The 411,780-nt window shown below is 39.0% G+C and overlaps 3 protein-coding genes across 30 annotated transcripts; 2 read left to right on the plus strand and 1 right to left on the minus strand.

Moving 5' to 3' along the window:
* The first annotated feature begins 35,757 nt into the window (after nt 1-35,757).
* Nucleotides 35,758-262,825, plus strand: baz2ba (bromodomain adjacent to zinc finger domain, 2Ba). Of its 17 annotated transcripts, XM_052011471.1 has the most exons (42): nt 35,758-36,222; nt 60,509-60,628; nt 61,115-61,227; nt 103,574-103,842; nt 115,831-115,911; nt 119,793-119,933; nt 124,880-125,071; nt 135,227-135,394; nt 143,076-143,257; nt 144,004-144,249; nt 147,280-147,675; nt 148,538-149,162; nt 152,446-152,727; nt 160,807-160,867; nt 165,412-165,520; nt 167,006-167,107; nt 177,940-178,150; nt 178,233-178,325; nt 178,429-178,490; nt 180,176-180,241; nt 188,955-189,020; nt 189,424-189,468; nt 189,704-189,730; nt 191,586-191,651; nt 192,428-192,568; nt 195,749-196,003; nt 197,695-197,909; nt 197,986-198,060; nt 198,403-198,643; nt 200,296-200,358; nt 203,510-203,654; nt 214,175-214,851; nt 223,537-223,602; nt 232,981-233,242; nt 236,645-236,800; nt 236,983-237,146; nt 245,459-245,763; nt 246,151-246,286; nt 249,242-249,388; nt 258,612-258,883; nt 261,128-261,271; nt 261,364-262,825. In XM_052011471.1, exons 6-42 carry the CDS (start codon nt 119,795-119,797, stop codon nt 261,515-261,517), a joined length of 6,756 nt encoding a protein of 2,251 aa, XP_051867431.1. In that variant the 5' UTR covers nt 35,758-36,222; nt 60,509-60,628; nt 61,115-61,227; nt 103,574-103,842; nt 115,831-115,911; nt 119,793-119,794; the 3' UTR covers nt 261,518-262,825. The 17 variants fall into 17 exon arrangements, 16 of the variants coding, with proteins under 16 accessions (XP_051867431.1, XP_051867469.1, XP_051867411.1 ...); XM_052011509.1 differs by lacking the exon at nt 103,574-103,842; XM_052011451.1 differs by lacking the exon at nt 61,115-61,227.
* A 1,125-nt stretch (nt 262,826-263,950) lies between these two features.
* wdsub1 (WD repeat, sterile alpha motif and U-box domain containing 1) lies at nt 263,951-294,931 on the plus strand. Of its 10 annotated transcripts, none has more exons than XM_052025519.1 (13): nt 264,554-264,665; nt 267,297-267,430; nt 268,204-268,330; nt 272,437-272,881; nt 277,023-277,210; nt 278,935-279,024; nt 285,016-285,109; nt 290,821-290,854; nt 291,319-291,359; nt 293,196-293,299; nt 293,483-293,662; nt 294,050-294,190; nt 294,585-294,931. In XM_052025519.1, exons 4-13 carry the CDS (start codon nt 272,484-272,486, stop codon nt 294,755-294,757), a joined length of 1,443 nt encoding a protein of 480 aa, XP_051881479.1. In that variant the 5' UTR covers nt 264,554-264,665; nt 267,297-267,430; nt 268,204-268,330; nt 272,437-272,483; the 3' UTR covers nt 294,758-294,931. The 10 variants fall into 10 exon arrangements, with proteins under 10 accessions (XP_051882182.1, XP_051881479.1, XP_051881661.1 ...); XM_052025701.1 differs by having other exon boundaries at nt 267,297-267,425; XM_052025787.1 differs by lacking the exon at nt 267,297-267,430 and adding an exon at nt 264,910-265,058 and having other exon boundaries at nt 264,648-264,665.
* Nucleotides 294,932-295,069: 138 nt separating this feature from the next.
* tanc1a (tetratricopeptide repeat, ankyrin repeat and coiled-coil containing 1a) lies at nt 295,070-410,312 on the minus strand. Of its 3 annotated transcripts, XM_052025217.1 has the most exons (27): nt 410,188-410,312; nt 388,933-389,019; nt 384,695-384,778; nt 379,126-379,305; nt 372,387-372,500; nt 369,258-369,388; nt 368,330-368,501; nt 362,772-363,032; nt 359,245-359,367; nt 357,686-357,967; nt 355,721-355,872; nt 351,725-351,956; nt 350,776-350,942; nt 343,233-343,840; nt 341,281-341,389; nt 339,023-339,145; nt 333,513-333,749; nt 327,837-328,022; nt 326,225-326,303; nt 325,252-325,385; nt 323,316-323,439; nt 323,059-323,234; nt 314,657-314,789; nt 308,146-308,237; nt 302,521-302,667; nt 297,606-297,706; nt 295,070-297,401 (listed from the first exon to the last, which is right to left on the minus strand). In XM_052025217.1, the coding sequence occupies exons 2-27, from the start codon at nt 388,991-388,993 to the stop codon at nt 296,126-296,128; spliced, it is 5,484 nt and encodes a 1,827-aa protein (XP_051881177.1). In that variant the 5' UTR covers nt 388,994-389,019; nt 410,188-410,312; the 3' UTR covers nt 295,070-296,125. The 3 variants fall into 3 exon arrangements, with proteins under 3 accessions (XP_051881177.1, XP_051881260.1, XP_051881342.1); XM_052025300.1 differs by lacking the exon at nt 410,188-410,312 and having other exon boundaries at nt 384,695-384,776; nt 388,933-389,013; XM_052025382.1 differs by lacking the exon at nt 295,070-297,401 and having other exon boundaries at nt 297,602-297,706.
* Between the last annotated feature and the right edge of the window lie 1,468 nt (nt 410,313-411,780).

Here is a 411,780-nt window from a genome sequence, read left to right on the forward strand (position 1 = left end):
AAAACACGTTTAGCATGCTGGCCTTCATCAGTCACGGCATTGATTATAGGACTTGGGATGTGATGTTGCAATTGTACAAGTTATTGGTGAGGCTCCATATGGAATATTGTGTACAATTTTGGTCACCCTGTTAGAGGAAAGACATGGTTGAACTTGAAAGAGTGCAGAAAAGATTTAAGAGGATGTTTCTAGGAGGCCTGAGTTGTAAGGAAAAGTTGGCCAGACTAGATCTTTATTCCTTGGAATGTAGCAGAATGAAGGGTGCCCTTTTTGAAATATTTAAAATTATGAGAGGCATAGATAAGGTGGATGGTGAAGGTCTTTTCCCCAGGGTTGGGGAGTCCAAAATGAGGGGGCATAGATTTGGAGTGAGGGGGGAAAGATTTAAAAGGGACCTGAGGGACAACTTTTTCAGAGGGTGGTGAGTATATGGAATGAGTTGCCAGAGGGTGGTTGAGGCAGGTACAATAGAATCATTTAAGAAGCACTTGGATAGGTACATGGAGGGGAGGAGCCTAGAAGGATATGGCCAAATGCAGGAAATTGGGACTAGCTAGGTAGACAGTGTGGTCAGCATGGACTCATTGGGCCAAAGGGCCTATATCTGTGCTGTATTACTCTATAACAAGGTCAATCTCGTGCTGTAACTAGATGCATTATGGCCTTGTGTGCTCAATTTGTTCAATAATTACATATAATGATTTTGCTTCTATTTCAACCTCCACTAGACCTGTTTGTTTTTCTTTATTATTCCATCTGTGTCTTGTACCATTATGGTTGTCATTTACTCTCACTTTATCAAAATCTTTTGTTCTTTTCTCCTATCTTTCTGCATCTTTAACTTTCTTTTTTCTAATTCTGATGAAAAATCATTGACCTTAACCATTGAGTCTTTCTCTGATCTATTTTCACCATTGTCTTATTTCAGGTTTCCAGCATTTTATTTTGCTTTGCTCTGTCAGCTTTTAGTAATATCTGTACCTTGAGATCCCTTTGCTCTGGTACATTTAGAATATTCAAATGAAATATAGTCTCCATGTATTTCCTCCCAAAATGCGCTACTTTGTACTTGTATTGATGTTAATCTCGTATGCATTTTGCAAGTCAATTAACATAGTGTAATATTTGGTCACATTATTTCATTAATCCGCATGGTGTTTTTGGTGTTGCATGCAAATTTCAACATCCAGTTCCCATATCTGAAGCCTTCAGGCTAACCGAATAGTAGTGGATCCAGCACCAGTACTAATGGAACATTTCCTGTCTTTTTTTTAACCCACTCGATTAACTACCGTTAACCCATGCTCTGTCTTCTGTATTGTATTCAGTTTGTTAAACATCATGAACATGGAGTTGGCTATTTAGTCCATTTCAGGTCTTACTGTTACAGGTTGAGGACCCTATGGCCAGGGAACAATCTATAAATTACTCTCTCCTTTTTAAGAGTAAAGTTATGAAACAAAGATGCTGAAGTTTGCAACCCCTTTCAAAACAAGACTGTAATTGATTCCAGGTCATTTGTTAACTTTAAAATCTGATATTGATTGATTTTCATTGGCCAATATATTGGAAAGGATTATGGAGCAAAGAAGTATGTAGTTAGGTCATGACCCAGTCACACTTTCACTGAAAGGCAGAAATGACAGAGCTTAAATATCTATAGATAATGACCATAGATGTTAACATGTTCAGATCTTTATGAATCCATGATGCATTCCCTGACCAACTGGAAATTGAAGGCATTCAATCACTCTTAATTACAAATTCGAGTAACTCCACACCAATCAATGCTGGTCCATAATCCCTTGTTTTTCCCGTATCTTTCAGTAGTGGAGTAATGCATAATTTTGATCCCATGGAATTATTTTCAGAACATGAGCTTTGCAGTTGACCAAATACAACCTTTCAAATGTAGTGCGACCTTGAAATATTTTAGGACAAAGACCATATTGTGTCTCAGTAGCCCATTACAGCCTTTATTAAACTATTTTGCATTTATTGAGTCTTAATTATATTAATTGTCTTGGGATTTTAACTGGTCTTCCTTTTCTCTAATGTCACTAATCAGAGTAGAGCAGTTTCCTCAAGACACTGTCAGGTAATCATTCCCTGAGCACACCATCACACAGTATGGACTAAGACTTTGATATTAGCCTGAATTGCATGCATCTAGAACAATTATGGTCTGCTCTAGCCTTTTAGATCTTCTGAATTGCTGAGAATCCTGTCTGAATTTGCATTTTTTACTAATGCAAAAAAATTATTCTGCATGTTTGCATTATTACTTTGTAGTTATCAGGGTAGCCACATTGCTTCTGGTACTCTAAGCTTTTTGCAGCTCTGACTACGCACTTGTTCCTTTTTAATTCTACATATCCTCCAGGATCTGTGGTAGGTTTTGCCTTTTCTGCTTTTTAATTCTTTGTTGTCCAGTCTCTTTATATGTCCGTGGCTGTTTTCTTGGGTAGTAAACATGTACTTGTAATAATTTATTAGCAGACATGGCAAACATATTATGCTTGCTTGCAACAGTCCAAGAGGGGGTTAAATATTTACACAACCCCAACAACTTTAGAATTTAGGAGTAAATGCTCTTCGGCAAATTTAGATATCTCAGTAAAAGTTGAATACAAGTAATGTGGGAAAAGAAGAGCAAACCATAGGTACCCTGAGAGGCAAATTCAATTTTGTCCTGATCCAAAGCTATGTGAAGCAAAATTTGTCCTTTCTGATCTGGGAATTCGGATAGACCACAGATGGATGCCTTTATTCACTGAGCACTGGGAAATTCACCAAAGATAATTATTCTGAGGGAGTTGATGAGAATGTGGGGAGAATTTAAAAAAAAATAAGTGGGATTAACAGCATTGGCACTGTAGATGGTTGGTGTACACTCAATGGGCTAAAGGGCCCGTTTCCATGCTGTATAATTCTGACACTTTTGAATTAGAGAACCTTGCTTAATGTAGTGCTTTCATTGTTTTGAGGTTGTCAATATCTTTCACCTGTAAGTAGGGAATTGATATAGTTAGATATATTTTGTTGTAGTATTAAGCTACTGACTGATTTTATGGAAGGGAACTATTTCTGATTCAACGAATAGGATGAAAGTCCTTTGTTTGTGACCAGAAACATGTCCCTTTTTAATCTCTGTATATCTCATCCAGTCTCAAATTCCAAATGATTATTTTTACTAAGGAATCTTTAGATTTTGGAATCTAGTGTTTTCAATGTTGTGCCACCCCTCTCCACCAGTTATCAACAAGTTGAAGTCATCGAATTATCCCACAAAGTGTTGTATGTTTTCCTGTGTTTGTCATTTTCTTGCCCTTGTCCTTTCCTCAAACCATCTTCCTATCCTTCTGCCACCATTCCAGACTTTGATTTCCCTTGGATAAGCCCATTTAAGCACCCATTGCAGCCTCTTTATTAACAACAACCCAAAATGCTCGTGTGTCTTTCTTGCTAACTTTCTTGGCTGGACTGGAAGGCAAGCTATAAACAGTGCTTGCTTGCCTCCCTCCAAACTACTTGCCACGATCTCTTCAGGCTGTGTCAGTGGTTTCTCAGTAACTCTGTGCATTTCCCTCCAGAAACCTTGCCATTTGTGACATTGTTATCCTAGCTTTGTACAAAATATAGCTCACAACTGTCAACATGTAGCATTTTATCCCTCATTCTTCTGTACCTTCTGAAATCTTTTGTACAATTGACAATTCCTCTCCACTATCTTTCAGCCAGAGAATTGGCCTTTATCCTGAATCCCATAGTTATATCTGGTATTACAAGGATCTACAGTTAGTTCCCTTTTTTTGAATTTACATATTGGCCCTTGGCAACATCATTCAAAAATGTAGAATCATAAAAAAAAAAACTATGGCACGGGGGGAGGTCATTGGCCCATTTGTGTCAATGGCAGTTGGAAAAGCTACCCAAACTTATTCCTTACTTATTCCAAACTTATCCCACTTATTCCGAACTTGTTCCTTCACTTGGTCCATAATCCTTCAGGTCATAGCTCTTCAAATACATATCTGGGCAGGCACGGTAGTGTAGCAGTTAGTGTAATGCTATTACAGTACCAGTGAACTGGGTTCAATTCCGGCCACTGTCTGTAAGGAGTTTGGACATTCTCCCCGTGTCTGCGTGGGTTTCCTCCGGATGCTCCAGTTTCTTCCCACATTCCAAAGACGTATGGGTTAGGAAGTTGTGGGCATGCTATGTTGGTGCAGGAAGCGTGGCGACACTTGCAGGCTGCCCCCAGAACACTCTACGCAAAAGATGCATTTCACTGTGTGTTTCGATGTACATGTGGCTAATAAAGAAATCTTATCCAAGTTCTGTTAAACTTGATGATTTCTGCCCCTACAACTCTTTCAGTTCCAGGCTCCTACCACAACCCTAGCTTATCTAATTTATCCTTATAACTACAATTTCTTGTCCTGGCATAACTATGTGAAGGGAAGATTGGGAAAATAGCTGCCTGAATGTGGGTGCAGATGTATGTAAACTTCTGAGTGAATACTTTACATCTGTCTTCATGGAGGAGTTTGGTGATAAAGGCACTGACATTGGACAAGAATGTTAATGAGAGAGAGTGGATGTACTTAGGAATCAAGAATCTTTAAACCAGATGAATCACAAGCCTGGTTGAAATTATTTCTAGGCTCTTACAAATAACTTGGGAAGAAGTAGCACATGTTCCGGCTAAAATTTTACTATACCTTTTGGCAACAGGCACAGTGCCAGAAAGCTGGGAGGTTGCTGATGTGGTAGCATGATTGAAAAAGGGACAAAGCAATTGGCTGGGTAACAACAGGCCAGGCAGTCTGATATCAGTAGTGGGCAGATTACTGAAAAAAATTTTGAAGCAATGTAAAAAGGCACAGGTTAGTCAGGGACAATTAGCATGAATCTGCAATGGGACTAACTAACTTAACTGAATACTTTTTGAGGAGGTAGCAAGAGGGTTTATGAGGGGAAAATCATTTGATTTGTGTACATGACTTTTAGCAAGATGTTTGAAGTTTTACATGGCAGATCAATCAAGAAATTAAATGCCAATGGGATACTGGGGTTCATTGAATGGTAAATTGGATTAAAACTTTGCGAGGTAGCAGAAAATGAAGATTAATGCTTGGAAATCTTAGTGACTAGAGAACAACAGAGTGTGAGGTTTTATGTATAAATGATTTGGACCTAAGTATTGGGACTGCAATTTAGAAGTTTGCTGACAATACCAAAATTGGTAGTGCGGTTGATAGTGAGAAAGTTTCTTCTAAGCTACAGAATGATATTAATTGACTGGTTAGAAGGACATAAAAATGGCAAATGGAATTCAATACAGAAGTATGAAGTCATGTGTTTTAAGAGGTACACAAGGTCAGGGAATACACAGCACATGGTAGGACCTGAAGCAATGCAGAAGAATTGAGATTTTGGAGTACGTGACCAAAAATTGCTGAAGGTAGTGGTACAGATAGATGAAGCTGTTAAGAAGGCAGATGGAAGTTTGGCCTTTAATGGCAGAGACAACATATGCAAGAGCAGGAATGTCAGGCTAGACCTGCATAAAACATTTTTAATGTTACAACTGTATCATCGTCTTGGGCAGTTCCTCCAGTTCTGTTGGTTCTGGGATGACTGATGAAGTGAATGGAGGACTTTCAGAGCTGACCACAAATAAGACAGGAAATGTCTAAAGGGTGGGTGGTTTATGAGGTGGTATACTCCTCCTCTTTATACTGGACTTCTATCTACTTCCAATGCATGCATTTGAGCTTCTCAGTGCCATTCTGAACGTTCCTTTTCATCTTCAAGCAACTGTGGACTAGGAATTCACAGGAGTCAGTGCTGCACTTTTTAAGGAGGTTTTAAGAACATCCTTGGACCTTCTCGCCCATCCAACAGGTAATCTCTTCCTGTGACATATCTTGAAAGTGTCTGCTTCAAAAGTCTGGTATCAGATAGATAAGTGATATGGTCTTCCCAACGGTGTGGGCTGACTACAATTAGGACCTGGATGTTGCCCTCGAAGGGGCATTGACATTGGTTTGCTTATCCTTCCAGCAGACTGGGAAGAACCTAAGAAAAACGAGCAGGAGTATGCCATCTGACCCCTTCAGCCTGTTCTGCCATTCATTAATATCCTAGCTGATCTATCGCAGCACCATTTTCCACCATCCATTGATTTCCCCCTTATTCTATAGGTCACATCCTCAAAGAACTCCATCAGGATATCAAACATAATTTACCTTTCATGAATCGATATTAGCTCTGCTCAGTCCTAGGTGTTCTCTTGTGGCATTCTTTGTTACGGTTCCAGGTTGGTAAGTTTGTATTTTCTCTCTCCCTCCTTTCTCAAATGGTGGCGTCATATTTGTTACTCTCCAATCTACAGGAACAATTCTAGAATCTGTAGATCTTTGGAATATTATAACTAAAGCATCCACCATCTCTAAAGCCATCTCTTTCTAAATCCTGGGATGTCAATCATCAGGTCCTTGGTCAGCTTGCTAGCTGATAAATCCCAACTTTTATTGTATTATTTAATGATTTACTGTATACTTAATTTCTACAGTTCTTCATTCTCACTGGATAACTCTTTTAATATATTTGACTTCTCTAATATATCTGACAGGTATTGTGTCCTTGAACGCATCTGCAGAGTAATTGTTTACTTCCTCAGCTATGTCCTTCTTCCCCTTTCTAAATTTTTACCTGTCTATCGAGAAGGGGGGCCCACATATGCCCTTGTTAGTCTTTTCCTTTGTATATATCTATAAAAGCTCTTACAGCCCATTATATATTTTTCACCGTTCAACACTCTCCATCTATCTTGCCTTTATTATCAATTTCTTAGTCTTACTTTGCTGATTAGAAATTAGAATTAGAAACTGCTCCCAATCCTAATGCCTATTGATATTTCTAGAAAATTAATAAGCCTCTCCCTTAGATTCAAAACAAATAATTTTTTTCTTTTGGCTTATTGTGCCTTAAATCAATATCCATTTGCAACTTGCATATGATTTCTTTAAATGCTTATCATTGCCTGTCCAATTTCTCCCATTCAACCACAGTTGACACTCTTCCCAAACGTTCATGCTTTTCTTGGTTTTAATTTTTTTTTAAATTTATTTTCTGTTTAAATTTTATTTACAGCGTGGTAACAGGCCCTTCCGGCCCAAGTCCGCGCTGCCCATTTTAAACCCAAATTAACCTACCCGTACGTCTTTGGAATGTGGGAGGAAACCGGAGCACCCGGAGGAAATACACGCAGACACAGGAGAGCGTACAAACTCCTTACAGACAGTGATGGGAATCGAACCCCGATCGCTGGCGCTGTAATAGCGTCGCGCTAACCGCTACGCTACTGTGCTCTTGCCTTTCTTTATCAATTTCTTGGGCCTCTTTTGCTGAGCTCTAAAACACTCCCAATCCTTGTACCCACTACTGTTTCTGTAACTTTATAAGCCTTTCCTTTGCATTGAACACAGTCTTTAATTTTCTTGCCAGACCTGGATGAATCCTATTGGTTTTTGTGCCTAAACCTATTTTTTTTGCAACTTAGCCATTAGCTGTTTGAAGGGACATGATTACAAGGTAAGTGGTTGGTCATTTAAAGCTTAGCTGCATAGGAATCTCTTCTGCAGAGGGTGGTTCATGTCAGGAATTCTCTACCCTGGAAGGTTGAGCTTCTTCCCCACTGCCATCAGGTTCTTGAACCGACCTGAAAAACCCTAATTCTACCTTGGACTATATTTCCATCAACTCGCATTAATGTTGTTATGTTATTTTTGTTTATTTTGTCCAGTAAATTATGCATAAATTAAGCTAATTGAAGTTTATGCAATTTATATTTGTAATGTACTGGGCTGCTGCTGCAAAAAGCTATTTTTTTTATGGCATTTATACACAGGGTATGTATGCCAATGACAATAAACTTGAACTTGATCCCTACAGAACACCACTAGTCACAAACTTCCAGTGAGGACAGTGCCCCTGCACCACAACCCTGTGTCTTCTATGGCCAAGCCAATTTTGAATCTAATCTACCAAGTCTCCATGGATTCTGCGTGCCTTAATTTTCTGGATCAGCCAACCATGAGGAGCCTTGTCAAAAGCTTTACTAAAGTCCATGCAGACAACATCCACTGCCCTGCCCTCATCAATCATCTTTGTCACCTCTTCAAAAAAACTCAATCAAGTTTGTAAGACATGATCTCCCTCGTGCAAAGCCATGTTAACTATCCCTAATAAGTCTGTTTTTCCCAGATACAAGTCGATCCTATCCCTAAGAATCTTCTCCAATAATTTCCCTACCACTGGGCCTATAATTTCCTGGTTTGTCTCTGCTACCCTTCTCAAACAGAAGAACAACCCTGACTTTTCTCCAGTCCTCTAGGACCCCACCTGTGGCTAAAGAGGATACAATGACCTCTGCCAAGGCCCTATCAATCTCCTCTCTTGCCTCTCTCAATAACCTGGGGTGGATCCCATCAGGTCCTGGGGACTTATCCATCTTAATGCTCTTAAAGAGATGAAATACCTTCTCCTTCTTGACATCAACCTGCTCTAGAATATCAGCACACCCCTCCTAGATCTCGCTATCCTCCATGCTGTTCTCCTTGGTAAATGGCAATGTGAAGTACTCATTTAGCCCTTGCCCACTTCCTCTGGCTCCAGGCATAAATATCCTACTTGTCCCTTGAGTGTCCTACCCTCTCCCTAGTTACCCTCTTGTTTTTAATGTATGAATGAAAGGTGAATGGGACTTGGTATAGGTTGGAAAGAAAGTAGCAGAGTTTTAGATTACTTAAGTTTAACAAAAATAGAGTAATTTTAACAATAATAGAATAGAATATCCATGGTATATTGGAATAGTTGAAGTAACAAAGGCATGAATGAAGCATTCAGCAGCAGACTGGCAAGACTGGAGTTGTGTGCTGTGAAAGACTGCTCCTACGGGATAACGAGGATTTCATAGATAAGAGCTATAGGGAGGCAGTCAGTCCTAAGCTGCAGGAGGCAGGTAGCTGGTTGACTGTCAGGAGAATAGGTAGGTAGTGCAGAGTACCCCTGTGGCCGTTCCACTCAATAACAGGTATACTGCTTTGGATACTGTTGGGGGGCACAACCTACCAAGGGAAAACTGCAGTGACCAGATCTCTGGCACTGAGTTGGTTGTGGGGAGAAGAGGAGAGTGGTAGTGATAGGGGATTCCATAGCAAGGGAGGCAGATGGGAGGTTCTGTGGACATGAAAGAGACTCCTGGATGGTATATTGACTCCTGGGTGCCAGGGTCAGGGACATCTCAGATTGGGTCCACAGCATTCTGAAGGGGGAGGGTGAACAGAGGTCGTGGCACATACAATATTTGGTACCAATGACATAGGTAGGAAAAGAGATGAGGTCTTGAAGAGGGAATATAGCAAGCTAGGTAGGAAACTGAAAAGCAGGACCTCAAGGGTAGTAATCTCTGGATTGCTGCCTGTGCCACGTGCTAGTGAGGGTAAGAATAGGTTAATTTGGCAGATGAATGCATGGTTGAGGAATTGGTGCAGAGGGCAGGGTTTCAGATTTGTTGCTCATTGGGATCTCTTCTGAGGAGGGTATGACCTGTACAAAAGGGACAGGTTACACCCTTGTGGGCAGGTTTGCTAGAGCTGTTGGGGAGGGTTTAAACTAGTTTGGCAGGGGAATGGGAACCCAAGTGATAGGTCAGAGGTTGGTGCATTTAGTGTACAAGTAGATGCAGAGTGTAGAAAGACTGTGAGGAAGGATAGACATTTGAAAGGGCAACATTGCAGTCAGTTGGATGGGCTGGAGTGTGGCTACTTTAATGCAAAAAGTATCAGGAACAAGGGTGATGAACTTAAAGCATGGGTCAGTATATGGAACTATGACGTGGTGGCCATTACAGAGACTTGGCTGTCACAAGGGCAGGAATGGCTGCTGGATATTCCAGGGTTTAGATGTATCAAAAGGGACAGGGATGGAGGTAAAAGAGGTGGGGGAGCGGCTTTGCTGATCAGGGACAGTATCACAGCTGTAGAAAGGGAGGGTGTCCTGGAGGGATCATCAACTGAGTCAGTGTGGGTGGAAGTCAGAAACAGGGAGGGAGCAATCACTCTATTGGGAGTATTCTACAGACCCCCACCCCCAATAGCAGCAGAGACACGGAGGAGCAGATCGGGAGGCAGATTTTGGAGAGGTGCAAAAACAACAGGGTTGTTATCATGGGTGATTTCAACTTCCCTAATATTGATTGGCACCTCCTTAGTGTAAAGGGGATAGATGGGGCAGAGTTTATCAGGTGTGTCCAGGAAGGATTCCTGACACAATATGTGGACAGGCCCACTAGAGGAGAGGACATTCTGGACCTTGTACTAGGCAATGAGCCCGATCAGGTTTCAGATCTCTCGGTGGGGGAGCATTTTGGAGGTGGTGACCATAACTCCTTGATCTTTACCATGGCCTTGGAGAGGGATAGGAGCAGGCTATATGGGAAAGTATTTAATTGTGGAAGGGGGAATTATGATGCTATTAGGCAGGAACTTGGGAGCATAAGTTGGGAACAGATGTTCTTGGGGAAGTGCACAGCGGAAATGTGGAGTTTGTTTAGGGAGTACTTGCATCGGGTTCTGGATAGGTTTGTCCCATTGAGGCAGGGTGAGGATGGTAGAGTGAAGGAACTGTGGTTGACAAGAGATGTAGAAGAAAGAAGCTTACCTGAGGTTTAGAAAACATGGATCAGACAAGGCTCTGGAGAGTTACAAGGTAGCCAGGAGGTAGCTTAAGAATGGGCAGGAGAGCTAGAAGGGGGTATGAGAAGGCCTTGGCAAGTAGGATTAAGGAAAACCCCAAGGTGTTCTACACATATGTGAAGAATAGGAGGATGACTAGAGTGAAGGTAGGACCAATCAGGGATGAAAGAGGAAACGTGCCTGGAGACAGAAGAGGAGGAGAGATCCTTAATGAATACTTTGCTTTAGCATTCACCAATGAGAGAGACCTTGACGTTTGTGAGGATGGTGTACGACAGGCTGATATGCTAGGGGATGTCGACATGAGGAAAGAGGATGTGCTGGAACTTTTGAAAATCATCAGTATAGATAAGTCGCCAGGGCCTGATGGGATATATCCAAGGTTATACGGGAAGTGAGGGAAGAGAATGCTGTGCCTTTGGCCATGATCTTTGCATCCTCACTGGCCACAGGAGTAGTGCCAGATGATTGTAAGGTGGCAAATGTTGTTCCTTTGTTTAAGAAAGGGAGTAGGGATAACCCTGGGAATTATAGTCTTACTTCAGTGGTGGGCAAATTACTGCAGAAGATTCTCAGAGACAGGATTTATGGGCATTTGGAGAAGCATAGGCTGATTAGGGACAGTCAGCATGGCTTTGTGAAGGGCAGGTCGTGCCTCACGAGCCTGATTGAATTCTTTGAGGATGTGACAAAGCACATCGATGAAGGTAGAGCAGTGGATGTGGTGTACATGGATTTTAGTAAGGCATTTCATAAGGTTCCTCATGGAAGGCTCATTAAGAAAGTCAGGAGGCATAGGATTCAGGGAAGCTTGGCTGTGTGAATTCGGAATTGGCTTGCCCATAGAAGACAGAGGGTGGTGGTAGATGGAGCGTATTCTGCCTGGAGGTCGGTGACCAGTGGTGTTCTGTAGAGATCTGTTCTGGGACACCTGCTCTTTGTGATTTTTATAAATGACTTGGATGAGGATGTGGAAGGGTGGGTTAGTAAGTTTGCTGATACAAAGGTTGGTGGTGTTGTGGATCATGTAGAAGGTCACTGTAGATTACAAAAGGACATGCATAGGATGCAGAGCTGGGCTGAGAAGTGGCAGATGGAGTTCAACCCGGATAAGTGTTAAGTGATACACTTTGGAAGATCGAATTTGAAGGCAGAATACAAGGTTAATGGCAGGAGTCTTAGCAGTGTGGAGGAACAGAGGAATCTTGGGGTCCACGTCCTTAGATCCCTCAAGGTTGCCGCGCAGTTTGATAGGGTTGTTAAGAAAGCGTATGGTGTGTTGGCTTTCATTAGTTGGGGTATTGAGTTCAAGAGCCACCAGTTAATGTTGCATCTCTATAGAACTCCGGTTAGACTACACTTGGAGTATTGTGTTCAGTTCTGGTTGCCTGATTATAGGAAGGATGTGGAAGCTTTGGAGAAGGTGGAGAGGAGATTTACCAGGATGCTGCATGGATTGGAGAGCATGTCTTATGAAGATAGGTTGAGTGAGCTAGGGCTTTTCTCTTTGGAGGAGGAGGATGAGAGGTGACTTGATAGAGATCTACAAGATGATAAGAGGAATAGATCGAATGGACAGTTGGAGACCTTTTCCCGGGGCAAAAATGGCTAACACAAGGGGGCATAATTTTAAGGTGATTGGAGGAAGATATAAGGGGGATGCCAGATGTAAGTTTTTTTTACACAGAGAGTGGTGGACGTGTGGAACGCACTGCAGGCAGAGGTTGTGGGGGCAGATATATTCGGGACATTTAAGAGACTCTTAGATAGCCATGTGAATGATAGAGAAGTGGAGGGCTATGTTGGAGGGAAGGGTTAGATAGATAATAGAGCAGGATGAAATGTTGGCACAACATCGTGGGCCAAAGGGCCTGTACTGTGCTGTGATGTTCTATATTCTACCTTGGAAATGATATGGATATGAGACGCAAAACTCAAAATTCAGTGTCAATAAGTTCAGCTGTTGCACAACCTCTTAGTATTTCTTTACTTAGAAGTCCATTTTATTTTCCCTTTAGTTTCTGAAGTGTCTAAGGATTATCTACACAAGGGTCCTATAAGAAAAGTTTATCATCTTTTTTTTACTTGGTACGATATTTGGTTTTGAAACAGATTGGTGACAGGAATTTGTTTCAAATATTATCTGCAGCATTGTAATTAATTGTAATTAAGCTAATTATTGGTTTTAGAACTATGTTTTTGTATATTGTAAAGAAAAATGCCAGATTAACTATCTAAAGATACACTTTATATAAAGGGGGAGATTTAACATTGTCACAAGAAATGCATTCCAACTCAAGGGACAGCTTCATATTCAATAATTTAGATCATAGTCTCAAATCCATTTTTAAATTGCAGGTGGTGATTTTTACATCATTTGACCCCATTTATTTTTACTCGTACCAGTAACATTTTTTTAATCATCATCCCTTTAATCAAAGTCTTTCCTAGTTGTTTCCTCATTTCCTCCCCCTAACCCCCAACCTAAGATTCTCTGTCTTTATGGTTGCTTCCTGATCTGTGTTTAGCATTTTTGTTCTGATTTCATTTTGGATTTCCATGTCTGTGTTGTTTTACTTTTGTTGTAGATCAGAGGGGGAGAAACCCATAATTGGTTGTGAGCTCTAGACATGTATTACAGTGGCGGCTGTGCATTGTACTCTTCTTCCAAAATCTGATTCCAATAAACTTCAAGGACTAATTTCTACACAGATTTGTTTATAATTTAATGAAAAAGCAGGACTGAATGCAGTCCTCCAAGTGAAGTAGGTGAATGCTGTTGTAAATCACGTAAAACATAATTAGGTTTGTAGTAAAATTCAGATACAGAACAATATACAAAATAAAGGAAGTTGACCCTGAATTGTGGTAGAGGAAGGAATAAGCTCATAAAGATGAAAGGGGATTAAGATTTGGATTCTTGTGTATAATTACAAAGTATAATACTCCTAACAATTACCAAAATAGAGTACATTGATTCCTAAAGTTTACAAAATGGGGAATGGAAACAGAGATAATGTTGAAACCATGCAAATCATTGGTTAGAAGAGTGTCCCATTTTGAGCATCCTATTTTAAGAAGGAAATCAAGGCAATGGAAAAGATATAGAAAAAAATATTAAAATAAGATCTAATTTTAAGAAAAGTCTTCTTTTAAAACTGGAACAAAGACAGAAGGGAAATCAGATAAAAGTTCCAAATGTGACGACTTAAACGAGTAAATTATTTCATCTAGCACATGCAATTAGTAGTTATAAATTTATGAAAGTAAAATGGGAAGAAAAGAATGGAGCAGAACATTGTTTGGACATAGAATGTGCTGCAAGAAACAAAGGTAGAAACAGGATCCCATTGTAGTCTTTAAAGTGAAATAGAGAAAATTTTTGTGGATTAATTTTTACAGCACAAAGTGGACTAGCCCAGGTGAAAGGCCTGAATGGTCTTTGAGACTTTTATGATACTAACAATGAATGCCAGAAATGGGAAGAATCTGCAGCCCTAATATAAAATCTGAATTTTGTGAGGTAAGTATTTTGTTTCAACATGTATCGCTGAGCGGTGTTATATAGTCTGAGTCAGGAGCTGATATTTTGGCAAATGCTGAATTATTTATCTGATAGGACAGAATTTGTTTTCTCATATATCAACATACAGCCCTTCATCTCACCAATTCAATTTTAGGATATGAGCACTAGTGCAGGAGCATTCTTTTCAAAACTAGCAGCAATGCCAAATCCAAACAGGCAAATCAAAACAAGTGATGCAAAACCATAGATGAGTGCAAAGAAAAAAACAATTACCTGGTCTCTGCAACATGGAACGTTGCAATAGAGAAAGGGAGATCAACATTTGGAAATTCATAACTGGAAGCAGATAGCCAGCTGACCAGGACATTACCTCAGAAAAAAATTAAGTGTAATCTTGCCTCTTTACAACTTGGGTATGAAAATATAAGATGATTGTCAAAATAATTTACTCGATTTAAGTTTACGAGTGTTTATAAGAGCAATAACTCTTAAGCCATCTTTGACAGCAGCTCTCAAAATCATATCACTTAGAATATCAAGGAAGTAGGCTCATGGTTATATCATCACATGCAGGTCAAATTCAATCCATGAAACTCAATTTGAATTACTTCATTGTTGCTGGGCAAAATCCTGGAACTTCTTGTTTTACATTTACAGATCTCTTTTACAATATGGATTAAAGTAACTCCTCTGTCACCCCAAGGAAAATAGGAAAGGAAATAAGAACTGGGCTGGTGGTCTCAATACTACCCTGACAAGAATAGCAGTAATGGGTTTGCATGACCTCATGCAAAGGAATCCTGGTTGTAAACCTTTGGTTTCACTGAAGTATGCAAAAGATTAAAGTGAGAAGGCCAGTGAGGAACACATGCAATAATCCATTCACTTGGGAATGATTGCTGTACGATAAGATGATGAATAATGCTCAAAGCTTTTTTTAAATTCATATGAGGAATATTTATATCAAGCATATCTAGGTCAGGTACAGAGTATACAGCCTCAACTTTGACTTAGCAATGTGTCTCAGCTCATTTCCATTAAGACTCTGTAAGATTTTTAATTAGCATCATTTTATACAGTGAGCCTGCATCTGTTATTAATTGTGCTGAGATTGTCAACATCTTTTCATGTACAATATTTTGTAATGAGCAAATACAAGAGACTCCTAACATATTAGGTGGGATTGTATTCAAATGCATGTCCAAGATTTTAAAGAAAAGTATGTCACCTAAACCTCCTCAAAAGATTTACAGCTTTCAGAAAACATTAATCGAGATGGTGTTTTGAGAAATCCACATGGCTGTCATGTGACAGTAACGACAATGACCCCCGTTGACCGGAGGACAGCATTGCTCCTCTGATCGGAAGTGATACTACTGTCAATCAAGGTGTGGCTCCATCCATCTCTCAGATGTGAGAGTACCTTTTGCCTCTGAACTTGCCTGACCACTCTGAACTTGCCTGACCAGTACCCTTTGTCTCTGAACCTGCCTGACCATTGGCTGTGGCAGGAACCTTTGTCTTTGACTCCCACACCATTGGCTCATTTAAATCACAACAGTGAGGCTCCACCCAGCCTCCTAGCACTATAAAAAGGGCTGCATCCCCCTAGCCCTTCCTTTTTGATGACCCGAGGAGTAGTGAAACAACGCTGCAGAGATCATTGGTAAGAGTGCATCACCACATGGTCAGGGAGTGTTTCACTCAGACTCAGGGAGCATTAAGGGCCAATGCTAGTGTGGGTCAGGCATTGAAGTGTTATATCCTGAAGTTGTACATTGTCATTGTGTGGTTGTTTGTATCTGTGTGTGTGTGTGTGTGTGTGTGTGTATTTTACCCCAGTTGCAATTCCCCTCTTGTGTTCGTGGTATCCTGTGCATGAGTGAGCATGTGTCTGTTCCCATCCATTCTGTCCCGCATTTGCCTTTGTGATTAAACTAGTTTTGGTCTACAAAGCTCGTGTCCAGAGAACGATTTCACACAACAGATGGCAAATCTGAGATTGAAATAAAGATTTCTGAGAGAGATTTTTATAGATTAACTATAAATTATTGAGTTAACAGCAAAGGAAACAAACAATCAACAGCAGGCATTCAGCAAACAAGCTTAAAGGAACTCAGATACCTTTGTTTACAAACTATAATATTTTGGAAATAACATATGCCTGTTTCTTTTGGTAGAACTTGACAATTGTCACTTTTCTTTGTGTTAGCGTATTCCGTTATAGATTCTTTGTTTTTCTCACCATCTTGCCTTTCAAGTGGATGGTACAGTATCTCGGAATGTAAACCACTGCAGGCAGTACTTAGGTTGGGACTTGTATAAAAATGTCATCCTCAATGGTTCCCAATATCTCCTCAATTGATTTTTCCTCCCATTATCCCTAATTCACAGAACCTTTTCACTTCCTTTTACCTCACTCCCACCATTACCCTCTTCTTGAACTAACAATCTCTGTGTCATTCTTTTTATTTTGAACCACTTCCATTCACCTCAGCTTTTGGTCCTACCCCTATAACTCCTCCATTGTTATGGGAACCCACTTGTATTCTTTGTACAAAATCAAAATATCTGATAAAGTGTCTTGAACCTAAAGTTTAACTTCTTTATTCTTTCCACAGATTATGCCTGACCTGCTGACTGTTTCCAGTACTTTGTGTCATTATTTTGGATTTCCAGCATCATAAGTTTTTTTTTAAATTTGGATTTAGTTGCACTTGTTTCTTTGTGGAATATGTGAAAAATTGGGGTTTTTTTGGACATGTTTGAGCCTCCTTCTTTGCTTCTTTCTTGATACATTGATCACTTTATTGATGTAACTTCCTGTGCATGCCCAGAATTGGAAAATTTCATCAGATTTACTGTCAATTTCCACCCCTGCTTCACCTTCACAGATCCAACTCCAACACCTCCATTCGCACACCCCACTATCTCTTCAGTCCTAATATCTTAGGACAGGCAAGCTGCTGATATTCATTTTAAGCCCATTGATTTGCACTTGATAACATCTTCCCTCCTTTCTTCCACTGAGGACTCAATTCCATTCTGCAGTTCCTCTTTCTCTGTTGCATGTTTTGCGAAGATGTTACCTTCCTTATCAGTGCTTCTGAAGTCTTTATTTTTCTCAGTCAGTTGAAGGGGTGCAAAATTTCTTCTATTCCATTTTCTACATTTCTGCTCTCACCCTTTCCCTCGCTTACAGAACCATGATAGGTTTCACTTTATCCTCACCCTTCAACCTGCCAGTCTCAACAATGGATCACTTCCACCATTTGTGGCAAATTGTGCATGACATAGTCACTAAATACATCTCCCCTTTCAGCGATCTGAGTGGGCCATTTTCTCCATGACAGCATTAAAGAGAAAATACATCCTTTTACTTTCTTTTGCTCCCAATTGTGTGTATGTGTTTCTCTCATGTTTGAGTAATAATTTGTACTTATCTATTAAAATTACCAATTCACCAAAGAAATTGGCTGACTTTTTTCAATAAATGAGTAACATTTAAATAAGATACTAAATGAATCCAAAGCTACGTGGATAGGATGGAAAAATGCATATAAGGTTGATGGTCAATGCAGGCAGAATGTAAGCAAACTTGAATCTGCCTGAGCTGGAGAGCAGGAGAAACTACAGAAGGGGAGCAGTAAGATTGTATGACCTGGTCCTGTTTCTTGCGCAATGTTTTAATGTGAATTGTTCTTCTTGCCTCTCAGCTTAATACATTGTCTGAAGGTTACAGTACTCAAAATATAAAGCAAGTTTGTAATCAGAATATTTTCTGCTGAGTAAAAGTGCAAGAAGTAAAAATTGACCAGCATCATTGAATGGTATGAACATATCTTGGGAGATTAGGCACTGCACATGATCAAACAATGCAATCTAAATTCATATACAGGGGCACAGTTCTCAGTAAAAAAAAATGTAAATTCCAAGCTCAAAGGAGGCCTTCAAAATATTACCTAAAACATTAAGTTGCCGAAGAGTCACTCCAATAGATAAATTTAATGATATTAATGCGAAACGTGTAATGTTCTGTATTTTACTTAAGCTTTCATTTTGGAGGTATAAATTTCAGTATCTGAAAAAGAAATTTTTCTTTATCAGATACTGACTAAAGTCAGATACAGACTAAAGTCCAGCCTTTTGCTCAGCTAAATGCCAATCCTGGGACATCTGCTTTCTACTAGTGGACTTCTCACAGAACACTGCACTTAGGCTGGGAAATCTGCCTGCTGAGCCTATATCAGTTTAACCCCATGTTAGTAAAGCAGGCCCATTGAAATCATTAGGAAGAAATGACTGTCCACAAAGGAAAGCAGAAGTTAATGTCATTTTTATTTGATTTATTTCAATATATTGCATTAATTATTTAATTGGTTTTTAGTGTTTTTGATTTTTAAGTTTTTTAGTAATATTTTTATTTGAATGCTCATGAATGCCAAAGATATTCACAAACATCTAACTTGAATGACATCTTTGACAGCTGGTGGTGCTTCATTAGCTGTCAAAGCCATTCTGAGACTGGAACATGACGTTTATGCTCAGAAGAATTGCACTACACTGGATCCCTCCAATCTGCCAGGCTCTGGCCTCCCAGTGGAAGACTATGCCTGGGGATTTGTTCCAAAAAATGCTCCATGGGCAAACAATTGGCAAGTTAAGGTTGGTGAGGCAGCATCATAATTTACAGCAGTGTTGCTTGCTCGGAAATTTTGTCAGATTGCTGCTTTAAAATGGAGTGAAGGGAAGAATAAAATCAAACAATTCTGATTCACCATTCAGTACTCACTCTAAGAATTCCTTGTGACTTTTCCTCATAGGTTGCTCACAGCTATGACCTCAAGATTATTTTTTTAAATTCATATGGATACTAGGAGAATCAAGGATTGAGAACCAAATTGTATGACATACTATGTTCCATCTTTTGTTGAAATACTTATAATTTGTAATCTACAAGATACTATTGACACATTTGATGAATTTCATTGAACTGCATGCCCCATATAATTAAATATACAATATTTAATAGAAATTTGGAAATTACCTATGTAAACATTGATGCCTAATTCAACTCTGATCAGAGGTGGCACTGTCATGCAGTTTTTTTTTCTCCTAGTTATGCCCAGCTAACGCTGCAGAGAAACACAGAAGCTTCAACCAAGTGGATCTCTTTGTTTCATTTTACAAAATTTGATATTACATTAAAGTATTACATAAAGACAAAACATATTACTTTAAAATAGTGAGTTTTGAAAGAGCAGGTTTACATTTAGAGATTGTAGATATTCTGGTTATGATCACTTTACAAAAGTTCTATACATTCTGGAGTTGTTCCTGTGGATGGGAGGGTAGCAGATGTACTCCTACTTTTTAAGAAAGGAGGGAAAGAGAAAACAAGGAATTATTGATCTATGAGCCTAACAGCAGTGGTAGGAAAAATGCTGGAATCAATAATTAAGGCTGTGGTAACAGAGGCCTTGAACAATAGCATAGAGCAGAACCAACATAAACTTATGGGAGGAAAGTCGTGTTTGACTAATCCACTGGAGAGCTTTAAGGATGTGACAAGTATAATGGAGAACTAGTGGATGTGCTGTATTGGACCTCCAGAAGGCATTCAATAGGATTCCACACAGGAGGATGATTAACAAGTTTAGAACACATGGAATTGGATATTATGTATTGACATGGATTGAGAACTGTTTATTGGATAGAATGCAAAGACTGGGAATAACCAGCTTGTTCTCAGGTAGGCAGACTGTGGCTAATGAGGTACTGCAAAGGCTAATGCTTGTGTCCCAGCCTTTCACCATCTATATCAATGATTTGGCTTAGGGGACCAAATTCATATTGTTAAGGTTGTTTATGATACTCAACTAGATCAGATTGTGAGTACAGAGGGGGATGTAAAAAGGCTTCAAGGGGATATAGATAAACTGAGTAAGTGGGCAAGGACGTAGTAGATGGAATATAATGTGGAATAATGTGAATCTGACACGTACTGCAGTGCACATGAAGGAAAGTGGAGTATTTGTTAAATGATGGGAGATTGGGTAATGTTGATGTTCCAAGGGACCAAGGTATGTTCGTATACAAGTCACTGTAGGTCAACAGGTACAGCAAGTGACTATGAAGGCAAATGGTATGTTTGCCTTTAAAACAAGAGGATTTGAATACAGTAGTAAGGAAGTCCTATTGTAATTATATAGGGCCCTGATGAGACCACACCTGGAGTAGATTTGGCCTCCTCACCTGAAAAAGGATGTATTTGCCAAAGAGGGAGTGCAGCAAAGATTTATTGGTTCCAAAGGTGGCAGGTTTACCACATGAGGAGAGATTGAGCAGACTGTGACTGTATTCTTCAGAGTTTAGAAGAATGAGGAGAACTCACTGAAACATAAAAAAATTCTTAAAGGGCTTGATAGGTTAGATGGAGGGAAGGGAAGATCAGCCTTCATCTTATTGAATGCCAGAGCTGGTTACAAGGGCTGGATGGCCTACTCCTGCTCTTATTTCTTGAATTCTTATGAACTTATGAACGTTGTTTGCACTTTGCCTGAATTATTCCCCTGATCTTCAGTCGTGCTTCACAGGAACATATAAAATAGGGGCAGGAGCAGGTCAAAGGACTCCTCAAGTCTTCTTTATCATTCAATAAAATAATGGCTAATTTGATCCAAAAAAGACTCACGATCTCATTCTTGCATATACAGTAGTGGTCCAATGGCTAAGACACTGGACTAATAATCCAGAGGCCTGGACACACAAGTGCAAATGCAACAAAGGCAACAGTTACATTTAAATTGTGATTGATTTAAAAAAAAGCTGTTCACTACAGCTTTGTCATCAAAAAATCACTTGGTTCAGTTCATCAGTCTCTGGTTCGTGAATGACCTAAATGTGATTTCTTACCCACAGGTTGATTATCTCCGAAGTGGCAAGCCTCTCTGTTGTATCACAGCCAATATGTGAAGATAGAAAAGGAATTAAAACTCATTGAGCTATCCCAATCGACCATGGCAAAATCAAGCAGCCCACTTACCCCTTGATATGTCCTCAGAAATACCTAGGAACTAATCAAGTAACTGACTTTAAGTTCCTGTTTCTTAAAGTCTTGTCATTTGCAGGGAAATGACAAAGGTGTGAAAACCCTTCTAGTGCTGACGATAAGGATTCAACTATCCAAATGTAGACTGGGATGGTGATAATAAGGGGGAAAAAGTAGGAGGAATTTTTGGAAGAGTGTTCAAGAGAATTTTCTTGATCAGAATGACTCCAGCCCACTAAGGAAGGAGGCCTTGCTGGATTTGGATCTGGGGAATGAGCAAGTATCAGTGGGGGGGGGGATGTTTAGGGAGCATTGATTATGGTATCATAAGGTTTAGAATAGCGATGGAAAAGGATGAGGACCACCCTGAAAATGAAAATAGTAGAGTGAAGCAGAACCATTTTGAATGGAATGGCTAAATCGGAGAGACAGGGTCTGATTCAGAACAGTCAGCACAGCTTTGTACATGGGAACGACGTAGGAGGGAAGGGGGATGAGGTCCTGAAAAGGTTTAGGGAGCTAGGCAGAAGGCTGAAGAACAGGACCTCAAGGGTAGCAATCTCAGGATTGTTGCCAGTGCCACTTGATAGTGAAGGTAAGAATAGGAAGAGATGGCAGTTGAATGCGTGGCTGAGGAGTTGGTGCAGGGGGCAAAGATTTAGATTTTTGGATCATTGGAATCTCTTCTGGGGAAGGTGGGACCTGTACAGAGTGAAGGGGTTACACCTGAACTCGAGGGAGACGAATATCCTTGCAGGCAGGTTTGCTAGTGTGGTTCGGGAGGGTTTAAACTAGTTTGCGAGGGGGATGGGAACCGGAGGGATAGTTCAGAGGAAGAAGTGCATGGAGTAAAGTCAGATCTAACATGCAGAGAGGCTTTGAGGAAGGAGAAGCAGAGTATAGGGTATAAAAGTAGAAAGGTGGATGGGCTAAAGTGCATTTACTTAAATGCAAGAAGTATCAGGAATAGGGGTGATGAACTGAGAGCTTGGATAAATACATGGGACTATGATATCGTGGCTCTTGCAGAGACTTGGCTGTCACCAGGGCAGGAATGGATACTGAATATTCCTGGATTTCAGTGTTTTAAAAAGGATGGTGGGGGGGGGGGGGGAGGTGGAGAAGAGGAGGAGGGGTGGCTTTGCTGGTCAGGGATACTATTAGAGCTGCAGAAAGGGTGGATAATGTAGAGGGATCCTCTCTAGAGTCAGTATGGGTGGAAGTTAGGAACAAGAAAGGAGCAGATACTCTACTGGGAGTATTCTATAGGCCCCCTGGTAGCAGCAGGGATACTGAGGAGCAGATTGGGAGGCAGATTTTGGAAAGGTGCAAGAATAACAGAGTTGTTATCATGGGAAACTTCAACTTCCCAGATATTGATTGGCACCTGCTTAGTGCCAAAGGTTTGGAGGGGGCAGAGTTTGTAAAGTGTGTTCAGGACGGATTCCTGTCACAGTATGTTGACAGGCCAACTAGAGGGAGTGCCATATTAGATCTAGTATTGGGTAATGAACCTGGTCAGGTGACAGATCTCTCGGTGGGTGAGCATTTGGGGGACAGTGACCACCACACCCTAACCTTTAGCATTGTCATGGACAAGGACAGGAGCAAAGAGGACAGGAAGATATTTAATTGGGGAAGGGCAAATTATGAGGCTATAAGGCTAGAACTTGAGTGTGAATTGGGATGACATTTTTGAAGGGAAATATACTATGGAGATGTGGTCGTTGTTCAGGGATCTCTTGCAGGAGGTTAGAGATAAATTTGTCCCGGTGAGACAGAGAAGGAATTGCAGGGTGAAGGAACCATGGGTGACAAGAGAGGCGGAACAACTACTTAGGAAGAAGAAGGCAGCATACATAAGGTTTAGGAAGCAAGGATCAGATAGGTCTCTTGAGGAGTATAGGGTAGCAAGGAATATTCTCCAGGCTGCTCCGTGAGGCGAGGGAGGGGATTGCTGAACCATTGGCTAGGATCTTTGAGTCCTTGTTGTCCATGGGAATGGTACTGGAGGATTAGATGGTGGCAAATGTTGGCCCCTTATTCAAAAAAGGAAGTAGGGATAGTCCAGGGAATTATAGACCAATGAGCCTTATGTCTGTGGTGGGCAAGCTTTTGGAAAAGATTCTTAGAGACAGGATCTATGGGCATTTAGAGAATCATGGTCTGATCAGGACAGCCAGCATGGCTTTGTGAAGGGCAGATCATGCCTCACAAGCCTGATAGGGTTCTTTGAGGAAGTGACCAGGAAGATTGATGGGGGTAGTGCAACAGATGTGGTCTACGTGGATTTTAGTAAGGCATTTGACAAGGTTCCACATGGTAGGCTTCTTGAGAAGGTCAGAGGCCATGGAAATCCAGGGAGGCTTGGCCGTGTGAAGTCAGAATTGGCTTGCCTGTAGAAAGAAGAGGGTTGTGGTGGAGGGTGTGCATTCGGATTGGAGGGCTGTGACTAGCGGTGTCCCACAAGGATCGGTTCTGGAGCCGCTACTTTTCGTGATCTTTATTAATGACCTGGATGAAGGGGTAGAAGGGTGGGTTTGCAAGTTTGCAGACGACACAAAGGTTGTTGGTGTTGTGGATAGTGTGGAGACTGTCGAAGATTGCAGAGGGACATTGATAGGATGCAGAGCTTGGCTGAGAAGTGGCAGATGGAGTTCAATCTGGAGAAGTGTGAGGTGGTACACTTTGGAAGGACAAACTCCAAGGTGGAGTACTAAGTTAATGGCGGGATTCTGGGTAGTGTGGAGAAGCAGAGGGATCTGGGGGTTCATATCCACAGATCCCTGAAAGTTGCCTCACAGGTGGATAGGGTAGTTAAGAAAGCTTATGGGATATTAACATTCATAAGTCATAGGATCAAGTTTAAGAGCTGTGAGTTAATGATGCAGCTCTACAAAACTCTGGTTAGACCACACTTAGAGTCCGGTGTCCAGTTCTGGTCGCCTCATTATAGGAATGATGTGGAAGCATTGGAAAGGGTGCAGAGGAGATTTTACAGGATGCTGCCTGGTTTAGAGAGTATGCATTATGAGAAGACACTAAGGGAGCTAGGGCCTTACTTTTGGAGAAAGGGAGGATGAGAGGAGACATGATAGAGGTATACAAAGTATTAAGAGGAATAGATAGCCAGCGCCTCTTTCCCAGGGCACCAATGCTCAATAGAAGAGGGCATTGCTTTAAAGTAATGGGTGGGAAGTTCAAGGGAGATATCAGAGGGAGGTTTTTTACCCAGAGAGTGGTTGGTGCATGGAATGTGCTGCCTGGGGCGGTGGTGGAGGCAGGTACATTGGTCAAATTCAAGAGATTGCTAAATAAGCATATGGAGGAATTTAAAATAGAGGGATATGTGGGGGTAAGGGGTTAGATAGTTTTTAGGCGAGGTTTAAATGTCGGCACAACATTGTGGGCTGAAGGGCCTGTATTGTGCTGTACTTTCTATGATTCTATGAAGTCATGTCTGACAAATCTCTTGGAGTTCTTCAAGGAGGTAATCAAAAGGGTAGATGAGGGTAGGGCAGTGGATGTTGTCTATGGACTTTAGCGAGGCCTTTGACATGGTCCCTCTTGGCAGGTTAGTCTGGAAGATTAGATTGCATGGGATCCAGCAGAAGATAACATATTGGATTCATAATTGGCTCAGTGGTAGGAAGCAGAGGGTAATGATCGAGGGTTACTTCTCAGACTGGAGACCTGTGTCTAGTGGTGTGCCATAGTGGTTGGTGCTGGGAACTTTGTTGATAGTAATTTGTATAAACGAGTCGGATGTGAATGACAAGGCATGGTTAGTAAGTTTGTGGATGATACTAAAATAGGTGGTGTTGTAGATAGTGTAGAATGTTATGAAGCATTACAGGGGGATCTTAATCAGCTAGATATGTGGGCTGAAGATTGGCAAATGGCTTTCAATCCAGATATATGTGAGGTATTGCATTTTGGGAGATCAAACCAGGGTAGAAGTTACAGTGAATATTAGGGCCCTGGGCAGTATCATGGAACAGAGGGACCTAGGAGTGCAAGTGCACAGTTTGCAGAAAGAGGTGTCATAGGTAGAAAGGGTGGTGAAGAAGGTGTTTGGCACGCTGGCCTTTGCCAATCAGGGCACTGAGTATAGGAGTTGGGAAGTTATGATGCAGTTATATAAAACATTGGTGGGGCAGCACTTGGAGTATTGTGTACAATTTTGGTCACCCTATTGTAGGAAAGATGTTACTAAACTAGAAAGAGTGCAGAAAAGATTTATCAGGATGTTGCCTGGATTTGGGGACCTGATTTACAAGGAGAGGTTGCGTAGACTAGGACTTTATTCCCTGGAACGTAGGAGATTGAGGGGTGACCTGATAGAGGTATATAAGATCATGAGGGGCATAGACAGGGTGAAGACACACAGTCTTTCTCCCAGGGAGGGGGTGCAAAAATCAAGAGAGCATAGGTCTAAGGTCAGAGGCGATAGATTTAATAGGGACATCAGGGACAACTTCTTCACACAAAGGGTGGTGAGTATTTGGAATGAGCTGCCAGAAATAGTGGTTGAGGCGGGCACATTAGCAACATTTAAAAGCCATCAAGATAAGTACATGGATAGGAAAGGAATTAAGAGGGCTATGGGCCAAATGCAGGCAGATAAGACTAGCTCGCTGGGCAACACAGTTGGCATGGATGAGTTGGGCCTAAGGGCCTCTTTCCATGCTGTATGACTCTAAATTGGAATTGAAAACTGACATGCAAAACTGTTATTGAACAAAGGGAGGTCTTTAGAAGAAGATGATTGAGGTATACAGTAGTCCAGATATAATCCAATGATGAAGAAGGATTGGGCATTTAAAAGCAGAATTCCTTGGATAACCAAAGAGATAGAGAGTAAAAGGTACATAATAGGTCAGGGTGATGAATAAGAATCAGGCTGTTTATACAAAGTTCAGAGGAGCGGAAAAAATGAAAGCAAGATAGGAGATAGAACAGTACAGCATAGGAACAGGCCCTTCAGTCCACAATGTTGTGCCAAACTAACTAAATTAGTAATCCAATGCCTAACTAAACTAACCCCTTCTGCCTACACAATGTCCATGTCCTTCCATTTCTTGCACATTCATGTGCCTATCTAAGAGCCTCTTGAGCGGCCCTATCATATTTTCCTCCACCACCACCCCAGGCAGCGCATTCTAAGCACCCACCACTCTCTGTGTAAAAAAACTTGCCCTGCAAATCTCCTTTCAACTTACCCCCTCTCACCTTAAATGCATGCTCTCTGGTATTAAACATTTCAACCCTGGGAAAAAGATACCGGATGTCTACTTTGCTTATGCCTCTCATAATCTTATAAACCTCTATCAGATCTCCCCTCAGCCTCCGGCGCTCCAGAGAAAACAACCTCATTTTGTCCAACCTCTCCTTCTCGCACATCCTCTAATCCAGGCAGCATCCTGGTAAACCTCTTCTGCACCTTCTCCACAGTCTCTACATTCTTCCTACAATGGGGTGACCAGAATTGAATGTAATGCTCCAGATGTGGCCTAACTAGAGTTTTATAAAGCTGCAGCGTAACTTCCTGACTCCTGAACTCAATGCCTCGACTAATAAAGGCAAGCATGCCATATGCCTTCTTTACCACCCTATCAACCTGCGTAGCCACTTTCAGGGAGCTATGAACTTGGACCCCAAGATCCCTCTGCTCATCAACACCACTAAGTGTCTTGCTATTAACAGTGTACTGTCTCTTTGCATTTGATCTGCCAAGGTGCAACACTTCACATTTGGCCAGGTTCAATTCCATATGCCATTTCTCTGTCCATATCTGCAACTGATCTATATCCTGCTGTATCCTTTGCCAGTTTTCTATGCTATCCACAACGCCACCAATCTTCATATCATCTGCGAACTTACTAACCCACCCTTCTACATTTTCATCCAAGTCATTTATGTACGTCACAAACAGCAGAGGTCCCAGTACAGATCCCTGCAGAACACCGCTTGTCATTGACCTCCAGCCAGAATAAGTCCCATCGACCACTACTCTCTGCCTTTTATGGGCAAAAAGAGTGAATGAGAAAAGACTTGGTGGAAAACATAAAAGGGAATTCAACATTTTCTGTAAGCATGTCAGAGGTATAGGTGATCAGAGTCCAAACAGAATATCTACTCTTGAAGGCAGAGGGCAATGCTGCAAATGAAGATTTAATTCTGATGCCGGATGAGCTAAAAATTGATGAAGAGCCTGTATTAGGAATACTAGTTCTATCTGAAGTGGATAAATAATCCAGTCATGATGGGATGCATCCTGGGTTACTGAGGGAAGTAAGAATGGAAATTGCAGAGGCCTTGGCCATATGAAGGGTCTCTACCCAAAACATTGACTGTCCATTTCCCTCCACAGATGCTGCCTGACCTGCTGCTTCAGCATTTTGTTTGTTGCATAATATTTTATACATCTGTGGATACACAGGTGGTCCTTGAGGTCGAGAGAATTATAAATGTTACATCCTTGTTCAAAAAAGGGTGTAGGTATAACTCAGCAACTACAGGCCATTCACTTTATGCTGTATGTGTGTGTGGGCGGGTGGGGAGGGGGTGGTTACTTTTAAAAATAATACAGACATAGAATTAGCAGTCACTTAGATGTGTAGACTGATTAGAGAAAGCCAAGATAGATTTATTAAAACCAAATTACATTTAACTAACCTGAAGCTTTATTGAGCAGCTAACAGAGAGGGTGGACAAGGGAAGTGCAGTTCAACAGGTAGTTACAAACTTTCAGAAAATATTTGATAAAGTACTGCTTAGTACAAAAATGTCTGCGGCAGCATTAGTAGAAATTTGGCTAAGTAATAGGATACAGAATAGTAATGAACAGTTAATTTTTGGACTGTTGGCAGATGTATAGTGGAGTTTTTCAGGGTTGGTACCAAGAGCACTGCTTTTCTGTTAATGATTTAGATGTAAAGCTTAAGGTTTCAAAACCTATAGATGTCTTGAAACTTGGAAGTGTATAGACTTCAGAGGTGTACAGACAAGGTGATAGAAAGGGCAGACCTGTGGCAGGTGAAGTCAAGTCAAGTCAAGTCAAGTTAAGTTGAATTTATTGTCACGTGCACAAATACAGTGAGGTACAGTAACAATAAAAAAATTGCTTGCAGCAGCATCACAAGCACATAGATTATAGAGTCATACAGTATGGAAACAGGCACTTCAATTCACCAAGTTTATGCCAACTATCAAGCAGCCATTTACAATAATCTTACACAAAGGGTCCAGGTAAAGAGAATTTGTTTTGTTGACAGTGATGCAGCCAGTAGAGCTGCTGCTTCACAGCTCCAGTGACCAGGTTGAATCCTAACAGGTGCTATCTTTGTGGAGTTTGCATGTTCCCCTGTGACCACATCAAGTTAAGTTGAGTTTATTGTCATGTACACAAGTACAGTGAGGTACAGGTACAATGAAAAACTTTCTTGCAGTAGCATCACAAGCACGTATGTTCAGGCAACACACAGAATATAAATAATATATAAATTATACAAGACAGTGAAGAGAAACAAAAAGTGTGCCAAACAAGACATTAGTGCAAAACAAACCGTGGATTTCCTCCGGGTGGTCTGGTTTCTTCCCGCACTCCAACGATATGAGGATAGGTTAAATGGCTGCTGTAAACTACCCCTAATGTGTAGGTGAATGGTAGAACCTGGGTGAGTAGATGGGAATGTGGGAAGAATAAAATGGAATTAGTATAAGTGTGTGTTTGATTTTTGGCAAGGGCTCGATGGGCCAAATGGACAATTTCTGTGTTGTGTGACTCAAAGTGTCAAATACCAAAGGACATAGATGGAAGGTGATTGGCAAAAAATAAATGGAAGTCACACAAGGATTTTTCCAAAGTGGTTAGTGTTTGGCAAGATCTATAATAGTCAGATTTAATAGTTCATTCAAAGGGAGCTGGCTTAGTAGGTAAAAAGAAACAGTTTGCAGGGCTGTGGGGAGAGAGTGGAAGAGTAGGAGTAGCTGGATTGCTTTTGTTCTGAGCCAGCATGGACTTGTCAAAGGCCTTTATTTGTGCTGCAACTTTCTTGTGATTCCTTGATCAAATTTGTTTGTGAAACCCTGATTGATTCTGTTGTCACCACCCTCTGTATTAAAAAGTTTGTCCTCACGTCCTCCCTGGTTTCATACACTTTGCAAGTAGCAATTACTAAACTAGCTATTTAATACCTTCACACAATGCAGGGAATGGCAAACAATGTGACAGTCCCACTGTTCCACTGCATCATTGTTTTTCATCATTTCACTATTGGCTGGCAAGACCCCAAGCTCTGGATCACCCTCTCTAAATATCTCCACCTCTCAGAATTGGAATCACGTTTATTATTACTGTCTTATATGACATGAAATTGTTGTTTTGTGGCAACAGTACAGTGCAAAGAAATAAAAACAATAAATTGCAAAATAAATAAATAGTGCAAAAAAAGGAACAATTCCTCCTTCTTTCCTCCTTTTAAATCATTGTTGAAATCCCATTTTCTGACCAAGCTCTTGCTCATCTGTCCCAATTTTCCTTAAGGTATCAATCCATTGAAGCCAATGGGAAATCAGAATGACTTCAGGAGGCCAAGCTGTCAACAACCACGACCATCTCAGCCTCAGAATATATTGGCAGAAAGTATTTGGGAAGCTGGTGATGCCATCCAGTTTTTGTTTTTTTCCCCCTCACACAAAATTCAAGATGGGAGCATACAGGTTGTGCTGTTCCTATGTGCCTGCTATCCTTAACTTTGTAGGCAGCAGAGGTTGGAGGCTGCTGATGAAATTTGATAAGTTGCAGCATTTTATTTTGTGGGTGGTATATATTGTAGCTACAATATAGTGCCTGGAGCAATGTTTAGATTGGTGGACTAATAAGCATGCTACTTTGTCCAGGATAGTATTAGGTAGTTCAGTCCTGTTGGAACTACATTCACCCAGGCAAAAGGAGAGAATTCAATCAAGGATCTGACATGTCTTGCTGGAAAGGTTTTGGGGAGGGGGGGAGGTGGGGTCTGGAGGTGAGCCATTCTTCCCTGGAGACCTGGCATCTGAACAGCTCTTACAGCTATCATATTCATCTGGCTGGTCAGGTCCCAAGATGCTGATGGTGATAAATTCTCTGATGGTAATGCTATTTAATATCAAGCAAAGTTAGTTAGACTCTCTCCTGTTGGAAACAATGATTGTCTGTTCCTTCTCTGCCACAAATATTTCTTGCCACTTATCAACCGAAAAACTGAATGTTGCCCATCCTATTGGACGGAGGCAGGAACTATTTCATTATCTTGGAAGTTGCAAAAGGGAACTGAACATCTTGACTTCTGACCTTGCAATGAAGTGATTGAAGCTGGTTGAGCCTAGGACTGTCCAGAGGCTGAAATAGTTGTGGTTTTTGGAACTCCATCAATGTGTTTGGTCTGACTTCAGCAAGTTTACATATTCTCTCTCATTTCTAGGATCCCCTTAATGAAATCCTATCTTGATGTAAAGGGCTGTCAAGTTTATCTAATCTTTGGAATTCAGCTCTTTCATCCATGTGGGAACAAAGGCTGCAATGAGATTTTAGATCCAATTGTGAATGATCCTGATGATCCCAAACTGAGCAGGTTGCTGGGATGTGCCTCTTGGGAACTCTATTGACAACAACATTCATCACTTTGCTGATGAGTGAATGTAGAATGATGTGGCAGTTAATGGCCAGATTCAATCTGTCTGGCATTCTTTTATGGATAACATTTACCAGTTTTCTAAGTTGTTGGATAGATGCTAATGTTGCTCTTGTATTGAAACATCTTGGCTGGATGAGTGACTAGTTCCGGAGCACAAATTTTCACTACTATGTTGTGATGTTTGGATCTATTGTCATACTTGTGTCTTATACATTCAAGCATTTCTTCATGTAGAGTGAATTGAATTGGTTGAAAACCATTTTCTGTGATGGACACAGAAGATTTCCATATCTAGGTCAAAAGGTTTGAGATTTCTTCTCTTTATTTGTTAAAAAAAAGCTATAATTTCCCTTTAAGTAGTTAAAATTCTGCTTTTGCACCTTGCCTATTCTATTTTAGTGAGGAGAATGCCGTCTGTTGTACTAGTTCCTATGCATCAGATGTAGTGCTCTTGGCAAGAGACTACTTGTGTTGTCCATTGAGTGTTTGGTCACTGCCAAACCTGTGCAGCTCTTTGTAACAAATGCAAATAAAATATAACAGGAGCAGAAGCTTCTCCCATCTGAGCAGAGTCAAGTGGTTGGTTGGTCCTCAGGTCCAGGCTCTGCTGCTGTAATTGCAAAAAATGGTAACAACTCAAATAAGTAGTTTACAATGTCAATGGGAGGTCATGAAATGCAACCTGAACAAAATTAAAACAGAGACCCTATATAAATCACTGATTATTATGTTGGGTTAAGAAATGATATGGACAATAGTTCTTGGTAAGTTAGAATCTCTTGAACCCTATGCATTTTTTCAGAGTTGTTTATTTTTTTACCTGTAGCAAGAATTGGAAATGTTACATTATGCACTGTCCATTGATCAACAAATGAATATGCATTTTGATTAACTACTAAATGATAGCCTAAGTTTCTGCCGAAATTACATTACTTCCTAATAATTTAAAATCCCACGATAATTGAAATATTTATTTTTCTGTAAAAATGTACAAATACAAGAATTAAGAGCAGGAGGAGGTTCAAGCCTGCTCTGTCAGTTATCAAGATCATGGCTGATCTTCTACCTCAGTACCATTTTCTTGCAATATCCCCAGACCCCTAGGTTTCCTTAATACTGAAAAATCTAATAATCTCTGTTTTGGATTAACACAATGATTGAGTCTCTGCGGCCCTCCAGGAAAGATAATTTCAAAGATTCACGATCATCTGAACAAAGAAATTTCTTCTCATCTTAGTCCTGAGAGTGTGACTCCTGGTTCTGGGCTCCTTAGTGAGCGGAAACAACTTCCCTGCATTAATGTTGTTGATCCTTTTGTAAGTTTCAATTAGATCAGCTCTCATTCTATTTGTTATCTCTTTATTCTTGTTATATGCATTCCTATTTATTTCTTCCCCCAATTCCTTTCTGCTGGTTCATGGTACATCCCTAATGTGACCAATCTTTTCCTATCCTTCCTGTCTATTTATACAGAACATTTCTTTTTTAATTATGTCCTGCAATGGTTTCTGACGAACACAGCAACCTTACTGTTTTTTTCCTTTTGTATCATTGCCAGCAATATTTAGTTGCCAATCTGTCTGCAGCTATATTTCTGTTATCCCATTGCATCTAATTCTTCACTTTAAATACATTCCATTTTCCCTCCACTTTTCATTATCCCTATTTTTTAAAAATCATATATTGAATCACTTTGTATATCTATTTCTGGTTCTTAAGTATTTATACTTCATTTCTTTTTGTCACTTATTGTCCTTTTTTCTTAGTTTTAGGTTACTATTATATCCATGGGAATTCACACCATTCCCCCTCCCACCCACCAAACTGCTGTTCATTGTTAAAGTCATTTCTATAGTTCTATGTATTCATTGCAATAGAGATTTTTTCTAAAGAAATTAAAATCCTGAACTTCGAAGCAGGAAGCATGAAATTGTATGCAACAAATAGATATCATTAGCAAAATAAGAAAAAAACAAATCTGATTATTGAACATTTACTGAAAATGTGGACTCAACATGGAGCAATAATACAGGAAATACTTAGCAGGCCTGGCAGCATCTGTGGAAAGAAAACAGAGTTAATGTTTTAGGTCGATGAACTTTCTTCTGAATGGTAAAAGTAGTGAAACAAATGTTTTAAGCTGTTACAAGGTGAAATAAGTGACCAAGTCTGTACAATTTATTGATAAAAATGCAGAACAATTTTAGACACCTTGTCATCAAAACAAGATTGAAAGTCATTTGAAAAACAATTAAGCAAGGATTATTTAGGATTTTATTTTAAGTCATGAAGAATTGAACATTACTTTCTTGGAGAAATAGTTAAGAGTAAAGCATGATGTCTATATTTGAAAATGAGAGTTTGTATAATCTAAAATATAAGCAGGTCATTTTACTCTCACTGATCCTAGAACTAAAGGATACAAAAACAAAATTAGATCTGGAAGAGATTCTGTGGAAAAGTTAAATTTGTGTTAATTACAACACTTAAGTGTGGATAAATATGTTTAGTTTGAGGATTAAATTTACAGTAATGATAACAGTGAAATTCTGCTCCATTGTGCTGTTGGTACAGGCACACACTGAGTGCAGTGTGAAAGACTATTTAGAGTCAATGCATCTAATTTGTGTTTGGTTCAAGTTTCCCAATGGTGATGCCTTGAGGGCACTGGGGACTTGCCTTGCCTCATGCTGTAGCCCTGTTTCAGAATTAATTTAGAAAAGGTATTTGGGTATCTGAAAATAGTGGTATGTTAGTGGTGGGAGAGTTCAAAAATTGGAGCAAAACTGCTTTTGCAATTGCATGGAAACTGGAAACAGTTGTAAAGCTAACTAGACTGACCTTCTGGTATGACTGGTCCTCACTTCTGCTGCTTTGGATTCTTGGCAAAAAAAACTATTATCTCCTTGAGATTTAATTTTTATGGTTTGGTTCCTATTTTGTTTTTGTATGACTGCACCTTCGTAACACTTTGCTTCTGTAACATTTTTAAAATGTACATTACTTTGCTCATTTTCTCCCTCCTGTTTTTTTTCCCTGAAGATACTGATGAAAGCCTGCTGGAATATAGTTGTATAGCCAGCAGGCACTCTCATCCAAGCCAGGTGTAAACCTTGTTTATAACTGTCAATGGGATGTTATATCATGGAGAAATAATCCTGTCCTCACAAAACATCCACACCCATACACTTTGGGGGAAAAAAAAAGTTCCTTGGTTGATTTTCTCTCCCTAACTCAGCATTACCTGCTGGATAAACATGCCACACCATTATGAGAGCACAAGTAACACTTCCTTCTAGTCTTATTTTGTTTTTTTTATCCACTATTTATACTATTATATCTACATATCACTAATAACTAAAAAATGGATTGGAAATACCACTTTATAATAAAACAACTTACTTTGGCTGAATTGAACCACACATAAACTGAATGGATATTCTTTACTTATTTGTGAAGAATAATAAAAGAATGATCATTTGATTTGGAAAAAGATATCAGTGATCCACAAATTAACTTTTATTTATTTGAAACATATATATATAATAGAATTAGTTGCTTTTGCAAGGTATGAAAATCTACTACATTGCCAATAAATAGAATATATCACAGTTTTGATTAATCATGATGTAATCATAACCCACTTGTTACTTTTCAATAGTAGTTATATAGGAATCTTCATACGTAGCATCATTTACTGTAGTAAATAATTTACAAACACTTAAAACTTATATTTTCTGACCAAACACAATAGAAACGTTATATTGACTGTATCTTGTTTTCAGACGAGCATTGTGGGAGTAATGCATTTCTTATGATAATACTTTGTCCAAAGTTGCTATTGTAGCACAAAAACTAACATTAGAATTCAGGAGATCCCTGATTTAATGTTAAAATACACTTACAAGTTTTATTGCCTGTACTTTATACTTTTAACATCCAACAATACCTTCTACAAAATACTGAAGTTCTGTTAACACTCATAAAATATTACATTCCTTATTTATTTATGGTTGAATTCGAATTTGTTTTGTTCCTGCAAATGTAACTCAAGTTACGGTCACTGATTTAGCTTCCTATTTTTAATGAGGGAAAAACATTCTGTCTGCATACTTTCACTAACAAAATAGTTAATTTACAAGCAAAAGCCGGAAACGTCAAAATAAACACGAAAGTCTTACATAGCAACGAAATATTTTGGTTAATGAAAATAAAAGTTGTAAATAAAAATCATTAATCCAATAATTAAGTGAAAACATTTCCAAATTATGGGGTTTCGCAAGTATTCCATCTTTCTGATGGCAGTGAAGACGATTTGTATTCCATTCAAGTTAAATGTTTTGTTTTCTAGTTTTGATAAAATTACTACCCGTTATACCGAAGCGATCAAATTTGTATTCCCGGAATGTAGCAGTGAAAAATCAATAACTGCAAGCACAGCGCAGCTGTCTACTGCAGATCCTTTGGTCAGTTATGATCAAAATAATTAATACCGAATAACCAATTGAACACTTCGTTTATTTTACAGAACAATCCGTTCTTCCAGCATTTTTAAATGTTAGCCCATGTACCTCCAAATGAATACAAAGATTTCCACACAAGATGTTTTCTTTCAAAGACTCACGATTTGAATAGTTATATTCCACATCTTTCCCATGTGTGCGTGCATGGATTGCAATCATTGTACTTGCACTTATGTTACAAATGACCGCGGTAAAGCTGAGCTGACATTCGCATCGCCTGCAAAAAAAAGGATGAGAAGCTTTTATAATGAATTACTCGGCTGTGCATTTCTCACGTGTCCTCAATATAGTAAATAATCCTTAGAAAATCAAGAAGTATATTTAAAAAGAAATCTTGCCGTTGATTGAATCGATAAAAGGAGAACTATAATGTACTAATTTCGCTGCCGCTAGCTGATAGCTGTTGGTTTCATTTAGGAAAATGTTTCTTGTAGCAGTAAGTTTCATTGTTTGAGCCATGCCTGACGTCACCAGTTCGTGAACCACATGCATTGAAGCTGAAAAAGTCTCGGTCTCCCTCACAGCTTCTGGTGAATTAACGAATTCTCTCCTTTCTCCTCCCGCCTCAATTAAAAAAGTTTCGAAACGAAAACAAGAACGTTAACAAATAATTCCACCATCTGTCCTCTAACTCTCGACGTATCCGGAAGGGAAGTCGATGACATTCGCGAGCTAGGTGAGTTGCATTTTCTTTCTGTATATATATAAAAAATACATAAACACGAAGTGGGAAAGAAAAAAATAACTGAGATGTTAGTGAGGAGGAGGGGTGGGGGGAATGAGTGAAAGGAGGCTGGGGCCGCTGAAGCTCTCGGGTTGCTCGGTAACGTCCAGCCGGTGAGGCTGAGTCCTGTTCGCTCTTCACTTTGTGTCTCTAACCGTCTCTGTCTTACATGTCGCTTTAATTGGATCCTTTTGTAACTGCGAGTGTACCGGAGTAGGACTTTTCCTTTTAAACACCTCAACCGGCAGATTTTTGAAAATATCTATCATTACCTTTCTCACTGAATTTCCATTAATCGCCTTATCGTGTGTGGGGTTTTTTCTTTCCTTATTTATTTCTGGGAGCGGGCGCTTTGTGTCGCGCTCGCACCCTGTTTACCATCCACTTTCTCTCCTGTAGTTTTTTTTTAAAAAACAGATTGGGGGGGGGGGGGGACCAAACGGACGCGACTCGGTGCTCGATTGCGGCCGGCGGCCTGTCCCGGGCCTGGACGGGCAGGCAGGCAGGCAACCCGCCGGGCGCTGAGGCCGAAACCAGAACCCGGGCCGAGTGGCTAAAGCTGAGAGCTGGTGCGAGTGCGGGCAAGACGCTGGCAGAGCCCGTGTCCCGGAGTGGGTGGGTGGGGTGGGATGGGATGGGATGTGGGGGGTGCGTGCGTGTGGTTGTGGTGTGAAACAGGCCCCCCTCTCATACACTGCCCCCTCCTCCTCCTCCTCCTCCTCCTCCTCCCTTTGACAGTCCGGCCGCCAGGCGAGTTGGGCCGGGCTAAACGACACGGCCTCGGTGTCACCCGTCACAGCTGCGTCCCATCCTCGCCGTCAGCTTCGGGCACACAAACACCACCACGATTCCTTCAGATCAATTATTCGATAACTCTTTTATTAAAAGAAATCTGCTGGCTGGTTCCCCAAGGTTACGTGTCCATGTCCAGCCGCTCTGCTCCTCTTCCCCCTGCCGCTCCATCTCTGCCCCACTCCCTCCCTCTTGCTTTGTATCTTCGCTGCTTCCTTATTCAGGCCGGCTGCAGGCGAGTTGTTGAAATTTATCCCTTTGTGTATATTACAATATCCTCCATTTTTCTTTTCTTCAAAACAACAACCCTTCGCCATCTTGGGTAATGTTTTTTTTAAAAGCCTTTTGTTTGGAGGAAGACTTTTTTTAAAAAAAATTAAAGACACCCTAAAGTTAGGAATCGTTTCGGGGTCAGTGACGTCATATAAAGTTTTATTGAAATTTACCCCGTCTTATGTTTATAGTTGTTTGTTTCTTATCCTATTCTTGAAAAGGACTTTGTTTCCTTCATCATCTGATTGTTAGCAGCTTGAATTGCAGGAGCTTTTTAAAATGAAACCGTATAGAAACTTCAGATAAGCTTTATTAGGGCTGGACTTAATATTAAATCCAGTCGTAAAACTGGGCACTTTATGGACCGAGAACAACGATGGTTCTTTGTCGACCGAATATCTGTGGTTATTTTTGTGAAGGAAAACAATTTCAACGGTGGTACTTGAGTTAGCATAAATGTATGAATATGGTTACAAAATGAACATGGAATGGATATTGGAGCGTCAGCACTTCCCACTGAACGTATTGCAGACACCCTTGGAAATGTGAATATTTTAAACAGCAATACGTGCTGGCATTTTATTTTGTTTAGTTTAGCGTTCGATTAACAAAAGTATGGGAAAGCATTTTGCAAATTACCCATTGAGTACGAATCTCAAGTAAAAAGGAACAGTCGAATTGTAACCACGTCTATAAATACAGTACCCTTATGAAGAGATTCCCACGTTTCCTAGAACAATATTGATTCTTGCAATCCCATTTACATTTCTTCAGAGTAAGGTCTTTTTGGAAATGTATGTTCCTTGTATAAAACTACATAAAACATTAATTAGTATCATCCTTATTTTTAAAAAAAAACATCCACAGTGTCTTTCAGGTGATGTCTTCATCACTATCTTTTGATTTGTATTAATTTTGAAAGAGTAGTACGTATAACTTTTTATTACAATGCTTATTTTAACACAATTGGCAGTGAAAACAAAGCTGTTCCCTCGATTTGAATTTCTTTAAAATTATACTCTTATTACTGACTGTACCCTCATGTTAGATCAGTGCAAGTTTAAACAAAGTTGTATTGCTCAATATATACACCTATAAACAATAGATTTCAGTTTTTCATTGTACAAAGTTCTGTGGGTAAGTTGACAGAAAATAGAAAAAAATAAAGTTGGAATGCCAGCCAGAATCATCAGTGTTCTAACTTGAAAATGCTGTCAGAGCTTTTAAGTGGTTTTGTGGTTTATAAGCTACCATTTATTTTAAAAGTGTTTGTAGTGGGCAAATTTAAAGACGTGGAGGAATATCTTCTTTTATTGTGATTAAATGTAATTACTGTTCTGAGAAGAGAAGGCACTGTAATAGGATACTTTGAATATTAGTAATAAACCCACTCCGATCTTGGGGTTAATTTTTTTGGAAATGCAAAAGCCCAAACAGCAGATGGCTTTAAATTATACATGCAACAAAAGCCTGCAAGATTTGGCAGATTAAGCAGGGGAGATAAGCTGATCAAAGAAAAACAAAATATTGCTTGCATCATTATTGCATTTCTTTTGCAAAGTTGCTTGAAATGCTGCATTTTGTATTATTGTTGGATTTTTCCCCTCTTTTTTTACAAGTGATACTAATTTGTGTGTGTCATTTAGGATAGATGAGCAGACTTGCTTACTACTGTTTAAAATATTGCTATTGTGATCTAACATTTTTGTGTTGAAAACCACTAAGTAAAATAATCAAAATTTATAAGATTAGTTAATTGAAGCAGAACCTTTTTAAAGAGAAGTGTGGACACATTTATCTTTTTTTAAAAAAAATAAATAATAATGTGAACTTTGCAGCTGAAATGCAATGTGCTTCTGATTTAATTCCATAAGGGTTCCACACCTCTTCTCAAGAAAAATATCAAAGCTCATCTTCCTTTTCTACTGGTAACACCAGTTGGTGTCAATTATCATTTTGACACAAGGGCAAAAATGGATTCTGAAATAATATTGCATCTTAAACCAAATAAGCAAAGTACATCTGCAGGTGTTTGAAACATTTATTATTTGTCATTTTAAAGCTTAAAATACAACAACATTTTGTTGGTAACTCAGTATTGTGCTTGATCACTAATCATATTTTCTAAAATAAAGCAACATTAATATGCATTAAGACTGTCTATAATTAGTTTTATGTCACCCATCAGAAATATTTGTATGAATGTTGCTTGCAGTGTTAATGATATTATAGGTAAATAATCACTTTTTTGTTGCTTAAAAAAATGTTAATGAGTTTAAAAACAAAAAAAAACAAGGCTGTGCTTGTATTTCTTTGTTTAGCTGTTTTTGTTGTGTCAGATGAAATATGAAGGAGCAGATGTTTTGCCAAACATCCTGATGTGCTCATTTCCTTATGGGAGTGTATGACTTTTTCTTCTGATGCATTGAGTTGACAGCTGCTTGATTTCATGGAGCTGCTAAGAACCCATTAGTGGTGTCATTGAATTGAAACAGAACAGTCACTCCCAGCTTGAATTGTAATTCCAAATGTCTTCAATTGTTGTATATCTGCAACACAAGAGATTTTAATATCACAATTTGATGAGGTTTGTTCCCTACGTGCTTGTTTTGCATTATAGATGTAAGGAATAAACATGGGTTGCACTGTTTAATGATATTTTGTTTTATGGAAATTTTACAGGAGCACATGTCATTACTGTAAAATCTATGAAGCTAATAATTTAGGTGTTAATAATTCCATGGTAATTTATCTGAGCAACCTGTCACTAGTACTCATAAGTATTTTGTACCAGAAATAATTGCATTAGTTCCTTTTTAGAAGTTCCTACTTCTGTTAACAGGAACAAATCTCTGGGCCCAAATCATCACAATGAATAACAGTGGATACTATTTGTTCAGAATGTTGGGCGGGTGTGTGGGTTGTCAATTTAGGTGGTCACTTGTATATTTATATTGTTCCGAAATGATGCCAATCCGTTTTTAGAGACCTTGCTGAAGATATTGAAAGGCAGAGCCAATTGTGATCCTAAATGGACAATTTTATTGCTGGAATTATTAAGCAGACTTTCTCCAATTGTGGATTGGAAACTGTTGCCTTGTGACTTTGTTGTAAATGTTTTCTTGCTTGAAAAGTGCGAGGCTTTGGGTCTGTTTCCATGTACATAAGTAGTTGTCAAAATATATTCTCGATATTGCCTAAAATGTGTCATCGTGGGCCGAAGGGCCTGTTCCTGTGTTGTACTGTTCTGCTGTGCATCGTATCAGTTATCTTACTGAAGGATTGCATTAACAACTTTTTGTGATCTTGCATCCAGTAATTCTTGGTTTGAAAATTAGTGCTACCTTTTAGCAAAGCAATATTAAAGGTTATACGTGTATACAGGTTGTTTTCTGACCCCTCCCTTTGAATTGTATGATGACGTTATTAGACTCTGCTCACTGATTATAACTATACTATAGCTTTTCACCTTGATTTTAAGATCTACTTCAGGTTTCTCTCAATCGGTTTTGAACTTTAATCTGATCCAGTTTTTTTTCTTTAATGTGATTTTTTTTTCGACTCAGTTGACTTTGGTTTCCAATTTCTTGTTGCTTGCATTGCTTATTCTTGGATTTTGTCTTGGATCTTCAGCCCTTGTATTTGAGTGAACATATTTTGCCTTGCTGCTATTGCTCACTCCTGTGTCCTGCTATAAAGATTTGCTCATCTATTAAAATGTGGTAGAATAAAAAAGAATTATCCATTCTGTGTTTCTTTGTCATAATGTGCAGGTCATATTTCATAGGTATATTTAAAAGAAAGTACATTTATGATAACTTTGAAATTTGTTATCAAACTTTTAGGAATGGAAATCAATTGTTGAATTTTATCTATTTCAGACTGGGTATCTGTTATGGGGCTAGTAAGTTGATGTATAGAAGAGTGTGTGTTAAATTTTATAATTTCATTGAAGAAGTTGCCCTTGATTAAAAGAAATGAAATGATGACAAAATGAAATCTTGTTGAACTAAATAGAAATTAAAACTTCATAGTTCAGTGAAAGCTTGACAAATATGACAACAAACTTGACTTTGACAAGTGTAACTACAAAATCATAAAAGAAACTACAAGCTGGCAGTTCTTTCACTGATTTACCAAAATTTACACAAAATTTCCTATTTCATTGTAAGATTTAATTTTTATTTTTTATTTCAAACAAGGTTCTTGACTGCATTTTTTGATAGCTCAAAGTAATAGAAGTTGGATCATCTTTCCGTACTTTAGCTTCGAGGCTAAATTTTAAACCAAATTTTTTAGATTGTATTTTGTTGATTAACTCCTGGTAATTAAAGCAGTGACAAAGAGGAATTCCTTTCTGCCCCAAATGGTAAATTGAAAATTTGATGGAGCAGTGATGATTTTATTTATTGACCATTCCCTGCAGTGATCAGTAGTAGCTTGAATAATAGGCCCATGGCTTATTATGTTTTTCTTTGCACTTGCTACATTTCTTCAGTGGCATGTAACTGTCCTTGAATCTTCTGCAGAGAGATGCGAAATCAAACAGGTCAGCAGTTTTTGTTGGTACTTTCACTGATCAGAATTTTGAAACAAAGGATATGTCCAGAAAGCAGCTGCAGTAAAAAATAACCAGTATTTAATCACTGCCATTTTAACTGGCAAATGAAAAAGTGTACCTTCAGCACAATTTTTCTAATATCAGGCTTGATATTAATAAGTAGCACAAAATGTTGAGTTGTAATTTGAGGGTTTTAAAATGTAAAACTGGTTAATTATAATATAAAATGAAAAAATCCAAACGTGCAGGATCATTGCACTGATCATAAATAGTAGACCAAGCATACCACCCTTGGAGAGGCATTGGAGTAATTATTGAGGTGGTATTTTTATGAAGGAGATAATTGTGTTTTTACCCTATTTTTTTGTTCTTGGGCTTTCCACAAGCAGATACTCATTAATCACAAGAGCATTATTCCTGGTGAGGGCAGAGAGGTTCATCAAATTGGTAGTTGGTTTAGTGTTAAGAACTGTGCTCAAGCTCTTAAAGTATGGACATAAATAAATCTGGGGTCTTTGTATGCAAACCCTAGAGGTTAATACTGTATAATTCAATGTCCTTTCTCTGTTTTATATGATTGATGTTTTTTTTAAGGATTTGAAGCTTGATGCAAGTATTCCAGTAGGTCATGGATGACACCTTCTGATTGGTCAAATTTCTGTGTGGAGGGGGAGGGGAGGCCTTGAGTATGCTGCAGAGATTGCTGATTTTCCCTGAGATCATTGTCATATTGCCTGTGCAGTTATAAGAACATCAGAATGATTGACGTCTCCTACTGTGATAATGGAGGCCGGTGTTTCAAATGCCAGTAGTTTTGCCTGTTTGTACTGCAGATTAATGCTGTTTGCACTCTTAACATGGCTAACGTGTATTACATAAATGAACTACAGAATTTTTGCTGCAAAATAATACTGAGATTTGCCTGTTGGAGGAGAGGTTGCCTCAATAATTTACGGCAGTGATAGCAAGCATACTTCCATTTGCAGATTTCATAAAGGCTTGTACATGAAAACTGCATTGGATAGCAATAGTTTGTATTGATCATCTTCATTTAAGAATCTGGTCACTTCTGTCACATAGGCTTTCTTTTCTGCTGTGCTTGCAGTGTAGCTTCAATTTCGAATTAATAATGTAGATTAAATGCATAAAGTGGTGAGACAATTTGAGGCAGTATAGAGCAGTGATACAAATTCTGCAGTTCATAGTCCAAAGAAGGATACTAAAGCTATTATTATTTAAGAATTCCACCAGATTTTGTTTTCTTTGATTAGGACGGTAGTGAAGTATTTCTCTGAAATAAAATAGAAAATGTTGGAAATATTTATCAGGTCAGACAGCTTATCATTCTGGTAATGAACTCTGTTTCTCTTTCCACAGGTGTCATGTCTTTTTTTTTCTGTTTTTATTTCAGATTTCCAGCATCTGCAGTTCTTTGTGTGTTTAAAGTGGCCTTGCTTGTGCTTGATTTGCCTTTTTTTTTGTCTTTGCACTTTAAACTGATTTAATACATATACTATGTAAATAGTAATGATGAATGGCTTAGTTTTTCTATTAACAAGCATTGTCTGAAGCAGGAAACGTTACTTTATCAACAGTTTTTAATTTAGTTGCATTTTTCCCAGTCTTCTTGTGGCCATTGGAACATCTGGGTACTGCCCAGTGAGGATATATTTTTGTGAAGTATCCTAACTCATTTTGGTTTGGACAATGAATTTTGCTCCTTTACTCCTCACCTTCATAGACTGTGCAAAAGAAAACACTAAGTACTCCTATCATGACAATCATTGGTGAAAGCTGGGGAACACAGTTGAGGGCTAGCTGATTAAATTGTTACAACTGTTAGATATCATTGAAATCTTAAATCCATGACTTTTTTTTTGCTTGGATCAGGATGTGGAAGTTACCATATTCACTTACTGTTTTTAAAATATTTTGAACAGTTTTGCACTCGTAACAGAATGCAGTAGACTAGTGCATACATGATCATAACATCTTCATTCTGATTGTGCCTAACCTGCACTACACAATTTGAGAATTTATTTAGCACTTCCAATGTTGCAGAGTAATATGGTAATACTGTAGTAGTAGAGCAATTTAAGAGCAAAATTAAATTGATTAAATTAACGCACTGATGCTTAGTTTAATTTTAAATACCTATAGTATATATCTGCCCACATTTTGTAAAACTGGACCTGTGATGTTGAGTATTTTAATTCATTAATTTTCAAAGAATAAAGTTATCCTTAAGTATATTCAGTGGATTTCAGAAATGCTTATTCATTTTCAAAACATTTTTAAAATAAATGTCACTGAGAAGGATACTATTTAGTAGCCATTCTTATTTGCTTTTGAGATGGTGATAATGAGCTACAGTGGTTGCAGTCATGGTGAAAAAATGTGCATAGTTTTAAGGAGTTTTAGTGTTATGACCCAGCAATAATGAAAGAGTGGTGATATAATTCTAAGTCCTGCAAGCATTTAACTTGGAGTGGTTATTCAGCAATTATTGGAATTTCTGTGCCTCTGCTGCCATTGTTTTTTTTAGTGGGTAGTTGTAGCGAGTTCAGAGATTGGCAAAACCTTAGTTGTTGCAGCATGTTTTGTTTATATGTAGCTAAGATCCTTTTGTTGTGGAAGGAATAATTGTGCATGTTGATAGGGAATGCCAATCTAATTGTGTCAAGCTTCTCAACTGTTGGAGCTGAATATCTGGGTAGATAGAGAGACTTCTATCGCATTTGTGCCGTGTTCCTCAAATACAGCTGGTGGCAGATTTTCGGGGAGTTAAATGGGGAATCTTGCCCCCTACCCCCTCCAAAGAATACTAAAACTCTACTCTGTTATTCAGTTTGATTTCTGGTTGAAGACTCGTATGATATTGATGGGGGATTCTCCAATAGTAATGGATTTGTGTGATAAGTGGAGGTGATTAGACTCTCAATATTAAGAATATTAATTTTTTTTCTCCATGCTTTGGATTAAGCCATTAAAAGTGAGGGAAGAACATTTGCTAAATTCCAGAGTGTTGTTCTTTGAATCATTTGCTCGTTTCCTTCACTCATCACAGATCAATTCTTGTTTCTGTAGTATTTACTGACTGCAGTCTGTAAAGATAACTGGCATCATTTTTGCTTTGAATCAGTTTTGTTATGACTTTTTAAATGGTAGAATATCGTAATGAATATTCAAAGCATAGAACAGTACAGCACAGAAACAGTGTCTGCGCCAAATACGACGTTGAATTAAACTAAATCTCTTCTGCCTGTACATGATTCATATCCCTCCATTCCCTGCATATTTAACAGGCTGTTAACCTTGAATGCTACTGTCGTATCTGTTTCCACCCCTACCTCTGGCAGCCTGTTCCAGGCATCAACCACATTCTATGTTTATATAAAAAAAACTTGCCCCACACATCTCCTTTAAACGTCCCCCTCTCGCCTTAAAGTGCATGTCCTCAAGTACTTGACATTTCTACCCTATGAGAAAGAATTCTGACTGTACCCTAACTAGGCTTCCCATAATCTAATGAACTTCTATCAGGTTTCTCCTAAGCCTCTAACACTCCAGAGAAAACAACCCAAGTTTGTCCAACCTCTCCTTTATAGGTCCTAGCCTCTAATCCAGGCAGCATCCTGGTAAACCTCTTCTACATCCGCTCCAAAGCCTTCACATCCTTCCTGTAATGGGGGCAACTAGAATTGCACTGCATACTTGCTAACCCACCCATCTACATTTTCATCCGAGTAATTTATATACATCACAAACAACAGAGGCCCCATTACTGATCACTGTGAAATGCCACTGCTCACAGACCTCCATTGAGAATAACACCCACAATTGCACTCTGTTTTCTTGGGTAAGTGAATTCTGAATTTAAACTATCAATTTGCAACCCCATTGTGTTTTCAAAGACCAAAAGTTATTCCAAATATTTTTGTTTGTTCAGAAAATGTGCCAATAAATAAGCAAAGTTCACCCCATCTCTTTAGATTGGACCCCACTGTAATCCAGTAAATTAACCTTTGAAAGAAAGTTTGGCTCAGCGTGTTTACAGTTGGTCTTTGAAATTGCCCTTATTCAGAGTTAACGAGGGCACAGGTAACAGAAAAAACATGCACATGGTGAAGTAATCCATGTGATACAAGCAGACTCTATATTATCCTAATTTGCCTAACGTGAGAAGATTGCAGTGTTTTGGGCTCGATGGTCTTGTGCTTTCCTCTGAATCGGACCTCTTCGATTTCAGGCTCACTTTGGTATGTGAACACACAGTCCAGGCTGCCATTTCAGTACAGTTCATAGAAAGTTGTGCTGGGTGCTTTTTGACAAACATTAGACCAAGGCCTGGTTTTCGCTCTTTAGTGTCATTTGGATCTTTTATGCATATTTCCCACAAGGAAAACCGTAAAAATCACTGTACATTAAATGAGCATTATTATTGGAATGCTAAGAATTTTGACATACGGCACACCTGGCCAATACCTGGTCTTAACCAATACCTGATCTTAACCAAAACTACAAAAATAGCTTACCTGTTATTTTTAGCACTTGCTCGTTCTGCAACTATGCTGCATGCATATTGCTTAAAGTGTTTCCTTACATTGCAATAATGGCATACTTTAAAAGTAATTGTCTCTGACGTTCTTTGAGATGTTCTTTGGGATGTGAAAGGTGCAATATAAATGAAAATTTGTTCTTCTAAGACAAGCTCTTCAAAAATCCAGTTATTATTGGTGAAATTTTGGAGCTGTTGCATTAGTCTGTGGGTAAGGATGCATTATTTTGTTACAGGCCTCTGGTACACACATGCTGGCCAGTGGAAGGATGACACAGAAACAGCTAGTTATAATTACAGCCTGTGTTTTGGATCAGTCACTGGTGTTTCTATTTTTTGATTGCAAAGGAATTCTTGGTTAACGTCCAAGACGATATGCAGTTTTCTCTCCACCACCTTCAGTACGTGTGGTAGCAGTTCTGATGAGTGACTATTCTTTGTAATTTACTCTTAGTGCCATTTAAAAGGATCATTTGTAGGTTTTGGCTATGATCAATATAGATTTGGATGTCAGATTTCTTGGTTCCACATTTTGTGAATTGATCAGTTTTGTCAGGATAGTTTGGTTATGAACTTCAATTTAGGTACTCCTTTTGCTTTTGTATAGATTGTTCAGGTAAGGAGTTGGGTGGCACTTGTTATTGGGCTGAGAAGAGCATGTGAGAATAATGCTTTTGGTACATATAACCTGTTGCAATTGTAAGTGTAGATCAAATTCTACCATCATTTACTACTTTCACTTCTGTGATCCCTCAGTGATTTGATCTGGAATAATATAGGTAATGTTTTCTTCCATGATAATAAGACAGACATGCTTTAGGTCCCATATTCGCTGGGGAAACTTTATCTTAAAAAAAACTCTCTCCCTATCCCTCAGATGATTGATGATTATCTAGAAATATATTCAGAATGTGGAGTGTGTACTCCATATTCTGAATGTATTTTTAGAAAACTTGGAGATGTATTGATGCTTTCAGCTAGACACTCACCCTCCTCCCATTTTCTGAAGCTAGACGCAACTCCACAAATCCAAGTAAGTAGCTTTGCAAATTTTGCCTGAGTTTCCATTTTTAGATTGCTATTTGAATATTTAAAACTTCATCATGATGAGTGGAATCTTAGCCGAGTACAATTCTACGTATACTTGAGATCCAAGTGCACTTTTCTGTGATTTTGAACAGTATTTGAGAGAATCATGGTTATATTTTTTTTCTCTCCTCTGCAGCTCAGAAACACAGAAGTTCTAATACTCCAACCAATATTCCAGATAGAATTGAGTTTGGGATCATTTGTATCTTTCAGTGCTCCCTGATACTATTGGGAGATGTAATTTTTGACCAGGTGACGACTGTAATGTTTTAAATTCGAGCAAACATAATTGTTGAATCTTACAGTACTATAATTGAAATGTAATACTGTGGTGTGTACTTCTGTCTTGTTAAAGTAGATTAGCTGCCATATTCATGTGCAGGGATATTGTTTCATGGAATTTTACAACAAATTTTTATTTTCACATAAAACCATCTAATCCTACTCTCCTGCTCGCTTACCACACTCTCTAATATTCCTCTTTTCAAATATCTCATTTCCTTTTAACAGTTTCTGGACTTTGCTTCTATGGCAGTTTGTGGCAAAAAGTTGCACATTTTGTGTATTTTTTTTCTTGCCTCTTATTTGGTTTCTGTTCTACTTAGCTTGAATTGCTGTCCAATCAAAATAATCTGACACTACTTTATCATATAATTCTTCATAATTGTGCCTACCTCATTAAGCTTTTCAGTTAGTGAATTTTTAAATACTTTTTCAGCTGGAGCACTCCTGACCAATAAACATTTTCCATCCTTGGGGTCTTTAGTTAGGATCTGTAAATTTGATGACTCAAAACAAATCAGAGTGTGTTAATGTGAGCAGGTGACAAGTGTAAGTTACAAGAGTGATGTTAGTCAGATTTTTATTTCCCACTTCATCTGTAATTTTTGTTTCGGAAGACTTTGCATGTGATAAATATTTGAAATAATTCCTTGTGTCGTCTATATACATGAAATAGATGGGATCAATAGAAATGTACTGTGGCAATTTCTCTGATAAACTGGATAAAATTAGAAATTGGTCTGGATTTGGCCCATGGATTTTGGGCAGGTGTCCTTCAATTGAATACCCTACTCTTTGACATGCTCAACTTGAATTCAAGTTTTCCCATACCAGGCCTTCTTTTGTCTCTGTATAGTGGTAGCACCAATCTTCTGAAACTGGAATAATTGTTGTCACCTTATGGAGATTAGTCTTTGGTCTTGATTTTAGCCTTTAATTATCAGTGTAACACTTTTTTAATCAAGTCTAGAAAATTGAGGCTCAAGCCTCACCTAAGAGCATGATCACATAGATAAGGCTGACATTTAAGCATAGCATTGAGGTAATCCTGGTCTGGAGTTGAACTGTCTTTCGAGATGTTATGCTGAGGCCTGTGTACCTTCTTGGCTGAAAGTCTTTGCCTTCCTGGTACTTTTCAAAAAAAAACAAGGGAGTTTTCTGACAAATATTTATCCCTCAATCTGTTTTAGTGATGCTGATTATGTGATTATTCCATTACTGTTCAACCTTGCTAAGCTGAAATTGGCTGCTATATTTAACTATGTTTACAGTAGTAACATTAAAAAAAAATGCTTTGAAACTAGCTGAAAAATTGTAGGAGTAGATGTTTTTCACTACATCTATCCCACCCTCTGTTGACTGGTCCTGAACCTCTTGAACTACTGCCTCCCCAGTAATTATCATTCCTGCAACTCCTTATTCAAGTAGTAGCAGCAAAGCTGTCCTGGTGGGTATCATAAGCAAAATGTTATTTTACTAAGATTTTAGTGTACTATCCTCCTTTTCATGTTTTTAACGTTCTGATCCTTGTTCACAATTAGTCCTTCATGTCTTTGATAGTGTTTTCATATTCTTATCATAATGAATGCATAAGCTTATCTTCTACAAAGGAGGTGATGTGGTCAAATGCTTAAAAGCTCCAACAGTGCAGCTTGTTTGATGACAGCAACCCCCTCATCTAATAGTTTTGATATTTATGTTGATGGACATCTTTCTTTCTCCTTTTGATTCTGTGATTGTTACATTTTGTGCAGTTGAGCTGCAGCTTTTTTTTCATTCAGTTTCCTTTGGAAACATTAAACTTGGGGTATTAATTGATTCCACTAATATAAGTATAATCTTTGTATATCTGCTTGCATTAGGCCAGTGCTATGGGATGAAACATTGATCTAATAGATGACTCTGAGCTGAGTTTCAGTGCAGCTATACAAAGACTGTAATTATAACTTGCACGTGTTGCTTCTTTAAATGTTTAAGATAAATTAAACAGTACTAGCAGGAAGGCAGAATATAGAGCTAGGTATTTTAGGCAGAATTGTGGAAGATTTTCTTGTGATAGCAATTCTGTTAATGCTGGTATTTTGGGACCAGGTTGATGGAAGTAATGGAACAGGTTAGATGGTGATCACACCAGCAGTCATTGATACCTTCATGGCATGGATGAGAAAGACACCCTTGCAGTACCTCACTTGGACAAAAATATTATCTAATAGGTGCCAGTGCATGGACTGGGAAGGTTGCCATGAAATTTTACCCTTGTCTTTGCAATGAAATAGAGTGTTGGTTATGACCGGACCATACTCTGAGAATTACGTAAAGAGAAAGATCCTAATGAAGTTAACTTTCCCTCCTTCCTCCTTGCTGATCATCCCTTGTCAGAGGGTTGTGTCTTTTCCCACCATGGCATTGAAGTTGTGCAGGATATTTCTTTTGTCTTCCTACGGGATGCAGATAAGGGAATTTTATTTCAAAGTCAGTGTAGAAGTCCTCCCTTGCCTTTTCCACACTTTCCAGTGTTGGGTATGTGTATGGATGACGCAGCACATTGCTTCCCTGTTGGAGTGAACCAATAGATGTGTAAGTTGTCTATTAATTCCACAGAGGGTATTGTTGAGAAGCCACACTAACTCATTGTTCTTGATAGCAAAGCTCGCTCCATTCCTCTCCTGGTTTTTCTGGTTTGCCCCTCAAGTTGCCTGTATGTGGTATCTTTTAATGTGGGGTAGTTGAGGGATTAATCCAATGGGCAAAGGAGACAGACTCAGTCTGCTGCATTAAAATTAACATTGAGACATCCACCTGCAAGTGCCCTTGCCTACTGCCCCTTATCCCCCTTGTTCTTGACCTCCACCCTCTTAACTCCTTGTCCCCAAACCTCTTCACTTTAAGTATCTACATGCCTTGTGTAAGCCTTGATCATAACCAATAGAGCCAATCTCAATGATGACTGCTGTCGAGCATGGCTGTGTCATTGCCACAATACTTGTTTCCAATCTTTCTTGCTTCATTCTGGTGCTCATCTCCAACAAGTTTCCTACTTCCATTATACTGCATTTGGTGCTCATGTTTTGATCTCCTCCACATTGGAGGAACTAAGCACGGATTGGGTAACCACTTTGCGGAGCGCGGAGTGTGACCCTTTAGCTTCTTGTTGCTTGACACTTTAACCCTCCATCCCACTTTTACTCTGACCTATCTGTCTGTGGCCTCTTGCACTGTTATAACAAGGCCCACCATATATAACCCTAATTGCTTCAACTCTTAGATAATGAAACTATATGGGAATGCAGGGCAGAGGAGTAATTTGAATGATGGAAGCTGGTTGAGATGAGTTTGACAATTTCTTATTGCCAGTGGATAATCGAGGAAAGCAATTCTACATAAGCAGTACAAAGTTAGTGAAGGAGCTGATAAGCACTTCTGTAGATTAACATGAAGTCAGCATGTTTCGGAAATTGTTTCTTGGGTAATGGAAAATGCTTGGAGCTAAATAAATGTTTAATTCTGTAAGGGACAAAGGGTGGAAACCAGATGCTATTTTTAAGTCTGAGTAGTTTGTTGAATCCTGTACTTTGGACATTTGAATGAAGTACTGTCTCAGGTTAAATATCCTGCCCTTAGGTGGTATAACACTTTTAGTGGCAAAGTAAAGGCTAAAGTACACTCATTTGTAGCCCAGGAGTGTACTGTTGCATAAATTCTGTTGGATGAGATTAAATTTATATCGTTTTAAAACTTGTGCTTGTGAGTCACAGGAAATGCAACCTCAGGCAGACTTGAATAGCAGTGCAGTTGTACATAGTTGAAAGAAACTGCCACTTTCATTTGGGAATATTTTCAATACCAGTCACTTGGAAATTGTAGATTGCATTCCATGTAAGTAAACAAAAATAAAGGGGTTGAACCTTGGATTGGGAATAAAAGCACAGAATCTTCACAGCATAGGAAAATACAATGCAGCCCATTGCGTACATGCCGCTTCCATGTCCTGGTTGTTTCTTCATGGCCAATGATATTCCTTTTGCACAGTTCCCATTAGCAACCCATGATTCTTGCAGGAGTAGGCAGTGAGTTCTTGATCATAAACCACTCTTTGCGTGAGAAGAAAAGTATTCCTGTTGATTCTTGGGGAGTTGGAAATAGTAATGTCATTGAATGTCAAGGGGTAGATGGTTAGGTTCTCCTTTTTGGAGATGGTTATTGCCTGGAATTTTTGTGCTGTGAATGTTATTTGTTGATTTGTAAATAAATTGGCTTGTTTTCAAATTATCGGCTCTGGTATCAATGTTGTTTAGGTTTTGCTGTACACAGGCATGGACTGCTTCATTTGCTAAGGAGTTGTGAGTGGAATTGAATGTTGTGTAATCATCAGTGAGCGCCCACTTTCAAGTTTTTGGCAGAAGGGAGATCTTTTGAAGCAGCTAAAAATGGTTAGAAAGTTATGTTTTGATTTCAAAGAGGGTTCACATCAAATTAATGGTGCTCCAGGACGCACCTTAATCTTGACTACAACAGTCATAGATCCATTGTGTATTACAAAATGCCACCTGTTTTATTTGTGCAGATGATTCAACTTGCTAACACCTATTACTACTACTTAACACTAGCAAAATTTCCACATTTAAGGGATAGCCTTTATTTATACAGTACTACGTGCAAGGTTCTCAATTTTTGGTTTTGAATTGTATGTTTATTTAATGTACCTACGTACTTGCATGATATTTGGCAAATTTAGGATTGGTAATCGATCCCATTCAACTGTTATCTGGACACACAAACCATTCGATGATTTGTGAACAACAATAGTGGTGAATTGGAATATTTCATTAAGAGCTAGTAGAGCTTTTTGTATTTTTTTAACATTTTCAAGCCATTACCTGGTTGGAGAGGCAGGCTGATGTTATAATTATTGCAAAATTAGAATTATTTCTGTACTAGATTTGGCCTAGTTTGCAAACTGCATCCTCTTGTCTCTGTGGAGTTAGTCCAGTCTCCTGTAGGGCATGTTAAAACAACCCTTTTGTTTTCAGGTTTGAATTTGGGATTTCCCCTGGTTTCTAAATAGACTTCTATTCCTTCTTGTTGATGAGTGACAGAGCAGAGGTGAGGAATGACAGCTGAGATTCATTGGCTGGCTGACTAACAGACTAGGTTGAGCAAAATGAGAAATGGTCTGCTGGAACATTGGTGTATTTGCTGGAGATATGTAATCCTCTGATAGGAAGATTGGGGATCTTAGCCAGAAATTTTTTTTTGAGGAAACAAAACATTATGGTGGAGATATGGGGTGGGACCATTGTAGAGTGAGGTACATGTGCATCTGAGTGGGGTAGAATTTTAAGGACTGGGGGGTAGTCATTATTGGTTTCTATGGGGGTGTGGCAGAGGTACAGTCAAAAAGATGTTGGTGCAGAATGGTAGTCCGGGCTCCAAAGGATGCTTGCAACAAGGTCTAAGGACTGAATCTAAAGAACACCTACTTTGAAGGTAGTTATAATTGAATTCTGCCATCTTCAGGTTACTTTTAAGTCTCACTGAACAAGACCTTGTATTTCTTCTGCATGGGTCACCTTGTCCTGTTTGTGTGGTTGCATTTGGGGGTTCCCAGGAATGGGTGTCTCCGTGCATAACCGTGCTATGTCCACAGAGGACTCTAAAACAATCTGGCTACTTTTGTGATGGATGCATTTAATACCTGATTGCATCTCTGCTGTTGGCTTTCTGGTGAAATCCTTTACTGCTGGGCACATGAACCAACTTGCTTATTACAACACAAGAAGGCCATTTGGCCCATTAGGTCTATGCCAGCTCCCAGCAGGCCAATCCCATGCCCCCTCCCCTCTAGCCATGCAACCCATTCCTCTCATATGCCTGTCAACAGCCTTTTGGTTCTTTTGCCACTTATCTATTGAAAGGGATAATATACAGTAGCCAAATCTACCAGCATGCGTTTTGGGATGTGGGAGAAAACTAGAGGACCCAGCAGCAACCCAGTTGGTCACGGAGAATGTGCAAATTCTGCACAGACAGCACCTGAGTTCATATCGAACTTGGTGTACTAGAGCTACGAAGTAACGGCATTGCTACACTAATGCACCCCACTGACGTTGTGCTTTCTGATAACATTTCTGGGCCCAGAAATTCATATCTTCATATACAATGCAAAGAGTATTTTTAATTTGTGTAATGGTTTGTAGTTTGTGGGATTTTAGTTGTTTTAGTTATCGTGTAGCCACAGTCTACAATGAAGAAGGCAAACCTGTTAGTGACCAATATTCATTAAACTCATTATAAATCTATACTATGGCTTCCCCTCTACCATAGGTAATGGAGAATTTAATTGTGTCTTGTCAGTTAATCTCACTCCCTCTCTCACCTAGATGATGGGAGTAATTCTAATTGTGTTCTTTCTTGTGAAAATTGTGTATGGATTTTTGTTTCATTTGTTTTTCTTGTGAATGTTCCTTATGTGATGCTATGTGCCTGTGGTGCTGCTGCAGGTAAGTTTTTCATTGCACCTGTGCATACATGGACTTGTGCATATGGCAATAAACTCAACTTTCAGTAAGATGGAGACAGAGCCAGGATGGAGTACCCCTTGTCCTCTCCTTTCACCACACCAGCAGTTGCATTCAACTAACCATCTTCATGATTTCATAATTTCTGTCACCTTCTAAAAGATTCCATCACCAGATACCTTTGCCTCCCCTCCTTAGTGGGCTTTCTGAAGGGAAAGTTCTCTTTGTGATTTCCTGGTGCACCCTTCCATCTCCACCAACTGCTTCTGCTGCTCGTGTGTCACCTTCTCGTGCAACAGTAGGAGGTGCAAGGCCAGTCCATTTACCTCTTCCCCTCCCACCTTTCAGGAAACCAAACAGTTATTCCACATGGAGCATCAAATCACTTGCATGTCTTCCAATTCAGTGTATTACATTTCATAGTCATTATGAGGCCTTTTCTGCACTGGAGAATTCAAATGCAGACTGAACGACTGCTTTACAAAACTGCTCCATTCAATATGTAAGGGTGGCTCTGATTTTTCCATTGCCTGTCACTTCTACATTTCACTCCTTTTTATTTTCACCATCCTGCTATATTCCAATGAAGCCCAACATAAAGTCAAGGAATAACAAACACATCTTCAGTCAAGGCATGTTGAGGTCTGAGGGACCTGATATTGAATTTGACCATTTCAGATGACCAGCTTTTCCTGTTTGTATCAGAACTGGCTAATCCTAATGCAATGTCATCCATTTGTGGTATTAGTTCATCTTTGCTCTCTTTTCAGATACTACCTGATCTGTTGAATATTTCCAGTGTTCTCGTTTATTTCATATTTTCAGCATCTGCTGTGTTCTGCCTCTCGGTTTCAGCATGTTCTTTTTTTCTCTATCCTCATTCATCAGACAGTATTTACACTCCAGCGAGCTCTTTGCCTTGGATGGAAGTATAGCAATTGTACTACATGGACAATTTTGATGTTCACTCTATGACAGATCTTTTTCTCTTCAATCCTCCCTCCCTCCCTCTGCAACTTGAAACTTACTTGTTTTGTTACTTTTACATTTTGATCAAGGATCATTCACCTGAACTATTAATTCTTTCTAGCCTCAGATGCTGCATGACTATTAAGAATCCACAGCATTTTTGTTTTTATCTTGGCCAAATTTATTGATGCTAATGTTTTGATTTTTTTTTCCATTACTATAGCTAGAATTTTTTGATATGCACGAAGCAAGCATTTATTTAGAAGGTAAATCCCAGGAACAAGTTGGGAATAAATAGACTGAGCTGGTGTTTCTACTCAATGAACCTATTCCCAATCCATTTACCTCACTTTGGCTTTTTTGCATATCTCTCTGTTCCTTCCTCTCTCATTTTATTTGTCCATTTTCCTTTTGAAAGCATTCAAACTATTAGCATCTGGTTCCACATTTTAACTGATTCATTAAAGAATTTTTCTTATTTCCCTGTTTGATTTATAAATAACTATTTTCTGTTAATGGCTACTAGTTTTGTATTTTCACATAACTAAAAGCATTCTCTGATGTCTACCCTTATTAAACCATTCATAATTTAAAAGATCTTTATTAGGTCACCTATCTTTTCTGAACATTTTTTTTAAAGAAGAGCATCATCTGGTTCAATCTTTCCTTTGATCCATAGTTTCTCTGTTCTAATACTACCTTTATAAATCTCTTCTATACCTTCTCCCAATGCTTCTGTTAGTATGGAGATTAGAACAGTGCATAGTACGCCGAGCTATAGATTTAACTTCAGTACTTGACACTGTATTCCAGGAAATAAAATCACAATGCTTTGTTCATGTTTTTGCTCTGTAGATCAGTTTTGCTGCTGTACAACAATCTGTACCCCAGAATTCCTTTACCCTTTTACCATACTCGGATCAATTTTATTGAAATAGTGGATGATGTTTCTTTTGGATTACCAAGGATAGAGTCTGGCCATCTATCTGCCTCTGCTAACCGTATGATTGCCTTTGTTACCTTAATGGCCAAATGATCCATTTTGCTTAAATGGAAGGATCCAATACCCCCTACTACTTTTCAATGGTTCCCTCAAACTATTATCATGTTTAAACTTGGAAAAAATTAGGAGTGGTACTGTTGATCCTACGCTTAAATTTGAGGAAGTTTGGAGTCCATTTATTCAATATTTTCGCATGCTATAGATCCCCTTGTAATAACCTTTCTACTTAAAGGAATGGAGTTGACGACATAATATTGCTCTGTTTCTACTGAGAAATTTTAGTCTAGTTTTTTTTTCTTTGTTTTTTTCTGCATTTTTTTTTCCTTAGTTTGGTTTGATATACTGTTCATAAATTTTCTTATTGTTTTGGGGATTTTTTTTTCTTTTGTATTTTATAATAAATCTTTTTCTTTCCTTTCTTTTATATTAATTCACTCAGAGATCGTTGGATCTACAGATTTTTTTTACATACTTTGTTGTTTTTTATGATTATCCACGCCACGATTGTTCTCCTGATCTCTTTGTATTACATGTACAAACATTGATGTTATATATTAATCTGTATTAATTTGAAAACTAATAAAAAGGTTGAAAAAGAAAGATGATGTTTCTGCATTACTTAACAATTATTAACAAGCTCCTCATAATTATTCATGTTACGTACTTTAACTGCCCACTTTGAAAGTTTCTGATCCTGTTATACGATGCTGTCACCTTCTTTAATGTTAATTATATCTTGTTATTTGTAAAGTTTGACAATGAGTTACTCGATTCCATATCCAGAACATTAACGTATAACAGTGATCCTGGCAGCATTGTTAGCCTATTTGAAGAAGAAGCATTTCTTCCTCTTGACTTTCTATTTTCTAGTTAATTTGGTTTCTATCTATTTTCTTCCAATGAATTACTCAGGACTCTTATATCAATACAATTAATTCTCAGTGCATCACTTATGTATGTCCTTTTTTTTTGTGGTAAATCTAAATAATATTCTGGTCATTGTTTTCCCAGATATTCTGCCCTCAAGTCACTTAGTTCAGAACCAGACCAAGTAAAGCATCCTTCATCATTGTTTAGACAATGCTAGTTAAATGAACAGTTCTGGATGCATCTTAAGTGTCTGTCCCTATTTTGACCAGAACTTTCTTATTCATGGTAGTTGAACTCCCTGTCCACGTGCATGTATTCTGGAATGCTAGCAAATTGGAATATAATTGTAAATATGAGTGGGAGATGAGCCTCATGCAAATTAAGATTTTCTTTCTTAGTTATACTGCTATGCGAAGATATTGTAGATAAAGCTTTTAGTTAATCCCACAGAAAGCATTTCAAGCTCATTTGTTGGTAAACAGCTGTCCCTTCTGTTTGTGGGCTACGTATCTTCTACTGGCACTTTGCTGCTGTGGTCACATTTGAAGTTATACTTAGAACATAGAATAGGTACAGCATAAGAACAGGCCCTTTGACCCATGATGTCTGTACCAACAATTATGCCAACCTAAACTAATCCCATCTACCTGAACGTGGTCCGTACCCCTCCGTTCCCTGCCTGTTCATGTTCCTGTCTAAATATCTCTTAAATGTTGCTATTGTATCTGCATTGATCACTTTCCCTGGCAGCACATTTCAGGCACTAACCACTCTATCTACCCTATCTATACCCCTCATAATTTTATTACTTCTATCAGTTCATCCCTCAGCCTCTAACACTCCAAAGAAAATGATCCAAGTTTGTCCAATGTCTCCTTACTGCTAATACACTCTAATCCAGGCAACATCCTGGTTAACCTCTTCTGCACCCCCTCCAAAGCCTCCACATCCTTTCTGCAATGCCGCAACCAGAACTGCACGAGGTACTCCAAATGCGGCCTAACCAAAGTTTTATTCATCTGCAACATGACTGTCTAGCTTTTATACTCATCCCCCTCCCCCCCCCCCCCCCCCCCCCCCCCCCCCGCCAACCAATGAAGGCAAGTATGCTGTACACCACCTTTACCGCATATCTACGTGTATTGCCACTTTCAGGGAGCTGTGAACTTTCACCCCAACATCCCTCTGAACATCAATGCTCCTAAGGGTCCTGCCATTTACTGTATACTTGCCCTCCCAGAATGCAACACCTCACACTGAAATAGATTAAACTCCATCTGTCATTTCTCTGCCTATATTTCCAATTGGTCTATATCCTGCTGAATCCTTTGACAACCTCCTTCACTATCCACTCTGCCAACCTTTGTCATCTGCAAGCATACTAATCAGCCCAAAAATCACAAATTGCTGGAGTCCCAGCATTGTTCCCTGTGGAATACCACTTGTCATGGACTTCCAATCAGAATAACAACCCCCTACCACTACCCTCTGTCTTCTATGGTCAAACCAATTTTGAGTATGGTTATCAAGTCTTCATGGATCCCATGCACCTTAATCTTCTGGGTTAGCCTATCATGAGGGACCTTATTGACAGCTTTGCTAAAGTCCATTATCCACTGCCCTACCCTCATCAATCATCTTCATCACCTCCTCAAAAAAGGATTACAATCAAGTATGTAAGATGTGACCTCCCAGATTTATGCTGACTATCCTTAATAAAATCTGTTTTTCCAGATGGGACTAGATTCTATCCCTAAGAATCTTCTGCAATGATTTCCTAACCACTGATGCAAGGCTCATCGGCCTGTACTTTCCTAGTGTGTCTCTATTGCCTTTCTTAAACAGAGATACAATGTTGGCTATTCTCCAGTCCTCTGGGACCTCACCTGTGGCTCAAGAGGATACAAAGATTTCTATCAAGGTCCCAGCATTCTCCTCTTCAAGTAACCTGGGTTAGTTCCCATCAGGCCCAGGCAACTCATCCACCTTAATGCTCTTCAAGAGACCAAACAGTGCCTCCTTTTTGATGTCAACTACAAAAAATCAACATGTCCTCCCTGATCTAGCTATCCTTCACATCCTTCTCCTTGGTGAATACCAATGCAAAGTACTTGTTTAGTACCTTGCCCACTTCCTCTGGCTCCAGGCATAAATTCTCTCCTTTGTCCTCGAGTGGTACTATCCTCTCTTTAATTGCCCTCTTGTTTTTAATGTATGTGTAAAATGCCTTTGGATTTGCTTTAATCCTACTTGATTCCCTGTTTAAGTTCTCTTCCTTTATCATCTTCAAAATTCGGTCCATACGGGAATCTAACCTGTGACCTTGGTGTGAAAAGTTTGTAGCTTCTATTGAAAACTTAAATTATTCAAAGTTTGTATTTATATAGCACAACTACTGGTTATAAATTGGCAGTGACTTTACTCTGTCCAGGTGTGCAAGTTTTGAATAATTGCTTAGAAATCGTACTTTCATATTGAGAAAAAACATTCCCACATTATAATGTTATTAGAGCAGAACTTGAAATACAAGTTCAAGATTTTAATTTAAAATAACATCAGCAAGGATCTAAACCCCACGTTCAATACTTGAAAAGCTTAAAGTACTGCCCACTTAGAAATTTTTGTTCTTAGTTGTGTATCCAGAGAACTTCATCAAATTCCTAGAGGCACAGTGGTGCAGCTGTTGAGCTGCTACCTCCTCGCAGGTTCAGCCAGCAACCTTGGTTCTTTTCTGACCTCTGCTGTCTGTGTGAAGTTTGTACATTCTCCCTATGACCACGTGAGTTTCCTCTAGGTGCTCCAGTTTCATCCCATGTCCCAAAGATCTTCTAGTAGGTTACGCCTAGTGTGTGGGTAAGTGGTAGAATCTGGGTGGGGAGGAGTTGGTGGCAATACGTAGAAAATAACGAGATCTCTGCAAATGGTGTTTGATGGTTGGTGCAAACTCAGTAGGCCAAAGGATCTGTTTCTGTCCTGTTTATGATTATATGACTTTAATTCTAAAACTTGATTTGCACAGCTGTCTTTTTCATGTATGACTTTGTGTTATGAGGCAGTTCAGTTGAAAGTTCTTGTAACTTATTTTTTTTAAGCAAGGTTAATGTTTGAAACATTCCTCAGTAAATGTAGGTGCACTAATGTTAGTAAATAACCTTTTTGCTTGGTGATACACCTCACTTGAGGACAAGATGTTTCAGGTAACTTAACTACTGACTATAAAATAAGGAAATACTGGGGTATTTAACTGAGAAATCAGATAATATTGGTTGTTAATTTGTAGCTTAAAATAATCAGTTCTCAATCATTTTGTTTTTTTTCCTTAGGTGAAAATACCACCTCTAAGGTGACCATCCTACAGTCCAAATGAGAGCAGACATTTTGGTTCTGATTGGTGTGATGAGCATTAAACTACACTAAGAAGAGAGAGAGCATCTTGAATAGTGGTGAGTTTCTGAATTGCAAATAACTAATCGGTATTTTGCCTTTTTAATATTTCATGTCTGGGAACAGTTAAAGCAAATATTTGAAGTTTTACCTGTTCAAGCAGAATTTGGGGTGTTCAAATGTTTTTATGCTTTTGTCTCAAAAGCTAAACTTTCACACTCAACTAAAATGTTTCTCAATATTCATCATAAGTTTTGTGAGCTTTCTACATCTGACATTTAATGACAAAAATGGCTCTGATTTTTATTTTGAACACTATGGAGTGCTGTAAATTGGTTATATAATTTATGCACTCTTTTTCCTTTTTATAGTTTCATTATTCATGCTTTTTTTCATGACCCAGGGTTGTTTTCATTCTCTTTCCCAATTATCTTCTTTTGTAATATAAACAAATTCCTCACCGAGTCTTTGGTTACAACCTCAAAGTTTAAGACCCAAAATCACTTTTGTATAATCCTGTACGATGTATCAATATCCTTTTATAGGTTAGGAGCTCATATTTGCACATGAGTACAGTGGCCTAGTTATGGACTAGCAGGCAAATGTTGATAGTGCTTATCTCATCGTGGTAAGCTGAAAAAAGAATTCAATATATCAGGTATGTAAAGGCTGGCATCTGAAAATGATGCTGATCTTTTTGAAAACCCAACTCGTTCACTAATATCATTCAGGCTGGGAAACTTGCTCCTTTCCTAACCATATTTCAATTCCTTACTGTATTTGAAATGCTCTCAGGCCAACTAGCATGGGCAATATGTATTATTCTAGTGTTCCTACCAGCCCTAGAACTAAAATCAAACACGTTCTGAATCCCAGTTATACTCACGTACCCGAGCAATTTTACAGCTGGTTGTTTTAATATGGTTAAGTGCTCAAGATCCCTATTTATATCTGATTTCATATCAATAAAAACATTAGAGAAAATTATTAATAGCCTTAATTCTTTTTCACATTGGCTAATAGATAACCAAATTTTAGGTAAAAACCAAACTTTCATTGTATACATGTTTTATTCTTGATGTTATAAAAGCCTAGATTTTGTTGGGAAATGTATTTCCCTCTGTTTGTGCCACCAAATTCTGGCTTCCCGCTCGGGTGTCTGAATGCAGAAGTTCTGAACTCACTGGCCTCTTTGCTAGCCTTTTCCTGGCGGTGCTCTGACATTGTACTCCTCGTGTAGTTCAACACTGAATCATGTAGTTGTGATAATTATCCAGCATTAAGGGTGGGGAATCCACCCACATAATCTGTGCAAGGTTGAAACCAGGCACAGGATCAACAACAGCATTCATTTTTATGTAAAGGAACTGCTCCAAAGGGTAAAGGTAAGTTTTGGGTATTTTGTATTTTTATTTGATTTAATTCAGTTTAGTTAAATATGTTTCATTGTTTTTAAATGCACTGAAATTCTTGGGGTTTTTTAATTGTTTTCATCATTTAATCTTAATATTTTTGAATGGTGTTTGAATATTTCAGAAATATTTCTGGTTTTTGACATGTTTGATAGCTGGTTAAACTAATGGGTACGACTTGACTTGATGTTGCTTTCAGCTGTTACATGAGTGTAGCATTACCCAAGCGTAGTGGTTAGCGCGACGCTATTACAGCGCCAGCGATCGGGGTTCGATTCCCGTCGCTGTCTGTAAGGAGTTTGCACGGTCTCCCGTGTCTGCGTGGGTTTCCTCCGGGTGCTCCGGTTTCCTCCCACATTGCAAAGACGTACGGGTAGGTTAATTTGGTTTAAAATGGGTGGCGCGGACTCGTTGGGCCGGAAGGGCCAGTTACCACGCTGTAAATAATACACCTGATGCCCTTTGTGAGCAAGGCCCTCCCATTGTGCAGGACCTTGGTGATAAAAATGGGGTGACTTCTGTCAGGAATTTGACAGTGAAGGATTGTAAGAGGTAAACTTCTACTTACCATGTAGGTCATCAGCAAGAACGCTTAGCCTTGCTGCTTGCAGGGAATTTTGGGCCATTTTGTTAAAATCATCAGCTTGCTTGTAGTATGAAGAGTAATTAATGGGAGTGTGTTAAACGAATGTAAATCTGTTGGTTGGATTGCAAGATAGAAGTAACATTTAAGCAAAGGAGTAACATTTCGAGGGTCCTAAACATAAAATGCAAATGTAGTTGATGTTTAGGTATTTGCACAGAGTTTTGCTTTGAAACCACTAGATGGGAGTGCTTCATCGTAGTGTGATTAGTAGTCAATAATGTTTTTCAAGGAAGTTTGTACCTCAGAATCTTCTTAAGTATAAAGTATATGCTGTTAAGTCTTTTACAGAGCACTGCAGACTTAATTAAAATAACATTTTTTTGTTTTGGTGCTTGGTTTCTGGGGGCAGTATGTTTCCTATTATTCAACCCAAAGATGGATTAAAGGCCAACTGGTAAGATATCATGTTACTGACCTGTCCTGAGCCATCATTGACTAAATATGAAGCCAGATTGCTTTATATAGGTATGAAAGAGCAAGCTTCCTTCCAGGACACTAGTGGAACTCAACTGATTGCACCACTGGTGCATACCTTTGTTCACTTAGCATTACTACAGAATTATGTATTTGTAAAGGCACCCTTCTGAACAGAGCAGTTTTAGTTTTGAAGTGTATATATGGTGTATCCACCTTTAGTGTTTATATTTTCACTATTTTTATGAAAAATACAAAGGCTTTCAAAGCATTTTTGTATCAATTGTGCAAATAGGTTTCCTGTCATCTTTTAGGATCTCTTTTCAGTGAGTAGCAGAAACCATGTTTGTGGTCTTAGCTGATGAGCAGTTATGTATACCTAAAGATGGTAAACTAACTTGTTAATGAAAATACCTTAAGCTACACACAACCTCTATGTAAACATAATATGATTACCTAAAACGTTAAACCTTGCTGCAGAAATTTAACTGCAATCAAATTAACAAAAGTTGGAGTATTAAATTTTGTATTGTGTACTTCCATGGGTACACCATATAATTTATCAAAATTATTTTAATCTTCACAGCAGACATCAGGATAAGAATTGTGTATTTGACACTCCCTGATTTTAAAAACTCAATATACAAAAATAAATGTAGGAGATGTGTTTAATTCTTTATTTCAGCTGTTGGAATATAATACTTTGACATTGTTTTGAAATGTATAGAAAATATCACTTTTAGAAATTGCAATTTAAAAATCTACATGGATTTCTTCAATTGCTCCAGCTCCTTTGTTAATTTGATTGCAGTTAGATTTCTATATTTTTATATTTCAGATAAAGTTTTAGGTATTCATATTATGTTTGAATGGAGGTTCAGGAAACTTGCCTTTTTATTTCTTCCAAAGAATGAGATATTGGTGTAAATTGGATAGGTAATGCTAAAACAAGTTATGGATAAGAGGAAGTTGAGGAAAGAGTGTGGAAGTTTCTGGGCTACAAGGTTGTATCTACCTTAATTTTGTTGATTGTGTTGGTTGTCAGTGGTTAGGGAGGTCAATTACAGCTTCAATATTTATAAATAGTTTAAATTATTTTACTGTTAAATTTATAAATTTAAATTCACTGGTACATTAAATATTGCAGATATCAATAGATTTGATTTAATTTGATATAAAGTACAAAGAGCTGAGTTTTCAGCTTAAAGCAACTAACATATAATAGTGAATTATTTTAAATTAAAACATTAGCAGAAAATATTTAGTGATTATAGATCACAGACCCCAGCCAATCTGTGCCTTTAGAATAGGATCGGGATTGTTGGAGAAAAATCAAAAGTGAAGAAGTTCTATCAAGACACAAGAGACTGCAGATGTTGGAATCTGTGGCTGAAGAAGTTCTATCCTTGGGAACATAGAACAAAATTTAATTTTGAATTGAGCCATTCCAGATGATTTGTGTGTAATGTAAATGCTATTAGCTAACTCTCTGCAGTTAAGTGAGACTGCTGAAAATTTGGCAACAATTTCAAGTCAATAAGAGTAACATGAGATACAAGAGACTGCAGATGCTGGAATCTGGAGCAACAAACAAGGTGATGGAGGAACTCAGCAGGTCATGCAGCATCTGTGGAGGGAAATGGATGTCGACTGTCCATTTCCCTCCACAGGTGCTGCCAGAGTAACATGAAGTATTGATGGATGAGATGCTGTTATTTTATTTCATTGTCTAATTGTGTTCTTGGTAACATTAAACATATCCTAAACTTATTTGAAATGCAAAAGTAGCTTAAAGTTGTATTTTATACAAAAAGCCAACATTTTAAAATTAGTTATGCTGCTTCAGTGAAACCTTCAGCAAAAACCTGAAACTGACACAGCACTTGCAGTTATTAGACATTGGCCTTTTAAAAGGATAAGTGATTTTCGTTTTTGTCAGGTTCCTCCAGGATTTACTCTAATCCTGAAGGTATTGATTTGCTTGAGGTGTGGTCAGTGGTTACTGTCAGATTTGTAGGCCATGATTCATGGTGTTAGAGGCAGTTGAACTTGATCCTATTCTTCTCACAGCTGCCTCCTCTGAGGTCTGACAACTCAGTACAGCACAGAGCTAGGCCTTGGAACTTCCTGGTGGATCTGGCTCAGCTGTTTGCAAGATAAACATGAGCAATTGAGGAAGCCAGTTTTAACAAGTTTAATGAGGTAACATTTTATAAGTAGCAAATAAAAAGACAAGGAAGCAGAGGAGGCCATTTTTTTGCCTCTGATAAGACAGCATTTGGGAAAAATTAAAGAGAACAGCGTTTGAAATGTTGTAATTGCAAAACATGTCAATCATCATTGGAAGGTGAAAAATTAATGTTTTTTGACAGAAATATTAACGTCTTTCAGGGTTTTTATTTTGTATGTTTAAAACCTCAGGGTTTTTTGTGGTTTTCTTAAGATTAAATTTTAAATTACAATATCATAAAGATCCTTGTTTAAAACCTGTTTATATGAGTTACCTGGGTAAAATAATGTAAATATTTCTATTATGCACTCGAGTCACAAAATTGTACAGCATGGAAACAGGTTATTTGGCCAAATGTCTACACCAACTGGTAGGCATCCTTCTGTACTAAAGCCATCTCCCAATGCTTGGTCCACAGCCTTCTATGCCTAAATGATTCAGATGCTAATCTGGGCACTTAAATGCTCTCAGTGACCTAGCTTCAACCACTCTCTCAGGTAGTGCATTCCAGGTACTTGCCACTCTTCGGGTGAAGAAAGTCTCCCTCGTACCCCCTCTAAATATCTTTCCCCTTACCCTAAATCTGTCTCTCTAGTTTTATCTATCTCTGATTATGGACTCTACACTATCTATACCATGATAATTTTGTATATTTCAATCATGTCCCTTCTTAACCTCCCCCACTCCAGGGAAAATGGACCTAGCTTCTCCAGTCACTCCTCATTGCTGCTCCATCCAGGCAACTTGGAGAATCTCCTCTGCACCCTCTCTAGTGCTGTTGTATTCTTCCTATAGTGTAATGACCAGAACTGCATGCAGTACCGCAGTTGAGGTCTGGCCAAGGTTGTATAAATTTGGAGCATTACCTCCCTACTTCTGTATTCAGTGCCCTGACTAATGAAAGCCAGTATCCCATGTGCCGCCTTAACCATGTTATCTACCTGTGTTGCTGCCTTCAAGGATCTATGGACTTCGAGGTCCATCTGTTCCTCAATACTCCCTTAGGTCCAACTATTCATGGAATATACTGTATGTCCTAACCTCATTAGTACTCCCAAAATAAATCACCTCACATTTGTCTAGATGAAACTCCACCTGCCTTTTTTTTGCCCATTTCGCCAACACATTGATCTCTCTCTGTAGCCTAAGACCACCTTCCACACTATCAACAACTCCACCAGTCTATATGTCATCCACAAACTTACTGATCATATCTCCCACATCCACAACTCCTATATTCTAAACAGCAAGCGTCCCAGCACCTATCCTTGGGGGACGCCATTAGTCACAGCCATCCAATCACAAAAACAACCCGCTACTATCTACCTCTGCTGTCTATTGCCAAGCCAATTTTGGATCCAACTTGCCCATGATCCCATGGGACCCTAACCTTTGGAACCAGTCTCTCACGTGGAACCTTTTCAAAGGCCTTACTAAAGTCCGTGTAGATTACATCTACTGTCCTGCCATAATTGATAGACTTCACTACCTCTTTGAAGAATAGGTCAGATGGGATCTGCCCTTGGAAAAAGCTATTCTGGTCCAGGAATGCTCCTTTCCTCGTTGGTTTATCTCCATGTCACGTCACAAAAACTCTTCAGGACTCGCCTCAAAAATTCTGCCCCCTCTGTGTCTTTAACACCAAGGCAATCTGGTTAATATTTGGGAAATTAAAAATCCTATTATGATAACCCTGATACCTGCCTACATATCTGTTCATCTATCTCCTGTTGACTGTTGGGAGGTCTGTAATACACCCCGAGCAAAGTGACAACACCCTTTATGTTTCTAATCTCTAACCATATGGCCTTGTTTGAGGAGACTTCCAGAGTATCCTCTCTCAATACAGAAGTATTGCATATTTTACAAACAGTGCCATACCTCCTCCCCTATTACTCCTCCCTCTGTCTTGCCTGAAAATTCTGTATACCCTATGATATTGAGTTGCTAGTCCTACACATCCTTCAGCCATTTCTCAATGCTGGCAACAATATTATAGAGCCCCGTGTTAATTAAAGCTTTCAGTTCATCTACTTTGCTGGTTGTACTCTTTGCATTAAAATAGGTGCAGTTCAGCTTTGCATTCCTTACTTGCTTGTTCTGCCTCTTGGACTTGCTAACTATTGCTCATCTAGGTGATTGTATCTCTCCATCTGAACAACTACTCTGAGCCCACTTCCCTTGACAACTCAGTTTAAACCTTTTCCAACAGCACTAGCAAACGTCCCAGCAAATACGTTGGTCGCACTCTGGTTAAGATGCAATCTGTCCTGCTTGTACAGGTTATAACTTCCCCAGAAATCGTCCCAGTGATTCAGGAACCTGAAGTTCATCCTCCTGCATCATCCCCTCAGCCACGAATCTATCTGACCTGTCTTTCTGTTTTGATACTTCCTGGCTTATGGCACCAGAAGCAATCTAGAGATTACCACCTTTGAGGTCCTGCATTTTAAATGGCTACCTTGCTTCCTGAACTCGTGTTGTAGGTCCTCATCCCTGTCCGTACCTACAGTATGTCATTGTACCACAATCACTGTTCACCCTCTGCTTTCAGAATGTCCAGCAGCTGCTCAGAGTCATCTTTGACCCTAGTGCCAGGGAGGCAATATACCAACCTGGAGTCTCTTTTCAGCCACAGAAACACCCATCTGCCCCTCTTACAATAGAATCCCTTGCCCCATCACTCTCCTAGTCCTGTTTTTCTGCTCCTCTTCTGTCCAGCAACACCCATTGTAGTGCCACTCACTGGGCTGTTGCTGCTGATCTCCCCGGGAGACCATCTCACCCAGTATCCAACATGTATATTTGTTAGAGAGGGGAATGGCCACAGGGACACCTATACTACCTGCCTTCCCTCTCTGGTGTCACCCATCTCCTCTCTTTCTGTACCTGCAGACTGATCTGCTCACTAAACATACTGTCTGCTACTTTCCATGGTGAGTGCATCTGCAGCTCCAGCTGCTCTAGCAGTCTGTCAGGAGCTGCAGCCGGACACACTTCCTGCAGGTGTAGTGATCAGGGACATTGGAAATGTACCTAATCTCCCACATCCTGCAAAAAGAGCATAACACTGCTCCATAACCTTAATGACTACTCCCATTAACTAAGACGGGAAGAGGGAGGATATAAAACCCTTGTCGCTGCTCACCTTGGTTGCTGAAGCCCGATACTTGGCGAAGTCTGCACTTTAACCTAATTAAAGCTTACTATTACCTGCGATTTGTTTCTTCCCCCCAAGACAAACATTTAAAAAGCTAACAATTTTTCCCATGATAAAGAATACGTGTATTTATGTACATTGCTTTGTCCATTTCATGCTATAATCATTAACAGTTTCATTTGAAATCATTTCACCCTATATGCTTTGCAAGCCTTTGGAAAACCTCAAATGCTGATACTTATTTAACCAGTGGATCTCTGATGGATTTGTTTGTTGTCTAGGAGGCAGTAATTGCTGTGGAAGTGGTGATAAAATAATGGGACAGCCTTCTGAACGTTTGGGGTGAAAGTGAAGCCCTGGTGGCAAACCTACTATGAAGTAGCATGGGTTTTTACTGATGTTGGGTGTCTGGGTAGGTGAGCAAGTCATTGCAGTATTCACTTTTCTTCAAAAATACTTTTATAGTCCATGGGTGGTAAGATGGAGAAGTATATAGCAAGGCAATACTGATTGTTTAGCATCATTAAAGAATGTTTACTAATGATAGACCTGGCTTTGTGGGAGAAAGAGCAGTAGGCGAACGAACCGACGAAGAGAGCTATTGTATTATCTAGCAAATAGTTGGTATGTGGTATTTATTTGAAGAAAAATATTTATTAATTTCAGATGATTTTGAAAAAGTTATTGTTGAAGTTTATACCTATTAGAAGCTGTGATGTAGATGATAAACTGTTGTTGAAGCCACTGTTTAAAAACATTTTGGGACTATGTGATTGGAAAAATTATCAATCAGAAATTACAAATTAAACACCAATTGAAAATTCTGGATTTAAAAGTAAATGGTGAGATCTAATTTTACAATGAATCAATTAAAAATCACTTGAATAAACCCTCAGATCACTGGATAAAAGAGGAAGAAAAAAGTCACTGTATAAAAGGAAATATGGATAAAAAATCAGCTTGATTCTATAAAGTTGTGTTATATAATTGGGTTTACATGCTTTTTATCAGCAGTCCTACAATGCATCCATGCCCAAGACATTGATTAACAATGTCTTGTGCATGCATGTATTTTAGAAGAGTGACTGACACCTCTGCTAAAACAGTTGATGTTGGCTTAAAGGGTTAGAGAAATCAAAAATCAAGAATTAAAAATTGTTTTTCCTGATAAGCTTAATCTCTACTTTTGAGAGTTCCTCATTTTGATAATATCATTGAACAGAGGTGCTGCAGATTAATTTGTTTGGAGATTCTGAACCGTTTGCTGCTCTTCAGAAACTATTAGATGATGTATCCACCTCCTCTTCAGAAACTGTTAGGTGATGGAGATGTCAAGTTCTCCGGTGGTTGGATGATAGCTCTCCAACAACTGCCATTGTTATCACTGGAACTCCTTGGGTGGTAAAGCTCTACTCGATGGACTCATTGTGTCAAAAATAAATTGCTATTGTAAAAGCAAAACTCACTCAAAATTTTTCAGACTCAAGCAATGCTGGGCCTGGTTTCATCAAAAGAGCTTACTTGATTTCCCAAAACATTGCAATTTTTTGGTTTTGTTGCATTTTCTTCAGACCCCCTCCTTCCAGCCCTTACACCTGGCTGCTTCTGGGCTCAACTGCTCAAGCTTCTGGCAATGCTCCAGCCCTCTCATTTGTCTGTGCATGTGCCAGTGTTCCTGGTCGTCCTCCTGGCTGCACACCTGGCCCCAGTCTTGGCTGTGCTCCTGCCCTCTTCCTGTTGCCAGTGGTGAAAAGGTGTTGTGGCAGCCATTTGTTTAGACTGGTTGACTAAGGTGGAAGCAGATCAAAATAGCTGCCATAGGGAGTTCCACTTCTCGGTAAAGGCAGACATCAATGAGAAGTTTACCACTGCCTTCAGTGTACCAGCAGAGCTTTTGGTCTTGTGGGGAAAACTAATTGAAGCTCAAGATCCAGCACAAAACTCATGGTAGCATAATCCCTGCAGCAGGTACCTCAAAAGTACTGGAGAGATACTACCAATGCTATTTCCACAAAGTCCTCCAGATATGGTGGGATAAGAAAATTCAATGGCAGTATCCTCACCCAGGCCAATGTTTTCAGCACCGACACTCCAAGTACACTCATTCAGCTCCAATGAGCAGCTGTGTTGCTCATGTGCTCCCATGAGCAACACCAGACACTCAAAATAGACATTCTATTCCAAGCTCTGTCATGGTAAGAGATTACCAGATGGGCAAAGGAAAAGATTTAGGGTCCTCTTAAAAAATCTCATTGGAAAATATTGCAACATTCCCACATAAATCCTGGGAATCCTGGTTCATGACTACCCAAAGAGCCATTTGTGTTGACTAGCCTGTGCATTCAGGGCCCAGTGTGAACAGCAGAATGAATGGACCATCCCACAGACAACCCACCAATCTTGTTGAGCACCTCCTACCCCATCTGTGATAGGTCTGCAGGTCCCACATTAACCTCATCACGCACCTCAGAATCGATAAACTGGAGTGGAAGTAAGTCACCCTCAGTTCTGAAGAATAGCCAAAGAAAATCATCATCTTCTATCACTTAATGCCTTGAAAGTCCTAGTTTTATTATGAAGACTGTACTTTCCTAGAATTTTTAATGCACTCAGTGGCATATTTAATCACATGACACATTAATATTGCATTGAAGTCAGTTTTCTTCATGTTTCCTAAGTGTGCCAAAGCAGAGAGTCATTGTGTGGAAACAGACCCTTTAGACCACAGAGTCTGCACCAACCATCAAGTACCCTGTTACAAATCCTATGAGAATTTCTTCTTTTTCTAAGTTTTCCCTGCATTCCTACAAACTTCCCCTAGATTCTACCACTCTCCTACACACTTTGGACAATTTACAGTGCATAATTAACCTGTAAACTTGCCTTTGGGATGTGGGAGGGAATTGGAGCACCTGGAGGAAACCCACAGTCTTGGGGAAAATGTGTAAACTCCAATAAACAGCAATGGAGGCCAGGATTGATCTTGGGTCATTCACACAGTAAGTGAGGCAGCAGCTCCACTAGCTGCACTGTTGTGCCACTGATAGGAAACAGATTTTTATCTTTTCTAATATCCAAACTACTTTTATAGGCTAAAATTCTAATTTGGCTTTCAGTGTACTGTATTTGTTTTGATTCAGTGGTTACTATTCAGTGGAATTGTACACAATGTAGTGGGAAGTTTTTAAATGGCTTATGATTGGTATTATATATTTAACCATCTGGAGGTTTTTTTGCTCCTATTTCTCTTTAAGTTGTTATCCTTGGTCAACTTCCATTTTCACTTGAATCACTCTTTCCTTGAATTGTCACACCCAGATCAATAGTTATACCCTCAGACTTGCTAGTTTATGCAGTCTTTCCACATCTTAAGTTTTGATCACTCATAAGACTGTTTCACCACTTCCTCATTTCCTTTAATACTCATGCATCCCAACTACTATCAATATTGCTAAATTACCCCTGTGCCACTCATCCATTAGATGAGAAATTTTCCATGCTCGTTCAATAATCCTAATATAGTTTATCTTTCAGTGGTCAACTTGAATGGTAAGGATATGTTAATGTGCCAGCTTTGTTTCCTAAATCATGTTACCTTAAATGTCTTTTGGTACAATTCCCACGTTCACTGTCAAGCAACATAAACTTGATTACAGCTGGCATATGATTGCATTTAGTCCTTCATTGTCAGATCTGGCATATCTCTACGAAGCTTTAATGTTTCCCATTCATTTTATAATTGCAAGGTGTATTTTGCAGCTGTTCTAATATTTAATATAAGATATCTTTATTAGTCACATGTACACAGTGAATTTCCTTATATTAGACTGCTAGCTCAAAATAGCTCTTTGCAGTTTTCTTTTTGTATCTTATAAATTTTCATCTATTTTAAATATAGACAACAGAATGTTCACCTTTAACATTGTGTGTTATTTTCTTTACCCTTCCACCCTTACCCTGAACAGCTTCTTTCCTTGTTTGTACCATCCCACCCCCAGCTCCTTTCTCTTCCCTATCCCTTCCCACCCAGTCCTTTCCCTCCCATGTGCCCTCTCCCTCTGCTTCCTTTCTTACCTACAATGCCTCCCTTTTTAAATTACTTGGTCTGCCATTGTACTATTACCTGATACACATTCTGGTGTTGTGGAACATTGAGTAAAGAGTTTGCTGCTGTTTCAAATATTCCATATTTTGGTATCCTATTATTTTCTATTTTAATTTTTTTGAAAGTCAGGGATAAATATGTCAAATATTAATCAATTAAGTACATATAGAGAACCAGCATTTATGATATCGCAAGTGGTCTTGGGATTTGAGATAGCAGTGGAAAGGAAAATAAAACTGCCCTATAATTGGAAGTTGATCAAAAATACTCAGAACAGGATGGGTGTATGACCATTATCTTTATACATTTTTAAGAAAAGAACATGAATCTCTGCTTGTTCTCAGACAGGAAGCTTGGAGCTGGTTAGCAGTTGGGGTGGGGTGAGAATGAGGAACTAGATGCCAGGCCCTGGTGCCCAGGACCGAAATGTCGAGTTCTGGACAAAATCTCTGGAGTGCTCAAATGTGTAAGATTTGAGTGCTTGATGGGGAAGCTGCTTCTCCTGCTGAAAAGTCTAGAATCTGGATCAAAATCTCTAAAAACAAGGAGTAGGCCATTTAGAACTAAATTGAGGAGTAACTCCTTCATTTCAAAGGCAGGTTCTCTAACCTGGAGAGCTGTGGAGCTCACTCATGGATTTCATTCAAACCTGAGTGATAGATTTTTGGATACAAGAGGAATCAAGGGGTAGGGCTGGAAAATGGTGCTTGAGGTAAAGGATTAGACATAATCTTGTTGAAGGTGGAACAGTGTGCAGTAGTTTAAATTTTCCCCATTTTCTCCTTTGTTATCACAGAGTTGCAGGCCATCCATTTGCCATTTCGTATAAAATGCTGTGTAGGAACGCTCAATTTATGACTGGAGGAATCATCAGTCTTTTTTTTTGAAATGTCCGTGGCTGCACTGTCTTTCAGCAGGCCAAATATTTCTGTAATATGCATCGGTGATCCCTTCATCACATTGCAAGCTGGCAGCGGTTCTTTTCACATAAACTCTGACAAAACTGGGACACTCCACTTGGTGTACAGCACAAAGACATCCTCAACAAAAACAGACTTCAACAAATCTTAGCACTGGCATTCCAATAATTCTTCATCCCAGTCCATAAATGCCAAATCAGGGCAATAGGACCACCCTGTCACCTTATCCAACTAGGAATATTCTAGATGTCATTTAATGAATTGCTCAAGTTTGGATGCAAAATACTGTTGTGAAAATGAAATAAAAACAAATTTCATGGTATTCAGTTGAGAAAACATCTTTAAATAAAGAACTAGTTAATGTATCAAGTAGAATTCTGATGAAATTTTCAGTCTGAAATGTTAACTCTTTCTCTCTTTCCATGAATACTGCTTGATCCAGAATTTTCTGTATTATATTGGTATATGATCTCTGTTGCATTCACCTGTGTTTATTGTGAAGCCTTTTTACGGTATGTATTCCATTTCAAACCTTAAATAAGAAGTAAAATAAATCTATTGTTATGCTTAGCAGCTTGAGATCCTTCCAAGCATCTCTGATTAATTTTGTGTATGCCACACTATGATTCGATATTATTTCAGCCCCAATGGAAATTGTGCACCAAGAAAAGCTTATTCAGCTAATTGAAATGCACTGTATTTTAGCAGTTCCAAACATTGGCAGCACACTTGGTAAGCATTTTTTTGTTGGTATTTTCTCAGTTCACAAATTTTTTTTGATAAGGGATACATGCAAATTCAGTTACATCATTACTTATAGTAGGTGTTCATTAAAATTCACCACAAATTTAATGCTAACAGATTTGCTAAATGGTTGTCATTGATGTATGATGCATATTGAAATTAGCAAAGTTAAAAGCTAATAATTTGTGACTTTTAAATTTGCACTCTGTAAAAGTAGCATATTAATCCTTCCTAAAATTATTTTCAAAACACAGAATCCTTAAGTTTTCTCTGGAACGTGATATCATAATACAATAAATGTTAAATGAGCTTACTTAAAAAAAACATGCATTGTGATGCTGAAATAACAATACTTTTTATATGTCGGAAGTTTTTCATTGTAAGATGACTGCTACCTACAAAATAAGGTTTTAAATTAAAATGTTAATTTAAACTAAAAACCTGAATTAATTGCTTAAATATATCTTGTATTTATATAGCACCTTCAAAGTAGCAAAATGAATCAAGGCGCTTCAGAGGAATTAAGACAAATTCTGATTGGCAAAATGGATTATTAGGGCAAATGGTCAAAAGTTAGTCCAAGATTTAGGCTTGAAGTTGCATTTATGAAGAGGAAGGAGAGGCAAAAGAGCTGAAGACACTGCCACTAATGGTGGAGCAATTAACTTTAAGGAGGAGCAAGAAATGGAGGAGGACTGGTATCCTTGGAATTGGAGAGCAGTAAGATCTTGGAGCAATTTTAAAACTGATGCATTAATTACATCTAATGTAGGTTAGTAAGCATGGGTAACAGATGAACTTGACAGTGCAAATGAGGACAAATGGGAGTTTGGATAAGCGAATTTATGGAGAGTGGAAAAAGGGAGACAGTCAGGAATTGATTGGCATAATCAAGTCCAAAGGTAACAAAAGTTTTCTCTGATCAATTTTTCTCATTTCTAAACATCTGAATTGTAAAAAAAAATCTTTATATTTTAACCATGATTGTTTATATTTCACAATATATCTTGACGAGTTGGGAGTTTAGTTACTTCCTACAAGGTGCTTGTTTCTGACCTGATAGCCATAACACCTATGTGGTTAGTCCATGAGAGGTTTTGGTCAATGGTGACCCCTCAGGATGTTGCTAGTATTGGACTTCAGAGCTGGTAATGCCATTGAATATCAAGGACAGATGGTAAGATTTGAAGATCCTCGTTGCCTGGCTCTTGTGTGGTGTGAACATACAAAATACAATTTCATTGGTAGATCTTGCTGATCTAAATGTATTTAATGGCCTGTACAATGCACATTTCTACTTCTGCTCTTATGATGGAAGGAAATAATTGTTTAAGCAGTTGAAGGTGGTTGTCCAAGAATGATGATGATCTTGTTATATAGTCACTTGGCATTGAGGATGACTTACTCCTGTTTTTGGAGGTTCTGAGGTGGCTAATGTAGGAACCACAGACAATCCTACAGATGGGGCATGAGGTGGTTGACAGGTAGTTTATAAGTTGGTGCACTCTTTCTGCCACTTACTGGGACTTCTGTATGTACCTGCTGTAAGTAGTTCAGATCTTAGCTTGGGGTGAAATGACTGACTTTGACCATTTCCCTTTGTGCAAGATGTGAATCCATTAAGGGCTTGAGTGTGATGCTGACATCTGGTGGAAATATGGAGTGTAGGTAGATCATGGCATTAATCAGCATGTCATGCTGATGTGGCACCTGCATTGCTAAACTTGCACAGTGCTCCAGGAGCTCCCTTTATTAACCTTGCACCAATAAACACGTGTTCATTAGCAAGAAGGATGCACCACTACTTGCAAGTTAGTTGTTGATTTATTTCTATTGGTTGTTGGTACAATTCTACAACTCTAGCAGAGCTTTTTCCAAGATTTTATGGTTTGCAGGAACGAAAGTGCCAGGTGCTGAAGGACTTTGTCCTGACCTCAAGTTTTTGGATGGAACAGATGTTCTTAGTTTACATTAAGGAGCATTTCTGTTGAAGTGCAGCATGACTGGGAGGATGCATAGCAGGCAAGCCATTCAGGACTAGCTGTGAGAAAAGGGCAGAAGGTTTTGCCAAGAAGTCTAATCTATCCAGTTCTTAAAGACCAATTCCACAACCTGAACCTCCCTCTGACCACACACTGTGCATCATGCAGGTCAATGTTCATTATCCTGACAGCAAGTAGGACTCTATGGTGTATGTTGTGCCATCCACATTTGAGGAATCATGACAAACCAAAGATTGGCTACCTGACAAGAATTACCTGCTGACGTGGATCATGCATATACACCCTCATTGCAGACAACAAATTTTATTTTTTGTGGCAATTGAGTATCGTTGGCGAGGTCTTATTGCCTAGTATTGGATGGAATGAATGCAAGTTAATTGTGCTTCTTGATTTTGGTGCTTGTACTCTGGCTATTTAATTTTGCCTCCATTGTGACTCTCCCTGCCTTCATGTTTACATTGTAGCAGATTATTGTTCAAGCTATTGGTTCTTACCTTCATAACTTTTTTTCACTTTTGGAACTAAAGATTTGTCTCTCCCTAAAACTAAAATGTGACTTTTCGTTTAGCTTGCTTTTTGACGTCTCATCCTACTTTGCAGCCATCAAAGATACAAGGTGCAGGAAGTTATCTGTGCTTATAGCTATAGTATTTATGTGATTAATTCAGTTAAATTTGTGCATTGATTTTACAGCTTGGTGACTCTAGTGATGGAATCTAAAGGGACATGGTTGGATTTCTGTTGGAAATGATCATTGGTATTGGTTTATTATTGTCACTTGTACAGAGGTACAGTGAAAAGCTTGTCTTACAAACCGATCATACAGGTCAATTCATTACACAGTGCAGTTACATTGAGTTAGTACAGAGTGCATTGATGTAGTACAGGTAAAAACAATAACAGTACAGAGTAAAGTGTCACAGCTACAGAGAAAGTGCAGTGCAATAAGGTTCCAGGTCTCAACAAGGTAGATCGTGAAGTCATTGTCCATCTCATTGTATAAGGGAACCGTTCAATAGTCTTATCACAGTGGGGTAGAAGCTGTCCTTAAGTCTGGTGGTACGTGCCCTCAGGCTCCTGTATCTTCTACCCGATGGAAGAGGAGAGAAGAGAGAATGTCCAGGGTGGGGTCTTTGATTATGCTGGCTGCTACACCAAGACAATGAGAGGCAAAGACAGAGTCCAAGGAGGGGAGGCTGGTGTCCGTGATGCGCTGGGCTGTGTCCACAACTCTGCAGCTTCTTGCGGTCTTGGGCAGAGCAGTTGCCATACCAAGCCGTGATACATCCTGATAGGATGCTTTCTATGGTGCATCTGTAAAAGTTGGTGAGAGTCAAAGGGGACAAACCAAATTTCTTTAGCCTCCTGAGGAAGTAGAGGCACTGGTGAGCTTTCTTGGCCGTGGCATCTACGTGATTTGACCAGGACAGGCTGTTGGTGATGTTCATTCCCAGGAACTGGAAGCTGTCAACCCTCTCGACCAAAGCACCATTGATGTAGGCAGGTGCATGTACACTGCCCCCTTTCCTGAAGTCAATGACCAGCTCTTTAGTTTTGTTGACATTGAGGGAAAGGTTGTTGTCATGACACCATTCCATTAAGCTCTCTATCTCTTTCCTGTACTCCGACTCATTGCTGTTTGAGATGCAGCCTACAACGGTGGTATCATCTGCAAACTTGTAGATGGAGTTAGAGCAGAATCTGGCCACACAGTCGTGAGTGTATAGGGAGTAGAGTAGAGGGCTGAGGATGCAGCCTTGTGGGGGCACCAGTGTTGAGGATAATTGTGCCGGAGGTATTGCTGCCTATCCTTACTGATTGTGGTCTGTTTGTTAGAAAGTCAAGGGTCCAGTTACAGAGGGAGGTGTTGAGTCCTAGGTCTCGGAGTCTGGTGACAAGCTTGCTTGGAATTATTGTATTGAAGGCAGAGCTGTAGTCAATAAACAATAGTCTAAAGTATGTGTCTTTACTGTCCAGATGCTCCAGAGCTGAGTGTAGGGCCAGGGAGATGGCATCAGCTGTAGACCTGTTTTGTCGATAGGCGAATTGCAGTGGGTCCAGGTTGTCTGGTAGGCTGGAGTTGATGCATGCCATGACCAACCTCTCAAAGCACTTCATGATGGTGGATGTCAGAGCCACTGGTCGGTAGTCATTGAGGCATGTTACCTTGCTTTTCTTTGGTACCGGGATGATAGTGTTCTCCTTAAAACAGGAGGGAACCTGAGCTTGAAGCAGGGAGAGGTTAAATATGTGCGCAAATACTTCTGCCAGCTGATCAGCACAAGATCTGAGCACGCAGCCCGGGGCACCATCTGGCCAGGTGCTCTCCTCGTGATCACTCTCCGGAAGACTGATTTTATGTCCTCCACTGTGATCACAGGTTCAGCTGCGTTGGTGGCTGCCAGGGTGGATGGTGACAATCCACTTCCCTTTTGTTCAAAACGCGCATAGAATGCGTTAAGTTCATCAGGAAGGGATGTGCTGTTGTTAGCTATGCAGCCCGACTTCGTCTTGTAGCCTGTTATGGCATGTAAGCCCTGCCATAACTGGCGGCTGGTCAGGGACTCTATTTTGAGTTGGTATCATCTCTTGGCATCCCTGATATCTTTTCGAAGGTCATACCTCAATTTCTTGTACAGATTGTCTGATACTTGAATGGTGCAGATGTTACTTTCCATTTACTTGCCTCGTTTTCTGAGAAATTGTAATTAGAATCAAATATTGTGCATTTGCCAGTGATTATCCCCACTTCTTATCATCCTCGGGCCTTTAATAAAGTGGGTGCAGATATTGTGCCTTCAGCAGTGCTCTGAGCAACTTCAGCAGTTATGTCCTGTGACTGAAATTGAATGACTTTGAGCGTTCACAACTATTCTCTTGAGCATGGTATGACTTGAACAAATAGAGAAACTTCTAATTGATTACTATTGATAGTTTTACTGGAACCCCTTGATATTGCTGACAGATGTCTAAAGTAGTCACTGAGCTCATCCCTGCAATTCAGTTTTGCACTTCTTCAAGCCATGCTGATGATTCTTTCCATCATTTTGCTGATGCTTGAGAGTAGCCTGGGGTGTAAATTGATGGTATCAGAACTGTATTGGCCAGTTTTCTGCTTTGTTAGGTAGATGCCAGTGGCGTCTACTTGTGGAGCACGAGACTTCAGTGCAAACCCAAGATATTGAAATAAATTTTAGAAAAACACATTTAACAATTTGCCTACTACTGCCAACATTGTGGCAAAGCTTCAACCTTCACAGATAAACTTGATTGGAATAGGCATGGTAGTGTAGCAGTTAGCGTAACGCTATTACAGCGCCAGCGACCCGGGTTCAATTCCGGCCACTGTCTGTAAGGAGTTTCTACGTTCTCCCCGTGTCTGCGTGGGTTTCCTTTGGGTGCTCTGGTTTCCTCCCACGTTCCAAAGATGTACAGGTTAGGAAGTTGTGGGCATGCTATGTTGGCGCCAGAAATGTGGCGACACTTGTGGGCTGCCCCCAGAACACTCTACGCAAAAGATGTATTTCACTGTGTATTTCTATGTACATGTGACTAATAAAGATATCGTATAGTTTAGTATTGCCTAAAAGTTATTGTCCATTGGAGTACCCTTAAATTTGCAATCACTACCGTAGAATCTATTCCATCTGGCAGAGATGTATTTGTTTTGTGTAGGTGTGAGGTTAAAATGTAATTTAAAATCTGTGCAGACTATAATCCAGGATGCCATATTTGAAAGAATAGAACAAAATTCATGAAATTTTGGGTTGGATCAATGGATTGGAAAAGATATTTCAATGCTTATATTTTGACGTTTGGGAAGATCTGATGAATATAGAATGACACCCGTCTGTAAGCACATCACAAGTCAGCACCGCAACAGAGATGTTTTAAGGAATCCCTAATTCTGGAGGGTGAAGCTTGAGAAATTTTGCTGAGCTAATAGAACATTAACTCAACAGATGTTTTCTTTAATTGACTCTGTCTTACATTTAGTGGAGTTGAGCAAGTGTGGTATAATAATTTGGCTTAACTGGTTCATAGCTATTGCGAGTATGGTCATTTTGGTTGGGTGTCTTTGTTTTAAGTTACCCTTATCCCAAAATTAAGTGACCGAGAAACAAAAAAGTCTTGAAAGTAGCAAACAGGTCTTGCAGCATTTGTGGGAAGAGTAACAAGGTTATTGAATTGAATTGTCCTGGATCCAGCCCATTCCTGAACTCGACACTCAACGTGCTTGCCTGCTTGCTCTGACCCATTTCAGGTAAGGAGAGCTGCTTCAGCTGGCCTTATACAAAAGTTCTGCAAGACAAAGTTGGCTCTGTAGGTGGAGCAGGCACCGGGTATTGGATACTGAGGCCCTGCCCCTGAAAACATCCCAACTGCCTTTCATAGCAAAGGATTTTAAATTATTTTTAAATGTCTCTGAAAATAGGAGAAATCTTAAAACTGCTCAAATAGATTTTAAAAATTTAAGGAAAAGATGGAACAATTTTTAAAAAAAGTCTAATTTCATTAAGGATGCCTTAAAATAGGTAATATAGTAATGAAAAACTGTAGAAAATAAGGGAACTATTTAGTTTTTTTTCCATAGGGTTAGTTATTCCTTTCGAATAAATAAGATCGCTATTTGCAGGTTAGGCAGCTCTCATGTAAAGTTGAGGGAATCAGTACCCTGCCACTGGAGACTGTGATCCAGACAGCTGAGTAGAATCTCCTCCAAGTTGTCTTAGACGTTTGACCATGCCTGCCTCTGGGATCCTAGATGAGATTAAATGTGTACTGCAGTTTTCTTTCCTCTTTTAGATTGCACCCCCGCCCCCCCACCCCTCCCACACCAGTTACACCATTGTTAAAGATGATATGCTTTTTTGCCAGTTCTCCAGGTGGGCTGGTAGCTACCACAGGTGAGGAAGGAAATGCAAGATGAGGTGGGTGCATATCACATATGGGAGATGGTGCACTCCTTCCTCTGTGTTTACTAAACTTCCACATGGAATCCATCCTTGATGCTCCTTCTCCATTTTGTTTAGTCATAGGACAGGATTCCCATGAATTGTTGAGGACATCACGTTTTTTTAAAGGAAATTTTGAGAATATCCATGATTCATAACCTCTGCTGTTCTGGTGAGCTTTTCCTTTTTATGGAGCTTGGAGTAGAATGCCTGTTTAAAGTGCCTGGTGCCAGGCATGTGGATGGTGTGATTAGAGTCTTGATGAGGAGGTAACATTGGTTGAGGAGAGGGCCCTGGGAAACATGGTTCACTTGCCATATCTCTGAAGCGACCTCGCAGTGAAAGCAGACATTGATGATGAAATATACTATTGCCTTTGGTGCGTGAGCATCGCCTTTGACTGTCTAAGGAAAAGAACATTTGAAGATCAAGACCTCAAACCTGGTACATAGTTCATGCTTCAGAGACGTAGACTACCTGTCTCAAATCATCTCAATGGAATAGAAAAATTCCATCAGCAACGTCTCCCCAAATCTACTGGGAAGATGAGAGAACCATCAGCAGCCTGCTCTCCCAAGCCAACATCTCCATATCAAGCACTGCAGACAAATCCAGGACAATGTTTCATGTTAATGTTCTTTTATTGTGTCTTTCTCCATTCCTCCTCCCCCCTCCCCCTCCCACCCCTTCACATAACTGTGAATTTGTTGTTACTGGATTGCCTATCTCTGTGAATTGAAATATAAATTTCACAAAGGACCATTATTTGTGGGTAGTACATGTAGAGAAGAGAAACTGGATGAGTCTGGTAAATGTTGCTGCATGTTTCTTGCATTCTTGTCATTAATAGATGACTTCCATAGTACAAAGTAAGAGAAGATATTTTATGAAAGTAGAAAATGTTAGAAAGCATGTGTGAGAGCATGTGTGCAGGGAAGAATAGAGTTAACATTTCTGGTCAATGAGCTCTAATCAAAACTACTCTGATGGAAGGCAATCAATCTGAAACATTAACACTTCTGTCCACAGATCTGTATAATTTGTTATTTTTAGCTGGTTTTATTTATTTTAGATCTTGGGCTTCTGTAGCTTTTTCTCTGATATTTTATTTGTTAACCAGAATGGGGAGAAATTTTGCAAATAATGCAACAGAGCTGTGGTGCTGCACTGTAGGACTGATTTTTTTTTATTGTTTCATTTGTTTCCTCTTGGTGTCATTCTTAATTAGACTGTTTCTGCAGCCTTGTGTAGAATAATATGCCATCTGTAAAGTATTGGTTGGGCAGTTTTTTGTGCATAGAAAATTCTTTTTAATATGAGTCAAATTTGGTGGTGGATTTGGATGCAAACTGCATGAAGTTTAAGTAAAGGTTATCTTGTAGTTTTCACAGTAAAAATAAACCAAAATATTGTGATCAGTTTATGGAATATAACATGCACATTTTTATCATAGGAACTCTGTGGACAGGTTTAAAATGTATAAATCCAAAGAATAAATTGAATGCATTGCACCAAGCAGAAAAGTTAGGTTTATTAAACCTTCAATCAGAGGTAATGTAATTGTTGCACTGTTTTGTTTAAATGCATTGAAAATGATGCAATGTCATTTGGATATAATCACAACAGGGAAATGTATTGTGGAGGAAAAGAATAAAACCATTTGAGCAGTTAAGGTGTAATTGAGAATGGAGCTGAATTTTGTGCTTTGCATTGGTACAGTACTAATTGTCTCATAATTACATACTGTAGAATAAGAGAAACATATGAATCATTATGAAAACACATTAAATGGCCAGGAAGGGGAGAGTGTAATATACATACAGTATGTAGGTGCAGAATGATAGTTGATTTCATTAGTGTTTCTCATTTATATGCACTGCCTGTTCTTCTGCAGTAAAATGAATATTCTAATACCGTGTATAAAACGGATGATGCATTTCAACATGTCACATAAATTTACATGTTATGAAAGTATGCCTTTTTTAAGTTTCTCTTTTTTTCTAAATACAGAGATTTAACTAATGTTTTAAGTGCGAAGTGTATTTTTTCTAAGAGTTAGATAAAATCGCTCTTCAGTGTTCTAATTTTTAAAAACTCATACAAAATATTTCATGCAAGAATAATGAATGTGTTTATGTAGGGGTGGAGGATTTGCATTAAAAGCTACTTGAATGTACAATAACATTTTAATTTTTGTACATTTATTTCCAATGAAGATGAAATTTCAGATCAACTGAGATCTTTGCAAGTGAAATGTTACTTAATGCCCTCATCTCTGTTGCCCCCTTCCCCCTTTCAGACATGTGAAGATTTTTCATCTCTTCACATGGAAAATGTGCTTCATTCATTAAATGGATATTTGAAAAATTTATCAAAACAAACACTTACTGATTTTAAGATTTTATCATGCTAAAAGGTTGAATGAAAATATATTTTAAGTTGTTTATACTGTTTCTCAAGCTGTCAATCATGCCTTTCAAAGACTCTGGAGTCCCACTGGCAGTTGTTAATATCTAGGGACTACATAAGACAATTTATTGTAATCTTTGGCAACTGTAACGGAAGCTTCTTTTTCCCTAAAGACATCCAGGAGTAAAAAGGTCACTTCATTATCTTAATGTAACTTAGATGCTTAGCCAGCTGGTGGTGTTTCTAAAAGCACAATACTGCAGACATTGTAAATCTGAAATAAAAACAGAAAATACCAGAATTACTCAGCAGAGCAGGCAGATAATTGCTATTTTCTTCCATGTAAAACATGTGATCCAGAATCAGAGTTGGAGAGTACAATGAAGATGGAATGTGAATGCTCGTTGTTCAGATATTAGAAACTTTCCCCTTCAATACATTTGCTGACAAGTGATTGCTGCCTTTTGTTTCGTAGCCTTGAATACATCTATTTTAGTCATTATCGCTTGCTGTTGATTTGTGGATTTATGACTTGGCTTCAGGCTTATTGCAGCCGTGATCTGAACATGAATTGGAGACTAAATTCCAAAGGAGGTGAGAGTGACATTTAAGACTTTTGAATGAGTGTGACATCAAGGAACCTTAATACAACTGAAATCAATGCACATCAAGAGAAAAACAATCCAAAGGTGAAAACCATACCTGTCACAAAGAAAGATGCTAATTGCAGGCTAATAATTCAAACCCTAAGAGATTGCTGTGGGAGTTCCTCAGGACAAGGTCTTAAGTCTGACTATCTTCAGATGCTTCATCAATGCCTCTCCATTGTAAGGTCAGAAATAAGAGTGTTTGCTCCTAAATGCATATTGTTTAACTCGCATCGCAACTTTTCAGCAAATGATGTAGTCCATGCCTGCCTGCAGTAGGACAGAGACAAATTTCAGACATGAACATAAACATCTGTGGCACAAAAGTGCCAGGCAATGACCATCTAATGAGAGAGTCTGCCCAACCAGCTTTGATGTTGAGGACCATTACCATTGCTGAGTCCATTCAGTAACATTGATAAGAAATTTGATTGGGGTAGCTGCATAATACTGTAGTTACAAGTGAAGATTAGAAACTAGGTGTCCTGCAGAGCGTGTTTCACTTCCTGATGCTCCCAAGTCTTTCCACCTAGGCAAAAGTCAGAAGTGTGACAGATTATTGTCTACTTTCCTGGTTGAGTGCAGTTCCAACATCACTAAAGAAGCTCCGCACCATGCAGGGCAAACTGGTATGCTTGATTTGCATCTGATCCACCATCTTAAACACTCAATCTCTTCATCATGGGTGCACAATGACAGGAGTGTGCACTATATATCAAATGTATTGCATTTACCCTCTTAGCCTATTCTTATGGCACCTCCCAAACCTGCAATCTCTGCTGCCAAGAGGACAAGGTTATTAGGCACATGGGATCTCTGAAACCTGTAGATTCTCTATCAAGTCGCACAGCACCCTGAGTTGGATATGTTATTCCACCATTGTCACAGGGTCTAATTTTTGGAACCTGTGATGATTTTTTTTTCCATCAACGGCTTTGTTGGAGTAGCATAACCAGAAGGAATGCAGTGGTTCAAAAAGGTAGCTCACTAGCAACTTCCCAAGGGCAATTAATGATTAACAATGAATGCTGGGTATACCAGCGACATACATACAAATAACATGTATAAACAAAAAACACTGAGAATATCAATATGGCTATGCAATTGATGTTATGTATGTCCATTTTTAAAATGGCATATGATGAAGTGCCACATAATGGACTTGTTAGCCAAATAAAACCCAAAGGATTGAAGAGATGGTATGGTTACCAAATTGGCAAAGGATTAGAATACAGTGATTTAACTTTTCCAGATCAGAGGAGAATATGGATCAGTAAGGCTCAGTATTACAACCTGTGAACCTTTTGATATGTATAAGCTTTGGACATGTATACACTGCATCATTTCAAAGTTTGCAGATGTAACAAAACAATGATGGTAGTAAAAGACTTCAGGAGGACCTAGACAGATTTGTAAAATGGATCGATGCACAGCATATGAAGTTATTTAGCAGGATGAATGAAGAGAGACTATGTTAAAGGGTTTGGTTTCATAATGGTTAATTTAGTGGAAAATTTAATGGGGAATTTAAATTTAATAAAATCCAGAATATTTTAAAAAGTGCTGGTTTCAGTAATAATGGCCATAAAACCACAGAATTCTCTTTAAAAATGCTTTGGACTCATTAATGTCTTTCAGGGAGGAAAATAGTTGTTCTTTTCCCATCTTACATGTGACTTCAGACCTTGAACTGGCCAAACAAGCCACCCCCTTATTATTTATCACTATCCTCCCTACAGCAATAAATGTTGCCCTGCCAGCATCCCAGCCTGGTGAATGAATAAAGCAAAACGTTGTGCAATTTCAAAGGGGATGCAGGGACGTGGTCTTGGGTGTATATTTGCTCAAATATTCGGTAGTAGAGCAAATTGAGAAGACTTATTCAATCATATAGGATCCTTGAATTGGTGAAAAGAGTTCAAATCCCAGGACATGATGCTATACCTCGTGGGGGATAAAAGGCTGGTTATCTCATAGCTGCAATATTGTGTTCAGTTCTAGATACTGTGCTTTAGCAATAATGTTGAATGATATAAGGGACTTCAGTTAGATGGCAAGGCTAGAATGGAGGTTAAGAGAAAAAGATAATGCAAATGTTCAAAACCATAAATCCTTCTTGTGGAAAAGTAAGGTAATATTGGGCTAGAAGTTGCACTATTAAATTTTAATGGTATTGGTTTATTATTGTCACTTGTACCGAGGTACAGTGAAAAACTTGTCTTGCATACCTGATCATTAAAATGTCATTGTTTGTCACCTTAATGCCATTTGTGGAAATTGTACCAATAGTGAAGATCTTCACAGAACAGTGTTGTTCAGTCTCCACTGACATTCCATTTCGGTGTGGTATTCTCTGTTAACGTGTTGCAAGCCCTCAAGTGCTGGTATTTAACCCAGCAGCGGTGACCTTTGCAGCCAGCTTGAAAATTTCTTTTTTTAAATTGGAAGTTGAAGATGACACTGTGGATACATTTTGTTTGTTCAACTCGAGTTGATGACATTTGGGGTTGTACACATGGGTGGGGTGGGGCGGGTGGGGCGGGTGGGGCGGGGGGGGGAGAAGAGTGCCAAGAAAATCCTGCTGAAAAATCAGGAGTTAAATTTCCTTAGGAGGGCTCAAATATTCATATATACAGATTGCTCTACTCTGGTTTAAGCCTATTTTCAAGTGCATAGCACTTTTTGAGTTGTGTAATGGAATTTCTAGGCCACTGTTTCCTATGGAGGAACAGACACATGGAATAGAACTATAGATTCACTATGGCAAGCAAGAAGTTCGTTCAGCCCACTGTCTGTTTCTATTCCTGATAGAACTTCTCTATTTTCTTGCTCTTTCTCCGTTGCTTTAATTTATTTTCACTTCTGTCTATCGTTTTCTCTTTTGAAAGCCCTTTTTGCTTCCATCACTTCTGTAAGACAGCTTCCAGATGACCATTATTTTTAAATGTTTGTCCTTGCAACCCTTTGCACTTTTTGTCCAATACCTTCAATTGGTACTCTCTATTCCTTGAACTACCTGTTAATGGGAACAGCTTCCCATGGTTTGCCTGATTATAAATCAGTCACGAGTTTGGTCACCTCTCTCAAATTGTCTCTTGGTCTTTGCTTCTACAGTCTAAGTTGGAATGCAGTCTCCCATCTTTGGGACTATTGTAGTATATCCTTTCCATACCCTATTTAGGTCCTTTGTATCCTTGGAAAAATTGGATGCAGTTCGCCATTTGTTGGCTTACTGAGTGTTCTATTCAGCTTCAAAATGTCTTCTCTGCCATTATACTCCATGCCCCTACTTAGGGTACAGATTTAGGTTAATTGAGAAAAGAGTCAGAGAATGCATTTTTTTTTACATGGTTGGCTGGAATGATCTGGGATCTAGTGCCTGAAAGGATGGTGGAGGCAAAGTCAGCATTAACATTCAAAAAGGTATTGAAAAAATACTTTGGTAAAATATGATCAAACTATGGAGAATGAGTGGAGGCGAGGTATTATTTGGATAGCTCTTTTTGTTGAAAATTGTTGAAATCCTATTTTGCCCATGTTACGTTTTAACTTGATATAGTTTAGTTACATCCTTAAAAAAAAGTAGTCCTTTTGCAGCAATGTATCAAAAAAATGTACTTATAAATCTTCAATGCAACGTATGTGAACAATTAAAATATGTTAGTTATTTCTTAAAGTTTAAATCCAGTTTGTATTACACTGCAGCCTTTATGATGTACATGATATATTGATTTAATATGACATTTAAATAATGGTTGTAACACAAAAACGTGAAATATATAAGTAGCATTGAGTTGACTGCAAAATGCTGAATTTAAACACTTGCTAATTTATTAAGTGTTTTGGGAAAGACATTCTGGATATGATTTCACCCTATATTGTATATTGCTTAGTAATTGGTGGCTTAAGTAATTAAATTAAGAGTTCTGAACTGGTGATCTGGAGACATTAGTTAAATCCTACCATGGCTGCAGGAGAATTGATTTTTGTATTGAATTATATAGACTTTTTAAATGTTGGGATCCCTAACTTTTAAAGTAGCATTTAATGGCCAAGAAATTGACAGATTATTTTGAAAACCCATTTAGTTCAATTAAATCTGTGTGACCAGACCCACTGTTCTCTGTGGAATATTAGGCTATTAAATTTTAAATAATGTAAGAATGCAACTAGGTAGGGCAGTGGTTTAACCATGGTGAAGGCAATTGATCTTGGAAACGTCATGGGACTGGAGTTTAAGTTGGGAGAGCTGTCCCACACATGCCAAGATAAAGCCTGATGTAGTAATATTCAGAGTCGTATGTATTAGCTAAAGTCTCACTCCTCTATCATGGTCCCTGGGTTTGTCTTGCCACAATAAAAGTGGAGGGCCTGGTTATGGAAGTCTTTAAAATCATCCCCAGACCCTGTCCAGTCACACAAAATTAGGTCAAGGATGTACGAGGGGAACTCCTGCTGATAATCATCTAGCATCCTTGCTTGGCTGATAATTTAGCACTCCAAGTTGAATGGAACTTGGAAGAAGCTCTGAGAGTAGTAAAAGTGTGAGTTTGGGAACTTCAATATGGCTTGGTGGCTCGACTGGCTTAGATGTAGGATGTTTCCTTCACTAAGGAATATAGAGCCAGGGGTTATAGTCTCGGAATAAGAGGTAAATTGTTTAGGATTGAGGTGAGACATTTTATCGCTCGAGTGTGATGAATCTTTGGCACTTGCTATGTTGGGGGCCTTTGGAAATTTGGTTATTGTGTTCCTTTAAAATGGACCGGTAGCCTTAGAATTCCCTGAACAATCAGAAATCCATTAGGAAAATAGCATTGAGGGAAATGATCAGCCACGAATAGCAAAGCAGGCTCGATTGGCCAGACGGTCAACTTCTGCTCATTGAACTGATTCTTCTAAAGGACATAGCTGCCAGACTGGCTTTGTTACTGACTGAACTAATACAAGGATGAAACACATTTTACCTCATCGTCAGCAATCCATTTATTGATGATGTATCTATCTCTGACAGAATTGGTATGTGCCTGATTAGAATTTACCACTTGCCTGAACCCCTTTCATCACCTAAAAATATACTACCATGTTACTGGTGCATTTTGGCTGCTGTGAGTACTAACTACAAAATGCAGGGCAGCAAGTTGCCAAGATTTCTTTGATAACATCTACCTGACCCCTACCACTTAAAACGATGAGGGGAAGAAGTGCATGGATAAAACCGGGCACTTTGTGGACAAAATGGAGCATGGACCTGCCAGTGGAACTGATTTAAATTGGTGGAACAAAATTTTAAACGTATGAAAAATTTTTAAATTCAGAAATATTACGTAAAAACATCTACATTTGTCCAAGTCTAGAGATTCTTGTTTTTCAAGGTGCATTCTTATTGCATTTGGTGGAAATTATTTTGCATTATGTTACATAGTAGATCACAAATGAATTCTTAAAGGAAGATTGTCCCTCACAGTTATGTTGCATGTTCAAAAACATACTGGGTTTCCTAAGCAGCATGGAGGAAGTCTTCATGTGAAAGTTGAAGACTGTTCCACAAGATGTGTAACTTTTCCTTTTACAATAACAATTTATTTGTTATACCTGAATTCTTATTAAAGTTCGATAACTCCAACCAAGGTAATGAAATCACATCAACCTCTACCTTATTGGTCTACTGTTCCGATTTTAACACCTTTTTGCTATTAATTTTTAAGCAGTTTGGCATTAACAATTGCATTTTAGATTTTTAAATTAGATTTTCCTATTTGCACACCTCTATACTTTAAACTTCTCATTTTACAACTGAATATTATAATTCATGACTTCATTTTTCTAACAGAAGAATGACAAAAGTTTTTTCTAAGTTTTCAATCTAAATGCAGAAGTGTAATAACTTAATGTTAAATATTAAAATTTTTAAAACTTGTGTACTTATGTATTTTTAATTTATGTTCACTTAAAGGGCACAGAATTGAAAGTTTATTGTTAATTCTGCATTGGTATTTAGTTTAGTAAAGTTATGTTACAGAGAATTTAGTGTTATATCAAATGACAATTATAATATTTGTGTGCTTTACCTGCTGGTCAATGTACTGACTGCACCACCTGCCTTTTAGTTGTTTCCAGGAAATCATAATGTGTGAACAGCAGGAAGTATTGCTTTGACCTCGTACACCGTTTCCCATTACAATAATTGCTAATCTCTGAATAAGACAGCCATGTTTTGCGTATGAGACAAGATGGTGTGGTGAAGATCAGCTGCCTAGAAATTTTTAAAATATACAAGGAATCTTTTGGCTTGTGCTTCATTTGGAAGTGCCTTTTTTTTCAACCAACACAGTTGTCTCTTGTGTGTTACTGACCTCAAAGGTCGGCTGTTGGCAATACAGTATGTATTTGTGCCTCCATTCATATAAACTGAAAAACAGAACTGTCTGTTACGAGAGCTGTCACTACTGTGCAGTTGAAGGATAATGGCTACTTCCTGATTAAACCACCGTTCATGCAGCTGATATGAAATAACTGCTTGTTCCTCAAGAGACTACAGTCTGCGGAAGTGTTCCTAACCTTTTTTCTTTTTTTTATAAAAAGGAAACATTTCTACATTTGTACTTTTTAAATTAAGGACAATACTGACAAGAAGAGAAACTAAATGCCAAAGCCAGTAATGAAGTGAAGAACATAGTGATTTTTAATATTTTTAGTAATCTTTGCTAAATTGGAAGTTTAAGAATTATAATGAAACTGGTGCTGCACCATACTACCTAGACATACTCAGAAAACATTTTCTGCAAGGCCTGCTGGTTGACAGGTACTGTATTTTACAAAAAATATATTTTTTAGAACTTATTTTTAGCAGCTTTTGTTAATTTCTATATATTTTTCAACTTCTCTTATTAATGAAAAGTGTTTTAGAAATAAGTTTCATAATTGACAGGAACTAACATTGGCAATTCTTGGAATAATAATATTTAGATCAGAATTTACTGATCTACTTTTCTCTAGTAGAGTCGTTTACATCTTCTATACCTACAAACCCACATCTTGGCCTCACTTCGAAAGGTAATCATGCGTATTCATAGAATGAATAAACCACTATTGTACAATTAAAATTTAGTTATAATATGCTGAAATTATTTATCTAGATATAATGCCAATCATAATCAATTACTTGATTATTTTGGCACAATTTCTAATAAATGAAAAGATTCTAAAAGTGTACAGTAGACCATGTAATGTCCTGTGTTTGGCATGGCAATCACAGTTGCTCATTATAAATGTAACTAAACAGCAATAAATCAAATAAAATTCTTTGTTTGTAATTCTATGGTATGATTGCATTTTGACTTGGATAATGATATTAAATCTGATTTGCACTCTGCAGTTGAATCACAATTTTATTGTTGATGAGAGTAACATTGCAGGATTGCTGATGGTATAATTGTGTTTAGCGAAATTAAATGTGTGGCACAGCAGGAATTTGGTCTTGCTTAGTGTCTTTGTATGTTGAGCCATTAGCAAAGAAAATGGTGTAATGTTAAGCTAATAAATTATTTTCTATTTCAAGAATTTTAATTTATACCAAATGATTTTTAAAAAAAAATAATCATTTGCAATGTTCTGCTATTTTACAAACACATCTTACTTCTGCTTAAAATAATTTAAAGGGCACAAATGAAAACTTGGTATTGTAAGTAAATGTGTAAATATTCTGTATCTATTGGGTAGATGTTATGATATGATTTTCATACAGTAGATTTCCAATTTGGAATTTATTCTTTAAAGCCTGGATAGAATATTTTTCAGTTGGGTTTTACTTTCTGCAATGCTTTGTTTTAATCTAACAAAGCGTAGGGAAGTGTACAGTGATGCACTTTGGTACAAGAAATAAAGGTGTAGACTATTTTCTAAAAGGGGAGCGAATTCAGAAATCGGAGGTGCAAAGGAACTTGGGAGTCCTAGTGCAGGATTTCCTAAAGGTTAACTTGCAGGTTGAGTAGGTAGTAAGGAAGGCAAATGCAATGTTAGCATTATTTTCAAGAGGAATAGAATATAAAAGTAAGGATGTAATGCTGAGGCTTTATAAGGCATTGGTCAGACCAGATTTGGAGTATTGTGAGCAGTTTTGGGCCCCGTATCTAAGGAAGGATGCGCTGGCCCTAGACAGGTCCAGAGGAGGCTTACAAGAATGATCCCAGTAATGAAAGGGTTAACGTATGAGGAGCATTTGATGATTCTGGGCCTGTACCCGCTGGAGTTTAGAAGGATAAGGGGGGAATCTCATTGAAACCTACCGAATATTGAAAGGCCTGGATGGAGTGGCCGTGGAGAGGATGTTTCCAGTAATGGGAGAGTCTAGGACCAGAGGGCACAGCCTCAGAATAGTAGGGTGCTCTTTTAGAACAGAGATGAGGAAGAATTTCTTTAGCCAGGATTGCGCAGACAGCTGTGGAGGCTAAGTCATTGGGTATATTTAAAGTGGAGGTTGATAGGTTCGTGATTAGCAAGGGTGTCAAAGGTTATGGGAAGCAGGAGAATGGGGTTGAGAGGGAAAAATAAATCAGCCATGATCGAATGGTGGAGCAGACTTGATGGGCTGAATGGCTTAATTCTGCTCCTATATCTTATGGTCTTAAAATGCTTAGACTTGAGCTCCAAGAAACTATGATTTTATACATATTTGCAGTTGATGGGAAGTTTGTTTACTTGTTTTAATTCAGTCATAGTATCAGAGGTGTGTAAATTCAAATAAGAATGAAAGTGGTTAGTGTGGAACAGTGTGGAAGATTGGAAGCATGAAACAGACAGTTACTTTTGAGTGTCAAAATATACACAACGTTAGAGGAGCAGTTTAGCGACCCTGACTTTTAGTTAAAGTTGGAATTTGACCCAAGTGTTCAAAATTTTCTTTAATGCCCATCTCTTCGCTTGTAAGAATATAAGAAATAGGTGCAGGAGTGGATTACATGGTCCTTTGGGCTTGATCCACCATTCAATAAGACCACAGCTGATCCTTGATTCTAAGTCTACTTTCCTGCTCAATCCCTTCATCTCTCCATTTCCCTGTTCAAACATCTATTGATCTCACCCTTGAATATTTTCATGGACTGAGCATCCACAGCCCTCTACCTGAAAACAAAACAAAATCCACAGCACCTGGAGTGGATAAAATATCTATAAGGAATCCCTTACCTGCTGACCACTTATCCTGAGTCTAACCCCTCTTAAGTTGTAGACACTCCAGCCAAAGGAAGCAACCTCAACATCTGTCCTGTTGAGTGTCCCATGATATTCCATAATTCAATGAGATCACTGTTCATTTGTCTACACTGCAGAGAATATAGAACTACTCTATTTAATGACTTTGGAGATCACCCTCTCATTCTGCAAATCAGTCTAGTGAAGCTTTGTTGCATCACCACTGCAAGTATAGAAACCAGTAATCCAAGCCAAACTCTATCCTAAGCCAGGCTAAGTCCTAATTTTTATAATTCAGTTCCATTGTAATTAACGTCAATGTACCTGGCTTTTTAATGGCATGGTCTACCTGCATGTTGACTGCAAAATCAAAATCCTGTGGCCACACGATATTGAAATAAGAGCAGAAGATGCAAGTAATATTTAGTGTGTATGGAGAGAGAGCAATAATGTTAGTATTTCAGGTCTCTGATATTTCATTAGGCCATGAAAAGTCACTGGCCTGAGTTAGAAGATTTACTCTGTGCTGTCTGACCTGCTGAGCAGTTCCAACAGTTTCTGCTTTTATTGATAACTTTGTCTTTTGTACAAGTATACTGAAATCTTTTGGTACAGCTTATCTAGTTTCTCAGCAATATTTTTTTGTACTATTCTTACTACCAAACTGAGAAACCTTGTACTTGTCTTCATTATACTTCATCTGTCACCTTGCTCTATCTCACATAGCAGCCTCTTTGGACTCTCACAATTTACCACTTACCGGTCTGTAATCAGCACTTGGTCCTTTCATCCAAGTCATTTATGTAGAATGGAAATAGAAAGATTGATCTTTGTACCCTACTGAAACCTATCCGTTCATTCCAACTTTTATCATTTATTCAGTTCTCTATTTAGGCTAACATATTATCCTAACTCTGACACCTTATAATGTATAAGCAAGTCTTTACTTGGCACCCGATCGTCTGTCTTTTCAAAATCCGGATGCACCACATTTACTGGTTTGCCCGCATCTATCCTACCAGAATGTTCTCAGAATTTATCACACACAATTACCCTCTGATAAAACTCTAATTGTACCATGATTTTCAAACTGCTTTGGTATCACTTCCAGTACTTCCTTGACAACCCGAGGATAGCACTTCTGCACTGAAATAAGTTTTAATAAAGTTGTATCTATTAGGATCACAGTTTGCCAAGAGATTGTAATGAACAATATGCTGTTCTAAAATAATAAAATAATGAGCTAGAAGTTTGTAAACCATATGGAAATATACTCCGAATGGTGTTGCATGGGGATTTCTGCCATGCTCTTGTAGGACTACAAGTGATTTTCTTTGTATGCATGATGTTCAAGGAGTCTTGCATGCAAGCTTCATAAAACTTGATCCTCAATGTGTTTGCACATAGTGACCGTACGTTTCAGAACATAAAAGCTCAATCCCCACCATATTGGGGGGGAGGGGGGATCTCCAAAATCAGAGGTTCTCAATGACAACAACTTCAGTTAAAGGGGTTTGAGTAATATGGCTGGCGTGGAGAAGACTGAGCATGACACATCTCCAGCAATGATCAGTCATCATGGCATCTGAGATGGATACCCAGGGAAAGCATTAAATCATTCAGGATGCCAGGCCCCCCAACCACCACCACCCCACTCATTCCCAAACAAATACAAGGAATCTCAACTGGAATATTAGGAGACACCTGATTGATCGGAGGGGATTTCATGATTGTCTTTAGTGGTGAATTCAACAATGGCTTGGTTAAGGACTGCTTTTTCAATTTGCAATCTTCTTCTTTCCTACGAGGCCAAGTTTTATATTTGAGATGCACTTTAGTGTTGCAGAAGCAATGGCAGCAAAACTGCACACTGATTGGCATGTCTACTTCTGTATCTGTGATGTAGACAGACCACATGCAACATTGATTTACGTGGTGCATATTGCATTGGCCTCTGTGCAGGTGCATCACACAGAAGACAGCTTTATATTAGGGTTGCATTCTGCAATTGAATTTCAACTTTAAGTCATTGACATAGCCTATTTGAAGAACAGTGCACTGTGCTGTGGAATTTATAAGCCAATGTGTTAGAATCAGGCAATTCTGCAGGCAACTATTCTAATTATGACCCAGTGCAATTTTTTTTTATCTGGGTCTGGCTAGAATTCAATAAGAACTTAAGACTTGATAGAGTAACATGCACTGAATTCCTTCCATGGATCTGCAATGAACTTTGCTGTACTTGTCTGAATCACAGTAGCTGTTTGAGTTTTCTTTAAAAACTTCAGCAATATACAATGTGTTCAATTATAAAGTAGATCTGAACACTTGTGCTTTTCAATTATGTGGATATAGGGAGAGAGGTAGGAAATATGGAACAATTTGAAACAAGAAAAAGTGTCTCCTTTTTCTTCACTTTGCATTTTTGTTTTTATAATACTAACAGGTTCTGTTTACTGTGTTTTGTGTATTTTAGCCTAATAGATTTGCAGAACATCAATTGTGCATTTGTATTGCAGAATTGTAGATTGGCCCAAATAAATATTTATTAGCTACAATATTGATTAAGTGAATAGCCTGTCATAAATATTGGAAAATTTAGTGATTTAGCCACTCTCACTTCTCCTTTGTATTTGCTATGACTGAAGTTAGTTGGCCTTGACAAAATCAGTGATGGATCTTTTCTACTGCTGCTTCCCATCATTCATCTCAGTAATGCATAAATTTGCAGTTATTTAGTGGAAGATTTTTGTCCTGCTTTATAATTGTGCAAAGTGAACACACGTCCTAATTCACTGACAGGCAGAAGTTGCAGTTTCTGCAAATTGAGGCTGGTTTCAGTAAAACATAATGTAGATGTTAGTCTTGTCAAGATTTACATCAGAAATGATGCATATTGAAAAGTGACATTAAGTATATGAAGACCACTTAAAACATGTTTTTAAGCATTTTGTTAATGTGGTTTATTGCATGTATGATTTTATTGATAATGTGCCAATATTTTTTCAGAAAAGATGTGATTAATGGATGGTGCATCATTGATTATTAATCATGTGCCTGAACCCTTGGAATATCTTGGGGGAACTGACTGTTTTACATGCTAAAGTCTGTGACCTCGTCTATACCAGGATATAATTGGGATAGGGCACAATCTACATCAACATCTGAAGTTGTAATCTATATTATAATAACATTAGAAATTGTTCGTTGGACAAAGGTATTCTAATGGATTGTGTAATATATTACAAAACCAAATGGCAACAACTGGTACTGATGACACAAAAACTACTGTCATTATTAAACTTTTCTTCATAACAAGAAATGAGTTGTACATTTATATATGACTATTGGTTAAAAAACATACTGCAATTTTATTGGATATTTAAATGCACCCAAAATATTTCACGATGATACTTAATTCAATGGAAGTGTCATATTGATAAGTAATTGCAGGAAAAGAAGTTTTGTGCAAGTGGTTTGTTGCTTTAACTGGCAAATGACCAGCTTTTGCAATGTGAAATTCCATTCATGATATTGTAAAATTATCGCAGGTCATCTGATTGGTTTGCAATAGACTGCTATCCATTGCTGGTGTGTCATAAAAAAAAATAGAATAAATAAAACAAGAACACTTTTGAAGTTAATTTCTTTTTGTGTGGGTTAATAAGCAGGCTGAAGTAAATTATAAGGTAGGTACACAAAGTTTGGATAATTGTGGCACACTGCAAAAGCTTTGTGGTTTGAAGAGTGTATCATTCTCAGTAGTTCCTATCTTGCAACATAGCCATTTATCTCTTTATCTCTTTAATATGAATGTTGTTGTTTTTCCAACTTGCTTTCTAAAGAACTGTGCAAAGAGTATACTTAAATGCAAGATGTTGCTAAAGGTAAACCAATGAAGTCAAATTTTTAAAAAAGAAATGCAGCTTTTTTGCCTAGCAAGCTAATATGAGGAACTGATTCATATATCATTTTCAGTAAGGTAGTAAAATCACTGAGCCCAATGACCAAACGTTACATTTAACCTAGTCATTTCAGTGAACTCGTCGGCAATTAATAGATTTAAAAAATGGCTGGCTCTGAATAGCGCCAGATAATTAAAAAAAACAAGTTGACAGTGCACATTATAAAGCATTGTAAAGTTAGTCTGTGTAAGGAAAATCCAGTAATTTCTATAGTGGACAAAAAAACATAATTGACGTCTTGCCGATAGCTCGGTTGTTGGTATACATAAAAATGAGACATTAGAAAATAGTTTCTGATAAGCATACAGTTTTCTTCAGAGTACAGGTCAACATTTGATGCAATGAACGTTAAATTCCTTTAATCTAGCTCATGATAAACACAATATGGCAATCTAAATTGTAAAAAGGATTAAATAATTATCAAAATTTGCCCATTGCATTTCTTGTCTTAGCATGTATTTTTCCAAATAAAATACTAATATTATTATTCACATGTTATCTTGGCTGAAATGTGTAATTTCATTTATTATTATTGCAACCATTTGAGGCAAGTGGTAGCATATTTATTCCCATTACATTTTAAGGGTTGATTGGAAAAAGTTGAAATAAAATTTTGCTTGTTTTTATTAAAACAGCTTTTATCATTTAAACTTTGAACACTTTTATTCCCCAATTGGTTAAGTAATTAACCAATCAGTTGAATATTACCACAACATTTTTTTGTCAATTTGTTTAGTTGTAGAATGTAAAGCAGAGATAATCATGCAAACAGCTTATTTTGTTCAGGATACCAGCTTCTAATTCACTGGAGCAGCCCAATTTAAGAGTCTTGAGCACAACTGAGAAATATGACTTTCACAGTTGTTGCACACTGCACATAGTGGTGATGCTGCATCACAAAATTGTTAAATGATGCAGAAGTACAGCTCAACTAAACACCTGCTAGACTTGTTTGTCATGTGGATGATTGGCAAACAAAAGCCAATGCTTCAGACAAAACCAAATCAGGCAAAAGTAAGATCTTAGGACCATTAGCTAACTTTAATTTTAATTGGTAGATGATCATTAGCAACTGAACAATGAAAATATTAATTGAATCCAACAAAAATCTACTTTTATTTAGTTTAAATTTAATCTTTGTAGAAAATTTTCATTTTTTGTATCTGTACTCAGCAGGAATTAGTTGTATTATCACAATTTATGCCTTGGGTATCTTTGGGTATGTCCAAACTTATGTTAGGATTAAAGAGTTTATATGCTGAAGTGCAACTTTTGAAATAATACAGATGTACTATGTATATTGTAACCTTGGCTCCAGAGAAGGTTTGTTGCTCCACTGCTTTCAGCTGTAATGCTGCTTTATTTGTTTATAATGTAGGTTCCTCTTGTGCAGCTGCCTTCTGCAAAGATTAGTATTTTCTGAACAAATTTATATGTTTTGATGCAGGAATATAGTATCGCATCTAGTGCAATTTGTTTAGAAATGTAATGTCTATCTATCCTGCCTGGTAATATTTCTCTGTAGCTGTATAATGCTGGTAGGTTGTTTGTAGAACTGGTGAAAAGAATGACCAGCATGTATTCGGCATGCAACAAAAAAAGGACAGTCTTTCCCCATGAGGTATTGTAAGGACTATGTTCTTTGACTTTATCTAAATTTCATAAATGCTACTTAGGTCAGGCAATATCTGTGAAAAAGAAACAGTTAACATTTCAGAACTACAACCCTTTATCAGAACTGGCAAAAGGAAAAAAATGAGTTTTAAGTTGCGGAGAGAGTAGGGGAGAGATGGATATGACAAAGCAAATATCTCTAGAGGCCAGGCCAGGATTGCTGAAGTGCTTCCACTGTTAATAGTGCCACCTGGTTGATGGATTAATGAGAGAAATCATTAGCAAGTTAAAACAAATGCAATGTATACATGCCAAAGAAGAGAAATGCAGATCAGAACAGTTCTTGAGACTGAAACCAAAAGGAGAATGCTGGAAATTCTAAGAAGATCTTTAATAGTTGACTAAGCAATGCCCAATGGCTTGGGTAGTGCTCAAATCTGCCAAAAACTTGTTTATGGTAGTTCTTGAAGGTTGAGGGACAATTTTAAAAACTAATCAATTAAAAAAAATGTTAAATATTGAAAACTGAAACATAAAACTTAAACACAATGCTTTAAAGCAAAGAATTGATTTGGATACATGTACATTTGCTCCTTCACTTTTTTCTCTCTCCAGTTGGATGAATGGGGTTGTGTTTCTGTACTAGACCGAACAAGATGCATATTCAGCAGGACAAATTTAAGTGCATATTTGTAGTGAAGTGCAATTGGGAAATTGTAGTAAGGATTGACCAGCATTTTGCGAATCCTGCATTTGCAAGGGAATTCCAAACTTAGTGTAACTTTGGCCGAATTTTTCAGTTTGATTATCTTTCATCTGAGCAGTGGAATTATGTGGCCTTTCTTTGTAATGTGCATTGAATCTTCACCATCCCCCCGCCCCCCACTTGAAATATATTGTTATACCCTTGCTGCTCTGAGTGGTCAACATGGAGTATTGGTTTAATAGCTAGGGAAGGTGGGAGATCACAATTAGTTATTGGGTTCCCTGTCAATGTTTATCCCAAATTCATGGGTTTGGATTCATTGATTAAGATAAGATATCTTTATTAGTCACATGTATATCGAAACACACAGTGAAATGCATCTTTTGAGTAGTCTTCTGGGGGCAGCCCGCAAATGTTGCCACACTTCCAGCGCCAACATAACATGCCCGCAGCTCCTAACCTGTACGCTTTTGGAATGTGGAAGGAAACCCATGCAGGCTCTGGGAGAACATACAAACTCCTTACAGACAGCAGCCGGAATTGAACCCAGGCCGCTGGTGCTGTAATAGGGTTACACTAACCGCTACACTACCGTTCCTAGCTTCTCTGACATCCAGTTGTAGAAAAATCTGCCCTTGCATCCTCAATCTCCTGCTAGAACAGAATATACCTGGAGGTGACAAAGGAAGAATTTTTGAGATAAACTTGTGGGTATGATTCTGTGAGTATGATTATTTCAGGTGTTTGTTGCATGATAAACTTGAGACTGCACTCAAAACAAACAGTGTCAATTTGGGAGGATGTGCTTCTGTTGTGTCCTGATTTGATGCCTAGATCAGAACTGAAATAAATTTTTTTTAATAGAAATGTCATTTGCAGCTATTTAGTAGATCTACGTGTTCTGCTAGGCCACTTCAGAGGGCATTCGCTAACTGTATTAGTGTGGAGTTTGGATTAGCCTGTGTAAAAGGAAAAAAAACAGTTGGATTCTCTCTGAAGCATTGAAGCATGTTGTGACATTTTGTATCTGTTGATACACTGATGATTTGGTGTCTTAGTGGACTGCCTTTTTCTGAGCTTTTATTGTATTAAGTTATTCTAAACAGAGCTGAAGGATGGTCCTGCTCTCTCTCTTTCTCCTATGTTAAGATGTACAACTTCAAACGGAGATCACTGGCGAACTATGTGGAGTGTGAATCTTTGCTTGCTTTCTCCATTTATAGCCTAGAGGTACAGTGGTTCATTTTTAGGCTGCATGTTAACTTGGCTGGGAACGGCTAAACATGCACTTGCTAGGAATCAAACCAGGGATCTTTTGGTTTGTTTCACCATTTGAAACTTGACTTGTACCCTTTCTGTTTGTGTATCCAATGGAGGAAAAAGTTTCTGTTAGGGGAAAAATTATGTCTGTAAATAGCCTTGGGTGTTAAATATTGCAATTTTTTTCATTATTAAGTATACTCAGTGGTCCTTATTGCTTTTGTGACATTGCTTAAACTTCTATGACTGTATTGCTTATACTCTTTCAAAAGGATTAGTTATTATACAAACAACAAAAAAGAATTGTGTTAATAAGGTTGAGATTGCACATCTGTTGCCAGGAGTTGCATGTCTGAGCCCTCGGGTTCCTACTATTAAAACACCGCTTTTAACTGAATGTTTTTGATCTCAGGAGAGTAAATGGATGCACAGAAGGCAAGAGATTTTGTGAAATTATCTTCACTGATAAGGAGTAGCCTTTTTCCTTTGTCTTGCTTTTCATATGGTTGTCTATTGCATTATGCATATTCTGTGTGACTGGGGTTGTAAATCCCTGCACAGCTGACACATACTAAGGGTTTTACAATGCACTCCAAGTAGCTTCTTCATTTGCTGTTCATTAAATTAACATATGTTATGTTGTTTATTTGGGTTAAATAAACAGGGACAGGTATTTGCTTTATTTGATTTGGCTATAGTTAGTACAGTTTTTGGATAATAAAATGTGCACTGCAGTTACGTATTCAAAACAAGCTGTCTTGCACACTAATATACTGATACCATGGTATAGCATTATATGATTAGGTTTATTCCTTTTTATTTAGCACATTCTGCACTGGTATAATAATAAAGCTCGATACAATTTTACTTTGCTACAGTTGTGTTGGTTCTAGTTTCAAAAAACATGTCTTACTATGATTAATAGGTAAATCATTTTTATTAATTGGAAAGGAGCAATGTAATTCATTAAAGGACATGCACATAGCTCTATAAATTATTCTATGTGCCCATATTTGTACCATTTACATGAGAATTTTAAAATAGCTGTACCAGTATAGTTTTGTGCTCAAATTTATATTACCAGGATAAAGTCAAAATTGTGAAATATTTGTCTTGATTTTAAATGACATTTTAATTAACTGTTCACCAAAGCAATATTGCACAAATTACGATCTTGTACCATCAAATTCTACAGGATTAGAAAGAATTTTTAAAATATCTTAAATGCTAGAAATCTGAAATGTCAATTAATTTTATATGAAGGGTTACATTTGATACATGAACTAGTATGTTCTTTCCACTGATAAGGGAAGTGTTTTTAACCTTGTCTGATCCTGCAAGAGGCATCGGTACGAAATGGTAAACCTTCATGGATTAGCTGGGGCGTAAACCTTATCTTAACCGTAAGGAAAATATCCTCTTGTCTCACCATCAAGACATCAAGTGCACCATTTTCATTCAAGGTTTCCGACTCCCCAGCATGACATGAAAATTACCTATTTTCCTCGATCAGTCTAAATCCATTGAATGCTCGGCTGTCACTTAACTATCTGTCAGATCATGTACTCCTTGCTACATCGTAAGGAACGTGGGCTTGATTACAGCCAGGATCAATGTAATAGTCCTTTTAGCCGATATGTTTTGAAATCAAGCTGTTTAAACAAAAATATGTAAAACTTGTGCAAACAATGGTCAGTTTAAGTTATAATTCCTGGTTTCTGTACATCTTGTATAGTCCCTACACTGTTTTGGAAAATATATATTTGTTGCTTAGTTGTCAGCTAGTTTTTGCTGGTTCAAAAAACTTGTTATTTTTATTTAAATTGATTGAAAGTAAATGTACCCTTTTGGGCAAGTTAAATTGTCTCATTTCCTTACCTGATCTCCAAATTTGGGGGAGTGGGGGGATCCATATGAATGAGGGGTTGGGTATGAGAATGGGTGGGGTGTTAAATTCCCAAAAAAATGATGGCAGATTTGAAATTTCTCACTTAACTTGATATGTGGTTTTGCTTTGGGAAACCATCAGAGGGTTGTGAATGAGGAATATGTTAAACATTCATTAAAAGCAACTTTAACAGTAGTTTTAGAATTTCTTTAGGAATGATAATCCAAAGAGCTGAATTGTAACCTGGAAGTATTGACTAAAGCACCTGTGTTCTTGAATTGCAACTGTGTGGTAGCCTGCTTTCAATCTGCTCTCTTACAGCTAAGATGCTGTGGGCCGTATGATTGCTGTATTTGGAAACTTGCCATTAAGTGAACTTGTGCAGTGCAGACTCACCCACTGAGAAACAGAAACACCTGAGAATGTGAAGTGTTTTGATCAAAGTTCCTGCTTCCATGTTTCCTGTTGTTAATATTCCACTTGCACTAACTGCATTTCCATGGTGAGGAGGAATTGATCTGTGCTTTGTTGTCGATCAGTTGGGTGCTGAACAGTTGCCTTTGGGTATCTGTCAAATGTTTCAAAGTGGTGTTCATTGCGCGCACATGGGCCTCAATGCACGTGATTGTTATGGTTGAGCGTCATGAAGGTGGCCGCTCTTGCCATTGATGAAGACATTATTGCAAAAGTTTATGATGTGGTGCTCAAGACAGACTCCTCCAATCTCTCTCCAGGTATGCACATTTTGGCTGGGATGACTGCTAGCACCTCGCACATTCTTTGCTGCTACTCCAAAGGCATCCAAATCGTTGATGAACATCGAGATAGAACATCTGTGTCTAGCTGAGCAGTGCTTGGACCATTCTGCACCCTCCACTATCAACTTTACACAACTGTTTCTGTCTCCACCTTCTGCTCTTGCTCATCTGTAATGTGAAAATCACCAGGTGAAAACTCAAGTATCTCTTACTGGATTCACTGAAGTAAGAGTATTGAAGGAAAGGTGAGGAAAAATGATCACATTCTTCGTGAGGGAGAGATAAAAATTCTTGCCTTGTCAAATGTACTGCAAGAAGTTTCGGGTTTTCCCACCACTGGCAGCCTTTCCTGCTTCCAACGTAATTGAGATGTTAAAATCCAGATCTACGTCAGATGATAGTCATTGGTGCCTGGCTGACCTTCTCAAATGGTCATTTTTTTTGATCCTTTATTAGAAAAGATGGTAAATGCAAATGGTAATGATGCTTAGAACCAAATAGAAATCATGAATTTTATCTTCTTCCTATCAAAAAAAAATCTTCTTCTGTGGTCATGCTGAGAAGTTGTAAAGTTGATGTTTTTGTGGGTATTGACAGTCTGAGTTTTTGTCCCCTTTAGGTATTCATTGGAGTTAATAAAAATTGTTTTGCCCATTTTTGTGCTGACTTTAATATTTTTATTAAGTACATTTGAGCTATCATTTTTTTAATCTAATGGCTGTCTTATACCAAAACCAAAAAATTAATAGGTAGTATGTTCCTGCAGAGGACAAATGTTTTTTTTAAACTTGGTATACCTATGACCTCTCAGACATTAAGAGGGAGCAAAGCCTTTTACAATGAAAATAGTTATCCTGAATGTGAAGTTCTGCCTTATCTATTCTGTCTTATCTATGTGCTATTGAGTTGTACAGCATAATTCATGGTGAAAAATTATGATCAGAAAATTATTCAGTTTTGGCTATTAATTAGAATTTTATTTACTTAAAACTACTACTACACTTCAATATTTGTACCTCAATATTCACAAAACATTTTGGAATATTTCCTATTTTTCCAGGGTATACAGTTTAAGATGGTTGCATGTGCATTTAGGAATGCTTTTGCGACTTAAAAGGTGAACAGGAGATGTACTCGACAGAATACAGTACTTTTATAGCAGAAGAGTCCTTCATGACAATATGAGCATAAGGTGTCTCTGGGAATTGTTGCTTACAATTTAGTCCCACAGGTATCAAGAAAACTTATTTTGCAAGTTAAATGACCTGCCTCCCCTGATTTACAGTTGAACATCCCTTATGTAGATTTGAAGAAGTTAAGTCACATGGGAACAAAATGACACAGAATATTTATAGCAAACACTTCTTTTTTCAAATCTATACATAGGCATGCATCAATTGATTGAAGAGAAGGATTATCTGATTTTTAATGATTGCATAATTTGGACACATCTACATTAATTATTTTGCTGTAGACATTTGAATTCTGTTTATAGTGCGGCAAGGATATAGTTTGTAGTAGTGAGAGAGAGTATTTGCATGAATGTAAGCAGGAGTTTGATCTAACAGTGATTGTTGCTCATTTTTTGTTATTTCTTATGGCAAGATTAGGTTACCACCATTAAATTAACTTTGGGATGAGATGAATTGAAAAAGAATACATGGGACTTAATAAAACAAATACAAATAATCTTGGCACTAAACTTCTTACCCACAGCCCTGAATTAATCCTAAATAATTTTATTAGAACAAAAGATAGTTTTAGGTATCTGGATTTTCTTTCAAAAATGTTAAATTTATTTAAACTGGGAAGTATGTGAAATGTTCAAAATGGAGGTGGCTTAAAATGTATTTGTTTGTAAATATGTACAAAAATTTGATATAACTCAGTAATGTGGGTGAAGCAAGTTAAAATCTTGACTTTCAAAATACAAATGCCAGTCAAGAGTCTTTAACAATTAGTTTTCTTTGGCATTTTCAGAAGCATTATGTTGGACATCTATTTAGTGACTAGCATCATCATATTACGCACAAACTCTTCCATGTACAACAGTACAAATTTACCTTGAATCCATCATAGAACATTTTATGCAAAAGAAATTGCCTTCGTTAACTAAAAGGAACATCAAAAAGCTTCCTTGAATGTTAATGAAATTCAAGTTATTATACTTGTAAGATGGAGGCAACCAAAGAGATTAACCCAGATTTTACTAATTTGCAGAACTCTTTGCCTGTGAGCACCAATCCCCTGAACTTGTGTGGACTAAATCTTGAATACCTGCGGTTCCAAATTGAGTGGGGCACTTAGCAGCAACAGATCCTCCAGCCATATGATGGGGTGATAGGGGTGGGCCAGAACAATTTCCTCCCTCAAAATCCCTTTGGGAACTGTTGATACCCATTCCCAAGAAGTTATCAAAACTTTTCAATGTTTCTGATTATTTAACATTCTTGTATATTCAAATATTAAAATAATTTTCATTTTAAAGTTTTTAATTTAAAAATAAAAATCCACCAAATTAGCGTCAATTTTGTATACTTCATTTAGGATTCCTTGTCCAGTAGGTAGAGAGAAGATGCACCAGGTTATTGCTTGGGATAGAGCTTTTCAGTTACAAGGAGAGACTGGATAGGGTGGATTTGTTCTTGGAGTGGAGGAAGCCGTGGGGGGTGGGGGAACTGTGAATGGGATATACAGCTATTACCTAATGTTAATATTAACATCATACCAAATTGCTTTACAACATTTAACAACACACATAATTAGAAAAATAAAGTTTACATTTTCCTTAAGATGCTACTGCTATGGTGAGAGCAGATTTGTCACCAGGAACTCCATGGGGAGTTCATGGGTGGTGATAGCAAGGAAGCGGCCAGTGGACATTGGCTAATGGGTATGGCCAATAATGTGCATCCTGATGGTACTTCCCAGCACTTAAGCTGTAAAATGCTAGCCGTTCCACATGGGGTTGCCAGTGTTTCCCAGTAAAATCTTGGCCAATAACATGTTTGAGAGCTTCTGTGATCTTGTGGCAGAAATCATTATAGCCACACTGTTTTATATATGCACTGTAATGTTTACTGCCTGGAATGAATATTGGCTATTTTGGCACACAGATGATACTTTTATAGTTGTGTGGTTAATAAATAAAGAAATAAACGGCAATCTGAGAATAGAAGATACACTGTGAACTGTCTTGACTTTGAAATAAGGGTCAAGGAGTTTTATGAAATATGTTTTCCAGCCTGCACCTTCCATTAGCAGAAAGACATTGTGTCGACAGCCTGATTATTGCAGATCCATGCTGATGACTTTGTTGCTGGGATTATCTCTTGTAGCATCAGCCATCTGTTACAATCTTGTCTGAAAAGAAATTGTGCAGGAATGCTTAGTGAGTTCATTTTTATACAGCTTAAAAATATAACTTGATTATTGCCACTAACATCTCAGCAACCCGATTTTTAATTAAAATGTCTTCCATTTTTCTAAAGTAGTTAAAATTATAGTTTTTTTTTCTTTATACCTAGTATTTTATGAATAATTAAGTTTAGTTATTAGCACCAGGAAAGAATCTTGAATTAGTCAGTAACCTAATGACAATGTGGAATATAATAAGTTTCAAGTGACATTTTGAGAGGAACTGCATGAAAGATTTCACTTTTTGAAAAGAAAACTTGTATAATTATAATTATACATTACCAACTTTTCAGATGTTGTGCTAATTGTATGAAAAGTCTGAATCCATTGAAAAAGTAATATTTTGTAAATTTGTCATTCAACTACGAAGACCTGACTGGGAATATAAACTAATGACAAATGATATCATCTCAGGCCCATATCTGCATGTACTTGTTATTAATGTTAATATTCATCACTTCAGTGAACATCAAATGCAGTAGACACTTTTTTGTTTTCACCTTCATAAAAAATGTTTGAGGTACTTAATTCATACAGTTCAAAAATTGTATTCATTCTCAGGATGCATGTGTTACTGGCTAGGTCATCATTTGTTGCCCTTGAACTGAGTGGCTTACAAAGTCATCTTATGGGGTTGTTTCGAGGCAATCATTTTATAGTAGGTTTGCATTGCATTTAGGCCAGACCATTCGAGATGGCTTGTGTTTCGCTATGGTTATCAAATAAAACATCCCTACAAGTTCTTTTGACTTAATGGATATGAGTACATTTATTTTATGTATGTATTTAAATATGATGTGTCTTTTCTTACCCCAGCACACACTGAGGGGAACAGATTGCAACTTTACTGAACAGCTCAGTAGTTTTGCTTTGTTTTTAATGTGAACATTTGGGAACTAATAGGTTCATGTACAATGTTTTTTTTTTAAAAAGAAAGGTGTTTTAAGATGTCAGATTGTCAACCTGTGAAATAGAAGTTATAATCATTGATTATAGGTGTAGACAAGGGCTAAATCAGCAGATTATATTATTTGGAATCTGGAAGTGGTAAAACTTGGTGCATTTATAGATAGTTTTTTTTTCCCTCCACTGGCTTAAGTTTTATTCCTATTTAAATAGTGCTCTTGTAACCATTAAAGCTCCATCTGTCAAATGCGGAGCTATGGTAACATGGCTACTGACTGCATATTCCTGTTGAAATTATGCTGTCAGCTGCTCTTGTTGCCTTGAATTAGCATCCTTTTTAAATACAGAAGGGCGACTGAAAAAGAAATTGTTAGGTATTCAGGTTTAAGGATTTTTGAACAAATTTGAATTTGGTATAATGTACCAATTACATTGTTATTTTACTGTTTTTCATGATTTCCATCCCCTCCCCCCACTTTACTCCGTTAATTAAACTGTCGAAAAAAACCCAAAGATGCTGGTTTACAAAAGCTCATGGCTTCAAATTTGGAGTTCCTGATTTGTTCTCCTAACTTAAGTATGAATGCTGTAAAATAAGTTCAGCTTATTCACAGTCATTTTATTCATTTTAGTCAAAGAATTTATTTCAATTATGAGATAAATGGAAACAATAAAGTTACTTCTGATTTATGTTTAAGCAGTAAAATTTCTTTTTGGATCAAAGTTCCAAGGAAAAGCCTCTAGTCTCATTTTGGGGATCTTGTTTTGGCATTGAGTAGATGCATAATGTAGCTCAATGCGGACTTGAGCTCGCTCTAAGTTTAAAAAATGTCTAGCTCTAACACTGAGCACTCTCTACTGCATCATTTCATCACTTTCATTTCCTACACAACACACATCAACTTTGCTTCCTCTGAGTAACTTTGCCAATTTAGTATCAATTATTGAGTTTTTCATTAAGATTATCTGTTAAGTTCAATTTGGACTCTTGTGGTAGGCAAATCTTTATGTCAAATTGAAAGATCTGAAATATAACCCTTTTCCAAAAAAAACCTATTTTGTACCTTAGTTTGAATATTGAATCATGACGTTGTATGTAAACATCATATATCATTACAAGATTTAGGAGGAAGGAACATCTGATTTTGCTTTAAGTTCTGAATTTTAAGTCATTTATTCATCTCCTGTATAAATCTCTAAATCTAGGTATAATTATTTGAAATTAGTGTCAGCATATTGCATCAGTCTATAATTTCTAGATGGGGAAGTAGGGAATAATACATTTGATGTTTCACAGCTTGTAACTTCATTAGTCATCTGAATGTTTAAAGGGTAGCTGCGCCTCTTGGTATGGTATCAATTTATACATATTAGAAAGCATTGCCTTTGATCTCTAGTTTAAGCTAGGGCAGCAGTTGTGGCAAAACTAACCTGAAAAATCCTGTACAAGTAATAATTGGTTATTTGAACATAGTTGCCAAATTCTGTTTGCTGGCTGTTGAATCCTTTAGCAAAGAGTATATACATGGTTTTAGGTGAGTATGGAATTAAAATTCTTTAGGATCAGACTTAAAAGTAAAGCTCCACAGGTGGACAATGAAAGGTCCCCAACAAGAGCCATTCTTTCACTGGATGATAGGAGAGAAATCTTTTGGAGACTTTGAATTGTGCAGGTTGTATTTAGCAAAAGAAATCCAAGATTCTATTCTCATTTTTGAATTTTTGACCACTTGTACATTTTCTGTTTTTTTTTTGCATGTTGCTTGTTATAATTGAGCAGGTGAGAAGGGTTCAGAATTTTGTAGTTACTTTAATATCTCTGCACTAAAGTTGGAGCAGGAATGGTGCTGGTTGGTAAGTTAATTTAATGTAATGTTTAAAATATTGCCTTTTGAAATGAGGAACATCCAATTTATTACTTTGATTTTTCTCAGATCTTCCACTATGTCAATGCTCCTGCAGTTTAAATGCTTGATTGCTGGTTAATTGGGTTTTAGTAGCTAGGGATTCAAATGACAGGACACAAACTGCCTGAGAGAAATATTTAAAATATTGTGGCTTTAGCTTCAATACAGTTTAAATAGGCAAATTGTCAATTTTGTTTAACCTTTGGAATGTTGTCAGGGACATTCCTGTTTGGTTATGGAGCCATTTGTTTGGGAATAACTTTGAATAATGCCATGTAACACTGTGGGGAAAAAAAATTGTTTACTTGGGTTGTGGTACTGGTTGATGGAGTGAATTAATAATTGGCTTTTTACCTCTAGGGTCTGAGTTTAAATATAGCACAGATTGATGGAAAATAATTTACCTTGTAAATGAATTCCAAATGTATGTGAAGAACCAATCTGGAGGGAAAAAAGTTTCTGCTGGACAGGAAGCACGTGACCAAACTGCCTGTAATATGTGGGTGTACATGATGGTTGCCAGAGGAATTGCACTAGCCATTAGTATTTTAAGGAGAGTACAATACCTTCCAGCATTGGTTGGTTGGGCAGCATGGAAAATAGAATTATTTAGTACAAAATTCTCACTTGGAGGACTACTCCGAATGCTGCTTGAATATTTAGTGAATTGTAATGAGAACTGTGTAAAATACTAGTTACGCCACTGTTGATTGGTTCTGATAATATCACAGGAAGGATGCAGATGTTGACTGAAATGAAGATGTTCAATCATGATGAAGGTCCAGTTGGGTTGGAGTGGCTTTTTCTGGAAGAGGTAGCTGCGGGGAGGTTTAACTGAGATGTAAACCTAGGATGAACAGGAAGAAACTGATGATAGGATATCTTGTCACATGTACATCGAAACACAGTGAAATGCATCTTTTTGCGTAGAGTGTTCTGGGGGCAGCCCGCAAGTGTTGTCATGCTTCCAGCACCCACATCACTTGCCCATGACTTCCTAACCCGTATGTCTTTGGAACGTGTGAGGAAACTGGAGCACCCAGAGGAAACCCACGCAGACACAGGGAGAACCTACAAACTCCTTACAGACAGTGTCCGGAATTGAACCTGGGTCACTGGCGCTGTAATGGCATTACGCTAACTGCTACGGGGCATAGATTGAAGATAGCTTTAGATAAACAGGTTAGAGGGGGTTCAAAAAATTGGTTTTATACCTACTCTGTGGTGGGATTCTTTAACTTGCTGCCTGAAGGCATGGTTGAGGCAAAAATATTCATCATATTTGAAAGTTTGAGGCAAAAAAAAAAATTGCTGGAGGAACTCAGCAGTCCAGGCAGCAACTATGGAGGGAAATGGACAGGCGATGTTTTGGGTTGAGACCCTTCATCTTCCCTCTACTGATGCTGCCTGACCTGCTGAGTTCCTCTTCTTTTGCTCCAGATTCCAGCATCTGCAGTCTCTTTTGTCTCCATATTTTTAATTTTCCTGGATTAGTACTTGATATGCCATACTTTGGGAGTAATGGGCTGAAAGCTGGAACTGTATTACTTTCATTAGCTCCTTTCACCTTGCATGGATGTATTAGTCCTAATGACCTGCTTCCATAATTCTACAATAATAAGAATCCATACTGGTAAGTCCTAACCTTATTGCGACTTTTTTATTAAAATAAATCTACATGTAAAAATAATATAAAAATCGTTTTATCTGGTTAGCATGCTTCTGTTGCAGTGGGAAAATCTCACTTTGAAATTGGAACATTTATGATTGTGTGCCTTTGTCAAAATATTTCTTGCTTTCAACTCCTGCCTCTCTGGGACACCACATTTGGCCCTAATTTCTGGTGTGAAAAGCCATTGGAAATTCAAAAATCAAAGTACTGAAGATGCAAAAAATTATTGAACAGGTCAGGCAGCACCATGAACAGAGAATCAGATGATGTTTGCTGAGCTTTCTTCAATGGGTTAGAGTACTGTGTTTTAATATACTTATTTTAATATAGAGAGAAAAAGGAATGCGGAGGAGGGAATCAAAGGAATAATCTGTGATAGTGGAAAGTATACATAATGAAATGATAAAAGTGGGTGATAGTGCAAAGTGAAAGAATTAGCAATGATTGAAGGTCCAAGAGTAACATTGAGTGAATGCTGCAAATCTGAAATAAATACAGGTAATCCCCACCTTGCAGCCATTTTGGTAACAGAAATTCACCCTTGCAGAATTCACAAATCACTACCCAAAAATTTGAGATATGGAGTAAAATTCATTCACACAGAATTTATCTAGGAGGAAAAAAAAGTAAATACAAATTTTCCTTTTCCAACTCTGGTTTCTTGATGCATGTGCAGATGACATGGCTTCACATTACAGAACATCATGATATGGATCATTTTCTAGGAATGAACCCCCACCCCCAGCAATGCAGGGGTTGCCTGAATACTGATTGTGAAATTTTAATAATGTTAAATCTTGAAGGCTGCAAGGCACCAATTCAAAACATAGGAAACTGGTTCAGGAGAAGGCCATTCGACCCTCTCGAGTCTGCTCTGCCATTCAACGAGATTATGGCTGATCTTTTATCGCAAACACCGTTTTCCTTATTCCCATATCCTCAATTCCTTCAATATCCAAAGCTCTATCATTGACTGAGCCTTCACAGATCTCTGGAGTAGAAAATTCCAAAGATTCATCACCCTTTGGGGGGGGGGGGAATTTCCTCGTTTCAGTCCTAAATGGCCTTACTTTGAGACTGTAGTCCCCTAGTTTTAGATTCCTGAGGAAGGGCAACATCATCCCTGTATCCACCCTGTCAAGCACTGTAAAACTGTATGCTTCCATGAGATCATCTCTCATTAACGAATAGGGGCTACCTTCTCAATCCCTCCTTAATAGGTAGATCTGCTCATTAATCTTCACTGTACTTAATAGCAAATAAGTATCTTTTTGAGTGAGAAGACCAAGACCATACACAATACCCCAAGTTTGGTTTCACCAAGGTCCTGTATATTTGTACTATGTTGTTTTTACTCTTGTGCTTAAATCGTCTTATCAATAAAAGCAGTGTACCATCTGCCTTCCTAACTGCCTGGTGCACTTGCATGTTTGCTTTCAGTAACTTGTGCACAAGGATCTGCAGGTCCCTTTGAACATGAACATTTCCCAATCTTTTATGATTTTAAGAAATTTTCAATACTTTTCGGTTTTGTGCATTGATGTGCATAACTGTGTTTTTCCACATTGATTGTACTCTGTCTACCATGTTGTTCCTTTTCAAGCTTCTTTGCTTCTTCGCTTCTTCTACACTACTCACATTCCCACTTAGTTTTGAATCATCAGCAAACTTGGAAATGTTAAGTTTGGTTGCCTAAGCCAGAACCTTAATTTCGATTGCTTAGGCCTCAACTATTCACATTGATCCCTGTGGTGCCCTGATAGTCACAGCCTGCCAATACGACAAGGACCTGTTTATTCCTCCTCTGTTTTCCATCTGTTAACCAACTTTCAATCTACACAGGTATGTTACCCCCAGTCCCATGTGTACTAACTGTTCAGAAGCTTCTCTGTAACGTCTTCTCAAAAGCCTTCTGAAGCTCCAATTACACCACATCTGCTGTTCCCCTTGATCTACTCTACTGGATATGTCAACAAATTCCGGTAGATTAGTCAAACGTGATTTCCCTTTCATAAATTCATTTTGACTCTGCACAATCGTAATTTTATTTTCCAGGTGTCAACCTAACTTGCCCCAAACCTTCACAATTTCCTTTGATTACATTAAACCCTGTTTCAGATTGAACTACAACATTTTCACACAATGTAGAATTATATAATATGGTTCTTGCTCTTTTCCAAGAGGCCCATTTTCAATAAAATTATTAATGAACCTCTTCTCATTGCACAGTACTGGATCTATAATAGCTAGTTCTCCAGTTGATTTCTCCAAATGATGATCTAGTAATCCTTGTTCATAATTTTACGTTGGTGCTAATTTGATGTGCACAGTATATAGATATTTTAAAGTTCCCCATGATTACTGTATTACTTGTGACATGCATCACTAATTTCCTTGTTTACCGCACTACCACTGTTTGGTGGAAGTTGTTTATAGGTTTCCAATGGTTTTTTTTGCCCCCAGCTGATGACTTGTTCCACCAAAACTGATTCTAGTTCTATACCATGAGCTAGGATCCTGAGCAAGGATCCTTTCTAACAACAGTATCTAGGTCATCCCTTATTAACAGCAATGCCACACCACTTCCTTTTTGTTTATTCGTTCTGAATATTTAGATCCCAGCTATGGTCACTGTGCAGCCATGTTACTGTCATGACATTTAGATCAGACCCATTTATGACTACTTGTGCCATTTAATTCAATTTATTGCAAATGCAACATCTATTTAGATATTGTCTATTTAATATTGGCCTTTTAACATGTTAACACTGCTTGCTGTCTGCCTTTGTTTCCGCTACCTATTTATCTTGTTTATTATGTTTCTAATTTCCTCTCTCTCATGACTGTTCTGAGGTGCTATACCTTGACCTTTGTTTAACCAGTATAAGAAGCCAAGTACAAAGACAAAGTTGAGTTTATTTAATCATCAGCCCAAGCATATATATGCACAGGTGCAATGAAAAACTTGCAGCAGCATCACAGGTACACAGCATTAGAGACACAACATTCACAAGGAAAACATAAATTGAACATAAATTATACAAACTTGCACAAGAAGAACACAATTAAAACAAAACAAAAAGTCCCCTGTAGTGCAAAGTGGCGATAGTGTTGCTATACTGAAGTAGTGATTAGGGTTCTGCAGGTTAGTTTAAGAACTAAATGGTTGAAGGGAAAGTAGTTGCTCTTGAACCTGGTGGTGTGGGACTTCAGGCTTCTGTACCTCCTGTGCGATGGCATGTGAGAAGATAGCATAGCCTGGATGGTGGGGATCTTTAATGATGGATGATGCCTTCTGCAAAGTGGTTGCCCAATGCAGGGAAGACCACATTGTCGAAAGAGAATCAAGTGCCATTATAAATAGCTATGTACTTCCAACAGATCTCACTTTTTGGCATCGCACTTTGTCTTAAAGTGGAAATTATGAATTAAAGATACAAACACCATTTGAATAAGCAGCAAACTAATTGGTTACATCTTTTTGAGATGAAAAGAATGAATCCAGAATAACCATCTAGAAAAGCCGACCACAAGGCAGAACATTATAAAGGTGAATTAATCTTTTCAGAAAGTAATATTATTTGCCAGTTGTTTAACTGGAATTGGAATTTCCAGTATTCCAAATAAAACTCTTCAAAATTATGTATTTCACAAAAGTATATTATTGTTCATTGCTTTTATGGGATTGACTGGATTTCTTTATAAAAAGGACGCAAGTTCTTGATGGACGTATTGGCCATATCCTGTGTCAAAGCAATTCTGTGAAATATGGCTCAAAAGTGTCATTTCTACTGAAGTAAAACCAAAATCTGTTGGAGAAACTCAGCAGGTCTAGCAACATCTGCGAAGAGGGAAACAATGCTCAATCTGAACCGTTAACTCATCTTACATAGATGGTGCTTGGCCTGCAGAGCATCTTAAGCGTTTTCTGTTTTTATTTCAGATTTTCAGTCTTGCAGTTTTTGTTTAAAGATTATCATTCTACTGATGATGTTTTCACTCTTGTTGTTTTGAAAGAAGTCAAAACTATTCACTCCAAAAGTAAGTTGAAGAGAGCATCTCTATAGGTTATGTAGAAGTTTGCAATAATTTGATAATCCACACACAATTCTGAGGTAATGTACAGTATTTTCCTCAGGAAGATCTGCAATATTTCAAGTCAGTTGTGAGAGGGTTTTTTGTTATGATGTCATTCAAGCATTGGTGTTCAACACTTAAAATTTGTTTTATTAGCTCATCAGCTAAAGCAAGTTCATGTGTCCTTGACACATGCACCAATGTTTCTGTTATGGAGGATGTAGAAGTATTGTCATTTTTTTCTCTCTCTGTAGACATGGCAATGAAGTTTAAGCCATTGGTGCTTTGAGTTCACTGGAAAATGGGACAGAATCATTGGGAAATCTAATCAGTGGGTAAGAATCTGTGATTCATAGGTGTGATTGTACATGTAAAATCTTTTAAAATCTGGGTATTGTAGATTTCCATTTATGATGGTAAATTGGGAACTGAATCAACCTTGAATTTAATTTTTCATTCTGTAAATGCTGTGTACTTTGACATTTAGATTCTTTGTTCTTATTATGTGTGCGTTAGTTCTTCTCTGGGTGGGGGGGGGGTGGGGGGGAGAAGGATGAGAGGGGGAAGAGAGTCAAATTTAAATTAACAGCAAAGATACTTAATTTATGATTACAGAGTCAGCCAACATCTCCTACTGGGGTCTTCTTCCAAAAAGTAGGCATTGTTGCAATCCAGAGAGCAGTTAATTGCATGTAAATGTCTTTAAAGGGGTAACAGCTTTAAAGCTATAAGTATTGTTCAGAGACCAGTATTACATTTAACATGTAGAAGTTTCTGTCTTTGCATGCAAACAGAAAAACCAATGATGCAAAATAATGCACATCAACCTCCCTTAATTTTTTTGTGGTATGCCAGATTCATGTTCACTGATGTTAGGTTTGTAGTACTAAGCAATTATGTGGGAGTATTTTTTTTGTTAAACAAGCAGCAACTTCCTGTGCTGGCAAATAAAAACAACAAAATTGCTGAGGGATTTGGATACAAACATGAGAATTTTAAAGCCAAGGATAAGAGAATTTTGGTGATCCTTGCTATTTAGTTATCAGTATGTTTTCATTATTTGTATTTTATTGAAGAAATGTGACATATTTGAAAACTGCTTTATTTTGTTTTGTAGGAATCAAGTACTAGTTTCCTTTAAATTGTGTAGTTGTTTTGTTTAAAGCAAACATTGCATTTTGCATATTGATTTCTGACAATTTACTGTGGGGGAGGGGGGGAAGATTCTGTTACATTTGTTCTTGGGCAAGTGATAATTATGCGCACAGCACAGTCAAGATTTCTATCAATCCATATTTGCAATTATTTTTTTATCCAATGGTGGTTACAAAAGTAATTATGGAGATAGGTAAATATTATCAATTTTTTTTTGTGACCCCTAGTTTTATATCCCTCAGAACCCAGTTAAGTTCTGATTCTGAATTCTGTTACAGTCAGGCTTGTCACCGAAATCACTGATTTGCCTTTTTCTTTAATAATCAAACCCATTTCTGCCTAAAGTATTAAGGATGGGTCCTGGATCATTCCAATATAAATTACAGCCATATCAATTAGTGCAAGAAGGAAAGTTACACATTTAAGTATATTATTACACAAGATTGTGAAAATTTGATAAATTATTCCTAATACAGGGGTGTCTTTCAACCTTTAAGTATATTTCTTTCGAATCACTATATTTTTGTTGTTTCATGTTGTTGCTTATTTAGTGCTGTTATAACTTCCTGTATGTTATCTTCATGGTAAAATGGCTGAATTATGGTTTAAAGTGTACTATGGTTCAGCATTTGAAGCCACTTGAAGGAATTTATTTTAAAATTGTGTGTGTATAAATTCATTCTGTTTTGCTATATCTGCTGAATCGTGGTTAAACTTCAAAATCCTGGAAAGTTTTCTGATAGTTTGAGTATTAACTCAGATGCAGCTAGAAATATATTTTGCACAGCTTGCATCCTCTTCAAAAAAAATAATCTAAGCCTAGAATTGCACATGTTCAACTGCATATCCAGAATTGTTCAGTGTATTTTTCTTCCCATTGTGCAACTAATGTAATATTTTGCTGTAAGAATATAATCACCCAACAACCCACTGTTGTTCGTATGCAGCAACTTCCTGTGGCCATATATGCACAGTTAAACATGGAAGTCAGGAAGTTGCCATCTGATACATTAAGCTACTCCAAATTCTGTGCACAAGCAACATCTTGTCACCCCAGTCACAGCTAAAGTGGATGGAATGGCAAGGAGCTCATGTCTACCTCATTGATGTACTGTAAATATCAAATAATTTGAGCTTCCCTGCCAGTCTGTACCTTTTTAACATTGTGGTAAATTACATTTATGATGAAATAGTCTCACGTTTTAAAAATTAACCTGAAGCGAGACCTGTTCATTCAGAATTTAGTTATTGTTGGAGTTATTTTCAAATTAAATTTTACTTCAACATACACAATGCTGGAGGAACTCAGCAGGTGAGGCAGCATTGATGGAAGGAAATAAACAATTGATGATCTGGGTTGAGACCCTTCATCAGGACTGGAAAGAAGGCAGAAGCCAGGATACAAAGGTAGGGGGAGGAGCACAAGCTGGCAGGTGATAGGTGAGTCTAGGTGAGAGGGGGAAGGTAGGTGGGTGGGGAGGTGGATGAAAGGGAATGATGTGAGAAGCTGGGAGGTGATATGTGGAAGAGGCAAAGGGCTGAAGGAGGATCCGATTGGAGAGGACATTAGACCGTGGAATAAAGGGAAGGAGGTGGGGAACTAGAGGGAGGTGATGGGTAGGGCATTAGGGTGGGGGAAGGGAAAAAGAAGGGGTGAAGGGGCCACAGGAATGAGGGAAAACAAAGGGGGGGGGAAGAAGGGAAGACAGTTACTGGAAGTTAGAGAAATCTATGTTGATGCCATCAGCTTGGAGACTACCGAGATGGAATAGGTGGTGGTGCTTCTCCAACCTGCGTCTGGCCTCAGTGGCAGTGGATAGACATGTCGGTATGGGAAGTGGAACTGAAGTGGCTGGCCACCGGGAGATCCTGCCTGTTGCGGCAGATGGAGCGAAGATACCTCCCTCTACTTTTTTATTCTGGCTTCTTCCCTTTTCCTTTACAGTACTGATGAAGGGTCTCAAACAGAAACATGGACTGCTTACTTCCCTCTATAGATGCTGCCTGACCTGCTATGTTCCTTCTGCATTTTAGGTGTTGCTCCAGATTCCAGCATCTGCAGAATCTTGTGTCTAAATAATTTTCTTTTGTTCTGATTTGCTTTATCCATCTTAATTGCATTTTTCTTACCCTCCCTTATGTTATGCTTTCTGTTCATATCTTACCATTGTATTCTATTGACATTCTGGTTAAAACTGTTTTCTGCTCATTGATTGAACAATCCGATTGGCAAAGGAGATGATATTGCTTGCCTCATCCATACAGTACTCTGATGCTCTGTGAGGAGCTTAGTTTATCAACTTGTGTAGAAAAACAACACCTTTTCAGACTGCAGCAATCCGTCTACTGCGCTAATGAGTCATCTGACCTTGTGTCCTCAAATTGTGGTGTGTGGCTTGGTTTCATTGTCTTTGGGAACCAAACACCTAAGCTCCTAAAATGACTGCAATTTTTTTTAAAGGGAAGCAATCTCTCCATGACCTCCTCAATAAAAATTCTAAGATTTCTGATCCAAAGTATGAAACTTGATATTCATCACAAGAAAAGCATTGGGGATGAGTGGTAGAAAATGTTGGGAATGGAGCTATTGCCTAACAAATTAACTGAAGTTAGGGAATATAATATGGAGCCAAAATCCATTTTCTGTTTGCTAGCAACTATTCTAGTTTAATTTAAATGTAGTTTTTCATAGTACAAGCAGTCCCCGTGACATAGGGTTTTTCTGTGTCAGAAATATCTGTTTTCTATAGCTACCCATGTTGCACTACTCAACATAAACATTATGTTTCACTGACACTAATACTACCCATACTTATGGAATATATACCGTATCCAGTTATTCATGAATACCATGAAACATTTCAGTATTATTAGCTTGATAAAATGGTTTAAGTGTATGGGAGACTTTGCATTAGGTCATATTTTTTTGCAAGTCTGGTCATTTGTAACCCAGAGAACTCCTGTATGGGTGGGTGGGGGGGGGGGGGGGGGATAAAGTTAGAATTCAGTAGTAATTGATGAGGAGGTCTTCGGGATCTCTAAATTTGCTTTTACTTTTCAGATATGGAGTCAGGGGAGCGGTTGACATCTACTTCCTCTGCCCCTTCTTCTACATCTTCTGCATCATCTACAGCAACAGCTGTTTCTAAGGGCAGCATTTCTGCAGGAGCTGGAGGGTTTGGCTCCACATTGTCGACCTGCGGTAAGGAATACCCTGCTTCTGGAATTCACAATTGCAATAAACTTGGTGTTGAAGCATTACTTAGAAGTTTCATTGTAATTCTAAGAACATCAAAGCTGCATGCACAAGCATTTATTTGCACCACCTGTATTTGCAGGTATAAATTTTTTCAAGATGGCCGTAATAATTATAGTAAATTAAGTGAGACAAACGTCCTGTACAGTCTTATCTTCTGCAGCACTACTTTGCTTTCACCTAGAATCTTGTCTGCTTCTGGAGTCATGCTGGCAGGATATGATTTCAGTTCTAATTTCTATTCATTAAATTTTGCTGTTGATTGCTTACATGGAATCATTTTCCTTTCTTTAAAAAAAGAAATATCTGCTGATCTTGGACCTGTTATGTCAGCAGTTTTCATATCAGAAGGTGGCTGATGGAGGGTGAGTGGTTGGGAATTCATGTCCCTGCAGGCAGACTGTCTAGGATCTTCTCCCTAGGCATGCCATTGCAGTTGGTTTGAAATGCTGAGGGTATTGTTAAGCATCTATTAGCAATTCATCGTTATCTGACCACCTGCTCAAATTGGAGGTGATCTGTTCCTCATTGGCCTTTTGTAGTGAAAAGTCCCAAAGTTTAAGAAACTGACTTTTTTTCTGGTTTACTACTTCCACTTTGCTGGCTACCATTCCTCTGTACTTCCATCTCCAGTGTTTGCTCCTGTTCCTGGCTTTCCAAACAATGAGTATTTGAGCACCAATTTCTCACTATTTCTCTTTGCCCAGTTCACTTTTCTCACCTGGCTTTTGTGTTCCCCAAGGCTCAATTCCTATTTGTCCACAATGGGGAATTTGCCATCTCTTATCCTGAGTTCCCAATTCCTAGTATCCTTTTCCTTTTTGTCCTGATCTCTTTCATCTTCCTACTGGTCTTGGAACCATATTAGGCCCTGCTTCCAATTTTACAGCCTTGCTGGATACTCAGATCTTTCCTAAATGTTAAATTGCAGAATTTCCATCTCTCCAGTTGCCTTCTGACTGTGCCCCACACACGTGCTCTTCTCTACAGCATTGGTTGGTTGAAATGATGGTACTGGCATACAATGAAAGGGAACTTCATAGACTTGTAGTGTTATACAGCACAGAAATAGGCCCTTTGGCAAAACTGGTCCATGCCAACCAAGGTGCCCCATCCAAGCTAGTCTCATTTGCCAGCATTTGCACCCATAACCTAAACCTTTCTAATCCATGTTCCTGTCTAACTGTTTTTAAAAGTTGTTATTGTATCTTCCTCAACCACTTTCTTTGTAGCTCATTCCACATTAATACCACTCTTTGTTTTTTTTTAAAAAATTGCCCTTCAAGTTCCTATTAAATCATTCCACTCTCACCATAAACCTATCCCCTCTAGTTCTTGATTCCCCAACCCTGGGTAGAAGACTGACTGTGTTCACCCTATCTATGCCCTTCATGATTTTATACACCTAAGATCACCTCTGTCTCCTGCACTCCAAGGAATGAAGTCCAAGCCTGTCCAGCCTCCGCCTATAACTCAGTCCCTCAAATCCCGGCTACATCCTTGTAAATCCTTTCTGCACTCTTTCCATTTTGGCAGGCAACCAAAACTGAACACAATACTTCAGGTATGTCCTCACCAGCATCCTGTACAACCACACCACGACCTCCCAACTTCTATACTCGATGCCTGGACTTATGAAGGCCAGCGTGTCAAAGGCTGCCTTCACCACCCTGTCTACCTGTGACTCCTTCAATGAACCATGTATTTGTACTCCAAGGTCCCTCTGTTCTACAACATTCCCCAGGGCCCTGCCATTCATTGTGAAAGTGCGACTGGATTTCACTTTCCAAAATGCAACACCTTGCACTTATCTGAATTACTTGTGCCATTGTTAATACAAATAACATTTGTAAGAACTAGAATTGTCTCCCAGGTTCTTGGAGGCAGTGCCCTTGAGTCCTGTGCCCTATAATCAGTTGTTCTGGTATAGTTTATGGCTTTTGTGGAATGGAGTTTTATTTTGCACTACATCTGTAACAGCATAGAAACACACTGGTCTCTGCAGTAGACGTCTTTTTTTCTGCTGTAAATTTTGAAGAATGAGATGTCCACAAAAGCTTCTTTTAAAAATCGATTATTGTTTTGTGCTTAGCTGTATGTCTGGTGTGCTTCAAGTGGTAAATGGAATTGCTGTACATGGGTTTGCAATTTGCAGATGTCTTGGTATTAATTTGAAGTTTGTAGTCATTATTATGCAAGTTACTTGGGGTTGTCTAAGTTTTCTTGCAGATACCTCATTGTGCAATGTCAACTGTACATGGATTAGCAAAGAAACTAGTCCTTTAACCCAAATGGTCTGTGCTAGTATTTTTAGTTTGCATATGCCTCCTTCCACCTACTTTATGTAACTTTTTTTTAATATCCTTTTACACATTTCTTATGTACTTGCTTAATTATTCTTAAAAGATGTGTGCCAACTAACAAATTTTGCATTGCAATTGTTCTCTTGGATCTACATTTTCTTTTCCTATTCCCATCCTCATGACCAGAACTACATCAATCATAATTTTTCTAATTTGTGACTGGATTCTTGTAGTTGAACCAAAAAAGTAATTGATCTGTCAATTTAAATTTAATGAAATTCCAGAAAGATAAATTTCATGTTGAAATCGTATTTGCATAATTTGATAAGTTTAAATTTCTTAATTCTTAATTACATAAATCTTAACTAAGTATTGTAGAAATACTTCAGAATACAAGAGGAATTGAGGTTGAATTACAAGCTTGAGGGAAACTAAGGCAACTTTGATTAACCATTCACCATTGCCTGTAGTATTCTATACTTGTAAAAGTATTAACTGTATGGAACTGTCTTACCCTCAGAAATTCTGACCTTAAAGTGCATTTTCCTAGCTTTTCTTTCATGGGTCTTTGAATGTGTATGGTCCAAATCCATGTCCACTTCTTTCATAACAACCTGCTGCTGCAATGAAAGCCTAACATCTGTGTTAGGTAAATTACTAGAGGGTATTCAGAGGACCAAGATCTACAAGTATTTGGAAAGACGGGTTGAGTTGGGATAGCCAGCACAGCTTTATGCATGAGAGATCATGTCTCACAAATTTGATTTGCTTTTTTAAAAAAAAGTAACCAAGAAGGTTGATGAGAGCAGGGTAGTAGCCGTCATCTATATGGACTTCAGTAAGGCCTTGATAAGGTTGTCTGGTGGGCTGCTATGGAAAGTTAGATCACATGGGATCCAGAGAGGATGGTGGAAGGCTGTTTTTGGACTGGAGGCCCGTGACTAGTGGTGTTTCTCAGGACTTGGTGCTAGGCCCTTTGCAATTTGTCACCTATAAATCAATAATTTGGATGAGAACGTACGAGGCATGGTTAGCAGGTTTGCAGGTGACACTAAAATAGGCAGTATCGTTGACAGTGAAGATAGTTATCATGATCTTGATCCGCTGGGTAAGTGGGTGGAGGAATGGCACATGTTTAATTCAGAGAAGTACGATTTGTTGCATTTTGGGAAGACAAATGAGGTAGGACTTCCACAGTGAATGGTAGGGTCCTAGCCAGCATTGTAGAACAGAGGGACCTAGGAATACAAATAAATGGTTCCTTGAAAATGGCATTGCAGGTTGACAGGGTGGTGAAGAAGGGGTTTGGCACACTGGCTTTCATCAGTCAGGGCACTGGGTATAAAGTTGGGATGTTATGTTGCAGTTGTACAAGACGTTGGTGAGGGTACATTTGGAATATTGTGTTCAGTTTTAGTCACCCTGCTATAGGAAAGATGCCATTAAGCTGGAAAGAGTGCAGAGGAGATTTAAGAGGATGTTGCTGGGACTTGAGGGACTTTATTCAGTGGAGAATGAGGGGTGATCTTGGAAGTATAAAATTACGAGGGGCATAGATGGGGTCAATGGGTACAGTCCGTTTCCCCAGGGTTGGGTTATCAAGAACCAGAGGGCACAGGTTTAAATTGAGAGGGGAAGAGATTTAATAGGAACCTGAGGGGCAACTTTTGTCCAGAAAGTGGTCAGTATATGGAATGAGCTGCCAGAGGAAGTGGTTGAGGCAGGTACATTAACAACATTTAAAAGATACTTGGACAGGTACATAGATAGGAAAGGTTTGGAGGGATATGGGTCAAACGCATGTAAATGGGACTCTTGGTTGCTTTGAACCAATTGGGCCAAATGCTTGTTTCTATGCTATATGACTAATTCCTCTGATCAGTTTTCTGCACCATTCTGACTGCAAAGCCATTCAGCAACAAAGTGTCCCCAGATAATGTCACCAATGAGATTCACTTTGATCACGATTCTCCCCTTTTACCTCCGACATAATTGATCACATAATTAAGCTACAATGGTAGTCTCTGCTTCTGTTGTTTCCCAGTCATCCCATAAGCTTCTTGAGCAGGATGGACACGTTTCTCCCAATGCCTCAAAATTAAATTTTTATGTAGAAGTTTGCATCCCCATGGTCTCATTCCTCCCTGAATCCCACAGTTTCCAAATGAGACATTTAATTTATCTTCTCTCATGCCAGACAGCATTTCTGTATTTATAGTTGTCTCAATTTCTTTAAGTTGAAATTAGACTATGGATGTAAATTTGTTACTTGGATATGTACTACTGAACCGGATGCTAGCATTCCCTGTGTTGTTTCCAGACATTCATCTGTGATTGTGTTAAACCTAAAATATCAAAAATGTGGGTGAGATGTTTACTGTAGTATAGTTCGTGAATTAATTCTGCAAACAGTCACAGATTTTCATCAGCAACGTATATAGAAAATGTATTTGAAATGTAATTCAATGCAATTTATAAAATGAGAGCAGCATTTAAATATTTCACACAGCTTCATAATACTTTAAATTTTTCACTCTTAAAATCATTTCTCTAAAATGTTAAAGCATGTTCCTTTTTGTTCAACTACAGGGCAAATGTTTAGAGCAGCAGCTGGAGATCAGCCTTTCAATTTGTCTGCAGTATCGAGTGCCTTCCCTATGGTTAACCACGCAGCATTTGGACTGCACACTACAAGCTCAGGGCGTTCAGAGTTTGGTGGCCTGGGAACAATTGGTGCATCTTCAGCCTTGGTGGGACACACACAACTTTCATCTTTTCCAGGTGATTTGAAGTTTATAGTATTAAAAAATATGTACATCAATGGCACTCCACAATTAAACAATCCAATACTTTGGATGAGGGAACCAAATGCAATATTTCTAAGTTTGTTGATGACATGAAACTGGATGGGGTTGAGAGGAAGATGCAAAGAGGCTTCAAGGTGATTTAGACAAGTTGATTGAGTGGGCAAATGCATGGCAGATGCAGTATAATATAAATATGTGAAGTTCCCCATTTTGGTGGGAAACAAAGGCAGAGTAATATTTAAATAGTGATCATTTGGGAAATGTTGAGGCACAAAGGGATCTGGTTATCCTTGTATACCAATCACTGAAAGTAAACATGGAGGCACAGCAAGCAGTTAAGGCAGCAAAGGGCACATTGGTCTTCATAATGTGAAGTTTTGAGTAAAAGGAGCAAAGATGTCTAATTATGATTATATGTGACCACACCTGGAGTATTGTGTTTAGTTTTGGTCTCCTAACCCAAGAGGAGATTCACTAGTCTGATTCCTGGAATGGTGAGATTGTTGTACAAGGAGAGATTGGATTGGGCTTGTATTCACTAGAGTTTTGAAGAATGAGAACAGATCTCTGAAGTCCACAATTCTGATAGGACTTGCAGGGAGTCCACAGAGGGACTTGGACAGGTTGGGATAATGGGCAAAGAAGTGGCAGATCAAATGCAGTGTAGGGAAGTGTATGGTTATGCACTTTGGTGGAAGGAATAAAGATGTAGACTATTTTCTAAACAGGGAGCAAATTCAGGAATCAGAGGTGCAAAGGGACTTGGGAGTCCTAGTGCAGGATTCCCTAAAGAACTTGCAGGTTGAGTCGGTAGTAAGGAAAGCAAATGCAATGTTAGCATTCATTTCGAGAAGACTAGAGTATTGTGAGCAGGTTTGGGCCCCATATCTAAGGAAGGATGTGCTGGCATTGGAGAGGGTCCAGGAGGTTCACAAAAATAATCCAAGGAATTAAAGGGTTAATGCTTGAGGAGCATTTGATGGCTTTGGGCCTGTACTTGCTGGAGTTTACAAGGATTGGGGTGGGGGGGGGGGGGGGGGGGGTTTTTAGAATCTCATTGAAACCTACCAAATATTGAAAGGCCTGGATAGAGTAGATATGGAGAGGATGTTTCCAGTAGTGGGAGAGTCTAGGACCGGAGGGCATAGCCTCAGAATAGAAGGACATTCCTTCAGAACAGAAATGGGGAGGAATTTCTTTAGTCAGAGGGTGGTGCATCTGTGGAATTCATTGCCACAGATGGCTGTGGAGGCCAAGGCATTCTGTATATTTAAAATGGAGATTGATAGGTTCTTGATTAGTAAGGGTGTCAAAGGTTACAGGTTGAAGGCAGGAGAATGGGGTTGACAGCATAAAATAAATCAGCCATGATCGAATGGCAGAGCAGAATTGATGGGCTGAATGGCCTAATTTTGCTCCTATGTCTTGTGGACTTATCCTTCCTGCATTCAGCCTGTTGCTTTCCCCAGATGCAGAGGAGTGGGGATCAGTTCCCTAACTCTGGGTACAGGTTATGACATTTAGGATTAATGAGGGGAAATTGCTTCACTCTGGGTGGTGAAATTGTGGAATTTTCTACCACAGAACAAGAAGGTAAAGTCACTGAATATATTAAAGATGCACAAATTTCTGAATGAAAAAGGCATCAGGGGATATGGAAAGAACTGGTGTATGATATTATGATAAAAGATCAGCCACGGTTGTATTAAGTGGCAGAGGAGGCTCAAAGAACCAAATGACCTACTTATGCTTGCATTTTTCTATGTTTCTGAAGGATCTTCCTCAGAAAATAGATTACTCAACCTTTGAGTGTTCCAATATGTTGGACAAGAAATACACGTCCATTTCAGCTGGATGTGCACCAGAATTAAGAAAATATTATCAGTAGTAGTAGTATTTTGTGATGCCTGCAGGATCACACATCTGCAATATTTGAAGGGAACAGTAATTCATTTAAACTGGGCTCTTGTGCTAACATTAGACACTGGTTACTGTGTGCTGAATTTGCATAAAAATGTGACGCTAAGTGCAGGAAAGTGCCCTTTTCATGATATATAAAGTAGTAATGCTGTACTGTCTAATTGTGCTGATTTATTGATTCGTGATGATGATTTGGTCACTTTGTGTGATGGACATTATGGAGGAAAACATTAACACATACAGATTACAACTGCAGGAATTATTGCTGTTGATCCTATATCCTTACTGAACAAGCTATAAAATTTGTTTTCTCTAAACCAATGTTTCAAAAGTTCCAGAACTTTGACTTGCTTTTTAAGTGTAATTTGTCACATCAACGTACAAGGTGGAAAGAATTCAATGGACCAGTCTTCCCCCCACCTCCCCATTCGTCTTGGTTATTGCTAAGCACCATGGCAATCCTAATTCCTCTTATCCACTAGTTTCTGGGGAATAGGCACAAAATGTCGTAGCAATTCATGGCAAAAAGAATTCTAAGAAATACTCCACTGATAGTCAGAATACAGTCCATGCCTACCTGATCTTCTGCCTAGTCCCATCTAGCTGCACCCAAACCATATTCCTCCAAACCACTCCCATCCACGTACGTATCCAAACTTCTCTTAAACATTGCAACTGAATCCGTATTCACCACTTCTGCTGACAGCTCATTCCACACTCGTCCCACCCTCTGACTGAAGTTCCCCCTCAGATTCCCCTTAAATATTTCACCTTTCACCCTAAACTTATTACCACCTAATTCTAGTCTCACCCAACCTGAAGGAAAAGAGCTTGCATGCATTCACCCTATCTATACCCCTCAATTTTGGATACCGCTACAAGATCACCCCTCATTCTCCTGCACTCCCGAGAATAAAGTCCTAACCTATTCAACCTTTCCCTATAACTCAGGTCCTCAAGTCCCAGCCACATCCTTGTAAATTTTCTCTGCACTCTTTCAAGGTTATTGATACCTTTCCTATGGGTAGATGACCAGAACTACACACAATACTCTAAATTTGGCCTCACCAACATCTTGTACAACTTCATCACAACATCCCAACTCCAGTACTCAGTGCTCTGATTTATGAAGGCCAATGTGCCAAAAGCTCTCTTTACAACCCTATCTACCTGTGATGCCACTTTCGAGGAACTATGCATCTGTATTCCCAGGCCCCTTTGTTCTACTGCACAACTCAGAGCCCTACCATTCACTGCAAGTCTTGCCCTGGTTTGTCCTCCCAAAGTGCAGCACCTCACACTTGTCTGAATTTAAATATCAGCTGCTATTTTTCAGCCTATTTTCCTAGCTGGTCACGCTGCAAGCTTTGATAGCCTTCAGAACTGTCGACCACACCCCGAATCTTGGTGTCATCTGCAAATTTGCTGATCTAGTTTACCACATCATCTAACAACAACAAACCCAGCACTGATCCCTATGGCACAGGCCTCCAGTCAGAGAGACAACCATTTACTACCACACTCTGGCTTCTCCCACTAAGTCAATGTTGAATATAGCTATAGAAACCCTTGGGATTCTCTTTCACCTTGTCTGCCAGAGCAACCTCATGTCCTCTTCTTGCCCTCCTGATTTCTCTCAAGTATTCTCTTGCATTTCTTATATTCCTCAAGTGCCTCATTTGATCCAACTGCCTATACCTGATATGCTCCACATATTTTTTCTTTACCAGGGCCGCAATATCTCTTGATAACCAAGGTTCCCTAAACCTGTTAGCCTTGCCTTTTATTCTAACAGGAACATACAGATTCCGTACTCTCAATATTTCATTTTTGAAAGCTTTCCACTTACTAAGCATCTCTTTGCCAGAAAACAGCCTATCCCAGTCCATGCCTGCTAGATCCCTTCTGATGCCATTAAAATTGGCCTTTCTGCAATATAATCCAAGCACCGGTCCTATCCTTCTCCATAATTATCTTGAAACTAATGGAATTATGATCACTTGGTCCAAAGTGTTCCCCTACAAATACTTCTGTTGCCTGCCCTGTCTCGTTCCCTGAGAAGAGGTCCAGTATCTCTCTCTCTCTAGTTGGGACCTCTACATATTGATTAAGTAAGCTTTCCTGAACACATTTGACATACTCTATCCCATCCAATCCCTTTACAGTATGGGGGTCCCAGTCAACATGTGGGAAGTTAAAATCACCTACTATCACAACCTTGTATTTCTTGCAACTGTCTGCTATCTGTCTAAAACACTGGAACCAGGAACATTGAGCTGCCAATCCTGTCCCTCCTGCAACTAAGTCTCACTAATGGTTACAACATCATAATTCTACATGCTGATCCATGCTCTAAGTTCATCTGCCTTTCCTACAATACTCCCTGCATTGAAATAGATGCATCTCAGAACATTAGTCCCACCATGTCATCAACCAGTCGATTTCTGTCTTTACTTGTAGGCTTAACATCTACTTTCCCCACAGCCACTCTACTTGCTGCCCTACCACTCTTGTTCCCAACCCCTGCAACTCTAGTTTAAAGCCCCTGAGCAGCACTAGCAAACCTTCCTGGAAGGATATTGGTCCCCCTCCAGTTCAGGGGCAAACCATACCATTTGTACAGGTCCCACCTGCCCTGGAAGAGAGCTCATGTTAAACTGCACTGTCTCCCTATTTCTTGTCTCTGCCCCCCCTCCTCCCACTATATCCAAAGCAGTATACTTGTTATTGAGGGGAACAGCCACAGGCGTACTCTGCACTGACTGCCTATCACCTTTCCCTTTTCTGATGGTCACCAGCTATCTGCAGCATGGAGCTGAGGAGTTCATCCGGCTCCAGTACCCTAACATGGTCTGTAAGTAGCTGGAGCCAGATGCACTTCTCACAGGTGTAGTCATCAGGGACACTGGAGTTCTCCCCGACTTCCCACATCCTGCAAGAGGAGCACACCACTGCCCCGACTGTCATTCCCACTGCTCTAACTGTGTAATAGGAAAGAAGGAACTTGCCGGAACCTCACCTTAGCCATCGCTCACTTCCTCCGCCTCGTCACGCGGAAGCCTCTTGAGCTAAAGCCTCAGCTCCCAACTCTAACAATGGCTACTCTGCTTGACCCTAACTTATTTTTATTGGATGCTGCCAATTAGCTAATTAACCAATTAATTTTCAACTAACAATTTGCAAATATGCCTCTTTTAGATTCCTGCTAGCTGAAACTGAACAGAAGGTCCTGAGACTCAACTCTTTTTAAAACTCCCACCTCTCGCTCCTAGTCCCGGCTCCTGCTAGCTGAAACTGAACAGAAAGTCCTGAGACTCACCTGTTTTTAAAACTCCGGCCTTGATACTTGAAAGTAATTCAAAACAAAATCAGGAAGCAATCGTCATATGGAAGATTATCCAGCATGTATTACCTGGTATCAGTCTCCTTCAGCAACTTGTTCCACTTTTTGAATGTTTGCAGCAAATCTCTGCCAATGCATTAGCCAGCTGTCCTGTCCCTGAGTCAGATTTAAGGTGTTTGGCCTACACTACAAATATCTAGGCTGACACTTCAGTGCAGTCATGAGGAAATGATACCTTGTCAGAGGTGCCTTCTGTCAGATGAGATATTAAATCAAGGAGACACAAGAGATTCTACAGATGCTGGAATCTGGAGCAAAACAAAGTGCTGGGGGAACTGCTGAGTTCCTCGAGCACTTGGTGTGTGTTGTATTAAATCAAAGGCCAATTTGCTCTCCCAGATGGACATAATAACATGGTTATACTTTGAAGAATTGTAGGTGTCCTGACCAACAGTTACTCTTTCATTAGCTTCATTCAAGCAGGTAGTCTGGTTAGTTTCACATTGCTGTCTTTGATGGCTCGGTGTACACAAATTAGTTGTAGTGTTTGCAACATTACAATTGTGATTGAACTTCAGAAAGTACTTCATTTACTTAAAATGCCTTGGAATTTTTAAGAGACAATTTCTTACTAATTGAGCTGGCAAGGTATTCTAACCTTTGACGAAAGAATAACTTGGGATCTAATCTCATTCTATTCTTCTCTCTACACCCACCATCCCCTGTTTTTCCTAATTCAGCTGATTTAAATGATCTGTAATGTGTAAGTGGTCTAGTTCCATCATTGTTTTAATGATCTCAATTAAATTTCTGTGCTTTGTTTTTCAAGACTAAATCCTTAATATTTTAGTGATTTGGATTTAATCCCTTTTGTATATTGAGAGTGCTCAAATCGCAAATGGATTCTCCTTATAGCCTGGGCAATTCTTTGAATGAATTTACCATTTTCTCTTATCACTGCTTTGTCTTTTTCTGCCTGTTTTTGTTACCAGGAAATGCTATTGCCCTTATGGCTTTTGCATTTTCAAAAGTATGTTTTTAAAATCTTTTGGTGTTTCTGTGTTTCAGCATTTTCCTATTGTATTCAACCTTTCCCAAGGAAGATTGGAAAATTGTGATTCAAGCCAGTTGTCTATAATCAATGCCACGAGAGTTCAATACATGTTCATTATAAATTATTGCCATTATTTTCAAAAGAATTCCTTCTCTGGTTTTATCTGATGCTTTTCTTTAAGTTGCAGACTGGAGCACAGATGATTCTACCCTGTGGTGCTGAAGAAGTCCTTTGTTGCCTGTGACAATCTTTAGAATGAAATAGTAAATCATGGTCAGAAAGTGGGAAATAACAGGCCAGTTAGCTTAAATTCTGTCATGGGGATATTGTTAGCAACAATTAGAGCAGGCCATTTAGAAATATTCAAGTTATTCAGGTAAAGGCAACATGGTTTTATGGAAGGAAAATCATGTTTGACAATTTATTGGAGTATTCTTTCTAAAAAAAAGTAACATGCTATGGGTAAAGGAGACCCAGTGGATGGATTGTACTTAATTTCCAGAAGACATTTGACAAGGTGTCTAAGGTTATTGTGGAAAACAAAAGCTCTTGGTGTAGGAGGTAATAGCATGGATAGAAGATCCATGACAATAAACAGAGAATCAACATAGATGGGCTTTTCTCTGGTTGGCAAGAAGTGTGGCAACACTTGTGAGCTGCCCCCAGAACATACTACGCAAAATATGCATTTCACTGTGTGTTTTGATGTACATGTGACTAACAAAATATATCTATCTATATCTGTAATGAGTGGTCTGCCACAGAAATCAGTGCTGAGGCTCAATTTTTTATAATTTTTATCAGTTAATTGGATAAAAGCACCAGAGGTTTTGTTGCTAAATTTTCTATTGACATAAAGATAGATTGGAAATCAAGTTGTGAATAGGACACAATGAGACTGCAAAGAGATTTGGATAGGTTGAATGAGTGGAAAAAGATCTGGCAAATGAAGTATAATGTGTGAAAATGTGAAACTGAAAAATTTGGCAGGAAAAAATAAAGAAAAAGCATATTATAGAAATGAGAGATTGTGTGGCCCTGAGATGCAGTGTGTCCCAGCACATGTTTTGCAAAAGGCTAATATGCAGGTACAGCAAGGATTTGGGGAAGCTAACAAAATTTTATTGTTTTTTGCTGGGGAATTGAATACAGCAATAGAGAGGTTATGCTTCATTCAAGGCATTCTTGAGACCATATCTGGACCACTTTGTATAATATTTGTCTCCCTATTTATGCAAGAATGTAAATCCTTTGGAGTTGGTTTCCAGAAGATTTACCAGGGTGATAGCAGGGATGGAGTGGAGAGGTGGAGATTTTTCCTCTGTGGGAGAATCTAGAACTAAAAATAAGGGGTCACTAATTTAAGATGGAGTTTAGGAAAATCTTTACTGAGGGTCATGAGTCATTGGAACACTGTTCCTCCAAAATAGAGTCTTTCAATATTTTTAAGATTGTTTCTTGATGAACATAGGGCTAAAAGGTTATTCAGGGTAATGCATTGTTGAGGTTACAGTCAGATCAGCCATGATCGTATTGAATGGAGAAGGCTCAAGGGGCAGAATGGCCTTCTCCTAATTTGTATATTTGCATATTCTAATTGGTTTTGTATAGATTGCTCAAAGACAGGCCTCTCATTTGACAATCACCATATGGACGTTAGTCACTAAATTTACAGTTTTTCATGAAAATGTATTCTTCGTTCTTATTTCAGCACATAATACATGGTTCTTTTGGTGATAGATCCAAAGTTATTATGTTAGTAAGATGCTATTGATTATTTTGTTGCTAATTTTGTATTTTCATTTCCTGCATATTTCTGTCAAAAGTGGCAAATGTTTGATAGATAGTAATGCCAAAGTAAAATACTGCGGATGCTTAAACTGGAATAAAAACAGAAAATGCTGGAAAAACTCAGCAGTCAGGCAGCATCTGTGGAAGGGGAAATATTTTGCGTCTGAGACCCTTCATCAGAACTAAGAGACAGAGAGATATAAGTTTTTTTGTGAGAGAGAAGGTGGGGGAGGGATGTATAGAACAAAGGGAATGTCTCTAATGGGTTGAGTCAAAACTGCTTAATGGAGGCAGTTACCAGCACATTAAGCTTCTTGATCCGTGCAATGCACTATTAATGGCAAGGCTGTGTGGCCATCTAGTAGGCCAAACTTTATGAATAAATACATTTCAGGTGAGCGGGCCCTTCATCAGACCTTAAGAAGAGAGAAAAACATTGGTCTAGGTAGCTGTGAAGGCGGGGGAGGGCACTGTGTGGAACAAAGGATATAGTTTATTCATGTGACAGATAAAATCAGATTAAGCTACTATGCTATGTAATTTGCTGCTAATGTGGTTCTGGCCTACTGGGCCCTGTGGACTGAACTGAACTCAGGCGCCCTACCAAGCAATCACCCATTCTGCTTTTGGTTTCTCCAATGTAGAGGAGGCCACATTGTGAACACTGAATGCAGTATACTAGATGGGAAGAATTGCTACTTCACCTGTCAAGTCTGTTTGGGTCCCTGGATAGTGGGAAGTGAAGAGGTAAAAGGACAGGTTTTGTACCTCCTAGAGTTGCATGAAAATGTGCCATACCATGGGGAGTGGGGGGGGGGGTGGAACTAAAGAGTAGACCAGGGAATTGTGGAGTGCAATCCCCAAAAAAAATGAGAGGAGGGGGAGGGACATATGGAGACATATGAGACTGCAGATGCTGGAATCTGGAGCAAAAAATGAGCTGCTGAAGGAACTCAATTGGTCAGGCCCTTCATCTGGACTGAGAGTAGTGGGAAGATGATCATTATAAAGGTAACAGAGTGGGGCAAGAGCTGGTGGATCCAGATGAGGTGGGATTGATTGGCAGGTGGACTTGGGAGGGGGAAGGGAAAGCTGGAGTTAGTGACAGAGGCAGGAACGTGATGAGTGGAGACAACAAAAGGTGGCAGATTATGGAATAAGATTATGGAATGAGATAAGAAAGGAAGGCGAAGATTGGAACCAAATAAAGGAGGAATGGTGGAACCATTTGGAGCTGGCAGAAATTGCAAAGAATGATCTATTGAATGCACAGACTGATGGAATGGAAAGTAAGGGCCAGGGGAACTCTGTTCTTACTCTGTCCAAGGGGTAAGAGTGGGAAACAGATGAGATGCGGTTAATGGCTCTATAAAGGTTTCCTTGGTGCTTCCAGTTTCACTGCCATTTTGTACAGTGTGATATAAATGTGTATAAAAGGTAGAGTATTTAATAACTTACTGCAGGTATAATATTCCTCATTTGTTGAACAAAGTTGCACCATTTACAACACTATTCATGTCAGTTGCATTCCATCTATCCGTTTGCTAAGTCAAAGGGGAGAAAACAAAAATAGCATCATAACGATCATCTCCATGCTACACTAAACATCAGGTGTAAGAAAGGGTATCCATGTATTGCAAATTATGGATTTCTTAAAGTAGGCATTACTTAAAATGTCTCCAATGGATTGTGTAATGTTCATTGTTTACCAACAAAAATCTCATCAGGGGATAAAAACAGAATAACTTAGCATATATTATGATTCTTGGATACAAGTGCCTCAAAATATGCCTCAGATGTCAAAAAGAATGTTCATTAGATAAAGCAATTACTTTGATTGCAAATGTGAGAATAAGGTTGGAGTTAGGGTTGAGAGTGCTAGAGGGTTCTGACCCTGACTTTTGCTTAAGAATGGCTGATTTGGATTGTTTAAACTCTAGTAATTATCAAAAAATAATTGTCTTGATTGCTGTATAAAAATGCAAACCCTTATATGAAGATGTTATCTTGGTTTTATGAAGGCACTGAATGGTGGCGAGCTACAGATTCTCCGGCTCGTGCAGGAACAACATTTTTCCCATCAGGCATGTTAAGAATTCCACCAGTGTTTGCTGCTTCAACTCCAAACCATGATTCTAATCCATTCCATTCGCGAAACACAAACAAATTTGGTCGAGGGACACAAAAAGGTGAGTGAGAGCAGACCACATTCTTCAAGTATATAGTTACGTACAAGTTAAATGCAGTCTCCATTCTTTGAAATGTGTTGCAATCTAGTGCCTGCTGAGCTATTGAATTTTTGATGATTGTGTTGAATTAATAATCCATGGCTAAATTGGAGATTTAAAAAAATCCTAATTAATTTGTAATTAGGTCAATAATAAGAATTAGTACCTTGTATATAGTACAAATTTATTGAGAGAGGGCTTTGAATTTTAATTTTTTTCTTTTTAAAGAAAGTAATCTTGAAATAACAACTAGATGTTCTGTGTGGAAAGCTCTAGAAACCAGTTCCTTTGGTGTTATTAATCCTTAGAATATTTTACCGCTTGTAATAGAAAAATAAGTCGGGGTCTCATGGTGCCCCAACAAAGCTGAAAATTAAATCAAGGATTTATTTCATTAAGTCTTTGGAAAAAATAATTTAAACGTTGTAACCAAACAAATTGTAGGATTTTTAAACTCTACTTTTGAGTCAAACCATGGTGAGATTAAGGTAGTATATGAAGTTGCCTTGTGTGTGCTGGTAGCTTGTGGGCTTTTCCAAATGTTATGGGATTTTTTTCCCTTACTCCAGCTCTGTCCCCACCAAATCCTTAAATTGAACACAATACTGACACAGGAATTGCTTTTGCAGAGAGCTCTGCATGTTGCACATGTCTGCATAGCACAAAATCTGGCATGGCAGCAACTCTTACTGAGTTGCAGCTTGCCATTAAAAGGAGAAATTGTGCTGGTCGCAGAAAAGTGTACTAATTGTTTACGATGGCACTGTAGATACATGTGAGCAGCATTGCTCCCTTTGATGCTGAAGATTGTCTAAGGGGGTTGGCTTATTTGGAGCTGAAGGTCACCTTCCAGTAAAAGCACAGGTGTCAGCTGAATAGGAGGCGGTCGTCAAGTCATTGCAGTCATCCAAATCACTCGTACCTGGTTGCAAGTGAGGAACATGTTGGCTGAGATCAAGAGCAAGGAGAAGGTAAATTTGCTTCTCATTTTTGAATAGATTTTTATGCAGTCCATTAACCATGGCTCAAACCTGAATTAGGAATTACCACACTCACCTCAAGATGCTATTGGGAGTGTTGTCTACATTATGCTTTTGCACACTTCTTTTTTAATTGTGTATGTGTAAAAGTCTATAAGAAAAGAGTGAAGAAATGATCCTAAATAGGCAGTGCGTGAGGGCTGGCTTGAGCATTGTGGGCCAAAGGCTTCACAAGATGTCATTTTGAACTGCCCAGACCCAAATTTCTGTGGTGACCCAAATCTCAAAGAGGTGAAAATTTGTGAGTGATCTTTAATGATCCTGTGATCAACATAATCTGGTCAAATCTCTCCAACTCTGCTGCATACAATTACTTATAGTGGTGGACAATTAAGAACTACCTGGAAAAGGTGGCTCACAGATATTCTCAACAAACACTGAGACCAGTGTGCGAGCACAGAAGGTATAGATGAATTGTTCATCTTTAGACATAAGTCCTGAGAAGTGAAGTCCTTCTCAGCCTTCTCCTGAGACTCTAACCATAACAGATGTAAATCTTGAATCAACTTGATTCATTGTACGTGACACCTGGGATTTGCTCAGTTTACTGGACACAACAAAGGGCACGAGTCTTCACAACATCTTGACTGGGGCAGCATAACCAGAGGCACCTCCAGATAAATCTTTCAAGTTGCCCAGGCATTTCATGACCAAAAATACAGGAAAATGTCAGCCCAACCAAATACTGTTGATGAGCTTAGTCCACTCACCAGAAAAGGTAATGAAAGAAATCATCAACAGTATTGCCAAAGGATGATTAAAAATAATCTGCTCGCTGATGCATTTTGTCAGGACCACATAATAGTGGTTCTTAATAAAACCATGGTTCAAACAAGCTGAATTCTAGAGCTGAGGAATGAACATCCGCCCTTGATATTATATCATTTTACACTATATATGGCATCAAAGAGCTGTAATAAAACTGACCAATGAGGGTCAGAAGAAAGCTGGAGCCACATCTGCTATCTCAGCCCAGGACAAGATAACATCATTTATGCAATTATCTTCAGCTACTTTGTCGGTAACCATCCCTCCAATATAAAGGCAGATGTGGGTTTGTTTTCTAATGATTGCAGAGTGTTGCTTTCTGTTTACAGTTTCTCAGATAATTAAGCAGTGTATGCCCACCTCCAGCAAGACCTGGAAAGTGTCCAAAGTTGGACTGATATACAACAAGTGACATAGCTGCCCTACAATGCCAGATAATGACCATCAACGAGGGCCTAATCACCTTTTTGTGATAATCAGGAAGTCACTGTTGATCAGAAACTCAACTGGATCAGCTCAATCAACTCAGAAGCTGGGGATTCCCTAAGGGATCTATATCATTTACAAGGCACATGGCAGGAGGCTGATGAAGTAATCTTATGGCTGGATGGGTGCAGCTCCATCAGCACTCAAGAAGATCAATATCATCTACGATGAAGCAGTCAGTTTAATCAACATGTCGTCCCTGTGGTTGACTATCGATTTTTTCCCCAAAAATATGCAAAGGCTATTTGTAATATTTACAGATTGCACTACAGCAACTTGCTGAGGCTTCCTTGCCAAGACATCCCCAACTTGTGACCTACAACACAGCAAAGAACAAAGGTTACAAGCATGTAGAAGCACCAGTTGTAGCATTCAAGTTTCCCTCTGTTAGATGTTATTTGACTGTCAATGATTGTAATGTTTATTCATTTTTAAATTCCAAATAGTATTTTGGAAACTGAAGCAACCCATAAATTGGTCATGAACTTGACAACCAATTTTCTTAACTTTGCCTCCAGTTGGGAAAGTCCTTGGCTACTGGTATTGTTTTGCAGAATTAGGGTAGTAGTACATGATAGTTTACTGACTTCAGCTGTGGAATGCTGATGGTTGCAGTAAAAGTTTTTGTTGAATTTTTTATATAGTAAATTTTAGAATTTTGTGGATAAATAAATATTTCTGTGAATTCCAGCTCCTCTCCACTGCACCCACCTCCCGCCCCCCCCCCCCCTTCACTTTTCCTGCGGTGCCTCCCCACTCTCTCAAGTTACACACACATAGACTTAACATTCTGGAAGATTTTTACTTTTGTGCATGAGATAATTAAGGTGATCTTGTGGCGACTCACCATCCGAGCAGGCGAACCGGCTCGATAGTCAGGGCGTGTGTCGTCGGAGTGGCGAGGCCCAAGATAGTGCTGGGCCTTTGTCTTCCCCGAGCGACGGGGGAGAACCTGCGTGTGCGAACAGACTCTAATGACGTAGCACGTACGTCATTTCCTCTCTTGGAAGGCGGGAACCGTTTCACTTAAAAGGCCCGCGCACAGTGGGAAATAAATTAGTCAGTCTTGTTCTACAACTCACAGACTCGTGTCTTTATTTTTGAATCGCGGTAGCAGCTGCTACATTGGTGACCCTGACGGTCCAAACGGATTTTGGACCCTCACAATGACCGACAACACAGCAGCCAATGCAGTAGCACTCAAGCTGCCCACCTTTTGGACGCTTCGGCCCCGCGTGTGGTTCGACCAGGCTGAAGCCCAGTTCCAACTTCGCCAGATCACCTCCGACTCCACACGGTACTACCACGTGGTCAGCTCCCTGGGCCAGGAGACAGACGCGCAGGTCGGAGACTTCATCTAGTCTCCTCCGGAGGAAGGCAAGTACCCGGCTTTCAAGAAACTTCTCATTCGGACATTCGGCCTCTCCCGTCGTGAGCGTGCTGCCCGCCTGCTTCATCTTGACAGCTTGGGGGACAGATCTCCATCGGCCCTGATGAACAAGATGCTGACTTTGGCTGAGGGGCACAAGCCCTGCCTGATGTTCGAGCAGGCCTTCCTCGAACAGCTGCCCGACAACATTCACCTGCTGTTGGCTGACGCTAATTTTCAGCGACCCACGTGAGGTAGCCGCCCGGGTAGATGTCCTGTGGAAGGCCAAACATGAGAGCAGTTCATCCATCGGCCAAATCGCCAGACCGCGTGCCCAACGCCTACCTAAACCAGCAGCCGAGCGACCACACCCCAGAAACACAGACGACGACACTGATGACCAGCTGTGTTTCTACCATCAGAGGTGGGGCACAGAGGCCCGTCGATGCTGCCCACCCTGCAAGTTTCAGGGAAACGCCAGGGACAGCCGCCACTGATGGCTATGGCGGCTGGCCACTAACACAGCCTCCTATTCGTTTGGAACAAGCAGTCCGGGCATCGTTTCCTCGTCGATACCGGAGCAGAGGTCAGTGTTCTACTCCCAACCGGCCGCGACACTCGTAGCAGGCAATGGGGACCCGCCATCAAAGCTGCAAACGGCACAACGATACGGACTTTCGGTACCTGTACAGTCCAATTACAATTCTACGACAGCCATTTTACTTGGAACTTTACCCTTGCCGCCGTCACCCAGCCACTCCTGGGAGCCAACTTCCTCCGGGCCCACAGCCTGTTAGTCGACCTGCGAGGGAAACGGCTAGTGCACTCCAGAACCTTCCAAACTTACTCTCTGGGAGAAGCCAGCCTACCAGCTCCGTGCCTGGACTCTGTTTCCCTGTCTGGCAACGAATTCACCAAGCTCCTAGCTGAGTTCCCATCGGTTCTGGCACCTCAGTTCAAGAATTCGATGCCCAAACACAGGGTGCGGCACTACATTACTACGACAGGGCCACCCCTTCATGCCTGAGCACGATGACTACCTCCAGACAAACTCCGCCTGGCAAAGGAGGAGTTTCGCCGCATGGAGGAGCTGGGGAACGTTCGGTGGTCAGACAGCCCCTGGGCCTCCCCCCTGCACATGGTCCCCAAAGCTACCGGCGGGTGGAGGCCCTGCGGCGATTACTGCAGGCTAAACGACGCCATCACCCCAGACCACTACCCCGTCCCTCATATCCAGGACTTCGCGGCAAACCTACACGGGGCCCACATCTTCTCCAAGGTGGACCTCGTCTGGGGGTACCACCAAATCCCCGTCCACCCTGATGACGTACCCAAAACTGCACTCGTCACTCTGTTCGGCCTCTTCGAATTCCTTCGAATGCCGTTCGGCCTTAAGAACGCCGCGCAGACCTTCCAGCGGCTGATGGACGCGGTAGGCCACGACCTGGACTTTGTGTTCATTTACTTAGTTGACATTCTTGTCACCAGCTGTAACCGCCAAGAACACCTTTCCCACCTCCGCCAACTGTACTCCCGCCTCAGTGATTTCGGCCTCACTATCAACCTGGCCAAGTGCCAATTCAGGCTCGACTCTATTCATTTCCTCGGCCACAGAATCACCAGCGAGGGAGCAACATCCCTACCTGCCAAGGTAGACGCAATCCGCCATTTTGCCCATCCCAACACGATCAAAGGTCTGCAGGAGTTCAGGATGGTGGATGGTCAGCTTTTACCATTGTTTCATCCCTGCAGCAGCCCGTCTCATGCGCCCCTTGTTCTCGCTGATGTCTGGCGAGGGCAAGGACATCGCCTGGGATGACGAGGCCGCGGCTGCCTTCATTAAGGCCAAAGAAGCCCTAGCAGACGCTGCGATGCTGGTCTACCCCAGGACAAACGTCCCAACCACCCTTACGGTGGACGCATCCAACACTGTGGTCGGTGGGGTACTGGAACAACTAATTGAAGGCTGTTGGCAACCCTTGGCGTTTTTTAGCAGGCACCTTAAGCCACCTGAACTTAAATACAGTGCTTTTGATGGGGAGCTACTAGTGCTGTACCTGGCAATCCGGCACTTCCGGTACTTTTTAGAAGGCAGGCCTTTCAGTGTGTTCACTGACCATAAGCCATTGTCTTTCGCCTTCTCTAAAATCTCCGATCCCTGGTCAGCCCGCCAGCAGCAACATTTGTCCTATATTTCCGAGTTCACAACGGATGTCCAACGTGTCTCTGGAAAGGACAATGTCATTGCTGACACTCTCTCCAGACCAACCATCCACAGCCTGTCCCTGGGTGTAGACTACGTGGCCCTGGCTGACACACAGCAAGTCGACGACGAGCTGCCCAGCTACAGAACCACAGTCTCAGGCCTGCAGCTCCAAGATTTCATAGTTGGCCCAGGTCAGCAGACCATCCTGTGCGATGTTGCAACCGGTCAGCCCCGCCCAATAGTTCCTGCAGCCTGGCGGAAACACGTTTTCGACTCGGTACACGGGTTGGCACACCTGTCCATCAGATCAACTGTCGGATTAGTCGCCAGCAAATTTGTCTGGCACGGCCTGTGCAAACAGGTCAGTGAGTGGGCCAAGACCTGTCCACACTGCCAGATATCAAAAATCCAATGACACACCAGGGTCCCGCCACAGCAGTTCGAGCCTACCCATAGAAGGTTCAACCACATTCACGTTGACCTCGTTGCTCCCCTGCCAGTTTCAAGAGGAGCGCGGTAGCTCTTTACCATCATGGACTGGTTCACGAGGTGGCCAGAGGCAACCCCTCTCTCCAGACATCACGACCGATTCCTGCGCCCGGGCGCTGCTCACAACTTGGGTCTCGCGCTTTGGTGTTCCGGCCCACATCACTTCAGACAGGCGCCCAGTTTACCTCCAGCCTATGGTCTGCATTAGCGAACGTGCTAGGAACGCAGCTGCACACCACCATCCACCGCCATCTGAAATCAGCCCTGATGGCCCGCCTGAAAGGTCCTAACTGGGTCAACGAACTTCCTTGGGTTCTGCTCAGCATAGGCACTGCCCCCAAGGAGGATCTCCATGCTTCATCAGCCGAACTCGTGTACGGTGCACCCCTGGTCGTCCCAGGGGAGTTCATACCTGCCCTTAGGGGGCAAGAGGAACAACCCATGGCAGTCCTGGGAAGACTGCGCAAGAGGCTCGGCAGCCTGGCACCGATCCCCACTTCGCGACATGGTCCATCCCCATCCTGTGAGCCCAAGGAACTACGAGACTGTAAGTTCGTTTTCGTTCGCAGGGGCACACCCCGGGTACCGTTGCAACGGCCATACGAGGGGCCATTCCGGGTTGTCAGAAACAATGGGTCCACCTTTATTTTGGACATTGGGGGTAAGAAGGAAGTCTTCACGACGGACTGCCTCAAATCAGCCCATTTAGACCTACGACAACCGGTCGAGGTCCCAACACCACAACGCAGAGGCCGACCACCTAAGCAACGGCTAGCACAGCCCACGAATTTTGGGGATCGTATCGCCGGTTCTGGGGGGGGAGGTGGGTTGTGTGGCAACTCACCAACCGAGCATGCGAACCGGCTCGACGGTCAGGGTGCACGTTGTCGGAGCGGCAAGGCCCAAGATGGTGCTGGGCCTTCGTCTTCCCCGAGCGACGGGGGAGAACCCGCGCGCGTGAAAAGACTTTAATGACGTAGCGCGTACGTCATTTCCTCTCTCGGAAGGCGGGAACCGTTTCACTTAGAAGGCCTGCGCACAGTGGGAAATAAATCAGTCAGTCTTGTTCTACAACTCACGGATTCGTGTCTTTATTTTTGAATCACAGTAGCAGCCGCCACAATTTAAGAGTTTATTATAGCATCATACATAATGCTATTGATTAGCATTTCATGCAACTGCTCTTTGTTTCTACTATGAACTAGAAGTGTGGTTTTGGGGACCTTTGCCTTATTTGCACAAAAAAAATAGTGCTTTTCCCACAATTTGCAGTTTCTTTTGAAGGTATTAATGGATCATTGAATGGTAGCAGCATTACAGCAGTATCAGGAGTCAGCACATCTGGATTGGCTACCATTGGAATGATTTCATCTGGACAAACGCACATGACAATTTCTGGAAAAGGTCGGAAGTGCATTCTTGAGCAAAGTAGACTTTCAGAAACTCCAGATAAGGTTAAGGAAAAGGTATGCAACTTTTAATTTGATATACTGTTATATTATCTTAATATTGATTTATATTTCATTAATAGCAAAATAGTAAAAGTGTACTTTTAGCCAGGCTAAGAGGTGGTGTTTGCAGCTGAATTGAAATCTGTGTATGCCTCAGCTGTTTTTTGGTCTCACATTGTCATAACTCATTATAGCTTATTGAGAAAATGGATGTTGATTTGTTAAAGAACTCACGGTCTATTAAGCTTGATGCTTTCTAATTGTTGTGATGGTCACTGAGTGTACTTGTCCATCCAGAAAGATGTGTCCTTCAATTGTTGATAAAATACACATAACAGACAAAAAGTTTGATAACTCTTGCTTTGATGTTGATGAAGTGTGTATTTGCTGGTAGTGCTGCCCCTCAACTTCATGAGCTCTATTAGTTATTTTCAAGATGAAATTTGCACGTGCCTCAATGTGTACTTTCAAAGAGCAGTTGTGAGTGGTTTTGAATCCTATGTTGCTTCCACAGAAGATATTTTAATGAGAAGACGTTTGTATGGATTTTTTTTTTCAAGATAACTCTGTCTACAGTATTAAAATAGCTGAATTAAAATGGTGATGTTAGAGCTGTGGGAGCAGATTGTTCACCAGTCCATTGATTGTGAATGATGTGTGAGTGGAGGGAGATTAAAAGGTGTAATTTGTATTTTAAAAGAAATTGAATACTTTGATCTCTGAAAGTGAATTTTTTGTTCAATTTGTAATATTTCTATTAGAAGCCCAGAAAGAAAGCAATTGAAAGCTCCAGTAACAGTGAAAGTGAATCAGGCACGTCATCAGATTCTTCCAGCGAAGGTTTGAGCAGCAGTGATTCTGATGACTTTGATGACGATGACGACGATGAGGACGATGACGATGAGGATGACGATGAGGATGATGATGATCATAGTGTTGGAGAAGAAGATAGTGAGGATGCTGATTCAGATTCTGAAACTGAATCCCCACATTCAAAGAAGACAAAGGTAAAATTAGAAATGGTTTCCATAAATCTGTCTGCTTTTTGATTTTTATCTTTAGACTGATTTTTTTAGATTAAAATGTGTTGAACACTTTCAAGTGATTTGTGTTGGAAATTTAATTTGCCTTTCGCATTCCCACCCTTGCATATCCAATTACCTTACTCCTCATCTACCGCCTCCAAAACACAATCAGTTGACCACATCAGTTATTTATCTTAGCTTGCTAATATTCCACTGGATGCAACAGGCTCAATTTCTTGTTTATTCCCATTCCTTCCTTCTGTTAACCAATTCTTGATCCATGTCATTACATTATTCCCAATCCTGTGTCCTCTGACCTTCTTGACCAACCTCATATGTGAGAGTGTATCCAAAGTCTTCTGAGAATCTATATATCCAACATCCATTAATTCTCTCATTTATTCTACTTGTTGCATCCTCAAAGAACACAAATAAATTAGTCAAATGTGACTTTTGTTTCTTAAATCTATGCTGGTTCTGTAAAAAAAAATTATTCTTTCCTGGGTGCTCTGTTTTTGCAAACCTTATTACTGATTCCAACATTTTTCCTGCTACTGATATTAGACTAACAAGTCTGTGATTTGCTCTTTTCTCTGTCTCTCCCTTCTTTCTTAAATAGGGAGATCACACTTGCTACTTGCCTCACCTCTCCCAATTTTCAGGAACCATTGCAGAATCTATGGAATTTTGAAGGATGACTATCTATGCATCGACCAACTCTACAGCCACCTCTTTTAAAGCCTCTGAGATGCAGATCATAGGATCCTTGGGATTTATTGGCTTCAATCTCTCAAATTTCTCTCTTTTTTTAAATAATGTTATTCATATCCTCAGTTTTTTAATATTTCTGCAGGTTTTTTGTGAAAACAGACACAAGCTATTTATTTAATTTCTCTGGCATTTCTATGGTCTTCATTGGAAATTCTTTGGTCTCTATCAGTGAAGAAGTAACATTTGCCCTTGCTGGCATTTCCATTTTTCTATGCCTATGGAAGCTTTTACAGTCCACTATTATATTTCTCTCCAGTTAACTCTGACATTCTATCTTTTATCAATTTCTTGTTCTTCCTCTGCTGTATCTGGCAACCTTATAGCTCTCTTTGATTCAATACTGTCTTTAATTTTCTCCTATCAACTATTGATGCGTTATTTTTTCTTTAGGGTTTTTGAAGCTGAGAGGATTTTTTGTTTGTAAATTGTGTATTATCTTAAGTGATAACCATTACTTGTCTACCATTATACTATTTTAATGTAGCTTCCAATCACTCACCACCAACTTGCTTCTCATACCTTTTGTAGTTTTCTTTGTTTAGGTTTTAAGACCCTAATTTTGGATTGAACTGCAACACTTTCAAATTTGTTGTAAAATTCTTGTCCGCTAATATTATTCTTCCCTGAGGGCTTCTTGCTCATAAGGTATTGGGTTATTACGTAGGAAAAGTATTTTATTACTGCTTTCTTTCTTTAATATGCTGAATTTAGGCCGAGAGGGAAATATATTAAAATTGTAGATATAATCATGGAATGTCATACTGCATTAGGAGGTCTTTGGCTTATTTTGCCAGTGCTGACTCGTTTGAAGAGGTATATCCTTTTCAAAGAAGGTATTCAATCTGTTTTCCATCATCCATTCCAGCAATGTACAACAGATGCTACATCAAATTGCACCTTGCTGCATTAAATGTCACCCTGGTTCATCCTGTGTCACCTGGTTACTACACTTCTATCACTGGATACATTTTCTGCTGTATCTAAACCTAACATGATTAGGAATGCCTCCATCAAATCTCCCCATGACTTTGTCTGTTGTAAGGAACTTCCTTAGTCTTTCCATGTAAACAGAAGTCCAGTAACCTTGGTACCATTTATATTAAATCTCTTCTGTCCCTCATGGATATGCCACCCTTTCATAAGGTGCCTAAACCGGTTATTTATTTTATTTTAATAAAAAAAGAGCTGAAACACATATAAAAGAAGATATTTTAAAGGTAGTTGACAAAAGGATTTTGGAGGGATTGGGAACAGGATGTGGAAGTAAGTATAATTTTCTTGTGTGCAGTATCATGATTTGGAGAGCATTGCCTGAAGAATTTTTTTAAAAGGGGAAAAAAAACATGAGAATTGGACTAACTTAATACCTCTTTCAAATTGCTTATATATTGAATGAGCTCCTATGCTGTTGGATAATAAGCAGAGGATATTAGGAAGGTGGGGAATGGTTAAAAAATATTGGAATATAACATCAGTAAATGGGAGATTTTTTTTGTTGGTAACAGGAAAAAATACTGTAGTTATACTCCACATGGAATTTAGGTTCAGTGCTGTGAAGGAAGAGTGACTGTGATAAAAGCTTCGGTGTGGTTTATGTTTTATAAAACTGAAAAATCTAGGTACTTGGCCAGTGCTCGACACAGTATGAGAGACCAAAAAAGATTTAATTTGAAAAGAGATTGTAGGGCATCCAAAGTTTGAGTTGTAAAAACATGGCATTGCAATATTTTAGATGGTAAATAGAGATATTCTTCTGGAAGTTTGTAAAGTTAGATTTTCGTCTTAAAAAGAGTACATTATCAGGCTGCATACAGTTGCAGGAAATTGAAGGTTTTAGCATGGATAAAACACAAATTGATTAAGATGCTCCTTGGTGTTATAAAACATACATTTGAGCCTAGTTGGTTATTGTTGGCAATCTATTCATCTGTGTGGACCATCATAATCAAGGGAAAACATTCCCCCAGCCCTCAAACTTACATGCTTTCCAAGAAAGTAAGAGTAAGAATACAATTTAATTACGTCCTCAGACTTGATTATTCTCACCTGCCCCAGCATGCCTGGCTCAGATGTGCTGATTCCAGTTACTCTCTAAATTTCTATATTTACTTTAAAGGTGATGTTTGGAAAAGTTAAGTTTAAGAACATTACTGACCATAGTATAAAAATACTTAAAGGACCTAACCTATGATTCTTTAAGAATTATTTTGTCTTAACAAGTGAATTTAAATTTAATTTCAGGGTTTGATGCACACTATGAAAGAATCAAAAGAAATGAGCCAAACTGCTTGTGACCTTAAATATTCATATGACAAAAGAATGAACCAGCATTTGCATCTTGCCACAGATTCTCAAACTTCACATCCATTCCAATCCCAGCAGAAACAACCTCCAGTTTTGTCGCAACTTTCCCTCATTTTCCAGAGCTCTCACACAAATGATGAGTCTGGCAAAAAACAACAGAGTGTCATTCAGTCCACTGGGCTAACAGTTGGGATGAAACCTGTGCCTTCGGTCAATCAGGGAAGGAAAGAATCTTCTCCAAAACCAGCTGGTGCTTTACCTGAACTTCTCAAGGCAGGGAATATATGTGTTTCTGAAGAACTGGGGTCACCACATGATCTACGTTTGAAACAGGCAAGTTGACTTAATTTCAGTGATCATCGTTTGAGTTTTTAAAACTGAAGAACCTGCACATTGGGCCAAAGCTCATTTTTCAGGTCACAGCCAATCTTGAAAAGAAGAGAAAGTGTGGTAATTTGAAAGGAAATGGCAAGGTATCCAAAGCTCGAATTTTAAAAGCTTGGAATTGAGTTTAGTGCTGATGCCTTAATTTTTAGGTGTTAAGTAGAGTTACTTATTTTGGAAATCCCTAGGTTTTGTTCTTTGCTTTAAGACATTGAAATATTGGTAAATATTCTTATTTCGTTTGTGTTAATGTGAAGCTTTTACAATTATTTTTGAGCAAATTATACCATGACACTTGAAAGAATCAACATTGATTGGTTAGTTTGTTTTGCAAAAGTATAAATTGTCATCAGACTGCATTTTTTGAAATGTTATCTACATACTCAGGCATTTCTGTCCCTCATTCCTTGAAGCCCTGAAAGTCTGAAAACATTTATTTTTATGATTTGGGATACACCTGTTGTAACAGTTTAGATAGATTCTCTGTCCAATATTTTCCTCCCTTCATGTGTTAATGAGCATAGTAGGCTATGAAAGCAGGTTGGCATCTTGAAGTGTTCATTGGTCATTACCAATCTGTGACTAACTATTGAGATTTATGGTTTAGCTTTTTGCCTTTTAAAGAAATGGCTTTAATATGATTGATATATTTATGAAATCTGCCATCTGTGCTTCTACTCATTGTCCTAAAGGAAATTGTATTTTTGAGGGCTAGTTTTGCACAGCTTTGACCAGAAATCTTGCCTTGAATTTATATTGTCATTTAACATTGTATTCCTGGCTGTTAATTCAATATTCTGTTTATTTACAGGAACTATTTAAGCAGTCATTTCCAGCACAATTAAAGAAACAGCAAGAGCAGTACAAGGCCCAGAAGAAGGCAGCAGCAGGTGGTAACAAGAGCTTCCAGACCCCTTTGTCTAGTCCAAAATCAGCTGCTAGTTCACCAGCACACCAGAAGCTGCCTCCAGTTGATGGTAACCAGTCAAGCCCCTCAACAACAAGTGCACTTGTGCAGCAGCAACCTAATGGAGTAATTCAGAGTGTCATTCAGGAAGCCCCTTTGGCACTTACGACCAAATCTAGAATCCAAATTAAGAATACAGATAAAATAATTACGAACTCTGGTAGCAGTGCACCCTTTACACCAATTACACTGGGTACTAATTTAAAGAATCATTCTGGCAATCATGTGACACCAGTTCGACATTCTACCTCTCCTGTATTATCCCAGAGTTCTGCTAATGACAAATCAGTGAGCATTAAAGTCACTGCACCTATTCAGCAGCAACATCAGCATCTTTCTGCCCAATCTTTGGCTGATCAATTCAGAGGAAATGATTCTGACGTTCCAAGTAGCAAGGATTCTGATGACTCAGATGAAGATGATGATGATGAAGATGATGATGAAGATGATTCTAATAACAGTCAATCAGGTTAGAATTTTAAGATTTGTTTTAATTGGAGGTTTTCAACAAAGTGTAGGCATTAAATTGTTTAGTAGTGCAAAATTGACGATACTGAACTGCATCCTGCCTACCCGTTTGAAACTAGTGGAGTACAAAACATGATGTTGACTTGTGTTTTCCTACCTTACACTGCTCTCGGAGATGAATTTCACCCAATTGCGTAGACAGCCTTCCCCAAATTTTAAAATTGGTCAAATTCTACTACTCAATATTTTTTCCACAAAATTTTCCACTTAGATATTATATGAAATGTATCATTCATTTTAAGAGTGACACAGAACATTTAATTCCTCATCACCTAGTATCTTACTTTGAATCTTTTTTTAATTGAATCACTGCAATCTTCATTGCTGTGAATTATCTTCATAAATATTAGTATGCAAATCGTAAAATGTTTTAAGTTGACTAACATGTTAGTGCTGTGTCACTATGGTGCTATGATAAGTCTGCAGTGAAGCATTTATGTGCAGTATTAAGCAGTATTTAGTGTTTCATTAAGTTTATTTACTTTTCCTTGCCACCTGTCATCCAATAAAATAGATTTATATGGATGGATTCATAATTGTATCTATTATATTTATTTATTTTATTGTACAAAAAGTAAGATTGTGGCTACTACTCTATTCCTTTGTTTCTTTATTCCCAACACATTTAGTTAGGAAAAACAGCATTTTGTTTCAGTACTTCCTTTTGCCATATTTGATGGCCTGACTTTGATTCCTTCCTCAGGAATGGTTCCCCTCTTGTAACTGGTCGTAAATAATAACAAGATGATGAATATTTTCGCTCAATAGTCAAGCCACATCAATCCTGCTAGTTAATTTTCAGCCTCTGCAGAGCTCATGAATGTATTCCTGTAAGGAGGCATTAGTTGTTTTTTAAAAAAAATCTTACAAGTTACAGACCTCTATTGTCACTTTGATTTTTTTTGCTGTGTCAGGATTGTTTGAGCTGTCAATACAATACTTACCTGCATTCAACTTTGCTGGTCATGTCACGTGAAAAATTAACATTATTTTCCAGCTCAGTATTAGCCTAATGTTGACAACTTATTTGACTAGGTACTTGTGAAAAATGTAAACATGTTATCATAAAGATTAGAATAATATTCTGCAGCATTTACAACGTGACAAATATTTTATACATATTTTGCAATTCTCTGTCAACATTGAGAGTGAGGATTAAGAAGGAGTGAAAGAGTAAATTAACTGAAAGGAATTCTAATATACAGCCACTTAGTGGAGTTTGTAGGCAGTTGAATGAATGCTGTCTGACACACTTTTTGATGATGACCAAATGGGAACTCTGATATGTGTATGATGAGGATTGTCTTGTGTGTGTTCTGCAACTTTTTTTGTCCAGAGGACTGCCTGTCACAGAGCAGCCAGATCTAATGATTTTATAATATGTAGATACCTTCAATGATGATTAGCACTCTTGAGGACTTTGCTACCAATTAAATGTTTTGTATTTCATGAAGTTGATGTCACTTGCAAATGTAGTTTAAGTTGTTGCAGCAATTGACAGATGTTGAACATTTCTATAACAGGTATATCCAGGTATCAGAGCTATTGATGATTCTCATACCTTGTGACCTTGTGTTTCTGATGGCCAGAGCATTCACTTTTCTATAAAGTATCAAAATATGCAAATTTAACACCAAACCTTGACCTTGCCACTCCAGTTTAATGATGGATATTGTTTGTTACTATGTGATAATTTCAGCTTTAGAAGAATAAAGAATTTGGACTACCAGACTAAGTTATTTATTTTATTGAACATGAAAACTATAAAAGAATAGCATTGTGAAAGCAGCAGATGTTTTCTTTGTGTACTAATGCTTAATCATAAAATGATACCTGAATTGTCTGAGTACTAAGCAGAAGCAGTTAAATAAAACCTATCTACTGTAGATCCTTTCTACGGATTTGTTTACCCAAGGCTCTATAAAAGAATCACGTCTTAAATCTCCCTTTAAAACATCAATCTGTTAAAGAAGTCTAATTACGAAAAAAAATTCACAGGCGATAAACCTTAGGCAACAGTTGAATTGAAGGGAATGGCTTGACTTGTTTGATTCCAACCACTTTGGATGACTGAGATGGACTCTCACCTACGTATAGTGGGACAATCAACCTCTGTGTATAAATACCTTATACCAATGTATGTGTAAATAACACCTTTACAGCTTGTGCAGTAATTAGCTGTATTGAGTTTTCGTCCACGAAGTGCAATGATGAACAAGGGAGAATGTAAGAAATAATCTGTAGCAGGTAACAGTACTTCAAGCTCTCTATTCATTGTTTTTTATTCTTCAGTATATGCATTTTACTACACTTTGGTGATTTAAAGATTCTTGGCTGAGGACTCAAAAAAAAAATTGCACTCTGTTGTTGAAAATTGGCTTAACCTGGAAGTAAATTATTTTGTACACATTTCTGGGTGTCCTTGCGCACAATGGGAAATTCGACTCCAGACATTTTGGCATGGTTTTCATTTGGCCCGGTGTTTTTTGTGTATAACTTTCCTATATGACATCAACAGCGGTGCAGCGTGTACAGTTCATCAGCAGTGAGATTGAAAATAATGGTTTGTCACTTGTAGAAAATTAGGGTGAAATAACCCTATTTCCCTGAAAGCTTTGCTATTTGAAAAGCCAACATTCAGACTCTTTTCTTTGTCCACACTCACATTTAGCAAGCTCAAATGCTGCTTTGTGGGCCTCCTGCTTTCCTTTAAAGGATAGGGTAGTGGTCGCTCTCAGCTTTCAATCCTCAGTATCATTCCAGTCTGCCACATTTCAGTTTGTTGCTCACTGCTGCATTAGGGAGTTCACCTAAACTTGATAGTTAATGAGAGAAAACTTCTTGCTGGCCCATCCTATTCCCATCATTACATTGTCCTATCACTCAGTAGTAACATTCCCTTTTGGTTTGTATTGTTGTACATCCTTTGATAGTATGTGCTTTCTCTGCAATCACTCATGTCCCAATAGCTCTGAGAATTTACAATATGTCGACAGTGAACACTGTGCTGAAACCAATAATTTCAGTACAGCATTACATAGCGAAACCTGATGTGGTGATTCTGTGAATCTCACAAATGAAGATCTCAAACTTTGAAGTTATAACTTCAAAATAAGTTAACAATATTTATGGCGAGTGACCTGAGTAATAACATCAGATTTGTTACAGGCTGCACAGGACTCTAGGAAGTCCTAATAATATTTATTAATTTTTCTACTAATTAGAGGCCGACAGTGACTCAGAGACAGAAACAGATGGATCAGATAATGACATTAAGGAACAAGATGAGCCTGACACAGAAAATGAAGGAGATGAAATTCCTCATAAATTCAACAAAGCTACTCATTCAAGTCATGCTGCTTCTAGTCATTCAGCCCACTCTACACCAGTTGGCCTCAGTATAATGAAAACTTCAAAGTCATCATCTAGTGCATTGCCATCAGGATCTACAACACAGACTTACAGAGGAACTGCATCATCTTCATATGGGCCACCTACACCATCTGGTAATATTTGCTTTTTCCCACTGATCTACCTACTAGTTGCCTTTCCTGTTTTCTTGAAGACTATTTCTTTCTGGAATATGTTATTAAATGAGATTAAAAAATGGCTTGTATTTGCATAGCACCATTAATATTAATAAAAGCCACTTAACAGGAAGATTATCAACAAATCTGGCATTAAGCTGTGTCATCAGTTATTAGTGCTGATGATTAATGGCTTGATTGAAGAAAAATTTAAAGGAGTGCCTTAAAGAATGAAAGAGTGATAGAGAATTTCAGAGATGGAGAATTCCAGAGCTTGGGATATTGAATGATTCAGTGGTAGAGCAACTAAATTTAAGGGATGCTCAGAAGTCTGGTTTGGAGGATTGTGGGTATAGGAGCAGTCTTTCCAACGCTTCAGACGTCTATAAAAGTTTGCCTCACACCATTCCAAATTGTTGGGGAAGGCCAGGCTGCTAAACCCACAATAATGCATGTAAATTGGTGCTTTTTGTTGGGCCTATTTTCTATTATCAATTTCCCCAGTGCTGCTCACTATGTTTTAAATTTATACAGCCCAATGTGAGATAACTGGCAGGAATGCATCTTTAACAGCATAATTTTAATTGCTGAAGGATGACACCACAGGGCAGGAGAAATTGCCAGAAGAATGGGCAGTAAGAGGAAGGCAATGAGATGATCTTCGGGGAATGCTTCCACATCCTATTCAGTTGAATCTTGGTTGTGGAAAAATTTTAAAAACATTATTCACAGGAAAAGATAGCAAGTGCTGGAGAATTTAATTTGGTAAAGGTGAGCCAGCACAAATTTGTCAAAAGAATATCATGTCTGACTAACCTGATTGATTGATTGAATTTTTTTGTGTGATAACAGAGAAAATTTATGAAGGGATTGCAATATCTGTCAGTAACATGAACTTGATTGGCATTTGATTAATGAGGCACATGGAGTTGAAGGGTTAATCACAGGTAATTGGCTCAAAGGCAGACAGCAGAGAGTAGTGGTAAATCATTGTTTTCCAGACTGAAGTGAGATTCCCCAGGGTGGTCAGTGCTGAGACAATTGCTTTGGTACTTGAGAGGAAATAATTGTAGGACTTGGGGGAAAGAACAGAATCAGTCTCGTAGGATTGTTCTTCATGAAGGCAACTTGATGGGCCAAATGGCAGCATTTTGTCTGTGACAGTTTTGTAACGTAAGATTCTACATGCTTGATGAGGCCAATGCTTCTCATTAAAATAGGCTGATGTTGAGATTTGTCATCTGTTGCCATCACAAATTGAAACTTGTAGTAAAGTATTGCAGTGCTACCTGTTGCCTCAGCAGCGCTATGGCCCTTAGCTTTTATGCCATAGAATAAAAGAGTTAATGAAGTGAGTTGTTGTATCTTTAGAGTAGAGCTGTGTAATGTATTTAATGGAGGTGTACAAGATCATGATGAATTTAGATAGGGTAAATAGAAAGCTGTTTTCGTTTGTGATTGTTTCAGGTAGCATGCAACATTGATTCAAAGTGATTACTGGTGAGGCAAATCAAGTTCAACCCATAACAAGCTCCATACTTGATTCATTCTTTATTTTTGAAGTATAGTGTTGGCAGCCCTACGTCGACTTACTTCTGATCTGTTCCCAAGAGCACATCGTTATGTTGATCTGTGCTCTGTATCGTAGTGGCAACCAGAAGTCCTTAATCCTGAAGCACTCCTCTGTGCTTTCTTTATTCCAACCAGGAAAAGAATGAAAGAAGCATTTATCAAGCACATTTCAAATCCCTTTCAGATAGTCCCAAAGTATTTTACAGCTAACAAATTATTTTCAAGTTGCTGTAATGTTGCAAGTATGGTGGCCATTTTCCATACAACAAACTCCCCCACATGTTAATTTATAACTATTGTTTAATCTCTTTGGTTAGGGATTTGATTGAGCAATAAGTATTGGCCTGGGCACTTCCCAATTATCCCATAGGATGGATAAAAGGAACTGGTATATGTAGTAAGCTTGGATTTCCAAAAGGCATTCAATAAGGTGGCATATAAAATGCTGCTGCAAAAGATGGGGTCCTGTGGGTTTGACAAAACATATCACTATGGCTGTACTAGTTAAGAGGAAGAAGATACGGGTGAAATAAATGGGTCATTTTCAAACAGGCAAGCTGTACCTGGTACACAGCTTTGGGAACCAGTGCAAGAGTCCCAGCTATGTACAATCTTTATTAATGAATAATGAAGGGGTCAAGTATAATTTATGCACATTTGCTGATTGTTCAAAGATAAGCAGGAAACTAGTTTGCAAGGAGGACACTATGCCTAAAGGGATATAGAAAGGTGGACAAAATTGACGGATGGGTTGTTGTGAAGGAAAATGTGAGATTCTATTTAGTAGGAAGTATAGAAAAGCAATCAACAGTCTCGCAACTTGTAAATAATGATGGTCAGAAATATCTGGATGCCTTCAGACAAGCAACTCAAAGTTAGCAAGCAGGTACGTTTGAAACAGAAAAATGTATATGATTGAAATCTGAAACAATAATGCAAAATGTTGGAAATACTGGGTAGATTGACCAGCATCTGTGGGGAGAGAACTAAATTCAACATTTCAGCTGAATAATCCTTCATCTGAAATGGTAAAGCCAAAAAACGAGCATGTTTTAAGTCACAGGGAAAGGGAAGGGTAGAGGTAACAGAGGGGATTGTTTGTGATCGGCTGTAGCCCAACATTGTCCAGGTAACAACTATGTTTGGAACTGGCAGTTAGAGAAAAGAAACGAAAGAACATGTTGAAAATGTCTTCTGCAGTTCACAGCAAAATGATTGGACATTTGAAACAACAAAAACCGCTGGAAACATACAGTAGACCTGGAGAAGGAATGTTGGGAATTAATGTTACAGCAGGATGACTTTACATCAGAGCCAGCAGTGACACACAGAGGAAAGGATGGTTACTTGAAATTGTTGAATTCAGTAATGAGTTTAAAGGGCAGGGGCATGCCTATAGGAAAATGCTGTTTGTTAAGCTTATGCTAGAACAATGCAAGAGGCTAGTGAAAGAGGCCAGAATGGCAGTGCAATGGAAAGTGAAAATGACAGGCACTTGGAAGTCATGATTACCTTTGGGAATGAACAGAAGGCAGTCACCCAATCTGTGTTTGGTTTCTCCACTTTGGAGATGGCCACATTGTGAGCACTGACTGCAATGCCATAGAGTAGGAGATGTACAAGGGAATTGCTGCTTCACTGAAAGAATGTTTTGGGTTCCTGGAGAATGGGAAGGGAATGATTAAAGGGGAAGATGTTGCATCTTCTGCACTTTCATAAGTAGAATGAGAAAGGGGAGTGGTTGGTGAAGATGGAAAAACAAATCATGGAGTCATGGAGGAAATGGTCCCTTTGGAATGCTGAAAGGGGAGGGGAGGACGTCTTTGGTGGAATCCCATTGAAAGTGACGAGCATTATGGATGACGATCCATTGAATGTGGAGGCTGGAGTGGGACGTGAGGACAAGGGAGATTCTATAATTTTTCTGGCCGGAAAGAGTGGGGGGGAGGGGGGGGGTGGGTGGTGGTGGTGTGAGAGCAGAAGTGTGGGGTAAAAAAGGGAGATGCAGTTGGAAGTTCTTGTCAATAGAAGAGTTCAATGAAAACTGAGAAACTGGGAGAGTCCTTACAGGAGCAGGGTGGGAAAAGATATAGTTGAGATAGCTGTGGAAATTTGTTGGTTTTTAATACACAGTGGTGGCTAAACTTCCCTCGGATGGAGATAAGAGAAGTCAAAGGGGAGAGAATATGGTGTGAGCAGGGTGGAAAATGGTGGCAAAGATGATATGTGTTTTGTGCATGAAAATGTCATCAGTACAGACATTAATGTAATGGAAAAGTAATTGAGCGAGGAGGCCTAATAAGGACAGTTTCCCACTGCTACACTCTTCACATGGATAAAGTAAGTGGAGCTGAAGAAGTTGTTAAATGGAGTTCAGCCAGGTGAATGAGTGTGATTGTAAAAGGGGACAGGTTGGGCCACTGTTCATGGAAGAAGTGAAGGGCCCTTCTTCCTTGTGTGGAGGAATTGCACAGTGAAAGTTTTGTTACCCAGCATTGTAAAATCTGGGCCTCTCTCTAGTAACAGGCATCTCGGAGGGAGTCATTGGACCTGCAGTGTGGCAACGCCAAGGGAGCGATTGAGCCAATAGAGGGAAAAGCTTGGCCGACAGAGGCAGCATCAAAGGGGTAGCTGGGTCAACTCTTAATTAACAGCATATTTAACTAGCATCCTCCCAAGTCTGACGTGTTAGATTTTCAGAGTTTTTACTGTACTTCCCTTAAAAATGTTGCAGTGAAAGTTCAGTGGATTGATTCATAGGATAAGGGGGTTGTCTTGTGAGGAAAGTTTCAACAGAATAGGCTTTTACTACCCTGGAGTTTCCGAAAAATCAGAGACAAGTTCGTTTAAACCTATTAGATCTTCTTGGGCTTGAGGGAGCCCATGCTTTCTCAGTTTGTCCTGGTGAAGGAGAATAGAACTAAGATGCATAGTTTTGGGAGATGGTGTTGACCATTTAAGACCGAGATGAGAACGAGTTTGTTTTCTCTGAGGATTGTGAATCTTGAGAAAAGATGAATGGGTGAAATTTTAGAAGGTATCTTGGAAATAACAAATTGAGTTTAGTAAAAATCCAGTTGTCACAACAGCGACAGGTAAAGTTTAACCTAGATGTGTAAGAAACTTGATATGGAGAGCAAACAAATAAAGCATCACTCAGGCTAAAAGTCGAATTGAAGGAGACTTAGAAATAGTGCACATGCTGAGACTGAGCTCAAAGTCATTGTCAAGATAGGAAATTATAGGCCAGATAGCCTGACTTCAGTGGTTGGTAAGATGTTAGAGTCCATTATTAAGGATGAGGTTTCGGGGTACTTAGAAGCACATGACAAAATAGGCCAAAGTCAGCATGGTTTCCTTAAGGGAAACCTTGCCTGATAAATCTGGAATTCTTTGAGGGAGTAACAGGCAGGATAGACAAAAGAGTCAGTGGATGTTGCTTGCTTGGATTTCCAGAAGGCCTTTGACGAGGTGCTGCATATGCAGCTGCTAAACAAGATAGGAGCCCATGGTATTACAGGAAAGGTACTAGCATGGATAGAAAATTGGCTGTGGCAGAAGGCAAAGAGTGGGAATAAAGGGGGCTTTTTCTGGTTGGTTGCTGGTGACTAGTGGTCCGCAGGAGTTGGAGTTGGGTCCGCTACTTTTCACGTTAAATGTTAATGATCTGGATGATGGAATTGATGGCTTTGTGGTCAAGTTTGCAGGTGATACAAAGATAGCTGGAGGGGCAGGGAGTCTGCAGAAGGACTTGGACAGGTTGGGAGAATGGGCAAAGAAGTAACAGATGGAGTACAGCGTAGGGAAGTGTATGATCATGCACTTTGGTAGAAAGAATAGACTATTTTCTAAACGGGAAGTGAATTCAGAAATCAGAGTTGTAAAGGGACTTGGGAGTCCTAATGCAGGATTCCCAGAAGGTTAACTTGCAGGTTGAGTTGATATTAAGGAAGGCAAATGCAATGTTAGCATTGATTTTGAGAGGACTAGAATTTAAAAGCAAGGATGTAATGCTGAGGCTTTATAAGGTGTTGGTCAGACCACATTTGGAGTATTGAGAGCAGTTTTGGGCCCCATATCTAAGGAAGGATGTGGTGGCATTGGAGAAGATCCAGAGGAGGTTTATGAGAATGATTCTGGGGATGAAAGGGTTAATATATGAGGAGCGTTTCATGGCTCAGGGCCTGTACTCGCTGGTTTAGAAGGATGAAGGGGGAATCACATTGAAACCTACCGAATATTGAAAGGTCTAGATAGAGTGGACGTGGAGAGGGGAGGATGTTTCCAGTAGTGGGAGAGTCTAGGACTAGAGGGCAAAGCCTCAGAATGAAAGGATGTCCCTTTAGAACTGAGTTGAGGAGGAATTTATTTAGCCAGAAGATGGTGAATCTGTGGAATTCATTGTCTCAGATGGCTGTGGAGGCCAAGTCGTTGGGCATATTTAAAGCAGAGGTTGATTTTGTTGATTAGTAAGGGTGTCAGAGTTTATGGGGAGAAGGCAGGAGAATGGGTTTAGGGGGAAAAATAAATAAGCTGTGATCGAATGGTGGAGCAGACTCAATGGGCTAAATGGCCTAACTCTGCTCCTATGTCTTGTGGTCAACTTGTTCACTGAATGAAATGAGATAATGGACCTTACACTGAACATCCTTAAAACAAATGTCCTCTATGCACCCTGTCCCCATTGTATAAATTGCCCTTCAATAATAAAGGTTCATGGTGAGTTTCCGGAAAACCTGGATCATACCTTTTTATCCTGGGAGCCAGCTTACAGCAAAGGTAGGCATTGATGATGATATTTACCTGCACTAGCACCAGCAGAGCCTTTGATCGATGGAGGGAAAGGGTATTTGAAGCTCAAGGCATTAGACCCAAGACAAAACTCATGGTTTACCAGATAGCAGTAATCACTGCCCTCTTAAGTGCTTCTGAACCTAGTTGCAGAAGGATACCACCAACATTGTCTCTGCAAACTCCTCCTTCCAAATTTACTGGAAAGATAAATGAACTAACATAAGTGTACTCTCCCAGGTCAACGTCCCTAATATTAAAGCCGGGAGAGGACACTGATGTTTTTCACATCCTCGCTCTCTTTTGGCAGATTTGGGCAGGCAACAATATCTGTCTGCTTGACACCAGGCTCATGAAATAAACACTCTGTTATGACCTCTGTTGTGGGAACTAGGAGGACAAAGGAAAAGAGTCAACAATGTGCCCAATGCCGCCTTGAAAAAATGCAATGAATTATGATAGGATGTATTGCCTTCCTCTAGCTTAATTATCTTGTATGACGTTCTTTTCCTGTGCTGTATCTGTACTCCCAGTTCATTTCTTTTCAATTATCAGTGCCATTGATGTATATTGTGAAGTCTAACGACCTTGATGATTTGCAAGCTACTTTGCTAATATCTGAGTCTCCATATGGATCACTAAAGGTCAACCCTTGGTTGACAAGAGTGCAATTCATTCTATGTCCAACCAAATGGAAATAGTAGTTTTCACTGCTCCTGCTGAAATGCAACATGGTGAACAAATAATCAATGAATGACCAAGGCTTGAATTTAAAGCTAAACAAAAAAAATCTAGGGACTTTATCTAAAATTGGAGATTTTTGTATCTTCGTTAGCTATAGGTAGGGTACCGGAAGACTACAGGATAGCTAATGTTGTGCCTTTATTTAAGAAGGGTACCAGGGATAAGCCAGGGCACTACAGGCCAGTGAGCCTTGCATCAATCTAAATCTAAAATTTCAGGCATGTTTAAAATTAAGGAATTATGATGTTTTGGGCTGAGAATCTTTCACTTGCTTAGTAAAAAAAATTATTTCACCAGGATTTGGGGGGGGGAAGGCTTAGGTGCTGTATTTTAGTTTGTACATCTTGGCCATTGTAAGCTCTCTGCTTTGACAATGATGAATGACCAATTGGCAGTAGGAAACTTGATTCTTTGAGGGACAGGGCTTCTCTCTAACTGCCAATGACTTCAAAGAGCAAGTTCATGTTGAGAAATTTGGGAAACATATTTCTGAAAGATTATATTTGAGGCCATCAGTATTTTATGTCATTTACATGTATTTCTTAAGTTGATTTTCTGTTTAACAACGGCAAGCAAAATACTTGTATTTCAACTCCAGGAGAGCAAGAGCAGACATCAGCCAGATGTTCAAGATGCCAGGTTACTAACTCGAGAGAGCATGAAGAACCTAATTAGTTACTGGTGCATTGTGTCTTAATTGCTGACTTTTATCTAAAAATATCAATATAACTAATGGTGGTGATTGGAACATTTTTTAAATCGGGGGAACTCTTGAAAGATAAAGGAATGAAATCTAGAAGTAATTTACAATTGCAGCTACATTTCATAATGTCCCTCAACATTTGTGTCTACTTCTCACTTCATTGCTTATGACTCCTGTCTTCTGGAAGTATTGTAAATATTTTACTTTGTTAACTGATGCTTTTTTTAATGTGACCTTCGTTTTTGCAGGTTCAGGTAAACGAAGAAGAGTCACAGATGAAAAAGAGCTGCGTATCCCTTTGGAATATGGGTAATTGTTTTACGTAAAATAATTTGCAGATCACATCTTATTTATATTCCAGTTGAATATTTCAATTGCACTGTTCCATCCAGTCTTGCAAGACAAATTATGTCATCATAAAGGAGAAAGTCATTTGGGACTCCACTAGCTGAGCAAAGGGGTATTCCTGGCATGGATTCCTACTGTAGTGAAACAAAGGAAGGGTTACACCATATATTGAAAGGTTTAATCCTCGGATTGGCTGACCATATTATTTTGTCCAGTTTAGTGCTGATAAAATTTGAAGAGCCTAAGAGGTGTTGTAAAGGATTCTGGGATTTTTGAGGACATTGGAGATGTTATATAAATTTAATTCTTCTCGTCCACTGACTTACTGCAATCCTGTTTATTGAAATCAGTATGGCATGTTTTCTATTCCGAACCACAGTAATAGATTTTATATGAGAATACTGATGGTTAAGATTCACTTACGAACCCTCAGATATGTGATGCTTTGTTCTCCTGTTACACTTTTTAATAGATTGTATAACTAAAGAAATAGTTAAGTCAGAGAAAATGTTGAGTAGATCAGGCTGCCTCAAAGGATATAGCAAACCTAACACCTCAGATCCGTGTCCTTGAAAGGATATTGACCTGAAATGTTAATTCTGTTTCTCCTTCTACAGATGCTTGCCTGTCCTCCTGTGTATATGTACTTCCTGTATTTTCTCTTTCTATTTCAGATTTCTAGCTTGAGTATTTGTTGATGGAAGAGATGATTTTGAGAAAGCAGGAAAATGAGCCAGCAAAAACTAGAATTACTGAGATGAATAGGAAAAATTAAAATTTGTCTTAAAAAGATTGGGTAGACAGAGGTCAGGTGTCAATGCAGGGAAAAGGGGGATGATTGGCTCTACGCACGCAGGGAAGTGGCAGTGGAGTGGATTTCTGCACCCACGTGCACAGCTCAGAAATACAATGTGTCAGAGGTCAAAGGGCGATGCATGTGTCCTTCTGCTTTGCTCCAGCAGTGGATTCATAATGTACTGAGCTGAGGGATTGGATATACTTCATATCTGACCTCTTGGCTTTATGACAGCCACCTGCATGGGGGTCACTGTTCTGAAATAGAAAGATTTTTAAAAACTATATTTAATATTAATATTGTAAATTAATTCATAAAAGTTGAACGTGGCTTTAACTGAATTTATTTCTTTTAACTGCTCATTATTTTAAATTTTAATCATTTAAATGTGGTTTAAGTGTTTCTGAGTGCCTTTGATCATGAGCACTTAGAAACAGTGGGCAAGGCATTCTGCCAGCATGAGCTGGGCATCCTGTGAATAGTAAATGTAGGCCATAGCCTGGATTGAGTGCGATCTGACCTAATATATTTTAGGAGGAATATTAATATCTTTTAAAGGTGTAACAATAACAGAGAGGGTGGGATTGCATGTACATAAATATTGAAAAGTAAGAAGAAGGGGGGGAACATGAGTATAGAATACAAATATAAAACAGTAAAGCTAAAAATATGAACATTATTACTTTATATACAGTTAGAATACTACCTCTAGTTTGGGTAAATTATGATGTGAAGCAGGTTCATAGAGGCTTAATAAGATGATCCCAGACATAATAGACTATAATTATTAGGCAATATCGAAAAGTTTTTTTTTGTAATTAATAAGGATGTAGGAAGTTGTGATGATGTAAATTAAGAAAAGCCTGCTGAGGCCTATTGAACTGGTAAGTGCATTAACAACATTGTACAAATAAAGAAGTAAGAAAGCTAGGGGATTTTTTGTGATAGGACCATGAAATATTAAAACAGAATTTGAGCCAGATGTTGAATTTCTAAAGGCACTTAAAAATGAAGTTGATAAACATTTGAAACATATGAACAGTTTTATGGAAAATACTAGAAATAAGTACAATGGAGACACTAGAAAGACTGCAGATGCTGGAAATCTGGAGCAACACACAAAATGCTGGAGGAACTCAGCTGGTCAGGCAGCATCTATTGAGGGAAATGGACAGTCGAACTTTCGGGCCGAGACCCTTCACATGATTGGCGTAGACGTAGTGGGCCGAAGGCCCTGTTTCTGTGCTTTCAGATGCTATGGAAAGGCAGGGGAAAGGGATAAGCTTTCATAGTGCTTGTAGTGATGTAATAGGATGAATGGCCTCTTTCAGCTGTAAAATTCTATGCTTATAGCATAAAAAGACATAATTTGTACATGTGTGCTGGTGGTTAGTTATTGTAATCTACAATGTGCACTTCTATCTTTCCATTGCATTGGATATCTTTACATTTTAAGCATTCAATGGCTCTTAAAAGGTTCAATCGCCTTTGCCTCTAGTATGTATATGTTGTTGTTTCTTGGTGTATTGGTAAGATAAGATGGAACAAGTCTTGCTTCTAGTTTACAAACGAACATAAGAAATAGAAGTGAATGTAGGCCCTATAGCTCCTCAATAAGTTCATGACTGACCAAGTCTTGGCTTCATTTCCACTTTCCAACCTGTTCTCCACAAACCTTGATTCACCTATAGAAGAAAAATCTACGTCAGTCTTGAATGTATTCAATAATCCAACCTCCACAGACTTATGGGTTTAGTAATCTCAAAGATTCACAACCCTATGATAGGAAGAAAAAATCCTCCTCATTTCTGTCAAAAATGGCCTGCGTCTTATTATGAAGTCAAGCCCCCGAGCTGTAGGTTCCTTCATGAGGGGAACATTCTACACATATCTACTCCATTGGGGTCCCCTCAAGAACCTACTGTGTTTAGCCTCAACCTGCTAAACAACCTTATAAAACAACCCTTCATCAATCAACCACATAAGTCTTCTGTGAACCATCTCCAATGCAGGTAGATACCTTGTTAAATGAAAACCAAAATTACGCTTTGCACTTCAGGTGTGGTCTCACCAATGCCCTGAAAGGATGGAAGCAGATTTCCCTGCTTTTATATTCCATGATCCTTGGAGTAAAGACCAATGTTCCATTTGATTTCCCAATCATTTACTATACCAGCATTCGAACTTTGTGTTTCACATGTGACACCCGGATTCCTCTGTCCCGCAGCATTCTGTTGTCTGTCTCCATTTAAACAGTATTTTACAATTCTGTTCTTCTTACCAAAGTGGATAGCCTCCCACCACCCCAAATATTTGACCACTCATTTAATTTATCTATATCCCTTTGCAGACAGTTCATCCTTCCCACAACTTGCAAAATTTGCTGACAATACAAAGATTCACAGGAAAGCAAGTATTTTGGGTTCCTCATCTAACCCAATACTATAGATTGTAAATGGTGAACACCCCAGCACTCTAATCCCTGTGGTTACCCCATTAGTTAGATCTTACAGATCTTAAAAATAACCCATTTATCCCAGCTGTTTTCTGTTCGTAAGCCAGTCCTGCATCCATGCTATTTCCTCCAATGCTGTGAATGCATGCATTGTACAGTTTTGTTTTATGTGGCACCTGATTGAATGCCTTTCAGAAACCCAAACTACTAATTTCCTTTTATCCACACTGCTTGTTACACCCCCAAAAACTTATAATATATTTGTCAAGTACAACTTTCCTTTTGTAGAACTTCGTTAACATAATTATTTTATGATTTTCTAAATGTTCTGCCTCTACTTACTTAACAATGGATTCCTGCATTTTCCAAATGACAAATTTTCAGCTCTCTGGCCAAGGATGTTCTGTTTTCTTCTTCCCTACTTTGGTGAATAGGGGAAGGTAAATATTTCCTTAAATTAATGCACATCATAAACTTGCAGGAAAGCAGCCCAGCATCATTTCCTTACAGAGTGATTGAGTTAAAAATAACTGAAATTAAAAGATGTTTGAATTCTTTTTAGTATGGAATGTTTATTAGAATTTGAATTTTTGTTCATTTCCTTTTTTCTCTTTAATGAGGTTAACAAATAATACGAGATTCTAAAATTGCAGATGGAGGCAGGGTAATATGAGACAAATCAAACAGTAAAACAAATCTATACGGCTTATCCTCTAATGTAAATTTAGTGCCATGGAATTGAAAGTTACATTCAATTTGGAGGAAAAAAATTGGCCCATTATTTTCCTCAGTCAACCATCATCCATGGCGTAGGTGGATTTTTTCTATCAGCACCGATGCTCTCAACTTAGAAATGTTTCACAACGTGTCCCAGGAGGTAAGTTACTTTGCTCCCAGCTAGGCGGTCATTGTTTGCAGACATGACCTTTCTGGTTGACTTCCCTGTAACTGCTCGACATTGAATATTTTTTTCCCCATGTTGACTAAGCGGTCAGTGATGCGGTAGGAGGATTGTTCAGTCGTTTGGCAGTTCACTGGAAATTGTTGGTAATTATTTCATAGCCCAGCTAGTTCCTTTCTTGCTGCTGCTTAAAAAAATTGCATTCTGATGATGAACATGTGCAATGGGGGAAGTGGTTAATATTCAAATATTACTGTTCCAAATACTAAAATTTCTCCAAGTTGAGAAAAGCAGAGAAGCTGTTTGGATTGTCGCTTGTTCATTTGGAATGAATTTATTTCTTTGTTGTTTAGGTGGCAGAGAGAAACCCGAATTAAGACTGTTGGTGGCCGTCTTCAAGGAGAGGTGATTTATTATGCTCCTTGTGGGAAGAAACTTCGTCAGTACCCTGAAGTAATAAAGGTAATCGCTGCATCCAGATTTTCAAAATATTACAAAATCCTAGATCTTGTTAAATCTCAATTGACTTCAGTTAGTCTATAACTAACATTACGTAGGTAAGGGTAAAAGTAATTAATGAGTTTTACTGGTTTAATTTTTTTAAATTTAATTTTTGCAATTGTAAAAATATTTTGTTTGCATCCTCTCAATAAACGTTTATATCCTATGCAATGAATTTATCCTTTCTGATAGATAATCCCATCTCAAAACATTAAAGCTAACTAGAGCTATTGCTTGTAATGCTGATATGTAGTGGTCTGTTTGGAACTGTAATGTTAATTGATACTCTTGATCTGTAATCATTATCTGTCCTGCAACTTGCTGGTTTTGCATATTCATTTAAAAATACCCTTTCAAAAGTTCAGCCATTTTTTCCCTCAGTAACTGAAATTATTCTTGTTTACCAGAACTAAAACAATTGAAAGGTAATGTGCCTCAGAAAATGTGAATTGCCTTTGAGTTGTAATGCCTTCAGTTTTTTTCTTGAAGCTTGCTGCTTCCACCATTAGCCTGTTCTAGGACTTGCTTAAAGTAGTAACTTTCTTGGCTCTGCAGTCTGAATCTGTACAGTGTACCTAATTTTCTGGGATGTTAGGATTTCCTGGGGGGCTACGTGGGAGGGAAGGGTTAGATAGATCTTAGAGCAGGATAAAATGTTGGCACAACATTGTGGGCCAAAGGGCCTGTACTGTGCTGTAATATTCTATCTATGTTCTATGTTCCAGCCAAATTGATGGGAGTATTTTTCTTCAGCTTCTCGCTGGTTCAACTCAATTGCATTTTGGTAGTTTTGAAGTAAAGCTTGAAGTAAACTTTCAGAAGCTTTATTTTTGGGTGAAGTTTTTAATGGAAATGTTCCACTGTACTCAAAACTTCAGAAATTATATTAAACTGAACAAGAAACAGTGATACTTCAGCTTGAGATTATTTTCTTAAAAGCTTATTTGGTTTTAAAACATTTCAATTACAGGCAGCTCTCAGAGACGGTTATAAATTAATGCATAGATAAGTTGGTTTAAAGCAATGTTGAATAAAATTGAATTAAAATTATTCAGGCTTGGTAGTTTAATGGCCACCATGTTATGCACTTAATGTGTAATTACCCCCATACTTGTAAAGCAGCATAATATTTATAATGGATTCATTATAATCACCCCTGAAGAAACTCCATGTTATATATTGAGGATTATGTGTATTTCAAGTATTCCTCTAAGTATTTCAGTTACTTCCTGGAGTGTGCCAGTTTTAATTCAAGTAATGCCAATGTGTAACATTTTAAAAATAAAACCTCTTTTTAAAAAAAAATCATTAATGCAGGACAATGCTGTGGCTGATTTGCTTGCGTCATGTTAATTTACATTAAATTTGCATCATCCTGTAAGTATTTGTAGTCAGTTTAAAAAAAATGATTGTAAGTATTCTTTGTATTTATCTCTTTTTCTGCAGTACCTTACAAGGAATGGAATAACAGATATTACAAGGGACAACTTCAGCTTCAGTTCAAAAATGAATGTTGGTGACTTCTATGAAGCCAGAGATGGGCCTCAGGTAATGTTGCAAACATTGGATGGTCTTTTCAGTTGAAGTCGTTGGTTTGTGTGTTTCATGGTGAGGGATTGAGGCATCTAAATGAGGAAGATCTGTGGTTCAACCTCAGGTTTATGGTATTTTCCACTGTGCCAGAGTAAGATACTCATGTGTAGATTATAGTTGTGAACTAAAGTTGGAGAAAATTGTCCAGGCTTCCATTTATGTCTGGGAGAAGAAAGTTATGTTTAGTTGAGCTTCTGTTGATGCTATTCAAGCTCAAAAACAAAAAAAAAATTCTTGTCAGAATAAGAGAAGGTGATTGGTTCTATAAATACTGCTAATATGAGACTATCTTAAGGAAAAAGTGTCGTAGGAGAAGGGAAACCTGGATAATAAAGGATCATCATTGCTGGCTTGTAATTTTCCAAAGGAGAAATTGAATAGTATTAGCAATTTCAAGAATAATTCTTTATAAATTAGAATTTTACCTTCAGATTTCATTTGTATGAATGTTATTGCTTCAATCAACATGAGGAATGCAGAGTCAGGTGGGATTGAAGCTTCATGACGGTTTTTTAAGAGGCACAAGAGACTGCAGATGTTGGATCCGGAGCAACAAACAATCTGCTTGAGAAACTCGTGGATGGATAGAAGATTGGCTGAATGGCAGAATGCAAAGAGTGGGAATAAAAGGGGGTCATTTCTGGTTGGCTGCCGGTGACTAGTGGTGTTCTCCAGGGGTCGGTGTTCCGCTACTTCTCATGTTATATGGGAATGATCTGGATGATGCAATTGATGGCTTTGTGGCCAAGTTTGCAGATGATACAAAGATAGGTGGAGGGACAGGTAGTGTTGAGGAAGCGCGGAGTCTGCTGAAGGATTTGGATAGGTTGGGAGAATGGGCAAAGAAATGGCAGATGGAATACAGGGTAGGCAAGTGTATGGTCATACACTTTGGTAGAAAGAGTAAAGGTGTAGACCATTTTCTAAAAAGGGGAGAGAATTCACAAATCAGAGGTGCAAAGGGACTTGGGAGTCCTAGTGCAGGATTCCCTAAAGGTTAACTTGCGGGTTGAGTCAGAGGTAAGGAAGGCAAATGCAATGTTAGCATTGATTTTGAGAGGACTAGAATATAAAAGCAAGGATGTAATGCTGAGGCTTTATAAAGTGCTGGTCAGACCACATTTGGAGTATTGTGAGCAGTTTCGAGTCCCATATCTAAGGATGGATGGGCTGGCATTGGAGCGTACAGAGGAGGTTTAAGAGAATGGTTCAGGGGATGAAAGGGTTAATGTATGAGGAGCGTTTGATGGCTCTGGGCCTGTACTTGAGTTTAGTAGGATCGGGGGTGGGGGCGCTGATCTCATTGAAACCTACCGAATATTGAAAGGTCTGGATAGAGTGGACATGGAGAGGATGTTTCCAGTAGTGGGAGAGTCTAGGACCAGAGGGCAAAGACTTTGAATAGGATGTCCTTTTAGAACAGAGATGAAGAGGAACTTCTTTAGCCAGAGGGTGGTGAATCTGTGGAATTCATTGCTATAGATGGCTGTGGAGGCCAAGTCATTGGGTATATTTAAAGTGGAGGTTGACTTTGTTGATTAGTAAGGGTGTCAAAGTTTACGGGGAGAAGGCAGGAGAATGAGGTTGAGGGGGAAAAATAAATCAGCCATGATCGAATGGTGGAGCAGACTCAATGGGCCAAATGGCCTAATTTTGCTCCTATCTCTTATGGTCTTACAGTCAGTGGGGCAAGCAGCATCTGTGGAGGGGGGGTGGGGTGGGAGGGAGAAATTGTTGACATTTTGGGTCCCTGACATTCCCTGCATGAGGAGTTAGAGTGAAGAAGGAAGGTAACCAGTAAAAAGGGGAGAGTAGGAAGTGGTGACATGGGCCAGTAGTTGATTGGTGGACCTAGGAGGGGTGAAGGATGATGGGTAGAGGAGCCAGGTGGCGGGAGGCGAGGGTGAAGGTGGAGATGTCTAAGAGGGTGATAGGCAGAACACCAAGGCTACCAGAGCTGCAAAAAGTAATGAAGGTGATAATGTGAATCATTAGAACCAGAACCAGAAGTCGGGGTTGGGCAGTGGTGAATGAGATTCATTAAAACCAGAACCAGAAGTGGGGATGATGATGGTGAATGAGATCCATTAGAACCAGAACAGTGGGTGGGGTGAACTGGTGGGTGACATGTATGGGTTGTAGGCAGATGGGAGGGTGATGAAAATGGGTGATGGGGGGGGGGGGGTAATGGGAAAGGGGGCCAAAATGGGAGCACTGGAGGAGGATTGGAAGGAGAGAGAATGGTTGAGGGGGGGGGGGGGGCACACTAGAGGTGAGGGTTACCTGAAATTGAATTTTCCAATGTTCATACTGTTGGGTTATAGACTGCCAGGTAGAATACGAGGTATTGTACCTGAAGTTTGTGGTGGGCCTCACCTTGGCAGTGGAGAAGGCTGAGGATGGACAGGTTGGTGTGGAAGTGGCAAGGGGAGTTGAAATGGCATGCAACTGGGAGCTTGGATTGGCCATTGCAGACAGAGTGCACATGCTCTGCAAATTGGTTGCCTAGTCTGCACTTGGTCTCATTGATGTACAGGATGCCACATTAGGAGCATCTAATGCAGTAGACGAAGTTTGAGAAGGTGCATGTGAATCATTGCCTCACTAGGAAGGGCTGTTTAGATCCCTGAATGATAGTATTGGGCGGAGGTGTAAGAACAAGTGTGGCACCTAACTTTTTTTTAGTCCAGCAAGGCTTCATAACTTAATGTCACAAAGAATAATCATCAGAATTAACTAAAAATAGCAATGGATATAAAATCATTTTTCTTTTCCTCCTCTTTCTATGAACTATATGCTATGATCAGTGGCCTCCATTTGTTCCCTTATTTATGGTTCGCTCGTGTTTTTTTTTATTCCCCATTGTTACTGTTGATGCATTTACTTAAGTAGACAGTAACACCTTTCTTTTCATTCTCCTTGGTGCCCATATATTTCTACCACATTCATATTTCAAATTAAATTCATAATCTTTAGTTCCTCTTCCTTCCTTAAACACTTGTACATAAATTTCAAGATAGTTTTAAAAATTTGAACTTTTGATTTTAAAGCTCTGAGGTTATACCTAGTCGAGGTTATACCTAGACGATGTTATATTCTCTTCATGGCCTATTTCTTAAAAATAATGCAGTATGATGAAAGGGATATCCATCAATTAGTTGTTTTTAAGAGGTAGGGGATTGGTGTTGTGGGAGGAAAACAGCTCTGATTTAACGTCCAGCTGGGCAGATCTGTACATGCAACAGTTACTACTGCTTGGATAAGTTGCATAAATGGATCATTCTAGAGCATTTGTTAGTATAAGACTTTTGTTTTAAAATGTGTGATAGTTATGATCTGCTTCAGCCAGCAGTTACTTTTATATCTTACTTGAAGCAATTAAACCTGGTAATTTTGCTTTTCTGAATTGTAACTGTGAATCATAGATGCAGCAGCAGCAGTTACTCGATCATTTGGATTTGAGCTTTGTTTTTTTTCAACTGGGATATTCTGAACAGCATTATAGATTTAACTTGTAATATCAAGAAGACTATATTACTTTGAGGTCAGAAGAGTAATGGTGAAATCATGAGGTTTATCTGGAAGATCACATTTCTTACAACCACCCCAGGCAGAAGGAGCAAGTCAAATGAAGTTCTTCATGTTGATGTTTAACATATCCACTTGAGATGGCACATGCAATAGCTTAAAGACCTAGCCTGAAGGACTTATACAAAATATGGATATTTTAGAAATTATACTCATTTTGTGATTTTTTTTTTCCTTTCAGCTGTACAATTCCAGGTGTGAAATTTGGCAAGCCACCACCTCAGAATTAGAAGGCCAATTATTTCCAAGTCTTTTTCAGTATTACTCTATCATTTAAACAATGCAAGATCTAGGAGTGACATTTCTTTTGTCCAATTTTCTTCAAATCCTCTTTGGTATCTTATGACCATTCTACATCTTGTATTTAATTTATATTTATTTTTAAGTGTGCAAACTAAGACAGTCCATCAAGCCATCTGAAGTTCTTGGGCATTTTGGTGCCTCTCCTAGTGGAAGACTTGATTGCATCTTTTCCTTATTTGATAAGGAGGCAAAGCAGTATACAGATCCAAGATAGTCTATTAGTTGCACATCGTATGCATGTGATGGGCTTTAAGCTTTTATGAAGACAAATGAAAGTAGCTGAAAGCATGTAGGGAATTTTTAATATCCAAACCACCTGCATTCATGAAGACACTGGAGCAGTGTAGTATTTGATTTAATAATGATTTAGATATTTTCTCCATATTTTGATGTAAGACCCCCTAAATAATTTTCCAAGATGAGCAGTACAAGTTGATTAAAACAAGGATCAGAAGGAATGATGCCATTGGTGTGTCACTAAAGTATTGTAATTGTTGGTATCTATAGGTTTTGTTGTTTCATGGAATGTTATTGGTAATTGGTCATCTTTCCCACTCCCTTATTTCAACACCCATGATCATCTGCCATTCACTGTATTGCAATACATGACCTTATCCTCTGCCTCTGACTACAGTAAGACTCTGATAAACCACTAGTGGTGATTGCTGTGCTCCCTTTCAACTCACCAGAGTCCAGGTTCCCTTGCTCCCTTTCAACTCAGAGGTTCTAGTTCCTGCTCTCCTTATCAACTGAAAAAAATATTTTATTGCATAATATCTAAAAGTAAATTAAATTTTTCTTGGGGCACTAAAGGGAATAACATCTGATTATCTGGAAAATCTGCCAGTCCAGCAGCATCAAGGTCCTGAATCTACTGGATTATTGTAGTCCATCAGTTTTAAATGACAGCTCATTTCCAGGACAATAGACATCTAATATGTTGTTAGGTAGAAAACCTGTTTTAAAAATTCAAAGAGCATCTTGCTATTTGAGTTCAACAGGTTTGACATGTTGATCAGAATCAGATTTATCATCACTGATTTGTATGATGTGAAATTTGTTGTTTTGCAGCAGCAGTACCGTGCAAAGACATAAAAAAATTACAATAAATTACAAAATAAACAGTGCCAAAAAAGGAATAATGAAGGTAGTGTTCATGGATTCATGGACTGTTCTGAAATTTGATGGTGGAGAGGAAAAAGCTGTTTCTGAATCGAGTGTGTGTCTTCTGGGTCCTGTACTTCCTCCCCGACAGTAGTAACGAGAAGGGGACATGTCCCAGATGGTGAGGGTCCTTAGTGATGGATGCCGGCTTCTTGAGGCACCGCCTCTTGAAGATATCCTTGATGGCGGGGAGGGTTGTGCCTGTGATAGAGCTGGTTGAATCTACAACCCTCTGCAGCCTCTTGTGATTCTGTGCATTGGAGCCTCCATATCAGGCTGTAATGCCACCAGTCAGAATGCTCTCCACCATACATCTATGGAAATTTGCAAAAGTCTTTGGTGACATACCAAATCTCCTCAAACTCCTAATGAAGTAGAGCTGCTGGCATGCCACCTTTGTGATTGCATCAATGTATTGGGGCCAGGACAGATCCTCCAAGATGTTGACGCCCAGGAACTTGAAGCTGCTCACCCTTTCCATTGCTGACCCCTCAGTAAGGACTGGTGTGTGTGTGTTCTCCCGACTTCCCCTTCCTGAAGTTCATAATTAATTCCTTGGTCTTACTGACATTGAGGTGGTTGTTGCGACACCACTCAACCAGCCGAGCTATCTCACTCCTGTATGTCTTCTTGTCCATGTTGTCCAGGATTTCTAGTATTCCTGCATGGGAAATTCTTCCCTGTGCTTCTAATACATTTTCAGTTTTGTTATGGAGGGCACCCTGTCCACCAAGAGAAATTAAACGTCCAATGGCTGCATAGGGAAAAAACAGACAGAACTTTCTGCTTAAACTTGGAATTGAAAATGCTTAATGACATAGAAGTAAGAATGGGCCATGTGGCTGAATCTGTGCCATATGTTTCTTGGTCAGTCCCCACAGAGCCATAGGGACAGAAGTGGGTGCTTTCCGAGTCCCCAAGTCTGCACTGACCATCAAGCACCATTTACTCTAATCCTACATGAATCCAATTTTATTTTCCTCACATTCCCATCAGCTACCTCCAGATCCTTATACTCACTTACATACTCAGGGTATCTTACAGGAGCCGATTAATCAACTATCTTCACATCTTTGGGATGTGGTAGGAAACACGTGTGATCACAGGGAGAGCATGCAAACTCCACGTATCACACCATAGGTCAGATTGAGCGCAGGTCACTGGAGCTGTGAGACAATATTGCTAAGGGATTAGATAGGGCAGAATATGTCAATTTGTTTTCTCAAACTATACTGGAGAGGGGTAAGACTGGACCCCCCCCTCCATGGAAATGATGTCGGGCGAGTTCCTGATATGTCACTGGGAGAGCTCTTTGAGACCGGTGACCATAATTCGATCAGGTTCAAAATATTTATAAGAAAGAGATAAGACTGGTCTACAAATCAAAGTCCTAAATCAGAGCAAGTTGAAATGGCATGCAACCAGGAGCTCAGGATGGCTAATGTGGACAGAGAGCAGGTGCTCTGGATAGGCTAGTCTGCGCTTGGTCTCACCGATGTAGAGGAGGCTAAATTGAGAACACCAAATGCAGTAGAAGAGGTTGGTGGAAGTGCACGTGAATCTTTGCCCCACCTGGAAGGGCTACTTAGGTCCATGGATGGTGGTGAGAGAGGAGCTGTAGGGACAGGTGTAGCACCTCCTGTGGTGCAGAAGAAAGTGCCAACGGTCAGGGAGGGGTGAAAGGTAAGGGCCAAGGTATCTCTACTTCTGTTTGGAGGGAGGTGGCGTGAGTGCTGAAGTCCAGGAAATGGAGGAAACGTGAGAGAGGGCACCATCAACCACAGGAGGGGAGAAGCCATGTTTCCAGAAAAAAAAGGACATTTCAGATGTCCTGGAATGGAAGACCTCGTCTTGACCTCAGATGATGTGAAAGTTACTGGAGGGGATTCTGAGAGATGATATCCATCTGCATTTGGAAAGGCAAGGGCTGATTAGGGATAGTCAGCATGGCTTTGTGTGCAGGAAGTTGCGTCTCTCAAACTTGATTCAGTTTTTTGAAGAAGTGACTAAGTGGATTGACGAGAGCAGGGCGGTAGAGGTCTATGTATTTGACAAGTTCCCACGTGGTAGGCTGGTCTGGAAGGTAGATTACATGGGAACCAGAGTGAGCTAGCCAATTAGATACAAAGTCACAGGGTGGTAGTGGACGGTGTTTTTTCTGATTGGAGGCCTGTGACCAATGGTGTGCTGCAGAGATCAGTGCTCAGTCCCCTGTTGTTTGTCATGTATATATTAACGATTTGGATGAGAATGTAGCTGGCATGATTAATAAGTTTGTGGATAACACCAGAATTGGTGGTGTAGTGGACAGTGAAGAAGGTAGTCTAAGGTTACAACAGAATCTAGATCAACTGGGAAAGTGGGCAAATAATAGCAGATGGAATTTCATTCCAAGTGCAAAGTGATGCATTTTGGGAAGTTAAGCCAGAGCAGGACTTGCACAGTGAATGGCAGGGCCCTGGTGAGTGTTGCAGAACAAGGACACCTCAGGATACAAGTATATAGTTCCCTGAAAGTGGTGACACAATTAAACAGGATGGTGAAGAAGGTGTATGTCAAGCTTGTCTTCATCAGTTGCGTTATTGAGTATAAGTATTGGGATGTCTGTACAGAATGTTGGTGAGACCATCTGGTTGCCATACTATAGGGAGGATTTAATTTAGCTGGAGAGGGTGCAGAAAAGATTTAAAATGATGTTGCCAGGATTGGAGGGCTTGAGTTACAAGATGAGACTGGATAAGCTGGGACTGTTTTCCCTGGAGCTGAGGGGTGACCTCATACAGTTTAATAAAATCTTGAGGGGCATAGATAAGGTGGATTGTGATAATCTTTTTTTCATGGTAGGGGAATCGAAAACTAGAGGGCATAGGTTTAAAGTAAGAGTGGAAAGATTTAAAGGGGACCTGAAGGGCAAGTCTCACACAGAAGGTAGTTGGTATATAGAAGAAGCTGCAACAGGAAGTGGTAGAGGTGGTTTAGATATTTAGATAGGTACATGGATAGCAAAGGTTTAGAGGGATATGGTCCAAACGCAGGCAAGTAGTACTAGCTCAGGTAAGCACTTTGATCGGCATGGATGAATTGGGCTAAAGGACCTGTTTCCGTGCTGTATAACTCTTATGACTTGATAACAGCTCTGTTCCCTGCACTACTATGCCACCCCACATCCTCTGATTTTCCCCTTGTGTCTTTCAATCTTAGCCTTCAACAATATAGAACAATGGGAAACATAGAAAAGTTTTCAGTGAAACTCCAGGAAAAATATATTCTAGTCATATGATAGAAACTAAATATTCATGGATGAAGGACCTGAGAATGCATTCAGTGTGAGGAAAGGGATATACATTAAGTAGGCAGAAAACAGGACTGCATGATAAGAGAGAATATAAAAAAAATTAGGAGAGAAGTCAAAAAAACAAGTAGGAAGCCAAAGAGAAATGATAAAATCAAATTATCAATGAGCATAAAACAAAATAATATTTTATAGGTACATTAATAGGAAAAGGAAGATTGAAATGGAATAGGCCTGTTAGTGATTAAACAGTACAATATCACAGGTAATGAAACGGAGATGGCTGAAAAAGTCATTATTTTGCTTTGACGATTACTCGGTAGATGGAATAGGTGGATATCACACTGATGATGAATAAGGTAATGAGTGCATTTAAAATGGAAGTAGAAAGGATATACTTGATGGGCTACTCAAAAAACAGAATAAAACACTGATCTGGATGGATTGAATCCACTTATTTCAAAAGAATCTAGGGAAGTGATGGAACATCTACTAATACTCATTAGAAAAAATGGGTGGCTGCCAGAGGACTGACAGATAGCTAATGTAATTGTTTATAAGAAGGGGATTGAATGTGACCAAAATGTTAAGACCAGTGAGCTTAACACCAGTGGTAGCAGAAGATAATGGAATTCTACCAAGAACTTCTGGAAACAAAATGTATAATAGTGAATGGGGACCATGGATTTCAAAGGGGCAAGTCTTGTTTGGACAATCTGCATTAATTGTTTGAAGAGGAGGGGGTAACAGAGCAAGTAAACTGTGGTAATATATTACGTAATTTATTCAGGTTTGCAAAGGCCTTTGAGATGCCTATAGTAGACTAATGAATTAGGTCAGAAAATATGGAGTTGGGGAACATGAAGCAGAATGGATTGTTTACCGGCTTCAGAACAGAAAGTGGAAGAAAAAAGGGGTAATTTTTTTGTTGTAGAATAGAGTGGGAAGCACTGCTCTACAAGGATCAATGCAGGGATCACTGCTGTTCACAAATGATTTAGCCTCTGGAATTAAAAATGATGCTTTCTAAATATGGACAATACCTTACTGGGGGTGGATACTCTATGAAAGAGGACTGCAACAATTTAAGATGGTATTAAACTTGCAGAAGTGCAAATGATTGACATATGAAATTCAACACAAATAAATCTGAGGAGGTACATTTTGGTAGGAAGAATAGGAGGCCACTTACTCTTTGAAAGGGTTGAGTCTAGGGGTAGAAGAACAAAGGGATTTGAGAAGGTCGGTTCACCATTCACAAAGTTGCACTGCAGAGTTCATTTCTAGGGGGATAGAAATGAAAACAAAAAGTTTGTGCAGAACCTTGGTTAGAGCACATTTTGATGACAGCATATAGTTCTGCTTTCTTTATAAGTATTTAAAAGTATTGAATAAGATGCAGAGAAGTTTTACAAATAGGTGTATATACAGTATACATATACCTATTTATGAAACTTTAAAACAAAGGTCTTTAAGATTTGAAAGCTTTTGAGAGAGTGGATATAGAAAGAATATTTCCACTTGTGGAGAGGACCATAACTAGAAGCCATCAATATGAATCAGTCACCAAGAAATCCATTGGGGAATTCGAAAGAAACTTCTTAACCCAAAGAGTAGTGAAAATATGGAATTGGTAATCACAGGAAGTTGATGTGAATAGCATAGATAGACAAGGTAAGGTTAGCAAGTTCAGTTAGGAAGGAGGGGGAAGAGGAGACAAAATGTTATTTTGTATGACCGATTTAGATGGGTGAAAATGGGGGGAATCGAGATTTGCCCAGAAGCATGCATGGATTGCTTGAGCTGCATGGCACATGCTGTATATCTTTGAAATAGATTCAGTGACTGAGCATCCATAGCCCTCTAAGGTAGTCAATGGACAATCCTTAAAATATAGAAATAACTCATCTCAGTTTTAAATGGCCAAACCTTTACCTTGAGACTACATTCCCTACTTGAAGTCTTTCCACCTAGACGTCACTTCCTCTTCTACACTTTCAATGCCTCTTCGAATCTTGCATGTCTCAACAATGTTACCAAGTTGGAAAGGGAATTTCTAAGTCCTTTCTAAAGGTAGTCACGCCAAATGAAATAAAATTAAAAAAAACCTGGAAATATCCAGCCTGTCTTACAGTATCTGTGTAAAGAGAAATGGTAAATCTATCAGGCCCAGAATTATCTGAAGTAATGAAGAGAAAATACTGTGGAGCTGAAATAAAAATCTGTGTTGAAAATGTTGAGTTGTAGTCTGCTTACTGGGAAGATGAGGTACTATTACCTTATTGGTTTCATTCTTGACATGAGCTAATTTATGAAAGATTATTTGTTAAAAAAAATGAAATACTGCTTAATTATTCTGTGAATTAGGTGAGCTTGAATTTAACATTGAAAGAAGGTATAGCTCAGACTAATGTTTAAGAAAAGCTTGCATTTATTTCAGGGTATGCAGTGGTGCCGTTTAAAAAATGAGGAAATAATTCCAAAAATAAAGGCAATGGAAGGGCGGAGAGGTCGCCCACCAAATCCAGAAAAACAACGTGCTCGAGATGAATCAAAAATGAAACGTCGCAAAGGCAGGCCTCCGAATATTGCAAGGCCAGACTTGCAAAAGAATTGTGATGCAAAATTGTTACGAAAATTGGAAGCCCAAGGTAAACATGTACAAATTAATAGTTCTACATTTTATTACCAAATTTAAGTTATTAATAAATTGTATTTTTAATATGTGTGCAGCCTATGCAAGAAAAGCAGCAGAATTAAAGATGATGCAGAAACTTGAAAAGCAGGCATTGGCACAAAGAGCTAAGGAAGCTAGAAAACAACAAGGTAAGTACTGATGGAAATTATTATGAATGTTAGATATTCTACAAAAAATTCAAATTTGGATTGTTTAGACCAGCTGAATTTACTGGACAAATATTCTTTCCAGCAATAATGGCAGCAGAAGAAAAACGGAAACAAAAGGAACAGCTAAAGATGATAAGACAGCAGGTACTCTCCTATGTGTGTTATTTGCTGCTTTGAAGATTACCAGCTTCGTAACTTTATGCGCTTGCTTAGTATTCTTGGTCTTGTTTACATTTTCAATCTGCTTATTTGCCCTGTGCATTATTAATGTATTGTAGACAACGTAGTGCAAGACTATTAACGTTGTGAAGCATAGTTTTACTCTACACTTTTGGTAATAGTTGCTTGTTAATCCCAGGTCTGAAAAGAATTTTTATGCAACTGGTATAAGTGCTGTCATGAACTATGACGTGTACAGCTGATATATTCATGAAATTTAAACAGATATGTATAATTATAGAAATAACTTGTCTTTGGGTTTCATAATAATATAACATATTGGTACATATTCTGTTTTTATTGGTTGCCTTAACACTCTTCACTGTTCTTGTTGACTTGTATTGGCTCTGTCTAAGCAATTTCAAAGTCTCAGTCTTGTTTTCAAATCTCTCCAGCAGTTTGCCCCAGTCCATCTTTGTAATCTCCTCCAGTCTACAATGATTTGAGAAATAAGCTTCCTTGAGTAGCTACTTGCTTGTCCCCAATGTTAATCCCTCCATCACTGACAGTTGAGGCTTCAGCTGCCAAGATGCTGAACTCCAGTAATCCCTACTTAACCTCTTAGGCCAGTTTTAACCAACTTTCCACAGGATCCGAATTCGCATTATGAACATGCCCATTGTTTGATGCACTTTGGAATCTATGAGAGTGCCTCATGTTGGAAATTTAAATTTCATATCTGTGAAGGATACAAACTATTCATTTGTGTAGGATTATTATAGCACTATATAAAATGTTTTTCTGAATCAGGCTGAAGCTGAACCTGACCTGGGAAAGCTTTATGATGATGTCAAAAGAACAACAATGTTCCATTGTTGGTTTTTCTTAATGAGCATAAACGTAGGTGACTACAAAAAAAATTAATGAACAAACACAAAGTAATTAAAGTGATTAATATGACAGGATTTGCTGCACGGCTGAGGTGTATTACTCTTGTAACAGTTGCATATTCCAGTTAAAACATAATTACTTGAACATTTTATTCTGCTTCATCTTTTTGCAGTGCATCTCTGGATTTAATACAACAGTTTTGTAGAAAAATGGATTTATGATAGATTTATTTTTCAAGAATGGACTGAAAATTCTGAGGCATTGAAAGATGAAATCTTGCAGTACAGAATACATACAGTAAATGATATTCACTGTGGAAAATATATTACTGAAAATATTTAACACCTGTCATACTGTGTAAATCTGTGATCAATATGTATATAATTAGGTAATTCATTTTGATCAGATTATCAGAAAAGAAGCCATCACAGCAACATGGATTTCATTTTATTGTTAAATGAGTGTTAATTCAAATTGAACGTGCAGATCTAGAAGTTCGGTGCACAAAATCAGTTTTAATAAGATTTGTATTTTTGTTACCTGAGTGCCATTTCCAATGAGGGTAATTTACATTGTTCCGATCTTCAAAACTTGTGGCCTCTGGAAGTGGTACCCAGATTCACAGGTAAACAAAGAAATGTTCCTTTAAGTGTGTGTTCTTTCGTATTTACAGTATAATTTGGTTTGTTATTCATTATCCCCGGCCAAAATGATTACATCTTTGTTAAATTTTATGAACTAATTTTATTAATGTTGTTTCTGTGTGTATTTCTTGACAGGAAAAAATCAGAAGGATTCAGCAAATTAGAATGGAAAAGGAACTGAGAGCTCAACAAATTCTAGAGGTAGAATCACAGTGGGTTTTGTTTTGCATGTTAAGAATTTAAAATGCGTTATCTGATGTGATGTGTAGATTGTTCAGTTTTGTTTTGTGTTTCGCAGTGTGTGTGTAAGGGCTATTCCAGAATCTAATACATAATCAGGTAACATTTCTTGGCAACCTTAATTTATGTGGAAGCAAAAATTAGCTAAGGGAAGGCAAGAAACATAAGCAATGAAATGTGATAATTTATAGCATGAGGGAATGACAGTTATTTTGCCAAGAGGAACATTTGGCGAAAGCTTAAACTTGAGTATAATTCCAATGTCAAGTTGCAAGAACCTGGATCCTTCACCACAAACACAGCCATGGAGGATTCAGTTTTAGGATTTTCAGTAACTTATTCATAGCTCATTTTTACCATAATTTTGTTCCATATTCCACTGTAGATTTGCAGTATTTGCTTAAATCATTAGAAGTTTATTCATTTGTCCCCTCTACAGAATACCTTTTACTGTTACTTAATTATTTGAAAATGTATATCTCTCACATTAGTTTCCACATGGTGAATTTTGTAAATCTTGATCAAATCTCCATGGGCCAACATCACGTAAAGATTATCCTTCTGCTTGGGCTTGCCTAGCTGGTACCTGTGTTCACAATCCAGATATTCAAACAATGCAAGTTATGTAGCTTGAAGTTTTTTATTTGACTGTCCCAATTATCCAAAATACTGAAAACTGTTCTTCCACAGAAGCTAGAATTCCCATTCTTCCTTGTTTGTTTTGTGACATGGGTTGTTGACGTGGCACTAGAACAAGCTGAAATTCCTGTCACACAGAAATTGATAGCTAACGGTGGTAAATTTAGCAAAATTTCCACTTCAAGTCTCAGGTTTCAGAAGAGTTCTTGCAGGCATTTCTAATATATTTTATGACCAGCTTTAGGGTTATATATAACAATCATTTCCGAGCTATGTTTTTCTTAACATTGTTATTTTGAGCTATTTATAGTCATGTAAATAAAACAGAGAAATAACGGTGTTTGAGCAGGCTTCCTTGGATTTGCTGGTAATTGAAAGGCAAGTTTGGGAAGTTAAGGTGGATTGGATTTATTTCTGTTTACTTTTTTCCTCATTATTTTGCCTGCTACTTTTGGTGTATACGCATTTAGTCATTTAGATGCTTAACTGGTCATTTAGCAACAATGTGGCCTTTTGAAGCAAATGTGAGGTTTGAAAACTTCTCTTGAGGCTATGTGCAGTGTGGACTTTTCTAAAAAAAAATTGAAAAATACTTTATTTGCCATTTAAGGATTTCAAATGATTTGTTTTTGTGACGATAGAACACAATTATTTGTTCATCAGATCCTTTACTTTAAGGAAAATGTGAATCGCCCTCTTTTGAAGTGGCAATGTGTTTCTTGGCTCAAAGATGTGTTATTGCCCTAATTTTGGTGTTAAAGGTAATAATTCCAAATAGAATCACTGTCATTTACTATTTTAACATGGAAGCAAGTCTGTTACTGTTGCATGTGTGCCCAAAGGCTATGGGATCTATCAAGGCTCATTATTTTTGGGCTCCCCATGAAGTGACTTGGATCAGATCACAGGATCCATGACCCCATTGGTTGAGCAACATCTGTGGGTGGAAAGCAGTTGTCAACATTTCAGGTTGAGACCCTGCGTCAGGACAATCCTTTAATTCCTTTCACCCCACAGATGCTGCTCGATCCGCTGAGTTCCTCCAGCAGTTTGTTTTTTTGCTCCAGATTCCAGCACCTGTAGTCTCTTGTACCTCTAATATATTAGCATGTTTGGAGGACTTTTAAAGTGACAGAATACAGAATTTGGATAAATGGGTCACTTTCAGGTTGACACAATGTAGATCGCAGTGTTGTACAGAGATCATTGCTGGGATCTCAGTAATTTATGATTTTTATTAATGACATAGATGAAGGGGTCTAATGTATTAAATTCAGATTTGCTACTGACTTAAAGGTGGATGAGAAAGTAAATTTTGAGAAGGATACAAAGTCTGCAAAGGAATATAGGTAGATTAAATATGTAGGCAAAACGACAACTGATGGAATATACTGTGAGGAAATGTGAGGGTACTCACTTTGGTAGGAAAAATAGAGTCACACTGATAGATTTAGATGAAGAAAAGTCAGGAGGAGGCTTAAGAAGAGCATGTGGTGGATGGTTTGGACAAGTCGACTGTGCCTAAGGGAATAAATATATCCTCTGTAATATTTTAATGGTGCAAAATCAATGCCATTATTGAGATGGAACTTGGTGTCCTCACACAAGAAGCACAACATAATTTGCATGTACAGAAAGTAGAGACACAAGATGGAGTCTGGAGTAACAAACCAGAAGGCAGAGGAACTCACTGGGTCAGGCAGCATCAATGCAGGGAAATGGTCAGTCAACGTTTTGGGTCGAGATCCTTCATCTGGACTGAAAGAGGGGAGATAGCCAATATAAAGAGGTTAGGAAAATGGGTGGAACAAGAGCTGGCAAGTGATAAGAGAATCAAGGTGAGGAGGGGTGATAAGCAGATGGAGGAAGGAAGAGTGGAAATAGCTGGGAGGTGATGGGTGGAGGCAACTAAGGGCTGCAGATGATGGAGTCTGATAGGAAGGGAAGGCGGAGCATGGAATCAAGTAAAGGAGATGGGATGGGCAGATGGGAACAGTAGGGCGAAGGGACCCAGTAGGAAGAGTGTGTGGGTGATGGGCAGATGGAGTGGGTGGAGGAGGGGAAAGAAACAGAATGATGGGGGATAGGGTGGGTGTGGGAGGAACTGGGAAGATCAGGAGGAGGGAGAAAAGGGACACGGAGCAGTTTACCTGAAATTGGAGAATTCAATGTTGAGTCCGGAAAGTAGTTTGAGAAGCAAATGGAATACTGACCATTTTTACAAAAGTGATAGAGGAAGCAGGTAGGGAAGTAACTACAGGATTTCTGTGTACCCTGCATGCAGTTTTGGTTGTTCACTTAAGGAAAGATGTGCATCCCTTAAATTTAAAAAATTGATTCTTGGGATGAAGGACTTGTCTTATGTGGAAAGATTAAGTAGATTTTGTCTGTGCTCTGAGAAGTGATTTCATTCATACATCAAAGGTTCTGTGGGGAATTGACAGAAGAAGCTGTGAGGGTGTTTCCCAAGGGGGAGATCCAGTGTTCTAGGGCACTGCCTCAGGATAAAGGGATGCCCATGTATGACTGAGGTGAGGATAGATTTTGTCACTGAGGATTGTAAATTCTGTAACTCAGGCAAGCAGTAAATGCTGAATCATTAAGTTTATTCAAAGCTGAAATGGATATTTGCACCACTGGAGATTTGAAGGTTATGAAGATCATGCAAGAAAGTAGAGTTGAAGTCAAAAAGTCTGATTAACCATGACTTTGTTGAATGATGGAAGAAGCTTAAAGGCAGTATGGCTTTGCTTTTCAGGCTCTTGTATCTAAGGGTACTGAACGTATCCATTCTGAAATTTGATTGCATTGCATGATGAGAAATTTTGCTGATTTATTTAAAGTTATATTTGTTGGCAGAAGATGCAAAGGTGTTGTTTTGTGTCAGTAAGAGGAATCTTTCATGTGTATTCCTTTTTACCAGGAAAGGATGTGTAAACAATATTACTGAATATCAATATTACCAAAGTGAAGTTTATTAATAACCAGAATCCAGTACTGGTCCATCTGCTTTGGTATAACTCAAGTAGGACTGATACCGTGAACTAATTTTTGTTAAAATGAAGATGAAATAAAATGTTAAATGGAGGTTTCTTGCATGAGGGAATAATAGTTGCAGTGCTCCTTTATCAAACTTTAGCCTTCCTTTAACGTTGCCACTTTGTTTTTAAAAAAAAAGTATAACAGCCACTGCTTATTGACAGGGCACACTGTCAGAAGTGAAGTTTACCAGAGTTCAGGGTTTGTAAAAAAAAAATGAGCAGCCCTTACTTTAGTTGTAGGCCTTTTTTTGCTATACTGACTTTAAGCAATGGCTATTAATTCTATGTTATTTTATTTAGAAAGGAAACTATTTGTGATAATCGGTTTTTAAAATATGAATAAATAAATGTGCAGTAATGTTTTGGCTTTTAAATCCTTGGAAATATTACTCTTGATTTTGTAGTTGTCATGACAGTAAAACTGTCAGTTCGTATCACCTTTTAATATGCAAAAAGGATGGCAACTGCTAACACAGTTAAATGCAGAAATATGGAAATTGTTGTTGTTTATACCCTGCTCCTCAATAGGGTGTATTGTTGCAATATACACAGAACCAAATCAAATTTAAGTGATTTGACATGAACTCAAGTTTTTTTATGCACTGTTAACTGTGTTAAAACCTTTGAAAATACTGTAGCACTAAGGTTTAACCGTGTTTTTAAATCTACAGTATGTTTAATCTGTAGAATGTATTACTGTGGAACAACCTTACTGACCCTTTAAAATATTAATTTTCTAACTGTGTGGTGTCAATCTTTATTCAATGTATGGCCTAATTTATTTTGCTTTTTGTGAAATTATTATAATTTTTATTAGTTATAAATTATAATTACTGTTTTTCTGGATTGCTGTCTGAGAATTCCTTAGTCTAATTGCTTATTTGCTTGTTGTTTTCACTGTTGCTAGATACTGTAGATGGTGACATTAGATTGAAGTTATACTAGACTTAGGCAAGTAAATGTTCTGGAACTTGTTAAGTATTTGTGGGCAATTTTCTTCAAGGTCATTCCTTTGCTGCCAACTGCAAAATCTGGACCATTTAAAAATTTGTCCATCCATTCTTTGTTGAGCTCCAGCATTATCAATGTGTTAGTGACATTATTTACTATGGTGTATTTAAGTAATGATGCAAATGTGTTACTGGAAGATAAAGGGAAGTAAGAGTTTATAATGCTTGCTAGTAATTTTGCTGTTGTAGCAAATTCGGGGTTTTAAACTTGACAATGTAAGATACCTCATCAATTCTGTGTGCTGGTAGATTCAAAGAGTTATACAGCCCAGAAGCAGGCCCTTTAGCCCAACTCATCCATGTCAACGAAGGTGCCTATGTGAGCTAGTCCCATTTGCCTGCAATTGGCCCATATCCCTCTAAATCTTTGACATCCACATAGCTGACCAAATGTGTTTTAAATGTTGTAACTGCACCTGCCTCTCCAACTTCCTCTTGCAGTTCATTCCATATACGCACCACCCTCTGTGTGGGAAAACTTGCCCCTCACATTCCCTTTAAATCTTTCCCTTCTCACCTTAAACCTGTGCCCTCTAGTTTTGGACTCTCCTACCCTGGAAAAAAAGACTGTGACTATCTAACTTGTCTATGCCCTCATGATTTCATCAGCCTCAATAAGGTCACCTTCAGCCTTCTTCATTCCAGGGAATACAGTCCCAGCTTGAACAGTGTCACCTTATAACTCGAGCTCTCCAATCCCAGCACCATCCCTGTGAATCTTTTCTGCACCCTCTCTAGCTGAATTGCATCCTTCCCATAGCATAGCAACCAGTCTCTCCAAGATCTTGTCCATCTGTAACATGAAGTCCCAATTCTTGTACTCAGTGCCCTGACCAATGAAGGCAAGTGTGCCGAACACTATTTTCATTACCCTGTCAAATGGTGTCATCGCTTTCAGGGAGCTACATACCTGTACCCTTGGGTCTCTCTCCTGCCCAGGGCCCTACAATTCACTGTGTAAGCCTTGCCCTGATTTAACATCCCAAAATGCATCACTTTGCACATTCTATCTACCTTGCCCACTTTCCCAGTTGATCTCTCTTCTGTTGTTACCTTGGGCAACCTTCTTCACTGTCCACTACACCATCAATTTTGGTATCATCCACAGACTTGCAAATCGTGCTACCTACATTCTCATCTAAATCACTAACATATATGACAAACAACGTGGGACCCAATCCCTGAGGTACCACTGGTAACATGCCTCAAATCTGGAAAAAAAAAACTCCTCTATCACCCTCTGACTCCTCATACCAAGGTAATTTTGTATCCGGTTGGCTGCCTCACCCTGGGTCCCATGTGATCTAACCTTCCAGAGCAGCCTACCATGTGGGACTTTCCAAAGGCTTTGCTAAAGTCTATGTAGACAACAAGTCTATGCCCTGCTCTCATCAATCCTCTTGATCAACTCTTTTAAAAAAAAATCAGAATCAAATTCACGAGACACCATTTCCCATGTACAAACCCATATGGAATATCCCTAATTAGTCCTTGTCTTTCTAAATGCAGATAGTTCCTGGCTCTCAGAATCCCCTCAGTAACTATGCGACCACTGGCGTTAAGCTCACCAGCTTGTATTTCCCTGGCTTGCCCTCGCAGCCCTTCTTAAATAAAGGCACAATATTAGCCACCCTCCAGTCTTCCAGTACCTCACCTCTGGTTAATGAAGATACAAATGTCCTTGCTAGGGCCCCAACAATTTCTCCCCTTTCTACCTATAATGTCCTAAGATGCACTTGGTCAGGCCCTCTGTGCCTCAAGACCAGCAACATCTCCTCTTTTGTAATGTTGTGTTTCAGGACATCACTGTTCTATTCCCTGAACTCCCAAGCTTCATGACCTTCCCCATGGTAAATACAGATGAAAAGAATTCATTTAAGGCTTTGCCCATTTCCCGTAGCTCCACACTTAATTGACCACACTGATCCTTAATGAGACCAATTTTCTCCCTAGTTACCCTTTTGCTCTTAATCTACTTATAGAATCTCTTAGGATTCTCCTTTATCTGCCAAGGATACCTCGTGTCCCCCTTTTTCCTTCATTTCCTCCTCAAGTGTGCTCCTCCACTCGAGGGATTCACTAGATCCTAGCTGCCTGTACCTGATATACACCTTCTGCTTTTTCTTGACCAGAGCCTCAATATCTCTTGTCAACCTAATCTTGCCAGCCTTGCCCTTCACTCAAACATGAATGTGTTTGCCGTGAATTCTCCCCATTCCACTTCTGAAAGCCTCCCACTTGCTGGATGTCCCTTTTATCTGCTAATACCCTCTCCCAGTCGGCCTTTGCAAGATCCTGTCCAATGCCAGGAATGAAGTATTTTCATTTTGGTTATCAGTAGTTGATGCAAAGGACTGGTTAGCCAAAGTCTCTGAGTATGACTGTGTGACATAAAATAACAATGACTGAATGGGCTTATTGGTTAATTAATTGCACAAAATCTTGAGATTATTATTTAAAATATAAAGTACTGAAAGATCACATGAATGAAAGAATGTGACAGTAATTGTAGTTTGCAGAAAATAAAATTTACAATGAAGGTTATTGTATTTTCTTCAAAAAGGTATTATTAAACAATTTCAAAGATCAAGCTCTAATACTAGAGGGCATGCATGTAAGGTGGTTGGGGGGAGGGTTCAAGGGAGATGTGCAGGGTAGGTTTATTTACACAGAGTGGTGGGTACCTGGAATGCACTGCCAGGGGTGGTGGTGGAGGCAGATATGATAGAGGTTTACAAGAGGCTCTTAGATAGGCACATGAATATGTAGAGATTGGAGGGATATGGACCATGTGCAGGCAGAAGGGATTAGGTGTGACTAGTTTGGCATAACATTGGGGGCAGAGGAGTCTGTTCCTCTGCTGTGCTGTTCTATGTTAATTGGATGTACACCATGAACAATTTTTATTTGTCATTTAGAATCTTCGGTCTGTTTTTCTAGCCACTGAGTTCTGGCCACAACTTAATTCTGTCTGTGCCTGAAAATCTTAGTGTATGTTTACTAAATGTGGAATCTTGTGTGGCAGCAGACTTTCTTGAATAGAAGGCATTCTTTTTGCTTGTTGAATTGAATACGGCACAGTAGAGCTTGTAGAGTCACTGTCCCACAGCTCCAGGGACCAAAGTTCAATTCTGACCTCCAGTGCTGTCTGTGGAGTTTGCATGTTCTCACTGTGACTGTGTGGGTTTCCTTCAAGTGCTCCAGTTTCTTTCCACTTCCTAAAGACATGCAGATTGGTAGGTAAATTGTACCTGTTGTGTAAATTATTGGTAGATCTGGGGAGGGGTGGGGAATTGATGGGTATATGGAGAGAATGTAATAAAAATTAGTGTAAATTGGTGTTTGATGGACGGCACTGTCTTGGTGGACTGAAGGGCCTGCCACTGCTGTATGACTAAATATTACAAATTGAGCAAATATCTGAATGAGTTGAGTATGCAAATGTAGGACATGCAGTCATTTGTTTATTTTTGTTTAAAGCATCATGATTTGTTTTAATTATAGCTGTAGTAATTAGGCAAATTTCCAATCCTGAGTTTGAAGAGGCTTTTCGCAGAACACATTGTTATCCAAGTAAGCTTGGAGGAAGTTTGCTCAGTGCAGACCCTGCTGTTGGTGGGTGAGGCATTTGTCTGCAACTGTTTGCTGAATCTCATATTACTTTAGGATGTTATTGTGGGCAAATATTTTGGTCCTGATACAGAGAGTTCTTGAATAGCCCTTAAAAATCAGTCTTCTCTTCATCTCTCTCCAAATTATTTGTATTAATTAGTATTTTGACTGTGGATGTTTTACAGAAATTTTGTGTCTGATTATAAGTTGTTAGAAATATTTGTGGTCCTCGTATTTAGTCGATGTTCTGTAGAAATTCTAGCTCATTGTATTTTGGTGTGATGTATAGCATGTAAATTTTAAAAGTTTGAGATTGTTTCAAGTTCCAGTAGTGCTTTTTGCATGACCTCCAGACCTGTTTTGCATGCACAGGCTAAGAGGAAAAAGAAGGAAGAAGCAGCAAATGCAAAATTATTGGAAGCCGAGAAACGGATGAAGGTTAGTTTAGAAGGATCTCTGGATCTATGAACTTTACTGGACGATTATGTAGGGAGATTTTGTAATTGTGTTAAAATGTATAGACAGGTGATATACAATATATTATTTAGGACCCTGAGTAAAATGTGGAGGAAGTAATTTAGGGAGTGATATCATAGGACCTTGTTCGTAGTCATATCATGAGATTGGAAAGTTTAACATGGAAGGTTTTGTTGATATTTTTTCTTTTCTGTACAGGTACTTCAAGCATCTTGAGTTACTTTTATCTTTTATTAATTTCAGAAGATTTTGGCATATTGGCATGTTATTGAGTTGTAATCACAATTTTGTCTCCAGTTTCAATGTTCATTTCATCTGCACAATTGATATAATCAACCATTTGTATTTTTTGTTAATTTTGAAGGAGAAGGAGTTGAGAAGGCAACAGGCTGTCCTGCTTAAGCATCAGGTTGGTAAATGATATATATACTAACAATATTTAGTGAATTTTTGCTTTATTGACTGTTTTCTTCTATACCTTTTTGGGACAAATATTGAAGTAAACATTTATTATTATACTTAACTTTTCCTCAACTTAAATTAGCTTGCTTTGGTATTGGGAAAATGGTTTATTTAATAATATGCACTGGTTTTAACAAATTGTGATTACTGTTTCATAATAATGTGCCAACTCTTTCTACCAGGAGTTGGAGAGGCATAGACTAGATATGGTATGGGTATGTTTTTTGTACATCTAACACCGCATCGTGATTTGGTTGTGATATGGTTGTCATAGTAATGCATAAAGTGTAGCACTGGCTGCTGTCATACTACATACTTCTGCATGGCTTTTACAGCACAGTGCATTGCATACATCTGCTATAATTACAAAAGAAAAAAAATCTTTTTGAATCAGCAAATGTAATTTCCACTTTCAACTGTCACCTTGTAACAGGAGACAACAAAAGGATAAATATACAAGTTCTGAAACTAGTTACAGTTCTTCAGAAATGGTTAGACTGCCTATAAATGTTCAATCTTTTTTACCACAACTCATTCCCTTGTCCCACATTCTATTAAAGTTTATTCTTTACATCCCAGAACAATGCCATTCCAGCAAACCAAATTTGAGAAAATTTCTTCAACCTTAACCACAGTTCATTTAAGTCATCCATCTTTCAGTAAACAGGTGAAGACAGACTTCTCAGCATGTTCTGTTTTCAATAACAAAATATTCCTATAATCTACTCTTTCCAATTATAGTATCACTAAGAGTGGAATTTCATGATAATATATCAGTACATTTATTCCCAAAATATCTTCCTGGCTTCTACTATCTAACAAAGCAAAATAATAAACAAAATATATGAAACTTCATTTTCTGTATGAATACCATACATTTCTAATACTTCAAATTGAAGATAAATGCAGATAAATAGTTCCTTTGTTCACAGATCCCTTTGTTCACAGATGTGAATTTAATTTTAGTTTTGTTACTTGATCTCCTGTGGCATTTTACATGGAGTGTCTGGACCAAGGATACCAAAGTGAAATGCAGTTAGAAGGAGAGGGATAAGTGGATCAGGGCAAGTTAATTTATGTGTCTTATTTAGATATCTTCACATGATGTCATTATAGAAATTTTCATAGAAAAGCATTGCAATAAAGGAAGTAAGGTTGATTGTAGTTCAGTAGTTTTTCTGCAGTTAGGGAGTTTGGAGATGAAAATTTGAAGCACAATATATATGGTAACTTCACAAAGCTGATATCTATTATGGACATGAAGCAATTTACAGCGTGGAAAGGTTGGGGGTAATAATGATAGTAATATGATGGTCAAAAATAAGGGTTTCCCAATAACCTATATACATAGATCCAAATAAGAATAAATAAATATCACTTTTAAGTTATCCTGCCTCCTTATACCACCCTCCTAGCCCTCAAGTTCCTTCTCTTCTAAATTTTGAATTTGTAATATTAGTCAATAGCATAATTTTGTTTGCTGGAAAATGAGCATACCATGTTAAAGTAGTGAATTCTTCTTCAATAAAGTTGATGTGGGATAGGTTAATTTTTTTTCTCTCGTTGATGTTCTGAAAGACTGATTTCAATCTTGCATTAAAACCTAGATATGTAGGTAATAACATTTTACAAAATTGGCTAATTACAACAGATAATTTATACTGATTGGCCTTTTGCTAAATGATTTTTGACTGAAGCAGATGTAAGGTAATTAGCCTGTTGAAGCCGACCATTGCGCTTTATACCTGACAGCTATGGAGAAGCATCGCACTGATTTGCTCTGCTTTTCCAAGAACTATGTACATAACTTAAAGCATACGCTTTCGTTTTACACTGTCTTTACATCTGTTGCTTTTTCTGTTTTGCTTTTGATTGTCCATGTTATTTCCTAATCCTCAACTAAAATGTACACAAACTTGGCCATTGTCTGTTTTTATTTTAAACTGTTCACGATTGTCTAACTTATTCTAAAAAAAAAGTAAAAATACATTTTTAAACTTTAAACTACACAATAATATCAGTACCTAACTATTTAAACCTGAAATTTATCTTGTACACTGTTAGGAAAAGGAGAGGAGAAGGCAACATATGATGCTCATGAAAGCAATGGAAGCCCGGAAGAAAGCTGAAGTAAGTAAAACAGTGCATTGACAAATATTATTTCTAGAATTAACGGGAAAGCATGTGACTGTTTAAAGTGCATTTCCTCAGGATAATAAATGTTGTCCAATTTATGTACATTCAAATAACTTGCCATATTTTGTTAGTTATCTTAACATTGAACGATACAGCACAGAATCAAGCCCTTTGGCTCAGGAAGACTGGTGGATTGGATTAGTTGATTATTGTCACATTTACCGAGATACAGTGAAAAGCTTTTGTTTTATGTGGCAGATTTCAGATCATGCCATACATAATTACATCAAGGTAGTAAAAAGAAAAACAGAATAGAATGCAGAATATGGTGTTGCAGTTACAGAGAAAGTACAGTGTAGGTAGACAAATAAAGTGTGAGGATGCCAGTTTAAACAAATCTGCCTGCGCATGGTCTATGTTGTGTAATATATTTAACTAAAATTGTTTACTTACAGTTAAGATTTATTAGTTAAAGTGAGACTCAGAGTATCTGTATGATAATATAGCTTGCTTACTTAGACTTTAAACTCACTTTATCACAGATGTATCAATATTAACGGTCGTATCAGTGGTTTTTAATTTCTACTTGTAATTTCAATGGAGTGGAATTATTTTAGTGAACTGTGTGATACATTAATCAGTTCCTTTGAAAATGGGATTATTCTGTAGTTTATGTAACTTTTAACGAAGGATCATTGTACCTGAATGCATTTCTATGGCCTGGTACATAATGATATAAAAAGTAAGTTATAATCTGTTAATACTCAAAGGAAAGGGAACGGCTAAAGCAGGAGAAAAAGGTTGAGAAACGTTTAAATAAAGAACGAAAATTAGAACAGAAGAAATTGGAGCTGCAAATGGCCAAGGAGCTAAAGAAACCCAATGAAGATATGTGTTTGTCAGATCACAAGGTAAGTCTGTTGGAAGGATGAAAAAATTCCTTTTGGTTTTCAAAAATGTTACTATTGTCCAGAATATGATCCTTTCTAGTCAGGTCTCTTATTTAGATGTGTAATTATATGTTATAGAGTTTTAAAAGACTATATCCTTTCAAATGAATGTGTAGCATTTGTTTGTGTTCTGATCAGGTAATCAAAGCTTGGAGAGTGTGTCCCCAGACACAATCTTGAAGACAGAATTATAAGAATCAAGAAAAGGGTATTAAGAGATGCATTCTTGAATTTAAAAATGCAGAGATTATAGGCAGAGTTTTGAAATCTTGAAATCGATGTAAATGAAGCAGAAAACTGTTAAATCATAAATGGAACACGGTGAAAATATGGGAGAAAGAAAATTGTATGGAATTTGTAACTCCTGAAGAGAAAAGAAAGCCAGTTTCAAAGTACTACTAAGCATAGTGATATTGCTTAAAAAAAATCATACAAGAAATGGTGGAAGAGTGGGATTAGTGGTTAGACAAATGTTATGTAATTGATCAAATTTTAGTTTCCTGTCCGTGTGTGAGAAAGGGTTTTCGAATTAGCTCCTGGGATATTATCATTATGCAAGTTTTGGATAAGCTTTGCCATTACAAAAAGAAGAGAATTTGAAGAAAGGGGGACACCAAGCTTCATGAAAATAGCTTTACTAAAGAAGAAGCAGGAGTTATCTTTAAGATTAGTGTAAACAGTAAACAAATAACTGTGAACAATTGTGAATTAGTAAAGAGGAAGGACTAGAATATAAAAGGTGATGACCACTGATTTGACTATCAAGGATGCTATATTTGAAGATCTCCAGGATATGTGGATTTTCCTTGCTATTTCAAGCCAATGGAGCAGGAAAGTATGTAGTTAACATTGTTAACTCGCAAAAGGCATGGCGCTCATGTATATTGGGGTATGGTTTTAAGGGGTGAAAAACGATAGAGTAGAATGATGAGCAGAAATGTTTCTCTTTTTCAAAGGACAAAAGGGATCGACCAAGTCACAACAGACCAGTTAATATAACATTACTTGGGCAAGTTACTGGGGAAAAAAAAATCTGATGAACGGCATAAATAATCTTTTTGGAGGGCACAGGTTAATTGAGGACAATCAGCATGGGTTTGTTGAGAGAAGGCCATGTCTAATTAACTTGAGTAAGTGAGAGGGAGGATGTATGAGGATAATGCAATTGATGTACTTGAATTTTGGCAATGTGTTGGACTGAATTCCACATGGTAGATAGATCAAGAATGTAGAAACTCATGAAATCCAAAGGAAAGTGGAAAATTGGTTGGAAATATTTGGTTTAGTAGGGGGACAAAAGCAAATGCTAATGGTTGGTGAGAATGTTGGTGGAGGGCTGATTGTATTAGAGTTCTGCAGGGCTCAATATTCAGATTTTTATGGTATATGTAAATGATTTGAACTTAAATGTAGGGGCCATAATTAAAATGTTTGCACATGATATTGGCAGTTGTCAAGAAGGAAGTTGTTGGCTGCAGTGGACAGGTTAGGTGGATGCAAAAGTGGTAAATGGAAGTCAATCTGGAGAAGTGAGGTAATGTGCTTTCGAAGGGCAATCAAGCAAAGAATCAGGTTTATTATCACTGACTTGTATGACGTGAAATGTGTTGTTTTGCAGCAGCAGCACAGTGCAAAGACACAAAAATTACTATAAATTACAAAATAAATGGTGCAAAGAAAAAGGAATAACAAAGTAGTGTTCATGGACCATTCAGAAATCTGATGGTGGAGGGGAAGAAGCTGTTCCTAATTCATTGAATGTGGGTCTTCAGGCCCCTGTACTTCCTCCACGATGGTAGTAACGAGAAGAGGACATTTCCTGGACTGTGAGGGTCCTTGGTGATGTTACCTTCTTGAGGCACTGCCTGTTGAAGATGTCCTCGATGGTGGGGAGGGTTGTGCCTGTGATTGACCGTATGGAAGGGAATACACAATAACTGTAAGATATGAAGAAGTGGATATAAATAAGGGGATGTTGGAGTGTTTATCCACATCTGTGAAGCAGGAAACAAATAATGTAGTTAAGAAGGCTTATGGGATACTTAATTTTATTGGTGTAGAAATCAAGAGTAAGGAGATCATACTAAACTGGTGTAAAACAGTCCACAGTTGGAGTACTATGTAGAGTTCTTGTCATCAGACTTTGGTAAGAATATAATTGCATCAGAGGGGAGGACAAAAGATTTGAGGATGGTGTCAGGGATGAGAAAACATGGAGAGAAACTGTCTAGGCTGGGTTATGTCTTTGGGACATATGATACTGAGGAAAGGTTTAATTCAGGTGTGTTTTTTTTAAAAAAATGAAATGGCCTAGATAGTGAACCAGATGGACCCATCTCCCTTATCGGAGAGATTAATATCTATAGGACATGATTTTAAATAAATTGCTAAGATTTGAGAAAATAGAATTTCACCAGGAGAGTAGTGGCGTGGGGGGGGGGGGGGGGGGAGGTTTCTGAAAAAGTGGTGGAAGTAAAGCCTCTCATCACACTTGCAAAGTATCTGGTTAAGCAACAAGAGAGCCATAATCTACAGGGATACAGGGCGAGGGTTGAGAAACAAAGCTAAATAGGCCTTATTTTGGCCAGCATAAAAGCTGATCAGCATGGCCTCCTTTTTGTGCAGTGAATTTCTTTAATTCTATGAGTGGATAAGTTTACAAAATGACCAGAAGAGGTTGTTAGTATGAAGAAACACTGAGAATTTATATAATCAGCCCAGAACTTTTAAGTGAGGAGATTTATTTCTGCTAGTTTCTTGATGAGAACCTCTAAAGAATCTAGCATGGTAATGATAATAGAGTGTTCAAATTTATCAAAATTCTTTATCATCTTGGTTTTTGATACTAAGGCACCTTTTTGTACTTCCTTTTAAAATGAAGGTGAAAAGAGTATTTTGTTTTCAACCTAACTTTTGATACCCATGTATTGGCTCCAATATTCTTTGGGGGTTCTTTCAATGAGAACTAAAGTTGAATGTTAAATTTTTAGGGGAGGACTTATTAACTTGCCACAAAAAATGAAATATTGCTTGGTAAATGGTAATTCTGATCTAATAAATGATAAGGTAAACATTATATGGCTAATTCTTCTTCAGATAAATATTTCTTTGAGCTCATTATTATTTGTTGTCTGATTTTAGCCTCTACCAGAGTTTCTCCCCATTCCTGGTCTTGTACTGCCTGGAGGTGCCTTTGCTGATTGCCTTATGGTAGTACAGTTCCTCCACAACTTTGGTAAGGTACTTGGCTTTGATTTAAATATTGATGTCCCAACTTTGAATGTACTCCAAGAAGGACTGCTTAATGTGGGTGAAAGCATGGGAGAAATCCAAGATTTGTTGGTGAGACTATTAAGTGCTGCTATTCATGACCCAGGACTACCACCAGGATATAAGGTAGGACATGCATTTTTGTTTTTACTTTCATTGATTGCAACCATAAAATAAAATAATTGTTCATGAGAAACTGATTTTATTTTCTAATGACAGTCAAAATTTCTTAATATCTTTATTATTGTTTTAGACTTTCATTGGTCAATCTATTGACTAAGATAAATGCTCATCCACCTTTTGTTATCAATTCAGCTTGCATCTTCATCCAGTGAACCAGTTTGCATGCAAAGATGGATGCCATATAATTTTAACAGCAAAGACTTAAAGGATTTGGCGGTTTTGAATGCTCAAATTTGTGACCAACTCTCAGAAAAGAAGCAGTTATATCTACATTTAAACTGTTCTTTTTGTTACCTTTTAAGAATGTGTATGCAGTTGTAAGTACAAAAAGAATGTTAAAAAATGTGTATGCAGTTGTAAGTACAAAAAGAATGTACAGGACATCAGTCAGATTTGGTAACTCATCAGTAGAGCTAATTCTTTCTGAGGACTTTAACCTAAAACAATGTAAATTACATTTGACTTCATCTTTGGATAATTAGTAAATCATATATCTTTAGAAAAATAGTATGGCATTTTGGCAATGTTCATCCTTCAGTGGCGAAGATGATACATCTCGGGGATTTTGATAAAACTAATTGTGAGTAATTAGTCCAGTTTTTGGCATGGAGCCACATTCTGCACCAACCAGATAAGATCTGGTTCTGGACAAGCCAACATAGAGATGTTTTGGCAAGAGTTACGAACATTCCTCCGGCTTCAGCATCTCAAGTGCAGCATGTTCCTTAGCCAAATGGTTTGCCCAGCCCTCACTCTCTTTCTCTCTCCCACTCCCAGCCCTCTGTCTTTTTCTCTCCTCCACCCTCAGCCCTCACTCTATCTATTTGACTGATACGACTTTTTGATTCGTGTTTTTTATTTCCTTATTACCATTTTTTGTATGCTTTTGAAGGTCTTAGATGTTCAGAAGCATTTATAAGTTGTTAGTTGGAGTGAAACAGTTAAAAAAATTTAGTTGGAGTGTTTTTGCCATCTGCTAAAAGTTTTCTCAGTGGTTTCATGGTTGGGGCTTGTACTGGTGCACTCATGTGACCAGTTTAAGTTGTGCCAGACCATAATGCTGGGAGATTTTCACTGAAGTATTTTACTTTCTATGTGTCTCAGCTTTGTATCAGCCAAAATAGGCTCCTTACCTATTTGTGTCTCTGTAGAATGCTGCTTGTCCTGGGCATTTCCAGCAATTTTGTATTAGTCATATTTTTGATCGTGGATGCTGTATGTTTTCTTGTTTTCAGTCACAACATTAATTCCATGACCTCCATAAATAAACATGTATCCTATACTGTCCATTTGTCTTGGTAACAAGGATACCTAGATGTTGGAAGCAAGAAGTTTCTATTGTTCACACCTGATTCTGGAATATGTAATATGCCTCCAAGCAATTTTCAACCACTGATTGGAAAAGCATTCTAACTAGATCAAAACTAGACTTTAGACAAGAGAATGTTATTTAAGACAAATGAGTGCACAATGTCACACAGCTTAATTTATAATTCCTCATCTTCTTTGATGCATAAAATAACGGATGCCACTTTCTTTCCATTCCAGTGTAGAATTTCAACTTGGATACTGTATTCTATGAATAAACTAGACATCAAAGGTAATTTAATTGTTTAAAAAAAATTGTTTCCCAGGCACGAACTTTTCTTGGAGACCATGTCACCAATGTCAGGATAAACAAGGACACTGTTTCAGAGATTTTGCAGATCTACATGGAGGCCCACAATGGACAAACAGAGCTTACAGAAAGTTTGAACACAAAACCTTTCCAGGCACACACTCCAGTTCAAAAAGCTTCTGTACTTGCGTTCTTGGTTAATGAACTTGCATGCAGCAAGGTTGTGGTCAAGTAAGTATCTTGACTTTTCATGCGAAGTAAGTATTTAAAATGAGACTGCTGCTAATTTGTATTTTGTTTTGTCTAGTGAAATTGATAAAAATATTGATCATATGTCCAATCTCAGAAGAGACAAATGGATTGTGGAAGGCAAACTTCGGAAGTAAGTTATGTTATATTCTTGGACTTCGTAGCTGAAGCTATTTTATCAGCACTTACATTTTACTCTGCAATATTGCTGAATTTTAAATTTGTCTTTAAGAAGTTTTTTTGTCCCTTTTTATTAGTGATTTACTACATCTCTCTTGCAATAAGTGGCATTGCTGAAAAAGACAACATGTACTTTGATGGGATAGCATTTGCTAAATTTTATTCAGAAAGCAGGCTGAAAATTCCATGATTTTCCCCCTTTTCCCTTTAAATATTCTTTTTAATATATTTCTGAACTGCCACAAATACCACATTCTAGTCTTGAAGAATACTGACACAATTTATCTTTTCCTAGGCTTAAAATTATTCATGCTAAGCGAACTGGTAAGAAAGAGTCAATTGGTGGCGTTGACAGTAATGGAGAACAGCGATTATTGGGCACACCCACTCCTGGCCGAAAGAGAAAGCGAAAATGTGATAGCGACGATGATGATGACGATGATGATGACAGTGATGATCAGGGTGACGACGATGATGATGAAGAGGATAAAGATGAAGAAAAGAAGGCAAAGAAAATAGAAATTGCTGAAGATGAGGTAAATTGACCAGTGTTATTTTGTACTTATAGTCAAGACTGTGGATAAAGACTCCACACTGCAGATGTCCTAAGTTGGAAGCCTTTGGTGTATTACTTTTTGAGACTGGTATGGAATGGAATTTGCGCAAATTTTGCTACTGGCTTAGGACAATGAAAAATAAATGCTACAAATACATACAAATGTGCTTGCAATTACTGAATGTATCCATTGGTACTCTTTAGTTTGATTTGGTATAATCCCGATTATCCAGCCAAGTTTCAAATGAATGAGGTGCAAATAAAATTATAAGCATTATAGCTAGTTTAGACATTGAGATGCCGTTGTTTCATGCATTAACAGTTTGTCACCCCTACTTTATCTCTACTTTCCTAATTGGATATTACTTTTCCTTAATTCTATTTCTAAGATATTCTTGAATTTTCTGTGGAGATGCTTTGGTATATTTCCAGGTTTACGTAATCTATAAGGAGGCTCATTCATGGTATGAAGTGTGTGACCAACTTTCCATTAATGGTTTTTTAAGATGCTTTATACATATTCAAAATTGTGATATTTACATCATGGGATGCTTTGAAAGGTTCTTCTGAGATCTCAAATTGTTAAGTTTGTTAGTTCTTTATTTAAAAAAATAATCTCCATTCTGACCATCCATATCGCTTATTCACTAATGCATAAGCCATAACGCACATTTGGCCTGCATCAAATTATGGCTTGGCCATTTAGCCTAAATTCCGATATTCTACTGCACACAAGACCTAATTCATTCTGCCATTGGAGTGAGTGGAGACAGTAAGGGAATTGGTGTAAAGCAGATTGTAGTCAAAGACAGAATTGCTGGAATGTGGGATAAGTGGGGGATTGAGTAGCGATTTGCAGTGGCAAGGAATGCTGTATGGTAATCCCATCAAAGTTGTGGATGGAGGGGAGAGGATTGAGATGGAAGTAGTACCTACCAACCATACTTGAAGATAATCTTCATTAAATCTCGAGAAATATTCCAGGTCAAGTCAAGCCTTTTAACACCAAATCAGGCCTCAACCCACCATTAAAATCTGCTTTGCTGTACAATGCCTATGCCATTTGTGAGCCTTGTATCTGCAACCAAAACATGCTTTATCGACATCATCAAAATTAGTTGGCAATCCACAGTACCTTTGCATCACAATCATAAATTGATGACAGAAGACTTAGAGAGACGTGCTAGACTCTGGTATTCGTGAGCCAATTACTTTGAGCGTAACTTGACATAAGGTCATTGGACATATAGCACCTTACAATTGCTTCGTAATAAGAAAAGGAAAGAGTACATCAAAATGACTTGAAAACCTTTTCTAAAGAATAAAACATCCCTTTTGTTTTCATTTATCATTTTATTTTTCATATTTCTTGAAAGACTGAATACATGTTTACTGAGATTTCTATCAATAATTGTGGTGTAAACAACGATAAATAATGATACCTGATCCTCTTATGATCAAACAAATAAATGCATTGTGGAGAATTGAAATTTTGTTCTGCCCTTCAGAATTATCAGAGCTGAACTTGTTCATGGCTGATCTTGTGTTGGCTTCACAAAATCTGATTTTGTACATTTTTATATATTAATGCTTAACACTTGTTCCTAATCACAGTTGTTTGTTTTTTTTAAGGATGATGGAGAACAGTTGACTAGTGTAGAGGAACTGGAGAAACAAATTGAAAAACTGAGCAAGGTAGAAGTCTTTTTGCATCCATCATGTGGTTTGGTTCCATTAAAGCTGAATATTTTTAGGAGATATTTTTTCCTTTACATTAGTAAATTGGGATTAATTTACTTGAGGTCTGTTTTCGGGTCTGTATCAAGAACATTTTGAAGGAGAAGGAAGACGTGGTATAAAATCTAGCATACTGTTTTACTTGCTATTGTATAAGTCTCTGGTCATGAATTCATTCAAAATAAATTAATTTTTGCATGTTGCAAATGAGAATTAAAAACAGTTCTCTGCATTTTCAGTTGCTCTTTCCAGCATCGTTTTCTGGTGATGCACCTTGCATGAAAAGAATATTCAAATAGCCTGTCTCCTAATATGATCTTAAAATCAAATATTCAACCTACATTAATAACATTATAAATATTTATGTTCACATGTAAAATAGATGTGCTATATTCTAAAAGGTAGTCTGCTTTGTATAATTTACAAAAGTCTTTGAACATATATTTAAGTATGTGCTTTATGAAAACATCTAATGTTCTAGTGTAGGGTAAATGTTTCCTAATATACAATATACTTTTTATTCTTTAACAGTATGTGGACAATCCTTGTGGTGAAGTTTTTCCCACAGTGTTGTCATATGGGAATTCCAGGGTTTCTGGTCAATGATGGTGCTGCCCTCCTCTGCCCACAGGATGTTGTTGCTAGGGAATTCGGCAATGATACTGCCTTTGAAATTCAAGAGGAAGTGAGGGATCACAGTTCTGTTAGATATATTCATTGTCTCTCTTTTGGGAAGTGTGTATCACTTGCGACTGATCAATTCTTACCTGAATTTTCTGGACACTTCCAGCAATTCCACAATTGTGTAATGCCTTCTGGCAAAAAATTCTAAAAGACTGAGTACGTCATGAGAAGAGGTCATTTGAATCATCCATGTAACTTGAAATTACATTTGTGCAGAGAATAGAGATGTCTATTTTATTATTTGATGTAAATGGGCACTATGCAATGAGCAAAGTATATAGTGGATTAGGAAGTATGCATGCATTCTTGATCTGAAGGAGTATTTTGAGGTTCTGCATGATGTGGGAAGATGTGAATGGATTGGTGTTCATGTGCACTGACTTCATTTGCTACAGTTGCATAGAAAATGCCAAGCTGGGAGTTGAGGAATGTAGTTGGGTGGGAAAAAACTAAATGTTGTTAGGGAGGGAGGTAGGAATTGACTAAGTTATTAAGAGGTAATGATGCTTGAAAGAGGGAGAGGAAAGTACAATATGCCAATTGTTAGGATCTTGTGTCAAAAAATTGTCAAGGTAATCTAATACAGGCCATGCCCAGGTTAAGAATGCCTAACCTGCTGACTAATCCAGCATTTATTGTCTGTTCTTAGTTGCCCTTGACATGCAGTGACCAATCTTCTTGAACTAATGCAGTTCTACTTCTGTGGTTAAGGTGTTGTAGATTTAGACCCAGTGATAATGAAGGAATGATGGTATGGTGTACGATTTGGAGGGAAACTTGCAGATGGTGGAGCATCCTTGTGCCTATTGGCCTTGTTCTCTTTGGTGGTAGTGGTTTGCAGGTTTGCAAGTTGTTGTTGAAGTAATTTTGGCATGTAGCTGCATTGCAATACATTTTATAGATGGTGTACATTGGAGCTACATTGATTTCATGAGGAAAGGAAGCAAATGTTTAAGATGATGACTGGGGTACCAATCAAGCCGATTGCTTTGTCCTGGGTCATATGGAGCTTGATTATTTTTATGCTGCATCTATCCACATGTGGAGTATTCCATTATACTCTTAGCTTATGTCTTTTTGATGATGGAAGAGAAGTTGAAAGGCGAGTCACCTGCTGTAGACATGCTCATGCAACATGATTATGTGGCTGGGTCATTTAAATTTGTGGCTAAAAGTAACCCTAAGATGTGGATGATTGGGGGGTGCTTGACAATGGTGCTGCTGTTTAATGTCAAGAGAAGATGGTTAGGGTCTTTTTTGGAGGTGGTTATTCCCAGCATTTTTGTGGCATGATTGCTACTTGCCGTGATATTTGGGTCCTGCTGCATGGAGGCATGGGCTACTCTATTTTCAGTAGAATGGTGAAAGAATTTGAACATCTCCCTACAGACCTTATGAGGGAAGGAAGCACATTGTTGAAGATGGTTGGGCCCAGGGCATTGCCCTGGTGAACTCCATGTCCAGGGGCGAAATTAACCAAATTAACAACCACAAACATCTCCCTTTATGCAAGGCATGACTTCAGCCAAGAGAATTTTTCTTGCTTGCCACTGGCTTCAGTTTTACCAGGGCTTCTTTATGCCACACTCGGGTTACCTACTGCTTTGACATCATGGGCAGTCATCTCACCACATCATTGGAATTCAACTCTGATTCTGTGTCTAGCTATCATTAGGCCAGGAGCTAAATGATCTTGGTGAAGCCCAAGATGAGCATAATTGAGCTGAGTAACATAAACCATGGGGTTTATGTTACAATAACAATTGTAAATTGTACAAATTTAAAAGTACAGTAACAATTGTACTTTTACTCTCAACATGTACATATGACTGAAATCTTCTTAAGAGCTACAATTTCTCCTCTTCTCCCACCTACAACCACATGTCTGCAAGCTCTGTTCTGACACTGTGCATCTCCTCTTTCCTTTGTGCCACCAGTATCAACTAATTTACTCTGACTTTACCCTGCATCATGAGCTCCCTTTCTTACATATCTCTGCATTTAACCCTTTCTCTTGTGTGACGATCCCTGGAACCCAATCCTTTGGTCAGAATTTTGGTCACCATTCTCATGACCATCTACTATGGTTGAGTTTTGATTTTTTTTCCCTTTACATCTCACATTGAAATTTTTTTGTGCTGAAGTTTCCATAGAAGTTCAAATTGCATTGGGGCTTATGCATTCTAATGCCAAATTGATTAAGAAAATATAATTTCCACTTAAGTTCAAGCAGTTTGTGGATCTATTTTTGTACTGATCAGAATTCTGCAAATGTTTTTGTCGCGTTACAGCAATTCTGCTTAATGTGAAATATACCTGTAATAGAAAGTAGCAGTGTGTTTTTTTTTCTAAGTCATGTCTGTTAGTTTAAAAATGTTTTTGTGAAGGTTCATAATCATTGATGGCAGATGTCTTATTTGAATAGCAACAAAGCCAGTACCGTAAGAAGCTGTTTGAGGCCTCTCATTCATTGCGCGCCATGACATTTGGACAAGATCGCTACAAACGACGCTACTGGGTACTTCCCCAGTGTGGTGGTGTATTTGTTGAAGGCATGGAAAGCGCAGAAGGTACATTTATGAAAAGTTTTATTTTTTCATTGTACGGCCTAGGGCTCTTAAAAGTACAATCTTTGTAAATGGACTTGTTATAATCAAGCTAAGCTGATAAGTGAATCCGCTAATATTATTTTATTACATTAAGAGAATAGTTTGGTTAATTTTTTTTTAATAAGGTTTCTTTGACCTCAATTTGCATGCACAATGACCAAAATAAAATTTATATTGTGCTACTAAAAATCACATGAGAATGCACTGTTTAACAATTTTGGGCAAATCTTTATTACCTGTTGCTAATACGGATGGGCTTTTTAGTCTGAGTATCATGTATACTCTAGTGCTGTTTTTTTCTGGTAGTCAAATAACTGTTGTACAGAGCCCAAAATTTAGTTTCTGTCAAGTTTTTCACCCCTATTGATCTGAATGAATCACAGTATATGCTGTTCATTCAGAGGAATGAGCTTTGCATATTGCTCAAAGAGAACATCATCAAAAAGACAATGCTGGCAAATAGACCTCAAGTAGATTAACCCACCAGGGACCCCAGTCACAATACACCCCAATTATTTTAGCAAGTATCCCCTCAAAATCTAGTGGATAGAAATGCCAGCAGAAAGGTGCACAAAAAGAAGTGGTTCCATGCCCATATCAAAAGTGCGTGGGGAAACAAAAATCTGGAGGAAGGCATCTGACAAAAAAAAGGCAGGAGGTTGCCAAGGAGGTGCCTGTAAGGATATCAGGACCTTCTATGAATGCCTGCACTGCAACCAAATACCCCAAGTGCAAATGCAAAAGTCACATTTATGAAAAAATTGCAAGTTCCCCACTATGCCAATGGAGTTTGACTTCTGCAATGCAGGCAGCGCACAACAGTGTCAAATGTGGCATGTATCAGCAGAAACAGCCTGTAGGGATCCTCAGGCAAAGTTTCTGAAAGTGAGGGTGATCCTTATTTCCATATGACACCTTGACAAACCACAAATAACTTCCTTACCCTGAGTTCCCTTTGCACAAGGAGGCTGTCATCTGCACACACTGTTCTTCAGAAGACTTTGCAGGTTCCTCCGCCACCAGCTGTTCCACCCTACCCGTTGTTGTGGTTTGCACTCATTACATGTCAACATTCTTCAATACCTGAAAGAGTGCTGGTTGTATAGTGGTGTCATATTTTAAGGGCTACCTTTTAAGAGTGGAGATGTGGGGAAAAGAAACTGCATTTAATATGAGAAATTTGACACCTAACACCAACTGTTCCTAAAACAACAATTACACAAGGAGCATGCTGGAGTGTTTTAGAACTGGCACTTACAAATTTATTGCATGTTTTTTTTAGAATAAAAGAGCTTTTCAAAATGGCTTTAGGAGAATTTTATCACCAGGAAATTGGCACTGACAAATTTCTCGCTTTGACTTTTATGCAGGACCTTAGTTAACCGGGTTTTAGTGATTGTGGTTGAAGAGAAATGTTGGCTAAGAGACCAGAAAAATTTGTTCCTTTTGAAGTCATCTGGTTCACTAGGACAGGCATATAGTACATTGGTTTGGAATCTTGTGGAAGGGTTGGAGTGGCAACATTGTCACATCATATCTTGAAGTACAGGTTAAAGAAAAACTATATGATTAGTTTCATTACTTTTTCAAAAAGGTTTATCTAAATCATAACTGCCTTGCAATCAGTTACTGAACGCAGATGTCAATTTTTCCTATTTTATACTTGCACATTGAGGGATGGATGAAAAATGAAGAGGCATACTATTTTAAGGTGAAATGTGTTTGCAGTTGGATAATCTTCCATATCATATTGTAAATAGGACTTTATTCTTAACTGCACAATCTATGCCAAGTTGTTGGTAAAAACCTTGTTAGCATGAAACATTTGTTCATATTTTGGAGTCAGTGTGCATTAAAAATAGCCTCTGATAGTACATATTCTTTGTAGAGATACTGGGTGCAAGATTCACATACACAACTCCCAGTTTTCAAATGTCAATACAGATTTGATGCCACAACACCCATTTTAGAGTTTGGTGCTCCAACTAATGCCTTTTTATTAAACACACGCCATTGAATAACATACAACAACAGGAAAGACTTGTCCAATGGTGTTATTTAAAGGTATCGTCATTGACTTTAGGGTTATTGTGACTGTATAAATGTTTGTTCTTGAGAGTTATTTTAAGTTAATAAAGGATTTGCAAAATCTTCCAAATTCACTGGAAGGAAGAGTGAACCAACATTAGTGCTCTCTTCTAGGCCAACATTCCCAGCATTCCTAGATCTACTTAGTCAGCTCATTTGGGCAGGCCACTTTATTGGCATGTCTAACGTTAGTCTCCTGAAACAGATGGGTTCTTCTGAGCTGTGGCGTGGGAAGAGTTTACCAGACAGAGAGGAAAATATTCAAAGATATGCTTAAAGCCTTCCTGAAGAAATGGAACATCCCTACTAACTCCTGGATTTTTTGGCCCATGACCACCCAAAGTAGACAGGGAGCATTCAGGACAGTATGGAGAACCTTAATCCATGAGCTGAATGCACTCGGAAGCTGTGCGGAAGTGACAAACTGAGTGCACCACCTATCTGCCCACTCCGTCAGGTACCTCTTGTTCCACCTGTAGAAGAGCCTGTGGTTCCCACATTGGTGTTTTAGCTTCCTCAGAATTCCCAACACAGGTGTGGAAGCAAGCCATTCTTATTCCTGAGAGACTACCTAAGAAAGAGGTGAAGACAGCAAGTAATTACATAGGAATATTATCTCTATGGCAAGAGGGATGGAGTTAAAAGGCAGTGGAGTTTTGCTACAAATGTATAGGTGTGGTCTCGCCAAAACCCTGAAGTATTATGTATAATTTTGACCTCATTTAAAGAAGGAAATACCTGAAATGAATAAGGGGCTTGTCTTAGGAGGAAAGAATGAGTATTCACCCTCAGGAATCTCGAAGAATGAGATGTGATGTTACAAAAACATACATATCCATGCTCCAGATAATTTTTAAATGTGCTGAAGGTTCTGTGGTGAGTTTTTTTCTATGTATTATCTTGTGAATTGGGATGTGAAAAGAAAGCATCGATATGAAAACACAGGGATCCTCTATCTCAGCACATTTTCTGGACAGACTCCATGCTGCAAGCTTATCGTCCCATTTGCTGTCACTCTCCTGTTGTGCACTACCTTATCCTGATAAAGGGAGAATAATTTGCTATTGCTCCCATTTATGTTTGTCTGAAGGCCTGCTTCCCCCTTTGGGACGAAGCACATATCTCCTGTCCACCAAGGACTCCAGTGTATCTTTGGAAAATTTTGGAACCTGTTATCTCCCTTTATGCTATTATCAGAATGAGTTCCTCAGTGAATTCTACCTACTGCAGATGTGATCTTCTGCTCCATAAGGAAGTGCAGGCTAACTTTAAGTGGTGGAAGTTAGCTTTGAGTGTTGGCAATCACTCATGGTATTGACCCTCTTCTGTTATAATGCTGCTTCATGTTAATTAGCAGGTGGTGCACAGTTGCTTTGCTGCCTCTCCTGGTATCATTGAGACTGAGAAAATTACATTATGATCCTCGCGTCCGTTTTTAGGGACTTCAAATACAGCCCCATTCCAAGAGTGATTACGAATACTGTCATTTCAGTTCTGAATTATTTCTGTATTTTGTATTGGCCAACTGAAATTTAATTTGTGTGGGTCAAATCTGATTGATTCATTTTTAGCCTCTAATTATTGGAAGGTATCTGTGTTGTTTGTCATGGATCCTTCCGAATTGAAGTGAAGTAGATATCTAATCTATCATAAAGAATGGATCACAGTAGTATATTAGACGTGCTCTACGCTGGCACTAACTAACTCAACATAATGCAGTGGATTTTGTGAGAAAGATGTTTTAAGGAGGAGTGCACCTTTAATGTTCATTTGCAGGAAGAGGAATGAATTTTTAAACATTTCGTTTTGGCTTCTGCCTTTTTGAGCAATGGACTGCAGTGTTCAAGATAGCAGCGCACTACCACCTTCACAAGGACACTTAAGGATGGACAGTAAATGCTGATCTAAATGGCAATGCCCAAATCACAAAAGATGAATAAATTAAACAAACTGTCCCTCTGGATTGAGGATGACTTGCTTTCTCACCAGATCTGTGGGCTTAGAGATGGCTCATGGTGCCCATATGGGGCCTGCAGACTCTGCCATCAGTGGGGCAGGAGGTGTTTGGGGCAGTAGGGGGTTAGCTTTGGAGATAGTGCACTTCTGTACATGCTAGGTGCCTTTGTGTTTCCAAAAAATGAATTTTAAGTTCTCAATGGCATCCTGAAAACTCAATTTTAAACAACCAGGGATTCCCACAAGTTGACGGTGATGTTACACTTTTTCAAGGAGGCTTTCAGAACATAGCAAATATTGTGCCTTTAAGAAGGGCAACACAGATAATCCAGATAACTACAGGTTAGTGAGCCTTGCATCAGTGCTAGGCAAATTAGTGGCGAGAATTCTAAGGAATAGGATTTATGTACATTTGGAAAGGCAGAGACTGATTAGGGATAGGATGGCTTTGTGCATAGGAAATCCTGTCTCATTCATTTGATTGAGTTTTTTGAGTCAGTAATCAAGGAGATTGATGAAGGCAGGGTGGTAGATGTTGTCAATATGGACTTCAGTAAGGCATTTGACAAGGTCCTACGTGGTAGGCTGGTCCAGAAGATCAATGCCCATAGGATCCAAGGCAACCATTTTGCGGAGGACCTATGTTCGGTCTGCAACAGCTATCTTGCGCTTCCAATTACATGTCATTTTAACTCTCCTCCCCACTCTCCCACTGACTTGTATGTCCTCCATTGCTATCAAGAGGCCAAATGCAAATTTTCTAATTTTAGGTATCCCACACCTAAACCTCCTAGACCTGTGACTCAACACCTTCCTTTGCAACTGGATCGTGGACTTCCTGACCAACAGACCACAATCAGTAAGGATAGGCAACAACACCTCTGCCATGATTATTCTCAACACTGGTGCCCACAAGGCTGTGTCCTCAGCCCCCTACTCTAGTCCCTATACACTCACAACTGCACAGCTAGATTCTGCTCTAACCCCATCTACAAGTTTGCAGATGATACCACCATAGTGGGCTGAATCTCAAATAATGATGAGTCAGGGTACAGGAAGGAGATAGAGAGTGTAATGACATGGTGTCATGACAACAACCTTTCCCTCCATGCCACCAAAATGTAAGAGCTGGTCATTGACGTGATGGAAAGGGTGCAGTGCCTTTGCTGCTGTTTATATCAATATGCTGAAGTTAAGAGATCTGAGAGCTTTAAGTTCCCAGGAGTGAACATCACCAATAGCCTGTCCTGGTCCAACCAGGTAAATGCCATGGCCAAGAGAGCTCACCAGTGCCTCTACTTCCTCAGAAGGTTAAAGAAACTTTGCATGTCCCCTTTGACCCTCACCAATTTTTATCAATGCACCATAGAAAGCATTCTATCCAGATGCATCATGGCTTGGTATGGCAACTGCTCTGCCTGTGACTGCAAAGAAACTGCAGAGAGTTGTGGAGGCAGCTCAGCTCATTATGGAAACCAGCCTCCCCCCTGTGGACTCTGTCTACACTTCTTGCTGCTTTGGTAAAGCGGTCAACATAATCAAAGACTCCGCCCACCTTAGATGTTCTCTCTTTTCTACCCCCTCCATTCGAGCAGAAGATACAAAAACCTGAAAGCACGTACCACCAGGCTCAATCCTGCTGTTTATAAGACTATTGAATGCTCCCCTAGTATGATAAGATGGTCTCTTGAGCTCACAATCTACCTCGTTATGGCCTTGCATCTTATTGGTTGCCTGCACTGCACTTTCTCTGTAACTGTAACACTTAATTCTGCATTCTGTTATTGTTTTACCTTGTAGTACCTCAATGCACTATTGTAGTGAAATGATCTGTATGGACAGTGTGCAAGATAAGTTTTCACTGCACCTCGGTACATGTGATAATAGTAAACCAATGAATTTACCAATTTACCCTCGGTGTTCTGTTTTCCTCCTACACGCACTCCCCTGTCCACCTAGTTTTCTTCTCTTCTGTTCATCTCTCCTATCCCCTCTCTTCCTCTCTCCCCCTGTACCACCCCCCCCCCCCACCTGATTCAACCTCTAATCTACCAGCCTTTATCCCATCCAACTACTTAGTGCTATACACTGGCAATCTTTCCTGTTCCCCCTCAATCCTGATGTAGGGTGTCAGCTTGCTCCTTTTGCCTCCACGGATGCTGTTTGATGTGCTGAATTCTTACAACTACTGTTTTTGCTTGAAATCCAAGGTGAGCTGGCTAATTGGGTCGAAAATTGGCTTGGTAATACAAGTAGAGGATAGTAGTGGAAAGATATTTTGCTGATTGGAAGTCTATGACTAGTGGTGTACCTTAGGGATTGGTTGCTGGGACCTTTGCTGTTCGTGATGCACATAAGCAACCATGATGTGAATGTAGGAAGTTTGATTCGTAAGTTTGCAGATGACACAAAAATTAATGTTGTTGTGGATAGTGAGGAAGATTGTACAAGACTACATCAGGATATAGGTCAACTAGAAATTTGGGTGGAGAATTGACAGATGGAATTTAATTGAAACAAGTGTGAGGTGATGCATTTTGGGAAATCATATAGGGGTAGGACATGTACAGTAAATGGTAGCACACTAAGGAATGTTGATGAACAGAGAGACCCTGGTTCCCTAGCCATAGTTCCCTGAAAGTGGCAACACGAGTACATATGGCAGTGAAGAAGACGTATGGCATGCTTGCCTTTGTAGGTTGGGGCATAGAATAAAAAAAGTTATGACGTTATGTTGTAAGTTTACAAAACACTGGTTAGGCCACTCTTGGAGCATTGTGTGCAGTTCTGGTCACCATGCTATGGGAAGGATCTGATTGCACTGGAGAATACGCAGAGGAGATTCACCAGGGTGTTGCCTGGTGGAGGGCTTTAGTTATGGGGAGAGGTTGGATAGACTGGTCCTGTTTTCCCTGGAGCGAAGGAGGCTAAGGAGTGACTTGATGGAAGATTATAAAATTAAGAGGCACAGATATTATAGATGATTTTCTTTTTCCAATGGTAGGAGTATCAAAAACAAGAGGGTATAGGTTTAAAAGAGGAGTTTTAAATGAGATCTAGGCATTAAATCTTTTTTTTACGCACGTGATGGTTGGTTTCTGGAACATGCTACCAGAAGGTGTAGTGGAATCAGATACAATTACTATGTTTAAGAGGCATTTAGACAGACATTTAAATAGGCAAGGCATGGAAAAATGTGGTTTCAACATGGGCAAGTGGGATTAATGTAAATGAGCAAAGAGGTCAGCTTGAACATGATGAACCAAAAAGACCATTTTTGTGCTGTGTGACTCTAATATCCTTGAATGTCTACCTGGTAATCTTCTGCCATGATGAAGCTTAGAATAAGTTGTTTGTTTCAGGAGTGTAAATGATGTGGCTTGCCCATTGGAGCTGAATGAGTGTAACTTGGACCTCAATGCTGGGGATATTGGTTTGGGAGAGGATACTGGCACAGTTTTTTTTATTCTACAAGTGAATTTTGCAGAGACATCATTGGTGGGCATCCTTCTGAGTTGTCTGGTGAAGGTGGTCCCTATCTCAGAATCATACAGAAAGACTTCTGCTGCCAAGTAGACAATATGCTTTGTATTGGGTTTGTAGTCTTGAATTTCAAATGCATTCTTCGTCAGTTGACAAAGGCTGTGCTAGCACACTAATGCCAATGACTAATTTAATCATTGACATATAACTTCATTGAGAGGTGACTGTGTGGTATATGAAGTGGTCCACGTTTCCCAAAATCTCATCACAGCTTTTTATAGTGTAAGTGTGGTATTCAGCGGGAGCAGTAATGATTGTTTAAGAAACTCCAGATAGCAGTTGAACCTTTTCATTCAAAGTGTAATTGTATGACTTTTGAAGTACAGTTATTGTGTTCTGGGTCTTGTTTGTGCACAACAAGATCCTACAGGTAAGATTGAGATTGAGTTCAATTTTTTTATTGGTCACATGCAGGAACTACACCCTTTTCCCAGTCCCATGGTGGTGGTAAATATATTAGGCAGAGCCACATTAGCTTTGTGGCTCAAGACCCTGTGCTGTATAATGGACTGACTATTTTAATGCAACATGCTGTCATTGATATTGTGCTCAGTTAAACCTCTCCAAAGATTCTAAGTACCAAAAAGATGTTTTGTGAAGGCAGGAAGAATGGAATATTTCACCTGGCTGCACTAGTAAAATGATGAAAGCCACCATTATGTACGAACTTTTCTCATGGAGGGTGGTAACTTTCTGGAATTCTCTACCCCAGAGGGTTGTGGAGGCTAGATGATTGGGGATATTTAAAGAGGAAGGAGAGAAGTTATTGATAAATCAGGGATTTGGGGGCTATGAGGAACTGGCACATAAGAGCCATGATCATATTTAAATGGTGGGACAAGCTTAAGGGACCAACTGGCATACACCAGTTTTCTTATGTTCTTATTTCTTGCTCTTTGTGGAGTAACTTTCCCCAACAGAAGAAAGGAGAGCTCTGTTCAAACATAAAATTAAAACACAATCCAGGCCTGAATCCCTGTCATCTTTTTGATATCTGTCCTAACTCAACACAATCAGATTACGTTGAGCTTGTGTTGTTTAGTCAGATTCCACCATGTTAACGGTTTTGGATAGTTCTTGGTCTTTTGTATCTTGGGATTTAAGTCACATCAGCTTAAACAGCCACAGAAAACACTAACTGGTAACATACTTATGTGCACAAAAACAACAATCGATAGACAAAACATAAAGGTACTTTGGATTTATCTTTTCTTTCTTTTCTATTTTGTCACTTAGTAAACACAAAACAATATGGCTTTTTATCACATTTATCTATACATGATTTTGAAATTAGTTCAAGTTGTCTGCAATTTGTAAACTTTAGATAATCGATCAAAAAGACACCTCATTCCTTACCTGCATACCATTATTTTCACATATTTTATTCCTATCTTTTGCTCACAAATGTTACAATGTTCTCTCTTGATGTCTGAACCAATCATTATCTGTTGTTATATCTGTTCATTAAAATAACAATCAACTTCTTTAGGATATATGTTCCTTCTGGTTAAAGATTGCTGATCCTGCTCAAGGTGGCACTAGTTCTGCAGCTTATTGCTGGGGGTATTGTCATCAGGACCCCACCTCTCATCTGTTCCCCTTATCTATCTGTCCAGCATCCTTGATCAGCTCTTTTATATTTCCTTCCACCTTGTACCATCATCCAGCAATGAAGTTAAGCAGCAACAATTTTTAAATTTAGTAATAGAGTCAGCTGACCTGAGCGCAAGCACTTAATTTTTCTCAGAGCTGACCTAGTATCTGTACTTGCATCCCATGGGCTTGGTTGGGTCTGGTAACCAAACCTTGGAAGGAATACATTCCAATGGATTCCAGGGTATTATTAAGAGCAACATGGATCCAATGAATATCTGAATCTACAAACATCGCAATAAAGCCTTGCAGGTTATCAAACATTAAAAAGAATTATGTAAAACTAGTCTGAACTTCAACAATGCACAACTCTAAGTTATGTTGTTTAGTTCAGTTTTATTTTTGTTTGGTGGGGTACAGAGCAAGGAAGGATTGCAGTTGTTATATTGCTGTCTTCGGCAATGAAATACAAATTTATAGGAAAGAACATGGTTACAAGTAATGAGGAGTAAAACTGCATTTCGATTAAGTCAATAGATTGCAATAAGAGGTTTATTCTCCAGATATTTTAGGAATTAACGTGGAACATTACAGCACAGTACAGGCCCTTTGGCCTACGACGTTGTGCTGACATTTTATCCTGCTCTAAAATCTACTAACCCTTCCCTCCCACATGGTCCTCTATTTCCCTATCATTCATGTGGCTATCTAAGAGTCTCTTAAATGTCCCTAATGTATCTGCCTCCAAAACCTCTGCCGGCAGTGTGTTCAACAAACCCACCACTCACTGTGTAAAAAAAAAACATACCTCTGACATCCACCTTATACCTTCCTCCATTCTGGGCCATCAGAGAAGTTGTCATTTCCTACCTGTATTACACTGGTCAATCTAGTCAAAATTTCTTAGACCACCATAAAAGCTGTCACGTGTAACTAGTTCCATAGATGCAGCTGGCATGTGGCTCCAGCTAGGTGCCTCAATTTTGGATGATGCAAAAGTACGCAATCTAGTTAGTCCTGTCCATGTGGTCTACAATGAAATTCAGTCAAAACTGATTAAATTTTACTGCCTTTTGTGAAAGTATTGCAGGTGTAGCTGTTGGTTTGCATCTTTGTTCCATTGTTTTATGGAAATCCTTCTTGAAAATGTAATTTGGACATAAATGTTCATACTGAACAGAAGTTGTATGTCAAAGGACAATGTTGCTTCAAACAGCACTTATTCATTTTACTACATTTAAATAGTTAATGTATAAATGTTGATATGTTGAATTTTAAATAAAACTGGTTTATTATTTCAGGTACTGAGGAGATGATGAAAGAGAGAGAAAAACTAAAAAATGCTAACAGTTTGCAGATTAAGGAAGAGCCACCTGAGACACCCGAAGAAAAATTAAACCGCTCTTGTTCAGCAACTAACTGTGATGATTTATGCAAAAACGATTCGAAAGAGAGAAGTAGCACTAACCTGTTCTTACAAAAACCAGGTTCTTTTTCTAAACTGAGTAAGCTGTTAGAGGTAGCAAAAATGCCTCCTGAATCAGATTTTGTGACTCAGAAACAAAATGTGAACCAAATAAATGCAACATCAACATCATCTCCTAGTCATTGTATCTCACAGAACTCCATCTCAAATTCCCAGCTTACTATTCCATCCAGCAACTCAGAAAAGATAGACTCATGTACAAACTTATTTAACCCACTGATAACTGGCACAGGGAAACTCTACAACTCTCCTTTACTCCAAAATGACCAGTTGCTGAAAGTACTTACAGAGAAAGGTGGACAGTGGTTCAGTCTCTTACCAAGAATGCCTTGTGATGAATCTTCCATCACCTGTACAAATGTGCCTCCAACCTCCTCACAACAAATGGCACAATCTCAACTTAATTCCCAGTCTTCGTCCTCATCTCTTTTGGGTTCAGGATCCCTTCAGAATCCACTGGGACTCAATCCATTTGCATTATCAGCACTACAGGTGTGTATTTTATCTTTGTTTGTATAGTTAGTATCTTTAGCTAATCAATTATTACAGAGGAAAAAAAATATCCTTCCAATGTCAATTATTTTCTGTTTCAGAGTTGAGAAACTAGTTGTTCTTAAAATACAAAAGGAAGGGAATACTCCCATTTTTTCTTCTTGTGTCCCCTAAGTATCATTTATATTTTCAGTGAGATGCTCTATTTTGGCAATTATGAATGTATACATGTTTTGATGTTCTCCATTAGATGTACTAGGAAGTGTTCATACTGAAGAAGTTTGTTTGTGACCATTAGCACTGAGCACTTATGATAGCATCAGCTGCCACTAATATTCACCTCTGTGCATTTGGTTTCATTGAAGTAAGTGGAGCCGAATGTGCAGAGTTCAATGCGGATATTGTCCAACGCTCATCCACACATTTAGTGATGTGGGCCATGGACAGATTTCCTCCCCGTGTTCTCGTTTTTCCCTCCTTGTGTCTCTGGGAACATAATTTGAATTTAGTCCCTGTACTTCCCTAATTTGTGGGCCATTTTCTGCAGCTCACCATTTAGAAATAATAGAGGAGATCTATTTTAGTTAATTAGTATATCAATGTGCTCCTCTAGAAGGCCATCACGAGGTTCTTAAGATACAATTATAGAGTATGTTTGCATGAAATAATAATTTTGCATATCATGTATGCTGCAGATCTGAAAAATGTCCATGAATCAATCCAAGAAAGATGCATCTTAATCAGTTGAAGTGACAGTTAAAATGTTTACGTGTTTTTGAAAATACAGGAAGTCTTTCATTTGATCTTCACTTGGTAGTACAAAGGTTAAAAACCAAAGCTACTGGAAATCTAAAATAAAGCGAATGCTACAAATACAGAGCAGTTTAGATTATATCTTTGGAGAGAGAAACAGTTTGAATGATTATTCATGAGAACTGGAAAATAGTTACAGATGAAACAAATTAAGATGCAGGGAAATTGGGGAGAGGAGAAGTGAACAAAAGAAATTGACAGGGTGGAAGGCAGAATCTCAATGACAAAAAAGGAGAAAAGTGAGAGTAGGTGATAATCAGACAAATATAGAGAAAAAAATAGGTCAGTATATAGAAGTGAGGGGGAGGGGTGAGATAGAGGCTGGTAAGTGAAAGGTGGAACCAGATGGGAAGTGGGTGGGTGGGGGGTGGTGAGGGGAAAGTGTTGAGATAGGGAGTGATGAGGCTGATAGGTTGAACCAGGTAAGGGAGGAATGATGGCATATGGAACCAGATGGAGGAGGGGGGGAAAGTGAACCAAGGGAGAAGAAATCCAGATAGCTAAGTATGTGGATGATGGGTAGATGAAACCAGGTGGGGGAGAGTGATGTCTAGGTTAGGTAAGTGGGGGGGGGGGGGGGGGGGGGGGGGGGGGGGGGGGGGGGGGTGGGGGGGGGCGGAAGAGAATGGAAAAGGTAAACAAAGAAAGATCCTGGGTGGAATTGTGGCAGTGGGAAAGGAGCACAAGGGATGTGCGTTACCTGAAATTGGAAAATTCAGTGTTCAGACTGATATCACCTGTCACCTACCAGCCTCTGTCTCTACCCTTACCCCTCCTCTTCCCCACCTAGCTCCATCTGCCTAAAATTTTCTTTTTCTTATGGTTCCATCTATCACCTGCCAGCCTTTATGTCAACAACTGCTCCTCCCCCATCTGGCTCCATCTATCCATCATCCCTCCCTCATCTGGTTCCACCTATCACCTACTGGCCTCTCTCGTCACTCCTATATACTGGCTGTCTTCCCTTTATGCTCTCAGTCCTGATGTGGGGTCTCAACCTAAAAGGTCAACCATCTCTTTGCCTCCACAGATGCTGCTTGACCTGCTGTATTCTTCCAGCAGTTTATATTTTGCACCATATGATAATGGCTATTTTGAAATTTATCCCTTTTTGCAGTCATTTTGATGAAAGAAGTACATTTATTTTCCTTCTGAATGTTTTTCATCACGGTCAGGTTTTCATAGAATTTTCAGTTTCCATAGTTTTTGTTTATGGCTGACAGTTTATGTCAGCTATGGGTTGAGTTGGCATTACCATTTGATTTTAATAGAGGCAGCTTATGCTGTCAATCATTGTGGAGACCAATATAAGTAACAGGTTCTCTTTAGTTTTACTTCACTAAAGTAAAGTATGACCCTCAAGCTCATCCATGAAGCCCACTTCTTGCTTCCTTGGCCCTATTCCTATTAATCTATTTACCTGCCTACTTAACTACCTAATACATCGGCATTTTAAATGACTTCAACTTCATGTGTACTATTTTCCCTACATTTCAAAACTGTCTTTAGCAGCTCTTCCTTAAAAGAAGCAACCCTAAGCCCTTCTGTGCTTGTCCGCCGCTCTTATCTCCAGTGTTCTTTTCCTTGTTGCTTCCCAAGTCTGTGTCAATATGTCACACAATTTCATCACTGAAACATTCCATCCAGTTGGGTTTCTACAAGCCACAGCACTGAAATAATCCTAAATCTAAAGCAAGTATACCTTCTGACTGTGACCATGGTCATATTATCCCTTCCTGTCTTCGATGCAGGTTATACCACAATCAACTATACCTGTATTGTTAAAAATTATTTTTTGGCTATTCACAGTTGTGGTTATAAAGACTCCTGCATGGATTAATTTCATTGGAAAATGCCTTGCATGTAGTCAAATGGTACCGAAAATGTCCTTCGTGCACGTTTACTTAGCTAATACTACATCCTCTCACTAATCAAGGAAGTAAATCAAAACTATTTCTACATTTTGCTTTTTGTCTCAATTCTTTCAACAAACATATAAAAAGGTTAAAATAGATCGCACATTACCATGCGAATGGGTCTTGAGATCACATACTCAGTGACTGTATGTACCAAGTCACTCATTGTTATCCCTATCCTCATAGACCTGCATTGGTTCCCGATCCTTCTACATCTCTAATTTTAAAATCTTGTTAATGTGTTTAAAGCCCTTTCTGACCTTAAACATCTCCTTGAACTTGGAGTTCCTTCTATAAATGGCCTTTTGTGCTGCCTTCGCTGTACCAGCCAAGGCTCCATGCTCTGGAGTTATGTCTATGACTCCTCTGATCCTTTGAGATCCTAAAAACTAACCTCTTCAATTTAGTCTTTGATCTCCTTTTCTAGTATCTTCTCCTTGGGCTTTGTGATTTCTCCCTGCCCCCGCTTATGAAGCTGCACATATTACCTGTTCTGGATTGAAGATAATATCATTAAAAAAGGGTGTAGTTGTTGCTTCTGTCAGATAAAATTCTCTGAACTTGTTTATATCATAAAAATGTCATTAATAGATAACTCAATCACACTATTACCAAGGATGATAGCATACATTTATTGTTCTCTTTCCTTTTTTGTGTTTTTCTCCTAACTGATTTTTGCCTTGTGTATCTATATTTCTCAAAATGTGTGATCCATAATTTAACATCTCACTAATCAATCTCTCAAGTTATTAAAATTCCTTCTTTCTTAAGTCAAAGCTATTTATTATATAATAAAGCAGATATACATAATCATGCTGAACAAAAATATCCAAATTCTGAAGAAAGAGATATAAACTACGTAGTTGCTAGTTCCTTGATTTGCTTGTGACCGTTAGCATTTTTAAATGCAATATGCGAGCTGAGCTTCTTTCCTCTTGACAACACCCAAAGTAATCTTAGAAGCTGGGCTTGTATGATAAAACCAACAACGTAGAAATGTACTATTAAGTTGTTGGAGTTGAGTGGAGTGAAGAACAGCGGTTAGAGGAATGCAAGATTAAACAGTTCCAATCATCAGAAAATTACAAAGCTTGAATCTTATCAGGTGAACTGCAACTTTACATCTGGCAACAATGTCAGTGAGGACGTTATATTGTACTGGTCAATTTTAACTTCTAAATATTTTCTCACCTCTACTAACTAGTAGTATCTCTGTTAACTGAACACTGACAAGGGCACAAAACATAACATTGGTGAAAGTAAAGTAAATAATTGTCTTCCATTCAAAGTACATTCAGGATTTTCTCATACTTCTATTGAATCCTCCTTGAACATTTACTTATTTTGTAGAAGGATTTATGATATTAGGAACTTAACTGACTAAATTTAGAATCTGATCATTTAGGTCAAATGATTTTTCATGTGTGTATCCTTGAGGACTGACTCTAATTAGCAGTGTTACCTGACCTTTATTATCAGTATAACTTGGGTTCTTCCTTTCAGAGTTACTGGAATTGAAGTAACTTTGTTGTTTTCTGTCATAAAGCTTCATAAGAAGGATATATGCTATTGTTAAGTGATCCTTTCCAATTTGATTTGCATTTTTCAACCCTCACCTCATGGTCCTTGTAGCACTGAATTATCAAGCAATGGGTATGATTAAGTGTCATCCAATGTGAATACAGGTTAACGCACACTGGAAAAAAGATGCCATTCTATTAGAAAAAAGTGATTTGGTTCAGATCTACTGAGGCTTTCCTGTGGTAGAATTGATCAGCTTGCATTCTCGTTTGACATTGGGATTACGTTGATCAAGTTTTAATATATCCATGACTTTCTTCTCTCTTTGAACATGACTTAAAAATGGTATAGGTGGCTCCGAGGCACCGGGAATGTGGAGACCCTGAGATACAGGAAAAAGTTCTACGTCACTACAGCAGCTACTGTAATTGCTACGCATCTATTGATGACTTTTTAACAACATTTTAGAAGAATGTAATGTGTATCAGCAGCAGTTGCTATTCATAGACCAGAAAAATTGCCTAAAATGGCTGTAGGCTTAATAGTAGCACATTGCAGTTTGATGTCGTGGCTTTGCAACTTGACACAGCAGTGTGCTAAGTTCAAGCAGAGTGTAACCTGGTTTGGTGAAGTGCAGCATTGTTTTTGTGATACCAAACTACTTGGTCGTGGAATTCTCTGAGCTAATAACTATCACAGCATATATAAGATCATTGTTTGTTTTTGGTTTCATACTTGGAATGCTCTTATGAACATGGGTAGTAATGCAGTGTCTTTTAATAATGTCAGAAAAGGGAAGGAGAGTGCAGGAGAGGTTACTAAAGTCTCCAGACTAAAGAATAAAACAAAGTTCAGAAAAGGATAAAAATTTAAATTCAGGCAACATGGAGACAAACTTGAGAAGAAGGATGGTGAATACAGGACTGAAGGAGTTATATTTGAATGCACGCTGTATACGAAATAAGGTAGATGAGCTCAGAGCGCAGTTAGAAATTGGCAGGTATGACGTTGTGGGCATCACAGAGTTGTGGTTGAAAGAAGATCACAGCTGGGGGCTAAACACATCCTATCGAAAAGACGGGCAGGTGGTCAGAGGGGGTAGGGTGGCTCTGTTGGTTTAAAGAAAAATGAAATCAAATCCTTAGCAAGAAGTGACATAGGATCAGAAGATGTAGAATCCTTATGGGTAGAGTTAAGAAACTGCAAGGGTAAAAAGACCCTGATTGGAATTATATACAGGCCTCCGAATACTAGCCACGATGTGGGGTACAAGTTACAATAGGAGATAGAAAAGGCATGTCAAAAGGGCAATGTTACGGTGGTCATGGGGGATTTTGATACGCAGGTAGACTAGGAAAATCAGCTTAGTACTGGATGAGAATGCTAACAAGGTGGCTTTTTAGAGCAGCTTGTGGTCAAGCCCGTAGGGAAAAGGCAATTCTGAATTTAGTGTTGTGCAATGAACCAGATTTGATTAGGGAGCTTAAGGTAAGGGAATCCTTAGGAGGCAGTGATCATAATATGATGGTATTCACCCTGCAGTTTGAGAGGGAGAAGCTAAAATCGGATGTATTGGTATTACAGCTTGAGTAAAGGTAACTACAGAGGCATGGGAAAGGAGCTTGTCGAAGCTGATTGGAAGCTGGCCAAAGCTAGCAGGGATGACGGTAGAGCAGCAGTGTCAGGATTTTCTGGGAGTAATTCTGAAAACGCAGGATAAGTTCTTCCCAAAGAAGTAGCATTCTAAAGGGAGGATGAAGCAACTGTGGCTGACAAAGGAAGTCAAAGACAGCATAAAAGCAAAAGAGAGGGCATACAATATTGCAAAAATTAGTGGGAAGCTAGAGGATTGAGAAGCTTTTAAAAACCAACAGAAGGCAACTAAAAAAGCAATAAGGGGAGAAGAGATGAAATATGAAGGTAAACTAGCCAATAATATGAAAGAGGATACCAAAAGTCTTTTCTGATGTATAAAGAGTAAAAGAGAGGCACGAGTGGACATTGGACCACTGGAAAATGATGCTGGAGCGGTAGTAATGGGGAACAAAGAAATGGCGGAAGAACTGAAAAAGTATTTTGCATCAGTCTTCACTGTGGAAGACACCAGCAACATGCCAGAAATTCGAGAGTGTCTGGGGGCAGAAGTGAGTGTAGTCGCTATTACAAAGGAGAAGGTGCTTGGGAAACTGAAAGGTCTGAAGGTAGATAAGTCATCTGGACTGGATGGATTACACCTCAGGATTCTGAAAGAGGGTGCTGAAGAGATTGTGGAGCATTATAAGTGATCTTTCAAGAATCACTAGATTCAGGAATGGTTCTGGATGACTGGAAAATCACAAACGCCACTCCACTCTTTAAGAAGGGAGGGAGGCAAAAGACAGGAAATTATAGGCCAGTTAGCCTGAATTTCAGTGGTTGGTAAGATGGTTAGAGTCCATTATTAAGGATTAGATTTTGGGTACTTGGAAACTCATTATAAAATAGGCCAAAGTTAGCATGGTTTCCTTAAGGGGAGAGCTTGCCTGACATATCTGTTGGAATTCCTTGAGGAAGTAACAGGCGGGATAGACGAAGGAGAGTCAGTGGATGTTGGATTGTTTACTTGGATTTTCAGAAGGCCTTTGACAAGGTGCCGCACATGAGGCTGCTGAACAAGCTAGGAGGCCATGGTATTACAGGAAAGGTACTAGCCTGGATAGAGGATTAGCTGATTGGCAGAAGGCAAAGAGTGGGAATAAAGGGGGCCTTTCCTGGTTGGCTGTCGTTGACTAGTGGTGTCCCACAGGGGTCGGAGTTGGGTCCGCTACGAAATTGGTGAGTTTATGGCCAAGTTTACGGATGATACAAAGATAGGTGGAGGGGCAGGTAGTGTTGAGGAAGCAGGGAGTCTGCAGAAGGACTTGGACAGGTTGGGAGAATGGGCAAAGAAGTGACAGAGGGAATACAGCATAGGGAAGTGTAAGGTCGTACACTTTGGAAGGAATAAAGGCGTAGACTATTTTCTAAACAGGGAGCGAATTCAGAATTGGAGGTGCAAAGGGACTTGGGAGTCCTAGTGCAGGATACCCTAAAGGTTAATTTGCAGATTGAGTAGGTAGTAAGGAAGGCAAATGCAATGTTAGCATTCTTTTCAGGAGGACTAGAATATACTGCAAAAGCAAGGATGTAATGCTGAGGCTTTATAAGGTGTTGGTCAGACCACATTTGGAATACTGTGAGCAGTTTTGGGCCCCATATCTGAGGAAGGATGTGCTGGCATTGGAGAGGGTCCAGAGGAGGTTTAGGAGAATGATCCTGGGAATGAAAGGGTTAATGTATGAGGAACGTTTGATGTCTCTGGTCCTGTACTCGCTGGAGTTTAGAAGGATGAGGGGGTATCTCATTGAAACCTACTGAACATAGAAAGGCCTGAATAGAGTGGACATGGAGAGGATGTTTCCAGTAGTGGGAGAGTCTAGGACCAGAGGGCACAGCCTCAGAATAGAAGGACAGAGGTGAGGGGGAACTTCTTCAGCCAGAGGGTGGTGAATCTGTGGAATTCATTGCCACAGATGGCTGTGGAGGCCAAGTCATTGGGTATATTTAAAGCAGAGATTGATAGGTATCTGATTAGTAAGGATGTCAAAGGTTATGGGGAGAAGGCAGGAGAATGGGGTTGAGAGGGAAAAATAAATCAGCCATGATCAAATGGCGGAGCAGACTCGATGGGCCGAATGGCCTAATTCTGCACCTATGGTGTTAAATGTTTTTCCTCTTACTTGCTTTTATACCTGCTGACCTGCCAATTGTGCTGTACTACCAGGTGTGATTACCAGAACTCTCTTGTACATTTCTTTTTAAAAAGCTACTCCTTTGTTTAATTGGACCAAAAGGGGGGGAGTTTAACCATCACTGTATAGCTTTTTTGTCCATTATAGATTCTGGTTTTCACCTTGTCCAGATAATTTACCGGACGGACATTTAATTTAATTTGTAGAAGGGTTAGAGGGAATTGAAGAAAAAAAACATTTCAAAGATTTTTGGGTGTATGGAAACCATTGCACAAAACAACAGTGGAGGCAGAAACCTTCAGGTTTAAAAGGTATCTCTATGAGCACTTGAAGTACTATAACCTATAGGACAACAAGCCAAGAACTATACCATTAGTGTGTAACTAGATATAATTGGAAAACGAATTAGCCACCCATAAAATGCTACAACATAGTAAGAACTTAACACAGCTGAAATACTTGTGGCTTGAATTGGAAAAACTAGTTGTCAGAGTGGAATGTGATTTTGTAGCTATAATTCAGAAATTGATTCAAATATAAATGTTCTTGGCTACAGTCAAAGTTCAACAAGTCATTCATGTAGTGCATTAAGTTTTTGTTTTAAATGATTATTTATTTTCATGATGAAAGTTCTCAAAATTTTCCTCTTTCTTGAACTCTGCCAGGCAGCTTGTTTAGACAATATGGAGAACTTCTCCCATGATTTCCCATGTGCAAACAATGAACCTCTGGTAAGGTTTCCCTTCCAGATTCTTCTTTTTGGCATCCCAAGTCTGCAATACAGATTGTGTGCTTGTCAAAGCAGTCTGGGTAGTATTCTCAACTCAAACTCTGGGCAATTTGGTACTTCATGAAAAGCTCTCAATAGGGTCCTGCATTGCAAGGTATGAGCATGTGGTCTGGGGGATTAGCAACCTGAATGACTGGCAAAATTACAATAGATCAAAAGAAGGTGAATTGGGGTCAAGGTTGGGTTTACTTAGACTAGTAGAAGGTGAGATATGTGCAACAAAGTGCAGGAAGAAGCTAACAAGAATGGGTTTGTAAATGGCAAGAAGCTAATTAGGAGGAATAAGAATGCCATTTATGCTCAGGAAAATTAAAGGGATAGAGGTTCACAGGGATCCAGGATACATGTTCACAAATCATTTAAAAACTGTGGACCATGTGCAGGCAGAAGGGATTATGTGTCATTAGCTTAATTAGTTTGGCAGAACATCGTGGACCAAGGGGCCTGTTCCTTTGCTGTACTGTTCGATGTTCAGTGTTGCAGATTCAGAACATCATGGAATTGGGGGGGAGGGGGGGAGCAAAGAAGTAGAATTAAAAAGTAGTGAAACTGTTGACCATGGTTGGACACATGTCTGTAAATCATCAGTGGCTGTAAGTTTAGGAATCACTTGGGAATCAGTTATGGAATTCAGAGAAAACTTTCAAAGGGGTGAAAATCTAGAAATCACTGCCAAATGATTAAGCATAGATTTTCAAAGCTAGATAAGTATGTAAGGCAGAAAGGAATAGAATTATACGTTAGAGCGAGTAAGGTGCATTGTTGCATTATGGAGCATAAATAGTACCATAGTCATGGGGAGAAACCTGGTCTTTTATCACCCTGCAAACTTGTTTGTAACTCATCTTAGAATTTTTGTATTTTTAAACAACCCTGAAGGGGGTAATAATAAACTTGTGAACTCTGCCAGGTTGCTTGCTTAAATAATTTGGGGAAATTCTTCTATGATTCCTTATTGAACATCTAGTAAAATTTGCCTTTCAAATGATAGGGTATGTAGAAACTATTCAAATTGTTTTGTCCTTCAGCATCAAACTGCAGCCATTGATTTTTTTTTAATATTTTGCATTGGATGTGAGTTTGATTAATTGATCCAATCAGCCACTCTTTGAAATAGTATGAAATCCCTTCCTGATTTACTAGAAAATGTACCAATAACTTATCTACAATTAATTTTATTCAAAGATGAACAATCAACTCTTTTTATAAATATCAGCTCCAGCTGTGTAAAATGATCCATATTTTCATAATGATGGTAATATTTAATAAATCAACTAGTTTATACAGATCTTGTGGGGCTAAAACAGCAAGGTTTATTACATCCAGTGAAAAGTTTACAAAAGACAGAAATACTCTGCTTGAGCATCTGGCCCCAAATTTAGATGGTGTGGGAGAAATTGTTGGGTCTGGAAAAAGGAAATATTCCAAACTGATTATGACAATGGTGGAATTGAAGGCTGCCTTCCTATTTTGGATGAATCAATGCTTCATAAATCTCATCTCAAATTATGGATTTTCAACCCAATTTGCATAATATTTGTTCGTTGAACACATCTTATTTTACAGCCTTGCAAAAATAGCATGACAATAGTTTTAACAAAGGTAAATCTTAGAGTATAGTTTTTACATCCAAAAATGTACTTTAAACTCTTACTAATGAAGATTGATTTTCTACGTGTTTGATTGGATATCTAATTATCTCTTGGTCAGACCCACAGATAGAAATTCTACTTTGGCATACATCAGCAATAACTAATGTTATGTAGTTCCAGATTCATTATCAAACAACATTTGCCATCAAGCCACATTGCACAGATTATCAAACAATTAGTTAAAGATTTAGATTTCAATGAGCATTTTAAAAGATAAGAGAGAAACAGAGGTTAGGGATGGAATTTCAGAGTTTAAACCCTTGACAGTTGTGGACCTGGCCATCAGTGGTACAGAGATTAAAGTTAAAGAAATGAGATCACTGTGTTTTAGGGTTGTAGGAAGTCACAGGTATGTAGATGGTTAAATGAGTCAGGGATTTGAAAACATGAATAGAGGGTTTTTAAAATTGAAATATCTTTAATTTGTTTTTACTAAAGTTTGAAATAGAAAGCAGCATCATCACTTTCTTCCAAATGAAGCCCAGATATGTTTGTATGCTGAGTTTGTTTGGTAACATTTGTGTAGCATAAAAATACATGAGTAATATTACAGGACATCCAGTGAATGTACCACTTGAAATGAGATTCAAATCTAAAGTACAATGGGAAGATCACTTGGTGACTCTGGGAAGAGTTTAAAAGGACAACAGCTAAAGTAACTTCTCTAATGACATGTGGGCATATCCCTTACTTTTCCATATTGTTTAAAAATAAGGAATGTAATAGAGTCATTTGCCTTGTTTCTTTAGACTCGAAGTTATGCTGGGGTTCAGCTAAAACTGGCTGAGTTTCCTCCATTATAGTTGTTTCTGACCACATGAAGAACTCTTGCTGATTCAGGCAACAATGGGTTTGATCACAGTGATTCAAAATTGTTAAGGGAATGGATCACATTTTGACTAATCTGCGGGTGTTCTTTGAAGATTTGACTGGTAAGAGTAGATATGGGGGAAACCACTGGATGTAGCAAACTTAACGTTTCAGAAACACAAGAAATTCTGCAGATGCTGGAATCTGCAGCAGTGCATACAAAGTGCTGGAGGAACTCAGCAGGTCAGGTAGCATCCATGGAGGGAAACAGACAGCTGACATTTCAAGCTGAGACCCTTCTTCAGGACTGGAAAGGAAGAGGGCAGAAGCCAGAATAAGAAGGTGGGGGGAGGGGGAGGAGTGAGCGGGCAGGTGAGGATAGGTGAGTTCAGTTGACAGATGAGTCCAGGTGAGAGGGGGAAGGTAGTTGGTGGAGGAGGGGGAGAAGATGTAATAAGCTGAGAGGTCATATTTAGAAGAGGCCAAGGGCTGAAGAAGATATCCGGTAGGAGAGGGCAGTGGACCATGGAATAAAGGATGGGGGAGAAGAGGAGATGGGCAGGTCATTGTCAGGGGAAGGGAGCCATAGGAATAAGGGAAGGCAAAGGAGTGGGAGGGTGGAAGTTAGAACCATCAGGTTGGAGACTCCCAAGGCGGAATATGAGGTGTTGTTCCTCCACTCTGCACCTGGCCTCAACGTGGCAGTAGAGGAGGCCATGGATAGACATGTCAGTATGGGAATGGGATGTTGAATTGAAGTGGGTGGCCACTTTTCAGAAGGCTCTTTGTAAGGGATTGGTCATCTCAAGCACAGAATAGGGGTAAGATACTGACATGGATTGGAAATTGGTCATTAGATAGAGCCATAGAACAATACAGACCCTTCAGCCCACCATGTTGTGCCGACCTTTGAACCATGCCTAAGACAATCTAACCCCTTCCTCCCACATATCCCCCTATTTTAAATTCCTCCATATGCTTATCTAACAATCTCTTGAACCTGACCAATGTATCTGCCTCCACCACTACCCCAGGCAGCGCATTCCATGCACCAACCACTCTGTGGGTGAAAAACGTCCCTCTGATATCTCCCTTGAACCTCCCACCCATTACTTTAAAGCCATTGAGCATTGGTTCTCTGGGAAAGGGGAGCTGACTGCTACTCTATCTATTCCTCTTAATATTTTGTATACCTCTATCATGTCTCCCCTCATCCTCCTCCTCTCCAATGAGTAAAGCCCCAGCTCCCTTAGTCTCTCCTCATAATCCATACTCTCCAATCCAGGCAGCATCCTGCTAAATCTCCTCTGCACCCTTTCCAACACTTCCACATCCTTGCTGTAATGAGGTGACCAGAACTGGACATAGTACTCCAAGTGTGGTCGAACCAGAGTTTTGTAGAGCTGCATCATTACCTTGTGGCTCTTAAACTCTATCCCATGACTTATGAAAGCTAACATCCCATAAGCTTTCATAACTACCCTATCCACCTGTGAGGCAACTTTTAGTGATCTGTGGATTTGAACCCCCCAGATCCCTCTGCTCCTCCACACTACCCAGAATCCTGCCATTAACCTTGTACTCTGCCTTGGAGTTTGTCCTTCAAAAGTGTACCACCTCACACTTCTCTGGATTGAACTCCATCTGCCGTTTCTCAGCCCAGCTCTGCATCATCTCAATATCCCACTGCAAGCTTCGACAGTCCTCCACGCTATCCACAACTCCACTGACCTTTGTGTCGTCTGCAAACATGCTAACCCACCCTTCTACCCCCTCATCCAAGTCATTAATAATTATCACAAAAAGTAGGGGTCCCAGAACCAATCCTTATGGGACACCACTAGCCACAGCCCTCCAATTTGAATGCACTCCCTCCACCACAACCCTCTGCTTTCTACAGGCAAGCCAATTCTGAATCCACACAGCCAAGCCTCCCTGGATCCCATGCCCTCTGACCTTCTGAAGAAGCTTACCATGTGGAACCTTGTCAAACGCCTTACTAAAATCCATGTAGACCACATCTACTGCGCTACCCTCATCAATCTTCCTGGTCACCTCCTCAAAGAACCCTATCAGGCTTGCGAGACATGATCTTCCCTTCCAACCCATCCTCTCTCTCTTGATATCTACATGCTTGAGAACATTAACCTTACCAACACAGTCCTCTGCGTCATCAAGGCCCCTATCTTTGGTGAATACTGAAGAGAAGTATTCATTTGAGAACTTCACCCACTTCCACAGCTTCCAGGCACATCTTCCCATCTTTGTCTCTAATCGGTCCTACCTTTACTCTTGTCATCCTTTTGCTCTTCGCGTACGTGAAAAAAGCCTTGGGATTTTCCTGAACCCTACTTGCCAAGGCCTTTTCATGTCCTCTTCTTGCTCTCCTCAGCCCCTTCTTAAGTTCCTTCCTTGCTATTCTGTATTCCTCATGAGCCCTATCTGATCCTTGCTGCTTACACCTTATGTATGCTGCCTCCTCCTTCCTAATTAGTTGTTCCACCTCTCTAGTCACCCATGGTTCCTTCACCATGCCATTCTTTCTCACCGGGACAAATTTATCCCTAAGATCCTGTAAGAGATCCCTGAACAACGACCACATCCCCGTAGTACATTTCCCTTCAAAAATGTCATCCCAATTTACACTCTCAAGTTCTAGCCTTATAGCCTCATAATTTGCCTTTCCCCAATTAAATATCTTCCTGTCCTCTTTGCTCTTATCCTTGTCCATGACAATGCTAAAGGTTATGGAGCGGTGGTCACTGTCCCCCAAATGCTCACCCACCGAGAGATCTGTCACCTGACCCAGTTCATTACCTAATACTAGATCTAATATGGCATTCCCTCTAGTTGGCCTGTCAACATACTGTGACAGGAATCCGTCCTGGACATACTTAACAAACTCTGCCCCATCTAAACCCTTGGCACTAAGGTGTCAATCAATATTTGGGAAATTGAAGTCTCCCATGATAACAACCCTGTTATTCTTGCATCTTTCCAAAATCTGCCTCCCAATCTGCTCCTCAGTATCCCTGCTGCTACTGGGGGGCCTATAGAATACTCCCAGTAGAGTATCTGCTCCTTTCTTGTTCCTAACTTCCACCCATACTGACTCTAGAGAAGATCCTTCTACATTATCCACCCTTTCTGCAGCTGTAATAGTATCCCTGACCAGTAACGCCACCCCTCCTCCTCTTCTTCCCTCACCCCATCCCTTTTAAAACACTGAAATCCAGGAATATTCAATATCCATTCCTGCCGTGGTGACAGCCAAATCTCTGCAAGAGCCACAATATCATAGTCCCATGTACTTATCCAAGATCTCAGTTCATCGCCCTTATTCCTGATACTTCTTGCATTTAAGTAAATGCACTTTAGCCCATCCACCTTTCTACTTTTATACCCTGTACTCTGCTTCTCCTTCCTCAAAGCCTCTCTACATGTTAGATCTGACTTTTCCACATCCACTTCTTCCTCTGACCTACCCTCCGGTTCCCATCCCCCTCGCAAACTAGTTTAAACCCTCCCAAACCACCCTAGCAAACCTGCCTGCAAGGTGAGAATGGCCCCACTTGGGTTCAGATGTAACCTGTCCTCTCTGTACAGGTCCCACCTTCCCCAGAAGAGATCCCAATGATCCAGAAATCTAAAACCTTCCCTCCTGCACCAACTCCTCAGCCACGCATTCATCTGCCATCTCCTCCTATCCCTACCTTCAGTATCACGTGGCACTGACAGCAATCCTGAGATTGCCACCCTTGAGGTCATGTTCTTCAGCCTTCTGCCTAGCTCCCTAAACTCACTTTTCAGGACCTCATCCCTCTTCCTACCTATGTCATTGGTACCAACATGTACCACCACTTCTGGCTGTTCTCCCTCCCTTTCAAGAATACTGTGGACCCAATCAGAGACATCCCGGACCCTAGCACCCGGGAGGCAACATACCATCCAGGATTCATTCTCACTTCCACAGAATCTCCTATCTGTTTCCCTGACTATTGAGTCCCCTATCACTGCTGCCCTCTTCTTCTCCTGCCTTCCCTTCTGAGCGGCAGGACCGGTCCCAGTGCCAGAGACCTGGCTACTGCTGCTTGATCCCTGCAGATCATCCCCCCTCAACAGCTTCCAAAGTGGAAAACTTGTTATTGAGGGGAACAGCCTCCGGGGTCCTCTGCCCTATCTGCCTGTTCCCTTTCTTTTTCTTTTTCTTTGCCCTGATAGTCACCCTTCTATCTGCTTCCTGGACCCTAGAAGTACCTTAGGGGGGTGATTGTCTCCCGATGCACAGTATCTACACAACTCTCTCCCTCCCTGATGCTTCGCAGTGTTTGAAGCTGCGACTCCAGCTCATCAATTCTGAACCGAAGTTCCTCCAACCCCCAGCACTTACTGCAGAAGTGGTCACCATGCACCCCAGCAGGGTCCATGAGCTCCCACATCAAGCAGTTGCAGCACATCACCATCTCCTCCATCTGAACTATTCTTTCCCTACCTAGTTTTATCCTACTTAAAATTTATAACAATAATAGGTAAACCTTACCTTTACGTACCAGCTACTCACCTGCCTCGCCCCTTTACTGCCTAAGCCCGCTGAGCCAAAGCCCACTCACTCTGCTCCTTCTCACTCCACTGCCCACTCCGATAGGGAAAAAAAGAGTATGAATAAATGGTTCAGTCTCAGGTTGGCAGGCTTTTACTAGTGGAGTACCTTGGGATCTGACATTTGGTCCCTAAGGCAAATTATTGATCTATTTTAATGATCCGGTTGAGGGGACCAAATGTCATAGTTCCAAGTATGTAAATGAAAATAAACTGGGCGGTATTATGAGTAAGGAAGAGGATGTAGGGGATACCTCAAGGGGAAATAGACAAGCTGACTGAGTGGGCAAGAACATGGCAGATATAACATGAAAACATTGGAGTAATAATGAGAGATTGGAACTTAGTGATGTTCAGAACAGCTTGGATGTCCTTTTACATGAGTTGTGGAAAATTAACATGCAGATACAGCAAGGATTTGGGAAAGGTCTTACCTCGAGAATTTGAGTACGAAACTGGAGATGGAGTCATACAGCATGAAAACAGGCCCTTCAGCCCAACTCGTCCACTTAGAGCCGTTTAAACGGGAGTGGATTGATTATAGAAATCCTGCATGGATTTGTTAAAAGAAAATAGTGTTTAACTAACTTAATAAAATTTTATGAAGAAGTAACATAGTCAGGGAGGAAATTGCAGTTGCAGTGATATAAATGAACTTTTAAAAGGCACTTAGAAGAGGTGTCATAGATTAAACATCATCAAAATTGAAGGCCTTGCAGTAAATGGGCTGTAACAGCATGGGTAGAAAATTGGCTAAGTAAGAAGAAAAACAGAATAATTATGGGAAGTTGTTTCTTTGGGGGGGCTGAAGGAAAATGTACAGTGCTGTTCCCCGGATGTTGGTATTAGGGACATTGCTTTTGACAGATGACACAAAACTTGAGTAGTGAGGGCACGATTTCCAAATCTGCAGATGACACAAAACTTAGGCAAAGTAAATTATAAGAAGGATAGTAATGGATATGAAGAAGATGTTGAAAGGCTGATTGAATAGGCAGAGAGGTAGCAGATAAAATGTAATGTTCCTTAAAGTTAGAGAGCACAATTCTAAAAATGATCCAACAGAAAGATATTGGAGACATGAGACTGCAGAGGCAGATGTGTGCATTGTTCATTGAAAGTGGTGGGGCAGGTTGAAAAAGTGATTGCAAAAGCGTATGGGATTTGGTGCTTTTTAAAGAGAGGCATAGAATACAAGAGCAAGGAAGTCATAATGAATAAAATGCCATGTTCTTGCCCACTCAGTCAGCTTGTCTTTATAAAATGCTGGGTTTGGCCACAGCTGGAGTATTGTATGATTCTGGGAGCTACAATTTAGGAAAGATGTAAAGGCTTTAGTCAGGGTTTACTAAAATGATTTAAATTTTGAGAGACTTTAGTTATGTGGATATAGTTGAGAACCTGGTGGTGCTGTTATTGGACTGAATGAGGGGGGGGGGGGGAAAGAGATGATAAAGGGTTTTTAAAGTAATAGAATGGTCAGGACTGAATAGAGAGAGAAATTGTTCCAAATAGCAGACGGGTAAAAAAAAAACTAGGGGATATGGAATGAAAGTGATTGGTAAAAGAACTGAATGTGCCAAGATGAATAACTTGAGTAGTGAGTGCCTTTAAGGCCAGGAATGTACTTCCAGGGGAAGTAGAGGATGCAGGTTCAATTGCAGTGTTCAAAAGGGAGCTGGATAGGTATCTGAAAGAAGATAATTTGAAGGAATGGGAGTGGGCAGGTGGGGGAGTGGGACTAGCTGGATTGTTGTTACAAAAAGCTACAGCACAAAAGGAAGCTAATTGGTCTGTTGAGACTCAACAGACCAATTGGCTTCCTTTTGTGCTGCAGCCATTTTGCGCAATTGAGCCACAGCTAATAAAACTCTGATTTGCTTCTGCAGCCCTGGCAGTGGAGTTCCTCAGTTTGCTTTTGGATTCTATGGACTTAGGTATCTTGAAATCAAGTTTCTCTTCAATTCTTCTCCAGTTGCCTTGCATTGCAGATCCTTGCATTGCAGCATCCTTGTACTGCATGCTTTTCAAATTTCCAGAGGGATACCTTTTGATCAATTGTACATTTCTGATGAACTGTCCAAGCTGCTTTTTGAACACAAGTCGCAAGGGAAGATTTTCTGCTTTGTAATTGTGATACAATGGTCAGTGCTTTTGCTCCGTATATTCTTAATAATTTTCAAGATTGGACTCCTTGCCAACTTTTCCATTACAGTATTTCTTTGTGGCAAATGCACATAAAAATTATTTTTTTGCAGATGAAACCAGGGATACCTCTCATAGGACTTCCATTCTGTGGATGGCCACCTGGAGTACTCAATCCAAGTATTGCCTTTTCCTCACCTGGCCTTGGTGTAGGTTATGGATTAACAGAAGGAAATGCTAATCCTTTTCTGTTACCCAGCATTTCTACAGATGAATCACCAGCACCACAAAATGAAAAACTGCAAAATAGTGCACCTTGTATAGTTGAAGTAGCAAAATCAGTGGATTATCCTAGTCCAAGGCCAATCGCAGAAGGTAAGTGGAAGATATCTTAATGAAGTTGTGCTGTATTCAGTCATAGATGTATCCAATATTGTGATTGACCTGCCAGTCTTAAATTGCAGTCAAATTTTTTTCAGCCAAATTAAACATCACATATCCTGCTATTGTGGACTGTAAATTTGATTCCCATCTTCAGTTCATTCATATTGACAATTTATGTCTCTGGTTTTAGATCATTCTCATTGTTTTAAATAGTGCTGATTAGAGGATAAACTCGCATAATAATATGACCAGAAAATGATGGTTTCCAAAAATGAGTAATTATTGTATCTTTCTATGGTAGTGAAAACTGATTTTATTGGGTAAAAGAAAGCAAATTGTATACTTTGTAAACCAACTTTATATGTTTATCTACAATGACTATTTCGTTTTAAAAATTGCATCTTCCAAATAAGTTGATTGGAAATTTTTGGATTGAAAGGAAAATAAATCCATTGAAAAAGCTCTGGAGGGGAAAGCATTATACGGTGAAAATGTCTTTTACAGAAATATTTTAACAAGAAAAAAAGCTTTTTCTATCAATGAACTCATCTGATTTGGCTTGTGGATGTATTGAAAACCATACAAACATATCCTGCTATCAAAATACATTATGAATTTGTATTTATCGTAAAACTAATCAGATAAGTACAACTTGTGACTATGCTGATATGTAATCTCGGCTAATTTTTAAATGGATGGTGGAGCTGTGTCTAAATAACCTCTTGAAGGCTACTATTCAGATGATCTTATTGAGATTGTTCAGGCATATCTTAAGGTCAGTTAGTGCTTAAGGATATGCTTGCAAATCTTCAGCTTCAGCAGAAATGCAAATCCAGAGGGGTCAGACGTTTCACATCAGCTTTGTTAAGATGATTCAGTTGTGATACAGTTGTGATATCTTGAAGTAATTGGTGCTGATGATGCAGTCTCTAAAACTCTCATGCACGTGATTTGAAGGTAGTTGGGAACATGTTAAACAGTTGATTTTCATTGGTATTCCTTGTATCGACTTTGGACAGTATTTAACAATGCACTGTAATATCTCCTGTGGCATTATGCATGGATAAAAACATCATAGCAATTATTTTGTGATAGATGTCATTATCTCTAACTTCCACACTATCTCTAACTGTAAGGACTTGTTATATGTATCACTGTTTCTGATTCATTCCATTCATTTGATAGTTCTACTCATCATCTCTGAAACTCGCACACAAACATGTGACGTTTCAAACAAAAAATCAAGATGATGGGAGAAGCTTTCTGAAAGCTGGTGCAGTTGAGTTGAGATGGGGGGAATGATGGGCCAGAATAGTAGAGGAATACTAAGGAAGCAAGAGGTCGAGTAAGGAGAAGATTGTAAGGATGAACTTTCAATGAAGACTGCTACCTATAGCTTGGAAAGACTGAGAGTGTTAACACTCTGGTAATACACATTTTAATTATAGGTGTAGGATTAAGGATTTAGGATTATCACTGATGTGAGAACATATCGTCACAAGGTCTAGATACTGGAGCTCACTACCTGATGGCACTGTAGGTGTTTTCTCACAGCATGGACTGCAGCAATTCAAAAACGTGGCTCACCACGATTTTCTCAAAGGGCAATTAGTGTTGGGCTATAAAAGCCTTGGTAGTGATTCCTATATCCGGTAAATTCTTTTCAAAAAAACTGTTATGTCATTCAGTTGGATCACAACTAATCTGGTTTCATCATTTCTGCATCTTTGCTCCATTTTTCATTCTTTAAAGATCCTGCTGTCCTGGCATCCAGAGTCTTTCAGAGGAAAGAGTTCCAAATTTTTACAAATGCCTTTATGGAAAAAGTGTGGTCCTCATTTTGTTCCCTACTCCCCAGCTTTAACTCCGAACCAGAGAAACAGTTTCTCAGCATCTATCATGAAGAAATTCTTCAATGTATTGCCCAGTGTTAGGGCAATATGAATACTGAGGCGATTCTGATGTGATGCTCAGTTTAAGCCCAGAACATTGGATATGCTTGCTGAACTGATTGCCATGCTGCTGGAACAACTTGGAAGATGATTTGTAGTGCAGTCATCAGCTGCATGCTCCATAATATGTCTGTTGTATGGAACCAGCCTCTACTTCCATCTGGGTAGTAGCAAGTGAAAAAAAGGAACAGCTGGAGAATGAAGTGGCATTGATCATCAGTGCCCAGTGATGGAAGGGTGCTCAGAATAATTCGCCGATTGCTTCTCCAAAGCCATCCTTTGTATCTCAAGTACCTAGCATTGCATAGCCCTGCCATAATCCAACTAATTTCCTTGTATCTTGTGAGTTCTTCATTAGAAATACAATCAAATCCACCAAATTATTTGGAAACAAACTTATTAAATAACTCGATTCCATCCATAACAGACAATTGAGAAGTAATTCTCAATTGCCCCACGCAAGCCCTTGGGACCTCTCTATGCTTGTTCACTTAGTTTAATGCTCCAATTAAGTATTTTTCTATGTGAGAATGGAATGCAGGAATTACATTATACTAAGGAAGCTTTTTATCAATAATGGCACCCAAAGCCAAGATTCCAACTGTCCAGGCTTCCAATATGGCATAAAAGGAAGAAAAAGGCTGTCAGGACACTTCATGATGGTGGATGCTGCTGTTGTGTTGGAGGTGATTATTCAATTCACCTTGGACAGAATCATCTTCATGCACTACAGTGTTGTGCACCACTTTGTTGGCAAGCTGCCCATGGAACTTAGGATTTTTCAGTTTATCCCTATTAGTCTATTTTGATTAAGTAATCTTGGCCCTCAAAATCAACCTTTAATTGTTCTGCAGCATAGGAAGTATACTGTCTTTTCCTCTGGAAGGAAGGCACTGGTGTTACCAAACCTCCTTAAAAATTTGTATCTTGAGAATCAGTATTTGAGGACTCATCTTCTCCCACACTGGTGACGTTAATTTCCTAACTCTCACTGTCAAAGGTGAAGGTAAAATAATACTGAATCATCCAGAAAGCTGACCTTGATATTCCTGAAATAGGATGGGAATTTCCACATTCTGAATATCTGTAATGAAAGTGTAACACTAGGGTTAGCCTTTGGCATGTTTTTTTCCTCTGCTTTTGACAGCCAATGGGTTTCCTTTAGAAGTTGCATCCTGAGTATTTTCTGCTACAGATTATAATAATGTTATAGATAACATCAATAGCTAAGTTACTGACATTTTGTGGTGGAATTAGTTTTGTTATATTTGCCTTCAGCTATATCCTTTTTAAAATGCCTTTTACAACAACATCTGACCTGCTGTATTATCCTGATTTGATGCCATTCAGACAGTTAAATTGTTTGAATCTTCATATTGAATGATGGAATGTAATAGAACCTTTCAGTGATATCAAATGCATATTTCTGACTTTCTTTAAGACATGCAGCGAGGCTGGTGGAGAATTATTGACCCTGAGGAGCTGAAGACTCTATTTAAAGTACTTCATCTCAGGGGAATAAGAGAAAAGGCTTTGCAGAAACAACTTCAGAAACACATGGATTACATCAGTCAGGCCTGCATCAGAAGTAAAGACGGTATGTTGTTAAACATTGTGTGCATTTGAACAATTTATTGAATTTATTTTGATTTTCTTAAATTAATTGTCAGTAAATGTTAAATTGATAGGAATACAAACTTTATAGCAAGCTAGATTTGTATTAGGAGAATTAATAGCAACAGAAGCATTTTAAGTAATTCAAAATTATTTCTCACTTAGTTGCAATATTTGAAATAAATAAAGACGATGAAGAAAACCAGGTTACTGATGCAGCTGTGCATAACTGGTCAATAGAAGATCAAGCATTTGAAATTGATGTAGCCATTCTTCAGCAAGTTGAAGAGCTGGAAAGGAAAGTGGCATCGGCAAGTCTCCAAATTAAGGTAGGTGATTATTTTGGGAACACATTTTGTGAAAACCCATATGAAAGCCTGCATGAATGGATGAAAGCAAAAGGATACTAAATTTTTAGTTAAAAATGCATGAAATAGTAATTAGCATTAATGATGAATAGGATTCATTTTACAATTGGAGCCTGGTGCAGTAATGCCTCCTCTGTCTCCAGTGGTTTTGTTACTGGATTAGTAAACCAAAAAAATGGACGAGTAATCCTGGGAACACACATTCCAATGCAACAGTGGTTCTTTGGAAAATTAACTTGGTTTCAAAAATCTTAAAATAAGAGATTAATATTGGTAAAAGTGATTGTGTGTCTATCAGGTTGTCATTAAAAAATAGTTGATTCACCACTTCTCTTTAGGGAAGGAATTTTACCCAATTTGCACCACATATGACTTTAATCCCTCTCCAATATGGTTCACTCTTAATATGCCTCCTGAAGTGGTTTAGCAAGCCAATCTAATGTATTAAGCAGCTGGAATAAAAGTCAGCAAGAGATCAATAAATTGGAGTGGGATGGGGATGCACTCACCCCAATCAATTTTCTCACTGGTGTTAGAGTTGGTGGAATGTTGGTACAAATTGTTCATAAATAGCTTGGTATTACTTGGTAGAATGAGCTAGTTGGCTCTTAAAGGATTAAGCTGCCAGATTGGGCTTGTGATAGAATCAGCCCGAGGTAATAACCTGTTGGAGTTTGTCTACGGCAACCTCTAATGCCAATGTGTCTGAGTAAGGAAAATTGTTAGGAGTCACTTTCTCTCATTGAGGACACTCGCCATCAGTTTGTGTAATATTAACAATGTACAAACAGGCACAAAAGTAAAACACAGATGCCAAAATATTCAGCAGGTCAAGAGAATGGACAAAGAACTGGAGCCTGGTTGTACTTAATGGAACATGTACCTAAATATAAGGAGTTTAGTAAACAAGACAAATAAGTCGAGGGGATTAATAGACATAATTAACTATTACTGAAATATGTTTTAAAGAGAGGTAGGACTGGCAGCATAATGTTACAAGGTTCCCAACAAGGATTTGGGATGGGAGGCATTATTGGTTTAAAAAAACAATCAAAGCCAAGCGGCAGAAATGATATGTTAGAAGGATCATCAAACAAAACAATTTAGTTGGGGTTAAAGTACAGAGGTGGGCCAATAGACCTCCAAGTAATTGGAGGCACATGAAAAAGCACATATGGAAATAAATTTCTTATAAATAGGTGATTTTAATTATCCAGATGTTAACTGGATACATTCTGCACAAAAGTTATAGAGAGCACTGTCACATTTGCTGCTATAATGAGACATTCTGTATATCTGCTTCTGAAATCTCTTCCATCTTCCTTAACAGTGGCTTGCCTTCCATCATAGTAGATAGAGCCCATGACAGTGTCTCATCTCTTTCCTACACCTCTGCTCTCACCCCTTCTCCTCCTGGAATGAGCAAGAACAAAGTTCCTTTGGTCCCTCCTTTCCACTCCATCAGCATCTGCATTCAACTGATCATCCTTTGCAATTTATGATAGTATTGACAAGATTCCACCCCAGATACACATTCCCTCCCCTCCTGTTTCAGCATTTCAAAGGGATTGCCCCCTTCCCAACTCCCTAATGCTCCTTCGTCCCTGCTTACCATTTCATGTCGTATAGTACTTTCCTATGCAACCACAGGAGGTGCAGCACCTATCTTTTCACCTCTTCCCTTCCCACCCAAACAGTCTTTTCAGGTGAAGCAGTGATTCACTTACATTTCTTCCAGTCTACAGTACTGCATTCAGAGACTAATTGTCCTCTAATTGGAGAAACCAAACACAGATTGGATGAACACTGCTCTCATGAGCACCAGTGCTCCACAGGAGTGATTCTGAGCTTGCAGTTACCTGCCACTTTAATTCCCCTTGCTACTCTCACTCTGATCTATCGATCTGTGGCGTCCTGCACAGTTTCAATGAGGCCCAAAGCAAGCACAAGAAACAACACTTTATCTTTCATCTGGTCAAGTTGCAGCTTGCAGGACTCAATATTGAATTCTTCAACTTTTAGATAACTGCTCTTTCTTTCTGTTTGTATTAGAAAAGCCAATTTTGTTTACCATCCCTTTTTTCCTTTTCCTTTTGTTTATACAGTCTGGTCTGCTGGATATGTCCCAGTAGGCCAGAGTGTACAACATTACACAGGCTATATAACACCAGCAACATATCACACGGTTACCATATCTGAGAAACTCCCTTTGTTCCACCCATTGCCTTCCCCTGCCTTCTCTGCTTCCCAGACTAACTTGTTTCTCTCTTTTTCAGTTCTGATGAAGTGTCCCACACCAGACTTACTGAGTGTTTCCTGCATCAGTATCCCCAGATTGCATTCAGTGAATCCACAAGAACACAAGAAACTAGGAGCAGGAGTAGGCTACTATGCCCCTTAAGCCTGCCCTGCCATTCAATATGATCATGGCTGATCTATACTAGCCTCTACTCTTCTGTGTCTGATCCCCATAACCCTTTCAAATATTTAGCTACTTTCCCCCTTAAATGATTTGGCCTCCACCACCCTCAGAGGCAGAGAATTCTCGAGACTTTCTACCCTCTGAGAGAAGAAATTTTTATACACCTCAATTTTAAATGACTGACTCCTTATTTTGTAGCTATGTCCCCTTGTTCGTGACTCTCCCACAAGTGAAAACATCTCAATATCCACGCTGTTAAGCCCACTTAGGATCTTGCATGTATGAATAAAGTCACCCATCATTCTTCTAATCTCCAGGGAATACACCCCAAACTGTTCAGCCTCTCATGACGGGACCTCCTTTTCATTCCAGGAATTATCTTGGTAATTTACCTTTGGACTGCCTCCAATGCTACCATATCTTTTTTTTAGGTAAGGGAACTGAAACTGCAACAAACTTTCTTATTCTTAAACTCTGACTCCTTCACAATAAAGGCTAGCATGCTGTTAGCCTTCACTACTTGTTGGACCTGCCTGCTAACTTGTGATTGATGCTCTAGAACCCCTAGATCCCTCTGAACTTCACTCATTTGCAGTCTCTCTCCATTTAGATAATCACCTTTTGATTTCTCTTACAAAAGTGCATGACCTCGCACATTAAATTCCATTTGCCAGGGTTTTGCCCAATCACTAAATCTGTCTATATCCTTTTGCAGAATCATAGTGTCCTCATCACAATGTGCCCTTCCACCTATTTTTGTATCGTAGGCAAACTTGGAAACATTGCATTTCATTTCCTCCTCCAAGTCATTGATGTAAAGAATAAACAGTTGAGGGCCAAGAACTGATTCCTAGGCTACTCCACTAGTTGCATCCCTCCAGCCTGAAAAGGGCCCATTTATTTCAGCTCTTTGTTTTCTATGTGACAGCCAGTTTTTAATCTATGTTGACACACTTCCTCCAATACCTTGTGCTCTTAATTTATGCACCAGACTCTTATGTTGCACCTTGTCGAATGCCTTTTGGAAATCTAAAAACACTGCATTGACAGGTTCCCCTCTATCATCTCTCCCTATCACATCCTCAAAGAATTTGAGAGTGATTTACCTTTCGTGCTGACTAGTTTGATTATATTCAGCTTTCCTAAATGATTAGTTATTTCCTCTTTGATTATTAACTCCAGCATCTTGCCAACAATAGACGTTAAACTAATTGACCTATAGTTCCCCACCTGCCTTCCTATCTTTTTGAACAAGGGAGTCACCTTGACTGTTTTCCAATCTTCTGGTATCCTCCTAGAATTTAGCAAGTTTTGAAAAATTTCAACCAGTGGGTTCACAATCTCTGGAGCTACTTCCTTTAAAACCTTGGGTGCAGGCCATTGGGTCCCAGTGATTAGTTTGCCTTTAGCCCATGAGTCTTTCTAATACTTTATCTTTTGTGATTGGGATTTTTACAGATTCCAGTCTGTTATTTTAAATTAGCCTATCTGATATCTTAGGGATATTTATAGTGTTTTCCATTGGTGAAGACTGATGCAAAAAATTGATTTAACATATCTGTAATTTCCTAGTTTCCTGTTATTATTTCACCAGCCTTGTTCTCTAGAGGTCCCACCTGCTTCCTATTTGTAGATCCATAGAAACTCTTACTGTTCGTTCTGATATTACATGCAAGTTTTCTCTCAAAATCAATTTTCTCATGAGCTTTTTAGTCTTTTGCTGATGGATCCTAAAAGCTTGTCAATCCTCTGGCCTACTACCAGCCATTGGCACTTTGTATGCCGTACTTTTCAAATGTTCATTATCCTTGACCGCCTTTTTAATCACTGATTTATGCCTCTTTCTCGTGGAATCTCTTCTAATTGGGATAAATTCCTGCTGTGTATTCTGGACCAGCTATTTGAATATCTGCCACAGTTCATCTACTGACCTGTCTCTTGGTTTATTTTTCCCAATCCACCTTAGGCAATCTTGATGCCATTATAATTGCACTTATTGGAGTTGAAGACGGTGATTTTGGTCCTGTGGTGTTCACCCTCAAACTGCATCTGGAATTCTATCATGTTGCAATCACTCCCTCCATGGGGATCTTTCACCACAAGATCTCTTATTAATCCTTCCTCATTGCTCATGACCAAATCCAAAATAATCTGTTCTTGGGTAGGTTCCGTAACAAACTGTTATAAGAAACAATCCCAGATGCACTCCAAGTTCTTCTTCTATAACACCCTTGCCAGTTTGGTTCATTCAATCGCTACATAATTTAAGATCTCCTCCCGTCAGCAGTTCCTTTCTAACATGCTGTAGATATTTCCCCATTTATGCTTTGCCTTACTGCAAGGTTATATTTTGGGGGTCATAGACTACTCCCATCCATGTCTCCTTTCCCTGGCTATTTATGATTTTAACCCAACCTGATTGTACATTACTATTCACTGTCTCTATATTATGACTACCCAGCCTCCTTATGCTTTTGACCTGCCCTTTTGGAATGTCATATAACCTAGATAACTGAGCACCCAGTCCTGGTCACCCTGCAGTCACATTCTCTGTAATCGGTATTAGATCATACTTGTATATTTCTATCTGTGCTGCCAACTTGTCTATCTTTATTGCAAATGCTATGTGCATTCAAATAAAAGCTGTTAAGCTTTTATTTTCTAATATAGTTTTTACTAACTCTGGATTTGCTCTCTGCTGCATACTTCTGTTTACATTTTCTGCCCCAACCAATCACACTACTTGTCAATTTTCCCCTTTGCTATCCTGTGCCATCACTCTCATTTCCTTTTGATTTATTCTTGGACCCCTCCCCAGTCCTATTTAGTTTAAAGCCCTGTCTACAACCCTATTTAATCAATTTGCCAGGACACTGGTCACAGCACCATTCAGGTGAAGCCCATCCCAGTGAAACAGCTCTCTTCTTCCTCGGTATTGGTGCCAGTGTCCCATGAATTGAAACCCATTTCTACCACCCCATGCTTTGAGCAACATACACCTCCAATCCTATTTAGCTTCTGCCAACCTTGGAGAGTGGTAACAGTCTCCTTACTAGAGGTGGTGAAAGCACTTGCACAGTACTCTTTAGTAAGAAGTTCCAAGATTTTAATCCAATGAAAATGAAGGGACTACAATGTATTTTACTGAGGATGTCAAGTGACTTCAGGGACATATAGTAGTTGGTGGTGATTCTTTGCTCATGTTGATCTTTGTCCTTCTAGGTGGTGACTTTCAGTTGTGAGGAGTGGTCAAAACGCACAATGCATTCATGGTTTGCTGGTTGTGGAGGGAGGGAAAGCTTAGGGTGGTGATGAATTCCAGTGTAGATGTTCTGGATGGTGTTTTAGCTACAAATGCAAGATATCACATACCTCGTGGATGGTAAAGTCAGGAGGTGACTCATTTATCACAGTATACCCAGCCTCTGACCTTTACTTGTTACCACAATTTTTGTTTGTATGATCCAGTCAAGTTTCATGTCGGTGGTGACCCTTTCCTTTCTGTGTTATTTGGTGATCTTCATGCCAGGGAGAGAGGTTTAGACTTTTTCTTGTCAGAGATGAACCGTGGTTGGTCCTTGTGTGGTGTGAGTATTATTTGCAATTTATTAGCCCAAGCCTAATTGTTGTCCAGGTGCTGCTTCATTATGTCAGGATCTGTGAATGGAGCTCAGTACTGTAATTCAGTGGGCATTCCCACTTTTGACCTCATGATAATCACTGATGATGCAGTTGAAGATTTCTGGACTAGAAATTCCAGAGCAACATTTTGGGCTGAGATGATTTGGTCTCTAGCAACTACAACCATCTACATTTTTGTCACCTTTGATAACTAGCTGTTGGAGTGCATTCCCCTTAAATCCCATTGTCTTCAATTTAATCGGTGTTCCATGATTGTCATACTTGGTCAATTGCTGCTTTGGAATGAAGGGCAGTCACTCTAACTTCACCTCTGGCACAGTGCCTGAGAATAAGGGTTTTTGAAACACAGCCGTAATTGGTTTGGTGGTACTGGAAAAACCCAAACTGACCATTAGTGAGCCCGCTGGTGAGCTAGTGCTGCTTGACACAGCAGTGTTAATAACACTTTCCATCACTTTAAGACGTTTGAGAATAGACTAATAGTGTAGTAATAGGAAGACTGAATTTACTCTGTGTCTTGTGTACAGGTCTTGGGCAGGCAATTTTTCATTCTGTTGGATAGCTGGCCAGTGTTGCAGCTCCTATGATTCAGATTACCTCAAGATGCAATTAGTTTTGGACCATAAATTTTGAGCATTATGGTTGGGTGTTTTATTGTATCCAGTGCAATCAGCATTTTCTTGATGTCAGGTGAACTTAATCGAATGTGGAGTCAGATGAAATAGATCATCAGCTTAGCCCCTCTTGGTTGAAGATGATTTAAAAATCTTTCCGCTTCATCATTGCATTAACCTGCTGGGTTTAGTTATCACTGAGGATGGGATTATGGTGAAGCCCTCTCCTCCCATTGTTTAATTTCCTGCTACTGTTTATGAGTGACTACAGTCGGACTGCAAAGCTGTTGCTTAGTTCTGCCCTTGGGGTTTTTTTTAACTTATTGAGGATGCACATAGAACTGTAATGTATATTCGTCAGGTTGGCACCTCATTAGGTATGTCTGGTGCTGCACCTAGCACGTTCTCCTACATTCCTTGCTGAACCACAGTTGGTTCCTTTGCTTAAAACTGAGGTAATAACGGCTTCACCCTAGGCCAGGAAGTCTCCTCAAGGATTGTGTAATGCTCACTCCTATCAGTACAATCTTAAATTCCTCCGCGACAGATGGATCAATGAGGACAGTATCAGGTTGGTATGATAGAAGTGACTATTTTGACCTATCAAATCCATGTAATTCCATTCTCCACTAATTTTATCTCTAACCTATTCTCCACATGCTCCCATTTCATGTTCATCTTTGCTGAAACTAGCATTGCATTCCAGATGTAGTGGTGGAATTTGAACTTGTCCTTCTGGGTTATTGATCCAGTGAATGAATTACTCATCCAGCAATATAACCACTGTGCTACTATTCAGTGATTTTAAAAATACTTTGTAATTGATAAAAGAAATCCTGATTTTTTTTTTTCTCTCTCTCTGATCTTCCTGTTGTTATTAAGGATCTTAAATTACTCTGCTGAATGTTTTAATTGTTAGCAGAGCCATTAAGACTATTAACCCTGTTATTTAGATGACGATGAATCTCAAGGCCTTTTAAACAAGTTCTGTTATAGATAATGGAAGTTGCATTTTGGGTACTGAAGAAACAGAATGTGGCATTGTGTTCATAGTCATGCCCAATGAGGTTTTACGTCAACCACCAAAACCCAATATGCAACTTGTGATCCAATGATTCTTTGTTTTTTGCTGGAGCTTTTATTCCCCAACTCGATCAAATTTGAAAGGATTAATGGTGCAACAGACTGCTATAAATTTTCTCAGCATTTGTAATTACTACATGCAAGAAATAACTCTATAAATGGAGCTGTCTGGACAGTTATCAGTGATAACTGTCTGAGGTCGTCTGAATGTTTGCTTAATTATAAAACAGATTGCTCCATCATTCAATGTGTGCAGCAACATATCAACCTTAAAAAGTTTAAAATGAGCAGAGTCTATCCAATGATTCCTACCTGGAGATGTGTGATCTCAGAGAAAGGAAGGGATTGATGATCTTCCTTTATTTCTCCACAGCTATATAACCCATCTATATTAATTTTCCAAGTTTTCACATTATTTTTCTGAAGGATCACAACATCTATAATGTATAAGACTGCACTCAGCTAAGAAATTTCAAAAGAAGAAAAAGTTTTTTTTCCGTTTTTTTTTACAGGGCTGGATATGTCCTGAGCCTGCTTCTGACAGAGATGATCTGGTCTACTATGAACACAAACCTTTTGATACGGAACAGACTGGCCAACATACCGGAGAAGAGGATGAGGAAAATGGCAGCAGTATAGAACGACGAGATGGCAACCCTCTAGATATAGCTGTAACGAGGCTGGCTGATTTGGAGAAGAACATAGAGAGAAGGTATCTGAAGAGCCCCTTAAGTACCACCATTCAGATCAAACTGGATAATGTGGGCACAGTTACAGTTCCTGCTCCTGCACCATCCAATACAGGTGATGGTGATGGGTAGGTTATCGAGATTAACTTGGAAAATTATTGTGCTTTTCTGCTAATTGGAGCCTTTTTTCTTGCCTGTTTTCCCCTTGTTTCTTGTGTGTGTGTGATCCATGTGGATCATCCTTATCTGCATGGTGCTTTGTAGAGACTTCTTTTACTGTGGATGTTTTTGTCTGCAGGAATGTCCTACGTCATTTGATCATATATTAGCTTTAAGGCATGTTGCCACAATGCTATAGGGAAGTTCAAATGCCTAAACATTATATCAACTCTTTACTGGCTGTGCACACTGCTGTTTTAAAAACTGTTTGGCTTGATGTGACATTTTTGTACATGACAATACAATCCCAACTGCATCAATATTTTTAATCAAATTTTTCTTTTTGCTTTCAACAGAAGTGATGAAGATATTGCCCCTGGATTAAAAATGTGGCGGAAAGCCTTGTCGCAAGCTCACAATGCTGCTCAGGTAGCAATGTGCCTTCAACAATTAGAGAAGACAATAGCATGGGAGAAGTCAATCATGAAAGTTGTGAGTCCTGTTTTTTTTCTCTTTCCATTAGCATGCCCACTTCATTCATGAATTTATATTCTCTCCATTTCCCCCATTACCTACAACAGTAACAGTACAGCACAGGACAGGCCCTTCGGCCCAGGATGATTAAACCAATGACTCCTAATTAATCTAATCCCTCTTCCCTGAACGTTGACCAAATCCCTCCCTTCTCTGCATATTCATGTGCCTATGTAAGAGTCTCTTAAATGCTCCTACGCTATCTGCCTCTACCACCACCCCTGTCAGTGCATTCCAGGCCCCCACCACTCTCTGTGTAAAAAAAAACTTGCCTCGCACATCTCCTTTCATACTTTTTCCCCCCTCACCTTTAATACATGCCATCTAGTATGAGACATTTCAATCCTGGGGAAAAGATGCTGGCTGTCTACTCTATCTATGCCTTACATAATTTTATAAATTTTTGTCAAATCTCCCCTCAGCCTCCACTGCTCTAGAGAAAACAGCCCCACCTTATCCAACTTCTCCTCATAGCACATGTCCCCCAAACCAGGCAGCATCCTTGTAAAACCTCTGCTGCACCTTCTCCAAAGTCTCCACATCCTTCCTAAAAGGTGGCGACCAGAATTGAATGCAGTACTCTAAATGTGGCCTACCCAGAGTTTTATAAAGCTGTAATGTAACTTCCTGGCTCTTGAACTCAGTGCCTTGACTAATGAAGGCGCTGAGTAATGTCCTGCTTGAACATGAGATAATGTATGTTTTGTAGAGTTTGCTGTTTTCTTTGTTCTCAGTAAAACTGTTAACATTACGAGTCAATGACCTGTCATTAATCTGAAATGTTAACTCTTTCCAGATGCTGCCTGACCTTCTAAGTATTTCCAGCATGCTCTGCTTTTATTTCATATTTCTAGATTGTACATTGTTTTTGCTTTCTAAGAAAGATATTTCCTAATTGGTTATCTCAACTCCATGGACAACTTTACAAGGTTCTTTGGGGAATGCATTTGCAATTCAAGTAGCTGTACCTTTCTCTGAGCATAAAACCTGTCCCAGATGAATTTATTTTTAAGAAGGAAGAATTCTCCATCCTCTCCCATGGCAGATCTTTCCTGAATCTTATTTCCTATTTCTGCTGATCTCAAACCTTCTCCACAGTCAAGAGTATTCCAACTTTTTTTTATTTATTAAGGCTCTAAGACTGAAAGAATTGAGATTAGAAAGGTAACAATATTTAGCTGTCAGTCACAAAATAAACATCTTTTGGCATCCGTAGAACATATTAGAATATATTTCCTTTCTGGGGCTAGCTTCATTAACCCAGGCCCAGAAATGTTGACATTTGTTATCTTGTCATATCCATTGCTCAAGCAAAATCAGCTCTTCACCATGAACAAATGTCACCATCATACATCTTGCACTTTAAGTGCAGAGTGCAGCATAGGCATGAACATAAAAGAATTTTGGATGACTGATTGGATGTCATTGTTTTGCAGATAAATTTGATGTGGTTAAATATGCCCCACTTTTTTAATCATCTATGTATGATAATAAACTTCAAACTATGCTCTCATACAATATGTCAGATAATTGAAAATCAAAAACTGCATGTGCAGGGAATTTGAAATAAAAAGTGAAAATGTTGGAAACATTCAGTATGTCAGGCAGCATTTGTGGAATGAGAAAACAAAGTATTTGAGATCAGAAGGCACTTTGTCAGAGTTGTTGCTGAATTGTGAAACCAAGAAGAGAATGCTGGAAGTGACTAACTCTATTCTTAGCTAAGTTTTTATCTATGCATAAATGCTGGCTGGTATATTTGGTATTTCTAGAATCCTCCTCTGATTACAGAGCTCAGGAAAGTTTTGACTGGCATTTCACAACTTTAACATGTCCTTTCTTTGTTCTTCATCTGTCTTCCAATCCATCATTCAGACAGCTTGGGCAATCTTGGTCTCCCCATTAGAAATGTTTCCTTTCTTATCCCTTCTAACTCCACACTCCCTGTGAATTAAACCTAAATGTTTTCTCACCTTCCCAGTTTTGAAGGGTTTTTGACCTGAAATGTCAACCTCTGTTTCTCTATCTATAAGCACTGTCTGATCTGTTGAATGTTTTCAGCATTTTCTTTGTTGATTATTTGGATGGATTAGAGATTATTGGATGACTTGAAAAATAAGTCATGAACTCGCCATAAACTGGAATGTCTTAATTTTTACATCAATGTAATTTTGAGATAAGTTAATAAATATTGTGCACAGTGGAAGTATAGATAATATAATTGAAACACTTTATTTTGTAATATCATATCTTTGTTTCCATTTTCCTTTCAGAAAGTGCTAGTTCAGGTCATAAACTGAAATGCCAGACCTCCAACAATTCCTATAGATGTAATTTAAAATAAGAGTACTGAATTAGGAACAATATGGAAAATGTATTGCTTGTGGGACTGATTGACTACATAGAGAATGCACTGCTTTTTCATCACAGCAGGCAGTATATAATAGGATACATTTAAATTATAATTTGCAGAGCAATTCCATTGAAGGGTAGAGTGATCTGTTTGATCAATAGTGTTCAACCTCATACTCGCACCCAAGCTCTATGTAAAGTTTTGTTCAACCTCTGTACTTTCTACATCAGGGCATATTTACTTAGCCTGCAAGAAATATTCTTTAACAATGAAATCAAAATGTACAACGGTTGGTTTCATCAGAGTTAATCTTGGAAAAGCACTTCTCATAAGCTCTCAGATTCCCTTGGGGGTTGTGCCTATAAGGATTATGTCATCAATGCACATGAAGAAAGGTCTCATGATCTCCCATGCCTCAATCAGGAGTTTGGCACGGAGAGTAAAAGACATGTTAGAAATGAAGATTTTGGCCACACCTGCCATTAAAAAGATTGACAAAAGGTGAATCAGACAGTCTCGCTCACAAGTTCATCAAAGTTTTTATTTGTAATTTTTAACAGTACTGCCAGATATGTCGAAAGGGAGATAATGAAGAATTGCTTCTACTTTGTGATGGTTGTGACAAGGGATGCCACACTTATTGTCACAGACCCAAAATCACCACTATTCCAGATGGTGACTGGTTTTGTCCTGCCTGTATTGCTAAGGTAATGTAGTTGGAAAATCTGAATCTAAGCAATCGATATTAGATGTTTGTATATTATATCGCAACATCTATGACATTTATTAGCAATTAAGTTAAAACCTGTAAACCATAATTGCTTTATCTAGAAATGAATAGTACAGGCCGTCCGCAGCTTACAAATGGGTTCCGTTTTTACAGAATCACTCAATATGATAACCATATCTCCACAGTATTGCAATGAATGGTGCTGATGAAGGCCAATTAACATGAACATTTATTTATTGTGTTCCCCTGCCTAGTTACAATGGTAGAGAATCAGGATGTCACATGCTCAATGGTTGGTTTCAATGGGCTTGAAGTATCAGTGGATGTTACCTTGCTTAATAGAGTTTTGTTGAACAAGTATCAATAGAAGCGATTGCTAATCAATTTCCAAAGCAACTCTTAAAGTGGCCTCCCTTGGTCAAAGACTTGTGTTGAGACAATGGTGTCTGATTACTGCAGGGAAGTTGCACATTAGCTGGGTTTTTTTCCCCCAAGACTGGTTCTCGTTTGAATTTAATATTTATGGGAGCGTATTTATGTATGTTCATAAGTCAGGTGTTTATAAACCCATGGAGACATAAATAAAAATGGAGAGTCTGAACTCCACTGAACTTTCAGATCTGCACACTTTGGTTAGAAATGTTAGTAGTTGTCATAGGCAGATTGTATTTTTATGTTTACACTCGTGCTGCAATTAGTTTTTGATTTTTATTGATGTCTCCCACTGAACTTCTGTGTTTGCAAATTTGCACTGATTTACAAGATGCTATTTGCTAAAAAGCTTCCACTGCTGGCCTCAAAGCTGAAGCAAATTTGGCAAGACAGAAAATGGAAAGTTATGAAACCATAGATGGAAAGAAAGTAATAAAAATATTTGGATTCTTTTCTTACTAGGCTTTTGGACTATATTCTCTCTTTGTTTCTATCTTGCTGATAGAACAGTAAAACGTAGTTCTAACTTGACAATCCTTGTACTCCATCAGCTTTCTCATCCACAGTATGTCCTGTTAATGACTAACTCAAATATAAATTTTAGCAAAACCTCAACCTGTCAACAGAAACCTTTCATCATCAAAATTTGATAAGTTAATTGGAGTTCCTGAACCAATGGTCTTGAGTAGTTTGAGTTTTTAAAAAAAGTCATTCATTTTGTTGCATTTCAGTGCCATGTAATCTTTGTAATGTTCTTTCCATCAAATCAAGGCCTTTATTTATTTATTTCCTAAATTTATATCAGTTTAATTTCAGTTCAACTAATCTAAAATTTGTTTGCTTCCCAAATGCATTGATTAACTATGTTTGTTGGACTGCTGCAAAACATGAGTTTTGTAATCTAGGCATCTTGGAAACCATCACAATGCACATGGTAAATAAGAGAATTTGAGTAAATCCTGAGCAATGAGTATAAACTACCGCTTAGTATATATTCTGTAGTCTGAGGTCCTCATTGTATTCCTGCTAATGTGATTAGCCTGGTGTCAAGTAGAGGAGGAATCATTTCAAGAAAAAAATAGTTGAGGTCTTTTTTATTACTTTGGATGTCTGGTATATAAAATAAAAGGCATATACATTACTTCTAATTCAAAAGCATTAGTTCCAATAAAGATTTTTAGACATTAATGGAATCATTGGATATGAGATTAGGTGATGGAGGGGTAAAAGATCATTTGAATGCTGGAGCAGACATGAAGGACAGAATGGCCTGTTACTATTTCTCATGCTCGTATTTCCTTGGGCAGTGAAGATCTAGTAATTCATATTACAGAAAACTGACGGTTTTATAGATTGCAATTTCATGTAAAAGATGAGCATTGTCACTAGTTAGGAGAGCTAGATTTTAATCATTCTGTATTCTGTGCCTTCAGCTGCCAACACAGTAAGACCTAAAATCCCCCTCTAAATCTTTCTACCTCTCTCTTCCTTAAAGATTTTCCATAAAATCTTTTGGTTTGACTATTTACTCTAATGTCCTCGTTTCAGCTTGATGTCAAATTTTGTGTGATTATACTCCTGTGAGGTGGCCAGAGGACAGTTTAGAGTGCTATATAGATGCAAGTGTTGTTATTGTGGCAAATGTGCTGAAAAACAATCTAGTAATGAGCACATGAACTGCCCTTTTGACAAATTTCTGATTGCCTGGAAATCTCATTCCTTCAGGTTATCAATTGTTTCAGGAGATTTTATAATATCACATTTTTAATTTTTTTACATTTTTAGTTGCATCTTAAGAGCTTGTTGTATTGAGGATTTTTTTAACATTTGCAAAAGGACTGGTCAACTGATGCAATAAGTGGAGATAAGTGGATCATTTTTCAGGTTAGCAAGCTGCAACTAATGGGGAAGTATAGTGTCCAATGGCGATGCTCGTGTCTTGGTTTTCTACTCCTTTTGGGGAGCTGAACATTGCTGGGGAAATCAGCATTTATTGCCTATCCCTAATTGTCCTTGAGAAGGTGGTCTCCCCTTTGAATGCTGCAGTGAAGGTATCTCCTATAGTGCTGCTAGGGAGAGAGCCCCAGGATTTAGACAATGTATATTAATGACTCTGATGAAGACACAATGTGTTGCTTCTGCTGATACAAAAAGAAGCAGGAAAGAAAGTTTCCTGGACATAAAAAGGGCATATACAATAGTTGTAATTCAAAGACAATAGTTCCAATAAAGATTTTTAGACATTTAAGGAATCATAGGATATGAGATTAGGTGGCGGAGGGCATAAAAAGTCTGCTTTGGTTTCCTTATTTAGGCACGGTAGCGTAGCGATTAGCGCGACGCTATTACAGCGCCAGCGATCGGGGTTCAATTCCCGTCGCTGTCTGTAAGGAGTTTGTATGTTCTCCCGTGTCTGCTTGGATCTCCTCCGGGTGCTCTGGTTTCCTTCCACAGTGCAAAGACGTACGGGTAGGTTAATTTGGGTTTAAAATGGGCGGCGCGGACTCGTTGGGCCGGAAGGGCCTGTTACCGCGCTGTAAATAAAATTTTTTAAAAATAAAAAAAAAATGACAAACTAGGCTTGGAGGTGCAGCAGCAGGGGTTCACTACATTGATTCTTGTAAGGAAAATTTAAGCAGAAATGGGTTTTACTTCCTGGAGATAGAAAAATGAAAGATGATCCCATTGAAGCATATCAGATGCTTGAGACAGCAGATGCTGTAAGAGTGTTTCCCATGCTAGAGGAGTGTAGAACTAGAGGGCATTGTCTCAGGATAAGGGATTGAGTTCCTGTATATTTTTTAATGTGCAGCTCTCATTAGTTGAGGAAATATACCATTTTATTGTTCTAGATTCTAGATTCCTTTTACATTTTGTAACATGAATATTGACTTGTTTTTTTCAGCAAATTTGCAGATGAATTTTCTTAAAAGTATAAATGTTCGTAAACGTCTGACAGATAAGTCGCATGATACTACATAAGGCCCATAGTATTATTGTACTTTAAGCATTATGCTCCAGTTTACTTGTGTTCTGCTCTGGATCTATAACCTCAATGAGCGCCAAGAGGACAGTTCAACATCCATGATCCTTAACCTTTGAATTTTAATATAATATTATGCTGCTTTTGTGAGAATCTGTTGATATACTTTTGTGTCTGGTTCAGTAAGATATTGTATGATCTGTATATGGCTATCATTGCAGATATTATACCATAGTGAGAATTTATTTTTAAGTTAATTTTCTGGATGTTATGGCTAAGATTTATTAAGAATTCTTCACTGCCCTTAAAAATGTTGATGACCCACCTTCTTGAACCCATAAGTTGTTTAGGATTGAAAGTTCCTTCTGTTTTGTGTAGTTACTGTGTGGCGATGATCACCTCCTATAGTGATGCTAGTTAGGAAAGTTCCTGAATATTGACCAAGTGACAATGAAGGATGTAGTTTGAGAGTTAGTAAAGATTTAAAGTTAATAAACATTACTGAGTGTTCAGATAGATTTTGTATCTGGAGCACATGCAGCCATGGTTTTGTGGGGAGAGAACTATTTTAAACAGTATTAAAATCACAGTTCTGATGAATGGTCTTCAACCTGAAATGTCAACTGGTTTCTTTTTCCACGGATGTTGTCTGACTAGCTGAATTTTTTCAGCATTTCTGTTTTTGTTTCAGATTCCAACATCTGTGGTTTTGAGTTTTCCATTAAAATCACTGGTGGCATATTTGCCATGGTATAATTGACTTCAGTTTGTAATTTTTAGACTCTCATCACCAGTTCTTAAAGTTGTCAATGTCAGTAAATTTATCCATTAGAATTTTGCTTTTTTGTGACATTGATAATTTTAACTTATGAAAAAAGTAACTAGGCTCTAAATAATAATTTGTTAGTTTTATATCACAATTTAGCTTATCTGTGGTTTGTTAATTATAATGATTTATAGCGTTTATCAAAGAAAGTTATTAAAAAATTAGTACAATTCAGGTGAAAGAAAATGTACATGGAAATATGTTTTACTGGTATTCACAAGATAATTAATATAAATAATCATATTAAATATATAATCAATTTTATTAATTATATTTATTGTACAGGCTGATACAATGGGAACGTTTAAAAGACTGGTGGATAGGCACATGGATGTAAGAAAAATGGAGGGTTATGGGCTGCGCCAGAGGGAACAGTTAGATTGATCGTGGAGTAGGTTTATATAGGTCGGCACAACATCGTGAGCTGAAGGGCCCATACTGTGCTGTATTGTTCTATGTTCTTATGATGGTTTCAAGTTGACTATTTGTTTCTGTTTTGTCTTCAAATGTACCTGGTTTCGTGGTGGTAGCTCCAAAAACATTCATGTGTGTATTAGTACAAAAATGTGTGTATACATATGTCTGTTTTAAAGTCTAAAGTGTTCATTAAATTCTTACATCACTGTGGTTCATCATTATATCCATGATAACTTGAAAATTATGATCGTTAATGCTCTTAAACCTCCAAAGTGGCTTCTTTGGTATGCATAGGCAGATGTGGAGTAAATCTTATTCAATACCTATTTGATGAGAGCTTTAGCGTCTATCTGTTAATATCCATCAGAAATATGCAGAACTGGCAGGTCATGACATCAGTAAATGTGTAATACTGATTTAATACCAGTGCTGCCATTTTTCTTTTAAAACTTAATCTTCCATTCAGTGGCTTACCTCAACTTTATATGCTAAATATCCATTGAGCAGCAGAAAGGATCTAACTTCATTGTTCTTTAAAGGGGTCATCAATTACTTACAGTTTAGATGCTAGTTATCTTTTTGTTGTTGCTTTGCTGCTTCTACTTGGAAACAGAAGTACATAATGAGTATTTTTTCTATACATGTCATCTTTAAACCACTGATATTTCCACATCAGAGGTACATACTACTCCTTGAGCAATTCTCATTGCAGGAGAACTTTGACCATATTTTGCTGGGAGTGCCTGTTGGACACTCCCTGGATGACATAGTCTTCCTGGCACAGTGCCAAGCTGTGACATCTGCCAGGTAACTGAATTAGTTACTTTCAGTCTTTGGGCACCTCCCTTTCAATACATTTTGATCTGCATCCAACCCTAAGAACCTAACTGTTAGAGAAACAAAGGACTGTAGATGCTGGAATCCTTTGCATCCATGCTAGATGAAAAACACTATGATGCTGGAGGAACTCAGCAGGCCAGACGGAATCCATGGAGAAAAGCAGGCGGTCATTGTTTCAGGTCAGGGCCCTTCCTCAGGACTGAAGACAGGAAAAGAGGAAGCCTAATACATAGGAAGGAAAAGCAGAGCAGTGATAGGTGGACAAAAGAGGAGAGGTGGGGTGGGCACAAGGTGGTGATAGGTGCATGCACGTAAGAGATAGTGATAGGCAGGTGCGAGGGAGGAGGGGAGAGCAGATCCACAAGGGGATGGGTCAAAGGTAAGGAGAGAAAGGGACAAAAAAAAAGGTAGAAAAAAGAGAGGGGCTAGGAAAGAGGAGAAGAAGTGTGGTGGGGGGGCTTGCGTAAAGTGGGAGAATTCAATGTTCATGCTGTTAGGCTGCAAGGTTCCAAGATGGAAAATGAGGTGCTGTTCCTCCAGTTTACGCTTGGAATTCTCCTGGCAGTGGAAACTTGGTGACCGTTTCGCAGAACACCTGCACTCTGTCCATAACTGCGATCTGCACCTCCCTGTTACCAGTCACCTCAACTCCCCTTCCTACACTATCACTGACGTGTCAGTCCTCGGCGTCCTCCACTGCCAGGAGAATTCCAAGTGCAAACTGGAGGAACAGCTTCTCATTTTCAGTCTTGGAACCTTGCAGCCTAGCGGTATGAACATTGAATTCTCCCACCTTAAGAACCTACCCCACAGCCCCCCCACCATGCTGCTTCTCTTCTTCCCTTTACTGGCCTCTCTTTCTGTCTCTTTTTTTTCTACTCTTTTATCCCCTTTCTCTTTGACCCATCCCCCGGTGGATCTGCTCTCCCCTCCTCCCCCGTACCTGCCTATCACTATCTCTTACCTGCATCTACCTATCAACACCTTGTGCCCACCCCGCCTCCCCTCTTTGGTCCACCTATCACTGCTCTGCTTTTCCTTCCTATATATTGGGCTTCCCTTTTGCCTATCTTAAATCCTGAGGAAAGGTCCTGACCTGAAATGTTGACCACCTGCTTTTCTCCATGGATGCTGCCTGGCCTGCTGAGTTCCTGCAGCATCATCATGTTTTTGAGCCTAACTGTTGATTCTATCATTTCCAATCCCCTCAGCATTGATTCTGATGATCTGTGTTCCCCATCCTCTCCTTATCTGCCATAGCAGTAATGCTACAGTCCTAATCCAAGCCCTGATGAGGGTCCCAAACTGACCTTGGTGAGTTTCCAGTTTGATTTTTTTTGCTCCAGATTACAGCATCTGTAGTCTTTTGTATCTCCTAATCCTTGTGCCACAGCAAAGGGTCACATTTGGCATCTCACTATTGCACTCAAGTCTCGGTGGCTTCTATTGTTGCAAAGTGGTTTTGAGGTTCAGAGAATTTTGCTGACATCAAGACCTTTGCACAAAGTGGTTGTCCCCAGACACTGGTTCAATTACAAGGAAATCAACTTGGAATATAGCTTGAATGGGAGAATAAGTAGAGAATACAAGTATGGAAAGCTGTTGTAGGAAGGAGGAGGAGAGAAAGCTTTTAATAGGATGCCATATGTGCCCAGGTTGTTCAGGTAACAATTGTCTTTGCAAGTTAAGATGAATGACATTTCTGCACTTCACTCAGGACAGTCTTGCTGAAATCTGCCACCTGACGCTACTGCAATTGCAGTACAGGGCATGGAATGCATTGAAGTGCTTTTATAGATGACTGGCAATCTGTCCACTTGGCTCCTTCAAGATGGAGTTAGAGCAGTCTATGATATCTTGCAGTTTACCACTCATTGTTGCATAAAGGAGGCCACTGAGGCTGGCTCTTTGAGTATCAAGCCTTCCTGTGCAACCCTCGACTCTGTTGCGTCATTTTTCATGGTCCCCTAATCAGATCAATTTCCTACACCACTGCCAGTATCTTCTGCAGCCACAATGTTCCTTCTTTTAAGAGTTGGATGTGACTTATAAGAAAAATGTCGAGCAGATTTAACTGGACCTAGTTACTTAGGATATTTGCTCTCTGCTTTTGAGTCCAGCTATTTCATGATTAGCACCAGCTACAGATTAAAATCGATCAGCAGGCAGCAAGAAGTTGGCGTGCTGCCTGCATTGCAAATGGGGAGGGGAGTTAATCATGCATCTTAGTTCTTCCAGCCATTTATGATGGAAGGAGCAGTAATGCTATAAAATCTGCTCCCCAATATTTTATAGGCTCATAGAAGTCAGAAAATTGGAAGAGGAGACATCTAATGTCTGCATTCCTGCTGTCTCAGTAGTTATGGCCTATAGTGTGTTCATGATTTATGGTTATTTTTAGTGAAGGTCTAAATTACTTGTCCCCACAATCATGCTAAGTAAACTCTTCTGCAGGCCATCATTAGAGTAATATTCTACATTCTGATTAAATCTACTTGAGTGACACAGCTCCAGCACCCTGGATTCAACCCTCGCCTCCAGTGATATCTTAATGGAGTTTGCATGTTCTCCCTGCGACTGTGTGGTTTTCCTCAGGTGATCTGGTTTCCTCCCACATCCCAGTTTGGAAAGTTAATTGGCCAGTGTAAATTGCCCCTAGGTGGTAGAATCTGGGGCAGTTGATGGAGATTTGTGGAGGATAATTTACAGGGAAAAATTAATGGATTGGGATTTCTGTCTGAGCCAGCATTGACTCAATGGGCTGAAATGGCCTCTCTTAATGTCATAGAAATTGCTATGAAATAATGTCTTCTACAATATGCCAATAGATACTCATGTACCTTTGTTGAGCTGTCTAATGGAAAACAGTACTAATAGGTCTCTTTCGTCTTTAAGCCTTATAATTTAAACTTCCAAATTAATTTCTCCTCAGCTTTCTTTTCCCCAAAGGAAAGGTCTCTTTTTTTGAGATTAACCTTTCGTTAAACTACTTTATCATAGCTTTTCTGTATTTTTTTTCCAGTTTAGCCAAATCATTTTTTATTACATTCTTCCAAAATTATGTATTTTACTTTGGATCGGCACATCCAATATTCTGCATTATAAAAGATGCTTATTAATATACTATTCTTATGCAGCTTAACACCTTTGACAATTGGCAGACATTGATGAATTTTTGGTTAGCTTTTTTTCAGTCTTTCCAATCCCTTTGTTTTACCTTTGTCCAAATGCATGACTTTATGCTAAATTGCAACTGACAATTGTCTTCTTGTGTGCTCAGTATAATAGTCCTTTTGCAGTTTGCCCCAACCAGCAGTGACACTGGCTATTCTTATATCCCTCACAATCTTTGAGTTGAATTATTTGGGACCCTTGTTTAAATAATTTCTGAAAATGTTGGTAATGCCCATTGCACCATTGAGCCCACCTGTCAAATGCCTATAATCTATTCATATTCTCTGCCTCCTGCAATAAAATCTCTCAACAGTTTTTATATATTCAAATTTTCCGACAATCTACCTTGTCAATTACATTATTGATGATTTTTTGTACCTGCATTATTGGACGAGGCAGATGACTTCGAATGGACGTGACAGCAGGCAATGTCTCATTGATGGTGTTTAATATGATATTTCATGTATTAAATTTTGACAATTAATTGTAATTTTTCCTGATCTTCCATCCAATATCTCTTTTTGGTAGGCAAGTGGCCAGTCTCCGCGGAGTAAAAAATTTCTAAATCGTCCAAGGAAGAATTTTGAACAGAAGAAGACGAGGAGGTTATCTGGAGCTGGTGTTAGTGATGAAGAGGAGACAGCCAGTACAAGCAGTACCCCAAAGAAGGGAAGTAAAGAATCCAAAAAACGAAAAGTGGAGGATAGCCCATCTGTGAACTCACCCAGGCTAGAGGGGCCATCACCTACCAAGAAGTGGAAAATCATAAAAGATAGTAGCAAGGATTTGTCCTTATGCAGGTATGAGTTAGACATTCAAATGTATGAACATGTTTAATGTGAATAATGAACTCTATTCTTCCTAAGATGCAAAGTAGGGAGCACAGGTTAAAATAATGACAGAAGAACTGGATAGAAGATGCATTTTTAATCATTTTTTAAAATTAGGAATGCATTGCCTGAAAGGGTAGTGAAAGCTCTTTCAAAATGGAATAGAATATATATTTGAATAAGAATCATTTTTGGGCTATTGGAAGGGGAGGGGGAGAAAAGCAGAGTTGGGACCCAGTAAGTCCGTTGTGCGCCGTGGGTCAAATGGTCACTTTCTCCTATTAGATTAAATGATTATCAGTTCTTCGTAAATTGATTGATCACTCCATTGAGCAAATGCTCAATAAATCAGGACTGAATATTTGCTTGGAAGAAATGGTGGGTGTGGGAGGCATGGGCAGGCAGGAAGTGCTGGATGCTGTATTGCACTTGACAGACCTGAATATATGGGTCTCCTGACTACCCTAGTCAATAGATTGGCTTATCAGGGCTGGGGTGAGAACAGTTCTACTTGTAGGTGGCTGGTGGATAAAATTGCTGCGATAGCTTGATCGCATGGGGCAGTTTCTGAAGGCAGGGCGTAATGGTATGATCACTGGAGGGGCACCATATTGAGCATAGGGTGATTTACTGAAACAAAGAAAGCTAATGACATAAGGAGGCCATTCAGCCTATCATCTCCAAGGCAGTCAAATAAGAGCTATACGATCTAATCTCACCTTCTAGTGCTAGGTACAGTTCTTCAAGTACACATCAAAGTACTTTTTAAATGTGTGAGGGATTCCTACCACCAATACCAATATCCTCTGTCCCAAAGAAAAGAATCCCACCCCGTGCAATCTTTTCTCACAGCTAAAATTTTCTCATCCTGCCAACATCTTTGTAAATTTCCACTGAAATCTCCTGTACAATCACATCTTTCCTGCAATATGTTAGAAAAATAATGCAGTGCTCAGGTTATGGCTTATCTGGTGTTATATACAGAAATATATTAACTTCTCTGCTCTTATTCTATGGTTTGACTAATAAAGGAAAGGATACTCGTATGCCACTTCAACCATCTTTATTGTCCTGCCCTGTGGACTGTTGAGGATCTGTGGACATACTCTACAAGGTCCCTTTGATCCTCCTCACCATTCAATATCGTACCATTTATTTTGTATTCCATTGCCATGTTGCACCTCCCACACCTATTAACCTAAATTTTCTCTGGACCAAATTCCATTTGTCACTTTTTCCCAATTGACCAGCCCATCTGCATCTTCTTGCTGTTCTTCCTCCACTGTCAACCACACAGCTATTTTGTATTATCATCTGCAAACTTTTTTATCGTTTCCCAACATTTAAGTCCCTTGCAAAACTGCATATTCAACTTCAGTGCTTCATATTATTTATGTTGCTATTTAGAGCTCTCCCAGAAAGCTGGATTTCCACTTTTCCTTGCATTTGTCTAAGCGTTTTACTTTAGATTGATACTGTCTCTTGCCATGGGTGCTAAAGTACACAGCTCAAATAATTCTCCCCTCAGTCTCCTCTATCCCAGAGGAAACAATCCCAGCCTGTGCAATATTTTCTCACAGCTAAAATTTTCTCATGAAGCCCAAGTCTTTTATAGATGTATATTAGTTTGATATTGTCCCAAATATTTGAATACGTCCCAATGTTTGTGCATTAATCTATTATTAAACATAGACTACTAAGATCAATTTATTTATTATTCTTTTCAAGTTTGGCTTACTTGAATTTAAAAAGGTTAGTTTGTGACTTTCCCTTCTCCCTCGTACATATTTGGAAGTCATTAACTAATTAGGCTTTATTTGATGAAAATAAACCCATTCAGTTATTGGCTCTAAAATATTGTTGTAGAAAGCTATCATGAACATTTTTCACTGCATTTATCACATCATGTTCTGCTTTTCTGTCTGTTTGTATTAAATCTCCCAATATAACTGTATTTCTTTGATTTATATATTTTCTTAGATTCCCAGTTTATACATTGCTCATGGCACATTGGCAACTCCTACCAGAACCTTGCATCTGTAGTTATACCAATTATGTTTCAATGGCACAGTCAACCTTTCTGAAAGCTCTTTACTATGGCAAATTTGTTTTTTAATTCAGTATTACTGGTACCTTCCATTTCCAATTTCTTAGCCCTATCTGGAAAAGGATAGTGAGTGATTATTCTAATTTAAAGAATATTCTTATTTCCAGCATAATGTTATCAGAGTTGGAAACACATGAGGATGCTTGGCCTTTCTTGCTACCCGTGAACTCCAAACTAGTACCTGGGTACAGAAAGGTTATTAAAAAACCCATGGATTTCTCCACTATCAGAGAGAAACTCAGCAATGGACTGTAAGTTTCTGAATATTTTCTTGTTGTATTTAAGAGATTTGAATTAGTTCAAATTTTTAATTGTTTCCTAACCAAATATGTTTTTTTCATAGATACCCTAATACTGAAGTGTTTGCGGTTGATGCCAGATTAGTTTTTGACAACTGTGAAACATTTAATGAAGATGAATCGGACATTGGCAGAGCTGGTCATAATATGAGGAAATTTTTTGAGAAGCGATGGGCTGAGCTTTTTAAGGGAAGCTAAAGCAATCAAATTACAAATTAAAGACATTGAGCCCGGCAGCCTGAAATACCGGTATCTTCATATATACGGGGAAGTGCAAGATTGTTTGCACAAATCAGCAGATATTTCACATCACTTGTTAAAATGTGGAAATACCAGCCAAGGATTATTCTGAAAGAGGTTCACTCCTTTGGATACTGTAGCTCTTGAACTATGGAAATGTTTTATGGACAGCTTCGGAAGAACAGGGAAGCACACCCAAAGAGTTCAGAGGCATGGGGTGGTCCTAGTGCAATAGCAACTATTATTTCAAACGCACTGAATAAATATACAACCACCAGAGCTGTAATAGGGGACTGGAAATCCTCTCCCTCATTTAAGAAACAATATACGTGGAAGTAAATGGAAAAAATCTTGAATTTCTTTTGTAGTTTATATTTTAGTGAATGTATTTAATTTTTGTTAATTTATGAATAAAATGTCAAGTCTTCATTTTCTATGAAAAGGAAGAGGCAGCAAAATTGCTTTAAATCTTCAAGGAAATAAAACAACGAATGTTTTTGAATAATAAAACAAAGCCAATTGATAACTGTTTACACTGTTCTGTCCGGGAGGGCACTGGAGAACCTCTTGTTACTGTAGACATAAATTTACGGCTCTGCTTATCAATGCACCACCTACTTAGTCTCAAAGTAAATTCAAAAACAGTGGATCAACAAAGAAACATCTGTATATAATTGTTCATTAATGTTAATATTAATTAAGTCTTGTTCAAATATGTATGATGTGTACATATTGTTTCCAGGCATTGAATATTGTTATGCCTTAGAATAACTGTAGCATTTTATTTTAGTCTTAAAATGATTATACATATATGGCTTGTACATATCCTCTACAAACACTGTGGAGTCTCCTAATGTTGGGTAGTGCCTGCCTTTAAAACAGGGTGTAGGGGATATTAGGTTTTCCATTTTCTATTTTTGTTATATAATTTTTGAGCCACTGTGGTCTCATTCCAATATAATCATTTATATCCATACAATAAATTACGATTTCCTATACACAGTATTTTTCATAATGCATTTCCCTCCATCTGCCTTGCCACAGAACTTGGTACACAGTGGCTCATTGTAACCGCTGTGTTTAACCACTGTTTAACTACTGTAAGTTGCAGTGGCCTATTGGAGGCAGCTCAGATCAGAAAATTTTGTACCTGAGTCAAAGTACTTGAAGTTATTTTATTTAAATATGTTGTGAAAAAGGGTAGTTTTCTTTTTTAGGAGCATTATTTTTCACTAGTATGTGTGGCACGGACATAATAAAAGGGTGTTTTCCAATTCTGTTTCTATTTGCTTGATTTCTAAAATTTGTACAGTTTTGTTACGATGCTTCTGTTTAATTTGGTACAGAAAATGTTCCATTCCAATCTGGTGTCCTGAGTAATATGAAATTTGTTTTTAGTCCAGTCCACGTTAGCAGCTAAGAAAAGAACCAGCTGGCAGAACTCAGTGGGCTGAGCGACATTTTGGGCCGAGGCCTTGCATCAGGACTCTTGTCTCTAGCTATACCATCAATTTATTCAAACTTATGCTGAACGCACCAAAGAAAAGTGCATTGTTTAAATAGCTGTTAAACTAGCTATATTGAACACGGCACACTTTGACATAATGAATGTTTGTTTTTGGTGGTTAAAAGCTAAAATTACAATTCTCCATCCTAGTAAATATAAGCAATAGGAAGCCTTAAGGCCTTTTGAGCCTGCTGCATCATTACATAGTAAATGATCCTATAAATCATCCAGTTTACTACCTGGCCACCTAGAGTGCAAAAACCAAGTTTGAGGAAATGGTCTTTGTGTCTACCTTGCCAGTCCTTCATTATCTTTTATCTTACTGAGATCAAGTTTCATTCTTTTAAGCTTGAGTATAGGTCAATCAATTTCCCTTCATGAAAACCCCTCCCTTGTCAAGAATGAATTCGTCTTGTTTTCCAATCCAGCTCAAACTAAGGTGGAACCGGCCCGATACAGTCATTGGTCCATGTGCCCCAATTCTCTATGCAGTTGATAAGGTTGAAGCAGGAAGCCTCTTTGGCCTTGTGAAAAAAACTCAGGCCCATGTTGCAGACTGAGACTAATGGATCCTTCTGGCTGACTTCTATGCCAGGGCTGGAGAGGATGTACATCTTTGGAATGGCATGATTGGAAAGGAGGAATAGGGAAAGCTAATTGTAATAGAGTCCTCCAGACAATGTTTGGAAAACAACCTCATTGTAACCACTAGTCAGTTTCATAAGAGACAAATAAAACACACCTTATCCAGGTGCCCAACTGCCACCTGTTGCAGTCTCTCATTCAGATAAGGACAATGTGAGGTATTTGCATGACCAGTACTGATGATAATTGGACTGACTGCCACACAATCCATTTTTATTTCCAATGATATAACAAACACTAGAGCAAGAAAGTGCACATTGAAGGTCTTGAGGACCCTGCAAGCTAAGCTCTTTGCAGATAAGATCTTACAAGCAACCCGACAATTGCCATCCAACAGGATCCCCAGTGAGTAGATTACCCTGAAGTTCATCATAATACTATCCTATCCGATCTAACCATCAACCCACACTAAAATGTTGGAAAGATGGACTGAGTCACATCAAGGACACCGGGGCAAACCCTATTCCTGCTGAAATTGCTGGGTCTAAATCCTGTAACTCCCAACAGTATTTTGGCAATGAAAGTAAAAAAACTGCAGACCCTGGAAATCTGAAATAAAAACAGAAAATGCTGGAAACACTCAGAAGGTCAAGTAACATCGGTGGGTATTTTGGGACTAGCTTCAGCAGGACTACGGCGGTTGAAGGTGGCTTATCATTCACCATCTCGAGGACAATTTGGGGATAGGCAACAAACGCTGGCCTTGCCAGCGAGTGCGATCACGAAGTTCAGATCCTGCGGATCCCCAATCGATTGCACTGCCGCCTGCCCTGCGCTGAGTGCACAAGCGATGCAACCTGCTCGTCAGTCAGGTGGCCCCTGCCCGCCGTTGCCGTCGAAAGGTGTGACGTGGTTGCGAGCCGCCGCACATTCTCCGTGCTTCGTCGTGGCGGCCGGTGGTGTCGTTGGTGTCGTCGCCGTCGTCCTCGTTATTGCGGCGTCTCCGGGCACTTCGTGAGTAGTTACACACTCCGCTTCTGTTCGCGTTAATCTGAAGAGAACGGTTGTCCAGCAGGGCGCCGGTGCCGTTCACCGAGGCTGTGGGGCAGCGGTGTTTGTGGGGCTGTGTGTCGGCCCGGGCCCGGGTGCGGGCTCGGCCCCGGCCCGCCCCCTTCCCTGGGCTGAGAGCCATTGGTGGAAATGGGTTTGTTTTTCTTGACGGCGCCCTGCTGGAACTATTGTTTGTTTATATTTTTAGGGCTGATGGACAGGGACGCATGCCCCCCGTCATTGCCTTGAGGAAATGGTGGTTTTAAAAAAAAGGGGGTGCTAACTCTCCGGGGCGAGCGTTCTCCCAAGCTATTCGGGAGTGATCCTCAGGCCGTCCCGGGAGACTCAACGCCCTGAGTAAGAGATCATAGCACAGTTATTTATCGCATTTCACCCTATTTTCGACACGTCCCAGCGCGCTTTACAGTACATGTTTTAGTATGGGAACTGTGTCAGCTAATTCGCGCAGAACTCCATTGAATCGGTAACAGTGTCCAGAAAATAATATCTTAATGAGGAGTAAAGGTTGGCCAGGCCACAGGCCTGCTCGGCTTCAAAGTTTTAATTTAGATGTCCTCTCACTTGGGAGAGGAACGAGGTTTCGCATTGCATCAGAAAGACTTCATTGACAACGGTGCATCACTCTCCCAAAGCCAAAAAAAAACACAACGTTGGAAGAACTTAGCGGCGCAAAGCGGCACCTGTGGAAGCAAAAGGTAGATGTCGACGTTTCGGCTTGAGTCTCTTAAGTTATTGCAACGTTCTTTATATCGTTCCAGATTTCAGCATTTGCAGTTTTTGTCTTCGTACTATTCTCCCAATGCTGCATTAGAATGAATCTAGATTTTTGTGGCCAGGACTCTTGAGTGGGAAATTAACTTTTCAACTCTGAGGGGCCAGATCGGTACCAACTGAGCGAGAGTTGGAAACCCAGAAAATATAATTGGACTAGATTTTTGTTGACCTGGTCTCCTCACCACCTACCTTGCCTTGGAATATAGCCTTGGAAGACAGCAGAAGTAAGGACCTAGATAGGAAGAACTGTTGCAGATGATTCTCTGGCTGTAACAGGGTAACTAAGTATTGAACAAGGCAAGTGCATTCCCATCCAACTTGACGATAAGGGAGAGGTTAGATGCGTTTAAAAACCATTGGCAGGTCAAGAAACCGAAGGGTAGCTTATCATGGACACATGGGATGGCACTGGTTGCTCTGACAGGCTATTTTGATACTGTGGCAAAGATGGAAATCTGATTGAGGGGTGGAATTCAAACAGAATTCTGGGAAAGAAGGGTAGGTTTTGGGAGGTAACAACATTTTAAAAGATGATAGGAAAAGGAAGTTGGAAGTGGGTACAATGATTTTCAAGGATTAGTTTTTTTGAGGAGGAGGATGATTACTGAAGATTTGGAGGGGAGAGACCTGTTGATTATATGATTTCACGATGCATGTTGGGTGGTCAAGAGTTTAGTACAGGTTGGTTAAAGAGACTGGAGCTTGGTCCAGAAGGCATGAAGACCTGGAACAGGCATTAAAGGGAGTTGGGAAACTCGAGAAAGACATAACTGTGGAGCAGGAGCCTTGAAGGATGCTAAGTCTGGTGGGTAAGGGGAAGGACAGTAGTCCTTGTGCTCCCTGCACTGATTATTGGAGATGAGGGTAGAGGAGACTTGGAGGAGGGGTTTCAGATGATGACTGGCAATAAAGAAAAGAAGCTGGGGTTATGTTTCCAGGATGCTTCTGCAATAATGAGCGGCTTTGGCAGATGTGAGTAGGTCCTGATAGTATTTTATCTGATGAAGGGCTAATGTGGGTCTCAGTTAACTAGAGAAATAAAGCTTCTGACAGATTTGGTTGTGTTTTATTGTATGGTATTTTCTACAAGTTGATTCTCTGAAAGGCATAAATATTCTTGAATATTCTAAAATGAAATATATTTATATATGAATATTCCTTTATCGTGTTGTATCTTTGCTCTTTGAAATCCCAGTATGTGAATCAAAATGAATACCTGCATTAACTTAGAATAGGGAGCTTGTGGAAGTCATTACTTTTGTTTCTGGGCTTTAGCAGCACAGGGAGAATGACCTTGACTTTACAGAACCGATGGGAATGCTGGCATCTGGAAGAACTAGGGGATAGAATGTGTTGTTTGGCATACTGATAAACACTTGGGACTCCTGTCACCTTGAGGGAGAGTCCCAGCTTGATATTAGTGGTGGAGAGAAGGCATCTTTGCATCATGTGGCATTGGTTCCAAGTTGTATGTGTTTTCTGATTGGTTTATGGAAGATAAATATAGTTTTCAGTTAGAAAATAACATTAAATAAAAGGAATGTCTTTTTTGCTCCAGCTTTGGAACTGAAAATAAATATGCTGCTGCTTTCCCCAAATATGGGCAACAATTTTTGTATCTTAAGTGAGCGTTAAGAGGCAGAATTTTCACAAGTAGTAACATTTGTGAATAACTTGTATTTCTTTCAGTTATCTATAGTTCCTGATGTTACTTTGAGGCAAAATATTTTGGGCTCCCATCCAAAGTATTTATGGATTGGAAAAATAAACACAATTGTCTTACCCTTTTTTTAATTTCAGAACTTGCCATATGTTCCCATTCAACAGTGAGCTGATCTTCAGTGCCACGGTTAAAATGAATCTTGTGGTTTTGAAATGAAAATGCAACATTTTTGTCAGCGGCAAACTGTCCATACTGCTGACCAAACGGTTAAGTATGAATACCTATTCCTGTGCTTAAAAGCTGGCCCAATCCTCAATGGAAAGCTTTTTATCAAAATAAGACTTTGTACAACATAAGGCTTTCTTCGTGCGGTGAAGGGTTGGGTGGAAAAATCAGACCCTGCCCATGAACCAGCTAAAAACAATGTCAAGTGACTAAGCCAAAGTTTCTTGCTTAGTCGACATCAAAAACTATTAAAGGTCAGAAAATTTTAAAATTATTAAAAATTCAACTAAACTGAAGCATTTAAACAAATAAAAACATTAGACTCAAGCAATTCTCAAACATTAAACCATCTAAAATTTGGTTTTATCCTTTGCATACATCGGTTCTTTACCATTCAAATGAGTGGAGTTACTGTGGTTCAACGAGGCAGATCTTCCCATAAGGAGTCCTAGGTCAGAGCACAATTGGGAAATTGCCAGTAAAAGTGACCAGCAAATTCAGGACCTTCTATGTTCATGTAGGAACCCCGAACATAGTGGAAGTTAAGTATTGCTGACACTTTCCCCACAAGATTTGATCCAATAGAATTATCTTTGCTTGCCATATGTTTTGGAATCACTAATTTAAAAGTTCATTAGAGAACTAATTTTTGTTTACTTTGTATTCATATTATTGATTTAAAAAATGCAGATCATTTTGATGGAAACATTTTTATTTGAAATTAAACAGAAGCAAGTGAATTGCTCAATCAAGTTTGAAATTGTCTATGCCTCCTTATCTCTCACTTTGTATTTGTCAAAAGTCACTATTCTGTTTCAGAAAGTGTTTTTCTGAGAGCAAAGTTCCTGAGTGCCTCGAGATAGGATTGCCAAGCGTTAGGTTTTTGTGGGCCATGTCATCTAATTTCAATGAAAAGTAGAACACTACTGAAAATCGAGGACTCAAGGCGAGTTGCACATTTTCTTAATGAATCTTTTGTGTGTCTGAGGCACTGCTGCATGGAGCAACTTGATTATACCCAGTGATATCCATTGACATGCATTGCACACATCTGTGTAATTTTCAGTCAGGTCATTTATGTAGAACCAGTCCTTCAGAGTGTCTGTAAAATCAACTTTAGCTTGATTTAAATGAATCAATTTGGAACATTCCTTAAAGTAAAGTGCTTGTCCTAGCTCACCTTTGGCTCCCATCATCTTCCTTGAAATGAAGCATAATCCTCCCTTGTCCCCTTGCTCATAAACCCACATCCTCTAAAAGCTACCCACTCTTGCCTGACATCTTTCCAGATTCTGTGTGACCTACATTTCACTTTTCTCCACTTCCGATCTCCAGACTACACCTCCAACAATGTAGCACTCCCTTAGCAGTGTTCATTGGGCTAAGGGATGTCCCATATCTAAATAGAGAGTTGGCTTCCTTGCAGAAAATCTGTACAGGATGCCATTCAGCCCTTGTTTAAGCACTGTCCTACCTGTTTGCCAACTGAATGACCAAGAAAGCATTTGTCTTGAGTTCATCCAAAAGAAACAATAGCCAGGATTTTGCAAAATGGAAACTATTGTTGGAGGTAGAGGGTATGTGTGAGGTATTACATGAGTACTTTCCATCAATTTATATCAAGGAGGACTTGCCAAAACTGTGATAAATATGGAGGCTTTGATAATGGCTGAATAAATAAACTGGGAATAGAAAGTCTGGCTGTGCCAAGTAACCCACTCCAATTGGAATAAATTCTAGGTTGTTGATGGAAATGGGGGCAAAGATTGCAGAGTGCTCGTAACAGTCTATTAATTCTTTGTTCAAGCAGACAAGGGTAAACCTGCAGCCAGTTCCAGAGACAAGGGAGTATACTGCAGAAAAACAGGCTGAGGAGATTTGATAAAGGCGTAAGATCATGAAGAATTTAAACAGAGTTAAGAGATACTGTTTCCAGTGACTTAGCTTTGACAACATAAAAGCACAGATTTGTGATTGGCAGAACAACCAGAAGTGACACACAGAAAATTTTTTTCTGCTACATAAGGTTAGGATTTGGAACACTATCTGATAGTGGTTTCGTTCAAAAGTGAATTGAATGAATACTTACAGGAGAAAAAAAATGCAACAAAATGGAGAAAGTATGTGGATCTGGGACTAAATTGATTACTGTTCAGAATAGTTCATGCAGATTCAGAAAGATGAATGGCCTCCTCTGTCATGCTGTTCTATGAGGAATGGCATAGAAACAATCAAAAGTTGTGCATAACTGCAGCATCAAAATAGAAGTAACAGGAAAGTTCAGAAACCAGCAGAGAAGCAGGGATTGTTTCAGAATGATGTAGTTTCCAATCTGGAACCCAATGGGAATCAGCTGTTGTTTTTGTATTTTCACATCTTTTGCCACTGGAGAACAGTATGAAGCAATGGAAAGATTAACATTCTGACAGTTTGTGATTAAAAATTATCCTTTCATGGTCATATTCCCTTTTTATACGGGCAGATACAGCAAGAGGCAGGAAGATTTGATAGGCTCCCACAATCTTTGTAGTAAGGTGAAGATTTCTTACATTCACGAGATACAAATCTCCTTTGGGACTTGAACCACAATTCACACTCAGGTTTTGGTCATCTCTCTTAGAGATTGTGTGATTCTGATTGAGGTGAGAATGCTACTGCTTTGCCAAAGACTTGCTCCTCAGTATGAGAGCTGGGTACATAATATGGGTTTGGAGCATTTATATTTGACTTGGCATAGAACGGTTATGGCAGCCAAGTCATGGCATATGTTCAACCTAGCAACAGTGTCCTTGAAATCAAGTAGGAGTAGAAAATATAGTAAAATAGGTCTAGAGGGTAGCCTCTGAACTATTGTGGCTTATTTGAAAATTTAACCATTATTAGGGGAAAAGTTTTGTGCAGTACAGCACACCAGACGTAAGTAGGAACACAGGAAGGGTGGGGGTGGATACAGATGGCATTGGATATCAAAGGTCATAGACTTGAATGGCATAGAAACAAGTCCTTCTGCTCTGCTCATTCAAGTACCTGTCAAGATAGGTCTTCATTGTTGCTATTATTCCTGCCTCCACCACCACCTCTGGCAGCTCATTCCAGATACCAACTGCTCTTTGTGTGAAACATTCACCTCGCAGATCTATAAATCTCCTCTCTCTCACAAAACTATGCCCTCTTGTTATAGATGCCCCTACCATAGAAAACACACACTAGCTATCTACCCTATTTATACCTCCCATTATTTTATATACCTCTATCATATCATCTCTCAGCCTCCTTCACTCCAGGGGAAAAAAATTACCTAGCCTATTCCAATCTTTCCTGATACCTCAAGTCCTCCAATCTAAGTAACATCCTCCTGAATCTTTTCCATACCCTCTCGAGCTAAATCACATTCTTCCTGTAGTGTGGTGACCAGAGCAACACACGTACTCCAAATATGGCCTAATTAACATTTTGTACAAGTCATCATCTATAAGTCAGCCTTCTGTAGTATCGAGGTGAAGGGCTGGAAACCAACTGCATCTGGCCCTGCTCTCCAGCACAGGAGAGCTTCATTTCAGAATTTATGCTGAGTTCAGGTGAAGGACCTGCAGGTCAGATGTGCCAACATCTAGTTAATTGTGTACTTTTGCATTTGGCTATGCACGTATGGAAGTCCGAAAAGAACGGAACTGCTGATAGCAGGGGTTTGTCGGTTGTCAGTTTGATTTGGCCTATTAAAAACTACTACTGGAGCAAAATGAATTTCTTTTTGGCAAGACACAGATTAGTTGAACAGAGCCAGTGGTTATATTAAAAGTAAATTCTGTCTGGCTAATTTTATGAATTCAGAGGTTGAGAGAAGCTTGATCGGTTTGATCAAAATGATGTGGTAGATGGTGGGGGGGGGGGGGAGTTGGGGATTTGAAAAGTTATCGCACAGGATGTTAGTTCATTGGATTTCTATCATTACATGAGGAAAGTAATGGGCAGGAGTCAGATTTGGCTTAGTCACAAGAAGAAAAGGATGGTGCTGGATGGGTGTTTTTCAAACTGGGAAATAGTTTTGGGCTATTATCTATTACTCATTTTTATGTAAGATGTAGACAGTGGCAAAGAAGCTGCAATAAGAAGTTCACATGAATAAGAGTTGCAGCAAAGGAGATAATCATTAGTATAGTTATAGATATCAGACAGGGCAATGTTGACATGCTGGTGAAACTGCAAAACCATGATAGATGGCATTCAGTGCAGAAAAGTGTTTGATTTGGGAGAATGGACCTGGAAAGATTGCATACAAAAATGGCATCTTGAAAGTTTGCAAGGGCAGAGAGACCTTTGTGACAATGTTCAAAAGTTCTTAAATGTATCATGACAAGATAATTGGGTGGTTCTAAAAACAATGCCTTATTGTATAAATAGAGGCTTAGAATATTAAAGGATGTGATTAAGCCTTATCTGAGATATTGTGAACAAATCAGGGGACCTCATTTAAAGAAAGATGTAGAATGTTTAGAAACAGGAGAGGGTTTACCAGGATATTATCAAGGATGATGATGTAGATCAAGGAAAGCTATTCCTTTTGACATAGTAAGCATAGGCCAAATATGAATTATTGTAAACAAAGGACAGGGATTTTTTTTCTGCTGTATACAGAAGTGAGTTATGTTACCATGAAAAAGTAGTGGAAGCTAAATTATTGATGGAATCAAAGGGAACTGGTTAGGAATTTGATAATGTGAAGCATGCAGGTGTGTTAGGGACAGGTAGTTAAGGTGCAACGAAGCAGAAGTACCTTGCAAAGAATCAGCTGCACTATCCTGTAAGTTTCAATGATTGCATAAATTATTTTAAGTTTCCTTGAAACTTGAATTGAGATCAATTTATTCCCTTTGAAAACAGGATTTTATAATATTTCTGTTCAGTTTAATGTACACTACTGTGAATCAAAATGTTTTGAAAATGTATTTCCTTTTTCAAATCTGTAAAGTAAAAGTTGTGTTGTACTGAATTTTGTGTAATAATTTATGCAAATAATTTTCACATCATTAACCTTTTCCTTATTTTACATAGGTTTTAAAATAAGAAGGAAACCCCAGCAAGAATTACAACTCTTGGCCATGGTGACACTTGTCCAAACTCTTACTGATCACATTGATGATGTTAACTGCTGTGCCTTTTCTTCCACTTATCTGGCTTCCTGTTCACTGGACAAAACAATTCGTCTTTATTTATTGAAGGATTTCTCAGAGCTTCCTTTCTCACCACTAAAAGGCCATAGCTATGGTGTACATTCTTGTTGCTTTAGTTCTTGTGGGAATTTTTTAGCTTCAAGTTCAACTGATGGGACGACTGTGTTATGGAATCCCCAGTCTGGAGAGAAATTGGCAGTCTTGAAACAGCCTAGTGAAAGTCCAGTACGGGTTTGCAAATTCTCCCCTGATACCAACTATTTGGTATCTGGTGCAGCTGATGGGACTGTGGCATTATGGGATGTTCGCTGGAAGAAACTACGCAGGTTGGTTAGATACAAAGCATATACTTTTCAGCACAAATATTTGCATGCAGTGTTTCAAGGTTTTATTTTAAGCATATTGGTAGTAAATAATTACATATTTTTATCCTTTCATTTAAATCAATTGAAGATGGGGATAATGAGAGTGAACTAAATAAAGTAGAGCTTGTTATTGATTCATTTTAGCTTTGTTTCCTTCTGGCATCTTTTGGACATAAGTGAAACTGATTTTTCTACTGTTTCTAGCCAAATAACCCCATTTTTCTAAATAAAATCTAATTGCAACCACTCTTACCATCATGTTGCTGTATGTTCAGTTTCCATTTTCAAGGTCCTCAAATGCATTGTTGGATTCAACTGTACATTCCCCTTTTAATGCCGTCCAGTCTGGCCAGTCGGTGCAACGTGTGACTGCAACAATTATATGCTTTCTCTCCTTGTTCACTAAGATCTCCTTGGGTAATTAAATATAGTGGAGATAAAGTCTTATCTAACACTTGGGGCACCCTCTATTCTGTGGTGTGGCACCACAAATAATAAACAAGATAGACTGTGAACGAACCTGGCATCTCAAAATTAGGCATTTATGAGTAACCGTGGGCTCAGCAACAACAGCAGAACTGTATTCCACTGCAATCAGTAATTTTTGTGGTCTAGATCATCTTCACTTTTAATATTGCTATTAAGCCAGAGGATTGACCTTGGTCTAAAGAATGTAGAAGGTTTTGCTGCAAGCAAAACCAGGGATTCCTGAAAACGAGGTGCCACCCTTATGAATCTGCAACATGATACCACATGCATGCTAAACACCAAAAGCAGTATGCAGCAGACCTCAGTGATCCCACAAGAGTGACTGACTTTTAGAACCCACTACTATATTCTTTTGTGCAAGTATGTCTCCAACCATTTGGAGTGTTTTCCTCCTTGATTCCCATTGGATCTCCTTTGGTGTCAAGAGCAATCACTCTGATTTCACTTCTGGAATCTAGCTTTTTCGTTCATAATTGAATGAATTTGAATTGAGGCAGCAAAAAGATCTGAGATGAGGAGTCCTGGTGAAACAGAGCACGTGAACAGGTTCCAGAAGTGAAATCAGAGTGATTGCTCTTGACGTCAAAGGAGTTTCTCAGCACTCTATGCAGTGTTCAGCCATGTGATGAAAGGTCACTGATCTGAAATGTTAACTCTTTTTCTCTCTCCACAGATGTTGCCATTCATTCTGACCATAAGATAGAACCTCTTCCATCATAAGATCAGAAATGGGGATGTGCGAGTCAGTTGCACAGTGTTCAATTCCAATAGGCACTTCTCAGAAGATGAAGCAGTCCATGCCTACATGAAGTGAAACCTAGCCAGCTGTCAGGCATGGGCCAATAACATAACATTTAAAATAACATTTCCTCCATACAAGTGGCAGGCATTGACCATAAATTTGCAATGCATAAAATGACCATTCAGCCCATAGTCCCACTGCTGGTCAAAAAGAGCTATGCAACCTAACTGTATCTTTCAGCACCAGGTCTGTAGCTCAGACTATTTCAAGTACTACTTAATTGTGATGAGGGTTTCTGTTTCTCCTACCCTTTCAGCCCTACCACCCTCTAGCTGAAAAATCCTTTCTTTGTCTCCTGTCTAATCCTTCTACCAAATATTTCCTTTATATGGAAAATAGGTTTCTTCTTTTTAACCTATCCACATCATTTTGTACAGATGAATTAAGTCTTCCCTCATCTTCTGCTTCAAAGAAAACAATTCTGACTCATTCAATTCTTTTCTCCTTGCTACAGTTTTCCAGTCTTGGCAACACACGTGTAAATCTGTGCATCCTGTCCTGTACAATTGCATTGTTCTTGTAATGTGACCAGAGCTATATGCACTGCTAAAGCACAACTTAAGCTTCTCCAACAAGGGAGAGTATAACTATGCATCCTTGACGTTCAGTGTTACTTAGACATTACCATTGACCAAAAGTTCCTTTGGACCAGCAGCATAAATGCAATGGCAAAAAGAGCATGTCAGAGGCCTACCTCCTGACATCTCGCTATCTGCCAGGATAAGTCAGGAGTGTGATACAATACTCGATACTTTCCTGCATGAGAGTAGTCCAACAATCTTCAGGAAGTTCAACGTCATCCAGACCAAAGCAGGCTTTTTGATTTGTACTCCATTTACTCCCAACACTACTAGTGCAGTGTGACGGCAAAGTGCATCATCTACCTTGCGTGTAACTTCCCTATTCTGATAACACCTTACAAACCCATGATGTCTGTTACCAAGAAGGATAGGGACAAGATTCATGTGGGAACATTACTATCTAGTATCTCCTCCAGGCCATGCATAATCCTGGAAATGTATCACTGTTCCTTAACTGTCCTCCGAATATAGGACCATCACAACAATGGCTGCAGTGGTTCAAGAAGATGGCTCGCTACCACCATCTTGAAGGTAGTAGGGATGGGCAATAATTGTTGGCCTTACCATTGATGCTCACATTCCATAATTTTAAAACGAATAAACCAGCTTGAGTTCATCTTTGTGGTACCTCCTGCTTGTAATTCTTTCTTCTATTTGCAGCTTTGACATGTGTTCCCATGACACTACTCTTGTACAGATGGCAACTTTGTTATCAGACTACATCACAACTTTCTCCAGCAGGAGAAGCTAAAATAAAAAAAAATAGGTCAGGCAGCATTTGTGAGGAGAGATAAGAGTTAACATTTCAACTCAATGATTTTTTTTATCATTACTCATGGCTGCTTAATTACATAGAATACAGTGATGTGTCTTTTTGCCCTCTTTGACTCTGAGATTTGCATCCAGGCTCTGATTGTGATTTGGATTTTGGTGGCTCTGAGCCCTTCTTTTGGAGAGCTTTCTCCTTTGGACACTGTGACTTTGCACCGGTCTTCCACAGTCATTTTATCTCAGCTAAGCTTTCATTTAATGCTGCTAAATTCTCTTGTCCAGCTCAGTATTCTCTCCTATCAGATTTCATCATCTTCAGCCCTATGTCACTTCCAGCTATCACCTCCCAGTTTACATCATTCCCTCTCTCCCAATCATGTGCCTATCATCCTCTTCTTGCCTGGATCCACCTATCACCTGCCAGCTCTTGCTCCACCTCTTCCCCCCACCTTTTTATACTGACCATCTCCCTTCTTTCCAGTCCTGATGAAGGGTCTCAACCTGAAACGTTGACTGTTCATTTCCCTCCATAGATACTACCTGACCCGCTGAGTTCCTCCAGCATTTTATGTGTTCACAATGAATATCTCAGGTTTTCATTTTGGATAGTATCAAGTTAAATATTTGTAATGTAAGGATGTATAATTTTAGAACAAGGTTAATGATCCTGCCCTTTAACCACGTTTCACCTCAAAGCAACTTGTTGCAGGTGACTCCCGCGTTACAGGGGTGAGGTTGTGTTCCCAGAAAAACAGAAGCCATGGTGTTTACACATGCATCAAGAAATGAGTTGGGCGGGAAAAATTTTTGCTTACTTTTTTCATGTAAATTTTTTAAGTGCGAACTTATATTCCATATCCCAAATTTTTTGTTAGTGATTTGTGAATTCCGTAAGGCGTATTTCCGTTAACTGAACTGTTCTATATGTTCTATGCTGTAATGCAGGGGTCGCATGTACTGGAGATGAATTACTGTATGTTTCAAACTTGTCTGTGAGATATGATTCTTATCTAAAAATTTTGTTTCCTATTGTTACAATTTTATTTGTAACATTTTGGGAACACTTTTACCTTGATATGTTAGTTCAAAACTGTCTATAAATGGCGTCAAATTTCTGAACTTTGCACTTTTTTGGTGTCATTTTTGTTTTCTGTTTTGGATATGGATTTTTTTCCACATTTTATGCCTTATTACCTCTTTGCCTTTCCCCATTACCCCTCTCTGGGGATGATGCTTACTCCAAAAATAGGGCTGTTATTTTCTCCATACATCACCGGATCCTATTCCTGTTAGACTTTGTCCCTCAGATTCCAAATATCCCCAACTTTTACATTTATCTATTTACTGGTATAGCTCCATTTTAGTATAACGTTTCTACAAAGAGTACACTCTTCTAAATAATCTACCAAAAGTTAAATTTCTGAGGAAAATCCTGAAATGAATTGTTAATTAACTTCAGGTCAAGCACTGTCGAGGATGGATCAATAATTGCCTGTGACTTTTCTCCTGGTGGTAACTACTTTATTACTGGCTCAACCTCTGGAGAGCTGACTGTTTGGGATTGTCAAATGAAGTGCCTTCTTAATGTGAAGACAGCTCATGATTTGGGAGTTACTTGCTGTGAGTTTTCACCTCAGCCAATCAAAGGTATGTTTATATGTAGAAATATTCAGATATGTGCCTATAAATACATAACCAAACGATATGAGCTTTTTGTAAACTGGAACCTCACATTTTCCATGACCATGGTTCAGTCGTGATCTCCACTGCTGTCTGTGAGGCAGAATCTGGGAGGAGTTGATGGGAATGTGGGGGGGGGGGGGGGGGGGGGGAAGTTTACAGGAAAAATTAATGGTGGAATGGGATTGTTTTGTGAGCTGGCATAGACTCAGTGAACCAAATTGCCGCCTCTTATGTCATAACAAAATAAGATGTGTAAAGAGGATGAATTGCCAGTCCTGGATAAAATTTATCCAAGGCTGTTAAAGGTAAGTATGGGAGCAAATTCTTGCCATTTTTCTTTCCTGAATACAGGAATGCTGCCTGAGGGCTGCTAAGGTTGTGCTATTTTTTAAAAAAATAGAAGAAGGGATGTACTGAGAAATTTAAAGCCAATTAATTAACAAAGTTGGTGGGCAAATTGTTGAAATCATTTCTGAGGGACAGTATAAACCTTCATTTAGAAAGGCACAGATTAATCAAGGACACTTGGCATGAATTTGTTAAGGGAAGGCCATGTCTGATTAATTTGAATTCTTTGAGAAGGTAACATGGATCAATGAGGACAGTGTCATCTCCAAGGATGTTAGCAAACCTTTGACAAGGTCCCACATGGCAGGCTGATCAAAAAGGTAAAAGCCAGTAGGATTCAAGGGAGAATGGCAAATTGGATCCTAAACTGGTTCAGTGGCAGAAAGCAAAGGGGAATGGTTGACACTTGTTTATGTGACTGGAATACTGTTAGAGATGTTCCACAGGGCTCAGTCCTTTGCTTTTTGTAATATGTACCAATGATTCAGACTTAAATTTAGAAGACACAGTAAGAAGGTTGCAGATAATCCAAAAATTCACCATGTGGTTTTCAGGATGAAAGCTTTAGATTACAGGAGGATATAAATTGTCCAGTCAGTTGAGGAGATGCATGGCAAAAAGAACACAAAATGTGAGAAAATGTACCTGGGAGGTGCAATGTGGCAGGGAATCAGTGCAAGTGGGAGGATATTGAATGGTATGGAGGAACAAAATAAATGATGGAACAGTGCTGCTGTTGTGGTCAAGGATGGAAGTAGAGAAGGGCATTATTTTTAAAAGAAAGCTACATTTTTTACAGTGCTGTTCACAGGAAGATTCTATTGGCACATTCGTTAGTTTTCCAGGCAAGGAGACTGAAGAAGTAAAACTGATGTTGGAGTAATGGGAAAACTTCTTTTCATGTAAATTTGTTTTTTTGTGTGTTCATGGGTCCACCTTCAAGTTTGGGAAGATAGGTCCGCTCATCCCTCCCCATTCACTCCTCCCTGACCTGTCCTGATTCAGTGTCTTAACCTGAAATGCTGGCAATTTCTCCCCCCACCCCACCCCCAGATGCTAGTCGACAGCTGAGTTCCTTCAGAAGTATTTTTTTGCTCCAGATTCCAGCATCTGCGTTCTCTTGTGTATCAAATACACAGTTTGCCAATTTTACAAAAGAAATATGCTTTTAAATCTAGTTAATTAAAAAATGTCCAGGCTAATGGTTATAGCTACAATCACTTTTTTTGGTTTCTTGAAGTACATAGCTTATAGCAGGTGTTATAATTAATCTCTAAGTTTTTTGTATGGTTATTTTGTCTGCATTGTTGTATTTCATAACTTTTATTTTGCACTGCTAGGTGGCACAGATGATTCTAGATCACAGGGCTTTCTGATGGCTTCTTGTGGTCAGGACAACAAGATCATTTTTTGGATTCTATCATATGCAGGTATGTTGAATAAAATATTTCAAGTGCCTGACCAATCTGCTTCAACTTCACTTTCAATTCCTCTCACTTTCTACAGACCAAGAGTGTAGCTATTGGCACTCGCATTGGCCCCAGCTATGCCTGTCTCTTCGTTGGCTACGTTGAACAGTCTCTGTTCCAAGCCTACTCTGGCCCCATTCCTCAACTCTTTCTCCGCTATATGGATGACTGCATTGGTGCCACCTCTTGCACCCGTGCAGAACTCGACAGTTCAATAAATTCCGCCACAAATTTTCACCCTGCTCTCCAATTCACTTGGACTATCTCTGACACCTCTTTCTCCTTCCTCGATCCTCCATCTCGGGAGATTCCCTATCCACCAACATCTTTTACAAACCCACTGACTCCCACCAGCTACCTCGATTACAGCTCCTCCCACCCTGTCTCTTGCAAGGACACTATCCCTTTTTCTCAATTTCTCCGCCACCACCGCATCTGCTCCCACGATGAGGCTTTCCACTCCAGGACATCCAAAGTGTCCAACTTCTTTACTAACCGTGGCTTCCCCCCTACTGTGGTCGAGAGAGCTCACACCCACATCTCTGCCATTTCCCACACCTCTGCTCTCACCCTCACTCCCACCCCTCCCAGACCCAACAGGGATAGGGTCCCCCTTGTCTGCACATTTCATCCTACCAGCCTTCGTATCCAACACATCATTCTTCACACTTCACCATCTCCAACGGGACCCCACCACCATGCATATCTTCCCCTCCCTACCCCTTTCTGCCTTTTCGCAGGGACCGCCCTCTCCGCGACTCCCTAGTTCACTCCTCCCTCCCCACCTATCTCGCTCCCACCCCGGGAACTCTCCACTGCCCCCACCATAGGTGCAACACCTGCCCCTACACCACCTCCATCCAGGGACCTAAACAGTCCTTTCAGGTGAAACAGAGATTCACCTGCATCTCCCTTAATATCATCTACTGCATTCGGCCCTCCAAATGTGGCCTCGTCTACGTTGGCAAGACCAAATGCAGACTGGGTGACTATTTCGCAGAACACCTGAGCTCTGTCTGCAACCACTATCTGCATTTCCCTGTTGCCAGTCACTTCAACTCCCCCTCCCGCTCCATCACAGATATGTCAGTCCTCGGCCTCCTCCACTGCCAGGAAAATTCCACATGCAAACTGAAGGAACAGCATCTCATTTTCCATCTTGGAACCTTGCAGCCTAATGGCATGAACATTGAACTCTCCCACTTTAAATAATCCCCACAACCCCCACCCACCCCCAATCATGCCTCTTCTTTCCTTCCCTTTCCAGCCTATCTCTTTTTTCTATCCCGCTTTTTACCTCCTTACCTTTGACCCATCCCCCAGTGGATCAGTTCACCACTCCTCCCCAGAACCTGCCTATCATTATCTCTTACCTGCATCTACCTATCACCACCTTGTGCCCACCCCGCCTCCACTCTTTTGTCCACCTATCGCTAATCTGCTTTTCCCTCCTATATATTGGGCTTCCCCTTTTCCTAACTCAGTCCTGAAGAAGGGTCCCGACCTGAAGTGTTGATTGCCTGCTTTTCTCCATGGATGCTGCCTGGCCTGCTGAGTTCCTCCGGTGTTTTTCATCTAGATTCCAGCATCTGCAGTCCTTTATTTCTCTAGTAATCTGCTTCTTGGTTTTTATCAGATTAAATCAGAGCTAATTAGAATGACACAAAACCATTCGTAGTGACTTTTGCTTACTGTGTGCATTATTGGTTTCAGTTGATATCTTTTAACAAAGTTGTGATTTCCAATTATCATTTGGGAGCAGGGAGGAATTGACTTAATTTGTCTTCTGCTTTTATAATTATAATTTTGTCTTCTGAAGTGGTTCCCCGTGGCAGAATCATGCTCTTAATGAAATGTATATAGAGCCTTTTATAACTTAAGTGAACATACACATTTGATTAATAAAAATACAACGTACAGTCCAGAAGATTATAAATTTGATCCACAATTTGTATTTGTTAACTAATTTTAACAGGAGTGGTTTTACAGGTGGTATGATTGGCCACATTGTTCTAGATTAGAGAATGAAAAAAAAATCAAGCAGAATTTGCATTCTTGATCATAATTTAATGATTCCTTCTGGGAAAATAATGAGAGCTTCAGCTCGTCTGCTTGTATGAGTACCAGAGGATGGAAAATTGCCATTATGGCATTCTATTCAACAAGGGAGAGAGGTAAAAAGCAGAAAACTATTGGCTGTTTAGCCTAATCTCATTTGGTGGAAAAATGTTAGAATCAATTATTAGGGAAGTATAGCAGCACATTTGGATAATTGTGATACAATCAAGCAGAGTTAGCTTGGCTCCATGGAGGGGAAATTGTGTCTGACAGATTAAAAAAAAATTTTTTGAGGAAGTCTTGAAGTAGATAGAGGAGAACCAATAGATGTTAAAAGCCTGGAAATCCAAATAGAAGGTGCCTCACCAAAGGTTAAGTCACAAGGTAGGAGCCCATTGTGTTGGAGGTATTATGTTGATATGATGGGGATTGGCAAACGGACAGGAAGGACCAAGTAGGTATAAGGGGGTCATTTTCAGATTGGCAACCCTTGATCAGTGGTTGTCACAGGGATCCGTGTCAGGACTGCAGCTGTTTACGATACATACCCATAACTTGGAAAAATATATGGTAGCCAGCTTTGTGGAAGACTTGGAAGTAAGTGGAAAAGAAAGATGTGAGGAGAATTTAAACAGTATAAAAGAGATATTGATAAGTTAAGTGAGTGGGTAAAAGTTTGGCAAATGGTGAATAATAAGTTGTTTGTTTTGGAAGAAAAAAGAGAACAATATTTAAATAAAGAAAAATTGCAGGAAGCTGCAGCACAAATTTGGGTATTCTTGTGTGAAAAACACACCACTAGCAAATAAGTGCCGCAATTAATACAGAAAGCCAATATAATCTTGATCCTTATTTCAAAGGCATAAAATATAAAAATGGGAAAGTCTTACTTCAGTTGTACGAGGCACTGATGAGACCACATGTAGACTATTGCAAACACTTTTTGTCTCCTTGTTTAAGGAAAGGTATTATTTTATTCGAGATGTTCAGAGAAGGTTCAGTAGGATGAGCCAGGAATGGAGGAATGGTCCTGTGAGGAAAGATTAAACAGGTTGGGATGCTACTAATTGGAGCTTAAAAGTATGAGAGGCAATCTTATTGATTCTTAGGGGGGCTAGATGGGGTAAACGTTGAGAGAGTGTTTTCTCCCATGGTCTTAGAATAAGGAGGCACCCATTTAAGACTGGGGTAAGGAAGAATTTTGTCTGTTAGCAGGTTACAAGTCTAGAACGTCAAAGGGTTGTGAGGGCAGTCTTTGGTTATATGTAGGTCCGAAGTAGATTTCTAATCGGCAAGGAATCAAAGGTCATGGGGAAAGTAGACTCGAATGTTAGATCAGCCATAATCCTATTGAATGACAGTGGTCTATTCCTGTTCCTACTAACCTCATTTCTCCTTCCCCTCCCGCTCACAACAAACCTTCAAAACGCCAACAGGAGGGCCAGTCCAGTACTAATTATCAGATTTGCAATGATAAATGGCTCCATTGAGAAGTTAGAGTATACCTTATTCATTAAACCATAGCCATTGCACAGCCATATGTTGGTGCGATATCTTTGTGTGTGAGTATGCTATTGTTATTATTCTTATCAGGATAGATAAAGTAATGAGTTCACCTGGAACTTGAAGACCAGAGTCCTTTTAGAACATAAAACGGTACAGCATAGTACGGCCCCTTCATCCCACAATGTTGTGGTGACCTATATGAACAACTACTCCCTGATCAATCTAACCCTTCCCTCCTACACAGCCCATTACCCTCCATGTGCCTTTCTAAGAGTCTTTTAAGTGTTCTTATTGTATCAGTCTCTAACACCACACCACCCCCAGAGGTGCATTCCAGGCACCTGCCACTCCCTGTTTAAAAAAAAAACCTACCTCTGACATCTCCCGGAAACTTTCCTCCTCTGACAAACTGATGTCCTCTGGTATTGGCCATTGCCTCCCTGGGAAAAAGGTGCTGGCTGTCCATTCTACCTATGCCCCTCATAATCTTATAACCTCTATCGTCGCCTCTCATCCTGCATCACTCCAAAGAGAAAAGCCTTAGCTTGCTCAACCTTTCCTCATAAGACATGTTCTTCAATCCAGGCAGCATCCTGGTAAATCTCCTCTGCACCCTCTCTAAAGCTTCCACATCCTTCCTATAATGAGGCGACCAGAACTGAACGCAATACTCCAAGTGTGGTCTAACCAGAGATTTTTATAGTTGCAACATTACCTCATGGCTCATGAACTCAATCCCCCGACTAATGAAGCCCAGCACACTATATGCCTTCTTAACCACCCCATCAACTTGCGTGGCAATTTTGAGGGATCCATGGATTTGGACTCCAAGGTCCCTCTGTTCCTCCACACTGGTAAGAATCCTGCCATTAACCTTGTACTTCACCTTCAAGTTCATTCTTCCAAAGTGTATCACTTCACACTTTTCTGGATTGAACTCCTTCTGCCACTTCTCCACCCAGCTCTGCATCCTTTCTATATTCTGTTGTAACCTACAACAACCTTCTACACTATCCACATTTCCAACCTTGGTATCATCTGAAAACTTACTAATCTGCCCCTCCACTTCCCTCTCCAAGTCATTTATAAATATCACAAAGAGCAGGGGTCCCAGAACAGATCCCTGTGGAACACTACTAGTTACCGACCTCCAGGCAGAATACTCTCCATCTGCTACCACCTTCTGTCTTCTGTGGGCAAGCCAATTATGAATCCATGCAGCCAAGTCTCCATGGATCCCATGCTTCATGACTTTATGGATGAGCCTACCATGGAGAACCTTGTCAAATGCCTTGCTAAAGTCCATATACACCACATACACTGCTCTGTCTTCATCAATTTGTTTTGTCTCAATTAGACTCATGAGGCATGACCTGTCCCTTGCAAAGCCATGCTGACTATCCCTAATAAGACTATGCTTCTCCGGAAACTTTTCTGGAAATTTGCATGACCATGACATGTACCATATGAAATTACAGAATCTATGGCAATCAAAATATGAATCACAAATAAATTGTCCATTCATTCTGTTCAAACGCTTCCCTCCTAGATGTACCTTTATTCCAACTTCTTGGTCATGGCACCTGCCTCGGGCTTCCTCCAATATTCCTGTTCTGCTTCTTGAGTCTACCCATGAGAAATCAGTTAAGATTGGAAATTCACAGATGCAATTACAATGCACACTTGTTACCACATTCGTCTTGTCTTGTTTAAAAGATGAGAAATTGAATATATGGTCCCCTTTTATTTTATTAATGTGAAGCATTTCAGAGGAATATGGTATAATTCATAGCAAATATTTTCCAAGATTTAATTTATTAATCTAGTTTACACTTTGTCTATGGTATTTGATATCAATTTGTATAGAATTTTAATGCTGATTTGATACAAATTTGAAGCATGATCAAGAAATGCATCTTGCAACAGTTGAAAGTATAGCAGTGTTAGGAAATGATTATATTCTGTAGTTGCTACCAATTGTCATGTATCATAACACATCTTAGTTAAAAGATGAAAGCATTCAGGTCAGGAACAAAAATCATTCCACTTCTTATATGTGAGAATTTGAGACCTCCTTCATTACCATAACAGATGAGACAAGATTGTTGGAGAACCTGTTAACTGCAATGAGTCTAGAATACAACGTGCTGCTGATTATTAGATGAAGATGGGTGGACAAGTATCCATATGAAGCATACAGTACTTGTGTACTGTAACTTTAACATAACAGTGTTGTCCTTCCCTTCTCTTTTACCCTTTGATCATCCTTTTGTGTAAATTATTTCAGAAATAATGTTGGAGTGATGAACACCCACTGGAACAAAATAAGTGGCAAGATATTCACTGTTTGAACCTTTCACATTATCTTGTGATATCTCATATTCACAGGTTGTGAACTTCGAATGAAATACTCATTAAACCGTCATACGGCTCCTGTTCTTTCATGTTGTTTTTCATCTGATGGCCATATCCTGGTATCTGGGTGAGTATGACATACTTTCTTTCCATTGGTGGAGTTGTGTTTAGCCCGAATTTGTTTAAAAGGAATGACAAAGATGATTTAAATTAGTAAATGTTGATGAGCATTAATATCAATTCAGAGCTTAATGTCCTCAATTTTTAAGTGATTTGCAGGTGAAATTTTTGCTGAGTCTTTACAGTAAGTTGGTAATGTCACATTGGGACTTCATTGAGAACATCTATTCCATGCTCTGTTAGTACCACTCTAAACTGGATGTCTGAAATGATTGTGTTAGTGCCTATGAAATTTCTCATTGCCATATCCAAATATCACAGATTATAAGCACCTGTACTTTGTAGCCTACAAAAGCTGGTTCATCAGATAATTGTATTTACCGAATTCTTTTGCTTTTGATTACCCAACCTCAGTTTTGCAGTAATTCTAAAAAAAAACTCGTAGATATGCAGAGTCATAATGACTTAGTGATTGCAGAGCCTCAGCCTGCTAGCTCTTGCATGTATAGGCTGAGGCTGTGAAGAAGAACTCTCCGAGATGGTGATTTTAAAAAGTGAAACAAACCTCCATTATGGATCGTACTAGACTATCCCCTTCAAAGCAAGCTTATAAGTAGGAGAAGTAATGGTGTTTAGGTCATATGGCAACATCAGAAATTAGTTCAATGTTTCTTTTAAAAAGCAAAATAAAGCAGATACAATGGAGGGCCTTGGGATCCTTGTTCAAGTTTATTGTTGTCATAGGCGTACATACACAGGGTATAGGTTTGCAGCAGCAACACAGTACATTACAAGATGAGGACAAACGTAAGGTAACAAACTTAAATTAACATAAATTATACATAACTTACATATGCGCAAAATGAACAACAAAATAAACAACAACACTGGTGCAAGATTGTGAGAGAGAAAAAAGAAATGGTCCGAGGTCGTAATCTTTCAGGTCGGTTCAAGAACCTGATGGCAGTAGGGAAGAAGGTGTTGTTAAACCTTGATGTGTGGATCTTCAGGATCCTGTACCTCCTGCCTGATTGCAGCATCGAGAAGAGGGCATAGCCCGGATGGTTTGGGTCCCTGATGATGGATGCTGCCTTCCTGAGACATCGCCTGTTATAGATGTCCTCAATGGTGGGGAGGGCTGTACCCATGATGGAACTGGCTGAGTCTACCACTCTCTGTAGCCTCTTGCATCCCTATGCATTCGAGTTTCCTCACCAGGCCATGATTCAACCAGTCAGAATGCTTTCCACTATACACCTGTAGAAGTTTGCCAGAGTCTTCAATGACATGTTGAATCTCCTTAAACTTTTAAGAAAGTAGAGACACTACTCAAAGTGTATTGAGGCCATCTGGTAGCACCATTCAGCACTGATTGTGTCTTCATCTCGTACATCAAACTGCTGTATATAACAGCAGTAACATTTTTTTAGAAAGATTATATGCTGTATAAAACACAATAGCTCACTAATGTTCACAATCATTGCATGAGATACTTGTTGCCTGGGCATATTTTGATTTGCCAAAGTTGTCTTATAGTTAGAACTTGCATAATGCAAGGAAGATAAGAAAACAGTAAACTTAGTTGAGGAGAATACTAACTGCTAGTGGTGAGGAAACTGCAAGTAGAAGTTTATCAGCATCTTATTCCATAGAACACAAATGAAAATTATATACAATTCCTTCAAAGAGGTAACTTTTTGTCTAAAAAGAAATCCAATTGATTTGGATTCCTTGATTCTGTAAGGGTATTCTTGTTAATTCTGAATTTTTGTTTTTTTAGAACTTTGAATTATTCAATGAGTTGAAATAAGCAATTAAATAAAACAGCTTGGATAGTTTCAGTTAATTTGAATTCAGCACCTTATAGTTTTTATTAGATTGCTACTTTTAATTAAATTGTATAATTAATGTTCCTACTCCAAATTTTTTACCATAATGCAATTTTATGCTAGTGGTGAGCTAAATCTATATTGGCCACCTTTTAGAATATTTAACATTTAATAGTGTTCAAATAATCGCATGGCTATAAGTTATTATGTCTCTTGTTGGCTTCTCAATTTCTAAACCTTTCCTAGCTACCACTGTTGATGGACACTAGAAGCTTATTCAACCCCATGAAATGATGCTCCCGCCTTTTGTTTACTAGTCCAAATTTTGTAAACTTCAGAACATAATTCGGTAGATCAAAACACGATGCATTTTATAGATGCATTGAAAGAAAGAGGGTAGGACCACTCAAGGACAAAGTAAGGAATTTATGCCTGGAGCCAGAGGAAGTGGGCAGGGTATTAAATGAGTATTTTGCATCGGTGTTTACCAAGGAGAAGGACGTAGAGGGTATGATATAAGAGGGGGGTATGCTGATATTCCAGGGCATGTTGAGGAGGAGGTGTTAGGTCTCTTGAAGAACATTAAGGTGGATAAATCCCTAGGGCCTGATGGGATGTATCCCAGGCTACTTCAGGAGACTAAAGAAGTTTGACATGTTCCTGTTGAAATACACCAATTTTTATCGATGCACCAAAGCATCCTATCCAGATGCATCACGGCTTGGTATGGCAACTGCTCTGCCCAAGACAGCAAGAAACTGCAAGAGTTGTGGACACAGCACATCACAGAAACCACCTCCCCTCCATGGACTCTCTCTATACTTCTCGCTGCCTCAGTTAAGTGGCCAGCATAATCAAAGACCCCACCCACCCCAGACGTTCTCTCTTCTCCCATCGAGCAGAAGATACAAAAGCCTGAAAGCACGTTCTGCCAGGCTTAAGGACAGCTTTTATCTCACTGTTATAAGACTGTTGAACAGTTCCCTAGTACAGTAAGGTGGATGCTGGACCTCTCAATCTACCTCGTTATGGCCTTGCACCTTACTGTTTACCTGCACTGCACTTTCTCTGTAGCTGTTACACTTTATTCTGCATTCTGCTATTGTTTTACCTTGCATACTATTCATACAGATCAATTCATTACACAGTGCGTTGAGGTAGTACAAGACAAGTTTTGCACTGTACATGTGACAATAATATTCCAGTTATCAGAGAAGATTCTTAGGGATAGGATTTATTCACACCTGGAAGATCATGGTCTTATTAGGGAAAGTCAGCATGGCTTTGTGAAGGGGAGGTCTTGTCTTACAAACTTGATTGAGTTTTTTGAGGAGGTGACGAAGGTGATTGGTGAGGGTAGGGCGGTGGATGTTATCTACATAGGCTTTAGTGAAGAATTTGACAAGGTCCCTCATGGTCCAGAAAATTAAGAAACCTGGAATCCATAGAGACTTTGGTAGGTTGGATTCAAAATTGGCTTGGCTATAGAAGACAGAGGGTAGCCATAGAGGGATGTTATTCTGCCTGCCTGTTTGTGACCAGTGGTGTTCTGCAGGTATCACTGTTGTTACTTCACAAACAACATATGAAGTATTGTGTGCAGTTCTAGTCTCCACATCACAGGAAGGAATGTGGAGAGAGTGTAGAAGAGGTTCACCAGGATGTTGCCTGGATTAGAGAATATCAGTTATAAGGAGAGGTTGGACAAACTTGGATTGTTTTGTCTGCAGCATTGGAGGCTGAGGGGTGACCTGAATCCAAGGTGTAAATGTCAAATACAAGAGGGGGGTAGGTTTAATGTGAAAGGGGGAAAGCTTAAAAGAGATGTGTGAGGCAAGTCATTTTACAGAGAGTGCTAGGTGCCTGGAACATGCTGCTAGGGGAAGTGGTGGAAGCAAATATGATAGCAATGTTTAAGAGGCATTTAGACAGGCACATGAACAGGCAGGGAATGGAGGGATATAGATCATGTGCTGGGCAGATGGGATTAGTTTAAATTGGTGTGTTGGTAGGCACAGAGAACATGGGTTGAAGGGCCTGTTCCTGTGCTGTACTGTTCTAGATTGACCCACCCTTCCTTGTGAATGAACAGAAACATCATGAATACAAGTAATCAAAGCTGGACCCCTGCCTGTAACTGTTCTGCAATCCAGTTCCTTTGCTTCTGAAGGACAGATACCCTTTTCTATTTGTGACATAATTCTAATCATTCATCATTCTATCATCTTTAAATAAACGTAAGGAAGTGAATACAGAAGTGGAAGAGCATGTAATTGGTTGGTGAATTTATCCCATGACTGGTTGGGGAATTTATCCCATGACGAGATGGGGAAGGTGAATGTGTCAGACTACAGTTTCGTGATTGAATGGGAGAAGGCTGCAAATTCAGAAGGGGTGAGCTAAGTAAATAATATAGGAATAGGGACTGGTGTAAATAATAAAAGAAATATGAAATTATTAAAACCGGCACTGGAAGGGACTGAGAATCAGTTTTAAGATAGGCCATTACAGTCAGAAGAGATCTGATTTTTTTTAGTCGTGCAAACAGCTGAAGCAGGCCATTGCAAGTGCTTCCTGTTCCCATGTGGAGCAGTTTATGTATTGGTTGCAGAAAATTGCGTAAGGATAAGTGTGGCAAAACTGTGAATTTTTAAAAATTTAATGGGGGCAGGAAACTAGGGCAGGTGAAGTTGAGGGAGGAAATGGAATGATAGACCTAACGCATCATTAATTCAATCTTTTTGTGGAAGGTTTTCCAAAATATTTTTTTTTAAATATCTTAAACAGAGATGCTTGGAGTCATTGAATTGTTGTGGCCATTTGGCCCATTGAATCTTTACTGATCCCTATTAGTGCAATACATTAAATTCCATTACCTTGCTCCTTTTCCCCCACATGCCTATGCCCTAATTAATTCTGTTTCCAATGGTCTTAAAGGCTGAGAGTTCTAGATCACAACTTCCCCATTTTGTTTGTTTTGAGTATCACATCCCCTTTGGGTGTTTTCGTGAAGATTATAAATCTGTGCCTTGTCCTTCAACAGCTTCCTTCTATTTACCTTATCTAAACCAGTCAAAGTCCTCTGAGCCTCCTTTGCTTGAAGAACAACAGCCCCTGTTCCTCCAGTCTGACTTTGTAACTCAAATTTCTCATCCTTGGAACCATTTCTGGTTGGTCCTTTCTGCAAAACTCTCTAAGATCTTCCTAAAGTTAGGTGTCTAGAATTGGGTGCAGTACTCAGCTGTAGCCTAATCAATGTTTTATACAGATTCAGCATAACTGCCAAGAACTTCTACTTTATTCTTCTAATTAAAAATCCTCAGATCCCTTATTATAAACCAGTATTGAACATACCCTGCCATTTACAAGAACTTATACAATGATAAATCTAGCATTCCTCCCCACTTCCCATTGCCCTATGTTGACTCACCTTATTCTTTCTGCCAAAGTGCATCACTTCACAGAGCCATGATGGAAAAGGTATCACTAAAATATTGTGGTGTGGCCCTTCCATTTTGTGTCACTGTTAACCTCCACATGAGAATGCAATTCCATTCACATTTACCAATCTTGTTTCCAATTTCCTTTCAAGTTTTTTTTCATTCATATTTCACTTCCAATTTAATTTTGAATGTTGACATTGTTTCTGTGTCATCCACTAATCTTAGAAAGTAAATTCATTAGCTTCAACTGTTAACTTCTGTTGTTTTCTGCTAGCCAGTGCATGCTACAAATAAAAATGAAAGCAGGATTTCATCTTTGTAACAAGCTATGAGATAAATGCATCTAAGTGAAACTAAAGTGAAAGTTTGGCACAACAAAAATCACTGCAATGTTATTTTCTGAAATTCTTCGGCGGTTCAAACTTTTTGTTTTTTTTTCTTTCAAGGTCTGTTGACAAGTCTATTATAATTTGGGATGCTGTAAGTATGTACCAAAATCAGTTTCAGCTAATTGAAAATGTCACAATACAATTTCCAAAAAATAATTTTAAAATGCTAATAAAAATGCTCATTATTATCTTTTCAGATTTCCAGCATCTCTAGTTTTAATGGTATGAAAAGTAGAAAATGCTGCAAACAGCATGTTATTTTTCAAAATTACTGAGTATGTTCAGGTTTTATTTATTAAGAGATTCTACTTTATTCTATTGATATCCTCAGCTATATTTTTGGAGCCCACTGGTAGGAAAATCATGAAAGCCAATGAGATGCCTTTAATACTGTTTACATAGCATTTTTCAGTGCAATGCACTTTAACACTTAATAAAGCTTGTATTTTGTCAAAATCTAATATTAAGAACATAATGATTTTACTGACTCTGTGTTGGTTAGTAATTAACCAGTAAGTTGCATTATTTTTTCAAAAATCATTCATCTTTCTGCAGATCAATGGCGTCCCTCTTCACACACTGACACAACATAAAAGGTAACGTTAAACAATTTTCTCTCCAGAAATCGGATGGCAGCCTCCAGAAACTCAGACCCTTCACTTATTAGTTCTAATGACTGGACTGACTTATCCTTAGTCTAATTCTTTGTGTGGGTGTGGCTGGGTTTTCCCCCCCCCCCCCCCCCAACCAAATAAAAGGGGTATGCTGTCCATTATCTTGTATAAATTGGGTGTTAGAATTATACATAGGATCAAGATGCTGTTCCCTGCCCCAACTTCGACCAGACTAAGGATAAGTCATAAATGGGGCCTTGCTGATGTTACCCACTCCACAACAAATAAAAAGATATTGAAAGTGAAAAATATTTCAGAGATAAGATTTCTTTATTTGTTACATGTACACATGGTGAAATTCACCTTTTGCGTAAAATGTTCTGCAAGTGTCGCCATGCTTCGAGAGCCAACATAGCATGCCCACAGCTCCTAACCCGTACGTCTTTGGAATGTGGGAGGAAACCCACACAGTCTCGGGAAGAACTTACAAACTCCTTACAGACAACAGCCGGAATTGAACCCGGGTCACTGGCACTGTAATAGCGTTATGCTGCTACGCTACAATGCAGAGTAATCTGCAACTTTATGATGCCATGGTTCTGGAGAACCTTAAATGATATCTTGGGGAAGAAGGTGATTAACGTATTCTAGGCATAAATTATGGCTGGCCAGAATGACTGAAAAATCACTTACACATCCAACTTGTTAAATTTTTTTTATTATTAAAATGATTTTTATAAATGACCTGGATGAGGAAGTGGAGGGATGGGTTAGTGAGTTTGCGGATGACACAAAGATTGGAGGTGTTGTAGATAGTATGCAGGGCTGCCAGAGGTTGCAGGGGGACATAGATAAGGTGCAAAACTGGGCTGAGAAGTGGCAGATGGAGTTCAACCCAGATAAGTGTGAAGTGGTTCATTTTGGTAGGTCAAATATGATGGCAGAGTATAGTATTAATGATAGGACTCTTGGCAGTGTGGAGGATCAGAGAGATCTTGGGGTCTGAGTCTATAGGATGCTGAAAGCAGCTGCACAGGTTGACTCTATTGGTTAAGAAGGCATATGGTGTAGTGTCCTTCGTCAATCGTGGAATTGAATTTGGGAGCCGAGAGGTAATGTTGCAGCTATATAGGACCCTGGTCAGACCCAACTTGGAGTACTGTGCTCAGTTCTCGTCACCTCACTACAGGAAGGATGTAGAAGCCATAGAAAGGATGAAGAGGAGATTTACAAGGATGCTACCAGGATTGGGGAGCATGCCTTATGAAAACAGGTTGAGGGAACTCGGCCTTTTCTCCTCGGAGCGGCGAAGGATGAGGGGGGACCTGATAGAAGTGTATAAGATGATAAGAGGCATTGATCGTGTGTATAGTCAGAGACTTTTTCCTGGGGCTGAAATGGTTGCCACAAGAGGACATAGGTTTAAGGTGCTGGGGAGTAGGTATAGAGGAGATGTCAGGGGTAAGTTTTTTTTACTCAGAGTGGTGAGTGCGTGGAATGGGCTGCTGGCAACGGTGGTGGAGGCAGATAGAATAGGGTTTTTTAAGAGACCTTTGGATAGATACATGGAGCTGAGAAAAATAGAGGGCTATGGGTAAGCCCAGTAATTTCTAAGGTAGGGACATGTTCGGCACAGCTTTGTGGGCCGAAGGGCCTGAATTGTGCTGTAGGTTTTGTATGTTTCTAATTTCCAAAATTTTTAATAAAACCTGTTTATTAGTGGCACACACATCACCTGAATACTTAAAGATTTTAATTAAATTTGAGATCATGTTTGTAAAACTGAAATTTATAGCTATGACTGATAACTCTTGTCAGGTATGTGACAGCTTGTGCATTTGCACATGATCTTCCCTTGATTGCTACTGGTTCTATGGACAAAACGGTGCATGTTTGGAGAATTGGATTTAAGAGCTCGTCTGGTAAGCACTTAACTCAATTTTATGTCTATATTAAGCACTTAATACTTGTATTATTTGCAAGTAGTATCAAAAGAATCAGTTTAGTCATTGTAGTTACTAAGAGTTGTTAAGCCTAAGCAGTGGAGTTGAGATTTAATAAAATACTATGTAGATATTTGAAATTATTGTATCTTTTTTTTGAAGACGATCATTCGTTGAAGAAGCTTAGACACTCTGTTCAGCACTGGTCAGAAGATGAGGTCTGTTCTTGGCTTTCAGCACAAGATCTACAGGAATTAGTGGTTGTTTTCAAGTCCAACAATATTGATGGCCAGGAATTATTGAATCTTACAGAAAAAAACCTTGTGTCTGATTTGAAAATAGGTAAGAATTTAAAAGAGCAATACTTGAAAACATTCTGTGAATTGCAGTGGTACTTATTAATTTCAATTATCAAAAATATATTCAATAAATTTAGTTTTGATATTGAATTCAATTTGAATATTGTTTTTCTACACACTCAAGCAGCCAATCAATGCTCAAGGGGTGAAAACAATACTTCAGCTTAACCTGAAACTTGTTAGTAGGTGAAAACAGTGCATATGAAAATGATGGTCAAGGGCTCGATTACAGTTGGGAATATGCATTGTCTTTATATAGATTTTCAGAAAATGCCATTAAATGTAATTTTGAATAATCCTGCACAATCACAGCAGAAATTACATTCTTTGAAGGTTTTACTGCAATTTTATATTGTGGATCATTTTGCAGAATCACTTGGACTGCGTAATAAAGCAATGCGGAAAATTGCAGAACTAAAATCAAAAATAGAATCTACTTGTGTTGGTGTACCAGATGAATTCCTCTGCCCTATATCCAGAGAGATTATGACTGATCCAGTGATTGCTTCAGGTACATGAGAAAGGGGAGAGAGGGAGGGGGAGGAGAAAGGGGAGGGGAGGGGGTAGAAAAGGGAGAATTTCTGAACATATGGAATGTTCATTTTTCTGGTCCTGGACCCAGGACTTTGCTTTCAGCCATGGGCACTTTCAGAATCCTGTGAACAATTGTTTCCCTTTTCACAGTCTTGCATTGGTAATCATGCTTGCAAATTAGATGAACTATTTCCTGTAGCAAAATGTCTGGTATTCAAGATTACATAGTGATGTTTAGTCATGTACTGTATATTATATTCAGTTAGCAAATTTTGGGAGAATAAATTGATTGGTATGAGGGGATCCCATGTTCCAAGAAAAATTCTCTTGCATTGCACAGAAACTTCAAAAGAAATCTTTTCATATAATAGATGGCTATTCGTATGAGAGAGAAGCCATTGAAAACTGGATTAATACTAAAAAGCGTACAAGTCCTATGACAAATATGCCTTTGGAGTCTACCTTAATAACACCCAACAGGACACTTAAAATGGCCATTGATCGCTGGATAGATGCCCAAGAAGTACTACAAGTGACAACATAACAGAACGTTGGTTGGTAACACTACATTTTTGACTATCCATACAGTATGAAATAATGAGTTAATGGAAACAATCTTGTATAGAAAAATTGAGTTTCATTTCTTTTGTAATTAAAACTGATTAAATGTTAACATGGATCAATAATGACAATTTAATAAAGGGCTTAAAATTCTCAATTGTCCCAAGCACTTAATTGGATATTTTGCAAAATGCATTGTATGTTTTTTTTTTGGAGGATTAGTCAACAATTAGAATCTCAACATGTATAGTAGGAAAAACCTTTGTGCTTAACTACAACATTTTGATAGAAATCAATCATTGAACACAACTGCCACAACCTAGTTAAGCTCAAATTGACAAACCATTTCCTGCTATCCTAGCCTTGCAAGCCAAAATAATTTCAGCCACTTAGATCAAATCATTGAGGCTCGTCTGTGCCTATAAATATAGTAGAAGCAAAAGGTACACCAAAATCAGTTCATGACGCAAAAATATTAGAATATGACTTTATTTTTTTTGCATTAATGTGCCATATGCATTCCAGGAAAAAGGCAAAACAATACTTTAACCTGGGCTTTCAGTTGGAAACTAGCCAGACAATACATGGAATTGTATTTTTTTTTGCTCTATTTACAATAGAGTTATAAATGATATTGGAAGGTCATTACAAACATAACCAACATTCAGAACTGCTGCTTCTAAGCACTGTTAAGCAGCAGCAGCAATGAAAATTTAGGCACGTCTTAATGAAACAGTTACACAAGTTGTGCAAAAATAAGTAAGTAAAATGTCTGCTTTTACAAATACTTAAGCAAACTCAAATAAATAGTTAGTTCTTAACTTGATAACAAACCATTATATTTAAAATTTACACTGACTATATTTGATTAAAATGTTTTAATTTGATTAGTGCGAAACTGATTACAAATGAGTACTTCATTGTTTTAGGCTTACATAAATCTTCCTGCAAGTGAAGGATTTGTTCTAGTTCAAAATTGAATTTCTTACAAAAATTACAAATTTAATGATAACTCCCTTTGTACTGATTAACAATGCTGATGATGCATATTGTATATTAATCTCATACTATATAAATACTTAAATTACAGCAAAAGCACTTTAAGGCATTTTATAATTTGTACTTTCATAAAGTGCAGTTATTCATTTGTTAAATGCCATATTAAAATGTTCAGTGCAACAGCCAGCTGGGTTAAACCTTATTTCATATATAATCAACATGCAATGTTGTTCTGTCAAATCTTGGTGATGAGCATCATACTGACAAGTACAGTATTGGGACGGCAAACTCCACTAGTCAATTATTTCAGATACTGTATTACTACTTGTGTTAATTGGTCCAATGGGTACTTTTACACATTAGATTCTATAAAAGATCGCTTTGGCTTAACAGAATTAATATTACTTGAATGAACATCTCTAGCTACATTAGACTGTGGTTTAGAAATACTCTCTTGAAAAGAATGTGCAGTAGTCATGGATGAATTGGATTCTTGAACATTCTTGGTTGTTTGACAGGGCTTGGAATGCATTCCATTGTGAATATTTTGACCACCAGTAATTGAGGTAGGGTTTACAACTAACCCATCTGCTGACTGATCGTGCCAGGTACGAATCTGTTGCTGCTGGGATCTGACTGTTTTATCTATTATTCCCATAAATGGTGTAGTCCTTGGTCTATAATCTGCCCCACTCAAGATTTGGTTGGATTTTTCCATCTTGCATTCCAAGCTGTTTTTGATATCAGCATCTGATATTGGCACTGCATCTGGACTCTGCCCTCCATCAGGAACACTACTATTTGAGACTATACTGGTGGTTGAACCAGAAACCTTCATGCCTGGTTCATGCATTGGTGTAGAAATACCTGTCACAGATCCTTGTTGGTTTGTATCCAATTCTTTAACTCCTTGAGCTAAATTTTCTGGTAAATCTGTGGTTTGCTGGGACTGTGGATTTAACAGTTCTGCTGGTATTCCTGTATTTACAAAAACCTCAGTTGCTGTGTGTTCATCATGTTTCTGCTGCACAGACTTAGCAGAAGCCAGTCTTTCTCCGCAAGTTCCAGAATGATTTCCACAATTAATTGCAGGCTCTAGTTGTAAATTTCTGTTGCCAGGCAAAGGAATTGGAGAAAATTGAGTTTTGCTGCTATATTGATAACTTGTAGTTCTTCCCCCAGCTTGTAATAAATTCATATGTTGGTTTGTTTTCACAATTTGAGCTTGTTTAGGAGGTTGCATGACTAGTCCTTGCTGTGTGAGTGGTTCTCGAAGATATTTGTGTGTCAATTTATTCTGAGAAACTACATCATCTTGGAGTCCCTTTTTAAATGGGCTTGGACATTGCTGAGGCCTCAATGAGGTGGACATTACATCATGAGATGCTCCAATGCCAGAGTCGTCAAGTCCAACACCAAATGATACATTTTCAAGGTGCTGGCCTAACAATTCTTCTTCATTGTCAGATTCATTATTTTGCTGTGGTTGCTGATATTGTTTTTGTTGTTGTGCTCGCTGCAGCTGTTTATATTCCTCTTCAATCCGTGCCAGAAGCCTCTTTATTTCTCGGTTGTTAGGGCAAAGTTTAGCAGCTTCCTGTAGATCTGCAAGAGCTCCAGCAAATTGTCTGAGAAAAAAATATTCATCTTATCACTGGTAAAGTAACTGTTTCCAAACTTGCTTTTTAAGTAGACAAGGAATTGTCCTACTTTGGTTACAAAGATGTCAACCACAAAGCAATTAATCTAATTTTAGTTTATTTTTATTAGTATATTTGAAGTCCATTTAAGAGTTATAGGTTCTATTGGCAATTATGGATGGTACTTCTCACCTGCTGCTTCTTTTGGCTCTTCCTCTGGCATAATAAGCTTCATATGATCTTGGCTTTAATTCCAGTGCTTTAGAAGCAAATTCCTCAGCCATTCCAAAGTCCTATCAAAAAGGAGAAAAAACATATGTATGCCCATATAGAATCTTGCTGACAATCATAGTTAATTACCTTGATACTGGGAAAACCATATCTATGCAAAACTGGTATCAATGCAAGCACCAAGGAAAAACCCGCAGGAAAAGGTTGTATGAAGGGGTCTTTAATTGTATACAGGTTAATCATAGTAGTCGATTAAAAGACCCTATTAAGAATACACTCAAAAGGTGAGAATAGGGAATTCTAGAAACAAGTGTAATCCAAATAATTTATAGCAGGAGAAGATACAATTTGAGAATAAATAAGTGTTTTACAAAAAAAAGGCAAAAATCACAGAGGCAGGAATAAATACAAAAGTAGAAGAGCTAGGATAATGAATACTGTTTCAACAAAGAAAGGAGAGTAAATTCCACTTCACTTGCAGGAGATTCTTCATTTAATTCATTTTTCAGGACATGGGCATTGCTGGCAAGGCCAGCATTTATTGCCCATCACTACAGTGACCAGCCTATTATAGAAAAGGTACAGCTGGATATCAATGATACCTTCCATCACTTTACTGATGATTGAAGAGAAGAGTGGATGGTATAATCTCACCGGATTAGTCCTGATTTTTAGGGCAAATGTATTGAAGTTTCATTACCTGAAGAAGTTGATTTTTTTTTAGTTTTCTATGTCGGTTCACTAAAGATGCTCAGTCTTTGAGTATATTTGAAGCTGAGATTTCTGGAATTTTCCATGACATATCTTTATGGGGATTAGGAGTTACATTTGTTATTTTCCAATCCAATGAAACCCACCTGAATCTAAAGAATCTTGGAAAATTGGCTATGGGATTAAAAAAAAATCAGTAGAGGTGAATGGTTCTTTTTTCATACTAGAGAGATGTACAAAAGCATCAGTATCAGAAGTTCTGCTCTTTTTCATTCGTGTTACAATCTGTACTTGGGTATAATTTAAAAGTTTGCAGCTGACAACATTTGGGAATGGAATAGTGGCCTGTATTCTTAAGCAGAATGAACAGCAACCTCACTGAAATGCACAAAATTCTAAAAGATCATGACAGAGACGGATTTCCCATGAGTGAGGAGTCTTGGGTAGCACAGTCGCACAGCTAGTAGAGCCACTGCCTCACAGTGCCAGGGACCCATGTTCAATCATGCCCTTGGGTGCTGTGTGGAGTTCGTACGTTCTCTCTCTGACTCTGTAGTTTTCATCCATGCAATTTGGTAGGTTAATTGGTCACCAAAATTACAATAAATCTTTGTACCAGTTAGTGTTAATGATAATTTGATTAAACATTTTTTCTAACATTCGTTTTAACTATCCTAACTGAAGTTACAAACTTCCATTACTTGTTGTACTACAACTCAGATGCTATCGACAGAAGGCACAGGAAAAGCATCTCAGACATCGAGGAAGTTCCTCAGTCACAAATTAAATCAAGATTCTGAACAGTTGTTGAAGCTGCACTCTCAGGCAAGACACTTGTGCCACGTAGATAGTGGAGAGGATGTGGGGTGTAAGGCGATCACTCACGCACCATAGTATTATTGTGGCTGGTCCAGTTCAGTTTCTGGTCAACATGGATGTAGAAGGTGAGAAGTCTGGTGATAGTAATGCCACTGAATGTCAAAGATGAATGGTTCAACTCTTTCATGTTGGAAATAATCATTGCCTGGCATTTTTGTGGCATGTTTCTTGCCACTTACTAGCCTATGCTTGAACATTTCTAGGTCTTTACTGGTTCATTTGCTGAGGAATTACAGACATTGTGCAATCATCAGCAAACATCCCACTTCTTACAGTGGAAGAAGGGTCATTGTTGGAGCGGCTGTTAAGGTTGCCATGCGATACTACCTGAGGAACCTGTACAGTGATAGTGTTGGGCTGGGATAATCAACCCTCAACGACTGAAACCATCTACCTTTGTGCAAGGGATAACTCTAGCCATTGCAGTGTTATCCCCCAGTCAGTTTTAGAAAGGTTGCTTAGTGATACACTCAAACAAATTAGTCCTGGCAAGACCCAAACTGGGCAGCAGTGAGCAGATAGTTGGTGAACACCACCTTCCATAACTTTGCTGAAAATTGAGAGTAGATTAATTGGCTGGTAATGAGCAAGATTGGATTTATCCTGCTTTTTGTGAACACAACATACCAAGACAATTTTCCATATTGTCTGTTAAATGCTAATTCTAATTTAATGGAACAGTTTGGCTACAGACATATCTAGTTCTGGAGCACATCTTTAGTGTTACAGATGGGTGTAATTTGGTTACATAGCATTTGCTGTATCCAGTGCTGTCAACAGTTTCTTGATATCACATGGAGGGAATGGAACTGGCTGAAGACTGGCTTCTATGATGGTGGGATTCACAGGAGGAAACTGGGTTGGATCATCTCTGACTCTTTATCATGGAGGACAGAGACATTCTTGTAGCTTACTCTTCCCTTTAGCTGTTTAATTGTCCACCATCATTCACAATTAGTTGTGGTAAGACTGCAGAGATTCAATCTTATCTGTTAGTTGTGTGCTCATTTAGCTCTATCAGTTGCATGCACTTTAGTACACATGTAGTCTTGTGTTACAACTTCACAAGGTTGCAAACGGCATATCCTTCAACTTGATAGAAGAATTAATGATAGGCCAAGTTACAGATTGCATAGATGTACATTTCTGCTGTTGATTGTCCTTGGTACCTTATGGATACCCAGTTTTGAACTGCCAGATCTCCTCTTGACTCCATCCTATTTAACATGACTGTAGTATCATAATACAAAGGAGGGCAAAAATCAGACCCTCATCCACAAGATCTGTATGGTGATCACTTCTACCAGTGGTACCATGGGCCAATGAAATTGTTGCATAACAAAAACTATTTTAATTGAAGCCTAAATTTAATTGCTATCAGAAGATATTTGGCACTTACTGCACTTTTTCTTTGTAAGCAAAACAGTTAGTAAATTGTTGATAATTACTCAATCACAGATGTCATAAATCTGTACAATAGCAAACAAATTAATTGATTCTGCAGTTTTGAGATTTAGCTCTGAAATTTGTTAGGATTATGCACTTCTTGCAGGTGCTAAAAGCTTAGTCAGTTGTATCTTCCTAAGTTCTCATCAACATTTCATCCAATGGAAAACAAAAAAAATGCAGATGCTGGAATCTGAAACAAAAACAGAAATGCTTCATCCAGTTCTGATGAAGGGTCTTCACCCTGAAACATTAGCTGGTTTCTCTTTCCAGAGGTATGCTTGACAGCTGTGTCCTTCCAGCATTTAACATTTCATCCAACACTATTACAAGTGATATAGCTGGGTAAACAACCCAATGATCAAGATAACAAGAGTGAAAGTACCCTATTTTCCCTTGTACCAACTCTAAAAACTGCAGCATGTTTGCCTTCCCTGAGTAGATTGGAACAAAGGGTAGGAGAGGACTGGGATAAATGGTAAGAGAAAGCAAATTAGTTTCCAGAGTGCCATGATTTTTAAGTATATAAACCGTAAAAAGACACAAAACAGTTTCATAAAAGCAAAAGGATATAAGAGTGAAACTAGGATTAAGGTAGGTTAATAGTTTATTCTGTTAATTATCTTACATGCTATAGTGATTAGAGTGAGAATTTATTAACAGTGCAGCAGTATGGAGAAACATACGTGCCAGGTTTACAAATCAGAAATGACATGCCAACTAAAGACCGACAACAGCAAAAGTTCATCAGAAAAGCAGCACTTGAAACGGAGATACCAGAACTCCAATCAAACTGAAGGACAGTGGATTTTCATGCCGAATATATTCTGAATGTTCAGAGTTGTTATCACCATAAAGTACAAACTATACATCTTGCCTTAAGCCATAGAGTATCTTTGAAAATGACCAACACCTGTTACAGCAAATCGAAAGAAGTTCCAAGAGGAGGAAACTTCAATCTATACATTGCTTGCACAGATGTACTGTATTAATTTATACTTACGTGCCTACTATAGTTTTCAGTACTTAACATGAAGATAGTATAAACGATATTAAATGCTGTGAATAAATCAGTAATAATTCATATAAAACTGTGTTTAACTTCATCATTGACAACAGCCAAAAAAGTTAACTCATTTCATTCAAATATCCCACTTTGACTGGAATATATTGCAGCTTTTAAACTGAGTTAGGTGTATGTAAGATAGTTCAGAGGGTAACTAAAGTGAACACATTAAAAACCAGAAGCATCCAGACCTATTCTTGTCCCAGAAGCAATAAGATAGATAAGGCACAGGCAGGTTTCTTTTACACGTACACAGCACATTGGAAATTCTGGCAACTTATTAAGCACTAACTAGATGTGTTCTGCCATTCAGTGTTATTGTGTAAATTAAAATGTTCGATTTAAGACAAATAATGTGTTTTTCTCACATCTTTTAATGATGTGAATGAATCAGAATATTTCTTAAGTACCATGCCACTGAGAATTTAGCACTTTCTTAAACCAACTTCAGCTGTCATGGCCAGAAGCTTCCTCATCCTAGAAAGGGATTTCTGACTCAGAGCTAAATACAAATGTGCCAAACTAACACACAGATATTGATTAATGTAGGAAAGCAGGTTCATATATAAATATGTAGGAAATTAATTTTGGTCAGTGATTGCACAGGGCAGAAACTAGTATCAAGTTAGATTCTCAGTATTCAGAACTACAGTTACAGCACCACCATGACAACTCTCAAAAACATGCTGTCACTTTTCAAATTTAAGGATTATAAGAAGCCAGGCTATAAGTAAATGAATTAGAGATACAATGAAATCAAACAGAATAGCTTACATTAGTTTTCCTCCGACATCTTGACAAGTTTAAGTAAAGGGAAATCTTCAGATCTCTGAAAGATTTCACTTCATCTCCAAATCCTTCTCTTGGAAATTTCCTCAGAGCATACTGGTATCTCTGGGCTGCCTCCTTCATCTTTCCTTTCTGCAGGAGTAGAGTGTGACAACATATTTTTTATAGTGTGATAAATATCAATTTAGTTTTGAGTGCCAAATACATGGTTGAATATAGAAGTTCATTCATAGTTGTAATACATTAGTTTACTTTGCAGAATTAACAGGACTACAATCTGCAATGGCTTGAGGCAGAGATAGAGGGAATCCAATGTATAGAGAATCCCAACCGGTTCAATGAGTAATGACGCAAAATTAGCTAGCTTAAGTTCTGGACTGCTTCAAGTCTTGCTAAAAGCTGAACAGCTGATCTATGATGCTCAGCAAGAGTTGATTCCAATCAAAAAGGATTCCATGAGAGTCATAATAAGTGGTTAACAAAGGAGGTTCTGGATAATGTTAAATTGAAAAGTAGGGCATACAAAGTGGCAAGCACTAGTGTTAGACCAGAGGACTGGGAAGTTGTTAGGATCCAGCAGCAGAAGTCTAAAAAGCTCATAAGGGCGAAAATGAATTTTGAAAAAAAAACTTGCTAGTGTAAAAACAAACAGAAAAGATTTCTATGGATACATAAATTGGAAAAGGGCAGCTAAGGTAAATGTGGGACCTCTTGAGACCTCTTGAATTAATAATAGCAAATAAAGAAATGGCAGATACGTTGAATACACTTTTTGCACCAGTCTTCAACATGGAAGCAATTCAGACAGGCTACTTTCAAGTCACATGGTAGAGCATACTAAAATCCCAATGTTGCATGGAATGGAGGGCTTTAATTACAAGAGATTTGATAGACTGGGACTGTTCTCACTGGAATGCAGGAGACCAATTGTGGAGGTTCAAAAAATTTTGAGGGGAATGGATAGGGTAGATAGTAACAGTCATTTTCCAAGGGTAGAGGAGTCTATATCTGGAAGACATAGGTTTAAGGTGAGAGGAGAAATATTTAAGAGAAACCTGAGGGACGTATTTTTCCACACAGAGGGGTAGTGGGTCTATGGAACAAGCTGCCAGAGAAGGTGGTAGAGACAGTACAATCACAGCGTTTAAAAAGCATTTGGATAGGAAAGAAATAGAAAGATATGAGCCAAATGCAAGAAAATGGGATTAATGTAGATAGGCATCTTGGTCAGCATGGATGGGTCAAGCCGAAGGGCCTGTTTCTGTGCTATACGACTCTTTCTGAAGAGATTTTCTGAAATGTGAAGAGAATGGCCTTAAAAGCATTAGGTGTTTGGCATAGTGAGGAAGAAGGTATTGCTAGATCTAGCTCTGGGGAATTTAGTGAACTATGTGAGAAAATAGTCAAGGAAGAATGATCATAATAAGGTTTAAGATTTAGTGGAAAAGAATAAAGAGCAATCTAAAGTAGAACTTCTCAATTGGAAGAAGGCTAACTTAAATAGGATGCAAGAGGATATGACCAGGGTAAAAATGGAAACAAAGGTTGACAGGTAAAATATAAAGGAATGACAGGAGACTTTATGAAAGAGATGTTTCAAGTGCAGGTAAATTCCCAATTTGTGAAAATTTGGGGGGGGGGGCAAAGCCAGAAATCCATAGATGAAGGAAACAGAAAGAACTTAAACAAAAGGTGTATGATGAATGTCAAGTAATTTGAGAGAAAACCAGGCTGAATATAGTAAGTTAAAAGGAAAATATTTTAAAAGAGCTTGAAATAGAAAGGCAATTAAAATGAAAAGGAAGCCAAAAATTTATATCCAAGCAAATAGTAAACAGGTAGTAAGAGGAGGGGTGAAGCCAATTAGGAACCCAGGGCGTAATCTCAGCAGCCTCAACTCTGCCAAAAAAACGGGGGTGTTACCATCTTGGTAAACCAGAAACGGTAGTGATAATGGATGGATTGAAAATTGATAAGGAGCAAGTATTAAGAAGACTGGCTATTTTAAGTAAGTGAGTTATCTGATCCAGAAGGGATACATCCCAGTTTGCAGAGGGAAAAATATCAACATTTAGTGCATTCGGACTACAGGCAGTCCCCAGAACGTAATGGGGACAGTTCCTGAGAACTGTCCACAAGCCGATTTCTCCGTAAGTCAGAATCATCCATTTTCTACAGCTACCCATATATTGCTCTACATACACTTGCTATAATTCTTTTAATTGAATAAACCCCCTAACACTACCCATAATTAAACTAATGGAACATATTCCCTATTCAGTCATTAATGAATACTGTGAAACATTTTATTATTACTAGCTCGAAAAATGCTTAAAAAAAATGAGAGAATCTGTTTAAAGTTGGATTTCCTAAGTCAGGTAATTTGTAACCAGGGAGCCCCAGTATTTTGTGTCAGTATCAATAAACCTGGGCATTAGCTAAAAAAGCTAATGCCTGATCAGATTAATCTTTAGTACATAGTGGTAAGGTGCTCCTCACCAGCCCAAAGTTCATGAATGCGAGCAGTTTACTACAAATGCTTAAACAGATCCCAACTTCGAATACAAGCTGGAACTAGTGACCTAACATATGCAGAGTCTTCATATTACTACAATCAATGTCAAGATTACTTGGAGAATAGCAATGGGATTAGGTGAAAGCATGACACATTTGCAGTTAGTTAACACGTCTGGTTAATGCCACAGGTGTCTAACTTACATGGAATCATAGAGCCGTACAGCACAGAAATGGGCCCTTTAGCCCACTGTGTCCATGCTGACTTTTTTGCCATCTACGCTAATCCCTTTTGCCTGCATTAGGTCCATATCCTTTTATGCCTTGCCAACTTCAAGGTCTTCAAGGTAGTGATTGTATCTGATTTCACCACATCCTCTGGCTACCAGTTCCAGATATAAAGCAATCTGTGCAAATAAAATTCCCTTCAGATCCTCTTTAAAAATCCTTCCACTTGCCTGAAACCTACACCCTTTTGTTTCTGATAGCCCTAACATGTGAAATAGATTTTGACTATCTACACTATGCCTCTCATAATTTCATATATCTCTATAAGGTCACTCCTCAACCTTTTTTCCCTCCAGGGAAGACAAGCCCAGCCTATTCAGTCTCTCCCAAGGACTCAAGTTCTCCATTCCTGACAACATTCCAGTGAATCTCCTCTGCACTCTCTCCAGCGCAACCACATTCTTCCTAGAGTGTGGCAACCAGAACTGTATGCAATGTACTAAGTGCAGTCCAACAGTGTTTTGTGAAGTTGCAACATAAATCGGGCATTTGTATTCAATGCCTGACTTAGGACAGCAAGCACGCCAGATGCCTACTTGACCACCCTACCCGTGTTGCCACTTTCAAGGAAGTGCAGACTTGGACCTCAAGCTTTCTCCATTCATTAACGTTCCTTAGCACAGTACCATTTACTGTATCTGTCCTACTCCATTTGACTTCCCAAAATGTATCACCTCAGACTTATTGGGATTAAATTCCATCTGCCAACAATCTGCCCAACTTTCTAACTGATGTACGTCCTGCTTTAGACAACCTTCCTCACTATCCATAACACCAACAACTTTCATGTCATCTGTAAACTTATTAATCATACTTCCTGCATTCATATCCAAGTCAGTAACAGATACCACAAACAACAAAAGCCCCAGCACTGTTCCTTACAGTACACTACTGGCCACAGACTTCCAATCAGAAAAGCATCCTTCCACCAATACCCTCTGCTTCCTATCACCAAGCCAACTTTGGATCTAATCATCCAGCTCTCCTTTGGATCCCATATGCCTTAACTTTCTGGTACCTTGTCAAATGCCTTATTTGAAGTCCACGTACACACCCTGTATCATCAATCTTAAGTTATTTCCTCAAAAAGCTCAATCAAATTAGGGAGACAGGATTTCCTCCGCACAAAGCCAAGCAGACTATCCATGATCAACCCCCACCTTTCCAAATATACATAAATCCTATCCCTTAGGATTTCCTCCGATAACTTATCTACCTCTGAGACTCACAAGTAAGGCTCACCAGCCTATAGTGTTTCGCTCCTTAGCTAACCACCAGTCTTCTGGTACCTCACCTGTGCTAAGATGTAAAAATCTTCATCGATATGGCCTTACTTCCTAATCCTGCCTTTTCCCTCACTGCCCTCAAATCCCATGGATTAACAAAACATTAGCAACCTCATCTGAAATTAACAGTCAATCTGGCATTGATTGCTGTTTCAATAAGAGTTCTCTGAGACTGGGACAATGGAAATATGAAGGAGCTTGAGATGAGAGCTCAGAAATAAACTGCCCATTGTGTTTGTGTTTGTAAACTGCAAGTCTTTCACTCTTTAGTTGAGGCCTGTGAACACATTTTCCCAGATCACCGTTGGAGTTAGCTAGAATTACAACTTCACCACGGAAAACAGACATGACTCTATACATGTTCCCAGTACAGCAAAACCTTGTTAATCTGGCACGCTCAGGACTTTGATGGTGCCGGGCTACCAAATTTTCCTGACCATTGGATGTTATTAATAACCCAACACACTTTTAATACACTATTTAAAAAAAATGTTATGCAGTAGCATAATAAATTTTCCAGTGAACCTGTTAAGTTTAAAGGGATGCAGGAACTGGGGTCCCAATGTATTTAAAAAGAGCACAGGGACCAGAACCAGTGGGAAATGTTACCCACTGAACCAGATGCCAAGCCATCGAAATTACCAAATAATCAGACAGCGGATTAACAGTTTACTGTAAATTCTAACTAGGTTTGAGGGATGTGATGAAGGGACTATTTCAAATATTCAGAACAGAGCACTGAAGGACACTTCAAGGGAGCCTGGGAAACAGAACCAGATGAATTTAAAGGGAGCAGGGGAACTAGGGACCTGCTGAGAAAGGAGTGTGGGAATGAGGTGAGGGAAGAAGATGAGGTTACTGAAGTCTCTATGTTCCATTCTTGTGGAAATCTGATCTACATTTGTCTAGCCAGGATCATGGCAACTTTTGACCATGCTTAGAATATAGTATTTAAATAACCCACAGTGAGTACCATATATCAACCTTATCAAAATTTAAAGAATTGAACAGTTTCACATCTCATTTCCATTCCAACAGTGTACGGAGGTTACTAAGAATGAAGAATTTTCATGTTCGTAGAAATAAAATCTCATTGCTTCTCACCAATCTTGCAGAGTCCAATCGTTTCCTTAATATTACCACATACTGTAAATTGTGAAAATTGGAGCTCTAAGAAGCTAATACAATGGATCCTCATTATTTGGAGTTTGTAAAAGAAAACAAAGTCTCAATGTCTATTGTGCAGAACACTAGTTAGTAGAATGGGAGAGAACACAAAATAAATCGAGAAGCAGAGATAAGACAATCCATGGTTAATTCTTTTTAAGAAGTCTATTATACGAAGAAGGTAAGACTGCGAAAGACAACTTCCGTAACATTGACATCCCAAGGGAAAAAAAGAGGTTAGAATTTTATCAAAGAGCACTATGTCATGAATGACTAATACCCACAAAAATACATTTATGTTATAATAGTGCACACATGGTTCCAAATTAATCTGGAAATTAAAAAAATAACATACCTTATAAAGTAGGTTTCCCTCTTCCATTAGTTTCTGTAATAAAATTATCAGAATGTCTGGTTTGGATGTAGCCATTGCCCAAGCTGCATTACCTGTATGAGTAATAATATGGCTATATTATAGTAAAAGGTAAGTTCATACCATTACACAGAAAAAATACTATATTACTTAAAACAAAACAGTGCAATTTCTGTTTAAAAGACTAATCTTTGAATAACAAAAAGAATTTCTAACTTTTGTAATGTATTAATACAGGCATTTAAGAGGGAATTAAAAACAAGGTGGGAGTTAATACAAGGTCAAGACAATTGGTCTTTATTTCCAATTAAAAAAAATTTTTAAGTTTCAACTTGTACTTAAAATAAATGTGCATTAAAAATCATACTGACGAAATTTATCTGGCAAATAATTTCACTGTTGCAACAAAAGCCATTTCCAAATGCATTTGGTTTTCAACAATATATATACTGCTTACAAGATCTCTAAATGCAGCAAAAAGACTCAACTATTGGTATAAAAACTCTCTTTTAGATCTATTCACCATTTCCCAGAAAACAAAATCATTTCAGTAGGTCAATGTTATTAGATTTCAGCAATGATGGACATGATTATAAACTAAACATATAAAGACTATTCTGTCATAAAATGGCTCAGTGATTGAGATATTATGCCAAATGTAGTCACTATGGCACTGAAAATATATTCACGTTAGAAAAAAGAGCAAAGTGGAGTTAAGGAAGTCCTTAAAGAATGTCTACATTTGAATATGTATCCAAGACATTTAACAACAACTTCATCACAGAAAAATGAGCACACTAAATGGCTGAAGAGGCAACAGCAGTAAATGTGTGTGAAACAATGCATACCATTGCAGCCAACTTGCAAAAGTGAGCCATCAAGGCAAGCAACAATACTAACGTGCTTTTCAGGAACAAAGTAGCACATCATAAATTGACTGCAAATTATGCACAGGCTTTTGTCTCTGGAAATATTATTTACAGGAAAACCTACAAGGAAATCCCCCATCAAATTCTGCACAACTGAAAAAATATAAAAATGTAACCATTTTAATAGACTTGATTTCCCATGGTGACCTCCAGTAAACTGATGAATATACCACATGACAGCAAGAAACAGCCAAGAGTATTGGAAGCAGCTGTAGCACTGAAGGTCTGTGCTCCAGTACAGCTACATGTCTAGCCTAGCTGTTCCAGTAAAAATACAACACTAGCCCAATGAGGTGGAAAATTGCCCAGGCATGTCTTGTGCACGAAATGCATGACAAATCTAATCCAGTTAATTAACAAAAATCAAAAAACTTCAGATACCAATAATCTTAATCCAGAAAGGGAAGTGTCAGAGATGGACCATATGAAGGCAAGAGAAGAGTGCAAATCAACAGCAGAAGTGAAAACATTTGCAAGTTCTGTATGAGGGCTGGAAGCAGCACCAATGCAAACCATCAACCATCAATGTACCAGAGAAAAAGTTGAAGGAGTGGTTCCTGAGAAGGACTGAAACAAAGGTTGTTCCTTGCATTCCACACAAAAAAAGGCATAGCTCAGGCCTACCCAACTGTCATAGCTAAAACATGATCTGGAGAATGTGGGTGAAGTTGAAGGAAAAGTTGTTGAACATGAGGATGTGTGCGTTCTGGATCTCACCATCTCCGTATCGGGATAGGCTAGCCACAGACATCCATAACAAGTCCAAAGATTCTTACAGCCACCTTGACTATACTTCTTCCAACATTGCCTCCTGTAAGGAGTCCACTGCATATCTCAGTTCCTCCGGCTGCATCACATTTGCTCTGATGATGAGACATTCCACATAGGTGCCACTGAAATGTCTTCCATCTCCCTGAATTGTGGCTTCTCCTCCATCTTAGTGGACAAACCTCTTGACCACATCTCATCTATTTTCTGCACCTCTGCTTTTGCCCTCTCTCTGAGGCAGAGCAAAAACAGAATTCCCTTGGTCCTTAACTTCTCTCGCACCATCCTCTGCATTCAGTGGATCATCTTCCACAATTTCTGTTGGTTCCAGAAGGATTTCACCACAACCAGACACATACTCCCCTTGCCTTTCAACATTTTCCCATTTTATGGCATTTTCTCATGCAACCACACAAGATGCAACTGTCCTTTCAGCTCTTCCCACCCTCCAGGTGAAGCAGCGATTCACTGGCACTACTTCCAAGTTAGTATACAGTATTTGGTCTTCAAAATATGGCCTCTCTACTGAAGAAACCAAGGGCAGATTAGGTGTAACTTTGCAGAACATCCATGTTCAGTGCACAAAGAGTGACCCTGAGTTTCCGGTTCCCTGTCACTTTAATTCACCATCCAACTCCCACCCTGATCTTTCTGTCTTTTGCCTCCTACACTGTTACAATGAGGCCCAATACAATTCATAGAGCTATACAGCACAGAAATAGGCCCTTCGGCCCACCATGTCCATGCCATACACTTTGCCCATCCACACTAATCTCACTTGCCTGCATTAGGTCCATATCCTATGCCTGCTGACTTAAGTGTCCATCTTAATGTCTCTTAAACATAGTGATTGTATCTGACTCCACCACCTCAGCTGGCAGCAAGTTCCAGATGTCAACCACTCACTGTGTAAAAAAAAACTTCTCAAATCTTTAAAACTCCTTTCTCCTTACACCTGTGCTCTCTTAGAGTCATAGAGTAATAACGCATGGAAAGAGACCCTCTGGCCCAACTCGTCCATGCTGACTATGGTGCCTGCCGGTGGTCCCTTTTGCCGAGGTTTGGCCCATATTCCTCTAAACTCCTCCCATCCATGTACTTATCCTAATGTCTTTTAAATGTTATTATCGTACCTGCCTCAACCACTTTCTCTGGCAGCTCATTCCATACATATGCACTTCCCTCTTCGTGAAGTTGCCATTCCTCGGGTCTCCTTTTAAATCTTTCACCTCTCACCTTGAACCTATGACCTCGAGTTTTTAGTTCCCCTACCCTTATAAAAAGACTATTTGCGTTCACCCTGGTATTACCCCTCTTGATTTTACACACATTTTGTATGTGGTCCAAGACATCACTCATTTCCCTCATCTTTTTCCCATCCATCATTTTCTCCACAGTAAAAACTGACGAGAATTAAAAATCATTAAAAATCTCACCCATCTCTTTGTGGCTTCACACATGATGGCCATGCTAATCTTTAAAGTGACCTATTCTCTCCCCAGCCACCCTTTTACTCTTAATATACATATAGAATCTCTTGCAGTCTGCCAGATCAATCTCATACCCTCTTTTTTTTCCTTCCTGATTTCCCTCTTAAGTCTACCTCTAAACTTCTTGTGGTCATCGAGGGGTTTGCTTGTTCCTGATTGCCTAAAGCCAATGTATGCCTCCTTGTTTTTCTTGACCAGAGCCTCAATATCTCTCATCACCCAGGGTTCCCTAAACTTGCCAGCCTTGCCCTTCACTCCAGTAGGAACCTGCTACCCCTAGAATCTTGATATCACACTTTTAAAAGTCTCCCACCTGCCAACTGCCTCTTGTTTCTGATATCCCTGCCATGAGAACAAAGATTCTATCTACCCTATCTATGCCTCTCATAATGTTATATATAGCTGTCAAGCCACCTCTCAGGCTCCTTCCTTCCAGGGAAAACAAACCCAGACAATCCCATCTCTCCGCATAATTAAAGTTCTCAAATCCTGTCATCTCCCCTGCACTCCGTCCAGCACAACCTCATCCTTCCTATAATGTGGTGACCAGAACAGCACACAATACTGTCAAGTGCAGCCTAACCAGCATTTTGTAAAGTAGCAACATAACATCCCAACTTTTGATATTTTATGTGCTGACCTATGGAGGCAAGCATGCCATATGTATTCTTCACCACCCTATCCACTTGTGTTGCCACTTTCATGGAACTATGGACATGAACCCCAAGGTACTACTGTTTATCAACATTGCTTCATGCCCTACCATTTACTGCATATGTCATACTCCTATTTGACTTCCTGAAATACATCACCTTGCACTTATCAGCATTAAATTTCATCTGTCAACACTCTGCCCAGGTTACCATCTGAACTATATCCTGCTTAGACAATCTTCCTCGCTATCCAGAACACCAACAACTATTGTGTCATCCACAAACTACTAATCATACCTATGTTCATGTCCAAGTTGTTAATATACATTACAAACAAGGATTCCAGCACTGAACCCTGTGGTATATCACTGGTCATAGACATCCAATCAGAAAAGCATTCTTCCACTAGTTCTATGTGGCTCCTATCACCAAGCCAGTTTTGGATCCAGCTGTCCTTGGATCCCACCTGCCTTAACTTTCTGGACCAGTCTACCATGAGGAACCTTATCAAGTGCCTTATTAAAGTTCATTTAGATAACATCTACTGCCCTGCCTTCATCAAAATTCTTAGTTACCTCCTCAAAAAAAAAGTCAAATTGTGAGGTATGATTTCCCCCAAAGCCATGATGTCCATTATTAGCCCCTGCCTTTCCAAATGTGCATAAATCCTATCACCTAGGATTTTCTCCATTTGTTTCCCTACTACTGATGAAAGGCTCACCAGCCTTTACTTAATCTTACTTAACTGACTTATTGCTGTTTCCCTTCTTAAATAAAGGAACAAGATTAGCTATCCTCCAATCTTCTGGCACCTCACCTGTGGGTAACGAAGATGCAAAAATGTCCAATAGGGTCCCAGCTATCTCTTCCCTTGCTTCCCAAAGCAACCTGGGATAGATCTCATCTACCCTAGAGATTTATCAACCCTTATGTGCCCCATGACCTCAGATTATTCACATACCTTTCTCTGAACTTGCCATCTTCCATGTCCTTCTCTTGGGTGAATACAGTTGAAAAATATTCCTCAGGGGCCTCACCCACATCACCTGGCTCCACACAGATCACCCATTTGGTCCCCAGGGGGATCCACTCTATTTCACTGGTTACCTTCTTGCTCCTGATATACTCAGAGAATGTCTTGGCTTCTCTATAATTTTACTTGCCAAGAATACTTCATGGCCCCTTTATGCCCTCTCAATTTTTCTTTGTTCTCTCCTGCACAATATATTCCTCAAGAGACTCCCTCAATCCTAGTTGCCTATACCTGCCTTATATGTTTCCTTTTTCATCCCCTGATCAAACTCAAATATCCTGTGCCATTCAAGATTCCCTAACCTTGCCATCTTTGCCTTTTATACTTATTGGAGCATACAGGCTATGAACTCTAACTCTCTTTTAAACAATTTCTAATTGTCAGCTGTCATTTTACCCACAAGTATTTGCTCACGATCTACTTTCACCAGGCCCTTTCTCATACTATTGAAATTAGCCTTCCCCCAGTTCAAGACCTTTTTGTGTTGCTGCTCTATCATAAGATTATTGGGGGGGGCAGGGGTTAATGATTGCTGATTGCACAATTCAATTCTATTTGCAACTCCTAGCAAATGAACTAGTCCATAGCTGCACACAAGCTCTAGACATTTCCCAGGCAATGGGCTGATAGGTGACAAGTAATATTTACACCACAAAAGAGTAAGGCAATGATCATCTCAACAAGAGAGTCTAACAATCTACTCTTGACATTCAATGGCCTTAACATATCTGAATACTTCAATCAATATTGTAAGGTTACCACTGACCAGAAATTCAACTGGACCAGCCACATAAAAACTGTGACGACAAGAACAGATCAGAGGCTGGGTATCTTGGAGTTAGTGACCCGACAATCCCAACTATTTTCATCATCTGCAGGGCATTAACCAGCAGCATGATGAAGTACTCTCCACTTGCAGCTCCAACAACTCTAAATAAACTGGACAACATCCAGGACAAAGCTGCCCACTTGACTGGTACCCATCCACCACCTTAAACATTCATTCACTCCACTACTGGCACAAACTGATGGCAGCATGTATCAAGAACAAAATGCTCTGCAGTTATTCATTTAAGCTACTCCAGCAGCACCTCCCAAACCCACAAATTTGACGACCAAAGGCAACAGTTGTATGGGATTGCCAGCAGCAGCAGCAAGCTCCCATGAAAGCAGCACACCTCCCTGACTTGGAAATATGTTTCAGGTTCTTCATTGTCACTGTTTCTAAATCTTGGAGCTCCCTCCAGAACAGCTCTACAAAAGTACATTCACCAAAAGGCAGCTCACCATCACCTGTTCAACGCAACCATACATGGCAATGTTGGTCTCGCCAGCAATGTCCAGATCCAAACAAAAGATACAGATTATACAATGGAGTATAACTATTGGATTTTTTTAAAAATAGGGCAATTTCAGATTTTCGATTGACAATACAATCAAATCAAATCAATTTACAGATAACTGTGTACTTTATAAAATCAGTGTAAATACTACTGAGAAAAACAGGACAATACTGTTTCTTTTGTCAGAGGTAAACTAATAAATAATCCCAAAATAACAAATGAGAAATTCTGCTATTGATTATAATAGTTTTGCATCCTATGAGTTTTAAATCCATACCTAGTTTTGCACCTTTCCTAAGCAGCATCACTACAACTGAAGTGTTGCAGCATCCAATTGCTCTGTCTAATGGACGCATTCCACTGTGGTCAACGTGTTCAATCATGGCACCTCTTTCCACCAGATACTGAACCTGCATACAAAATAGGAAACTTTATAATAGCAAAAAAGGCAAAATGCCTTTCATTGTCTTATCAAATTGCTTTTAATTTTTCTAGAATCATTGAGCTGTACATTAGCTCAAAGATGGGAAGGCAGCAGGAAGCCGCTTAGAACTAGGGAAATCCTGAAAACCATAACCGCCAACTCCACTAAATAAAATGGCAGATATGAGATCAGCACATTTTTCCCCCACATTTCCCACCATGACTAACTATATTACAAGTCAGCTTGGCTGGATGTTGGGAATCCCACGGTGGGGAACCACAGAACAATACAGCACAATACAGGCCCTTCAGCCCACCATGTTGTGCCGACCTTTAAAACACGCCTAAGACTGTCTAACCCCTTCCTCCCACATATCCCCCTATTTTAAGTTCCTCCATATGCTTATCTAACAACCTCTTGAACTTGACCAACGTATCTGCCTCCACTGCCACCCCAGGCAGCGCATTCCATGCACCAACCAGTCTCTGGGTGAAAAACATCCCTCTGATATCTCCCTTGAATTTCCCACCCATTACCTTAAAGCCATGCCCTCTTGTATTGAGCATTGGTGCCCTGGGAAAGAGGCGCTGGCTGTCCACTCTATCTATTCCCCTTAATATTTTGTATACCTCTATCATGTCTCCCCTCATCCTCCACCTCTCCAATGAGTAAAGCCCTAGCTCCCTTAGTCTCTCCTCATAATCCATACTCTCCAATCCAGGCAGCATCCTGGTAAATCTCCTCTGCACCCTTTCCAACGCTTCCACATCCTTCCTATAATGAGGCGACTAGAACTGGATACAGTACTCCAAGTGTGGTCTAACCAGAGTTTTGTAGAGCTGCATCATTACCTCGCGGTTCTTAAACTCGATCCCCCGACTTATGAAAGCTAACATCCCATAAGCTTTCTTAAAAACCCTATCCACCTGTGAGGCAACTTTCAGTGATCTGTGGATATGAACCCCCAGATCCCTCTACTCCTCCACACTACCCAGAATCCTGCCATTAACCTAGTACTCTGCCTTGGAGTTTGTCCTTCCAAAGTGTACCACCTCACACTTCTCCAGATTGAACTCCATCTGCCACTTTTCAGCCCAGCTCTGCATCCTATCAATATCCCTCTGCAAGCTTCGACAGCCCTCCACACTATCCACAACACCACTGACCTTTGTGTCGTCTGCAAACTTGTTAACCCACTCTTCTACCCCCTCATCCAAGTCATTAATAAATATCACAAAAAGTAGAGGTACCAGAACCAATCCTTGTGGGACACCACTAGTTACAGACCTCCAATCTGAATGCACTCCCTCCACCACAACCCTCTGCTTTCTACAGACAAGCCAATTCCAAATCCACACGGCCAAGCCTCCCTGGATCCCATGCCCCGACCTTCTGAAGAAGCCTACCGTGTGGAACCTTGTCAAACGCCCTACTAAAATCCAAGTAGACCACATCTACTGCACTCCCCTCATCAATCTTCCTGGTCACCTCCTCAAAGAACCCTATTAGGCATGTGAGACATGATCTTCCCTTCACAAAGCCATGCTGGCTGTCCCTAATCAGTCCACGATTCTCTAAATGCTCATAGATCCTATATCTTAGAATCCTTTCCAACAGTTTGCCCACCACAGACGTAAGGCTCACTGGTCTGTAATTCCCTGGACTATCCCTACTACCTTTTTTGAATAAGGGGACGACAATTTGCCACCCTCCAATCCTCCAGTATCATTCCCGTGGACAACGAGGACTCAAAGATCCTAGCCAATGGTTCAGCAATCTCCTCCCTGCCTCGCAAAGCAGCCTGGGGAATATTCCGTCAGGCCCCGGGAACTTATCTGTCCTAATATTTTCGAACAGCTTCAACACATCCTCTCTCTTGATATCTACATGCTCTAGACCATTAACCTTACCAACACTGTCCTCAGCATCATCAAGGCCCCTCTCTTTCGTGAATACTTAAGAGAAGTATTCATTGAGGATCTCACCCACTTCCACAGCTTCCAGGCACACCTTCCCACCTTTGTCTCTAATCAGTCCTACCTTTACTCTCGTCATCCTTCTGCTCTTCACATATGAGAAAAAAGCCTTGGGATTCTCCTTAACCCTACTCGCCAAAGCCTTTTCATGTCCCCTTCTTGCTCCCCTCAGCCCCTTCTTAAGTTCCTTCCTTGCTACCCCATATTCCGCACGAGCCCTACCTGATCTTTGCTGCTTATACCTTATGTATGTTGCCTGCTTCTTCCTAACTAGTTGTTCCACCTCTCTAGTCACCCATGGTTCCTTCACCCTGCCATTCTTTCTCTGCCTCACCGGGACAAATTTATCCCTAACATCCTGCAAGAAAGGATTTGGGTGAGCTTTTGGACGGGAGCGTGTAGTCTGTGTATTAAGGTAGTGGGAGGTTGGGAACAATGGAGATCATCGAAGCCTGCAGCAGCATGATGAAAGATTGATATGGAGAGGGGAAATATCCAATGGAATTATTATATGCAAAAAATGTGATAATGTGAGGTGGAAAGATGTGGAGAGGATATGGTGGGGAGAACCACAAGGTTTGTGGAGGAAAAGATCAAGATTTGGACAGAATAAAAGATTGAAATAGTCATTGGTGGTGGAGGATAGTAAAGCCATCTTGAGCCAAGGTGGGTTGGTGGTGGCATGTAGGTGGGAGTGTTTAGGGACCTGAACAGGCCCAGTGAGTGAGTGAGCATGCAAAACAAAGCTTTTCACTGTATCTCAGTACACGTGACAATAATAAACCAATTAACAGTCAGTTTAATCTCAGCAGTGGAAAAATTCTAGAAATAATAATCAGGCACAGTATTTACAGTAACTGGACAAGTATATATTATTGAAAGCCAAAATGGACTGGTTAAAAGCAATTTGTGGCCAACTAACAATGGAGGTTTTTGTTTTACAGAAGTAGCAGAGAAGGGGACAAGGGAAATGCTGTTGTGATATATTTGGACTTCCACAAGCCATTTGGTAAGATATTATATAATAGTCTTGTAATCAAGATTGAAGACCATGGAATAAAAAGGACTATAGCAGTGTGATAGAAAATTGACCATGTAACAGGAAACACAGTAGGTGTGAAAAATTATCCTTTAAGACCGAAGGAAATGTATGGCGGAATTCCAAGAGGTTGGTATTAGGATCACTCCTTTTCTCAGAATATTAATAGTTAAGACTTGTGTTCACAGGGAACAAATGCTAAATTTGCAAAGAACACAAAACTTGAAGTCATAGTAATAGATTTTAAGGAAATAAAGAAAATCCGGTGAAATGTGTGGATTGGTGGAGATAAAAATTAATACTGAGAAATGTGAAGTGTTTTAACATTTTGGTAGGAAGAATAACGAAAGGCAATATAAACTATAAAACACAATGCTTAAGGTCTGGGGATATACATGCATATTATGCTGAAACCTTGGGGAAAAAAAAGACAATTGAAGCAGAACTAAGCCATTTGGACCTGCTCCACCATTCAATGTGATCATGGCTGATCATCCACATAGAGTTTAATTCAGATAAATGCAGGGTTTGCAGTTTGATAAGACAAACCAGGGCAGGTCTTACACAGTAAATGGTAGGGCCATGGGAAGTGTTACAGACAGAAAGACCTTTGGGTGCAGGTACATTGTCCTTGAAAGTGGTGACACAGGAAGACAGGATGGTGAAGGTGGAGTTTGGCACGCTGGCCTTCATCGGTCAGCATATTGAGTATAGGAGTTGGGACATCATGTTATGGCTGTACAAGACACGGGTAAGGCTACAATTGGACTACTGCATAAAGTTCTGGTCGGCCTGCTATAGAAAGCATGTCATTAAACTGGAAAGTGTGTGAAAAGAGAGTGGCATAAATGAGGTGAATAGCCACAGTCTTTTCCCCAGGGTACGGGAGTCCAAAACTAGAGGGCATAGATTTAAAGTGAGAAGGGAAACATTTAAAAGGGACTTGAGGGGCAACTTTTTCACATAGAGGGTGGTGTGTATTTGGAATGAGCTGCCAGAGGAAGTGGTAGAGGTAGGTACAATTATGATATTTAAAAGACATTTGGATAGGTACCTGGATAGGAAAGGTTTAGAAGTAAATGAGCCAAACACATGCAAATGGGACTAGCTCAGTTAGGAAACTTGGCTGGTATGGACACTTGGTCCAAAGAGCCCGTTTTCCATGTTATATAGCTCTATGACTCTATCACTATCATGTTCTCGCCTTCTCCCCATCTTCCTTGATCCCTCTCGTATTAAGAAATAAACATACCTCCTTCCTGAATATATTTAATGACATGGTATCCACAGCCTTCTGGGTGAAGAAATTTCTCCTGATCTCGGTTCTAAAAGGCATAGCTGTTTTCCAAGGTTGAGAGCCCCACTTCTGGACTCTAGACATTAGGAACATCCTTCCTTTATCCAGTGCTTTCAAAATTTGATAGGTTTCTATTAGAACCCCTTTCATTCTTCCATGGTCCAGTGAATACAGGGCTAACTGTCTCAATCTTTCCTCATGCATCAGTCCTGCCATTCCAGGAACCAGTCAAGTAAACCTTCATTGTATTCCTTCTAAGGCAAAAACATTCTTCCTCGAGGAGAACAAAACTGAATGCAAAATTCCAGTTGGGATCTCAGTAAGACTCTATATAACTCCAACAATACACCCTTGTTTCTATACCCAAATCCTTTCGCAGTGAAAGCCAACATACCATTTGCCTTCACAACTGCTTGCTACATCTAGAAGCTTGCTTTCAGCAAGTGGTATATGCAGAGAACTCATTGCCATCATTTTTTCCCAATTGATCACATTCAGATAATAATGTTTTATTAGTTTTGAACCAAAGTGGACAACTTCACATTCATCTATTAAATAAATGCACCTGTCATGTATCTGCCCACTCATTCAAGGCCTACATCACATTGAAGCCACCTTGCATTCTCCTCACAGTTCGCACCCTCCTTATCTTTGTCTTTATACATCATGGAAACAGGCCCTTTGGCCCAACTTGTTCAGGCCAACCAAGGTGTCTACCCATCACCATTGATGTGGAAAACTTTGCTGCCCACATCCCCTTTAAATCTCCCCCCCCCCCCCCCAACCTTAAACCAATGCCCTATAGTTTTAGACACCCCTACTATGGGAAAAAGACTACCCTATCTATGCCTTCATAATTTTATGAATTTCCATTAGGTCATCCCTCAGCCTACCCAATCTCTCCTTATAACTCAAGCCCTCCAGACTAGGCAACATCCTTGTGAATCTTTTCTGCACTCTCTCTAGCTTAATCACATCCTTCCTACAGCATGACAGCCAGAACTGTACATAATACTCCAAGTGCAGTTTAACCAACATTTTGTAGAACTGTAAATGATGTCCTAACTCTTGTACTCAAAGCCACAGCCAATGAAGGAAAGCATGCCATATGCCTTCTTCACCTGTGTTGCCACTTTCAGGGAATTATGTACTTGTAACCCTAGATCTCTGTTCAAGAACACTCCTCAGGGCCCTGCCATTAACTGTGTATGTCCTGCCCTGGTTTAACTTCCCAAAATGCATCATTTAACACTTGTCCAAGTTAAATTCCATCTTCCATTCCCTTGCCCACTTTCCCAGTTGATCAATATCCTGTTCTAACTTTAGACAACCTTCTTTACACTCTGCCACACCACAAGTTTTGGTGTCACTTGCAAACTTATTAATCATGCCACCTACATTCTCATCCAAATCATTAATATATATAACAAACAACAGGGGATCCAGCACAAATCCCTGCAACCTACCACAGGTCACAGGTCTCCAATCTGAAAAACCTTCCACTAGAATCCTCTGCCACCTACCACAAACCAACTTTGCATCCAACTGCCTAGATTATCTTGAACTCCATGTCTTCTAACCTTCCGGACCAGCCTACCATGTGGGGCTTGTCCAAGGCCTTGCTGAAGTCCATGTAGACAACATCTACTTCCCTGCTTTCACCAATCCTCTTGATCACCTCTTCAAAAAATTCTATCAAATTCATGAGACAAAATTTCCCACACACAAAGTCATGCTCACTATTCCTAATAAGTACTTGCCTTTCCAAATGCAAACAAACCCTGTCTCTCAGAATTCCTTCCAGTATCTTTCCCACCACTGATATAAGGCTGTTCTCTGGTCTGTCCTTGCAGATCTTCTTAAGGCATAGCATCAGCCATCCTCCACTGTTCAAGTACTTCACCCATGCTAACGAAGATACAAAAATCTCTGCCAGGGCCCCAGCAATTTTTTTTCCTTGCTTCCTACAATGTCCAAGAATACATTTGGTCAGGCCCCGGGAAACGTTGAGACTCTTTGGAGGGGGGAGGGTCACGATAAGGTAGAAGGCACGAAAAATGTCACATTCCCTCCCAGCAGCAGTTGCCTGTGGCATCGCAATAGCCGGCAAATCCATCCCACCAGTCTCCCAAACGCTTGGATATGTGGGCTCTCCATAAGTCATTCAATGGTAACCTGGAGAGGACCTGTAGTTCCCTGATCCAAATCACTGATGCATATTGTGAACAGCTGGGGCCTAAGTACTGATTCCTGCAACACCCCAATATCCACTACCTGCCATCCAGAAAAAGACATTTATTCCTACTCTACTTTCTGCCTGGCAACCAATTCTCAACCATGTCATCTATTCTATGAGTTACATCCTCAAAAACTCTCCAGTTGTGCATTCCCCTTTCATTACCCATACTGACTTTGTTCAAGCCCACTAATGCTTCACAGATGTTTTGTCATACATATTTTACAATAGATAGTATTTTTCCCATTACTGGTCATTAACTCCCTGTATTTTTCCACCCTTTCTCTTTTTTTTTAAGTAGTGGGGTTGCATTGGACATCCTCCAATGTATAGGAACTGCTCCAGAGTCTAAAGAATTTTGGAAGCTGACTACCAATGCATCCACAATCTCCAGGGCCACTTGCTTTAGCACTCTAGGATATAGGAAGTGGTAGGGCAGGTTGAGAAAGTGGTTAAGAGAAAACAAACATACAGGACCTTGGGCATAACAAATAGAGCCACAGAGTACAAGAATAAGAATGTCACAAGGAACCTTTTTAATGCATTGCTTAGGCCATAAATGGAGTGGTATCTAGTTCTCAGCACAACTCTTCAGGGAAATTGTAATGGGTTATTTAGAGAGGTTACAAAAAAGATTTACCAAAATATTTCAGGAGATAAGGGATTTATATGGATGGATTAGAGAAGTTGAGGTTGTTCACTTTGTAACAGAAGTGGTTGCAAAGAGATCTGATGGTGGTATTTCAGATCATTAAGGAATAGATGGAGAGAAACTATTCCCACTGGCAGTGTGGTCAATAACTAAGGGGCAAGGAATGTATGTAATTGACAAGAAAATCAAAAATAACACAAGAATATTAAAAATAAAACATTAGTGGTTGGGATCTGGAATGTACTGCTGGGGTAGCATTGGAGGTAGATTCAATTCTAGTGTTCAAAAGGGAGCTGGAGAAGTATCTGAAATATTTTTTCCCCATGGCTTTTAGATAGGGAGGGGAGTTGGACTAGTTGAACTAGTCTTATATAGAGCTCGTATGAATTTAATTCCATATTATATGATTCTGCAATGTTCAGTTACATTTAGTGCCCAACATATATCTAGATATAATCTTTACAGCTTATCCTGGCATTTCTAGAAGTCATATACTTTCAAAGAATGAATGCAAAACAACAAGTTTTTATATCCTTTTTAGTCTACTTTGGATTGATCACAATGTGTTTCGATGTTATCTGTGTTTCCATGCTATCCCTCCAACTGATCATTGGTGGAAGATCCTTCAGTTGCACCAACCCGCTTCTTTGGAACTTGTTGCTGCAAAAACTTTGATTGTTCATTCTCCTTTTGAAATCTAGTAACTGTCATTATTTTCCATCAAATGTTAAGTTGCTACTGACCCTACATAGCTTGGCAAACATCCAAACTCAATTTTAATAATCTCTTAAAATTAAAACCAATGCCTTTTACCCATTTTCCCTCCTCTGTCTTTCCCAAAGATATTTACATCTTGCAGTCATGCAGGCCAGTTAGCCTCTGGTGTTTTGCACATGACATTATTCAAGTTTGAGCTTGGCAGACTATTCATCCAGAAACAATATGCATTAATATAGCACTTCTAATAGAAAAAGTCAAATGATCCTTTGCAGTGATGACATTTTAAAAAAACTTGATGAATGAATGTATGTCAAACAAAGCTTGATGGTACTCACAATGTCAGAATCTCCATAAAAGGCTGCTAGATCTAGAGGAGTGCGACCATTCTTATCTGTGTGATCAATAGATGCACCCCTCTCCACCAAAGTTTGAACCACAGATTTTTGCCCCTTCAGGCAGGACCAACTCAAGGGAGTTAACCCCTCCTTATCTACTGAAGATATGGAAGCACCTAAGATCAAAACCAAATAGAATATTGGTACAAAGAAAAATGTAATTCCATAATATTAACATTAGTTTGACATTAGTTTACCTTTAGAAAGTAGAAATTCAACAGTGTTCACATGTCCTTCACTGGAAGCCACCATAACTGGTGTACGACCTTGCTTATCTGTTGCGTTCACATCAGCACCATGCCGAAACAATAGGTCAGCAATCTAAATTTTCAAGACAATGAATTAATCAACATTCCACTGGAATTATTGTCCTGAGTACTTAAAATGCTCAAATTCAAAATTGAACAATTGTTTAAAATCAGCCAATTATGCTGTTTTCCATCTCAACCACAGTCATCTAGAATGTATTTATTGCATTAGGTATTTTGGACAGAAATAATCACTCACTTTGCTCAGGTGCAGTTGCCTAGAATGCTGCTTTCATGGGATGTGTGCATTGCAAGTGAGACTGGCATCTATTGCCCATGCCTAACTGCCATTGAAAAGATGCTCATGAGCTGCCTGTTGGGTTGTGTATAGATTATGAAGGTACTCTACAACTTTATTAAATAGAGATTTCCAGGATTTTAACTACTGATTATAAAGGATTGACAATATATTTCCAAGTCAGGAAAGACTGCATGCAGGCAGTGGAATTTCCAGGTGCCTTCTGCCTTGCTGTTCCATCTGGTAGATGCCATTGTTTGAAGTTCTGTTGAAGAAGTGAACTGTTGCTGCTGTGAACCTTGTTGATTATACACAATGCAGCCACAGTGTTTAAGACAGTGAGGGCAGAGCCAGTGACAGTGACAGCTTCTTCCTTGATATACTGAACATCTTGAACGTTTTTTGGAGCTGCATTCATCCAGACAATCGGAAAATAGACTATCATACTATCAATGTGAACCTTGGAGATGGTGAAATTGCTTTGGGAGTCAGGAGACTCGTCATTTGATTCAGTTTTCTCAATTTCTAACATAGCACCTACGTGGCTGGGTCAATTGAATCTCTGGTGAATGGTTAACTGACATGAATTCTACAATAATAACGCCATCACATGACAATGGGAGGTAGTTACCTAATCTCATACCACTTATTGGCCTAAGCCTAAACATTGTCTAGATCTTGCTCATGGAGTCACATAGGGCTTCATTTTTGAGGAGCTGTCAATAAAAATGAACCTCATCACTTCTGACTTTATGATGGCCATTGACAAATCAGCAGAAGATTGCTGAGCATGGGACTTAGCTGAAGACTTATCTGAGAAGGATGCTCCTGCCATGGAAGGAATGCAACAAAGGTTTACTGGACTGGTTCCTGAAATGGCAGTACCAATGTACGAAGAGAGATTGGGTCAGTTAGACCTATAATTATTGGAATATAGAAGAATGAGAGGAATCCTCATAGAACCCAATATAATTCCAACAGAACTAAACAGACTAAATACAGGAAGGATGTTCCCGAGGGCCGTAGTGTCCAGCATGCCATTTAGAACCAAGATTAGGAGAAATTTCTTCACCCAGAGGGTGGTGAGTCTGTGGAATTCTCTACAACAGAAAACCGTGGAGACCAAGTCCTTAAATATATTCTCAAGTAGGTAGATACATTTCTTAATGCAGAGGGATATGGGGAGAAGGCAGGAACACGGCACTGAAGTGGATGATTAGCCATAACATGCTGTATGATGGAACCAATTTGAAGAGGTTAAAGCCATATAAGTGCTTCTATTTTGTTTCTATCTTTAACAATTTCAAGTATATTTTTAAATGTTCAATATTATGTACTTCTAATAAAGAAATTATAGAATGCCAAATATTTTGCAGTGCTGTTGACATTTTGGAACCATTTCACTAATTGTTCAGATAAACAGGTGGTGTGCAAATCCCATTATAATCGACACATACTTTTATAAGCAACAGGGACTTCTACAGTAATTTAAAATCTGCTAATATTAAAAAAACTTTATATTGAACAATAAAAATAATTATTGCAAGCAAATAAAAATGTTACTGCAACAAACACAAAACATTTTACCTGCCAGTGGCCCTGCCTCGCTGCACAAAATACTGGAGAAATACCCCTTCGATTGGGATGGGATACCACAGCTCCTTGTTGCAGAAGAAGTTTACATACTTCCAATTTACCCCTTCCTGCTGCTGCTGTGAGAGCTAGGGTGGAGGAAAGAATTACTGGCATAAAATGAAATTACAAAATAAGTAAGGCCACCATTTGATACAGCCAGTTTGTCCCACTTCTTTACTTTTCCTCATTGTTCTGCAGAATTTTGTGTCTTGTGTATATATCCTATTCCTTTTGAGTGCTGCAAGTGAATATGCTTATATAAGCGTTTCAAACATTGCGCTCAGCATCAAAGCGGACCTTAATAAAAAGCTCTCCTCTCTTCCTCCTGTTTTGTAAGTTATTTTGAATTTACATTCTCTGGTGACCAAGCAGTGGAAATATTTTTTTCCACATCTATCAAAACTCTTCAATTCTGAACATTTCAATTAGATTTTCACATCATCTTTTGCTGTTCTCATTTCATCTCTCATATTTTTCCTGAAAAATTTATACATTAGAGACAATTGTGATTTTGATTTTTATTCATGCAACTCAACTCATTAATTATCAGATGTACAAAGAAATGCCTTCTTGTAACCTCCAACTTGTAATGACAGTAACTGATTGAAATTACTTTTATTTGGATCAGTATAAACAGACCAAATTAGCAAATTTAATAAAACAAAGTACAACCATTTTGTCTAGTGGATGTTTAAGTATTGTTGACAGAAATTACATGAAGGTCACTGATATTTAAGGTAATAAGTTGAAGTATGTTCAATATCACTATCTAGCTTTCTCTACATCTGTAACCATCATTAATGATCAACTACAAAGTGAATTGAAAGTAATAAGGAATAACTTGTTCCTTTATAAAATAATAAAAATGTATATAATCCTTCAACATGCAACATTTGAGTTATAATGGAAACACAAAATCAATTACCTGTTTCACCCCAAAGAGTATCAAAGCTATTGATGTCTATTCTATGTTCACCATCAAGAGCATGAAGATTCTTCACAACCTATAAATAGCACAGAAAAATTGGAAGCACTTACTTGTGAAATTAAATATAATTTACTCAAATTACTTCCAATGTTTAAGAAGTTTTCCATTAAAGGATTTAAGTGAATGACTAGCAAATGGATGATAAGTCAACCATTTATATCTTCATAAAATCATCAGCTTGCTTGAGTGCTATTGGTCATTCAGACTGTATATAGCTCCCGACAAATAAAGTATAACAAAATTCATATTTGGATGCTCTTCTTTCTCACCCATCTTGAAAAGCTATTCACCTCCCTCTTTGCTGTGCATGCACGTACAAATTAAAACACAGACTGCTTCTCCTCATCCTTTAGCGCCTTGTGAAAAAACTGAGCAAGAAGTTTCTCTTCTAATTTTTATGGATTGATATATACAGCATAACATACTTATCAATAATAAAATAAATTTATTCCCTGATCTCTATTTATTTTATGTTTAGCTACATCAACACCCGCAGGCAACTTATGAGAGCCATCAATGGTGACTCTTTCAAAATAAATTTGGTAGTTGACAATTCAGAGTATCATATACAAGCCCTACTTCAGTAAAATTGAGCTCCAGCATTCCATATGAAAAAAAATCAATTAGTTAACCTGAGCTCATGCCAGGGCAGGATATACACAATGAATAACAGGGCTCTAGGGAGTGTTGTAGAAGAGACCTAGCAGTACAAGTACATAGTTCCCTGAAAGTGGCAACACAGGTAGACGAGGTGGTGAAGAAGGCACATGGCATGCTTTCCTTCATCGAAGGAGACAGTGCAAAATTTGGGATGTCACGTTACAGCTGCACAGGATGTTGGTGAGACTTCACCTGGAATATTGTGCGCAGTTCTGGTCACCATACTATAGGAAGGATGTCATTAAGCTAGAGGGAATGTAGAAAGGATTCATAAGGATGTTGGTGGGACTGGAGGGCTTGAGTTATAACCGGATAGGCTGGGACTGTTTTCTTTGGAGCGAAGGAGGCTGAAGGGTGACCTTATAGATGTTTATAAAATCATGAGGACATATATAATATGGATGGTCACAGCTTTTTTCTCCCAGGATAGGAGTGTCTAAATCATAGGTTTAAGGTGAGAGGAGAAAGATTTAAAGGGGAGCTGACAGGCAAAGTTTTTCACACAGAGGGCGATATGTATATGAAATAAGCTGTCACAGGAAGTTGTAGAGGTGGGTACAATTACAATGTGCACAAGGCATTTGCACAAGTACATGGATAGGAAAGGTTTACAGGGATATGGGCCAAATGCAGGCAAATGGGACTAGCTCAGAAAGACACCTTCATCAGCTTGGATGAGTTGGGCAAAGGGCCCATTTCTGTGATGTACAACTCTAAGACTCCTTAACAGGGCCTCCAGGAGGATCGTCCAATGAAGGATGACATCCAAAGATTTAAAATGGTTTCACTTTCAAATGCTGTACAGTGTATTAGATAGATATTCCTCAAAGTGTCTATTATAATTGTGTATAGTGCAAACAAGTGAACTTAACGATTTCTGAAAACTTACTTCACTGTGTCCCATGCTTGCAGCTGCAATCAGGGCTTGCTGAAGAGCTTGACTTTTTTTGAAAGATTGCTGGTGCTGTATGCTTGATGTCCAATCTGCTTTGAGTAAATATTCAATAACTTCAAGATGACCTCTTAAAGCAGCATGAACCAATGCACACTGGCCATTTTTATCCATGCAATCAACCTGGGAGTTAAAACATTTATGTTACTTTCAATACAAAACTGCACATTACATTGCTTTCAAAAGACTAACGTGGAATATATTAAAATTTACATACATGAATGTCCTATTATTGGTAATTTTTATCTGCTTAGTAGTCTTTTACAAATGTGTGTTTTGATATCACACACATAAAACTGAATTCTAAATCCTTGTAATCAAAGTTCTTTTTCTTCTAAACTTGTACAGTTAGATGAATCATTTATATACTTCCAAAGCATCCATAAATCATGGTACCACAAGAAACTGCTTCACTGTGTTAGCAATAGCACTAAATTAACTTGGAATAGTTCACTATATATTCATTAATTAAAACATTGCAGGTGATATGTAGAATATAAATAGATGTTAAAAGTAGTGAACATCAACACAACTGATAATTTTAGTTTGCAATGTTAAACTTAAAATTCCTCTGGTTCTCAAGTAATACAGTCATGACAATTTACTAACCATCCCAATACTGAACCACAGTCATTGCCAATTACCTAATGTAAATTTGTACATTGCATTGGCTGCATATCATTATACCTTGGCTTATTTTCCAAACTACACAAGGCCACTTGGCCCACTAAGTTTATAGCAGCTCTTGAAAGAATCCCATAAATCCTAATTCCCCATTTATTTCCCTGTAATCTATACTCTCACATAATCTCGCTAACTACCCCCCCCACCCCCCAATTCTTCCGTTCCCCCACCTACTGACCAGCACATCATTGGGATGTGGGAAGAAACTGGAGTCCCCAGCAAAACCTGGGAGAAGGGAACTATCTGCATGGAGTTTGTACCGAGGTCAGGATCAGGTCTGGGTTCTTGGGCTGTGAGACACCACCTCTACTTGCTGCACCACTGTGCTGCATTTTGTTAAGAGATTCAGAAAGGACATGTTCTCTTTAGAGCTATTACTCCCTCATTTCCTATTCAGAAGACAATGAATAAATACCATTTCACACTATACAAAACTAACAAAATTAAAACAATGGTATTTTTTTAAAGCTTCATCAGACACTTTATCTCCTCCACCCCACCAAGTAGCAAAGATCATTCATATAATTAGTCATGCTTCCCGAGAACTAGATAAAAACTTTGTATGCAAAGATTGCACAAGGTTCAATACAATGAATCAGAATCAGGTTTATTATTGCTGACTTGTATGTCATGAAAGTTGTTCCTTTGTGGGCAGCAGTACAGTGCAAAAGACATAAAATTACAAAATAAACAGTGCAACAAAAAAGGAACAACGAAGTAGTGTTCATGGGTTCATGAACCCTTCAGAAATCTGATGGCGAAGGGAAAGAAGCTGTTCCTAAACTGACTGTGGGTCTTCAGGCTCCTGTACCTCCTCCCTGACGGTAGTAACGAGAAGAAGGCATGTCCTGATGGTGAGGGTCCTTAGTGATGGATGCTGCTTTCTTGAGGTACTGCCTCTTGAAGATGTCCTAAATGGTGGGGAGAGTTGTGCTGAAAGTACAACCCTCTGCAGCCTCTTATGATCCTGTACATTGGAGCCTCCATACCAGGCTGTGATGTAACCAGTCAGAATGCTCCCCGCCATACATCTAAAGAAATTTTTAAGTCTTTGGCAACATACCAAATCTCCTCAAACTCCTAACAAAGTAGAGCCACTGGCATGCCTTCTTTGCGATTGCATTAATGTGTTGGGCCCAGGAAAGATCTTCCAACATGTTGACACCCAGGAACTTGAAGCTGCTCACTCCTTTCCACCACTGACCTACCTGCCCCTCATCTGAGATTCTACCAACAACATTATCATCATCGGCGAATTTATAGATGGTGTTTGAGCCTGTGCTTAGCCACACAGTCATGAGTGTAGAGAGAGTAGAGTAGTGGCTAAGCATGCATCCTTGAGGTGTGCCTGTGTTGATTTGTCAGTGAGAAGGAGATGTTATTACTGGTCCACACTGACTGAGGTCTCCTGATAAGGAAGTTGAGGATGCAGTTGCAGAGGGAGGTACAGAGGCCCAGGTTTTGAAGCTTGTTTATTAATATTGAGGCGATGATGGTGTTGAATGCCAAGCTGTTATTGATAAACAGCAGCTTGATGTATGTTTTGCTGCTGCCTAGGTGATCCAAAGCAGCTACTTCAAATCAAATCAGTGAATGGATCTAATCTTCACATACATATCTAGTAAACCCAGCAAAATGGAAAGTAGGTAGTATAATTATAAGCTTCAAGATGATATGGACAAGATGGCAAAAAGTATCCAAAAGCTAAATGAGGAGAATAGTGAAGTGAAAGGAGGAGGATTTATATGAAAAATAGTAATAAATGGCAAGATCTTGAAGTGCGTAGAAGAGCTTTGGACCTTCGTGAAACAATATGGTACTGTTGTTTAAAGAACCTATGATATTCATGGACTAAAAAAAGAGATCATGTTGGAGCTTTACAAAATTACAGACTAGGCCCCAGGCTGACTACTGTGGACAGTTGTGTGCACCTCATTTCTATTTAAAAATAAAACAAGAAAAAATGCTGGAACTACTGAAGTTTCAAGGCCTGATACATTTAGTCTGTTTCTCTCTCCACCAATGGTGACTGACCTGCAGCACACTTCTAGCCATTCTGCAACAATTAATGCCCACCATTCAAAACCTCTGAACCAGAAGGTGAAAGGTTAACAGTGCAGATTCTCAGTCCTTCATTTAGTGAATTATTTGGCAATTATCATGTTGTTAAAACAGTACATTTGTTATTTGTTACACAATCTCTATGGCAAGTTTAATGGCCATTAAATGTTGTCATGCAGCACCTTCAAGGAACTCACAAGAAAATCAAGGGCAAGATGCCATTTTTACAAAGCCAGTCATGGAGTACTGAAAATAGCCCTGCATGATGCCAATTCCCAACTCACACTGAATCTCATTCTTGCCATTAGTTGTTGGATGATTTTTCATAAACCATTACTTTTCAGCAAATTCCAGCCCATAAAATATAGCTACATATAAATATGTATAAATGAACAATATTAGCCCTTCTGTGCTTTGATACCATATTTCAAAAATATTGCTCATTTATTAATCTTAAGGCACAATAAAATGCTGTGTTTTGCAGTTTTAAATAAATTCCTTATACTGTATATCACTGGCTTCCTCTTAACTGCTATAACTTCTTGTGCCTTGAGGACATCAGCCCAAATGCTGAAAATCATAGGAATCAGAGGGATAGGAACAGACAGGCTAGAAAGGTATTTACTTGGAGTAAAGAGAATTATGAGGCTCTCAGGCAGGAAATTGGAAGATTAAATTGGGAACAGATGTTCTCTGGGAAAAGTACATAAGATATGTGGCAAATATTCAGGGGGTATTTGCGTGGAGCTCTGCATAGACATGTTCCAATGAGACGGGAGTCATGATAGGATACATGAACTGTGGTGTACGAAGGCTATAATAAATCTAGTCAAATGGAAAAGAAAAGCATACAAAAGGTACAGAGAGCTAGGTAATGTTAGAGATCTGGACAAGGCTAAAAGGAAGGAACTTAAGAAAGAGATTAGGAGAGCCAGAAGGGGACATGAGAAGGCCTTGGCGGGCAGGATCAAGGAAAACCCCAAGGCGCTCGACAAGAATGTGAAGAGTAAGAGGATGAGATGCGAAAGGATAGGGCCTATCAAGTGCAGCAGTGGGAAAGTGTGTATGGATCTGGAAGAAATAGCGGAGGTACTTAATGAATACTTTACGTCAGTATTCACCATGGAAAAAGATCTGGGGGATTGTAGTGGGGACTTGCAGCAGCCTGAAAAGCTTGAGCATGTAGATATTAGAAAAGAGATGGTGCTGAAACTTTTGGAAAACATCAAGTTAGATAAGTCGCCGGGACCGGATGACATGTACCCCAGGTTGCTGTGGGAGGCGAGGGAGGAGATTGCGGAGCCTCTGACCATGATCTTTGCGTCATTGATGGAGACCTGGAGAGGTTCCAGAAGATTGGAGGGTTGCGGATGTTGTTCCCTTATTCAAGAAGGGGAGTAGGGATAGCCCAGGGAATTATAGACCGGTGAGTCTTACCTCCGTGGTTGGTAAGCTGATGGAGAAGATCCTGAGAGGCAGGATTTATGAACATTTGGAGAGGTATAATATGACTAGGAATAGTCAGCATGGCTTTGTCAAGGGCAGGTCCTGCCTTACGAGCCTGATTGAATTTTTTGAGGATGTGACTAAGCACATTGATGAAGGGAGAGCAATAGATGCAGTGTATATGGATTTCAGCAAGGCGTTTGATAAGGTACCCCATGCGAGACTAATGGAGAAGGTGAGGAGACATGGAATCCAAGGGGACATTGTAGTGTGGATCCAGAACTGGCTGGCCCACAGAAGGCAAAGAGTGGTTGTTGAAGGGTCGTATTCTGAGTGGAGGTCGGTGACCAGTGGTATACCTCAGGGATCTGTACTGGGACCCATACTCTTTGTGATTTTTATAACCGACCTGGATGAGGAAGTGGAGGGGTGGGTTAGTAAGTTTGCGGATGACACAAAGGTTGGGGGTGTTGTGGATAGTTTGGAGGGCTGTCAGAGGTTACAGAGGGACGTAGATAGGATGCAGAGTTGGGCTGAGAAGTGGCAGATGCAGTTCAACCCAGATAAGTGTGAAGTGGTTCATTTTGGTAGGTCAAATACATTGGCAGAATATAGTCTTAATGGTAGGACTCTTGGCAGCGTGGAGGATCAGAGGGACCTTGCGGTCCGAGTCCATAGGACGCTCAAAGTGGCTGCGCAGGTTGACTCTGTGGTTAAGAAGGCATATGGTGTATTGTCCTTCATCAATCAGGGAATTGAATTTAGGAGCCAAGAGGTATTGTTGCAGCTATATAGGTCCCTGGTCAGACCCCACTTGGAGTATTGTGCTCAGTTCTGGTCGCCTCACTAAAGGAAAGATGTGGAAGCCATAGTGAGGGTGCAGAGGAGATTTACAAGGATGCTGCCTGGAATGCAGAGCACACCTTATGAAAGCAGGTTGAGGGTCTTTTCTCCTTGGAGAGACGGAGGATGAGGGGGGACCCGATAGAGGTATACAAGATGATGAGACGTATTGATAGGGTAGATAGTCAGAGGCTTTTCCCCAGGGCTGAATTGGTGGCCACAAGAGGACATAGGTTTAAAGTGCTGGGGAGAAGATATAGAGGAGATGTCAGGGGTAAGTTTTTTTACTCAGAGTGGTGAGTGCGTGGAATGGGCTGCCGGAAATGGTGGTGGAGGCAGATACAATAGGGTCATTCAAGAGACTGTTAGATAGGTACATGGAGCTGAGCAAAATAGAGGGCTATGGGTAAGCCTAGTAATTTCTAGGGTAGGGACATGTTTGGCACAGCTTTGTGGGCCAAAGGGCCTGAATTGTGCTGTAGTTTTTCTATGTTTCTATATAGTTTCGTTTTAATTAGTTCAGATCCATTTTACAAATCTCAATTAAAGGAAATTAACGTCCATAAGCAGCTCCCTTACCTTAGCTCCTTTCTTGCACAAAAGAGTCACAATATTCAGGTGCCCTGTGGCTGCAGCATGGCATAAGGCTGTAACACCACTTTCAGATACGTGGTCAACTGCAGCTCCAAATTCAAGCAGTAGATTTACCATTTCCTGATGACCAAGGTGCGACTGAACACAAAGGATGGGAGCATTGTTTAAGACCTCAGTTCGGTAGTTCACGCTGGCTCCTCCCAAAATCAACAAACGACTCACCTGCAGTTTGTATCAAAAACAGAATATTACTCCAAAGTCTCCTTTTGATACCCTACATTTAAATATTGAAATGAGAATATCTACGAAGAAGAGAAGAAAAAAAATCCAAAATACTTCACTAAAATATCTCCAAACTGGTCCAAGCCACTGATTATAAAATGTAACGAAAGCAAAACTGGCAATAGTCAATTGAGGAAAAGGCTATTCAAAAATCAAGACCTCAAACCTGGCATAAAACTCTTTATCTACCAGTAAACCTGCCTTAAGATACACTTCCAAGACCTGGAGTACCTGCAGCAGGCACCTCAAGACACTATAAGCTACTAATGCTGTCTACAAAATCAAAAGGTGTTGTTCTTTGAATGTTATTGGAACAACTGTTCCAAGTCAACGTAAAAGATCCTACTTAAAACACCATGAATGCTCGTAACAGCATTTTACTTACTCTAATCAGTATTACTGATGTTGAAAGAACATTACTAACTCATTTGCATATAAACAACACTAAGCACACTTCAAAGGCATTAACTGGTTTTGCAATGTCAAGAGAATGACAAAAAATATTGTACAACTTCCTATGATCATTACTTCATAGTCTCATTACTTGAAATAGCCATGCCACTTACCCTGTTCATATTTGACAACCGTTGCTTTTCATAGATGGCTTTTGAATTCCCAAAAGCTTTATTTCAGAATGTTCATTATTAACAAATGCTTTTTTTTAATTTATGGAGCTGCTCAGATTAACCTGTATGCATGCTAGACTCCTTCAAACATTTATTAATTCTAGGCATAGCTGGCAAGGCTATAATGCCCATCCTGAACTGGCACCAAGATGATAACAGTTAGCCTTCATGAACCACGTCAGATATGGTGGTGAAGGTATCTTCTCAGTCATATTAAGCAGAGTTATAGAATTCTGACCCAGCAAAGACTTAGGTTCTTAAAATGAATTTGTTTTCTTATTACCATTGCAGACTATCTTGCTACCTTGCTTAGCATTGCCCTGTAAAGCACTAACACTTTATAGTACTCCCAACTAAATATACTGAAACATACCAAAAAAACAGAAAAAAAAACCCAGCAAAACTTACCAGCCTGCCAAGTGCCACATTGTTCTTGTTCCTTCAGCCAATGAGGAATGTATTGTGTTACTGGCATTCCGACAATGAGTGCATAGTACTTATTGAATCAACTCTAAAAATTGTTATTTAGTCCTCTTGTCCTCAGGAACACATCCCGAGTGCCAAATGAGGTACCAGTCTAAGTGAAAAATTTCAACAGTTGTTTTGTCGCTTAAAGAATTCTAGAAAGTAATAATTTGGAAATATGTAAATGTACTTTTGATAAAAGTAACTTTCCACAATGCAATAGCTATGGCATTATATTTTTAGCATGGGGTTTGAGTATTGTTGGCAAGTCCCATCTTAACTGTGCTTGTTAAGATGACACCAGCTGCTTTTGTAAACAACTGCAATCCTTCTGAAGATGGTATTGGTATTGGTTTATTATTGTCACTTGTACTGAGGTACAGTGAAAAGCTTGTCTTACAAACCAATCCTACAGGTCAATTCATTACACAGTGCAGTTGCATTGAGTTAGTACAGAGTGCATTGATGTAGTACAGGTAAAAACAATAACAGTACAGAGTAAAGTGTCACAGTTACAGAGAAAGTGCAATGCAATAAGGTGCAAGGTCACAACAAGGTAGATCGTGAGGTCATAGTCCATCTCATTGTATAAGGGAACCATTCAATAGTCTTATCACAGTGGGGTAGAAGCTGTCCTTAAGTCTGGTGGTACATGCCCTCAGGTTCCTGTATCTCCTACCTGATGGAAGAGGAGAGAAGAGAGAATATCCCAGGTGGGTGGGGTCTTTGATTATGCTGGCTGCTACACCAAGACAGCGAGAGATAAAGACAGAGTCCAAGGAGGGGAGGCTGGTGTCTGTGATGCGCTGGGCTGTGTCCACAACTCTCTGCAGCTTCTTGCAGTCTTGGGCAGAGCAGTTGCCGTACCAAGCCATGATACATCCAGATAGGATACTTTCTATGGTGCATTGGTAAAAGACATCGGTAGAAGATGTTAAATGATAATGGGGAGTAAATTCCTTGAGATGAAGAGATGAAGAAAGTGTATATTGCCAAGGAAATATGGTGTGTGACTTGAAGGGGAACCCATTCAAGTCACACACCATACTTCCTTGATGCAGATGCAGTCTTGATGCCCTTGTTCTTCTTGATGGTGTTCTCAGATTTTGGAAGTGCTATCAGAGTATCCTGGGTGAGCAACAGAATGTAATTTGTAGATGAAACATGCTACAACATTCACCTGCCAGTTATGGAGGGAGTGAATAGTTAGAATGGTAGATAGTGTGCCAATCAAACAGCCTACTTTTCTTATTGTTAGAGTTCTACTCATCTAGGCAAGTTAACAGAAGCCCACCACACTACAGAAGAGTTTGAGAATCAGGAATTGACTCTGAGGAATCAGGATACCCAGCAACCACCACCCCACCCCCACCAGCTTTTGTATCCACAGCTTCTGGTCAATCATAATCCCTCCAGAATGTTGGAGGAGGATTCTGCAATGGTAATGTCAATGAAATTATGGATAGGTAGTTACAGTCTCTCTCTGGTCATTGCTTGCATTTTGCGTTTCTTCCCACTGACCATTCCTGAATGTCATCAAGGTCCTGCTGCATTCATGAGCTTCAATTTCTGAAGGGTTACAATTGTGTAATCATCAGTGCACATCACTATTTCAGACCCTATGATGAAAACTATTGAAGTATCTGAAGATGGTTGGGCCTAGGTAATTGTCCTGAGGAAATACTGTCTTGAATTCAGACCTCAACACCCAGACCATTCTCTTTTGTGCAAGGTATGATTCGAGCTAGTGTCTAGTTTCCATTTCAATTCCCATCAATCTTGATTTTGCCAAGGTTTCTTAATGCTACATTTGGCACAATACTGCCTTGATATCATGAGCGGTCATCTTCATTTTGCCTCTGAAAGTCAATTTTTGCATCCACATTTGAACCAAGACTGTAATGAGGTCTGGAGAAGAGTAGATCTGGCAAATTTCAAAACTGTCAATTAACAGGCTACTAATGAATAAGTGCTGTTTGACAGAACTATCAACGATGCCTTCCATAACTCTGCTGATAACAAAGGTAAACTAGTTGGCTGATTTAGCTTTGTCCTACTTTGCGGCCAGGACATAACTGGCAACTCTTCATCATAGCAGCCAGGATGTTCTGGGGCCCAATGCCTTTGCTGTAACCAGTGCTCTCACCCATTTCTTCTTACTATATGAAATGAATATAAATTAGCTCAGAACTGATTTCCATGATGACAAGGACCCAAGGATAAAGCCAAGATGAATGATTTATTTAAAATTTTGGGCTAAAGTTGCTGTAAATACTCGATTTTGACGCTCATATTGACTTCCATCATTGTTGAGCCTGGGAATTTCTTTGACTTCCCTGACATTGCCCACTACCATTAATTACTGATTGCAGCAGAACTGTATTGATTTAATCCACTGGTTGTGGGATCACTTAGTGTGATTTATTACTTATTGCATTTAATATTTTGCAAATAACTGTTGCAACATCACTGTGTTGGCACCTCATTTTTGTGTCTGCTTGGTGCTACTGCTGGCATGCCCTATCACAATCTTCATCAAATCAGGGTTGATCCCTGGCTTAACAGTAATGTAACCATGAGGGCAATATGCAGGTCATGTAGATTGCAGTGTAATACAATGCTGTGGTGCAGATAGTTCATTGCACTTTATGGATGGACAGTCTTGAGCTGCCAATTATATTCCAAATAGGAACTGGAATTGTTTTATTATTGTCATGTGTACCGAGGTACAGTGAAAAACTTGTCTTTTATTCCATTCATACTGATCAATTCATTACACAGTGCAGTGAGGTAGTACAAGATAAAACAATAACAGAATGCAGAATAAAGTGTAACAGCTACAGAGAAAGTGCAGTACAGGTGGACAATAAGATGTAATGTCATAATGAGATAGATTGTGAGGTCAAGAGTCCATCTTATCGTACTCTTGAATAGATCCCATTCAGCATATTGATAGCTGCACGTGATGTGTACTGCGTGAAGATGTCTTCGTCTTGACAGTCATTGTGTAATAGTCACTCCCTACCCACAGCATCAAGAACAGATACATTTTTAATATGTGGACTGGTGAGGGTAAGGTCAAGTAAGTTCACCGTTAAATACTACAACTTGAAATTCTCATGAATTATTCACAAAATTATATTCAAGATCTCTATTTCTCATACATGCCAGATCCCTGATGTACCCATAGAAAGTTTGCCTTAAAGACAGCCATGAATTTAATTATGTGAGCCAGTTGAAAATGGAGAAAATAATAATTGTGCCCAGTAATGCAGGTACAATGTTTCAGAGGATCTTAACCTTGATTAGATAGAAAACTAATGTTAGAGATTTGAAAGAGGCCATGAGTAGATACATCTCATTTATTGATTGATCCATTTTCAGTATAATCTGTTCCGCTCTACACAGCAATAGAATGGCAGATCTATTAGTATTAACTTTCTAAATAACAGATGCAGGTCATGGTATAGAATGCAAAATAAGTGATACATACAAACCAGAGGAAAACTGCTACTTCCCCATGACATACAGCAAAGCATTCCTGTACCTGGAACACTGTTCGATGGAGACACCAAGCATCCTTCAGCAACTTCTGCTCCATTATTTATTTCCCAAGCTCATTGTCACCCAATTAAAATCCACATATTTATATCTCCCTATTAAGGCACTCAATTCTTTTCTTTGATACTGCAAACCCAGCCTCTCTACCTATGGTCTAGCAGATCTTCAGTAACAGTTCTATTGCAAACAGCCAATATTTCTGTTCTCAGCCACCAGCTGTGTATTCCATTAATTTTCTTTCAAGCATCTCTTCTCAGCTAACAAACTGTTTACTTATTAACAACATTTATAACTGCATCAAAATCCAGAGATCAAGTAATATTATTTCATTACCATGCATAAAGCGAAGATAAAATATCAGTAAAAATTCTGTGTAAATATGAAATACTTATGATTATAGACTAGTAACCCATATATTCATCAATATCTTTATTAAACCTCATTCTAGTTCAGGTTAAGTTCTGCAAAAGGCAGGTATCCTTTTTTGGTAGGAAAGAAAAATAATTTTCTTAAAAATATTGCTGTTAAGACAATGTAATGCAACCACACAGATCCTCTTACCTTCACATTGGGAGTGTAAAGATTTCGCAAGGATGTGAATGCAGCAGACAACCCATCACTGCTATAACCCATCCAAAGGGCTTGAAGAACACTAGAAGATATGCCTGTCTTCTTACTTAGACCCTAAAAAAAGGTGAAAAGCATGAACACTAGTTTCAGATTTAAGATTAAGTCAGATTTAATATGTATTATTGGAAGTCTTTCAAATATTTAAATCTACATACAGATTTTTAAGATCCATTCTATCTTTTCTATTAGCTGTGAAGCAAATCCATTCAAGTTGTGGTTTCAGTTTGGGTTAAGAAAACTACAAGCCTGTTCTATCTTTACTGGCATTTAAGATGGGTGTGGCGTGAAAGGAGCAATGAGATGCAATAAAGGGGAGATGTCAAAAGTTTAGACGAAAAGAGGAGTTAGGAGTGAAGGAGGAGTATCAGGTTGAATGGGAGGAAAGAACACAATACTGAAATAACATATCTTAAGGAAAGATCAGGAATAATTCAATAGTGAGAGAGTACTTTATTGGGATGAGGCAAAAAAAGGCAACTATGAACTGGTAGGCAAGTTGAATGAAACATGATGCTTCTGTAAACCCGACACAATCAGTAGAGGTTGAATATGGAAAAATGAATACTTCAACTATTAGAGTAACATAACCTCTATAGATGCAGCAATTTGCCAAGACTTCTTCAGCATCATTTCCTCATCAGTATACCAACTAAAGAGGCAAAGTCATCAGGTGCATAGAAATGCCTTACAGATAAGATCCTCCCCAGCATGCACATCATTCTCCCTTCGAGATGTATGTTTTTCCAGTTATCTGAGAGTCAAAATTTCTTATCTCATTATCTTTACTGTATTGTGCAAATAGCTCTTCCACACAGATTATGGTTGGACAGGAAGGCAGTTTTGGGCCACTTTCCCAAATCAGCTGTTGATGAGTAACAAATGCTCACCTCTTCAACCACACCATTATTCCAAGAATCAATAGAATTTGGCTAAATACTTAGATCTACTGAAAATCCAAACAGAGTATTCCTAGATATTAAATCCACCTATGTTTGAAAGTGGTCAATTTTAACAGTCTTCCACTGATAATGGCCAGATAATGAAGATGGGTCACCTACAATGTTGAGTGAGTTGTTGTTATTTTTGAGTCGACTCATGCAACCTATTGGATGTTGCTCAAAAGCTACCCAAACACTTGATTCAAGTTTTATTTCGTTTGGTCAGCATGACTAAAAATACCCACAGCCCACCACACTCCACCACCAATTTCCCTCCACCCCCTACTTGCTCAACTCAGGTTTACATTGTGCCTTCCCTCATTGCAGGCTCTTGGTGTCAATCACTCAGCAGCCCACTCTTTCCTTGCCCTCCCCAACCAGTAAGCTACATCAGAATGACAGTTTAGTTCACACAGCCTATTGTCAACTTGAGAATGGCCCATGTTTGCAGGATGATATGCAAATTAAAAATTGGTTAAGTTGATCTCAAAAGAAAAAAACAAGTATCACAAGTGGTTAATATACCCATCTAACATACCCAGCACACACACTGTGGGCTCCTGATTATTTGCTCACTTTTGGGGGGGGAGATCTCCCTCTATTAAAAGAAAATTAATTTCACAAAATATCTCAAATTTACTATTTGTTTCTGTACAGACATGGGAAGTTTGCAAATTAGATATGCACTAACACACTAAACAGTACAACTCCAACAATTCAGTACCTGCTCATTCATTAATCCAGATTTTGAGCTGGAGGACAAGAGTACAGTGTGGGGATGCGACTGGGGCTGGAACTGGGAACATAGATAGGTTTGCAGCCAGAGCACTTATATGTCTCAGCTTGTTCTGACAAACAGAAATATACAAACTGAAACTCACCAGGTTCCTTTTCCTGCTCCCTTTAAACTTAATGGGTTCAATGGAAAAGTTATATCTTTGCACAACATGTACAAAAAGTTAAATGAAAGTGTTTTGGGGTTTTAGTAGGAGTAATATCCAATAGTCTGGGAAGTGTGCAATCCCTGACCAAAGTCCAAGGGATGCTGGATAATTGGAGTTTTACTGTATAGAATAATTCCTTTTGAATGGATAAAGGATACACTTAGAATTCCACAACTCAAAACACGTTTATTAACGTAACCAGTTTTGCTTTATGTTCTTCTATAAGCTTAAATTATCTGGAATAATCATCTAAACCATACTGAAGACCCACTTTTTCTTATGTGAATTAATAGGGTTCTGTAATCACCTTAAAAATATGTGCTTTCAGTATGTGATGGCCAAATTCTACAGTCTGTTGTCGATTTAGCTTTCCTTCTTGGCGAGAGAACATGAATGCCATAAGTGCGTGCCCGCTTCTAAGAAAAAACAAGATTCCAGAAGGTAATAAGTTTAAATATTTGTAAAACAATACAAAACAGTTAACAGCTCTTCACAACAGGCTATTCCAGCTCTGACAATACTGTGCCACTCATACGTCACTATAGTCATCTTTGCTAAATATGGCACTGGAGGAGAGAATCTTTTTCAAAAAACACAATACTGCAGGCTACTTCAATGAGAAATACTATGGCGTTAATCTTCTTCCCCCCCTCTGCTTCCCGTGGAGGGATTTTAAACAAATTTAATTTTCCAAATTATTTAAACCTAGCTGGAAATGGGATTCCCCTGATTTACTTTATTCCATGCCAGTCAGAAATCTTACCCTTTCATGATCTTGGTTAGTCTTTTTTTTGTTCATGGGTTCAGTATACTTACCCAAAATCTTTAATATATTAATAACAATAAGGCTTTTAAGTCATGGTTTGCTCACCCACGGAAACTTAAGCTCATCAAAAATTGCTTGACAAAAACTCAAATTGTGCACTGTATTTTAAAATGCAAAATAAAGACAGGTCAGCAAAAAGCAATGGATGGGATGTCTGATGTTCCAAGGACCAAAGATAGTTCGTCAAATCTTAAACTCTTATCCTATGACTACATGATCTGTCCCCCAGATACTGCCCTATAAACAATGCAACTGTGCAAACTCTGCTGCCTAAGTATTTCTGGCCCTTCTTCCTCAGGATCAAGATTTCCCACAAGACTTATCTTTACACTTCCACATATTGTGGCTCCAATTTGAAAGCTGAATTGCTTCACCCATCCTCCCAATTCCAGATGATGCCAGAGTGCAAGTACTGAACCATTGTTCATAAAATCCCACTCTAAAAGACTCTTACACACTAGTACTTCCTCAAAGTGCTAATCCCTGTGGCTCATTTGAAGCAGAAAAGACCATCACCCTTTTTCCAATACTTCCAATCCAGGCAGGTCTCAATCCTGAAGATTGGCACCATTTAACTGACACTATGCTCTTCACAAAACCTCCAATTTGTCTTCCTAGAAAAATAGAGGCAAATCTATACCAGAATTTAAATCCTACAGTTGAAAAACATATGCTCAATCGTATGTACTTATAAACCAATGAACATACCTCTTCACATAAAATGCAGACTCATTTTAACTATTTGTAGTTTAACAAATAATCTGTGACTTTATGTAACATACATAAAACCCTTTAAACAAATAATTTCTGGACAAATATAATTTAATTTTATGATTACAAACTAATGGGTGTGTTTATTTATCAATGGCCTGAAATTTCCACTAAAGAGTCAAGTTTCCCGCAAACTGTCAGCTTTTCCATCTGTGACCATGCTGGTGTTCTATATTCCTCTGCAGGGAAGTGAGATTGCAGAATTCACAATTTCACGTAGTTGGATTGTTCTGAGGTTGTGAAAGCTATTATACACCAGGTTACAACAGGGTTCCATTCCTGAGAACTGTTTGTAACTGAACGGTTCTTAAGGTGGAAATGAACAAAAACAGTATATGGGAGAGGATCACAGAAACAGCTGTGATAGAAAACAAACAGGAGAGAGCGGTTGCTAGCCAGCCTCAATGACTCAGTGAGTGAGCGAGCAGGCAAGTCTGCTCAGCGCTCCCAATCCCCAATTGTTGCGGCTCATGGGTGGTGGCGGGGCGAGAAGGCAAGTCATGCAGAGATGCTCCATTTCCACCCAGAAGATACCTGTAGCCCCACAGCACCTGGCAAATTCATCCCCAATGGCGAATGTGTTTGAAATAAATGGACAAAAGTGAACAAAACAAATTTAATATATGTATGCATTTCATGAGTTCATTTTCTTATATACTAACCTTGGGTCACAAAGAAAGTCCATGTTCTCACCATCTGCTCTCCAAACCAGCCACTCTCTAAATGATGGATGGCAAAACATTCGTGTTTTGTCCCTTCGTTTGATCAGGAAACATGAAAGTCCTTCCATCCTCTGCTGAAAATCCTCCCATTCCAATTCACCCTTCACATAGCCAGCATTTATTGTTTGGAAAATCTGCTCATCTGTCAATGGATGAAGGGATGCCAAAGCAACATTTAACACAGGAAGGGCCCTTTCAAAGGAAGTTTGTGTTAGAAACTTCATGTTGCATTGCAGAAGGTACAATTCTGACAAGGAGACAGGCACTACCTTGTAGCTTGTACTCTTAATCACCAGGTGACCTTTTTCAAACAAATCTAGGGTCAGCTTCAAATACAGATAAGATCCTTGGCTTCGCATGATAAGATGATTGGTGACTTTGCTCACTGTAATGGTGTCAGTCTTTCCACTCAAAGAGATGTTACTGAGTATGCTGTGACTACTATTAATTCTGTGATGGACGAATGCATTCAGGTCTCTGTTAATATCTTCATTCTCTGGAAAATCATCCAGAGAAATTTTGTAGAATGGAAGTAGACGTGCAATATCCTGTAAGAAACAAAGTTTTTTTTAAATATTGAGGCAAATACAAATCAGAACAAATATTCTCAATGTTCCAAGTCCAATCTTAAACCTTTGTACTATTACAAAAGCATTTATGCTGTATATTTCATGTTGTTTGTCATAGTATTCCCTAACTTAATAAGTTTCTTCACTTATTTAAAAAAAACTCCAAAACAGGTATGGAAATTTGTGACACAATGCATAGTATAGTAACTTAATTTCCAAACATACATTTCAAAAATGCTAAGCAACACATTACTCCAAGCAATTTTTACTTCAAAAGGCATTTAAAAAAACCTGTGTAGTGACAACTTATGTACTTTTCCCTCCCATTCAGGATCTATCCCTTAATAACCTGAATTTTATTGAAACAGCTTTTCCATTGGATAAATTCTGAACTTTTAGTGTCATACAGCAACAGGATTTATTTCCATACAAATGACTTGCACTGAAATGGGCCTTCCGTCCCCTCATAATATCGCAAATTTCCTTATAGACGAAGTACTCGTGAAATGTTTAAGTAGACAAATGGTGGCAAACAATGTGTACATAGAGTAACTCCATAAAAAGAAATGAAATAAGTAATCAGTTCATATTTGTAGTGCTGATTTAAGGGATAAATGTTCAGCTGGACACTGGGAGAAATGCCATGCATTTCTTCAATACTCTTATGGTATTGAGCAGATGAGTCAGAATATCTTACTCAAAAGATACATCACCATTAATGTAGCATTCTCTGAACATACTGTAGTATCAAATTTTTATTTTTGCAAGTCCTGGGAGCAGATGTTTGGACCTGCAAGCTTCTAATTGAAAGAGATTACTACTACCAATCCAAACTGAAACTTTAAATTATAACAGTTATTCAAATGTTTGAATTCTCATGAATTCTTATGCATTTTAAGATGTTCAGTGCTACAGAATTGTAATAATTCATATTGCATAGTCAGATTTTAAACCGGAGTATATTGGTAACCATGATCCCTTGTAAACTCTCTTTGGAACCTCACCGTCATAAGCATGCACTTGTCTATACTGACATGCAAAGCTCTGCTCACTTGCCAGTTGTAACTGTAAACTAACTTATTACATGAGTCAGTATCAACTTCCAGGTTTTTCAGCCAGTCAGAGCAGTTCTAGTATGAGGCAGAACGTAAATCAGCTTTTCTAAGGCTTTTCAGATGAAATTTAGCCTCCCAATACACATCTCATGTTTAAAAGGAATAACAGAATTTACATATTCTATGAGTTCTATGGGGAGGGGAGTGAACCGTCTTTAGTAGTGGCAATTACAGCACACTTCCCACTTCTTTCATCCTTTTTCTCCTCCAGTAATTATATCACATAATGTAATTACTAACAGAAAGTCCATGTTACTGCTGCTGCAGGTTTCTTCACAAGTACCCCATCTGTGACAGCCATTCATTATAGAAAGCAACAAGTAGGAGAAATCAATGTTTATATTTAAATGCATACTTCATCTCTAATATAAAACTTCCTCAATTTTACATGCTGCTCTCCCCTCCCTTCCTATAGCAGTTTCATCCTTTGTCATTTAAGTGACATCTGGAAGGGAAAAAGTTTTGGGATTTTGGCCATGCCTTACAAATTCTGTCATTTTTCTATTAATACCAAGTTGGGGGTAGGATGCTTTCTCTGCATAATAAACTTTAAACAGAACTTTTAGCTAAAGTTTTAACACGTCTTCATTAAAGCAGATCAAAACTCACTGTTTCTCTCACACCCACTCTACCAACCATTACAATCGTTCCGCTGCTTTTAAAAGAGAAAGATTTGGCAGAAGTACTAGATTGGGTCGTTCTACTATTCATTTATTGTTAAGTCAGAGGTGTGGAGAACCTCTCCATAATGTATATGCAGCCTAATTTCAAAAGCATGCCTGGCCACCTCCTTGCTGGTGTATAAGAACATAGTCTACCTTCATGTCCTCCCACACAACATTTTTCTTTCCAGAAACCCCAGGGGAAATGGTTAACATTGCTTCTTACAAGACAGATTTCTCACACACAGAATGAAAGTAAAGAACTGATCATGCCAAATCTAAACTAACATACTTGCTGAACTTGAACAGATTGCGCCTTACTGATGTCTTACTTACTAACTTCTTAATAAGAGTGAACTTTAACCAGATGCACAGATCCATATTCACTAGTGGGTAACAAAATACATATTCTACAAGCAACAAAGCCAAATGGCTACATGACCTTCAAGCTTCTATTCAAATCTCCATATACCCAAGAAAATTACAGTCTGTCAGTGTAACAAACCAACCTGTTACTTACACAATATCTTGTTAAACAACATGCATGTTATTTATTGTTTGTTAATAAAGTTATTTTGGTATTGGTTTATTATTGTCACTTGTACTGAGGTATAGTGAAAAAACTTGTCTTGCATACCGATCGTACAGGTCAGTTCATTACACAGTGCAGTTACACTGAGTTATTACAGAGTGCATTGATGTAGTACAGGTAAAAACAATAACAGTACAGAGTAAAATGTCACAGCTACAGAGAAAGTGCAGTGCAATAAGGTGCAAGGTCACAACAAGGTAGATCGTGAAGTCATTGTCCATCTCATTGTATAAAGGAACCGTTCCATAGTCTTATCACAAGGCTCCCCTACATACATCATTGATAATTAAAAAGTTATGGAAGAATCTATTACAGAACCTCACAATAAAAGAACAAATTTAGAGCTGAAACACAATCCATTTCCAATTATACCTACAGATGAGGAAATCTCAAAATGTGAACGACTTATAAAGAACAGTTGCTATCAATTAGGAAGCACCTTCTGTTATTTTTAAATTCATTCTGTCTGTTAGAAATTACAGAATTCAGACAAGGCTGAATCTGACAATTCACAACCTTGGTGTATTTAACTGAAATGACCACGTACGCTTTTCACCAAAACGACCTGCCTCAACTTGCATAACATTGTCTGACTCTGCCCCTGCCTCAGTTCATCAGTCTCATTCATGCCTTTTGTTATTTCTAAACTTAAATCACATTCTCACTTCATGCATGCTTAATAACTTACATTCACTTTGATTCTGGAAACACTTCATTTTAAGATTCTCATCCTTGTTTCCAAATGCACTTGTACAGTTGCCTTTCCTAATTTCTGTCCATTCCTACAATCCTTGCATTCTGTCAAGTCTGATATTTTGCATATTCTCAATTTTAATTCCTTCCTCAACTGCTTAGACCTCAAACTTAAGAACTTTCTCCCTATACCCATCTCTCCTCTTTACTAGGTTCACTGAAACTTACTTCTTGGACTAACAGCTTGGCCATCAGTCATGATATTTCCTTCTGTGCACCAGGCATTAAAAGCTTGACTCTGGAATGTTTTGTTATGTTAAAACTCACTACATATGTGCAAATTAGTTTTCCTTTATTCCAAAAGTCACAAACAATAAGCAAACAAAATTGGTTAGGTTACTTTTCCCATCCCTCCCTCATACCCCTAACCTCTCAAAGCACTCCTGCCCCACACCCACAACCTCCCAATGCATTCCTGCCACTCCCAAGTAAGAGATAGAAATTTGTCTGCAATAATGCAATCTGAGAATGATGTTAGCAATATTTTTAAAGACACTAGAGAATCTCAGATTACATACTTGGAGTAAATCAAATGATAAATTATAAGACAACAAGAGCACTTAACAATACACTGTATAATGATTTATATATCAACCAGTACTGGCCTAAGCACTGGATTTTGAAATATCAAAGCCTTCTTAATCCTGCAACGTCCTCCTCATTATTTGGAAATGAGCAAAAAGTAGGAGAACTCCCCTACAGATTAGACAAGCAAAACTCTGATGATTATAATTATCACTCTCAGCCAACAAATGGACAAAATAACTATGTCAGAGAAGGGAGTAAATCTCCCTGACATCGAAGCAGCATTTAACCAAGAAATGTCCCAATGAACCCTTGTGGAATTGTTTGCTATTGCTTTATAACACTTAAACTTTCTCAGAAAATGAAGCAGCCTGTACCTACCGATATGTTCCAAGTCCTGGATGACACATAGGCTTGACCTGATTTGTGCAGCAAATGACACTTGGCTCATAGGGGCCAGGCAATAGCTATCTCCAACAAAAAGTCTAATCCATCATAATGCTCAATAGGGAACATTACAAACAAAAATAATTGTATAAAATAAATACTGTGGCTACAAAAGCAGGAAAGGGTATTCTGTTACACCTGGCTCACCACCTGACACCATAAAGCTTTGCAAGCATCCATATGACGAAAGACAAATGTGAGACCATACAACTTCTGATTGCCTGGATGAGTGCAGCTCCAACAACACACAAGGAATTTAATATCCATTCAGGACGAAGTAACACTCTTATTTAGCACCTCACCACTTTCTTAAATGGTGAAGTCAGTCTTACTGGCTGAAGACTGCAGATCCAATCAGAATTGCCAACCTCCAGCTGCTGACACTTCAACAAGCCTCATTCATATTTCCATGCATGCACTTTTGGATGCAGAAGACCAAGGTTTGCAAGGTAATGAGTTGGATGTGATGCTGCAAATGTCACTGCATTCTTTTGCTGGACTCCATTCAACCCTTGCATAGGATACAACACTCCAGCTATTTCAATGGGGATTCCAGTTCCACAGACTCAGGGGCAAAGGGATTTTTTTTTAGAAAATAATTTTAAAATATAGTTATAAAGTATTTTAATTAACTTTATTTCTATAGCACTCCAATAACTTTTCTGTTATCTTTTACCTCAATACCTAAAATGTTTATGAATGTTACAATCCATGACAATTTTGACAGAAAGCAAAGCTTAACTGTAATCAGATGTTGTTCCATCACACACCTGATTTGTGCTCGAAAAGCTCTGTGCTGACAGGAGGCGAGCCAGATGTTACAGATACCCTTTCCTATTTTTATATCCATAGTCTTTGTGTTCTACAATTATTTTTATTTAGTCAGTGGTGATCCCCCGTGATGGTGGAAGTATTTCACGATGATAATACCATTGATTACACTGTCTGAAACCTTGTTGCTGTTGAGACCTTCTTCCCCAATTCGATGATGCAAAGTCTCAAGAGAGATTAATCCTTTACATCTGGCCCAGGTGAGTGCAGGTAGGAACTGTATCTAGCATGATATAGTTTGTTACCATGTTCTACCCACCACTAACATACAACGTCTGCAATACAAACATCTAGAATTTGCAACACAGCAACTCCAGAACTTTCAAAAACATCTTTCCAAACCAGGATCTTTGACATTACTATTTCCAAGTTCTTAAAGTCTAATTTGGATATACATTGCTGTATCATCATTGTTAAAGGGTAAGCTCCCTACTTAAAAGTACTGTAGGATTATCTTTGACCAGGGTAATCCTCATCAAGAATTTCTCAAAAGGGAATTAGGGGTGGGCCATAGATGCTGACCTTAGCAGTGACATCCACAACCCATGAATGAACTTTAAAAAAACTCTTCTGCTAATGCTTCACTTAACAAATCTGTTTTAAGGCTAGAAAATGAACTGCCATAAGTATACGCAACCATATTGATCAGATGTTTGAACAATGCCATTCAGTCACTATTCTAAGATTAAATATTTTATCCTTATTCTGATATAACCAACATATATTAATGCCTACTTGGAAACAATCCAGACCTATCATATTTAATTATAATATTAAACAAGTATTTTCATAAAGTGGTCAGGGGATGTGATGGTGGTAAAAGTATTTTCATGGAAGCTTTCATTTATAATTTGAATGTAAGAAGTAACAATGGAAAAAGTGGCAGGAAATGTTTACAGAAGCAATTCTTTTTATTATGGATTAGTATATTGCATAAATTAACATTTTCTTCCAGTGTTATACATGGAAAACAAATGTGATATTTAAATTTTAACAAGCAACAGATGGAACAGCTCATTAAGTCCCAAAATCAAAGGTCAATTAACCTATAATTCATAATTATGTCACCCTCCAATTATAAAAAGTACCACCACAGGGTGTTGCATCATACTGAGGAATTAAAGATATACAAAATAACTAAGACTTAAGTGATGGGAACATACTTCAGCTTTCCAACACTGAGCTTGGTACGGCACTTTGCCAGCTTCTGCTGATTATATCACCTCATGCTCTGTTAAACAGGATCACATACTGAATGACAAATATTCTTGAACAACACTTAAGCAATTTGCAGTATTGGGAAATAACAGAAATCCTTTCAGCAAAATAGCTACAAGAGCAATTAAGCCAAATTTACCAGCCAAATGAACGTAATAAACATTCAAACATTTTAATTGCTCTGGTTTTCAGCCATTTGGCTTTCAACCAATAAATTCATTTTCATGCCAGAAAAATAAACAATAGAATGTGGAAATGTTTCCTCTTCATTGCTCTGCCTGGTTAGATTACATGGTTGTTGTTTTGAGAGTAAAAATGATGATAATAATCCTACATTAGTTATTTTTCTAACTTTATATCTGTGCAGATTTTATTGTAAATGCTGGCACCAAATGTTGAAGCTGAGCTGCTGTTTCAATGTGTCTATATTTACGATTTTGATATCACAACATTAAGTACAACATTAAATGCAGTGACTACCAACAGAAAGATTTGCAGTTTAGACTGTTTCATTTTTGTAATTCATGGCGATTTACAAAACTTAAACAATCCAAACTGCAAATCATATTGCTGATAGAAGTTATTTAGTTCTGATGATTTATGATAAATTCACAAATGCATGTTGAGGAAACATGGAAGTAACATTAATGTTTGTGAATAATGTACTGGAGTTAACATTTCACCTTGTGTAAGGTACATAATTATATTACTATGTCGCTTTTCAAACATCAAATGTCAATTTCAGTCATAGAAATGCAACAAAAAATGTACCTGTAGATTGGTTCTTACAGTTACAACCAGCTTCAGCCAAGATGGAAACTTGGAAATTATTTTAATGATAAAAGAAGCAATTGTGTCACCATAGTCAGGTTTGTGGAACTCGGCCTCATTTAAGCCATCTATTAAAATAAGATAGTCCTCTCCAGGGATCTTCTTTTCTGCAGGTCAAAGATTAAATTGATTATCTGTTATTCCAATTTTTCTTTCCTTCATTTCTATGTATTCTGTTTGTACCTATTTCAATTTACCAACTCTAATTCATCCTTCCCTTCTGTTTACTTCTCAATCTATTAATTTGTTTGAAAAATGCACTGTTTGTCCCATTATTCACTACAGTCCGAGAGGTTCCATTTTCCTTGCTGCACCTTTATCAATTCTCAGTTCCAGTGATTTTGTCAGGGAAGTGTAGTAGTACAGCAGGTACCGCTGATGCTGCATAGCTACAGCAACCCAGCTTTGATCGTGACTTCAGATGTTGACTGTATATAGCTTGTACATTCTCCCTGTAACTATGTGGGTTTCCCCTGGGTGCTCCGGTTTCTTCACACATTCCAAATATGTGCTGGCAGCTTAACTGACTACTGTAAATTGTCTCTTGTGTAGATGGGTTACAGGAGAGTTAGGGAAGAATTGATCGGCAGGTAATTGAAAACAGCTTACAGTAAAGTAAGTGGCGGAATGAGACTGGTGGAAATACTCAGAGCCAGCAGACATGATGGGCTGAATGTCCACCTGTGTCACAAGGAAATATGTGCAGAAATCCATCTCCGGGTACCCCATGAAGTGCCCTACTATAGCATGTTTTAATGTTTCATTTTTAATGCTTGCAATACATTTTTATAAAGAAAAAAACATTAACTTCTTAAAGATCATCCTGTTAAAATAAAAGTTCAGCAAAAATATAAACATTTTGCAACCATTACTGTACAAAAGAACTTACCCTTAATCAGGTTTGCAAGTGGCTCCAAAATCCCCCTCTGAAATGCAGCAATTGGATCTTGGACACAAGAACGCAGACTGAGCACGCTCTGAAGGTGCGATTCCTTCAGCAGCAAATCTCGGAAGGCTGTTAGTTGAGGTGCACGACAAAGCAAAGCTGCTATACTGTGGACAAATTCTGGTACAAGGCAGGTGTAAGTATTGTCAGCCTGGCAGTAGTGATATGCAACAACCTGTTTTTTCAAAAAAAAAAGATTTAAGTTTCCTGTGTTGATGGCTCTTAATCGATAAACTGGGATGATTTTATAAATGAGTTCTACCTTTTAAAATGCATGTTCATCTTATAATTGTGTTTAGCATCCAATTCCCATATTGCTTCACACATTCCTTTCTTTGGTTCTCCTGCTTCAAATCTCACTTCCTGTGACTAATAAACTTTTCTCCCTTTTTCAGTCTTTGATAGTCAAGAATTGTTATGCATAAAGGAGTGAGCCTGTAAAGGCAAGAGCTAACTACATAAACAGGCAGTCAAAAGTGACATTTCTAACTGGGACACCAGCAAAAGTAATCAGAGCAAGTTGTGAAGCAACTATCACAGGGCAAGTTTACAGCCAGCAAGATTTGAGAGAGTGGAAAACAGGTGGGCCTCAAATATGCAAAATGAGGAAACACACAGCTAATCTTTCAAAAAAGCATCCTTCCTTAGCCAATGTATTAGAATTGAAGAATTGCAAAACAATTGATCTTGCAGCGCAGAACACTTCAAGGTCAGAGCAAACAATATAATCTGCAAAGTACACTTCCTGGCAGTCAAAATCAACTCTGCGTCCATGATTGTCTAGCTCTAGGGTCTGAAAAATATACAAAAACTTACAAAAGATTTGGCAAGTAATTTAACAATCCCCAACTATCCTAATAAATCACAGAATTTTTCAATCCACAAATCTGCCTATTTACTTTCTTAAGTCTGATTCATTAGTGGTCACAACCAGCACTCTCATCCTGCTAACTCTTGCCAGCATAACATTACAGTTCTATTTAGACAAGTACAACAGCTAGCCCATTTACAGAATTCAAACTTAAAAGTTTTGTGTCAGTAGAAACTAAAAACAACCATAATCAAGTAGCAAAATATAAAGCTAACAGAAAAACAATGCCATTCACTTGACACATTCAAGATTATTATAAGCAAACTCATAAAACCAGGTACTTTATTTTCTAAACCTATCAAGTTAGAATTTTTTTATTTGGTAACCATAGTTGCTTTTGAGGAGGCACTGGACAGAGATAATTTTACCATTTGTGGAGGAAGATCAAACTCCTATAAATAATTTTGTTGCTTATAAACCAATTGAAAATTCAGAAACTTTACACACAGACTTGTGAGAAGGCAGAGTTCCATGCCAGATGGAGCTGCTGATGCATTTCAAAATGCATTTAAACATTTAAGTGAAAGGAACCAAAGGATATAACCAAAGGGGTGGGATTGAGAGGTTTGGGATGACTTACAAGGATCATAAATGCTGACAGAGTTGTTGGGTTAAATAGACTTGTTTGTAAACATTTTGCAATTCTATGCAATTAGAATTAGCAACTACTGCTAAATGATTAAAACTGGCTAAGTAATTCCTTCAACCTAGCTTCTGCCGTCATTTTGCTACTTCACCCGTTTGTGTACACAGCTTAAAAAGATATTAAATGTAAAATATGGAGAAAAATCATTAATATCACTTGTGCAAGATTTCTGTCTTTTCATAAATACAAACACTGCAGCTAACTCTCAAGGATGCACAGTATTCTGAACCACTATCTACATTAATTGTCCTTACAATTTTAACTAATTTCTGCTCACACAGAGTTTGAGGAGATAATTTATTGGCACAGGAACAGGCTACTATTTACAACATCAGTCATTTTGTCATGTTATTAGAGAAGCCCCATAGTAGTATTAATGCAATATCAATTGCTAACAAAATCACTGTATTCAAGTTGCAAGAAGTGGAATTGTGGGGGGGGTGGGGGGGGCAGGTGGGTAGGGCAGAAGAGAATCAAACATACTGGATTTGGAAAATCCTATGTCACTTATGAAAGGATAGATTCACAACACAGGTGACTTTAATTGAAGGCTATTCCCAAATCAGAGTATTGAGTTTGCCCAAGCATTCTGTGATTAGGTTTTCAGTTCCAAGGCTGAGCACATAGGCAAACATTGTTGGTAACTCGATCATTAGCATAGGTGCTTAAATAGCTATTACTTTTATTTATATATTGCCTTTAATGTATCTTAAAGACCTAAGACACGTTGCAAGAGAGTTATCAAACAATCTTTGACACTTAGTCATACAAGGAGAAACTTGGGCAGTGATCAAAATGCCACAATTGAAGTAACACAGAAAACTTATAGTCATAAGATCACGGAGGAATTTGAAACAAAGATAACTTTAAAATCAAGATGTTAGTTAACCGTAGCCACTCAAAGTAAGCAAGCACAGATTGAGCAGTTTTACATAATCTCAACTTTTGGATGGGACAGAAAGGGAGGCGAGACTCGAAACTTCTGGAATAATAAGACATAGGAGCAGAATTAGGCCATTTGGTCCATCGAGTCTGCTCCACCATTCGATCATGGCTGATTTATTTTTCCTCTCAACCCTATTCTCCTGCCTTCTCCCTGTAACCTTTGATGCCCTTACTAATCAAGGACCTATCAACCTCTGCTTTAAATATTCCCAATGACTTGGCCTCCACAGCTGTCTGTGGTAATGAGTTCCACAGATTCACCACCCTCTGGCTAATGAAATTCCTCCTCATCTCTGTTCCAAAGGGATGTCCTTCTATTCTGAGGCTGTGCCCTCTGGTCCTAGACTTTCGCACTACTGGAAATATCCTCTCCATGTCAACTCTGTATTGAGTAGCTAAAAATAAAAATTGACAAAATCTGTTGTTTCTTTTGCATTTCCTATTTATTTTTCCCCAAATAAATTTTGTAAGAACAATTTTATTCCCTACCTCAAGATTTTTGGGTAGTGATTTGTGAATTCTGTAAGGGTGAATTTCAGTTACCTGAATGTCCATAACATGGGGGACGCCTATATGCGTTGAGAGCGGTAGAATCATTCATCAATTTATGAAGTACCAATACTGTAAAACTATCAAAAAGCAGTGGGATGATACAATGCAACCGTAGCAACTTGCAAATTTTAGTTTTGCTACTTTCATCAGATTGCCATGGTACAGAACAAATATATGTTACTTATAATCTAAAAATCTATCCACCATCTTTGCGAAGCTCAATCATCATGCAATGCTAATCACCTCCGAGTCTTCTGTTGGTACCAGCCAAGTACATCAAACTTACTGGGGTACAACTGAGATCACTGTGGGGGAGTGGCAGGGGATATCTTCATTTTGTGTGGGAAGGACAAATCAAGCAAAAGTTCGATAATCTTTCGTAATGGATGCTATTCCCAATCTATAGATCATTTCATTATTTTTTGTTTAAAACTAGGTTTGTAATTTTAATTATAGAATTCATTTACTCTTATGAACAAAATTGTTTATTCTTTACTGCACTTTGTTGACATATTACCAAAATAGTGAATTAGCAAACAAAATATTTTCTCAGAGTAATGAATAAGAAATATCAATGAACATTCTATAAACATGAAAATCAATAAAGCCACAGATTTTCAACTTTCATTGCAGAATGGGATGGAAACATGAAATGTGCTTCCCTTAATGCTGGGAAAGATTATGCAATTCAAGAAAAAGGAATATTTGACATCCAATCACTGCAAACCAATAGCCAGAAAATTACAGCCTCTTGTTGCATCCTAGGTCTTTCTTTCTCAGAACAAAGATAGATAGAATTGTGCAATACCACTCTTAAACTACTTCAAAGATTCTGGAAACCATAAATGTATGCCCTCTTTCTGAAAAGAGACAGCAAAAGCAAGTTTTTCTGCATTGAAAAGTTAGTACCAAAGTTGTAGTATACCTGTGCTGCAAGTCTCTTCAAAGCTTCTTCCCTTTGTGTTTTTAATTCAGATGTTCCAGAATAATTCTCATTGCCCAATGTGACAGTACAATGAAAGGGAGAAGAGATTTGGAGTGGTTGGTTCATCAAAAGGTCCTGTTTTGGGTCCACATCTATTAACAATTTAAGTAGGTTAATTGTAATTTTTTAAAAAATATTCAAACAACATCTACCTCATGTCTCCCTGATTTCTCAAGTAAAATCTGTTAAAGGGGCCATCAAGTCTTTCACAAAGCAAAAGACCCAAGCATCAAAATCTCACTAGCAAAAGAGGTCTCAAATTCTGAACAATTACCCTTTAATGTTAACATAATTTGGATTTTAAAGTAACTGGCCAGGTGTGCAGAAAAAAAACAAAGATTTGTCTGCAATTATAGTCTAATCATCCTGCAACCTGGGTTTTGCTGAGAGGTCCCACATCTGCACTTGCTGCTTGGATATCCTACTGCCCTGCATTTGCCTGGTTATGACCCACAAATCTGAATATACTGGCCAATAGTGTCCTGATTTAATCAGCTGGCCTTGCTCAATATCATGTAGGCAGGGCAGAAAAGCATTGTTGAAAAGAAAAATTTTGGCTCATGGTAAAGTCTCAGAATCTCAGAAAATGTATGACACAGAAAGAGGCCATTTGGCCTACAGTGTCCACGCCAGCTGATGAACAGGTACCCAATCTAATTCCACCACCCTGCACCAGCTTGCACTTTCAGCAATTTATTCTCACAAACTATATTTCACCTGAAGAGCACAAGGAAATTTAATTATTGCATGAGATTTCCTGCTCCACCAAGTTTCAACTAATTTCTTTAAAACATTTTCATTAATAACTAAAACAATGACATGCTCTCAGGGATTATTTCTCCTGATCCCTGCAAAAAATAAGTTTAGCACATAAAACAAAATAATGTGCTTGCTCAAAAAGGAAATGTACGGAAATCTGATAGGAAACAAAAATAAGGCATCTTTCAAAGACTATGTTTGAAGGCATAAATGATAAACCACAGCCATTTTTCATTTAAATATTGAGCTATTTATTTTGGGCAGAATACCTCAATAAAAATCTAATGTTAATCCTTTGTCAAATAAAAAATTGTTCCTTACAAGCTTTAAAAGCTAATTATACTGTATATGAAAAATTCAAACAAATAAATATATAATATCACAACAAAGGAAGCTACTACAGGAAATACTGAAAATAACAGATCAGGCAGCAACTAAGGAATGAAAAATGGAATTAATTTATCAGACCAATGACCTTTTATCAGAAGTAGAAAATGTTACAAGTGTAGAGGTCTAGAATGAGAGAGATGAGAGGAAAGAACAAAAGGAATGGCAGGAAGAGTGATGAACATTAAAAAGGAATGGCAAAGAAACAAAGATACATATTGAGGAGCCGTGCTGAATAATTACACTCACTTTCCAAAGAAAAGGAGCAGTGGTCAATATTCAAACACTGAATGCAATATTAAGTAATGAAGATTATAAAATGCATCAGCGGTCAGCTGAGTATTTCAACTAATTTCTGTTTATATTTCAAATTTCAGGCATCAGCAGCTATTTTGCATCTGCAACAATCAAAGGATATGGCTAACCGGTACACATCTGTAGGCCCCTTCTCAAAGCACAAAAAATGTTTGCTGTACTCTACAATGTTGACTTTAGTCATACATTCTATATGTCATGAATGGTGATATTTCATAATTTGCAATGTGACCATCTTTATTATTTAAATACAACTACATTAAGTGATATTAGCATGGTGTTTACTTCCAGGTAGTGCATCCATTTCATTTATCTGTAAATACCATTATTCCTCTGCTAGCAGAATATGAGAACTTATTTGGCCAAAGTCTGCATTACCTCATTTTTAAGATGGTCCTTGGTATAGCCCCACCATAATTCAACTATTGCAATTAAGTAACTCACCTTTTGAGAAGACACTGGAGCTATTTGATGCAATTTGTCTCATTCGACCTCCATGACAGCTCAGTGCCACCAGTCTGGAAATAATGGCTGTTTTCCCAAATCCAACATTTCCAACAATTATTGTTCCTTTGTTCATTGGAGATGCCTCATTTTTAAGGTTCTCATCTATCTTCTGGAACAGCCAATCACGACCAATAAATATCGAATCTGTTGTGATGCTTGGCACCTCAAACAATAATGGCTTTAAGATAATATCAACTGGTTTGTAGGGAGTAAATCGTGCTAAAAAGAACAAACATTGGATTATTTTTTGCAGTTAGATCTCATTAAAATTTGCTCAGAACATTACTGCAAAATTTTTGGCCAGCACAGATTGTTTTCAAAAAAATATTTCACCGTAGTAGTAGAAAATCAAAGTTAAATCTTTGCCCATCAAGTTTAAAACTAAACTAATGTATTACAAGAAAGAAAACTAAACTGCTTTATTTAATTACCCAGAAATCTTAACTTAATCAGGGAGGCCCATAAGGATCCAGAGCTGAGGGGTAAGGCCCTGAGTGGCAGCTGACCTTGACATTCTGACTGAGTAACAAAATCCACCCCCAAACTCCCCCCAAAAACTTTGCATTACAAATATTACAGATAACAATCATTAATGAAATATGTCACAGTACTTCTTTTCCATTCATGGTGCAAAAAAATCACTAATTTTAACAATTTCACGATATATCCACATTTGGATAAACAGCTTCAAATATAACACAATCTATTTCATTCCACAGAAACATTAAAAATCAGTATTGTGAATTGAGACACAAATTAGCATGTGCAAAGTTAAAGCATAATAAATAAAATACAAGAATGGCACATAAAATTAAGCTCATGGTTAGCATCTTCACTTTGTAACCAAGTAGACAGATCTTTCCACAGATTATGATTATATTCAAAATTGGAAAATAAAAGCAAAATTTTTTTTCTGGTAACTGATCATTTGCTTTTGTTAACTCCTTCTCTGTTTTTCTGTGTATATTCCATTTATTTTATCTAAAATTACATACAAGACTGAATATAGTGTTGATTATTACATTCAACAAGTTGTATACTTATAATGGTTAAAAGTATTCCCAGGATGTGCTTTCAAGCTTTTGACACTTTGAGGAAAGAGCAACTAAAGATATGAGCAACACAAAAAAAACATGATAATAAGACTTAAAAGAGAGTTCCAATTTTGAAGTGCAGCTTAACTGATTCATATCCCCTTCAGAGATAGTTGAAGCTACTAGCTTCAGACAATGTTAATAAATTATAGGAGAAAGTAATGTACTTAAGAACATTACATCAGAAGCAGAATAATGCATAAATATTTCCATTTCAACTTGAACTCAGAAAAGCAAAAAAAATTAGTATGTCTAATTTCCTTTTAGTTTTTCTTCTATAACTTTCAGGTTTCGCAATAATTAAGATTAGAAAATATATTTTGTTTAATGTAATGGACCATACTACTGAACGTCTAATTTAAACAAAGATTAATTTGTTTTCAAAAAGCACATAATCCAAACCTTTTATATTTTGCTGTACTCTTCCTCCAGCTGTATTATGCCAGGGCATTCTAATAGAAGTACGCAGTGGTGTGTTCCTTTCATCCAAATAATTCAAATCCTCCAACTTTGCTGAGCTAGTTGCTGTGACAATAAAAAGGTTAAACCGTGTGGTGTCATCATATTTGTTAAATACATATTCATACATCTTTAAAAGATATGAGTGTATAATTAACAGATGATACACCATGTAGAATATGGCTAACATCACAGATTAATACGTTTAATGTATTTACTATTTTGCTACCATCTGATATTGTTTCTGCAGTTTCATATGTTATTCAAGACATATACTTACATGCTTAACAGTAAAAAGCAGCAGATAGGAAGGAAATGGCAAAGACATACCAAACCATTCAATTTGATATGGTTCAACAGCCCCTTTAAGCTCAGTACTGCTGCATAATGAAATAGTTCTTCTGCATCAGTGACTTAATTCAGACATCAACAATATTCAACTTGTAATTATACGTGGCACATATTCTGCAATGATGCCAGTATCCCAAAACATGTGCATGAGAATAGAAGACACGATTATTTCCTTGAATTTATTAATCAAAGCCACAGAATAAAAGGATCCCCATAAATCTTGAAAGCCTCTTTAAAGAAATAATATTCTGCAACAGTGCAATTCATACTTTATGTGGGTATGATCTGGCCTGAAATCAATCATAGCTCAAGAACAGACAAGCACTTTCCCTTTCTTGTCACAATGAATGAAAATAGTAAAGACATACAGGAGTTCTGGCCGAGTGTAGAAGTTAGGAATCCCTGCTAGCTACAGGCTATAATCACTCTAATGTATGCATCAGACTGCTTTAAACTGCAGTACTCAGTCAACTTTTGTATTAAAAAGTCTTTCCCTTTCACTGTTCCAGATATCAGCAGCTCTTATTTCTGGCAACACTTGAACATTTACGGTAGTGTAGTGGTTAGCGTAACGCTTTACAGCGCCAGCAACCCGGGTTCAATTCCGGCTGCTGTCTGTAAGGAGTTTGTACGTTTTCCCCGTGTCTCCGTGGGTTTCCTCCGGGTGCTCCAGTTTTCTCCCACATTCCAAAGACCTACAGGTTAGGAAGCTGTGGGCATGCTATGTTGGCGCTGGAAGCATGGCGACACTTGCAGGCTGCCCTAGAACACTCTACGCAAAAGATGCATTTCATGTGACTAATAAAGATATCATCATCATCAACTGAATCCACACCTTAAAAAACCCTCATCCTTATTAACATGATATTAATTAGAACTCCTACCATTACAGAAGAAAATGTCAATTGCAATAATGTGGAAACATATATTACATTAAATTGTGGTATGTCAGTAACAACTTCCAAATGACAAAATATAATTTATCAAATAAAGCACAACCACAAGCAATGAATACCATTAAGGTATTACAATTTCAATTCATCTTCTATTTCTCACATATTAGAGCCCATGATTATCCCACATCATCCTATTATGCAATGGGACATTAACAAAATGGACACCATGGAACTCAATACACAGAATTAGGCCAAAACAGAAAATGCTGGAAATGCTCGAGGTCAGGCAGCATCCATGGAAAGAATCAGAATCCAATTTATTATCACCGACTTATATGATGAGAGATTTGTTGTTCTGTGGCAGCAGTACAGTGCAAAGACATAAAATTACTATAAATAACAAAAATAAATAAATAGTGCAAAAAAAAAAGGAATAACAAGATAGTGTTCCTGGGTTCATTGACTATTCAGACATCTGATGGCAGAGGTGAAGAAAATGTTTCTGAAATTAATGTTTCAAGTTGACGACCCTTCACAAGAATTGGAATAGCGGTTAGTTTAAGTTCAGAGAAAGTGGTGAGAGAACTGGATAGATTAAAAGGTATTTGTGAAATATCAGAGCCAAAATTGCTGTGGGGATGGCCACTAATGGGGCAGTTAGAAATTGTCAAAATGTAATGTGCTACAGACAGCAGGTCAGAAAGTTCTAATGGTGAAGGAAAAAATGAGTCAATATCACACTCAGATGAACTAACTGCAACAAAAAAATGCCAGTTTTGATATGGTCAAAGAAAGTGAGTTATTGGAAGCTGGAGGACTTGAGATAAAGTCCAAAAGGTCACAACATGCCCAAACAAAAGATGAGGTGCTGTTCCCTAAGCTTGCATTGGGCATCCTTCAAACAGTGCCAAATGCCACAGATAGGTCAGAGTGGGAATGCGATGGAGAATCAAAGTGGCAGGCAACAGGAAGCTCAGGACCAACTGCTTTGTAAAGCATCTGCTTTCAGTCCACAAGAGCTCATCTTGAACTTCCTGTGATTTCTACTCATTGGTTCCTGATAATAAATTAATTTCCTGGTAACTAGTAACCATTCAGTGCAAAGGCTGAATCATAATTAAGTGATATCAAAGAACAGTTTCAACTGAATTTTCTTAGTTCTAAAACAATTATTTCAAAAGATTGTGTTGCCAGATTTTTGGGTTTTTTTTTTCAAAAAACACATGTTTTGAATAGATAAACAAGAGGTCTCAACAATTTTAATTTGCCTATCTTCGCAAATGAGTTTGTACAGTCATAATGTAGAACCTAAAAAGGTACATATCATAGAACAAAATTACAAAGAAATGATCACAAACTGGCAGTAATACTTAGAGGACATTAGAGTGAATCATAGAATTCAAAAATAATTGTCAACAAGCAGACAAAGAATGCCTTTTGGAGTAAAAAGAAAAGCAAAATGCTGAAGATGCTTAAAACCTCAACAGGTCAGGCAGCATTAATGGTGAAGTTGTTTCAGGTCGGTGACCTTTCATCAGAATCTTGTTCTTTTGAGGTTAGGTTTAAATGTGCATTATGGGAATAGAGCAAAGCCAATTTTATTTTCTTCTTCCCATGTTAAGCACAGCCCGAAAGTTAAATAAGCAGCAGTGCCCAAAACATTCTCAGGTAGGTCAACACAAAATCCACCATACATACTGCATTTAAAAATCCAGTACATACATGTGTATATTATCTCCTGTCCAGGAAAGTTGCAATGGACTATTAGAACATCAAATAAATGAGGAATATTGTAGATAGATGTGTTAAATACAAAATGTCCTGAAATTAGTAAGTGTTCTCTTTTAAATTTGGGATTATTGCAAAATGTTTTAAAATTGAACTTTCTCCAAATAAGCATTATAAGAAAAAGGAAAGTCACTGCTGGTTTCTCCTCTTTAAATATCCAGATCACAATCATACATTTTTACATAAAATGCAGAATAACAATATCTTTATCATAACTTTAGGTATCAATCATGAAAGAAACCAAATCGATCATCTAAAACTGCTGACAGCTATCCCCAAGTCAGTGATCTCACTCAGATTGCTCATACTGGTGCAAAGGATACATTTACCATTATGCATTTTTTTTTAACATTATAGTTTCCATTTCAATACCTCTTCCATATTTAATCTAAGAAAGAACTTTACCTCTGCCTATTAATATATAAATGAACATACCAGCAACTGAATTAGGTCGTGGGAGCAGGTATGATGATGCAGACTGGTTCAAATGAGCACCAGAACCATCTAAAATGACTTCTATTTTTGACAGACTTAAGGCAGAACTGTGTGCATCTTCTTCTGCTTCAACCAAGCTCCCCTCAATTCTTAAGTTCTTCGTGACACCAAGTTGTAGACAGTCCTTCATGCTTCCATCTTTGTTCCATTCTAGACTAGAACCACCTTTTTCTTCATTTTCAGATGAACTGGTTACTGTAGCTAGAAATTCAAGGATATCAATTTTTTTTTAAAAATTCATTCTCATTAAGAGCCTACATTTATTGCCCATCTCTACATGGCCTGGCATTGAATGGCTTGGAAGAATGATGTTTTCATTTTTATCAGCACAAAAGTCTACTACACGTACGCACTTTTAAAATTGCAGCATATCACATTCCTTCCAAAACAAGATGCACTTTAATCCAGTAGTTTCAAGGACATGATTATTGAAAGTAGCTTTTAATTTCAGATCTATTTAATAAACTGAATTTTCCAGTTTCAAATTCACATCCAAGCATAATTAATCAAGTATTATATGTGCTAGGTCAGTAACTTCACCACTTTGCTATAAATTCCATAATTTCCATAGAACCATACAGCACAAAACAGGCCCTTCGGCCCACCATGTTGTGCCATCCATCAAACCACCCTCACACTACCTAACCCCTTCCTCCCACATATCCCCCCATCCCACACTCCTCCATATGCCTATCCAACAAGCTCTTGAACCTGTTCAATGTATCTGCCTCCACCACCACCCCAGGCAGTGCATTCCATGCACCAACCACTCTCTGGGTGAAAAACCTCCCCCTGACATCTCCCCTGAACCTCCCACCCATAACCTTAAAGCCATGACCTCTCGTCTTGAGCATTGGTGCCCTGGGAAGGAGGCGCTGACTGTCTACTCTATCTATTCCTCTCAGTATTTTATATACCTCTATCATGTCTCCTCTCATCCTCCTCCTTTCCAGTGAATAAAGCCCTAGCACCTTAAGCCTCTCCTCATATTCAAAACTCTCTAATCCAGGCAGCATCCCGGTAAATCTCCTCTGCACCCTCTCCAACGCCTCCACATCCTTCCTATAATGAGGCGACCAGAACTGAACACAGTACTCTAAGTGTGGCCTAACTAGAATTTTGTAAAGCTGCATCATCACCTCGCGGCTCTTAAACTCAATCCCGCGATTTATGAAAGCCAACATCCCATTGGCCTTCTTAACTGCTCTTTCCACCTGTGAGGCAACTTTCAATGAACTGTGAATATGAACCCCCAGATCCCTCTGCTCCTCCACACTGCCAAGTACCTTGCCATTCACCCAGTACTCTGCCCTGGATTTTGTCCTGTCAAAGTGTACCACCTCACACTTCTCTGGATTGAACTCCATCTGCCACTTGTCAGCCCAGCTCTGCATCCTATCAATATCCCTCTGTAAGCTCCGACAGCCCTCCACACTATCCACAACACCGCCTTAGTGTCATCTGCAAACTTACTAACCCAGCCCTCCACCCCCTCATCTAAGTCATCTATAAATATCACAAAAAGTAGAGGTCCCAGAACCGATCCCTGCGGGACACCACTAATCACTGCCTTCCAATCCGAGGGCACTCCTTCCACCACAACCCTCTGCTTTCTACATGCAAGCCAATTCCTAATCCACACAGCCAAGCTTCCTTGGATCCCTTGGCCTCTGACCTTCTGAAGAAGCCTACCATGAGGAACCTTATCAAATGCCTTACTAAAATCCATGTAAACCACATCCACCGCACTGCCCTCATCAATCTTCCTGGTCACCTCCTCAAAGAACTCTATCAGGCTTGAGGGGCAAGGTCTTCCCTTCACAAAGCCATGCTGGCTGTCCCTAATCAGTCCATGATTCTCAAGGTGTTCATAAATCCTATCCCTTAGAATCCTTTCTAACAGCTTACCCACCACAGACGTGAGACTCACCGGTCTATAATTCCCCGGCCTATCCCTATTACCTTTTTTGAACAAGGGGACAACATTCGCAACCCTCCAATCCTCCAGCACCATCCCCGTGGACAACGAGGACTCAAAGATCCTTACCAGCGGTTCAACAATCTCCTCCCTAGCCTCTCGAAGCAGCCTGGGGAAAATCCCGTCAGGCCCCGGAGATTTATCTGTCTTAATATTATTTAACAACTTCAACACATCCTCTCTCTTGATATCTACAACCTCGAGAACATTACCCCTACCAGCACTCCCTTCCGCATCATCAAGACCCCTCTCCCTGGTGAATACCAAAGAGAAGTACTCATTGAGAACTTCTCCCACTTCTGCCACCTCCAAGCAAATTCTCCCACCTTTGTCCTTAATCGGACCTACCTTTACCCTAGCCATCCTCCTACCCTTCACGTACTTGAAAAAAGCCTTGGGATTTTCCTTAACCCTACTAGCCAAAGCCTTTTCATGTCCCCTTCTAACCCTCCTCAGCCCTTTCTTAAGTTCCTTCCTCGCCACCCTATATTCCTCACGGGCCCTGTCTGAACCTTGCTGCTTATACCTCACGTATGCTACCTTCTTCTCCCTAACAAGTCGTTCCACCTCTCTCGTCACCCACGGTTCCTTCACCCTGCCATTCCTTCTCTACCTCACCGGGACATATTTATCCCTAACATCCTGCATAAGATCCCTGAACATCAACCACATCTCCATGGTACATTTTCCTTCAAAAAGGACATCCCAATTTACACTCCCAAGTTCTCTCCTTATAGCCTCGTAGTTCGCCCTTCCCCAATTGAAAAACCTCTTGTCCTCTCTGCACCTGTCCCTGTCCATGACAATTTTAAAGGTTATGGAGCAATGGTCACTGTCCCCCAAATGCTCACCCACCAATAGATCCTTCACCTGTCCCAGTTCATTTCCTAAAACTAGATCTAACATGGCATTCCCTCTAGTCGGCCTGTCGACATAATGCGTCAGGAATCCCTCCTGGACACACTTAACAAATTCTGTTCCATCTAAACCTTTGGCACTAAGCAGGTTCCGGTCTATATTTGGGAAGTTGAAGTCTCCCATTATAACAACCCTGTTATTTTTGCTTCTCTCCAAACACTGCCTACCAATCTGCTCCTCTATATCTCTACTGCTACCGGGGGGGCCTATAGAATACTCCTAGTAGAGTAACTGCTCCTTTCTTGTTCCTTAATTCCACCCATACGGACTCTAGAGATGATCCTTCTACAACATCCATCCTTTCCACAGCAGTAACAGTGTCCCTGACCAGTATCGCCACCCCTCCTCCTCTTCTCCCCACTTCCCTATCCCTCTTAAAACACCGAAAACCAGGAATATTCAATATCCACTCCTCTCCTGACGTCAGCCACGTCTCAGTAATAGCCACAATATCATAGTCCCCCATACTTATCCAAGCCCTCAGTTCATCCCCCTTATTCCTGACACTTCTTGCATTTAAGTAAACACACTTCAGTCCATCTACCTTACTACTTTTATAGCCTGTATTCTGCTTCTCCTTCTCCAAAGCCTCTCTACCTGTTTGATCTAACTTTTCCCCATTCCCTTCTTCCTCTGACCTACTCCTCCGGTTCCCTTCCCCCTCACAAACTAGTTTAAACCCTCCCGAACCACCCTAGCAAATCTCGCCGCAAGGATATTGGCCCCCTTCTGGTTCGGGTGTAACCCGTCCTCTCTGTACAGGTCCCACCTTCCCGAGAAGAGATCCCAATGATCCAGAAATCTAAAACCCTCCCTCCTGCACCAGCTTCTCAGCCACGCATTTATCTGCCACCTCCTCTTATTCCTACCTTCACTATCACATGGCACTGGCAGCAATCCCAAGATTGCTACCCTTGAGGTCCTGTTCCTCAATTTTCTGCCTAGCTCCCTGAACTCACTCTTCAGGACCTCATCCCCCTTCCTACCTATGTCGTTGGTGCCAATATGGACCACAACTTCTGGCTGCTCTCCCTCCCACTCAAGAATTCTGTGAACCCGATCAGTGACATCCCGGACCCTGGCACCTGGGAGGCAACATACCATCCGGGATTCATGCTCACTGCCACAGAACCTCCTATCTGTTTCCCTGACTATTGAGTCCCCTATCAATACCGCATGTCTCTTTCCCACCCTTCCCTTCTGAGCAGCAGTACCAGTCCCAGTGCCAGAGACCTGGTAACTGCAGCTAGGCCTCTAAATTTCTAAATGTTGTCCTAAAGAATACAAAAACTACTTTTATTCTGGATTGTATACGGCTCCCCAAAGTTAGCTTTTCAGTCAGCATATCATTTGCTTCGGAATCAAAAAATAACAGTACCAATTTTTGGTTCATTTGATTTTCCCATAGACTTAATCTGCAGGACTTCACAAAACTCAGAACACAGATGTCAACTAAAAACAAAACAGGTGTGCAAATATCCACTGTAGTATGCTCAAGAGGCCAAATGACCTTACCTGTTAAGGCAGAGAATTGGTTAAGATTTTAAAAAATATAAACATTTGAAACAATGAAATAATTTTGGCAACAATAATGTTTTACAATATATCATCAAAAAACAAATGCCAAGCAAAATTTAATAGTAATTTTTGCTAGTTGGCCAGCAACAAGCGAGAACACAAAACAGGTGTTCAACAGAATTTCTAACTACAGTAAAGATATACAGATGAATTCTGGAATTAAGGTAATCAAATTCTGAAATGAAAAAATAGTTTCAATAATGAAACTACTGAATTGCAGAATTGCACAGGGCCTCCTCGCCAATTCGAAGCAGTTAACCATGCTAATGGAATGGCTTTGACAGGCCCTACCTCCCTGCTCCTCACAATTATGATACACCAACATTCAAAAAAGCTCAGGCACAATTAAATAATTAAAATAGAAATTAAAAATGAAAGATATTTTAAAACAAAAGAAAACAAAATAGTTAACTTAAATTAAAAAAATGAAAAGCAAGTTATCTTCTACTCACCCTTCTATCTGCAGCTGCTTCTTCCTATAGAACTTGTCATAGGCTCAGTGGATAGAATTTGCAGCCCAAGCATGAGAATCTGGGGAAGTCTGTGTTGCCATAATGGACTCTGAAAGGAGTCCACCAGTGCAGCACAGTAGCCAGGGGTAGCACTTAACTGGAGTAAAAGATTGCACTGCGGCTCAGGCAGAGCTTCAAAGCCAGTGGATCTGAGAGCTTTTCGGTGAAAAGATCTATCCCATTGTTTCTATCATATCCCCATTGTTTCTATCATATCCACCTGTGCACATTTGCCAACAGTTTTGTGGCAATTTGTGAATAGTGAAGTACATAATCTGAGATGTTCTCATCACCTCAAAAAATGTACAAAATTAACTTCAAATACATTATAAATCATTAAAATATTTCAATGGTTGATTTGGAATATTTAGCTGTCAGTATGGCAAGTGATTATGAACTGTAATTCTTATGATCTGAATTAAGAATTACTGATCCATCTATAACTAAAATGACAAAGAAATATTGAGAACTTCTGTGGTCATTACTTAATTTTAGGATATGTATTTTCTTACCTATAATGCCACTATCCTTGCTTTCCAGTGTGGAGCTTAAGCTGGTAATAGTCCCACAAGGACTGGGTTTTTTTTGAGGTGGTTTGCTGATAGAGCTATTCAGAGTTGAGCTTGGGCTGTCAGTGCCTGGAGATGCAGTACTGCTTGTTAGTGTCGAACATGGACTGATTCTCTGAACAGCAGTTGAAAACCATGAAGGATTTAAAATAGAAAAATTAATTCCATAAACATTTGCAGGATAAGAATTTGAAAACTAATCAAAAACTCCAAACATTTTGCAGATGAAAATGTGCACTTCAAACAGTTTTTTATATCAAGATGAAGTAGAGAAGAGCACTAGCGAGGGAGAAAAGAGAGAGAACAAAAAGACAGAAGTACAATGGCACAGTTAGCAAAGCTGGTGCTTCACAGATCCACTGACACAGGTTCAATCCTGACCTCTGGTGCTGCCTGTATGGCACATTCTCTGTGATCACAAGTGCTCCTGCATCCCAAAGAAGTGCGCCTCCCAAAAATTTAACCTATAAATCAGCCACTGCAGGTGCCTAGTGTGTATGCCAGGGTAGAATTTGCTGGGGGTGGGGTTGGGGTCAGTAGAGAGCCTGTTTGGAGAATAGCCTACAGAAAATATCAGCTGGCAGAGAGACAATGGGCTGAAATGGCTTCCTTCTAAGTTATAACGAATCACGGAGTTGAAGGCAGACAGGTGGAGATGGGGGAGGGAGAGGGGGGGAGGGGGGGGGAGGGGGGGAGGGGGAGAGAGATTCAGTAGGACAGGTGGAATGATCAGCATATGCAATAAATGCTCAAAAAATTCTATTAATTTTCAAAATTCGTATTTAATGGTGGAGAGTGTATAAAATCTGACAAATTTTAGACAGGCATTATTATGAGGTAATATCTGGTTTACTAAATTTGACAATCATACCATTTTTTCGCTTTTCTCTTCTACAGGCAGACGAGCAGTACTTGGAATCCCTTCACCCAGTAGAAACCCCAATCTTGTCATCAGTTCTTGAGCAGCAGGGGAAGAGCTTCGTTCATTGCTTTTCTGTGTCTCTGTTAAAAATAAATTATTCAACATGCTACTGTTTAAGTTTTGCCTGTTTGTTCCAATTATAGTTGTGTAACAAACTTATTGAACATTTAGACAAGTCTAGTCCCAGGTTACTTGGAATACATTTTTTCATCTGACTTTACAATGCTCATTTACAATAAATTCACTATGCATCTTAAGTTACTAAGCCAAATATAACAGTGCAGTTTCCGGAAATCTAACACAAAAACAGGAAATGCTTAAACATGAAACAAGTCAAACAATATCTGTCAAAAGATCACCAAACTTTTTAATGGACTTGCTGGATCAAATGCAGTTTCTTTGCAATTAATTCAATGTAACTGACTGCACGCTAAGAATAAAGCTACTATGGATTCAATGCCTGATTTAAGCTAATTATCAAAACAACACGGCTGTGTTTAGCTTCATTTAAACATACAATAATTTATCACTGTTGCTGGACCTGGACAGTAAAAATGCACAATAAAGCAGCATCTCCAATTAAAAATTGAGGCCAGGAGAGTAAGGAGACTTCAGAGGTTGAAATAAAATTATATTTGCAGAAACCGGTACAGAAGAAGGGTGGGGTAGGGTGGCAAACATGAGAGAGTGAGGTGGGGAAAGCTATACCTGTCTTCTCATGAAATGCATGGAATATTTTATGTTTTAGTAGTTCACCTTAGCGTTCCCCCTTCTTGTATACTGATATTTCTACTATTTCCTACTCTGACCCCAGTTTCTACTCTTTCGTTACTTTCAAGTGGTTAGAACATAGAACAGTACAGCACTGGAACAGGCCCTTCGGCCACTTATCTGCACTAAGCATGGTGCCGAATTAAATTAAATCTCTTCTGACTGTACATGATCCATATCCCTCCATTACCTGTATATTCATGTGTCTAACAAACAAATGTCACTATCGTATCTACTTCCACCACCTACCCCAGCAACCCATTCCAGCTACCATTCTTTATGTAAAAGAATTTTCCCCCCTCACAACTTAAATGCATGCTTTCTGGTATTTGATCTTTCTAACCTGGGAAAAAGATTCTGTCAACCCTATGTATTCCTCTCTTAATTTTAGAAACTTCTATTAGGTCTCCCCTCAGCCTCTAACACTCCAGAGAAAACAACCGAAGTTTGCCCAACATCTCATTGCTCCTACCCTCTAATCCAGGCAGCATCCTGGTAAACCTCTTCTGTACCCTTTCCAAAGCCTCCACATCCTTCCTGTAATGGGGTGACCAGAATTGCACACAATACTCCAAGTGCGGCCTAACCAAAGTTTTTATATAGCTGCAACATGACTTCCTTTACTCTTGTACTCATTGTCCGACCAATGAAGGCAAGCATGCCATATGCCTTCTTTGCCATCCTATCTACTTGCATAGCCACTTTCAGGGAGCTATGGACTTGGATCCGAAGATCCCCTTAAGGTTAATCTCCAACAGCTCCCTTTCTTGACTCTTCCATTTCCACTTCAGATAGGCTCATGACTATAAGACTACAGGTGCTCCCACTTTCAGGGAGCTATGGACTTGGATCCGAAGATCCCCTTAAGGTTAATCTCCAACAGCTCCCTTTCTTGACTCTTCCATTTCCACTTCAGAGGATAGGCTTATGACTATAAGACTACAGGTGCTCAAGCCTATGTTGACTATACTTTCTCACTCTACTTCCGAAAGGATTTGATTCCATTTTCCCAATTTTGCAATCTGTATCACATCTGTTCTTCTTTTCCCCCATGTGCTATTTTCCATGCTTTCGGTATCTTGCTTTTTCCTCAACCTTGGATTCTCCTCCACCATAGTTGATCAGGGCCTTTACCATGTCCATTTTATCCCCATACTTCTGTTGTCATCTTCCCCGCTCCCCAAATCACAATAGGTTCCTGTTCAACAAATCTTCCATCATTTGAAATATTTCCAACATGATAGCACCAAACATAGCTGCCCCTTCCCTCTCCTTTCAGCATTTCAAAAGACTATGGCCTCCAGATCACATTGATGATGATGGACAAAATGGCATCTATTTATGCCTTACTGATGCCTTTCCATGTAATGCAGCAAAAAAAAAGCATAAGACTTGCTCTTTTACTTCCTCCTTTCCCACAGCATTTTACTTGTACCTTTTCCCATTTAGTATCGGTTATTCACGACACAATGGACAAACTAAGTGCAGGATGGGCAACAGCTTTGAGGACAATTTGGTCTATGAGCATGACTCCAAACTCCCAGTCCAGTCAATTTAATTATTCTTCCAAGCCCAACTCTCAGCTTCTCAGATTGCACCCTTCTACAATATTCCAATAAAAGTTCTAAGCAATGTCAAGAAATAACACCTCATCTTTCAATTAAGCATACTGCAGCCTTCCAGATTCAAAAACAAGTTCAATCATTTCAGATAATGAACATTTCCAGCATTTCTCTTTAATTTAGATATCCAGCAGATTCAGCATTCTCCTGCAATCTACCCCGTCTATTCCTTTCATTTTCTTACCTTTGCCATATCTTTTAAGATTTTAAAACATTCATCTCTAATCTTTCCTAGTTTTGATGAAAAGCCAAGACATGCTGAGTATTTCCAGCTGTTGCAGTAAGATAATAGGCTCCAGAAAAAGAGCAAAATAGTTACAGTTGAATCACAAACTATCAGAATGCATGATATAATTTGAGCTTTCTGGACACTTTATGATCCTCTTGCAAATGTTTGGAATTTCCTAACAAGGTATTGATTCCACAAATAAAGAAAGGCTCAAATGAAACTGGTCTGATAACAGATAACAAAATTGTTAACTAAGCTGTTTTACCAATGTTCACGTTAAATGCATTGTGCAAAAGTTGTATAGAATGAGAAAACAATACTGATGTAATTAATGCCTCAGATATCTACACACTACCCACTCCTGACAGCACCACTCTACCATTTATGTCTTTACACAACAGAAGCTTCAACCATTTTAAGACTATTGAAAGGAAAAGTTTTAAAGGGTATACTCACCATTATGTACAAATTGGGAATGGTCTTTTTTCTCTGCCAACTTGGTCAATGCAGAAGCAATTGTATCTCCTGGTACCTTAGGGCTTTCTACATACTTCAGCTTCCTGATTGGGCCTGCATGAAGGAAAAAAATCTTGCTCAAATCATCGAGGAGGAATATGCAATGAAGCAAATGAAATGTAATGCTCATAAGTGAATATGGAAGGAAAACTCCAGCCAAAAAAAAGTACCAAGAATATAAACCATATCACAAGGTCAAAACAATGACCTCATGTAGGTATTATTAGGATAAAACACTTTAAAGTACATAGTTTATTGTGTCCTTGTTATTCTTTTATTATGTCAATGTTAACTCTCCTTGCTGGTTTTAAGGACATTTATCTAACAATGCCCGATCATGTCAGTGCCAATTTTCTTTCATCCTATCAGGCATCAGTCATAAATCAGTGATAGCATTCTGACACAAGAGTTGAAAGCTCTGTAGATTCAAACCCCATCTGAGAAATTTAAAAGTCACAGAAGAAAGCCATTTGTGCCCATTCTCTGAGCAGCACTCTGAAAAAAGCTACCCAATTATTTCCATTCCCCCGCTTCTTATCCAAAGCCCTCAAATATTTTTCCACTTCAAGTATTTATCTACAGGTTATATTACTGACACTACCTTCAAGCAATATATTTTAGAACATAACTGATGATGTGACGATGTCTGATGTATATTTTTGCCGGTTAACTCAAAATACATCTCCTGATTACTAACACATTTGCCACTATTTTCTCCTATCACAGCACCTCGCAATCTTGAACACCTTTAATTAGACACCTCCACCAATTTCTGTAACTTCTAAATTAATCTGAAATCCTGCACTCTCTTTTGCCATTCAAGTAAATCTCTATATGCTCTCCATGGGACTGACATGATTCCCAAAGTATGATGTCAAAAACTGAACATATTAATCCAGCTGGGGCCTAAGAAATGTTGTATCAAAGATGACTTCTTAGCTTTTAAACTCTCATGTGCTCTTCACATCCCTGCATTAAACTGCAACCTGCCATATTTCTTCCCACTGCACCAGTTTTGAAATATTTAGTTAACAATGAAGAAAACAAGCAAGTCCCTGTGAATATCTTACAAAACCTCAATTTGTATTAATGTCAATCTCAGAGAAACCATTGTGCTCATCAGTTCAACTATTACTGCCCCAACTGTCTGCTACCCTTCTATATCACTGATTTTAATCGAGGTTCAATTTCACTAACGTCTTATTGACTAGTTCTGAATCAAACACGTTGTTCTATTTTCAAAAATAATAACTTTAATTGCATTTCAAGCCTTAAAAAGTTACTTAAATTTGAGTTGCTTTAAAAAAAACATGACAGTTTTTCTTCATTCATTATTTTTCCAAGTGACAATTTTGTCTCAGTTTACCCCTCAGCCTTCTTTCCATTAACTTTAGCCCATTTGGCCTATTGTACTTTCTTCAAGCAAAAGGAGTGGAACAATTGCAATCCTCCACTTCTTCGGAACCACTCCTATAGCTAAGTCTCTAGTCATAAACTTCCTTGGCTATCTCCATCCTTGCATCCAGTAGCAACAGATGTATCCCATCTAGACTGGGTGAAAGTAACTTCTCTTTATTTATCATCTTTTTTACTGATTTGATCACTAATACCTTGTTTGAAATGCATGTGCAATTCCAACGGAGCATTACACTCTCAAGATGTCATTTTCTGATCAAATCGTGAACAGAGTCTCACCCTGGCCTCTCAAATGGATGCAAACTACCACTAACACTGAGGAGCACAAGAGCTCTTCTTGGTAGCCTGGCTAATATTTCTCTCTCAACTATTTATCTGACACCTATTTGTGGAATCATGTGAAAATATTAGCACTTGTACTTCCTACATTATGATAATGATACTTTACAAGTATTTCTTCAATTGTGCAGAGAACATTATTTGCATAATGTTACTCTTTGTTTATTCACAAATCACTGCCACACTTCTTTCCCTTGAAGGTGGTACACAACTGACATTAGCGATCACTGCCAAAGGCTTTTATTGTAATGGGATTTATGTAAATATTTTACTGCAATTGAGACCACGAGGAATACTACGTACAGGTCTCATCTTCCTACCCAAGGAAGGAAATACTTGTCAAAGAGGGAGTACTTAAATTATCCAGTTTCAGAGGAATTGTCCTAAGAGCAGAGATTAAACAAACCGAGTATATCTATATATAAGAATAAGAGATGATCTCATTGAAACATTTAGAATTCTTACAGGACTTGAGATGACAGGTGCAGAGATGACATTTATTGTGGCTAGAGTATCTGGTACCAAGGATCTGTCTCAAAATAATGGATTGGCCATTCAGGACTGAGATGATATTCACTCGTAGTAAATCTTTGAAATTCTACGCCCAAAAGGACAATGGAGGCTCAATCACAACGTATGTTCAAGGCAGTGTTGATTGACTTTTGGATATAATGAGGATCAGATATAGGGTTAATGCAGGAAAGCAGCAATGAGGTAAGAGATCAACCATGATCTTATTGAATGGTGGAGCAGACACGAGGCTGAACAGTCCTGCTTAAATTTCTTATATTCTCAAATTACAAAACTTGTTGAGCCGAAATATCTTCCCTCCCCAGAAGAGAGTGAGTGCTCAGCATAACTGGATCGGTCAGTATAGTCATATTGGTGCAAACTAGTATCAGGAGCAACAAATCTGCAGGGGACATGTTGAGCTGTGAGGGTAGAAACAGCCCTCAGAGAAACTGATTTCACCATCAACAATCCATGAGCAGTGGTGTCACTGAACAGTTTTGTTCACAATAAATCCTCTTCCTGCTGTTCTGCAGTACGACAGCAACAAAGGCAAATCTTGACTCAGTCTTAAACCAGCAACCAATGGCTCAGATACCAATAGGATTTATCAGAAGGCCAGACCTAACAATGGTGACATTATTCTGCCATGAGGCAAGTTAGGATGAAAAGTGACCGAGGTGCCTGCTCCCCAGAGGGCAAGATCACACAAGTTCTGCTCCAGAGGACTCAGATGAGCCAACGAAAGACAACTGCTGGGTACATACAACGTTGGATTGCCAGAAGCTAAGCATACAATGTCAAGGAGCATGGAAGGGTGTGACTCCGACATCTCTTTTGGTGGCCAGCTCCATTTCAATACTTACAGACCCAACAATTATGCAACATCTCACAGTAATTGTCTGTTTCTATTGTACCACACAAGCACAAAATATCATGCAACCTTAGATTCTGGCCATGCAACCATAATGGTTCTAGGCACAATATTCAAAATGGATCTGGAATTATCACAAGAGGTCAGCAACAGCGTCAAGGCACCGCCATGAGCACAAATCACTTGTCCTTGGTCATGATGATGACATTTGTTCTGCCACTCTTACTATTCCACCAATTCCTTCAACAAGACTGCTATGACTTGTGAAGAGTGCTATTCAAAGTTGGATGTTCTATGCTCTGTGCTGTTCAGTCATCCTCCATGATCATCTGTAGGCTTCCACCAGCCACACAGTAACCAACAGATAAACACTGTGGTGCAACACTGGGACAGTAAAAAGCACATGGAAGACAGGTACTATGGGAATGTGTAAAGATAAATATATGCAGAGGTGGTAAGAAGGGATATCTAGGGATAACACCATGCATACCTAAAAATTATGAGGTACCAATCGACTGAAGTTGCAATGCCAAAATATTTGCATGCTAAAAAAAATCTTACAATAATCCAAGCAATCTTACAACAGATCATATCAAAGCAGTCCTATGACATATAGTGGTAATTGCTCAACAATTAAACAGCTAATGCGAGACAGCAGCTTCAAGAAAGTCTCTATCCTTAACAATGTCATGGTCTAACACGTGAGTGCTAAAGAAAAAGCTTAAGCATTCATAACCATGTTCAGCCAGAAATGACAAATACAGGATCCATCTTAGCTTCCTCCATGATATCAAGAACATCAAGACTAAATGCTGCAAAGACTACAGCATCAGACAACATCCCAACTGAATTACTGAAGACCTTCACACCAGAACTAACTACATCTTTAGCCAAGCTATTCCAGTACATTACAACACTGGCATTTACCAATGTAGAAAATTGTCCAGATGTGTCCCATTCAAAAACATCAAGACAGATCCAATCCAGCTAATAACTACCCAATCTGTCCACACTCAATTGTCAGCAAAGTATTAGAAGCTGTTTTGACAGTGCTATGCAGTGGCACTTAATTTCACCAATAACCTATGCACCAATTGCCAGTTGGGGTTTTGCCAGGGCCATTTGACTCCAGACCTCACAGCTTAATTCAAACATGAACCCAAGGGCTGAATTTCAGAGCTGAGATGAGAGTGATTGCCCTTGAAATCAAGGTAGCCTTTGACCAATCATGGCATCAAGGCATCCTGTTTAAATGAAGGCAAAGGGTATCAAAGGAAAAAACACTCCACTGGCTGGAGTCATACCTTACAATGAAAGACGATTGAGGTTATAGAATATAGGACAGCACAGCTTAGTTGTGCCAAACTAATGACTCCTAATTAATCTAAGTCCTCTTCCCCGCACATTCACTATATCCCTCCCTTCTCTGCATATTCATGTGCCTATCCAAGAGTGTTTTAAGTGCTCCTATACTATCTGCCTTCACCACCAACCCTTCTCAGTGCATTCCAGGCTCCCACCACTATTGTGTAAAAAAAAATCTGCCTCGTACATCTCTTTTGTACTTTCCCCCTCTCACCTTAAATTCATCCCCATTTCAATCCTGGGAAAAAGATACCGGCTGTCTATCTACGCTTTGCATGATTTTATAAACTTCTGTCAAGTCTCCCCTTAGCCTCCGGTACTCTTAAAGAAAACAGCCCAGCTTGTCCAACCTCTCCTCAAAGCACATGTCCTCCAAACCAGGCAGCACTCTGGTACACCTCCTCTGCACCCTCTCCAAAGCCTCCACTTCCTTTCTATAATGAGGCAACCAGAATTGAATGCAATACTCTAAATGTGGCCTAACCAGGGTTTTATAAAGCTGTAACATAACTTCCTATTTTGGACTTTAGTAAGGCCTTCAACAAGGTTCCGCATGGTAGGTTTCCGTTCCTTCCCTTTAACAGGTTGCTGTGCTCTGCATTCTCTTTCCTTTTTCATTCTCCCCAAAACTGTGTACACAGAGAAGAAAGGTCACCAAAATCCCAATGTCTGGGACTAATAGGGCTTGGTTGTAGCCTAGAAGTCAGGACACGATGAACCAAAACATGTTCACCTTTTGCTCATTGAGGCGTGGCAGCACATTCCTGACTTCTACATTGCAGCACCACAGTACTTGCTAGAGATCAGCACCAAATTCAAAGGCAGAGTCAATCAAGTTGAGCCAAGTGTTAGATAAGTTTCATAGGTGCCCTTTGGTTCTACACTAGTCATGGTCATAAAAAAGTTAAGCAAGGGCATGTAGTTTATTTTACTCATATCAATGTTTTAAATTAATTTGTATCAGTACCATTGCCCAAGGCCAAATTGAGTGGACAACTCAGGCTTGGGGATGGCCACAGCAGCAAAGCCTCCAACTAGATCAGTTTTGGAAAAAAAAATCAAATGTTAGTGCAGAGCCAGGAATCACACGAGAAAAAATGCAGGATGTGGGCCAGGCTGGATCCGGTCCATTATTTAAGTCTGCCATGCTCCTTTATGGATAAAATAAGCTCTGATGTTTGCAAACACAAACCAAAACTCCCACAAATCCATTACCTACAACCCAACAATTAATTGATGATCCTATTAAATTGCGTAGGCTGTGACTCCCTTCCACTGCTGAACACTAGGTCTTCTGTGCAAATGGAACATACGTCATTTGCAGCACAACTGAGGTCCAATTTGGCAGCATATATATATATATATACAAACAAATAGGAGTTGGCCACTCAGTTCTTTGAGCTTGCTTCAGCACTTAATAAGATCCTGGCTGATTTGACTGTAACTTCACCTTTAGATCCCTATCCACCACAGTAACCATACATCCTCTTGCTTATCTACCTTTGTCCTAAAAATACTCAACAAACCCTATCCTACCAATCTTTGAGGAAGAGTTTGAAAGACTCTCAACACTTACAGAAATATTTTTGCCTCACCTTTGTTTTAAATGGGTGACTCCACATTTTTAAAGTGATCCCTATTTCAAGATCCTCCCAGCAAGGGGAAATTCCTCTCCCCTACCACTCTGTCAAGAACCCTCAGGATCTTTCACATTTCAATCAAGTCACTTCTTTAAACTTCAACAGATTCAAGGTCAGGTTATCCAACCTTTCTTCATCAGACACCCACCCCTTCCAGGTACTAGTCAGCAAACCTTCTTTGAACTGCTCCCAATGCACTAACATTCTTCCTTAAATGAAGAGACTAATACTGTGCACAGTACTCCAGATGTGGTCTCACTAATGCCCTGTACAACAAAAGCACAACCTCCTTACTTCTGTATTCACTCTTCCTGGAGAAAGGAGGACATCAGACAAATCATACACCAAGAAAAAAATCAATGCTTCAAGGAAGAAAGGGGAGAAGACTAGTAGGAAGTGGAATGCAAACCTGTTGCAAATATTAATGCAGGTACAGCTGTAGTTTTTTTTGGAAGAAAAACATTAACAGCAATAAATTCAACATTTCTACAGCTACTTCAAGTAATTAAGAGGCTACGCAGTTCAAAATTTATACCTGGGGACCTTTTGCCTGTCCATGCATGCATTGTAAATGGCTGACGAGGCAAGAGAGGCGAAGATGGAAGCGACATAGATACTCCTTTAGAAACATTCATCTTGTATATATCCTCTTGTACTGAAAATGGGGCAGAACTGCAATCTGAAAGACCAACTTGCCCAGAAAGACCAGGGTCTCCTGTTGAATGAAAATAGAGAACAATAGTCATTTGGTTAAAATGTTAGCTATTTGATTGTATAGCTTCAATCACTGTGTCCAAAATAAACAAGTGTAAACAGACGATGGTGAAAGAAGGTAAGTAAAAATATAGGATGGAGACATTGGGATGACAAGAAGTAAAAGGTGCCACACAAGGTCAAAAAGGCAGCAAAAGCAATAAAGATGGACACTGACTATGAAACTGAAATAGAAAGATAAATGAGGTGAATGGAAGAAAAGGAAGAGTTGCACAACATTAATGGATGACAGCAGAACAAGTCATAATCATTTAGTGCCCTCAGCCTGCAATTCAGGACTTCTTCTGACACTTTCAAAGCTGTGTATTTGATAATTGGTTTATTATTGTCACATCTATTGAAATGCAGTGAAAAACTTTGTTTTGCATGCCATCCATACAGATCATTCCAAAATACAAGTACATCGAGGTAGTACAAAGAGAAAAGCAATAACAGAATGCAGAATATAATGTTACAGTTACAGAGAAAGTGTAGTGCAGGTAGACAAATAAGGTGTAAGGGCCACATCAAGACAGATTGAGAGATCAAGAGTTCATCTTTATCAATCAGGAGGTCTGTTCAAGAGTCTTATAACAGCAGGACAGAAGCTGTCCTTGAGCCTGGTGGTACATGTTTTCAAGCTTTTGTATCTTCTGTCCGATGGAATGGGAAAGAAGAGAAAATGACAGAGGTAGGTGGGGTCTTTGATTATGTTGGCTGCTTTCCCGAGGCAGCGGGAAGTGTAGACAGAGTCAATGGAGGGGAGGCTGGTATTCATGATGGACTGAGTTGTGTCCACAACTCTCTGCAATTTCTTGTGGGCTTGGGCAAAGCAGTTGCCATACCAAGCTGTGATATGTCCAAATAGGATGCTTTCTATGGTGCATCTATAAAAATTGGTGAGGGTCAATGGGAATATGCCGAATTTCCTTAGCCTTCTGAGGAAGTAGAGGTGCTGGTGTGTCAGGAAGTCAAGGATCCAGTTGTAGAAAGAGGTACTAAGTCCTAGGTCTAGGAGTTTGGAGAATTTGCTTGGAATTATGGTATTGAAGGAGCTTTCCTTGTATTCCACATTCCTGAGCTTCTTTTAAAACTGTAGTTAATTTACATTTCCAATCAACTTAATAGACAATGAATTTCCTGTCAAATTAATGGTATAAATGTAACTGGAGAAAAACGGCTGCCAAATTCAGAAATTAGGAGAAATTTGATGTAAATGTCCCCTTTAGTGCATCTACCGAGAAAATTATGAGACTTGTTTATGTAGCTATTAATTGGAGGCTATCCTTTTGCATGAAAATCAAAATTTACAGATACTAAAAATCTGAAATAAAAACAAAATACTAGAAACATTTAGCAGGTCAGGCAGAATCTGTGGAAAGAGAAACTGAGACAAATTTCAGATCAAAGACCCTTCATCAGCACAGCCCAATCTGCTGGGCATTTCCTACAGCTCTGCATTTCACAGCTTTTACATGTTCTCTTCATGTTCCCTCTAACCACCTTCATTAACCTATCAACCAGATGGAGTCATACTTCATCAAAAGCTTATCATCAAGGCAATCCAGGCATCAGCTGATCAAAGAAACTCCTTTATCCTGCCCATCCCATCCCTACCCTTTCTTCAAATTAAAACTGACTTCATGAAACTTTTTCCTTTCCACGGTTGCTACCTGCCCTACTGAGAATTTCCACCATTTTCTGTTCTTATTTGTAATTCGTATGACAACTGACTTTTAATTGGCTCATGTATTCTTGACATGAAATAATCAACCTGCATCAACCTAACATAATAATTATGAACCTGAAATTTTTACTCAACAAGAATTTTTGGGGATAAAACACTTATGAACTGTAACACTATTATGTGCTACCTAGGTGATCACACGATAGTTTTTTTTCAGAACAATGTATTTAATTCCATCATGGAAAGGAATTCTGCATTTATCAAGTGGTTTTCATATAGTCCCTCAACACTTCTAGTCCAGATTCCATTCCATTGGCATGCACTAAACACCACTGATGATCCCTCTGAGGCAGAAAAATCAAGCTGGAAAAGGTGTAAGGTCAAAGAAAAATAAGTATTGTCAAAAAAAAAGCAAACTTGAGGATTGGAAAAACTTTAGAATTCAACATAGATGGATCAAGAAATTGATAAGAGAAAGGAGAAAACAAGAGTAATATACAACGAGAGGTGTAAACAGATTGTAAAGGTTTCTATGAATGTGGAAGAAAATTATGGAAAGTTAATCTAGGTCCCTAAATATCCGACAGGGAAGTTACATTGGCATGCAAAAGTTTGGGCATCCCTGGTCAAAATTTCTGTTACTGTGAATAGCTAAGCGAGTAAAAGATGACCTGATTTCCAAAAGGCAGAAGTTCAAGATGACACATTTCTTTAATATTTTAAGCAAGATTACTTTTTTATTTCCATCTTTTACAGTTTCAAAGTAACAAAAAAGGGAAAGGGCCCAGCAAAAGTTTGGGCACCCTGCATGGTCAGTACTTAGTAACACCCCCTTTGGCAAGCATCACAGCTTGTAAACGCTTTCTGTAGCCAGCTAAGGGTCTTTCAATTCTTGTTTGGGGGATTTTCGCCCGTTCTTCCTTGCAAAAGGCTTCTAGTTCTGAGAGATTCTTGGGCCATCTTGCACGCACTACTCTTTTGAGGTCTACCCACAGATTTTCGATGATGTTTAGGTAGGGGGACTGTGAGAACCATGGCAAAACCTTCAGCATGTGTCTATTGACGTAGTCCATTGTGGATTTTGAGGTGTGTTTAGGATTGATATCCTGTTGCAGGTCATCCTCTTTTCATCTTCAGCTTTTTTTTTGTTTTACAGACAGTGTGATGTTTGCTTCCAGAATTTGCTGGTACTTAATTGAATTCATTCTTCCCTCTACCAGTGAAATGTTCCCCGTGCCACTGGCTGCAACACAAGCCCAAAGCATAATCGATCCACCCCCATGCTTAACAGTTGGAGAGGTGTTCTTTTCATGAAATCCTGCACCCTTTTTTTTCCCAAACATACCTTTGCTCATTGCAGCCAAAAAGTTCTATTTTAACTTCATCAGTCCACAGGACTTGTTTCCAAAATGCATCAGGCTTGTTTAGATATTCCTTTGCAAACTTCTGACGCTGAATTTTGTGGTGAGGATGCAGGAAAAGTTTTCTTCTGATGACTCTTCCATGAAGGTCATATTTGTGCAGGTGTTGCTGCACAGCAGAACAGTGCACCACCACTCTAGAGTCTGTTAAATCTTCCTGAAGGTCTTTTGCAGTCAAACGGGGGTTTCGATTTGCCTTTCTAGCAATCCTACGAGCAGTTCTCTTGGAAAGTTTTCTTGGTCTTCCAGACCTCCACCGTTCCTGTTAACTGCCATTGCTTAATTACATACGAACTGAGGAAATGGCTACCTGAAAACGCTTTGCAATCTTCTTATAGCCTTCTCCTGCTTTGTGGGCATCATTTATTTTAATTTTCAGAGTGCTAGGCAGCTGCCTAGAGGAGCCCATGGCTGCCGATTGTTGGGACAAGGTTTGAGGAGTCAGGGTATTTATAAAGCTTTGAAATTTGCATCACCTGGCCTTTCCTAATGATGACTGTGAACAAGCCATAGCCCTGACAAGCTAATGAAGATCTGAGACCTTGGTAAAAGTTATCTGAGAGCTCAAATCTCTTGGGGTGCCCAAACTTTTGCATTGTGTTCCTTTCCTTTTTTCACTCTAAAATTGTACAAAACAAAAATAATACACTAGTCTTGCTTAAAATGTTGAAAAGAATGTTTCATCTTTAACTTTATGACTTTTAGAGATCAGTTCATCTTCTACTCACTTAACTATTCACAGTAACAGAAATTTTGACCAGGGGTGCCCAAACATTTGCACGTGATTGTGTATATTGGGGAATAAGGAAGATACAGAAAAAAAAAATTGTGTGCCTAAAAACCTCCTGGGAATCACGAAGAACCAAGATTTCAAATGAAGTGGCATATGTGGTAAGCAAAATGCTAGGATGTTTTTTTACGGAAGCAATAATGGGGCACTTAGAAAACAATAATAGGATTAGGCAATTCAACATAAGATTTACAAAAGGGTAATCATGCTTGACAAATCAGTTTTCTGAGGTTATAACTAACAGAATAGAGTAGAATACTAGTGGATGTAGTGTATTCAGACTTCCCAAAGACTGTCAATAAGGACCCACTACTGGTGATTTCTAAGCAAAATTAGAGCTCGCGGGATTGGGAATTATACATGTATGCAATTTATGGATTGGAGAATGGGGGAAAAAGGGTAGGATTAAATGGGCCACCTTGGGTTGGAGGCTATGACAAGTGGGATTCAGCATGGATTGATGCTAGGACAGCAATTGTTCTCAATCTATGTCAATGATTTGAATGAGGCATCCAAGTATAACATACACAAGTTTATTGATGATACAAAGCTAGGTGATTGTGTGGGTTGTGAGGAGAATGTAGAGAGAGTACAGGAAATATAAACAGAGTGAGTAAACGAGCAAGGACATAGCAGATACAACATTATGTGGAAAAATACATGATCCACTTTGGTAAAGAAATAGCAAAACAGAGTATTTTTAAATGATAAGAGACTGATAAGTGTTAGTTTTCACAGGAATGTTTGTGTCTAGGTACAACAAACAAATAGAAAGGCAAACAATACAGTGGTCCAAATTGCAAGAGGATTTGAGTACAAGAATAGAAATGTCTCACTGCAATTCTGTAGAGCCTTGGAATACTGTATTTATGCCTGGTCTCCCTACCCAAGGAATAGAGGGAGTGAAACAAAAGTTTGCCAGACTGATTCCAGGAATAGTGGAGGGGCTGGATGTCTCAAATTAGAGAACAAGGGGACCAATACTCTCTAAAATTTAGAAGAATGAGAGGAGATTTTATTGAAAATTCTTATGGGGCTCAATAGGAATGGATTCAGGAGTAATGCTTTCCCTGGCTAAGGGACCTCCAACCAATGCTTACAGTCTCAAAATAAAGGCTTAGCCATTTAACACAAAAATGAAAAGTAATTTCTTCACCTGAAGGGTAATGAACCCTTGGAATGCTGGAGGACCGTTGAAGCTCTGTCACTGAGTATATTCAGAACAAAGACAGATAGACTTTTGAACATTAAAAGGACTCGAGACATGGTAACAGTGCAGGAAAGTGGTGTTGAGATAAAAGATCACCCATGATCTTACTGAATAGCAGAGTTGGCACAAAGGGCCAAATGTCCTTCTCCGCCTTCTATTTCGTATGTTCTCATACTCTTCCTTTAAAGTGTGTAATTAGACTGAAAGAAAATTATACTAAAAAAAATGCATTATATCATTTACCCTTCTTCTGCCTCTGCTGTCCACAGTCGACACCAAGGTGAAGCTTGTCTTTTCGGAGTTCCATTTTACATGCATCTATTTTCTCTAGACAAAGAGAGGAAAATTACTTCAGGAAAAAAGCGTGGACAATTATTGGGTAGAATTTAAAATAAAACAAGTTACTACAAAGGTAATTCACAAGAATTTTGTGGTAATTCTTTAGGTTAAAACTGAATTAGTCCCACACAGTGACAAGTTATAAAGCAGAATTCTAAGATCTTTTAAAATAGAAAGCCTGTTAAAAAAAAACAATATAAAGGATTACACGAAGTAAATTTTAAAATGGTGACGCAGAAAGACATATCACTATTGACTGAAGTTTTCCATACATCAGCAGAAATTAATAAATTATTTTAACCATTTCAAAAAGTTAGAGAAGGTCATGGCCAATATCAGAGTGGTTAAGGTAGGAGCAGCCAAGAAGTGCAGTAGAAGATGGCTTTCTGTCTGGGGGTGATCTGCTCCTCTATCATTGGAAAGTTGAATGATGCTTGAACCTTGCCAGCAATTCAAAAGGATGAAAACAAAATTAAAACTCATTTTAAATACATATTATGCACTATAGACCAGATTTTCTGATGAGGTGCATCACAGAATTAGTGGCAAAAGTGTGTGCCTTCTACAATCACCTTCCACTGACGGGCTCCCATGCTGTTATTGTGTCGGGAGTTCTAAGATTTAGGCCCAGTGACAATGACAGAGTAACATCATGTTTGCATATCAGAATAGTTTGTGAATAGAGGTCACGAGTTTGGGATATGCTGTAGACATAGCACTGGCATACAACCAAAGTGTACTTTGAAGATAGTGCACAACTGCCTTATTGGTGTGCCATTGGTGCAGAGATTAAATATTTAGCCTTATGAATGTGGTGCGAATCAAATGGGCTGCTCTGACTTCAACGGTGTTGAGCTTCTTGAGTCTTGTCTGAGGTACAATCATCCAGGCAAGTGGAAAGAATACCAAATCAGGACGAGGTGTCTTGAAACGACAAAGGTCATGGGTTTGAGAGGTAGTACAGACATAACCTTGGCTAGCAATTGCAAAGCATTCTGTAAGTGGTACACACTGCTGCCTTAGTGCATGGGTTGTACAGAATGAATATTTAGCCTGGTGCTACCAATCAAATGGGCTGTCCTGGATGTTCTCGAGCTTAAGTGTTATTGACTGCACAACCAGTCATGCATGTGGAAAGTGTGCCATCACACTCCTGTCTCATGCTTTGTAGTTGGTAGAAACACTTCAGGGAGTCCTATTGAAGGTTCAGGATAGAGGGTTAAGCCCATTCTTATTAGAGATAGCTACTGCCTGGCACTTGTATGGCATAAATGTTGCGTGCCATTTATCCACTCATGCCTAATTGTTCTCTCCATCTTACTATATGCAAGTAAGGGCTGCCTCATTTTGTTTTGTAATTACAAATCAATTGAACAATGTGGAATCTACAGCGAACAACCCTATTTCTAACCTCATACTAGAAGGTTTATCTTTGACATAGCAGCTGAAGATACTTGGGCCAATGCTATTGCTCCAAGGAACTCAGCAGCTAGGTCTAGAGCCGAGATGAACAACCTCCAATCACAATGATCCTGGTATGATTTAAGACTCTAGCCAGTTTTGTCACAGATTCTCATCAACTTCAGCTTTAACTGGGTTTCTTGATGCCAGATTCAGTCAAAAGTTTCTTTGACATTTAGGATAATTACCCTCACTTATAGAACTGTGTTCATAAAAACTCTACACAAGCAATTAGATGTGCAAATATCAGAAATTCAGAACCAAAAAAAACCCAAAAAGTAATTAAATCTGCAAATCACATAGATTTGACTTCGCAAATTGGTGTAATCAGGCACTTAGTTATTTGCCAACTAAAACAGTACAAAAATTAAACAAATATTTAAAAAGTATGCAATAATTAAATCACCGTTTTTAATTATTGACAGCAATATGTGTAACTAATTAACTTACCATAGAAAGCAATTGCTCCATTAGTTGTTTTTTTTTCATAATACTGAATATCTTCTGTTTATGTCAGTATTGTACAAAACAGACGAATGGCAAGAGCAACATTTTTAAAACAGTAACCAGTGTCAGTAAAGATTTTTGGCAACTTTGTTATCATTTTATTAATAAAATGTGTTATAACAATAAGTTTAACTCTATGATGTTCCCCATGGATTTTCAAACCACCACAGAAACTGTTCTATAGTTTACATTTAATTAAAGCAAGTTATAATTTTCCTTTCCTTTAAGCATTTTAAAGGGACCATGTCCTCGGCCAACTCTAGCCTACTCATCAAGCATCCTAACACAAATTGGGAATACAAAATATCTGCCCTTTCATTTCAATTTCTTCTGTTCATGGGGGCATATATTCCCAACAAGTTAAAAGTACATACTTGTGCAAAATTTCTTTCAGTTTTGTACGTAGTATTTACTGTCCTCACTGCATTCACCTCCATGCTGGGGATACAAATTAAAACTCAATAATCACTCTGCAGGTGTGCCAGTCATTTGCCATCTTAAAACTTCATCCCATTCCCACTCTGACCTCTATGCTCTTGGGGTCCTAAGTGTTCCACAGAAGCTCAAAGCAAGTTCAAAAACAGCAATTCATCATTTCTTAAGACACCTTACAGCAGTCAGGATTCAAAAATTAACAATTTAGGATAAAGTTTTAACATGGCAAATGACTGGCAGACACGCAGACTGATTATCTAGTTTTAATTCATATTGCCAGAGTGGAGGTGAATTCAGTACGAACAGCAAGTACTACATACAAAATTGAAAGAAATTCTGTATAAGTATAATCATCACTCATACTTTTTATTTAAAAGCATTTCCAGTAATAGTTCTGGCATTTGCCATTTACAACTTCTCTAGATCCTTTGTTCCTTCACATTTTCTTTTTGTACCATCACTTCTATTATCATTTAATTATTCTTTCCATCCACTCCATCATGGACCTACCCCTCAATAGTGAAATCGTATCTCAACACTTCTTGCTGGAAACTCAAAACCAGCTATGTTGGAAGGATCTGTTAAATTCCTACAGAATCTACCACAAGAACTTGGAAGGTATATTCGAAATTACATGTGCAAATGTTTAGGTTTAGTTAATTATTTATTATGTAGGTTTGCATTCATCAAAAGTGAATGGTGCCTTTATATAACACTTATTTTTGGTATCCAGCAGTTCTAATAGCTTTAGTATTTCCAAATATGGGCTTGAACTTGTTTACACTCTTCCCTAAAAATCTGATGTCCTGTTCTTACTGAAGCAGCATTAGCTGCACTAGTGGATTTTCCATGTTATATTAGCAATTCTTAATGCCAAATGAAACAAAGTTATGCAGATTTTGATGAGAGGTCATGCCACGCAAGAGGATTATCGCTGATTGGAGAATCACAAGAAATTTATAACACTGACATTGGTCTGTTATGTTTTTAAACAGGTCATGAAGATTTCCACCCACTTCTAATTCCTTACCTTGGACCAGCAGCCTTCTGAACTTTTCCTTTATCAGATGCAGATATGGGGAGCATAAACACTAGAGTTGACCAGTTGGGTTGAATAGTTCACTGCTGTGCTACAAATTTTATGTACTACTACATTCCATGTAATTACCTTTTTCCTTTCCTTTTTAAAAAGTGATTGCAGATTCTTATTCCAACATATTTCTAAAGCATTGTACAACATGACCCTCAAAAGAAAAAAAATCTTTATTCTGCATTTCTTTGCTGATAGTTGTAAATTTCTGTCCAAGTTGTAAATATTAAAATCTGGCCTTTTTTTTTAAAAAGATTTACAGTAGCTGATTTTAAAAAAACCTCCAGCCTATCCCCAAAGCCTAAAACATTCATCACTTTATTTTACTGCATCTCCTATGCATCTCTACAAGTCTTTGATATCCTTCCTGAAATATTCCCAAAACAGAACCATTGTAGCTGCAGCCTTACCAAAGCTTTAGCATTACTTCTGACTTTTCTTGATTCTGCACCTATTTATAAAATCTAGAATCTTGCCTGTATTTAATTATTTTTTCAATTTGTTCTCTCACTTTAAAGATGGGCAGGAGTTAATTTCCTTGGACTGAGTTCACATTAAAGTTGCACTGCCCAAGCTTTATAGAAAGTGCTCTGTTCAGTGGGTTATTAACCTGCTTGTTTAACCAAGTAAAAAAAATCCCATTACATACCAAAATCTTTCTTGCTCCCTTTTCCACCTTCACGACTTTTTTTCAAAACAGCTTTGAACATTGTAGAAACTTCCTGAACTCTTTTGTCTGTAATAATAAGGTAAGCATTAATTGTACAAGGCTGACAATTTTATGCACTCAGATTGTTAAATATTTTCTACAAATATCTTTAAAGCAATTTATAGCATGGGGGCATGGTCAGGAATGGCTAGAATAGCACCTATGATCTATCCATAACAATCTTGGAGAAAATGCAATTCAAATGACTTCTTGAACCACTAAGAAGAGGTATTTCCATACTGCCATTAAGTAGGATTTAGACCGTGATGATGACATGCTGCCTTCTCAACAGTAAAAGTTCTAGAAGGTAATGTTCAAGAAACATTGTTGCACTGCATTTAACAGATGATATACACTTCAGTCAGGGTGGACCTGTCTGTCAATGGGTAAGTGAGCGAGTGAATGAATGTGTAAAGTTGTGGGTGGGGTGCCAATCAAATAGGCCAGTTTATCTTGGATTACACAAAACTCACCCAGATAAACAGTGAAGATACTATCCCTCGGGTATAGCGTCTCCCCATCTACAAGAGGTGATGTCTGTGGCATCCATCAACAGGAACCCCCACCATCCAGGCCATGCCCTCTTCTCAATGCTGTCATCAGGCAGGAGGTATAGGAGCCTGAAGACCCACACCTCAAGGTTCAACAATAGCTTCTTCCCCACCGCCATCAGGTTCTTGAACAGACCTGAAAAACCCAAACACTACCTCGGATTATATTTCTTTTTCTCTCTCTCAACTTGCACTAATGTTATGATGTTTATTTTGTCGTATGTTATGTAAAATTTATGTTAATTTAAATTAATGTTATGTTTGTCATATACTCTGCTGCTGCAAAAAGCTAATTTTCATGGCATTTATACCATGTACGTTTTCCCATGACAATAAACTTGAACTTGAACCATTCCTGAATTGTTTTTGGAAATGGTAGAAAGGCAATAGGGAATCAGCTGTTGCAGCAGGTCCAAGTCTATACTGCTCTTGTAGTCACAATATTTATGCAGCTGGATAAGACGAGTTTCTGAAGCTAATGTTGGTGAACCAGGAGATAGGAAAGAATGTTTATTGTTGAAGGAAGTTTGTTGGACTCCCTGATTAGTGATGGCCACTGCCACGCACGCATATAACACAAGTATCACTTGCCACTTTTCAGCACTGCATGTTATTCAGATCCTGATATAACATTGTACAGTCATCAGCAAACATTCCTGTTACTGACCACACGTCCATTGATGAAGCATTTGATGATGGTTGGGTCAAGGACACTACCCTGAAAAACTGCACGGATGCCCTGGGAATGGAGATGATTGATATCCAACAACCACACCCATCAGTCTTTGTGCTAGGTAGGACTGTAGTCAGTGGCGTATTTTCCCCTATACTCCTACTAATTTCAATTTTGTTAAGGTCCTTGATGATGCAGTCAAATACAGCTTTGACCTCAAAGACTGTTCCTCCTTCCTCACTTCTGAGATTCACTCTTTCGTCCCTCTTTGGATCAAGGCAGCATGGAGGTTATTGATAGCACTGTCAATGACCCTTTCTATCACTTTGCTGATAATCAGGAATACACTGATGATGTATATTTAGCTGAATTGGATTTATCCTGTTTTTCTGTGCACCGAAAATACCTGAGCAATTTTCCACCTTGTCAGATAGATGCCAATGTTTTAGATGCACTAGAATATTTAACTTAAGGCATGGTTAATTTTGAAACATGTCTACAGCACTAAAGTTAAATGTCGTGTCCAGTGGTCTTGGCCCTTTGTTGACATTACAGATTGAGTTTAATGAAGGCTGGATTCAGTGATGAAGGGAACCCCAAGCTGAGGTGGAAATGGATCATCCAGTCTACAGTTCTGGTGAAAGTTGTTGCAAACGCTCCAGCTTCCTCCTGGTAGCTGTTTAATTACTCATCACCAAGACAACATGGTAGACCTATAGGCGTTTTGAAATAACTCGGCTTTACTCCACACTGCTGCTGCTGGTGCCATCCAAGTAACCCCATGATGCAGCGATATAAGAAAAGCACTTTATTATTTACACATTACTGGGGCACCTGCTACTGGCATACCTTTCTGCACTTTACTGAATCAGATTTGCTCTGCTGCTTTAGTGAAATAGTAAAGCAAGGGTTATGCTGACTGCAGATTATAGTGGAATAAAGTTCTCTGCCGCTAATGGTCCACAATGTCTCAAACCCAAATTCTGAGCTGCTGAATGTATTCTAATCCAGCAATTATGAAGCCAAATAGAAACATGACCTTTATTGCAAGGGGTTTGGAGCACAGAGTAAAGAACATATTACTAATTTGTAAAAGGCTTTGGCATGTGGAGTAGTGTGTAAATATAGAACATAGAATAATACGGCACAGGACCAGGCCCTTTGGCCCACTATGTCCGTGCCGACCATGACGCCAATTTAAACAAATCCATCTGCCTGCACATGGTCTATATCCCTCCATTCCCAGCCTGTTCATGCGCCTATCTAAATGCCTCTTAAATGTTGCTATCATATCTGCTTCCATTACCCCCCCGGTAGCACATTCCAGGCACCTATCGCTCTCTGTAAAAACAAACTTGCCTTGCACATCTCCTTTATATTTTCTCCCACTCACCTTAAATCTATGTCCTCTAGTAGTTGACATTTCCAGCTTGGGAAAAATTCTGACTATCTGCCCTATCTATGCCCATCATAATTTTATAAACTTTTGTCAGGTCACCTTTCAGCCTCCAATGCTCCAGAGAAAACAATCCAAGTTTGTCCAAAATCTCCTTATAATTAATACTCTTTAATCCAGGCAACATTCTGATGAACCTCTTCTATATCCTCTCCAAAGCCTCCACATCCTTCCTGCAATGCAGCAACCAAAACCGCACACCATACTTCAAATGCAGCCTAACCAGTTTTACACAGCTGCAACATGACTTGCGAACTTTTATTCTCAATGCCACTGATGAAGGAAAGTATGGCGTATGCCTTCTTTACCACCCTATCTACTCATGTGGCAACTTTAATGAAGCTACGGACTCACACCCCAAGATCCCTCTGTACATCAATGTTGCTAAAAGTCCTGCCATTGGGCCAAGCCAAGTTTGCTTTGCTAGAAAATGGTCCACATCACCTGCATGTGTCAAGAAATGCAAGTTGAAAAAAAAATAAATTTTGTGTTTATTGATACACTTTTTTCTCCACATAAATTCCTTGAGAGCGGATTTTATTCTGTATCTCAAATTTTAGGGTAGTGATTTGTGAACTCAGAGTTACCAAAGTAACAACCATCCACCACTACCCTCTGTCTTCTATGGACAAACCAATTTTGAATCCAATCGGAAAAATCACAATAGGGACCATTTTCTAGGAACACAACTCTTCCACCCCCCCCCCCCCCCCCCCCCGTAATGCAGGACACCTTTAGTGGCTTAGCACCAATAGAGTCATAGAGCACTACAGCACAGAAACAGGCCCTTCGGCCCATCTAGTCAATGCTGGCCTGGTTTTCTGCCTAGTACCACCTACCTGCACCCAGACCATAGCCCTCCATACATCTCTCATCCATGCACCTATCCAAACTTCTCTCAACCTGCATCCACCACTTCCGCTGGCAGCTCATTCCGTACTTGCACCACCCTCTGAATGAAGTAGTTCCCCCCAGATTCCCTTTAAATATTTCACCTTTCACCCTAAACCTATGACCCCTAGACCTAGTCTCACCCAACCTGAGGGGAAAAAGCCTGCATACATTCATCCTATCTATATCCCTCATAATTTTGTATACCTCTATAAGATCTCCCCTCATTCCCCTGCGATCCAGGGAATAAAGTCCTAATCTAATCAACCTTTCCCTATAACTCAAATCCTGAAATCCCGTCAACATCTGTGTAAATTTTCTCTGCACTCTTTCAAGCTTATTGATATCTTTCCTGTAGGTAAGTGACCAGAACAGCACACAGTTTGGCCTCACTAACATCAACATAGCACCCCAACTCCTGTACTAAATGCCCAAATTTATGAAGGCCAATGTGCTAAAAGCTCTCTTTATGATCCTATCTACCTGTGATGCCACTTTCAAGGAATTATGGATCTGTATTCCCAGGTCCTTTTGTTCTACCACACACCTCAGTGCCCTACCATTCACAATGCAAGTCTCTACCCTTCTATATGCTTCTGAGATCTGGACTACCTACGGCCTGCTTATATCCTGTTGTAATTTAGTACTATCCTCTTCACTGTTTACAATATTAAGTATTGCATCATCAACACATTTAGAAATTGTGGCTTGTGACCACAAGTTTAGGCCATCAACATGGAAAAAAATGGCAATGACCCAGTGATCCCAGGGGTATGTTCTATTCACCCTCCTCCAATGCAAGAAACATCCATCACTATGACACTCTTGTTTGTTACTTAGCCACCTGTGTCCATGCTATCAATGTTGCTTTTATACCATTCTTCAACTACAACACCTTATTAATAACCTCTGGAAGTTCACATAAACATCAACTGCATTAACCTTATCAACGCTATCCATTACCTTATCAAAATAATTCAATTATGGAAATTTTACTGTATGTCACAACCTGATGTTTATCCTCAAATTGCAACATTCAATTTCTACACTAACCATCATCCATACTTTTGGAGTCCTAACTCATATTTTCTGCCATCCAAATACTTCAGCAGTCATTTGGCCGTAGTGGTCCTAATTTTGCATTCCTTATCACCTCCGTCAAATTATTTGTACAGTACTTCTCAAGACATTTTTCTGAAAACCAAGATGAATCTAACTCAGTAGGTGATCTTTATGATTTTTCAAATAATTCAATAAAGTCAGACAGCATAATTTGCCTTAGTTTATGCAACATTATGCACAATGAATTTTACTGAAGGATTGGTTTATACAGCTCCTTTCAAGGCCCAGAATGTCTCAAAATCCTTTACAGCCTGTTAAGGTATTTCTGAAGTCTGGTTACTATCACATTGAAGGAAGCAAGAGAGGTTAAGCTTCTGGTCAATGGTGACATCACCCCATGGTAGGGGTGGGGCAAGGGAGGGTGCAATGGAGGTAAATTTTAAGGGAGGCAGTTGAATTCTGAATTATTTCTTGTACAAAATGGCTTCTGCCCAACACTTGCTTCATGTGAATGTTGCTCATCAGTTATAGCCTAATTCAATCTAGGCCTTCCAGGCATGGACTGTTTCATTATTTGAGGAACTACAATTGAAAATGAACACTATACAAACCTCCACGCTTCTGACTTTATGCTGAAGACAACATTTTGATGATGCAACTAAAGACTGTAGGATGCAAGATGAATTCCTGTAAAACATGCCAGGGACAATCACAATTCCATTGAGGTGTTCTAGCCACCTACCTACAAATACCTACACTGTGCACTGACTTCAATTTAACTAGGGCTTACCCAAATGCTGTTTAGATGCCAAAGACAGTGATTCATCCCTTTTGTTAATGTTTGGAATTAGGGTGTCATCGAGTCATACAGTAACACAGCACAGATACAGGCCCTTCAGCCCAACTCATTCATGTCGACCAAGATGCCCATCTAAGCTAGTCCCATTTTCCTGCATTAGACTCATATCCCTCTAAACCTTTCCCATGTACCTGCCCAAATATCCTTTAAAAGTTATTGTTCCTACCTCAACCACTTCCTCTAGAAGCTCATTCAATATACACACTACCCTCTGCATGAAGAAGCTGCCCCTCAGATCCCTTTTAAATCCTTCCCCTCTCAACTTAAACCTATGCCCTCTAGTTTTTGGTTCCCTTTCCCTGGGAAAAAGACCCTGTGCATTCACCCTATCTGTACCCCTCATGATTTTATACATCTCTATAAGGTCCACCCTCAGTCTCCTACTTTCCAAGGAATAAAATCCTAATCTGCCAATCCTCTCCTTATTACTCAGGTCCTTGAGTCCCAGTAACATTCTCGTAAATTTTCTTTTCACTCTTTCCAGTTTAATGATGTCTTTTCTATAACAGGTTAACCAAAAATGTACACGATACTCTGACTTATGGCCTTGCCAACATCTTGGTACATCTGCAACGTGACGCCTCAGCTCCTATACACAATGCCCTTACTGATGAAGGCCAGTGTGCCAAACACCTTCTTCGCCACCTTGTCTACCTGTGATGCCACCTTCTGGGAACCATGTACCTGTACTCCAAGGTCCCTCTGTTCTAGAGGGTAATGAAGTCTGGAGCCAGAACCCAAACTGAGCATCAGTAAGCAGGTTATTGGTAACTAAGTGCCATTGAAGAGAATTGCTGATGATGTCTTCTTCTGGGTGGTAACATAATTACCAGCACAGACTTGTTGGACTTGATGGCCTGCTTTTGAACTGCAAACACTGCATACCTGCAAGATGGCAAACATGATAATGCTAGTCAAGGAAAAGTGAAAAAGTTAAAAAAATTCTTGTCCAAGTTCGATCTGCCTTACCTGGCCCTGGCATCCAATTCTGAAATAGTGAGTAACTCTGGAATCCATCCTCTTGCTCATTACTGAGAGGGGTTCTATCAAGCTAGAATACACATGACCATGGGTTTACACAGAGTTGAAAAAGATAAAGAAAACGCTGCTTCCTCTATCCTTCCTACATTTGACCAACTTGGTCAACCATGTCAATACCTGGTGTTCAACAATTCAGGTGATGGATCTGGCAAATTAAACACTTGCATCTCAATTGAGGCCATATCAAGAAAATTCAAATTGCAATCTGAAATGAACTATTTAGTGTTTTCAACACAAAAAAGGGGTGAAAGATGGTATGCTTATGTCCCACCTTGCTAACTGAAAATTCAAAACAAGAAAAGCTACAACTTAAGAAAGATCTTTCATTCTTAGATTAGGCCTCAAGACAATGATCTGCCAAATAAATGCAAAAGGTCTCGAGGGCCAAATGCAATTATTTGGGAATAGGAAATCCAGGTCAAAGGCAAAAAAAAAGCATGCCTTGGTACTTCTAGTCTTCACAATCAAAACTGGATTATAACCATTGTGATCAAACTCCCAGTCATAACAGGTGGCTAGGTTTAAAGTAGGCATAGGAGACAGCCCCACGTTCATGAATGAGGCTAAAAGAAAAAAAAATATTCAATGAATCCCTCCCTAACAATAAAGGAGCCAGACTGCTTTGCAGCAGTTCTCATCACAATCACGAGAAAATATTCTGTCTAAATACACAAGGACATACATTTTTCAGTATGAGAACCTCCTCCTGTGAACCCACAGGTCAAACTGGACACCTGCACAAAGCATACTGCGAACATCAGATGGCCTCAATTCTGCCACTTTCCCAGAATCCTCCAAACTTTCAGTCTCTCCACCAAGGAACACACAACTGGTCTGACTACAAGATAAACAGCAGAGAAAGTCTCTTCTGACTTCTCTTACCATCTCTGACCAATGACTCCAAAATGTCTTTTACACCTATATGCAAAAATGAAGTATAGAAATCAAATCCGGTGCGAATCAACGGTTATTACTCTACTGACACTGGGGAAACCTGACAGCAATCCTGAAAAATATAGATAGTTATCAGCGTTTGTACAGCTTACAAGCTACTGGCACAGCTCACCCTCCAAAGCATTAGCCAAATTGCAAAGATGTCAATACACTGAGAACAAGCCCTTTTTACGCCACACTGCTATAACCAAATGCGTACTCCACCATGAACACTGATGCTGACTTCCAATACGACCTTAAAACCAGGACTGCATTGATTAATTTTTCAACAGCATACAATTTTATCTCACCTTCTCCTGGCTACTCCACCTTTTGTGGCCAATTCTTGGCAATGGACAGCTACATGGCTATCTCCAAGACAAAGTAAGCAGACTAAAGACTATAAATGACAACCTCTTGCAAGAAAGTATTCTTGTTGCAATTCCCTTAAACATTTATTTTGGTGATATGCCTGCTACCCCTACAAGGAAAATTGGACGTCCCCGTAACCTAGCACAAACCAGATATGTAAAGGCTTCAAAGAGATTGAATACATACCAATGTTAGATTTGCCAAGATGGAGAAAGAGACATTTGGCCCATCAAGGTTCTGCTGGCCCTTCAGAAACATTCCCCCACTTATTTGTCTATAATCCCAAAGTATACCCTTATACATGCCCATCAATTCCCATCAACCCTACATGTCAATTCTCCTGCTGCCCACCCACTCTGAGAGCAATCTAGAGCAGCAAATTAATCTATCAACTCATCTTTGGGAGAGCACCTGGGAGAAACCCACAGATGACAGGGGGAATGTGAAAACTCTACACAGAGAGCATCCAAGGTCAGAAACTAGGTCACTGGACTTGTGCCACCCCATATGACAAAGTATTTCTGCAATGTTGCAGGAACCAATCAAATACATCACCTCAGGATTTCACCTGAATCACTAAGTATGGTTACATCTCAACAACATGTTTTGCAAAGTAAATTACAACACCATTCAACTCTTCCTGACTATATGTGATATTCCATTACGCTTTTTCTCTTAAAGATCTTTTTTAAAAAAAAACTAAAGTCAAGAGTTGGCTAAAAATTATAAAAACCAGACCAAGAGATGTCAACACAGGGTGTCACAACGGGAGTGCTCCACACTAATATCACAGCATCGGTCCTTTCAACAGACAAGTGCCATGCACTTGTCTGAGCTGTTAGCACTCATTAAAAAAAAGTGTGATTTTTTTTAGTGATTAATGGCTTAGAGTTGAAATCCTGCCACAGCAGCTGTAAAATTTGAATAATCTGTATTTTTTTCTAAAAATATAGTTAGTTAACACAAAAATACCAGATCATTATAAAAACCTCCACAGTAGCCTAAAATCATTCAGGGATGGGAATCCTTCATCCTTATCCGATATGACCGAAGTGTGATTCCAAACCACAGAAATGTGGTATACTCTTAACTGCTACCTGAATTCCCTTCGTAAACCACTCAGTTGTCATAACCACACTGTCAAAAGGGAAAATGGAAAAAACTGGGCAAACCACCCATCACAGACCTAGATGCCATATTCGGAAGAGGAAACATTACTTCCTGTTTTTCTCATGAAAGGCTGGGGACTGGTGTCTAAACTGGGACAGCTGGTCCAACAACCCAATTAAGACCCAATCAAATATCTTGCACATCAATCAAAATTCTACCAGATGCAAGCAGCCCTAAGAGTCTTCAACATTGACTCCAGTCCCCTTGAACCCCCATAATATTAGGTCAAATGTGGACAAAGAAACATCGATTACCACCTAACATCCTCCCTCAGCTGGTGAGTCAGTACTGCTCCGTTATTGAACACTTAAAAGAAGCACTGATTGTAGCAAGAATACAAAAGGTACTCCGGATAGGAACTTCAGCGTCTATTACAAAGAATGGCTTGATGACACCATGATTGACTAAGCTGGCCAAGAATACAGGATCAAAACTGCCAAACCAGCGTACAGCAGACAGTGAGTAAGCCAACATGATCTTGTTGCAGATACATCTGCTCACGATTATACTGATAAGATGACCAGTGCACAGTCCTTGTGGAGAAAAGATCCATCTTCACATTAGGATACTGCCCATCACCATGTGCAGTGCTGCTATTATCCTGGGATAGAACAGATATGGCAGCATATCCACAAGGTAGTGTGGACTTCTGTGTTCCACTATAATCTATAACCTACAGATTCAGTGTGGAGCTGAAAGTGACTACCTTCCACATCAAGCAAGCATTTAATTGAGTGCAACTTCAAAAAGCACTAGTGAAAACAAAGGTAATGGACATTTGCAGGAAAACATTCCAATGGCTGATGTCAAATATCACACAAAAGGAGGATTGTTGTGATTTCTGGAGGTGAATCACTGCAAGACCTCATTACTGAAGTTCCACAAGGCTGCCTATCAGGCCCAACTATCTTCAGCTGCTTCATCATTGACCTTCCTCCCATCACTAATGAGAAATATACCTGTTCATTGTTGACGAGAAATCTTTAATTCAATCCACAACTCCTCAGAAAATGGAGTACTTCAGACAACAAAACATGGACAATGATTGGCCATGGACTGTTAAATAGCAAGTAATAAATGTACCACAAAAGTGCCAGGCAAGGACCATTACTGACAAGACAGAGTGCACTTGCCTACACTGCAATTCACTGGCATCACTTCAATGAGTCTTCTACCATCAACATCTTGGGAGCTGCCACCATGGAGCAGAAACTCATCTGGACTAACAGACAATAAAACTCTGATAATCTGCTATCCAACTGTTTAGAAATCCTGATTGTTCAGCACTCACCGGGATCCTAGTTATCACACACTTTTTAAACTTGCTGGGGCCCCATTTATATGCTCACTTTAAATACACTATGTTTGTGGAAAATTTATTATTTTACAGTGAATTTATTATAGCTGTGTAACATCTAAAAAATTGAAAGTGTTCAGGTATTAACAGGAGGAATATCAGATTATCAGAGTTTTACTGTAAATGCTATAGCTACAAGAGCAGGTCAGAGACTCGGTATGCTGTTGTTTTGCTTCCCAAAGCGTTTAACCATTCCCAACGCACAAGACAAGACCCCAAAGGAATACTCTCTGCCTATCGGATGAGTGCAGCTCCAACAACAGAAACTCAACACCATCCAGGACAAAGCACTGGGATCTTGTGCAAAACTCTAAACGTTCATTTCTTCTACTGCTGTGGTTACAAAGTATGCCACTTACTCACCTAGCCTACTCCAACAGCCCCTCACGAACCCATGTCTCTACCAATAACGGCAGGTGCCACATGGGTCTATCTGCATTTTGCCTTCCAACTCAGACATCAAAATATTTTATCATTCTTTCTCTCATTGTTCAGTCGAAATCCTGGAATGCTCACTCAACAACATTATACGAGTACATTTACAGACTGTAGCTGTTTGACAAAGATGGCTCACCACCAGCTTCACAAGGAAGTTAGGGATTGGCAATAAATACCAGCCCTGCCAGCAATGCACACATCATAAAAAATGTTAAATTCTGCAATGTATCATTTCACTGGAGCCATAGAATCTACACCATATTAATAGTAACTGTTCCTAGTCAATGTTGTTTTCCAGGATATTGTTAACACAAGAGGCTGTTTCATGAAAAACAAACTAGACCTCCCTATTCTTAGAGGTTTAAAGAATCTCACTTAGTCCAGCATGGTTTCTGGGAGACGTGTACAAGTTATAATAGGACACAGTAGTATAGCAGCATGGAGGAAACTACCATCTGGAATGAACATCAAGTTTCAACCCAACAATTAAGTCTTCTGGTTTTGACCTTATATAATACATGGGAGGTTCTAAATTAAATCCAAACTGCACTTGGTGCACAAGTGGCATTTCAGGAGTTCTGCAAAATGTGACTAATGAAACTATTGATCACATAATATTCTGCCCTCTACAAGTATGACAGCAACATTATAGGGATGCATTTCAAAAAGGTGAAGAACAACAGGTGAGCCCAAAACTCTTTGCACGCCAAGGATCAAGGTCAGTAATACAGACAATCTCAAGGGGTGATCAGACAGGTCTCAGCACATGAAAAATGAACCCACTCCCCAATCTTCCTTCCATCCAACCAGAATGCCTATACACATAGACCTTTGCACAAGAAACCAGCTAACAGAGAGACTACATCAAGTGAAGAATCATTAGAATCCATGAAAGCAAGAAAACATTCACCAATGTATTTTTTTGTAACAAAACTGACTGAATAAAGGAAATACAGTGGAATTGTTTACAGAGATATTCAGAAACCACTGATAAAATTATGATATTCCCCTGGTACTAAAGGAGTAGTGGCCTCGTTAAGATGGTAATATAAGTGACAGATGAACGTGTTTTGGCAAAATATAGGTTATATTATGCCAACAGTTCTATATTAGGAGCTGATTTTATATTTATAGGTTTAAAGAGTTTGATTATACAAATTAAGGAGAATCTAAGTTCCTTAGAGACAAAACAAAATGCTTGCATGAAGATTTCTTTTGCATTATTATTGTATGCGTGTGCATGAAGAACTGAGGAAGAAGACAGGAGTACATAAAATAGTATGTGGAATAACAAAGATTGCATTTATAGTTAAATGCAGAGAAGTACAAAGCAGTATATCCCATGTTGGGAACTGAAGACGAGAACCTAAATGAACTTTTCAAGAGTACTGGGACAGAAATAGTCAAAAAGGTAGGGAAGGGGTAACAAAGGCAAATAGGATTTTGAGTTTCATTAATACAACCCCAAAACGTGACAAATTTCTACAATAGTTAAGCCATGTCCTGGACATTCCACTATAAAATTAATCTTTTGGACATGAAAATTCACTGGAGTAATAGAGGATTGTAAAGTAATAGAATAGCACAACTTTTTGTTAGGGGTGGGAAGGGAAAAATAAATCAGCCATGATCAAATGGCAGAGTAGACTCAAAGGGCTAAATGGCCTAATTCTGCTCCCATGTCTTACGGAAGGTGAAGTTGGTTTATCTTCTATGTTGTGGTTAATAGGTTCAAAGAATTTTTCAAATTTATGGAAATAGCTGAAAAATGCAATATCCATTATTTGAATAAAGACGGAAACTTTGACAGTTTCGATATAAAATATATTAAAACCACCTTCTTATTCGCCTGGGCTGAAATATGAAACCGCAAAGTTCTCGTGAAGACTGCCATTTTAGAGTTAAGACAGTTAACTGTGTCAGATGGATTCAATTCAAGCTGTCTAGATAACGAAAGGACCCAAATATCATCATAAATAGTGACTCATTTTCCTTCTATGTAATCCATTTCTTATCCTCTTTAAACTGTAGGAATTCCCATTCCTAGCTTGGCTTATCCCTCAACCAACATCTAAAATCAGATCAACTCATTATTATCAGTTATTATTTGTGCAACCTTGCAATGTAAATAGCCTTCGTATTTACTAAACCACAAAAGATACTTCATTAACTGTGCAGTGTTTTGGGGTAGTCTGAAGATTGTGGAAGCCATCAGAAAAATGCAGGGTTTTATTTTCCACCTATCCAATTTGATCTTCATTGGTGATATTATTAGAAGTGAATTACACAGCTTCATAATCCACAGAGCAATAGAATACAGATGTGCCATTCTGCCCTCCGAGCTTACTCTGCCATTCAATTAGATCATGAATGATGTGTACATCAACGCCATTTACCTACTTTTGTTCAACATTCTTTAATATGATACCAAGACACAAATTAATTGATCTCAGACTTGAAAATTTCAACTGTCCTGGCAAGTTCAGCCTTTATGAATTCAAGATTACTATTATCTTTATATACAGGCTTGCTTTCTGATTTATTCGAAATTAATCTGGTGCTAAGTTAAGGTCTTGGGCTTCTGTATGAATACTCATTCCAATGAATCAAGCAGCCCTTTCTCCTAATTGTCAATTTTTAAAACCTCCAGTGCAAAACTATAAAGAGATTCTGGTTCAAGTATTAATGGAAAATATTAAAGCTATTTTATATAACAAAGCTATATTTTTGTGTGTGACATTGTACATCATTTTCCAAGTGGCTTTTTGTGCCTACTAAAATATTCTGCATCATAACAAAACACAAGGACAAAACAGAAGGATCCTATTTGGATGCATTATCAGCAAGAAGTCAGCTAATTTCCACAAATTTTTCCCCTCATTTTATTCTGCTTTCTACACCTTATTTAACATAAATTCATTCACCCAAAAATCATATGAAAACAGTCTCAGCAATACAGAAAAATACTGATAATCTGCTATCCAAGTTTTCAGAAATCCCAAGTTCAGTATCTACTCACCAGCTGATATTTCCCGCACTCCTTTTAAACCTCTGGGGCCCCCATCCACAGCACTCCTTTTAAACTCACGGTTGCCCTATTTGCTGCTCTCCTTCAAACTCAATGGATTTGATTTCCTGTGCTCTTCAAACTCATCTGATTCATCAAAAATTTGTTATATTATGTATTAAAAGAAATTAATTAAAAGTGTTTAGGGGTATTTACAGGATTAACATTGGATGGTCTGGAAAATCTGAGGGTCTGGCACCAAAGCTCTAAGTGCGTGGATTATTGGAGTTTTTCTGTACTTTTGTTTCGAAGAATATGCGCAACTTTCCCCATCCAAATCAAGCACCTTCCCCAATATCTAACATATTCTTTATTGACAAGATTACTGCTGCATCTGTTTGTGGTCTAAGTTGGACTATTGCATTGACAAGTGTAGGGGCAGGCACGGTAGTGTAGCAGCGTAATAGTGTAATGCAGCGCCAGCGAACAGGTTCAATTCCTGCCGCTGTTTGTAAGGAGTTTTTATGTTCTCCCAGTGTCTGCGTGGGTTTCCTCCAAGTGCTCCTGTTTCCTCCCACATTCCAAAGACGTACGGGTTAGGAAGTTATGGGCGTGCTACGTCTGCGCCGGAAGCATGGCGACACTTGCGGGCTGCCCCCAGATACTCTACACAAGAAGACACATTTCACTGTGTTGTGATGTGCATGTGGCTAATAAAGATATCTTATCTTAAGGTGCCCAGTTTCTGACATTGCTTTTATGGAACTTTTTTCACTCCTATACAGACCATCCCTGATTTAACAATGCCCGACTTACTGACACCCCTAAATACGAATGAGCTCCCATAATATTATTAAATTCAAAAGCCCAATGTATGTACATATTCATTCCTACAAGCAGCAGAATTAATTTCCTCCTTTCTCCACCTTTAGTAATTCTTATGTGCTTTTGATGCCACTTATACAATACTGTGGAGGTACAATGACCATGAGTGATTTTCGTGTACATCCCAACTTACAGGCAAGATTAACTTTTGGACACCTATATAAACAGAACCAAGGGATGGCCTGTACTGAAAGTGAAGGAAGAAAATATCAACTACAGGATTCATGCAAATACTTTTTGCACTTTCTTCTCTCCCTCATTTTGCCTTTTTTCCTTGTATGGACTTTTGCTTTTGTCAATTTTAGCTAGTTGCACATTCTTCTCATGCCTTTTCATTTCCTCACTAAGATCATCCATCATACAATAGAATTCAGCTTTAAGCTATTTTTCCAAATCTCTCACTGTACAAGCACACATAAATGTCAGTTGGTCACTAGCAGAGTTGTACCATGCCAATGAGGATATAAGCAGATAAAAATAACAAAAGCAGAAAGTAAACAACTTCTACGATAGAGAAGAAAAAGTATTTAAAAATCAAACAAATGTGTGTGGCAAAGGCAGAATTAAAGGTTCTACCATAACAGAAGAGCAAATACAAATTTGGTTGCAAGGAAGGAACCGAAGACTAGAGGATGATATCAACAGATTGGCCAAGTATGCAATAAATTGACAAATGGAATTCTGTCCATAGAAGTTTGAAGTTCTTTGTTTGGGAGAGGGAGAAAGAGACAGAGGAGCACACAGTAAAAGATGATCCAAGACTAGAAGGGCATTATCTATAGATTCCTGAAGCAAGTGAGACAAGCAATACACAATGGTTAAGAATGAATACTGAGTGTACATGAAAGTAGAAAGGTCATGCTAGAATAATACAGAACATGGTTAACCCATAACACTTCTGGTCACCATGTTAAAAGAAAGAATACGATTTCATTAAAGAAGGTAATTTATGTGAATGTTTGTAGTTCTGAAGAATTTTGCCCTCGAAGAAAGACTAGTTAGGCTAAGGTTAAAGAGAAGTTTAACAGAAGTGTAAAAGAATTTCAAGAGATGTGAAAGTTTCTTGATAAACTATTTCCCTTGGCACAGGGATCAATAACTATGGTATAGATTTGAGGTAATAGAAGGATTACAGGAGAATCAAAGGAATTTTTTTCCACCCAGAAGATAACTAATATCTGAAACTTGATCTATGACAGAATGGTATGAGCAGAACCATTTACAGAATATTTGGATAAGCATTTGATATGTCATAAGGCTGTGGACTAAGAACAGGAAATGAGACTGAATTTCAGCCACAATGTGCTGAATACTTCTACAATTCTAGATAACAGGCCTCAACAATATGGGATTCAACAAAATTAAAACACAACTGGTCTATCCCATGATAATTTTTAATCCCTTTTTTTGGTTCCCAGAAAAATAATTAGCACACACTTAGTGTACAAATAATGCTGGGTCCTGACGTTTGAAATCAAGAAGGAGAAGTGCATCAAGACTGAGAAGAAGGCTTCTGATGTGGGAAAAGTAAAGTTTGAGTGGAAGTCCCTAGATATGGGAAAAGCAAGTCCACCAAATTATAACCCAGTCTGTTCTTGGGGATCAATCCCAGTCCAAGCTTAGATCATGGATCAGGCCAGGACCTACAATGACAGTTCTGGATCTTCATAGGTGATTCATGGTCATTGGAAATAGGCTGAGGTTGAAAGAACATAAGAACTGGCTAAAAACTGGGTTAAAAACATGGCAAGGAAAGATTAAATGGACTGAATTGTAGGTCTTTGAGTCATCCACAAACTCTCAGTACAAAAACAGTTAAGCCAAGGGATCTTCCTATTGAACTTATGCCAGGTACGACCAGATAAAGAAACATTAATTCTATTCATCTGAAAGGAAAGGAACACTGCAATGGGCAAGTACAAACAATGTACATTTTAATTAAGATTGCTTTCATGTATTCCAGTGTTTAAAAGTGATACAGACAATTAGGCAGTCAGAAGTGAGACTATATACCTTCAGGAATTCCTCAAAACTCATTTGTCACTGGACAGAATTATGTACTACTGGCTTATGTTCGATCTGCTGAAAACGATGTAGCAAAATGTCAACCCAATCCAAAACACAGGGCCCCATAAAATATAATGCTAAGGCTTGAGGTGTGAGGTTGAACAAATCAAGCGCAAGAAATGGCTGACGTAAAGCTTTGATAAACTAAAAAAAAACTAAGACACTGCTCCATGCTTTAACAAATGTTTAAAAATAACTGATTAAGCAGTTTGTAAAAACCCACTGCAAAAAAATCAAAATAATATCTTTGGTGACAGCTCAAAAAGATCTTTTAAAGCGCAATACTGTTTTTACTATCTTAAGAGGTTTTGCCGAAGAGGCATTGGTGTGGTGGGAGGATGGCAGAAAGAGTAAGAAAGTAAATGTACAGGAGCAACAGCTGGAAGAAGCAGGGAGCAGCCAAAACTACTGCAAGTGTTACTTGTTAATATCCATTTAGTACATTCCCACAGCATAACTCACTAAGCCAAAAGATGCTCTTTTGTGCATGTTAGAGTATTAACAGCATGACCATTGTCAAGCTAGTCAAGTTCCACTGTTTTAAAATGTATGCCAAAATTGTAACTCTTCAGAACACAAAACACTTTTCATAATCAATTAATTACCTTTGAAGTGTGGTCACTGTTTTCATGTTGGCTGCAGGATAAACACCGACAGCAAAAGAGGAGAGTTACTTGTTTAATGTATAATGCTGGCTATCATTTTAGAGCAATACCATTTACGAATTGTGGGCACTGTACTTAACCTTAAACCAAGTGCTGACATGTGACAGAAATGCCAGTCTGAAGTGCTCATTCTGAATAAATAATTTTGCACACCGTATAAAATTATGGTTGGGGTAGTACAAACAATAATAATAGAAAACGATCTGGAGGTTTTGGATTTAATTCATTTTCAATTTAAAGAGTGAAAGCTGAATGGATAACAAGGCAATGAAAGGCAAAACAGTGTTACAAACAGAAAATTAAATGCTTTTAATATTTGAAACTTTGGGAAACAGACCTCAATATATTGGTTGGTGACATGAAATTGATGGTTATGCATGGTTTGACATATAATGGAACATGGTCTTGTTTGAATGAACTTATGGAGAGTGGTCAGCCATGATAGCATTTGAGATAATCAAAACTGAAGATATCAAAGCAAAAAATATCAATGGGATATAAGCAAGGAGCTTTTTATTATTGGTTGCCAGTGTAGCCAACAAAGCCAAACTGCATATCCCTGACTGTTAAGATGGGGTGTCCAGTAAGGTGGTTCTACTTGAACCACTGCAGCCCACGTGTGTCGCTGTTACCATGATGGTGCTAGGTAGGAAAATTCAGGTTACATTTTAGTGACAAAGGACCTATTTTCAAGTCAAGTAGGTGTGCAATCTAGAGTGACAGGTTCAAAAGCTGAACTGAATAAACACAAACATAAAAGATATAAATAAACTGGCACAACACAAAAATATTGGAAAGATAGCTGATGGATCGATGGCAACGAAATAACTTGTGGTAGTGACAAAAGATAACAACCAACATTTTAAGAGAGAAAATCAAGACTAATCAAAAAGCAGATGTTTAAATCTTTGCTGGCCAAGGTGAGATGCCAAATGACTGCAGGTCAGCAAATCTGATACCTTTATTCAAGAAAGGCAGCAGGAATAAGCCAGGTAATTATAGACCAAGTCTAACGTCAGTGGTAAGGAAGTTATCGGAAACAATTTTGAGGAGCAGGAATGAAAGAGAGTCAGTATGATTTTGTTAGCAGGAAAACCTGTCTGGCCCATTTGACTGAATTTTTCCAAAGAGATAACATAGAATCAGAATCAGAATCAGTGCCTTATACGACGCGAAATGTGTTGTTTTGCGGCAGCAGTACAATGCGAAGACATAAAGTTACCATAAATTACAAAATAAATAGTGCAATAAAAATGGCTTGGATGAGGATGCGGAAGGGTGGGTTAGTAAGTTTGCTGATGATACAAAGGTTGGTGGTGTTGTGGATAGCGTAGAAGGTTGCTGTAGATTATAACAGGATATCGATAGAATGCAGAGCTGGGCTGAGAAGTGGCAGATGGAGTTCAACCCTGATAAGTGTGAAGTGATACACTTCGGGAGGTCGAATTTGAAGGCAGAATACAAGGTTAATGGCAGGACTCTTAGCAGTGTGGAGGAACAGAGGAATCTTGGGGTCCACGTCCATAGATCCCTCAAGGTTGCCACACAGGTCGATAGGGTTGTTAAGAAGGCATATGGAGTGTTGGCCTTCATTAGTCAGGGTATTGAGTTCAAGAGCTGTGAGGTGATGTTGCAGCTCTATAGAACTCTGGTCAGACCACACTTGGAGTATTGTGTTCAGTTCTGGTCACCTCATTAAAGAAAGGATGTGGAAGCTTTAGAGAGGGTGCAGAGGAGATTTACCAGGATGTTGCTGGATTGGAGAGCATGTCTTATGAGGATAGGTTGAGCAAGCTAGGGCTTTTCTCTTTGGAGAGGAGGAGGATGAGAGGTGACTTGATAGAGGTGTACAAGATGAGAGGCATAGATCAAATGGACAGTCAGAGACTTTTTCCCAGTGCGACAATGGCTAACACAAGGGGAAATAATTTTGTGATTGGAGGAAGGTATAAGGGGGATGTCAGGTTTTTTTTTTTACAGAGAGTGGTGGGTGCGTGGAACGCACTGCCTGCAGGGGTTGTGGGGGGCAGATACATTAGGGACATTTAAGAGACTCTTAGATAGCCACATGAATGATAGAAAAATAGGGGGCTATGTGGGAGGGAAGGGTTAGATAGATCTTAGAGCAGGAGAAAATGTCGGCACAACATTGTGGGCCGAAGGATCTGTACTGTGCTGTAGTGTTCTATGTTCTAAAAAAGGAATGGCAAGGTAGTGTTCATAGGCCATTCAGAAAACTGATGGCAGAGGGGAAGAAGCTGTTCCTAAATCGTTGAGTGTGGGCCTTCAGGCTCTTGTACCTCCTCCCCGATGGTAGTACTGAGAAGAGGACATGTCCCAGATGGCGAGAGTCCTTACTGATGGATGCCACCTCCTTGAGGCACCACCTCTTGAAGATGCCCTTGATGGTGGGGAGAGTTGTCTCCATGATAGAGCTGGCTGATATATCATAGTATATCGATGAAGGCAGTGTAGTTGATATAGACAACATAGATTTCAGTAAGACCTTTGATATGGTCTCACATGGAGATTGGTCAGAAGTGGAGCAGTCAGAGGATTTCCTCATTGGGCCTGGCCAAGGTGGCCATTCACAGAACAGGCAGCAGGTCATTGGGGACGACCACCCATCATCTTCTGAAGTTAGCTTCGTGCCCAGAGGGAGTATAGGAAGCACACAGGTTTGCAGTGTCCATTGGATCAGTAGAAACCTTCCGGGAATGGTGGGCAACACAGGACTGGAGTGCATTTTGATCAAGGAGGATAATATTTTAAATTTCAGTGTTTTATGTTTTAAGTAAAAGTTATTTTAAAACAAACAAAACACAAAATGAGGGTCTGTGAATAAAGGTGAACAATGCAGACTAGGAAAGAAGTCATCGATAGCACTTATACTTTCAGACCAGGAAGGTCTTTTCAGACTCTGTATGCTTCACTATGTTAAAAATGTTATGACACCATAAAATTATGCACCTCTGTGATTAAAGATTTACTCCAGTTTAATTTTTGAATGGTTACATTTGGTAATGCCCACCCATTTGAGTAACTAAGTATTTCTGAAAGGATGTAAGTAATCGGCTCAGAACTATAATCATAATTTGAACGGTCCACATTTGCAGAATCTGCTTGCAATTTACTCAAAACTCTGCATCTCGAGTTGTTTTTCACTACTTTTAACATTGTAGCCCGTCCTCTGAACGGTTTTTAAAAGAAAAATCTGTTGACATTAATTACAAGCTTTTAAAAAAAATGTAACCTAGAATTTAAATTGAGGCCTTTTTTGATTTAACTCTAAGTAAGTGACACACACAAGAGAGAGCGAGGGCGGTTAAAAACAACATACAGCTGCTTGAGCGATTGGGATCGTCTGCTTCACACCCGTCCGTCGACATCCACATCAAACAAACTAGTTCTTTTTGGTGGTCAGGGCGTTCCCAGCGACTCAGCAACAAGTCGTCGCAGTTGCAGCTCGCCAGCCAGTCCGCACCCTGCCCTTTCCAGCCAGTGACACACCAACCGTGCATAGCTTCCCTTCCCCCACCCACCAAGCAGCGGGCGACCTGCCTCGCGGACCCGGGACCAACGCTCCCGGGCCCCGCAACTTTTCCAGAACTTTCCAGAAGCGCCGCCGCGGCAACGGACCCCGACTCCATTCGGCCCAGTGCCGCTTTCAACTCGCCGACATTGAGGATCCGTGATCCTCCCACGCAACTGAGTCGGGAAAAGTTCGGGGAATGAAATGTGTTTTTTAAAAAAACCCTTCCGACTTACCGAGGAGACTGGCGGTAAAAGGATAGCGGGATCTCCCGGGCTAAACTTTAAAACTCATCGACTCGGGATGGAACTTTCCTATTTTTCAGTCGCCCTTCGCCACATTACGACCCAGCCGAGAGCCACTCTCCTCCCACAGATACCAATGAGGTCATTGGAATGGAAATTCAGGTCCCGCCTCTTCTCCCTGTTCCTCACTGGCTCACTCCTACAGTCTGCAATTCCCCATACACCTTCTCCACCGGATAACTGGTCTCTAGACCGTCAATCTTATTTCGGGCTCGCCCACTAAAAGGGAACCCACCGAACAGGTTACATACTGCCTCACAGACTGCGAGACAAAGTCACTTTAAGTCACCTGAACAATGAAGTGGTACCCAGATCGTCAGCAGCAACTAAAAAGATGGCCATTTCAGGCAAAAGGACATGGGCGGATTACGAGAGGAGTCAAGAGAGTGGACATGGATCATTTTGTGGGAAACTGTGAGGTTGTATATTTGAGTGTAGAGGGATCTGAGGCACAAATTAACCGTACAGCATGCAAGCACTTAGGAAGGCAAAGGATGTTACAGGACAAAAATGCAAAGCTAGTATACAGTTTTGCCAAAATCCCACTTGGAGTGCAGTTTTGGTCTCTCTACCCGACGAAGGATTTACAGGCCTTTAAATCGGTGTATTGTAGGTTGATGCATAGGATGAGGATTTATGGATTGATGGATCCTGGCCAAGTTAGAAAACTGGAGGTTAGAAGAATGAGAGATTATCTTATTAAGATTGAATCTTGTGCATCTCAATGTGGTACAGAGGCTTGAATTGCAGCAAAGTGTGATGCCATCTGCAGTTCAGCACTCCTAGTAGGGTCACCCATTCATTTATGCCTGGCTTATGCACTTCATTGGAAAGGTCAACATTTAATGCCCATCCCTTATTTCACCTAAGAAAGCAAATGGTTTAGAGGCAATGGCTTGGAGTGCTGGTTTTGTTTTTCCTTTCCCTGCAGATGTTTTCTGGTCTGCTGAGTGCCTGGAGTGCTTACTGTTTTTTTTAAAATTTGATTTCCAGCATCTGCAGTTTTTGTCTTCCATTCTGTGGCCAGTTCCGATGCAAGTTCATAAATCTGTAACATCTCAATTTCTCTCTCCCCCCAAGGAAGCTGCCCATCCTTCTGAAATGTGTTAATATTGTAAAAGCCCAGTTTTCTAGCAATTGCTGTGTTCCATTACTGACAATTCCCAGATTTTCTTTAACTTCCCTCTAATTATACCTCCTCCAGACAAATCAGCTGCCACAAACAAGCCTTCACCTCCTCTTCTCAGCAAACATCAGTGTCATCCATTTTTTCCTTGATCTCCAAGCACAGACATTTCCTTAATCCTTCCCACCCTCCCCTCAGAAACCTAATGCAGGTTTTCTAAATTTTCCTAGCTATTGAAAGATCATCAACCTGAAGTATTAACTGTTTCTCTATGGGTGCTGCCTAACTTTCAGTATTTCATAGGATCATACATCACAAAAATGGGCCCTTTCAGCCCACCTCGTCCAGGCCGACTGTGATGTCTATCAATGCTAATCTCATTTGCCTGCATTAGACTC

This window comes from Pristis pectinata, chromosome 1, assembly GCF_009764475.1.
Source record: "Pristis pectinata isolate sPriPec2 chromosome 1, sPriPec2.1.pri, whole genome shotgun sequence".
Classification (NCBI taxonomy): domain Eukaryota; kingdom Metazoa; phylum Chordata; class Chondrichthyes; order Rhinopristiformes; family Pristidae; genus Pristis; species Pristis pectinata.

What these genes read in the sequence shown, in the direction of transcription:
- tanc1a (XM_052025217.1), bottom strand. Translation starts at nt 388,993, where the DNA reads ATGTTCAAAGCTGTTTTGAAAAAAAGTCGTGAAGGTGGAAAAGGGAGC. An exon ending in ACTTGCAAACCTGATTAAGG is followed by an intron (nt 350,943 to 351,724) that starts GTAAGTTCTTTT and finishes TTTGACCTGCAG; the next exon opens with AAAAGAAGATCCCTGGAGAG. An exon ending in GACTTTCTTTGTGACCCAAG is followed by an intron (nt 341,390 to 343,232) that starts GTTAGTATATAA and finishes GTTTTTTCTTAG; the next exon opens with AAGCGGGCACGCACTTATGG.
- wdsub1 (XM_052025519.1), top strand. Translation starts at nt 272,484, where the DNA reads ATGGTGACACTTGTCCAAACTCTTACTGATCACATTGATGATGTTAAC. An exon ending in ACACTGACACAACATAAAAG is followed by an intron (nt 291,360 to 293,195) that starts GTAACGTTAAAC and finishes AACTCTTGTCAG; the next exon opens with GTATGTGACAGCTTGTGCAT. An exon ending in TGATCCAGTGATTGCTTCAG is followed by an intron (nt 294,191 to 294,584) that starts GTACATGAGAAA and finishes TTCATATAATAG; the next exon opens with ATGGCTATTCGTATGAGAGA.
- baz2ba (XM_052011471.1), top strand. Translation starts at nt 119,795, where the DNA reads ATGGAGTCAGGGGAGCGGTTGACATCTACTTCCTCTGCCCCTTCTTCT. An exon ending in GTCCTGCCTGTATTGCTAAG is followed by an intron (nt 249,389 to 258,611) that starts GTAATGTAGTTG and finishes TCTTTTTGGTAG; the next exon opens with GCAAGTGGCCAGTCTCCGCG. An exon ending in AAGGATTTGTCCTTATGCAG is followed by an intron (nt 258,884 to 261,127) that starts GTATGAGTTAGA and finishes TCTTATTTCCAG; the next exon opens with CATAATGTTATCAGAGTTGG.